Source organism: Spermophilus citellus (assembly GCF_964194105.1).
Source record: "Spermophilus citellus genome assembly, chromosome: 12".
Classification (NCBI taxonomy): Eukaryota; Metazoa; Chordata; class Mammalia; order Rodentia; family Sciuridae; genus Spermophilus; species Spermophilus citellus.
In genome coordinates this window covers 55,209,548-55,786,263 of record NC_138198.1, presented here as the reverse complement: position 1 = coordinate 55,786,263, position 576,716 = coordinate 55,209,548, and the positions used below count along the sequence as shown (strand labels likewise).

The 576,716-nt window shown below is 47.8% G+C and overlaps 2 protein-coding genes across 2 annotated transcripts; both read right to left on the bottom strand.

Moving 5' to 3' along the window:
* Window positions 1–109,084: 109,084 nt before the first annotated feature.
* On the bottom strand, window positions 109,085–413,028 carry LOC308631637 (piezo-type mechanosensitive ion channel component 2-like; the record flags this gene model as incomplete). The annotated part of the gene is given in 40 exon segments (XM_081263019.1): window positions 109,085–109,252; window positions 113,081–113,179; window positions 114,477–114,487; window positions 114,490–114,582; window positions 118,849–119,036; window positions 120,672–120,761; window positions 124,007–124,161; window positions 124,165–124,166; window positions 125,625–125,721; window positions 128,515–128,758; window positions 132,914–133,079; window positions 134,015–134,116; window positions 134,203–134,368; window positions 134,372–134,407; window positions 135,143–135,343; window positions 137,014–137,139; window positions 137,422–137,598; window positions 140,719–140,879; window positions 143,147–143,348; window positions 143,350–143,365; window positions 143,677–143,709; window positions 149,626–149,667; window positions 152,577–152,750; window positions 154,164–154,312; window positions 155,400–155,662; window positions 156,813–156,936; window positions 161,175–161,270; window positions 161,272–161,406; window positions 162,706–162,854; window positions 163,679–163,817; window positions 164,677–164,715; window positions 168,060–168,179; window positions 171,657–171,819; window positions 204,643–204,856; window positions 206,047–206,254; window positions 215,894–216,056; window positions 242,208–242,250; window positions 286,840–286,965; window positions 346,015–346,110; window positions 412,801–413,028. Coding segments are annotated over 40 exon segments (5,040 nt in total). The 5' UTR covers window positions 412,865–413,028.
* A 96-nt stretch (window positions 413,029–413,124) lies between these two features.
* On the bottom strand, window positions 413,125–526,923 carry LOC308631635 (voltage-dependent P/Q-type calcium channel subunit alpha-1A-like; the record flags this gene model as incomplete). Its single annotated transcript, XM_081263012.1, has 35 exons — window positions 413,125–413,186; window positions 432,555–432,660; window positions 435,115–435,211; window positions 437,344–437,474; window positions 438,343–438,493; window positions 440,098–440,213; window positions 440,382–440,447; window positions 440,755–440,871; window positions 447,523–447,606; window positions 451,568–451,678; window positions 454,456–454,620; window positions 455,498–455,699; window positions 457,248–457,385; window positions 457,940–458,100; window positions 459,870–459,969; window positions 468,494–468,600; window positions 469,192–469,251; window positions 472,016–472,145; window positions 473,376–473,511; window positions 474,151–474,599; window positions 490,026–490,829; window positions 492,315–492,421; window positions 495,469–495,536; window positions 495,816–495,936; window positions 497,062–497,134; window positions 497,345–497,476; window positions 497,561–497,673; window positions 499,865–499,977; window positions 503,356–503,565; window positions 508,528–508,617; window positions 509,467–509,523; window positions 511,390–511,505; window positions 512,565–512,668; window positions 523,808–524,001; window positions 526,797–526,923. The coding sequence occupies 35 exons, from the start codon at window positions 526,921–526,923 to the stop codon at window positions 413,125–413,127; spliced, it is 5,118 nt and encodes a 1,705-aa protein (XP_081119138.1).
* Between the last annotated feature and the right edge of the window lie 49,793 nt (window positions 526,924–576,716).

Sequence of the window (576,716 nt, the reverse complement as noted above, 5' to 3'; positions counted from 1 at the left end):
TCCTACCTACTATCCCTTTTTGACTGGATGTTCTCTTCTACATTCAATCATCCAAGGTACAAGGTCCTATGCCATTGTATATCGATTTATCTGAGACATCTGTGCAGAAAGTCATTCAAAGCTAAGTATCCCAATCAAGGGCCCAATGCCCTTCTGGCCTTCAAATCTTAGTTGGATTTCTGTTTTCCTACATATATTTCACCTATATATTATTATAAATATCGCAGGTTCCCAGTACCATTCATCATCCAGCAGAGTGATTCCTAACCCAAACCGAACAGGTTCTTAACCCTAACCCTACACTGTTCCCTCATTCTAACTTTACAGAAGAGCAGGGACAGAGTTGGTCTTACAATACAGGAATGTAGGGGATCTTCCACCTGCTGAGAACCTCAAAGGTCCATGCAGAAATGATCCCTGGAGAAGATGTAGGCCGCTGTGAAGGACCTGAGAGAGCAGAAGTCATCTTCCATGGCAAACAACCTGGTCAGGATGAAGGGATGTGTCTGAATGAGCCTCTCTCTTCTTAATGTAGACAAGATGGACCAACGCAGGCCTGTGTGGAGAGCTGTTCCTTGGTGCCTATGGTTGATATTCCATTGTAACTTGTGAAAGTGTCACAGGAAGGAGGGGCAGCCTCCATCTCATGGGAGCCCTGGAAGCAACTGTTAGGACACAGTGGTTGCCAAGGCAGTGACCTCATTCAGTTCCTGAAGGAAGTGACCTCACCTCAATTCCTTGGTGATGAAACTCTCTGAACTTGGGATCCAGGAAGCCGCACCCAGAGCCAGTCCCAGTCCCAGTCCCAGTGGGCTCACTTGTTTGGATTTACCAATTACAGAGACACTCTTTCTTGGTACCTACTGATGTGAGGATGGCCAAATGCCAGGAAAGCTCTGCAGAGGGGCCTTTCCTGAGAAAACAGGTAGTGGCTCACCGCTGGCTCCTGACAACTTCACAGAGTTGGCCAAGGAGGCCAGATGTGAGACAGGACAGGCCATTTCGGGGGAACATAGTATGGCCCACCAGTCAGACGGCACTCCGGTAGTCACAGACCAACTTGGAAGAAGGAGGTGCCTTTGTGGGTATGGGTGTGAGTTTGTGGTTTTGTCTCATGTTCTGAGAATAGGTAGGAAAGGCGGTTTGTTTGGTTTGCAGTGGACTGTTTCTAGTAAGTCTTTTGACGAGGCGAGTGTTTCTATGTTTGTGTATCCCACTGTGTCCCTGGTTGTAGACATTAGAAAAGAGAATGCATCAATGGATGTGTCCTGTCTAGTAGAAAGCTTCCCAGCATTCATCCTGCCCCATTTATGAATGGACTGCAGCTTGCCTTATGGATGGGCAACACCTACTATCTTCCTAAGTTCCTGTTTTCTTTCTGAATTCTGGCCACTCTCCAGAATAGGCTCATGGTTTTGTGTCCAAGATATGTACCACCTCCAAGCTCGGTGACATGGCCATGTACTGGAGAGCTGAAAGGAATGGTGAGCATCTCAGAAAACTCAGATATCAGTGTGACCAGTAAAGTCTCCCTGGAGAAACCCTGCTTTGGGCCTTTTGCTTACCTATTGTTCTGTTGCCCTGAATGTCAGGAAGGCCTTTGCCTCAGGGCACCCCTTTGTGAAGCCTGAAGAAAACAGTTTTCAAATGGAAATGAATGGGCATCACCTGTGGCTCTTTGCTTAATGGCTTTGCAAAGGGATGTGTCTGAATCAGCCTCTTGGCCCTGTGTGAGGCTGTGGCTTAGATTGTCAGCACCTGATGGATCCAAGAGAGATCCCATGTGTGCATCCAAAGCCAAATTGGCACAAAAGCAGTCATTGTGGATGAAGTCTCTCGCCTTTTTCTGTAAGGTTCCTGACCTCCATCAAGTGAGAATAGGTTTCCTTCGGGTCAAACGAGTTCTTCAAAGCCCTGCAGAGGCTAGCCCATAGGTGCTTGGGTTTTCTCATGGCTCCAATTCACACAAAGAATCTATACCCGGCAGTCAGTAGGCCTCCAATTGGAGAAGCGGAGCCAGTATTAACGGCAGGCCTATTGGATCACTCCAGGTTCACAGCAAGGGTGTCCAGGCCACCCTGACATTAGGCAAATGAGGGGCAAGGGAGCTTATTGTGGACACTGTCTTGGGCTGTGCCCCTCATGGAAACCTCCAGCCAGAGGTTATGATGAGTGTCTCTATGGAAGAAGATGAGGGCCATGTGGCAGTGTTTTGGTTTGAATTGTGGTCATAGGTGTGGCGGTGGGAAGAGATGACTGGGTCCACCTGGGCTTGAACTCTGGTGTGATTCCCCTTGGAGACTGAGTTCTGGAACTGACCTCAGAGAAGTATTGCCGTGAATTGTGTTGGGATTTGAGGAGGCCATGCATGAGAGTCGCCCTTGGAAACTGAGATCTAGGCCCAGGCTGGCTTTCCACAGAGCACTGGGAATCTCAGCCCGGATATCACATGATTTTATTCTTAAAGACCTGGCAGCCATAGTTGAGAGTCCAAACACACATGGACCTCACATTTGTAGACCTCAATGGGCCTGGCTTCTTGTGACCTTTTGGCCACTCTTTGGGAAGCCTTGTTTGTGAGAGTTCTCCAGAGCTTTCGTTGAAATGAGCTTCCTCACCATTTAATGGTTCCTGAAGGAATGGAAACCCACAGTGCCTCCAACTTCATCCTTTAAAAATGGCTAGCTAGATAAATACCATGAGATTTTTGAAATTCCCATGACCAGGTGGCACTGGAGAACCTTTGGATGTCCTGTTGCTGATCATGAGTGTACCAGACAGTGGCTTGATTGACTGGGTTTCATGAAAATGGTGTAAAACAGAGATGCCAGTAAGTTTGGGCCTGCTGAGTAGCGGGCCTAGAGCAGCAGTGTGCAGTTGTGTGATAAAACATCTGTGGTGGGGCCATGTGGATCTGCCACTGGCTTCCAAATGGCTTGTGACTGACATGGTGCAGTGAGCAGACCCTTCTATGTAAAGGCATCTTGTTATATGGAGAGGTTTCAGGGCAGTGTTCAGAATCAGGTTGCTATGGTCAAGGGGGGAAGCTCTGTGAGATAGAAGCATGGCAGGTGCCTTCTCCTAGGACCTTGACCCACCACACGTGACAGAACTCCCTCCAGCACGGTGTCCTAGTTGAACTCGTTGTATTTCCTGAAGCAAATTCCAAACTCCCAGTGCAGCAGCAAGAAACACCACGAAAAGTGGAGGATGACCAAATGGCTTCACAGTCCACACAGGGAGACACTTAGACCCCAGTGGCCACAGTTTACCTGCAAAGAGAGAATTCAGCACTTCTGCCTCATGTTCATTGGAAAATCAGAAACCATGTCCTCCAGGTCACATAGATGCAGACCCAGCTTTGCTGGTCTCACTCCAAAGGAAGCTAAAGCTCCTGACAACAACATATATTTCAAGTGCCCAACCTCAGAGGCAGTTTCTCACAAAGTCTTTAGGCCAGCAGAGCTCCATGTTTGTGGAGTGTTTACCCTGTCTCCCTTACTTATGGAAACTCCTCTACCACCTCCAAGGTTGTGAACTCCTGAGCATTTTCCATTCCACATACGTATTCACAGCTTTTCTAACTCTTCTCCTCGAATTGCGTCTTCCTTGTTGTGAAGGTAATGTCAAGGCATTGTTCTGGATGAGAGTGGGAAGGTTTTTGTGTAGCACATATTTGCCTACACATTGGATTCATTTTCCTATTTTCCGTTTGAAATACTGAATCCCTGACACTAACCCATACCTTACTAGATTCTGACTACGAATACTAATATGATGGAGAAAAATAACCCAAACAGAATAGAAATACAGACAGTTCAGAGCAGGCATGGTGTATAGTTGGACTTGCCTTTAGCATTACAAAGGGTAGGTGTTATAAATCTTGTCCAATTTAATAGAAGTAGTTCTCCGTGTGCTTTGAAAGTTAACAAATGTGTGAATTCCTGTCTCCCTTTCTTTGTAGCCTCTTCAGCAACATGTATTTTTACATGCACGTATAGAATCCTACCTGCTATCCCACGTCCATTCTTGTGAGTTGGCAGACTTGGCAGATAAAAATTATGAGAAGATATCACTCCTTCTAAACGCTGTTGAAACTGAAAATTCAACGTACGGGTGAGCTTCCTACTTGAACTACATGATACATAAATCCATGTTCAGTAACACAAATATTTTTGGATCAGTGGATGATATATATTTCATGATGAATTTCGATTGGCATATATATTTCTACTTTTTAATATCTGTGTGTGTGTTCTGTGTGTATGTGTGTGTGTATATATATATATATATACATATACATATATATATATATATATATATATGTATATGTATATATATATACACACACACACACACACACACACACACAATATACACAAACTCTCCAGATTTTTCAAAATATGAAATATATGTGTATTATTATACACTCCCTAAATTCATCCATGTTCATATATGTGGATTTATAATCAAGTTTTCACAAGATTATTCTCAGAAATATTCATCCAACTGAAATACATATTTGTTTCCTAGTGCTGAAAACTAACTTCAGAGAATGGTGCATATAGATCCTAATATTTCTACAGGAACTGACCCAGATTAACATCAATGCAAATAGATTCCTATGGGACTTGCTGTGTATTTTGACGTTCATTTTTATTCAACACTGGTACATTACTATTTCTTCAGTTGATGCACATCATAGGATATGTATTTCATCCTGAAGTTCACAAATTTCTAGGCATTTGGTTCACTTTCAATCACTTCCTGCTTCAGAACACATGTATTCCTCCACGTTTCTTGACTGGTCTTTTCATGAGACTTCTTTCCAAACACATTCTTTTCCATATCCATAATCCCTTTTGAAGCCAAACTCACACCCCCTTCATGGTAAACCATAACCCTAATATCACCATTAGATGTATAACTGGTTGGAATGAATGATTGTGTATCAATATTAGATTTCCTATATATTTTCAGATATCAATTCAATCCATTATTTAAATTGGAACCAGTTATAATATTTATACACAGTAGGGTCTATTCATGCATTATCTCTATATTAATAGACCCAGGGTACACCTATTTGTGCCCCCAAAGGCTAATTTATATGTCTTCAACATATTACTCCCAGAAATGGTGGAAGAAATACTCATGTCACCTGATCTCCATATACATTTTATCACAGTGATATTCTGGACCCAAAATGCAAAGGTCACACTTATGATTGTACCAAAGCCTCATTGGAAAGTGAGCATGGATTACTAAATACATCCTTGTCCAGGTTGCCTAATGCTCTCAAATGTCAATCCTGTTGGTGACTACACATTTGTTTCTTCCTAAGATGATATATTCAACCTCAACCCTGTTGATAATGTCTAATCCTCTCACTCACTTTATACTTTGCCTGATTTCCTAATGTCTCTATTGATATCTGCTTTCCTACGTATGTTCCCCAGTTCATCATTGTGACTGACTCTTCACATGTGGTGACATTTACATTCACTCTCTATCCGACACCCTATTGCTAAAGAACTTTTGGTCCAAATTTTATACTCACTCTTCTTCCTAAACCTCCCAACTATCTTCCTAATCCTACCTACTATCCCTTTTTGACTGGATGTTCTCTTCTACATTCAATCATCCAAGGTACAAGTTCCTATGCCATTGTATATCGATTTATCTGAGACATCTGTGCAGAAAGTCATTCAAAGCTAAGTATCCCAATCAAGGGCCCAATGCCCTTCTGGCCTTCAAATCTTACTTGGATTTCTATTTTCATACATATATTTCACCTATATATTATTATAAATATCGCAGGTTCCCAATACCATTCATCATCCAGCAGAGTGATTCCTAACCCAAACCGAACAGGTTCTTAACCCTAACCATACACTGTTCCCTCAATCTAACTTTACACAAGAGCAGGGACAGAGTTGGTCTTACAATACAGGAATGTAGGGGATCTTCCACCTGCTGAGAACCTCAAAGGTCCATGCAGAATTGATCCCTGGAGAAGATGTAGGCCGCTGTGAAGGACCTGAGAGAGCAGAAGTCATCTTCCATGGCAAACAACCTGGTCAGGATGAACGGATGTGTCTGAATGAGCCTCTCTCTTCTTAATGTAGACAAGGTGGACCAAAGCAGGCCTGTGTGGAGAGCTGTTCCTTGGTGCCTATGGTTGATATTCCATTGTAACTTGTGAAAGTGTCACAGGAAGGAGGGGCAGCCTCCATCTCATGGGAGCCCTGGAAGCAACTGTTAGGACACAGTGGTTGCCAAGGCAGTGACCTCATTCAGTTCCTGAAGGAAGTGACCTCACCTCAATTCCTTGGTGATGGAACTCTCTGAACTTGGGATCCAGGAAGCCAGGCACCCAGAGCCAGTCCGAGTCCCAGTCCCAGTGGGCTCACTTATTTGGATTTACCAAGGACAGAGTCAGTCTTTCTTGGTACCTACTGATGTGAGGATGGCCAAATGCCAGGAAAGCTCTGCAGAAGGGCCTTTCCTGAGAAAGCAGGTAGTGGCTCACCGCTGGCTCCTGACAACTTCACAGAGTTGGCCAAGGAGGCCAGATGTGAGACAGGACAGGCCATTTCGGGGGAACATAGTATGGCCCACCAGTCAGACGGCACTCTGGTAGTCACCGACCAACTTGGAAGAAGGAGGTGCCTTTGTGGGTATGGGTGTGAGTTTGTGGTTTTGTCTCATGTTCTGAGAATAGGTACGAAAGGCGGTTTGTTTGGTTTGGAGTGGACTGTTTCTAGTAAGTCTTTTGATGAGGCTAGTCTTTCTATGTTTGTGTATCCCACTGTGTCCCTGGTTGTAGACATTAGAAAAGAGAATGCATCAATGGATGTGTCCTGTCTAGTAGAAAGCTTCCCAGTATTCATCCTGCCCCATTTATGAATGGACTGCGGCTTGCCTTATTGATTGTCAACACCTACTATCTTCCTAAGTTCCTCTTTTCTTCCTGAATTCTGGCCACTCTCCAGAATAGGCTCATGGTTTTGTGTCCAAGATATGTACCACCTCCAAGCTCGGTGACATGGCCATGTACTGGAGAGCTGAAAGGAATGGTGAGCATCTCAGAAAACTCAGATATCAGTTAGACCAGTAAAGTCTCCCTGGACAAACCCTGCTTTGGGCCTTTTGCTTACCTATTGTTCTGTTGCCCTGAATGTCAGGAAGGCCTTTGCCTCAGGGCACCCCTTTGTGAAGCCTGAAGAAAACAGTTTTCAAATGAAAATGAATGGGCATCACCTGTGCCTTTTTGCTTAATGGCTTTGCAAAGGGATGTGTCTGAATCAGCCTCTTGGCCCTGTGTGAGGCTGTGGCTTAGATTGTCAGCACCTGATGGATCCAAAGAGAGATCCCATGTGTGCATCCAAAGCCAAATTGGCACAAAAGCAGTCATTGTGGATGAAGTCTCTTGCCTTCCTCCCTAAGGTTCCTGACCTCCATCAAGTGAGAATAGGGATCCTTCGGGTCAAACGAGTTCTTCAAAGCCCTGCAGAAGCTTGCCCATAGGTGCTTGGGTTTTTTCCTGACTCCAATTCACACAAAGAATCTATAAGCGGCAGTCAGTAGGCCTCCAATGTGAGAAGTGGAGCCAGTATTAACGGCAGGCCTATTGGATCACTCCAGGTTCACAGGAAGGGTGTCCAGGCCACCCTGACATTAGGCAAATGAGGGGCAAGGGAGCTTATTGTGGACACTGTCTTGGGCTGTGCCCCTCATGGAAACCTCCAGCCAGAGGTTATGATGAGTGTCTCTATGGAAGAAGATGAGGGCCATGTGGCAGTGTTTTGGTTTGAATTGTGGTCATTGGTGTGGCGGTGGGAAAAGATGACTGGTTCCACCTGGGCTTGAACTCTGGTGTGATTCCCCTTGGAGACTGAGTTCTGGAACTGACCTCAGAGAAGTATTGCCGTGAATTGTGTTGGGATTTGAGGAGGCCATGCATGAGAGTCGCCCTTGGAAACTGAGATCTAGGCTCAGGCTGACTTTCCACAGAGCACTGGGAATCTCAGCCCGGATATCACATGATTTTATTCTTAAAGAACTGGCAGCCATAGTTGAGAGTCCAAACACACATGGACCTCACATTTGTAGACCTCAATGTGCCTGGCTTCGTGTGACCTTTTGGCCACTCTTTGGGAAGTCTTGTTTGTGAGAGTTCTCCAGAGCTTTCGTTGAAATGAGCTTCCTCACCATTTAATGGTTCCTGAAGGAATGGAAACCCACAGTGCCTCCAACTTCATCCTTTAAAAATGGCTAGCTAGATAAATACCATGAGATTTTTGAAATTCCCATGACCAGGTGGCACTGGAGAACCTTTGGATGTCCTGTTGCTGATCATGAGTGTACCAGACAGTGCCTTGATTGACTGGGTTTCATGAAAATGGTGTAAAACAGAGATGCCAGTAAGTTGGGGCCTGCTGAGTAGCGGGCCTAGAGCAGCGGTGTGCAGGTGTGTGATAAAACATCTGTGGTGGGGCCATGTGGATCTGCCACTGGCTTCCAAATGGCTTGTGACTGACATGGTGCAGTGAGCAGACCCTTCTATGTAAAGGCATCTTGTTATATGGAGAGGTTTCAGGGCAGTGTTCAGAATCAGGTTGCTATGGTCAAGGGGGCAAGCTCTGTGGGATAGAAGCCTGGCTGGTTCATTCTCCTAGGACCTTGCCCCACCACACGTGACAGAACTCCCTCCAGCATGGTGTCCCAGTTGAACTCCTTGTATTTCCTGAAGCAAATTCCAAACTCCCAGTGCAGCAGCAAGAAACACCACGAAAAGTGGAGGATGACCAAATGGCTTCACAGTCCACACGGGGAGACACTTAGACACCAGTGGCCACAGGTTACCTGCAAAGAGAGAATTCAGCACTTCTGCCTCATGTTCATTGGAAAATCAGAAACCATGTCCTCCAGGTCACATAGATGCAGACCCAGCTTTGCTGGTCTCACTACAAAGGAAGCTAAAGCTCCTGACAACAACATATATTTCAAGTGCCCAAACTCAGAGGCAGTTTCTCACAAAGTCTTTAGGCCAGCAGAGCTCCATGTTTGTGGAGTGTTTACCCTGTCTCCCTTACTTATGGAAACTCCTCTACCACCTCCAAGGTTGTGAACTCCTGAGCATATTCCATTCCACATACGTATTCACAGCTTTTCTAACTCTTCTCCTCGAATTGCGTCTTACTTGTTGCGAAGGTAATGTCAAGGCATTGTTCTGGATGAGAGTGGGAAGGTTTTTGTGTAGCACATATTTGCCTACACATTGGATTCATTTTCCTTTTTTCCGTTCGAAATACTGAATCCCTGACACTAACCCATACCCTTCTAGATTCTGACTACGAATACTAATATGATGGAGAAAAATAACTCAAACAGAATAGAAATACAGGCAGTTCAGAGCAGGCATGGTGTATAGTTGGACTTGCCTTTAGCATTACAAAGGGTAGGTGTTATAAATCTTGTCCAATTTAATAGAAGTAGTTCTCCATGTGCTTTGAAAGTTAACAAATGTGTGAATTCCTGTCTCACTTTCTCTGTAGCTTATTCAGCAACATGTATTTTTACATGCACATATAGAATCCTACCTGCTATCCCGGGTCCATTCTTGTGAGGTGGCTGACTTGGCAGATACAAATTGTGAGAAGAGATCACTCCTCCTAAACGCTGTTGGAACTGAAAATTCTACCTATGGGTGAGCTTCCTACTTGAACAACATGATACATAAATCCATGTTCAGTAACATAAATTTTTTTGGATCTGTCGATGATATATATTTCATGATGAATTTCGATTGGCATATATATTTCTACTTTTTTAATGTCTGTGGGTGTGTTCTGTGTGTAGGTGTGTGTGTATATACATATATATATGTGTATATATATATATATATGTATATATATATATATATATATATATATATACACACACACACACACAATATACACAAACTCTCCAGATTTTTCAAAATATGAAATATATGTGTCTTATTATACACTCCCTAAATTCATCCATGTTCATATATGTGGATTTATAATCAACTTTTCACAAGATTATTCTCAGAAATATTCATCCACCTGAAATACATATTTGTTTCCTAGTGCTGAAAACTAACTTCAGAGAATGGTGCATAGAGATCCTAATATTTCTACAGGAACTGACCCAGTTTAACATCAATGCAAGTAGATTCCTATGGGACATGATGTGTATTTTGATGTTCATTTCTATTCAACACTGGTACATTAATATTTCTTCAGTTGATGCACATCATAGGATATGTATTTCATCCTCAAGTTCACAAATTTCTAGGCATTTGGTTCACTTTCAATCACTTCCTGCTTCAGAACACATGTATTCCTCCACGTTTCTTGACTGGTCTTTTCATGAGACTTCTTTCCAAACACATTCTTTTCCATTTCCATAATCCCTTTTGAAGCCAAACTCACACCCCCTTCATGGTAAAGCATAACCCTAATATCACCATTAGATGTATAACTGGTTGGAAGAAATGATTGTGTATCAATATTATTTTTCCTATATATTTTCAGATATCAATTCAATGCATTATTTAAACTGGAACCAGTTATATTATTTATTCACAGTAGGGTCTATTCATGCATTATCTCTATATTCATAGACCCAGGGTACACCTATTTGTACCCCCAATGGCTAATTTATATGTCTTCAACATATTACTCCCAGAAATGGTGGAGGAAATACTCATGTCACCTGATCTCCATATACATTTTATCACAGTGATATTCTGGACAGAAAATGCAAAGGTCACACTTATGATTGTACCAAAGCCTCATTGGAAAGTGAGCATGGATTACTAAATACATCCTTGTCCAGGTTGCCTAATGCTCTCAAATGTCAATCCTATTGGTGACTACACATTTGTTTCTTCCTAAGATGATATATTCAACCTCAACCCTGTTGAAAATGTCTAATCCTCTCACTCACTTTATACTTTGCCTGATTTCCTAATGTCTCTATTGATATCTGCTTTCCTACATATGGTCCCGAGTTCATCATTTTGACTGACTCTTCACATGTGCTGACATTTACATTCACTCTCTAACCGACACCCTATTGCTAAAGAACTTTTGGTCCAAATTTTATACTCACTCTTCTTCCTAAACCTCCCAACTATCTTCCTAATCCTACCTACTATCCCTTTTTGACTGGATGTTCTCTTCTACATTCAATCATCCAAGGTACAAGGTCCTATGCTATTGTATATCGATTCATCTGAGACATCTGTGCAGAAAGTCATTCAAAGCTAAGTATCCCAATCAAGGGCCCAATGCCCTTCTGGCCTTCAAATCTTACTTGGATTTCTGTTTTCATACATATATTTCACCTATATATTGTTATAAATATCGCAGGTTCCCAATACCGTTCATCATCCAGCAGAGTGATTCCTAACGCAAAACGAACAGGTTCTTAACCCTAACCATACACTGTTCCCTCAATCTAACTTTACAGTAGAGCAGGGACAGAGTTGGTCTTACAATACAGGAATGTAGGGGATCTTCCACCTGCTGAGAACCTCAAAGGTCCATGCAGAAATGATCACATGATCCCTGGAGAAGATGTAGGCCGCTGTGAAGGACCTGAGAGAGCAGAAGTCATCTTCCATGGCAAACAACCTGGTCAGGATGAAGGGATGTGTCTGAATGAGCCTCTCTCTTCTTAATGTAGACAAGATGGACCAAAGCAGGCCTGTGTGGAGAGCTGTTCCTTGGTGCCTATGGTTGATATTCCATTGTAACTTGTGAAAGTGTCACAGGAAGGAGGGGCAGCCTCCATCTCATGGGAGCCCTGGAAGCAACTGTTAGGACACAGTGGTTGCCAAGGCAGTGACCTCATTCAGTTTCAGAAGGAAGTGACCTCACCTCACTTCCTTGGTGATGGAACTCTCTGAACTTGGGATCCAGGAAGTCAGGCATCCAGAGCCAGTCCCAGTCCCAGTCCCAGTGGGCTCACTTGTTTGGATTTACCAAGAACAGAGTCAGTTTTTCTTGGTACCTACTGATGTGAGGATGGCCAAATGCCAGGAAAGCTCTGCAGAGGGGTCTTTCCTGAGAAAGCAGGTAGTGGCTCACTGCTGGCTCCTGGCAACTTCACAGAGTTGGCCAAGGAGGCCAGATGTGAGACAGGACAGGCCATTTTGGGGGAACATAGTATGGCCCACCAGTCAGACAGCACTCCGGGAGGTCACAGACCAACTGGGAAGAAGGAGGTGCCTTTGTGGGTGTGGGTGTGAGTTTGTGGTTTTGTCTCATGTTCTGAGAATAGGTAGGAAAGGCGGTTTATTTGGTTTGGAGTGGACTGTTTCTAGTAAGTCTTTTGACGAGGCGAGTAATTCTATGTTTGTGTATCCCACTGTGTCCCTGGTTGTAGACATTAGAAAAGAGAATGCATCAATGGATGTGTCCTGTCTAGTAGAAAGCTTCCCAGCATTCAACCTGCCCAATTTATGAATGGATTGCGGCTTGCCTTATGGATGGGCAACACCTACTACCTTCCTAAGTTCCTGTTTTCTTCCTGAATTCTGGCCACTCTCCAGAATAGCCTCATGGTTTTGTGTCCAAGATATGTACCACCTCCAAACTCGGTGACATGGCCATGTACTGGAGAGCTGAAAGGAATTGTGAGCATCTCAGAAAACTCAGATATCAGTGTGACCAATAAAGTCTCCCTGGAGAAACCCTGCTTTGGGCCTTTAGCTTATCTATTGTTCTGTTGCCCTGAATGTCAGGAAGGCCTTTGACTCAGGGCACCCCTTTGTGAAGCCTGAAGAAAACAGTTTTCAAATGGAAATGAATGGGCATCACCTGTGGCTCTTTGCTTAATGGCTTTGCAAAGGGATGTGTCTGAATCAGCCTCTTGGCCCTGTGTGAGGCTGTGGCTTAGATTGTCATCACGTGACGGATCCAAAGAGAGATCCCATGTGTGCATCCAAAGCCAAATTGGCACAAAAGCAGTCATTGTGGATGAAGTCTCTCGCCTTCCTCTGTAAGATTCCTGACCTCCATCAAGTGAGAATAGGGATCCTTCGGGTCAAACGAGTTCTTCAAAGCCCTGCAGAGGCTAGCCCATAGGTGCTTGGGTTTTCTCCTGACTCAGATTCACACAAAGAATCTATACCAGGCAGTCAGTAGGCCTCCAATGTGAGAAGCGGAGCCAGTATTAACGGCAGGCCTATTGGATCACTCCAGGTTCACAGGATGGGTGTCCAGGCCACCCTGACATTAGGCAAATGAGGGGCAAGGGAGCTTATTGTGGACACTGTCTTGGGCTGTGCCCCTCATGGAAACCTCCAGCCAGAGGTTATGATGAGTGTCTCTATGGAAGAAGATGAGGGCCATGTGGCAGTGTTTTGGTTTGAATTGTGGTCATTGGTGTGGCGGTGGGAAGAGATGACTTGTTCCACCTGGGCTTGAACTCTGGTGTGATTCCCCTTGGAGACTGAGTTCTGGAACTGACCTCAGAGAAGTATTGCCATGAATTGTGTTGGGATTTGAGGAGGCCATGCATGAGAGTCCCCCTTGGAAACTGAGATCTAGGCTCAGGCTGACTTTCCACAGAGCACTGGGAATCTCAGCCCGGATATCACATGATTTTATTCTTAAAGACCTGGCAGCCATAGTTGAGAGTCCCAACACACATGGACCTCACATTTGTAGACCTCAATGTGCCTGGCTTCATGTGACCTTTTGGCCACTCTTTGGGAAGTCTTGTTTGTGAGAGTTCTCCAGAGCTTTCGTTGAAATGAGCTTCCTCACCATTTAATGGTTCCTGAAGGAATGGAAACCCACAGTGCCTCCAACTTCATCCTTTAAAAATGGCTAGCTAGATAAATACCATGAGATTTTTGAAATTCCCATGACCAGGTGGCACTGGAGAACCTTTGGATGTCCTGTTGCTGATCATGAGTGTACCAGACAGTGCTTTGATTGACTGATTTTCATAAAAATGGTGTAAAACAGAGATGCCAGTAAGTTGGGGCCTGCTGAGTAGCGGGCCTAGAGCAGCGGTGTGCAGGTGTGTGATAAAATATCTGTGGTGGGGCCATGTGGATCTGCCACTGGCTTCCAAATGGCTTGTGACTGACATGGTGCAGTGAGCAGACCCTTCTATGTAAAGGCATCTTGTTATATGGAGAGGTTTCAGGGCAGTGTTCAGAATCAGGTTGCTATGGTCAAGGGGGCAAGCTCTGTGGGATAGAAGCCTGGCTGGTGCATTCTCCTAGGACCTTGCCCCACCACACGTGACAGAACTCCCTCCAGCATGGTGTCCCAGTTGAACTCCTTGTATTTCCTGAAGCAAATTCCAAACTCCCAGTGCAGCAGCAAGAAACACCACGAAAAGTGGAGGATGACCAAATGGCTTCACAGTCCACACGGGGAGACACTTAGACACCAGTGGCCACAGGTTACCTGCAAAGAGAGAATTCAGCACTTCTGCCTCATGTTCATTGGAAAATCAGAAACCATGTCCTCCAGGTCACATAGATGCAGACCCAGCTTTGCTGGTCTCACTACAAAGGAAGCTAAAGCTCCTGACAACAACATATATTTCAAGTGCCCAAACTCAGAGGCAGTTTCTCACAAAGTCTTTAGGCCAGCAGAGCTCCATGTTTGTGGAGTGTTTACCCTGTCTCCCTTACTTATGGAAACTCCTCTACCACCTCCAAGGTTGTGAACTCCTGAGCATATTCCATTCCACATACGTATTCACAGCTTTTCTAACTCTTCTCCTCGAATTGCGTCTTACTTGTTGCGAAGGTAATGTCAAGGCATTGTTCTGGATGAGAGTGGGAAGGTTTTTGTGTAGCACATATTTGCCTACACATTGGATTCATTTTCCTTTTTTCCGTTCGAAATACTGAATCTCTGACACTAACCCATACCCTTCTAGATTCTGACTACGAATACTAATATGATGGAGAAAAATAACTCAAACAGAATAGAAATACAGGCAGTTCAGAGCAGGCATGGTGTATAGTTGGACTTGCCTTTAGCATTACAAAGGGTAGGTGTTATAAATCTTGTCCAATTTAATAGAAGTAGTTCTCCATGTGCTTTGAAAGTTAACAAATGTGTGAATTCCTGTCTCACTTTCTCTGTAGCTTATTCAGCAACATGTATTTTTACATGCACATATAGAATCCTACCTGCTATCCCGGGTCCATTCTTGTGAGGTGGCTGACTTGGCAGATACAAATTGTGAGAAGAGATCACTCCTCCTAAACGCTGTTGGAACTGAAAATTCTACCTATGGGTGAGCTTCCTACTTGAACAACATGATACATAAATCCATGTTCAGTAACATAAATTTTTTTGGATCTGTCGATGATATATATTTCATGATGAATTTCGATTGGCATATATATTTCTACTTTTTTAATGTCTGTGGGTGTGTTCTGTGTGTAGGTGTGTGTGTATATACATATATATATGTGTATATATATATATATATGTATATATATATATATATATATATATATATACACACACACACACACAATATACACAAACTCTCCAGATTTTTCAAAATATGAAATATATGTGTCTTATTATACACTCCCTAAATTCATCCATGTTCATATATGTGGATTTATAATCAACTTTTCACAAGATTATTCTCAGAAATATTCATCCACCTGAAATACATATTTGTTTCCTAGTGCTGAAAACTAACTTCAGAGAATGGTGCATAGAGATCCTAATATTTCTACAGGAACTGACCCAGTTTAACATCAATGCAAGTAGATTCCTATGGGACATGATGTGTATTTTGATGTTCATTTCTATTCAACACTGGTACATTAATATTTCTTCAGTTGATGCACATCATAGGATATGTATTTCATCCTCAAGTTCACAAATTTCTAGGCATTTGGTTCACTTTCAATCACTTCCTGCTTCAGAACACATGTATTCCTCCACGTTTCTTGACTGGTCTTTTCATGAGACTTCTTTCCAAACACATTCTTTTCCATTTCCATAATCCCTTTTGAAGCCAAACTCACACCCCCTTCATGGTAAAGCATAACCCTAATATCACCATTAGATGTATAACTGGTTGGAAGAAATGATTGTGTATCAATATTATTTTTCCTATATATTTTCAGATATCAATTCAATGCATTATTTAAACTGGAACCAGTTATATTATTTATTCACAGTAGGGTCTATTCATGCATTATCTCTATATTCATAGACCCAGGGTACACCTATTTGTACCCCCAATGGCTAATTTATATGTCTTCAACATATTACTCCCAGAAATGGTGGAGGAAATACTCATGTCACCTGATCTCCATATACATTTTATCACAGTGATATTCTGGACAGAAAATGCAAAGGTCACACTTATGATTGTACCAAAGCCTCATTGGAAAGTGAGCATGGATTACTAAATACATCCTTGTCCAGGTTGCCTAATGCTCTCAAATGTCAATCCTATTGGTGACTACACATTTGTTTCTTCCTAAGATGATATATTCAACCTCAACCCTGTTGAAAATGTCTAATCCTCTCACTCACTTTATACTTTGCCTGATTTCCTAATGTCTCTATTGATATCTGCTTTCCTACATATGGTCCCGAGTTCATCATTTTGACTGACTCTTCACATGTGCTGACATTTACATTCACTCTCTAACCGACACCCTATTGCTAAAGAACTTTTGGTCCAAATTTTATACTCACTCTTCTTCCTAAACCTCCCAACTATCTTCCTAATCCTACCTACTATCCCTTTTTGACTGGATGTTCTCTTCTACATTCAATCATCCAAGGTACAAGGTCCTATGCCATTGTATATCGATTCATCTGAGACATCTGTGCAGAAAGTCATTCAAAGCTAAGTATCCCAATCAAGGGCCCAATGCCCTTCTGGCCTTCAAATCTTACTTGGATTTCTGTTTTCATACATATATTTCACCTATATATTGTTATAAATATCGCAGGTTCCCAATACCGTTCATCATCCAGCAGAGTGATTCCTAACGCAAAACGAACAGGTTCTTAACCCTAACCATACACTGTTCCCTCAATCTAACTTTACAGTAGAGCAGGGACAGAGTTGGTCTTACAATACAGGAATGTAGGGGATCTTCCACCTGCTGAGAACCTCAAAGGTCCATGCAGAAATGATCACATGATCCCTGGAGAAGATGTAGGCCGCTGTGAAGGACCTGAGAGAGCAGAAGTCATCTTCCATGGCAAACAACCTGGTCAGGATGAAGGGATGTGTCTGAATGAGCCTCTCTCTTCTTAATGTAGACAAGATGGACCAAAGCAGGCCTGTGTGGAGAGCTGTTCCTTGGTGCCTATGGTTGATATTCCATTGTAACTTGTGAAAGTGTCACAGGAAGGAGGGGCAGCCTCCATCTCATGGGAGCCCTGGAAGCAACTGTTAGGACACAGTGGTTGCCAAGGCAGTGACCTCATTCAGTTTCAGAAGGAAGTGACCTCACCTCACTTCCTTGGTGATGGAACTCTCTGAACTTGGGATCCAGGAAGTCAGGCATCCAGAGCCAGTCCCAGTCCCAGTCCCAGTGGGCTCACTTGTTTGGATTTACCAAGAACAGAGTCAGTCTTTCTTGGTACCTACTGATGTGAGGATGGCCAAATGCCAGGAAAGCTCTGCAGAGGGGTCTTTCCTGAGAAAGCAGGTAGTGGCTCACCGCTGGCTCCTGGCAACTTCACAGAGTTGGCCAAGGAGGCCAGATGTGAGACAGGACAGGCCATTTTGGGGGAACATAGTATGGCCCACCAGTCAGACAGCACTCCGGGAGGTCACAGACCAACTGGGAAGAAGGAGGTGCCTTTGTGGGTGTGGGTGTGAGTTTGTGGTTTTGTCTCATGTTCTGAGAATAGGTAGGAAAGGCGGTTTATTTGGTTTGGAGTGGACTGTTTCTAGTAAGTCTTTTGACGAGGCGAGTAATTCTATGTTTGTGTATCCCACTGTGTCCCTGGTTGTAGACATTAGAAAAGAGAATGCATCAATGGATGTGTCCTGTCTAGTAGAAAGCTTCCCAGCATTCAACCTGCCCAATTTATGAATGGATTGCGGCTTGCCTTATGGATGGGCAACACCTACTACCTTCCTAAGTTCCTGTTTTCTTCCTGAATTCTGGCCACTCTCCAGAATAGCCTCATGGTTTTGTGTCCAAGATATGTACCACCTCCAAACTCGGTGACATGGCCATGTACTGGAGAGCTGAAAGGAATTGTGAGCATCTCAGAAAACTCAGATATCAGTGTGACCAATAAAGTCTCCCTGGAGAAACCCTGCTTTGGGCCTTTAGCTTATCTATTGTTCTGTTGCCCTGAATGTCAGGAAGGCCTTTGACTCAGGGCACCCCTTTGTGAAGCCTGAAGAAAACAGTTTTCAAATGGAAATGAATGGGCATCACCTGTGGCTCTTTGCTTAATGGCTTTGCAAAGGGATGTGTCTGAATCAGCCTCTTGGCCCTGTGTGAGGCTGTGGCTTAGATTGTCATCACGTGACGGATCCAAAGAGAGATCCCATGTGTGCATCCAAAGCCAAATTGGCACAAAAGCAGTCATTGTGGATGAAGTCTCTCGCCTTCCTCTGTAAGATTCCTGACCTCCATCAAGTGAGAATAGGGATCCTTCGGGTCAAACGAGTTCTTCAAAGCCCTGCAGAGGCTAGCCCATAGGTGCTTGGGTTTTCTCCTGACTCAGATTCACACAAAGAATCTATACCAGGCAGTCAGTAGGCCTCCAATGTGAGAAGCGGAGCCAGTATTAACGGCAGGCCTATTGGATCACTCCAGGTTCACAGGATGGGTGTCCAGGCCACCCTGACATTAGGCAAATGAGGGGCAAGGGAGCTTATTGTGGACACTGTCTTGGGCTGTGCCCCTCATGGAAACCTCCAGCCAGAGGTTATGATGAGTGTCTCTATGGAAGAAGATGAGGGCCATGTGGCAGTGTTTTGGTTTGAATTGTGGTCATTGGTGTGGCGGTGGGAAGAGATGACTTGTTCCACCTGGGCTTGAACTCTGGTGTGATTCCCCTTGGAGACTGAGTTCTGGAACTGACCTCAGAGAAGTATTGCCATGAATTGTGTTGGGATTTGAGGAGGCCATGCATGAGAGTCCCCCTTGGAAACTGAGATCTAGGCTCAGGCTGACTTTCCACAGAGCACTGGGAATCTCAGCCCGGATATCACATGATTTTATTCTTAAAGACCTGGCAGCCATAGTTGAGAGTCCCAACACACATGGACCTCACATTTGTAGACCTCAATGTGCCTGGCTTCGTGTGACCTTTTGGCCACTCTTTGGGAAGTCTTGTTTGTGAGAGTTCTCCAGAGCTTTCGTTGAAATGAGCTTCCTCACCATTTAATGGTTCCTGAAGGAATGGAAACCCACAGTGCCTCCAACTTCATCCTTTAAAAATGGCTAGCTAGATAAATACCATGAGATTTTTGAAATTCCCATGACCAGGTGGCACTGGAGAACCTTTGGATGTCCTGTTGCTGATCATGAGTGTACCAGACAGTGCTTTGATTGACTGATTTTCATAAAAATGGTGTAAAACAGAGATGCCAGTAAGTTGGGGCCTGCTGAGTAGCGGGCCTAGAGCAGCGGTGTGCAGGTGTGTGATAAAATATCTGTGGTGGGGCCATGTGGATCTGCCACTGGCTTCCAAATGGCTTGTGACTGACATGGTGCAGTGAGCAGACCCTTCTATGTAAAGGCATCTTGTTATATGGAGAGGTTTCAGGGCAGTGTTCAGAATCAGGTTGCTATGGTCAAGGGGGCAAGCTCTGTGGGATAGAAGCCTGGCTGGTGCATTCTCCTAGGACCTTGCCCCACCACACGTGACAGAACTCCCTCCAGCATGGTGTCCCAGTTGAACTCCTTGTATTTCCTGAAGCAAATTCCAAACTCCCAGTGCAGCAGCAAGAAACACCACGAAAAGTGGAGGATGACCAAATGGCTTCACAGTCCACACGGGGAGACACTTAGACACCAGTGGCCACAGGTTACCTGCAAAGAGAGAATTCAGCACTTCTGCCTCATGTTCATTGGAAAATCAGAAACCATGTCCTCCAGGTCACATAGATGCAGACCCAGCTTTGCTGGTCTCACTACAAAGGAAGCTAAAGCTCCTGACAACAACATATATTTCAAGTGCCCAAACTCAGAGGCAGTTTCTCACAAAGTCTTTAGGCCAGCAGAGCTCCATGTTTGTGGAGTGTTTACCCTGTCTCCCTTACTTATGGAAACTCCTCTACCACCTCCAAGGTTGTGAACTCCTGAGCATATTCCATTCCACATACGTATTCACAGCTTTTCTAACTCTTCTCCTCGAATTGCGTCTTACTTGTTGCGAAGGTAATGTCAAGGCATTGTTCTGGATGAGAGTGGGAAGGTTTTTGTGTAGCACATATTTGCCTACACATTGGATTCATTTTCCTTTTTTCCGTTCGAAATACTGAATCCCTGACACTAACCCATACCCTTCTAGATTCTGACTACGAATACTAATATGATGGAGAAAAATAACTCAAACAGAATAGAAATACAGGCAGTTCAGAGCAGGCATGGTGTATAGTTGGACTTGCCTTTAGCATTACAAAGGGTAGGTGTTATAAATCTTGTCCAATTTAATAGAAGTAGTTCTCCATGTGCTTTGAAAGTTAACAAATGTGTGAATTCCTGTCTCACTTTCTCTGTAGCTTATTCAGCAACATGTATTTTTACATGCACATATAGAATCCTACCTGCTATCCCGGGTCCATTCTTGTGAGGTGGCTGACTTGGCAGATACAAATTGTGAGAAGAGATCACTCCTCCTAAACGCTGTTGGAACTGAAAATTCTACCTATGGGTGAGCTTCCTACTTGAACAACATGATACATAAATCCATGTTCAGTAACATAAATTTTTTTGGATCTGTCGATGATATATATTTCATGATGAATTTCGATTGGCATATATATTTCTACTTTTTTAATGTCTGTGGGTGTGTTCTGTGTGTAGGTGTGTGTGTATATACATATATATATATGTGTATATATATATATGTATATATATATATATATATATATATATATATACACACACACACACACAATATACACAAACTCTCCAGATTTTTCAAAATATGAAATATATGTGTCTTATTATACACTCCCTAAATTCATCCATGTTCATATATGTGGATTTATAATCAACTTTTCACAAGATTATTCTCAGAAATATTCATCCACCTGAAATACATATTTGTTTCCTAGTGCTGAAAACTAACTTCAGAGAATGGTGCATAGAGATCCTAATATTTCTACAGGAACTGACCCAGTTTAACATCAATGCAAGTAGATTCCTATGGGACATGATGTGTATTTTGATGTTCATTTCTATTCAACACTGGTACATTAATATTTCTTCAGTTGATGCACATCATAGGATATGTATTTCATCCTCAAGTTCACAAATTTCTAGGCATTTGGTTCACTTTCAATCACTTCCTGCTTCAGAACACATGTATTCCTCCACGTTTCTTGACTGGTCTTTTCATGAGACTTCTTTCCAAACACATTCTTTTCCATTTCCATAATCCCTTTTGAAGCCAAACTCACACCCCCTTCATGGTAAAGCATAACCCTAATATCACCATTAGATGTATAACTGGTTGGAAGAAATGATTGTGTATCAATATTATTTTTCCTATATATTTTCAGATATCAATTCAATGCATTATTTAAACTGGAACCAGTTATATTATTTATTCACAGTAGGGTCTATTCATGCATTATCTCTATATTCATAGACCCAGGGTACACCTATTTGTACCCCCAATGGCTAATTTATATGTCTTCAACATATTACTCCCAGAAATGGTGGAGGAAACACTCATGTCACCTGATCTCCATATACATTTTATCACAGTGATATTCTGGACAGAAAATGCAAAGGTCACACTTATGATTGTACCAAAGCCTCATTGGAAAGTGAGCATGGATTACTAAATACATCCTTGTCCAGGTTGCCTAATGCTCTCAAATGTCAATCCTATTGGTGACTACACATTTGTTTCTTCCTAAGATGATATATTCAACCTCAACCCTGTTGAAAATGTCTAATCCTCTCACTCACTTTATACTTTGCCTGATTTCCTAATGTCTCTATTGATATCTGCTTTCCTACATATGGTCCCGAGTTCATCATTTTGACTGACTCTTCACATGTGCTGACATTTACATTCACTCTCTAACCGACACCCTATTGCTAAAGAACTTTTGGTCCAAATTTTATACTCACTCTTCTTCCTAAACCTCCCAACTATCTTCCTAATCCTACCTACTATCCCTTTTTGACTGGATGTTCTCTTCTACATTCAATCATCCAAGGTACAAGGTCCTATGCCATTGTATATCGATTCATCTGAGACATCTGTGCAGAAAGTCATTCAAAGCTAAGTATCCCAATCAAGGGCCCAATGCCCTTCTGGCCTTCAAATCTTACTTGGATTTCTGTTTTCATACATATATTTCACCTATATATTGTTATAAATATCGCAGGTTCCCAATACCGTTCATCATCCAGCAGAGTGATTCCTAACGCAAAACGAACAGGTTCTTAACCCTAACCATACACTGTTCCCTCAATCTAACTTTACAGTAGAGCAGGGACAGAGTTGGTCTTACAATACAGGAATGTAGGGGATCTTCCACCTGCTGAGAACCTCAAAGGTCCATGCAGAAATGATCACATGATCCCTGGAGAAGATGTAGGCCGCTGTGAAGGACCTGAGAGAGCAGAAGTCATCTTCCATGGCAAACAACCTGGTCAGGATGAAGGGATGTGTCTGAATGAGCCTCTCTCTTCTTAATGTAGACAAGATGGACCAAAGCAGGCCTGTGTGGAGAGCTGTTCCTTGGTGCCTATGGTTGATATTCCATTGTAACTTGTGAAAGTGTCACAGGAAGGAGGGGCAGCCTCCATCTCATGGGAGCCCTGGAAGCAACTGTTAGGACACAGTGGTTGCCAAGGCAGTGACCTCATTCAGTTTCAGAAGGAAGTGACCTCACCTCACTTCCTTGGTGATGGAACTCTCTGAACTTGGGATCCAGGAAGTCAGGCATCCAGAGCCAGTCCCAGTCCCAGTCCCAGTGGGCTCACTTGTTTGGATTTACCAAGAACAGAGTCAGTCTTTCTTGGTACCTACTGATGTGAGGATGGCCAAATGCCAGGAAAGCTCTGCAGAGGGGTCTTTCCTGAGAAAGCAGGTAGTGGCTCACCGCTGGCTCCTGGCAACTTCACAGAGTTGGCCAAGGAGGCCAGATGTGAGACAGGACAGGCCATTTTGGGGGAACATAGTATGGCCCACCAGTCAGACAGCACTCCGGGAGGTCACAGACCAACTGGGAAGAAGGAGGTGCCTTTGTGGGTGTGGGTGTGAGTTTGTGGTTTTGTCTCATGTTCTGAGAATAGGTAGGAAAGGCGGTTTATTTGGTTTGGAGTGGACTGTTTCTAGTAAGTCTTTTGACGAGGCGAGTAATTCTATGTTTGTGTATCCCACTGTGTCCCTGGTTGTAGACATTAGAAAAGAGAATGCATCAATGGATGTGTCCTGTCTAGTAGAAAGCTTCCCAGCATTCAACCTGCCCAATTTATGAATGGATTGCGGCTTGCCTTATGGATGGGCAACACCTACTACCTTCCTAAGTTCCTGTTTTCTTCCTGAATTCTGGCCACTCTCCAGAATAGCCTCATGGTTTTGTGTCCAAGATATGTACCACCTCCAAACTCGGTGACATGGCCATGTACTGGAGAGCTGAAAGGAATGGTGAGCATCTCAGAAAACTCAGATATCAGTGTGACCAATAAAGTCTCCCTGGAGAAACCCTGCTTTGGGCCTTTAGCTTATCTATTGTTCTGTTGCCCTGAATGTCAGGAAGGCCTTTGACTCAGGGCACCCCTTTGTGAAGCCTGAAGAAAACAGTTTTCAAATGGAAATGAATGGGCATCACCTTTGGCTCTTTGCTTAATGGCTTTGCAAAGGGATGTGTCTGAATCAGCCTCTTGGCCCTGTGTGAGGCTGTGGCTTAGATTGTCATCACGTGACGGATCCAAAGAGAGATCCCATGTGTGCATCCAAAGCCAAATTGGCACAAAAGCAGTCATTGTGGATGAAGTCTCTCGCCTTCCTCTGTAAGATTCCTGACCTCCATCAAGTGAGAATAGGGATCCTTCGGGTCAAACGAGTTCTTCAAAGCCCTGCAGAGGCTAGCCCATAGGTGCTTGGGTTTTCTCCTGACTCAGATTCACACAAAGAATCTATACCAGGCAGTCAGTAGGCCTCCAATGTGAGAAGCGGAGCCAGTATTAACGGCAGGCCTATTGGATCACTCCAGGTTCACAGGATGGGTGTCCAGGCCACCCTGACATTAGGCAAATGAGGGGCAAGGGAGCTTATTGTGGACACTGTCTTGGGCTGTGCCCCTCATGGAAACCTCCAGCCAGAGGTTATGATGAGTGTCTCTATGGAAGAAGATGAGGGCCATGTGGCAGTGTTTTGGTTTGAATTGTGGTCATTGGTGTGGCGGTGGGAAGAGATGACTTGTTCCACCTGGGCTTGAACTCTGGTGTGATTCCCCTTGGAGACTGAGTTCTGGAACTGACCTCAGAGAAGTATTGCCATGAATTGTGTTGGGATTTGAGGAGGCCATGCATGAGAGTCCCCCTTGGAAACTGAGATCTAGGCTCAGGCTGACTTTCCACAGAGCACTGGGAATCTCAGCCCGGATATCACATGATTTTATTCTTAAAGACCTGGCAGCCATAGTTGAGAGTCCCAACACACATGGACCTCACATTTGTAGACCTCAATGGGCCTGGCTTCGTGTGACCTTTTGGCCACTCTTTGGGAAGTCTTGTTTGTGAGAGTTCTCCAGAGCTTTCGTTGAAATGAGCTTCCTCACCATTTAATGGTTCCTGAAGGAATGGAAACCCACAGTGCCTCCAACTTCATCCTTTAAAAATGGCTAGCTAGATAAATACCATGAGATTTTTGAAATTCCCATGACCAGGTGGCACTGGAGAACCTTTGGATGTCCTGTTGCTGATCATGAGTGTACCAGACAGTGCTTTGATTGACTGATTTTCATAAAAATGGTGTAAAACAGAGATGCCAGTAAGTTGGGGCCTGCTGAGTAGCGGGCCTAGAGCAGCGGTGTGCAGGTGTGTGATAAAATATCTGTGGTGGGGCCATGTGGATCTGCCACTGGCTTCCAAATGGCTTGTGACTGACATGGTGCAGTGAGCAGACCCTTCTATGTAAAGGCATCTTGTTATATGGAGAGGTTTCAGGGCAGTGTTCAGAATCAGGTTGCTATGGTCAAGGGGGCAAGCTCTGTGGGATAGAAGCCTGGCTGGTGCATTCTCCTAGGACCTTGCCCCACCACACGTGACAGAACTCCCTCCAGCATGGTGTCCCAGTTGAACTCCTTGTATTTCCTGAAGCAAATTCCAAACTCCCAGTGCAGCAGCAAGAAACACCACGAAAAGTGGAGGATGACCAAATGGCTTCACAGTCCACACGGGGAGACACTTAGACACCAGTGGCCACAGGTTACCTGCAAAGAGAGAATTCAGCACTTCTGCCTCATGTTCATTGGAAAATCAGAAACCATGTCCTCCAGGTCACATAGATGCAGACCCAGCTTTGCTGGTCTCACTACAAAGGAAGCTAAAGCTCCTGACAACAACATATATTTCAAGTGCCCAAACTCAGAGGCAGTTTCTCACAAAGTCTTTAGGCCAGCAGAGCTCCATGTTTGTGGAGTGTTTACCCTGTCTCCCTTACTTATGGAAACTCCTCTACCACCTCCAAGGTTGTGAACTCCTGAGCATATTCCATTCCACATACGTATTCACAGCTTTTCTAACTCTTCTCCTCGAATTGCGTCTTACTTGTTGCGAAGGTAATGTCAAGGCATTGTTCTGGATGAGAGTGGGAAGGTTTTTGTGTAGCACATATTTGCCTACACATTGGATTCATTTTCCTTTTTTCCGTTCAAAATACTGAATCTCTGACACTAACCCATACCCTTCTAGATTCTGACTACGAATACTAATATGATGGAGAAAAATAACTCAAACAGAATAGAAATACAGGCAGTTCAGAGCAGGCATGGTGTATAGTTGGACTTGCCTTTAGCATTACAAAGGGTAGGTGTTATAAATCTTGTCCAATTTAATAGAAGTAGTTCTCCATGTGCTTTGAAAGTTAACAAATGTGTGAATTCCTGTCTCACTTTCTCTGTAGCTTATTCAGCAACATGTATTTTTACATGCACATATAGAATCCTACCTGCTATCCCGGGTCCATTCTTGTGAGGTGGCTGACTTGGCAGATACAAATTGTGAGAAGAGATCACTCCTCCTAAACGCTGTTGGAACTGAAAATTCTACCTATGGGTGAGCTTCCTACTTGAACAACATGATACATAAATCCATGTTCAGTAACATAAATTTTTTTGGATCTGTCGATGATATATATTTCATGATGAATTTCGATTGGCATATATATTTCTACTTTTTTAATGTCTGTGGGTGTGTTCTGTGTGTAGGTGTGTGTGTATATACATATATATATATGTGTATATATATATATATATATGTATATATATATATATATATATATATACACACACACACACACACAATATACACAAACTCTCCAGATTTTTCAAAATATGAAATATATGTGTCTTATTATACACTCCCTAAATTCATCCATGTTCATATATGTGGATTTATAATCAACTTTTCACAAGATTATTCTCAGAAATATTCATCCACCTGAAATACATATCTGTTTCCTAGTGCTGAAAACTAACTTCAGAGAATGGTGCATAGAGATCCTAATATTTCTACAGGAACTGACCCAGTTTAACATCAATGCAAGTAGATTCCTATGGGACATGATGTGTATTTTGATGTTCATTTCTATTCAACACTGGTACATTAATATTTCTTCAGTTGATGCACATCATAGGATATGTATTTCATCCTCAAGTTCACAAATTTCTAGGCATTTGGTTCACTTTCAATCACTTCCTGCTTCAGAACACATGTATTCCTCCACGTTTCTTGACTGGTCTTTTCATGAGACTTCTTTCCAAACACATTCTTTTCCATTTCCATAATCCCTTTTGAAGCCAAACTCACACCCCCTTCATGGTAAAGCATAACCCTAATATCACCATTAGATGTATAACTGGTTGGAAGAAATGATTGTGTATCAATATTATTTTTCCTATATATTTTCAGATATCAATTCAATGCATTATTTAAACTGGAACCAGTTATATTATTTATTCACAGTAGGGTCTATTCATGCATTATCTCTATATTCATAGACCCAGGGTACACCTATTTGTACCCCCAATGGCTAATTTATATGTCTTCAACATATTACTCCCAGAAATCGTGGAGGAAATACTCATGTCACCTGATCTCCATATACATTTTATCACAGTGATATTCTGGACAGAAAATGCAAAGGTCACACTTATGATTGTACCAAAGCCTCATTGGAAAGTGAGCATGGATTACTAAATACATCCTTGTCCAGGTTGCCTAATGCTCTCAAATGTCAATCCTATTGGTGACTACACATTTGTTTCTTCCTAAGATGATATATTCAACCTCAACCCTGTTGAAAATGTCTAATCCTCTCACTCACTTTATACTTTGCCTGATTTCCTAATGTCTCTATTGATATCTGCTTTCCTACATATGGTACCGAGTTCATCATTTTGACTGACTCTTCACATGTGCTGACATTTACATTCACTCTCTAACCGACACCCTATTGCTAAAGAACTTTTGGTCCAAATTTTATACTCACTCTTCTTCCTAAACCTCCCAACTATCTTCCTAATCCTACCTACTATCCCTTTTTGACTGGATGTTCTCTTCTACATTCAATCATCCAAGGTACAAGGTCCTATGCCATTGTATATCGATTCATCTGAGACATCTGTGCAGAAAGTCATTCAAAGCTAAGTATCCCAATCAAGGGCCCAATGCCCTTCTGGCCTTCAAATCTTACTTGGATTTCTGTTTTCATACATATATTTCACCTATATATTGTTATAAATATCGCAGGTTCCCAATACCATTCATCATCCAGCAGAGTGATTCCTAACGCAAAACGAACAAGTTCTTAACCCTAACCATACACTGTTCCCTCAATCTAACTTTACAGTAGAGCAGGGACAGAGTTGGTCTTACAATACAGGAATGTAGGGGATCTTCCACCTGCTGAGAACCTCAAAGGTCCATGCAGAAATGATCCCTGGAGAAGATGTAGGCCGCTGTGAAGGACCTGAGAGAGCAGAAGTCATCTTCCATGGCAAACAACCTGGTCAGGATGAAGGGATGTGTCTGAATGAGCCTCTCTTTTCTTAATGTAGACAAGATGGACCAAAGCAGGCCTGTGTGGAGAGCTGTTCCTTGGTGCCTATGGTTGGTATTCCATTCAAACTTGTGAAAATGTCACAGGAAGGAGGGGCAGCCTCCATCTCATGGGAGCCCTGGAAGCAACTGTTAGGACACAGTGGTTGCCAAGGCAGTGACCTCATTCAGTTCCTGAAGGAAGTGACCTCACCTCACTTCCTTGGTGATGGAACTCTCTGAACTTGGGATCCAGGAAGCCAGGCACCCAGAGCCAGTCCCAGTCCCAGTCCCAGTGGGCTCACTTGTTTGGATTTACCAAGGACAGAGACAGTCTTTCTTGGTACCTACTGATGTGAGGATGGCCAAATGCCAGGAAAGCTCTGCAGAGGGGCCTTTCCTGAGAAAACAGGTAGTGGCTAACCGCTGGCTCCTGACAACTTCACAGAGTTGGCCAAGGAGGCCAGATGTGAGACAGGACAGGCCATTTCGGGGGAACATAGTATGGCCCACCAGTCAGACGGCACTCCGGGTAGTCACAGACCAACTTGGAAGAAGGAGGTGCCTTTGTGGGTGTGGGTGTGAGATTGTGTTTTGTCTCATATTTCTGAGAATAGGTAGGAAAGGCGGTTTGCTTGGTTTGGAGTGGACTGTTTCTAGTAAGTCTTTTGACGAGGCGAGTAATTCTATGTTTGTGTATCCCACTGTGTCCCTGGTTGTAGACATTAGAAAAGAGAATGCATCAATGGATGTGTCCTGTCTAGTAGAAAGCTTCCCAGCATTCATCCTGCCCAATTTATGAATGGACTGCGGCTTGCCTTATGGATGGGCAACACCTACTATCTTCCTAAGTTCCTCTTTTGTTCCTGAATTCTGGCCACTCTCCAGAATAGGCTCATGGTTTTGTGTCCAATATATGTACCACCTCCAAGCTCGGTGACATGGCCATGTAATGGAGAGCTGAAAGGAATGGTGAGCATCTCAGAAAACTCAGATATCAGTGTGACCAGTAATGTCTCCCTGGAGAAACCCTGCTTTGGGCCTTTTGCTTACCTATTGTTCTGTTGCCCTGAATGTCAGGAAGGCCTTTGCCTCAGGGCACCCCTTTGTGAAGACTGAAGAAAACAGTTTTCAAATGGAAATGATTGGGCATCACCTGTGGCTCTTTGCTTAATGGCTTTACAAAGGGATGTGTCTGAATCAGCCTCTTGGCCCTGTGAGAGGCTGTGGCTTAGATTGTCAGCACCTGAAGGATCCAAAGAGAGATCCCATGTGTGCATCCAAAGCCAAATTGGCACCAAAGCAGTCATTGTGGATGAAGTCTCTCGCCTTCCTCTGTAAGGTTCCTGACCTCCATCAAGTGAGAATAGGGATCTTTCGGGTCAAAGGAGTTCTTCAAAGCCCTGCAGAGGCTAGGCCATAGGTGCTTGGTTTTTCTCATGACTCCAATTCACACAAAGAATCTATACCCGGCAGTCAGTAGGCCTCCAATTGGAGAAGCGGAGCCAGTATTAACGGCAGGCCTATTGGATCACTCCAGGTTCACAGGAAGGGTGTCCTGGCAACCCTGACATTAGGCAAATGAGGGGCAAGGGAGCTTATTGTGGACACTGTCTTGGGCTGTGCCCCTCATGGAAACCTCCAGCCAGAGGTTATGATGAGTGTCTCTATGGAAGAAGATGAGGGCCATGTGGCAGTGTTTTGGTTTGAATTGTGGTCATTGGTGTGGCGGTGGGAAGAGATGACTGGGTCCACCTGGGCTTGAACTCTGGTGTGATTCCGCTTGGACACTGAGTTCTGGAACTGACCTCAGAGAAGTATTGCCGTGAATTGTGTTGGGATTTGAGGAAGCCATGCATGAGAGTCGCCCTTGGATAATGAGATGTAGGCCCAGGCTGGCTTTCCACAGAGCACTGGGAATCTCAGCCCGGATATCACATGATTTTATTCTTAAAGACCTGGAAGCCATAGTTTAGAGTCAAAACACACATGGACCTCACATTGTAGACCTCAATGGGCCTGGCTTCGTGTGACCTTTTGGCCACTCTTTGGGAAGCCTTGTTTGTGAGAGTTCTCCAGAGCTTTCCATGAAATGAGCTTCCTCACCATTTAATGGTTCCTGAAAAAATGGAAACCCACAGTGCCTCCAACTTCATCCTTTAAAAATGGCTAGCCAGATAAATACCATGAGATTTTTGAAATTCCCATGACCAGGTGGCACTGGAGAACCTTTGGATGTCCTGTTGCTGATCATGAGTGTACCAGACAGTGCCTTGATTGACTGGGTTTCATGAAAATGGTGTAAAACAGAGATGCCAGTAAGTTGGGGCCTGCTGAGTAGCGGGCCTAGAGCAGTGGTGTGCAGGTGTGTGATAAAACATCTGTGGTGGGGCCATGTGGATCTGCCACTGGCTTCCAAATGGCTTGTGACTGACATGGTGCAGTGAGCAGACCCTTCTATGTAAAGGCATCTTGTTATATGGAGAGGTTTCAGGGCAGTGTTCAGAATCAGGTTGCTATGGTCAAGGGGGGAAGCTCTGTGAGATAGAAGCATGGCAGGTGCCTTCTCCTAGGACCTTGACCCACCACACGTGACAGAACTCCCTCCAGCACGGTGTCCTAGTTGAACTCCTTGTATTTCCTGAAGCAAATTCCAAACTCCCAGTGCAGCAGCAAGAAACAGCACGAAAAGTGGAGGATGACCAAATGGCTTCACAGTCCACACAGGGAGACACTTAGACCCCAGTGGCCACAGTTTACCTGCAAAGAGAGAATTCAGCACTTCTGCCTCATGTTCATTGGAAAATCAGAAACCATGTCCTCCAGGTCACATAGAGGCAGACCCAGCTTTGCTGGTCTCACTCCAAAGGAAGCGACAACCACATATATTTCAAGTGCCCAACCTCAGAGGCAGTTTCTCACAAAGTCTTTAGGCCAGCAGAGCTCCATGTTTGTGGAGTGTTTACCCTGTCTCCCTTACTTATGGAAACTCCTCTACCACCTCCAAGGTTGTGAACTCCTGAGCATTTTCCATTCCACATACGTATTCACAGCTTTTCTAACTCTTCTCCTCGAATTGCGTCTTCCTTGTTGTGAAGGTAATGTCAAGGCATTGTTCTGGATGAGAGTGGGAAGGTTTTTGTGTAGCACATATTTGCCTACACATTGGATTCATTTTCCTATTTTCCGTTCGAAATACTGAATCCCTGACACTAACCCATACCCTACTAGATTCTGACTACGAATACTAATATGATGGAGAAAAATAACCCAAACAGAATAGAAATACAGGCAGTTCAGAGCAGGCATGGTGTATAGTTGGACTTGCCTTTAGCATTACAAAGGGTAGGTGTTATAAATCTTGTCCAATTTAATAGAAGTAGTTCTCCATGTGCTTTGAAAGTTAACAAATGTGTGAATTCCTGTCTCCCTTTCTTTGTAGCCTCTTCAGCAACATGTATTTTTACATGCACGTATAGAATCCTACCTGCTATCCCACGTCCATTCTTGTGAGGTGCCTGCCTTGGCAGATACAAATTGTGAGAAGATATCACTCCTCCTAAACGCTGTTGGAACTGAAAATTCAACCTACGGGTGAGCTTCCTACTTGAACTACATGACACATAAATCCATGTTCAGTAACACAAATATTTTTGGATCATTGGATGATATATATTTCATGATGAATTTCGATTGGCATATATATTTCTACTTTTTAATATCTGTGTGTGTGTTCTGTGTGTATGTGTGTGTTTATATGTATATATATATATATATATATATATATATATATATATATATATACACACACACACACGCACACACACACACACAATATGCACAAACTCTCCAGATTTTTCAAAATATGAAATATATGTGTCTTATTACACACTCCCTAAATTCATCCATGTTCCTATATGTGGATTTATAATCAACTTTTCACAAGATTATTCTCAGAAATATTCATCCACCTGAAATACATATTTGTTTCCTAGTGCTAAAAACTAACTACAGAGAATGGTGCATAGAGATCCTAATATTTCTATAGGAACTGACCCAGTTTAACATCAATGCAAGTAGATTCCTATGGGACATGATGTGTATTTTGACGTTCATTTTTATTCAACACTGGTACATTACTATTTCTTTAGTTGATGCACATCATAGGATATGAATTTCATCCTCCAGTTCACAAATTTCTAGGCATTTGGTGCACTTTCAATCACTTCCTGCTTCAGAACGCATGTATTCCTCCACGTTTCTTGACTGGTCTTTTCATGAGACTTCTTTCAAAACACATTCTTTTCCATATCCATAATCCCTTTTGAAGCCAAACTCACACCCCCTTCATGGTAAACCATAACCCTAATATCACCATTAGATGTATAACTGGTTGGAATGAATGGTTGTGTATCAATATTAGATTTCCTATATATTTTCAGATATCAATTCAATCCATTATTTAAATTGGAACCAGTTATAATATTTATTCACAGTAGGGTCTATTCATGCATTATCTCTATATTCATAGACCCAGGGTACACCTATTTGTACCCCCAAAGGCTAATTTTTATGTCTTCAACATATTACTCCCAGAAATGGTGGAAGAAATACTCATGTCACCTGATCTCCATATACATTTTATCACAGTGATATTCTGGACACAAAATGCAAAGGTCACACTTATGATTGTACCAAAGCCTCATTGGAAAGTGAGCATGGATTACTCAAAACATCCTTGTCCAGGTTGCCTAATGCTCTCAAATGTCAATCCTGTTGGTGACTACACATTTGTTTCTTCCTAAGATGATATATTCAACCTCAACCCTGTTGAAAATGTCTAATCCTCTCACTCACTTTATACTTTGCCTGATTTCCTAATGTCTCTATTGATATCAGCTTTCCTACATATGTTCCCCAGTTCATCATTGTGACTGACTCTTCACGTGTGCTGACATTACATTCACTCTCTAACCGACACCCTATTGCTAAAGAACTTTTGGTCCAAATTTTATACTCACTCTTCTTCCTAAACCTCCCAACTATCTTCCTAATCCTACCTACTATCCCTTTTTGACTGGATGTTCTCTTCTACATTCAATCATCCAAGGTACAAGGTCCTATGCCATTGTATATCGATTTATCTGAGACATCTGTGCAGAAAGTCATTCAAAGCTAAGTATCCCAATCAAGGGCCCAATGCCCTTCTGGCCTTCAAATCTTACTTGGATGTCTGTTTACCTACATATATTTCACCTATATATTTTTATAAATATCGCAGGTTCCCAATACCATTCATCATCCAGCAGAGTGATTCCTAACGCAAACCGAACAGGTTCTTAACCCTAACCCTACACTCTTCCCTCATTCCAACTTTACAGAATAGGAGGGACAGAGTTGGTCTTACAATACAGGAATGTAGGGGATCTTCCACCTGCTGAGAACCTCAAAGGTCCATGCAGAAATGATCCCTGGAGAAGATGTAGGCCGCTGTGAAGGACCTGAGAGAACAGAAGTCATCTTCCATGGCAAACAACCTGGTCAGGATGAAGGGATGTGTCTGAATGAGCCTCTCTCTTCTTAATGTAGACAAGATGGACCAAAGCAGGCCTATGTGGACAGCTGTTCCTTGGTGCCTATGGTTGATATTCCATTGTAACTTGTGAAAGTGTCACAGGAAGGAGGGGCAGCCTCCATCTCATGGGAGCCCTGGAAGCAACTGTTAGGACACAGTGGTTGCCAAGGCAGTGACCTCATTCAGTTCCTGAAGGAAGTCACCTCACCTCACTTTCTTGGTGATGGAACTCTCTGAACTTGGGATCCAGGAAGCCAGGCACCCAGAGCCAGTCCCAGTCCCAGTCCCAGTCGTCTCACTTGTTTGGATTTACCAAGGACAGAGACAGTCTTTCTTGGTACCTACTGATGTGAGGATGGCCAAATGCCAGGAAAGCTCTGCAGAGGGGCCTTTCCTGAGGAAAAAGGTAGTGGCTCACCGCTGGCTCCTGACAACTTCACAGAGTTGGCCAAGGAGGCCAGATGTGAGACAGGACAGGCCATTTCGGGGGAACATAGTATGGCCCACCAGTCAGACGGCACTCCGGGTAGTCACCGACCAACTTGGAAGAAGGAGGTGCCTTTGTGGGTATGGGTGTGAGTTTGTGGTTTTGTCTCATGTTCTGAGAATAGGTAGGAAAGGCGGTTTGTTTGGTTTGGAGTGGACTGTTTCTAGTAAGTCTTTTAACGAGTCGAGTGTTTCTATGTTTGTGTATCCCACTGTGTCCCTGGTTGTAGACATTAGAAAAGAGAATGCATCAATGGATGTGTCCTGTCTAGTAGAAAGCTTCCCAGCATTCATCCTGCCCCATTTATGAATGGACTGCAGCTTGCCTTATGGATGGGCAACACCTACTATCTTCCTAAGTTCCTGTTTTCTTCCTGAATTCTGGCCACTCTCCAGAATAGGCTCATGGTTTTGTGTCCAAGATATGTACCACCTCCAAGCTCGGTGACATGGCCATGTACTGGAGAGCTGAAAGGAATGGTGAGCATCTCAGAAAACTCAGATATCAGTGTGACCAGTAATGTCTCCCTGGAGAAACCCTGCTTTGGGCCTTTTGCTTACCTATTGTTCTGTTGCCCTGAATGTCAGGAAGGCCTTTGCCTCAGGGCACCCCTTTGTGAAGCCTGAAGAAAACAGTTTTCAAATGGAAATGAATGGGCATCACCTGTGGGTCTTTGCTTAATGGCTTTGCAAAGGGATGTGTCTGAATCAGCCTCTTGGCCCTGTGTGAGGCTGTGGCTTAGATTGTCAGCACCTGACGGATCCAAGAGAGATCCCATGTGTGCATCCAAAGCCAAATTGGCACAAAAGCAGTCATTGTGGATGAAGTCTCTCGCCTTCCTCTGTAAGGTTCCTGACCTCCATCAAGTGAGAATAGGGATCCTTCGGGTCAAACGAGTTCTTCAAAGCCCTGCAGAGGCTAGCCCATAGGTGCTTGGGTTTTCTCATGGCTCCAATTCACACAAAGAATCTATACCCGGCAGTCAGTAGGCCTCCAATTGGAGAAGCGGAGCCAGTATTAACGGCAGGCCAATTGGATCACTCCAGGTTCACAGGAAGGGTGTCCAGGCCACCCTGACATTAGGCAAATGAGGGGCAAGGGAGCTTATTGTGGACACTGTCTTGGGCTGTGCCCCTCATGGAAACTTCCAGCCAGAGGTTATGATGAGTGTGTATATGGAAGAAGATGAGGGCCATGTGGCAGTGTTTTGGTTTGAATTGTGGTCATTGGTGTGGCGGTGGGAAGAGATGACTGGTTCCACCTGGGCTTGAACTCTGGTGTGATTCCCCTTGGAGACTGAGTTCTGGAACTGACCTCAGAGAAGTATTGCCGTGAATTGTGTTGGGATTTGAGGAGGCCATGCATGAGAGTCGCCCTTGGAAACTGAGATCTAGGCCCAGGCTGGCTTTCCACACAGCACTGGGAATCTCAGCCCGGATATCACATGATTTTATTCTTAAAGACCTGACAGCCATAGTTGAGAGTCAAAACACACATGGACCTCACATTTGTAGACCTCAATGGGCCTGGCTCCGTGTGACCTTTTGGCCACTCTTTGGGAAGCCTTGTTTGTGAGAGTTCTCCAGAGCTTTCGTTGAAATGAGCTTCCTCACCATTTAATGGTTCCTGAAGGAATGGAAACCCACAGTGCCTCCAACTTCATCCTTTAAAAATGGCTAGCTAGATAAATACCATGAGATTTTTGAAATTCCCATGACCAGGTGGCACTGGAGAACCTTTGGATGTCCTGTTGCTGATCATGAGTGTACCAGACAGTGCCTTGATTGACTGGGTTTCATGAAAATGGTGTAAAACAGAGATGCCAGTAAGTTGGGGCCTGCTGAGTAGCGGGCCTAGAGCAGCGGTGTGCAGGTGTGTGATAAAACATCTGTGGTGGGGCCATGTGGATCTGCCACTGGCTTCCAAATGGCTTGTGACTGACATGGTGCAGTGAGCAGACCCTTCTATGTAAAGGCATCTTGTTATATGGAGAGGTTTCAGGGCAGTGTTCAGAATCAGGTTGCTATGGTCAAGGGGGGAAGCTCTGTGAGATAGAAGCATGGCAGGTGCCTTCTCCTAGGACCTTGACCCACCACACGTGACAGAACTCCCTCCAGCACGGTGTCCTAGTTGAACTCGTTGTATTTCCTGAAGCAAATTCCAAACTCCCAGTGCAGCAGCAAGAAACAGCACGAAAAGTGGAGGATGACCAAATGGCTTCACAGTCCACACAGGGAGACACTTAGACCCCAGTGGCCACAGTTTACGTGCAAAGAGAGAATTCAGCACTTCTGCCTCATGTTCATTGGAAAATCAGAAACCATGTCCTCCAGGTCACATAGTTGCAGACCCAGCTTTGCTGGTCTCACTCCAAAGGAAGCTAAAGCTCCTGACAACAACATATATTTCAAGTGCCCAACCTCAGAGGCAGTTTCTCACAAAGTCTTTAGGCCAGCAGAGCTCCATGTTTGTGGAGTGTTTACCCTGTCTCCCTTACTTATGGAAACTCCTCTACCACCTCCAAGGTTGTGAACTCCTGAGCATTTTCCATTCCACATACGTATTCACAGCTTTTCTAACACTTCTCCTCGAATTGCGTCTTCCTTGTTGCGAAGGTAATGTCAAGGCATTGTTCTGGATGAGAGTGGGAAGGTTTTTGTGTAGCACATATTTGCCTACACATTGGATTCATTTTCCTATTTTGCGTTCGAAATACTGAATCCCTGACACTAACCCATACCTTACTAGATTCTGACTACGAATACTAATATGATGGAGAAAAATAACCCAAACAGAATAGAAATACAGGCAGTTCAGAGCAGGCATGGTGTATAGTTGGACTTGCCTTTAGCATTACAAAGGGTAGGTGTTATAAATCTTGTCCAATTTAATAAAAGTAATTCTCCATGTGCTTTGAAAGTTAACAAATGTGTGAATTCCTGTCTCCCTTTCTGTGTAGCTTATTCAGCAACATGTATTTTTACATGCACATATATAATCCTACCTGCTATCCCGGGTCCATTCTTGTGAGGTGGCTGACTTGGCAGATACAAATTGTGAGAAGAGATCACTCCTCCTAAACGCTGTTTGAACTGAAAATTCAACCTATGGGTGAGCTTCCTACTTGAAAAACATGATATATAAATCCATGTTCAGTAACATAAATATTTTTAGATCTGTGTATGATATATATTTCATGATGAATTTCGATTGGCATATAGATTTCTACTTTTTAATGTCTGTGTGTGTGTTCTGTGTGTGTGTGTGTGTGTGTGTATACACACACACATAATATACACAAACTCTCCAGATTTTTCAAAATATGAAATATATGTGTCCTATTATACACTACCTAAATTCACCCATGTTCATATGTGGATTTATAATCAACTTTTCAGAAGATTATTCTCAGAAATAGTCATCCACCTGAAATACATATTTGTTTCCTAGTGCTGAGAACTAACTTCAGAGAATGGTGCATAGAGATCCTAATATTTCTACAGGAACTGACCCAGTTTAACATCAATGCAAGTAGATTCCTATGGGACATGATGTTTATTTTGACGTTCATTTTTATTCAACACTGGTACATTACTATTTTTCAGTTGATGCACATCATAGGATGGGTATTTCATCCTCAATTCACAAATTTCTAGGCATTTGGTTCACTTTCAATCACTTCCTTCTTCAGAACACATGTATTCCTCCACATTTCTTGACTGGTCTGTTCATGAGACTTCTTTCCATACACATTCTTTTCCATTTCCATAATCCCTTTTGAAGCCAAACTCACACCCCCTTCATGGTAAACCATAACCCTAATATCACCATTAGATGTATAACTGGTTGGAATGAATGGTTGTGTATCAATATTAGATTTCCTATATATTTTCAGATATCAATTCAATCCATTATTTAAACTGGAACCAGTTATAATATTTATTCACAGTAGGGTCTATTCATGCATTATCTCTATATTCATAGACCCAGGGTACACCTATTTGTACCCACAAAGGCTGATTTATATGTCTTCAACATATTACTCCCAGAAATGATGGAAGAAATACTCATGTCACCTGATCTCCATATACATTTTATCACAGTGATATTCTGGACACAAAATGCAAAGGTCACACTTATGATTGTACCAAAGCCTAATTGGAAAGTGAGCATGGAATACTCAAAACATCCTTGTCCACGTTGCCTAATGCTCTCAAATGTCAATCCTAATGGTGACTACACATTTGTTTCTTCCTAAGATGATATATACAACCTCAACCCTGTTGAAAATGTCTAATCCTCTCACTCACTTTATACTTTGCCTGATTTCCTAATGTCTCTATTGATATCTGCTTTCCTACATATGCTACCCAGTTCATCATTGTGACTGACTCTTCACATGTGCTGACATTTACATTCACTCTCTAACCGACACCCTATTGCTAAAGAACTTTTGGTCCAAATTTTATACTCACTCTTCTTCCTAAACCTACCAACTGTCTTCCTAACCCTACCTACTATCCCTTTTTGACTGGATGTTCTCTTCTACATTCAATCATCCAAGGTACAAGGTCCTATGCCATTGTATATCGATTTATCTGAGACGTCTGTGCAGAAACTCATTCAAAGCTAAGTATCCCAATCAAGGGCCCAATGCCCTTCTGGCCTTCAAATCTTACTTGGATTTCTGTTTTCATACATATATTTTACCTATATATTATTATAAATATCGCAGGTTCCCAATACCATTCATCATCCAGCAGAGTGATTCCTAACCCAAACCGAACAGGATCTTTACCCTAACCATACACTGTTCCCTCAATCTAACTTTACAGAAGAGCAGGGACAGAGTTGGTCTTACAATACAGGAATGTAGGGGATCTTCCACCTGCTGAGAACCTCAAAGGTCTATGCAAAAATGACCCCTGGAGAAGATGTAGGCCGCTGTGAAGGACCTGAGAGAGCAGAAGTCATCTTCCATGGCTATCAACCTGGTCAGGATGAAGGGATGTGTCTGAATGAGCCTCTCTCTTCTTAATGTAGACAAGATGGACCAAAGCAGGCCTGTGTGGAGAGCTGTTCCTTGGTGCCTATGGTTGATATTCCATTGTAACTTGTGAAAGTGTCACAGGAAGGAGGGGCAGCCTCCATCTCATGGGAGCCCTGGAAGCAACTGTTAGGACACAGTGGTTGCCAAGGCAGTGACCTCATTCAGTTCCTGAAGGAAGTGACCTCACCTCACTTCCTTGGTGATGGAACTCTCTGAACTTGGGATCCAGGAAGCCAGGCACCCAGAGCCAGTCCCAGTCCCAGTCCCAGTGGGCTCTCTTGTTTGCATTTACCAAGGACAGAGTCAGTCTGTCTTGGTACCTACTGATGTGAGGATGGCCAAATGCCAGGAAAGATCTGCAGAGGGTCCTTTCCTGAGATAGCAGGTGGTGGCTCACCACTGGCTCCTGGCAACTTCACAGAGTTGGACAAGGAGGCCAGATGTGAGACAGGACAGGCCATTTTGGGGGAACATTGTATGGCCCACCAGTCAGACGGCACTCCGGGAGGTCACAGACCAACTTGGACGAAGGAGGTGCCTATGTGGGTGTGGGTGTGAGTTTGTGGTTTTGTCTCATGTTCTGAGAATAGGTAGGAAAGGCAGTTTATTTGGTTTGGAGTGGACTGTTTCTATTAAGTCTTTTGACGAGGTGAGTGATTCTATGTTTTTGTATCCCACTGTGTCCCTGGTTGTAGACATTAGAAAAGAGAATGCATCAATGGATGTGTCCTGTCTAGTAGAAAGCTTCCCAGCATTCATCCTGCCCCATTTATGAATGGACTGCAGCTTGCCTTATGGATGGGCAACACCTACTATCTTCCTAAGTTCCTGTTTTCTTCCTGAATTCTGGCCACTCTCCAGAATAGGCTCATGGTTTTGTGTCCAAGATATGTACCACCTCCAAGCTCGGTGACATGGCCATGTACTGGAGAGCTGAAAGGAATGGTGAGCATCTCAGAAAACTCAGATATCAGTGTGACCAGTAAAGTCTCCCTGGAGAAACCCTGCTTTGGGCCTTTTGCTTACCTATTGTTCTGTTGCCCTGAATGTCAGGAAGGCCTTTGCCTCAGGGCACCCCTTTGTGAAGCCTGAAGAAAACAGTTTTCAAATGGAAATGAATGGGCATCACCTGTGGCTCTTTGCTTAATGGCTTTGCAAAGGGATGTGTCTGAATCAGCCTCTTGGCCCTGTGTGAGGCTGTGGCTTAGATTGTCAGCACCTGACGGATCCAAGAGAGATCCCATGTGTGCATCCAAAGCCAAATTGGCACAAAAGCAGTCATTGTGGATGAAGTCTCTCGCCTTCCTCTGTAAGGTTCCTGACCTCCATCAAGTGAGAATAGGGATCCTTCGGGTCAAACGAGTTCTTCAAAGCCCTGCAGAGGCTAGCCCGTAGGTGCTTGGGTTTTCTCATGGCTCCAATTCACACAAAGAATCTATACCCGGCCGTCAGTAGGCCTCCAATTGGAGAAGCGGAGCCAGTATTAACGGCAGGCCTATTGGATCACTCCAGGTTCACAGGAAGGGTGTCCAGGCCACCCTGACATTAGGCAAATGAGGGGCAAGGGAGCTTATTGTGGACACTGTCTTGGGCTGTGCCCCTCATGGAAACCTCCAGCCAGAGGTTATGATGAGTGTCTCTATGGAAGAAGATGAGGGCCATGTGGCAGTGTTTTGGTTTGAATTGTGGTCATTGGTGTGGCGGTGGGAAAAGATGACTGGGTCCACCTGGGCTTGAACTCTGGTGTGATTCCCCTTGGAGACTGAGTTCTGGAACTGACCTCAGAGAAGTATTGCCGTGAATTGTGTTGGGATTTGAGGAGGCCATGCATGAGAGTCCCCCTTGGAAACTGAGATCTAGGCCCAGGCTGGCTTTCCACAGAGCACTGGGAATCTCAGCCCGGATATCACATGATTTTATTCTTAAAGACCTGGCAGCCATAGTTGAGAGTCCAAACACACATGGACCTCACATTTGTAGACCTCAATGTGCCTGGCTTCGTGTGACCTTTTGGCCACTCTTTGGGAAGCCTTGTTTGTGAGAGTTCTCCAGAGCTTTCGTTGAAATGAGCTTCCTCACCATTTAATGGTTCCTGAAGGAATGGAAACCCACAGTGCCTCCAACTTCATCCTTTAAAAATGGCTAGCTAGATAAATACCATGAGATTTTTGAAATTCCCATGACCAGGTGGCACTGGAGAACCTTTGGATGTCCTGTTGCTGATCATGAGTGTACCAGACAGTGCCTTGATTGACTGGGTTTCATGAAAATGGTGTAAAACAGAGATGCCAGTAAGTTGGGGCCTGCTGAGTAGCGGGCCTAGAGCAGCGGTGTGCAGGTGTGTGATAAAACATCTGTGGTGGGGCCATGTGGATCTGCCACTGGCTTCCAAATGGCTTGTGACTGACATGGTGCAGTGAGCAGACCCTTCTATGTAAAGGCATCTTGTTATATGGAGAGGTTTCAGGGCAGTGTTCAGAATCAGGTTGCTATGGTCAAGGGGGGAAGCTCTGTGAGATAGAAGCATGGCAGGTGCCTTCTCCTAGGACCTTGACCCACCACACGTGACAGAACTCCCTCCAGCACGGTGACCTAGTTGAACTCGTTGTATTTCCTGAAGCAAATTCCAAACTCCCAGTGCAGCAGCAAGAAACAGCACGAAAAGTGGAGGATGACCAAATGGCTTCACAGTCCACACAGGGAGACACTTAGAAACCAGTGGCCACAATTTACCTGCAAAGAGAGAGTTCAGCACTTCTGCCTCATGTTCATTGGAAAATCAGAAACCATGTCCTCCAGGTCACATAGATGCAGACCCAGCTTTGCTGGTCTCACTCCAAAGGAAGCTAAAGCTCCAGACAACAACATATATTTCAAGTGCCCAACCTCAGAGGCAGTTTCTCACAAAGTCTTCAGGCCAGCAGAGCTCCATGTTTGTGGAGTGTTTACCCTGTCTCCCTTACTTATGGAAACTCCTCTACCACCTCCAAGGTTGTGAACTCCTGAGCATTTTCCATTCCACATACGTATTCACAGCTTTTCTAACACTTCTCCTCGAATTGCGTCTTCCTTGTTGCGAAGGTAATGTCAAGGCATTGTTCTGGATGAGAGTGGGAAGGTTTTTGTGTAGCACATATTTGCCTACACATTGGATTCATTTTCCTATTTTCCGTTCGAAATACTGAATCCCTGACACTATCCCATACCCTACTAGATTCTGACTACGAATACTAATATGATGGAGAAAAACAACCCAAACAGAATAGAAATACAGGCAGTTCAGAGCAGGCATGGTGTATAGTTGGACTTGCCTTTAGCATTACAAAGGGTAGGTGTTATAAATCTTGTCCAATTGAATAGAAGTAGTTCTCCATGTGCTTTGAAAGTTAACAAATGTGTGAATTCCTGTCTCCCTTTCTTTGTAGCCTATTCAGCAACATGTATTTTTACATGCACGTATAGAATCCTACCTGCTATCCCACGTCCATTCTTGTGAGGTGCCTGACTTGGCAGATACAAATTGTGAGAAGATATCACTCCTCCTAAACGCTGTTGGAACTGAAAATTCAACCTACGGGTGAGCTTCCTACTTGAACTACATGACACATAAATCCATGTTCAGTAACACAAATATTTTTGGATCATTGGATGATATATATTTCATGATGAATTTCGATTGGCATATATATTTCTACTTTTTAATATCTGTGTGTGTGTTCTGTGTGTATGTGTGTGTATATATATATACATATATATATATATATATATATATATATATATATATATATATATACATACACACACACACACACACACACACACAATATACACAAACTCTCCAGATTTTCCAAAATATGAAATATATCTGTCTTATTATACACTCCCTAAATTCATCCATGTTCATATATGTGGATTTATAATCAACTTTTCACAAGATTATTCTCAGAAATATTCATCCACCTGAAATACATATTTGTTTCCTAGTGCTGAAAACTAACTTCAGAGAATGGTGCATAGAGATCCTAATATTTCTACAGGAACTGACCCAGTTTAACATCAATGCAAGTAAATTCCTATGGGACATGATGTGTATTTTGACGTTCATTTTTATTCAACACAGGTACATTACTATTTCTTCAGTTGATGCACATCATAGGATAGGTATTTCATCCTCAAGTTCACAAATTTCTAGGTATTTGGTTCACTTTCAATCACTTCCTGCTTCAGAACACATGTATTCCTCCACGTTTCTTGACTGGTTTTTCATGAGACTTCTTTCCAAACACATTCTTTTCCATATCCATAATCCCTTTTGAAGCCAAAATCACACCCCCTTCATGGTAAACCATAACCCTAATATCACCATTAGATGTATAACTGGTTGGAATGAATGGTTGTGTATCAATATTAGATTTCCTATATATTTTCAGATATCAATTCAATCCATTATTTAAATTGGAACCAGTTATAATATTTATTCACAGTAGGGTCTATTCATGCATTATCTCTATATTCATAGACACAGGGTAAACCTATTTGTACCCCCAAAGGCTAATGTATATGTCTCCAACGTATTACTCCCAGAAATGGTGGAAGAAATACTCATGTCACCTGATCTCCATATACATTTTATCACAGTGATATTCTGGACCCAAAATGCAAAGGTCACACTTATGATTGTACCAAAGCCTCATTGGAAAGTGAGCATGGATTACTCAAAACATCCTTGTCCATGTTGCCTAATGGTCTCAAATGTCAATCCTCTTGGTGACTACACATTTGTTTCTTCCTAAGATGATATATTCAACCTCAACCCTGTTGCAAATGTCTAATCCTCTCACTCACTTTATACTTTCCCTGATTTCCTAATGTCTCTATTGATATCTGCTTTCCTACATATGTTCCCCAGTTCATCATTGGGTTGACTCTTCATATGTGCTGACATTTACATTCACTCTCTAACCGACACCCTATTGCTAAAGAACTTTTGGTCCAAATTTTATACTCACTCTTCTTCATAAACCTACAAACTATCTTCCTAATCCTACCTACTATCCCTTTTTGACTGAATGTTCTCTTCTACATTCAATCATCCAAGGTACAAGGTCCTATGCCATTGTATATCGATTTATCTGAGACATCTGTGCAGAAAGTCATTCAAAGCTCAGTATCTCAATCAAGGGCCCAATGCCCTTCTGGCTTTCAAATCTTACTTGGATTTCTGTTTTCCTACATATATTTCACCTATATATTATTATAAATATCGCAGGTTCCCAATACCATTCATCATCCAGCAGAGTGATTCCTAACCCAAACCGAACAGGTTCTTAAACCTAACCATACACTGTTCCCTCAATCTAACTTTACAGAAGAGCAGGGACAGAGTTGGTCTTACAATACAGGAATGTAGGGGATCTTCCACCTGCTGAGAACCTCAAAGGTCCATGCAGAAATGATCCCTGGAAAAGTTGTAGGCCGTTGTGAAGGACCTGAGAGAGCAGAAGTCATCTTCCATGGCAAACAACCTGGTCAGGATGAAGGGATGTGTCTGAATGAGCCTCTCTCTTCTTAATGTAGACAAGATGGACCAAAGCAGGCCTGTGTGGAGAGCTGTCATGGGAGCCCTGGAAGCATCTGTTAGGACACAGTGGTTGCCAAGGCAGTGACCTCATTCAGTTTCTGAAGGAAGTGACCTCACCTCACTTCCTTGGTGATGGAACTCTCTGAACTTGGCATCCAGGAAGCCAGGCACCCAGAGCCAGTCCCAGTCCCAGTCCCAGTGGGCTCACTTGTTTGGATTTACCAAGGACAGAGTCAGTCTTTCTTGGTACCTACTGATGTGAGGATGGCCAAATGCCAGCAAAGCTCTGCAGAGGGGCCTATCCTGAGAAAGCAGGTAGTGGCTCACCGCTGGCTCCTGACCACCTCACAGAGTTGGCCAAGGAGGCCAGATGTGAGACAGGACAGGCCATTTCGGGGGAACATAATATGGCCCACCAGTCAGACGGCACTCCGGGTAGTCACAGACCAACTTGGAAGAAGGAGGTGCCTTTGTGGGTGTGGGTGTGAGTTTGTGGTTTTGTCTCATGTTCTGAGAATAGGTATGAAAGGCGGTTTGTTTGGTTTGGAGTGGACTGTTTCTAGTAAGTCTTTTGAGGAGGCGCGTGTTTCTATGTTTGTGTATCCCACTGTGTCCCTGGTTGTAGACATTAGAAAAGAGAATGCATCAATGGATGTGTCCTGTCTAGTAGAAAGCTTCCCAGCATTCATCCTGCCCAATTTATGAATGGACTGCTGCTTGCCTGATGGATGGGCAACACCTACTATCTTCCTAAGTTCCTGTTTTCTTCCTGAATTCTGGCCACCCTGCAGAATAGGCTCATGGTTTTGTGTCCAAGATATGTACCACCTCCAAGCTCGGTGACATGGCCATGTACTGGAGAGCTGAAAGGAATGGTGAGCATCTCAGAAAACTCAGATATCAGTGTGACCAGTAAAGTCTCCCTGGAGAAACCCTGCTTTGGGCCTTTTGCTTACCTATTGTTCTGTTGCCGTGAATGTCAGGAAGGCCTTTGCCTCAGGGTACCCCTTTGTGAAGCCTGAAGAAAACAGTTTTCAAATGGAAATGAATGGGCATCACCTGTGGCTCTTTGCTTAATGGCTTTGCAAAGGGATGTGTCTGAATCAGCCTCTTGGCCCTGTGTGAGGCTGTGGCTTAGATTGTCAGCACCTGAGGGATCCAAAGAGAGATCCCATGTGTGCATCCAAAGCCAAATTGGCACAAAAGCAGTCATTGTGGATGAAGTCTCTCTCCTTCCTCTGTAAGTTTCCTGACCTCCATCAAGTGAGAATAGGGATACTTCGGGTCAAAGGAGTTCTTCAAAGCCCTACAGACGTTAGCCCATATGTGCTTGGGTTTTCTCATGACTCCAATTCACACAAAGAATCTATACCCGGCAGTCAGTAGGCCTCCAATTGGAGAAGCGGAGCAAGTATTAACGGCAGGCCAATTGGATCACTCCAGGTTCACAGGAAGGGTGTCCAGGCCACCCTGACATTAGGCAAATGAGGGGCAAGGGAGCTTATTGTGGACACTGTCTTGGGCTGTGCCCCTCATGGAAACCTCCAGCCAGAGGTTATGATGAGTGTGTATATGGAAGAAGATGAGGGCCATGTGGCAGTGTTTTGGTTTGAATTGTGGTCATTGGTGTGGCGGTGGGAAGAGATGACTGGGTCCACCTGGGCTTGAACTCTGGTGTGATTCCCCTTGGAGACTGAGTTCTGGAACTGACCTCAGAGAAGTATTGCCGTGAATTGTGTTGGGATTTGAGGAGGCCATGCATGAGAGTTGCCCTTGGAAACTGAGATCTAGGCCCAGGCTGGCTTTCCACAGAGCACTGGGAATCTCAGCCCGGATATCACATGATTTTATTCTTAAAGACCTGGCAGCCATAGTTGAGAGTCCAAACACACATGGACCTCACATTTGTAGACCTCAATGGGCCTGGCTTCGTGTGACCTTTTGGCCACTCTTTGGGAAGCCTTGTTTGTGAGAGTTCTCCAGAGCTTTCGTTGAAATGAGCTTCCTCACCATTTAATGGTTCCTGAAGGAATGGAAACCCACAGTGCCTCCAACTTCATCCTTTAAAAATGGCTAGCTAGATAAATACCATGAGATTTTTGAAATTCCCATGACCAGGTGGCACTGGAGAACCTTTGGATGTCCTGTTGCTGATCATGAGTGTACCAGACAGTGCCTTGATTGACTGGGTTTCATGAAAATGGTGTAAAACAGAGATGCCAGTAAGTTGGGGCCTGCTGAGTAGCGGGCCTAGAGCAGCGGTGTGCAGGTGTGTGATAAAACATCTGTGGTGGGGCCATGTGGATCTGCCACTGGTTTCCAATTGGCTTGTGACTGACATGGTGCAGTGAGCAGACCCTACTTTGTAAAGGCATCTTGTTATATGGAGAGGTTTCAGGGCAGTGTTCAGAATCAGGTTGCTATGGTCAAGGGACCTTCTCCTAGGACCTTGACCCACCACACGTGACAGAAGTCCCTCCAGCACGGTGTCCCTCTTGAACACCTTGTATTTCCTGAAGCAAGTTCCAAACTCCCAGTGCAGCAGAAAGAAACACCACAAAAAGTGGAGGATGACCAAATGGCTTCACAGTCCACACAGGGAGACACTTAGACCCCAGTGGCCACAGTTTACCTGCAAAGAGAGAATTCAGCACTTCTGCCTCATGTTCATTGGAAAATCAGAAACCATGTCCTCCAGGTCACATAGATGCAGACCCAGCTTTGATGGTCTCACTACAAAGGAAGCAAAAGCTCCTGACAACAACATATATTTCAAGTGCCCAAACTCAGAGGCAGTTTCTCACAAAGTCTTTAGGCCAGCAGAGCTCCATGTTTGTGGAGTGTTTACCCTGTCTCCATTACTTATGGAAACTCCTCTACCACCTACACACACACGCACACAATATACATAAACTCTCCAGATTTTTCAAAATATGAAATATATGTGTCTTATTATACACTCCCTAAATTCATCCATGTTCATATATGTGGATTTATAATCAACTTTTCACAAGATTATTCTCAGAAATATTCATCTACCTGAAATACATATTTGTTTCCTTGTGCTGAAAATTAACTTCAGAAAATGGTGCATAGAGATCCTAATATTTCTACAGGAACTGACCCAGTTTAACATCAATGCAAGTAAATTCCTATGGGACATGATGTGTATTTTGACGTTCATTTTTATTCAACACTGGTGCATTACTATTTCTTCAGTTGATGCACATCATAGGATATGTATTTCATCCTCACGTTCACAAATTTCTAGGTATTTGGTTCACTTTCAATCACTTCCTGCTTCAGAACACATGTATTCCTCCACGTTTCTTGACTGGTCTTTCATTGAGACTTCTTTCCAAACACATTCTTTTCCATATCCATAATCCCTTTTGAAGCCAAACTCACACCCCCTTCATGGTAAACCACAACCCTAATATGACCATTAGATGTATAACTGGTTGGAATGAATGGTTGTGTATCAATATTAGATTTCCTATATATTTTCAGATATCAATTCAATCCATTATTTAAATTGGAACCACTTATAATAGTTATTCACAGTAGGGTCTATTCATGCATTATCTCTATATTCAAAGACCCAGGGTACACCTATTTGTACCCCCAAAGACTAATTTTATGTCTTCAACATATTACTCCCAGAAATGGTGGAAGAAATATTCATGTCTCCTGATCTCCATATACATTTTATCACAGTGATATTCTGGACCCAAAATGCAAAGGTCACACTTATGATTGTACCAAAGCCTCATTGGAAAGTGAGCATGGATTACTCAAAACATCCTTGTCCACGTTGCCTAATGCTCTCAAATGTCAATCCTATTGGTGACTACACATTTGTTTCTTCCTAACATGATATATTCAACCTCAACCCTGTTGAAAATGTCTAATCCTCTCACTCACTTTATACTTTGCCTGATTTCCTAATGTCTCCATTGATATCTGCTTTCCTACATATGTTCCCCAGTTCATCATTGTGAATGACTCTTCACATGTGCTGACATTTACATTCAATCTCTAACCGACACCCTATTGCTAAAGAACTTTTGGTCCAAATTTTATACTCACTCTTCTTCCTAAACCTACCAACTATCTTCCTAAACCTACCTACTATCCCTTTTTGACTGGATATTCTCTTCTACATTCAATCATCCAAGGTACAAGGTCCTATGCCATTGTATATCGATTTATCTGAGACATCTGTGCAGAAAGTCATTCAAAGCTAAGTATCCCAATCAAGGGCCCAATGCCCTTCTGGCTTTCAAATCTTACTTGTATTTCTGTTTTCCTACATATATTTCACCTATATATTATTATAAATATCGCAGGTTCCCAATACCATTCATCATCCAGCAGAGTGATTCATAACCCAAACCGAACAGGTTCTTAACCCTAACCATATACTGTTCCCTCAATCTAACTTTACAGAAGAGCAGGGACAGAGTTGGTCTTACAATACAGGAATGTAGGGGATCTTCCACCTGCTGAGAACCTCAAAGGTCCATGCAAAAATGATCCCTGGAGAAGATGTAGGCCGCTGTGAAGGACCTGAGAGAGCAGAAGTCATCTTCCATGGCAAACAACCTGGTCAGGATGAAGGGATGTGTCTGAATGAGCCTCTCTCTTCTTAATGTAGACAAGATGGACCAAAGCAGGCCTGTGTGGAGAGCTGTTCTTTGGTGCCTATGGTTGATATTCCATTCTAACTTGTGAAAGTGTCACAGGAAGGAGGAGCAGCCTCCATCTCATGGGAGCCCTGGAAGCATCTGTTAGGACACAGTGGTTGCCAAGGCAGTGACCTCATTCAGTTCCTGAAGGAAGTGACCTCACCTCACTTCCTTGGTGATGGAACTCTCTGAACTTGGCATCCAGGAAGCCAGGCACCCAGAGTCAGTCCCAGTCCAGTACCAGTGGGCTCACTTGTTTGGATTTACCAAGGACAGAGTCAGTCTTTCTTGGTACCTACTGATGTGAGGATGGCCAAATGCCAGGAAAGCTCTGCAGAGGGGCCTTTCCTGAGAAAACAGGTAGTGGCTCACCGCTGGCTCCTGACCACCTCACAGAGTTGGCCAAGGAGGCCAGATGTGAGACAGGACAGGCCATTTCGGGGGAACATAGTATGGCCCACCAGTCAGACGGCACTCCGGGTAGTCACAGACCAACTTGGAAGAAGACGGTGCCTCTGTGGGTGTGGGTGTGAGTTTGTGGTTTTGTCTCATGTTCTGAGAATAGGTAGGAAAGGCGGTTTGTTTGGTTTGGAGTGGACTGTTTCTAGTAAGTCTTTTGACGAGGCGAGTGTTTCTATGTTTGTGTATCCCACTGTGTCCCTGGTTGTAGACATTAGAAAAGAGAATGCATCAATGGATGTGTCCTGTCTAGTAGAAAGGTTCCCAGCATTCATCCTGCCCAATTTATGAATGGACTGCGGCTTGCCTTATGGATGGGCAACACCTACTATCTTCCTAAGTTCCTGTTTTCTTCCTGAATTCTGGCCACTCTCCAGAAGAGGCTCATGGTTTTGTGTCCAAGATATGTACCACCTTCAAGCTCGGTGACATGGCCATGTACTGGAGAGCTGAAAGGAATGGTGAGCATCTCAGAAAACTCAGATATCAGTGTGACCAGTAAAGTCTCCCTGGAGAAACCTTGCTTTGGGCCTTTTGCTTACCTATTGTTCTGTTGCCCTGAATGTCAGGAAGGCCTTTGCCTCAGGGCACCCCTTTGTGAAGCCTGAAGACAGTTTTCAAATGAAATGAATGGGCATCACCTGTGGCTTTTTGCTTAATGGCTTTGCAAAGGGATGTGTCTGAATCAGCCTCTTGGCCCTGTGTGAGGCTGTGGCTTAGATTGTCAGCACCTGACGGATCCAAAGAGAGATCCCATGTGTGCATCCAAAGCCAAATTGGCACAAAAGCAGTCATTGTGGATGAAGTCTCTCGCCTTCCTCTGTAAGGTTCCTGACCTCCATCAAGTGAGAATAGGGATCCTTCGGGTCAAAGGAGTTCTTCAGAGCCCTGCAGAGCCTAGACCATAGGTGCTTGGGTTTTCTCATGGCTCCAATTCACACAAAGAATCTATACCCGGCAGTCAGTAGGCCTCCAATTGGAGAAGCGGAGCCAGTATTAACGGCAGGCCTATTGGATCAATACAGGTTCACAGGAAGGGTGTCCAGGCCACCCTGACATTAGGCAAATGAGGGGCAAGGGAGCTTATTGTGGACACTGTCTTGGGCTGTGCCCCTCAAGGAAACCTCCAGCCAGAGGTTATAATGAGTGTGTATATGGAAGAAGATGAGGGCCATGTGGCAGTGTTTTGGTTTGAATTGTGGTACTTGGTGTGGCGGTGGGAAGAGATGACTGGGTCCACCTGGGCTTGAACTCTGGTGTGATTCCCCTTGGAGACTGAGTTCTGGAACTGCCCTCAGAGAAGTATTGCCGTGAATTGTGTTGGGATTTGAGGAGGCCATGGATGAGGGTCGCCCTTGGAAACTGAGATCTAGGCCCAGGCTGGCTTTCCACACTGCACTGGGAATCTCAGCCCGGATATCACATGATTTTGTACTTAAAAACCTGGCAGCCATTGTTGAGAGTCAAAACACACATGGACCTCACATTTGTAGACCTCAATGGGCCTGGCTTCCTGTGACCTTTTGGCCACTCTTTGGGAAGCCTTGTTTGTGAGAGTTCTCCAGAGCTTTCATTGAAATGAGCTTCCTCACCATTTAATGGTTCCTGAAGGAATGGAAACCCACAGTGCCTCCAACTTCATCCTTTAAAAATGGCTAGCTAGATAAATATCATGAGATTTTTGAAATCCCATGACCAGGTGGCACTTAAGAACTTTGGATGTCCTGTTGCTGATCATGAGTGTACCAGACAGTGCCTTGATTGACTGTGTTTCATGAAAATGGTGTACAACAGAGATGCCAGTAAGTTGGGGCCTGCTGAGTAGCAGTCCTAGAGCAGCGGTGTGCAGGTGTGTGATAAAACATCTGTGGTGGGGCCATGTGGATCTGCCACTGGCTTCCAATGGCTTGTGACTGACATGGTGCAGTGAGAAGACCCTTCTATGTAAAGGCATCTTGTTATATGGAGAGGTTTCAGGGCAGTGTTCAGAATCAGGTTGCTATGGTCAAGGGGGCAAGCTGTGTGGGATAGAAGCCTGGCTGGTGCATTCTCCTAGGACCTTGACCCACCACACGAGACAGAACTCCCTCCAGCATGGTGTCCCAGTTGAACTCCTTGTATTTCCTAAAGCAAATTCCAAACTCCCAGTGCAGCAGCAAGAAACACCATGAAAAGTGTAGGATGACCAAATGGCGTCACAGTCCACACAGGGAGACACTTAGACCCCTGTGGCCACAGTTTACCTGTAAAAAGAAAATTCAGCACTTCTGACTCATGTTCATTGGAAAATCAGAAACCATGTCCTCCAGGTCACAAAGATGGAGACCCAGCTTTGATGGTCTCACTACAAAGGAAGCTAAAGCTCCTGACAACAACATATATTTAAAGTGCCCAAACTCAGAGGCAGTTTCTCACAAAGTCTTTAGGCCAGCAGAGCTCCATGTTTGTGGAGGGTTTACCCTTTCTCCCTTACTTATTGAAACGCCTCTACCACCTCCAAGGTTGTGAACTCCTGATCATTTTCCATTCCACATATGTATTCACAGCTTTTCTAACTCTTCTCCTCGAATTGCGTCTTCCTTGTTGCGAAGGTAATGTCAAGGCATTGTTCTGGATGAGAGTGGGAAGGTTTTTGTGTAGCACATATTTGCCTACACATTGGATTCATTTTCCTATTTTCCGTTAGAAATACTGAATCCCTGACACTAACCCATACCCTACTAGATTCTGACTACGAATACTAATATGATGGAGAAAAATAACCCAAACAGAATACAAATACAGGCAGTTCAGAGCAGGCATGGTGTATAGTTGGACTTGCCTTTAGCATTACAAAGGGTATGTGTTATAAATATTGTCAAACTGAATAGAAGTAGTTCTCCATGTGTTTTGAAAGTTAACAAATGTGTGAATTCCTGTCTCCCTTTCTCTGTAGCCTATTCAGCAACATGTATTTTTACATGCACATATAGAACCCTACCTGCTATCCCTGTCCATTCTTGTGAGGTGGCTGACTTGGCAAATACAAATTGTGAGAAGAGATCACTCCTCCTAAACGCTGTTGGAACTGAAAATTCAACCTATGGGTGAGCTTCCTACTTGAATTACATGCTACATAAATCCATGTTCAGTAACACAAATATTTTTGGATCATTGGATGATATATATTTCATGATGAATTTCGATTGGCATATATATTTCTACTTTTAATATCTGTGTGTGTGTTCTGTGTGTATGTGTGTGTATACACACACACACAATACTCATGTCACCTGATCTCCATATACATTTTTTTTTATTATTTATTTATTTTTTTTTTTAATATTATTTTATTGTTGGTTGTTCAAAACATTACATAGTTCTTAATATACCACATTTCACACATTGATTCAAGTGGGTTATGAACTCCCCTTTTTACCCCGTATACAGATTGCAGTGTCACATCAGTTACATTTCCATTGATTTATAAATTGCCTTTCTAGTGACTGATGTATTCTGCTGTCTATCCCATTATCCACTATCCCCCCTCCCCTCCCCTCCCCTCCCCTCCCCTTCTATCTCTCCACCCCCTCTACTATAAATCATTTCTTCCGCTTATATAATTTTTATCCTACTCCTCCTTTCCTCTTATATGTAATTGTGTATAACCCTGAGGCTCACCTTCCAATTCCATGCAATTTCCCTTAACTCTCCCTTTCCCTCCCGCCTATCATCCCTGTTTAGTGTTAATCTTCTTCTCAAGCTCTTCGTCTCTACCTTGTCCTTGGTTACTCCCCTTATATCAAAGAAGACATTTGGCATTTGTTTTTTAAGGATTGGCTAGCTTCACTTAGCATAATCTGCTCTAATGCCATCCATTTCCCTCCAAATTCTATGATTTTGTCATTTCTTAATCCAGAGTAATACTCCATTGTGTATAAATGCCACATTTTTTAATCCATTCATCTATTGAAGGGCTTCTAGTTTGGTTCCACAATCTTGCTATGGTGAATTGTGCTGCTATGAACATCGATGTAGCAGTGTCCCTGTAGCATGCTCTTGTTAGGTCTTTAGGGAATAGACCGAGAAGGGGAATAGCTGGGTCAAATTGTGGTTCCATTCCCAGCTTTCCAAGAAATCTCCACACTGCTTTCCAAATTGGCTGCACCATTTTGCAGTCCCACCAACAATGAACAAGTGTACCCATTTCCCCGCATCCTCGCCAGCACTTGTTGTTGTTGGACTTCTTAATGGCTGCCAATCTTACTGGAGTGAGATGGTATCTTAGGGTGGTTTTGATTTGCATTTCTCTGACTGCTAGCGATGTTGAGCATTTTTTCATGTACTTGTTGATTGATTGTATGTCCTCCTCTGAGAAGTGTCTGTTCAGATCCTTGGCCCATTTGTTGATTGGGTTATTTGTTATCTTATTATCTAATTTTTTGAGTTCTTTGTATACTCTGGATATTAGGGCTCTATCTGAAGTGTGTGGGGGTAAAGATTTGTTCCCAGGATGTAGGCTCCCTGTTTATCTCTCTTATTGTTTCTTTTGTTGAGAGAAAACTTTTTAGTTTGAGTAAGTCTCATTTGTTGATTCTGGTTGTTAACTCTTGCGCTATGGGTGTCCTATTGAGGAATTTGGAGCCTGACCCCACAGTATGTAGATCATAGCCGACTTTCTCTTCTATCAGACGCCGTGTCTCTGATTTAATATCGAGCTCCTTAATCCATTTTGAGTTAACTTTTGTGCGTGGCGAGAGAAAGGGATTCAGTTTCATTTTGATGCAAATGGATTTCCAGTTTTCCCAGCACCATTTGTTGAAGATGCTATCCTTCCTCCATTGCATGCTTTTAGCCCCTTTATCAAATATAAGATAGTTGTAGTTTTGTGGATTGGTTACTGTGTCTTCTATTCTGTACCGTTGGTCCACTCGCCTGTTTTGGTACCAGTACCATGCTGTTTTTGTGACTATTGCTCTGTAGTATAGTTTGAAGTCTGGTATCGCTATACTGCCTGATTCACACTTCCTGCTTAGCATTGTTTTTGCTATTCTGGGTCTTTTATTATTCCATATGAATTTCCTGATTGTTTTATCTATTTCTACAAGAAATGCTGTTGGGATTCTGATTGGGATAGCATTGAACTTATAGAGAACTTTTGGTAATATCGCCATTTTGATGATGTTAGTTCTGCCTATCCATGAACAGGGTATATTTTTCCATCTTCTGAGGTCTTCTTCTATGTCTCTTTTTAGGGTTCTGTAGTTTTCATTGTATAGGTCTTTCACCTCTTTTGTTAGGTTGATTCCCAGGTATTTTATTTTTTGGGGGGATATTGTGAATGGAGTAGTTGTCCTCATTTCCGTTTCAGAGGATTTGTCGCTGATATACAGGAATGCATTTGATTTATGGGTGTTGATTTTATATCCTGCCACTTTGCTGAATTCATTTATTAACTCTAATAGTTTCTTTGTAGACCCTTTTGGGTCTGTTAGGTATAGAATCATATCGTCTGCAAATAGTGATAATTTAAGTTCTTCTTTTCCTATTTTTATGCCTTTAATTTCTTTCGTCTGTCTAATTGCTCTGGCCAGTGTTTTGAGGACTATGTTGAACAGAAGTGGTGAGAGAGGGCATCCCTGTCTTGTACCAGATCCTAGAGGGAATGCCTTCAATTTTTCTCCATTCAGAATGATGCTGGCCTGTGGCTTATCATAGATTGCTTTAACAATGTTGAGGTATGATCCTGTTATCCTTAATTTTTCTAGAGTTTTGAACATAAAGGGATGCTGTACTTTGCCGAATGCTTTTTCTGCATCTATCGAGATGATCATATGGTTTTTATTTTTAAGTCTATTGATGTGGTGTATAACATTTATTGATTTCCGTATATTGAACCAGCCTTGCATCCCAGGGATGAATCCTACTTGATCATGGTGTATAATTTTTTTGATGCGATTTTGAATCCGATTCGCCAGAATTTTATTGAGGATTTTTGCATCTAGGTTCATTAGAGATATTGGTCTGTAGTTTTCTTTCTTTGAAGTGTCTCTGTCTGGTTTAGGTATCAGGGTGATGTTGGCCTCGTAGAATGTCTTTGGAAGTTCTCCCTCTTTTTCTATTTCCTGAAATAGCTTGAAAAGTATTGGTGTTAGTTCCCCTTTAAAGGTTTTGTAAAACTCTGCTGTATACCCGTCCGGTCCTGGGCTTTTCTTAGTTGGTAGTCTTTTGATGGTTTCTTCTATTTCCTCTATTGTTATTGGTCTGTTTAGGCTGTCTATATCTTTCTGACTCAATCTGGGCAGATCATATGACTTAAGAAATTTATCGATACCTTCACTATCTTCTATTTTATTGGAGTATAAGGATTCAAAATAATTTCTGATTATCTTCTGTATTTCTGAAGTGTCTGTTGTGATATTGCCTTTTTCATCCCGTATGCTAGTAATTTGGGTTCTCTCTCTTCTTCTCTTCGTTAGCATGGCTAAGGGTCTGTCGATTTTATTTATTTTTTCAAAGAACCAGCTTTTGGTTTTGTCAATTTTTTCAATTGTTTCTTTTGTTTCGATTTCATTAATTTCAGCTCTGATTTTAATTATTTCTTGCCTTCTACTTCTTTTGCTGTTATTTTGCTCTTCTTTTTCTAGGATTTTGAGATGATATATGAGATCGTTTATTTGTTGGTTTTTTTCTTTTTTTAAGGAATGCGCTCCAAGCAATGAATTTTCCTCTTAAAACTGCTTTCGATGTGTCCCATATATTCCTATATGTTGTGTCTGTGGTTTCATTTAACTCTAAGAAGTTTTTAATTTCCTCCTTAATGTCTTCTATAACCCATTGATCATTCAGTAACCTATTGTTCATTCTCCAAGTGATGCATGATTTTTCCTTCCTTCTTTTATCGTTGATTTTCAGTTTCATTCCATTATGATCAGATAAGATGCATGGTATTATTTCTACTCCTTTATATTGTCTAAGAGTTGCCCTGTGACATAATATATGATCTATTTGTGTGAAGGATCCATGTGCTGCTGAGAAAAAAGTGTAACTACTTGATGTTGGGTGGTATATTCTATATATGTCAATTAAGTCTAGGTTGTTAATTGTGTTGTTGAGTTCTATAGTTTCCTTATTTAACTTTTGTTTGGAAGATCTGTCCAGTGGTGAGAGAGGTGTGTTGAAGTCTCCCATGATTATTGTATGGTGGTCTATTAGACTCTTGTACTTGAGAAGAGTTTGCTTGATGAACGTAGCTGCACCGTTGTTTGGGGCATATATATTTATGATTGTTATGTCTTGTTGGTGTATGGTTCCCTTGACCAGTATGCAGTGTCCCTCTTTATCCTTTTTGATTAACTTTGGCTTGAAATCTATTTTGTTTGATATGAGTATAGACACTCCTGCTTGTTTCCGCAGTCCATATGAGTGGAATGATTTTTCCCAGCCTTTCACCTTCAGTCTATGTATATCTTTTCCTACCAAATGCGTCTCCTGTAGGCAACATATTGTTGGATCTTGTTTTGTGATCCATTTGACTAGCCTGTGTCTCTTAATTGGTGACTTTAAGCCATTAACATTTAGGGTTATTATTGAGATTTGGTTTTTTCCTCCAGTCATATTTGTTTATTTATGATACTAAACATGATAGTTTTCCTCTTTGATTACTTTCCCCCCTTTAATGTGCTAACTAACACTGATGGTTATCAATGTTATTTTCAGTTTCCTCTTCCTGTAATGTTTTGCCAAGGATTTTTTGAAGAGATGGTTTTCTAGCTGCGAATTCTTTTAACTTTTGTTTGTCGTGAAAGGTTTTAATTTCATCTTCCATCCTGAAGCTTAATTTCGCCGGATACACGATTCTTGGTTGGAGCCCATTTTCTTTCAGTGTTTGAAAAATGTTATTCCAGGATCTTCTAGCTTTCAGAGTCTGTGTTGAGAGATCAGCTGTTATCCTGATTGGTTTGCCCCTAAATGTAATCTGCTTTCATTCTCTTGTAGCTTTTAAAATTCTCTCCTTATTCTGTATGTTGGGCATCTTCATTATAATGTGTCTAGGTGTGGATCTCTTATGATTTTGCACTTTCGGCGTCCTGTAGGCTTCTAGGATATGGGATTCTGTTTCATTCTTCAAGTCTGGGAAGTTTTCTCGTATTATTTCATTGAATAGATTGTTCATTCCTCTGGTTTGGAGCTCTGTGCCCTCCTGTATCCCAATGACTCTTAAGTTTGGTCTTTTAATGTTATCCCATAATTCTTGAATGTTCTGTTCATGGTTTCTTAGCAGTCTTGCTGAACTGTCTATGTTCTTCTCAAGTTGAAATACTTTGTCTTCATTGTCTGATGTTCTATCTTCTAAGTGATCTATTCTGCTGGTAGTATTGTCAATTGAGGTTTTAAGTTGGTTTATTGCTTCCTGCATTTCCAGTAATTTTATTTGTTTGTTTTTTATTACCTGTATCTCCCTGTGAAATTGATCTTTTACTTCCTGGATTTGTTTCTGTAGTTCCTTGTCAATGTGATCTTTCATTGTCTGATTTTGCTGTCTCATGTCTTCCTTGAGAGTCCAGATCATCTGAAGCATGTATATCCTGAACTCTTTATCTGACATTCCATCTGTTGCAGCTATTACCTCTTCTAGAGTTGAGTTGACCTGCAATGCTTGTGGTCCTTTCTTTCCTTGTCTTTTCATATTGCTTGCGTTTCTTTCTGCTTGGTGAAACTGTTGTGTTTTTGAAATTTTTCCCCCTGTTTATTTATATTGCTCTTGTATAGTTGGGATATCTCTCTTGTGGTGCGGGTAGTGGTTGTGCTCCTCCTCTAATCAGGGTGATCTATCCACTACGCTGTTTGGTTGTAGGACTGCCCACCCTGCGGGCACGGGTGGCTGCTCTACTCTGCCCCCACTCCAATTGCGGTGGCGTTCCTACCACGTCCTCAGATCATTGGTCCTGATCCGGATATGGGCGGCAGCTCTTCTCCACCCCTACTCCAATTGATGTGACGTTTCTACCATGCTGGTCGGCCTCTAAGCCTGTTCCGCCGGTGGGTCTCAGATCTGCCCACCCTGCGGGCCTGGGCGGCAATTCTGCTCAACCCCCACTCCCAGTGGGGGTACATAACTGCCTCTCCAATGGGTCTCTGGGCTTTTTCCGGACGCTGACGGCGGCTCTGTTCAACCCCCACTCCAACCAGTGTGACGTGACTGCCTCGATGCTACTCGTCCACCACACTGGCAGGCTGCCGAGCCTGTCCTGCCAGTGGGACGCAGGACTGCCTACCCTGCAGGATCAGACGGCGGCTCTTCACGGCCTCCACTCCAAGTGGGTTGACTTGGCTACCCTGCCGTCGGGTCGCTGGTCCTGTTCCAGGCGTGGGCAGCTACTCTCCTCGGCCCCAGCTGCAGTTAGGGTGTCACGATACCACACCGGCGGGACCTTTAGCCTGCTCTGGGCGCAGGAGGCAGCTCCACTCTGCCCCCCAGGCCCCTGCAGCACCCAGCAGGACCCGGACCAAGAAGCAGACCCTGTAGGATCCCCAACCCTGAGCCAAAGCCGCTTCAGGAGCCAGGAGCCGGTCTCTCCGATCCCCGCTACGTTCTGCTAGGAACAGGCTCCTCAGAGCAACCGCCGCGCGTTCCCCAATCCCAGGCCTAAGCAGCCCCGGGAGCCCAATCCTGGCCGCACCAGACTCTCCCTGCTCGGTGCCCAGGCCTGGCCGCACCAGACTCTCCCTGCTCCGTGCACGCTCCACTGGGAGCAGAGTCTAAAACGCACTTCCCGCGGGTTCCCCAGCTCCAGGCCAAAACTGTTCCGGGAGACAGAGTCTCGCTGCCCCTCGTCGCAAGTTTCACTTGAGGCTGGCCTCAGCTCGGGGTCCCCGCAGGCTCCGCGGCCATGGGCTCAAACAGCCACAGGAGCCAGAACCCAGCCTCTCCGATCCCTGCCACACTCTGCTAGGAGCAGGCTCCACAGAGGTACCCCAGCCTCAGGCCCAAGCGGCCCCGGAAGCCCGAGCTTGGCAGCTCTAACCTCTCCCAGCTCAGTGTACACTCAGCCAGGGGCAGGGTCAAAGACGCAGTTCCCTCGGGTTCCCTAGCCCCGGGCCAAAACTGTTCTGGTAGTTAGAGCCACGCCGCCCCTCAGCGCACAATACACTAGTAACTGGCCTCCACCCGGAGTCCCCGAAGGATCTCCCACCCTGGGCCAAAGCAACCCGGGGAACTAGAATCTGGCCGCTCAAAGTCCGGCGCCCGCCTTTCCAGGGGTGAAGCCCGAAGAGTATTCTCCTCAGGTATTCCCGTCCTGAGCCTGAGTGATCTGTCTGCGCAACGCAGGCAAATACCAGCCTGGAATCACCTGTTCTGTAGTTGAATGAGCTGAGATCAGTAGAAAACAGGGATGATTGCATCAGCTCTCCATGATGGCGGCTGCTGTCCTCCTCCGTTTTCCGACCGGTGTTGGGAATCGAACTGGACCGGTTCTCTCCTCTGTTTCAAGGCTGGAACTCAGCACTCAGCGCGGCCAGTGCGCCACTGGCAGGAACCCCAGAATCCGCTTCGCTGTATTCCCGCTCTGGAACCTCGCCACTAATTAACTAGGGTGTGTCCCAGACTCCATCTACGGGGCGGCTGCCAACCAGGTACTGCTTCCCTCCGTGCGGAGAAATCTCCCGCGACCAAGCTCCTACAGCCGAATCCCGCGCGCTGGAAGTCTGTTCTCTAGATTCTGGAGCACCTCAATTTCAATGGGGATTCCCAAAAAGGTAGCCTTCAGCCGTTTCAGCTCGTCTTACTGCCGTACAGTGGCGCAGCGCACTGGGGAGCTGCACTCCCTTCGCCGCCATCTTCCCTCAGTCCCTCCATATACATTTTATCAAAGTGATATTCTGGACACAAAATGCAAAGGTCACACTTAGGATTGTACCAAAGCCTCATTGGAAAGTGAGCATGGATTACTCAAAACATCCTTGTCCAGGTTGCCTAATGCTCTCAAATATCAATCCTGTTGGTGACTACACATTTGTTTCTTCCTAAGATGATATATTCAACCTCAACCCTGTTGAAAATGTCTAATCCTCTCACACACTTTATACTTTGCCTGATTTCTTAATGTCTCTATTGATATCTGCTTTCCTACATATGTTCCGCAGTTCATCATTGTGACTGAATCTTCACGAGTGCTGACATTACATTCACTCTCTAACCGACACCCTATTGCTAAAGAATTTTTGGTCCAAATTTTATACTCACTCTTCTTCCTAAACCTCCCAACTATCTTCCTAATCCTACCTACTATCCCTTTTTGACTGGATGTTCCCTTCTACATTCAATCATCCAAGGTACAAGGTCATATGCCATTGTATATCGATTTATCTGAGACATCTGTGCAGAAAGTCATTCAAAGCTAAGTATCCCAATCAAGGGCCCAATGCCCTTCTGGCCTTCAAATCTTACTTGGATTTCTGTTTTCATACATATATTTCACCTATATATTATTATAAATATCGCAGGTTCCCCAAACCATTCATCATCCAGCAGAGTGATTCCTAACCCAAACCGAACAGGTTCTTAACCCTAACCATACACTGTTCCCTCAATCTAACTTTACAGAAGAGCAGGGACAGAGTTGGTCTTACAATACAGGAATGTAGGGGATCTTCCACCTGCTTAGAACCTCAAAGGTCCATGCAGAAATGATCCCTGGAGAAGATGTAGGCCGCTGTGAAGGACCTGAGAGAGCAGAAGTCATCTTCCATGGCAAACAACCTGGTCAGGATGAAGGGATGTGTCTGAATGAGCCTCTCTCTTCTTAATGTAGACAAGATGGACCAAAGCAGGCCTGTGTGGAGAGCTGTTCCTTGGTGCCTATGGTTGATATTCCATTGTAACTTGTGAAAGTGTCACAGGAAAGAGGGGCAGCCTCCATCTCATGGGAGCCCTGGAAGCAACTGTTAGGACACAGTGGTTGCCAAGGCAGTGACCTCATTCAGTTCCTGAAGGAAGTGACCTCACCTCACTTCCTTGGTGATGGAACTCTGTGAACTTGGGATCCAGGAAGCCAGGCACCCAGAGCCAGTCCCAGTCCCAGTCCCAGTGGGCTCACTTGTTTGGATTTACCAAGGACAGAGACAGTCTTTCTGGGTACCTACTGATGTGAGAATGGCCAAATGCCAGGAAAGCTCAGCAGAGGGGCCTTTCCTGAGAAAACAGGTAGTGGCTCACCGCTGGCTCCTGACAACTTCACAGAGTTGGCCAAGGAGGCCAGATGTGAGACAGGACAGGCCATTTCGGGGGAACATAGTATGGCCCACCAGTCAGACGGCACTCCGGTAGTCACAGACCAACTTGGAAGAAGGAGGTGCTTTGTGGGTGTTGGTGTGAGTTTGTGGTTTTGTCTCATGTTCTGAGAATAGGTAGGAAAGGCGGTTTGTTTGATTTGGAGTGGACTGTTTCTAGTAAGTCTTTTGACGAGGCGAGTGTTTCTATGTTTGTGTATCCCACTGTGTCCCTGGTTGTAGACATTAGAAAAGAGAATGCATCAATAGATGTGTCCTGTCTAGTAGAAAGCTTCCCAGCATTCATCCTGCCCCATTTATGAATGGACTGCAGCTTGCCTTATGGATGGGCAACACCTACTATCTTCCTAAGTTCCTGTTTTCTTCCTGAATTCTGGCCACTCTCCAGAATAAGCTCATGGTTTTGTGTCCAAGATATGTACCACCTCCAAGCTTGGTGACATGGCCATGTACTGGAGAGCTGAAAGGAATGGTGAGCATCTCAGAAAACTCAGATATCAGTGTGACCAGTAAAGTCTCCCTGGAGAAACCCTGCTTTGGGCCTTTTGCTTACCTATTGTTCTGTTGCCCTGAATGTCAGGAAGGCCTTTGCCTCAGGGCACCCCTTTGTGAAGCCTGAAGAAAACAGTTTTCAAATGGAAATGAATGGGCATCACCTGTGGGTCTTTGCTTAATGGCTTTGCAAAGGGATTTGTCTGAATCAGCCTCTTGGCCCTGTGTGAGGCTGTGGCTTAGATTGTCAGCACGTGAGGGATCCAAGAGAAATCCTATGTGTGCATCCAAACCCAAATTGGCACAAAAGCAGTCATTGTGGATGAAGTCTCTCTCCTTCCTCTGTAAGGTTCCTGACCTCCATCAAGTGAGACTAGGGATCCTTCGGGTCAAACGAGTTCTTCAAAGCCCTGCAGAGGCTAGCCCATAGGTGCTTGGGTTTTCTCATGGCTCCAATTCACACAAAGAATCTATACACGGTAGTCAGTAGGCCTCCAATGTGAGAAGTGGAGCCAGTATTAACGGCAGGCCTATTGGATCACTCCAGGTTCACAGGAAGGGTGTCCAGGCCACCCTGACATTAGGCAAATGAGGGGCAAGGGAGCTTATTGTGGACACTGTCTTGGGCTGTGCCCCTCATGGAAACCTCCAGCCAGAGGTTATGATGAGTGTCTCTATGGAAGAAGATGAGGGCCATGTGGCAGTGTTTTGGTTTGAATTGTGGTCATTGGTGTGGCGGTGGGAAGAGATGACTGGGTCCACCTGGGCTTGAACTCTGGTGTGATTCCCCTTGGAGACTGAGTTCTGGAACTGACCTCAGAGAAGTATTGCCGTGAATTGTGTTGGGATTTGAGGAGGCCATGCATGAGAGTCGCCCTTGGAAACTGAGATCTAGGCCCAGGCTGGCTTTCCACAGAGCACTGGGAATCTCAGGCCGGATATCACATGATTTTATTCTTAAAGACCTGGCAGCCATAGTTGAGAGTCAAAACACACATGGACCTCACATTTGTAGACCTCAATGGGCCTGGCTTCGTGTGACCTTTTGGCCACTCTGTGGGAAGCCTTGTTTGTGAGAGTTCTCCAGAGCTTTCATTGAAATGAGCTTCCTCACCATTTAATGGTTCCTGAAGGAATCGAAACCCACAGTGCCTCCAACTTCATCCTTTAAAAATGGCTAGCTAGATAAATATCATGTGATTTTTGAAATTCCCATGACCAGGTGGCACTGGAGAACCTTTGGATGTCCTGTTGCTGATCATGAGTGTACCAGACAGTGCCTTGATTGACTGGGTTTCATGAAAATGGTGTAAAACAGAGATGCCAGTAAGTTGGGGCCTGCTGAGTAGCGGGCCTAGAGCAGTGGTGTGCAGGTGTGTGATAAAACATCTGTGGTGGGGCCATGTGGATCTGCCACTGGCTTCCAAATGGCTTGTGACTGACATGGTGCAGAGAGCAGACCCTTCTATGTAAAGGCATCTTGTTATATGGAGAGGTTTCAGGGCAGTGTTCAGAATCAGGTTGCTATGGTCAAGGGGGCAAGCTCTGTGGCATAGAAGCATGGCTGGTGCATTCTCCTAGGACCTTGCCCCACCACACGTGACAGAACTCCCTCCAGCATGGTGTCCCAGTTGAACTCCTTGTATTTCCTGAAGCAAATTCCAAACTCCCAGTGCAGCAGCAAGAAACACCACGAAAAGTGGACGATGACCAAATGGCTTCACAGTCCACACAGGGAGACACTTAGACCCCAGTGGCCACAGTTTACCTGCAAAGAGAGAAGTCAGCACTTCTGTCTCATGTTCATTGGAAAATCAGAAACCATATCCTCCAGGTCACATAGATGTAGACCCAGCTTTGATGGTCTCACTACAAAGGAAGCTAAAGCTCCTGACAACAACATATATTTCAAGTGCCCAACCTCAGAGGCAGTTTCTCACAAAGTCTTTAGGCCAGCAGAGCTCCATGTTTATGGAGTGTTTACCCTGTCTCCCTTACTTATGGAAACTCCTCTACCACCTCCAAAGTTGTGAACTCCTGAGCATTTTCCATTCCACATACGTATTCACAGCTTTTCTAACTCTTCTCCTCGAATTGCGTCTTCCTTGTTGCGAAGGTAATGTCAAGGCATTGCTCTGGATGAGAGTGGGAAGGTTTTTGTGTAGCACACATTTGCCTACACATTGGATTCATTTGCCTATTTTCCGTTCGAAATACTGAATACCTGACACTAACCCATACCCTACTAGATTCTGACTACGGATACTAATATGATGGAGAAAAATAACCCAAACAGAATAGAAATACAGGCAGTTCAGAGCAGGCATGGTGTATAGTTGAACTTGCCTTTAGCATTACAATGGTAGGTGTTATAATTCTTGTCCAATTGAATAGAAGTAGTTCTCCATCTGTTTTGAAAGTTAACAAATGTGTGAATTCCTCTCTCCCTTTCTCTGTAGCCTATTCAGCAACATGCATTTTTACATGCACATATAGAATCCTATCTGCTATCCCACGTCCATTCTTGTGAGGTGGCTGACTTGGCAGATACAAACTGTGAGAAGAGATCACTCCTCCTAAACGCTGTTGGAACTGAAAATTCAACCTATGGGTGAGCTTCCTACTTGAACAACATGATACATAAATCCATGTTCAGTAACATAAATATTTTTGGATCTGTGGATGATATATATTTCATGATGAATTTCGATTGGCATATATATTTCTACTTTTTAATGTCTGTGTGTGTGTTCTGTCTGTGTGTGAATATATATATACACACACACACAATATACACAAACTCTCCAGATTTTTCAAAATATGAAATATATGTGTCTTATTATACACTCCCTTAATTCATTCATGTTCATATATGTGGATTTATAATCAAGTTTTCACAAGATTATTCTCAGAAATATTCATCCACCTGAAATACATATTTGTTTCCTAGTGCTGAAATCTAACTTCAGAGAATGGTGCATAGAGATCCTAATATTTCTACAGGAACTGACCCAGTTTAACATCAATGCAAGTAGATTCCTATGGGACATGATGTGTATTTTGACGTTCATTTTTATTCAACACTGGTACATTACTATTTCTTCAGTTGATGCACATCATAGGATATGTATTTCATCCTCAAGTTCACAAATTTCTAGGCATTTGGTTCACTTTCAATCACTTCCTGCTTGAGAACACATGTATTCCTCCACGTTTCTTGACTGGTCTTTTCATGAGACTTCTTTCCAAACACACTCTTTTCCATATCCATAATCCCTTTTGAAGCCAAACTCACACCCGCTTCATGGTAAACCATAACCCTAATATCACCATTAGATGTACAACTGGTTGGAATGAATGGTTGTGTATCAATATTAGGTTTCCTATATTTTTTCAGATAATAATTCAATCCATTGTTTAAATTGGAACCAGTTATAATATTTATTCACAGTAGGGTCGATTCATGCATTATCTCTATAATCATAGAACCAGGGTACACCTATTTGTACCCTAAAGGCTAATTTATATGTCTTCAACATATTACTCCCAGAAATGGTGGAAGAAATACTCATGTCACCTTATCTCCATATACATTTTATCACAGTGATATTCTGGACACAAAATGCAAAGATCACACTTATGATTGTACCAAAGCCTCATTGGAAAGTGAGCATGGATTACTCAAAACATCCTTGTCTACATTGCCTAATGCTCTCAAATGTCAATCCTATTGGTGACTACACATTTGTTTCTTCCTAAGATGATATATTCAACCTCAACCCTGTTGAAAATGTCTAATCCTCTCACTCACTTTACACTTTGCCTGATTTCCCAATGTCTCTATTGATATCTGCTTTCCTACATATGTTCCCCAGTTCATCATTGTGACTGACTCTTCACATGTGCTGACATTTACATTCACTCTCTAACCGACACCCTATTGCTAAAGAACTTTTGGTCCAAATTTTATACTCACTCTTCTTCCTAAACCTACCATCTTCCTAATCCTACCTACTATCCCTTTTTGACTGGATGTTCTCTTCTACATTGAATCATCCAAGGTACAAGGTCCTATGCCATTGTATATCGATTTATCTGAGACATCTGTGCAGAAAGTCATTCAAAGCTAAGTATCCCAATCAAGGGCCCAATGCCCTTCTGGCCTTCAAATCTTACTTGGATTTCTGTTTTCATACATATATTTCACCTATATATTATTATAAATATCGCAGGTTCCCAATACCACTCGTCATCTAGCAGAGTGATTCCTAACCCAAAACGAACAGGTTCTTAACCCTAACCATACACTGTTCCCTCAATCTAACTTTACAGAAGAGCAGGGACAGAGTTGGTCTTACAATACAGGAATGTAGGGGATCTTCCACCTGCTGAAAACCTCAAAGGTCCATGCAGAAATGACCCCTGGAGAAGATGTAGGCCGCTGTGAAGGACCTGAGGGAGCAGAAGTCATCTTCCATGGCAAACAACCTGGTCAGGATGAAGGGATGTGTCTGAATGAGCCTCTCTCTTCTTAATGTAGACAAGATGGACCAAAGCAGGCCTGTGTGGAGAGCTGTTCCTTGGTGCCTATGGTTGATATTCCATTGTAACTTGTGAAAGTGTCACAGGAAAGAGGGGCAGCCTCCATCTCATGGGAGCCCTGGAAGCAACTGTTAGGACACAGTGGTTGCCAAGGCAGTGACCTCATTCAGTTCCTGAAGGAAGTGACCTCACCTCACTTCCTTGGTGATGGATCTCTCTGAACTTGGGATCCAGGAGCCAGGCACCCAGAGCTAGTCCCAGTCCAAGTCCCAGTGGGCTCACTTGTTTGCATTTACCAAGGACAGAGTCAGTCTTTCTTGGTACCTACTGATGTGAGGATGGCCAAATGCCAGGAAAGATCTGCAGAGGGGCCTTTCCTGAGAAAGCAGGTAGTGGCTCACCGCTGCCTCCTGGCAACTTCACAGAGTTGGACAAGGAGGCCAGATGTGAGACAGAACAGGCCATTTTGGGGGAACATAGTATGGCCCAAGAGTCAGACGGCACTCCGGGTAGTCACAGACCAACTTGGAAGAAGGAGGTGCCTTTGTGGGTGTGGGTGTGAGTTTGTGGTTTTGTCTCATGTTCTGAGAATAGGTAGGAAAGGCGGTTTGTTTAGTTTGGAGTGGACTGTTTTTAGTAAGTCTTTTGACGAGGCGAGTGTTTCTATGTTTGTGTATCCCACTGTGTCCCTGGTTGTAGACATTAGAAAAGAGAATGCATCAATAGATGTGTCCTGTCTAATAGAATGCGTCCCAGCATTCATCCTGCCCAATTTATGAATGGACTGTGTCTTGCCTTATGGATGGGCAACACCTATTATCTTCCTAAGTTCCTGTTTTCTTCCTGAATTCTGGCCACTCTCCAGAATAGGCTCATGGTTTTGTGTCCAAGATATGTACCACCTCCAAACTCGGTGACATGGCCATGTACTGGAGAGCTGAAAGGAATGGTGAGCATCTCAGAAAACTCAGATATCAGTGTGACCAGTAAAGTCTCCCTGGAGAAACCCTGCTTTGGGCCTTTTGCTTACCTATTGTTCTGTTGCCCTGAATGTCAGGAAGGCCTTTGCCTCAGGGCACCCCTTTGTGAAGCCTGAAGAAAACAGTTTTCAAATGGAAATGAATGGGCATCACCTGTGGGTCTTTGCTTAATGGCTTTGCAAAGGGATTTGTCTGAATCAGCCTCTTGGCCCTGTGTGAGGCTGTGGCTTAGATTGTCAGCACGTGAGGGATCCAAGAGAAATCCTATGTGTGCATCCAAACCCAAATTGGCACAAAAGCAGTCATTGTGGATGAAGTCTCTCTCCTTCCTCTGTAAGGTTCCTGACCTCCATCAAGTGAGACTAGGGATCCTTCGGGTCAAACGAGTTCTTCAAAGCCCTGCAGAGGCTAGCCCATAGGTGCTTGGGTTTTCTCATGGCTCCAATTCACACAAAGAATCTATACACGGTAGTCAGTAGGCCTCCAATGTGAGAAGTGGAGCCAGTATTAACGGCAGGCCTATTGGATCACTCCAGGTTCACAGGAAGGGTGTCCAGGCCACCCTGACATTAGGCAAATGAGGGGCAAGGGAGCTTATTGTGGACACTGTCTTGGGCTGTGCCCCTCATGGAAACCTCCAGCCAGAGGTTATAATGAGTGTCTCTATGGAAGAAGATGAGGGCCATGTGGCAGTGTTTTGGTTTGAATTGTGGTCATTGGTGTGGCGGTGGGAAGAGATGACTGGGTCCACCTGGGCTTGAACTCTGGTGTGATTCCCCTTGGAGACTGAGTTCTGGAACTGACCTCAGAGAAGTATTGCCGTGAATTGTGTTGGGATTTGAGGAGGCCATGCATGAGAGTCGCCCTTGGAAACTGAGATCTAGGCCCAGGCTGGCTTTCCACAGAGCACTGGGAATCTCAGGCCGGATATCACATGATTTTATTCTTAAAGACCTGGCAGCCATAGTTGAGAGTCAAAACACACATGGACCTCACATTTGTAGACCTCAATGGGCCTGGCTTCGTGTGACCTTTTGGCCACTCTGTGGGAAGCCTTGTTTGTGAGAGTTCTCCAGAGCTTTCATTGAAATGAGCTTCCTCACCATTTAATGGTTCCTGAAGGAATCGAAACCCACAGTGCCTCCAACTTCATCCTTTAAAAATGGCTAGCTAGATAAATATCATGTGATTTTTGAAATTCCCATGACCAGGTGGCACTGGAGAACCTTTGGATGTCCTGTTGCTGATCATGAGTGTACCAGACAGTGCCTTGATTGACTGGGTTTCATGAAAATGGTGTAAAACAGAGATGCCAGTAAGTTGGGGCCTGCTGAGTAGCGGGCCTAGAGCAGTGGTGTGCAGGTGTGTGATAAAACATCTGTGGTGGGGCCATGTGGATCTGCCACTGGCTTCCAAATGGCTTGTGACTGACATGGTGCAGAGAGCAGACCCTTCTATGTAAAGGCATCTTGTTATATGGAGAGGTTTCAGGGCAGTGTTCAGAATCAGGTTGCTATGGTCAAGGGGGCAAGCTCTGTGGCATAGAAGCATGGCTGGTGCATTCTCCTAGGACCTTGCCCCACCACACGTGACAGAACTCCCTCCAGCATGGTGTCCCAGTTGAACTCCTTGTATTTCCTGAAGCAAATTCCAAACTCCCAGTGCAGCAGCAAGAAACACCACGAAAAGTGGACGATGACCAAATGGCTTCACAGTCCACACAGGGAGACACTTAGACCCCAGTGGCCACAGTTTACCTGCAAAGAGAGAAGTCAGCACTTCTGTCTCATGTTCATTGGAAAATCAGAAACCATATCCTCCAGGTCACATAGATGTAGACCCAGCTTTGATGGTCTCACTACAAAGGAAGCTAAAGCTCCTGACAACAACATATATTTCAAGTGCCCAACCTCAGAGGCAGTTTCTCACAAAGTCTTTAGGCCAGCAGAGCTCCATGTTTATGGAGTGTTTACCCTGTCTCCCTTACTTATGGAAACTCCTCTACCACCTCCAAAGTTGTGAACTCCTGAGCATTTTCCATTCCACATACGTATTCACAGCTTTTCTAACTCTTCTCCTCGAATTGCGTCTTCCTTGTTGCGAAGGTAATGTCAAGGCATTGCTCTGGATGAGAGTGGGAAGGTTTTTGTGTAGCACACATTTGCCTACACATTGGATTCATTTGCCTATTTTCCGTTCGAAATACTGAATACCTGACACTAACCCATACCCTACTAGATTCTGACTACGGATACTAATATGATGGAGAAAAATAACCCAAACAGAATAGAAATACAGGCAGTTCAGAGCAGGCATGGTGTATAGTTGAACTTGCCTTTAGCATTACAATGGTAGGTGTTATAATTCTTGTCCAATTGAATAGAAGTAGTTCTCCATCTGTTTTGAAAGTTAACAAATGTGTGAATTCCTCTCTCCCTTTCTCTGTAGCCTATTCAGCAACATGCATTTTTACATGCACATATAGAATCCTACCTGCTATCCCACGTCCATTCTTGTGAGGTGGCTGACTTGGCAGATACAAACTGTGAGAAGAGATCACTCCTCCTAAACGCTGTTGGAACTGAAAATTCAACCTATGGGTGAGCTTCCTACTTGAACAACATGATACATAAATCCATGTTCAGTAACATAAATATTTTTGGATCTGTGGATGATATATATTTCATGATGAATTTCGATTGGCATATATATTTCTACTTTTTAATGTCTGTGTGTGTGTTCTGTCTGTGTGTGAATATATATATACACACACACACAATATACACAAACTCTCCAGATTTTTCAAAATATGAAATATATGTGTCTTATTATACACTCCCTTAATTCATTCATGTTCATATATGTGGATTTATAATCAAGTTTTCACAAGATTATTCTCAGAAATATTCATCCACCTGAAATACATATTTGTTTCCTAGTGCTGAAATCTAACTTCAGAGAATGGTGCATAGAGATCCTAATATTTCTACAGGAACTGACCCAGTTTAACATCAATGCAAGTAGATTCCTATGGGACATGATGTGTATTTTGACGTTCATTTTTATTCAACACTGGTACATTACTATTTCTTCAGTTGATGCACATCATAGGATATGTATTTCATCCTCAAGTTCACAAATTTCTAGGCATTTGGTTCACTTTCAATCACTTCCTGCTTGAGAACACATGTATTCCTCCACGTTTCTTGACTGGTCTTTTCATGAGACTTCTTTCCAAACACACTCTTTTCCATATCCATAATCCCTTTTGAAGCCAAACTCACACCCGCTTCATGGTAAACCATAACCCTAATATCACCATTAGATGTACAACTGGTTGGAATGAATGGTTGTGTATCAATATTAGGTTTCCTATATTTTTTCAGATAATAATTCAATCCATTGTTTAAATTGGAACCAGTTATAATATTTATTCACAGTAGGGTCGATTCATGCATTATCTCTATAATCATAGAACCAGGGTACACCTATTTGTACCCTAAAGGCTAATTTATATGTCTTCAACATATTACTCCCAGAAATGGTGGAAGAAATACTCATGTCACCTTATCTCCATATACATTTTATCACAGTGATATTCTGGACACAAAATGCAAAGATCACACTTATGATTGTACCAAAGCCTCATTGGAAAGTGAGCATGGATTACTCAAAACATCCTTGTCTACATTGCCTAATGCTCTCAAATGTCAATCCTATTGGTGACTACACATTTGTTTCTTCCTAAGATGATATATTCAACCTCAACCCTGTTGAAAATGTCTAATCCTCTCACTCACTTTACACTTTGCCTGATTTCCCAATGTCTCTATTGATATCTGCTTTCCTACATATGTTCCCCAGTTCATCATTGTGACTGACTCTTCACATGTGCTGACATTTACATTCACTCTCTAACCGACACCCTATTGCTAAAGAACTTTTGGTCCAAATTTTATACTCACTCTTCTTCCTAAACCTACCATCTTCCTAATCCTACCTACTATCCCTTTTTGACTGGATGTTCTCTTCTACATTGAATCATCCAAGGTACAAGGTCCTATGCCATTGTATATCGATTTATCTGAGACATCTGTGCAGAAAGTCATTCAAAGCTAAGTATCCCAATCAAGGGCCCAATGCCCTTCTGGCCTTCAAATCTTACTTGGATTTCTGTTTTCATACATATATTTCACCTATATATTATTATAAATATCGCAGGTTCCCAATACCACTCGTCATCTAGCAGAGTGATTCCTAACCCAAAACGAACAGGTTCTTAACCCTAACCATACACTGTTCCCTCAATCTAACTTTACAGAAGAGCAGGGACAGAGTTGGTCTTACAATACAGGAATGTAGGGGATCTTCCACCTGCTGAAAACCTCAAAGGTCCATGCAGAAATGACCCCTGGAGAAGATGTAGGCCGCTGTGAAGGACCTGAGGGAGCAGAAGTCATCTTCCATGGCAAACAACCTGGTCAGGATTAAAGGATGTGTCTGAATGAGCCTCTCTCTTCTTAATGTAGACAAGATGGACCAAAGCAGGCCTGTGTGGAGAGCTGTTCCTTGGTGCCTATGGTTGATATTCCATTGTAACTTGTGAAAGTGTCACAGGAAAGAGGGGCAGCCTCCATCTCATGGGAGCCCTGGAAGCAACTGTTAGGACACAGTGGTTGCCAAGGCAGTGACCTCATTCAGTTCCTGAAGGAAGTGACCTCACCTCACTTCCTTGGTGATGGATCTCTCTGAACTTGGGATCCAGGAGCCAGGCACCCAGAGCTAGTCCCAGTCCAAGTCCCAGTGGGCTCACTTGTTTGCATTTACCAAGGACAGAGTCAGTCTTTCTTGGTACCTACTGATGTGAGGATGGCCAAATGCCAGGAAAGATCTGCAGAGGGGCCTTTCCTGAGAAAGCAGGTAGTGGCTCACCGCTGCCTCCTGGCAACTTCACAGAGTTGGACAAGGAGGCCAGATGTGAGACAGAACAGGCCATTTTGGGGGAACATAGTATGGCCCAAGAGTCAGACGGCACTCCGGGTAGTCACAGACCAACTTGGAAGAAGGAGGTGCCTTTGTGGGTGTGGGTGTGAGTTTGTGGTTTTGTCTCATGTTCTGAGAATAGGTAGGAAAGGCGGTTTGTTTAGTTTGGAGTGGACTGTTTTTAGTAAGTCTTTTGACGAGGCGAGTGTTTCTATGTTTGTGTATCCCACTGTGTCCCTGGTTGTAGACATTAGAAAAGAGAATGCATCAATAGATGTGTCCTGTCTAATAGAATGCGTCCCAGCATTCATCCTGCCCAATTTATGAATGGACTGTGTCTTGCCTTATGGATGGGCAACACCTATTATCTTCCTAAGTTCCTGTTTTCTTCCTGAATTCTGGCCACTCTCCAGAATAGGCTCATGGTTTTGTGTCCAAGATATGTACCACCTCCAAACTCGGTGACATGGCCATGTACTGGAGAGCTGAAAGGAATGGTGAGCATCTCAGAAAACTCAGATATCAGTGTGACCAGTAAAGTCTCCCTCGAGAAACCCTGCTTTGGGCCTTTTGCTTACCTATTGTTCTGTTGCCCTGAATGTCAGGAAGGCCTTTGCCTCAGGGCACCCCTTTGTGAAGCCTGAAGAAAACAGTTTTCAAATGGAAATAAATGGGCATCACCTGTGGCTCTTTGCTTAATGGCTTTGCAAAGGGATGTGTCTGAATCAGCCTCTTGGCCCTGTGTGAGGCTGTGGCTTAGATTGTCAGCACCTGAGGGATCCAAACAGAGATCCCATGTGTGCATCCAAAGCCAAATTGGCACAAAAGCAGTCATTGTGGATGAAGTCTCTCACCTTCCTCTGTAAGGTTCCTGACCTCCATCAAGTGAGAATAGGGATCCTTCGGGTCAAACGAGTTCTTCAAAGCCCTGCAGAGGCTAGCCCATAGGTGCTTGGGTTTTCTCATGACTCCAATTCACACAAAGAATCTATACCCGGCAGTCAGTAGGCCTCCAATGTGAGAAGCGGAGCCAGTATTAACGGCAGGCCTATTGGATCACTCCAGGTTCACAGCAAGGGTGTCCAGGCCACCCTGACATTAGGCAAATGAGGGGCAAGGGAGCTTATTGTGGACACTGTCTTGGGCTGTGCCCCTCATGGGAACCTCCAGCCAGAGGTTATGATGAGTGTCTCTATGGAAGAAGATGAGGGCCATGTGGCAGTGTTTTGGTTTGAATTGTGGACATTGGTGTGGCGGTGGGAAGAGATGACTGGGTCCACCTGGGCTTGAACTCTGGTGTGATTCCACTTGGAGACTGACTTCTGGAACTGACCTCAGAGAAGTATTGCCGTGAATTGTGTTGGGATTTGGGAAGGCCATGCATGAGAGTCGCCCTTGGAAACTGAGATCTAGGCCCAGGCTGGCTTTCCACAGAGCACTGGGAATCTCATCCCGGATATCACATGATTATATTCTTAAAGACCTGGCAGCCATAGTTGAGAGTCCAAACACACATGGACCTCACATTTGTAGACCTCAATGGGCCTGGCTTCCTGAGAACTTTTGCCCACTCTTTGGGAAGCCTTGTTTGTGAGAGTTCTCCAGAGCTTTCGTTGAAATGAGCTTCCTCACCATTTAATGGTTCCTGAAGGAATGGAAACCCACAGTGCCTCCAACTTCATCCTTTAAAAATGGCTAGCTAGACAAATACCATGAGATTTTTGAAATTCCCATGAACAGGTGGCACTGGAGAACCTTTGGATGTCCTGTTGCTGATCATGAGTGTACCAGACAGTGCCTTGATTGACTGGGTTTCATGAAAATGGTGTAAAACAGAGATGCCAGTAAGTTGAGGCCTGCTGAGTAGCGGGCCTGGAGTAGCGGTGTGCAGGTGTGTGATAAAACATCTGTGGTGGGGCCATGTGGATCTGCCACTGGCTTCCAAATGGCTTGTGACTGACATGGTGCAATGAGCAGACCCTTCTATGTAAAGGCATCTTGTTATATGGAGAGGTTTCAGGACAGTGTTCAGAATCAGGTTGCTATGGTCAAGGGGGCAAGCTCTATGGGATAGAAGCCTAAATGGTGCATTCTCCTAGGACCTTGACCCACCACACGTGACAGAACTCCCTCCAGCACGGTGTCCCAGTTGAACTCCTTGTATTTCCTGAAGCAAATTCCAAACTCCCAGTGCAGCAGCAAGAAACACCATGAAAAGTGGAGGATGACCAAATGGCTTCACAGTCCACACAGGGAGACACTTAGATCCCAGTGCCCACAGTTTACCTGCTAAGAGAGAATTCAGCACTTCTGCCTCATGTTCATTGGAAACTCAGAAACCATGTCCTCCAGGTCACATAGATGCAGACCCAGCTTTGATGGTCTCACTACAAAGGAAGCTAAAGCTCCTGACAACAACATATATTTCAAGTGCCCAATTTCAGAGGCAGTTTCTCACAAAGTCTTTAGGCCAGCAGAGCTCCATGTTTGTGGAGTGTTTACGCTGTCTCCCTTACTTATGGAAACTCCTCTACCACCTCCAAGGTTGTGAACTCCTGAGCATTTTCCATTCCACATACTTATTCACAGCTTTTCTAACTCTTCTCCTGGAATTGCGTCTTCCTTGTTGCGAAGGTAATGTCAAGGCATTGTTCTGGATGAGAGTGGGAAGGTTTCTGTGTAGCACATATTTGCCTACACATTGGATTCATTTTCCTATTTTCTGTTCGAAACACTGAATCCCTGACACTATCCCATACCCTACTAGATTCTGACTATGAATACTAATATGATGGAGAAAAATAACCCAAACAGAATAGAAATACAGGCAGTTCAGAAAAGGCATGGTGTATAATTGGACTTGCCTTTTGCATTACAAACGATAGGTGTTATAAATCTTGTCCAATTTAATGGAAGTAGTTCTCCATGTGTTTTGAGAGTTAACAAATGTGTGAATTCCTGTCTCCCTTTCTCTGTAGCCTATTCAGCAACATGTATTTTTACATGCACATATAGAATCCTACCTGCTATCCCACGTCCATTCTTGTGAGGTGGCTGACTTGGCAGATACAAATTGTGAGAAGATATTACTCCTCCTAAACGCTGTTGGAACTGAAAATTCAACCTACGGGTGAGCTTCCTACTTGAACTACATGATACATAAATCCATGTTCAGTAACATAAATATTTGTGGATCTGTGGATGATATATATTTCATGATGAATTTCGATTGGCATATATATTTCTACTTTTAAATGTCTGTGTGTGTGTTCTGTGTGTATGTGTGTGTGTGTGTGTGTGTATATATATATATATATATATATATATATATATATACACACACACACAGTATACACAAACTCTCCAGATTTTTCAAAATATGAAATATATGTGTCTTATTATACACTCCCTAAATTCATCCATGTTCCTATATGTGGATTTATAATCAACTTTTCACAAGATTATTCTCAGAAATATTCATCCACCTGAAATACATATTTGTTTCCTAGTGCTGAAAACTAAATTCAGAGAATGGTGCATAGAGATCCTAATATTTCTACAGGAACTGACCCAGTTTAACATCAATGCAAGTAGATTCCAATGGGACATGATATGTATTTTGACGTTCATTTATATTCAACACTGGTACATTACTATTTCTTCAGTTGATGCACATCATAGGATATGTATTTCATCCTCAAGTTCACAAATTTCTAGGCATTTGTTTCACTTTCAATCACTTCCTGCTTCAGAACACATGTATTCCTCCACGTTTCTTGACTGGTCTTTTCATGAGACTTCTTTCCAAACACAATTTTTTCCATATCCATAATCCCTTTTGAAGCCAAACTCACACCCCCTTCATGGAAAACCATAACCCTAATATCACCATTAGATGTATAACTGGTTGGAATGAATGGTTGTGTATCAATATTAGATTTCCTATATATTTTCAGATATCAATTCAATCCATTATTTAAATTGGAACCAGTTATAATATTTATTCACAGTAGGGTCTATTCATGCATTATCTCTATATTCATAGACCCAGGGTACACCTATTTGTACCCCCAAAGGCTCATTTATATGTCTTCAACATATTACTCCCAGAAATGGTGGAAGAAATACTCATGTCACCTGATCTCCATATACATTTTATCACAGTGATATTCTGGACACAAAATGCAAAGGTCACACTTAGGATTGTACCAAAGCCTCATTGGAAAGTGAGCAGGGATTACTCAAAACATACTTGTCCACGTTGCCTAATGCTCTCAAATGTCAATCCTATTGGTGACTACATATTTGTTTCTTCCTAAGATGATATATTCAACCTCAACCCTGTTGAAAATGTCTAATCCTCTCACTCATTTTATACTTTGCCTGATTTCCCAATGTCTCTATTGATATCTGCTTTCCTACATATGTCACCAAGTTCATCATTGTGACTGACTCTTCACATGTGCTGTCATTTATATTCACTCTCTAACCGACACCCTATTGGTAAAGTACTTTTGGTCCAAATTTTGTACTCACTCTTCTTCCTAAACCTCCCAACTATCTTCCTAATCCTACCTACTATCCCTTTTTGACTGGATGTTCTCTTCTACATTCAATCATCCAAGGTACAAGGTCCTATGCCATTGTATATCGATTTATCTGAGACATCTGTGCAGAAAGTCATTCAAAGCTAAGTATCCCAATCAAGGGCCCAATGCCCTTCTGGCCTTCAAATGTTACTTGGATTTCTGTTTTCATACATATATTTCACCTATATATTATTATAAATATCGCAGGTTCCCAATACCATTCATCATCCAGCAGAGTGATTCCTAACCCAAACCGAACAGGTTCTTAATCCTAACCATACACTGTTCCCTCAATCTAACTTTACAGAAGAGCAGTGACAGAGTTGGTCTTACAATACAGGAATGTAGGGGATCTTCCACCTGCTGAGAACCTCAAAGGTCCATGCAGAAATGATCCCTGGAGAAGACGTAGGCCGCTGTGAAGGACCTGAAAGAGCAGAAGTCATCTTCCATGGCAAACAACCTGGTCAGGATGATGGGATGTGTCTGAATGAGCCTCTCTCTTCTTAATGTAGACCATATGTACCAAAGCAGGCCTGTGTGGAGAGCTGTTCCTTGGTGCCTATGGTTGATATTCCATTCTAACTTGTGAAAATGTCACATGAAGGAGGGGCCACCTCCATCTCATGGGAGCCCTGGAAGCAACTGTTAGGACACAGTGGTTGCCAAGGCAGTGACCTCATTCAGTTCCTGAAGGAAGTGACCTCACCTCACTTCCTTGCTGATGGAACTCTCTGAACTTGGGATACAGGAAGCCAGGCACCCAGAGCCAGTCCCAGTCCCACTCCCAGTGGGCTCACTTGTTTGGATTTACCAAGGACAGAGTCAGTCTTTCTTGGTACCTACTGATGTGAGGATGGCCAAATGCCAGGAAAGCTCTGCAGAGGGGCCTTTCCTGAGAAAGCAGGTAGTGGCTCACCGCTGGCTCCTGACAACTTCACAGAGTTGGCCAAGGAGGCCAGATGTGAGACAGGACAGGCCATTTCAGGGGAACATAGTATGGCCCACCAGTCAGACGGTACTCCGCGTAGTCACAGACCAACTTGGAAGAAGGAGGTGCCTTTGTGGGTGTGGGTGTGAGTTTGTGCTTTTGTCTCATGTTCTGAGAATAGGTAGGAAAGACAGTTTGTTTGGTTGAGAGTGGACTGTTTCTAGTAAGTCTTTTGACGAGGCGAGTGTTTCTATGTTTGTGTATCCCACTGTGTCCCTGGTTGTAGACATTAGAAAAGAGAATGCATCAATGGATGTGTCCTGTCTAGTAGAAAGCTTCCCAGCATTCATCCTGCCCAATTTATGAATGGACTGCAGCTTGCCTTATGGATGGGCAACACCTACTATCTTCCTAAGTTCCTGTTTTCTTCCTGAATTCTGGCCACTCTCCAGAGTAGGCTCATGGTTTTGTGTCCAAGATATGTACCACCTCCAAGCTCGGTGACATGGCCATGTACTGGGGAGCTGAAAGGAATGGTGAGCATCTCAGAAAACTCAGACATCAGTGTGACCAGTAAAGTCTCCCTCGAGAAACCCTGCTTTGGGCCTTTTGCTTACCTATTGTTCTGTTGCCCTGAAAGTCAGGAAGGCCTTTGCCTCAGGGCACCCCTTTGTGAAGCCTGAAGAAAACAGTTTTCAAATGGAAATGAATGGGCATCACCTGTGGCTCTTTGCTTAATGGCTTTGCAAAGGGATGTGTCTGAATCAGCCTCTTGGCCCTGTGTGAGGCTGTGGCTTAGATTGTCAGCACCTGACGGATCCAAAGAGAGATCCCATGTGTGCATCCAAAGCCAAATTGGCACAAAAGCAGTCATTGTGGATGAAGTCTCTCTCCTTCCTCTGTAAGGTTCCTGACCTCCATCAAGTGAGAATAGGGATCCTTCGGGTCAAACGAGTTCTTCATAGCCCTGCAGAGGCTAGCCCATAGGTGCTTGGGTTTTCTCATTACTCCAATTCACACAAAGAATCTATACCCGGCAGTCAGTAGGCCTCCAATTGGAGAAGCAGATCCAGTATTAACGGCAGGCCTATTGGATCACTCCAGGTTCACAGGAAGGGTGTCCAGGCCACCCTGACATTAGGCAAATGAGGGGCAAGGGAGCTTATTGTGGACATTGTCTTGGGCTGTGCCCCTCATGAAAAACTCCAGCCAGAGGTTATGATGAGTGTGTATATGGAAGAAGATGAGGGCCATGTGGCAGTGTTTTGGTTTGAATTGTGGTCATTGGTGTGGAGGTGGGAAGAGATGACTGGGTCCACCTGGGCTTGAACTCTGGTGTGATTCCCCTTGGAGACTGAGTTCTGGAACTGACCTCAGAGAAGTATTGCCATGAATTGTGTTGGGATTTGAGGAGGCCATGCATGAGAGTCCCCCTTGGAAACTGAGATCTAGGCTCAGGCTGACTTTCCACAGAGCACTGGGAATCTCAGCCCGGATATCACATGATTTTATTCTTAAAGACCTGGCAGCCATAGTTGAGAGTCAAAACACACATGGACCTCACATTTGTAGACCTCAATGGGCCTGGCTTCGTGTGACCTTTTGGCCACTCTGTGGGAAGCCTTGTTTGTGAGAGTTCTCCAGAGCTTTCATTGAAATGAGCTTCCTCACCATATAATGGTTCCTGAAGGAATGGAAACCCACAGTGCCTCCAACTTCATCCTTCAAAAATGGCTAGCTAGATAAATACCATGAGATTTTTGAAATTCCCATGACCAGGTCGCACTGGAGAACGTTTGGATGTCCTGTTGCTGATCATGAGTGTACCAGAGAGTGTCTTGATTGACTGGGTTTCATGAAAATGGTGTAAAACAGAGATGCCAGTAAGTTGGGGCCTGCTGAGTAGCAGGCCTAGAGCAGTGGTGTGCAGGTGTGTGATAAAACATCTGTGGTGGTGCCATGTGGATCTGCCACTGGCTTCCAAATGGCTTGTGACTGACATGGTGCAGTGAGCAGACCCTTCTATGTAAAGGCATCTTGTTATATGGAGAGGTTTCAGGGCAGTGTTCAGAATCAGGTTCCTATGGTCAAGGGGGCAAGCTCTGTGGGATAGAAGCCTGGCTGGTGCATTCTCCTAGGTCCTTCACCCACCACATGTGACAGAACTCCCTCCAGCACGGTGTCCCAGTTGAACTCCTTGTATTTCCTGAAGCAAATTCCAAACTCCCAGTGCAGCAGCAAGAAACACCATGAAAAGTGGAGGATGACCAAATGGCTTCACAGTCCACACAGGGAGACACTTAGACCCCAGTGGCCACAGTTTACCTGCAAAGAGAGAATTCAGCACTTCTGCCTCATGTTCATTGGAAAATCAGAAACCATGTCCTCCAGGTCACATAGATGCAGACCCAGCTTTGATGGTCTCACTACATAGGTAGCTAAAGCTCCTGACAACAACATATATTTCAAGTGCCCAACCTCAGAGGCAGCTTCTCACAAAGTCTTTAGGCCGGCAGAGCTCCATGTTTGTGGAGTGTTTACCCTGTCTCCCTTACTTATGGAAACTCCTCTGCCACCTCCAAGGTTGTGAACTCCTGAGCATTTTCCATTCCACATACGTATTCACAGCTTTTCTAACTCTTCTCCTCGAATTGCGTCTTACTTGTTGCGAAGGTAATGTCAAGGCATTGTTCTGGATGAGAGTGGGAAGGTTTTTGTGTAGCACATATTTGCCTACACATTGGATTCATTTTCCTATTTTCCGTTCGAAATACTGAATCCCTGACACTAACCCATACCCTACTAGATTCTGACTACGAATACTAATATGATGGAGAAAAATAACCCAAACAGAATAGAAATACAGGCAGTTCAGAGCAGGCATGGTGTATAGTTGGACTTGCCTTTAGCATTACAAAGGGTAGGTGTTATAAATCTTGTCCAATTCAATAGAAGTAGTTCTCCATGTGTTTTGAAAGTTAACAAATGTGTGAATTCCTGTCTCCCTTTCTCTGTAGCCTATTCAGCAACATGTATTTTTACATGCACATATAGAATCCTACCTGCTATCCCACGTCCATTCTTGTGAGGTGGATGACTTGGCAGATACAAATTGTGAGAAGAGATCACTCCTCCTAAACGCTGTTGGAACTGAAAATTCAACGTACGGGTGAGCTTCCTACTTGAACAACATGATACATAAATCCATGTTCAGTAACATAAATATTTTTGGATCTGTGGATGATATATATTGCATGATGAATTTCGATTGGCATATATATTTCTACTTTTTAATTTCTGTGTGTGTGTTCTGTGTGTATGTGTGTATATACACACACACACAATATACACAAACTCTCCAGATTTTTCAAAATATGAAATATATATGTCTTATTATACACTCCCTAAATTCATCCATGTTCATATATGTGGATTTATAATCAACTTTTCACAAGATTATTCTCAGAAATATTCATCCACCTGAAATACATATTTGTTTCCTAGTACTGAAAACTAACTTCAGAGAATGGTGCATAGAGATCCTAATATTTCTATAGGAACTGACCCAGTTTAACATCAATGCAAGTAGATTCCTATGGGACATGATGTGTATTTTGACGTTCATTTTTAGTCAACACTGGTACATTACTATTTCTTCAGTTGATGCACAGCCCCAGGCAAAGACTGATGGGCCCAGCCTCGGCCCAGCCCTGCCGGGGCCTGCTAAACCCAGAGCTGCCCACTGCCCCATGAGCCCCCTGGAGGCGCCAGCTCAGGGCCTATCAGATTTCCTCCTTCGAGAAAGGGGATTTTAATAATGACTTTCCCAGCGTGACTGGTTATATTGTAGCACTGGAAGGCCAGGCCAGCAAGTTTACCCTGCGGGCAGTCTCTAAAAGTTAAAATGTGTGGCAAACGAAATACAGCTTTCTCCATAGAGCATCTGGGTCACTATTTCAAGACAATTCTAATTCTTTTTTTTTTTTTTTTGGCAGTTGTGGGTAGAACCCACTGAGCCACACCCCAGCCCAATCCCAATGTTTCTGCACTCATTTTCCCCCAATAACTGGTTTGAAATAACAGTTATTTAGGCTCAACTTAGGTGATTTTAGGAAAGCAGCCACCACCATGAGACCCACACCGGTGTCCCTGTGACTGCAGGGAAGCTCAGGACACTCCACCGTCTTGTGGCCTGTTTTCCTGCCCTCACACTGTCCTCCGGGCTCTCACTGCCCTCTCTCACCAGCCTCCTTCCCCCTGTATATAGTGCATCCTCTCAGCTCCCTCCCCTCCATCCCCGCCCCTCCCTACTCCTTCCCTCCCTCCTGTGCAGGCCCAGGACTTTGGTGGCAGGCAGGCCTGTGCTCTGCAGCTCTGTCCTGGAAGCCTCCCCAACCATCTGCCCTGAGAAGGCTCCGCAGATCCCCTGGAGAGACACCTGCCAGCAGAGTTTCTGTGAGGACCAAATATAATTGCATGTGGGAAAGTGCCCAGCCAGGTCCAGACCAGAGCCCATCCCAGATGCCTCTCTCCCGATGGCTGATCCCTGGACCTGGTGTCTCCTTCCCCTGCCTGAGACAGCGTCTGAGAAGCCCAGCACCTGCTCCCCTTACACCTGGCGCGGTCACACATCTTGCCATTTCATGCTGCCGTGAGGCCTGCTTTCCCCCTGAGTAGTTGGAAGCCTGTCATAACGTCATCTCCAGCCCAGAACTCCTCTCTCCACCAGGTGGTCTGCCATCTAGCCTGGTGTTCCCCATCCCAGTGGCTCAAACCCAACACACCCTGCAGCTGCTGGCCATGAAGGAACCCAATGGTCAGCACCATGCTGTGAGCACGTCCCCCTCACCACGTCTTCTCTGTGCTGCCGTGGCAACCCTGGGGAGAGTCCGAGGGATGATGCCCAGGATCACCAACGAGGCACAGTCCCACAGACCCCCTCTCTCTCTCCCCGTGGGGCACCCTGCTGCTCCTGACCTCCCATTGGCCCTCAGGGGCCTTCTGGACCTGTAAGAGCACTGCCTCTGTCACCCATAGGTTCTGATGTGCCACCCACTCCATGTCACCTGACAGCCCTGACCCCAACCCTCCTGCTGGCCAGGGCCTTCAGGACAGTGCTAGCGTGGCTGACGGTCACTCTGCAGATGCAGAACTTAGAACCAAGCTAGAGAAAAGCACAGGAACATCACCTCTGGTAATTTGCTGGTTCACAGGAGAACTGCGCTCTCCTGTGGCAATCCAGACGGCCAGTGTGAAGAGCGCAGCACAGAAGAAAGCTCACAGTAACCAGCCCACACTCCCAACTCTGCCACCCACCTCCAGATCACCACCTCCCCAGAGCCCAGCAGAGCCTGGGCCAGGCTGCGGCCTCTCTCAAGAGTCCAGATGCATAAAAACACACGTGTCCTCCACGCACTTACGAGGAATCTTAAATTTAAGTACCACAGACAATCCAGCTAGCCGTGGGATCTCACCAAAGTTCACAGGACTTAAATGGTTAAACCGCACACTGGCACTGACATGGACTTTTAGCAGAAGCATCTAGATGCAGATCTTCGTCTGGGAAGGCTTTTTATGACCACTGAGGTAAGCAGAGTGGGATGTGTTCTTAATAGCAAAGAAACCTCTCCAGTGGTCTTGCTCGGGGTCATTAAGTGTATTTCCTCTACTAAGTAATTCATGGAACTTCAGCCTTGGGAGGAAAACCTGCACTCCTACCAATTTAAAGCAGAAGATCATCTGGGGCCTTCCTGTTCTGGTACAGGGGAACTCTGCAGAAGGAGAAGGACATTGGGTCTCATGGGCTTTGTTCCTCTGAATGCCCAGTGAAGAGGAGACCGAGGACTGCAGAAACCACGAGTGGACAGCAAAGCGCAGACGCCCTCACCGAGGACACTCGGGGCTGGCCAAGGGCACTCGGGGCTGGAGGGGAAGGCTGTCCAAAAGTCACACGGTCGTATTTGAATTCTGTTTGACCTGGAGCATATTTTAGATGATTTGAGAGAAATGAAGCACGTGCTGCCTTCTAACACTACAATCACATTAGGGAGATTGGAGTTTAGTAGAGACTATTTACAGAAAATATCTCCAAAATATTTTTTGTGAGCTGAAACGTGAGTGGCATTAGAAAGATACAAGTAAATGGGGTGGCGTTTGGGAAACAGAAAATACACTTCATACTGAGGGGGGTGGGTTGTATTGTCAAAAAAAAAATCTTAACAGCACAATTTGGTAGATTTGTTCCCCAGTACTTTCCCACATGCTCCACTCTTCTGGATCACAGGATCACAGTTATAATTATAACGCACTAATTAAAATGATGATAGAAGGTAGATCAGCACAGTAGAGGGCATGGATTGGGGAGGCAATAAAGATTAATTTTCTCATTAATCTTTACTCCAAAAGTTAATGAGAAAAACACTGAAAAAATAAAAAAGAACTCATCACATTATGTGTGAATTTTTATCTAAAATACAGAATGATCCTGGGATTCTCAAGAGGGCAGCGTAAATCCTCATGGAGACAGCCAAGTTTCACTTGAGGACGTACTGAAAACCGCCAAGATCCTTCAGAGCGGATCCTAGGAGGGCCTTACTCTTCTTCAGTACAACTTGGAAGTCTTCGGACTTTTTCTGCGGATTTTTTCTGGCCCTATCTATAGCTACACAGCCAGATTTCCACTGAAGATTATTTGACTGGCACAGGGTTGTCTACTGGGTTTTCTGGGGAGTAGATCTCCAGATGAGAATTTGTGTACAACTAGGTTACTGGGCAGGTGAGGAAAACATGGCCACGTGGGTAGGGACCTGAGGTGGGCAGCCAAGTGGCCACTAAATTCTAGGTTAACCCAGTCACCACCGAGGGTCCCGGGGACTTCTGGGAGACAGAGAAGAAGAGGTGCCCAGAGACGGCTCACCAAGGGGTGAAGCCCCAGCTGGGGTACAAATGCACTAGCCCTCAGCAACAGCGGACTCCACTCTCAGCTGGTGTTGGTCCCCAGTAATTCCTCTCTGCTCTGCTGCAGGAGCCCCAAACTGGGTTTGGTGGCCAGAGAAAGCCCTCAGATAAAATAGTGCAGGGCCAGAGGGAGTTGGAACAGGGCCTTTTAAAAAATAGTGCTATTTGGTAAGTTTTTATTGGTTCTTTTTACTTATACATAACAATAGGATTCAATCTGACACAATTATAAAAGCATGAAATATGATTTGTTCTAATTCAGTGCCCAGGACTTCCCCTCCTCCTCTCCTCCCCCCTCCCTCTGTTCCCTTTCCTCCGCTCTATTGATCTTTCTTCTATTTATTTACCGTTTAGGTTTTTTTGAACTTAGTGTCTTGTGGATGTACGTGATGCTGAGCTCACTGTTCACACCTGTACACGGAGAGTCAGCTCAGACGAATCCCACTGTGTTTCCCTACCCCACCCCTCCGCCCTTCCCTTCACTCCCTTTGTCAACTCCACTGATCTTTCTTCCATTTGTTTTATTCCCCTCCTGTTTATATCGGATTAGCTTCTGCATATTAGAAAAGATATTCAGCCTTTGATTTGGGGAACTAGCTTATTTCACTTAGCACGATAGTCTCCAGTTCCATGTATCTACCAGCAAACGCCATCATTTCTTTTTACTTTATGGCTGAGTTATGCTCCATTGTGTACCTGCAGCACATTTTCTTTGTCCATTCATCTGTTGAAGGGCACCTGGGTTGGCTCCGCAGCTGAGCTACTGTGAACTGTGCTGCTATACACAGTGGTGTGGCTGTGTCACCATAGTGTGTTGCTATTGGAGCTTTGGATGTGTACGAAGGGTGGGCAACTGGTCTGGTGGTTCCAGTCTTCTGAGGCTCTCCACACTGCTGGGAATGGGGCCCTGAAATGTTCACTGCAAGGACACCACTTGGCAGGACTGCACCAGGCTCTGTGCAGTGCTGGCACGGTAACGTGGGACACTCATGCCCCAGGCAAGGGGAAGCCCCTGCAAAGCAGCCCGTGGACCTCGTCCTCCGTGGCAAAGCCTTGGGAGTGAGCTGACTCCTCCACTCCCCTCTTCTGGTCACTGGATAAAAGAACACAAGCAATCCTAGAGTCAAGACCAGAAAGGCTTGGCCACTGCTGAAGTGAGCTCTGGCCTCAGTGACTGACACACCCGCTGCCAGATGCCGTGGCAGCCTCCCCACTTAGTTAAGGCCATTTAAGAAACTTGCAAAAAGCTGATTCCAACATATCAGAAAACATTACACGGATTCTAAAGTTGTCCTAACATGAATTATTATGTCTGGAGTCTGGACCGGCTGTCCGATGACCGCCCAGGGGTGCTCTCCTGCAATGTCAGTCCCAAGAGGACAGGGGTGTGCACGGCTTTGCTCAGTCCCCACCAGCTCCTCTCCTGAGGAGATAAAATCCCACAGTGCTGAGGAATCCTAGCGGCTAGGACCTCACCACGGAGGTGGTAGAGGGAGGCAGGACCCAACAAAAACCACCCATTTCAGGACACGGGGTGAAGAAAGAAACCGGCAGAGGGGGACAGCTGTGTTTTCCACCTCCTGCTCTGCCCCTCATGTCCCTGTGGCCATGTGCTCTGGCTGGCCCAGCTGCAAGGATGGGAGCATTAATAACAGCTTCAGACAGTAAGATGGCAAGTCAGATAGCCCCTGGTGGAGGAGTGAGGTGAAGACCAGCAGAGGTCCACCACAGCGGCTCTCCCTTCTCCCCAGGCACTGGGGGGACACTGCTCTAGGTGCTAGCATGTGACAGTGGTGTCCAGGGGGATGAGAAACAGAAATGGTGTGCACCCCTCCAAGCCTGGCCATCCAACTCCCCACCGCATCTTCCGTTCTGACCAAGGTCTGGAAGCCATGTCCAACCGGGGACTCTGAGGCCCAGGTTTTAGCAGGCTGCAGGCAAGAGAGTGGGTCCCTGTGTGGAGACGTGTTCAGCTGCCCAGAGCACTGGCCTCAACACTCATGAACCAAAGCACAGACTTCTGGAGGGTTCTGCCAGTGCACGTGGGGGCCCGCCGTTACAGACGCGTCAGTCCTGACCTGAGCAATCTCCTGGTCTCTCTGAAATTCCTCTCAGTCTTCTAATGCGGTGCTTTTCAAACTCTGGGAGAAGGGCTGGTTTTCTATGTTTTATTTTTTAAATTTCAAACCTACAGTGGCAAATAATTTTGTAAAGTAAGATGAATTACTGCCAAATAAAATGAAAAAGTATATATCTAAAATATAAACACAAGTTTATTCCTGGCCTTAATAGACATCAAATGGCTATAACATTTCTAAGCTTTCTTTGCTCTGATGTATTCTTTTATAATCTCCTTTTTAAAATTGGTGGGGAGGATTCTAAAATCCAACAACAATAAAAACCGGTAATCCAGTTAAAAACCAGGCAGAGATCTGAGCAGATGCCTCACCTGAGAGGGTAGGGAGAAGGTGGACAGGCCTGGAGAGATGTTTAGCATCATGGGCCAGAAGGCAACTGTGAGTTAAAACAATGCCACAACATTTGCACCTATTAGAATGACAAAAATTTTTTAAAATGTTCAAAAAAGCAAAGTGAGTGCTGGTGAGGATGCAAAGCAACTGGAACTCTTTCTCACTGCTCCTGAGAGGGCAAGTGATCTCACCCATTTGGAGGGCAACTTGGCAGCTTCTTACAGAGCTGAACACAGCAATCCCAGTGCTTAGGTGATTACCCAGCTGGCTCTAAAACACGTCCTCACAAACCCAGCATGCCAATGCCACGCACATCCATTCACAGTCACCAAAAGCCCGAAGCAACCGGGGTAGAGATCGGGCAGGTCCGTGGAGGAGCAAACTGTGGTCCCTTCACACATGGCGACACGCTTAGCAATCTCAATAATGAAGCATCCATCCACACCGAGGAATGGCTGCTTCTTCAGTGTCCACGGCAAAGTGAAAGAAGCCAGGCTGGGAAAAGATCCAGAATGCACATTCCATTATATGATGGGGAGAAGAGAAAAATGCCAGAGACGGTGCAGGAAATGGAGGGTGGGGAGGGGAGCCAGGATAGATGGTCCAGTGTCCCACCCGTGTCCCCCAGGACTCAACTCTTGGAGATCCCGCGAAGACTTTTCCTTCTAACGTCCATTTGTTTAAAGACTACCAGAGCCTCTCCAAGTTTGTGCTGGGATGTGGAGTCCACTGGGAGTTCTCATCCCACTTCTCTTTATTAGTCTAGAAGTTTGGAAGAAGGGTGGAGGGCTCTGAGGACTGGCTGGAGCACACCAGGATGCTGAGTCTGGAATCTACGGCTTCCAGCATTTCTGGGCAATTCTTAAAGGCCACTCAGCAGGCATTCGGTCCTAGCAAAAAAAAAAGAAAAAGAAAAAGATGATGATTACATTATTGGTTGACGGGAAAATGTGGTCATCGGTGGGAAAGCATCAGCAGTGAAGGCAACAGGTGGGGAGAAGCGAGACCGCGCCAAGGAGAGCGAGACAGTCCGGGCACTAGCCGTCTTAGATCCCCCACCAGTCTCCACCAGGGGCTTGATTGAAAGACATTGTAAATTTGTGACATATACTGATTAGGGCAGCTTGCCCAGTAGGTGTGGGCTGAACCCATTAATCAGTCAGCGAGGAGCTGAGTATCGCTTTTATTTCATATTTAAAATCCAGCTTTCCATATGGGATTCAGGGCCCTGGAGCCCTCCGCAGGGTAAGGCCCACGGCCACCAGCCTCTGTGTGGGTTCTGCCCTCTGGGTTCCCCAGGGCCAGCCAGCTCTGCCTCTGCCTGTTCCCTGTGGTTTGCTCACCCCGAAGTAATTCAGGGGATACTTTTAATTAACTGGCCAATTTGTCTCTCCACCTGCTCTGGCCACTCCCCTGAGACTGGCCACACTGGGGAGCCTAGCTCCAGCCCCGGGTGCTGTGGGCTTTGGCCCTAGTGACCCTGGGGTCAGTCTTCTAAGGAAAATGTTACCAAGTGGGTCCACTCCACACTGCTTTTCTTGCCTGATGATAGACTTGTAAAACTGGAGGGAATCTAAGATATTTTCCCACCCAAAACCTCCTGATGAGGAAACAGAGGTGCAGAGCCGTGAATAACTTGTTCCAAGTTCGTGCCATTTTGTGGGTGAGTCCTAGTCTCTATCTACCTCCCTCTTCCTTGGGCACTTCCTCCTGCCTGCCCTTTCCTCTTCACCCCCTGGTGAATTCAGCCTCTGTGTCTAGCTGGCCTGGGTGCTGTGCCAGGCCACCTCCACCCTGCTGACCTATGCCTCCCCATCTTCCTGTCAATCACTGCCCCCTCTTATCCACACAGATCAGTCTCCAAGACCTCACTCGCACTCTGTGGCCTTGTCCAGACCTCCACTGCCCAGGACTTGCTGGGGAGCTCCCTCTGGACTTCCACACTGCAGGGTGCCCAGTGTGTGAGAAAGAGAAAGGCCAGTGCTCCATGTTCAAAATACAGCCTGTAGCCTTCACTGGGTTGCAGGATCCCATGATGGCCATTCTCAGTACCGGCCTTACTCTGTCTGCCCCAATTTTAAAATGAGCCACCGAGTAGACTGCAACCCGGGCGCTCCTATCAGGGAGAGGGCGCACAGTGTCGAGGTAAAAGCCTCGGACCACCCCCAGGGGTGCCTGCCTGTGGGTCTTCTCTGCTAGCTGTCCTTCTGGGCTCTGCCCCCAGCAGCTTCCCAGTGCAGACTAGAGTCCTGGAGGCACAGTTGCCAGTTCTCCTCCTCTTCCTCATCCCCACCTCCACAGGCTGCTGCTTCGTGATTCCAGACATTCCACGCTGCGGGTACCAGCAGCACCTGGAATCACCCCAACACACATGGCCAAGCCAGCTAGCTGCGTCTCTGCCTCCTAAGCCCCTTGGATTCCCTCTGCTCCTATCCACCTTCGCTGCCCCTCCCTCCTGCCCCTCCCTCCTGCCCCTCCAGATGAGCGGCCCTTCCGAGGTTCAGGCCCTTCAGGGATGAGGTGGACTCTGTCCTCTTGCAGTGGCCATTGAAAGCTGATTCACAGGACTGGGGGGTTCCTCAGAGCTCCTCAAAAGAACTGGAGCTGGCAGGAGCAGAGGAGGAGAATGCGCCCCCCGGTGCCTGGTGGGCAGCCCTGGTGCCCACTGCACCCACACAAACCAGCTCAGGAGCCCAGGGTCCACAGTGGTTCTTTGTTCCATAGTCTTAACCTTTTAATTCTATGAAAATTCTGGTAGCGTCGCTGTAGTGGCAACTGTCAGGTTTTAACATTCCCTGTTTTCAGCACGGTAAACTCTTCTGGCTCCTCTCTGGCTTTACTCCCGGGGACAGTGGCGCTTGCCTGTCATCCCAGCTACTCCAAAGGCTGAGCAGGAGGATTGCAAGTTCAAAGTCACCCTGGAAAACTTAGCAAGACTCTGTCTCAAAATAAAAAATAAGAAGGGCTGGGGTGTGGGCTGGGGCTGGGGCTCAGCAGTGGAGCGCTGGCCTAGCACATGTGAGGCCCTGGGTTCTATCCTCAGCACCACATAAAAATAAATAAAATAAAGGTATTGTGTGTGACTACAGCTAAATAAAATTAATAATTAAAAAAAAAGAAGGGCCAGAGTGTAGCTCAGTGGTACAAATCAGTACCACTCAAACCCAGTACCAAAAATACATAAATACTTACCACAGCCTAGTAATCGATAAGCCCAGTCTGATGGGTTTCAGCAGACGAATTTCTGACATGCACCCACAGCCATGCTCAGACAACTGAGGGTCTTCCCAGTCACGCAGCCCAGGCCTCCCCTGGCCCCAGCCCCATTGCCATCTTAGTTTTGGGCAAGGTCTGATCTGCTTTTGGCCCCCCTAATTTTTTCAAACCCCTTCTTAGTGGGATCATGGTAACTTGCAACGTCCCAGCTGTGTGTGCCTCGGGTTGGATTGCTGACCCTTCTTCCTACTTATGAAGTTCCTGCTTCCCTTATGCAGTGTCCAGTTGACGGACATGGGTGGTTTGGGTTTTCACTATGATAAATCACTTGGTTTGAATGCATACGGGTCTTAGATGGACATATTCCTCATGGGGAAAGGGCTAGAGTTGGGGTTGCTGAATCATGAAGTAAGTTATGTGAAACTTGAGACCAACTGCGGGACTGCTTTCTGAGGGCCTGCCGTTCTCCCAAAGCACCTAGATGAGCGTTGTGGTGGACTCCCAGCCACCCTTGCTTTGTGTTAAACAACGGGCACTTATCATCTTAGTTTCCAAGTATAAGGAACTCATGAGCAGGGTGAATTGGGTGGCTCTGGCTTAGACTCTGCATGAACTGGCAGAGAAGCCGGCCTACCACGACTACTGTCATCTGGCGGCTTCAGTATGGTGGCGGGTGGACCTGCACTAGATCTCCCTGGCATGGCTGCTGTCCCTCACCACTCTGGCCTCTGTTAGAAAGCTACCTGTCACCCTGCAGCTGGCTTTCCCCAGAGTGAGTGACACAAGGAAGCACTGGTGTGAGTCACCTCTGTCACGTGGAGCAGCCCTGACGGGGAGCAGAGGACAGCACAAGGTTGTAAGTACCAGGAAGTAGGAGCAATTTGGAGACCGTCTGGAAAGAGGGCTACCACGAAGTCTGTAATGTCTGTCTAGAATATTGGGCCTGTGCCAGGGATTCTACCACTTTCCATCAACTAAGGCCCCCTATTCTAGACCATTTCACAAAGTTATTGGCTGTGTTCCAAGAACAAATCAACCCATGCCACATTTTTGTCAATGTCATTTGGTTTTTCCAATAACTTGAAGAATACCACTCTAACTTGTCTCCCATGAGAGGACTGAGCTGTCCTTCTTCAGTCACTGGCCATTGGCAAGCACAGCACAGTCACCCTGGGAGGACAACTGGCCTCCACGGGAGAGTGCTTTCTGTAAGGGAGGCTGCCTTGGTGTGGCCCTCCAGTATCAACCCTACGGGCACCTGAGTCCAGCTGTGGGTGTGGCCCTCCAGTTCAATCCTACGGGTGCCCAAGTCCAGCTGTGGGTTAAATCACTCTTCAGGGAGACTTATTCCTGGCTCAGAGATGGAACAGCTACTGGCTCCTGTTTGCCATGGTTCCTTGGGTGGGTTCCCTGCCACAGATTCCTGAACCCACCATGCTTGTTTTGTTTGTTCATTGGCTCTGAAGCAATTCTAGGGAATGACCTCCCCATCGGAGTAATTTTCTGACATGGTCCATTACATGTAGAGTATTTCAGGTCTCCACAAAATTTGGGTCATTTAGTAATCGAGTCTCAATCAGTGATCAACAACAGGATTGTAGTTGTCTCTCAAAAAGAGGCTCTCTGGCAACCACCTCAGACCATTTCCTAATATGAAATATTGAGTGGCCATCACGGGTTGGCAATCAAGGGCTTTTGTCAAACATCCAGTCAGCGGAAGGACATGTTGCTGACATTTTTGATATCATTTCCTCAAATTATTTTTAGAGATTGCTTTAGGGATTACAACAGGCATCTTTAATTTATCACAAACCTACTTAGAGTTAATTTTTAATTACTTCTGATGAAATGCAGAAGCCATGCCACAGAAGTTCACAAAATCGAGGAGAAGGAAATGCAGGCATATCGACACACACGTGTGCACACACGTTTGCCCTCTCTGACGCTCTCGCTTCTGTGTCAAGGATCGAGTTGCTCTGGGGCAACATTGTTCCTGGGTCTGAAAGACTGTCTTTAGCACGTCCCAAGGAGCAAGTTGGCTGCGGGTGAATTCTGCCATTCATCTGAAAATGTCTCGACACTTCCACAGTAGAAGACGGTTTGGTGGATACGGAGTTCTCGGCCACAGCCTTTTTCCCTCAGCTGTTCTAAGTCTGTCCTTTCAGTCCACCATCTGTCTTGCATTGCTGCTGTTGGAACGCTGTCCATTCACCTTATCACTCTCCATCTGCATGTAATGTCATTTTTCTTGCTGCTTTGAAGGTTGGCTTATTTGTTTCTTCCCTTCCTTTGGGGGTTTGGGGAATTTGACTGTGATGTGCTTAGTCTGGTTTCTTTGTTGAGTGTCTTCAGGATTGATTGAGCTCTGAGATCTGGAAGTTAAAGATTTTCATCAAATTTAGGCATTTCAGCTATTGTTTTTTTTTTTCCAAATATTTTATCTCCCATTCTCTTTCCTATCTTCTGAAGCTCCACTTTTACATATGTTGGATCTCTTGATATATCTTCACAAACTCCTGAGGCTTGGTTGGTTTTTTCTTTAAACTTTTGTTATTAGGATTTTTTTAAGTTGCATAATCTCCAGGTTCAATGATTTTTTTTAAAAGCTCTACTATCTAAAGGCTTTTTTTGAGGTATCTAGGATAAAAATTCAATTTCTTAAAGAAACAAATTTGTAATTCAAATAAGTTCTCTAAGGTCAATTTTTTTACCTTCATATCCTTTTATTTTATAATAGTAATAAAGAAAATTAAAATTATTTCTTCCATTTTTATTGCAAAATATTTTTTTCAGAAATAACTTCTGTTGGTAATTTCTTGTAAGTGGTTACAGCAAAAAATTTCAAATAGCACGTCAAAATATATAGTGAATACATATTTAGATTTATCCATATGAGTGCTAGCTTCATCTCATCCAAGACTTTCCTGACTGACGCTTCTTCCTGCAGAAGGGCTTCCAACCATTCTTTCAGTGAGGGTCTGTAACTGGTCAATGAATCCCATTCCTTGCCTGAAAATGTCCTTATTTCATCTTTAATCTTAAAATGTAAATTAGATACAGATAACTGTAGTTTGTGGTTATTTTCTCTAAAAACTAAATCCTTCTCTAAGTATCACTCAGTTTTCACCTTGACAACCTTTATGGTTTGCATTTTCATTGTTCACTGTAAATGTCTCATGACCTTACATGGGCTTTCCTCCTCAGACTGTGCTATCTAGTTGGCAAATATTGAGGGACTTTTCTATATCTTTCTTTATGTTAATATCTAATTTACAGGCTGGGGATGTGGCTCAAGGGGTAGCGTGCTCACCTGGCATGCATGCGGCTGGGGTTCGATCCTCAGCACCACATACAAATAAAGATGTGTCCGCCGAAAACTAAAAAAAAATAAATAAAAAATAAATATTTTTTTAAAAATTTAATTTCCTTGTATTTCTGTCATGTTGTATATTTGATAATATATTAGTCTTATGAAATGTGTTGGTACTTATTTTTATGGCATAGTCCACATCTTACATTGTTGAGTGCTCTTTTGCACTAAAAATGTACAGAATGATATTACTCAGTCTGGTGATCCATGGATGTCAATCAGATCAAGTTGGATTATTATATTATGGACATTTCATTTAATTGTCCTTTCAATTACTGAGAATGTGTTGTAAAAAATATCTCACACCGTTTTGGATTTCATATACTTCTTTAAATTCTGTTCATTTTTGCTTCATTTTTAAAGCTTTATTAGTAAGTACATACACATTTAGGATTTTTGCATCTTCATTGTTTAGTTATCTTTTCATCATTATAAAATATTGTTCTTTATCTTAATAATTCTTAGCTAGAAATATATTTGTGCAATATTTATGTCTACACTAGTTTAAGATACAAATATATTTTGTATGATATAATGTATAGACCCAGATTTTATTATGTTTATTGTTTGCCAAGTATATTTTTCTCCATTTTTGTATTTTTTTCTCCGTGTATTATGGACATTTCATTTAGAGTTTTTTAGAATTACTCAGAGTTTCTTAAAAAAAGCATACAGTTGGACCTTCCATTTTTTTTAATCCAATCTGATAACATGTGCCTTTGATTCAAAGGTTTCCAGTGTCCCTGATGTTGATAGTAATACAGTTAATCTCAGGACTGCCATCTTGTATTTTTTATTCTTTCTCATCTGTTTTTTGGTTTTGACTTTGTTTCTTCAGGGTCAAACGGTGTCGTAACTTTTCAATCTCTAATTTAAAGAAAACAAAATGTGCTATAACCATTATAATCTACCTGGATTTGATTCTGAGTTTTTTTTTATATTTTTCAAAAATGTCCTGGGTAGGAAATGACTAAATTGTTTGCTGTGTGTCAGTCACCTAAGTACTTTACATGCTTTATATGATTTATTTATTGTTTTGTTGTTGTTGTTCTTCAGTTACTCCTACCATGAATTCTTTTGGTATGATTGAATTTTTATTATTTCACATATTTCTTCTAACAGGTTTTCCATACATCTTTTTTACTACTTTAGAGACACTTAAAGGGTTACATATAATATGCATCTATAATCCATCATAGTCAACTTAGAGTTAAGAGTATACCATTTATATAAAATTCAGAAATCTTGCAACAGCGTAATTCTGTTTGCCTACCTTGCCCAACATTTGCCTAGTTTTCTGCCATGTTACCATTTGTTTTATATTTTACCTAATATAGATCCCAAATTATGACATATTTATTCAACATATTATCAATTAGCTATTAAAGACACTCAGAGGAGAAAAGTCCAGGGTGCCAATGTGTTTGCCTGCATGTTCTCACGCCTTGGATTCCATGCTTTGACCCTTCATTCCAATGAATACCAATGTTTTTCTGCTTCGATTCCAGCTATCCCTGCAGTGTATGGACTGGACCGTTTTCAGAGAAAGGTAGTATGGATATAGCTCTCACCAGTGCTTTATTTTTTTTCCAAGGGTCAAAATTTCTCCAGTTTCAGCCTTTTTTTTTTTTAATTCTTCAGTAGCTTCTAATAGTTGTGGTTTTAAAAAATATTTCATTCGGAGATTGTCATTGTTATGTGTAAGAAGGTTAATCTGATAAGGATATTTCACTATTTCTGCATCTGAATCTCCAAGAATTCTGCTTAAATATTAACTGGTTGATGGGTTTATGGTTTACCAGATCAAGTAGGCAATAAATATTCAAACCACAAACCACATGAGAATCGGCCTGTGGTTACAAATTCTCAGGTACAATTCTTTGTATCCAGAACTCTTGTTACAAGAGACATTTTCATCTGTGTGCCAAAGTACATTTTTATTCACTATTTCATTATGATATGTGGTGGTCCAAAATCCAACAGTCATGGAGGATCTCACACCCAGCAACACAGCCCGCTTCGATGGAGGCCTGGGCTCTCAGCCCTGTGTGGCCACTAACACCCAAGCCTTTGGCTGGTGGTGCTGGGCTTGAACCCAGGGCCTTGAGCTGTGAGGCAGGCCCTCTGCAGCTGTGCCACACCCCTGCCCACCTTGATTCTCACCACATTGTCTCTCTCCAGGCAGCCAGGAACAACATGCAGGTCTGTGTTCCAGTTTCTTATTGGGTTTTCTTTCAGGTTAGACTATTTACTTAATATGCCATTTTAATGTCTAGGGCCATACACTGGATACCTAAAAACAGACTTGTGGAATTTTCCATCAACACTCCTCCTCCATGCCTAGATAAGGCCAGTACACGGCATCACTATTCACCCACTTTCTCAACTGCTTTCAATTCTCCTCCAAGAAGTGTCTCAACTCTGCCCACTCACCTCCCTTGGCTGTGTCCTCCGACCACCAGCCCCTGACATCTCTTACTTGGTTTGTTGCAAGGCCTCCAACTAGGCCCCTTTCCACTCTTCTGTGAAAGGCCAACTAATTGTGTAAATAGAGGTCATGTTATGTTACTTCCCTCCTTCAAGCAGTCTAATGGTGCTACGTTGTTTTAATGTAACACTCAAACTCTGGCCCTGGGCCTGAGGTCCAGTATCAAGAATCACCTCTCCCTCTGATTCCAGCTTCCAAAACCAGGCATGCTGGCCTTGGACACTTCCTTTTGCCCATGATTCAAAAGAGTCATTCTGTATGTTGGAGACAAGAGCACTTGAGGTCTAAGCCTTGAGCCTTCCAGCAGTGAGAGCAGCATCCTCCCATGTAAATGACATAACATGAAGTGACATATCATGACCTCTATTTACACAAACTGGGAACGTGCAACTCCAGCCCCAAAGAGCAGAAATCACTGGTCTTGGGTGGACACTTACAGCTGCTGCTATTATTTGAAGTAATGAAACAGTTTGATAGAGCCGAACATTTTCAGATTTCTGGGAGAAATCTTTCCATCTGATGAAACATTTGAACTTATTTATAATATCCATCTAGAGGGGCGGTCACAAATCTGTCCCCTACCATTCAACTCAGCAAACCCCTCGGGCTTCAGCGGCAGGCAGTCTGTTGTCACCACCCAGTCCTGAATTACAGTGCAAAACCAGCTGTAGACAGTCTGCAAATAAACGGGCACAACAAGGGACCCAAACCCTTTGTTTATGGATAGAAAGTTTGGCTTCCTGTAATTGTCTCACATCATGAAATATTACCCTACTTTTGATTCTTTCACAGACACTTAAAGAGAGTAAGCTCTCCCTTGGCGTCTGGACCACTCCCAGCAGAATGGTGCAGATTTGGGGCCCTGGGACACACTCTGGAAACTCCTGACCTGGGGCATCCCTGGCTAGGTGGAGCTTTGAGGCTGTGAAGTGGTCTGGAACCAGCTTGCTCTTCTCCTGGGACTCTGGAATTCTGGCACATTCCAGGATAGCGCGGCTAACCAGCCTGTGCTCCTGTGCACCCCAGAGTGGCACGCTATTTTCTGGTGTAGCGGTACCATTGTATGTTACTGCAAGCATGACTTCATGCCTGTGTGTGTCACTGTATGCAGAGCTTGCACAGAGACCTGGTAGGGCGGGTGGAGGTGCTGTGCATCCTCACACCACTTGGTGCTGCACCATTACTCTAGTGATTCTGGCAAGTCCTGTACCAGAATCCTGTTGTGGTCTGAATTCGCACTTCTCTAATGGCTAAAGATGCTAAACATCTTTGCATTTGTTTCTTTGCCATCTGCATGTCCTCTTTGGTAAGATTTCTATTTATGTCTGCATATTTTCTTCTTGAGTTATTTACAAGTAAGAGTTGAGAATTTGTATGCAGTCTGTATAGATACTAGAACTTTTATAAAAATTCAGTTTTCCAATATTTTCTCCAAGGATACAGGTTGTATTTTCACCCTACCTGGGTCCTTCGCATGGTAGAAGTTGGACATTTTAATGAAATTTATTGCTTTTTCCGTCTACATATTGTAATTTCACAATTAACTCTAACATCCTTTTGCCTATCCTAAATACCAAGGATTTTCTTCTACATTTTTTTGTAAGTTTTGTAGTTCCAATTTTACATTTAAGTCTGATGAATCAATTCTTGTATAAAGTGGGTGTGTGTTAGGTCCTGGCTCATATTTTGGTCCAGAGAGGTCCAGTTGTTCTAACACCAGTGGTTGGAAAAGCTATCCCTCCCACCTTGAATTGCTTTTGCACTTTTTCCAGAACGCAGCTGGCTTCACGTCTCAGTCCCATGAATCTGTCTGACTGTTGCACCCCTAACTCCAGAGTCTTGGTTAGTGAGGGTATACAGTAGGTCTTGAAATCAGGCAGACTGACTCTTCTCTCTTTATGCTTTTCCAAAATTATTTTAGTCATTCAATTCCTTTGCATTTCCATATAAATTTTAGAATAACCCCATCTATACCTATTAAATTTTTCTGTAAGTTGTTAGGTATCACATCAAAACTATAAATCAATTTGTGGAGAATTGACATGTTTAGTGTTGTCTTCCAATCCTTAAATATGGTCCTCATATCCTGAAATCTTGCTGAACTCACTTATAAAGTGTAGCATTTGTAGGCATGTTGGGGTTTACTATGTGAATCATCAGAAAGTCTCTCTCTCTCTCTCTCTCTCTCTCTCTCTCTCTCTCTCTCTCTCTCTCATCCCTATCCCTTTTTTTCCTGGCCTCATTGCACTGGCTAGAACTTATCGTCCTGTGTTGAATAAGCATGATGAGAACAGGCATTCTTGTCTTATTTCTAATCTTAGGAGAATGCATGCTGTCTTTTACAATTAAGTGTGATGCTAGTTGTAGAATTTGTAGATCCATTTTATCGAGATGAGGAAGTTCTTATATTCCTATGTTTATGAACCTTTTAAAATCATTCAACTTTGTCGAATGCTGAACAGCATCAGTTGATAAGATCATATGACTTTTCTTCTTCAGTCTAGGAACGTGGTGTTGGACATTCATTGACTTTCCAATACAGAGATGGCTTTGCACCCCTGGAAACATGCCCTGGTCCCTGCTGTCTGTGCAGCACATGTTGCCACTATTGCTCCTAGAGCATGGGACCGAACCAAGAACAAAGGAAAACGATGCAATCCAGAGCGGAGGGGACTACGAGCCATGGAGGCCAGCACTGCGAGCACAGCACACTGTCTTCCAGTGAACTTGTGTGACAGCAGAAAGACACAATTTAGCATAGAGACTAAGTGGATCCTACAGCACATCCCTGAACCAGAAACTGCCTTTATTATCATCATCCAGTGTGTGCTGTGCTTTATGCAATTGGCCCTGTAGGCCATCTGTCACACCAACATCGACACACGTGAATGTGAATGATGCTTATGCTGTGATGTCATCATGACTATGATGTCACCAGACAGGATGGTTCCAGTTTCAGCATGTTACAGAACCACCGTTGCACACACAGTCCATCATTGATCAGAACACCTTTACTTGGTGTGTACTATATGCTCATGAGGTTGTGGGTCTGTAGGTTTCTTTCTTTACTATCTAGTTTTAACATTAATGTAATATTAACTTTAATATTTTCGGATATTTGATATTTTAAATATTTTCTGTGTCTAGTGTTAATATCAATGTGACATTAGCTTTCTAAAATGATTTTGCCAGTGTCCTCTCTTTGAGTTTAATGTAGAAGTTATGTTGATTCCTCCTTAAACCTTTTCGTAGAATCTCCAGTGAGGCTATCTGCACCCAGAGGCTGCTGTGCAGAGTGTAAATGGAAACTGGGTTTCCTTGATATTTATAGAGCCATGCAAAATGCCTCTTTCTACTGAGTCCGTCAGTGGTAGTTTGATTCTAGAAGTGACTCATTAAGGTATCTCGTGTGTGTGGTGTGTGTGTGTGTGTGTGTGTGTGTGTGTGTGTGTGTGTGTGTGGTATGTGATGTGTGTGTATAATGTGTGGTGTGTGTGTGTGTGTGTGTGTGTGTGTGTGTGTGTGTGGTGGGTGGCTATTTGTAGAATCAGCTCTATTCCTTGCTGGAGGTGGGTCTACCTGGGTTTTCCACCTTTGATGGAGGTGGGGTCTGCAGGGGTGGTTCTCTTTTCACTGTTGATATTGTGACTTGCATTTGTCCCTTGGCCCTTGTCAGTCTTACTGAGATCCATCAATTTTTCTTTTCTTGTTTCCCTGATGATCTCTGCTTTCCTCTCGTGGATTTCTGCCTGGTCCTCGCAGCTTTCTTTCTTCTCCTTGCTTGGGCCTGGTTCACTCTTCTTGTCCCAGCTGAGTTGGATGACGGATGTGAGCCCGGCTGTGCCCCAACGCCAGTCTTCAGCACCACGCATTGCTCTTCCACCACGACCTTTAACGTATTTCCATTTCCCGGACTCCGTGTATACTCTAGTTGTCTTGAGACTTTCTTTTTGATGTGAGGATTACTTAGAAGTGTGTTGTTTTGGTTTAAGTGTTTGGAGATTTTGCTGTTATCTTTCGTTTTTTGGTTCCTCATTGGATTCCTCTGGGATCACAAAACACTCTGTATCATTCCAGTTATTTCAAGTGTGTTGCTGTCTGTCTGGTGGCTCACTATGCAGTTCCCACTGGCATATGTTCCTGGATATTTATAACTGTCCAGAGGTAACATCCTTGGATCTCTGCGGCAGGGTGTCCTGTGAATGTCCATCGGGTCTGTTGCTTGGCGGAGCTTTGGAGACCCTCTGCACCCTTACTGGTTTTCTCTTCAGTTGTGGAGAGGGCACACAGCTGTAAGTGTGGGTCTGTCCATGTTTCCTTCTAGGTCAGTATGGTTCACAGGTCTCACAGGTACTTTTCTCTGAAGGTAACTCAGCTGACAACGGTATCACCCCTTCTTCTTTCTTTGGAAAATAATTCTTTCTTGATGCATTTTTTTATCCTTCAGTTTTCAACAGATCTATACTACTGTGCTGATAGCCAGCATATGATTGGTCTGTCAGTCCTTCAGCTCAAACTTCCTCGGGAGCCTAGGAAGTCAAGGACCAGGGGAGCTGCACCCTCCTGCCTTGCTGGGGGCCCTCTGGGTGGACAGCAGACTTCCCTGGGTGCACCTCCTCCCTCCAGGCCGGACCCCAGGTGCCTCAGCCTTACCCCCAAGGATGCACCCTCCATTAAGACACAGCATCCAGATGGCCAAGTGGTGGGTCGGCCCAGTGTCTGCAGCTGAGTCTTAGTGCCCACTCAAGTCGACAGCTCCAGTTCCAGGTGTTGGCCCCAGGCCATCTGCCTGGACATGCCAAGGGGCCTAGCCAGGCTTGGCCATGTCTCGAGACGCAGCACTGGCCAGGAAGTGCCAAGATGGTTCCAACAAAGGATTCATCCTTTCCACGACAGCCACAGCCTCTCCCAGCATTGAGATCGTTATTGTTGCAGACTCTGGGTCTCTGGCCCCCTCAGGAGGACGGGAAAGCACTCAGTACCAGCTCCTTATCTAAGTGCCTAATGGACCTGCATTGGCAGGGAACCGTGACACTCTCAATGTGATTGCAAGTGTGGCCCATGAATCACGTAGAATCAGCACAAATCATAACCTGCCAGTAACGCTTGTCAAGGCACCAAGACACGGGCCAGGTAAAGTCAACTAACGCTGTTCCACCCACAAATCCAAGCTGCAGCAGGAACAGTTTGCATAGAGACACAGATCCACTGAGCAGGTGGCTGGAAACTGAATCCCAGCCAAAAGCGACTGTGTGGTTGGGGGCTGTGGTGCACATGCCGAAGGCCAGCCTCAGCCACTTAGCAAGGCCATCAGCAATTTAACAAGACCCTATCTCAAAATAAAAATAAAAGGGCTGGGGATGGGGCTCAGTGGTTATGTGCCCCCATGTTCAATCTCTGGTACCAAAAATAAATGACCATGACAGAAAGGGTGTCCTGTGTGTGAGAGCCCCTTCCTGCTTTACAGTGACCTCACTTTCTTGCTCCCACTTAGGAGGTCAGACCATCCCTTAGGCCCTCGGCAACTGGCCAAGCCCTGTGCCTGGATGCTTCCAGGCAGGCTGAGACGCCCTGGGAGTGACGCTTCTGGGCAGCTCATCCACTCAGTGGGGAGCCCGGTCCAGCTCTGAGCACACCCAGGGACATGACGGCACGCCGAGCCACATGACGGCACACTAAGCCGGAGGTGCCTCCCTCTCAGTGGACAGAGACATGTCCCGGCCTCTGGCCAGCTTCGGGAGAGAGACTGACCAGCTCCCGGACTTCCACTGTCTTTCCTACACACTTAGATGCAACTGCTCAGTCATCGTTTCCCACTACATTTCAAAGTCTGGGCTAGGAAAAGAAATCCTGTTCTAGAGAGTCTGGAAGTGCTGCGTGCTGTGCGTAGGTCAGACTCACAGCAGACACAGGACTGGGGACTCTAGGAAAGACCTGAGGCACTTGGATTGGAGAGCACTTGGGTATTGTCCAGCCCACCTCAACTGATGTGTGCATGTGCAAACGTGGACTATCCCCAAGTCTCCACTGAGGGGGACCTTCCTGGGGTAAAATGTACTCATGAGCCACACTCATCTCCTGCTGCTGGTGGTCAGCTCTGAGAAGCACTTACACCCTGTGACTAAAAGACCTCAGGAGAATAATTTAGAGGAGGGGTGTGTATTTGGGTCTCACAGCATCAAAGGTCCAGTCTAAGGCCTACTCGCTGTTCTGGGCCCCTGGTTCGGGAGAACAGCATGGCGGAGGTCACAAATTTTCATCGTATTCTTCTTCATACCAAACCCTCAATGTTTCAAAAAATAAAATCAACTTTATTGAAGAAAGTTTTTGATAAAGGAATTAAACTTTCTGATTTTATCAAATCTTGACCCTTGGGGCTGGGGATGTGGCTCAAGCAGCAGCGCGCTCACCTGGCATGCTTGCGGCCTGGGTTCCATCCTCAGCACCACATACCAACAAAGATGTTGTGTCTGCCGAAAACTAAAAAATAAATATTAAAATTCTCTCTCTCTCTCTCTCTCTCTCTCTCTCTCTCTCTCTCTCTCTCTCTCACTCTATCTTTAAAAAAATGTACAGTTAAAAACATTAGCCAAAAATTGAGCTGAAGGACTGACAGACCAATCATATGCTGGCTATCAGCACAGTAGTATAGATCTGTTGAAAACTGAAGGATAAAAAAATGCATCAAGAAAGAATTATTTTCCAAAGAAAGAAGAAGGGGTGATACCGTTGTCAGCTGAGTTACCTTCAGAGAAAAGTACCTGTGAGACCTGTGAACCATACTGACCTAGAAGGAAACATGGACAGACCCACACTTACAGCTGTGTGCCCTCTCCACAACTGAAGAGAAAACCAGTAAGGGTGCTCTGTTCATGGTCTCCCCTCTATTTTCAGGATTCCTTCCCGCCCCCTTTTCCCTCCTTTCTCTCTGGTTTCCACAGAGAAACTGCATAGCTCTTGACTTTCTGAGTCTGGTTTACTTCATGCACCCTGATGCTCCAGGGTTCAGATGTTCTTCACTGCAGAGTTAGAATTACATGTACTGGTCAACTCTGGCTGGCTGATATTATTAGAAGACAGCTTATGAGTTGTGCCTGGTCTTTGTATCTTTAATAGTTTGAAAGGTCTGCATAGAGTAATATTTTGTGCATGTAACAATTATGTTAAATTCAAATGTTAATGGGACAGAGCTCAGCCCCTTGGTGTACTTCCTACGGCCACTTTCACTCCACCTGGTAGAGTTGAGCAGCAGCTGAAACCACAGACTGCAAAACCTAAAACATGTACTATCTGCTCCTTCACAGAAAAAGTTTGCCAACTCCAGATGTACACTATGAAATCTTAATTTTTGATTCTTTGGAATGATGTTAACACATTTTGGTTTGCAGTATCTGAATAAGACACCACAAGGTTTCAGTTTGTTTCTTATCCTATAATTTAAGGTTAAAATTGTCAGATCTAGCAAGTAAAAATACAGGACACTCAGTTAACTTGAACGTTTGACTTTCAGATGAACAAGAAAAGCTTTTAATATAGGCATATTTCATAAAATTTATGCAAATTATACTTAAGCTAAACATCATTTATTCCTTAATTAGAAAATTCAAATTTAACTGGGTTTCTTGTGCCTTATCTGGAAGCCCTAAGAGAGCAAATTTGAAAAGATGATATGACTTCAGTTAACCTTTTCAAACTTGCTGTCTGGTCAATCTTATGATCCCACCTCATTTTCTACAGCTGCTTATTTCCTGTTTGGTCAGCAAAGCCAACCTGCTCTTTAGCCTTCAGACAGGACCTTGGACCTTTGGCCAGGGTGCCACTCTGTGCACACTGCATCTCTGACTCGCTGGAGCACAAGCAATCCTGTTTCCTCCTGCTCCCCACTGTTTCGTCTGTGCTTAGGGTTTCAGTGGGGTTTGCAGTTCCTGGGCCATCAGGATTCCTTTTCCTGCATTTGTCTTTGGGCTGGTTAAGACAGAGGGTGCTAGAGCCCAGGGTCTGGGATGGCCTCTAGACCCACTACTTCCTGAATGGCTGTGTGACCTCAGGCACATTACTTCCCTCTCTGGGACTGTCCCTGTCCATGTGCAAGACAGGCTAACTAAAAGGCCCCTGGGCTGTGGCAAGGAGTTCACAACCACTGTGAGGAAGCACTGAATAGCACCTGCCCCTCAGGACACACTGTGCTTCCCATGTCCAGAGGGACGTGGAGGAAATGTCACCTTGATCTAGAAAGTGCCCAGTAGTACTTCCTTTGGGGCGTGAGTGTCTTTAAGTCATTGCTGTCTCTGGTTTACAGGTAAGCAGCACAGTGCCTGCACTTGAAATCATCTTTATGACATGCAGTGCTGAGCCAACGGCAAGATGACCAGGGACACATTCTTGGAACTGGCCAAAAAGTGTCGGAAGAACAAGTGCTTGGGAATAACAAGGGTAGTGAGGGTAGTTTGCCTCGTTAAATAGTGAAGCTAACTGCATAGCTGCTAGACTCAGAAGCACGTGGCTCAGTGCTTCAGCAGGAGAGTGCAGCAGAACACGGAGCCCCAGTCACACCGGAAGACAAGCAGAGCTCAGTACCCACCAGAGTGGATCTTAACTCCAATAATGAGAAGAGACACTTCATAAGTAGGGGCAACATAATTACGCATCCATGTGAGAGCTTAAAAATCATTTCTATTTCCTGGAATAACTAAAAATTTAAGATATAAATAAACTGAGTAGGAAATAGAGAAAAAACATGTGCTTAATTTTGAGGTGAATAGTAGGCACATCAATGTCCTTAAAATTACAATGAGAAATTGAGACACATGACATCAAAAGTTAAAACTGGTTCAGCTACAGCATACTATCACCAAGTCAGACTGTGAGTAATGAGCAAGAAGAACACGTGTGACACACAAGAGAGGACAGTGTGCCTAGCAGTGACACCAGCTGAGAGGAAGGAGCCAGCCTCCCAGCAGAGCTATGGGGAATAGCACCGTGTTCACAGCTCAGATCACCTAGAAGACAGGAGACAAGAATGCCCAGGCCTGTCAGCCAGGGAGTCCACTAAACTCAGATGAAAACGAAAGCCATTTCCATTTCTCAGAAAGATGAAGCTGTGGCAAGAGGAAGCCCTTGCACCAGACTTGTAGGAATCCTGGTGCTGAGCCCTCCTGGAAGATGTCTGTTACAGTGAAGAGCCATGTCCCTCAGCCCGGTGTCCCCGCTTCCGAGAACTGACTCCTATTGTGTGGGAAACGCACATTCTATCTTTGCTAAACATTTAAAGACACTCACTTGTGACTATAGGTCAGTTTTTTTGCAAGGACACCTATTATAGCATTGAGCATTATGGCAAAAATCTGGATGCTACCCTACGTCCATTAAGGATGATGCAATTGAATAAATGATGCATATCTGTACTATAGAATCTCTGACAGCCATTAAGAAAAGATGATACAGGTTCATAAATACTTAATTGGAGAAAAGTTCTGGGGATGCTATTAACAACAGTACAGGAGAGACTCGTGGAGCATCAGCTCAGTTTTGAAAAACCCATAAAGGAGACTTTTGCATGTAACAAAGGGGTAGAAGCAAAGCCAGGGGGTGAGGAGTTGCCCCTTCGGTGCTAGATCCCAAGGGTGGGCCCTGGGCCAATTGTGGCCTGCCTCCCTGCCACTGATTGCTTGGAGTGTGTGTTGCTTTTGTCTTTTGAAACTAAGTAAAATAACATTAAAGTTGCCAGGACATATCAGGGGGAAGAAAGATCAAAAAGTAGAGAGGTTTTGCAACTAAAGTTACATTAGAAAATTATACCCCATTTGATTCAAATGTATGGTATGTCAAGATCATCGTATTGTCATGAGCAACTAATAAAAAAAAGCAAATATGTTTCTTCTTATTTTTGACTACCTTTTTAATTTTACAAGAAATTTGTAGATACATTTTCTTTGTAAATAATCAAAACAAAACACTTAATCTTGACCATATACTGAGTCTCCACTCTCCCAGAAGTGACCACTGCCACTAGGTACTGAGTGTCCTTCCCAATCTCCCTCTTGCTTGCAGACACCAGCACATTACATGTATCCATTAAAATACCAGGGAGTTGTTTCCTTTGTTTCGTGAATGGTTTCATTACGTGCATGTAGTTTTGCAAAGAGTCTTTTTTCACTTAATAATATGCTGGGGATTGTTCTCCATGCTGATTCAAAGCCATTTGTGTCATTTTAAAATCACTGAACAGTATGATATCGTCTATTGATAACACAAATTCATTCAATTCTTTTTTAAATTCTTTTTTAGTTATACATGGACACAGTATCTTTATTTTGTTTATTTATTTTTATGTGGTGCTGAGGATGGAACCCAGGGTCTCACACATGGGAGGCAAGCGCTCTACCGCTGAGCCACAACCCCAGCCCTCAATGTTTCTTTGTATGAACATTTAGGATGTTTCTAAATTTTTGTTATTAACCCATACGTCAGATGGATATTCTCAGACGTGAACTTGTGCACATGTACAGACATTCCTTCATCTAAGCCACACACCCACTGGTGCGACTGAGTTGTAGTACAACACGGACCTTTGAAAATAATAGATTCTTACGCATGGCCCTTCCAGCACCACTCCAGGCTGGTGCGAGTACATCCCTTCCCACCAACCCCAAATCTGTGACATGTTTTGTCCTTTGCTGATCCAACAGGTAAAAATAATTTTAAAAGCCAGTATATCTACATATTTAGTTTGTGTTTCTCATATTACTAGTGAGACTTGGCACCTGGGGGGCATTTTGGTTTTCTGGTCTATGAATTATTTTTCATAGCATTTTGTTTATTGGGTTGAACTTTTTTTTTATGCTTTTTAGGCATTCTTAACACATCCAAAATACTAGTCTTCCGTGTGATACGTGTGTGTGTGTGTGTGTGTGTGTGTGTGTGTGTGTGAGATGAAACAATGATCCTGAGCATGCAGCTTGCACTTCAACTTGGCTTTGGTGTTTCATGATGCTTTTTCTCCTTAGAAATGTGTTTAGGTCCTATGTCTTGGCATAATGTTGAACTGAATGTTGGCAATAAGTTATCTTTCTCTTTTTCCTTACTAACTATTTTTTCCATAATGTTATTTGTGTATTAGATAATGTTGTCTATTTTTTTTATTCCTGAGTATTATTTAAATATATACCCCACACCTTTATTTTCTGAATCAAATTGCTGAAGGTTCAGTCTTTCTTATTGACTTTTTCCAAGACCAGCTTTAACTTAACTCTCAGGCCTCCTCTTTTGTTTCTTTTTTGGTTACTTATTATCACCTAAAATTAGTTTCTTGCCTTCTGTTTTCTTAGGATTGACCTTGCTCTGTCTCCCCTCCCATCTTATGGTATTTATCTTAACCTGTCACTGTACCCAGCGGTGAGTGCTAAGGGACAAATGAGAGCCTCCTGGAGCTCAGGGGTGTCCTCCCTGCCATCTGCCCCTGCAGGGCCATCTGCTTCAGGGCCAAGGGCCAGGGCGCTGGCCCCAGCTGCTGCCCCTTCCACACTCACCCTCCCCAGAGCCTTTCCGTCTTCGCTTCTGCTCTTCTCTTGCAGACTTTTTCTTCTCTTTCCGCCTCTGGTGAAGTGCTGTTTTAGGGTCAGTAATCCAGGCTTGATAGACAAACTGAAGGGAGAAAATTCAATTATTTCCTGGCCTTTTAATAATTCGAAATGGAAAGACCAGGGACCTACATAAAGCTTCCTAACTCGGGGAGATCAGCACTATGTTCTAATAGAGCTTCACCTCCTTCTAAGTTGCTTAGGGAACTTGTGATAAGTTGATTAGGGCCTTGATAAATTGCTAAGGCTGGCTTGGAACTTGCAATCCTCTTGCCTCAGCTCCCCGAGGGTCTGGGATGACAGGTGTGTGAGATCTGCATGACCTCATCCCTCAGCAGATGACTTTTTAAAAGTAAGACCACCAGACAACCAGACTCCTCTGCCTATGCTGAGCTGGTGGGGGCTTTTCCCATCATCTTGAGATGTAACAGGAAAACAGATGTTATGGGCACATATTTCATTTGGTGTCACAGAGAATCATGAGATAGACTTTGGGTATGTACAAACAATCATTTCTCCAAGTCCCAATTACCACAGCCATTTGTGACCCTAAATTTCTGAGTCTTCACTACACTTAGTAGGAGCATCTGGAAGCCTCACTAAGTGATTCTCCCATCACTCGGAAACTTCTGAGTCGAAAACCAGTGCTTCTCTGTGATCTTACATTGGAGAAATGGTCTTGCCCATTCCAGGCTCCCCCTGGGCATGACAGCTCTTTCCAGCAACTTGAGAAAGGGCCTTGCAAATGGATTAGTATTTTTAGAGGAAAATAAATGATAGCAAGGTCAAACAGTTATTTCAGAATAGCATGGAAGAAAACCTGTGGTACTTTTGGTTGTCTTTTGTTATTTGCATTCAAGAGCTGAAAAAAGTGACATTAACATATTATGACCGATAATCAGGAAAGAGCAATTTTGAACAGCCTCCCACTAAGTCCCCAGAGTCATGCAGAAGAAATGAAAAGAACAACCTGACACACCAAGTCAGCCATCTAGAAACCAGGAAGCCAGGCAGGCATGCTCAACATGCAGCACAAACACGGGTCTCAGGGAAGCTGGGTTTTCCATGGTGATGATTAAGTCAAACAGTTTTGTGGGAGCTCTAATAAACCCAGATAGTTTCATTTTATTCTAGATTATTTTCAGGTTTCTGGAGTCTTTGAAAAACACAGCATAAATAAATCACTGGTATTGTGTTGTCAGGAGAAAATAAAGAGGGACTCGACTTTTCCATATGAGCAGGAAAGGGCCACAGGCTGAGAAAGAACACTTCCTGTTTTCTCAGAGATAGAAATCTAAGTTGGGAAATTAACATAGATGCAAAATATGTATCATTTCTGGGTGACAAACCCAGGAGGTAGAAAATATTTCCTATTTTTTTTTTGTCAAAAACATATTTAATAAGATGAGAAGATGAAATGGAATTTGAAGAAGGACAAGATAAAGGGATTTGCAGTCACTGGGTGTGTTGACTGAGAATTCTGTCAAGGCTGGCTTTCAGGTTTAGTACCGTAAGAAGCAAACTTGCCTCAGTGCAACACGGGATGTTTTTAAAAGAATCTGACCTACTAAACATTCCAGAAATTTTCCGGTATAAGAGCAACATATAGTGACATTTCCTTTAAAGAAAAAAGTGTTATGACAATATTGTTTTAAGTAATGAAAGAATCCCCCAAAGAGAAAATAAATAGGTAACTAGGATTTGTGAGTGTGGCAGGGCCACCAGTTGGAGGAACTCTTTACTCTGTAGAAAAATAAAGAGTTGGGAGGGGAAGGTAGGATGAGGGAGACCAAGGGCAGCGCTGGGCCTCAACCTGTCCCTGCAGCAGGGGCTCTGGCGGGGCTCCGCTGGGGTCCTGCAGTCACGCAAGACATGCCCAGGGTGAGAAGTCAGATTTTGCTAACTATGTGTGTGTGTGTGTGTGTGTGTGTGTGTGTGTTTATTTTTTATTTTTTTGTACTGGGGATTGAGCCCAGGGGCACTCTACCACTGAGCTACACACCTGTATCCCTAGCCCTTTTTTCTTTTTTCTTTTGAGAGAAGGTCTTGCTAAGTTGTTGAACTTGCAATCCTCTTGCCTCAGCCTCCTGAGTCGCTGGGACCACAGGCCTGCACCACCATGCCTGGCTCAGGTAAGTCATCTTAATATGGATGTTGTGACAATTCCAGAAAGGTCTTATCAGTTTTGCCTTGGTCTGACTAGTTCAGACAAATGTTGCTGAGACAGGAAACATTCCAACTGAAGAGATGGAAGGTTCTTCCTGGACTTTCTGGTTGTTACTTTGTAGCTGTAAGTGTCTGTCATCAACTGGGCTGGTCTGTCTGGGACTCAGGCACTAACCACACCAACCATCTGTAGAAAACTCCATGGAAACACGCATTAAAAGACCTTCAGGCTCAGTGAAAGGCCACCACTGCTGTACGTCCCTGACATTGGCATAAATTTTTTCTCATATGACTTTATCTTAAATTTATCATCTATATTGGGGGTAATGGGATTCTTTCTACTGAACACTTATTATGCAAAAATGTCTGTGTTCTTTAAAACAGGGAGAGCCTGGTTGCAGTGGATTCCCTTCCCCACCTCTGTGCTTTAATTCAGGTTTATCCAGTACCTTTTTCATTCTGTCTGTAAAAGGATGATTATTTATTTCTGATACCAGATTGAATTCAGGAGTGCTCTACCACTGAGGCACATCCCCAACCCTTTTTATTTTTTACTTTGATACAGGGCCTCACTAAGTTGCTTAGGGCCTTGGTAAGTTGCTGAGACTGGCTTGGAACTTGCAATCCTCTTGCCTCAGCCTCCCGAGCCTCTGGGATGACAGGTGTGCATGACCTCACCCCTCAGAAGATGACTCTTTAAAAGTAAGACAGGGGATGTCACATTATAATCTTTCATCTAAGTAAATTTTAAATGTTAATCGTGAGACTCAGGATTGCCCTACCTCGGGGAAGCCCTAGGGAAGCAGAGCAGGGGCTGCTGGTGGCCAACTCCGCCTGCTGCACATGCAGAGTGGGAGGGGCTTGCAGGGCTGGACTCCGCAGCTTAGGGGCAGCTGAGTGAATGTGGGCCTCAGGTCACCTGTTGAGCCAGGAGATGCATGTAAGCAAGATCCCAGGTAAAATGCAAGATGCATGGTCATGGTCATTATCCCAACCATGTGCTTCACACCCAAGGGGTATTTAGACCTAAGAGGTTTAGGCCCTGTCCTTGATTGAGTTTGAGAGAAAGAATGTTCTAGAAAATACCTGCATTGTCATTTGCTAGTTGTGGTTTACAATAGTGCAGGGACTGCAGCACAGGCAGCTGAGTCACTCTGTGGTGTGTTAGAACTTTAAACAGTGTACCTAAACCACAGATCCCACAAGGGCGAGAAACTACGGGACCACGTGGGGCTGAGCAGCTGGGGCAGGTGCACCGAGAGTAGAAACCAGACCACAGACTCCATCTAAGAAGACGGAGACGAAAAGGAGGCAGAAAAGGCGATGGAAGCGAGTGAGTCTTTTATCAGCTTGTGCAGAATTTTACCAGCTTTCTGAGAAACATCATCACAGGTTTGACTCATTGTAACAAATGCATGCAACCAGATGTGACCCTTATAAAAACCAGATGTGACTTACGCAGAACCATGAGGAGGACAGAACGTACACGTGTCTGCATTTTCCCTTTCTATTTTTCAATAGTCTCAGCTTAAAAATAAGAAATCAAACAACAAGAAATCTGACTTCTAAGCACTCTTTTTGGAAAAGCTGTCCGAGTGTTTTACATCTGTACAATTCCTTCCTTATACGATCTATAGTACAGAGAGAATGCAGACAGGGGGTGTGTTTGACTAAAGTTCTACTGAGCAGAGAGTCACACACTACATGTCAGTAAAACATGAAATACCTTTGCAGCTCTGATTAAATACTGAAGAATAGTTTTGGGAAGTTTAATGACAGACTTGGGCAAAGCTAAAATGGCTGATGCAAACTTCCCAATAGCTCTCTGCAAAGAAGGACAAAGTAAGAGTCGTTAGTAGGGAAAACAAAACTAGTGGTTAATATTACGAAGGCGAGAAGAACTAGTAGTTAAAATACGAAGGTGAAAAAAAAACTGGTAGTTAATATATGAAGGCGAACAAGTTTGTCTCTACCATTAAGATCAACGAGGTTGCAATGTGCCAACCATGGGAACTAGAATAAAACGTGCTCTGCTGGTAAGTGAGGAATAAAGAAAACCATCCATCACTGCACATAATTCATCAGACAAGGTGAAGATGTCCCATGTCCCCTCCTGTGCTGCTTGATGGGTGACAGCTAGAGTGCAAGTCATTAGAAGGAAATAAGCAGTCAAGTCGTTAGTACTTGGTGAGCCAGCTTCACACACACACATACACACACACACACACAAACTCAGTCACCAAAAAGCCCACACGGGGCAACAGAGCCAGAGAGACAGCATCCAACCAGGGTGTCTCCATGAATAACTTAGTTCCACAGTGTCATCGGGAAGACAGGGTGGATTGTGCCTGTCAGCTTGAGGAGGCCTGGCCAGTCAGCTGACAATGACCTCATCGTAGGCCCCTCATGCATGCAGCATGGAGACGGACCTGGGTGCCTTGCACTGTCAGAAACGGGAAATGATGGTGTCATTGTGTGGTTCACTGGTACATGAGATGCACACGGGATTTCATCCTGAGTCGACTGCAGGGACACAGCCTCATCTTTAACAAGACTTGATGACACATTCACCCCTAGCTTTCGGGCTGCTGAGTGCCTGCTGGGAACCAGGGAGTGGGTCTGAACCAGAGATGGTTAAGCTGAAGACGGGACTGTGCCAGAGGTTGTGGCTGTCCTTACAGGGCACCCTCCAATCTTGAGCAGTACAGACAAAACAGATCTGAAATCTGAAGCAGCATTTACATGATCCTTTGATTCAAAACAGAGCCAGCACTCTACTTTCATAATCAACTATTTCATACTTTGAAGTATAACTCCATTCAAGCAATCCAAAGCAAAGCCAAAGAAATCTTCATCTCTTGCAACAACCACAAAAATAAAGTTCACCCAGTGAAGCTTTATTTTTGTGTAAAGCATGAGGGGATGCATTGACGGAGGGGATGACGGCCTGACAGAACCTGCTCTCCTCGGGCAGTCACTGTGGCTTTGCCAAGAAGCATGAAGAGGAGATGCTCAGAGCTCCAGCAGGAGCTCAGCAGAAGTTCAGGCCTGCGATGGAGCCTGTTAATCAGAAAAACTCTCCAAATGGCAGGGGACACGACCCCTCCCAGCCCCAGACTTACCTGGAATGCTACTTGCGCGGTGGCCCCTCATCTTCCTTCTTCAACTCCTCCTCTTCCTCCTCTTCACTATCCATTTCAAACAAGTAATAATCTCCACTCCTGACCACTAAGCAAAATAAAATAGTCACTTATTTCCTGAAAGAAACACGCGACCGCTGGGGGCTTACTAATAAAATGCCCCTAAAAATATACAGATGGCCCATAGAAGGACCGCAGCAAGAGACGTTGGCAGAGGAGAAACTGAGATGAAGAGAACCAACTTCAGGCTAACGCTGCTACATGATGTTGGCAGGGTGGGGTCCACGGAGCCTGAGGCCTTGTCTACACCACCCAGAGACCCGGCCTCTACAGGGCTGATCCGGTGTTTTCTCCCCTCTTGATTGTAAAATTTATACCGTTAACTCAGATCAACTCTGCAGCAACCGATTCTGTTACTGAAATAACTGAGAATACTGTTTTGCAATTCAGCAATATCGGTGGTTCAGACAAGGCCGGAGGGAAGTGGAGGGTCTGGCCCGGGCTGTTCCAGGGAGGCCAGAAGGGACGGCTCAGCACCCAGACCAGCACAGCCAGCCTTCCGCTTCACTTCACACCATGCAGACCTGGCTTCTCCACATGGACACATGAGACACAACATACATGATGAGACATTTCAAACAGTTAAACAACACACATGGCCATGGGGGTGATGGGGGGGCAACACCAAGAACAGAAGGAAACATGAGGACAATGACAGTGATAGCGGTGACACTGCTTGGGCTGCTTCTAACATAGCAGCCCAGTCCACACGGGTCATGCCGCCAGCCTCTGGTCCACAGGCAGCTTCCGGGACTTAATGAGGCTCAGGGGAGTGCTAGGGACCAGAAGGCACAGGCACAGATAGTAACGGAGCGCCTCTGCCTTGTCTTTTACTTTCCCTGCAAAATCACAACACCTGGGTTAAGAGTTGGGAGCAGAGAAAATGTCCAGAGATTTTAAGAAATTCAATTCTTCTATCATTTTGATAAGTTTTGAGTTTATCAGAGAAAAGAGACCCAGCATATACATTTTGGATGCTACAAGAACTGTACCATCGTTGCAGGGAAACATATCTGCTGGGGTTTGCAGATGCAGGGTCTCTTTTCCGTAACATCTTGATGTCTGAGTTGACTTTGGACTTAGGCATTGTAGTAATGGAAAACCTTGGCTTGTTTTCAAATCAGTTGCTTAGATATCACTCAACATGGTCAAAACTCAAGTAATTTTGCCCATGATTTCAGACGAATCTGAAGCCTCCATTCATGAAGACGTAGAATGAACAAATTGGGCCCTATATCCTTGAACAGAAGCACTGATTTGTTGATTTTATTTTGAAGAAAAAAACCAGGCCCAGAGTACTGGGTCCAGGCCTGAGGGAATAAATGCAATACAACATAAGGTAAGAAAAAGCAAGAACAAACCAAAGTTACAGCATTACGTTGGACAGTGAGGACGACCGTGAAGAAATGCATCTACAGAAGCCCAGAGTCACAGGGACTCTGCATCACACGGTCATGTGGGAAAACACAGTCTCACAAGAAGGAGCATTTCACCCTCATTACAAGTTCCGAAATCAACAGTGTTCAATCATACCTTCTGCAACTGTCATGCACACTGGTGAGCCCAACGGTTATTATCTCAAGCACTGTATTTTAATTTTATAATTGGAAACTAATTTGTTATGTGAGTGAGTAGAATTAGCACATTAAAAACAAAGAAATGCTTTTGAGGACTTTTAAAACTGTAATTAAATGGAAGTTAGGAAAATAACAAGAGGAGTCTTTCTCCAGCGCTGCCTCCTAGTAATGGAAGGAAAGCTCTCAGGTGGACCAGAGTTCAGATGCAGATCCAGCTCCACACTGTCCCTGCAGGCTCTGTGGATGTTGAATATATTGCTGAGCTAGTGTGAAACCAGCTTTTTAAATCCTGCCATTGTATCCTCAGACACTTGGCCCTCATGGTGAGGTATTCATCAATGAAGGGAGGCTCAGTATTCACTCAGGCAGTGCTGAGATGGGCTGCACACGCAGCACCCATGGGAAGGTATCATTGAACAGCAATAATGCAGCCCATGTGTGCACATGGTATGGACATGGGAGAAGTGGCACCTTCAACCACACCAAGGCCTGCTGCCAATGTCACACAAACAGCAAGGCCATATTACATGTCACAGATTCACATGTGGCATTCTACTGCACACATTCTTATCCTTGACATTGCTAAGACAGCTCTCTTAGAAAGCCCAATCACTTGACAGATCAAAATAAGGCCTTTAATAAAATTCTTCCAGATTTAACAATAAGTTCTGAAACATATCCAAGACTACAAAATAAACTACCCATGCTCTTCCTTGCATGCCTTTCAGGCTTGGAAAGAAAAATAGATCTCATCGAAAAAAATTTAACACCGCTGTCGGAATGTGATTCCAAACCATGAGCGACTCACGGTCCTGCGTTATTGCACCATCAGGTAGTGTAACCAGGCACACTTAGTGAATACCAGTGTTCAGGAACGTGGCATAATGAGGGTGAAATGGGTCAGAAAAGCCTAACTTCAGTAACCTTCACAGGAAGCTCTTCATATCATTCACAACTGGTAAGATGATCATCAAAGACCACATCCAGTTCCTCTGGAAGGGTGACACTGAGGTGGGAAAAGGAAAGACACCCACAGTGACTGCAGTGGGAACTGGTCCCAGTGGGGTCTGACATTCATGTGACACAATATGACATGGACAGGTCTCTGCACTGGCAAAGGCCCTTTGAGGACAGAGAGGTCGCACGGTTGACTTGTGACTTGACAGGAGTAGGCAACTGCACATAGCATCGCTTGGTCCTCGGCAGGGCTCATGTGCCAAAGGACAGTCCACCGAGAGTCACACTGGAATTTTGCTTGAACATTTCTCTTTGGATTTAAGCAGACAATTGAATAAAACTCTTTATAAATCAATTTTTTGTCCAAAATGCTAAATTCAATATTGGGGATAAAATTCAATTGCATCCACAAATACTGAGCCAATTTCATGAAACTAGTTTTCCGAGTTTTGGAGAATTTCCTCTGGAGTGAGAGAGGCCAACATCAGATCATCATGATGCTAAGCAATAGGTCAGGGAAGGTTCTGGTTTAGTTAGTTTTGTAATGATTCTGAAGATGCCCCTCATGGGTCCCGCCCTGCTCTGTGAGGCATTTTGAGCTCGGTGATATTCCTTGTCTGACAGTTTTGGATATGTGTCTCCATAAGCTATAACCAGGGAAGGCATCCCGACTAATTTTCAGAATACTAATCATTCAATATTCTAACATATCAAAGGAGGGCCAGATGCATGACAATGACATTGGCCAATGGTGACAGTTTCCTTGATAAGCAGAACAAAGACAACCCATAGGTCTCATAGCTGCTTCTTCACTGTCATGGTCAACAGGGAGGTGCGGAATGCTCTGCCTGGCCACCAAGCTCTGATTTTCTGATGTCTGCTGTCAGCACGCTTTAACAATGCAATGTCAAACCTAGACAGACTGCCCAAGCACATCAGAGTCAGGAAAAGGAACCACACTGAACCCGACAAGGAAATGTGCTAACAGGCCCCTCTGCACTGGCTTCTTCTAACCCCGTGCCACGTTTCCACATCTCCCTAGTAACTGAGTGCCTAGCAAGAAATTTTAAAAGGAGAAGGGATTATCTGTTAAAATGCACTGAGTTTTTCATTAAATCAACAGAAAAGAAGCCTCGCTGAACTTTTACAGAAACATTTAGAGGCAAATAGTTTCTAAAAACAGATAAATTACAATAACCAAAAACTTTTCTTGTGATTAATTTAATGTGTTGATCAGAAAATATAAATTTACTGGTGATGAATAGACACTAGTACTGGAAAGATTTCAATATGTGTTATTTCTCTATTCCTTTCAAATAGCAAAGCATGCAAGCCCCTCTAAGCAAACCTTTAAAACTTTAACTGGCTACAATAATTCTATGATTAGATATAACAAATATATATTTCACACTGTTTTACTGAAATACATAATAACTGATATTTTAACTATCAATATTCAGATGCCAAATAAAATCATAGGCAGGCATGTTTAATACTCATATAAAACTTATAGAAATGAAAGGTAGCATATTTAACTATCTTCCCTACAGGCACAAATTAAGCAAAATCACACCAATTTTCTTCATGGGCAGATGTGTGTGAGACAGCGTTAGGCTCAGTGTTTATTTGAGACATCTTGCCCAAGAATGAAGACATTCATTCATTAAATGAGTGTTTTGGGAAATAAATAAATGTACCCACTCACAAAGGGAGGGTAAGACTTGCTGACGCAGGTAGAGCAAGCAGCAGAGCCAGCTTACAGCCCCACCTGAACCAAGCTACTGCCCAGCACCTCAGAAGGGAGTGGGAGGACCCCGCGAACGTACTTTCATCGTCCTCTTCCAGGGGGTTCTGGACGTCCTGGCCTTCCCCAGCCTCCTGCGTCAAGCTCAGCATCCTCTCCTTACCCTTTTTGTACTTCTGCTGTCTGGCCTTGATGCGGTCCATCCTAGGAAATAAACCAGTGTTGGCCATGTCAGGGCCACCTTTGTGGGACTGTGGACTCCACCGCCAGGCGTACTTCTAAAATCATGGACGGCATGGCCAATTCACTTTGAAATCCTCAGTGGTGAAACAATGGCTTCTCAGATGAAGCATCTCCCTGCTCTCTATATAATCTCCACGCTACTCTGCCCTCCACAGTGGCTCGACTTGAGAACCGGATCAGTGATTGCTATGCTGGATTTGGCCTGCAGGCCACAGTGTGCACTCACACCTGGTGTCACAGCCAGTCTGAACAAAATGCACTCTAAGGTGTAAGTCCTTTATACCCCTAAATTTGGCATTCTTCTTCTTCTTCTACATTTTTTTTGTACCAGGGATTGAGCCCAGGGGTGCTTAACCAGTGAGCCATATCCCTGCCCCCCCCCTTTTTTTAATGTTCTATTTAGAGACAGGGTTTTGCTTAGTTGCTTAGGGCCTTGCTGAGGCTGGCCTTGGATTTGTGATCCTCCTGTCATAGACTCCTGAGTCACTGGGATGACAGGTATGCACCACTGTGCCTGGCCAACTTTTGCATTCTTAAACAGAAAAATTCAGCAGTAATCACAACTCAGGCCTCCTGGGAAATGAGAAGCACACCCTAATGTGGGTCCAAATTGTCATTCCTCTGGATCCGTGTTGGTGGGCCAGAAACAATGCTAACACAGTTGTGACACGGTGCACTGGTATTAGGTGTTTACGTATAACTTACATCTTTGTGAAAATGTCCAGGACATGGACCAATCTAATTAATACCAGGAAGCACTTCTGCTGAGGGTGGAGAAAGCTTGGAAATGAAGTCAGAAGGGAATGAAGCTGCTCCTGAAAACTTGGGAAACTTTACTGGGGACTGAGAGAGATCTCCATTTTCTTAGCAAAGTGTCAGCCCTTGGGGACCTCAGGCTCTTGAAAAGTCTACTCGTGCCATCTTTAACTCCACTGCCATCAGCTTTCACACCTTATCCCTGAAGCTATAAGGTCCATTCCCTGCTAAGAATTACACTCAGCAAATTCTTTTCAATAATTCCCAAATCTCCTGAGAGGAGCCAGTCTATGCCATGACCCGGCACAGTGGGAAAGCTCTAGACTGAACATGGGCCGGGATGAACTGCACGCCTCAGGCTGCCTGTGCCCTGTGGGGCTCTCAGTCTTTCAGAACCAGAACTTCTTTCTGGATTACATGATTTCAAGATGCTTCCAGAGCTGACCCCAGGTTTATCCCCTTGACCTGAGATGCCATGAGCATTTTCTGTCTCATTCATGAGCTACTTTAATCTCTACAAAAATCCAGTGGGCCTGTGAGATGTAGTTTAGGGGCAGGAACCTGAGGCTCAGAGACCTGCAGAGCTTTTCCAGGTCCTCCAGGAAGCACCTGAGCTAGGAACTGCTCGTGTCTTTCTCAGGATGGCCCCTGCCACCATTCTGGAACTCTCTTCTTCAGGCTAGGAGGCTCTCGCGACTGCTCTGACTCAGTAAATACACGGGAAGTTGTGAACTGTCACACACACAGACTTTCCAAGGCTCTGAGGCCTCCAAGGGCTGAGAGCTAAATATGGTCCCACAGATCAGAAGAAGGAAGAGAAGGAGAGTGAAAGCATCTTACTGTCTCTTCAGCTGATCCATGGACTTCTTCTCCTCCTCGATTCTTGCCTTTACAGCCTTGACAATTGTGGCCTGAAAAAGTTCGGCTCCCCTAAGGGAAAACTGGAAACACAGAGCCACTTAATAGCTGGCCTTCCCTTGAGAACCATCGCGGATGGGCAGAAATCGTGGCTTCCCTGTGCTGGTGACACTGAAGCTTCCTGGTGGCAGTGGGAGTCACCAACCCCTCTGGAGCAGCCTTCCAGGGGAGGAAGTGGGCTGCATGCCCTCACAAGGTGCCACACTCCCGTGTTTCCTACTGGGCCTTGGCAGAGCTGGCCACGAGGAAAGGGTTTGCAAAGACGGCTGGGTTTCCACTCAGCCAGCAGGAAAGCCCAGGGCCTCCAGCCTCTGGCCGCTCATCCTCTTCCTCCTCTCCTCTGCCCCTCTTCTTCCTCCCTTCTCCAGCCAGCTGAAGTGTCCCTATAAATCTTGGCCTCTCAATATCCTCAACTCTGACTGCTGTCACCTGCTTGGGAAACCCAAGTCCAAGGGACTGTGCTGGGCGGGGGGCAGCCCTCAGCTGCTGAACACAGCCCACCCAAGGGCAGACTTCTCTGGGCCCCAGCTCCCTGGAAATCCCTCCTCTTCTCTACAGCACTGTTTTTCAGCTCAAGTTCCGGATTCTGCCAAGTGGTCTTCTCTGCTAGTGACGACATGGCTTCCTAGAGAGCCCATCCGTCAGGTGGCATTATGTAGCTCAGCGCCCGGCCACCCCTCCTTTCCCATGTGCCGCCTTCCTGCCCTGTGCTCTGGCTCTTCTTGCCTCCGCCTGAGTTCCCCACTCCTCCCCCTGCACTCTGGCCTTCTCCACCGCTGCTGGTCACCAGCAGGCAAGTGACGTCGAGGCTCACTAGTCCTGAAAAATGAAAAAGAATCCTAGTCACCCCACGCCTCGCTGTGCACACTCAGGCCATCCCTCCCCCTGGCTGAACTTCCCTCCGAAGCCTCCTGGGGCTGCCACCTGCACTGTCCCCTCCAGCTCCTGCTCTCTCCAGGCTGCAGCATGGGGTGGGGGCTGCCATAGCAGGCCCTGCATGCCACCACCCTGCCGAAGGGCTCTCCTGCTCCCCCAGCTGCCTGCCACCACGTGGCTGTTGGCTCAGTGTCTGTGTCCTTCCCCACCCACACTGAAGCCTGGGTGCTCGAGGCCTTGGTGCTGGGAGTGGGGCCTCTGGGAGGGGACAGGTCGTGATCAGCATGAAAGCTCCGGTGAAGAGGCCCAGGTGGCCTTCTGCTCTTCCTTCCCCCAGGGAGGACACAGTGAGGAGGGGCTGTCCACGCAGAACAGGCCCTCCCCCACTCCGAATCTGCTGGCATCTCCGTCCTGGACATCCCAGTCTCATGTTGTTTGTGAGCCACCTTGGTTTGGAACTTGTGTGACGGTGGCCTGGGCTGCGACAAAGCCAGGCACAGGTGGGCAGCGGCTGGGTCACCTATCTTTGTCCTTTCTAGCCTGTAAGCTCTGTGAGAGTTGGGGCCCACCTCCTGTCCTCATAACAGGGCAGGCAGTGAACCAAGGAAGGTACGTGGGAGTGAATGAACATGTGTGTGTTCTCTGGAAACTGCCTTGGGAGTTCAGCGTCCACCAATCAGAGCAGGACTTCCTGTGTGAGCACAAGGTATGCTCTGAACAAAGCCGTCACTCCTACTGTACCCAGGGGACATGCTGTCCAAATAATTGTGACAACAATTGGAAAAAGACACTGGCTTTCTATAATGTCTGGGACTTCTAAGGACCATATATTTTGCGGAGGGTGATAAAGAAAAAAAGTATTTGCCTGCAAAATTACCAGCTGCTCTGTACAAATGAGGTCACCTCTGACTGAGACACTGTCCTCTGCTACAGAAATGATGTCCAGAGTATTAGAAAACAACTGTGCTGGTCAATTGCAGGACTGGTACTGTTCCCCTAGGTGGTGCGGGACACAGGCTGCTGGGAGAAAGTGCGGCTTCCTACATTTCTTTTCCTACAAGGCAGACAGTCAGGTGGCAAAGGCCAGGGTTGCTGCATGTGCATGGACTTTTGAAATCAATGTTTTATTTCTCCTGAAGGGAAAGGAAACAAGGCTCCAGGGAAATGGGTGGCACAGACACAGACACAGGAGCTTAAGCCATATGCGAATGGTCAATGAGGGTGATTTCACATTCCACAGCCTGATGTCTGCTGGATGGTGAGCACCAAGGATCCCATGGGATCTGGGGAGGGTCAGCACCTGTGAGATGAGCCCAGCAGTAGGGTCACACAGGAGCACTGACCCTCCTGCCAGGATGGCTTGCAGGCCCTTCCTAGTGCTCCGCCCAGTCTGCTTCCCGAGCCTGTAGATCAGGGGCAACACTTGCAAGAGAAGAAATGGTGGCATGCAAATCCTGCCAGCAGCCCAGAGAAGAAAATCAGTGGGCAGGAAGAGACCAGTGGGAAGGAGGGGGCCAGAAGGACACCTCAGAGGACTCAGAACAAGCGAGGCTACTGGGCTACACTGTTCCCTTGCAGCTGTGGAAGGAATCCACACTCTTCTCCACGATGGCTGTTAATTTCCCTTCCCACCAACAGGGCACCGGGTCCCTTCTCGCCCACCCTCCCTGGCATTTATGTTTTGAGGAGAGCTATTCTGAGTGGCTGGGGTGACCCACACTGGGGTTCTGATCGACATTTCCCTGATGGTACTCTTGCTGAGAGGAGCCTCATGCACTCCCTGGCCACTTGTATCTTCTTTCTTTCTCTGTTTTAAGGTGCTGGGACCACCCCATCCCCACCCAGGGCCCGTGCACAACAGGCACATGCTCACCACTGAGCTGTACTCTCAGCCCCCATTTGCATATTTTCTTTAAAAAAAAATGCCTATTTAGATCAGTTGTCTATTTTGTGAGATTTTTGTTGTTGTTTTTAAGCTTTTTGAATTCCTTCTCCACTAACGATCTGCTACATCATAGATGATAGTCATGGTTTTCTCTGCTTTCGAGAGTTTCTTCTTAAAGAAGTAGGGAGGGGAAAGACGGAGGCTCAGAACCAGCACTGGCCCTGCCTCAGGGAGGGTGTGTGGCAGGCTTCAGTCAGCCCAGGCCCCTCTGAGCTTCTGCAGGGCCCAAGTCCTGGGAAGTGTCACTCTCATCAGACTCCATGTTTCTATACCATGTAGGTGGGTCTTAATGGCCTGGGCTAGATTTTCCTTGCTTTCCTGGAGAGGATGTCTCAGTTTGTGTGGTTTCTCCGAGCAGGCTCAGACAGAAAGCAGGTGGGTGGTACTCAGCACACTTTCTAGGAGAGCAGCCACGTGCTTCCATGGCCGGACCCACCTGGAAGCCAGGATCTGGGAAGCTTTGATGTTGGCCACGACGTGCAGGAAGTAGTAGCTCATGAACACGCGTCTCTGCAGCAAGAGGAAGGCAAAGCAGATGCTGTCCCAGATGATCCCGGCCTCCCCGCTGGGCAGTCTGCAGGAGGCGTCATCCTAGGCTGTGTGACAAGAGGAAAACCCAATGGAGCCGACTTCCCTCCCACAGTCACCCTGTGGCCTGCCTGAGTGCAGGGATCACAGAGGCCCAAGAGCAGCGTTCCCAGGCGCTACTTACAGATGACCCATTACAAATGACGCACACACTTCAAATCTAGCATCAGCATGAACTCATTGGGCTATGACACAGGGTCTCTTGACCTTCGGCAGAGAGGCCCCTGTGCCCCTTAGGGACCCCCAACGAGGGCCATGGGGAGTAATGTGCAGTGACAGAGGAAACTCTTTGTTCAACAAAACACAGCTGTCCTACCACAGGCTCTGTGGGGTGACGCCATGCCAAGGGACACGGATGGTCTTTAAAGGAGGTGGAGTGAGCAGCCCCCTGGATCCTCAGTCAAAGGCCATCCCTCGTGGTACTCAACTGCAAAGTGCAGCCTGAGCCACCAGCCACGGTGCAGGAGGCTTGGATACAAGCGGCCCCCATCCTGGCCCACAGAAGACCCCCATGTTGTCATGGTCTGAGCTTGATCAATATAGATTATAAATTATAGAGTATAGGTTATGGAATATTAATGAGTAGGATAATAGGAATATGTGATAAGTGTTATAGAATAAATAATGTTAAGCTGTTTCTAAGATGCTACAGATTGTTTTTCTGTACTTCATATGCCCACAAATGTGCTTGAATCCAGGATGCTGTCTGTTTTGCTCTGCTGACTGCTTTCTTAGCCCTGGCATCCTCTTGCTTGCCTGCACCTATGTTTTTGAGGATGTGGTTTTTCCCCTTATAAACCCCACAGAACTCGGACCCGATACTGGTCCTAGCAAAGACAATTCGGGTCCTGCAGGGAGTAGTCCCAGCTGACTAAATAGAAGACCTTCTAATTTGGACAAAATTCAGACTGAGAGTGTTTCCTGAATGTTTAGCCCACAACCATGTGACACAGCCCTGGGCTCTGTTGCAAGGGGCAGGGTGGTGGGGACAGCATGTCCCTTAGTCCGTGTGTAGGTCTAGTTCCAGAAATCCCAGGGCTCTCCCAATGGTTTGAATTTACAGATCCCTGAACTTCTTGAGGAGAGAAAGTTCTAGAAGTCTCATCACCTTGAGACCCCTGAGTCTAACCAGAGCAACTCCACTTTTGGGTGGGCCCTGGAGTCCTTCCCTATCGTAGGTAGCTCAGAGGAGTCCAGGGAGTCACAACAGCACTGCACCCAATCTCCAGACCTGCTGGGTGGGCAGTGTCTAGGAAGTGACCCAAGGTGCCTGGAGCGAAGGCACCTCATGCCATGGCCCGCAGGTCCACAGCGCGCTCCCTTTCCATTGCTTCCACCCGGGGCACCATCGACCTCCACCTTGGACTCTTCTCTTTGTGTGCTTGGGCCCAGTTTCTAAGTCAGAGCAGTCCTGCTCCACGTCCCTCCTTTCTGACATCCACTACACATGTGCCTCTTGTACTTACGCATGGTGTAGCCCTTGACGGTGCAGGCCAGGCTGAAGGCCTGGATCAACCAGCAACTCTTCTTAACCAACGTTCCAATGTATCCACACGCGCCTATCTGAAAAACAGACAGAGGCAGGGTCTGAAACTGCACCCTGAAAACAAGCTGGGGTCTTGTGATCCCAACAGGTGCAAAAACTCACAAGGGCCTGGTGCCAGAGATCAAGATGGCACACGTGGGACCCAATCTCAGACACCACGCGACCCTGCACTGGCAGCTCCTGGAGCCCTGGAAGTCCCCAGGCAAATCAGACCCACGCACACAGCCAGGGTCTTCGGAGCAGCGCTGCTGCACGTGGAAGCACCTCTTGTCGAGAGGAAACCTGGGCTGTGGGGGGAATAAGCCAAGCCCCATTATTGTGGATGGGTGCACTCTGGGCCCCTGTTTTGATTCTGTGTTCCCAGGAGCCATCCCAGACACAGCTGCAGGAACAGGCCATCCACCCTCACCCACAGGAGCTGCAGCCAAGGACCCCACCAGGTGGACAGAAATCATTGCAATGACAGAAATGCTCCTTACTGAACTCGAGCTGACCTCCTCCTTGACACCACCTCCTAGACAGTATAGCCCACAACTGTGCACACAGTGTCACACATGTCAGGTGTCCTATGTGATCCTGGGAGGACTTAGCAGGGGTGTGTGGACACACTGCACCATTGTGTAGACGGAACCTGAACAGCTGAGGACTTCCATACCTACTGGTGGCTCTGACCCAATCCCAAGGGGTACCAAGGAATGAGAGTGTGTGATCTGAGACATTGGGCGGTTCTCTGGGTGAAGAAATCTTTTTGTTGATTGTTGGGACATGGTAGTCTCGTAATAATGGATTTCTTGTTACAGGTGTGCTGTGCTCAATCCTGAGGACGGTGGGGAGGTTCAGCCAACACCCTAGGTGTGGCTGAGCTGTGTGTCCTGGGGATATGGGAGCGGGAGAATACTGGGATTTCTATGGGATGCTCAGCCCTGAGAACGACTTCCCACCATCTTCCAAACTACGCTGCCCACTCCAGGCAGGGGATGCCCTTCCCCTTTGTAACTCCACCCCAATCCATTGTCTGAGTCTCAGAGGTTGAAATGGCATTGCCTCCCCCTGACTCCCAAGCAAGATATTAGGCTTTCTTTAGTTTTTGCCTTATTTTCCTCCAAGGTTATAACCACATTGTTAACAATTGTATTATTATTATTTGTAGATCCTTCTTTCCTTCCAGAATGTGAGCTTCTTGAGAGTCAAATAAGAGCATTATTTATCTCCAATTCCTTAAGATATAACATAGTGCTCAGGAAAGAACAGGTCTGCAACACAGGTTTACAGAATGAAGAAGAATGAATGAATGGATGGATAGAGGACAGATGGGTGGATGGAAGGACAGACGCCGTATCCACACATTTTCCAGGCATAGCTATGAGATCACACTCCAGTGGTGGATCCCTCTCCATGGAGTGGCTTCAGGATGGGACGGACTTGTCTAGTCTGGTCTATGCTCTGCAGTGACTCACTGTGCTACTCCAAGCATGAGTCCATGCTAGTGGGGAAAGGCGTTGACTTAAAGGCACTTTCACCCTCAACTAGAGAATTCATCTTTCAACAAATGGTAGGCAAAATATATCATTCAAATATTCATTACCCACAGACTAGGCTTTCCCAGCTCTGAAACACAGCAAAACACCCATGGAAAAAAAAAAATCCAACAGCCTTCACAGATCAGTGCTGTGGTGAACTGAGCCCTAAGCAGCTAGCAGGGAAGAAGGGTGGAGTCCCTCCGCCAGTGCCCTTCGTCTGCTCCACCAGGCACAGCCGAGAGGAGCAGGCACGACCTGATGTGGAGGCTGGCGGGAGAGGCAGAAACTGCTTCAGCCCTTGAAGGTTTGCTGGTTAACTTCCTACAGCACTGAGTAACTTAAATAGCGTCCTTGTGGCCTAAAAGATGGATTTCTGGCATCACTAGCAGACAGTGTGAGCCATCTGTCACGTTAGGAGAACAGTTTGGCCCAAAGGACCACAGCTACGTAACAGCAGAGCAAGCGGGTGCTGTTCCTCGGTCCGTCCGCATGGTTCAGCCAAGCCCTAATCGGATATCGACACTCAGAGGCTGCCCTAGGCTGCACTCTCTCCCAGGTCTCTCCATTTCTGGCACGTGGGATTTCTTGCATCCTGTCTCCATTCCACCTTATTCCCCACGCCACACAGAGAATTATGCTCATTTCATTTTACTTTACACCTCTACAGTTCTTTGCGAGTAAGAGTTGTATTTTTGTGAATATGATATGACTGAAAAACTTCAACAAACTGGGCATGGTGGTGCACTCCTGTAATTGCAGGGACTCAGGAGGCTGAGGCAGGAGGATTGCAAGTTTGAGGTCAGCCTCTGAAACTTAGTGGGACCCTAACTTAGTGAGAACCTGCCTCAAAATAAAATAAAAGGAGAAGAGAAAGAGCGGGGAATGGAACTCAGAGGTAGAGCAGCCCTGGGTTTAATCCCTAGTACCACAAACACCAAAACCAATTCTCAGCTTCCTGTGGAGCCACCAAAGGCCCCTTCAAGCACATACTGTGAGTGATAAGATGGTTCCTCAGAAGGGATGGGACTTAAGTTAATAAAACACATTCTAGAATTTTTCCAGTGAATACAACCCTTTCACCACGTGACCTTGAAACTGTGGAAAAGAGCAAAATGTGTTCTGCTGAATTTGGCAAAGCACAGTCATAATGGTCCTGGGGATCCTGAATTGGCAGCATCTTGTTTGGGGTTTTTGAGAGCTGTATGAGAGGCTCAGGGCTCCTGATAACCACCGAGTGCTGATCCACTCTCACGTGGAAGCCGCATCTGTGCTGTGTTGGGAGGCACTTACCGACAGTATATTCTTCATGGTGATCACAAAAACATTGTAGGCGATCAGCCAGTCCCAGTAGCGCAGGATGCTCTTGATGGGTTTCAGTAGCAAATCGCCCCCAAAGAGCAGGAAGTAGAAACAGGCCACCAGGTAACCCATACAAAATATGCTGATCCTGGTTGTCCCAGTAATGAAGATGATCGTCAGCACGAACCAGAAGAGGTAGCTGAAGATGATGACCTTGGACATGTCCAAGTAGGATCTGGAAAGAACCAAAGGACACGGGGCAACAGGAGAGCAGAACAGCACAGAACGGGGAGTTTCTGTTTGAAGAAGGGAAAGAACTCAGCTCCATGGGTTGCCCACGAGAGCCGTTTCAGAGCACGCCAGCGGCTCTGGCTCCACCTTTCCTTCTCCTGGGGGCACTGTCCTGCAATCAGCGCCACCATAACTGCACGTGCTACCACCATCATCCTGTGGGTCACGTTTCTCACACACAGCCACATTCTCGGCCTACCACTTGGTGTTCAAAATGCCTCTGATTTTCCATGGAAGGGATGGATCATGGTATGGCAACAGAAATTGTAACACAGATACCAAATCAATTCTAAAACTTAGCATTTCTTGCTAGAATATCCTGGCTGGCAGGAAACAAATGAACATGCATTCCTTTTCCTGAGCTAGAAATCAGCAGAAGAAACAAACCCATAAACATACGAAGATTTTACTAGAAATGAAAAGGTCTCCATAGAGACGGGGACTAGTTCTGACACAGACACTGCCAGATGGGACCCTGGGCTTTTTAGCACTCTGCCTTTGGACGTCCCGGGCTGAGTCAGGGTTCCTTTTGGGGGCCTATCCCTCCACAATGGCCCTCTTGATTTAAGGGGAGACAAGATTCGTGCCTCGGTCTTCTTGTGACAATAGCCGCTGCCAGAGTCATAGCTGACAGGAACACTCCTTGCAGGCTGAGGCCACCCATGATTGTTTGGTCACAGCTTTCGGTGTTGGGTGGTTTTGCTTTGGATGCGTCTCTACCCAGATTTGGGGAGAAGCAAAGCAAAACGAGTTCTGGATTAGTTCTTTGATTAACGGGTTGTTATTTTGCAGGGTGTCAATAAACCATCTCTTATTAAAACATGAACTGTACTTGACCTGTCCAGTGTTACTAGGGAAGGAGCATTTTTTTTCAGATGAACTTTTAGCCTTTATGTTTTGCAGAGTAAAACACTTAAAATGTTTTTGTGAATTTTTTTTTTAATCTAAAATATATTTTGGGCTGGGGATGTGGCTCAAGCGGTAGCGCGCTCGCCTGGCATGCGTGCGGCCCGGGTTCGATCCTCGGCACCACATACCAACAAGGATGTTGTGTCCGCCGAGAACTAAGAAATAAATATTAAAAATTCTCTCTCTCTCTCCTCTCTCTCTTCTCTCACTCTCTCTTTAAAAAAAAAAATAAAATAAAATATATTTCACCCCCCTTGACTTTCTAAGCAAAGGAGAGCAGATAACAAGCCAGTGTTTCTCAGTGAGCCAGGACCTCTGGGGTGGAGTCAGTGACACATGGAGCTCCCAGTCCCTTCTGAAGCCCATATGGGGGACTTCCCTGGACCTGGGATGGGGCACTCTGAGTGCACGTGGGGGCTGTGCGGGCATTCAGTACTCCTGCTGGCCTTCACAGGTCCATCCCTGGCCAGGAGCCTCCCGGTGTCACAATGCGGAGCTGGTGGAGAAAATGTGGGAAACATCAGCAGATGAGGATCCTCCAGGTCCTAGAGAGAACTGATTTGAGTCCTGGTGACAGGTGGCAGGGTCCAGAGGGTGTTCCCTGTCAGAGCCCAGAGAGAGGAAGTGTGGAGCCACTCAAACCTGAGGGCGGGCTGGAGGAGGGCTGCACCCCTTACATCACCACCTGCTCAGGGCTTTCCACACGGCCACCTGCTATTGGGCCCCTTACGTCACTACCACGGGACATGACTGCTCACTTCCCACCATAGGGGTGTGTGCCTGTCACTTTCTGGTATTCCTAACTGATAAACAGATCTAAAAACTTGAAACAATCTAATTTTCAAAATAAGATTTAGCCTTAAAAACCAGTGATGAGTAGAGGCTTCTGCCTGGGTTGGTCTTTAGGAGTGGCTCTGCTGTGCTAAAGTACTTACTCCCTTTGTGCTGGGTGGGAAGGGTGTGTGCTGGGGCCATCTTTCTCTCACATCACAGAGAAGAGGCGAGACTGGGAACCCTGCCTGAGACCAGTGTTCGTACGGCACATCACTCAGAAAGACCATCTTCAAGCCTATTTGCTTATGGGTATTTACTCAGTGTGCACTGAGCTTCTGACAGAGCCAGAGTATGCTCGGTGCGGGGCTGGACTGACGGGCCAGATCCTTGTGCTCTGGTCCCTGTGCCTCAGCTCTACCTGGCGGTCTTCTCATCTGCAAATGGGATGATAACACCTGCACACAGGTGGCCTTTGGGAGGCAATGGCTCCACACACGTAAAGCACCTGGAACAGAGCCTGGCTCTTTGAAAGCACAGGATAACTCTTAAAGTGACCCTATCCCTCATAGTGCCAAAGCCATTGGGTGGGATGGGCACAAGAGTGAACAGGTGAGAAGGGGACTCACCCCTCAGAAGGGGGCAGAGTGGGCTCTTGGGGTAACAGCACCAGGTTAGAGGGCGGTCGCGCTGTTTAAACAGGACTCTCCTGGCCGTGACTGCAGGAGCCCCTCCCCGGTCCCCTCACGGAAGGAGCCAGCCGCCACCCTGTGAGACTCCAAGGCCAGGCAGTTGGTCCACAGCCTCTCACCAGCTGTGCTGGCTCCTGGGTGGCTCTGAGCCCTCAAGGGTGGAAAGAGCTGGGTGTGGAGGCTGAGTCAGCGTGCCTTCAAGAAGGGGAGGCCAGGGGAGGCCAGGCAGGGCCGAAGGGACCAGGGAGAAGCAAAGCCAGCAACACAGCCCGGGAGACAACCGGCTCTCAAGACCAGGTCCAGGTGTCGCTGATGGGGAAGATGGTGGAGGTCAGCCAAGGTGCTGTGGAGCAGAGGACAGGGATGGGAGGGAGGAGGGCACAGTTGGGGGGCACTGGACCGAGGACTTTGTGCATTCATGAGTATTGCAAGTGGGCCCCACAGTCAGGGTGGTCAATGCGGGCCCCACCGTCACATGTGACTAAAATGCACTAGTTAAATAAGTCACACCCACCTTACAACAGGCTCTAACCGAAGCCCAGGCCGAGACACAGAGCGAGAGTGAGGACAGCAGCAGCACAGGCGGCTCTAGACTCTCACTCCTCAGGGCCCAGAACACACGGGAGGTGAGGGAGCAGAGGCACAGGGACGGGGGAGGGCGGAGGGTGAGCAGGGATGTGGACAAGGAGGAGGGACAGAGGATGAGCAGACAGAACAGGGACGAGGAGGAGGGACAGGGATGAGGAAGGGGGCAAGATGATGGCAATGAGGAAGGGGAGCGAAGATGAGGAGGAGGGACGAAGGATATAGGAGGTACGAAAATGGAGAGGAGGGAGGGATATGAGGAGGAGGGACAGGTGAGGATGAGTGATGGGCCACAGGGAGGAGGGAGGGAGGATGGGGAGGGAGGGGGATGAAAGGGGACGGGGATAGGGAAGGGATGGGGGATGAGGGGGGATGGGGAGGGGATGGGTGATAAGGGGGGATGAAGGGGGATGGAGGATGGGGGGAGATGGGTGATGAGGGGGGATGGGGAATGAGGGGGGATGGAGGATGAGGGGGGATGGAGGATGGGGGGATGGAGGATGAGGAGGGGATAAAGGTGAGGGGGGATGGGGAGAGGAGATGAGGAGGATGGAGGATGAGGAAAATGTGGGATGAGGGGGGATGGGGAATGAGAGGGATGGGGAATGAGGAGGAGGGATGAGAAATGAGGGGACAAGGAGGAGGAGATGGGGAAGGAGGAGGAGATGGGGAATGAGGAAGGGATGGGGGATGAGGAGGGGGATAGGAGATGAGGAGGGGATGGGGGATGGAGGGGGATGGGGATGAGGAGGAGGGGTGGGGATGAGGGGGCATGGGGAGAGGAAGGTGATGGGGATGAGGAGGGGGATGAGGAGGAGGGGTGGGGATGAGGAAGAGGGATGGGATGAGGAGGGGTGGCAGAGGATGCTGGGGAGTTGGGGTGAGGGTCTGGAGGTGGGGAGGTTTTTCTGGAGAGCTGCTACAGGGTATGATTGACATGAGTCGGCTTCGTATGACGAGGAGGAAAGTGGAGGCCACAGAAGGAGGCCAGTACTGATGGGAGCCTCAGTGTGGAGGCTCCCAGTCATAGCTTTGGAGTCTGTAGTTCAGCAGATCTCCTTCCCAGCCCAGCAGAGGGAGGAGGGGAGAGTGGGCCTCAGGAGGTGCCCAGGGTGGAGCTGCTGGGTGGTGCGCAGCCTCACCTGCAGTGGATGAAGTCTGGCACGGGGTTGCGCTGGCTGAAGGAGGCCGCATCCAGGTTCATGCAGATCTCCACGTTGTCCCCGGCCATGATCCGCACGGCAGCTTTATTCTCATCCTCAAAGATCTGCCGCTGCAGGGAGGCGCACAGGAGCATCATGAAGTCGTCTGCAGGACAAGGGCGACACTGGCACCTGCTCTCTTCTGGGCTCCCTCGGGCAGCACAGTCACCCCCGAGTGAGCTGGGCCCCAAAGCGCTCAGTAAAAGCCATCCTGGACCCCAAGGCCAGGCCAAGAGCATCTGCAGCATGGGGAGCTGTGTGAGGGCAGGCCCATAGGGCTCCCCTGGCGGTCTGGGTTTCGCCTGCACGGTGGCCAGTGAGGGTGCTGGGCTAGGGAGTGTCCTTCCTGGCCTGGGTCTCCGCCCATGTCCAGGCAGCTGGAGCTGTTGCCCTGCTGACCTCCTCACCTGTTGTGGATGCAGACATCCTGTTCTATTTGACCTTGTCCTCTCTCTACATTTGTAACCCAAGGCCATTCCCAGCCAGGCACCAGAGAGAAGGGGAAGGCAGAGAGCGTGTGGGCAGAGGGGATGTGAGCCAGGCAGGCTGCAGCCTTGCTGAGGCCCTCATTTTAAACCTGATTATGTGAGGAGCCACTCCCTGCCATCCCGGGTGGCGCGGCGTCTCTAGCCCTGGGCTCACCAGCCCATGAGATGGCCCTGACAAGGTACCCAGCGACGCCAAGTCTGGGAGGTAGATATCCTCCTCATCGTCACAGCCCTGCTCTATTTGGGTCTGTCTGTGGTGGCAGCTGGGAACCCTTCCTGGCCCCAGGCTCCCTCCCTGATCTGTCTTGTGAAAGGCGGGCGTGCAGGTGTGTGAGGGTGTCTGGGGGTGAGAGGACTCGAGTGAACACAGAACCTCCAATGTTGACTTGTTAATTCTGCAAATGCAACAGAGCAAGGAAGAGCCATTCCTGACTGGTGATAGGGTTATAAGGTCCAGCGGAAGACCAGCGGTCCTGGGGCACCCTGCGAGGACTGAGGAGCCAATGTAAACCCAGCTACTGATGTCTCAGGGCCCTGAGGCATAAGCACTCACAGACGAGAAACACTGGGTTCGGCCGCACGATGAAATCCGGGAAGTACAGCCACTTGATGATGTTGTCGTTGAAGTCGGCGCCCTTGAACCTCCATGGGTAATCTGCAGGAAGGGCCACAGCCAGAATCAGTCTCTTGCACTGGTCTGTGTTGCGGCTTGGGCGAGAGCCACCGGGGGAGTGCCCTCACCTCGGCAGGGGGCAGGCGGGATGCCAATGCAGATGAAGTACTGGAAGGTGATGATGCAGGCCAGGAAGCAGCAGTACTTGGGCCAGACCTCCGCGATGGCCTTTCTTCTGCGTCGGTACAGGACAGCAATGAGCCAGCAGGCGTGAATCATGGCATAGAAATCCATTCACTGGCCGATCACGTTCACTGACATTAGGAAACAGGTCTGCGTAAGGGTGACAAGAGGTGAAAACACATGGGGTTTGCAGGGAAGGGAGCCACACCTGTGCAGCCTGGATGGCCCCCGCATGGGTCCCCACATCTTGCTCTTTTGAAAGCCTTTTAGCCTGAAGGCAGATCCACAGGTTAACTCCAAAGGAGCACCTGACTGAGTCACTGTCATGAGACCCACTTCAAACTGGAGAGGACGCAGGCAGACAGCGGTAATGACTTCATGATACAGCACCCCTGCAAATTCATCCTATTAAATAAAGGGCAGGATCTACCAGCACAACTTCAGGTTAAAACAGCTCCCTGGAGCTGCAGGTTATACTCTGAATGCTCGAAAGCAAAGATGGTTGAGAATATTTTACTCTTTACAAGTAACTAATGTGAGGGCTAGACTGTGACTTAATGGTGGAGCCCTTGCCCAGAACATACAGGTCCTGGGTTCTAACCCCAGCACAAAGCTGGCGGGAGAAGAACTAATAAGACAGTGGATGTTCATGCACCCAGATGGCTCTTGAGATCCCGAGAGGCCAAGTGCCTGGCTGCAGAGTAAGGGGCACTGGTCCCCAGACTTGGGAAATGCCACTGCGTCAATAGCAGCACTCTCTGTGGACCCCGAGGAGTCAGTCTGCATGGGCTGGAGTGTGGAATAGCCCCAGTGGCCAACTGGCCTGAGATGGCTATTTATATGTTTGTGTAAAGAGAAATAAAACACATTGGCAAGAAAACTCACCTCCAGGCCAAACTTGTAGAAGAAGTAGTTTATGAAATATTTGGCACAGTTAATAAGTCCATCATCCAGATGCATTCTTGTGATGTCATGAAAGATAGTTTTGGACACAGGGGCAGTAAGGTTGTTTCGACCCCGATAGTACTCCTGATGGCGGTAAATGGTAACTTCGAAGGCCAGAATGGCCAACATCAGGAGGTTATTCTACGAAGAATAAGCAAGAACATACAGCTGTTTGCCAAGGGCTTTATGAGTTTCAGTTTGAGCTATTCCTATAATGTCACTGTTCTTGATTCTTAATGTCTAAAGCACAGTGTTTTATAAAACCCCACCTTTAGGGGCTGGGGATGTGGCTCAAGCGGTAGCGCGCTCGCCTGGCATGCGTGCGGCCCGGGTTCGATCCTCAGCACCACATACCAACAAAGATGTTGTGTCCGCCGAGAACTAAAAAATAAATATTAAAAATTCTCTCTCTCTCTCACTCTCTCTCCTCTCTCACTCTCTCTTTAAAAAAAAAATAAATAAAAAAATAAAAAAATAAAACCCCACCTTTATGACATCCTACTGCACTCAAGGCTCTGTCTTATTTACTGTGGTGTTGTCTCCATTATGGAAATGGGGCTAATCTCCATGGCAACAGGACTCAGAATCTCTGGAGGCGAGACAGTGGCTGTGCTCCTAATCCTGGAGAAGCACTCCACACCGGGGGTACCTGGCCCCGGGGGGTTGCTGGCAACCAGAGGGGCCAACGGTGCAGACACATCCTGGGAAACACACTGCGCCAGCCCCAGGGGACACCTTTACCACCTCTGACGTCTGGCCAGAGTAGGCAGTGAATTGAGAAGCATGCTCACAACGGAGCAGTAGTGTGAACACAACAGGAGTGGTGAGAAGAGCCCCCGTGGGTCTCCACACTGCTCTAACCACCCTTTTCAAGTATCGATTTGTCTTATCTTTTTTACAGCCACTGGGGGCTGAGACCATTCCCAAAGGTATCTACTGTATTAGGAAAACTCGCAGCTACTCACAGAAGACAGAGGTCTAGGGCCTTTGAGGTCCAGACATGGAGCAGAAAGGTCTTACTTCTAAGGGCTCTGTCCATGCAATACAGACAGGACTGCTTAGATTATCCACCAAGGTAAAATGTGAAGCATGGAAGGTATAATGTTTTCATCTCTTTGCAACTGAAGTTCTTTTTTTTGCAAAGGTAATGCTTTATTCCTTCTAAATGTAGTAAATGGTCTTTATTAAAAATCACAGGGAAACATCTGGGAATGGTGGCACATGCCTATAATCCCAGTGGCTTGGGAGACTGAAGCAGGAGGATCAAAAGTTCAAAGCCAGCCTCAGCAACTGAGTGAGACCCAGTCTCAAAATAAAAAGGTCTAGGGATATGGCACAGAGGTTGAGCACCCTAGGTTCAATTCCTGGTAAATAATAATTATTATAAGGAGAAACATAATTTAGACAGCAAAAGTTTCTTGTAAAATAACATCTCCTTCTCAGAAATTATCACTATTGACAATTTGATATATTGCATCCCATATTTTTCTTTGCACAGTGTTTTAAGACTTGCTTTTTTAAAATTGGACAGCGTATTTTGGACATGTTTCAGTTCTGAGAACCCAGTGACCTTGCTCTTGGAATGTGACAAGGCACTTGGTGAATGTATGCGGCACACTGTATTCCGTCAAGCTCAGACTGCTGGCCAGCTTCTCTTTGGTGCAATAATGATCTGTCACAGGAATTTGTTGCAAGCATGATTCCAAATGCCACATGAGAAGAGGAGGTTATATCTAATGGAATACTAACGGTCTCAAGGGGAAGGATTCCAAACTGTGCTGAGCTCCTAGTAGGAACAAAAGTGCCCTTACCCTCAGGTAGACAAGCAAGGGAGAAGACTTCCTCAGGCCAACCCACTCAGTGGGGTCAATAGGCGCACTGTAGAGGAGGGACTTGTTCAGGTCCTGCAGGGGTATGTTGGTTTGGTTTTCATTGGGCTGAAAAGAATAAAAATGGAGTGAAAAATGGCTCTCCAGATTGGGTGAGTTCAGGTGTCCTCCTTCAGCTTGGACCAAAGGGACAGGGGTGGGATAGGGAGGGAAAGGCCCAGTGTGAGGGGGAGGTCCCCACTGGAGGGAGGCAGAGGTCCAGCACAGAGGGCAGGACAGACAGGGCCTGGATGGGGTGACTCACAGGCTGGACAGAATGAGCATGTGGCAGCTGGCCCTCCAACCGCCTTGCTTCCCTGAAGGGCAGTGGGACCCCTCCCCCTGGCTCACCAAGGAGCAGTTAACAGAGAAGCTCTCGGGCTTGATGGTTTGCAGCTGGTACAGCATCTTGCAGACGATGATCACACAGGTCCAGACGGTGCAGATGCTGGAAGCCACATGGCGGAGCTTGGCGTAAGGCAGAGCGAAAGCCCAAGAAATCAAAAACACATAGTTGAACAGAGACACCTGCAGACATGGAATCAGAAATGGAGACAGGAACACACAACATGACGTGACATCCACAAGCACAATGACCCGACCTCTCACCTGCAAGGGGGGTTGAGGTCTGAGCACGTGCAAGGCATTGCCTCTGTGCTGGGCACTCGGGGAGTGAGTGAGCCCAGGGCCCAAGGACACTGTGTCTTCTGTGGAAGACAGACGCGGAACAAGGTGATGCCAGTGTAGGGCAATGATGGCTGAGCTGAAGATGTGAACAGGCTCCTGCCTGAGGCGTCCTGGCTCCAGGGTGGAGATGCGGGAATCCCCGAGTCAGGCTGTGAAGCTGAGGACGAGTGGAGGAGCATGGTGGGGCAGGTAACCACAGACAACCGGGAGCTGGGAGTCAGCAGTGTGAGATGCAGTGAGCGTGGGGAGGATGAGGGGCCGCCATGAGCCAAGGGTTGGGGATCCTTTCAGAACTGTGTAATGGCACGTGGCCCATCCTGCAGGAAACAGCCACACCACTCCCTGGAGGGCATCACTCTGGGGAATCTGAAGCTCATCCGGCATCTTACTTAGAGAAATGTAAGTGAGGGATGGAGGGCACATGATGGGCATTAGACAAGAGGCCAGAGACCAGCTCTCCTGCTGCTGCGGTCACCCCTGCTGCTGCGGTCACCCAGGAGGAAAGGGACCATGGAATCATGATGGGAAATAGAGTTAACTGGGTGTGATGGTTGGTGGCAGGGTGGTGGTGGGCTGGGGGGCTTCAGGGAAGGGAGTGTGAAAGAAGACTCCTGGGTTCTTCTCGGGAGCCCACATGATGACAGGAAGTGCTAAAAGCGGGTCAGTGTTGGGGAGGACATGAGTTCCACATGAACACGCGGACCTTGGGACGACAGCGAGTTTACCCCTCAGAGCGTTGTCCCCACTTTTAGCAACTCTCCGTGAACAGCACAGGAGCATCACCATCTTATTCATCCACGGGCCACACGCATCTATGCTGGATGTCATTCAAATAACGTGCTGGGATGCTTCATGTCATTAGGTGACAATGGCAGCATGCATACCGCTGGTAAAGCGAACATGCTCAAAGTGCTGAGCTCTATGAGCTGGGGAGGGCAGTCTACCTAGTTGGCTGACAAAACCATAAAGTGACACGTGAAGACTACATCACGGTGTTGATGATTCTGCATGTTGTCCCCAGCTATTCTTGTACTTTCCACTGTCCAAGGCCAGGGGCCTCTCTGTGTACTCAGAGCAAAAGTACTGGACTAGGAAGGGGTGCCTTACAGAATTCATTGAGGAGGAAAGAGATTGTCCTGTGGAAGTGCTCTGTAAACCATGAAGTGTTCATAACATACTAAATCCGACATCAAAGTATTTTGATTAGCTAACTGACCCCCCTTCCCTTAGTGGTCAGCAAGGGCCCTGTCAATTTGGATGTTAAAAAGCAAATCCTATTAGAGATATCTATTAAAGATAGACACAGGGCCCCCAGGCACAGGAGAGTGTGGCTCACACAACACTGGGAAATGAAGTCTCTTTGCTATTTCTTTGAATATGCACTGGAGGCATTGAGGATAAAACAGGACAAATGATTTACACAGAACTTTTGATATTCTGATGATGGGTAAAGAGAAGAAGGGATCTTAACAAATCCTACCCAGGTTCAAGGTTATGCTTCCCATGGAGCTTCCTGCCCTGGAGAAGCACAGGAAGCAGTGGGAAGTCCATATGGAGCTGGGGCAGTGCAGCTTGCTGAGGCCCTGCCAGGCTGGCCGGGCGATACAGGAGCACAGGCAGAGGCAGCTAACCCAGGTGGGGAAACGGCCCTGGAGGAGTCGGGCCCCCACTGGGAAGCGTAAGCAGGTGTGGGCAGAGGGGTCCCAGGTACAGGGCCCCCCAGGCGCAGGAGAGTGTGGCTGGCACAATCCGGAAGAACCAAGTGGCTCTCTGCCAGGGAAGTGAGACCCGAAGCCTTCCAGCAGGTGCCCTGGGGTACCCCGAAGGGCAATGTTGAAGTGGCCCAGGCCCGAGGGCAGGGGCATGACCAGGTGACGGTAAGGATGGGAGTGAGCCATGCCAAGGTCTGGCACAGAGCACTGCCAGGGTGCTAGTCACACTCTGGGAAGACCATCTGGCTGCAGGATGGGAGGCCCACGGGATGCAAAAAAGGGAGGGGGAAGCAGAAATTGGCTGGAGTTCCTGAAGGAGGAATGAGGTTCAGGGTGAACTCGGTTTCAGGGACATTCACAGAAGGGGCTTTGGGGGCACAAAAAGCAAGCCGCATCCAGCTGCCCTGTGGGCATGAGAGTCTGGAGTCCAGGGAGAGTGCTGAGCTGAGACAGGGACTGGAGGGGCGTGGTCTGCAGCTGGCAGCTGGCCCAGGAGCACACAGGAAGTTCTGGGTCAGACCCCACAGCTCAGATCAAGTCTCACCCTTAGTGACCTGCACATGACCACCACCAGTGTTGTGGTCATCGGTTTTCCCTGTGGTTTAGCTTTTCAAGGATTATAAGTGGAGGTCCCTGACTTAATTTTTAGAGGACAAATTGAATTCTAACCAACTTAAAAATACTCCAGGGAAATTAGAAGTATGCAAAAAGTACTTGTTGAATAAATGCAAGGAGAGCCAGTTTGTCCACCGTCAATAGGAAATGACTGTCGGTGGAACAGTGACTCTTCCTTACAGACACCAAACGGAGGGCAAGAGAAGTGTGCAGTTGGAAAGTGCAACTCGTCTCCAAAAAAGCAACAACCAACAAGGTGTGCTCTATGAAGGATTTTACTTCAGAACCAATAACATGAGCCCAAATGTTATCATTTTCCTCAGAGAGAACTGAGGGAAGCAGAGTCCCACATGCAGAAGAGCAGCCCACTCTCACACTCGGCAACAAAAAAACAGGCGAAAACAAGCAGCCCTGGGACTGTGACCAGTCAACTGGAAACTAAGCCCCGGCCCTTCTCTCTGTGGCTTCCCCCTCCTCAGGGCCACTGAGTGGATTGCTCTGCATGTCAAAGGCATCCTTTCAGAGCCAGATCCCTAATGTAGTGGACACCAGTTAAAAATATGGTGGACAGCTGGACAAGGAATGTGAGACCCCTGTGACTGTTTGATGAGACGCTCCAGCAACGTTCACTTACCTCTTTCACAGAAACCCAGATGATGTAGGAGGACACAATCTTGATGATGTGCAGCTCCAGGATCCACCACGTGAACACCTGCAGCTTGTGAAAGTGCTCCAGGGACTTCAAGAAGAGCACCGTGAGGCGGTCGATCACCAGGTGCCACTTGTTCCGCAGGTCTGCAGGACAGAGCAAGGCGGCCTTTGTTATTAACCAAGGGTATCTGTGATCTCCAGATGAGGACAAGGAGCTGTGAATTCACCACAGGGGATGAGTTCTAAGAACAGCCAAGTGTGGAGCAAGGGTGGTCCACGAGCCCCCAGGCATGTTGACCACACAGATGTCCCAACCTAGGATTCTAGGGGTGATGCTGCCTTATCCACCTTCTAACTAAGTGGGTGTAGAGAAGAATTTTGACCTTATTTACTCTCTCTCTGTGTCTCTCTTGGGTACTGGGGATTGAACCCAGCCTCAACCACAGAGCCACATCCCCAGCCCTTTTTATATTTCCTTTAGACACAGGGTCTCGATTAGTTGCACAGGGCCTCACTAAGTTGCTGAGGCTGTCCTTGAACTCATGACCCTCCTGCCTTAGCCTCCCGAGTCGCTGAGATTACAGTCATTCACCACTGTACCTGGCAGCCTTATTTACTCTTAAGGTTAAGATGTAAACTGAGGATTTGAGGTGACCTGAGCTACCTGTAAGTTACAGTTTTGTTTTGTCAAAATGGTGCTCCCATAAGCAACATAAAAATGAGCGGATAAAACCGTCCATTCTCCCTGGAAGAACAGGTCAGAGGTCTGCCCCAGCAGGACCAGCCACTCCTCACCAGAAGGAACAGCAAACCCAGGCTCAGGACCAGCCGCTCCACAGTTTGGCAGTAATCCTGTGCTGTGATCAGCCAGATCAGTCATTGCGTTCTTGCCGGCTGTGCACAACCCAGGGGTCCTGCTGCTGTCTGGAGGACTGTACTGAAAGCCACCACAGGACTGTCTTGTATTGTCACATTTATATCACCCATTATGTCATAATTTTTGTATGAAGGCCACAGTCCAGGCAGAGGATGGGCCCTTACCTGGCACAGGGAGTTGGGACGGTGTCTGTCCTGGGACAGTTAAGTGAGGTTTCATCCCTGTGGAACATGCTTAATGTACAGAGTAACTTACAGATGGTGTTCAGTAGGGAGGTCTGAGTAGTAAGTGGACATGACCTGGAGGAGTGGACAGCATGGACATGAGGGTGTGGAGGCACAAAGCAAGTTCGACTTTTGGTGAGATCCATCAGTAAAGTTCAATCCCAGCTTGGAGCACCCTAATAAGGCCTGGGTGGGTCCTCAGGCCTGCTCTGGAGGAACTGGGATTTCCCTCTGCACTAAGGCTATGTGTGGCTCAGGACATGGCTCAAGAAAGGACTGAGCTTCTCTGGTCCTCACTGTGGCTGTGCTGAGTGGGGAAGGGGACCAGCTTTTGGAGGCCACTTACTTTTGAGAGGGATCTTCTTTCTCATGCTGCTTATTTATTTATGATGGTACCAGGGATTGAGCCCAGGGGTGCTGCACTTCTGGGCTACATTCCCAGCTCTTTGTATTTTTTATTTAGAGCTAGTCTTGCCAAGTTGCTAAGGCTGGCCTTGAACTTGCAACCTCCTGCCTCAGTCTCCTGACTTGCTGATATTACAGGTGTGCGCCACAATGCCTGTTCCTTGTTCTAGTTTTAAATTTTCTACTTTTGTAAAGCAGAGTTGACCAGCAAGGACAAAAGCAATATTCTACTGTCCTGTGCCAGCACAGCACACCACTCTCAAAGCTCAGTGCTCTGGGGTCCCCCGCGCTCTCTGGGCACTGCTGCACAGGCCGAACTCTCAACCTTGTATGTTTCTGTGGGAAAACATTTTCTGAGCCCATGGCCATTCGATTCTCACCATCCCCTGTTAAAACAGCGTTTCAAGTCTAGGACAAAAAGCAGGGAAAGAGGGAGGACTCCAGAGTAATGAAGGTGGCGGACGCACCTCTGGGGGTGGGCTGGTGAGTGGGTGTTTCTCACCTTCTCTGTCCCTCGTGTCTCGAGCACGACAGCAGAACTAGAAACACATTCTTAATGGGAATCCTCGGAATGATTTCCCTGGGGACGCGTCTGCAAAGGCGATGTCCAGGACTCCAGAGGCCCTGAACAGGGAGCTGTTCTGTCTGAGGCTTTCTGCCTGAGCCGTAGCAGACACCCCCCCTCCTGCCCTCAACAGAAGCTCTGCTTGTGGCTCAGGCGACCACAGCTGGCCCTTAGTATTCTTCAATTCAGAGAGATTCAAAATAAATTACTGGAGCAGAATATTACCACTATAGCAACCCCCTAAAATGAAACCTTCACCTTTCAATCCCCAGAGCGGGTCACACTGAGCTGTGGGGTCAGTGCTCGTCCCCTGGTCTGAGCAGCTGCTGGTAGTGGTTACCTGACATTTCTTCCTCCTCCTCCGACTCCTCCTCTTCGTCTTCTCCCTCCTCGGGCTCCTCGCTGCCCCCCCCAAGCTCGCCCTTCTCAGCCTTTCCAGGGCTGCCCTCTGTCTTCTCATCTACGAGTTCGGCCAGTTTCTTCCCCTCGGGCCTCTCCAGGCTGGCGGTCAGGTGCATCACGGCAAGGTCTGGGAGGCTTCCCCTCGGGGTGGGCCAATCTGTGGGCAGAGAGCAGCTGCGTCAGGAGAGGAAGGCGTGCAGGGCTGGTGTGAGTGAGGGGCAAGTCAAAGAGAGGCCCACGGGAGAGTCGGTGCATGAGCAGAGGCCTGGCAATGTGGTGCCTATATCTTGCCACTGGTTGGCCTAGGTTAGCCTTTCTTATTCAGTTCTGGTGGTTGGTCAGGAATGAGAGCTATCGACACCTAAACTTGACATTGTTCCCAGAGGAGCAAATGGTCAGAGTTTAGGACGAAGAGGCATGAAATGTGTCGTGGGAGCGAGCATTTCATGGCCTCACAGGGGGACTTACTCATTTTGGTGGATGGGTAATTTTTTCTTGATGCTGCTCAAAGTAATTGAAATAGAAAGGAAAAAAGGAGATGAGAACAGAGGAGTTATAAGGAAGTCAGAGATCACATGTCATGCCACATTTCACCCGCATTGCATTCCTGTGCGCTGGGCAGCTGCGGCCTGAGGCCAGGTGCATTCAGGCTGTGTGGGCAGCGAGCTCTCGCTAGAGACCTGGGCTTGGCAACTGACCTGAGAGTGGTCAGCTCTGTAAAGGAGGGTCCGTGTAGAACACTAAGGCAGAGTGTACCCTGCTCTCTGAGCAACTCAACCGACCATCTTGCAGGAACCACGTCGGTGACAGGTTAGGTTAGTTTTCTCCACCTCTTACAGGACGTGTGCTCAGTGCACCTTGGCAGGGATGAGCCCACTCCACCAGCGTCTGAAGCCACGTGCTTCAAATGCTTTCAGGAGTTCCGGGGTCTGCATTGCTCAGCCTGAGGGTTGCAGACATAAGCTGTGCATGGGCAGCTGGGCAGGGGGAGGAAGGCAGGGAGCTTCCAGCCACCTGGGCACTGTGGCTGATTCCACAGTAGACACACCTGCCTTGTGTTCTGTGTTCTCGACACAGAGTCTCTCTGTTGCCCAGGATGTCCCTGAACTCCTGGGTTCCAGTGTGCCTCCCGCCTCAGCTTCCTGAGTAGCTGGACTACAGGTCTGTGCCATGGTGCGTGACCTCCTGCTCTTTTTTAAAAAGCATAATGTGTATTAATATTCAAATGGATGCCTTAAAGAGCCCACCCCCTTGTGGACAATACAGTCCATCATAGGGAAAAGCCTAGTGGAAATCATAATGATCTTCATCTGCAATAATTAATGCATGAATTTCAGCCTGATCATAAGAGAACAGACAATTTAAAAAGTTTTACCCACATAATTGTACACTCTGAAAAAAAATTATTTAGCCTTTCTGAAATTCAGTAAATTTTCTATAAAAATGAGTTGATTCAGCTGCGTAAAGTCTTAAGCTGTTTCAAGCCACAGTTTCATATTTGAAAGCATGCCTGTCATTTTGGGGAGCCACTTGTAACGAGTCGGCATTGTTCTTAGCCTTTCAAGACAGTCATCACTCAAAAGCATCCCTTTCCCAGTGGGGTCAAGTGGTTCATGGCAATATGCCAGAAGCAAGTGGATCACCTATGCCCAAGGAGCCTGGGACAGGGCTCCACTCTGGGAGCAGGAACTCTGCCCACATAGCGCTCCCAGATCTTCTTAAGCCACTAACTGACCCCTTCAACTTCTTGAAAGTCCACTACTCTTGGAACTGCAATTCCATTTCTTTGACACTAGTGTAGCACTTAGAACCTCTGGGTGCACACTGCTGCCCCAGCTTGACAGTGCTGTGTTTTGAACGTACTTGGGTGTGGAAGCAGTAGCCCCAAGGAGAGTGCCCATGTCCCTATGTACTGCTCTCTTCTGCATTGGGAAGACACCTCTTACTATAACAAGGAACCTGATGGTGGTTAGTGGGGACATGTGTCCCCACTGAGTGTGTCAGATGCCTGCCACCATTGTAAGCTGATGAGCAGATGCCTTTCTAACCCTGGAGTGAGACCCCAGCCACCAGGCCGTCCTACAGCTGCTTCTATGGCTCTTTAAATCAAATTCTTTGTGTTTCTTCCACACAAAGAGTTCATTCTATCTCAATTAGCAACATGCCCAGACTGCCACATCACAAGCAGTCAACACTGAGTACGGACGGCTGAGTGACGGAGTCCAGGGAGACACTGGGCTGAGCCTATAGGGAGCAGCCCTTGGAGACACCATCATCTAAGAGACCTGCTTCTGGAAACTGGTGGTAGTTTGCATAAGGTCTGGGACTGGACAGAACTGGGGACAGAGGAGACCTGGGGCCAACCTGACACCGAGCCCCACTCCCCAGGCAGCCTAGCCTCTGGATTTACAATGGCTGGCAGAACAGAGCAGAGGGGACCCATGTGCCAGCTACCATTTGGAGCCATCTGAGCAATCAGATGACTTACGAGTCAGGTGACACACTGCAAAACTACTTAGCCTGTCTCTCAAGTCTCAGTCTTCAGGTCTGTAAAGTGGAAATGACTGTGTCTGCTTCATAGAACTTTTGGAAAATTAAAGCAGTTTCCATAAGTGCTGAACACACTGCTTACATATACAGGAAGGATTTTAAAGCAAGGAACCATCTTCTACAGGCAGATTTCATACATTAGGTTTCACAACCATGTCATAAGTCTGTCCTGATGAAAAGGCAGAATTCAAAGAGCGCCTGGCTGAGCCTCATCAACCAGGACAGGGAAGATGCACCCGTGGACGGCAGTTCTGTCGTCGGCACGTTCCTTCACAGAACTCGGGTATGCCAAAAAGGCCATTCAGAAGAAAACCAGCTAGGATTTCTCCCTGGGAACCTGTCTCCAAGCATTCCATGGCCTTGTGCACTCTGCTCTATGTACAACTTCGCTGTGCGTGCAGTGAGGGCTGGGGAGCCGAGGGCTGGGCTGCATACACCCACCTCAGAGGCTCAGTCAGCTGCAGTTTGCTGGAGCCAAAAGTCATCCTCATGCTTCTGAAAAGACTGGGTCCCACAAATCAGTCGTTTTGTTCCTCTAGCAAATAAAAAAAGAAGATCTCGACTTTTTCAAAAACGATAGTAAAAGGCACACTCTCATGAAGACACATTCCCTGGAACTCCATGCCACAGAACTTACAACACTTGCGAATTTTTTTTTTACTGATCATCTTGTGCAAATTATTTGATGATCAGATGAAGGATTTTTCCTTTGGGACTCCAAAGAGACACAGTGAAAGCTCACGGGATTCTCAAGAAGCTCCCTTCTCTACCTCCTTAGATCAAATGCTTTGTGTTTCTTCCACACACAGAGTTCATTCTATCTCCTTAGAGTTTCTTGATTTTTACAGATATTTTATTTCCTTGCTTTATTATGATTCAGGTTGTGAGCTCTCAATACTTGTGGTTCTCTATTTTTGTGTCAGGAAAGCCAAGGGACCTGTCAGTCTGTCCTTCCTGCCTTCCTGTCCATCCTCAGGGCGTGCTTCCTTATCTGTGCCTACATCATTTCATCTTAAGTGTGTGTTGGGGACTCTCTCCGGGAAGCTAGAGATTCAGTCTTGCACCCTGAGCTCCTCTGCAACGCAGACTCCTTGTGCTTGGTGCACAGTGGGACTCTTTCAATGCTGGGCAAGACATTTTACCCTGGAGACATGTTCTCTTTGAAACAGAAGAAACGAATTATGTAACACAGAGTGATGAAGACATTTAATTATTGACTTGACTTGGAAACAACTACATATTAAGCCAGTCTCCACTAAGAAAAATGGAAATTCTGCCATCGTAAAATCTCCATATTTAAACTCTCATTCATTTTTTCAATAATTCTACTTTGGAACATGTGAAATGCAAATTGTAATTACCCATTTCATTAGATGATTAGAGAAAAGGAGATATCTTGTGTTAGGTACAGGACAGGCTGAATAAGTTGTCTGCAGGGCATGCCAAACAAAGTTAGCTGCAGGATGACCTGGTTCTTTATCACCTGTTTGCTTCAAGCCCAAACGGCCAAGCCCCCGCTCAAGGCTGAACACTCAAACTCCCCCCCCCACCCCCACTCAAGGCTGAACTCTTAACCCCCCTTGTGCCAACAAAGCAGCTTGCAGACCCAGAGACCCCATTAGAATTTGGCTATAAAAACTCCCTCTTGTGGGGCCCCTCTCTCTCTCTCTCTCTCTCTCTCTCTCTCTCTCACTCTCTCTCTCTCGCTCTCTCCCTCTCCATCTCTCCTCTTCTCTTTTCATTCCTCTTTCTCCTCTCTCTTTCTTTCTCTCTCTCTTTCTTCTCTTTTGCATTGCTGCAATAAAGCTCTCCTGGTTGCTCCGAGTGTTGTGGTCACTTTCCTTTCATCTTGCAAATTCATTATGTTTATAATGCCTGTAATATTTAAAATAGAATATATTGTTTGGCATAAAGTATTTTCTAGAACTCACAATCACTTTTAGAAGATTGTATTCACATAAAAGCAATTGATTTATGAATTTAATACCACATATCAAGCCTATATGGTAGTGTTTCCTCCAAAAAAATATCAACTAAGCAAGACTGGATATGATAGTCTCAACCTCTGTAAACATCAGTGCAATGGACCTTAATCCTGTTAAAATATTCTAATTCACACTGTTTACTAAATCAATTGGAATTTCCCTACAATTAAAAAAAAAAAGCTGCTTTATTATAATCTCATCACTATGAGATTCTCAACACCCTCTCCTACCTCACATCTTGTAAGGTGACCTGTAGATTTTAATCAACCTATGGAGAATTGTAGGTAAACCTCCTCTTTAAATTCAGAATTAACATTAATAAGCAAACTTTTCTTTTTGTAAAACAAACAATCTTGAGCATAAAGAAATCAATTTTGAGGGAAAGACAGCTCATTCACGATCCTCTCCTGGGGAGGAGCTGTGGAAGGTGGGCATGCTGGGCACACACCACAGAAGCACCTGGTGCCCAATGGGAACCGGCTTCTCAGATCCTGTTCCTCTGGGGCCTGGCACTACCTGCCTGGGTGGCTCTGAACCTTCACACCTCTGAGGGCCATAGTAAGCACCCTGGCCTTGGGATGTGGACTGCAGGCTGGAGTGACTAGTGTGGTCAAAGCCACACCAGGTTCTGCCCAGGGAGACCTCAGAGCAGTTCCCAGTCTTCCCTCATGCAGCCAATGCCCATTGCCCAAGGCAAACACCAAGTGCTTTATGAGCACCATGGAGAGGCAGGGAGGTGGCCCTTTGTGTGGAAGGGCTGGCTGGGCAAGTTGCTGGAGAGGTCTAACTGGATCCTGTGCCTCCTCCTGCAGTCAGCTAAACCCTGCGGTTGACTCAGAGGCTTCTGGCACCCACCAGCTCCCTTCCCTCCTTGCTCTGCAGGGACCTCTCCTTTTACACTGCCTTCTGGACGTGTCACCTCCAATACCTTGTTCTTTGGTTGTCTGCCCAGGAGAAAAGTGAATGGAAAATGAACAAGTGTTTGGAGAGTTGTCGTGTGTTAACTGGGCTTATTTTAAAATGCATGTTTCCATCAAGGACACAACTGGTATTACGAGAAGGAACAATTCAAGTCACCTATTAACAATGGCAGAATGGTTGGAGTCAGCCAGACCCACAGGCCTTCCCTGTGCTGGGTGGCACTGTGAGGACAGAGCACTCTTTTGCTTGTGTGCACTGCCTGCTTTACCTCCCCAGGGAGTGGGGCATCTCAAATGGGGCTGAGTCCCAGGGCCATCTCTGCACTGCTGCAGGATGTGGACACACTGTGAAATCCTCGTCAAGACTGTCCTGATCTTTTAAAGTAGAGGTTTATTTTAAAAATTGATATTTTAAAAATCGTGTGTTGTTCTGAATATTTGCATTTCTTTCAGGAAACATCTAGGGAGCATCAGCTGATGGGTAAGGGCACGGGGTATTGTTGCTGAATGGTCAGGGCGCCGTGCAGGGGAGCTCGTGCCTCTAGCCAGGGAGGTAGGGCAAGCAGGCGGTGGAGGACTGGAGCCAGTCAGGAGAGCAGCAGTGACCTCACAGGAAGGGCATGGGTCTGGCAGCAGGTTTGGCATTGACAGGAGGGTGTGTGGAAGAGCCGTTCTTCAGCTGCGCTCTCGACCATGTGGCCAGGAGAGAGAAAAACTCAGCCTTGAACGCGGTCTACCAAGAGCAAACCTAGGTTGAGCCAGGATGAGACACTGAGCACCAGCTGAAGACCCTGACGACCCCCACGTGCTGGGAGTCACCCTTGGGGAGGAGCGCCACACGCTGGCGCGAGTGTACCTGGCAGCCCCTCCGCCACCTGACCACAGCACTTCTCATTTACAAAGCGGTGAAGAGTTCAACACAGCAAGAAAGTCTGAAAGACAGAAAACACAGGAGTACCCACCTATTGATGATGAGATACACGCGCCCATTGACTTTGGCGTGACTGTGGTGAGAGGCAGAAGCACAGGATGCAGAAGGAGAGAGAGAGAGAAAGAGAGAGAGAAAGACATTAGGCAGAGCAGCATGGGGGCTCTCCTGGCCTCCTGGCCTCCTGGCCACAGTGCCATCGCCTGCAAGGGTTGGTGTCAGGAAGGACAGTATGAGCAGCAAGAGTGGCAGCAGCACTGCCAGACACATAGGAGTAGTGCTGAGGACACAGTGGCCCTGGCCACCCCACCGCCCGCCTCATACACCTGGGAGGACCAACCCTCAGACTTCTCAAGACAGCTTGTCAAAGGAAAGATGAAAGATTAAAATTTGCTCCTTTCCCAGAGTTAAAAGAGTCCTATTAGGTAACCACAGTCAACGTATTTTCTCTAAGATCTTCTAAAATTTAGGTTCAAAAAAGACATTGCTTTGTTTCTATGTGCAAGACAATATTTTCTAACATGAATCATGGATATGTTGCAGTGACACAAGAGTAATGGGTCTCTAAGGAACTTTACTAAACTATTACCAGTTACACATTATGTAATCAGCATATCATTGCTATGCTATAACATCATATTATTGTCGATAGACAAGTGAAAAGACATTCCAGAGGTTCCTCAGTTAGAGTTGATAATAGTTTCTTCTTGTGTACATCATAAAACCGTTTTCAGAAAGCCAACTTTGTAAAGTCTGTAAGGCTAAAGAAAACAAATTCAGCTTTGTACACACACACACACAAACACACACACACACACACAGGTGGGGATGGTTAGTTGGATTTTTGATAGAAACAACACTGTTGTGATCAATTTCATGACTGCCAGGGGTTGGTTATTCACAACTTGTGGGCCATGTTTTTTTTTGTTGTTTTTTTTTTTTGGTAAAGCATCCAGAGAGGTGAGAGTATAGAACAAGGCTTGAATCCTGACTCTACAAACAATTCTGTTTCTCTACCACTTTAATTTTCATTAAAATTGTTCAGGATTTGGGGACAGAAATACTTTAAGGTAAAAATTATTAGTGAGAAAAATACTGCAATATAAAAGAGTTGCTAAAATATTATATATATATACATATATATATGTGTGTATATATATATATATATATATATATATATATATATATATATATATTATTCAAAATTAACTTTTGGGGGCTTTTCTATTGAACTCTGCATGAAACCCCCAAACACCACCTGGAGTGAGTTCCTTAATTTCCCTAAGGCCCTTTTCCCACGGCCCTGAGAGTGAAATCCCATGAGCTGCAGTTTCAGGGCTGTGTTTATACACCCTCTTCTCGTTCTCCCAGTTTTCTTGTACAATTCACTGGTGAGGGGACACTCAGGGTGAGGCCAAGCCATGAGGATGGGAAGTAGGATGGGGTGATGGTCCTTGAGGTCTGCTGTCCCTCTTGTCCTGTGAGAAGGGCAGGAGCTGGGAGGCTGAGGCCAAGGACACATGGGGAAGTGGCCCCCAAAGCTGTGTAGTGGAGCCCAGTGCACACAGGGACAGGAAGCTCCGTGCAGCACTCAGTTCTCACTTGCAACCTGAATGAGCAAGAACACTGAGGAGCCACATTGTCCTCTGCAAAGCCATGCTCCTGAAATCTTGCTGAAAATCTGGAAGAGGGTGGCCCATGTCTCCATGTGACCAGGCAACAGAAGACCAAGGCACATGGCAATGGTAAGGCAAGAAGAGCCCTGCAGTCTGGGGGGCTTTGATGAGAAGCAAGTGCTCATGAGAGGGATGTAAAGCATTTAGAGGTAAAAAAATCTAAGCATGTGACCAGCAAAGACCGACGATGACATCTCTTCCACAAACATGCAAATCTGCCAAAAAGGTTTTCTTAATTATTGGAAGTCACTTTTGAAAACAAGTAGCCTTACAATTAAATAAAGCCAGTACATAGCTGGAGTTGAATATCTAATGCTGGTTTCACCCATAGTTATCACATCCATGTCAAAAAATTGTCCCACTATCATTTCTCTAATTATTGACAGCTGTTAGTTTTTTACACGAGTACTCTTTACAAATTTTAAAACTTAGTGTGATTTTTCCTGTCAGCAAGACTACCTATGGGGTCCCCAAACTTCTAATAACATCTTTATTTTTCCTAGTGTCTGATTATCACTAAAGGAAGTAAGTACACAGCACACAGGGATTCTGAGCCCCTGACCCTGCTCATGAGGTGGGAGATGGTGCAGGGCACATTGGCGGGCGAGACCTCTTGGCCTTCCTGGTTGGTAGCGACTGACATGCTCACGGTGGTCTGGAACACCCTCAGAATGAAACTAAGTAAATCTTAGTTCAAACTAAGCAAATTAGGAAAGCAAATCTACTGATCATAAGGATTATATCATATTTTCATCATTTCATTCCAGCTCCTGTTAGAAAGTGTTGGAAGGTTAAAATTTCCTGAGAATAGAATGAAATCCTACTTCATTTGCTACTGATGTGCTCATTTCCCCCCTTGAACTCAAAGAGCTAAAGGGAATTTTCACCTGGGGTTGGTATACTCTTTTTTTTTTTTTTTGAACCAGGAATTGAATCCAAGGGCACTTAACCACCAAGCCACATCCTCATCCTGCCTCAGCCTCCTGAACGGCTGTGATAACAGACCTGCGCCATGGCCAGCTCTGTGTACTCCCACTCAAATAGCACCTTTCTCCCTTCGAGCTCAGCAAGTGTTTTCTAGGGAACTGAATCATGGGCCACACTGGAGCCCCTGAGGAAAAACACCGTTAGCGTCCATCAGATGGATGCTTGTCATTTTCCTGTGGCGGGATGGTGGCTTCCACAGAGCTTGGTAATTGTGCCCTGATGACCATTGTAAAGCGCTGACCATCACTGGAAGGGAGAGCAGCAGCCCAGGTAGGTCCCAGGGCTGCCTAGGGACGAGGGAAGCACCTCTCTGGTGGCTCACCTGTAGATGGTGTTGTCCTCCTTCCTGGGGATGGACTTGAGGTCTGTGAGTTCTAGGAAGCGGTCGTGGAAGTAGTGGAGGTGCAGAATGCACACCAGCAGGAAGGAGGTGGGGATGAAGATGCGCGTGAACAGTTCTGCCACAGTGAACTGCTTCAGGCCCAGATCCTCTAGCCTGGAAGGGACAGAGCAAGAGCAGGAACCTTCTTAGCAGCGAGGACACCGTCTTCTCCTCAGCCATACTAGTCTCTCTCTCTCACCACTGGCCTCACCCCTCTCCCACACAGTCCACCAGTCCAACCCGCCAGGCTTCAAAATGGTCCACACAACCTGGACGGGGCCATCTTCCTTAGTTCAGCCTCAGTCCCTCTTGAATGGATCCTTTGGTACCTCTGGACACTGAAGTATCTCCAGCACTCAGCTTTGAGTCTCCTCTCTACCTGTGCCTTCCCCTGGTGATCTCACCTAGTCCCTGGGTTTGTACACCAGCTGCACGCCCAGGATCAAGTGTCCACCGTGGCATGGCCTTCTCCTGGGTCCTCTCCTACCCAATCTCTACTGCAGCATGTCTGCTCATAGGTATTTCACATTTGAGGTTTTCAAAACTGTTCTTTGTCTTCCTCTTCTTTGTGAAGCCGTTCTCCACCTCCCTGACCCCCATTCATGGTCTTCCTCGGACCAGTAAGTGGCCTAACAGTGGACCCTGCATGAAATCCACAAGTCGGAAGTCTTTGATTCTCTCCTTCACATCACAGCCATGGTGTCTGCTTCAGCCTCCTCTGTACTTCCCAAATCTGCCTTTTTTGCTATCTGTCTTTGCCACCTTAGATTCCAGGTGGACCATGGTCACTTCTCCCAGGACCAGGGCTACTGCCTGTGAACTGTCTTATTTCTATTTGCATTGCACTTTCTGTCAGTCAAGGATCTTTCAAGACTTAAAAAAAAATTCCAATAAGAGGAAGATAGCAGCCACCTGCCCTGAGCCACCAGCACTCCTCCCCTCCCATTCCTCCTGGCTTCTGCAGGGACCTTCCTTCCCCTCTCTGAAGGCCCCAGGCCAGCCCTCTTCCCCCTCAGGGCCTCTGCCGGGAGTGCTCGGCCCCCAGACCCAGCTCAGTCCTCCTGAGAAGGTGGCTCTGATCAGCATCAGGGTCAGATGGACTCAGTGAGGCAGGCGGGGCCTCTCCACTTAGGCTCCCCTCCCTGGGCCTGCTGTCCCCTTCACACACTCATCATCCCCCACCCTTCACCAGCTGGGGATGAGCTCACACCCACTGCAAGGTTTTCATTTGTCCTTCTGCTAGAATAGATGCTGCCCGGGTGAGAGGGCCCTCCTGGCTCCCTGCTGCACCTCCTGGCAGAGGGGGCCCTGGAGGAGCCTTGGTGAACACACCCTGAGCAGGCCCGTCTAGCCCCGTGGGGAGCCTTTCCTTTCAGAGCTCCTCCTTGCCACTCAGGACACAGTGACAGCATCACGTTTTGCCAAAATCTTCCCTAAAGTTTTTTTTTTTTTTTTTGAACAATATGCATTCAAATCACCGCCCTCTCCCCGTCACTTCCACATCCCACTGTCACCCAGATCACTTACTTTTCTTTTTTCAATCCGGTCATGTTTTGCCACAGGCCTGGGAAGTTTTCAAATTGATATGTGTATATAAAGATAAGCACCAGCATAGTGTAAATAACCACGGACATCCAAAAATATTTTAGAATTTTCCTCCACCATTCATAGTGCACCTGGGAATCAGATATCGAAAAGCAAAGGAGATGAAGAGCAGTTAGAGGAAAACCCACAAAAGTATTTGGTTTCTTTAGGACAAATGATCATAGACAAAAAAAGGGTCTGAAAATACAGTTCCTTCATTTTTAGTTCTTCCACATTTTGTTTCTTATTTCAGTTGGTGGATCTGGGGGAGAAGCTCCGATCCCAGTTCTACTGGCCCTGCGGCCTTCGGGTAAGTGTCTGGACCCAGCTGGGCTTTGTCTCCTCCTCTGAAGTCTGCTTCCTGTGGGGTGGTTATGCAGATGGAGTGGACAAGAGGCCTGTGATTCCCAGCAGCCTGTCATATGTCTCGGAGGCACTAGGGAACGACAACTGCTGCTCAGAGGTCTGCTCAGAGTACACATGTCACAGCCCCAGGGAGTAGCCGGCTCTCTTGTCTAAGCTGTGGGTAGTCTTAAAGACATCTGTAGTGTATTGTCAAAGTATTTAAAAGTTCATTAGTTCAGGCGAGACCTTTTTATCTCCATGTGTGACACATTCTTGATTATTGTTTGGTTTATTTGCTATGGGCCTGAAAGAATACTATACCCTTACCCCCGTTCTCTCACTGGGTTCCCTTCTAACCCCAGTTAAAGCTAGGTTTGTGGAGAGGCAAGCTCATCACAGTGTGATCCTTTATAAATGTTAATGAAACACAGAAGCCTGTAAGGGAGTATGCACATGTACGCACATCTACACACCCACACACGTGTGGTTTTCTTAACCAAAGCCTGAGATACAAGCAAACTAGGAAATCCTCTGTTATTTAAAATTGTCTAGACATTGTTCTTAAATTTCTAAATAGTCAGGTTTTTTTATATCAAGAATTTTTGAAAAAGTTATAAACATTTTTCTGACATTTTAAGAATCTAAAATTTTTAAAAAGAAAACCAGTTGATAATTGTGCTTCCCCACCTCAGGAGTCTCGGGATGCAGTGTTTGATTTCAGCCATGACTCGTGTGATCTGTTTGTGGGGTTATAGCAAGCAAGAGCTCTACAAGGAGGCTCATCTCTTCCTGGGATGGGTATGGGAACTGAGGTCAAGCAAGCCATCCACCCACCTGGTACAAGGCCACACAGAACAGTAACAGCACCATGTAGATGATTTTGTACATGACGATTTTGCCCTCGAAGCTGACGAAGAAGAACATGCCACCACACACGTAGATCCAGTACTTGATGAACATGGCCACCACCAGGTTGCCCAGCACCTTCATGATGTCTTGGTCCTCATCCTCGTCCTCCTGCTCCTCCTCCTGTGCTTCCTCCTCCTCCTCCTTCTCTTTGGGCTCTCCTTCCACCTGTATGTCTTGAAGGTCCTCGTCTGAACGGCAGAACACGACATCATTATCCTTCACTGGTTATCTGACCAGCACCTCACTTTGGCCGTGTGACATTCATGGGACATAGGAGCATGCAATTTATGAGTTACTATATGATTTAGACTGTTCTGTTATTTAATCATTTAAATAACCTAAAATTTAAGAGTTGAAGCCAAATATGATCGATTTAAATTAGATTTACAGAACAATTACAGTTTAAGTCTAAAGCAATTTTATGTATTGGAATTAAGAACACTTCATCTTGCTTTAAAATACTGTAAGATACAGGATTCATATCTGGGTTAGCAAGGATACCTATATTTGAGTAATTTATTCAAACAACCAGTAACTCAGAGTGCAATCAGACCAATGGTTGATCTCAAATGAACCATTTACCAAAATCTACTGGTTGATCATTGTGCTAATCACACATTGGAACTCATATAGCAAGATTTGAGCCTTGTAGACAGACTTATTGCTGGAAAACACCTCGGTGATTAGGGCTAATTATATAAACATGGCGGCTGGCCTGTTTCCTGGCGGTGCCTGGGTTAAGGTGCAGCCCAGCTGCTGTGAATGCTAACAGCGGGGTTGGTCCAGAGCTCTGAGGGCAAGTCCTTCCCAGTTACCTACACAGCAGGCCCCAAACCACAGGGATACTAAAAGAAGCTGTCCTCTTCCCCCCACCCCTCACTCCCTCCTTTGCATTTACTTGGTAGTGTATTATTTTCAGAAAAGAATTTAGACAATGCCAGTTAGTTTCTAGGTTCCATTTTCATTAAAGATGAGTGAGTCCCTGGAGAAACCATGCAATTTTGGGGACCCTTAGTTTCTTCTGTTGGGAATCACTTTGGGGAGATCAAATGAACAGTTTTTAAAAGGCCTCTGTGAACTCTTGTGTGTTCTTTGAAAGTTACACATTATAATGTTGTATTTATTGATTCAAGTTCAAATCTGGCTTCCATTAATCAGGGTTTGTTTTGGTAATGGCTTTATTGAGATGTAATTCACATACCATGCAATTCAGCCATTTAAAGTGTATCACTCAAGGACTGGGTGTAGCTCAGTGTGTAATTTCCGACATATTTGGGGCTCTGTATAACTTTGCTGAGCTCAAGAAGTTGCGGTCACACCCTGTCCACACAAATTTACCTTTCTCTTCATTTTCCTGACTTCCAATTTTGACTTCAGACAGAAGAGCTTCCTTTTCCTGAAGAGCTTTCTGCTCTGTGAGGTGCTGCCTCAGCAGGAGCCAAAAGGTGATAGTGAACAGAATTTGGGACCAGGGAAAAAGCACAATAAGAATTAAGCACAAATCTGCAGCATAAACACACTTCTGCAAATACACCGTTTTCTGCACTGTCCCAGTGGGAGCACGACAAATAACCACCATGGGTGAGATGGTCAAGGTGCCCTTGGGTTTGACAGAGCTGCTGCTGCTCTGCAGTGGGGACTCTTAGGCAGGTGTCCAGGGCCAGCAGAATCTTCAGCACTGTGTGGCCCTGGGAGGAGAAGAGCCAACGAAGGCACGGCCACCTGGCAGGACAGCAGCGCCAGCACCTGGGTCCCTCCTGGGGCTTGTCCTGGAGTGTCTGCCCGACTGTAAGGATGCTGCCAAGTGAGGGGAGGGTCACTTCTCCTGTGACACCCCTTTGACCCCCACAGTGATCCTTAAGAATGCTGCAGATGGGAAAAAAAGTTCACCCCAGAAAACACGCCCCTTATTACTCCCACTGCCTCTGGTGCTGAAGCAAGAGGGGACCCCTGCGCTCACACTACCTATCAGCATTTTCCTGAGCACTGAGGGAAAAGGTGACCCGTGCCTCACTCTTAGGAAATCTGGAACTTGGTTCCTGGTAGGGTTTGTTTTGGTAATGGCTTTATTGAGATGTAATTCACATACCACACAATTCACCCACTTAAAGTGTATCACTCAAGGACTGGGGTGTGGCTCAGTGTGTAATTCAGTGGGTTTTGGTGCAGTCACAAGGTTGATTATATATATATATATATATATATATATATATATATATATAAAATCAATAATGTAATTATTATTATTATTATTATTATTATTATTTGATACTGGGGTTCAAACCCAGTGCTTCATTCATGCTACACAAGCACTCACCACTGAGCCATCCCTCCAGCCTGAAAACTGTTCAATCTCCTCAAAAAGAGGCACCAAAGAGGGACCTCCTCTTCTTCCTGTGACTCCAGTCAACCAGGGATTTCCTTTTTGCTGTATGGATTAGCCCAACCTGGACATTTTAAGTCAAGGCCTTGTGTAGCCACCTCTCTCAGCAGTGTAGGTGTACTCCTGTTGTGGCACGCACGGCCCTGCATTCCTCCTCCTTACTCCACACTGCTCCATGCACAGGTGCACACTCTGCATGCATACACGTGGGCTGATAGGCACGTGGGCACTTTGTTTCATAGCTTCGATGGCGAATGCTGCCTGACCACTCAGGCCTGGGTTTCTGTGCACCTGTGTCTTCCATTCCCCCCGGGTGAGGGCCTTGCTGGTCTCATGGTGATTCTGTGTTTGACTTTTTAAGGAACAATGACTGCGGAACGTTTTCCAGGTGCTGCACCAACTTACATTCCCACCAGCAGCACACACGTCCCAATGACCTCAGTCACACCTGTTGTCTTTTATTATGGCCTTCCTGGTGGCTGGGAGTGATAGCTCTCATCTAAGCTTTTTTGTTTGTTTGTTTGTTTGTTTTTTACATAAGAAGGCTTTATTTGCAGGGGAACAGGAATTTAACCAAAGGGCCCAGATCCCATGTCATCAACAGCCTCCTCAGACTCCTCCTCGTCTCTCCTCTGCTTTGCTGCAGCAGGAGCTGCTGAGCCAGGGGCGGCACAAACAGCCGCAGCCACACCACTCTGCGGGTACACTGGCAGGTTTGCCAGTACCAGGCTAGGACGGTGTTTTTCCATGCAGCTCACTGATAGATAACCTTGCTGAGCAGGCCATCATCCACCTTGAGGCCCATGCTGTCCAGGATCTTCTGATGTCCTTGGTGCAAGGGGAGGAGGTGCCCCTGAGGGTGGCCAGCAGATAGGAGTGACAAAGTGCATGTCAGTGGTGGTGGACTGGCCTCCCGTGTGCAGCCTTGGTGTGGCAGGGAGCCTCATCGTAAGCTTTTAATAAATATTTGCCAAAGAAATTAAAGAATTAAAAAGGCAAATGAACAAGTCATAGCTTTGTGAATATAATAGAACCCCTAAATCACACACAATTTTTTTTTGGATGCTGGGGATGGATTTTCACTTAGGGTAACTGCCCATTTCACTCTCCGTGGGGCGTTCACATGAACAGGCAGCAGGAAGTCCTGCTGAGCATGACCAGGACCCTAGGAAGTCAAAAGCCAGACCACCTGCGATTCTGAAAACCTGGCATGAAAATCCTGGAGGGCGCCAGGAGTTGACTATGGCAATAAACAGAAAGGAATCTGCTTCTGTCACCTGTGTTCAGAGAGGTCAGCAGCAATGTGCTGGGGAAAGCACCCTGGAGGCCAGGCTTTAGAAGTGGGGTCAATGCCATCTGGGGGCCAGGAAGAGACAGGCTCCGGGATGCTGCAGACCATGCCATCTGTCTGGGAGCCTGCAGAGCTTCTAGGATGGAGGCCTGATCCTTCCTTTCTCTCCTTACCCAACCGTGACTCACCAGCACTCTGTAAAGTGTGCTTAGAAAAGTGTTTGGAAGACATCATTATGTTGGAGGGTCAATGAGCCTGTGTCATTAATGTCTTTGACAAAAATCTTGCTCTTTTCCCCCTTTTAAAACCCCCAGTTGCATTAAAATATAAATAGAGATCCTAGCTTCCAGGAATTAGTGTTTTTAAAAAAATCATTAACAAATTTAATCACCAAATAACATTTCCCTTCAAAGAATTGTTAATTCTAATTAGCCAGGAGGGAGCTCAGCTAGGGAGTTGGTGCTGTCTGTTGTCTTTGAGAGTCTGAATCAGGTTGTGATGAATTCACACAGTCAGAAGGCTACGAGTTCGAATTTCTCTATGATCTTGAATTTCTCTTATAGAAGACAACTGGATTACCCGAGGAGTGAGCTGTGCCTGTGGTTGGGAGGAGCCCAGGGAGGAGGTGGAAGGAAAGCCCCCAGGTAAAGGTACTGGTAGGAGGCTCTTCCACAGGACCAGCGGGGACGGAAGTGGAGTGGGTGAGTGAAGGGAATGTCTGGCCCACACACAGGAGATGTTGTCTCGCCTCTCCTTCGGGCTTGCACCTGTTAGGAAATTTTTCTTTTACACAATAGCCTTTTGTCAAAAACTGTCACAGGATCAATCTCTGTCCAGTCCAGTCAGCCCCTGTCTACAGCCAGCTGGGATTGGATAGGGGGTGTCTGGTGACCTTCACGTGGTTGCTCCCGAAGAAGGTGAAGTTCATGGGCGTTACCTCAGCCCTCTCCAGAGACACAGATTTTCCTCATCTTGTGGAGAGCAACCTTCAAGGCTCATGGAATGTTCAGACCTGATTGATTTTACTACCTCAAGACACAGTCATCAACCAGAGATGTGTATAGCACCTGAGAGAACGATCAAAGCTTGCCAACGGAGAAAAATGCCCCTTTATTGAGGCAGCTCTGCATATTTATAGAGCCGAGGGTGGTCTGAGAGTTGTCATGGGGCGCTTTTTGATTGGTGGGTAAGGATCAGGTGAGCCAGCAGGACTAGTCTGATTGGTGGGTAAGGATCAGGTGAGCCAGCAGGGCTAGTCTGATTGGTGGGTAAGGATCAGGTGAGCCAGTAGGGCTAGTCTGATTGGTGGGTAAGATCAGGTGAGCCAGCAGGGCTCATCATTGGACAGCTATTCTTGGGAGATGGGGAAGTTAGTCTTTGCAGCCAGGGCGACTCCCAACAGCACCTACCATTTTGTTAACAAAAAAAGATTATAAATGGGGTCTCCCAACCTTCTGAAATAAAAACTATTGAGACAGCCAGTGAAATAAATGAGCCAGGAAGAGATTATGAATGATCTGACCACAGGTGAAGGCAAATCAGTAGAGGAAAAAAAGCAAGTGTCATATTTAATTTTGCTATTAAGAATGTGTTTTAGGACAGGATTGGAGTAAACACATTGTTAATAATAAATGCTTGACTAAAATAGCAATGTGCTAATAAGTCAATTTTACAAATTAATAATCAATCCAAGAAAATCCTCTAGCCCCTTGAGATATTTTATATTGTATTTTTCTGTTTCACATTGTATGTTCCTATTTTCATATCTAATAACTATCATATGCTAAAAATAGCTTATACTCTAATTTTTCTCTGAGTAGAAAGTGCTGATATTAATAAGCTAACAGCATGGTGTACTACATGCTAAATTACAGCAGCCTCTAAGCAATGTAAACTATTTCTCACAGGTTCGTGTCTGTTAATTTCTGCAAAGGAGTGAATATCTGGAGCCTAGTGTTATAAGGTTTGCTTCATGTGATGATTGTGATCAGCATGGTTCTGTTTTCTTGATTTTCCATTCACTTACCTTTGATGCAAGCTCTCCTGGCTCTTTCTTTTCTAGAAACCCCGGGACCTTTTTGATTTCTGGAAGTTCAAAGCTCCATATGTACTGCAGCACCAAACAGCAGGTTCGCGTAGACAACCATGAAGGGTGAGCTGATCATGGCGTACTTCCTCCTGTTGTGGATCATCCACAGGGCGCAGGACCAGATGAGCAGCATTAAGGTCAGCCAGCTGTGGTAGGTGATGCTCCAGGCCTGGGGAGAACGGAGGTACCACGTGAGCGCAGGAGAGCACATAGCGGACTGAGGGGGAGAGGCCCACCTGGGCTCAGGTGCAGAGTGGAGGCCAGGGAGAGGTGCTGTGAGGGCCCTGCCCGCGAACCTCCAAGGCAGAGTCAGAGGCCCTGCGTGGTGCCAGCGTGCTCCCTCTGCCACCAACCTCTTCATTTTCACCCTATTTTGCAGAGTCACAAACAACTGTAATGAGCTATCTAAAACCGTTAGTAAAAATGCATGATTAAAATTAAATTAAAATTTATTAAAATTATGTTAGTAACTGACAACTACAATGGTCTGAATTATTTTCCTGAAAATATTATTCTTATGCAAGAGCGTTCACCAAAGATTAGGTGACAGCTGCCATGTTTGTACTCTACGCACACTGAGTGAATTTGTATTCAGTAGTGTGTTTGAAGCCTCACACTCTCTCTCTCTCTCTCTCACACACACACACACACACACACACACACACACCATGCCAAGCAGATAGAATGTTGCCATTTTTGTATGATACAGGAAAATTATCTTTAAGATAGGGGGATCACAAGTTTGAGGCCAGCTTCAGTAATTTGGTGAGGCTCTAAACAACTTAGTAAGACCCTGTCTCAAAATAAGAAATAAAAAGTGCTGTGGATGTGGCTCAGAGGTAAAGAGCCCCTGCCATTAAATCACCAATACCAAAAAAAAAAAAAAAAAGAAAAAAGAAAAAAGAAATAAAAAGAAAGGAAGAAAGAAAGGAAAGAAAGAAAGAGTCTTGGCCTTTCAATGCCCAGGCAGTTCACTCCGGGTTTCCATAGTTAGGAAGAAGAACCCATGTTGTGCTGTTTACCATGCTGAGTTCCAGGGCAGTTGGGCTGTTCAGCCTCTGCTTTATATTCCTTAGTCAACACGTGACTCATCTCATGGGCTCCTTGGGCCTCTGCCTCCACCTGTGATCTGGAAGTCACAGAAGCCAGGCTCTTTCACCCAGCAACACTGCGGCTGCACTCAGACGGAACAAGCGCTAAGGACCCTGGCACCTGGAGGAGGCTCTCGGGGCCCCAGGAGGGTGGGGGGACCTGCAGCCCAGGCGGAGTGGAGCCTCCCCTCGGCCAAGGAAAGACGTACCTCCAGCTAGAGAGGGTATTAATATTAAGGAAGGGCTGAGAGAGTTGAAGAGGACACAGTTTTGCAGATTATGGTATAAAAATCCCATGAAAAATGAACGCGGCCGACACTGTCAACCCGTCACTGGGAAGACTGAACCCAGCCTCTGGAGGTGCCACTCACACGCACCATCATGGCGATGAGGGCGCAGATGTAGCTCTGCTTCATGATGAACTGGAACACGGAGACCATGGCGTGGACCTTGACACTCCTCTTCTCCTCCTGGATCCTTTCCTCCTCAAATTCTTCTTTCTCATCCTCTTCTTCCTCTTTCTTCTCTAGATGGACAAACGCGTTACGTAACTCTCGATGCCAACGCCCCACATCTCTTGTGAGTGTCCCCAGGGACAGCACTCCTGTGGCACGTACGGCCTTTATGGGAGACTTGAGGGGTCGTTCCCAACTAACTGAGCCCCTAGAATTCTCACCATTCCATCAGCCCTGCTTGGCCGGGGCCAAGGCACCCAGCACCCAGCACTCGGAGGGAAGACCATTTCTACAAGGTGGGCGAAGACAGCCCCTAACCTGGCCTCGAGCTCCCTGCTCCTGTGTTCCTGCCCTGCAGATGCCCTCCCCTGCATGTGGGGGGCTTCCAACAACAAGGCCACTCCTGAAGACTCTGGTATAAGGCCGTGGCTTTTGCTTTGGATGCTTTCTTTCTAGATTGAAAGGGTGACAGATCCCACTCTTGTTCTGAGGGAAGCCAGCCCCAGGGGTAAGTGCCCCTGGAGAGCCCTGGGTGGAGAGCACCTGAGATCTCCAGCCAGTAGCTACACTGCAGGACTTGGACACAGCCCCCCAGGGGAGCCTCCAGCAAGATGGCAGCCCCTCACTGCAGGCTCAGGAGCAACCCAGGTGCAGGAACCAGCCCCTCACCCCGGACCCTGACCCAGACAGTGGTCAGACTGCAACACTAAATGTGCTCCATCATGAAGCAAATGTCCTTCCTTTTTGTTTAAGTTAGGTGGGCTGCACATAAATAGGTGACCGCAGGGGACTTCTGTCAGCAAGAAGAGGAAGCACAGACCCTGGAAAACTCAGGGACCACCTGCACGCCCGTGCACCACCCTGAACGAGACATGCGCCCTGTGTGGCTGGTTACCTGTCGAGTCCTCAGAGGGCTCCCACCGGTACTGGGGGGTGGAGTACAGGTCAGTCTTGGCGGGGCCATTCTCTAAGGGCAGGCTGGGGTGGATGGTGTGGTAGTCCACAGGGTTGCCGTTCACCGTCACAAGCAGGCCCTGCAGGGAGCATGGGGAAGGACACCTGTGACCACAGGGTGAGTTGCAGTGTGGACCTACTTCCTCCCACCCATCCTCCATGCACAACCCCCAGTGACAAGCTGACTGAAAGCTGGATGCCACGGTCAATGACACATATTTTAGCAGGAGGAATCAGGTACCATCTCTCCAAACCTGATCTTAGAGTGACCAGGTGAAATGCACACCTGATCTCGTGGCACGCCTGTGAACCGTGCGATGCACGCCTTGTCCTCAGGATAGACTGCAACTGTCTAGGGGGCCTTCCTGGTCGGGGCTGACCTCTTCAGGTTCAGCTCTTGCCACTGCCCACCTCCCAGCCACCCCTGGTTGTGTGGTCCTTCATGCCTTCCCTGCCCAGCCCAGAGAGTGGGTCCTACCCACTCTCCACACAGCTCTGCACAGGGCAGCTGCAAAAGTCCTTCTGCACCCAGGTGAGATGCTCCCTTCTGGGCTCTCTGCCCAACTGCACTAAGTGCCAACACTGGGATTTTCCCCGTCTGTCCCTGTGGCATTATAAGTTCTGAGATAAACATATAAATACATGTATGTGTATCTCTGAACATGTAAGTCTTCCTTTTTAAAATTATTTAAATTAGTAGAGCTACAGAACAAAATGCTTAAAACACAACCCCAAAAGCAAGGCTTTAAAAGAGTCTAAATATATTTTGTATTAATATATTCAATCTCATGAGTCAATATTTCACAGCAACAAATCAGATATAATTTCTGCAAGAAAAAAATTAAAAGCATACGGAGGTTTCATGAAAGGAGGTCATTTCATTTGTCACTTTTAAATCACTCACACACACAAAAAGGGTGATTCTAAAGAGGTACTAACATCAGATGGTTTGTAGTCGTCTTGGGTCATGGATAAAAGCTGCAAAAAGCAAAGCAGGACAGCACGTTAGCAGGTGAGCAGAAGCTGACCGCGTCCACAAGGCCCCACACCCGCTCTCCAGCCCGCCGAGTGCTAGTGTGCGTGGAAACTGCCATGTGAGTACAAAGGGCCACTGCCCGAGCTGGACACTGCTCATCATGACCATTTTGCAGCATCTGGAGTTTGCTTAGGACCCTGACCACAAACAGCCAACTGTGAATCATGCACTTTCAAGTGTTTCAGGTGTTCTGTTCTAATAGAATACACTGCTTAGGTTAAGCTCTGGAACCCCCTGGGACATCTGCAGAATCCTGAAACTATTTGCTTTCCAAGAAACGTAAGTTTCTTACTACAATGAATCAGATAGATGTAAACTGAGATTTGAGATTACTTTGGGTTTATAAATTGTCAACAAGGAAATCATCATGATATGACTGATCTTTTAACTGCACTAGTGTTGGGTGACTGGGGCTTCCCCAAACAACAAATAGCACGGCTATGAGGTGGTTAGGTTTTGGAGTCAGGACTTCTCTACAGTCTTGGAAAGCTCGAGGGTAGGGGGAGATTATGTGGTGTCTGCCACCATCTCACACTAGAAATTCAAACTGAGGCATGTAAAAAAAATTTTTTTATTTATCAATTCAATAAAAATTGAAAAGCCCATTATATTTTAAGAAAATTGCTCAAATAGCTTTTAGACACTATTTTTATTCTAGAAGCCCATAGACTGAAAAGACTGTCACTGCTCTGTACTTTGACACATCTCTTCCATGTCTGGTTCACAGAGGGCCGCTGGGTTTCCGCATGTGCTTCTGCTTTTGTTCTTGTGTGCTGTGTTGCTTGGGTTAGGATATCAAGAAAGCTGGCCTCACAGAGCAGGTAGGTGGAAGAGCAAGGAGCATTTAATAGTCTCTCAGATAATGAGGAGGAGTCCTCTTTCGAGCAACATGAGACTCAGCCAGTGGTAGTTTCCTGAGGTTCTCACAGCGTGGGCCTGGAATTACAGTGGAGTGTCCTTCCCTCTGCTGTGAGGGCCCGCAGGCACCGGCTGCACCAGAATGGCTTCCTGCCCCTGCCTGGTGCTGCCAGCCACAGGGGACCCCAGCTCCACCCAGTACTGACCCGGTTGAGTGACATTTGAAGAGCACATTAAATATTTAAATAACATTGAGATACTGTGTAACATTTCAAAAACACGTGTGTTCAAAAGCCATTTCAAAAAGGACTCTTACAAAAAGTCCTTAAATGTAGCCTTTTCAAAGTCTCATTGGTAGATACAATTTTTCCAAAATTTGATTTTTTTTTTACTCAAATGTTGAAGTTTTACAATTGGCAACAAACTCTGCCAGTTATTTGCCTTGAAGTGACCTGCTTGCTTCATTTACTTGCAAGTAGTTATATGCCAAATATCTGGGTCTGACCAAGCAGGTCTGTCCATCACTGCCCCGTGGAGCGGGAGGTGTGCTCTGGGGACACCTGTCACAGTGCGTCGGCTGGCCTGCACTTTCCCTCTGTCAGTTATTAGGTGGTTTGTGGCACATCATGCAGAAGGCCCATTTTGTCACAGAGAAAGACGTGTGCTTCAAGTTTGAAACTGAACAAAATTATCATGGTCCTTCATTACCTGGCAAAGGTGCATACCCCAGAAGCACACTGTGAGTCCTTTGCTTGCTGTGTGAGTGTGTGAAGGGTTAATCTCACAAACTAGCTGCGCTGTTCGGGGTGTCGCTCCTGCCTGTTCATGATGTCACTGAGCACAGCAGACATCCCGAGCACAATGGTGTGACCTAGCACACAAGGAGCGTTCTGATAGTCTGTGCAGACAGTGAGGAGGACTCCCCTCTGGTGCAACCCCAGATTCAGCCAGTGGTAGTTTCCTGAGGGTTACAGAAAACACGCAGCTAAAATGTGGTGTGAAAGACAAAATGTAGGAAGGATGCTGGTTCTGCAGGACGGGGTGCTGCCTGGTGGCCACAACCTGAGGGGCGCCAGGCCCAGGACTCCACGGGCATCCCCTGGGGGACAAGCCCGCACGCTGAGGCTGCACCAACTGACTTGGTCTTACAAGAGTGCTGGTGCACACTGCATGAGCAGTGCCAGGCCATGACCCACATCCTTGTCTCGGGGACAGAGTGTGTCGGTCATCACAGTCTCTCAGGGTCACAGTCCTATCTGTGGACCGTCAGTGCCGGGGACATGATGATGTGCCATGTGGCTGGAACTCACTCCTCTGGCTCATCAAGGACATTCAAGCACATGGTTGGCCTTGGGGCCTGATGGATGGCTGCCGTGTGGGCGGGTCTGTGCAGGCCCTGACTGTGCCCTGGCAGGGCAGTCTCACCCCTGCTTTTGTATCCCCAGGCAAAGCTCCTCATTGTAGCACAGAACAGGCGTTCCATGCCCTTGAGGACTCCTCCCAGGGCTCAGCGTCCCCAGAGGCTGGGTCCTCACTCTGGAAGTGGGGACTGTCCTCTGTCTCTGTCCATTGTTTAGTGGGATGGACAAGATAATCTGGCACAACCAGAGAATAGCGTCCCTGAAAACCCCCAGATGTTTTATGCCTGCCCCACAGTGCGGTCAGTCCTCCTGGCACCTCCTGTCCTCCCGGCCTCTCAGCACAGGACAGGCACGCTGACAGCAGGCCCAGGGTCTTAGGGAAACCCACCTGCCACCATATACCAGAGCCCCTCCTCTTCTGGCATGCTAGGAAGCAAAATGCTGACCCCATCAAGAATGATAAAGGACCTGTCCCCACAGCACTGCAAACGGGTGTTAGAGCAAGTCGACATAGCACTGATGGGGTTCAAATGGCCAGTCAATGAGCAAAGGCATCTGAATTACGTATCACATGTAGCCGTCTGTCACGGGCATTCTGGGGGCTACCCCTGTGACCCACTTTTCCTTGTCCATACACACAGCTGCCTCAAAGAAGGGAGAGGTGTTCACCACACATGCAGGGAGCTTTGGGTCTTCTCCGGGAGGTTCTTGAGTGACAACTGTGGCCGGCTACTCCGGGGAGTGAAATTATTTGCAAAGACGTATTCCAACACTGAAACTTTCATTCTCCAATGCCACAGTGTCCTTCCTTACTTTTTGTTTTCTTTAAATATAGAATTTAAAAATTAGGAGCATTCTTTCTTTGTAGAATTGAAGCAGTCAGAGATGTGGTGCTTTCATGTGGTCTAACTGTACCCAGGTGTGGAGTGCTGGTCCCTCTCTGAATACAGCTCTGCCTCGAAGTCCTCTGACTCAGGCTGTTTCTAGGAGCAACCTGAGCTGACATCTGCTATGTGAGGTTCTCCTTCAGCAACAGAATGCACACAGGAGACAAGGCCCGAGCTCACCTTCCTCTCGTCGGTTGGGTACTGGGCTGCGTACCACAGGCTCCGCTTCCTCTCGGCAGTTTTCTGGTTGGAGCTGCAAACCAGGGATCTGTCCTCCTCCTTGGTTTTCTCGTCCTGCACCTGAAACAGTCACAGAGACAGATCTGCCTCTGTTCTGGTGTGGATGTGAGGTGTCCCCAAAAGCTCACGGGTGAGACATGCAAGAAGGTTCAGAGGAGAACTGATTGGGGTGCTAGAGCATTAAACCCATCAGTGAATTAATCCCTTGATGGGATTAACGGGGTGGTAACTGAAGTAGTGGGGTGTGGCTGAAGGCGGGAATTGGGGCGTGGCTTTGGGTATATATTTGTGTCTGGCAAGTGGAGTCTCTGCTTCCTGATCATCATGTGAGCTGCTTCCCTCTGCCGCACTCTCCTGCCATGATGTTCTGTTTCACCTTGAGTCCCGAGGAGTGGAGCCTGCTGCCTATGGACTGAGACCTCTGAAACTGTGAGCCCCCAAATAAATTTTTTTGTCCCCTAAAATTGTTCTGGTCAAATCTTTTAGTAGCAACAGCAAAAAAGTTTAGACACCCTCTGAAGCAGATCTGGGTAGCCTGCTTTGTATCTTTGCCCCACGTGATTATTTTTCAAAGTTAGTGTATACTCTATAGGATTTGATCAACACACTCTTAAAAATCACAAAAACGCTCTCCGGTACTTGACAAGATTGTCAAAGTGAAATGGTCCCTGATTCCCACGACGCTGCACGTCCCATGACATTTCCCGGCGTGAGCACCTATGGCTTCTCAGTGTGGACCTGCATTGCACTAGAAACAGCCATGCTCCGGGGCCGAGCCTTCACGAGAGGGCAGGGCTCCTGTGTGAGCCAGCACCGGGACCTGTCCCTAAGATGGTGTTGACAAAGGCAGGTCCTGCCGACGCTCACAGGTGGCATCAAGCAGGAGCACACCTGTGGCCCTGCCTGATGAGGTGCCCGCTGGCCCTGTTAGTGGTGGTACACAGGACGGAGTCAGTGTGAGCAGACAGCCGGTGCTTTGGTATGTTTTCCCAACAAAGGCGACCCCACAGAGGGGACACTAGCACATCACCAACCCTGGAGTGGGGAGTGTGGACATAGCCTTACTGCCCGACATGGGGTTCCAGTGCGCCAGGCAGAGCAACTGAGGGGAGCATCCCCACTCCCCGGACTGGAAGAGCTTTGTGCAGGCAGTGCCTGGCTTGGGCAATTCTGCTGCACAGCTCAGGGGCTTCCCAAGGGGGCTGAGACGGGCACCAGCAAGGACGGGGCTGTACCATGTGTTGCGTGCCTTCGGCTAACAGTGGGTACCCAACCACCACTGGTTTCATTGTGTGACAGTGTCCAACAGATGACACGTGATATTCAGCACTACATACAATGGGCTTGTAACAGGTGATTTTGCCCAGCTCCAGGCTAACCTGCGGGTTCTGGCATGTCTAGATTGGCTGGGTCCTGTAGGGTGCTCACAGGTGGCAGGCGCCTAACAGCTTCTCTGACTCCATGGCATGTCAGCTTGTGAGGCCTCCTGGGGGGCAACCCCGTGGCAAGTGCAGGGGCACTGGACACATGACTCCCAAGGTCTGCTTCTCTCCCACCCCAAACACATCTGACGGGCCTTTACCTGGGCATGCACTTCTGGTGGCTGGCATTTTCCACAAGGTATGCCAGGTCATCTGGAACTCTGATATTGTCAGAGCCTGCGCTTGGACACTGCCCAGTGAGAAAGGCCTTCCCTGGCCACTGCGTGTACTGACCACCTGGAATGTGGACACTAGCTTAAGCCCTCTACTCCGTACCCTCCAGGCACGGAGACTTGGTCACTGCCATTGCCTGTGCACGGCAGTGGGCTTCTCTCCCAGCACTCTCTGCCCCTCGTTCCCAACAGCCCAGAGCAGCAACAGCAGAACAAGAGCAGACCTTCGCCCTGGACTGCGTCCTCCAGAGACCGCAGGACCACAGGGAAAGCTGCAGGCGCTGGAGCTCAGAATCACTCCAACACCTTCATTTCCGTAATGTGTAAGGAGTTCCCGTGGGTGATGTGAGTGCCCATCCTGCATTTGGACTTCTTCCGTACATGTTCTTGGTTCTGGACATACACATGTACATATCCACGTGCTTGTGCGATAAGTGAACACAAAATTTTCATGGGTTTTACTGGCACAAATTTTAGAAGAGAATTGAAAAAACTGCAACAAGAGTGACCTCACTCCCTCTGACCCTGCGAGAGTTTTCTCGCTATGTGTGTCGGTCATCAGTCCCTAAATGTAGAGTGATCTGTGAGAATCTTGCCAACAGGATGGTCCCTGTGACCCTTCCCCTGCCCATGGCTCCCCCACAGCCGTGTACCTGTCCAAAAGTGGAGAAGAGGCACCACACAGGAGGGCAGACAGATCACTGCATCCACAGACATGCAGCTCGCCCTGTGCCACCGACCCTCTCTGATACAGATACCCTTCCCTTCTGGACAGCTGGAAGAACGCAGGGTCCCTGTGAGTACAGGCCTGGCCCTCGTGGCCCTTGCCTGCTAGGCTCTGGCTCTAGGTGGAATGCAGAGGGAAGTATTTGTTGACTGACAGATGGAATGCATGAGCGGACCTTCCAGTCTGGGTGTGAAGACAGGGTTCAGGAAAGCAGAAACCTGCTTGGGCCTCAGGACAGAAAAGATCCAGAAGGCCAGACGGGAGGGGGACCTGGGCTCAGCCAGGTTGGCTCAGCAGTTGTGGCTTGATCGGCGCCCCCTGCAGGTGGTGAGGAGAAGGCACGACACCCTCAACTCCAGGGCCTGTCTCCTGCAGGAGCCAATAGGCTGGCTGCCTCACATGAGCCTCTCACAGCCCTTTAGGGAAAGAGAGGAGGACAGAAACCTTTTATTGCTGGGAAAAAAAAAAGAGAGAAGCCATGCAAGCTGCAGTCCTCCCCTTGAAATCCCACAGGACATAAGCTAGTTCTCAATCATGCAGAAAGGTAGGTGCACCTGACTGCAGGGCAGGCATGGGCCCCCCGAACTAGACCACCTCCACAGCACCCTCAGAGGACAAGAACTCTTGAGAAGAAGGGAGCCCCAACCACTGTGAGTGCAGGGCATGCAGTCTTGAAGACCTCAGCGTGGCCGAGAGCACTGGCTGGGACTGGACTTGCACCATCAGTGTGTGATCTCAGCCTCATTTTCCTCAGCTGTGAAATGGCACAATGCTTACTTTCCAGAGCAGGTGGTGGGCCCAGCTAGCACTGCCTGATGCTAGTACCTGCTCGGTGACAATGAGCACCCTCACCCAGGTGTAGCAGCACTGTGCTCTCAGCAAAGGAAGCTAGTCTCCACTCTGGTAGTATTATTGTTCGCTTACGGCTCTTTGCAGAATTGATCACTATAACTAACACACTGGCGCCAGTGTGTTACTGATCAGTCGGGGACAGCAGGAATGGACATGTTGGGATACAATACTGATCAGTCAGGGACAGCAGGAATGGCCGTGTTGGGATACAGTACTGATCTGTTGGGGATAGCAGGAATGAGCTGTTCAGCCTGCGGGCTCCAGGTCCCTAAGTGGACAAGAGCAGGAAACCTTTGGTCCTTACGAGGGGTTCTTGCAACCAGATGCGGATCAGCGTGGCCAGCGTGCCGTACATCACCAACAGCAGGATGGGGTTGGCGTGGTGGTACCAGGATAGCTCTGGGTTTACTACGATCTTCCAGGTACTGGAACAGTCTGTCTGGATTACTGATTTGATACCAAACAACCTGTTTAAAAACAAAAACAGTCACTTGAAAGCTGCAGAAAACTGTGTGTCCTTGACACAGGTCAACTCCTGCCGGTCTGGGTGCAGGACTGCACTGTTGCCCAGTAAGGTGTAGACGTGTCTGATGGGAGCTCACCATGAACCTCCTGAAATCCTGCCCGTGTATGCACAGACTGGACGCCAGCATCAGCTGGATGACCTTCATGTTGGTTCAAAAGTCTGGCTATTACTGACCCTCACACGTCTTTTAGAATTTCACCTATTAATGGTTGACCAGCCCTATTAAAACTTGGCACTGTTGAAAGGCCAAGTGTGTGGTAAGAGGTTACTAAGTCCGACCACATGAGCAGATGACTTGTTTCTGGCTGGATTCAGCGTTAGCTAGTCAGCTAGTGTTGATGTTATGAAGCAAATATTGAAACTGGATGTGGTCCTACAGTTCAGCAGTGAAAGTCAAATGTTACGTAGTAGAATTTCTGTAAGATGTATTTCTGTCCAATTTCATTTATGGGTTATTTGAATTTTTTCAAAGCTTGTAATTAATCATTTTCCTTGAAAGATGACTTTATGTGGCTTATTAAATTTTGAAATAGTTGATTTATTTATTTTTGCAGTACTGGAGATAGAACCCAAGGGGCTTTACCACTGAGCTACATCCTCAGCCCTAATTTCTATTTAGATAAAGGGTCTCACTAAATTTCCCCGGCTGGCCTTGAACTTGTTATCCTCCTGCATCAGCCTCCTGAGTTGCTGGGATTACAGGTGTGCACCACCATGCCCAGCTTCAAATGTTTTATTTTTTAATGCTGATTTCTACTATGTAATCAAAATGTCTCTGGTTATATGATGAGAAAATGTGTAAAATATAATTTCTTTAGAAATTAATTTTGATGTACAGTTTTTCTAAGAAATGTTATTAAAAGCATAAACATGATACATGTGTTTCTATTGTTTACATTTGTTATAATTAAACCTCCTTTAATTTTTACCTTGCATTCTGCGTTCAGTTACAAGACCTTCAAAGACTGCCTTTCACCTTTAAAACTTCTCAGCACTCTCTGTTCCCTGTTGCAATGTGAGTGCAGCACTGCTTTGTTGGACACACGTTTTAAAGCAAGATAAACAGAAATTTAACTTTCTTCAATTTTATCAGAAAAAAATTAATTGCACTAGTACTTGGTGTTATTGTAGGTCTCTTTTCTGACATCCAGGAATATTTTACGTAGGTAGCATTTGAAAGAAAGAAATGCATTGAAATATTACCCCAAACTCCACAATAAGTACATGTTAATCAAAAGCAAAATAAAATACATGTTGAAAAAGAAAAATTCCTGAGTCCACATAGAAGAGTGGAACATCCCAAAATATTTTCCAACCCTATATTTGTGTAAATTTCTGTATAAAGTACTCAGGAAGGAAATATCTTACAATTCTTCCTGATGAGCTGGTTACCCCTTTTGATCTAATTTAAGTGGAAGATTTTAGCTACCAAATCCCCACACCTGGCACATCAACGAGAAATGACCTCATTTAATCTCGACTTTAAAATACCTGTTTTGCCCCATTAGAAATTTAACAGCAACTTTCCAAAGCTGCGGGTAAATGAATTCATGCGTCACATCAACATCTCACACCTGAGCAATGAGCAATGCTCTCGTAACTTCCTGTCCCTTTCCACACACACCCTGCAGAATGAGACTCACATCTGTGCTACCAGGTATGGACCTCAGCTGCAGCAGGAGCTACAGATGGCAGCTGTTGACTCCTGCAAGGAATCTGTTTCCAAGCAGAGAATGTGAACACTGTAAGGCCTGGGGCTTCTCTTTCCTTCTTAAAAGACACTGGATATTGTAGAAAGGATTCCTATGGCAGATGGGAAATCTGTACTCGAGGGGTCACATCCTTGTGGCCCTGCAATTCTGGCACCGTCTGCAGTATCTAACTTTGATTAAATTTTCTAAGCCAGGATTGCATCTGGATGCTGACAGTGCAAAGAAAGTGGTTCCCCAGCACCTGCCCTGGGGACAGGCGGGCCCCCGCACTGCAAGGATGCGGAGTCAGCTCCTCCGACAGGTGTCAGGAAGCCTCCCCTGTGGGGTTGGGAACAGGCAATGGGAAAAGCAGCCTGAAAGAATATGGATGGGGGGCAGTTGGTCCAAAAAGGTTAGATGAGGAGATGAGAAAGAAATTTGAAAGCCTTGGAGAGATTTTTCCAGGTAATAGGGCTGGGCTGGGGAGAGAGTGGGGAACTGAACTTGGTGAGATCAAAGTCTGTGTTACTGTTAAAGTGTCACTGAATGTTGTCAGCTCCATTCTATCTGAAAATACTCACATGGCTGCGAGGGTCTTCACAGCATCCTGGGCTAGCATTCAAATTGAATGGAAGCACAGTCAGCCCCTCATATCTCTGCTTTCTGCATCCACAAATTCAACCGAACACACATCAAAAACGTTTGGAAAAATATTTTGTTTGCATTGCACACATGCTGACGTTTTTACTTGTCATTATTCCCTAAACAATATAGTGTAGCCATTATCTATACAGCATTCACTTTGTGTTAGACACTACTAGTAGTCCAGAGATGGCATAGCCATTTAAAATAAGGAACAAGCACCCATGGTTTGGGGTACCCATGGTGGGGCGGGGGCGGGTCCTGGAAACAACTCCACATAGCACTAAGGGATGACTTTGTCTTTAAAGTTTGTGCATCATAAAAAGCACTTAAAAACAATGATCTCAAATCTCTATATAAGCGTCTCTTTGCCTGAGAAAAGATGGCAAAGCTATAGGATAGTGAATTCCCAACTGCTTATTTGGAAACATAAAGCTTTTCTGCTCCTCTGGGAGATCTCTTACTTATCTCTCTTCCAAGCCTGGCTGTGTTGACTGTGTTTATGGGCACGTGTGTTAAGTGACTTGCCTGTTGGTGAAATCTAACAGGATCGAGGATGGAGGGTGTAAGAATTTGGACTTTTTTGAGAAGATGTTATGCTAACTACTGAAGATTCGGCCAACCCTACTGTTCCCCACAGTGGCTGAAGGCAGCTCCTAGGACACTCATTTCCTGGGGGAGATGGATGGGAGCCGTGGGGCAGGCCCACTTTGGTGGACGGCCTGCCTTTCTCTGCTGTCTCCCGATAGGTTGGGATTCCTTTCCATGGAAGGGGCTGCACTTCTCTTCTGGAAAAGCTCCAAGCCAAGCACATTCTCCCAGTCTCTGGTTTCTGTCCAGTCCTAGGGTGACCTTGCCAGAGTTCCCTCATGAGGCCCAGGGTGTGTGTGCTGGCTTCCTGTTCCTAAGCCTCCTCCTCCACGGCCTGGGGAGTCACCCCAAGTCCCAGTGAGTGCTCCCAAGGCCTTTGGCACTCGGGTGTCACCTTTTCCCAGATGTAAATCCGAGCTACACTGAACTATCCAGGTTTACCATACGATCCTTTTTCATTCTTTAAAGTGTATTTTGGGTCATGTATGGTACATGTTTATCTTTGTTCTCTACTGGCTGCATACAAGAATCTTGAATTCTATTTTCTGAATGAATCAACAAAAAAAATGTATATAGTTAAACATAATACTCTTTCTTCCTTTTTTTGTGGGGGTGGGGATGGATCCAGCACTCTCTCGGTGCTGCAGGGCCTTCAAGGAGTCTGCGCCCCACAAAGCGCTGGCTTTCCCCTTTCCTCTGCCTCTGAGCCCACATGGCGTCTGGCATCCTGTGGTGACTGAACTACGGGACATTTGTGCTACTCACACAGTTGGCAGATTTACAAAGCCTGCACCTGTACTCAGGTTCATCCCCGACTCCGTCTGCTGGGCTCTAGAAACACAGGAACCCAGACCTATGCAAGCAACACGTAATACTGAAATGGACACCACACGGTAAAAATAAGTTTAACTGTGGTAAAATGCATGTAAATTAAAACTGACCACTGTAACCAAGTATACTTTTAAGTATCTGACGTATGTATCTAGATCTCTCTCTTCATATATGTCACATAAATTGTCTAGAGAAAAACAAGTATATACCTAGATCAACCACACACAAAGTTTCAAGGCATATTTTAAATATTATTTAACATTTAGAATACTTTTATATTTATGGAAAAGTTGAAAATATAATAACAAAATCCCCTGTGCTCAGTGTCCCCTACTGTTGCCATCTCACTTTAGTATGGCACATTTGACAGACAAACACACCAATCATGACACGTCATCTTTAACTACAGTCCATACTTGATTCAGATTTCCTTAGGTCTTATTTAATCCCCTTAGTTCATCCCAGAATTCCATCCAAGGAACTGCACTGTTTAATCACCATGCACAGTGCTTATTTGTTGGCTGATTGACTTTTACCACTATGGATGCCTGGGTATGGACTTTACACCTTGGGCTTTCCTCCAATACTGCTTTATTATTTGGTCATTCAGACTGTTCCAGCTATGACATCGGGAGCTCTCTCTGTTTGCTACTATGCTCATGTGAGAAACCCCATCGTTTTGCTATTTTCTGGCTCTAGGAAACGTTCCAGGCTCATTCTGTAGATTCCCTGACCAAGCCCTAGGGTCGGCCTCATCTCCAATGGGTACCAGTGGAAGATGGTATTTAGAAACCAAGAGCTGGGCTGTCAGGGTGCTCAATGTTGCTGGGGCCCACTGTTGCTTCATAGTCCTCTGCTGAATGTGCAAGGCAGTACCTGTGCATATACACATACCTGAACATTTTCTGTGTCTCCTCCTGTAGTTGATGTTAAGAGATCATGGGATCATACTTAGGACTACAACTCCATCACCATCACGTTTTTCTAGCCTTCCCCTTTCTTATCTGTAGCCTTCCTCTGACATAGTGAGGAATCTGCCACCCCATTGGCCACCCACTTAATTATTTGTTCAATTTCACATACATAGATAGTGCTTTTAGAATTGTCACCCTGTACATCATGGGGAATTTTTTTTTTTACCAACTAAAGCCCAGAGCTTATATACAGCACTTTTTATTATTAGACTTGCAACCACCAGTCATTTCCAAAGCTACCTAAGTGCATGCTTTTTTCCCTACCCACTTCAGTGAGACTGCATCACACTCTTGTGGTACAACCAGATTCCTTCACCACAGTCCACATTACATCCTGGAGTCTCAACGTCCTGATTGATTGTTTAATTTGCAAATAGAAAGGGTTATTCTTTTTGCTATAAAGCTCACTAAGATTGGATTAGTATCACACGTCCACCACTATAGTAACATACAGAATAATTTCACCTCCCTAAAAAATGTCCTGCATCTTGCATGTTCAACCATCTGCCACCCTCCCCCAAGCTTCCAGCAACCTCTGTTTACCTTCCCTGCAGTCCTGCCTCCTGCAGCATGTCCTACAAATGCAGTCACACAATATGCAGTCTCTCTAGACTGGCTTTTGCATGTAGCTATCTGCATTTAGGGTAAACTTTCCTAACCTCTCTCTGATCTATGCAGATGTACCCATCATTGTGTAAGCACCAAGAAGAACGTATGAAGGACAGCTGTCATTGGCTTCAGCTATCTCTGTGGACAGGAATTGAATCAAGAATAGAAATAACTGAAAAGAGGAAACTTTCAGTTTTGTTTTCTTTTTTCCCCTCCTAATGACTTAGACTTTTTTTAATGAGCATGACTTATCCTTGAAATTTTAAGAATTATTTTACAAAATATATCATTTCCTGCCTGCATTGTTTCCTTCTTTGTTCATATCCTTGAATGTTCCCTAGGTCTTAATTTCTACAGTAGATACAAAGATATTTTTTATGAAAAGCTTTCATGACACATACAGAACAGACCTAGCATTTCTTTTGTCATGCATTTGGCCTGTGTTTTATTTTATTTATTATTAAGGGGGTACCAGCAATTGAACCTAGGAGCACTTAACCACTGAGCAACACCCCCAGTCAAATTTTATTTTTTAAATTTCAGACGGGGTCTTGCTAAGTTGCTTAGGTCCTCACTAAGTTGCTGAGGCTGGCTTTGACCCCCCAAGCTGCTGGGATTCATTCATTCATTCATTCATTCATTCATTCTTTTTTTAATGAACACCAGCCCTAGTTTCCCTGCTGAGGCCAACATTTGCTTCTTTTCCTCTCTTTCTCTGCTATTCCTCCACTTCCCCCTTTCATCTCACTCCTTCCTGAAGTTCACTGGCATTTGGCAGCCAATAGGCAATATTCAAGGCTAACAAAGACAGCTCCTTGGAAGAACTTCCCTAAGAACTGACAGCATGTGACTGCTCCAGCTCTGTGGAAGGGCAGGAGAGCTGGCATCACCTGCAACCATTTACACCATGGATCTTCTAGCAGTTAAGGATAAAATGAACTCTGACCCTGGACAAGACTACCATCACCTGCCCCTGTCTTCTTGCTTCCCTTCGAAAGCTCCGATCCTACTTACACTTAGGAAACTAGCTAAGCTTAACATGCTTCTTGATGTATATCATCAGTTGAAAAAGAAAAAAAACCTTTAACTTCTATTTTACTATTTTTTCTTTGACAGTGTCCAATGGACAATGAATGTCTAGTAAAAACCTACCCATGTAAAACATCATGAAACAGTAAATCACATGGATGGAAGTTGCTTCCAGATTACTATTTAATTTTTTTTTAGTAGTAGATGGAATGCTTTTATTTGTTTATTTTTATGTGGTGCTAAGGATCGAACCCAGGGCCTCACACATGCTAGGCAAGGGCTCTGCCACTGAGCTGCAGCCTCAGCCCCCAGATTACTATTTTAACAGAGATTTTATAATCAAAACACAGAATGGAAGAATCAGACATTGCTCCCCCTGTCAAGTGTGGGGTTGACCAAGCCTGGCAGACACTCTGACCAACATGGCAGGTTCAGTTACTGCAAAGCCAGCAGTGCAGGTAGGCACAAATGCCACCTCACTTCTAAATGCAGTAGTGCAAAGCAGGATGCGGAAAGGTCATTGATAGAAACATGCCCCTGTCTTCCTAAAGTAGTGATAATGGGAATCTCCTCACGCCTTCCCAATTAGAGTCACTGGAGTCGGGATGCCACTTAATAAACTGCACAGTGATGACAGAATTCTTCAAAATGAGAAGCCAAGCTGCTGCCTGTTTGAATTCCTACTCCTACAGAACAGTTAGAGGTGTGGGTGTGTCCCACCTGTCAATCAGGGAGTGAGCATCCCCTTGCACTGCTTCTAAATGACCTTGCAAACACCAGACCAGAGAGTAAAGCCAACCTCGGGGGCCAGGTGGATGGAGAACCACGGTGAAGTGCCCAGGGAGAATCCTAGGCTGCAGCACGGTGAACTGCACATGCTGGTTCCTCTCACCAGCAAACCCATGCCCATGTTGCCACCACAGAGGTGACATACAGGTCATGCACCCAGAGAAACCCCTGGGGTCTGCACATCTGCAGAACCACCACACTCTTGCATTTCCTGCCCTTACTGTCTAAGGCCCAGAGTGCCCCATCCCAGGAGCGCCCACAGGCCTGTCCTCAGTGTCCATGCGAGCCGCCCCAGGCTGTGTGCTCACGGAGGCTGCATTAAGGACCCCGAGGCAGGAGTGCTCAGCAGCTCATGTTTGGGGGCCACTAAAGAGCATCACTCATCTGTCTGGCCTTCAGTGGTCTAGCCCCACCTCCTGCCTTCCTGCTTCCCCCATGTCAGGCTCTGATCCGTGTCCCCAAGACCTTGCTCAGAGCCACCTCACCACAGCTCCCTGCTCTCCCTCCAGCAGGCCTCACTCCTGCTCCCTGTCACTGCCCTCCATGCCACTTCCCACAGCACATCTCGTCTCCATGGGTCTCCCCTCTACCTCTGCTCCCTGGGTAGACCCAGAGGAGGGCACGCCCTGGCGCTGTGTGGCGGCTCCGACTGTCATCCCAGCTCCTCCTCCACACACCTGTCTCCTGCCCGCGGTGTTTGATAAAATGCGTCCCCATCTCCCAGGGCTCTTCAGTGCTCCCTGAGAAGCATGGGCCTAGCAAAGCTGGTGGTAACCACACTGCTGGCCACAGAGGTGAAAACACCCGCCTCAGCCCCGGACATCTCTCTTTAGAACTGTGGGGGAGGGAGAGTGCCAGAAGGGAAGGGCCACCATGTGCAGAAAGTTCCTGGGAGAAGCAAGGCAGGCATTTTATTTATTTTATTGAGGTCACACAAGTTACTCTCTGAGACCAAGAGGTAGTGCCATTACTGTGCTGATTTGGGAGATAAGGATATTCATGCCCAGGGAGGTTGAGTCATTTGCCCAGGGTCCAGAGCTCCTAGTCAGAGGGTGAACAGTGTTTAAACACAGACCAAATCAGCATGAGGGAGATGGGAGGGGAAGGCAAGAACTGAGAAAGTAGATACTATACTGTTCAATGGTTGGAACAAAGCAGGAAGGGATTCCCTGGGGGACTTACAACTCAGAAATCTATCAGCCTTCACAGACTAGGGCTCCCAATTCCAAGGGTGAGTGTGGTGAGGGGCTGGAGGACAGGACGAGTAGTGGACGTTGCAGACTGAGAATATGAAGAGAGGAGCCATGACGGGTGTTTGTCATCAGATGTAAAGCAAATCTTTCTATGGAGACAGAACCTTCCAGATGTCTGTTCTCTATTTTTCTAGCATTCTTTATACCTTCATTTCAATAGCATATGTGCACAACACTATGCTGGCAATGTGCCCATGAGCACTTGCAGGCTCCCGGTGCAACTCCTTGCCAAGTTCTTACGGGGCCACTGACGTTCCCAGCAGTTCTCATTCACATGTGGGTCCCACAGGCCAAATCCCAGCAAACGCTCCATCACCAAGACCCCGTGCCAACTTTGATATTCACTTCCTTTGTGGAAAACCTCTGCTTGCTCTGATCGTGTAATGTCAGCTCAGGGGCTGACATAACACGAGTTCTAGAAAGACACTGTCATCTGTGCTCCGAGCTTCTTCCCATGGGGATAGAAGACATCTTTGATGCCGTGAGCAGATGGGGACAGCTGCCCTGGCTCCTGGAGGTGCTAACAAGATCCCACAGGATGGATCCCATAGGATGGATCCCACAAGATCCCAGACAACTTGCTCTCCAGAACCACTTCCGTCCTCTCCAAACTGGAGTTCTGAGCGATGCTAACTCTTCCTCTGTCACTGGTGGTTTTAGCACTGAATCTTCATAGACAGTGGCGGGCTGGCTCGTCTCAAGGCCTGCAGGCCTATTTCAAATCATAAATGTTTCTGAGCTGAGAAGGATCCTGGCCATCACTGCACTCTACTTCTCCACAGCCATCTCCACCTAACCCCTCCCCAAGTCACATACGACCTTAAAGAAATGGGAAGTGGAGGCCTGGTCACACGAGAACTGTTGATTGTCAGCCCATTTTAAATTCCACCTCTTTGTTGCTAATCATTAGATTAAGGTGATGAGCTACATGATATCACATTAATAAAGTAATATCACCAAACAAGCACAGGACAGTGGCCCAAGAAGCTCTGGGTAATGTCTACCAACCCCAGTGCTGCTAGGCCTATGAAGTACAACATCAATACGGCTTGTGCAGGCCACAGCTTAGCACCGGCAAACAAGAGTGTACAAATGTCCTCCTTAAGACCAAGTACAACCACCATCTCCTAAGAGTGAACCAAAGAGACCCATAAGATTCAGCACCAGCTGGGGGTAGGGAGGGTGGACAGAGCTGAAGGCTTTCTGTGATTCGCCATGGTGTTGAACTGCTCACCAAGAGAAGCAGAGCTCTTGACCTTGGCAATGTAGGGAAAGGGAAGACTGGGCCTCCTGCTGCCCTTTCAGCCAGGCACACTTTCACCGGCTCTGCGGCTCTGCTGGTGTGAGCATTGCTACCCACGCATGGCCTGCAGGTTAGTTTCTTATGTTAAACAAAGAAGTGAGTTGTGCAGAGTGACTCAAAGATTCCCCTTGCCTAGAAGGAGGTGACATGGGAGGCTGGTGTGCACTCGTGGACAGACCCAGACCAATGTGCAGCTGAGGTTTGGGGAGGTGGGACTTCAGCAGCCCTCAATAGCCTCAGGGGAGAGTCTGGGATTCAGGGACCCTGGACAGAAGGCCCTGCTAGGGGAGGTTATGGTTTGATATTAAGCTGCCCCAGAAGCTCCTGTGTTGAAAGCCTCCCTGACTGAGCAGAGGTGGGCTTAGGAGAGGACTGGACCACCAGGGCTCTGACCTCCTTAGTGGACTGACCCATTGATGGATTTGTAGCTTAATGGGTGTTGGGAAGCAGTGGTAACCCCGGGAGTTTGGGCTGATGGAAGGTGTGGGTCACTGGGGGCATGTCATTGAGGGTCTGTTCTGTCCCCAGCCTCCCTCTCTCTCTCGGACTTTCTCCCTGCCGCTCTGTTTCCTGGCTGCCATGAGGTAGCAGCTCTGCTCCTCCACATGCTCCCTGCCATGATTCTGTGCCTCACCACAAGCCCAGAAACCACGGAGCAAAGAGACCTTGGACTGAAACCTCTGCAACTGTGAGCCAAAATCAATCTCTCCTCCTTGAAGTTGATTTTGTCAGGTATTTTGTCACAGTGTGGAAAGCGAATAGGGAAACCAGAATTTTCTAAGGATTCTTTCCAAATAGCCTCCCTCATCATTTGGATTCAGTTGTCTTCAGTGGCTGCCGTGTCTTGGAATTACTGGGAGGAGGGGCTGGGGCTAAGAAGCAGGGAGGACTGTCCACTGCCAGCACCAGGAGGAGGCCTTTCTAAGGGAGCTTGGGGACCACTGGGGGAGGGTGTCAAAACCTCTTTCAATCCAAAATGCTATAGTACAATCAAAAAGCCTAAAATCTAAGTGCCGGTGGGTGCAACAGAATCAATTTCTGTCTGTGAATAAAATCAAAGGCTCACTGTGGGAAAGGAGGGAGCCGTCAGACCTCCACAGAAGCCAGCTGGGTTTCCAGTGTCCCAGGACACTTCCTCAACATCTGTCTGACAAGCGCTTCTGTGAGAGCAAGACTGAAGCTACCCTTAAGGGCTCTTCCCAGCAAGAGAGCTGCTGTTTCTCAAGGCACCCCACCCTGCGAGCCCAAGTCTGCCTTTTCTGTAAGAGCTGGGCTACCTGGGCACCCCGTGTCCCCTCCCCACCTCTCTGCATTACATCACATGGAAAACACAGCCAAAGTTTAGCTAGTCCTTTTCATTAGTTTCTTACTTAGACCTTAAACACAGTTCCTGCCAGACCCATGGACACTTGACGTGTGAGAAAACAGTAATCTGACAGATTTCACACCACATTGCTTTTTCAGGCTTGGAACACCTTTGCAAAAAGTCCCCTGGGCTCTGCATTATGGCTTTGAAGTTTGGGGGGCACACACATGTCTTAACTATTTGCCAGTTTTCTGTAATTGGGCTTTATGCTGCGTTGGCTGCATGTGCTCTACCATGGAACTATACCCCAGTGACAGCATAGTACTCAACCAGCGAGATTTACCCCAGAGTACCAGGGCAGTTGTAATAGACTTATAATACTCAAAGTCAATCCACCACGAACAGATTAGAAAACAATGGTGTTCTCAATATTCATTTCAAAAGTATGTGACAAAAAACTCTATAATCTGAGAATTTTTACCAACTTGATAGAGAGTATCTGAAAAACCTACTACAATCTGAGAGGGAGAACAAGACAAGGATCCTCATCTTGACCCCTTCAACTCAACATGGAATACGATCCTCCAGCAAGTTTGATAAGACCAGAAAAAGAAAGAAAAGGTACCCTGTTTGAAAAGGTACCCTGTCTTTATTTGTATGTTATAGGGTCTATGCAGAAAACCTATTGGAATCTAAGGAAAAATCTTATAGAACCAACACAACTGTTTAGCAAGGTGCCAGGATACAAGATAAATGTACAAAATAGTTGTATTTCATGTACTAGCAATAACTTGTCAGAAAATGAGATAAAAATTACCATTCATAATGGCATTAACACTATGAACTACTCAACGAACAACTAAGATAGGAATGTGAAAGGCCTGTGCTCTAAGAATTAAAAACAAAACAAATAAGCAAAAACACTGCTGAAAGAAATGTGGGAAAATATCAAAATTTGGAGAGCTGTACCATGCTCGTGTACCAGAAGACTTACTGCCATCCTAGTATTTCTACAGAATCAATGCAATCTCAATCATCCCAATCAAAACCTCAGCAGGCTTTATTATAAAACTGACCAAGTGATCTAAATTGTATATGAAACATAAAAGACTTACAATAGTCTAAATGACTATGAATTTTAAAAAATGACATATTAAATAAATTTTGACATCAAGATTATGATACAAAATGAACAGTCCCTATTTAAACTCAACCATACATAAATGGACACCTTATTTATAAGAAAGTATAAAGTCGAGATCCAACATGGCCGCCGGCGAGGAAGCAGCGATTCCAATGTCTCCACATTAACGGGATCAGAAAGACTCATTGGAACAGCGGCAGTCTACCTACTGAGGAACTTCTAGCAAAATTCCGTGAAGAGGGGGCCTGCCGGGAATTGTTTTACAGCTCTTTCCATTCTCTTCTATGCTATCTATCTCCCTCTCCTTCTTTCCTTTCAAGAGCACCTACCTTCCCCTTCCCCCCAACTTTCATCCCAAGAATTACGTCCTCCATTCCGCGTAACTGTCTAAATACAAATAGGTGTGCGCCCTCCCCCCGTGCCTGCAAGGTAGCCGGACCTGCAACCCACCAGCAGGTCAGGCCCAGCAACCTGGGAGTGGCAGAGCCGCCCCATGCGCCTGCAAGGTAGGCGCACCTGCTACCAACCAGCAGAACAGGCCCAGCGGCCTGCCGATGTGGTAGGCACAGCGCCCCAATTGGAGGAGGAGCAGAGCCCCTGCCCACGCCTGCGCGGGAGACTTTGCAACTATACAAGGGTAATACAAATATATAGGGGGAAAATTCAACAACACAACAGTCTCAGTAAGCAGAAAGAAACGCGAACACTATGAAGAGACAAGGAAAGAAAGGACCACAAGCAATGCAGGTCAACTCAACGTTAGAAGAGGTAATATCTGCAGCAGATGGAATGTCAGATAAAGAATTCAGGAGATACATGCTTCAGATGATCTGGAGTCTCAAGGAAGACATTAGACAGCAAAATCAGACAATGAAAGATCTCTTCAACAATGAAATACATAAACAAATCCAGGAAGCAAAAGATCAACTATACAGGGAGATAGAAGTTATAAAAAACAAACAAACAGAAATCCTAGAAAGGCAGGAAGCAATAAACCAACTTAAAAACTCAATTGAGAATACTACCAACAGAGTAGAACACTTAGAAGACAGAACATCAGACAATGAAAACAAAGTATTTCAACTTGAAAAGAACATAGACAGCTCAGCAAGACAGTTAAGAAACCATGAGCAGAACATCCAAGAGATATGGGATAACATTAAAAGACCAAACTTAAGAGTCATTGGGATACAGGAAGGCACAGAGCTCCAAACCAAAGGAATAAACAATCTATTCAATGAAATAATATGAGAAAACTTCCCAGACTTGAAGAATGAGACAGAATCCCAAATCCTAGAAGCCTACAGGATGCCGAATGTGCATAATCATAAGAGATCCACACCTAGACACATTATAATGAAGATGCCCAACATACAGAATAAGGAGAGAATTTTAAAAGCTACAAGAGAAAGGAAACAGATTACATTTAGGGGTAAACCAATCAGGATAACAGCTGATCTCTCAACACAGACTTTGAAAGCTAGAAGATCCTGGAATAACATATTTCAAACACTGAAAGAAAATGGGTTCCAACCAAGAATTGTGTATCCAGCAAAATTGAGCTTCAAGATGGAAGATGAAATTAAAACCTTCCACGATAAACAAAAGTTAAAAGAATTTGCAGCTAGAAAACCATCTCTCCAAAAAATCCTCAGCAAAACATTACAGGAAGAGGAAATGGAAAATAACAATGAAAACCAACAGTGGGAGGTAGGACAGTAAAAGGGGGAAAATAATCAAAGTGGTAAACAAACCATATTCAGTAACATAAATAAACAAATATGGCTGGAAGGATAACCCATATCTCAATAATAACCCTAAATGTTAATGGCTTAAACTCACCAATTAAGAGACACAGGCTAGTAGAATGGATCACAAAACATGACCCAACAATATTCTGCCTACAGGAGACGCATTTGATAGGAAAAGACATACATAGACTGAAGGTGAAAGGTTGGGAAAAATCATATCACTCATATGGACTTCGGAAACAAGCAGGAGTGTCCATACTCATATCAAATAAAATAGATTTCAAGCCAAAGTTAATCAAAAGGGATAAAGAGGGACACTACATACTGCTCAAGGGAACCATACACCAACACGACATAACAATCATAAATATATATGCCCCAAACAATGGTGCAGCTATGTTCATCAAACAAACTCTCCTCAAGTTCAAGAGTCTGATAGACCACCATACAATAATCATGGGAGACTTCAACACACCTCTCTCACCACTGGACAGATCTTCCAAACAAAAGTTGAATAAGGAAGCTATAGAACTCAATAACACAATTAACAACCTAGACTTAATTGACATATATAGAATATACCACCCAACATCAAGCAGTTACACTTTTTTCTCAGCAGCACATGGATCCTTCTCAAAAATAGATCATATATTATGTCACAGGGCAACTCTTAGACAATATAAAGGAGTAGAGATAATACCATGCATCTTATCTGACCATAATGGGATGAAACTGAAAATCAACGATAAAAGAAGGAAGGAAAAATCATGCATCACTTGGAGAATGAACAACAGGTTACTGAATGATCAATGGGTTATAGAAGACATTAAGGAGGAAATTAAAAAATTCTTAGAGATAAATGAAAACACAGACACAACATATCGGAATCTATGGGACACATTGAAAGCAGTTCTAAGAGGAAAATTCATTGCATGGAGTTCATTCCTTAAAAAAAGAAAAAACCAACAAATAAATGATCTCATACTTCATCTCAAAATCCTAGAAAAAGAAGAGCAAAATAACAGCAAAAGAAGCAGAAGGCAAGAAATAATTAAAATCAGAGCTGAAATTAATGAAATCGAAACAAAAGAAACAATTGAAAAAATTGATAAAACTAAAAGTTGGTTCTTTGAAAAAATAAATAAGATCGACAGACTCTTAGTCATGCTAACGAAGAGAAGAAGAGAGAGAACTCAAATTACTAGCATACAGGATAAAAATGGCAATATCACAACAGACACTTCAGAAATACAGAAGATAATCAGAAATTATTTTGAATCCTTATACTCCAATAAAATAGAAGATAGTGAAGGCATCGATAAATTTCTTAAGTCATATGATCTGCCCAGATTGAGACAGGAGGATATAGACAACCTAAACAGACCAATATCAATTGAGGAAATAGAAGAAACCATCAAAAGATTACCAACTAAGTAAAGCCCAGGACCGGATGGGTATACAGCAGAGTTTTATAAAACCTTTAAAGAGGAACTAATACCAATACTTTTCAAGCTATTTCAGGAAATAGAAAAAGAGGGAGAACTTCCAAATTCATTCTACGAGGCCAACATCACACTGATTCCTAAACCAGACAAAGATACTTCAAAGAAAGAAAACTACAGACCTATATCTCTAATGAACCTAGACGCAAAAATCCTCAATAAAATTCTGGCGAATCGGATACAAAATCATATCAAAAAAATTGTACACCATGATCAAGTAGGATTCATCCCTGGGATGCAAGGCTGGTTCAATATACGGAAATCAATAAATGTTATCCACCACATCAATAGACTTAAAAATAAGAACCATATGATCATCTCGATAGATGCGGAAAAAGCATTCGACAAAGTACAGCATCCCTTTTTGTTCAAAACTCTCGAAAAAATAGGGATAACAGGAACATACCTCAACATTGTAAAAGCAATCTACGCTAAGCCCCAGGCTAGCATCATTCTGAATGGAGAAAAATTGAAGGCATTCCCTCTAAATTCTGGAACAAGACAGGGATGCCCTCTCTCACCACTTCTGTTCAACATAGTTCTCGAAACACTGGCCAGAGCAATTAGACAGATGAAAGAAATTAAAGGCATAAAAATAGGAAAAGAAGAACTTAAATTATCACTATTTGCAGATGACATGATTCTATACCTAGCAGACCCAAAAGGGTCTACAAAGAAACTATTAGAGCTAATAAATGAATTCAGCAAAGTGGCAGAATATAAAATTAACACGCATAAATCAAAGGCATTCCTGTATATCAGCGACAAACCCTCTGAAATGGAAATGAGGACAACCACTCCATTCACAATATCCTCAAAAACAATAAAATACTTGGGAATCAACCTAACAAAAGAGGTAAAAGACTTATACAATGAAAACTACAGAACCCTAAAGAGAGAAATTGAAGAAGATCTTAGAAGATGGAAAAATATACCCTGTTCATGGATAGGCAGAACTAACATCATCAAAATGGCGATATTACCAAAAGTTCTCTATAGGTTTAATGCAATGCCAATCAAAATCCCAATGGCATTTCTTGTAGAAATAGAGAAAGCAATCATGAAATTCATATGGAAAAATAAAAGACCCAGAATAGCAAAAACAATGCTAAGCAGGAAGTGTGAATCAGGTGGTATAGCGATACCAGACTTCAAACTATACTACAGAGCAATAGTCACAAAAACAGCATGGTATTGGTACCAAAACAGGCGGGTGGACCAATGGTACAGAATAGAGGACACAGAACCCAACCCACAAAACTACAACTTTCTTATATTTGATAAAGGGGCTAAAAGCATGCAATGGAGGAAGGATAGCATCTTCAACAAATGGTGCTGGGAAAACTGGAAATCCATATGCAACAAAATGAAACTGAATCCCTTTCTCTCGCCATGCACAAAAGTTAACTCAAAATGGATCAAGGAGCTTGATATCAAACCAGAGACAAGACATCTGATAGAAGAAAAAGTTGGCTACGACCTACACACTGTGGGGTCCGGCTCCAAATTCCTCAATAGGACACCCATAGCACAAGAATTAATATCTAGAATCAACAAATGGGACTTGTTCAAACTAAAAAGTTTTTTTCTCAGCAAAAGAAACAATAAGAGAGGTAAATAGGGAGCCAACATCATGGGAACAAATTTTTACTCCTCACACTTCAGATAGAGCCCTAATATCCAGAGTATACAAAGAACTCAAAAAATTAGACAATAAGATAACAAATAACCCAATCAACAAATGGGCCAAGGACCTAAACAAACATTTCTCAGAGGAGGACATACAATCAATCAACAAGTACATGAAAAAATGCTCACCATCGCTAGCAGTCAGAGAAATGCAAATCAAAACCACCATAAGATACCATCTCACTCCAGTAAGATTGGCAGCCATTATGAAGTCAAACAACAACAAGTGCTGGCGAGGATGTGGGGAAAAGGGTACACTTGTACATTGTTGGTGGGACTGCAAATTGGTGCAACCAATTTGGAAAGCAGTATGGAGATTTCTTGGAAAGCTGGGAATGGAACCACCATTTGACCCAGCTATTCCCCTTCTCAGTCTATTCCCTAAAGACCTAAAAACAGCATGCTACAGGGACACTGCTACATCGATGTTCATAGCAGTACAATTCACAATAGCAAGACTGTGGAAGCAACCTAGATGCCCTTCAATAGACGAATGGATAAAAAGAATGTGGCATCTATACACAATGGAGTATTATGCAGCACTAAGAAATGACAAAATCATAGAATTTGCAGGGAAATGGATGGCATTAGAGCAGATTATGCTAAGCGAAGCTAGCCAAGCCCTAAAAAACAAATGCCAAATGTCGGCTTTGTTATAAGGAGAGTAACTAAGAAGAGAACAGGAAGGAAGAGCATGAGAAAAAGACTACAGTAAACAAAGACGAATGGGGGGAGAGAAACGGAGAGAGAAGGGAAAGCATATGGAAATGGTAGGAGACCTTCAATGATACATAAAATCATAAGAGGTCATGAGGGGCAAGGGGGAGGGAAAAAAAAGGGAGAGAATTGAACAACAGCAGGGGAGGGAGAGAGGGAAGATGGGAGGGGAGGGGAGGGGAGGGGGGATAGTAGGGGATAGGAAAGGTAGCAGAATACAACAGTCACTAATATGGCATTATGTAAAAAAGTGAATATGTAACAGATGTGATTCTGCAATCTGTATTTGGGGTGAAAATGGGAGTTCAAAACACAATTTGAGTCAAATGTATGAAAGATGATATATCATGAGCTATGTAATGCTTTAAACAATCAATAAAATAGTTTGACAAAAAAAAGAAAGTATAAAGTCAATAACAGTCATAAAGAACAGCCTGTTCTAAAAGTGACTCCAGAACAACTGAACATCATGGACAAATTCATAAATAAAGAAAGTCCAGAAAAAAAAAATCCCATACACCTGTAGTCAGTGATTCAGGAGGCTGAGGCAGGAGGATAGCAAGTTTGAGGCCAGCCTCAGCAACATAGTGAGACCCTATCTTAAAATAAAAAATAAAAAGGGCTGAGGATATGGCTCAGTGGTGAAGCACCCTTAGGTTCCATTTTTAGTACAAAAAAAAAATTCCCAAGTAAAATACAAATACCATCCCCCACCAAAACTATAAAATTTCTAGGAAACATATGGAAAATAATTTGAGATTGGCATTTGACAAAGATTCCTAAACTACTACACCAAAGCATGATTCAGAAAACAAATAGAGTAGACCTCATCAAAACTAAAAACTTTGCTCTAGAGCAGATACAATTAGCAGAATCATATTTCACAGAATGGAGAAATATTGGCACAACTGTATATCCAACAAATGACAGTATCCTGGTTATCTAAACAACTCTCAAAATAGTACCCAGGAAACAAACAAGAAAAAAGTAGGTAGAATATTTTAACAGACTTCACTTGGAAATAGAAATATAAAATCAGCTCATGAAGATGTTCAGCCTCATTAATCATCAGGAAATGCAAATTGAGATCACAGTGAATTGGCAGGACCTTCCTATTAGAATGCCCAGAATTAAAAGACCAACCAGACCATGTGGAAGTGAGAGCAGAGAAGGAAACACTCCCACCCCAACTTGAGCAATCTCAGTCATCTCCTGCCACGCCCCCCAAAGCACCTGCTGTGTGATTCTAGAACATTCAAAGGAGTCTGGTTACTGAAAGCAGGTCAGTGGTAGCCCTGGTGTGGATGCAGTGGCAGGAAGGACAGGGGCATGGTTATGTCGGAGCAGGAGCAAACATTTGCACAGTATGCTATGTTCATCATGTGGATTGGGGTGATAGCTTCATGGGACTGTTTGGGTCAAAACTTATCAAATTGTGCACTTAAATATGTGTAGCTGATTGCATATCAGTTAGACCTCATAAAGCTGTTAGGGAAAGCAGGATGCTAATGACTGGGAAGTTTATGAAGACATTTCCCAAAGTCTCAGAACAGAAACCCTCCTTTCTGCAGGGAAAAGGTAGAGCAGGACAGTTCCTGTGTTCAAAGCCGATCCCTCACCCCCGAGCCACCGCGGCTTGGAACTCACATGCAGCCGCAGCAGTTTCTCCCTTGCAACATTCTGAACTTGAGCCATCCACAGAGGGTTGGGCCAAGGGACTCCAGTGTATTTATTCTTACAACACTTCACAGCGCAGCCAATTGGCTCATCTACAATAGAACTGGAGAACTAATGAGGTGCTGCTGTGATCAATTAAAATCCAGAACTCAGACAAGGATCCAAACTCCAACAAACAAGCTGATCACGCTCTCCAGTGAAAAGTTGATGGCTAGTAGTCATTTGTCCTAAAAGGCCCTTTCTCCAATGATCTACGTAGATTTAGTTGTTCATACTCTGTTATCTTAACTTGAGGTATAGTCAATGGTACTACCACAAGAAATTCTATCATTGCTAATCTACTATTCGTGTTTAATGTTGAAAGAACCTCAGTGTACCACCCAGACACTGTTTGTGGTACGTCCATTAACATCTATCATTTGGAGCAAATTTAGAAAAAAATGTACCGTGAACGGTGATGAATCTTTCATCCCCTTCACATTTTGAAAGCTTGTTTTCTTAGCAAACATTCACTGGAGCCTGTAGCAAGCTTGACATGGCAACATGCCGAGGAAACACAAAGATAAATTAGATGCAGTTCTGGACCTCAAGACCCCAGGAGACTCCTCTAGCAGCGGTAGGTGCCAGATGCCCTTCAAAAAGATTAGCTCAGTCCACATGCACTAGGCCTGCCCGTAAGTTGCCTCCTGACACCATTGCTGTAAGGCACTTCATCCGGGCTTGAATTACTGACCTCTGCACCTTATGTTGGAAAATGCAAAGGCCCATTCCTTCAAGTCACTTGGAACCAGGTGGGGTGAGGAGGGATTCTGAACATTCTAGAAAGGCAGTGGAAGCAGATTAGCACAGGACACACTATGTCAGGAAAGCAGTTATGCTCCATATAGCCAGCAAAGGCACAAGATGAGGAACAAGACTTGGGTTTAGACCTTGTTTCCATCATTCAGTAAACATGCTGCTTGACCTTCATAAGTTTCTGTTTTGCCTTTGAATAATGGGCTTGAAAAGCACCATGCGGCACCTCCCTCATAGAATTTGGAGAATTTAATAAGAAGTAAAATGTGCCAGAAAAGTGCCTCAGGTAAAGTAACTGACCTAGAAACCAAAGTAACTTATAATTCAAGTAATAAGCATCTAAAATCATATTCCCTGAAACCAAAACTCATGTTTGAATTAGAGTTTAAGTAGAAGATAAGTGATAAGACTATTCTCACATATTGTAATTCAAGCGCTAATCAAATGCTGAAAACCTAATTAATTATTAGGACAACTTATTTAATCAGTTTAAAATTTATTTGACAAGCACCTCTTTGCAGTTCTTATTATTTGCAGGCACTGTTTTACAAATATTAACCCTTTAATGTTGATGATAAACTTATGGAAAAGGTATCGTTACTATCCTTATCCTCATTTATGTGTGTGCATTCAAAATACATACAACTTCAACTTAATTTTGTTTAAGGAATATGTTTTGCCTCATAGGAAGAATACCAAGGAAAGAAATTAAGTAGTTCTAATCTTTTCCAGAAGCCAGAAAAATTTTGTACATCAGTAGTACAACGACAGTATTGAGACTTTTCAGAGAAAATGAAGTTAGAGTTATTGTGTTGGTTCAGAGTTTACTAAACTACTAGCTGCCACATAAATTGGGAATCAGTCCATACATATATTATTTACTAGCCTTCACTTCTAAACATTTATTTAATTAAAAAATCATATGTATATATTTTACATATGCACAAAAAAGAAAAAAAATGGTAGAAGAAAAATGGAGCTAATATTTCTTGACTGCCTTCTAACTACCAGGCACTGGTCTGACCCTTGAGCACTGAAGATGCACCTCCCACACACTGTAGCAGGCCCAGAGCCCATGTTCAAGACCAGCTTCCAAACTAAGAAACGTTGCCCCTGGTCTCAATAATAAGACCAGGCTTCTGAACTGTTAGCTGCAGGGCAGGCTGAACAAATGTTAGCAGCAGGGTGGGCTGGACACTCAACCCCAACCCATCTGGTGTAACAGAAACCCACATCTGGCCCTTGCCTGGTCTGCCTGAAGGTGGAAGATGACATCCTTAGCAACTACTATATGATCCAATCACTGTATGCCTACAAGGCAGCTTGCAGACCCAGAGACTCCATTAGATTTTGGCTATAAAAACTCTCTCCTGCTGGATCTCTCTCTCTCTTTCTCTTTTTCTCTTTCTCCCTCTCTTTTTTCTCTTCCTTCCCTGTCAATCAGACACTGCCTCAATAAAGATCTCTTGGTTGCTCCAAGTGTTGTGGTCACTTTTCTTTCATGAACAACATACTGAATGTGAACTGAAATCTCTAATTTCTTTAAAATTAAGAGCTACTTATTACTTAATTGTATTTATTTTAAGCCCTGGAGAATGTCATGTACCAAAGGTCACATAATAACCAGGTCAATTGTTCTGTGAGTTTCCTCTCTTTCCACCCAAGGTCCTGCCTCAGCCCAAACTGCTGAATGCATAGTTTAATTTCTTAACGTCAATCAATGTGGGACCTTTTTTCCTGTGATGTAACACCATCTCTCCCTCAGGGACCTTAAAAAAAGACCTTTTGCTACTTCCTGTTGCCATTTCCTGAGCTGCTTTCCTCCACACAAAGTTCTATGTCACCGAGGGTCCAGAGTCATAAAACCAGTCTAATGTGAACTGAATCTCTGAAACCTGCTGGGAACCTATGGGGACACCATGTGTCCACAGGGTAGAGACCATTGCTGAACTAAACTCAGCCAAAGGACAGCACACCTTGCTCTACACACACATTAATGACACTCAAACATCAACTAAATTTTAATACAAAAATCAGAAAAGACAAAACCCCAAACTAACAACTAGACCCAAGTAGGAATGACTAGGTGTGAGCCCTCAGGTCCCCCTCATGGACTACAGCAAAAACAGAAAGAATTAGCACAAGGGCTAGGATACCACACCAGCCAGGGGTCTCAATCTAGATTTCTCTAGGACATGTTAGCCAGAGAAGGCTGTGACCCAAAAAGGCCAACACTTAAGAGTGGCAGAGGAATTCCTCTCAACTGATGCATCAAACCCAACACAGGGATATAAGAAACTTAAAAAAACAAGGTAACATGATACCTCCTAAAGTTCATAATTGACCAGCAAATGACCCCAAACATTCTGAAGCAAATGAAATGCAAATAAAGAATGCAAAAGAATGATTATAAAAGTGATCAATGAATTCCAAGAGAACACAGAAAAACAACTGAATGAATTACAGAAGTCAATACATGATATGAATGATAAATTTAAAAAAGAGATAGAAAAAGAACCAGACAGAAATCTTGGAATTGAAAGATACCATAAATCAAAAAGTTCAGTTGAAAATCTTTCTAATAGAGCAGACCAAGATGAAGACAGAGTCTCAGAGCTGGAAGACACAGTGGCTGGCCTTGAACATCCAAACAGAACTACAGAAAATAAGTAATCATGATCAGAATACATAAGAACCCCGAGGCATTTAGAGACCAAATTTGTAAATCATTGGAATTAAAAAGGGTAATAGAATGAATAGCCATTTCAGGGAAATAATAAAAGAAAATTTTCCACACCCTGAGAATGAGATGGACATCTAGATTCAGGAGGCATTCAGAACCCCAAATAGACGAGATCATTAAAGAACTTCTCCATGACACATCAAATGCCTGACATACTTAACAATGACAGAATTTTAAAAGCCTCAAGAGAAAAACATCAGGCCACATTTAGAGTCAGATTCAGTTCCAATTCCTCACTACAATCTCTAAAAGCCAGGAGGGGTTATAATAATGTGTTCCAAGTCCTGAAAGAAAATAACTGTTAACTAAGAGTGCTGTATCCAGCACAGCTACCTTTCAAAATATAATATGAAATAAAAACCTTCCAAAATACTCAGAAACTAAAAGAATTCATGACTACTGAGCCAGCACTACAGATCTTAAAGAAATACACACAAAAGAAATAAAAAACAAACCCCAAAGCTCACAAATGAACAAGTCTAATTTGAAGAGTAGCTCAGCAAATGAGGAACAGGAGCAAATTATATATGACAAATAAATAAAAATGGCAGGAATTAATAAACATCTTTATAATAACATTGAATGCAAATAGTCTCAACTCCCCAATTAAAAGACATAAGCTGGCAGAATAGATTAAAAAACCAAATCCAACTCTATGTTGTTTTCAGGAGACTTACCATTTGGGAAAAGACAGCCATAGGCTGAAAGTGCAAGAATAAAAACTGACATAGTATGTAAATGGAGGCCCCAAACAAGCAGGGGTAGCTACTCTCATATGTGACAAGCAGATTTCATATCAAAATGAATCAGATGAAACAAAGAAGGGGAAAGTGTTGAGGAGTGTTATTGGACAAATTATATTGTTACATTGTGCACATGTACAAATATATAACAACAAATCCCAGGATTACTTACAACTATAATACACCAATTAAAAATGTGGAAAAATAGAAGTTCACACACACACACACGCACACACACACACACACACAAAAAAAAAAAAAAAAAAAAAACACATTTTTACTTTCCCTGGCAGGTTGAAGATTTACTACAGACCCTGCTGGTGCTATGGGCTCTAATAAACTCCTTTGTCTGAAGGTCGATCCTACTCTGTGCCTGTCTGGAGTCCCTGTCTCTCTCTCTCCCTTTCTGAATACAACAGGGAAAAAACTATTCTTTAACTTTCTACACAAATAAATAAATTTAAAACCATCACTTTTATGAGGCCAAAGCTAAATATTTGCCATTACTGCAATGTGGGGGCCATGGCTATCTATACCACAGCCTTGTTTAAATCCTAGCTGAACTTGACATTCAGTTATGGTGGACATGGTCCACAGTGTGGCAGTGGGAGTCAGTGGGTGTACACAAATGGACCCTGGTCTTTGTGGACTGCAGTCTTCCATACTTTTTAAACTGTGGACCATCAGCAGTTCAGGAAAAAATAGATTTTACATTGTTTTCATGTCAAGGAGCTAAACTACAAGAGTTCTAGGAAATGAAGACAGAAAACAACCTTGAACAGGTATTCCTGGGAGCCCTTTGTGCACGCAGCTTGCTAAATCCTGAGAGGACCAAGCCCAACAGGCCTTCACAGCCCTGAGCACCAGGACCTCCTGAAGCGGACACACATGTGAACTATGGACTGGGGCAGCAAGTGTGCAGAGGGCAATTTCTACAAGGTAACTCCTGTTCTTCACAGAAGGAGCAGGGAAGGTTCCAGAAGGAAGTGCCTGGGCTTGCTTTTGAGGGAAACGTAGAGGCCAGAGAGATGTGTGAGCAGAAGAGGACACTTCCTGTGAAGGAAGGAACAGCTTTATGTGCTCAGGGATCTACAGGTGATGGGTGATAAGGCTAGAATCAACTGTCAGAACTGCAGAATCAAGGGTGGATAGTAAACACCCCAGCTGAATGCAACAGGGGAAATGAGACCTTTTTCCTGGGCTGCCAAGCACTCGGCAGCCTACGTTGCTCTGTTCAACACAGCACGCCCACTCCCGGCCAGGCATGGTTTCCATTCCTAGATTATAAATCATCAAACTGAGGCATGGAGTGTGGTAAATAAGGGTTTGGCAGGTGTGCTCCACCTGGGCAGCAACAGGGCAAGAGGTGAGATTCCCGAGCTCCAGAGAATGTGCTCTGGAGCAAAAGATGATCCTCTTGATAGCAGACCCACAGATGGGAGTGGCGGGAACATGAGGTTAAAGGAATAATTCTATAAAGTGGGCCCACTGTGCTGGCCCCCACATGCTTTCTTTTCCAAGAAGCAATTTACCTACAGCCTATCTGGCTTAAGTGGACAGGCTATGAATCATTTCTTAGCAAACTACCTGTTATCTGCCAGAGAAATGCAGGCCCAAAATAATGTTGGTAAGAGGAACCCTGAAGGGGAGACTTTTGTGACCCCTTCCAGAGACCAGATCTTGGAACTCAGGGAGATAAGGATAATTTCTCCTAACAATAAAATCTGCAAGAATTTGAGGTTGATAATCCAATTAGAACCTGTCAGCATGAGCCAAAGCAACCTAGAATTGGCATGGCAGTGGGGACTTGAAAGTCCGTCATTCTGCTGTCAGTCAAAGGTCAAGAGGTAGACCTGGGTGGGACTCTCTGGAAACTTCTCTGGGATCCCCAATAAAACCACAGTGTCAGGAGAGGCCCACTGTCCCTCTCGTCTCTTTAATAAACTCATTCCTGTTACTCTGAGTGACATGTCTAAAATCTTTCTGACTTGATAGCAAGAATCAGGGTTTGAAGGGGCCTTCATGCTGCCTCAATTTCCTGGAAAGTCCCAGAAGTCATTTGACTCCTGAGGGCAAAGGACTGGAAGTCATTTGTCTCCTGATGGCAGTGAGCTCTATCTTAGCCCTGGACCCTGTAGAATGAGCCACACAGTCTGATCCACCAAGGGCCACTCTAGGTCCCCACTGAGAACAAGAGGTCGTCTCCCTGAGAAGCGAAGGGAGGCCTTTCTGCTGAGAGGCCTCAGCAGGTGGAGGCAGGAAGTCTGATTTCCAACACTGAGATCCAGGCTGACCTTCTGGAAGGTGAGAAGGGAAAGACCAGTCCCTCTTCTGGATCAATATCCCCTGCAAAGGACCTCTGTGGTCAGAAGCCCCAGTTTCTTCTGAACCTAAGGCCGGGTGTCACAACTGGGTAGGATGCCCCACTGCACTGGGATCTTGGATCCACACCATGGCACGTCTGCCCCCAAGTGATCACAGTCGTGCATATGTCCAGGTGGACTCAGGGGTCTGGGTGTCTGAATTCTGTGTCTGTGTAAATCCATCAAGGTATCTTTCAGCTCATTTTCCCCACCTTTCAGGTGAGTGCAGATGAAGTTGGTAGGAGCCTCTAGGCTAGTTAGTCACTTGTCATTCAGAATCTTTTCAAAATGAAAACCAGAGTTTGCTCACCAACTTGTCACCTACCAACTTTACAAATTAAATCATCTTATGCATGAACCACTTCCAGGGCCACCTAGTCACAAAGGGGAAGATGGGTGTTAACTTGGGTTAGTTTGCATGCTTTAGCATTAAAATTACAGGTTGTACAGCCCCCGCTTCCTGACCCTCCTCCCCTACAGCCCCCAGGCCTCCAGGTGCAATTCTGGCCAAAGAGTATCCAATTTATTCTTTCTGTGGAGTTTCTGCTTACTAAACCCCAGGCCCCTCAGTGAGAGGGGCACTCTGTAACAGTGTCCACTTTATGCTTTCAGTCAGCCCTGGCTGCTCTGCCACTGCAACTTATTTTTTAAACGGACCTGCTTCTTTCTCTTCCTCTCTCCTTGTTCCTCCCTAATCTCTCCCCTCCCTAATCTCAGGGGAAACAGGATTACCTTTCTTCCCCCATCCCAGGCAGAGTTATCTGTCCTGGAGCACACACCCACCATAGGAAAGAAGTAATCCAGACTTTGGAGATGGTACCAGAAGATCTCAGAAATGACTGTCTCCCACATTAACAAGTGAATGACAGCTCCAACAGAGAACACCTGGAATGGGTAGCCTTTGAATCACCTCTTTAAAAGCCCCCTGTTCCTGCTGATGGCAGAGTCACAACCTCTGGGACAGGAGTCCCCTGTACTTCTCCTTTGCTAGCAAAGCAATAGAGCTCTTCTTCCTCTTTCTCAAAACCATGTCCTTGTTATTGGATTGGCATTGTGGACGAGCACCAAGCTTTCCCTAACAACTCCACAGTAATCCTGGGGGCACTGCAGAAGTGCAAATACCAGGTGGCCTGATGGCCTAACTGCTTGCATACTGCCTGGGCCCTGCCAGACCAGCTGGCCGAAGCCCTTCCTTAGACCTTTGCTCCCTGTATGTGTAATGGACGTTTTATGACTATTATAAAAATAGTATAAATATAATGACCGACATTGCACTTTTAATGTTTGCTTTTCATCTTTCTCCTCATTTGTTATTGAGTAATTAAACTCAAAAGGCAGCCATCCCAGGCTATGCCATGTGTTTATTATTATTATTATTATTGTTTTTACATTGTTTTCACATGTCCACATGAGCTTTTCCTTCATTAAACATGATTCACTTTCTAATCATTATGATATATGGAAACGGCATATAAAAAAGGGTCACAGCACAAATGGGTGGATACTCATCTAGAGAGTGCCGTTTTCATGAGAACGAACATAGACTGATTCCCATTCCTTTCCCACCTTTCCTTTTCCAGTTTCACAATTTAGGTTTATAAAATAAGGCAGCATGATCACGCCAAATTAAGTTACAAAAAATTGTGCTGTATATGGGGAATAATGAGCATAATGCATTCCACTATTGTCATGTATTAAAAAAAAAAAAAAGAGGCAGCAAACCAAACAACTGAATTTGAGAAAAGGTTCAGTGCTTGGAAATCTAGAGAAAGTACAGTGGTTGGAAAGAAAGCCAGTTGAGGAGCAGCAGAGAGGACCTAAGTTACTGTCATCACTGCCTGTCTCAGGGTTCCACATGGGCAAAATGAAGTGGGATGGAGAGACACCAGACAACTGGGACCAGGGTCCACACTGGTGACAGGCACAGGATGCCAGGCATCTGTTTTGGCCTCCTGCTGGGCCCACCACAGACACCTACTTCAGAGCCTGACCTATCTCAGGAAAAAGCAATATTGTTCTTTTTTTTTTTTAAGTTTATTTAACATCTAATTATTTCTGAACTTGTTTTTGCAATTATATGTGTTTTCCTTTTTTTTAAGAGAGAGAGAGAGAGAGAGAGAGAATTTTTTTAATATTTATTTTTTAGTTCTCGGCGGATACAACATCTTTGTTTGTATGTGGTGCTGAGGATCGAACCCCGGGCCGCACACATACCAGCAGAGCGCACTACCACTTGAGCCATATCTCCAGCCCGCAAGATTGTTCTTAAGCAAGTTCCCCTCAGAACTATCTTAGGTGTCTGTCTCACAAGGAAACACAGTCAAAGACCGAATGCCAGACTTGTAACTGACTTTTAATAAAAGTCTCCAGTGTGTAAAGACTTCATGCAGTTTATTGCAAGAGACAGCATTCTTGACCACATGGCCCAGGCCAGTTTCCCACCTCTGTCCCTGTCCCCTACCAAGTGTACCGGCTGCACTTTGAATGAAAGGCCCACAGTAGAGAAGCTGTGCAGTGCTCCCGGACTCACAGGTCTGATCTCCTTACAGGTGCAGTGGGGGAGCATCCCCAGGCCCACGGGTGACCAAGGCCTGTGAGCCTCTGCCCCACAGGTGGAATTCTACTTCTGCACTCCTTTCAAAGCGTGAAGTGCTTACTGTCTGCAAAAATTTCTATAAGATACACTCCCTTTGCATGGACTGGCTCTGCATGAAGTAAGGCGAACTTTGTTCAGCTCGTCCCTTTTCTTAGGGATGCTGCCAGCATAACATTCTTAACAGGGCTCTATTCTATTAAACAGGCTGTTGTTAGTGGGTCTCATATTTAGTTACACAGATTCACGTTAAAGCTTTATTCTGCCGGATGAATCTCCAAAGTGTGATCACTATAGCACTTCAGATTTGGGAAGAACAACCATACTTTCAGGCACAGTGTGTGAGCTTGTCCGTGGGGACATTCATAATGTCAAATCACAAGTCCTGACACTGTTTTTTTTTTTAAATGCAGTCTCGCTGTCCTGGGTGCAGCAATGGAAGGCAATCACTAAATCCCCCCCTCAAAAACCCAACACCCCATCAAGTTCCAGGTGAACTTGAAGTCCATGTGTGCCCTGCTCATCTTCTCTATGTCCTCTCATGGAAAAAAGTGATGGCGAATGCATCTGGAGGGAAGCAGATAGTCTTCTGGGGGTCACTTGGTGAAAAGACAGGATTACCTACAGAAAATGGGACCCCAGATCTGTGCCAAGCACAGGTGCGGGACTCAATGCAGCATCACATGGTGAGGGCACTGCCGACCCCTGGTGTATTAATGTGCTGTTGGCCCAGGACCATGGCAACCTCAGGCCCCCGCAGACCCCAGCAAGGCACACCCCACACAGACTCCCTCACAGCCCAGAGAGCACAGCATGGCTCCAGCCTACTCGTCCCAAGGGCTGTTTAGATTTAAAATTACGTGGGGCTCACCACCACATCATGCACTAGAGCAAAAGTGAATCAAAAGTTGGGGCCTGATGAGGGCAAAGCTGCACTCATGAGAAGCATGTGCTAGAAGGCAGCATCATGGCCAGAAGACACACAGATTCAGGGAGAGGGACAGGATACATACAGGGCAGCATGCACAGCAGGCCTCCAGGTTTGTTTTAAAAACAAATATATATGCTGAGGAAAAATACTGGAAAAACAGGAACTAAAAAGTCAAGATCATTTCTGGGAGTTAGAATCAATTTTTTTTTGAAGTGTTTCCTGTGTTCTTTATTTTTTCAAACAATCAACAAACATGCATCACAGTAATGGCACAACCAAACCAATTCAATGTTTCTAAAAATAAGACTAGTTCTCCCCAGAGTGCCCATCTGACAACTCTTGAGAAGGTCACAGAACCTCCCCCTGTTCTAAAGGCGGCTGTGTCCAGGAGCTGGGTGTGCGTACTGCACCTCTCTGGTTACAAGGCTGTGACCAGTTCCCAGGAAGATGACTTTTATCTATTTGTTTCTCCTAGTCTTCAGCTTGTCTTCTTCCAACTCAGACATGGGGGCTAATGCCCTAGTAAAAATCTATTGTTTTAAAGATGCTAATTACCAAGATTTAAAAGAATCAAATGCAACATCCAGGTCAATGGGATGGTGAGGTATCTAAACCAAGGCAGTTTACATACTGCATCATGTAGCTCAAAGTTTCCATATCCTGGTAAGCAATCTAATGTCTAAGGACTTACTCTAGAGGTGATAGTAATTAATCTCTTAAATTGTTAAAGGGATCATCTAAAACTATATTCAATAAATCACAACCTGGAGTTTGTGACAATTCAAGTGAAAAACAAATGTGGCCAATTATTACACTATAAGAGTTGTTGTTATCCACCCACAGCATGGCAATCTGCGGTTCTGGCCCAAGCCTGGCCCCTGCCGGTTTTGGTAAAGGTTATAAAGCTAAAAATGGCTGGAAAAATCTAAAGAAAAGTTTCATTTCATGAAATGTGCAAAGAACGTGACATTCAAATTTCAGTGCTTATAAGCAAAGTTTTACTGGAACACGGACCTGTTAGTTGTTTCTTTTTTTTTTTTTTTTTTGGCACTGGGGATTGAACTCAGGGCACATGACCACTGAGCAACATCCCCATCCCTATTTTATATTTTATTTAGAGACAGGGTCTCACTGAGTTGCTTAGTGCCTCGCTGAGTTGTTGAGGCTGGCTTTGAACTTGCAATCTGTGTGCCTCAGCCTCCTGAGCACCCAGCAGCACCATGTCTAGCACCTGCTTGTTCTTTTAAACCTCTTGTCTGTCTTTCCTTCCTTTTCCTTCTCCCCTCCCCTCCCCTCCTTTATTTGGTGCTATTCACAGTAGCTAATTAAAACCAAATGAACAAACAATGGAAATGTTTTTTGGATGAAAGGAAAACCAGGGCAGGGCCTCTAGCTACTCCCCTGAGAGGTGCCAGCCCCACACCTCCAACTGCTCTCTAGGAGGACAAGATCCAGGGAATAGCACTCACTAGACACTCCAGAGGATTCAGACATGGAGTGTCTCCCTCCCTCCCTCCTTCCCTCCCTCTCTTTCTTTCTTTCTTGGTTTAAACCATAGACACTCTACCACTGAACTATGTCCCTGACCCTTTTTATTTTTTTATTTTGAGACAAGTCTCATCAGGTTGCTTAGAGCCTTGCTAAGTTGCTGAGGCTGGCCTTGAACTTGTGATCCTCCTGCTACAGTGTCCTGGTAGCTGGGATAGCAGGCATGTGCCGACACCCATCTCTGTTACATCTTGTCTGGGCTGCTTTCCTACTATGACCACCTCCTGAAAGCCTAAAATACAAACTCACCCTTTCCAGCAGAAGTTTGCCAGACCTACTAGAGCTTTTACAAGGTGGTCATAGTTCCTGTTCTCAGCCACTAGGTGGAAAAAGAGCTCCTTAACTAGCAGGAAGAATTAAACCCAAACTGGCTGCTTTCCAGAGGATACTTAGGCTCCCAGTTAAGTCATCCCCAAAGTCAGCCCTTTCAACAGTGCAGAACTGTTTTTCTACATGTATACAATAAACCAGAAACTAAAGAAGCTCAAGGATCCATTATTACAGAACTAAATTCTGTACTGAAATCAGACATTTATTTACCCCTGCCTGCCAAAAACAAATATCACATACCTGCCTCATGAAGAGACTCTGCAAGGGCCCTCTGTGGCCTGCTCCTATCACCTGGGGGACTGTGACATAATCAATTGTGCGACCTGGATTTAGAGTTAGCTATGCCTGTGTACTGGGCACTAACTTTAATTTTAACTGAGTTTAAATGATTTTAGGATTTGATTGATGCCTGTTAGCAGCACTGTTCAGATACAGGATCAGACCCTCCATCCCTAAGTCCCCACCAGCTCCCACAGCAATAGCATGCACTCTGTGCCCATAATACCATCACTGCCATCACACACCTGAAACGTGGGCAGTAACTCCCAGCTGTCCTCTAACACCCACCCAAGGTCCACCCTCAGCCCACAATGCCTTGAGGCTTGATGTCCTAGGATCTGAGAGATGAGCATCCCTCCTGTCTGCTGGGGTCTTTACCTCTCCACTCCTCTCTTCCTGCTCTCTCCACACACCTTTCTGTGCCGAGGCTGACTTTTGAAGACACTGGGCCACTCCCCTGGGGCACCCACAGGCTGGGTTCTCTGACTGGTTTTTCTGGTGGAGCCACTGGAACCATTTTCCCTCCTTTGCATGCCTGTGCTGTGGAGTGTAGTCTGAAGGCTGGGGCCGCGGGTGCTGGGGACCCACGTTCTGCACCACCCTGGAGATGGGAGAGCCATGGCTCTCTTGTCTTTAGTAATGTTGGTCTTTATCAACTGGCAGCCAAAGTGCTGACTGTGTTCATCAATTGTGATTTTTTCCTTTGCAATTAGCAAGCAAGCAGCAATGTCACCCTGAGTCATTGTGTGAGCACCTGCCATCCGAGCACTGTATTGTCCAATAAAATTGAAGCGCCTGACTGTTTCTGCACCCCATCAAATCTCTGCTTGACACACCAGTCGGCCTCATTCAGAAGAACCCTTAGAAATTCACAGAGCCCAACCACCATCACAGGGTGGACAGGGTGCTCTCTCCCATAGGTTCCCAGCAGTGCCTCTCACCTTGCATAGTAGTCATTGGGTGGAAGGGCTTCTTGAAAGAACTGGAACTGATATAAATAAAGTCCAATCAGGTGCCCAGCAGTGAAAATCGCCAGCAGGACACAGAGGCAGCTGAACAGCAATGGGTCGAACGTCCGGCACCAGGACCACCAGGTGCACAGACCCAGAAATACAAAGAAATAGACAGCCGAGGTCAAAGACGGCAGCATCATACCTGGGGAGAGGAAGACGGTCAGGAACAGCAGGGCTGGAGAGCATCGTGGGGCAGCAAACCCTCTTTCCCTTCCCCTGCCCTTAGCCAGGGACCCGTTTTAGAGAGGTTACTCATACTTAATTAACATAACCAGAAGAGGTGCTGTATTTACCATGAAGAGATCACCCTCAAGGGGTAGTTTTTAAAAGCAGTGAAAGACCAGAGGATGGAGAAGACCTCCCTGCAGCATTTCAGGCCAGTGAGCATCTCCTTCACCCCAACAGAATTAATCTGCATATTTACTTGCTTGGTTCCCTGTTTCCATTGTTCCCAAATGTTGGGGGCACTCATGTCTGTCCGTCCAACCTTCCCAACACCATTTTATTTGCTTTATTGTTAAGTTAACTAAGATCTGACCTTTGGTGGCAGCTCACGTCTCACTAAAACTTGGTCCAGCCACCAGGATTTGGAGTTTCTTGTCCGTAAGGGGGGCGTGGAAGACCAGGCAGCTGTGTTCAACACAATTTATTGGGCATTGTGAAAGGAGCGCTCACTAAGATGCTGGGTTTGATTTTTTGAGAAATTCTACTTTCTTTTTCTATCTTTTTTTTCCCTACTAAAACTTAAGTACTCCATTTTCGGTGTTCCCTCTGGAAAGTGTGGGTGCAGGCACTGTGGCAAGCTCCCTGGGCTGGTGGCGGTGGGATGGGAGGAGGGAGAAGATGGAGATAACATCATCATAGAATAAGCCGTCTATGGCCAAAATTGAAAGGAAGTGAGTCTCTTCTGGAAGATTACCATCTAGCTTCCGAAGAAAAATAGTGTATCCTGAGAGTTAAATTAAGATTTCAAATGACTCCGTCCAGAGACATGCGAGGAGGCACCAGGGTGGCTGCCAGGGTCCCCTCAGATGGTCAGGGCAGCAGATCACCCTCAGAGCAAGAGGAATGGTATTATTCTGACCTCCACCCAGAAAATGAGGTCACTCAGATATGGAAAAGGGTATTAACAGGGCTGTCACGGGTGTACTGTCGCTACCCCTCACAAGGTCAGGACCAGAACCACAGAGAACACAACTTTCTCCTGTGGCCCGTCCGCATGCTGGGTTCCCAGGCCTGACAGTTATTAGTGCCTCCTGCGACACCTGCCTCCTCCCGCAATCCACCGCCTCCTCCAAAACGCCCTGGGCGGCGCAGTCAGGACTCACTCACCGGAGGACCCCAGCAGCACGGTGACCACGACCTTGCCAGCGGTGGTTATCATGTTGCCGATGAACTCCTTGAGTTTGGAGGCCACCGAGGCCACCCTGCGGAACATCTTCAGCTTGGCGCTTTCCTCCAGCTCGCCCTCCGCGCCGCCGTCCCCGTCTGCGTCCCCGTCCATCAGGGCATCTTCTGAGTCCGCCTGTTCCCCAGCAGCCTAAAGAAATGACACAGAAGCTGTTGCAGGCCCGGCCAGATGCCGCGGGGCTCCTGCTGCAAGGGGCAGTGAGTGAGGTCATTTCCCAAGTCAGCAGCACCGCGCGCGTCACCCAGTGGCCCAGGCATGGTGGTGACCCATGCCACTGTTGGCCTTTCCTGAGGAGGTGAGCAGAAAGATCGCCAGCAGGACCCAGGGGCAGCTGAACAGCAATGACGCTCCATCAGGTCCCCGGACAGGCTCTGCCAATGCTGCTCACTGGGTGTGCCCTCGGGGTGCTCCAGGGTTGAGCAGGCCACCTACCCTTCACCCCAGAGGTAGCCCCCCAGGGCTCAGGGCGTCCCTTGGCTTTCTGAAGTCCACGTCCGTTGACTATTTCGGGACTTCCGGGGCGTGGTCTCGGGCTACTTGGCTAAGTGCACAGTTGCCCCTGTCTTGAGACCAACTCCCGGATCTACCCTGGACAATTGAGCCCCTCAGGAAACACTCCCTCCAGAACACACAGGTGCTCTTTCCACTGGGGATGCAAACCCGGTTTGCTTGTCTTATTTTAAAAGATAAAATAGGAATTTTTTTTCCTCATCCATACAAGACTCATACACACAGCCATCACCCTGAGACCAGAGGACTCTGAGATCATGAGACTGTTTGCATTTGTCTCTAGGTCGACAGACTTCACAGCTTTGGCTGGGCCAGGCGCTCTGAGCTAGTCAGCTCCAGGTCAGCCGTGAAAAGCAGAGCCTGGCCTTTGCAGTCCCAGGGTCATGGTCCTGTCTCCGGATGATGCTGGTGAGGGTGCCGCCTGTTTGCCTGAGCTCACTGGGGTCGGGGAGGTAGGATAGGACTGCTGCCAAGCTGAAGGAAGTTGAGGCCTCAAGGACACAGAGATGGAGGCCAGGGAAGAGAGACAGCCCCTCTCTACACCCACACGTACACATGCACATGCACATGCACACACATGTGCATCCACCCACCCATAGCAGGGCTGTGTGGGCCCCTTGAGCCCCTGGGCATGGAGGACCCTGCTCTGCTATCACAGCATGAGGCCAGTCCCAGGGCTGTGCAGCCACACCCCCAGCTGAGTGCAGATTGGACATGGGAAACAGTCATGTCTGTGCTAGATGCACACAGACACTTCCCTATCGTCATTCCCTAAACGACGAAGCACAACAGGTCTTTACATGGCTTTTGTATACACTTTTTGAGGCAAAAAGAATGTTTCATGCTTCCAACGTTTTTATCCACACAATGCCCGGTGTGTCTGAATCACTCTAGTAAAAGACACAGCAGTGACTGTGTGGCCACATAAATGATGAGCAATCTAAATATCTCCAGTAAGGAATCAAATAGGGAAGGACTGACGGAAAGGGTGGCTCCATTAGATCTGAGGTCAGGGAGACTCTCTTAGAGGAGGTGACATGTCATGAGGTCAAGTCCCAGGAAAGGTCACTCTGGGCAGAGGGAAGAGCTGGCCCGAGGCTCTGGGATGTGCTCAGAGGGAAGGCAGGTGATCTGGCCATGGCCTCTTCTGCACCCTTAAAGGACCACCATCAGGTTTTCAGCCTTCTGGTTCTCAGAGGATGAACTTGTCGTCTACTTTACTGAGGGAAGATTACCAAACTGCCTCAAGCCCATCAAAAAGCTTTCCTGAGGCCTGTCTGCAAGCCGTGTAGCAATGCAAGCTGCAAGTGCTCCAGCAAACTTGACTGGATTTCACCTGCTCAGGACAGCAGGAAGAGGAATGGCTCAGCCACTCCTCCTGTGTCCCGCATCACAACACACTCCATTTCTCTCTGATGACCCCCATCAACAAACAAACATGTTTCACTATCTAATCTTAGAGGAGAACCAGCCTTTGCCTCCAAAAGGGAATCTCTCCAAAAAGTTTAAGCAGACCCTACTCCAGTTCCCCATGCAATTCTGATGTGCATGCACTTGAGCTGCTGGGGAATAAGCAGAGGGGAGACAGAGCTGGCAGCCCATGGCTGTGGTCAGGGGAGGAGGGAGGGGTGTGTCTGTGGCACAGGTGTTAGAGGTCCAGTCGGCAGGAGTAGCAGTGACTCTGCCATGGGGGTCAGAGAGACGGGCAGGGGGACAAAGGTTGTTCCTATGCTTGTCTTTATTGGTGGCAGAGGATGGGGAAGCAGGCTGGAGGCTTGGAGGCAACACCCCTCGCTGGGAATTCCACCCCAGATCCCTCCAGGTGCTCTGATGGCAGAGTCCAGCAGGCAGCCAGAGCAGCAGTTGGCAGCATTTGGGGCAGCCTGTTTGGGACTCCCCGGAGGGTGAGTGGGTCTTATGTGGGGCTCTGATAGTACCTGAGGACAGAGATGGTCACCTCTCTGCTGCTGTCTGCCTGCAGCCCCTCCCTTGGCCTCAGCATCAAGGCAGGGACCCCTGGGGAACAGAACCCAATGGTTCTCCTTGCTTGCTCACACACCGTGGCTGGCATCCTTGATTAGCTGCAGGCCCAGCCTCAGGCCCCTTCCTGTCGGCCTATTCCAGCTCCTGGAGGACAGGAAGACCAGGGTCCTCCTCCAGCACAGCCCTTGAGGCCACCTCAGGTCACCCTGGCACAGGCGGGCATCCGTGGCCTACCCTCCTTACTCTCAGTGAGTGGGCACGAAAACCATCCATCCAGGAAGGAGCTTGGCCCGTGCCTGCCTGGGACACAGAAATGCACCGGTGACGATCGTGACAGATGACTTACTATTCAATTATGCAATGGCTTCGGATGTAGATTAAATCAAGTGGCAATGTGCCCCGGCAGCCTTTCCGAGCTTGTACAAATGGCTCCCCTGACCTCGCCAGGCAGGACGGCTACTGACTGTCATAAACACACTGCTGCACGTGAGGCCCTGCAGCATTTTACACCAGAACCCCTGGGGCCCTCAGCTGGAAATGCTTTCTGAGCCCGCTAAGCCAAGTGGGTAAGGGAGGTGGGATGGGCTGCGAACCCACTGGCCCGGCTGGCAGGGCTGGCTCCTGAGAGGCAGGCTTGTCCCCTTGGTCATCTGCTGCAGCCTAGGCAGGGCCAGCAGGGCAGGGCTCCCTCTGGATTGTTTACCAACAGGCAGAGTCCAGCTTGCACCTGGCCTGGGAGCTGAGAGAGCTGCAGTTGTAAACAGCCCCCCAGCCCCTGGTTCCAGGGTGTCTGGGCGAAGACAAAGTGAGCCCTCCAGGGCACAACAAGCCACTGAAACATCCCACAGAATCACTGTCCATGTTAAAACCTAATGCGCATTCAAAGACGTTTTAGTCCTTTACCTCCCTCTTTAAAAGATGCTGATTCCCACAGGAAATCCTGACACCTGCAAGGAGGGACCCAGGGAGCTGAGGCCAAGTGAAGTGAACCAGGCCCAGGAAGACAGACCCGCTTCCACGCCCACGGGGCCCCACGGGGCCTGAACTTGCAAGAGCAGGGCCAAGGCAGAGCTGGGCTGCGGGGTGGGGGTGGGTGGCAAGGGGCCAGGGCCGGGTGTAGGGACGGCTCTGTTGACCTCCTGCAGGGTCTGCTGACCAGGTGAAGAACAGGTGTACTCCCAGGTAGGTGAAAGGGATTTTAAATGCTCACAACACAGAGAAATAGCAGGCATTCGAGGAAATCAATGTGCTGAAGACCCTGAGTTGGTCATTCTACGTGTCTACAGGAACCCAAACAGCACAGTGCACCATGAATACGCAACTAGTGTCTGTCCATTAAAATACAGCAAAGAACTGAGGTGATTGTGAACGGTAGCAGCCTCAGAATCACTCATGCCCTGAATTCACCCTCAGAATTTCTGATTTAGTAAGTCCAAGGTTGAACCTGGCAGCCTGACCTCCTGGTGGTCCCCAGATGATCCTCAGGGTTTATTCCAACCCAGACTGAAGGTGTGGTCCCACAGGCAGCTTCTGTCTTCTCTGTGTGGAGCTGATTAGAAGCCCTGGGACTGGGCTGTGGTGGGTGGGCAGCCTCCTGGGGTGAGAGGTGTCTAATCCTTGTCTTGGTGCACAGAACATGGTACCCCACAGAGCTGTAGCCACCACACGTGGAGCCCCTACACGTGGTAGGCACTGGTGCTGGGGTGTGGCTTCAGCACTGGGTCCCACTGGGGTGGCGCAATGCCAAGGTATTCTGCTGGAGTCACATCTCTGCAGACCCCTTTCTTTGGAAAAGATATTGAGGACATTTCTCTTTGGAAACTTGTTGGGGTCCAGTCAAGCTCAGACCCCAGACCAGGCTTTTGGGCAATGGAATCTTGTTCCTATTATTTTTGGTGAGAAATCAGTTTTTAAAACACTTCCACAGGAATTTATTGAAGTCACACCCAGGAGTCTAAAGTCAGACGCAAAGGGAGTGTGTTTCTGCAGTGTCACTAGTTTTTCATGCAATGTGCATTGTGACATGTTGACAACTGTTCCTACAGAGAGCCTGAGGCAGGGAGCAAACATGCTGTAAGGGACAAACTTTGTCTCCAGCATCCCCTAGAGGTGAGAAGGCAAAGGAGGAAGTGGACTGGTGTGGGCTATCGCGAATGTCACCAAGCCTAATGTGAGGGCTTATTCCCTGCTAGACTGGCTTCGGGAAGATTGTTCTCCAAACTCACAATAGCAATTTAAAGTGCTCCCAGGGAGCGTGTGGATGTGTGGGTTCCCACCGCCTGGAGGGCAATGGGATTAACAACAGGCTGGGGGCCAGGAACCAGGCAGGACAGCACAGGGGACCTGGCAGTGCCAGCACAAATGGCCTCTCCCTGGGCTTGTTCTGGCCCTGTGCAGGAACGTCTAAAAACTCCCCAGTTAGGTGGCCAAGTAAGAAGGCACCTGTCCTTAGGAGTCATCTGAACATCATGTGAGAAGCAAATGAACAGCAAAGGAGACCAGCCAAGTGACAGTGACCATTCACGTTAAAGGGGTTTTGATTTGAGATTTAAAAAGAAAATCACCTAATAGAAAAGCATAAAACCAAAGCAGCATTCACACATGCACACACATGCACACACAATGCACACATGCACACACGCACATGCATGCAAACATGCATATACATACACACACATTCGCCCATAATGTGCAGATACATAAAAATGCACACATACACATGCACACACGCACCCACATGAACACACAATGCACACACATGCACACATGCACATGAGCACACACTACACACAATGCACACACATGCACACACACATACACACTGTACACATAATGCACACACATGCACACATAATACATACACATGCACACATGAATATGAACACACACATGCACACTCATGGTGTGCTAGCCCTGTGCTACCATTTCTTTCCTAGGAAATAGCTAAATTTGACTCTTCTAGATGACTTGCCTGGTACTTGCTCTAGGAGTGGGGGGCACAAACCTGGCTGGTGCTCCAAAGCTTCCTGAAAGACACAGGACCCATGGGATTACTTGTGATGGATCAAGATGCAAAGAAAACCAACCTCTCTAAGTCTCTGTTATGAAGGTGTCAAAGGGGGCTGGGGATGTGGCTCCATGGTGGAGTCTTTGTGTGGACCCTCAAGCCCCAGCAACGCAATACAAACAAACAAAAAGTCCCAAGACAACAATGACAAACTGAGGTGAAAAGGTTGAGCAGAGCAGGGATCAGCAGCAGCCTGACTGCCTTCCCCATCCATCCCGCCATTCAGCACCTGCTCCCGAGCCCGGCTCTGCTCCAGGCCCAGTGCTGGGTCCAAGGGAAAGACAAAGAATTCTTCATGGCACATCCATTGCTCGGGGATGCCAGTATATTAGCTTTATAAAATGCAAATGTCGGGTCCTAAGCCCACCTGACTGCAGGAATTTTGGATGCCCTGTTCCAATCATTCCTAAGATGGACGGGATTATTAAATGATAAGGAAGAAAAATATTATTGGTAAGCAAAGCAAAGCAAAAAGGAAAAAAAGAAAAAACAAACAAAGACCACATGATCCCCCCAAAACAACAACAAAACACCAAAACCAAAAACTAACTGTTGTTAGATATTTAGACCATCTGGTGCACAGTAGGACCTCAGAGAAAAGGAACGGAGTAAGTTAAAAGTATCCTTATGTAACAAGCACCTCTTCTTCAGGCCCAGTGAGGACAACTGGCCGGGGGGTACTTTGGTGGCTTCACTCTGGCTCCATGGAGACTTCTGGGGTTGGGGACACTCACCCCTGCAGCCGTGCTGCCCAAGGCTTGCCCTCCTGTGCTGCCTTTGGTTTTCTGCATGGACTGCCCTGTGCACCCATTACATGCAGTCAGTGCCCAAAGAGTGCACAGGCACCACCAGGCTCATGGTCCTCAGGATCCTGCCATATTCTGGGCTACAACAGAGGTCCAGACAGGCAGAGTCTTGCCCTCCTGGAGCCTGTGGCCACTGAGGGAAACCAGAAATGAGTAACAGAGCAACACAGGCGAGCACTACAGGCTGTGATCATAAACACGCAGGCCCTGCCCAGGAAGCCCACTTTGGAAGGTGGCTGGGGCAGGCCTCATGGGGGAGGGAAGAGGGGGAGGAAGGGTCCTGTCTGCATGGTCGGGGAGGGAGAGGGCAGGGCATGGCCAGGCCCTGCAAAGCCATGTTGGGATTGGGAGCCTGCATTTTATTCTGGTTTAGTGGAAATCCAAAGAAATATCTTCCCCATGATTTCATCTTCAGCTTTATAGGAACACCTGCTGTGTGTTGTCTCCACAGATGGGGTGAGAACAGAAGCTGCAGCGGGACCCCCATCTGGAGGTTCTTCTGGGTCTAGTTGAGAGCTGGTGGCTGCTGGTGGCAACTATGGCAGTGGGGGCCCTGAGTGCAGACAGTACTTGGAGGTGGAGACAAAGGATTTGCTGATGTGATGTACAAGGGGCCCAGGGAAGCCAGGGTTATATCAGGTGTCTGGCTCTGGTGACTGGGTAGACAGGGCTCATGTTAACCTTGATGGGGTCATTGGTGGGCAGAATGTTAACACCTTAAGAGAGCAAATCCACAGAGACCCATGAGTCTTCCTCAGGGATTAGTTGCTACTTTAATGGATGCTGCACTTGAGAAGAATTCTCCCTGGCACCAGGAGATGGACTTCGCCATTTCTCCATTGAGATAGATGAAAGAAGCAGCAATGCCAGCAAACACTAGTCTTTTTGTATCCTCGAAACCCAAACATTATGGAGAGCAAAAGCCAAGATTTATAAGCAGCAGGAAGTACGTTGGGCCCTTCAAAAATAAAATAAATTCAGCTGCGGATTTTGGCTGTGTGACCCTGTTCCTTTCAGACTGAAGCCCAGATTGCCAAAGTAAGAAATCTTTCCTTGTAGACTGAACTTGGAGGCTTCACCCACCACCCTCTTCCTCCTGGGATCCCTGCGGATGGAAGATGCTAAGAGAATAGACCTTAATATGTAAATCAACCAAGAAGGGAAACAACCTGACAATCACGTTTAGCATTTTCAAAGCCTGGAATGAGATACTTGGAGAATTTATGTTATTATCTTTAAATTACAGGGTTCATGATGTGTAAGGCTTAGAAACTTATACAAATTTCAGATGGCACAGAGCTCCCACTAGTCTAAACATGAAAAGGAAGTGTCCTGGAGAAAGAAGCATGATTTTAGAACTGGTGCCCATGATCCCACTTCCCCAGCTGTCAGACCCTGACCATCAGACACAAGCTCTTTTCACAAGAACCTCCGCCGTCTGTTCACGTTTATCTGTCACGAGTGGCGAGAAGGGGTTCTCTGGGAGAGAAACACAAACACACTGTCCAACATAAGTGTCTAGAATTCTGAGAGGACCCTGGCTTTGAAATTGCTCCCCCTCAAGCTGGAGAAGGGCGTGGAAGGGAGGAAGAAGCAACTTATGAGCAGGCACCCAGGCGTCGCGTGGATTTTATGTTTACTTTGTACTCACGACTGCTATGTGATGCATCACTACTAATTCCTTGGGGTTTTTGTTTTGTTTTGTTTTTTGGTGCAGGGGATTTATCCCTAGGCCTCATGCATGCTAAGCACATGTTCACCTCTGAGCTGCGCCTCTGACCTATTAACTCAGTCTAGTGAAGAGTGTGGACAGTCTTCCCAACTACACAGCGTTCACTTCCATCTCTGACTTCAAAGTCCACCCAGTTGTCAGTAGTTATCCTCTACCTCCATCCACAATAAGAGGATAATCGAAAAACAATCTCATCTTATAAATAATAATGATGTAAATGTCATGAGCTTACAAAACTTGAGCTAATTAATGGGTTTCCATCCACAACACTTGGGACAAATTTTGGTAATGATTATTTAAACAGAATCTTTTCAAAACTTTAAATATCATAAAATAAAACTAGGATATGAATTAGAGTATGAAAGCAGATACTCAAAATTTAAATTCCCTGTCGTAAAACTTTGAGGTGAACAAGAAGAAAAATAATGTCCACAGTTTTATCTGTTTTCAGGGCTGTAGCCTCAAATGCAAAACGCTGCTAGCAGCAGCTCAGCTGATACTGTTTCCTGCACCCTGTGCCCTTCTTGCCTTTGAAGGGGGAACGGGACACGCGGTGTGAAGGCACATTTCCAACCACAGGGCACTAGGGCGACAGCTGCATTCTGGTCGGCCTCCTTTGAGGCACAGAGGTGACCATTCTCAACATTAGTAAGTTCAGCTTTACAAGTTCAACTTAAAAAACAACAGACACTAGTATGGCAGTATGTAAAAATGGGGATGTGTCACTGATGTGATTCTGCAATCTGTATACGGGGTAAAAATGGGAGTTCATAACCCACTTGAATCAAATGTATGAAATATGATATGTCAAGAGCTATGTAATGTTTTGAACAACTAATAATAATTAAAAAAAAAAAAACATTTGGTAGTTGTATCTTGTGTCAAATGTCCAAATCAAATATATTTGAGTGATTTTTAAATTCGTAAACCTCATCTTTCTGTTACTAAATGAATGACTTCTAACATTGATGCCACCTGAACCTGCAGAGCCAAGGCAGTCATCAGGAGCACCTGCTGGAGCAGGTCAGGGGACAGCATGAGAGGCGGCTGACAGACTCCTGCACACTTCCTGGTCCGGGAGCAACCCCCGAGCCCTGGGCACTAGCTGAGCACTTACAGTTCATTCTTTATCTCGACCTTATCTTTTTTTCAATTCTCATGCTTCTCTAAACTTATCTTTTTTCCCCTCCAGAATGTTTTAAAGTAATTTGACCAACATGCTGCGTCAACATAACTGTCTTGGAGGGTAAGGTGCGAAGTTTCCCGTCAAGGAGGAGTGAATCTTTTCCTCCCGAAACTACCCGTGTTACTGCTTCTCCAGATACCAATACCTCCAGACCCAGCAGCTCATAACATGCGGACCCAATGCAGCTTCATGAGGTTACCATCTGCCTTAGCGTCAGATGACAGCTGGGGGTCTCGAGCTGGCCTTACCCATTGAGCTCCTCAGGAAGGGTGAGCACTCGCATCCCCACCTGTCTCCATGTGGCTCAGCTATTGAAGAGAGGTGTGCCCAGCGGGCCACCCAGGTGGCTTTGTGAGGGACTGTAAGGGCTTTGCCACGTGCTCTGTCAGCACTGGGCTCTGCACAGGGAGCTATCACAGTGCCACGACTACCAAGGGGCAAGGCCCTGGGGCCCAGGAGGGAAGACACACATAGTCAGATTTACCAGTTCTTCATTTTCAAACTTCAGGTTATATTGTGCTGCTTCTTCTGTCACTGATTTCTGAACGATGTTTCTGCAGACAAGCCAGATAGTCAGGCTGGCGATGAACATCCCGATGTCTGGCACGAACACTCGGATCCCGTTGCCAGCATCGGCTCCCTTCAAGCTAGGGAGGGAAGAAAGGGAGGAAGTTTAGTCATTTCCTTATTTGTATTGTTGACCATCTTACAATACATCCCAGTACTCTCAATGATTTCAGATAAAATATGCTGTTTCTGCCTAGGAGGTATCAGAAGGCTTTTCATTGATCTCAGGATCTTATACAAATCTAAGGTTCAGGGGTAGTCCAGCATTTTACAGGAGTTTCAGAAATATTATGGAGAACTCTAAGTAGCGATCACTTCTAAAACATGCTAATGAATATATTTTAGTAAATAAGCCACATATCTGGTCCAAATGCAGCTGTCTGCAATTTGACTAAAGCAGTTAAAAACTGAAGATATATTGGCAGCTAGAAGGTATTTTATTACAAAGGTAGGTGAAAGCTAGACTAGAAAGCAGAGGAAATGTCAAAGCTCTTTTCAGGTCTGGGACCTCTTCATTATTTTGCATATTGGGTTGATCTGTCTCCCATTCAGTTCCACAGAAATTGATCCACCAAGTTTCTTCTCTGATGTTAGGAGGAGAAATGCTGAACCGAGAATCGGAAGACTGGGGTTGTGGCCAGTGGACATTGACTGTCTGTCTGCCTTCCTTGTGCCGTCCAGTGAAATGAGTCACCAGCTCATGCCTTTAAGAGAGGTGAATGCTTACGTATGCAAAGCGAATATGGAAAGTCACAGCAAAATATGACACGCATTTCCACCAACACCAAGGCGTTGAGAAGAGCAGTATCACTGACCTTCAGATCACCTTCAGACTTGGGATCTGCTGTTATGAGACCTGGAAACAAATGTGGAGCAGTGGGCTGCACCAGGCAGAGGGCAAGGAGGGGCCTCCGCTGGACAGGGAGGAGGGCTCCAAGGGAACGAAATCCAGACGCTGCCTGTGACCTGAGGCTGCCTGTGACCCGAGGCTGCTGTGACCCTAGGCATGTTCCGGGGGGTGGGGTGGGGGGCGGTGTGAACACAGAGGAGGAGGCAGGGCACAAGCACTGGCACGGAGGCCCAACAGGCACCACCTCCACCCAACTGTGCTGGCGAGTGTGGGTCCCCAGAACTCACAGCCACGGCCCACGACAGGCCAGCCAGCTCCCTGCAGCTGTGCTCCTCCATCACCCACAGGGCTGCCACTGTCCTGAGCCACTGGGCACCCAGCACTGACAGGCCTGCAGGGCTAGCAGCACAGTGCTCACTGCTAAACGTGGAGAGTGGTTGCTGACATTTCCTCTGTTCACCCATGAAATAGGAAATAAACCCGGGCAAGGAAAAGCCAGTGAAGTAGCTGGTGATATGAGGGGAAGTCCCGCAGCCTTGGTCTGCAGAGTGAGCTCGCAGCAGGGAAGACACAGGCCGAGCTGAGGTCTGTGCCAGTGACGGAGCTTCTGGGGGTGAGAGGAGCGCAACCTCCCAGGGGCTCAAGTCTCTGGAGAAGTGTTTACCAGAGGTAAGACTTGTCCAGGGACAGGAAGGAAGAGCCAGGGACATTCATCAGGTTGGGTGTATACATACGCAGTGGGCGGGGCTTGGTCCCAGGACCCATCCTCCGACACCTGGGTCCCTCTCACCATGGCACAGGTTCCGTGGGACCTGTGCGCATCCTCCTCCTGTGTGCTGTATGTTATCTCCAGACTGCTTATGTCACCTGATCCAGTGTCAACGTCACACTCACCCCTGCCATCCTGTGTCGTCAGGGCATGACACCATGACAAGACTTGCACATGCTCAGTACATTTGCAGCTGTTTCCCAGGAGTTTACCGCCTGTGAGTGGTGGATCTGCAGATGCAGAACCTAGATAGCAGCTGACTGTGCATATTCCTATTCACCCTGTGACTGTGCACAGCATCCTTTTATGTTGTGTGTGTTGTACACTGTGATGACCCTCATCGAGAATACCATTATCATCGTTCACATCTTGGTAAAGAATGTTGATACTTTTTGGAACATGAGCCCTCCCTGTGTACCCAGAGCTTTGCACACACTATTGGATCAGCCACCGCCACACTCAGCTGGGTGGAGTTGTCCCCTCTCTGCACCTGAAGCAGCCCAGGCTCTAAGAGTCCCACAGACGGAGGACACAACTGCCCTGCCTGCAGGCTAGTGAGGCCTTCTCCTCTAGGCCCGCTGCTCCCCACCTCCAGGCTGCCCACGTGCCTTGCTCAGAGGGAACAAAACCAAGTGCATCCTTTTTTGGAAGGGGTTTCACTGGTGTTTCCCCAGCATTTTTGCATCCAGGGGGGTCGTCATGCACCACTGTGCTCAGGGTCAGAATCCTCACCCCACAGACTGCAGGACACAACAGTCCAGATCTGACTCAACGAAGGGCTTTCTGGTCTAGCGTCTCCTAGGAATCAATCTTCAGGACAGTCCAGCTGGCTGCTTGAATAAAAGAGGGGCTGCACAGTCTCGCAAAGCTCCGTTTCTACAGATGGCTCCAAGCGCTTCATAAGTAAACACCATGTATCAGTTTTTTTTTAAATAGCAAATTCCTTTCATTTGAGACAAGAGTTAAGAGGATCCAATTCAGAAAGCTTCATCCAAACTGAATTCATAATAATGAAATCTGATGATGGATTATGTCACAGGAAGAACGCAGACGTTCATTATGCACCTTTAAAGTCAGCCTAAGGTGATCTCGCAGAGCAAATGAATTGCAGTCATTAGAATGAGAAGAAAAGGGGGGGGGGTCAAGGAAAGAGACTAGAGAACACAGGCCAGGCTCTGGCTGACCCTGTGGGGCTGAAGTGAGAGGCCCCTGGTGCTGCTCCCCTGGGTTTTTGGCATAGACTTTCATACCTTTCATGGAAAACAATTTGACCAGACTTCGCAAAAGGCACCTGCCAAGCCAAGGTTGGTAGGAGGTTCTGAGAGAAAGGTACCAGGGCTCCAGCTGTGGCCTCGGCAGCTTCCTGCACCACAGCTCAGCTGCAGACGCCTAGCCTGGCCTTCCCCTCCCCGCCTGCCGACTGCATTGAGCTCCCGATTTATAGGCAATGGCTTTGAATAACTGTCTCTGCTTTGTGCTTCTTGATCCCCAAAGAGACATTTCACAGTGCAGGAATGTTAAGGAGTAAATGAAGTTAGTTGCAAAAGCAACCATTCCACCCGCTGTGCCAGAGTTCAGCTCCCGGGTCCAGGGCTGGCTCCGATTCCCATTTGGAATGGAGTGTATCAGCTGCAGAGGTGCAAAACTATGAACTGGGCTTGCTGAGTTCACCAAGCAGGGCGTCGGTAACACTGCCTGGCAGAAGACTGTAACAAAAGTGATGCAGACTACACAGGTCATAGTCTAAGTGATGTGTCATCCAGAGGCCATCAACAAAGTTCCCTTCTCTGTTGTTTAGACCATGATTTAATAAAGCACCTTCTTCAGAATGTTAGTCCTCAGAAGTGCTGAGCATTAAAACAAAACCAAAAAAATCTTTGGTCAAATAGGTGTTAGAAACTCACAGTGCATGCGATCATACTAAAAGGCTTGAGCATCCCTGGGTCTAGCAATTCAGTTGGATTTATTTACACTTCTGTTTCCCAAACTTATTTGACCAAGATGTTCGTGTAAAGGACAGGTCATCTGCTGAATCCACTGGCCTCTCCTTTCTACACCTTCTCCATGCCCTGGTACTGATTTTGTGACCATGACAAAATACACCAAGGGACAGCCATGATGGCCCTCTTTGCTCTGAACTCCTCTCAGAAATATTCTCTTCTTGCTTATCAAAAACAATGAGACAAAGGCAGCGGCCCAACACTTCTCTGCCTTGATGAGTTCAACTGTTTGAGGTTCTGCCTGTGAGAACGTGCAGCACGTGCCTTCCTGAACCCAGCTTGTCTCATTCAGAGAAGTGTTCTCCAATTCCATCCATGGGGTAACACAGGTTAGGATTTCCATCTTTTTCAAGACTGAATAGTATTCCGTTGTGCCTGGACACACCGTCACCTTCTCTTCCCTCCACCAAGGGACTGGGTTGACTCCCTGTCCTGCTGGTCTGAACAGAGCCACAGGGCGTGGCCTTTTCCTTGCTTACTTTATCCGAGTCTACAGAGGATATATCACTCATTTCTCCCTCAACTAGTACAATTCCTGTAGATCTTTGTTCGAAATCCCCAAATATTTTATGCATAGCAAAGGAGCCGACTCCATTATAACCTTCAGGAAAGCAGAGCACATTCTGGAGCGGCTTCCTCCCAAAGGAAAGATGGCATTGGCCACTCTGCTCCACTGTGAGAGCAGGCTCAGGGGAGGTGGGATCACAAGGACAACACTACCAACAGCCAGACATCTCCCCCTTCCTCCACCCTGGCCATCCACACATACCAGATGGTGCCTCTTGCTTGCATTGAAAAGCTTGAGAAAAATGAACTTCAATTAATTTTGCTGAAAAGAAAATAAGCTCCCCAGTGAGTAGCTGCAGGAGAGGGCTGCGAGTACGCTTTTCATAAATGCTGAGTCTGCAGACAGCAGGGAGTTTTCTGGATCACTACTAGAAGGTAACAAAGAAATCAGCACGGACTTTGGACTAGAAGTCCCCCCCCCTCCACGGAGCCCCATGGTTCAGTCTTTGCTTCTGGCCTTGACCTCTGAGGAAGCAGTTTTTCCTTGCGCAGGCTCTCAGCCTGGCCCCTGCACTCTTGCACAAGGCTCACAGGCAGCGCTGTGTCCCCTCCAGTGCCACATGCCACACTCATGATTCAGACCTTCCTGGCTACTTGGTGAGCTGGTGTTGCCGGCCTTCTCTGCTGGAGGCAACGTTTTCTGGTTGTATTTGCATCTTGTAGAGACTTGTAGAGACGTGTCCTATTCCCTGTCAAACCGCCTCCTACCACCCTTCAGGGACAACTGCTGACTAATTACCATGAGATAGCCGCCCAGTGGTGATCAGGTAAGGCCACCATTATTGACTGTGTTGGGCTGCAAGGGGACACTTCCCCTTGCCTCCAATTAATCAATTACTTATCTAATCACAATCAATGTGGATCCCTGAATCCCTGTTTTGTTGGGTTGTGTTTCGAACTCATTGCTGTTTATTCTGATGCTCGAGTTGCCCTCTAATAACGAGAGCTCCTTGAGGCGACTTCCGTCACCACAGAGCACACCCGACTCCTTCAGCAAATTTTCAGGCCCCTCTCAGATCCCAGCCCTTGTCCTCTCTGGGCCCTGTTTCTCAAAGAATCCCTGCTTTCCCTGAGCTGAGTGAGGTGCTCGGGGCTGGCACTGAGGTCCAGGCACCTGCAGTGGGCACTGCTACCAGGCCACCACTGTCTGCAGGGCTTATGGCTGTAGACAAGGGGACGCACCTGTACGTGTCTCCATAGATGCAAATGCACATTTACAGCTGTTCCCACATCTTTCTGTGTCTGTGTGTTTTAAAGACCTCATGTATTCATTCTGACACTTCAGCTTCAGTTTAATGTCTTGGGAGTCTTTCTCGCCTCTGCCTTCCATGTTTATGGGTCTCTGTTCTGGTAGTGGGAAAACTGGCTCCTGTGATCTTTCACATATTTAGTGATATCAGTTATCTGTTTAATGCAGCAAATTTTCAAACCACCACAGCTGCCTCATCCACCATCCTTGCCCACCTGCAGGAGCCATTCTCACACCCCGAACCCTTCAGTGATACCTTCCTGCAGCACCACCTCAGCAACCGGCTTCCATGGGGCCGGGCACGCTGCACACACACTTGATGGGAAAGGAAGAAAAGAGAAAGTGGAAAGACAGGAGAGAAGGGAAGGGTCTTTATGAATTCCTTCAAGAGGAAGCCTGAACAGAGAAGATGGGAGAGATGAGAACACATGCAGGTATGTACAGGAGCTATCATCCATGATGTACGAGGCTCCCCAAGTCCTATCAGCTCTCCCTCACTGACTTGTTTACTGAGTGCAGAACCACTGAGCAGAGTGTTCAAATAGAAGGAGAACAGCAGCAGATTAATCTGCACCAGTCAACAGAAGTAGGAGGGTTGTGATGAGATTAGATGGAGACATTTTTGGTTTTGATGATGAAACTATTTTAAGGCTTTGGACCAAAGATTTGATCCTCTAAAGTATAAAATGTGACAATAACATCTTTGCAGATTTGAAGACTTATATGCACTTTTTTTTTTGAGATGGCAGTTAAAGATATACAGAATGGTCATCTGTGTTTTAGAGGAAACTTCTAGGCTCTGGGTGGGTGCTGTAGGATCCTGGCCCAGCCTGGTTCTGAGCTAGAAGTGGGCAGAGTCTCCTTGGAGGGACGTCAGAGCAGTGAGCAGCAGGGCTGTCTCAGGTCTCTGTAGGTCTCAGCACACCAGAACTCAGTGCCCACCAACCCAGAGGTGTGGGCAGGCTCCTTTCTCCTCAGTCCCTCCACTGCATGCCAGCCCTGCCCTGAGACCTGGCCTGGGGTGACAGCTTGCCCACTGCCTCACAGAAGTGGTAGCTATCCTGAGGAAGAGCTTTCCAAGGTCTCATCTCAACTGCTGGGTGGCCAGGGAGTCTCCCTCATCCCCGGAGGCCTTCACTCCTAGCACTGCCCATAGGGGGCAGCCCAGTCCTGGATTACATTCTTAGCCACTCTGATCCCCCTGAGCCACTCAGAGTCCCACCAAGCTCTTAATATGAGTCTTGAACTGGCTACAAACACTCATGAAGGACTGCAGAAGCAGGTAGTGAACTCTGCTGAACTACAGCCCACATTGTGGACATGGGAGATTTACTTCATTTTGGTGGAGGACACAGTGTCCAAGAGGAGGTGGCCTGCTTGATCCAAAGCATGAGGATTAGGAATCTAACCCACAGCACAGGTTTCTGAGATGGAGCAGCTTCAATGTGCCCATGAGGCTCAGTCTACAAATGTCCTGAAACAACAGCATCGTCACCTTTATGGGGAAGGGTATGTCGCAGGAGGCTTCAATAGGAATAGACTTCATTTGCCTTCTTTCTTACAGCGCCCCCTGCTGGGCATTACCCTCCCAGCCCATGAATTGGTCATGACCAATTCACTACAAAATAAATTGAGGGTGCCCCAATCAGCATTTCACTTTTTCTGAAATTTAGAAGAAAAATAGTGAAAAAAATGTCAGTGTGTAGCAGATGATAAGAGAAATGTTTTTTTGAAATTTTGTGACTAAGTTTGTGCCGTACTGGATCATGACATAAAAGACATTTCTTAGTGTAGTCATAGTAAAATAAACCATTCTCTGGCAAAACTCTTCTGTTTAAAGCAGGTAGGGAATTTGTGTAGGGCCAAGATGCAGATACTACAAATCCTGTGCCCGACCTCCTGGAGCCAAGTGTACCTCCAGGTCTGCACATCCCCCATGTCAGGATGGCACATGCTGCAGACCTGACATAATACCAGGAGGCAGCACACGGGCAGCGGCCCTATCACACACTCCCTTGGAGTTATGCTGCACACTGGCCGACATGGCCTCCTCCTGCTGCTGGGTGACTCAGGTCAGGTCGGGTTTGCCATGGACAGCAAGGCTAAATGTTGGGTTTTCAGAGCATTTCCATCTGGAGGCAGCAGAGGAGGGCTCTCAGTGCCTGCACTGAATCCCTTATATCAATCAACGGGTGATAAGCCGTAAGGAAAGATCACAAGGCTTCCAGAAATAAAATGTTAATTAAATGAGTGAAAAGAATCACCAAATTTTTAACTGTCTAAAGATGAAAAAGGTTGCATGCATTCTTTGCTGGAGAGATTGTAAGGGACACAGCATCTCTGGGCCTTGTCATGGAACATAACATAGAAAAACTAAAGATGAAACCACCTCAGGACCCCGCAACCTCACATGGGGTGCACGTCCAAAGGAAGCGGAATCGGATGCCAGGAGGTGTCTGCACTCTACGTTCTTACAGCACCTTCCACAGTGGCTGAGCCAGGACATCAGCCCAGCTCTCACCATGGTGGAGGATGAAGGGAACTTCATGGGCAGAAACATGGAACTGCATGCCGGCATCAAAAAGAAAGAAATCCTATTATTGGCAGAAGCAGTGTGGGTAAGCCTGAAGGACACTAAGTTAAGTGACATGGACCAGTTTAGAAAGACAGATCCTGTGTGACCTCATGCCTGTGGAATCCCAATGCCTATCTCCTGGGGCAAGCAGGACAGTGGCTGCAGGGGTAGGGCTGCTGGTGGCATCAGGGTTCAGGCAGACAGGAATACTCTGCTGCTCCATTCACGGTGCAATGGACACAGCTCAGCACGGAGCAGGGTGACCACAGCCACAGAACTCTTGGTTTTCAAAATAGCCAGAGAGAGAGGGTGTTTTGATACAAAGAAATAACCAATGTTTGCAGTATGGATCACCAGAGTTGATGACTACATAACCCAAATAGGAATCAACACAGCACAGCTGATTTGTGTAATTATGTGTCAAAAAGGAAAGGGACTGGGGAGCAGCACAGGGGTACAGAGCTTACCTGATATGTTCAAGGCCCTGTGTTCAATCCCCAATATTACAAAAACTAAAAATGAAAAACAAAATAAAATAAAAGGTGCACTCAATATTAAGCAAACCCAAGAAACAAAAAATATAAAATTGTGAAGAATAAATTATAGTGTAAGGGTTCACACCACAAATCAAAGTGCTGAAAATATCATTAAGTGTACTTTCCCATGCAAGTGAAACGTGGTTTGGGTTTAAGGGAGTCTTCAGCAAGCATTTAGAGGAAAGCAAGACTGACTGACTGGCAGATGCGCTGGAAGTGGAACAGCCTGTGAAGAGACCTCTGGATTGAGGGGCAAATGTGCGATGTCCACTCTGAGACCTGTGCGCAAATGTTTACGGCAGCTTCCTTCACAGTCACCCAACAGAGGGCAGCCCCACCATCCACCACTGACCACAGGTGACTGTCAAGGACACGATGTGATACTGCTGCAATCCAAGGGAATTAAGCGTGGCCGCATGTGGCTCTGTGGACACCTCTAAATGGCCCTGCTATTTGAGAGAGGCCAGGCACAGAGGGGCACTGAAGCCACAGTTCCATCACGGGCAATCTGAAAACGCCAAAGCCACAGTGGTGGCTGCTAGTGGTGGGGAGGGAGGAGACTTGGGGGTGAAAAACATTCTGTACGTCCTGATGGTGGTGGTAGTCACGTGACCATGTGTTTGTCCAACCTGAACTCCGCGGCCTTTTAGTAGATGTAAATTCAACAAGACAGAGAAAGACAGAGAGCGAGAGGAGAGGAAAGGAGGAGAGGGGCGGGGGGAGGAGGGAGAGGAAAAAGAGAAGGAGAGGAAAGAGGAGGGCGGGAGAAGACAGACACTGACACCGAGGTGAGGTGAGACACCTCTGAGCTAAGGCAACACAAGATGAATAAAGACACAGCCAGGCACAGTGCCATCCCACCAGCTCGGGAGGTTGGAGGATTGCAAATGTAAAGCCAGGCTCAAGAACTTAGCAACTTAGCAAGACCCTGTCTCTAGATAAAATATAAAAGCTCTGGGGATGTGGCTCAGTGATGAAGAACTCCTGGGTTCAATCCCTGGCATCAAAACAAAATTTAAAAATAATAATAAAAAAATAAAGTCAAAGGAGCAGCCAGAAGGAAGAGAGAGAGAAGCCCCAAATCTGAAATATAAATGAAGAAGCAACAGCAACCCCAACCTAACAAGTGTCGGATACCAAATGGAACATTGTGAACCAGCTGCATCTGCAGCTACATAACTGCTGAAAATAACGGGACGCGGGGCCCATGGCGGGATGGCTTCACGACCTCTCTTCACTCAGAAATCCTGCCCGTGGGTCCCCTCCCGCCTTCGCTGAGCATTTCAACAGAAGCTGCTTTGCTGGCTGCTTCTCCCCGGGGATTTCCCTACCAGAAAATTTTATGGCAAGGATAAAATTAACAATGCGAGGTCCACAGGAAACGGTTTCTTTTTGCAAATCTTTTTGCTTGAAATTCTGGGAAATTATGTTTTAATAGTTCAAGACCTATTATGAAATCTCTGATTTATGGGATTAGGGCTAGGTCATTGAGAGCCTTTCTCCTAAACAAAGATTTGTTAATTTCATAAGTAAAAAAATCAAGATCCCCAGCGTGAGTCGGGGCTCCTGTGATCTGTGCCGGCACCTGCGCACAGTGTGTGTTTCCATCCTATTTGCAGGACATGGGCCCTGCCCCAGCCTGGCCAGACGCAGGGATGCTCAGGCTGTCAGCCAGGCCCCTCCTGTCCTCACTCCCGTCACTGTCCCTGCAGTGTCCTCCCTTGGCTCATCTAACACTAGCTCTCTAGGTTCACTGAGATGACCGTAGCTCCTGCAGCCTCCTGCGTCAGGTCCCCTGTTCAGTCCAGACCCGGGGCCTCTGGGCGTGGCTCCTGACAGCTCACACTCACGCGTGCACATGGACATAGGCGTGTCTGAGAACAGGGGGCAGTTCAGATGAGACCGTGGTTATGCTTCCTGTCCCTCTTCAAGCCAATCTCAAGGCTGGCTTGAGAGCCTTATTTAACAACTACCTCTTAATCGAATTGTATGGGAAATCATCACTTATCACAGCTGATCAACTTGGTGGGGCTGAGTGCCAGCAGTGGCTGTTTCCGCCGCAGTGAATTCCTCATTTTAGCATGCAACCCGACAGGCACTTCCATTCAACATTCTCCAGGTGTCTGCTGAGGGCCAGGCACTATTCTGTCGCCCCCCCCCCGCCTCTTGATACACAGATGTGTTAAGGTTCTGTGGCTTTGGATCTCATAGTCCCTCCCCTCTTTCTCAAGAAGACAATCTCTAGGAGAAACAAGCTCGGCCATGCTTCTATGAGGCCACTGCTTTCTGAGATACCTCTGTTGGCTATCCATGGTCCTCAGAGAACATGCACCCTCACGGTGCTTATGTGCCCTGGGCTGCAGGCTCCTCCTGGATTCCTTGGTAGAGAAAGACAAGGACCATGTGAGGCCGCTCAGCAATCACCCAGAACCAGAGGCCTGCACAGGTGTTAGGGGTGCCTCTGCTGGTGGGATGCAGGTGTTGCCACCTCCACGTTGATGTGGGACTGGTCACGAGGGTGCCTACCACAGAGGAGCAGGGTACGAGCACTCCTCAGCAGGAATGGGTACCCTTCCCTCTGATCCACAGGTTTATATCTGCCCTTGGCAGCAAATGGAATTGGTTTTGTTGGTAGTGTTATTGTTTTTCTTTCCCTAAAAGTAACACAGGGTACAATGTATGGGTGACTCAGAAAACATTCTAGCATTCCTAAGAGCCACAAATCCCAGCAGGAATGGGTGGGCCAAACAGAGCAGCTTCGATGCTGTCTGCCACTGCCTTTCTTTAAGAAGTTAACATCCATTTTCTGGAAAGCACTGGTGGCCACCCAACAACCTGGGTCAGAGCCCAAGCATTCCGTTTCAGATTTCCATGGGTGAGGGTTTCCTATGCCCCCTGGGCTGCGGTCCACATCCATTAGTGTTCTAATGCAAAAACACCAGCAAATGCACTTAAATTGCACCCAGTGCAATATGGGATTCGATTATCTATGTGGATTTCTAAATAAACACATTTAACTGGTTAGAACAGAGTGCAGGGAAGTTTCCAAACCCAAACATTTCTCATGACAACCAAGTGAAAACAATTTCCTCTCTGTTTAGGGTAAGCAGGTCAATAGCAGGCCTCAGGAGGAAGCCACTGGAAGCCCAGTCTGAGGCGTCTCAGATTCTGTCCTGTTCATGCTACTTGCTCCTGAATAACAAGTCAGGGGAAAGATTATTTACTGCTGGGGTGGACACAGTGGTGCAGGGTCACTACCCTTGGCAGCGTCTGCTGGCACTGCCTGTCTCCAGCTCCTCCAGTGGGAGCAGGTAGCTGCTGGTTGTTCTGTCGTCATCTACTGTGACTGGTAGAGCTGGGGATGTGGTGTGCTTTCCAGTGTCATCTGCTTCTCTGTCATGGCCTGCCACACAACCTTGGCAGGACAAGATGTCTGAACATCCCAGAATAAGGCGACCCACCCAGAATTCACTGAGGCAACAGAATGAAGAAAGGTTGAGCATCCCTAATCTGAAAACCCCAAGTCCTAAATGCTCCGAAACCTGAAATCTTTTGAGCACCAACAGGCAGATACAAGTAGAAAATTCTACACCGTGAAACATGGCTCCATGCATAAAATTATTTAAAATGTTGTATAAAATTAGTTTCAGGTTTTGTGTCTACAGAGTATAAATGAATGGTATGTTTACATTGTGTCCTGGCTCCATGATACTTCATTATATATGTGCAAATATTCCAAAATTGAACCATTCTGAAAGCTGAAATATGGTCCCAAGAATTTTGGATTATGGATCCTCATCCTGTACTAATCCCCAAATCCTAAAATCCCTGGAGAAAAAAAAACAAAAATGCTGAACACCACTGTAGATGTGACTGCTGCTATTTTTCTATTAAACTAATGTCCATGGCTTTTTAGTTTCTCATGCAAGGTGAGCACTCTACCACTGACCTACATTCTCAAGTGCACACAGATGACTTCTGAAATCACCCTCTCAGGCTGCAGGGCAAGTACACTCTGCACCACCAGCCAATTGTAACTCTTTCACATGATCCTTCTGACATGGGAGTGACAGCTCTTTCATGTGATGGACTAGCTGCTCCTTCCTCTTCCATAGGAGTGATTACGTAGCCTTAATAAAACAATTTGCTATGGAAGATAGTTAGGCTGATTGAAACTCTGAGAATCATTCTTAGTGACACTGTTAAAAACATAATTTTGTTGTCAAATTTTAGCTTACAAACTATGAAATTGAGTGCAATGAATGTTTATTTTCTACCTTTTCTGCAGAAGGCCCTGGACTCAGAGCAGGGCTTGGATAGAGCACACGGCCCTATACGGATGCTTATGACAGACACAAGTTGTACTTAAGAAGAACTTAGTAACAATAATTTACACACAGAAAATCAGGACAGGAAGGTTCCAGAAAGGCTTCAAGGGTGAGGTGACATGGCAGGCATCCACCAGATGGAGAGAGGTTGCGGCAATGAAGCGTGAATCAAAGGCTCAGGGGAAAGGGGCTGAAAGGTGCGGTGAGTCAGATCCCCAATATGAGGAAGCTTGACGTGTGCCAAAGGAATAGTGGGGATCACAGGTGGGGAGGTCCTGGGTGTTATGTTGGAGACCTCTAATTAATTCAGAAGGCAGGGGAAAGTTTGCAACAGACCTGCACCTGACCTCTGAGAGTCCTTGGGGGTCTACAGGATTAGCAGAGGGGAGGGGCACTGGCTTCTGCTAAAGAAGTCACTGAACCCCATGAATCAACATTTACATATGACCTGCAGGAATGGCACAGGATCACAATTTCATTACTTCAAATAGTTTGTGTGAATGTTGGAAGGGTGTGTGTGTGTGTGTGTGTGTGTGTGTGTGTGTGTAGGTAGACGGGGGCAGGGGAGCAACTGTTTCCACTTTGCTCATCCCAGGATCCAATGAAAAACTCAGTGCCTCTAAGGTCCCCATAGGAGAAGCTGCCACTTTATCTGAGCAAAAATGTCTTCGTTCCTAGCTGTGTCATTGGCTGAGCTATCGAAAGGGCATTTTATGGTAATTTGAGCTATGACAGAAGGAATTTCAGACTTGTAAGTTGGATGCGGAAGAAATAAGAGATAAGAACCCTTTGAGCTTGTGAGTATTAGCCCATTAACGCCATCCTTCCAAACACCCCGGGGCAGAGCTTGGTCATCCATGCTCCTCTTCTACCTCACCAGCATGGTGTCCTGTCTCCCGTTGGTCACCCATACCCAGGCATGTGGTCTTTCATTCATATGTCAGGCAGTCCTTCTGCTCATGTCACTGGTGAGTCTAAAGTGCTCATGCGACACCTCTGATCCAGGTTCAGCTTTGACCTCAAAAAGGCACGGTTCTCTGCACAGCCGATCACTGCTACTTATAAACTTAGAGGCTACTTGTATTAGTCATAATGACCCAATGAGACGAGGACAAAGACAGCAGATCAGAAGATATCTTCTCCAATCGTGTTTTGAAAGAGAAGATTTAGTGAAGGATGACATACTTTTGTCTAGAAGAAAACCATCCTTTTACCAACTACTTATTAAGTGATGTCACTACTTAAATAAGTGAAGGTGAAGCTCATTGCTTTCTAAGTCGGAAGCCAAAGTCCTAGGTTAAGTTCTCAACAGGCTAAAAGTGTAAATTGTCTACTTCTGATACACAAATACACACATTCTATGTTAAATTTGTGTGCCTTTATTAATTCTGTGAATTTTGATCTGTATTTCAAGTGTACACATAATATTTTGGCAAAGTGAACAGCAAATTCGATCAAATGCATGAGAATATTTAATGAAAGTGATTATATAAAAATATGGCATATTATTACATGCATGTAAATTAGTGAGGGGGATCTAGTTGCCTCCTGATTGTGTGGGAGCTATGGGCACTTAAGTGCTTGAACAAGAGAAAGCGAGACCTTGTTCTCTCTTGGTGTGGACGGCCATCTCACAACAGTCGGCTAGACAGAGTCTGACAGGATTCTGGACAAGTTGCAGGTGTGTCCTGGCAATCAGGACGTCATTGGACTGAAGAGAAAGCCACTCATCTGGTCTTTGTCACATCAAGTCCTCTCTCAGGGAGCTAAGGTGACTTCTGACCACGGCATCCTAGCAGGACATTTGCATCTCCATTCTGGATGGTGGCCTCCCAGGCGAGGCTGAGCATGATCACAGAGGTCACGGTCCCTTGGGGAAGAAAGCTTCTGCTGCTTCCTCCACCTGGTTCTGCCTGAACACTCTTCATTTCTGCCTAAAATCCTTTTAACTGATTGCTCCTGTCAACCATTTGCAAGGAATCAGAGTTCCCTCAACCTGCGCTAATACAATATTACATTGATACTTAGCAAACACTTGCCTCTTTCCTTCCTTTCCGTACTAAAGATTGGAACTAGGGGTGCTCTACCTCTGAGCTATGTCCCCAGCCATTTTTATTTTTTATTTTGAGACAGGGTCTTGCTAAGTTGCTGAGGCTGGCCTGGAACTTGAGACCCACCTGCCTCAACCTCCAGAGTCTCTGCAATTCCAGGTGTAACCACTGCACTTAGGTTTTGTTTTTTTTTTTTTTTTCCCTCCCAGTGCTGAGGATTGATCCTTGGGCTTGGCACATGCCAGGCAAGTCCTCTACCACTGAGCTAAGTTCCCAGTCCTTGACTCTTTATTTAATAATGAGTTTTTGAAAATAAGATGAAAGTAAGAGAAAGAACATGTTTGTTAAAAACAGACAAGCCCCCTTTAAAGTGGGACTGAACTAGTGATTCCCATGGAAACTCAGCAATGTCCAGGGATGCTCGCGGGACAAAGAGTCAGTCCCATCCATATGTCAAGGCAGAGGGCCCTCCCGCGGCTTGTTTTATAGGAAGAGAACAGCCACAGAATCACCACAGACTCTCCAGCCCAGGAGTCCTCTCTGAGTCTCCGGGCTTGACTTAGCCTTCTAGAGAGCAGATTCTGCACTGTGAGCAGCTGGGAAAAACTGTGACGCGTGTGTGTGTGTGTGTGTGTGTGTGTGTGTGTGTGTGTGCAGCATCAGCTCCCCCTCCCCCACACACACACTCAGCAGGAGATGCTGAGCGAAGACAGTAGAGTTATTTCTGACAACTGATACTCATTCTCACCCAAAGCAAGAAAACAGCCTGGATCATGGGTTCCCATTCAAATCTCCCGCCCACCTCTTCTGAGCTTTGTGGCTACCAGGCACAGATGCCCTGTGCATGGCTTCTATGTCCACAAGTGCGATGGTGCTAGCAGGGGGGTTTAAGGAGGAGAAAGAATACACAATAGAGTCCCAAGTGCTTGGTCACATGTTGTCATCACTACTAGTGTTGACAAGCTTAGTGTTAAATGGTGGCAAAACAAATTCATTTGTAACACAATTTCATCTAAGTAAATTCATCAAATGCAAAGTCAGATCTGGACTTTGAACAGATACTGATTAAAACATTTACATTTCAGGTCTCCTGTTTAATTTTTCTGTGCCTCAGTACAGCCACATGCAAAAGAAGGAAAGACCCTCTCAGGGTCTCTGGACTCTCCAGCTGTAGGAAGCTAAGGCCCAGGCTCCAATCAGTGCCCATCTGCTTCCAGAGAATTCAGGGGAGGCAGCATTGGACATTTGGAGATCTCATCACTTGAGCAAGACGTGCATTGATATTTCCATCTTAAGCATGGCTCTTGAACTGGGACTCATGCACAGTGTTGATTCTGCACCCTGGACCTGTACGCAGACTCCTCTGCCTGTGTGCAGCAGAGCTCGGTTCTGGAGGGCAGGTCTGACTCTCTTCATCAGCTTCTCTAGGCACCTGCCATATTGTCTCTCATTACCCCTAGAAATTAGACACCAAGGGTTTCTAAAAGTTCATAGAAGGTGATAAGTGGTGGTTCAAATAATATAGACACTAATAGTGTTATTTTGTCCCCTCAGAGAATTAAGTCCATGGCGAGATAAAACTGAAATCCAAACTGCTGGGTTTCCTATGAGTTAGGATAATTTAGCACAAACACCCCAGTCCCTGTTCTCCAAAGTACAGAAGCTGAGAGTGGGGTGGGGTGTGGGTGGGGTGTCTGGGGAGTGCTGCAGAAGTATTGAAGGAGGCACAGGGAGGAGAGGAGAGCCCCCCCCCCCGGAGGGTGTTGCTATGGGTTGTTACTGCAGAGCTCCTGGGAAGTTTTGGCAGAACCCCATGGAACATGCCTTGGGTTGTCCAGGGCGTGCCCAAGTCCACCCAATTCTCTGGCTCACTGGGGAGCAGCAGGGCTCTAATCTCAAGCCCTTCCAGGCCAACCTGCATGTGGATGAAGCAGGGTTCTGAGAGGCTGGAGAAAACCTTCATGCAGAATGCAGAGGCCTGCAGGCCCTGGGGACACCTTCTCTTTTGCCACGTGAGATCTCCTTCTCATGCTCCTGCCGTGTTGTGACACAGCCAGGGGCCCTCACCAGATGTCTGGACTTTCTAGTCACCAGAGCTGTGAACCAAATACGTTACCTAGCATTGAGTATTTTGTTATGGCAACAGAAAACAGACTCAGATGCGTGTCTTCAATCTCTCCTGCTGCTACCAAGGTTAGAGTGAAACTTGGTGGCATTGCCTTTAAGGGTACTTCCTGGGCAGGCACTTCCCATGCATCCCCTGAAGTGAAGCATCCTCTGACGACTTTCCTTCCAACCCTCCCCAACTGTGAGCGGACTTCACTCCACCTCCCTGTGCTCATACGTCACTGACCAGCGCCGCCTCTCTGCCTTCCACTTCTGTCATACATGTATAAAGGGACCTGGCACAACAAACACTGTCAAGCCATTAAGTGGCAGCACGTAACTCGCTGTACCATATTCTATGTTGACATAGAGCTATCTTGGGTAAGACCAAGACCATGGCTGCTCACTACCCAGCACCCAGCAAGTCTCTGGTCCTTTGGCCAACAAATGTTGGTCAAGGTGAAGTGCGACAGACACCAGCACAGTGGACTGCCAGTGAGCAAGGGTGGGGTCCCATCAGCTGGGCTCATGTTTCGCCTTTGACACTCACTAACTGCGTGACCTTCAGTACGATGCTTAACCTCCTGGAGTTTACTCTTTGGTAACGTGGGAAAGATCTCCTGTGTGGGCTGCGTTACTACCCTCCTGGTCTCTCTCCTTTTCTGGGACTACGTTACACCTCCTGGGCTGTTCCTCATGGGCTCCTTTGAGGGGAGCAGCCTTCCACACCCACAGACCCTGGACTGGGCTGTGCAAGCCCCTTGGGAGGCTCACAGCAGGAATGGCACGTGTCATGCTGACAAACACTAAGTGCCATCGCTTGGCTTGGCACAACAAAGGCAGGAACCAAAGAAGAGTCCAGCAACCAGGGTCCCAGGATGAAGACGACACTTGAAGAAGAGCCACCACTGATCCACAGCCTCTGTGATATGAGCAGGAAATGAGCCTGCGTCCTGCAAGTCACTGAGATATGGGTCAGCCCAGCATCACCCAGCAGGACCTGACCAGAACACCGCGCAGAGTCAGCGAGTCCTGTGGGGAGGCCACTCAGCAGAGAGGTCAGTACAGGAAGCTGAGCTCCTTTCCCTGTTCTGTTCATCCACACCCCCATATCCAGCCCCAGAGTGGGTAGGAGTAGAGGTTCAAGCTGTTCCACTAGATGAACAAATTAATATGGTGGACACACATTTAAACATTAAAATATAGAAACATTTTTTCTTCTAGTTGTTTCTTGGTTGTAAATTTTATGTTACAGTCTTGAAATAGGTTGCTAAACTGTCCAAGAATATTTATTTATTTACCTACTGTCTGAAAGAACCTAGACGTTCATCTTCCAGAAGCCACCACGAGACAGGATTGGCCTATAACGGAGGAAGCTGAGTCCTGCCCGGGTGTAGGGCACTGCTGTTCCACACGGCTTCGGTGAGGGCATGCGCTGGACTCCGACCTCTGCACACTTCTCAGAGAGGCAAGAGGACGCCGTGTCTGTCTTGGTACAAACAAGTGCTCAGAGCATTCACTGGACTCCTCAACTCAGGCCTCAATCCAGAACCTTCAGAAACAAACGGCAGTAGCGCGGGGGAACAAGCTTCACTTTTTTCACGGAGACTGATTTTATTGTTCCCCCTCGTTTCTTGGGGTAAGCTATCACAAAGAACAGCATGTGAAAACCTTGGGATTCGCTTTTGTGTTATTTCTCAACATTTTTATATGACATTACCTAAAGAAATAACATCAATCTCTATAACCCAGTTGGTGAGTTATGAAGCTAGAGAAGAACAATATTAAAATTTGGCCTTAAGTTTTCCAAGGAATCTATTCATTCTCTAAAGGGAAGGATAATAAATAGTAACTAAAATTTATTGAGAAGGGCAAATTCCATGAGACTGGGGGGTGAGCCAACAGAGCACAACACACTAATATCTACGTGAAATGTCATTTATCAACACCGAGTGCCTCTCATCCACCAGCGGCTGGGCCAGCACTGGAGGCTGCCAGGAGGCCACCTTGCTCTCCTGCTGAGACACGGGGAGCACTGTGAGGTATGTGCTGGCCACAAACGCATCAGTTGCTCGATTCTGAAGGCAGAGGAGATGCTGGGAAGTCAGAAGAGAGAATGCAGGCTAGTGGCCAGGGGCCTAGAGCAGGTTCTGAGGGGAGCTGGGGTGGGCCCAAAAGACAGAAGGCTCCTGAAGGAATGGAAAACCAATGAACCAGGTGCAGTCCTCAGCTCCGCTTCCCAATAACAAAGCATGCGAGGCCGTCTGTGGGACGGAGGGAAGGTTTGCCAGCTCATAGTCATGCAGGTTCAAGGTCAGAGGCCAGGTGGCCCTCTTTGTTTGGCCTCTTGTGAGGGCCTGCCTGTGGGCAGCATCGATCACAGTGGACGGCAATGGTGGGAGTGCGTGCAGGGCTCACATCTCAAGAAGGAAGCCAGAGAGAGACAGGGGCCTGGCTCAGGCGTCTGTAATAACTGGACTGTGCAGAATGACCTTGACCCTTCTCTTAGGACCTCACAGCCCCACAAAGTTCCACTGTCTCCCAATGTGGCCACCCTGGGGGCCAAGCCTCCTGCACCTGGACCTTTAGGGGCCGTTCAGACCACTGCACTGGATAAGGATGGGCATGCCCAGCTGCCTGGCCACACTGCAGCAGTCAGAGCCTCACTCAGCCCTCGGTCTCATCGTTTAACTGTGCCTGAGCGGATGTGGCTCCTCCCAAGTGCAGTTCTGGATCTGATCCGGTTGTGATAAGGGGAGTGAGTGGCCATCACTGGGCTCCAGTGTGGACTTGGCAGCCTAAAGGACCTGGAGAGGGTCCCTCCTTGTTGACAGAGTTCAGCAGGAGGCCTGACGAGACAGAATGGAGCTGCACCTGCCTTCTGTTCCTCTCAGGAGTGAGCAGCCCCATCTGCGGCTGTGACCCTTCCCCTCCACCAGGCTGCTGTGAGCTGCTGGTGAAAAGGACCAGCTCTTTTCTTTCTTGGCTTTGGCGGAAGCCCACTGCTTCCTAAGCTCCTACCACTCAGGTGCTGGGTGTCAACATCATGAGCCACTCGCCCCTCCACCAACCCATAATGGCTAGTATGTGGGGCACCTGGGCAGTGGTCAGTTTCATGCTAACAGCCTGAGGACTTCCCGGACCCCAGGAAGAAGTTTCCATAAAGTATGTGCAGTATCGAGCAGAGGTGTGAGGAGGTGATGAGAGGAGGTGACAAGCAGGGCTGGTGGCCCAGGAGCAAGTGGTTGCGAAGGTCACCAGACGGTGTCACTCAGAGGGGGTCTCTCCACAGGTGAGACACAGCAGACCCAACAGCACGCTGTGGAGGCCTGGGGTCTCCCTGATACACGAAGCAAGGCTTCTGAATTATGTCTGCACCGGGAAAAAGTCCTGGAGTCCATGTGCTTTGTTCAACAGGCTATTTGCAGCATGATTTGTGATTTAAAATGTTCTTTGACAGGGCAAGATATTTCATTCCACAATTCAAGTAGATCATCAAATAAAATCACATATAATCAGGTGAATAATGTAATTTGAAGGGCTGTACTGATTACATACATTTATTGAGAAATTTCTTTGCTTCTTTAGTAGAAAATGGGCACAAGATCAGTAAGAGATTGTTATTTTTGACACAGGCAGAAACAGGATCTCTTACCAAGCAGGAACTCTTATTTCTGCTGGCAGGTTATGTGCTTGGGACTAATTACTTGCTGAAATATGCAGCCTTGGAAAGAAAAACCCATGTTCAGACCTTGCTCAGAGTTTATGGTGGTAGACATTACCATTACTAGCGCTTTCTAACATTTCTGCTTTTCGTCTCTCTCTGGGCCCTCAGCGGAGGGGCACCTGTCAACCATGCGTGGTAGTCAAGTGCTACTCCCAGGTAGAGGCATTTACAACCCTGGTGCACCTGGCCAGGCTCCCTATGAAGGCCCAGGCCAACTCAGAAGCGTCATATTGAAACAAAGGCATCACAGGGACAGAAGCTGACCATGGACCCCATGTGGACATGCTGCTTGGAGTCCTGTGGTCTCTCTTCCACATTTGCAGGAGCGAGAAAGAAGCATCTGCTGCATTGAGTCACTGAGAATTGGGGCCATTTTGGTTTCAAAGCCACCTCAGCTAGCAACTCTTTGGTAGGACAGCAGAGGAAAAGTGAATTTACAAAGCCCTGCCCACCGGGCCCACCTTGGCACTGGCCGAGATGACTGTGATCTGGAAATGTGCACCATCCAAGCTCAGGAAGTCTTCCCGGGAAAGGGAGCTTTCTGAAAGAGGCCCCGGTATGTGAGGCACCGCGTAGACCTCCAACTGAAACCAAGCGCTCCTGCCCTGTGGCTGAGGGTGCTGCAGGGCCGGGGTGGGGGACCTGCTGGACAGAACACAGACCCAGGTCCTGACACTGACTTCCTGGGCACAATACGCTTCCCCAGTGAAGTCCTAATGCAGAGTCCTGGTGCCCCACAGTGGGAGAAGCCACTGTGTGCAGGGTGGAGGTGACCTCAGATGGGGGCGGTGCCTCAGGTGGCAGTGGGTTTCCAGAGAGGAAATGGCTGCACACAGCTCCCAGGACGGTCCAGCACCTCCCCTGCAGGGTTATGCAAGAGGTGGGCAGGCGGGTGGCACCCTGTGCTCCACCCAGGATGCCCATGTTCCTGCTCCTGGAGAAGCTCTAGCCAACTCAGTCACGTCTTTTCCCTCTCCATGTCCTCACTCAGATAAGCTGTGACAAGCAGGCGGGGGAGAAGACTTCAAAGGACACAGTGAGGAAGGATCAACACCTCTTATGTCTGCTCTGAAGAACCAGGTGCTCTTTAAAGGTAGAATTGGAATGTTCTCTAAGACCAAGACCAGCTGACTCAAGCAGTGAAGAGCAGAGCCCCAGCTGACAGCCCAGCTGGCACACGCTTTGCAGCTGCAAATGGACAAGCCCCCAAAGACCAGTGTCTGCTCTGTATTTTGAGACACTTGATGCAAAGCAGAGAACTCTGTCTGCTCTTAAATGACAAAATGCAGGAGGACATAGTGTGACTACATTTAATACAGCTCCATTGAGGGTACTCAGGATGACACCGAGTACCCTCAATGGAGCTGTCATGTGAGCACTGCACAAGATGGCAAAGACCACCGTTCAACAACAGACTCCTGGACTGTGCCCCATAGCAATTTAATTTATGCAGTTATTGGGGAGCATTCACATTTTAGGGAAGCACTCTCAGATGGAGATTGTACTCTCTGGCTTTGTGCAAAGTAGTCCTAAAATGAGAAGAGTCAGTAACTGGTGACTTGAGGCTGTGTCCCCAGAGCTACAGGAAAAGTAAAACACAAAACGGAAAAAAAGATCTTAGTTCAAGAACTCTAAGTGGTGTTTGTAGAAAGCTTAGCCTTTGTAACCAGGATGTGTACACAGGTCAACACGAGGGACGGTGCCCATGTAGGAAGCCCTACTTGTTCTTCCGAATCTTTGTGCCTGTGAGACCACAGTCCATGGTGAGCATCAACAGATGATGGCCAGCACCCAAGCCCTGCGGTTGCCCATTTGTGTTCATCCAGTTTTCTTGGATGAATACAAACTCCATGGCTGCTTTCTGCACCAACACAACGTTGGTAGGTTGCAAAGACTCAAGTGGCCTGCAGGGTTGGAAAGCCATCCTCTGTTCCCTATGGCAGAACTTTGGCAACTCCTCGTCTGTGGGTTATTGTAAGGATGAAAATGATTCAGCATAGTGCTTGGCACATGGGAGCTCTTTTAATAAGACTGATATGCTGAGAATCTAATGTGGTTTCAATGGCCGAATCCTGTGGATCCTGAACCATTTTACAAGAAGCTCTTGTTCAAAGTGCTTCATTTAGGAGAAAGCCAAGAGTCTCACCTGCTCTTGATGGAAAAATGGCCACAGACAAATGTAGCCTGAAAGGGCTCTGGGGCACTACTAGTCATCCATCAGGCTGGCAAAGCTCCTGAGTCCACAGCATGCTCTGCCACTCCTGGGCACTGCTGCTGGGAGTCACAGGCACAGTGGCACAGGCCTGTGATCCCAGCTACTGGGAAGGCTCAGACAGGAGGACTGCAGGTTTGAGGCCAGCCTCAGCAATTTAGCAAGGCCTGTCTCAAAATGTTATATGCTTAAATGTAACAAAATCCAAAGGAACTATATCAACTAGATCACTGGTCAAGTACATCAGTGCTGTTTCCTTAGGAGACAGTCCTCGTCAGTGGAATGCTTCAAGCAAGCCATTCCTGGTGCAGGGTCTCACAGTACACAAATCTGCAATCCATTGACTTATGAGGAGATGTCACATGAGCTGTTTAAATTTCTTGGGTATAAAACGGGATGTTGCAAAGTCAAATGCTCCCTGAAACAAGAGGGAGAAAGAAATGAGTAAGAAGCCTCATCTATGGCAGAGTCGGGACTGGTGGGAAGAAAGACCTGTGGTCTCCTGGGTCTCTCTGCATCACCTGGGCTTGTACCCACACGGCTTGTGTCCCTGAGACTATTAGCAAAGTGGATGCTGAATCAGATCCCGGATTTGCAGGAGGGTGGCTGGACCACTCTCCCAGCTGCATGCGCTCACAGAGCACGGCCACCTGCAGGCTAGAGAAGGCAGACCATCTGCATACCCTGAGGTGGGACTCACCACTAGTGCAAGTCACAAGGAGGGGACTGCCTGTGACGCGCCTTCCTCACACTGGAGCTGCGGGAGGCTGCCCTGCACTTGCTGTGAGCTCACATCAAAAGCTGATACCGTGACCACCAGGGAAGGGAGGCCAGAGCCCAGGGGGAGATGGTGCCGATGTTCCCTAACAGACTTCATGACATACTATGGCCTGGAGCCATGTCAACGTCACATATTCAAAATAACACTAACCACGAGGAACAGTCTGTTGAAACTAAACGGAATTACATATAAAATTTCAGATACGATCACACAAAGAGAAGAAAACAATTTCAAAATACTGTGGTTCTCTGCCTTCTGATGGCACATTCTGAACAGGACGCCCATCGGGCCAGCGGCCAGCTTTCAAAACCTCCTCCAGCCACCTTGGCATTAGTGGGGATATTAGTATTATTTTGAAAATATATAAAACGAAACGAGGGAATTTTATTAAGAGTGAAGATTTTTCAGTGGAAAAGAGTGAAAACGGTAGCTTCAGAGAGGTTGAAGATTCTGCAAGGCCACGTTTGAGTTGGGAACACTGTATGAGCTCAGGATTTAGTCTTCTTAAAAAATATATTTCCTAGCTCCATCTGTCGACAAGGCCCAGAAAAGATGGCACCCAGTCGTGACAACCATCCCTGGTGTCTAGAGAGTGGTTTCAAAATGCCACTCCCCAGCAGGGAAGGCTGGGCTCCAGGAGGGACCCTGACTACAGGTCCACAGCGGAGGGCGGAGGAGACGGGAAGAGCCAGCTGTGCCAGGACCCGGGACCTCGAGGACCAGGAGGACCAGGAGGACCAGAGGGTCTGTGCCAAAGGGCAGGAAGTCACGAGTCCCTTCCCAGGCTGCAAGTGGAACCCTCGAAAGTCCCACAACAGAGAGGTTAGAACACCCCCCCCCAAAAGGGCAGCACAGAGGTCGAGTCCTGGCACCGAGAGATTCTACAAGACAATGGGCCAGGCTCCTCCAAGCTTATGACTTAAAGAAAAGCAAGACAAAGGAATTGGTGGGGGCAGGGGACCCCTGATCAAATAAGGAGGCTTAAAAGAGGTCATAATGAGGAGGGACATGTGGCTTCTAGTGGCCTGCAGATTCAAACCAAGAAAAAGGACATTTTCAACATGATGGGGAAATGTAAATATCAACTGGGTCTTTTTCGCCTGTTTCTAGTGCTGGGGATGAGCTGGCCTCGGGTCTGCAGGGCAAGCTTCTGCCACTGGGCTGCTTCAGTGCTGTGGCCAGGGACTGGGCTGAAGTTGTACTAGGGCTAGTTGTACTACTGCGGATGACAGTGGGTTAGGGCTCAGGGAGAAAATGCCTGTTGTTCTCACCTACAGAGGAAAGGGTGTTGTGAGGTTAGAGATTTTGTTTAACATATTTCAGCCCAAATCAGAAAATAGAAACAGTGAGTTTGGTCGAGCCCCGTCGACGCTAGGTGTGGGTATACGACCTCCACTGTCTCTCTCTACTTCTCTATGTGTTTGAAATTCCTCATCACATGACGAAGAATCGAGAGAGAGATTTCACACTGGAATGAAGCTGGACCTGTTTTCCCCCTCATCAATTTTTTTTTCAGTACCAGAAATCAAATCCAAGGGCATTCAGCCACTGAACCACATCCCCAGCCCTTTCTTATTTTTTGAGACAAGAGACTCGCTCAGTTGCCTCAGCCTCCCAGGTCACTGGGATTGCAGGTGTGTGCCACCACGCCCAGCACAACCCCCTGGGATCTGGTCATGCAGAGTCAACCTCGGTTGACACCCTGAACTAGTGACAAGAGCTGGAGGGAGACCAGGTCGTGATGGTGCCGGTGAGAGATGGAGCGTGTAGGGACATGAGTAAATCCTGGAATCACTGACTCAGGGGCAAAGGACTGCTGTCAGAGGTGACTGACTCTTCTGTTGCCCCTGCAGAGACGACGCAGTTTTTAGTATTTTATTTTGACCACTCTGTGAACTTGAACATCCCCAGAAAAGAACGTTTTCAATACAGTGAAAACAACTAGTGAATATATACTTTTAGAGTAAAATAAAATTATAACTACTTTTCTCTCTTTTAATAGCTACATCTCCATTGAAAGCTCAGTGTAAGACCCTAAATCCCAAAGGGAAGTGCTGCCTGCCACCTGCCACTCGACCCCCAGGAGGGGGTTTGGGACCTGTCCCGGCCCCACCTCCACATCTTTGATGTTATAATGACTCCATATTCTTTCTCTTGGGGACTCTGGTGTAGGAACACTTGTAGCTGCACAAGGTGTGACTCAGCATTGAACTTGGAGCTGACGGGAACTGCTTTCATAACTGGGAGAAGAGCAAGGCTTGCTGTCAGCCACTCCCAGTTAACGTTGATTTCTACTCTGCGTGCTGGGATGGTTTATATAGCAAAGCTCTGACTGTGCAAAGGCACTGAGGCTACCAGAGGCAAGGCGATGCTGTGCCAAACAGTGGCAGCAACACAACTGACTTATATTCAAAAGACCTCTTGGAATAAAACAGGACAAGACAAGTAGCAGGAGGTGGAGACGTGCTGACCCGGCTTACCTTTCAAAGCCGATCTGCCGAAACGTCTTTTCCCACGTTGAGCCTGCAACAGAGGAAACAAGGTCAGTGCCCTGCTCACTGGCTCTGTCCTGCTGTGGCACGCTCTTGCTGGGCGCTTGCTTTGGCATCTACATGGAATGACCTGGTTTCACTCCACAACCCAACTCTGCCGATGGCCTTAGTATATTTTTGTTTCCCTCAATTTATTTAGTGTTTGATTGACAGTATTGACCATATTGTAGGCAACAGTGTGATGTATCCACATATTATATATATGCATCATGTAAAGATCAAATCAGGATAATGAGCATATTCATCACGGAAATATTGATCACTTTTTTTTGCGGTAAGAACTTTCAAAGTCCTCACTTTTGGCTATTTTGAAATTTACCGTAAGTTAATGTTAATTAGAATCAGCCCACTGTGCAATATGACATCAGAATTTACTTCTTCTATCAAACTATGAGTCTGTGCCCTTGACAGCTCTCTCTCCATCCCGCCCTCCCCTCCGCCCTCCCAGTTGCTTCTTCTTCCAAGAGATCAGATTTTCTAGATTCCACAAATGGAGAAGACACAGAAATGGACAAAGGAGAAAGATCAAACACAGTCATCCGCCAAACGCCCAAGGATGCCCAGCTCAGGCCGGGTGAGTAAGCCTCTCTTGTGAAAACCCCAGTGCACTGTGCGCCAAGCACTCCAACCCTCGGCCTGCAATCCGTGGTGCATATTCCCCTCCAGGTGACACCCTCAAGTCCAACCCACGCACCGCACCTTCCTCTTACCAGGGCTGCACCAAGGGACCGCATTTTCATTCTTTAAATTTAAAACTGTTTTTAATGGCCAAAAATGTAAAAATGCTATCCAGATCATGTGAGGAGTAATAAATCCAAATCACAAAAGCAAAGAACACCTGGATATAAACAATTGCCACAATTTTTCCATTCCTCCAGAAGTGACAGGCACATAATAATTTTCCATGTAGTTGATAGACAGAGAAGCACTAATTTTAATCAAAGAACATTTTAATGAAAATGTTTCATGTTCACATGTTAAGGATTTGGGCTAATTCGAGGGCTTTACATTTTCCTGAGGCCTAGCCAGTGGCAAAACTATTTTGATTTCAGCAACTATTATTCTAACAGATTGTTTATGTTACCCTAAATTCATAAGTTGTGCGTTAATTGATAATCAGAGCAAATCATCACTGCCTTTCTGTGGACGATAATTCTGCTAGCAGGAAGTGGAAGATTCCGGCTTGAATCTTCAAAGGTAGCTAAGAAGTGACCCTGCTTCTTTTCTGAAATCAAAAACACTGGGCAAGTGTTTGGGTGCCTTTCTTAACTCTACCTCAAGTGCTCCATCTTCTGGTAGCCACGCAGACACCCTCAGACATTACCTGGGCTCCTGGGAAAGCAGGAGCTTATACAGGAGGGGGTGGCCCCAGGCAGCCTGAAGTAGCCCCAGGAAAGATACAAGCAGTCACAGCGAGCTGGAGTTTTACCCCAGGGTTTGGGTCCCTATGAGTTGGTCACGTTGGAGTGTTTCAAATAACCTTTATAATAAAGGACAAAATTTCATATATGCATTACACACACACACACCAAATTTAAAGCAGAGTTGGCTTATTTTCTTGGATGATGTCATTCTTCCAGCTGAATTCCAATATGTTTTTCTGAGTAGGAATTAAAGACACAGACTTTGAACTCACCAGACCAGGAATTTTTTTTGGCCTCTGGCCCAGAGAAGCAGGTCCCCTGTGAACATCTTGTGTCTGGTGAGCTTTATGCTAAGCCATCAAAAGTCCCTATTTCAGGGATTCTTGCTCCTAAAATCCTAGCCATCAAGACAGATAACTTGTCAGGCAAAAGCAGCGTTGTATTCAAGGCTGCTGGGCTCTCTCTGCTCCAAAGTAAGGAGCCGGAGAGGAGAGTCTCCCATCAGGGCAGAACCAGATGTTGACCTCAGGCCAGGCGAAGCCCAGGGAGGCTGTGGGGAGGGATGGGATGAGGGAGGAAGTCTAGATGCCACGTCTTTAGACCCGAGCTTCTGGAGGGAAACAGGCACCTTTTAAACTGCTCTGTATTTCCATTGCTTTCCCGGATCTTCTCCTCATATTCCCCAATTCCATTTAAATTTTAAGAAAACTCTTTTCTTAGCAGATTCAATTTATTATCAATATGAAATTCAAAAATAAACGATCCTGCTACACTGTTATATATTTGCTATTTGATATTTTGAACATGGAGTTTTGATTAAGAAATAGGCCTTAAGTTCCTGTGGCGGAGAAATGGGAATTGTTCAGACAGGAAGGACACGGTCTTGGTGCAAGGCTTAGAGGCAACATGGTGAAGCCCCTCAGCCATGCCCAGTGTAGATGGAAGAGCGACCCCTGCGGGCACCCGAGCCTCTTGCACAGCGACAGGCTTCTTTCTCTGCACACCTTCCTAGCTTCCCCGCGTGCTGGGGGCATATTAAAACCTGCCTTCAGCCCTTAAACCCACAGTGCCCCAGAGCTGTAGACTTTTATGTCCTTGGTCAGCGCCGCCTCACGATGAAATGAGAGACAGGCAGTAAATGGAACAGACGTATCCAGATCCTTTGGCACCAAGAGTATTTTTGGCAGCTCATTAAGGACTTGCTGGGGAATTCTTTAAAGCCATTAACTGTGCTCCACGTGGTAAGGTAATACCACTCTCCTTTGCCAAAGCAGCCCGACTCTCGGAGGAAAAGCGGAGAAAACAAAAGTGGCTGGCAGACTGCCTGGACCGGACACTTGAAGAGAGATTTACCACGCCCCGCACCCGCGCGCGCTTCCCGCTTCAAGCAGCACCGCTTCCCGTGGTCAACTGCCATCTGAACCCTAAATGGAAAACCTCTGGAACAAAGAAAGACTGGTAAGCTTGGGCTAACTCTTATCACAGCATATTGCTAAAATTGCTCTATTTCATTATTAATGATCGCTAATTACTGAGCCCGATTGGCAGGTTAGACCCTGCACACGCCTGCATGTTGAGGATCGAGGCGTATCCAGGGCTGGGCGATCCCTGGTTTCAGGCAGGCCCCACAGTTGGGAAGAGCCTGCTGTCCCTGCAGAGGGGTGAGGGGTCTATAGTGAGGAGGAGGATGCATGGAGGGAGACTCCTGCGGTGCTCAGAGATGCTTCCTCCTCCTGTCCTGGGCGAAGAGCTGGAAACCACGAGCTAGGAGTCTTCACTTCCCAAACCGGCTGTACAAAGCAGGAGGAAGAAGACACTGTGCAGCACCAGTCCCCGCCCTCAGAACTGACGGGGGTCCATCTCCAGACCGAGTGCCACTCAGCTGGCCGAGCAGGTTTTAGTGCCTGGTCTCACGTGTCCTGGGCACCAACACCTTTAACACCCACAACTCTGGCACTGCCACGACTCCCACAGGGGCTGACCCGCCAGTGCACTCGGCCTTATCTCCCTGAAAGGATCTATCAGCAATTCCCCCCTCTAAGTGTGAACAAAGCTCTGTCGTTCTTTTCTCTCTCCTTCTTTCTCTCTATCATCTATCAATCTATCATCTATCAATATATCTATCATCTTTCACATATGTGTCTATTATCTGTCATCTATTATTTACCTATTTCTCTATTATATATCATCTGTCATCTTTCATCTGTTATCCTTCATCTGTCTACATGTCTATCATCTGTTATTGATAATCTATAATCAATTATCTACCTACCTACCCTACCTACCTATCATCTATCCACTGAAGAAATCAGCCAGCATTGCTAACCCTGGTTCGAAATCAGGGCTCTGGTGTGAGAATCTCAGAAAGCACTGAATGTGGACCATGAAAGTCAGAGCAATGCCTTGAGATCCACATGTTGGACGCTGGTAGCATTCTTGGTAACTTGTAGCCATTTTGAAAGTCAAGAGAATGGACATTTCCCCCAAAGTAGCATAATGATGAAAATAGGTATGCTTATTAGTCCCCTACAGACTGCTAACTTCATATATATTAGCTAATTTAACCTTCTAAAATACTCTGTGGAATCCATACAATCATTCCACCTCTTTTTCAAGTGAGCAAACAGGGCCGGTAGGTGAGGTATTGCAGGGCCCCTATCCTTGACCCCCTTGCTTACTCTCCTGCCATATGCTGGGTGCTACCTTCTTCCTCCTGCTTTGTCTGGGGGGGTGTCCTCTGCAGTTCATGTGTGGGAAATTTAATCCCTCAATTCATATGCCGATACCATTTGGAGGGGGCTTTGGGGATAAAGAGGATTGAATGAGGACATCGTGGTGGGCCTCCATGATGGAAGAGAAGGAGACCAAAGCTAGCACGCCTGCTCTGTCTCACCACTCTGCTCTGCCATCAGCCAACATTCCAGTGCAACAAGAAAGCCCTCACCAGCTGCCAGCACCATGCTCCTGGACATCTGGGCTTCTAGAGCCAAGGGTGAAATGAACCTTTATTCTTTGTAAATTACCCAACCTGTGACATTCCATTATAGCAACAGAAAACAGACTAAGACACCTACCTTCCTTCTTCATTTTCCTATCATTTGTCTTCCACCCCATCTGGTTATAATATGGAATTAAAAAAAAATTATTCCCCAAAGTGTTGTATGTCTGCTTGTTAATTTTAGAGGTATGTGAGAGCCATGGTTGATGCTACCTGTCATCAATCCCCTTTTCATATCAGCTTTCATCTAGTTTTTAAACTTCAGTCAGCTTTGTTTAACATGCTATAGGCACAGCAGGAGTGTAATCAGCACAAATAAATGTACCCAGATGAAAGGTCGTGTGTGCAGTGACACCTTTGCAGAGGGTTGATTATTTTTTATTTCTTTTGATTTTTCTGCAGTGGTGGTTTAAGCCAAAGAGCTCTGCTTGTTACTCAGATGTGAATTCTAGCAAAAGTTCTGTGGCTGGCCTCCTGTGGTTCCCTAGACAAGCTTCCCTTGTGTCTCTCCACTTCCTAAACATAACACTGAGGGACTTTCAGCAAGTTCTTTTCAGTCTGCAGTCTTAGTTTTTCATAAGTGTTATCAGTGGGAAAGCAAATTCTCTGTCTTCATGCTCTGAATTGGCCATGTGCCTCATTCTCCTGTTTCCTCCCTGACTGGAGCATGAGGCACGCTGTCAATCAATGCACTGCTCAGCTTCAACCACAGAAGAGAAGTCATCTGCTTTTTCCTGGAGGAAAAACGTCATGGTAAACTGGGGTCAAGTGAGGCATAGATTTGCATCTAATTGGACAGTCACCACCAGGTGTGTCTTGGTCACTACAGACACTGGAACTTGGACATGTGCTGCTACTTTCTCAAAACGGTCTGCAGAAGAGGACTAATGATCCACAAAAGTGGTGGGGCATGCCAGCATATTCCTATAAAAGTGCAAGTACTTTCATATGACACAGGGGCTACCTGGCAGATAAACATGTAGCCTGGCACAGGAATTGGTGATGGAACTCTCAAATATCAGGAAATCACACCACGTGTAAATTTTCTGCCAGAAACTTTGTTGACATCATTTTTAATTCTTAAAAGGGAAAGATTTTCATATGCAATGAAAGGAGCCAACATTTTACCAGGTCATGCGCATTAGATATAACATGGAATTGTGAGAAAAATAGATCTTTTCGCTCAGTTTACCATTTCACTAGGCAAATGTTCAGATGACCTTGTGTTGAACTTTAGCTCAAATCTACTGAACTCCAGCAAAGGCTGTTCTCATGGGTGACGTGAGCCAAGTCATGCCACTTTCTTAGCCAATGAGCAATCTCAGCATCGTGGGCTAAATGCTGAGGTCTACAAAATTTTCCAAGTCGTATTTCCCAGGTGAGATTTTTCATTAATGGATTAAAAGTAAGAGTAAAAGATAGAGATAGGCAAAAATCCTAATATCTCTTAATTAATAGTTCTCACATCAAACAACAGATTATTTTTAAAAGCATCATTTCTTTCCTTCTTTCCTTCCTCTTTTTCTCCCTCCCTCCCTCCCTTCCTCCCTTCCTTCCTTCCTTTCTGACAGGGATTGAACCCAGGGGCACTTAACCACTGAGTTGCATTCCCAGATCTTTCTTAGTTTTTGAGACATGATCTCATTAAGTTGCTTAGGGCCTCTCTAAGTTGCTGAGGATGGCTTTGAACTTGCAATCCTCCTGCCTCAGGCTCCTGAGCTGGTCTTACAGATATGTGCCACCGTGCCCGGCTAAAAGCATCATTTTCATTCCCACTATATTCTTACTTTGTAATGTCCTTCTCCTCTGTCTGGTCACTAACATCTACATGAACTCTCTGTAGTGGGGGCATGTGGTGCTAAATCACCACAAAACAGGAAAATAACAGAAATAGTTTTGCACAGATGTCCACATACCAAGACATTCACATTTTTATGCACATAAAAACAGGAATCATGTCGGTTTGAGTCCTGCTTTGATTACTCAATAATACACAAAGTAACTCTTAGGATGTAGAGAGTGACCTTAATGTATGTCCCTACAGTATTTCAAAATTTAACAAAATAAAACTGCTAATTAATAAATAAGACATATTTACAAAAGAATTGATGGACACCTGTGGTGCATATCTTTGAGTTGTCCAATATGGCTTTAGGGTAAGTCAACAGAAGCAGAATTATTGTGTCATCACGTATGGATATATGAAATTTTTATTGATAGTATCAAATTCTATCCCCCAAATTCATTCAATACCTGCACTTGATTGAGTTGAGCTCTATGAGTCCTTTTTTGCCTTTTACAAACCTTTTACTTTAACTTTTATAATAATTAACCACGGAGCCAGGTCTGGTGGCAGGTCTAGCAAGCCTACTCGGAGCCGCTGGCCCACGCCCTGCCACCTGCCCATCACATTTGTCTTTCTCCTACAGCTTGCTAAAATGCTTGATGTAGTGGGGTTACTGTCTGCACCAAAATCACTTGTCCTTTGGGCTTACAGTTTCAAGCCCTGATTATTTCATTTTCCTGAAGCGAACTGAAGAATGTCTATGCTAGGAATTAATTCCCATCTCTTAGATTTTGGGTTCGCTTGTTGCCCCAACAGGTGAAAATGGAGATGTTCTTGGATCCTCATGAGGCCTTGCATGTCCAATAACTTGAGTCCAGGGGTTCTGAGTGAGGGTCATGCTGTCACTCCAGTTGGCCAGTCAGCCTGACGAGGTCCTCGCTCCTCTCTCTGCCCTGGGTGGAGACTGGGACACTCTAGTCACAAACATGCACCCTTCAGCTCCCCATCTGCACGGAGGATGCTGCAGCCCCTTACCATTTTTTCTTTTGAAAAAACCTTTGATTGACTCTTTGACAAAACTTAAACCTTAATCAATTCCCTCATTACATCATTGATTTTTTAAAATAACTCTTGCCTCTTCACTTTCCTGCTTGAAGACTGAATCTGACCGGCAGGTTGTGACGTGTCGGACACCCCCTAAAGTAGCTGCATACCCACTGGAGAACCAACATGGGACACACAGAGCAAAGCTGGCTCCGAGGGCCTGGGTGGAACTTCCTGGAGCCGCTCGAGCTCACTGGCCGGTGAGAGGCTCACGGCAGTGTTCTGTGCACGCGGCTCCCGGGGCAGCAAGCGGCCCATCAGCCTCACGGGGGCAGCAGTTGCACTGCATTCTTTGCCCACCTTGACCCCCTGACTCAGAAACACTGGGTCACCCTAAACACTGGGTCACAGGGTGAGCTGTGCCTTGTCCACAGGTGCCTCGCTCTGAGGGGGCCAGAATTCCTAGGGACAGGAATCAGAAAGGCCCCCGTGGGGGCCAGGGAAGCAGTCAGGGTGGAGCCCTTGCTCAGCAGGCCTGGGCCTGGTTCCATCCCAGCCCTGCAAACACCTAGATCAGTGAAAGTTCCAGTGGGGTTGTGGGAAAGACAGCCTAAGAGCAGGCTGGGAACTAAGCCGCGTCACAAACGGGGACAGGAAGGCCAGGCTTCTCTTTTAAAAGGCCAGGCCAGGCTGAGATGGGGAGGGACAAGGAGCAGGGGAAGTTGAGAGGGATAGCTAGAAGCATTCGGGTCCAAGGACAGTGTGGCCCTGGTCTAAGACACATGGGAGTCCTTGTAGCTATGGGAAAGAGAGCAGCTGAGAAGAGGACGAGGACAGGGCCAGGAGGACACTGCAGGATGCCTCAGTTGCAGAGGGACAGGGCCACTCTAAGCACGAGTGGAGGAGTGGCCCTGGCCAGGCAGGGTACTCTGAGGAGGAGGATCATGGTGGCACTGTGCAGTGCATGTGGGTGGCAGGGGTCGGCGGGGTAGGTCTAGGTTGTTCCTGCAGAGTGAGGAGGCACAGGTGCGTGGGGTGGCGTGCTAGCTGACTGCGGTGTGGGTGGACGCAATCACACATGCCCCACAGGTGCATCACGCTACTCAGAGAACTAGGGACAGGTAGGCACCAAGACCCCACAAGACAAGCCATCTGTTCTAGGCAGTGCAGAAAATGCTTGAGCATGTGGCCATGTCCATTGTTATCAAGAATACATCTTTCCTCAGGGTTATACAAAATTACATACAAGAGGAAGTGAGGGGTAAGGGAAGAATAATACAAGTGGAAGAAATGATTTACAGTAGAGGGGGTAGAGAGAGAAGAGGGGAGGGGAGGGGAGGGGGGATAGTAGAGGATAGGAAAGGCAGCAGAATACAACAGACACGAGTATGGCAATATGTAAATCAATGGAAGTGTAACTGATGTGATTCAGCAATCTGTATACGGGGTAAAAATGGGAGTTCATAACTCACTTGACTCAAACTGTGAAATATGATACATTAAGAAATATGTAATGTTTTGAACAACCAACAATAAAAAGAATACATCTTTATTGTGCAAATCTGTAACAATGGGCTGCTCCTGAACTGGCCTCGTCATCTGTTCCAAAACATGCCTTAAAAAATGCTCCTCGGACATGCACGTGTTTGCCTCGGCCTCCTTCTCCTAATAGGAATGCCTTCTGCATTTCCAGAAACTCTGGGTCTGGCCAGTCCCGAGCCAGAGGCGTAAGAGCTTCCTGGGTTTGGTGAGCATTGCCTTTGTCCAGGGTGTGGCTTTGGGTGGACTCTGGACCTGTGTCCTGCTGCTGCACTGTCTACAGTGGCTCTGGGGTCGAGTGGGACATCTGAGGCGCTCACAGAGCTCCCACTTGCTCCAACTCATGTGGACTTCACGATATGACTTGAAGTAAGGATGTAGCATGTCACAGGCAACTTGCTTCACAAGTGGAAGTCACTAAGGAGTGTGAATCAGTCACCTCGGATGTGCTCTTGGGAATATGGGCAGGTCTCATTCTGACAGGTCCTGCACAGCCGTGACCATGGCTCAACCTGGAGGAAAGGCCTGGGCCTGGGTGGAGTCTGCGGCAAGGGCCTCAGGAGCTGGCGGTCTCCAGCCACAACATCTCCGTGAGTTGGCATCTTATCCACACACACTTATCTCTGCGTCAATACATTGGCTTTTATCACTCCTCTCATGGGTTCATGATGGCCTAAAACATGAGTGGCTTGCATCTGGGATGCTCACCTCCCTCTCCTTCAGGGTGTCACTGTTCTCTCAAAACCACACGTGAAGTCCCAGGAATTCCAGCAGGACAGACAGCAAGGATTCAGCTTTTGCAGCAAAACAAATTTGGCCTTGAACCTCCACCTACCACTTGCCATGAGTCTGCTGCCATGGTCAGTCAAGGCAGCTCTGAAGGTGGGTCAGGGCCCTTTTTGCATGACTACAAGGGGAGCAGGTAAGCAGAGCATGTGTGCAGGGCTGGCGAGAGGCAGTGGTGAATGACGGCAGCCACGGCTCCCGGAGGGTCTTGGGTGGTGGGCGAGGGATGATGCTGAGACGTGAGCAGCACGCAGGAGCCTCAGGATGCCTATTGTGCAAACCCAACGCAGCACAGCTCCCTTGCCATCCCTTGGCCTATCACACCCACACGCATGCGCACACACATGCACACACATGCTCAGCTGAGGCATACATCCACATGTACAGCAGAGTACTTGGCATCGCTCTGGTCTTACTTTGCCACATCATTATGTTTTGTGGTTCCAGTTGATCCACGTTGCATTCCAGACCTTTCCTTTCAGTATGGGTTTGCCAAAACTCTCCTAAAATTTTCTTGGGAAATGCACAGAAAGTCTAGTCAGGTCAAATGCATAAAAATCTTCATTCAGCTGGGCATGAGGGCACACGTCTGTAATTCTAGTGACATGGGAGGCTGAGGCAGGGGAATCACCTGAGTCACACATACAGGAGGAAGGCAAGCCGCAGGTTTCCTGGATGTCTTTCCTCTGTTTCCTCTCTTCTCTCCAGGGACCAGCAGCCACTTTTGCAAGTATGGTATTGTTATTTGTTCTGCCTTTCGATCCTCTCAAAAGTTAAGATCTCTCTTTCTTTCCTTCCTTCTTTTTCTTTTCTGTACTTTTTTTAGCAAAGACCCCTTTGTAAACTTGAGCCACTGACCAAAAAAAAAAAAAAAAAAAAGCATCATCCGCAAGGCTGACTCACACAGAAACTCCAGTGGGGTCAGCCACATGGGGGCATTTTCAGGTCCATTTGAAGGAGAGGGGGCCCACAGAGCAGGACACAGTGGGGAGCACTCCTCGGCTCCCACTGCAGGCCACTGGAGAGGGGCTGGTGCCCCACAGCTCTGTGACAGCCAGGCTTTTGCTTCAGAATTGTGCTTTTTACTGATAAATATTGTGAACATTACATTCACACATAAGAATGTCTGACTAACCTCTTGGCACATAGCAGGGTCTCTGAGTTTTAAATCTGAACCGGTTGACAAGCCATCAATATGCCTCAAAAATGCAGCACATATCCACAGAAAGTCTGTGTCTGTATAGAGTCTTTCAGATCCGAGGCATGAGGAAGGGGAGGCTGTCCTGGACTGAAGGCAGCACTCTGGACTCTGTGCTCTCCAGCAGAGAGCTCAAAGCCAGACCTACCCCGTCTGCCCCTCCGGCCCTCTGGGGCTGGTAACTACAGCAGGCTCTGCTTGCTTTATTTATACTCTGTGTGCTTTAGGAGATATAAAAACTGGATTTTTAGGGGGATAAGTGCTTATGAAGAAGGCAGGAGAGCAAAGCCCAAGAACTTTGAGGTGGGTGAAGGTATTGCGTCTGGGGAAGACCCAGGGTCCACCCTCACAGGAGCACCACACACCGGTGCTGCGGCCACAACTGCATTCCAGATGTGCCCCCGCACACAAGCAGGAGAGGCGGCTCACACTCAGGCCCTCAGGAAGGAGAGGCAAATCCTCAGGCTCTGGGACTAACAACCTCCCAGGTCTCCACATTGGAGAAAGGGAAAGGGCAACCCAGAAAGAAAAGTCAAAGGAAGACTTGTGGATCCGATTCAGGGGCGCAGCACAGTGTGAGAGAGCGTCAGCAGGCCCCAGCCATGTCCCCGTGTCCACAGCCAGCCAGGCCCTCTGGAAAATGATCCATTGACACACCACGGTTCCTTCCCCAGTGGCCTCTCGGTTCCACCCAGAGCTACTCAGTGCCCCTTTTGAAAGAGGGAGCCAGAGTTTCATTTCATTTTTACAATCCTGACTTCTCAAGGCTATAAATAAAACAAATGAAAAAGGTCTGTTGTAAATGAATAAATACGAATGAAATGGTTTAGCCATTCGGGTCTCGGGCCTGAATGCCCTCGCATCCCACGTACACAGAGGTCCAGGAGATTCTTTTGGATCCAACATTATAATAGCCCAAGTTCTCTGTGTTTATTAGCAACCTAAGGAGATTGGTGGCCACCCTCCTTAAAGCACTCTCTCTCCCTCAGCTCACTGCCAGCGTGTCTCTCCCAGGTGTGACCCTCCGCACATTAACGCCTGGAACTGCCCAGGACACTCTGGGAGGAACTGTGCAGGGGATGCAAGTCTACTCTTGGAGCATATCAAACCTAAACATCCCTGTCCTCTGGGTGCAAAAGCCCTTCGCCTTTGTCCCCATCTGTCTAATGGTTTAATCGGATGCATTAGCGGGAAGAGGAGGAAAGCCTCTTGGTTTGTCTTTATGCTGACTCAGAGAGATTTATGGTCCTTTGCTGAAGCCCTGGCCAGCTGCAGGCTCCCAGCTGCTGTGGAAAAGGTGGCCAGGCCTCAGACTCTGTGCGCTGAGCATGAGCCACAGCTGTGATATAAATCAGTCACAGAGAGGGCGCTTGTTTATGCAATGACTGGAATATCCCAGCCCACTGCCCTTCTGAAATAGAGAACTTGGTGAAAGAAACTGCTGGACACAGTGTGAGCAAACCGTGGGTGCTGGCAGATAACACTCGGACGCCGGGGCCTGTGTGCATGGTGTGTGCGGAGTGTGTGTGCAGTAGGTGTGTTTGCATGTGTGCTTGCATGTGTGTGGCGTGTGTGTGGTGGGTTAGGCCCAAGGGCCATAGCAAAGAGCCCCTGATCCTGAGCGCCCAGAGGGCTGACTCCCCCCTCCTCACCTGCTCCAGGAGGATACTGTCCCGCCCCCGGGTCTGATGACCATCTTCAGCTGTTCCCAGTCACTTATTTCTGTAAGTCCGCTCCTTAATTTCCTTCTTTACTGTTTATGTTTCACTTACAAAGTAGTTTACAGGGCTGGGGATGTGGCTCAGTGCATGGCATTTCCCTAGCGTGTATGAGGCCCCAGCACTGAAAACAAACAAACAAATAAATAAATCGAGGGTGGTCAGCCGAAATTTTTTAAAAATGTAAGGTTTGGGGATGTAGCTCAGAGGTGAAGCGTGTGCAAGGCCCTGGGTTCAGCCCACTTTAAAATAAGTATCTCAGTGCCAATTAAATAAACAAGTGATAACATAAGTAGACATTTACCACGTGGCAGGCACTAATCTAAGGCTTTATAAATATTAACATATTTTATTTAATCATCATGTCTGTTCTATAAGAATAATAGGGACTAGTATGACAGCCATTTTATAGATGCGGGAACTAAGACCACAGAGAGGTTAACTAACTTGCCTGGGACACACAGCATTCCAAGGCAGACCATCTGGTTCTAACATCTGCCTGCTGACCACACCATGTGACAGTGTTGCTCCCCTTTTCAGGAATGTCAATTTTTGATTCTGAGAGTACCATGAGAGGATTCCTGGTTTTCTTCCTTGGCACAGGATGCCTGGGGACTTCAGGAAATGTCCCCTCATGCCACACAGGCTTATGAATACAAATGTTTGCTTTCCTGGGGGGAAGCCTGGTCTGTGTCCCTTGCCATGCATGGGGTGGGGCTTGGGGGGACAGTGTGGTCACTGCTTTCAAATCTCCATGCTGCTGTCCAGAGGGCACAGTAGCATGGAGGTGAGGAGGCAGGTTTGATTCCCTTTAAAGAACAGCTCCCTGAGGAACAGGATCCATGACACACGTTCCATGACCCGAGAAAGGCCGGCGACAGCAGACTTGGTCCTCCGCTTGGCAGCCCACCGCCTGGGCAGCCCTCCCAGCCCGCCGGGACGTGGAAGGAAGCCCCAGCTCCCAGAACTCTCATTTTACCTGTGACTTCTGAGGAAAGATCTGCCAGGGGCTGATAATGGGAAGCAACTGATTTAAAATGGGGTCCTTAAATCGCCCCCTGCACCCCCAGGGAGACACCTGGGAAGGCTGTGGAGAGGGACTCAAATCCCACTTGCTTTCCAGAGCAGAGAAGCAGTGCTCAGTGAGCGACGATGGTGGGGCCAGCCCGTCGGCTCCCCAGCAGTTTCTAGAGCTCCGGGTGCTGCCTCTTAGGGCCTGAGGCCCTCTCCTTGGGGCCTCGCCTCACTTTCTACTGAAACAGTTTTGGCATCAGAGTTCTGAAACGGCAAGGTCTGGATTCTTTTTTTTTTTTTCTTCCTTCTGTGATGCAAACTTTACAGCTCATAAACCCTCATTGGATTTATAAAGGTGCAGCTTGCTTTGGAATGTCTCCTGGAGTCTGGACTCACCCAGATTGCTTTTTAACACACTCCTCAAAAAATTAAGAAAAGAAAAAGGAAGCCTCAGAAAACCAGAGAAGAGGGCTTTCCAATCAGCCAGGCTGCGGCCAGCCTGTGCAACAGAGATGACAATCTTGCTCATCCCTGTCCCTTCATTTCTGGTGACCTGTTGGTCAGCTAATTCCCCTGGAAGGTTAAAAGGCCTGGAGCAAACTTGTAAAAGCTCTGTCAAGACTAAAAGCCTGGGGCTAGAGTTTTTGAGCCCAAGTGCCATAAACAGATGTTATCACTGTGGGGAAGGCCATCCAAAAAACTCAGCCCAATGGAATACATCACTGCTGGAGATGAGAATAAAACAAATAATGGCGGGTGCAGCGGCGCATGCCTGTAATCCCAGCCACTCAGGAGGCTGAGACAGGAGGATGGCAAGTTCAAGGCCAGCCTAGATAATTTAGCGAAGCCCTGTCTCAAAATATAATTAACAAGAGCTGGGGGATATGGCTCAGTGCTGCTGGGTTCCATGAAAGGAAGGAAGGAAGGAGGGAGGGAAGGGAGGGAGGAAGAGGGAAAATAAAAATCCCACAAGCTGTGTTTTTCCAAGTTCCGCTTTGAAGACCAAATTGAGAGGCTGCACACATGAGAGCCAAGGAGCATTCCCACCAAGGTGCATCTGGCCTGGCAGGACCCCATGAGGAAAGCAGGGCTCCCTAGTTTTGTGCCGTGGAGTGAGCTGCCATTCAGTTCCCAGCTTCCTACTTTGATCCTCCCATGCCCTCTCCCTGAAAGCCCTGATGATCTGGAAAGTTCCTAAACTCATGTAGAATTTTTTTCTTCCCATCTGCTCTGTTTTCTCCATAATGCCAACTCTGGACAGACAACCCAGCTCACTGTCATTGAGAGAAATGAATATTTAGTTTATGAAGAGTAAATTATTTACTAGGAAATCACATGTGAGGACCAGGAGATGGCTCACACATTAAACACAGCCCCTTAAAATGCCCTCCCGGAGCCAGGAGCCGGTCTGTGCATGGAGGCGAGGTCGCCTCCCGTCTGCCGAGTGCTTCACAGGCCAGTAGTGTCCTTGCACAGCAAGCTGGGGAGGCCCGAAGGATGGTTTCTGACTGAGAGCCTTGCATCTCAGGGAGGCATCCTGCCTGCGTGGAGACAGCTCTGTGGAGTGGCCTGTGCCAGCAGGGATCTTCACAAGTGCCTAGCCCTTGTGGCTGATGGTGAGCTTTGCACAGAGAGGATGTGGCCCGAGATGGTCCCACTGTGGTTACTGAGAGCCCCCGTGTGTTCTTCTCCCTATGTACAGGGCTACCTTATCATAATGCTGTCCCTATGCTCCCTGCAACAGGCAAGTTGAAAACAGACGTGCAGTCAAGAGTCACACTGGATTTCCATAAACTTAGATTTTTTTTCTTCATTCCTCTCATTTCTTTAGTGTTCCAACTTTTAAATTCTGAGAACTTCTTTCCAGGTCCTTAATCCTGCGAGCTACTTGTCGATTCTTCTAGGCACTTTATACACTCTAGATGGTCCCTCATTCCTCCTCTACCCAGACATCTAGCCAGGTTCTACCCACATTCTCAAAGGCTCTGCCCTGGCTTGCGCTTACCCAGGAAAATGGTAAATGAAGCCACGCTAACGTCGTCCTTTAACATCTGCTTTGATCCCATTGGTTGAGACACAAATTGTGGGTTTTAGGAAGCAGAACAGAGAGGAGAGAAATGGCTTTCAGTAAGCAGCTGTGCAAGTAACAAAGTAATTCATGTCTTGCTTCTAATAACCAAACCATCTGCCATCTCACATGGCATGGAGAGGTTGCATTTAAATGGGTTGCACCAAAATGGGAGCAAAGAATCAATGGAAAAACAGAAGGGGCATTAAGTGTTGGATCAGAAGATGTGTCATTAAGTCTCTGTTTAGCCCACAGACTGTGAGGTGGCTGTGCCCAGCCTTCTCGTCTGTGTGATGGGCTTGCTGGTCCAGACTGCTTCTGGTGGGTCTCAGCACAAACTGAAAGAGCAGTGAGAAGGGAGATTTGCAAAGAGCTAAGAGCTACAGACATATAACACGAAGAAAGTTAATATATGGGCATCTAATAGGTATTAACAGGAGAAATATCTGACCACAAGCAAACACCTATTTTAAGCACCAACTTCTGCCAAAAACCCAAGGCTAGACAGAGGAAGGAAAGACTCGGAAGCCCAGCAGTCTCCCCAAGACGTCTCCCCAGGAAGTCAGCAAAGATTTCATATTTTTAGCTCTTAGTTTTAAGTAGCCTTGAACCCTTCTAGAAAAATGCTAAAAATTAACTACTTAGACTTCACCCATCATCTATCAAGCATATTGTTCTAATGATGACGATAAACATGTTGATTCTTTATGATCAGAAAAAAGCATATTCAATGAATTTATGAAGTCACTTATTTTGAACCATGAAGATGATTTTTCAAAAACAAATTTCCCAGACATGAAAGTGATGAGTAGTAGTGGCCAGTCACATTTCAAAGCTGAATTCTGAGCACGTTCTGAGAGAAGACTCTGCAGACTGAGAGGTGTCCTGGGCCTTCTGTTATATGTTGCCCCAAGGACAGATCCTGGGCCACCATCTGGTTCACGGACATGTGTGCATCCTGCCAAAGGCTGAGCTAGGCAGGCAGTGAGGACGGCAGAGGAACCCACAGCATGTGCTATTAGGGGACATGTGTGCCACAGATCGACACAGGGGAGCTGAGCAGGGACGTGTGTGGCATGGGGATCCACACAAGGGAGCCTGCGGGGATGTGTGTGCCACAGGGGTCCATGCAGGGGAGCTGAGCAGGGACGTGTGTGCCACAGGGGTCCACATAGGGGAGCTGTGAAGTGGGTACTTCAGCAAGGGTGGTGCCAGATGTGTCCTAGCTGTCACCAGGGACAGTCAGCTGCCCCATGGGAAACACACCCCAAGGGGCCGGCCAGCCCTTCCTAGTCCAGAGGCGGCCACGCTTTGGCTTTCTTCATCTGTGACTGACATGGGGTCTGCTGTTTATTAACATCAGTGTGCCCTGTGCACGGGTGATGTTCGGCATGGATCTGAGTGCACGGAAGAGTCCGGCAGGGATAGGCTATGGGAGGCCAGTGAGCTCTTGCCCTGACGGGCTGCTCGCTGTCAGCTGGGTAAGCTGTTCTGAAATGGTGCTGGTCCAGCCCCCAGACCCACAGCACAGGTGCAGACGTGGACACAGACATACCTGATCCTGCCCACAGAGTCCCTGCGTGTCCTCTGTGAGCATTTCATGTGGCTGGACCCTAAATTCCTGAGCAGACAAGGGCCGAAGCCTTTGTGCACTCCACACACAAGAGTCACCCACGCTTTGTGCCTGCTGGATGCTGCGTGTCTAAAGGAATTCAGACCGACATGTGCTTGCATTGCTGCCCAGGAGAAAGGCTACAGAGAGGACGCACAGGGCTTGGGTTCGCCTCTAAATATCCAGGACTGTGGGTATTGGCATCAGAGTCACCATTTTAGGTCAGGAGCCATTTTACCTAGAGGTTCCAAAGTTTGGGTTCTGAGGCAAAACTGCTTAACTTAACTGCTAACCCAAGCCTGCTAAACGGTCAGCCCCCCGCAGCTTTGACTCCTAAGGAGCTTACCAGGTTCCTCCTGTGGGCTATAAAGCTGCTCTGTGAGCGCCACAGGTACTCTCCTCCGAGGGACAGCCTTGTTGGAATACCTCCTGTTACCGACAATAAATCTCTTGCGTGGGATTCCGGTGTGTGGTGTGGTCCTTGGACTTTGCATGGACTCTGCACGTGTCCTTTCAGTAGGTACTTACTAAAAAGATCCTAGTAGCTGTACATGACCAAATTTACCTGGATCCATTTACAGCATTCACAACTGATCTAGAAACATCAATTGTCTCACAATTAAAATACCAAAATGCAGTTATGACCAAGGAGGTACCTTAAACAATTATCCCATCTGAAATTTTTTTTTTAAATAAAAAAATGTTCGGTACAATGTTTTTTTAAACATTTAAATTCATCAATGACTTAAAAACAAAGTAGGAAAATCTTGGAAGTCAAAAAATAAGCATATTCTAGAAGTGTCTGCCCTGATCTAACAAAGCTAGACGACCACACCGAACACTGTGAGGTGATTATTGCCCCAGCCCCCACCGGAGGTAGGATGCCCTATGGAGACAGCGGAATAAAACTGAGACCCTGAACGGCTCCTTCCCATCCTGCAAATTTCAACTGTGGGGCTGGAGATGTGGTTCTGGGGCAGAGTGCTTGCTGAGCGGGCAAGAGACCCTGGATTTGATCCTTAGTGTCACTAAATAATAAACAAATCAATACATTTTAACTTGAAGGAATCTCACACAGAAGGAAATGGCAAGGACCCTCATCTACCTGTACCAAGAAGGGAGAAGAAAACATCTTTCTCAGGAATTTGCATCCATACAAGTTGCCTGAATTCTCAAACCCAACACAGCCTAAAAAGCTTCCAGCTGCGAATCTGTTTTAGGATGCTATTAGGCTGGCAGTGCCCCCAAGTCTCTGATAGAAGCAAAGGCTTCTTGTTCACTCAGAAAAGAACATCCCTGCACACAGAGCCTCACGGTTCCTTTATGGCAAACATCCCAGGAATAAAAGATGGAGGTGCAACTACGAAACACCCCAAACCCAAAGTGACTCAACTAGAGACCACAAGGCACTCCTCAGAGCTGAGGGACTAGGAGACAGAGGGGACAACAGTTGGCTCAATAAATTTAGATAAACAAAAGCGAAGACTGAAAACGTAAACAGAGAGAAAGAGACTCAAATGACGAACAAAAGCGTTTTTAAAAGAACCAAAGGAAAACATATTTGAAGGAAATGAAAATATAAATATTTAAAACAAATACTCTGCAGATGCGGCAATCATCTAATGGACAGATAGAGAAGGGGATTAGGGAGGGAAAGCTCAAAAGAAGTCACCCCAAATACAACAGAAAGGACAGAGTTCCAAATCTGGAGTAAAAACAACAAAGATACTGTATTCAAAGAGACAGTGTGCATACATTTTCCCAGATTTGACTAAAGATGTCAATTCTTATGAGACAGTCCAATAAATCACAAGGATGAATAAAAAGGGATTTACAGTGAAAGTAAAGAACACTGCAGAGAAAATGAGCCTGGCCTGGTGACCCACACCCGTGATCCCACCTACTTGGGAGGCTGAGACAGGAGGACCTCAAGTTTGAGGTCAACCTAGGCAATTTAGTAAGAACCTGACTCAAAGTAAAAAATGAAAGGGCTGGGGATGTAGTGCAGTGGTAGAGCACCCCTGGGTTTCATCCTCAGAACTGCAAAAAAAAAAAAAAATCTTAAAATCAATCTAAGAGAAAAAGGAGATTTCCTGAAAAACAAAACAGAACAATTGAGCCCAAAGACAACATTAAAAGCAAGATTAGGTGAATATTGTTTATCTTCAGATCTTTAGGAGATTCCACTTCCAACCAAGATGGCACTTTGGATCCCATATTTACCCACCTGTCTAAGACAAACAAAAACAGAAAATATATCAAAGACTAATGTATGGAATGAAGACTTTTCAAAACACTGGATCTCAGGCAACAAAGGACAGTGGTCCCCAAAAGAAAAAAAAATGTGAAGCCAACCCAAGAGCTGCTCCCAGATTCCTGTCAGGAGGGTTCCCAGGTGCAGTGCAGGGAGGGGAGGGGAGAGGGGCAGAGCCCAGGTGCTACCCAAGTACAGGACACGGGGTGCAGAGTCCAGGGAGACCAAGGGAGCTCAGTGCACAGGGGGGAGCTGGGAGAGAAGAGAGGGGGAGACTTGCCGAAGGCCCCAGCACCGTGCTCTCACCGACAAGCACAAAGACCATCTGAACCTGAGGAGGAAGCCCTCTGAAGACACTGGAGGGACCAGAAGTACTGCCTCCCACCAGACACGCTGAGGGTCCTGCCTCGGCTGTGGGAAGACATGCTGTTCTGGTTTTCAAAACCACACCCCAAAGAGGAAGGCTCTTCTTGATGATGTAACTGCTTTCCAGAACAGAGCTCAAGGTTCCATATAGGAATATAAAGAATGCCCAGTGCACAACAAGGTAAAATTCACAAGGTAAGCATCCGACTAAAAATGACAAGATATCATGAATATGTAACAGTGAATCCCACCATTATATACAACTATAGCGCACCAATAAACATGAAAAAAATGAAGAAGAAGAGGGAGAAAGACCAGACCAACACTCTCCCCATCTCTTGTCATGTGGCAAGAGGGCCATCACCAGATGTGAGCCCTGAACCTCCAGAACCATGGGCTAAAATAAATCTCTTTGCCTTCTTAAGAAAAAAATTACCAGATCTATAAAGAAGTGGAATACCACTATCCAAAATGAGTAAAAAAAAAAAAGCAAATACAATCATCCCAGAGGTGCAACGGATGTTCCAATTAGCAAACAACAAACTCCAGAGTCATTATATTTCTTTTTCTTCTTCTTCTTCTTGGTTTTTTTTTTTTTTTGTATCTGGGAATGAACCCAGGGGCGCTGTACCACTGAGCCACATCCCCGGCCCTTTTATATTTTATTTTCAAACAGGATCTTGCTAAGTTGCTTAGAGCCTCACTATATTTCTGAGGCTGGCTTTGAACCCACGCTCCTCCTGCCTCAGCCTCCTGAGCTGCTGGGATTGCAGATGTGAGCCACCATGCCCAGCTTCATAATTCTATTTCATATGTTTGAAGATATAAAAAAGATATGCACAGAAGATATAAAAACACAACTATAATGACTAAGATGAAAAATAAACTGACTTGTTATTAGCAGCAGGTCAGAGTTTGCAAAAGAAAAACCTAGTGTATGTGAGGACATAGCACCAGAGACTAACCAAAGCAACACAGAGAGAAAAAGCAACCATTAAAAATGCAAGGAACACCCTAGGTTTGAGCAGCCTAAGCTGGCACAGTGGGCATGTAACTGGACCCTGAAATAATGGCCAAGCACATTCTCAATCCCATGAAAGTATAAACCCAAGAGAATCTCAAGGCACTCTGGGAAGGAGAAAGACGATAAAAGTCAGTGGATGGCACACCGTATTTAAATGCTCCAAATCATGAAGAACAGAAATCTTAAAAGCAACTAGATTAAAAATCCATGTTACCTAGAGAGAAGAGGGCAGGAAAGGCTTCAGATAGTCTGAGCGAGATGATCAGATGACAAATCAAGAAGACAGTCAAACGCTGTTTTTAAGATACTGAGAGAGAAATAATAAAAACCTGCCACTTTCAATTCTGCATCCTGCAAAAACATCTTCCAGAAATGAAAGGGATACTCCCTGGGGAGGCTAACGTCCATCCCCACCTTGGGGCAACAAGGCAGGGTGTACCGGGCTTCCCTTTCTCCCCTCCCTGGTGTTGGCAAGTTGCTGAGCTTCACAGTAAGTGAAGTGGGTTAGTATCCCAGGAGGCAGACCCTGGTCAGTAAAAGGAGAACAGAACAAACCCAACGTTTTGCATAATGGAAAAAAGAGTTTTAGCTAAAAACCCAGGAATTGGGATGAAAATGATCCTTAAAAATACTTATTCCTACAGAAGGTTTGTTATTTCTTGATTAGAACAAGTGCTTGAAGACTTGGTGTGTGTAGGTAGGAGGCAGTTTGGGACAGACAAGAAGTGCTTTCTGGAGTGCTTGGGGGTACCATGCACAGATTGAAGGTCCCAAAGAGGGAAAATTTCAAGAAGTAGCTACAAAAGCATGGTTGATTCTTTTTCTAAACCACCACATCATTTCTTAATAACAATCATCAATCCATAATGTTCTCTTTTGACTAATGCTTATAGAGAATTTATTTACATTATTTTTTATAACATGTGCATTACAGAAATACCAAATATGCAAATAAACGACATGCTTCCCTTGGACACATGTGGATGCACTCTGTCCCTTCCTGAGGTACATGTGAGGGTGTCCTGCTTGCTTATAAAGTCAGCCTTGTGTAAAGAGGGTGCTTCTGTGGAATCATCTACCTGCTCCAGGAGACAGAGGAAGTGTGTCCGTGCCAGTGCACAGCCAGAAGTCCTTAAAAGAAGGTGGGGTATTAGGACTCGGAGTGTTCCCACAGAGATGCCCCTTTAGGGGTTAGTAGAAATGGTTGTTATATTTATTCTGAGATAAAATTTCCCAGGAAGTAATTGTAGAAATTTGGAATTTTTTAATTGGCATTTGATTGAGAGATAGGAAGCATATTTCTCGTCTCCTGATGGTTGGCAGCAGACTCAGTCAGCCCTGAGGCAGGATGTGAGTGCCCTGCACGTCACAGAGGAGTGCCACAGCCCCTCAACAAGCTCCCCTGAGCAACCTCCAAGACCCAGAGCAAGTGCACATGGTGGAAAAAAGAGGCAGCGCTAAACTAGTCCTGCTGCTTCTCCTGCTCTTTTCTAGGGACCTTCCCAGATGTGTTCTCTAATCCAGGGGTGACAGAAGAGCTCCGAGAACCCCAGTTCCCACACTCCCGAGTCCAGGAGCAGAGGTGGAGAAGCAGCCAACCATTTTGGCCTCCATGCAGCAGCTTGGCACCAAGAGCTTTTATTCCATCTGGATTGAAAAATATGACCTCAGGAAAGTGTGGACTGGGCTGCGACACCAGCCACCGCTGGCAGGAGAAGACTGCATTCCTGCTGTCACGGCCAATGTAAGCAGAGGACCCCGGAGCAGGAGGGCCTGCTTCTCCCAGAGTCTCAGGAGGCCTATCTCCAAGGACAGGACTGGAGGGGACTGGGTCAGCTGACTGTATGCTCCACAGAGCCTCCAAAGTGACTGTCACTGATAAGGACACAGGCGGCAGGGAGGAGGCTTCCTCTGGACCAGAGTGCTCTCCAGCAGCGCCCTTGCGAGACAGCCAGGTATTCTCCAGATTCCACAGGAACCCTGAGGAGGAGGGGGAGACGGGACTGATGGCTTTCTATTGAATCTCAGAAAGAAAAGGAAAACAAACTCTGCGTCCCACAATTCATCAGCCAGGGGATGAACTCAATTTAAGTTGCTAGGAGACTCTCACCACGTTGGCCTTACCCCAGTTATTTAAACGAGGGTTAATACTGAAAATAAATGAGGAGTTACAGTGTCACCCCAGCCTGGCGCTTAGCAAGATGAAGTCACTTTTTTTTTTCTGTTGCAAATTAGTGAGGTTCCTATAGTGAGTGTGGAGAGTACACCAGTCACCTTGTCACTTAAGGAGTGTCCGCATCTACTGTGTTCTGGCCACCATGCTCAAAGTGGAAAGCTAGGGAGAGACACTTCTTTGAAGCAGTTCACATCTCGGAGGAAGGGACAGCAGAAAGCAGCACACATCTGAACCGTCGTATGGAACACAGGGAGGAACAGAAGGGAACTCACCCTGGCAACAGCTAACTCAGGACCTCTTTCCCTTTGGGCAGGGATCCCTAACTGAGTGAATATCACTTACGTCTTGGATGTCTTTTCTGGTGGGCGGTTAGCTGTATCTTAATGGGCAACTAGATACAACCACATCAGAATCTTGAAGACATCTTTCTGAACCACAGAGACACAGAGGCAATGGCCTAGTGGACATTCCTGTAGGGGGGACAGGGGGCCCTACGTAGGGGCCACAGTCACTTCCATGTCAGGATCCCAAGCATGAATCCTGGACAGGCATCCCCCCGCCCTTTCTTCCTATCAAATCTGAGCTTCCTCATGTGGATCTTGGATGTTTTTTTTCTTTGCGGTGCTGGGCATGGAACCCAGGGCCTCCTACTGGGCAAGTGCTTTACTACCATGCCACATCCTGGTTGGCACGTGGCTCTGTACAGCGCCGTGGTATCTCCGCCCAGTGGGTGGGCCACTCTCTCCTTTCCTTCACATGGAATTGGTTAATCAAACTTCCTAATTTTACACCCCAGGCCCTCTGCTAATCTTCCTCTGCAGTCTCAGCCCAGGTGGTCACCCTCACACACACACATACACCCCTGCACAGGCATGCACACATGAGTTCACACTGCTGTCAGAATGATCTTTCTAAAACATGATTTGCTCCTGTTCCTACCTCTGCTTAAAAGCCTCAGTTGCCACACTCCACCTGCAGGCTACATCCTAAACTTCTCTAAGTGATACCCAGCACTGCTGGTGTCCTGCTTCCCCCCTCCCCAGAGCACCTGGACCCCACTGCAGAGCACTGCAATCATCCTTTGGGGACTACCTCTTATTTATCCCACAGCCTCATCTCAGGGCACTGGTATCCACTCTAACCTGAGACCAGGACTCCCCAGACCAGGACTCTCACTCCTCTGATCCTGGAGGCTCACTGCCTCCCTCCCTCCTCCCTCCCTCCTTCCTTCCTCCCCCACCCCTCCTTCCTTTCTCCTTTCTTTCCAAGACATGTACAGTGGCGATCCCATGTTTTACATTTGTATTTTCCTAATGATTAATGATGCTACGCATCTTCTCATATTGACTGACCATCTGTATATCTTCTTTTGCAAACTATTTAACATTTTTGCCCATTTTTTAAAAAAAATTGAGACATATCTGTTCTTAGCATTGAATTTTAGGAGCTCTTCATGTATTCTGGACACAATTCCCTTTTCAGACATGTGGCTGGTGAGTATTTTCTTCCCATTTATGGCCTTTGTATGAACTTGACAGGGCATTTTGAAGAGCAGAAGTTCTTAACTATTTTTTTTTTTTTTTTGGCAGCAGGGACTAAACCCAAGAGTGCTTAAATGCGGAGCCACATTCCAAGCCCCTTTTAAAAAAAAATGTATTTTGAGACAGGCTTGAGTTGCTTAGGGCCTCACTGAGTTGCTAAGGCTGTTTTTGAACTTGTGCTCCACCTGCCTCAGCCTCCTGAGCCATTGGAATGACAGGCATGTGCCACCACGCCTGGCCAGACATTCTTGATTTTGATGAAGTCCAATTTGTTGTTTCCTCCTATGAGCATGCATTTGATGTATTTAAGAAACCTTTGCCTTTGCCAAACCCAAGATCATAAGGATTTTATTCTACATTTTTGTAAGAGTTTTATGGCTTTAACCTTTCTATGTAGGCCCATGGCCCATTTTGAGCTACATTTTGTATATGGTAAGAAGTAAAAATTGAAGTTCTTTTTTTAAAAAATATGGATGCTTAATTGTTCCTGTATCATTTGTGGAAAACTCTTTTCTTTCTCTACAAAATTGCACTTACATCTGTGTTGAAAATCCACCGACTCTGTATGTGGGAGTGTTTCTGAGCCCTCTTGTCTTTCACCAGTCCCACTAACTGGAATCCTGTAGCCCTGTAATGCTCTGGTCACCTCCTATTCACTTGCTGGAGAGGGACGGGTCCCCTCCCCTACACGCTGCAAGGTACTGGACACACACACAGCACTGGGCAGGTCTGATAGGTGGCAGTTCATTACCCGAATACACTCTTGGCTTCCTGACCCCTCACTCCTCAGCATCTACAGGGAAACCTGAGGTCTGAAGAGCGAGCTTTGTGCCCGAGTGACTGTGCCGCAGATCCACTGCCATGGGGACAGTGGTGGCTGACACAAGCCACAGAAGGGCTCAGGAACATTCCAGGCTCAGAGGACTCAAAACAACACTGTATTATTCAGCGAGGTGATACCGGCGTGCTGTCTGTATGAAAAGGAAAGACTTATTTAGCTCACAGTTTTGGGGGATCAAGGTCCAAGACTGGGCAGCCCACTGAGTGGCCCTCTGGTGAGGGCAGAGAATGGAAGGAAGCACAACACAATGGGAACACATGTAGGACCAAATGGTCCTACAGTGTCCCCAGGAGCAGAGAGAAACGTGATCAGGACCCGGCTTGCTCTTTGGATACCAAGAGCCAGGGCTTGTATGAGAGCTATCAAAGAGGTCCCCTTGAGCCCCTTCATGTCCCTGGTGACGGAAGCACCTCTCACTTGTCCCCACTTGCCAACAGCATGACTCTGGAAACCAGGCTTTTAATCCAATAGGCCCTGAGGGCCCCAAACGTGTATGTACCACAGCAGACACCAAATCGTCCATGGGAGCAGAGCCCTCAAGTGCGGTGGCCCTGACCTCTGTTTCTCTTGTCTGATCGGCTCTCAATAACGTTTCCCTTTTTCTCTCCTGGAGAGCACAAACTTCATTAGACTGAATATATTTTCTAGGTTCATTAAAATGAAAAGAAAGGAGAGAAGACGGGACGGGAAGGGAGAGGAGGTGAGGGAGGGCCAAGGGATGCTGGAGGCTTCCTGACCTGAAGAACTTGGAGGACACATTCTTCCTTCCATTGTATTTGAAGTGGTATTGGAAGATGCAGGTTTAATAGGGCTAAGTTACACCCAGAGCAGTGCAAGGATCAACACCCACAGACCACAGGCAGAGAGAAGGCTCTGTGGGAGGAAGGACGATGGCCCCAGCACGTGGCCCAGCCTTTCTCTGAGCCTTGGTGGAAGTCATTTAGTTTTGCCTGGTGGCTCTTCTCTTGCCCACGACCATGTGGTGTCATGGTCTAGATGTGAGGTGTCCCCCAAAAGCTCCTGTGTGAGACACTGCAAGAAGGTTCACAGGTGAACTGACTAGGTGGTCGCTGTAGGCAGGTGGGGTGCCTGGAGGAGGTGAGTCTCTGGGGGTGTACCTTTGGGGTATGTATTTCATCCCTGTGGAGCAAGAGTTCTCTCTGCTTCCTGGTGGCCATGTCCCCAGCTCCTTTTCTCCACCCCACCCTTCCACCATGATATCCTGCCTCACCTCGAGTCCTGAGGAATGGAGCTGGCCATCTATGGACTGAGACCTCTGAAACCGTGAGCCCCAAGATAAACCTTTTCTCCTCTAAATTGGTCTTATTGGCCTTTTGGTCACAGCAACAAAAAAATCTGACTGAAACACCTGGGGACCTTGAGGTGAGAAAGACGAGAACACACGTCTCCTGCATTTGAGTGTTTCCTTCAGCCTGCTTGACACTGAGCTCTCCAACCAACCTCCCGGAGGGCATGCGCCCATAGAGAAGCAGGCTGTGTCAAGAAGACATGTGCTCCGACAGGAGCAGTGAGGGCGGAAGATCTCTGGGAGGGCAGGGCAACGAGGGATGAGGATCTCTGCTTTGGTTTTCATGTGTGCACTCTTGATCTCTTCGTGGTCTCCCGATGTAAAGTTCCACTCTGGCTGGCCTGAGCATGTCCTTTCTTCCTTGCTGGATTCATTTTTCTTAGTAGACTCTACCACTATGATATTATAAAGTTACTTGTTTATGCTTTTTCAATGCCACAGAATATTAGCTCTTTGAGAGCAAGAATCTATGTTGCTGTTTTAACGCTGCCACTCCCCAGCTTGGGGAATGGTGTGCACCACACCGTCAGTGAAGAGCAGGTAACTGTCAAGACATGACTGGATAGCCCTGAGTGACGCCTCCACAGCCGTTTGACATCTCTAGGAAGGAGGGGCTTCTCTCTGCTTGAATTTGGTTTCCATCATCACATCATGGAATTCATAGATGAGGCTTTGACTGACTTGGTTACCTGAGAATGAGTTTTCTTCTGATGAGTCTTATCCTGATTCAGTTCTATGACTCTCTCAAACCAGTCCCAACATTCTAACAATAATAATAATGCTCTTAAGTTGCACATTACATAATCAACCCACAAAACCAGTGACATTTTGTACACTAACAACTATCTGTCACAGAATTTAAGAAAAGAAAATTGCATTTAAAATAGCATCAAGAATAAAATAGTTAAGAGTAAATTTAATTGAGTAGGGAAAAGATCTGTACACTGGAGGCTACAAAAAAAAAATTGATGAGATAAAATGAAGAACAATGTATTCCAACAAAAAAAATTGGAAGATATACCGTATTCATGGATTCAAAGAATTACTTTTCTTAAAATGTCATATTATCCAAAACAATCTTCAGATTCAGAGAAATCTCTACCAAAATTCCCCTGCCATTTTCACAAAAATGGATAAAGTAATCCTGAAATTCATTTGGAGCCACTAAAGATCCCTAAGAACTAAAAATATCTTGAGTTAGAGGAACAATGCTGGAGATATCACACTACTCAATTTCAAAGCCACAGGGTGTTATAAAGCTCCTGAAACCCACCCAGCACGGTACTGCATGAGAGCAGACATCACCACCAAAGGGTCAGAGCTGACTGACTTCAGATAAAGATGGAAAGCACGCCTTGGGGAAAGGGTGACCTCTTCATTAAATGATGCCGAGAAAACTGGAAATCCCCATGCAGAAGAATGAAACTGGACCCTTATCTCATCACTTACAAAAATCAACTTACAATGGCTAAACACTTGAATGTAAGTACTGAGACTGTAAAGCTGCTAGAAGTAAACAGAGGAAGAATAGCTCCGTCCATTGGTCTAGCTAGTGACTTCCTGGAAAAGACTCAAGAAGCACGTGCATCCCAAGCGAAAACAGACCAGGGGATTGCATCAAAGTAAAAGGCTTTCACACAGCAAGGGGGAGCATCAAGGAAGGGCAGGCACGGATGGGGAGGGAGCGCTGCACACATCTGAGAAGGGCTAGTATCCCAAACACATACGGAGCTCAACTCCACAGCAAGAAGATAAATAGCTGATTTAAAACTGGGCAAAGAAATTAGACGGATATTTCCCAGAAGTGATAGAAGTGGCCCACAGACTTAGAAAAAATGCTTAACATCTTAAATCATCAGGGAAATGCAAATTAAAACCACAATGAGATGATACTTAACTGACTAAATGGCTATTATCTCAATGATGAGTGAGTCAGTGCTGGAGAGGACAAGGAGAAAAGGGAACCCTGGTATCCGCTGTGTGGGAATGCAAGTTAGTACAACCATTTCAGAAAATAGTATGCAAGATCCCCCAAAAAACGAAACAGAACTTCTACAGGGCTCAGCAAATCTACTGCTGACGGAAGTGTGGTCTGCATTCTGTGGAATACTGCCCAGCCTTAAAGAAGACACTGTGTCACCTGAGACAAACAGGTGGGTCTGTAGGACACTGTGTAAGTGACATAAGCCAGACCCACACAGATACTAGGTGATCTTGTTTTCATGTGGAATTTTAAACAGTTGATCCCACAGAAACAGGCTGGAGTGGGTGGGCAGGGGCCAGGAGAGAAGAGATTTGATCAAAGGACACAAAGTTTTAGTTGGACCAAAGGAGAAAGTTTCAGAGAGAGGCTTCACTGCAGGGTGACTACAGGTAATAATAATATATTTAAACTGGCTCAAGAAATAAACGTTTTATGTTCTCATCACAGAAAAATAAGTTAATGAGGCTATGGTTATTTTAATGATTTTGTTTAATTTTTTTACAATGTATACAAAGATTATAAATACGTGATATTTTTATTTTTCAATTAAAAATAAATTAATTAATACAGTAACATCCTTTAGTTTCGCCTTAATAGAAATAAAAACCCCTCCTTTTCCCAGAAAGGCTTCATGTATTTCAGGTAGTCTCTCTTCACATTCTGCCTTTATTTTGAGGTCACAATGATCTAAAGGAAGACTCTCCAATGATAACTTAATTTTGAGTTACTTATTTAGATGGAGAGAAATGTCACAGGTTCAAATTTATTAACATATCAAAAGATCATACATAGAAGGAAATCCATGACAGATGAAGCTGTCATAGGATGTCATCAATACATCCAACCAGACATAGAGGATTCATTCTTCATACTGACCACAGAAACTCTGCCTCTCCCTTCTCAGCTTCTGGACACCACCTGGGCCACTCACCACCTGCTGGGAAGCATCCAATCAGCTTCCACCCACCCTTCACTTCATGAGTTACTGAGTTGCCCTGAGGAACTGTGAGTTGCCCAAGGCCAAAGGGACAGAAGGTTCTCAGCTACACAGAAATCTCTGATTTATATTTCAGCTCGACTACAGAAAGCATCTACATTTCTTTAAATTAAAATATTAATTTGCTGCACCTTGAATGGAGTCAACTAAATGACAAAATTTTAATTTCATCACAAAGTATATTTTATATTAGTAATTTTTTGTTGCATTCTAGATACTTAGAATAATAAAGAAATAAAGAGAATGCTCTCATGTCAAATACAGTTTCCTAAACAACCTAATATGGCCATATTTCTAGTTTCAGGGAATCAAGCTTATTTTGTATATTTTTAAGACCCCTAAAATCATAAAACTGAAGTAAATCAAACTTAAAAAAATAATTTGATGTATACTAATTGTGCATACAATTGTACAGTATAATAACTGTACAGTATAATAATTTACTACATATATATAATTGTACAGTATAATAATTTAGCACATGTATATAATGAGTGATGATCAAATCCAGTAAATCAAGCTTTGGATCCCTCTCAGAATACTGGTGACCATAAAGCTTGAGCTTGCTCTGACGGCCGGACGCAGACTTCTGTGTCCTCAATTTCTACAAACTTTTAAAGAAGCATTTACAGTCAGACTCTACATGGAAGGAGCAGTTCTCTAAACGCTGTTGTTTTTGTACTCTTGTCTTCCTTCAAACTCTAAAAGGTATTTAAATATGAAGGGTACCACTTTCAACCTTAAAAAGCATCATTTATAGATGTAGTCCATAGGAACCCTTGAAGTGACATCAAGAATCAATAGAGTAGCAGCCTTTATGCTCCAGTGGCCATGGAGATTTTTTCCCCCCTAAATTTACGGTACGCATCTATTTTTACTTGATTGATCTTTATGAATCAACTGTATGTTTGGGGTTTTCTTTCCTGTCTTGGCTACTCAGAAGAGAAAAAGTCCCCCAACCCTCACTTAAAATGTATGTCCTAGATTGTTCCAAAAAATATTAGAAGCACTGGGAAAATGTTCTGGTGCAATCCTTGCACCCAGGACTCCCAGTCACCTTGGAAAAGCTATATAATGGCTGTGTCTCTATTCCCTTATTCCTGGAATAAAGAAGATGGGATCCATCATCTGGAATGTTCCATTTGGTGGAAGAGTCCATTATTCTGAGGACACAGAGATGTCAAAATGAGCCAGCTTATATATAATAAAACCTCAGGAGAGTCCCACGAGAGTGCTGCCCTCAGCTGTCACCTGCATCAGCACGGGTAAAGGCAATGTGAACTTCTGTGTCTGCACACAGCAAACAGAGTTCAGTGGAGACACACTGTTCCCTGAGTGTCAGAGGCCAGTCTTCTCCAAGCTTAAATGTAAAGTCACTATTGCCAGGCGGCTGTTATGTCTAAGAAGAGAAATATTTAAACACCAAAGAAATGGACACAAGGGTTTTCCCTATGGATCCATTAAAGAAAACATCTCACAACTAAACATGAGCATGGAAGAACCCTGGCTTTCCCTGGAGGGGGTGTGTAAATTCCGGTGAATGGCTGCATTGTTTAGGCTATTTATAAAGACTTTCAGAAAACTCACCTGATTATCAAAATGTGCACTTTTTTTTGTTGTTTCTTGTAAGAATCTAGAACTAAAGACTACAATCCACTTATTTAGCAAGACAGCAAGCTCTTTAGATTATAGGATTATCCTAATCCCCCAAATTGCAATGGAATTGTAATTATTTCCAGATGCTCTCTAAACAATGCAGGAAGCTATCAGCCACAGGCTAAGGTGCTGTGGGTAAGAGGCAGGATCACTGCATGAGCTGTCTCCCTCTGCCAGCCTGCAGCCCCTCTCTGGAAATCACACCCTTCCAGAGCTTTATACTGACATTGAGAAAGTCCTTCCCCAACTTTCTCAATTTCCCCCAGCATCCTTTGGACAAATCAGAGCTGCTGTGTTCAGGAGCTTCACATTGGCTCTGTCTAGGATTGGGTCTCAGGTCACTTTTCACCAAGTCTTTGCAGTTATGATAGTTTCTCTGTCAATATTTCCATCACTTATGGTGATTTTGCAGAGCCAGATTTTTTTTTTTTGCTTTATTTAGCTGTGCTGCATTTCCCCTTTCTGCTACTTTTCCTTTTACCAAGTACACATTTCTCCACAAGCTCTAAGTAGTCACCCTGAGATACCACCTCACTTCAGTGTCTTCTTGGTTTGTAACTTCATCCCCAAGAGCCATCGGTCGGTCATCTAACCTCTTTACGTGGAAGGCCATGGTTGCCAAGCCCTGTGCAGCTGTTGCATTTAAGAGTCAGGCTGGCAATATACGGAGTTGCTCTCCCCTGGGGTGCACATTGATAGCTACTGGCTGTAGCAACAGTAAAGCTCCATTCAATCAGGAAACACATACACCCTTATCAGTTTACGAACTCCCAAAGATTAAAATTGGCTGTGTGGCTATAAACCTTCTCAGAAACATTCTTCCGGTTAAGATTGAATACAAGTGTCCTTAGAAAGAATAAGTTTATCATGACATATGAGATAGCTCTAAAGAGTAGTATTTATTCTCTGGACTAAAAGCAACATTTGTGTATTCTTGCTAGGTCTAATTTTAGGAGCTCACCTATACACATTGAATTTAAAGGCAAGACATTGATCAGGGGCAGAGCATCTGGAAACTGCAGAACACAGCGTCCCATATCCATGCACTATGCTAGATGGCAATCCGGAAAATCATAATTTCTTATTGCCTTTATCTTTTGTTTCTCCCCAATGGCGGAAACACAGTGATTCCCCCTTATTCACAGTCACATTTTCCATCATTTTAGTTATCTACAGTCACCTGCCACCTGAAATACTAAATGGCAGATTCCAGAAATAACCAATTTATAATGTCAAATTATATACCGTTCTGAGTGATGGAATCTGCCACCATCCTAAACTGACTCTCCCAGGACAGGGGTCATCCCTTGTCCTCACAGTATTCGCTACCCACCAGTAGTTGCTTAGTAGCTGTCTTAGTCACCAGAGCGACTGTCATGGTATCATAGTGCTTGTGTCCAAAGAACCCTTATTGGACTTAATAATGGGCCCCAAATGCAAGAGTAGTGTTGTTGGCAATTTTATTATAGACTACTATTATGCTTGTTATATTTTTATTAGGTTTTCGCTAATCTCCTATTGCACCAACTGTATAAATTAAACTTTATCATGGGTATGTATTATAGGGAGAAAGAGCCTAGAAAATATTGAGTTTAGCACTATCCAAGTTTCTAGGCATCCACGGGAGGTCTCAGAACATATCCCTGCCAATTATGGCAGTTACTGTATGTTTTTATACTCACGTAGGCAGAATGAGTGATAAAAAATATACCCATAAATTGAAGGTAATCTGGGTCTGAAAATACATGGTGTAACGTTACCTTACCAGAGCTATCCGTTTTTGGTTTGTTGTTGAGATGCATACATAGTTCATGGCTTACTCTGAACCAAGGGTGACTGAGCTCACCAGCAGGTCCCAATCTGGATGTTCTCATGTGCATCTGGAGTGCCCCAGCGCCTCTATTTGCTGCTCGAATTTCCAGGCTTATGCAGAATTTTCTCAAAGTAGAACCTCAAGTTTCACAATAAAAGGAAATGTAAGGGTGACTGTATAAAGCAAGCAAAGGGGGAGGCAAAGGAGATGTTTTTGAGAGAGAGGCTCTACAAGGAGCCCAGGAAACCAGCACACTGCCTCAGAGAAGGCTGCTGCGTGAATGAGCAGAGCTCACTCTACTGGCATCAAAGGAAGAAGGATTTCATCAATGATGGTGGGAAAAACTAATCAACAGTTTTTTTTTTTAAATCTACTCTTGAAAGTGTCTATGCAAATGAACTCCAGATGAATTAAAAGTTGTGGATATTTTAAGTTATAAAAACCAGTAAGAAGTAGGGTATGATATGAATCAACTCTGAAGGTTTATGGCCTTGAAGCAACAAAAGAACTACAGATTACAACAGGAATAATGGGGGAAAACCCTATGTAATGGAAGTAAACAAAAAAAACAATTCTTAAATCAGCTTCATGAATATACATACAGAGGGTAATATGAGCAATCACATGAGCAAATCTTCCACAAAATAAAGACAAAATAGTAAATGTATGAAAAGTTGTTTGCCTTCGGTAATCATCATTTTTAAAAGCACTGCTGAGCTATTTTAAATCTACTGAATTAGCAAAAGTGCTTTACTCATATTGCTGATGAGGTTTCCATGAATATGGTGCACTTTTATCTCTTCCTTTTGTTGAAGTGAAATTCACATATCACACATGCTATGGCCTGGCTCTGGAATGTTCCCGAATGCTCATGTGCTGAAGGCTTGGTCCCCAGTGCAGCAGTGTTCAGGGCTTTTGGAAAGTGATTGGGTCACCAGGGCTCTGAGCTCATCAGTAGGTTAACCCATCACAGCTGAATGCATTCCTGGGAGGCCGTAGAAACTGTGGGAGGTGGGACCTACCTGGAGTGCGTGAGTCACTGGAGCTGTGCCCTTGAGAATCACCTTCCTCTTTTCTCTTTCTGTACCTCTGCTTGTGAGCATCTCTGCTCTACTGTGTCCTCTCTGCCATTCTGCCTCACCGAAAGACCAAAGCAAGGAAGCCATAAGATGAAATAAATCTTTCCTCCTTCAAGTTGCTTCTCTCAGGCATTTTGTCTCTGTGATGAAAAGCTGACTAACACAGTCAATTATTCACATGAAAGTAAACAAGTCAGTGGCTTCTGGGGTGTTCATGATGCTGTGGAACCTAGATCCTCTATCTAGGTTCTCTATCTAGATCCACATGGTTTTCATCATTGTAGAAAAACACCCCACACCTGTTAAGTAGTCACCCCCACTCCTCTCACCCCACACCCCTGGCAATAATGATCTGCTTTCCGCCTCTATGGATTGACCCATTCTGGATATTTCGTCTAAACGGAGTCAGCCAATGTGTGGACTTCTGTATCTGTCCTCCTCACTAAGCATGATGGTTTTCAGGTTCAACCATATTGCCGCATTTGTCAGTAGTTCATTTCTTCTTATGAATGAATGATATTCTGTGTATGTACATACTAAATTTTGTTTATTCACTCATCTCATGGTGGATATTTGGGTTGTTTCTATCTTTGGCTATTTTGTGTAATGTTGCTACAAATGCTTGTGAGCAAGTGTCTGTCTGAACCCGTTTCCCACTCTTTGGGGGAACAGTTGGGAGTGGAGCTGGCATATCACATGGTGGTTCCCTATTTGACAGCAGGCTGACAATGTATACTTGTTGCAGAGTGGGTGGCCTAGGTCCTCTGCATTGTCACCAACACTTATTGTTTGTTTTTAAATTCAGCCATCCTAGTTGGGTTTTAGTCCTTAGGTCCCTGAGGACTGGCATGTGGAGCATTCTTTACATATGTTTAGGCCACTTGTGTTCAGAGCCTATGTTTTCTATATATGAATCCGCATATTAACTCCTAATATGTACAACAGTTTCATAGGTAAGTGTGAAGAGTAGCTGAACTGCCTTCTAGGACTCTATGACAACACTCAGCCCACAGATGCATCCATCATGCCCCTGAGAGGTCCTTCCACCATGACCTTGAGATGTCCTCCCACCATGGCCCTGAGATATCCTTCTACCTTGCCCCTCAGATGTCCTCCCACCAACCCCCTCAGATTCCCTTCCACTGTTCCCGAGATGTCCTTCCATCAGGCCCCTGTGATGGCCTCCCACCATGCCCCTGAGATGTCCGCCCACCATGCCCCTGAGATGTCCTCCCACTGTGCCCCTGAGATGTCCTTCCATTGTGCCCAAGATGTCCTCCCACCATGCCCCTGAAATGTCCTTCACCAGGCCATACGGTGGAGGCATACAGTTACAGTTCCGTTGCCTCCCTCTCGCCCTGATCTTGCATCCAACCCACACCACACAGACTTGCCTTATTGCTATTATTGTAAATAATTGACACCAGAAATGCTGTATCAGGAAACCGAGGTTAAGCCAATTGTTGTTTAAGCAAACAGAATCAATCCTAAATCATTTTAGATTTCCTGCTCTGGGATCGATTATCTGTGGGCATGGGGGCAGGGGCCGATGAGCATAAGCAGCCCTAATGCGACTGTTGCCCACTTGGGCGCTCCTTCCCATCTCTGATGTTATTCATGAGAGCCCTGCTATAGCTCCCCCACCCCAGGTCTCTGTTCTTCCCCTTCCCTCCTTGTTACTTCTAACTCCAGCTTTCTCTTACACTTTCTCTCCTGATCCCCAGACTGTGTGAGGAGAAGCACAGAACCAGCCCCTCTGAGCTCTCCTCCCATCTACTTGCCCCTGACCTGTGCACACAGCTGTGCAGGGCTGCGCCGGGCATCCTGAAAGCTACCACCCAATTTACTCCTCCTTTTGTGTTTTTAATCTAATAACAACTTAACTCTTCTTCTGCTGCTCAGCCTCTTTACCTGCAAGTGGGTAAAGTATCAAGGATGTTGCAAGGCTATCATACAGAATTGAGATATTGTAAATAAAATATGCCTGGTAAATAATGGGCAATTATACAGTGAAGCTGTTACTCTTACTGATTTAGAACAAAACTTAGAATCCAAAAGATGCTTACCACACCCACACACATGCAACAGAGAGGCACACATGCTTATAGATGCTTATAGACATACATAAGCACACACATATGCTCATAGGTATACATGCACACAGACACAAACACACACTGCGGCACACACCTGCACACACACAAAGCTGGCTGAGGTGAGGGAAAGCAAAGGAGACAGGTAGCTGGAATGTTGTGCCTGTGCCAGCAGCTCTGGAACTGTCCCCTCCTCAGGGCAGAGGCACAGTGAGTGTGGCTGTGGAGGGAGGCCCTGCACCAGCCAGCACCATCAGAACCCCGAGTCAGAGCTTCTCCCCATCAAAGCAAGACAAACAGGATCTCATGGAAATAGGCCTGGTGTGTTAGATGAGAAAGATCTGTGTGGATCAACACTGGGATGGTTAGGGCCAGCAAGAATGGCAGTTCCAGAACAAGGACAGTCAACTTCCTTTTTAACACACCTGAGAGGAGGCTTGTGTGTGACGACATTGACAGACGGCTATGCAGAGAAAGGCCAAACCACACCTCACAGCTATGGAAGCAGCCTTGGGTTCCAGGACCTCAGGGGTTAACCCCTTAGGAGGTGGATCTCTACTTACCAGAAATTGTCCAGCTTGTCACTGTCGTCAGTTCACTGACTGATTGGCATCAGTCTCCAATTTTCTCAGGATTTGTAATGCAGATCCAGCCAGCTGCAGACCCGATTGTGGACAGGGGCTATAGCTAGACCCCCATGAAGGGAGGAGGTGGGAGTGGGCTCAAGGAGGGCTGGGTACAGGCATTCAGCTCCTCAGCCACACAGTATGGAATGTCCCTGTTGCTCACGCTTAGTGGCAAGATATTCTTAAAGGCAATGTCATGTCGGTAAAGCATAGCAAAGGCTTCCAACCATGAACACTTCAGCTAGAGTGAGCACGTCAGATCAACTATGCTTTCACCCAGCACGACTCCAAAATGTGCATATCCTAATCTTTCTTCTTCCTCTAAACTTAAGTGACCAAAGTGCAACTTCTCCATAACCCCATGAGGCCGCAGACTGGGATGGAGAGAAGATCGACTACGGGGTACAGCAGAACTCTGGCTGTGCCACCGTGTGGTCTCATGAGAGCTGCCACCTGCTTCTGGGACTCAATTTCTCCAGCAGTTGGGTGCCAGTGAAAGTCGTTACTCCATAAGACAAATAGACAGGCTCAAGCGAGTTCTAGGGATAGGGTGTTGGGAAATGACCCAGGACCGTCAGCTTCTTCCCTGTCCAGTGCTCCACCCTCTGCCTCTTCTCCCAAATTCTACAGAAGAGAGAGGGTCAGAGCAGGGAGCCATGCATGTATCACACATTGCTCCGGGTTGGAAGGTACCGGATGCATGATGGGTTTTCAGGTGGACGAGAGCATGAGGACAGGGCCATGAGGAACTCGAAGTCCAGGCACAGAGCAGGCGCAATGGGAGCTCCCGAGGGTGGGAGGCCAGAACTTCCTGGAAGGAGGACCTGGGGACACAGGTCCTGACACCACCTTCCAACTGGGGCCATGCAGCCCCATTCCGGAGACTCCAACCACGTGGTGCCCAGGGTACAACCCAGACATGACAGAATTAGTGAGACACTGAGACAGAATTGTCATTGACAAAGTTTGGGTACCATGGAAGCTTCTTAATTTTCTGATTTAATTAACATAACAGGGCATTATTTGGTTCTGTTCCTAGGACCTCATGGACCTGTGGGATCTTGGATGAGGAGTACAGCTTCTCTGGCGATAGCAACAGCAGCCTGTACTTACTGGGCACCTAGGGACGGTTCCCAGGGACCGGCCAGTGCCCACTCCCCCCTTCATATCAGCCTGAGATGGCAACCTTGTCTTCACTTCACAGTGGAAGAAACATGAGTGGCTAGCCCGGGCACCTAAAATGCTGTTTACTCATGTCTAAGTAGTATTTAAAAATCCTCATGGAAATACTTCCCATCATAAATGATATCCTACTTGAAAAATGCTGTACAAAGTGAATGTTCCCATGTGAATGTCACTCCAAGACATCCCCATGCCTTGGACTACGGGTTTCTCATCTCGGGAGGCACTCCCCTCCATGAGGCACACCCCCGCTCTGCCTCTCACCTGTCTGTGTCTGGCTTTTGGCTGTAAAACCTGCTTGCATTCATTATTCCAAGAACACCAGCTCTACCAAATGTGAGGCACAAGAGCTCTCCTTCAGCGCTGATTCCAAGCCCCGTCTGCAGATCTGCCTTCAACTGGAGTGCCCCCCCAACCCAATGGCAGAGCACCAGACATGAGGGTCCCTGGGGGGTGGGAGGAGAAGCAGCACTTTCGGCTAATTCCTCTTATGCATGTGATTGGAAGGCACATGTGGCCCACCTCCTCCCAGACCACCTCAGTTAACACAAGGTGAGACTGTGCTGTCCTGACCTTGCCCAGATGGCCAGAGGCAGAACCACAACTCGGTACAGGGTTTTGTTTTTGTTGTTATTTTTTAAATTGTCTTATTGAGGGCCAGTAACTGTTTTCAGGAAGCTCACTCCTGGAGAGCAAAAGCCTGTCCATGATGCCTGAATCAGGAAAAGGTCCAGCAGAGAGGGGGAGGTGGGGACAGAGGGTCGGGCCTCTCACAGAGGCTGCCTCCCTGCACCTGCTGGGCCTTCCCAGCGACAGCAGGGGATTTCAGGAGCATGGCGAGAGCCTCCTGCTCCATGCTGTGCCTCCATCTCATGTGGAATTAGTTCTGAGCCCCCCAGCACTATCCCCAATGTGGAAAACTCCAGCAAGGAATCTCCTTAGGCCAGAGAGTTATTCTCTCCAGAATGGACTCAGCAGGTGACACTGCAGATCTCAGGGCCACCTCCGGTTACCAACACCCTTGATCTGCAAACCTGAGGTGAAGGTGGCAGCTCCAGTGCCGAGGGGCTTCGGCACTGTGTGGCACCACACAGGGCACAGCGGCTCGCTGCACCCCCACGGTCGTCAGGGAAGGGAACTGCCAGCCTGTCTGTCCCCTGGCTTTGCCGCCATATAAAGATGCACCACTCATGGTGCCTCAGCCTTGGGAGCCTCGAGGTTCTGAGGACAGAAGCACAGCTGGAAGAAGCTCTGTCAAGGCCAATGGCAGGTTCTGTCCAAGGGCTTCTGGGGCAAGTCGCACGTCCTTCTAGAAAAGAAAATGGACCTCCAGAGTCCCTCACCCCGCGGCTGCTCTAGGGGTCTAAGCCTGTGGGTGACATGAACCCGACCGAGAGCCCTGCAGCTGAGCAAAGCTGGGGAGGTGCTCAGCCAACAGCGAGGACCAGGGGGAAACACAGACCACAGCCCAGAAACCTGGACTTGAGTTCCTTAAACTGGACTTAGCCAGAGGCCTAGGAGGAGCCCAGAGGGGAATAATCCAAAACACATTAGGAAGGAGTGACACAGAGGGCAGAGCCAAGGAGCACGCGGTGGGCTCACAGAGGTTTTATTCAGTCACAAAGAAAAATGAAATTATGCCATTGGCAGGAAAATGGCTGGAGCTCGAGACCACCATGTTAAGAGCTAAGCCAGACTCAAAAGGGCCAGGGTCACATGTCGTCCCTCATATGTGGGAGACACAGAGGAAAAGGGGAAAGGAAGGGGAGGGGGCGGGGATGTCATGGAATCAAAAGGACATCAGTGGGACAAAGGCACGGGGGTGGGGCAGATCCAAGAGAGTGACACTGGCCAAGTTACACTGTCATATCGTGAGCATGAACCAACCGGAAACACCACGTCCCACCATTAGGTGCACCAATAACATAAGGAAAATGAAAAAAATCCAACGGGGAATCCTGCCAGGTCAGCGCTCAGATGGCAGCTCAGATGGCAGCTCAGATGCACTCTGGCTTCTGCTCCCCAGGCCCCTGAGACTGCTTCTCCCCTCCTACACCCCACATCAAGGCAGTGTGCACGCTGAGCTCTGCATGTCTACACAACAGGATTCCTGGGAGGAGGGACTGCAGATGGCACAGCCCACGGGCACAGCGGGGCCAGCAGCCCAGCCTCTGCAGGAGTAAAATGACTCCCGTCGCCAGGTGGATGAACCTGGGGGGAGAAGCTGTCCCTCGCCTCTCAGCTGCTGCCCACACAGCCCTGCCCGCCCTGAGACTGGTTTATAATGTTAAATGAGGCAGAGCAGGGCATCCTTGATAAAGACGAGTAGAGGCATCTGCAGTGAGGAAAAAAGGAGGAATTGGCAAAGGAATATCATGATTTCTGGGTCTTACAGTTAGTAAATGTCCTATAAATAGTGATTACAAGTAGCTGTTCTCATCAGAAGTTTCCCTAAGATAGCTTTGAACCCCAACATGTCTTTCCATCAATAGCGTTCTTCAGCAAAACCCAGGCATCCAGACTGACCTGGAAATCTCTCTAACACGGCCACACATCCACCCCAGTCAGACAAACTACTCCTATGTAATCTGTAATGACATAATTGAAACCAGGCTTACATTTATTTAAGTAGCCTCGCTGTGATGGAATGAAAATATTTTAGTTAGCGGCACAACACATCTGAGCAGAATTTACAGCGGTCTCCCCTGCCCCATGGATTCCTCACTTGCCTATAAGAACTCCATTTTGAAAATGAACGAGAGAGCGAGAGAGAGAGAGAGAGGGCTGGTGTTGAGTTTCAGTTCTGCACAATGACACCTTTAACAACCTGCCAGCCAGTCAAAACCTAAATAGAGCATCTGAAAAAGTCTTTACTACTGCCAGTTAATACTCAGAGGCTCTGGGGACAGGAACGTCCAGTGACTCAATATTTGTAAATGCTACTGTTGTCCCTCCAACACATGTCGGAGGATCCTGGGAGAGGCAGGGGCTTTGGCCATGATGAGGGCGAGGGTCTGAGGTTTAAATAGGAAAGTAGTCACTAGGAAAACAAAATAAAACATACAGATGAGCACCTGGTGGCCTGGCCCAAGTGCCCGCTCTGAACACCCTGGGTCACCCAACCCGCCATGCCTGGATCACACACAACCCCAGGAGGACCCACAACACCAGGAAGATCCACAACCCCAGGAGGACCCACAACACCAGGAAGACCTACAACACCAGGTGGACCCACAACACCAGGAGGACCCACAACACCAGGAGGACCCACAACACCAGGAAGACCTACAATACCAGGTGGACCCACAACACCAGGAAGACCCACAACACCAGGAGGACCCACAACACCAGGAGGACCCACAACACCAGGAGGACCCACAACACCAGGAAGACCTACAATACCAGGTGGACCCACAACACCAGGAGGACCCACAACACCAGGACCAGGGCAGCTGCGCTCTTCTTCATTTAGATTTGTTCCTTTGTATCTGCAGACACCAGCAAAGCTGAACAGCAACCCTGGGGCATCAGAAGAACAGTGTGTGTGACATCAGTGTGTGTTCACAACCAGGAGGGTTGGACGTCACTGCAGCTGCTGGAGAGACGACGCATGCAGAGCACCTTAGAGTGAAGTCAGCCGGGTGGAAGGCCGCGGTTTCCACTGCCCGCCTGGCGGTGAGCAGGAGTTGACACAACTTGGTCATTACAGATGCTCCGGGCTGAAAACCCAGTCTGTGTGAATCTTGGCCACCACACGGGTTGGCAAAGCTCTGGAGCTGGTTTGTCCTTCTCTTTTATCCTTTTTCAAGAATGTGTTCATGTTAATGCTGCACATGAAACGGAACACACAGCGCACCGCGGCGGGCCAGCGCGAGCACCCACGCTGCTGGTTCAGAGGAACTCGTGATGCCCATGAACTCACCTTCACGGGGCTCCGGCCGGATGCCAAGAACTCAGGTTCCCTTTGAGCTCAGCCTGACCTCGCCTGCCTATTGATCACTCATCAGAAACACTGGCACTTCGAATGGGAACTTGGGCACTGATGGAAACGGGCTTGAGTGGGAATTTAACTTTGTAGGAACAGAGCTTGCCGTCACAACACCCATTCCGCTGGCTTTGGTGAGCCAGGAGCGTTTTCACTGGGAACAAGAAGAGAAAGGAAGGGAGGCGACGTGAGGTTGTGACATGTGAGGTACACTGCAGGAAGAACGAGAGCGGCACTGCCGGAGCCACGGGCATTATGGCGCACTGAGAAGACACAGCACTCAGGAAGGGGTGTGCAGGGGCACCTGAGGCCCCACACTCGGGCTGGCAGGAGTCTGGGCACAGGCATGCCAGAGGCCAGCCCTTCCTACCCTGCCCCACCTGAGACTCCGACACCTGAGGTCCCATCTGAGCATCTGTGTGTTCTGATCCTTGTTCAGAAGGAGGACAAAACAGAAGAGATGGCTGTGTGTCTGCGTGAGCCTGTCTCTACCTTAGGGAAGAGAACACAGAGAGTACTGCTGCAAACCAGAGAAGGGGACTTGTTCTAACACTCCATTCTGCAATTTTACTTTGTTCTTTGCAGAATTGTGGTAAACCCTCACTGTAGATAAAAATAAAAATGTCCAGACTCCCTGAGGCAGTAGAGATGGTGAGTTACACTTGCTAGGCTGGACACTCTCCAGTGATCCTTCCACATCACTCAGCAATCTGAACTTATGCAGAAAGGAGAGAGAGATATTAATCAACTCAGTTTTTAAACTCTTATAAGTTGGTAAGCAAAGTATTCTGTGCTAAAATACCTCTGGTGACGAGGAACTCATTATTCTTGAAAAACTCTTTTGTTTGGATAACACTGTGGTTATAAAGTATGCCCTTAGTGTCCCAGAGTAGCTCACTATGAAATGTGCCAATGATATTTGATTACGAAGCACTATAAAATATTGTTGTTAAATTTCTGTGTTAAGAGTGAAGCTAGCAAATATAATCAATGCTTTTTATCACTATAATCTAGCTCAAATGCCATGATTTAAACTCTGTTTTATCAAGACTTCAGTGATAGAAAGATATTTGGCTTTTATCCAACATTAAACCACATGTAAACAAGTGAATATTACTCAATCATGAAAAAGGAAGTGGGTACTGATACATGCTATTTCATGGATGAGCCTTGAAAAGGTTATGCTAAAGAAAAGAAGCCAGACACAAAGGCCATAGATTGTATCCATTTAGACAGAATGTCCAGAATAGGTAAAAACGACAGAGATAAGATGAGCGGTAGCCTGGGGTGGCTGGGAAGGAAATGGAGAGAGACTACTCCTGGATCCGGGTTTTGAGTGTGTGAATACTACATGCGAAACTAGCGCTGTGAGCAGTTGTAGTCTTGAATAGACCAAACCCCACTGAATTCTATCTTTAAACGGGTGAATTTTACGGCATGCGAATTACACAGCAATTTTAAGAACAAGGGCCAGACATGCAGTTATAGGACTGAAATAAAAAGTCACTGTGGGAGGCACTGCCACCCGAGGGACTCCGGACTCAGCACAACAGCCAAAATGCACACCACCGCAGCTCTGCGTACACCTAACACCCACGCGGGGAGGAGTGAACACAGGTCCTAGTAAAGGGTCCCGGGCTGTGTTTACCTTAATACTCCCTGACCCGTGAGGAGTTTTCATCTTTTTATTTTACAGGGAGGGTATGTCAACTTCATTTCAGTGGTACTTGTACTTATGAAAGTTCAGGGAATTTCAAAGCCACAAACGGGTCCTTCAAAGAGAAGCTGGCAAGGTGAGCTGCGATTACGGTCTACTTCCAGCTCCCTGGGGCTCCCTGGGGCTCCCTGGGGCTCCTGTGGGCCTAACTGGAAATGCATGACTCTGCTCAGGCACCTGGGAGGCTCCTGTTCCTCTCCAGTGACAATCACCCGTCCTATAAGAACCAAAGCCTGGTTTGGGGAAAACACTCTCAGAACAAAGCACAAATACGCTGACTTTTTTCAGATCACAAGTTCAAAATGTTATAGGTGTAGAACATCTTACTTCCCTGTGAATGCCACTGAGGACTCCTGTATTAGACCACATTTTCCCCCCAAAAGAGAAAAGAGACCTTACGTGATGGTTCATAACACGATTGATGTCACCGTCACATAACCTACATACTATGTTCAACCCCGAGTTCTTGTTTGGCGGTCAGGGATTGTGCATATCTCTTCCTGCTGTAAACTCCAAGAACTGTACGTGAATCTTGATTTTTTAGGTTAAGCTCGATGATGAGGCCTCACGCCCCGAGAGGAACCCAGAGACTCATTAATCAAGCCTCCTCGTGATCCCACCCTCTACTGCAGGGCTTCTTAGACATGCGCACACTACACTGGGCTGCAAAGTGACCAAACCACACTCAGAATCTCACAATGAAACGACTGTGCGGACGTCCACGTGGGCAGTGACGCACAGTGTCACCAAACACCCACACAGCAGAGGGAAGGGGCCCTGGGACACTCACAGTTGTATCCAGGCATGATGTGGTGCTGGGCTTCCAGGCTGGCCAGGGTGATGTGGAAGATGATGTGCAGCAGCAGGAAGGACAGGCTCAGGAAGCACAGCGACTTCAGCAGCCGCCCCGTGTGTCCTGGGGGTGAAAGCAGAGGCTGTGAGGAACTGAGACCAACACCGCTCTGCCTCTCCAAGGGGTCCAGAGAACGCGTCCCTGTACCACCCGTGGTGGAGGCTGGCCCCGACCTTAATTGCAATGACCCCGACCTTAATTGTTAGTCAATAGCCAAAATCCACCCTGCACAACATCACACAGTCAGCCTCATGTGCATTAAAAACTCAATGTAATAGAAAAATGTCTTCTTACGCATTATATGACATGTTATATGGCATTTTTTTTTAGAGAGAGAGAGAGAGAGAGAGAATTTTAACATTTATTTTTTAGTTTTCGGCAGGCACACCATCTTTGTTTGTATGTGGTGCTGAGGATCGAACCCAGGCTGCACACATGCCAGGCGAGCGCACTACGGCTTGAGCCACATCCCCAGCCCCAATATATGGCATTTTTATAGTGGAACCACAAAAAGGTTCTGGCCCAGAAAATTGTACAAAAAATTGCTGTCAAACTTGAAGGAGAAGGTAATCTGTATTTTATAAAAGTAGTTGTAGAGAATAGAAAAAGAAAGAAGATAGTCTGAAACATTTTGTAGTTAGGGTAAGTTTAATTTCAATAAAATAAGGCTGGAAGAGAAAACTATGAATCAATTTTACTTGTGAACATAGACCTAAACTATTAAAAAGATTTATTAAGTAGCTGAAATAGCACAGTAAAAAAAAGAATACATCATAATCAACTAGACTTTATTGCCGAAAACCAAGGGTGGTTTGACATTAATGGATCTGTAAGGGGACTCACATAGCAGTGGGCTGATGTCACAACTTTCTTAATGGACACAAAAGAAACACTTCTGAAAATTCAAAATGAATTCATGGTTAAAAAATTGAGAACAGGAGCAGAAAGAAGCTTTCTTAAAGGATTGAGCCCATGGCTAAAGCAAGCATGCTCTTTCTGATACAAGTTTAGGCAGGGTCTCACTAACGTCAGAGATAAAGACACTCAACGATGTCACCACCAATTATCATACTGCTGGGTGTTCCAATAATACTGTAAAATTAAAACAAAGAATGAAGAATCTTATTAGCCAGGAATATTTACAGATAATATGATCAAGTAAAATAATTTTCAGAGGATATCATTACCAATATAGAGCATTGAACTGAATCCACAGACCAACTATTAGAACAAATGTAAGAATTCAGGAAATGACTGAGATACAAGACCATCTTGCAAAAACCAACATTCCTCCCCACAGTGCAATAACCAAATAGAAACCGAGGCACAACTTGGTAAGCAATCAGAACTCTGCAACGGTTTGGTCAGGTGTCAGGCTGGGCTGCTGCGCACAGTTATCCAATCAAACACTCGTTAGGGGGCTGCTTGGAGTTTTCTGGTGTCACCACAGTCCATGGCCCACTGACTTTAACAAAGGGAGACTGTCCGCCACCTTCCGGGCAGGCCTGGCTCAATCTGCTGGAAGGTCTGAAACCAGGGAGGGGAGTTAGGGAAGGCAACTGAGGGCAGGAGAGGAGCTCAGCTCGCCCCCTGGAGATTGGTCTGTCTGGGACCTTCCCTTCCTGACGGCCTGCCCTGTCTGCTGTGGACCTTCTTGGCCAGTTCACAGTCAGTCCTGCAAACCTCCACATAAAAGTCCTCAACCTAAAAGCTATGCAAAGAAGTATTCAAGTCACATATGCATTTATTTCCTATTGTACTGCAACTCTCTCTGAAACTTGATTAATAAAAATATATACAAATGCACACAGTTTAAAGACTTTTATGGATAAAATAGAATAAATGAAGAAATATTTTAATTATGAATGAGATGATTTATGGCAAAGATGTCAATTTTCCCCAAGTTTGGTCTACAAATTCAATACAATTTCAAATAGCATGCAATAAGAAACTTCTATGTCTTCACCGAATACATTTCAAAATACCTAGAAGGGATGTTCTGAGGATCACAACAAACATTTAAAAATACATTTAGGAATAAAGCTCTATGAGTTGCTATGCTAATTTTGAAATATTAAGAAATAAGGTCAAAAGTGGGCAAAGCTGGTGTGTGCAAACAGACATTAAGGTATGTTATAAACCTATAAGTTGAAACAAAATAAATGAATAAAACAGAAAAATAGTCAAGGGCAATATCACACATTGCTAAAGTAAAACCCAACTTATTTAAATTAACTTGGCAAATGTCAAAGCTGACCCTACAAATTAAGAGAAAAGGGACAGGAATGACATCAGCGATGTGACGGGGTCAGCGGCCCCAGCTCTCACCTCCCCACAGAAGCACCAATTTTGGCAACCACCATGGATGAGAGTACTTTTGTGGGAGCCCCAGAGACTAGTTGAGTTACACCATCTCAATGGGAAAAAAAAGTCCCAGAGTGAGCGTCCTGAAGAAGGCAAACTGAAAGGAGCGGTTTCCTTTATCCACAGAATCTCTCCCCAGAGTGGCACAGCGTGGCGCTGGGGGGCCTGATTGCACTGCAGTTTCTACTCCTGGGCCAAGTGAGAATGATATGAGCACCCAATTTCCCAGTCTTGCATATGCTGCCCAGGAGGCCACTGTCTCATCCCACCCAGAACACGGAAGGAAGGGAGAAGCATGGATGGGTTGCCGGGAGACAGTGAAGAGCAGGAAGAAGAGTGTGTGTGATTCTCAAGAGCATCACAACCCTGGAGCCCGCTGACAGATTCCACCAAGAGACCCATCACTGACCCTTGCAGGATGAGTCACCCAAAGACCTCCACAGCCCACTGATGCAACCACACCTTGGATCCCTCCTCCTGCAGACAACATCTCACACATCCTTGTGCATGGGCTTGTGAGCTCTTGCAGAGAGTATAGAGACTGCAGCAGCAAACACAGACCCTAGTAACTGGCTGGGCTTTACAGGTTAGCAAGAAGGTGCTCGACTTTGAGCACTTTGTTAGGGACCTACCCTAGAAAAAATAAGCGGTTGTCTCTCAGCACCAAGCATGGCTTTACTGATATGGGAGGCACAGGAACCCAAGAAAAGAAGTGACAAGAGGGGAGCAGCAGGTCTACCCACAGAAAAAAATTGAGAGAACCCTCTACCCTCACGTAATCTCAAATCAGGCTTACTGGTGAAGCGTTTTCTCTTCTGAAGAGAAAAGACTGGAGAAGGGCAAGTGCCAAAAAGGCTGAAAGTAGCACAAAGAATCAAGGAAACATGACACCACCAAAAGAAAAAACTGAAGCCCATCTACGTGATAAAGCCCATATACAGGCTGAGCCCATATACATGAAAAGCCACAAATCTCCTGGCAAAGATTCAAAATAATCACCTTGCAATTCAGTGAGCTATAAGAAAATACAATCAGCTAGATGAAATCAGGAAAGCTGTACATGAGACATTCAGTAAAAAAGGTAGGACCAGAAAAAAGGAATCAAGCAGAAGAATATAAAGCCTGAAGTGAAAAATTCAATAGAAAGCATCAACAGCTGACTGGGCCAACCAGAAGAGTCAGAGAGCTTGCAGACGGACTATTTGATATTACCCAGTAGAGGAAGGAACAAAATTTAAAAACAATGAAAAGGAGGTGAAAATAGGTTGTGGCAGTCATGGGACACCAGCAAGTGACCATTAGACACATTACAATGTCCAGAAAGGAACAGAATGAGAAAGGGGCAGAAAGTTAACCCAAAGGAACAATGGCAGAAAAGCCACCTCATCTGAAGAGTCAGATAGACATCAGGGCCCAAGAAGCCTAAAGAACTCCAACGAGTAAGGAGGTCTTCACAGAGATACACTATAATCAAAGTTTCAAAGGCCAAAAACAAAAACAAAAATTTAAATGAGCAAAAGAAAAAAAAAGTCATCACCTACCAGAACCCCTCCAGATGACTGTGAGTGCTTCTAATCAAGCCTGAGAGAGTGGGAGATGTATTCAAAATGCTATGAAAAGACTTTCAGCCCAAGCAGGCCACCCATGGACGCTGTCCTTCAGAAATGACAGGCAGGTGCTGGAGGGGCTCGGCACCACCAGACCAGCCTTATGAGAAATGCTGAAGGGAGGACATGAAATGAAAAGACACCAAAGAGCCACGTGAAGGGCTCTGAAGACATGAAGCTCACTGATTAAGGCAAGAATATGGTCAAAGTCAGAATATTCTTAAGGCTGCAATGGTGCCATGTTGATTATGTTGAACTCCAATGTAAAAGTTGAAATATGAAATCATTAAGAACTATTATCACAATAATTTATTTGTAGATATGAATTTTAAAAATGTGAATTGTGACATCAATAACATGAAATATGAGAGAATCAAAGTGTAGTTTTTACGTGTGACTGAAATAAAGTTGCTATCAAATTACGTAGATTATTATAACTAGAAGCTGTTTCATGTAAGTTTCATGGTACTCGTTAAAACCCAACCTGTACAAGATGCACAAAAGGTAAAATGAATCAAAGCACACCACTACAAAAAAATCATATCACGAAGGGAGAGAATAAGAGAGGAAGAAAGAGCAAAGAGACGAGAGAGAGAGAGAGAGAGAGAGAGAGAGAGAGAGAGAGAGAGAGACAGACAATGAACAAAATGCCAATTGTTGGTACTGACCTATCAATTTTTTTTTAATGTAAATGAATTAAATTATCCTGTTAAAAGATTGAGGATGATAAAATAAATTTAAAAACAAGATCCAACTATATGTGTACCAAAAAATTCAGCTTTCAGGACACATACAGGATGAAAATGAAGGGAGAGAAAAACATATTTCATGCAAAGGGTTACCAAAGGAGAGCAAGGAGGGCTATTCTCATATCAAAGTAAACTAAGTCAGAAAGCTCTCACAAGAGATAAAGATGGTCATTTGATGAAGTTGAAGCATTCAATTCATAGGAAGGATAGAATAATTTTGCACATACACGCACATGACCTCAGAGCACCCAGGTGTGCCTGTTAGTGGAGATGGATGGAGAGGTAGATGGCGGTACAATCACAGTAGGGTCCTGCACAGTCCAGTTCACAATGGCCACACCTTACAGACAGAAAAGCCAACAGCATGGGTCTGAGCAGCTCGGCGGGCGCTCCACTGACCCCCAAGCACACTTTCTTCCCAGGCACACACAGAACGTTCTCCAGGACAGATGGCAGGCGAGGCCACAAAGTGAGTCTGATCCCATCTCCTCACCCTGAACTCACGTCTTTCTGACCACAGTGGATGGAACTGGAAACCAACGACGGGAAGAAAAGGGAACAATCCAAAACAGGGCGAAATTTAGCAGCACATGTGTGAAAATCATGGAATCAGAGAAGAAACCAAAAGAGAAATAAAAATACCTGGAGACTATTGAAAATTAGAAGACCATGAGCACAGTACGTCCAGGGGTACTGGATCCAGAGTGTCCCCAAGGTCCCTGTGTGGGTGGCATGGCCCAGGCTGGTGGAGCTACTGGGAGGGGGTGGACTCTCGGGAGGAAGGGCCTGGTTGGAGGATGTGGGCCACGGTGGTACATCTTGTCCTTGGCCCCGTCCCCCAGACCTCTCTCTCTCTGCTTCCTGGCTGCCACGAGGTGAGCAGAAAGAAACCCTTAACAATTTCCTAGCAGACCACATTCCACAGCACACTGAAGGGGACACCTGCCACGGCCCCGTAGTATTTATTCTTGGTTGCAGGGAGGGCTCAACACACAGAAATCTGTAAATGTAAAATACCCCATTACCAAAATGAAGGACAAAAAAAAAATCATACAATCATGTCAATAGATACAGAAAAGTTGTTTGACAAAAATCCACATCATTTTAAGCTTAAAAACTCTCAACGGATGAGGTACAGAAGGAATGTTCCCCAATACAATAAAGACCATGTCTTACAAGCCCACAGGGAATATCCTACCCAGTGGCTAAGAGCTGGAAGATTTCCTCTCAGATCAGGAAAAGGCCAAGAAGGGACACTCTTGCCACTGCTGTTCAAATAGTTCCAAAATCCTGGCAAGAGGGAAAAATAAAAGGCACCCAAATTGGAGAAGTGTTAAATTGTTCCTATTGAAGTTAATTATTTTAATACATAGAAAATCCTATAGACTCCACCAAAAAAACTGTTAGAATTAATTTAAAAATTCAGCAAAGTTGCAAGATACAAAATCAACATGCAAATATCAGTTGTGTTTCTATAAACTGATAATGAACTATCTGTAAAATTTAAAAAAAAAAAAAACCTCACATTTACAATAGCACTTAAAAGAAAGGAATACTCAGGCACAGATTTAACCAAGGAGGTGAAAGGTCTGTGCCCTGAAAACTGTAAAACACCAATGAAAGGGGTGAAAAGAGAGGTAAGCAGGTGGGAACACACCCCCACTCTCATGGACTAGAACTAATGTTGTTAAAATGTTCATACCACTCAAAACTGCTATGGTCTCAAAACAATCCCCTCTCAAAATACCGATGTGGTTTATTCACAGAAATGGAACAAAAAATTGTTCAAAAATTTGTTTGGAACCACAAAAAATCCCAGATATCTAAGAACTATTGAGCAAGAATCACAAAGTTGCAGGCATCACACTTCCTGATTTCAAATGTATTATAAATTTACAGTAATTAAAATAGAAGGTACAAAGACCAACGCAACAGAAGAAAGAGCCCAGAAGTCAACCCACACATACATGGTCAATAAATCCTTCATGAGGGCTCTGAGAAGACCCAGTAGGGAAAGGAGTCATCCTTAACAAGTGGTATTGGAAAAACTGGATACCTGCCATCAAACAGTGAAAATGGACCCCTGGCTCCCACCTTGTAAAAAATACCAACTCAAAGTAGAATGAATGCCTGAAACTGCAAACATCTAGAAGAAAAGCTAGGCAAAAGGTTCCTTTACATTAGTATTGGCAATGATGTTTTTTAAAATGTGGTACAGAAAACAAAGCAAAAAATAACTGGGATTACATTATGGAAAAGGTTTTGCACACCAAAATGAGAAGGTCACCTATGGAATGGGAGGATACATTGGCATGCTGTAAGTCTGATAAAGGGTTAATATCCAAAATATATAAATCTGGCCTAACTTTCCTATGTATATATATGAGTATCCCACAAGGAATCTCACTATCGTGCACATCTACAAGACTGGGTCCTAATTAGAAAAAGATATACTGCAGGTCGGTATAAATATGTCAAAATAGTCTCCACTGTCATGAAGAACCAAAAAGAACAAATAAAAACACAAAATATATGATGAACTCATACAACTAAATAGTAAAAAACAAAAAAACCATATTAAGAAATGGGCAAAGGGTTTGGGCAAGGGTTCTTTTCTCCAAAGAACACATAAAAAGAGCTGTCAGGTATTTGGCGAGCTGCTCAGTATCACCAGTCATTGGGGAAATACAAATCCAAACCTCAACTGAGCTATCACTTCTGCCATGGTCTGAATGTCTCCACCTAAAATTCCTGAGTGACAACTTAATTGCCATCGTGATGGTCTGAAGAGGGAGGACCTCGGGAAGGGCTTCAGTAGTGACAGAAGAGCCCCCTGGATGGGATTAGGGCTCTCACCAAGGGCTTTGGGGGTGAGGGGTTATACCCTTGTCCCTTCTGCCATGTGAGGAGGCAGTGCTGTGCCCCTCTGCAGGGGGCCAGCACAGGCACCATGATGGAGCAGAGACAGGGCCTGTACCAAACACCAGCGCTGCCAGGCCTCCTCCTGGGATGTCTCAGACTCCAGAACTGCGAGAAACCGACTTCTCTTCCTTACACGTTCTGTGGTCTGTTACCGCAGCACAGGCGAACGAAGGCAGCCTCAGGACAACAGCCTCACTATGGCTACTACTGAACATCAGGTAGTCAGTGTTAGTGAGGACTTGGGGAACCGGAAACGCACACTGTGTGCGGGAATGTAATTTGGTTTAGCCATTGTGGAGAATTGTGTGAAGGTTTATAACAAATTAAAAATAGTACTATGCTATATGGTCCAGCAATCCCCCTTCTGCATGCATGTCCAAAAGAATTAAATTGGGATCTCCAAGACTTATCTGCATGCCCATGCTAACTGCAGCAGGATGAAAAATACCAAGATATGGAAACAATTTAAATGTCCATTGAGGTAGGTGAATGGATGTAAAAATTTGTGGTATACATGCACAATACAATGGAACAGCATCCAGCCTTCACAAAGCAGAGTCTGCCATTTGCTTTGATGTGGATGGGCCTGTAGAGTAATATGCTGACCAAAACAAGCCAGAGGCAGGAGGACAAGGGCTGCCTGACCTGACTTGTACATGGAATCTAAAGTCCAACTCATTGACACAGAGAGTGGCCAGGTGGTTGCCAGGGGCTGGGTTTTGGGGGAAGTGTTAATGGTTAGATGATGGTTGAAGGGTAAAGTCACACATGATAAAGGAATTCTAGAGAAGTCCTGCTCAGCTAGGGATGAATTTTATGCTAAGTCTTATTATCAAAACCAAAACTCACTAATAATAGAAAGGGGTGGAGGAGCCCTGGGGATGGACATGTCTGAGTTTGGTGGTGCTGATGGTTCTGCAGCTCCTTGAGATGTGTACATCAGGCAGCCACATGTAAATGGTGCATGAATACAGTGGTTCTTTTTTTTTTTGATATTGGCCAAATTATATTGTTATATTGTGTACAATAATACAAATAACATACAGTGAATGTACATGTACAAATAATGTAACAGTGAATCCCAATATTATGTTTAATTATAATGCATCAATAAAAATATGGAAAAAACCCAAATATGTTTCATTGGATTTAATGTTGCAGATTCTTTTCTTTTTTTTTTTTTAATTTATTGTTGGTCGTTCAAAACAAAGTTCTTAATATATCATATTTCACAATTTGATTCAAGTGGGTTATGAACTCCCATTTTTACCCCGTATACCGATTGCTGTATCACATCAGTTACACTTCCATTGATTTACATATTGCCATTCTAGTGACTGATGTATTCTGCTGTTTATCCTATTCTCTACTATCCCCCTTCCCCTCCCCTCCCCGCAGCCACATGTAAATGGTGCATGAATACAGTGGTTCTTAATATAATATAGTGGTTCTTAGCCAGATAAAAACTGGCTATAATATAGAAAAAAAGTAATGCTAGTTCCTTGCCATACACAAAGGTGATCTCCAGACAAATAAAGACCTAAGCACAAACAATAAAATTCTAGAGCCAATAAATGAACACATGAAGTAATAACTTCATGACTTTGGAGCAGGGTTTGTTTTCTAAAATAATGCTAAAAAACTAAGCTATAGGAAAAAGAAAAGATGGTTTTAACTGCATTATGTTGGAAATTTCACAAATGCCAACATAAATAAAATGGACAGACAAATGATTAGGACATCTGAAATGTATATTAGATTCACGGAACAGATAAAGAATCCCTGTATATCAACATTGGGCAAAACATTTAAATGAGCATCTTGCCAGAGAAGATCAGAGTAGGGAATCCGCTAATAGGGAGAAGCTAAAAGCCACTGTAACACAAATGAGCTAAGATATAAATGATCAGACATCTCATACCCACTTGATCAGGAAACGTTATAAAATGCCATAACCCTGAGTTTCTGTGAGGTAATCTCACCCAGGTGTTAGTTTGAATTAGTACAGACATTCTGGAAGTCATTACTTAAGAATACCTGACCCTCTGACCCAGCACACTACTCAACAACCTGTAATCCCAGCTCCGTGAGAGGCTGAGGCAGGAGGATTGCCATTTTGAGGGTAAAGTCACACACACCCACACCCACCTGCCCCCACCCCACTCATATGCTGTAGTTTTTATTGCTTTTACTGGAAAGAAGTAAGTATGAACACACAGAAAGACATTTTCTCAAGATCAGTGAAGTAATGTCTCATTGTGTGCTATAAACAAGGAGGTTTTACTTGTCTAAACCCTTAGAATAACATTTCTCAAGGGCAAAGGAACACGCCACACACACGCATACACACTAATCAAGGTGAAATTCACACAGTAAATTGGATGGCACCCCTGTATTCACCAATATACTCCCAGTGTTGAGCCACTGCTGCCTCTGCCAATTTCCAGCTCCTTATCCTAAGGCACCTGGTGTGCAGTTACTCTCCATCCCCCACCCAGCCCCAGCAGCCACACGCCAGCTCTCCAACTCCATGGAGGTCCCACACACCTGTAGCCACACTGCAAAGGGCCTTTTTTGAGTGGCTTCTTAGATAGAGCATACTGATTTCAAGCCATGCATCTGCAGACTGCATCAATACTGCATTCTCTTTATGGCTGAGTATTATTCTACTGCATGTATGGAAATTTGCTCATCCACCCATCTAAGGATGGACATTGGGGCTTCGTACCTACACTGCTGCTCCAAACACACACATACACATGCTTGCTGGAGTACCAGTCAACAATTATTTTATGTAGATATCTAGGATGGAATTGCTGCTTCATATGCAATTATGTACTTGGCTTTTAGAAGAACTGCCAAATTGTTTTCCACAGCAGATGTGCTCTTATACATTTTTTTGGCAGCCATGTACAAGGGTTCCAATTTCTCAACATCTCTGTCAACATTTGTTATTTTCTATTTATTATCACTTTTTTTCTATAGCTATCCTAATGGGTATCAAGAGAAAATCTGTTGTAGCTTTGATTTGCATTTCCCTAATGATTAATAATGTGCTTATTGGCCATTTTCATATTTTCTTCTAGAAGGAAATTGTCTTACTGATCTGTTTCTATCACCATGACCATGGCAGACCGTTTTGAATACTGTAGCTTCATAGTGATTTTTAAAATGAGGAAGAATGTGTCTTACAACTCTGGTGTTCCAAAATACCAATTTTGCTATTTGAGATCCCTTATAATTCCATATCAACTGAAGGATCAGTTTTTTTTAATTTATGCAAAAAGTCTATTTGCATTTTAACAGTGGTTATACTGTGTCTGTAGATTATCTCAAGTGGAAGTGACATCTTAACAATACTAAACCTTCCAATCCATAAGCACAGGGTTTCTTTCCATGTACTTAGAACTTCAGTTACATTCAACATTTTCAATGCACAAGTCCTTCACCACTTGGGTCCAATTTATTCACATGTATTTCTTTATTTGATTACTATAGATTATTCATTGCCAGTGTACAGAAACACAACTGATTTTGTGTGTTGACTTTTACTGAGACTTTGCTGAATTTATTATTTCTAGAAGTATTTGTGTGAATTTTTTTGGAATTTTCTATATATAAGTACACATCATCTGCAAACAGGGGTATGTTTTTTTTTTCGTTTTTTTGTTTTTTTCCTAGTTTGATGGTCTTTAATTTTTTTCTGGATTAATTTTCCTGGCCAGAAATTCTGACACAACACTGAACAGAAACGAAAAAAGTAGCCATATTAGATTGCTAACATTGCCTTAATAAAATATCACAAGCTGGGGGCCTTAACTAACAGATCTTCATTTTCCCACATTTCTGGAGGCTATAGGTCTAAGGTCAGAGTGGCACAAGTGGGTTCAGGTTTAAAGGGACCTCTTCTTGGCTTGCAGGTGACACTTCTTGCTGCCTCTTCACATAGTCTCTCTTCTGCACCCATCCCCAGCATCTCCGTGTGTCCCAATGTCCTCTGACAAGGAGATCTGTTAGCCTTCATTAGGAACCATCCTAACACCCTTCTTTTATTTTAATTATCTCTTTGAAGTATCTCCAAGTACAGTCACATTCTAAGATGCTGGCATAAGGGCTTCAACCTATATATTTTGGGGATGCTGTGGTTTGAATCTTGAATGTATCACCAGGTCCTGTGTTTTAAAAACTTGATCCTCATGGTTGTTGCCCTGCTGGAAGTTGGTGGAACCGTAAAGAGGTTGGGCCTAGGGTAGGCTGTCTTTAGGTGATTAGATGCATGCTCTTGTGGCAGATAATGGGACCCAAGACCCTTTTTCTCCCTTGAGTTTCCTCCTGGACATGAGGTGAGCAGTTTTATTTAGCCAAAGCCTCCAACTATAATGTGCTGCCTTGTCACAAGCCACAAAGAACAGGGCCAACTGATCATGGGCTATAACCTTCAAAATTATGAATGAACCTTATCTTTTTATGAGTTGACTATCTGGGGTATTTGTTTTAGCAACAGGAAGCTGATTAACATGGGGAACATAATTCAGCCCATAACATAACGGTGCCCTCTAGATTCTCAAAATTCATGTACCTCTTAAGTGAAAAATAATTTAGACCTTTCCCAAAGCCAAAAAGTTTTGACCATTCAAGTATCAAATCCAAGTCCAATGTCTTATCTAAATACAATCTGAATCAAATGTGAGTGAAACTCAAGATACAATTCATTTTGAAGGCAAAATGGCCAAATTCTTCTTCAGTTGCGAATCTGTGAAGATAAACAAAGTATCTGCTCCCAAAATACAATTATGGGACAGCACAAGGTAGACTTTCCCATTCCAAAGTGGAGAGAGGAAGGAGAAATGGCTTGCAACAAGCCCAAACCCAACAGGGCAAATTCCAATAGGGTCCAGTCTCAAGGATGACCTTTGGCTCAGTGCACTGCCTTTCAGGTGCGTTGTTAAAATCGATGCCTTTAGGTTTTCTTCAGTTAGTGCTTTCACAGAGATTACTTTGAGTACTGGATAGGAGGGGGATTGAGTGAGAGCAGGAGCACAGAGCTGACCACTTACAACTCTGCCTTAGCCTTCACTTCCTGCTTTCACTAAGCCTAGCAAGAAAAGAAAAATGAAAGCTTGGGGGTTCTATCAGGCCTGTTCTGAGTACAGATCCAGTTCTGGGAAAGTAAGTGACTTTTAAAATTTTCCAGTGGACCAGGACACTTTTGAGTGCCATGATTTCTCAAAGAAATCTTCTCTTCAGTTTTCCCTCCTAGGATTTTAAGATGCCATTGTTTATCTCAGTTGTGATTTTTTTTTTTTTTTTTTGCTCTGAGCAGTTGTGAGTTGTTCATTTGATTTATGAGTTAGATGTCACAAAGTCAATAAATGTGCATCAATCTTTCAGGCTGCCGCCAGATGCGGCAATAAAGACAAATGCTATTCTTTGTGAATCAAGTCCTTTCTGCTCTGGAACCAAAGTGGGAATGAGGGGTGTTGTCTTTAAGACCTCTGTGTGAATGAGCATGAAGCAAAGACAAACACCAATGTCGAATATTTGCATGCTGTTTTAAAATGTTTTGATTCTTTGTTTCTTGATTCATTATTCTCTTGATTGCTGCAAATGTTGGACAGTCTGAAGAGTTCTTAAAATTTTGATTCTGACTGTTTTTGCTTGATTTTTAGATGTTCTCTGAGAGGGTCAGCACTTGGAGGTGTGTATGTATTAAGCCACTTGCACTTATGTCCATTTTCTATTGACAAACATTTCTTATTCTCAGCTCTTTTTTCCCTTATCCTGTGTACCTGGCCTGAGGTGAGGTGGACACCCTGTGGGAAAGGCATGGCAGAGGAAAGCCACTGCATTCATGGCAGTCATAGGAGGGAGAGAGAAAGGGGGTGGGGGGAGTACACATTGTGTGGGGGTATATATTGTGTGCTATGTATTTTAATTTCTTTTTTTAAGAGAGAGAGAGAGAGAAGTTTTAATATTTATTTTTCGGCGGACACAACATCTTTGTTGGTATGTGGTGCTGAGGATCGAATCCGGGCCGCATGCATGCCAGGCGAGCACGCTACTGCTTGAGCCACATCACCAGCCTGATGTATTTTAATTTCAAAGTACATATACCTGCCTGTGATGAGCCACAGTCTCAGGGGCGTAGTGATGACCCCAATGCTCCTTTATATACCTCTGGGGTGAGGCTCTGGACCCTGAAGAACGTGAAGCTGGAGGCAGGGGGTCCTCTGTATAATTCTTCATGCATGACCCTCAGCTGATGTTGGACAGAACCAACAGTGGGGGAAAGACAAAGGCCATGCCATTTGGGGTGCCAGAAAGTGGAGTGTAGCGGAATGAAACCCTTCTCCAAGTCGAAGTCCTTGTTTTCCTAAGGGAATCTCAGAAGAGCCCTGTGCAGAGCCACTGGGAGCTAATTGCTAGAAAAATGCTTCCGCCGCCCGCCCCCCCCCCCGCCGGCCCCCTACACCCATACTCCAGGGACTAAGCCTGCTGAGGTGGGGAATGGACTCCCCAGCCCAATTATTTCTCTCATTCCTTACCATTTGTAGGTCCCTTGGTGCAAAATTTGGTGAACTGGCTTAATAAATAATAAGAAATCTGAGGACTCCTTGTTGGCCTGATGTAAAGCGTTCTTGCCAACAGCATTGAGGGCAGCTCACAGAGACCACCTGTTGTCATCTGTGTGGTTTTCTTTAGTGGACCTTTAGTGGGGTCTCCCTAGTACAAGGCATTGTTGGAGAAATGTCTTGAGAGGTAAGGCCAGGTGCCCACGCTTAGGGAGCATTCGGGCTGCTCACTTTAGGAAATGCACAAAGCAGTTGTCTGGAACACCCTGAACAGGCCTCTGTTGACTGAACTGCATTGTGTCAGCTGCAGTGAGAGATGTCAGGGGACACGTGGGCAGTGTGCACCATGGGTGTTAGGATAACTGAGGTTCTCGAGATGGACCCTTAACTTCAGAGCTCCTTCAGAAGAGCTCCCCCATTCTGGTTTTGACAGTTCCATCAACAGAGCAGATTTTTTCTTGTTGGAATATTTTGCATTCTCTCCCTTTCACTCTGGCTAAGCCAACTCCCTACAGCAGCTAGGCTGAAAATAAATATATGAACCTTAAACCACACTTCTCATATTCCAAATCATCCACAAAAATGAAGAAGGCTTTTTATTCCCACATGGTTGCTCCCGGAGAGGAGTGAGTTGCTGGGCCCTCCTTAGAGGACCGACGTGGAGGCAGCTAGTTTGAGCAGCTGGTGAAATCCCAGCCTCAGAGGAGGAGCAGGGCTGGGTCTCCAGTCTGGAAACTTCCCGGCTGTACCTGGTAAGTACCCACCAGTTCCTCTCTTTCTGTTCCTGTCTGAAGTCTCAGGATTTCCCTCCAGAGGTAATGAAGAAGCGCGGGGTGGGCTCCAGCTGCCAGCTCTCCCCGAGGTCACTCTCCACAGTCAGACACACAGGGAGCCAATGTGGCCACTGCTCAGCTCCTCCCACAGGTAGAGGGCTGGGAATCAACAGGGGACCAGGCAGGAAGTGTCTGTAATGAAGCGATGACCCCAGCCAGGGAGTTTCTGCAACAAAGTTTTCTGCAGAGGGTTCCATGCCCCTGCCCTAACCTTCTTTGGCCGTTGTAGAAAAAACATGGAAACCATCAGTTGTTTAGGGTCAGAGTTGCAGAAATCACAACATTGTTTGCTAAAAAAAATAAAATAAAAGCGATGAGAGGGAGCCTGCTGACCCTCTTCCCGCGGCCCTGTGGCTTGTTCATAGAGTTGGCAGGAAGCCCTAACTCAGGGTTCCACGTTCACATGAAAGCGCTTCTCTGGCCTCTGGTGGCCCACACCTCACAGCCTGGAACCCCAATGCATTGCTCAGCTGCCTTGGGGGAGCCAGGTCTGCAAGGCCAAGGCAGGGGCACTTGATAGGGGCATTCCCACGTTTCTCTCCACTTGCCCACCCGTGAGCTCACAGAGAGCTCTGGCCATGGAGGGGGAGCAGGTGGCCATTGTCTCACGTCCTGAGGGCAGAAGTGGTGGATGGGTCCATCCTGCCAGGACGCTCTACCTCCACCTCCACACTGGATGTCTACACTGGCCTGGTCCCCACCAGCCCGCCCCCAGGGACCATGAGAGAAGTGTGAGGAAAGCCATTTTACTAGGGTGCATGAAAGAGGATTATCCAGGTCGGCCTGTTTGTATAGCTTGGTTTTTCGGTGCTAGGGGAAATTTTAGATGTGCTGGCACAGGGCTTGGCGTTGTACCTTAATGTCTTTTTCTTTCCTCATTAACAAAACATTACCACAAAACAGCTGCCTCATGGTATCTAGAATCAAGCACATATGTACTAGTTGAGTTTGATTTTTGACCTGACTTTCTTCTGGCAGCGAGGGCCTGAGTGAGCCCTGTGACTGGCTGTGAAGCGCCCTGTGGGTGTGCCCGTGTACCCTCCTGTGCACAGCCCCGTGTGGATGAGTCGGCACCGGTGCCTTTGTTGGGTCGCCATAAACAGAGAATGGCTCTCAGATCTAGTGGGGCCAGCGGAAGGCCTGGTGGGAACTTTCTTGAATTTCGAAAGCACAGCCTCTTTGCTTATTTGTATCTATAAAACTTTGCTTTCAAGCTTCCTTCTTCCACTAGAAATGGATCAGCAACAGCAGCCTCAGGGTCAAATCTGCCTTTACCCTGGATTGTGTCCTTCACCACCCTGCTGTGGTGCTGGGATGGAGCGCAGGGTGCTCACAGTTGACCCACACCCCAGCCCTTCTCATTTTTTGAGACAGAGTCTCCCCAGATTGCCCAGGCTGGACTCCAGCTTGTGATCCTCTCAAACTATCCTTCTAGGTGGCTGGGACTAGACGTGTGTGCCACCATGTCTGGCTGCACTGATGCTTTTGTCTGACCTGACAGCTAATTTAAATGGTTGAAAAATGTCAAAAGAAAAATATAGTTTCATGGCATAATGAAAACTACCTGAAGGATAAATATATGTGCTTAATTTTTTATAGGATCACAGCTGTTTGTTAGATTTCTGTCATTACACAATACCCGAGGTAATTATAAAATAGAGAAAAAAGGTTCATTATGGTTCATGGATCTTTGGGGAACACTATGTACAACATAGTAGCAGTTATGAATGGAGCTGGAAAAGGCAGCTCTGAGTAAAGATGACAGAGACACAAATCCCTGCTTCTGCCACGTAGAAAAGGTGCAGACACAACACACAGTAAACTACTGTCCTACAGCAGTGGCAGCTTTATCGGGGCCAAAGTAGACATACAGCAGAATGCGTTCACATTCCCCCCTGCTGCAGGTGACTGGCTGCTTCACAGAGCCCTGCAGGAGTAGCCATTCCTGCAGATGTGTGGCTAGCAGGAAGTATGGACTTCTGGCCCCCTAGCAGCTGCTAAGAAACCACAGCCCTTGGCCTATGAATCGAGTGTGCCAGGAGCCACAGGGTACTGCTGAGCCTCCAACTGCATGCTGGAAGCTGTCCCCACCTTTAGGACGTGTATGCATGGTCCAGGGACAACCTATGTCTCTGAGAAGATGATGTGGTGGTTCTGTGGTGCACCAGGCTTCTATCCACCCCTAACCCCTCCACAACCACCTCACTACTCCTCAGGTTCTGCAGGTGATTGACTGATAATTGCTCACAACTGTGTTCCTCCTCCTTGATTGTCTTTTTTTTTTTTTAGTTGCAGATGGACACAATATCTTTACTTATTTATTTTTATGTGGTGCTGAGGATCAAACCCAGTGCCTCACATGTGTGAGGCAAGCGCTTCGCCACTGAGCTATACCCCCTCCCCTACCCCGTGATTGTCTTTAGTGTAGAAATTTGCCTTGCCTAAGTCACACCCCTGCCTGGGGACAGCTCACCTCCAAAGTCCAGGGTGCAGTGTGGTACATTTCAGAGCTCAGCCCACCTGCCTCAGCTTTAGACAACTCCAAAGGGCTGTTTGGATGCTGACACTTCCTGGACTCAGTTGAGGGTGCACTGTCACCCCACAGCATCACCATCAGTGTATCCTTGGCTCCCTCCTCCTTTCGTTTGTCTTCCCCCAACTTTGGTTCTGTTCAACATCTTCTGATGCTCAGGCATGAAGAACTACCCAGAGGACTCCCTGCCTCTAGCTTCACCTTCTTCAGTGTCCAGAGCTTCTCCCTAGGGTTATGTCAAGGAGCTCTGGGGCCATCACCACACGCCTGAGACTTGTCAGAGGCAGGTGCGTGTAGTAACTGCTTGGGTGCCTGTGGCTGTCACGTCTTCATCAAACTTGTTAACAGGTGCACGCTTGATATCAGGAGATGACAGCTTCATGGTTCAAGGGCTGGGACTCCTTGTGCTCTCCTGCTCTTCCCCCAGGGAACACGTACCAGGTTCCTATGACTAACTGCCTCATGACCACTATATTTATTCTCGCTAACCCTGGGCTTTCCTTTCGTGCCTGGGAAGCCAGGCCGGGCAGCTGTTAGCTAGCTAGGCCTTCTGTTTGTCATCTGTGCTCAGGAACAACAGTGGGGTGACTCATCTGCAGAGGGAGTCTGCACTCAAGGCATCGATCATCTAGACTTCTCCCTCCATGAGAGTTTAGGAAATGAGTCGTTTTTTTCTCCATTGCTATAATAGTATCTAAGAAACTGGCAAGAAGATAATTCAACCTCTCCTTTTTGATTCTACATGCCTCTGGCCTTGCATCCAGGCTGCTGTGGGAAGGGCAGCCACATCCACAAATCCCTCCATCCCACCACCTTCAAGTTCATGTTTTCCTTTCTTTTTTTCCCTCCCTTCTTTCTCTCTTTCTTGTCTGCCTGCCTTCCTTCTTTCCCCCTTCCTTTGCACTTTAACATTAATGTGTACCCCTTTCAGTCTTATTTATTACTTGACTTTTGAATTCTTAGAATAAAAATCCTTCTGTAATAATCTAAAAACTAATCTTAAAATATCTTTCTTTTAATTACATTTCCTATGATTTTTCTTTTTTTAATGAGAACCTTTACTCTTTAGAAGATAAATATACCCTTGAAGATTTAATAAGTGTCCTTGAAAATGATAATTCCCCAAATTTAGCCAAAACACTCATTTGAGAGGAAAATCAATACGTGTAACTTCTATAAGGTTATATTTGGGTTACATAAATGCTTTCAAACACATGTCTGGGGTAAAATATAGGCTAAGTAGAGCAAAACACACAGATGTTCAGTGTGCAATTGCATGAGTGCACCTGGGAAGCCACCCTGAGGACCAAGACATGGAGCACAGATGTGACTTAGAATGTCTACCATGCTGCTTTTTACCAACTCCCAATCCCCTAACAGAGACTTAAGAATTACAATGCACTCTGGAGAGCATCAGAGTTAAGCTTCAGAAAGTCTAAGATGAAGAGAAAAACATGTCAAAGGTGCTCAAGAAATGCATCTGAAGTAGAAACAGGGTCAAGAAGCACAACTGACCTCATCTAGAACTATGAATGCTAGAAGATACTGGAACAGCACGGCAGAGAGCTGACGGCAGGAGCACAAAAGACCTCAACCGAAAACCCTATCCCTTCAAATTATCCTTCAAAGAAGGTAAACAAGCCAAGAAAAACTGAATACAATGTGGCCAAGAGAGCCACCCTATGAGGAAGAAGTTCTTCAAAAGGGAAAACCACTCTGTTGGGCAGCTCCAACTACAGGGAGGGATGTGGATCTCAGAGAGGACAAGAGTGGATACACAAATGAATGCAGAACCCCCAGCCCTTCTTAAGTCCCACTGGCTTCCTGCTGCCTGGGGTGGGCATGTTGCTTCCTCACTGACAGGTGCTCTGTGTGTTTGACAAAGAGGAAATACAGTTAGGCCCAGTGGCACATCCCTGAAGTCCCAGTGACTCTGGAGGCGGAAGCAAGAGGATGGCAAGTTAGAAGCCAGCCTGGGAAATTTGGTCTCAAATATAAAACAAAAAGGGCTGCAGATAGAGCTCCATGGTTAAGCACCCCTGGGCTCAATCCCCAGTTACCCACCACATCCACTCAGAAGAAACAGGCCATACAGGATGAGACTCTTTGTCTAGATGTGCTCAGGACCAGAAGTATTTTACATTTCAGAGTTTTCAGATTTGGGTATATTTGCACGAACTTGATAGTTGAGCAAACCTCATCTGAAAATCCACCCGAATCCATAACTTTGTGAACATCACATCAGAGTACGGACGCTGGACCTGTGTATGTAAATCTATGGATACACAAAAACCTGGAGCTCCTTTTGCCAAGTTTTCTCACTGATCACTTGGTGGGCAGTAATTCCTTGAATTTGAAAAGTCTCCTTAAAAAAGGAAACTGTTTGTTAGCCATGCTGGCAAGATTTTTGCCTTCAGAGTCTGCAATCTGCATTCCAGCAATAGCAGTGACCTTCTGCCACTCACCCAAGGTGCTCTCCTCTGTGCTGAAGAGACCAAACTCACCACAGCCCCAATTTCTGCCCAACCAGGAAAGAGCGAAGCAAACCCCAAACACGTGCCCTTTGCTTGCTTGCTTCAACTTAACAGCTATGACTCAGCTGGGGGCAGCCTCACTTCCTGGCCATCTGCACATTTCATGGCCCAGTGACACTTTCCCAAGTCCTGACAAGCAAGCCAGGTACATCATCTTTGGCTTTTCACCAGGTCCCACTCTTTAGTGAACTGGCCTCTGCAACACATTTGGCTTTTGGCCCTGGGTAACAGATGCCTCTGGACCTCTAGCCTTGATCATCTAGATTCTAAATGACTTGGGATTCCATTCTTGCACATCTCTCAATAACTTCCTCATCCATTGTACCACCTGCTGACTGCAACCTGTATGCCAGAATTATGTTGGGCACTATGGTGACAAAGGTCACAACCCACGGTCCCCACATTGGAGGGACTCACAGTTCAGCATGAGGGACAGCTACTTGGTAAGATAGGTGTTTTACTGGCTCCGTGACAATGTGTATTGTTCTATGGCAGTAAGAATTACTAAATATTTTAGAGTCTTTCTGCCATCTGTAATAATCTTCCAACTGATTAATTCAGTAGGGAACTGGGCACATAACCTTTTCATACAATGAGGCTTTGCTAAGTTCTTATATTATTCCTTGTACCATGTTAAAGAATGAATTCTGCTACTTAATCACTAAGGTGGTTTTGTCCAAGTCCTCCAGAATCTCTGGGATTCACTCTCTCACTACATATAACTGCAGAATGTTTCACAGTAGAAATCATGGTTCTTGACATGTAGCTGTTGTTTAACTGGGCAGTGTAACCCAAGGGTTCCTATGAAACAATTTTTGGCTGATTGCTGAGGCTATGAAGAGCTCAGGGCATTGGCAACCTTGTTAATTACAGCTGCTCGTGGTTTTTTAAATGCAAGATGTCCTGACGTCGGCCCCAGAAGCTCTGATTTCATTGCTCTGGGTGGGCTGGGGCACGAGTGTGTTGTACAAGCTCTCTGGGCAGCTACGTGGTGAGCCAGGGCTGAGGACCACTGTGGTGGAGGGGCCCCACATCTGTATAAGAGCAGCAATGTCTTTCCTCTCATCGAAGAGTCAAATACGTCTTTATTTTACTCTTTAAACAGAATAATAAAATATATAGGGCATCCTAAAAATAAGTATGTTACAGGATGAATTGTGTCCCCTGAAATGTTCATATGCTGAAGTCCTAATGCCCAGGACTTCAAAACATGACTCCATTTGGAGACTGAGACTTTGAAGAGGTAATTAATCTAACTAGAGGTCCTGTGTGTATGTGTCACTGGAGTCCTTAAAGGAAGAAGCAATTAGGAAGGATCTGACCAGAGGGCAGGCCACGTGAAGACCCAGGGAGAAGATGGCCATGTACAAGGCAAGGAGAGGTCCCAGGAGAAACCAACCCTGCAGACACCTGGACCTCAGACACTCAGCCTCCAAAACTGTGAGAACAGAAATGCCTATTGTTTAAGCCACCCAGCTCATGGTCTTTAGTGCCAGCACCCAAGCAAATGAACACAGATAAAAACACTGTGTGAAAGGAGTTTGAAGGAACTTCTGAGTTCCAGGCTATTCTTTATCAACAGACTCCTAATCAAAGGCACATTCAAAAGTTCTGGAATAGCTTCAGTACCTATGGACTGCATGCCTACTGGGTACTGGCACTCTCTGGATGCTATGCCTAGTCCCTGTCCTTGAGTCACACATAAACCAGAGGGCAAGAGGACTGTAGAGCAGAATCACACTATGCTTTGGTTTCCAAAGCTGTAAAGTCAAGCCATTCGAAACGCTGCCTGCCTATTCCACAGGATCCCTGCAAGATGACCTCATGCATGCAGAATAGTCTGGGAAGTGCAGGGCACTGACCTATTCTGCCCTTTGAGGTAACTGCCTTGAGGATGGGGCCCACATCTGTCCTGTGTATCTCAGAGAAGTGCTTGGCCTTAAGAGGAAACTCAAAATGTTTATTACAAGAATTCTCCTAATGTATTATCACCTTCCTAGTGAACCAACAAATGGCTGAAATGTTAGGATCATTTTTTAATGCACCAAAGTGTATGCTCCTTCAACATCTGTTCACTGCAGATTTACAATGTACAAGGCACCCAGCTATGCAGTGTGAGGACACAGACGGGGCAGGGCCCAGGGTTGTCATGCTTGGTCCTTTAGGCATAGCAAGGGGAGCCTCCTGTATTGCAGTGGTGTGAGAGCTGGGGCCTTTCAAGTCACTTTTGTTTCTTTTTGATCTTCCAATTTTCAGGTTAAATCTTTTATTTCTTCATTCACCTGTTAGACCAGGATTTGTTTCCACTGAATCTTTATTTCCCACTTTCCCTAATTTTAAGAAAAGTTTCTGATTTCATTATGTTTCAGAGAAGCCAAATGCAATGGAAATAAGGTTATAAATATCAGTACCAAATCAGTCTGTCCTTGTAACTAAAATCCACGGCAGCAGAGTCTGGCTGCTTTGTCTCACATCATCAGGAAGAACTAACTGCAGGCCAATTCTTTTCCCTTCATAGCATATTTGAACTTAGATGCACCAACCTGTTTCCTTTCCATAGCTAATAAAATCCTTGTTACTGCATTTTACTTTCACATTCTCCTACATCATAGGATTCAATTCCTATTTTAAATCAGATACCACACTTTGCAGCAATCACTCAGACATTCATTTCCTAGCACTCGGACACTGCACCTTGATGAGTCTTGCAGTCTGGAGAGGCGGCTCCAAGCCTTAGGGGAACAGTGCAGCAGAATGAGAATGTAGCTGCCCTGCACTTCTAGCTCCCAAGGAAAGTTGATATTTTCCATAATCCTTGCTATATTGGGGTTTTACCAAAAAAGGAAAACATGATCCATTACCAACGCTCTTTATTGTTCTTCTCTTTGCAAAGAGAAACAATTGAGCTGGCAAGCTGTGCCCTGTCCTTGAAGGTAAAATACTCTCCAGGGCACAGGAACCTGTGTGATTGTTCCTGCGGGCTTCCGGAACTTGTTATCAGCATCCTCTGTGAGCTCCCGAAGAGCTCCTTTATGATATCCGGGCATCGGCCAAAGCACTGATGCACTGTGTCTACTGTGCAGGGTGTCTTCCCCTCAGTGCACACTTTCATGAACTAGAGGAAAGGATTTAAAATAAGAAACAGGAACAGTCTGTGGGTGCCAAGCCCACGGGGCTCCTGCAGCAGTTCTGTCCTCGCTGACCCCTGTCTAATCGCCACAAAGACTGTGAGAAGCCCAGGATGGTTCTCAAGATTCTAACAACTGCTAATTAATAGTGGAATAGAGGGAAAACCTGTGTGGGCAACTTAAGCACAAAAAAACTTGAGACCTAAGTTGATTTTTAACACATTTATTATATAAGAATATGTGAATGAAACATCTTTAATCCTGAAAAAAGGCAGGCACAAACCCCTGGAATATGTGATTTTCATTGGCAATGACTATCAAGGCATGCTTTTAAGACATTAAGCGATTCATTTATTCTAAAATTTTCAGATTAAACCTTTTCCTCTTCATTTGTGTAACTCCCAGAACCTCTGAGTATGTTACCTTACATGGAAGGAAGGATGATGAAGATGGGAGATGGGGACATGGTCTGGATTATGCGGGTGGGCTGCTGAAATCTCAGGGTACTTAGGAGAGAAAGAGGGGAGGAGGAGAGAAATGGCATTGAGATGAAGGAGACTATTTGCCACTGGCCTTGAAGGTGGGAGGTGCAGGAGCCCAGCAGAGCAAGAGCCTCCTCAAGCTGCAAATGATGTGCCAGTGGGTTCCACCAGGCTGCAGTGAGGAAGAGCTGGAGGGACTCCAGCTCACACCCCGACTGACGGAGCATCATCCTAAGCCACTAACTCTGTGATGGTTTGTTCTAGTAGAACAGGAAATGCACACAATAAGGATGTACCAGCTCCCGATCTTGATCTTGATCTTATCATTCTGTGATGTTTAGTCACTAATTCAAGGTCACTGACATATCAGAAAAATATGCATTTTTAAATAATTTGGGAGGTTGTGAGTAGAACAGAGCCCCCACCAATCCTTCAGTGGTACCCCCCAGGGGTTAGCAAATGCCATCAGTACTGCCAGTGGGAGGGAAGGACACAATCCTTACTTGCTCTTCTGAGAAGCTGTAGTCCTACATGGAAGAACCAGAGGCAAAGGATATGCGACCTCTGATTTATAAGGAAGCTGACAGTCTACCTGGGGTCTGATGTGGGACCTTATCAGAAGCCAACTGACCCTTCTTCTAAGTGGTGCTCTGGGAAACTCAAACTCGAGGCAGACACGTCAGAGTGAGCTGAGGTGGTGCTGGAGAGAGGCCGTTCCAATTCTCAAATGTGTCACTCCTCCTTCAACAGAGATCATTCAAAAGCAAGGTTCCCAGATCCTTCATAGAAACAATACAAGTCAGCTCATGTGACTTGAGGGACAATGCAAGCAGGCTCAAGACAACAAGAGGAAGGAAAAGATGGAGCTACGGCTCATTGGGTCACTGAGATCCAATGGATGCAGCCCACTGAGCACTGAGGTTCTGGGCACCATTGCTTGCCACAGGGGTCGGGCTGAGGGACAGAGACCAGGGCCCCTCTCCAGAGATCACAGGCTGAGTAGGTGTCTGGACTGGCCCTGCCTGTGTCCTCCTCCTCTGAGCATCACCAGACCTTCCCAGTTTCACGAGAAAGCCAGAGAATATGCTCTGGCAACGAAGGAGGTGATTTAGTTTTGATTTTTTAGCATAATCACATTAGCATAATCCCGTTTGCCCTATAAAATAGCATTTCACTAGTTTGGGGGATTAGGAAAATGAAGAATAAAAGATTCTACCTGAAAATCATATAACATGTGAATAACTCTGTTTTGGGAGAAGGGTGGATGAGGCCAAGTCAAAGGAGGGGCTGCCCCATCATGTTCCTTGGGTGGTTTGCGCCAGGGGCGGGGTGGGGGGGAGGGGGCGGGGTGTGGCGACACAATTCTTATGTCCCTCAGCACAGAATGGGACAGATTCTCATAGCCCTGGTATTTATAGTCAAGTTCTGTTTATTTGTGTAGCATTCTATGGGAGACTCAAATTTCTTGTGGAAAAAACAAAACAAAACGCAGACACACAAAACTTGAAGGCTGACAGCTTCAATCAGAATTGATCCCATGTGTACATGTTTGATTTCAGATTTTAAATGTTGAAAATGGAAACTGTCTAGCTATTTTTGTAATGCTTCTTTGTTTCAATCACAATCTCTGTAGTCAGAAGTCAAGTGTACCTTAGTGAGAAATAGCATGGGGCAATTCTGGTTGTAGCTAACTGGGTACCTCCATCCCCAAAACCCTGGCCACAGTCAAGTTTTTCCAGAAACCCCCACCATATTTGTAACATATAAGCTGCTCTTCTTGTCAGAAAGATTTTTACAAAGAATATCAGCAGGATTTCTGCAAGCTTCCTCTTCTTGTAAAGACTAGGTTTTCATACAAAAGGTGTGACAGAGTCTATCTCAAGCTTGTTGCTGTACAAAAGATACTACCCCTGTTTACTTGGTAAACACTTCTAACCTCTGTCTAGCCTAAGAATATGGGACGAAGAGTAACTGTTAAGTTTCCACCCACTTGTGTGTAACCCACTACCCCAATAAGTACAAATCTAAAGGAATTTCCAGCCTTGGGGTCCAGAGATTTTTAGGCATTAGCCCCTCTAGACTGCCACGGCTTAGATCAACCTGCTTCCTGAAAATTCCTCAGTGTCCAGCCTCATCTGTCCTCTTCATGGGGACAGCTTCCCCTCTCCTATCATCCTCCCAGACATTTTCCTCTTTCCCCATCATTCTTGTGGACCCAGCAACAACTCAATCTTCTTTTTATTAACCTTTGTTCATGCAAATGCCATCAGTAGTGCGAGTGGTGGGCAGATGCGCCCTTGCTTGCTCTTCTGGAAGTTGTAATCCCCCACGGAAAGAAACAGAGGCAGAGAGTGGCTCAAGTGGAGAGCCCGAAGGGTGGTGTGCGCAGGCAGCCGCAGGAGACAGGCGGAACGGGGAGGAGGAGGAGGCAAGGGCGAAGCCAGGCACAGACGGGTTGAAGCAGCAAAGCCGCTGTGAGGATGCAGGAGAGACCCCGTGCCCAGGCCGACTGGAGGGTAATGAGAAGATCAGGAAGCAAATTAGGCCAGAGCAGACTATCCGGTCACCCAGAGAAAGGGAAGTGTGGGGAAACCCAGGACCGTGTGGGGCCGGGAGGGCGTGGGGCCAGCTCTTGACACACAGGAGCCCACGGAACGAAGGAGCCAATGGGCATGTGCAACTGGCTTCTCACCTGGGCAAGGGGCGAGTCAAGCTGAAGGGAAAACAGACCCAAGGCTGTGACTAGGAAGTGAGATCAGGGAAAGCAAAGCCAGGGTGTGCAAGAGCAGACACAGGTGCTGGGGAGTCATGCTCAGGGTGAGAGCAGCATCAGAGGACCAGAGGACCAGAGGACGGGCCGCTTCCCTGGAGCACCTCCGGTGGCTCCTGTCCACATGCAGGCGGGCTGCACGTCCCCGCCCAGCGCTTCCCGGTGCTGTCACAGGAAGCAGCTGACCCCCTTTCTGTGCTCCCTGCGGCCTAATTGCTGCTTTCTGGTGTGGACGCCTTTTCCTGCTGGTGTTGGAACATGGGGTGGGAGAGACACGTGCCATGTTGGACCAATGTCCCCTACCGGCCCACGCGGAAGGCTTGGTCCCCAGTTTCTGGCTACGAGGAGGGAGTGGAGCCCTATGGGGTGGGGTGCAGTGGGAGCTCTTAGCTCATCAGCGTGTGGCCCCCAGGGGATTGTGGGGTCCCAGCCCCTTCCTCTCTCTTGCTTCCTGGGGGCTGTCAGTGAGCAGTTTCCTCCACACCTGCTCCCACCATGATGAGCTGCCTCCCACAGGCCCAAAGCACAGAGCAGACCCACACCTGTAGAGGGGCGAGGACTGGCACCTCCAAAGCTGTGAGCCCAGAGAGACCTGTCCTCTTCCACTCGAGTGTCACCGCGTTTCGTCTCAGTGATCAAAGCCAGCGTACACCACCGACAAGGAAAAAGAAAGCTCAAGGTAGGCCAGGAGGTGTCTGGGATGGAAGTACCCAGTGTACCAGGAAGGGAGTCCATCCCATGAGGGTGGCCAGTGGCCTTCAGTCATCTCCAGGGAGGGAGACTCAACCTGGAGATTATTTTTAAGGAAAAAACTGGACAAGTTACTGAATCACCAAAAGATGTGGTTTTGTCCCCTCAGTCAAAACTTCTAAATGCCAGAATTGAATGGGTTGCAGTGTGTTCTTGGGCTCCTGGAAGTGTTTAAGTGGAATCTGAATGATCTCCTGGTAGAGATAACTGTGAGAAACTGAAGCTTAGAGAGCTCAAGAAATGACCTCTAATGTCCCCTCCAATTTTCAAAATCTGATATTTTTAACACTCTGAAGAAACGCAAATGATCCTCCCCATGATATATTTTATTACAAGTAATAAGCACAATCATTACAGAAGGCTGAACGCTTTCCCACGGATATGTGTGCTATCACTCATAACAGCATCATATGAGGTGCTGTCCATCTGTCACCCAGGGTGGAGAGCTTGCTACCACACTCCACTCATTGTCCTGTCCAGGTCTGTCCAGCTGTACTGCAGAATGGCTGTGGAGCTGGGATGAGAGCACTGTGCTACAGACGGGCACGCTCCTCCTCAGGGCCTTGCCTGGCGGTCTTTCCATCCTCAGGCTGAGGTCCCCTCCTCTGAGCTCAGGTGTCATCACACCTGCTCAGGCACGGCCTTGGCTTCCCACGGCTGGGTCCTAACGGCCTATAAGCTTTGTGTGTCAAGACAACAGGAACTTGTGGCCGCTGCTCCCGAGGCTCTGGGTCAGCACTGCCGGCCTCTGCAGGCTGTTCCCTGAGGGCTTTGCTCTGCTTCCTGCTCTCCTGGCTCAGGGGTGGCTGGGACCCTCAGTGGCCCTCAGCTTACAGAGGGTGGCTCCCTCTTTGCCTCAGCGGTCATGGTCCACACAGGCGTGTGCATAGCTGTTCTGTCCTCGTTTAAAGACTCGGTCTGATTGGACTAAGGGCCCACCTCCTGCTGAATGACTTTACCCTAACCTCATCACATCTGCAAAGATCCTGTCAAATAAGGGCACATTCTAATGTACCGGGATTTAGGACTTCAGTGTATCTTTCTGAGGGACACAGTTCAACCCACAGAAGGGATCCCAAACATCATGTGTCTAACATAAATCTTTCAATTCAATCTCCAAACACTAGCTCATTTATTTTCTTCATTTCAATAAATGTCACTGTAGCCCATTTGACAATCTGGAGAGATCCTTCATTTTTCCTGTGTCCTCCATAGCCCACCTCCAATCTATCAGCGAAGTCTGGGGGTCCATGTCCTCGGTGCACACTGCATCCCTCCCTCTCCGTCTCCACTGGGACTTCCTGTGACAACAGATGCCAGTCTCCAGCATGGCACCGGACCATGGGAGACAGCAGCCCTCATACAGTCTCCATGTCCCAGCTGTCCTTCCTTACCAGGAACTCTGCTCACCAACGCCAGAGAGGGCTTCTAAAGACATGAATGTCCTCACGTAACCCCCTGTGTAAACCCGTCAGGGCTTCTCCGAGAACCAAAAATGAAATTAAAATTCCCTTTCAAGTTCTCCAAGGCCAGCACTTCCAGCCTGACCTCACGCCTCTCCTCCCTTTCCAACTCGCCTACCATCTCATCCTGCTCCCCAGTGTCCCTTCAGATGGTTGGGACAGGTGACCCTTTCCCGCTTCCTGAGGGCTTCTGTACTTCCTGTATGGTAGACCTGCTCCCCAGTTCTCAGCATGGCTGACTGTCCTTCCTCTTCTGTGTTTCAGCCTGAAGGACTCCTCCTCAGAGAGGCCTTCTGGGCTCACTCCCCAGGAAGCCTGTTGTGGTTTCTCAGGGCCTGTCAGATCGTCCCACTCTGGGCACCCCCTGTTGTGGGTTTTTCGTGGATGCCCTGCCGTGGCTCCTGCAGGGTTGAGTGCTACTCCACGGTCCTGGACACGTGAGCGAGCTGTGAATGCCGACCTCTGAAAGGCTCTGAGTGGCTGGGACTGTTTGTTACACGGCACAGATGACTCTCACACTGACCTCACTGTGTGTGTTTTCTTCACGGCACTCGCTACGATCTGCAATGGAACTATTTCCTTCCTTGCTGCCTTGTCTACTAGAGCTTCCAGGGAGTAATTCCACGCAGCCAGGAGGCATCCCAGGACTGGACCTCCTGACCCTGACCCTGGGCCTCGCATTTACACAGAGCACTTCTGCTATAAAAGGACAAATCTCTCTGGGGCTGGTTTTATCTCCTTTTCATTTGACCCAGTAAGTATTTCCTTTAAAAAAAATGCCTTTTGTGAAACACATTAGAAACATCAATTCCCTAATTTTGAAAGATTGGGATTTAGAGAGAACGGTTTAAAGAGAACAAAGCAAAACAAAACACAACTGTTTCCTCTGCAGGAAAAGGCAAACCACTTTTTAAAAAGATGTGGTTGTGGCTTTTAGTTACGTTTTATGCAGTCCTGCCGTTTGTAGCACTTGACCTTGGCCTCCTCTGCCTGATGGGCTCCATTAACATCCCAGAGTCACTATCGCAGCTCTGAGGTTCCGATGCTTTTTCCGCTCCTCAGTCTTCACCAGACGACTTCTGCAGCAACGTTCTGCTTGGCTTAAGGAAAACTGGCACTTGGGGTACAATTATTTCCCATCACTAGTTCAAGTCAAAATGCAAAATTAGTCCCTTCTGATTTGCACATGTGCAGAATGGTCATTTTCCTGTCCCCACCCAGAACTGATGAATTCCTATATCTTTCTAGAAAAATAAAACCTCTCGAACTCTTTGGATTGTGGACAAGAACGTGGTGAGGAACCGTTGCCTAAACTGCCTGGGAACCGCAGAGCAGAGTTTTGAGAATATTAAAATCGCAAGTCTCCAGCCGCTGGCTGACCACTAAATAGAAGTCAGCCTGAGGGGGAGGCAAAGGGACACCTGGCACTTCCCAAAGAGAGCTCTTGTCTCTTCAAAGCACTTCTCCAGCCTCATCATACCACCCTGTCTGGAACGTGAGGCCTGGCAGGCAGCTCTCAGAAAGCTGGAGACTCTCTTCCCAAGGAAGCTGACCCCATGACTCTGTCTCCTGTCTTACACCTCTGCCCCTGCCCCTGGGACTCACCCTCTCACCAGCACAGGGCCACGTCCCTCCTCTACAGTGTTAGGCACAGGCATAGAGGACAGGGCCAGTCCTCCTCTGACGCCAGTCACCTGACCAGGCCGTCTGACCAGCACAGGGCCACGTCCCTCCTCTACAGTGTCAGGCGCAGGCACAGAGGACAGGGGCAGTCCTCTGGGAAGAGCTCCCAGCTGGCTTCTCGGGGATGCTGTATGTGACACTCTCACTTCCTGCCTCCTCGTCCCCTCCACTCTGGAAAAAACACTTTCCAGTCCTTTGTGGGAAAGTGCGGTGCAGCCTGGTGCCCAGTGACCTGAGTGGCCTCCCCTTCCCATGCTCACCGTGCTCCTGTGCCCGCTTCTCCTCGTGACATCCGTCAGTGTGTGTTGGCACTGCAGGCTGAGCTCCCAGCAGGCCCTGAGGCTCAGCCTGGCGGCTCTCAGGCTCCACCAGAATGGAGCCCGATGGGGCTCCGGAAGGCCCCTCCCTGGTCCCCCTCACAGCACACTACTGTGCATAAATGTGAGCCCTCCCGCTTGCCATCCAGGTCTCCAGGGCACCTTCTGTCCAGTGTGTGCACATGAACCGTAAGACACCAGGGATCATCCTAGACCCTGGGGACCACTGCTGAAAACCAGGGAGAGCACCCAGCCCTGGCACACTCCACCCTTCTAACTCTCCACAGGAGGGTCCTGGTACTAGCATTTCTTTTAATTCTTTTAAAAATTGTATGTATGTATGTATGTATGTATGTATGTATGTATTTGGAGAGTACCAGCGATTGAACCCAGGGATGCTTAATCACTGAGCTACACTCCGAGTTCTTATATTTTATTTAGAGACAGGGTCTCAATGAGTTGCTCAGGGCCTCGCTAATTACCGGAGGCTGGCTTTGTACTAGCGATCCTCCTGCCTCAGCTTCCTGAGCTGCTGGGATTACAGGTATGCACCACCATGCCTGGCTATTTTTTTAAAATTTTTGGTTTTAATTGTACATATTTATGGAGCACAAGGTAATAGTTCCATACTTGTTATACATTGTGTAATGAAGAAATAAATTTAGCTTCATTTATCATTTCTTTATGATAAGAATATTTACCACAAATAGCTCTCTTTTAACTATTTTGATATATTCAATAGAATATTGTAAACTATAGTCACACTACTGTACAATAGAACACCAGAACCTTTTTCTGTCTAAATTTGTAGGCATTTACCAATTTTTCCATGTATTTGTCAGCTTTCTGCTATTTAACAAAATGCCTGAGAAAAATTAACTTATAAAAAGAAAAGGTTTATTTGTGCTCACAGTTTTGTAGGTTCCAGTTCAAAAGTGGGCAGACCCATCACCTTGGGGCTCTGGTGGGAGTGCCAAATGGAGGTCCCACAATCCCTTTAGACACAGCTCTGCCCAAGAATGTCTTCTAAACCAAAACATGAAATGTTGCCGAGCAGTCAACTGATACCCTGTGGAGAATGAGTATAAGCTCAACTATGCTTAGACGACGAGAGTGATTTGAGCAAACAAAAGCAGGTGGCAATGGGATGTGAACAGACCTCCAAGTACAGGTAAAACTTGGAGAAGGGAAAGAGAGGAGAGAATGAAGGAACAGAGGACTCAATGGTGAACCACAAGCTCTGGGCTCTGAGATCCAGTCTAGATATGACTGGGCTCTGCCGAATCAATGTGTCCATCAAGAAGAGCATCAATCAGCCCCCAGTACTGCAGGGACTGCCTGGTCAGAGCCAGCAGTGCACCCTGGGAGCTTTGGGAGCAAGGTACAAGAGGTTAAAGGAAAAAAAAAAATCAAATTGACAATGAAACAGGAAATAGAATCATTTAAAATTTAATTTTTGAGATGATTCAGACTTTGCATGAGAGCCATACCTAACAGTCATCTGGAATGATCCTCAACTTCATGTTTTATTTGTAGGATTTTCTTTTCTTTCTTTTTTTTTAAACTGGAGAAAATTTAATTTAAAAAACTTTCTTAGGTAATGGGTTGATGGACAAATGGGAGTGCGGTGGGGTTTCAGTTCCATTCGGGGTCTTCTTTCACAATTATACTGTACAAATAGATGTAAAAATCATTAACGTTAACTGAAAATAGCCATTCTCTGTAACTGCAGGACTCGTAGTGATCTTGATGTATCATTTAGAGCTGCAGTTCAATGCTGGAATTTCAGTTTATGGCTGGCTAAATGGCTTTTACATTTGAGAGTTTGAGTTTTATTATTTAAGAGTAGAGTAGACTTAAATATAATCATTAAATATACTCAAGACAGTTTTTACTAGAGTGGACATTTTTGAAAAATTCTTGAAAATCTGTATCTGAGAATGATCCTACAGGACAGAAAGAAGTACTAATTTGGTTGCTCCTGCGTAACAAGCTGCATGTCCCCAGAATCAGATGAGCACAGCTCAGGACACCAGCAGTTATGTGTACCCACACAAGCTGAGAGTCCCTTATCCAAAGGGCTTGGACACTTGTGATTTTTGAATATTTGCATGTAGGTAATGAGGTATCATGGTTACGGACACAAGTCTAATCCCAAATTCATTGATGTTTTATATCTACCTTGCATACACAGCATGATGGTAATTTTATACAATTTTAAAAATAATTTTGTGCATGAAACAGCTTCATGGTATGGGATTTCCCATTTGTGGGACTCAGTGTGCAAAATGTTTCCCATTTGGCCCATCTCAGACTTCAGACTAAATCTAGATGCTTGTGTCCATGTCTATGCGTGGTGGCGAGACACACTGCAAGTTCTAGAAGTTGTCATTCATACTCTGCTCCAGAAGAAATGATAGTCAGAAATGTAGGCATTCTGTACAGGGCCACATCACCCGGTGGACCCAGGCTTCTAGCACCATGTGCCTTCTGGTGACTGTCAGAGGCATAGTGGTTGACACAGTCCTTGAGCTTTACCTGGAAATCTCAATTACTGCATGGGATTAAGGACTGGATACATCAAAACTCTGCAGTTTTAGGGAAGTACATTTCCCCATTTGCTCTGACCAGTTCTGCATAACACACAGATACCCAGAGCTGGCCATGGAGCTGAGCTACATCCATTTTGGTCTTGTGCTTTGGATTCTATCAGAATACCTCCCCCTCGTCAGCAAATATTCATCAAGTGCCCTTGTGCCAAAGAACATGTTTGATGTCATAGAAACAGACTAGAGGAATGTTTTAGACGGACAGCACACACGATTTTACCTTGCCTCTAAAGCTTCACAAGTGCAACCTGCACCCCAGGTCACTTAAGCGAGAACTGAGAGAATGTAAGTTAACCGTAAAATTTCAGTTAACTTATAATAGCATCAAATTACCTGGAAATTGCATTAATTTTTCACAGTCACAGTTAAAATTTGTTGTAGGCCTTCTTCATATTTAAGAGTGTGTCTGGACTTGGCTCACCTGACAGCCCCCTTTGGAGCACTCCCTGCCAACTCACACACAGGAATCCAACAGGCCACGCACACTGCTCCAGCCCCACCTCACAGTTCAGTCAGTGCACAGCACACCAGGGCGACACCCGAGGCCATGGCTCAGTCCCTCCCAAGCCCTCCCTGCCACATTCCACATCAGATCCACCCAAAATCTTACTGGATTTTCCTCCAAAATGGATTTTGAAAGTACGCCCTTTCCTCAGTCCTGGCCCCCAGTCTGCTGCTCCCAGCCCCTGCCCCACCTCCCACGTCACTCCGGCCTCCAAGGAATCATTTCAACAGGCAAGTCAGACCCCCATTCTCCTGCGTACAGACCATTGACCATGCCCCATTACACCCGGAGCCAAGGCTGAAATCCATTAAAGAAATGATATCCTGGAGTGTGTGGCAACATGGTGGCACTAGAGGAAGGACACAGAAGGATAGAGGCCACAGGTTCTCACTCAGATATAGCAGACAGGGGGGTTGACAGTGTGGAAGCACAGCAGTGGTCCCTAGAGGCTGAGGCTGGTCCAGGAGGGGCGAGGGGCAGAGGGAGGTCAGGTGGCCTGAGACAGCAGGAAGTCCTGGCGTTCCACAGCCCCTGGGTGGCCCTCTTACAGAAACCTATGATGTCCTTTATACAGAAATGGAAGTGAGGAGGTTAGAATTTCCCAACATGAAGAAATGACCCGTTGAAGGACACAAAATGCTGACAACCCCGACTTGATCATTCCGCGGCGTATACGTGTGTCAAGTCATCTCAGTGTACCCCGTACAACGCGCCACACCTACATGTCAACTAGACGCTTACAAGTAGTAAAGTCCAAACTAAAAAAAAAGAAAGCGTGAGAGCCATTGTCCTTTCCCCCAGCTAGGGGGGACTGTAGCCCTGGCAGCCCTCAGGCTCCTGTCTGTGGGGGACGCACCTCCCTGCTGCTCGGCGGCCCCCCCGCACACCTCAGGGCCTTCCATGCACCTTTCTGTGCCTTGAGGACCCGACCCTGTGCCTCCTGTCTAGGCCCTGGCTGGCATGGTGGGTCTCTCCCTTCTTCAGAGAGGCCTTGCTGGCCCCTGGAAGGCAGACCCTACCTCACGGCATCCTCCTCCATACCATCCCAGCCACTCTCCTCGTCACCTGTGTCCCCGCTAGGCCGCCACCTCTGTGGGTTTCTCTGAGCCACGCTACTTCACTTGGAGACTTTCTTATCTATTCTGAAACTCGTGGCACGTCTCATCCCTACCAGGGACGTGAGGAGGCCCTTCTCCATGTATGACGTTCAGTCTCAGTGCTTCTCATGCTGTGATCTCTCTCCAGAATGTGGAAGGAATCACAGACCACCTCCTGCATTCCAGCCACGGAGCCAACCCCCGCAGCCATCAGGGCCTACACACTGAAGTAAGCTGGGCAGACACGGAGCACTCTGGCCAAGTCCACGGGATCCTGGGAATGGACAGCACCACCGTGTCCACTCCTCAGGAGGAGACCTTCTAATCTCAAAAACGCCACAACGAGGGGAGATCATCCAGGAACGTTAAGAGAGCGGCGCTGGCTCGTATCATCAGACTCCACAAGTCTGCGTTAGCTTTGGGCCACACGTCACAGACTGTCTGATGGGTCTGGTGCTCCTGATCCTACCCACTCCGGCTTGCCAGGCTCAGTCCTGGGTCGGTTACGGGGAGGACTGGTGGCGGTCAGCAAGCTCGGCATCCACTTGCCCTGTTTTATTTCTCTCCCAGCATCTAAAGACAAAATATGTCAGCTGATCTGTGCTGAGTGAAGCAGAGGAAGCGGTAGTATCCTTGGGTAGCTGTGGTGAGGACGTGGCTCCCCGGGCACAGGCCATACCAACCACTTTTGGATTCCTGGCGAGACCCAGTCCAGGCTCTGGCTTGTTCTGATGACTTCCCGAGTGGGAGGGAAAGTGTATCTATAAAAGCTGGCTCTTAGAAAACAAGGATTCACATAATAATCACTTTTTTATTGACTTGGTTTAGCTCCAGTCACTCTGCAAAACACGTTTATACTTCAGCAAGATTCCAGAAGCAATCTCAAGTGCACTTCATGGTGATGAATTCTTGCTTCTGTGACTTTTTTCCATAGGCCCCTCAGGACCTGGTGCAAGCTTGCATTGTCTCCAATGAAACGAATTCCATACACCATGACTTGAAAACCAGACTCTACTCGTAATTCTGACATTTCATATCACAAAGACACAATTGGTGAGTACTTGATGGAATGTTTTTGTTTGGGCCCAGTAATTTTTAAAAAAAAAATAGCTGAATTTTACAATGCTGGAACATAGACCATTGTGATATTTTAACGATCTTTACAGAGGTGATATTTGAATTGTGCCATTATTATGCTTTTCGATTTATCCAGGAGACACGGTCACAATATTTAACCACCAGTCTGACACAGTGACTCAACTCTTCCAGCTGGACCACAACCAGGCCTTGGGAGCTTCCAGAGGAGCCAGGGCAGCCCTTTAGTTACTGCACCTAAGTGGGCTCTAGGTCCTGGAGTGGGGAGAGCTGGACATCTGGTGAGGAGTGTGGGTGCTGCCTTGGGCGATGGCTAGTCGTCAGCCTGAAGACGTCTTTCAGTGTCTGGCAACCCTGCTGCTGCACAGGTGACTGTGGCCCAAGCCCTTCCCCTCACCATCTCACCATCACATTTCCAAGACAGAAGATTCCCTCCTCTTTGTCCCTCTCCCTCTCACTGCCCCCCAACACACAGGTGCCTGCCCACCTACCTACAGCTGACCCCAGTGTGATGGTAAAGACAGCAATAAGGTCAGGAGCTGGCATTTCTGCCATATGCCAAAGTGTGTGTGTGTGGCAAACTTGACATCAATTATCTTCTTTAATTTGAGCAAGAAACGTAGGAAGTGGGCGCCTCTGTGGATGGCAGAAAGTTAAGCCCCAGAGGAGCACAGCAGAATGCCTCATGTCCACTGCTAATCCGCAGTTCCCACAGGACAGAGGGTCATGTTTGGAACAAATGAAACCCACTGGTCTCTTAACTGGGTGGCAGAGGATTCTGCAGAGGGCTCAATGACCTCAGCTCAGCCACGGGCCCTCATTTCTGTCCTGCAGACAGAGCTAGTGGCATCTCCCATCTCTCCCACCTCACCTGGGAGTGAAGACATGCAGGATTCCAGCTGTCCTCTCACACTGCGGAGCCGTTCTTGGACTGTCCTTCCTCGAGCATAATATTAGCCACTCTGCTGGCTCATGGCTGGAGAGTGGGAATGCCAATGACCCTGGTCTTCAGGGCACAGGTGTCAACGGACCCTTCTGGAATGACTTTGAAATAGAAAGGATGGATTTGTGTTCATTCAAAAAGCCAGTGTGTTCTAAGCGCTAAGACAAATGTCTTTCAGTTTTAAAATGTTAGAAGTTACAGAAGCAGAACTGTAGCCCTGTACATGAGTGTGTATGCGTATGTGAATGTGTACACACAAGCACATTCTTCCAAACTCCTCCTCCTAAATGCTTTGGAAGTTGGCTATATGAGAGCTCTTTAAGGAACCCACTCTTAGCACAGGGTGGCTGAGAATGGAGATGTGGACGGTTCACAGGGAGACAGGTCAATGGCTGAGGCCCGACAGCACTGGTCCTGGTCCAGGAGAACACGGAGTAGGTGTGGCTGGCTCCGCCTACCATTCTTGGCAGTCAAGCACACTTTGAGGGACACTGCACCCCGCTATCCCCTTTCAACTGGTTGCAGGTAACCAGTGGAGGGAAAGTCACGGCTAGTACCATGGGACCCTCTCTGAGCCCCACGTCGTGCATCCCTAAATCTTTTTTCCACACAGCGGGGGCACTGCCCTTACCTTCAGTAACACACGAGGAAGGTGAGGCTTAGAGGCACAAGGCGACTCCCCAAAACCCTAGGGCTCCTCGGTGGAGGAGGCAGGATTGAGTCCAAGTTCACTAATTCCCCAGTCCAGATGCCAGGCCACCAGGACTTAGGGCAGGACTCTGGCTAATGGCACAGGGCCTCTCCCATGGCAGGAAGGCCTCCCCGTCCATCCACCCAGAGGACACGGATGGTGCATGGCTCCTCTCTGACCTGCGTCTGCATGTGCGTGCGATTGCTGTCAAAGTTAGCCTAACGTTGACTTAGTGGAAGAGACACTTGGCCATGGTTACGACAGCATGGCCTCCAAGACGTGCTGAAGGAGTGCTTTCCATCAAACCAGGGCTCCTGGGAACTGTTTCTGATGTCTAATGTCAAATAACTACGTTTCACCGAAAAAACCTCCAGTCTCAAGACGAACGTGTGCGGGAGTCAGACACGCAGAGCACGTGCTGGGAGCCAGACGCTCTCTGTCCTGTGAACCAGCCAGACCGGGAGTGTAAACACGGACGTGCAGTCGCTCTCTGAGGAAGTCAAAATTTGATTTAAAGTTGGCATGCAACCTAACAGGCTCGGGGTGCTCAGCATAATTAGGTACAGAGTCGCTGGCTGCCCAGAAAGCACACAAGCTGGCCAAGACGCGAGCTTTCCTGACTCTTACCAAAAACCTGATCTGCAGGCTTCACGGGGTGGGTTATAACTCAACACTTGAAAACTTAAACAAACTGACACTGTGCCCAGTTGAAGCTGACGGGAGAAAAACTACTCGTAATTTTATTTGGACATTTTTAAAAAATCTGAAAGCTGTTACCAAGGTTGTTTTTTTAGAGACCCATTTTCCCCCAGTGCTGTGTGTGCAAATTCCCCAGGGATCCTGGTACTGATTCCTGTATTTATTCACTTTCCAGTAAGTTCATATTCCCCTCTTCCTGAAACACCGAAGTCAAAACTTTTACTTTACTCCATTCTGACTGAAAGAGCAGCAACGTGATTTTCTCTATTGTAAACCAGGGCAGGTGAGGCGGGATGTGGGGCACACACCTATAATCCCAGCCACTTGGGAGGCCAAAGCAGGAGGATCGCAAGTTCGAGAGTAAATCCCTGGATTCAATCCTCAGTACAAAGAAACAAAACAAAAATTGGCTGAGGAGGAGTGAAGGCCATTTATTAAATGCACCATTTTTAGGGTTATTTCCACTTAGTATTACTTTCACTGCTGGCTTATTAGTGGAACTAAAACAAAATTATAGACTTCTTTGTGCTTCAAAAAAAAAATTATCCCTTTATTGAATGTTGAGCACATTTTAAAATTATGCACCCTGTGTTCACCAAACTGCAACTTACCAACTGCTGGCCCTTTCCGTCACCAACACGAGAAATGAGCTGGGAGGTGACTCAAGGCCTTCTTTGCCCTGAAGAGCATGGCAGAAGCAACTCTAGTTCCAGTGCATGGCACGCCAATTAGAAAACAAACAGTGTATCCGGAGTGTATGCATGGGGGTGGCTGAGGCTCACAATGACAGGCACTGCTAAGAGCGGGTCCCAGCAGCCTGCCGGCAGGAAGCTCAGAAAAGGGGGTTTACAGACTCATTGTCAGGGAGTAGAAAAGCATATCAGAGACCACTCATAGGAACAGGAAATAGTCTGACCCTGCAAAATCTCCAGAGGCTTGGAGGTAAGATTATGATGAAATCAGAATCCTACAAAACCACTTATCTGTAGGGGTAAGTGAAGTGGACGCTTTCCTACTCATCTTTAAGGACAGCACAAAAGAATTTGGCTTGGAATAATACATTATTTCAGGATCATATCATTCACACAGAAATTACATTATCTAGGGCTGGGGTTTGAGTGCTTGCCTAGCACGCGTGATCCCCAGCACCACATAAACACACACACACACACACACACACACACAAAAAAAAAAAAAAAAAAAAAACTAAATAAAAAAATAAAGGTATTGTGTCCATCTACAATTAAAAATATTTTTAAAAAAGAAAATACATCATCTAGCATCATACATGCCCCTACACACGAGGGTAACTTCACAATACTCTATATTCTTTCAGTAGTGACTTCCCCTTGTGAAATCTTTAATCCCACCCTCTGATCCTCATCCCCATAATTATCCTCACTACAGAATAATAATAATAATAAAAAGGTGCACTGTGTTTTTGCTACTAAGTCAGCTGTGGCATTAGAAGCTACTTTTCTTTTTATAAATTTTATTTTCATTAAGCTGTATTGTACTAGTCTCTTTTCAAACAACAACAACAATTTTTAAAAAATCTTTTTTTTTTTTTTTGCACTATTCAAATTCCAAGCAGGATCGTTTAAGATTATCTTGCAGCTCAAGAGGCTGAGGCAGGAAGATTGGGAATTCAAAGCCAGCCTCAGCAATTTAGTGAGGCCCTCTGCAAATTAGAAAGACCCTGTCTCTAAATAAAATATAAAAAAAGGGCTGGGATGTGGCTCGGTGGTCAAGCACCCCTGGGTTCGATACCCAGTACCCCGACCCCAAGAAAAGTGAAAAAAGATTATCTTGTATATGTGTTTTTTTCTCCAAGAATATGAATGAGAAAAAGCGCATGGGGCTTAGTCCACAGCTTCCTGAGAGGCCAGAACTGGGGAGCTGTTAGGGACAGAATGGCTCCCCCTGGTGGAAGCAGAATTATTTCTCTTGGCAAGATTAGGTGGCCCAGACATCAGGATGCTTACTACAAAGGCAGTGTCCAAGGCAGCTGGGAAACTAGGAAGGAGTCTACAGCCAGAATCACAGTTCTGTCTTCCGATTAAACGACTCTAACCACTGCACAGCACTCCCTGGGGTAGCTTGCCATGGGGAGCTGAACAGCGAAGTGCACACAAAAAAAGATTAAAAAATTCAGAGTTCAGAGAAGCTGTCTTCCGCCACGAAGTAAAGTGCAACAAGACTCCCAGGCCCCCACATCTCTTTGCAGGCCCCAAGGAGGACAGTGGAACAGCCAGCACAGGAGCTGGGCAAGTCTGCAGATGGGAGCAGGGACCTGCAGCTCCCGAGTCCATGAATAGACAGAGGCACGATTTCAAAGCAGAACGGCCCTCTAGAATCCATCCTGTGTTCCAGACAGCCACTGTCATTGTTTTCAAAGGTCAGTGGGTTTTAAACTAAATAGTTGGAACTGGAGGAAATGGGGATATTAGTCATTGTTTACTTTACCATATTATCTCCCCACATCTGTGGTCTTTTGGTGTTTAGACTAAATTTCTTCCTTATTTTTCTGCTGTGTCAATTGTTTGGGCCTTTTTAATGTGAGAAAGTGTCACTGTTATTGTTTTAAGATTGCTCTTTAAAAATGCAATTACTATACTAATCTAGAGGGCAGAGTAAAACATTCTGAAAGGAACAAACTCCTTGCTATTTCTTCACCTAATTCTCTACAAGTGCCATCCATAAAAGTCAATGTCCACATTTGTGTAAAATCCAGCTCCACCAACAATTGCACAAGGACCGAGCAGAGAGAGCAATGGTGTCTCTGTGCCCAGTACATCCTGTGCCCTGGACAGCTCGAGAGCCACTTTCCCCAAGCTCCTGGCTGTCCAGCGTCTTCAGCCACTGTTTCTATTCCACACTGCTCGCTGAAGGCCACCACCTCTCTCCAGGAAAGATGCTGCTCTGTGGAGCAGATTTCGCCATCTCCCCCTCGAAGTTATAAATGTGCTTCTATTCAGGCCACCAAGGGAAAGCCCACTCCTGACAGTGGGAGATGCTCAGAAGCCTGCCCTGCGGAGACACGGTCCCAGAGGATGGACTGGGTCTCAGCCCAGCATCATCCCCCCAGGTTGAGGAGGAGTCTGGATGGCCCAGTCACGCAGAGTCAGCCTCCGACACACGCACGCCTGCTCCCTGGCCATGTGCACTTGGGACATCCAGTCCCGCTGAGCCTGGTGTGGCCGAGTTTCAACAGCAGTGTGGGAGAGGAAGTTTTGCTGTTTCACCAACTAAAGTGTCCCAAGTGTCACCAGAGGGCAGGTCCACACCAGCACTGGTGCTCAGTGCCTCGCGTGCAGGACAGGGCCACCTGGGAGGAAGCTGCCTGAGTCCCCTCGCTCAGGTGGGGCCAAGGGGGGGGCTCAGTCAGAGGCAGGACACTGGACCCAGCAGTCCTTGCCCTTCCATCTGAGTGCCCCGGAGCAAGCTACCTGACCGAGGGTCCATTCCGATGAGGAAGCAGGAAAGGGGATACCAGGAATAAAACCCACAGCTCACTGAGGACTCCGGGAAATGTCCATCAGCAGCTGCAGCTGAGAGAGCAGCGCGGGCCCCCACCAACCTCCTGGGCTGCATGGAATCGATGGTTAAGTGAGACCCAGGAGTGCTTCTTCCAAGAAGACCACAGGTGACTCACAGCTGTAGTTTTATTTGTACACTGGCTCTGATCCCCAAAACACTTTATAGAAAAAAAAAATTGGGGCTTAAAAGGAAGTTACTCCAGATACAGGTTTAACCAGCTAAATATACTCCTATGGTCCTCAGACATCCAGGGTCTTGTTGACAATCGTGTCTGTGTGAAGAGCAGTTGGTGGAACAGACCAGTGATCTGCATCACACTGAAGAGTTCATGAAATCTTATCTTCTGAGGCCCACGGATAAGGATGTGATGGAGAAGGAGGAATCTCTTCCCTCTAAACACACAACATATACGTGCGCGCACACACACACACACAGAGGAGAGTACACATCTATGATTACTGAGGTTACCAGCGTAGCAGATAGACATGGGACATGCAGTTAAATTTAAATTTTAAATAAAAAACGAATAATTTAATGTTTCAGTATAAACATGTCCCATAGAATGTGGGACATAACTACACTAAGAAATAACTTATTTATTTGATGTTCAAATTTGGACACACTGTATTTCATTTGGCAATCATAATTATTAGAGGCACATATGTGGAATGCAATACATATGATTTATAGGTCATCTCTGGAGATTTTTTTTTCTCCACGTGTAGGAAAGAAAAAAGTAGAATAAGTGAAAGAGAGAGAGAACAGATTACAGGCTTATCAAGAACCGAGTGTAGGAGATCCTGAAATTCATTGTCATAAAGCACCTCCTTCCTAACCACATGTGTGCACATGCACGTGTGTGTGAACTTCCTGAAATAGGAAACTCACTGATGTTTTGAAAACTACTACTGTAAGTGAAAATGATGGATGTTAGTTCTGACATGCTCCAAGATTCCTGCTAGCATTTCTTTCCTGCATCTCCACACTTTAGAATCTAAAACTGGGACACAGAAATTTAGGAGAAAAGTGATCTGTGTGAGCTTTCCAACTTGCCAGCTAGCTGCACAACAGCGGAGAGATAACCCCAGCTGATGCCCCACCGATAAGGTGGAAAATGGTGACACCTATCTCAGGATATTGTCCTGTGTACTAAGAAATAAAGTAAAGCACCTTCCTGAAGCGTGAGAACAAACTTTGTCATTCATAAGTTAATAATCAAAGCATTGAAAACAAAAGTACATGTGCAAGTTTCCTTCATACCCCTCTCTCTGCCACACCTCTCAGATAATACACATCCAACAGCATGGTGCCTCTAGACGTAGACCTGGGTCCAAAGTTCTAAGTTCCAGACTTTATTAAAAAAAGAACCTCAGAAAAGACCCTGATACTTGCAAATGAAACCAGAGAGCCAGACTCTCAGGCTGCGGAGTCAATCCGATGCCAGTCCCACAGCTGGTGTGGCATGGTCTCGGTAGCATGTTCTGCAACACTGTTCTGAACACCCCCCAGTGTGCTCCCAGGGGGATGTAAGCTCAGGCTCGTGAAGGCCTCGAGCTACGTCTTCCTGGCAATACTTTCAATTGCTTTTTTGCTGTTTTTGCTTAAAGATGCCTAAGTTAATATACACAGAGGGTTCCATAACATTGAACTCGTGGTCAACAGCACTGTTATTCAGGCCTGAAAAACTGGGTGCCTCTGGTCCTTGGGAAGGATAGACAGCACTTTTAAACCGAAATCACACACACAGCGGGCAGGCAGATGTGGAAGGCGTGGCCCAGAAGAGCCTGTGAAGAGGATACACTTTATGCAGAGCTGGAGCAGGAAGGCAGGGAGCCGTCCCCCTCGCAGTCCACTGGGGACACAGGCATCAGGTGACTCACATTCACCGGTTCTGTTCATGGGCAGGTGACCCTGGAAACGTAGCAGGGAGACAAATTCACAACACTGATGGTGAGTGACGATTAACTAGACTTCGTAACATATTCTAAGATCCGGATCCTACTTCAGGGTCACCAAAAAGACCACGAGTTTCTGGATTACAGGGACCATCTCTGAGTTTCTCAGCATTGTGTCACCAGATCCTGCATAGGGTTTGTGAATAGGACACAAGGGAACAGAGTTGTCAACCCCTCCTTCCTTCCAACTCTGTTCCCTTGTGTCCTAACACAAAGCCCAGCCCAGCCCAGCTGTCAGGAGCCAGTCTCCTACTTCCAGCCCATACGGAGCCTTTGTAAAAGCTCCAGCTGTTGAATATTTGATGCTGGCACAGGGGTGAGCAACAGCAGCCGTTCTGCTAGGTGGAGACTGGTCGGCACCTGCTTGCTGCTTGCAACTTGCTCTGAGGGGGACAGCATGGTGGGCTGTCTGTCCATCTGCAGGCTGGACAGACAGCACAGCGCTCCTCCTTGGCTGTGCCTCTCTAATAAGATAGCCGTTGAGCGAGCCGGTGATGATAAATAATCAGCCCTCACCTGTCACAGGATCACAGAGCCAGGGCGTGACAGGGCGGTCCCTGTGCCCTTGGCTCTGCTCAGCCTGTGATCTGCTCCTGCCCCCTGTGAGCAACTTCCTCTGCTGGTTCCAGCCTTGAGCTCTGAGCAGCCTGCTCTGCCCTCCTAACTCTCCATGTGTGAGAAAGCAGTGACGGATCACGTCCCCCAGGTAGTCACACACAGAAAGGTCACTCCAGGGGCCAGGCCTCCCCACCGACTTCCACACTACCTTCTGCAGTGGTGACCCCATCACAGCGCTGCAGGAGGGGCTGAGCTGAAGAGAACCACGCGGGACAACGGGCAGGGTCACCTGGGGAGACAGGGCCATCGTCAGGAAATCGTGCCCTGCTCCAAGCCGCCGGTTAGAAAACTGCAGAAGCAGGGCCACGGCTAGGGCACCACAGGACTCCATGGCATTCTAGCTCACATGAGGCTGGACTAGAGAGTTCGTTTTGGTCAGTGAAACAGAGGCCAGAATCCAGCCTTCACTCAGCCACTTGCCAGGGACATGGTGTAGCATGTGACCTGTCAGCCACAGTCCCCTCCTGGGTGCTCCTCACTCCACCCTCTCTCACCCAGCAGTCCTTGCTCTCTGAGGGTGGATGTTTGCCCCCTCAGAGCTGTTGGATGGCCAGCTCTGGTCATGAAAACAGTCCTCACGGCGGAGACCTGCGAGAGCATGACTTTTGGTCAGGCATTCACGTGGTGGGACGGGAAGAGGGAGGGTGGGACAGAGGCAGAGGTCAGGGCTGCACGGCGCAGCAGAGTGTTGCCAATGGCAAGCCCCGGTGCAGGGACAGTCCTACAGAGTTGTCCTGGAGCCTGGCAATGGGGTGGGTCCTTCACATGTGTGCCGTGAACACTCATGGAAACGGAAGCCACCCCCACCACCAGGTCGAGCCGGATCCTTCAGGCTGGGGCACCGTAGCTATGAGCCCTCAGTCACCGCAGCTCCAGCTAGAGTAGTGCCCTGGCCCTAAGGAAGGGCCACTGCAGGGACCTGGGCAGAGCGCCCACTACAGTGAGGGCTAGGCATCCTCACTGTCCGCCAGAAGACGCCTCTGCAGCTGTTGTGCCACCTTAAACGCAGTTTCCATTGTGTAGATGCCATTTGACCTAAGGAACGGCGACACCATGGTGAAAAGGTGCCATTCCATTGCACCGATAGCACAAGGGTCATCCTGTGAGGCTGACGAGGGCAGCCAGTTGCAGGGGGAGAGGAAGGGCATCTTGAGAAGCCGAAACTCACAGAGGAGGCTGCACACATGCTCACACACTCCAGCTTTCCCTCTGCACTGTCAGGGCTCTGGAAAGGCCAAACTGACCCCCTTGGTGGCACCTACTGGCGCTGGGGTGGGTAAATGCTGTAGTTTTGATAAATGTCCCTCAAAGGCCCATGAGTTCAAAGCTTCGTTCCCTGCCCATAGTACTACTGTGAGGTGGTCAAACCCTTAAGAGGCGGGGCCTGGTGGGAGTAGGTTAGATCACTGGGGTGTAACTCGAAGAGGACACTGGGACCCCAGCCCCTTCCTCTCCCTCTTGGACTGCTGGCACCATGAGCGGAGCAGTCTCCAGGGCCATGCACTCCCTCCACGATGTGCCACCTTACCACAGGCCCCAAAGCAGTGCAGCCAGCCAACCATGGCCTGAAACCTCTGCTACTACACGCTCAAATAACCTCTTCTTCTTTGTAAATTGATTTTCTCAGGTACTTTGTTATTTTCCTGTGGGTTATAAGTTGCCCAGTGGTTGCAGCCAGGGTGTACTTAGAGGAAATGATGGCAGTCATGGGGAGCTGACTAACACGTCACCAAGGAGCGCAGCCCAGGCTACCGCGACCACCGTCACCTGCAACTTCTCCAAACTGGCACCTCCACCTGCCTTCCCAAGGGACACCGCAACTCTCAGGTCACCAAGCACCAGCAAGCTGAAGGGCAGAGAGTGAGCTTAGGCAAAGCTAGTTTAAAAACTAAATGAAGAAAGGGAGGAAGGAGACAGAACTCAATGGTAAACCGTAGGATGGAAAGGAATAGCTCATGGTGGCTCTAGTGCCATAGTGTCTACCTGCCCACTTGAGACCCTCAGGAGCACATTAGGGGAGCCAAGGAATGGACGTGTGGCTCTAACCAGCACCCTGTGTGCAGGTGACTGTCCTTCTTCCTAATGATGAAGACTTCCTAAGGGCAGGTTAGAGCATGCTGACTGTCCCCCTGTGTCCCAGCGCATGGAGATGACACGCCTAATCTCCTTGTTGTTTCCACTCTGTTTTTCATATTAAGAGAGTAGAATGAGGGACGCACCCTTAGATAACTGAATTATTCACAGCAAAAGCACTCCCTCGGTGCATCGATTTTGAAAGCTTGTGACCTTCAGGAATAAGTCGGTAATCACTGTGTGCATCTCCATTCCTTCTCCGTAAAATAGAACCAATGCTCATACGGAGCTCAAAAGGTGCGTGTGTGGGTCAGGACTTGCTGTGTGGATGCTTGAGGTAGTGGCCTGGCCTCTAGCAAGCTCTGTTTCCTGTTTATTCTTCTTATAATTAACAATCAGCAACGTGGAGTTTAATGTAGGTTTTTGTCTCAAAGGGGTTTTCATATAAATCTGAGCAAATGCAATGGGGTGTGTTTAAGAAAAGCAAATGACATAAAACCCAATCTAGCTAATAAATGAACCCATCAGAAGTTAGTCTGGCCCAGCCTCGGAGGCAAGCCAGTTTCAAAACTGAAATAAATTGACTCCAAAAAGTATGTAAGCCAATTAACTGCAGCTGAACATTTGTAGAGGCAAAATAAAATTTAAAAGTCAGAGAGCTCTAGAGCTCATTCCACGTCTAGGGAGCTCAGGTCACAGGCCCCATGAGGTACCTAGGGACGGCCGACGGGTCACTGTTCGCCCAGAAGGGTGCCAAGCACTCAACAGACAAGGAAACGAGGGCTGGGAATTTAAGGAACTTGCCAAGACTGGCTGGCAGAGCTAGATCCAGACTGGAAGGACAGAGGCCTGTCCAGTTTACCTCCGTGTGTTCAACTGCCGGAATCCAGCCCTGACAGGGAAGATGCCAGGATGTATTTGTCAAGTGAATAAATAAAAGCAGCATCATTCAAAGAACCAATAACAGACTGATGAACTGCCGCACGAGACAATGTTTAAATAAGAGATGGAGTTTAAAGTAGAGGTTGGGCTTATTATGGCCAAAAAAAAAAAAAAAAAAAAAAAAAAAACAACCAACCAGGGGGACTTTTGAAATCTTCTTTGTATAATAACGTGGCCTGATGTTCTCTAAAGCTCCTTGGCTTGCTAAATTTATGTTTCCTGAATTCCCTCTGTCTGCCTAAAATATTCCATATGCCAAATATAAAACAATAACAGAATATTATATATGTCGCCATCCCCAAAAAGAACAGATAAAATAACCCCAAATTCCTATTGATTTGTTAAAAAATTCAGGCAGCAAAATTATTTTTGTTGACATTGCTTTTGGTGGTAGCTGATGTTGATAATGAAGCACTTACCTAATAATCTGCTCAATTAAATATTTTCTTGCCTTTTGTTTTATTACAACATAGTAAAACACTGCAATAATATGCCTAATGGTTTAAAGACTGCTTTTAACAGAAACCAGATGCAAGCAGTTTTAAATATCTGCTACTATTTCCTTTCTGACGTCTAAACACGGCTTTACAAATGACAGACCTCTTTGTCTCTTTGAATAGGCAAATTGAACATCATTTATCTTTCCTAGGGTGCATTTTGTGACTCGGGTTAAAAGTGTCCAGGGTCAGAAGCTCAGGAAGAGGCCCTTTTGGTGTTTATGTCACATGCACACACAAATACATACATACACATATGCACCAGCATGGCCCTCACACTTGTGGATCCTCTCAGTCCACTTGCAGACTCAGTCTTCATATGCAGTATGAGGTTTTTTGAAATTGTTTTTTATAATAATAGCAGCTCCCTCAAAAATGCGTTGGGAGAATTAAATTGACTACTTACAAGCTTAGTGAAACTTCCCCTTAAGGTAAGACTCTTATTCAGAGCTATGCAGAATAAAATATGCTTTTCTTTTCTTTCGTCTTAGGGTAACTTTGGCAACACTTCACAAACTTTAACTTAGCCTGCTAAATGTTCCACCTGCTCACAATTGTCACCAAAGTGCAATGATGTCCCTCCTTTCCCATCCCTTCCTGATTCTCTTTAAATGTTGGCAGAGATCTCAACAAACTGTATAAATATGTATATAGGTAAACACACGAATATAATCTGTAATAAGTTTAGAATGCAAATGCAAAACAAATACATCCAGGGAATTGCTACATTGACACAAAGAACAAAGCAAACCTTATTAGTGGGGAAAGGTTATTTACTCCTTTCAAAGCAGGAGGTGGAACAGGCCACCTACTGAACATGCTTGCAGGGAAGGCCTGTGAAGGCTGGCGGACAGCAATCCTGTTGCAATTCCCTTGCAATCCCGCTGGCTGCAGCAAAGAGCTGGGCTCAGCACCCAACTTCACCTACTCCATGGGAGCTGGCCGCCATTGCTGAGTAGGGAAGACAAGAAGGACTCACTGAGGCACAAGTCCGCCCCTGGCATCTACCACTGGGCCCTGTGTTCTGGCCCGTTCCAGGGCTGTCTGAGCTCAGAGAACATTCACAACTAAGGATTTCACAGTGTCTGAGTCCTTGGACAGGAAGGAGAAATGACCACACACCTTAGACAGTGGCCGGCACTGTGCCCCTTGGCATTGTGTGTGTGTGTGTGTGTGTGTGTGTGTGTGTGTGAGACACAAACATTTCACACATGAACAGATTAGACGATGATGGTGCTGAGCTTTCCTTGCCGTACAGCGATGGCTAATGTGACCTGGACCCGCCCGCAACTTCAGCCTGAGAGCACACACACTGACAATGACAACTTGCTGCAAGTACCCAGCAAGTGGACAGAGCGACTTCCAGAGAGTAGGAAATGCCACACTGCATGCCACACTGGGTGTGCGGCCCCCTCCTGGGACTGCGGTGCTCTACTGAGACACCAGAACTATCGTTTATGAACCAGGAGCACCGGGGGGGACGGGGAGCCCATGGACACTACCCACTGGAAAGGGACTCTGGACTTTGATTTGCAGCATCAAAGACTAAGAATTTGTGATCGGGTGCCCCAGCTCTGCCAGGACGAGGTGACCAAGGGAAACAGGGATCCAGACTGCCCCAAACGGAGCAGGCTCACCATCGTGGTTCCAGGCCTGGCCAGCAGAAGAGCACGGTGGAGGGAGGCCTCGCAGCAGTGCCAGCGCACAGGGGTCGCTCCTCCCTTAACTTCACTGAGAGGTTTCTCACCCCAGAAAGGAGCTTCTGCCTTGGCAATGGTAGTCCCTTTCTTCTAATGACAGCGTCAGTGTGTGGGGAGTCTTAGGACAGTGCCGGGCACGAAGGCGATGGCCAAGAAGCTGGCTACTTTCATTTTACCAACTTCCTCAGTCAAAGCACCTGTCCCGAGAGCCCCCAGGGGCACGGCTCGGCTTTGTGCTTCAGGTTCCGGAGTGACCCCCTTGAAGCCATACTCCTCAGAACGCTGCCTGCCCACCAGGTGCCGCCTTCAGAACAATGTGCAGAATCACATGCACCCACAGTGGACGTGTGCCATCATGGAAAGGGACACGCCTGGTCCTTAGGTACCTGCCGTGCATAGCAGTCAGGCCACTCCCATCCAAATCCCCCCGAACCTCATTCATGAAGATGATGGACACCCAGACACTGTGCTGTCAACTTCTTGTAATTTAGTTATTTTTTTCCAAAATTGGCATGACTAACCCAATCACCAGTTTTCCCTCCCCATCGAGCTTGACTCCCAGTGCTAGATAAATCAGACCCTCCTTACAAGCACGCAGCTGCGCCAGGAGCCTGGTCAAGAAAACTCTGAAGACCACTGGGAAGAAAGCTGGAACCAGTTCCGAGAAGTAACAGTGTCACTGGAATAAGAAGGAGACTTCCAGGATCATATACTGTAGAAGCCGCCACTCAACAGGGTGCTCCAGATCCCATGTGGGCAAGGGGACAGACTAGCAGAGAGCACGTCCCCGTCACCTCCTCACCCTGCACCAAACACAGTGTTTTTGAAGATCAGTCTCAATTAATATTTGTTGAAAGGAACAACCAGTCACACTGTGGAGTGCTTTCCACATAAGACACACGCACACCATCAGTCTCTTTCAACACAGTAAAACATCTCCTCCACTGTGCTTGTGTGCTCTCCGACCCTGTCCCCAGAGCTTGCTAATCTATCAGCCAACAACTATTTACCTAAGTCCCAGGTTTGCTTCCTTGCTTGAAGAACCCCAGCTGAGTAGCTCTGTTCAGGGCATGTGTCAGAATAGCACAGGGGGCACCAGCATGACCCTCACACTTGTGGATCCTGGGGCTAGCTCTCCATCCACCTGCAAACTCAGTATGAGGTTTTTTGAAATTGTTTTTTATAATAAAAGCAGCTCCCTCAAAAGTGTGTTGTGAGAATTAAGTTAATGCATGTAAATAATAATAGATACTAATATATACTTAGCACATTAGTAGCTCAGTTAACCTAAATGTTATTTCAAGAAACATTATTCTCTCTAGGAGCAGCACACTAAAGAACCTTGGAAATAACCTAATTATCTGTCAATATTTAGAAATCACCAGTATAATCCTTCAGTGAAGACTAGCTATGGGGGCTGGGGTTGTGGCTCAAGTGGTAATGCGCTCGCCTGCCATGCGTGGGGCGCTGGGTTTGATCCTCAGCATCACATAAAAAATAAATAAAATAAAGATGTTGTGTCCACTGAAAACTGAAAAATAAATATTAAAAAATTCTCTCTCTCTCTCTCTCTCTCTCTCTCTCTCTCTCTCTCTCTCTAAAAAAAAAAAGACTAGCTATGGTCATGAACAAATGAGAAAGATTTTTAAACTGAGGCTCCCTGTGACATTTAAGATAAAGTTATGTTCTAAAACAGTAACAATATTATCAGCCAGTATTTACTGAACACTTACTGTGGCCTTCTTCCAGAGCCACACCTGTTTTAATACTCATGCTCCATCCAAAGAAAATATGAACACTTCTGCTACATTGACCAATTGAAGAAAAATGTTCGGTATTAGCATAAAGAACTTAAAACCTAATTAATCTGCAATACACAGGCCTCCTGAAGCTAACTATATACTAGTCAAATAAACTCAATGGAGGACAGATTCAGCCCTAATGCAGACTTCATTGTTTGTGAACAAGAAAGTGCTCAATTCCTTGGCTACATTATTGCAGGTTCAAATGAAATGCCCCTCATAGCAGTCTGGGTTTCTTCAGCTGCTCCTGATTCTCCAAGCCCAGTTCTGCAGCTGGAGCATCAGGGAACCTGGCCTGCTCCACCCTCCGCTTCTGTCCGCAGAGCACTGGGGTCTACAAGGGGACATCTCCTCTGTGAAGACTGAGGAGAGCACAGGACGAAAGCCATGCTCACAGACACCTCTAGATCTCAACACTCTGGAAATACCTTCATCCCTTCATCCTACAGGTGTTTACAGAGTGGCTCCTCTACCCAGGCGCTGTTCTAGGACCTGGAAATCCCAGAGCAAACAGAGCAGCGATCACTTGCCATCTTGAGCCTCACGGTAGACGGAAGGACACCAGATGAACGTATGAAATTGAAGCTCTGGCTCCGTTTCAGGTGAGTCCCTAAGAGGCTGAGGGCTTAAGCCTTTATGCCAAGCATCCCCTCCTCCAGTGAACAAAGGATGTAATTTTCAACCTGTGGCTCCCCATCCAGTGGCTATGCGAGAATCCATGCTGCAGAAGCAAGGAGAACTGGTATGGAGGGAAGAATCCCACCCTCAGGTTGTCAGTGAATGCCCCTGTGGGCATTGCCAATAGGTAAATGATGCTGAGAAGCCAAGGTTGAGAAGCAAGGTGGGCTGCGGGGACCTGGCTGCAGAGGGGAGGGCTTGCTGAGTGGAGAACAGGCACTCTGACCATCCAAGACCACTTTTTGTTGCTATCACAAAGTACCTGAAACCACATAATTTACAAAAAAAATTAAAAATAAATTTAAAAAAATCACAAAGGTTTATTTGCCTCACAGTTCTGAATACTTGGAAGTCCAAGAGCATGTGCCACATCTGCTCAGCATCTGGAAGGGCCTCTAGCAAGAGGACATGGTGGACAGCATCGCATGGCAAGTCAGAGCTAGCGGGCCACTTCAGATCTCTGGCCACGGGCTTCTTGAGCCACTAGTGGGGCTCCACCTCATGACCTCACCTAGTTCCAATTACCTCCCTGGGCCCCACCTCCAAGTGCCATCAATATATGCATTGGGGGTCATATTTGCAACACATGAACTTTAAGGGGAGACATATTTAAAACTGTAGCACTGATGGCAGATGAAAGGTGCCCACTCCTCATGCTGTGTGTATGATAGGGAGACAGAGAGAGAAAGAGAGAGAGAGAGAGAGAGAGAGAGAGAGAGGGAACCCGCCCTATAGAGCTGGCTACAACTCCCTGTTCCCACAAGGAACCACAGGAAAGGTGTTCAGCTCTGGACCAAGGAAGGCAAAGAGAGTAAGATCCAACCAGGACTCCCTACTGCCACCTGCCACATCCAGGGAGACACAGCCCAGTCAGGGCAGAGGCAGGAGCCAAGCAGGCCAGGGACAGGGACAGGAGCTATGCAGAGAGGATCCCCAGGTGCCCTGTGCCCTTTCCAGATTCCCACAGACAAGAGCACACAATGGAAAGAAGCTTCAGTTGTAAAGAAACTTCCTGGTTTTCGTTCTTGCACAGTCTGATTTGAGGCAGACAGGGACACTAGAGGATCCAAGGACATGTGTCCCTCGAAGGGTCAGCTGACCAGCTCTGTGGGCTGCTTAGATTTTCACCCAGGGAAGAATCAGCCCCTTGGGGAAGGTGGACAGGACTAACCAAGGGGCAAAGGAGGACAGCTGTGTGGCCAGCGCCTTCAGGTCCAGCACCTGTTGTGGACTGGTGGCTCCAATAGTTCCAGGTATGTCCAGGTTTTGAGGAAAACACAACTGGATCACAGCAAGAAACGTGGAAGTGGAAGAGGACGGGACAACTTTAGTTAGAAAGGTAAGGGCGACCCTGGAGAAGAGTCTGAACTGTGAGAAGAGGCCCTCCATTCAAATCTGGGGAAGAATATTCCAGGCGGAGGGAGCTGCAAAGCTGCAGCCTGAGTCCATTGTGCTGCTCTCCTAGAATGCCTGCTCACGTATAAGGAACAGAGCTTTATTTCTTATACTTCTGTAGGCTGAGAGGCCGCGGGCTGGGGTCTGGCCAGGGCCTTGGTGCTGTGTGCATCACAACATGGCGGAGGGCACTCAGGAGCCGAGATGAAAACTGGTCCAAGCTCTCCCTTTTTCAGAAGGCTATGCCTGTGATAATGGCCTGAGTCCATTTATGGGGTGGCCCCTCCTCTGCCGGTCACCTCTCAATACTTCATGCTGGCAATTAAATTCCAACCTGGGTTTCCAAGAGGCATTGGAACCACAGGAGTCTTAACCTACTCAATGCATTCATCCCCTAATGGGGATTAGCTGGGTGGGAACTGTAGGCAGGAGGGTGTGGCTGGGGGAGGAGGGCCCCTGGAGTGTGGCTTTGGTATATATTTTGTCCTTGGTGAGCAGAGGTCTCTCTCTCTGGCTTCCTGGTGCCACATTCCCAGATGCTTTCCTCCTCACACTTCCACGGTGATGTTCTGCCTCACCTCCAGACCCAAGGGATTGTCTATGGACTGAGACCTCTGAAACTGTGAGCTCCCAAATAAACTTGTCATGTTCTAATTGTTCTCGTCAGGTCTTTTGGTCACAGCAGTGTAAAAGCTGACTAAAATACTAGAGTTCTCTGCACATCTCAGCCCTCTCTAAATAAATTCTATGAGGCTTGTTGAGGCTCCAAACATTTTTTTTTACCCTAACTTTTTTTTTCTGGTGTAAAGGGTCTAATTGGAGCCTTGTGCTGCCAGTCAAGTGCTTTAACCAATGAGCTACACCACAGCCCCACCATAATTTTGTAAAACAAAACTTGTAGAGTTTAGCACGACTACCTGCTGTCACCCTCCTCCTTCAGCACTGCAGGACAAGGTCTTATTCCAATCAGTTTAGTCACAGGATGGGGAAGCACCATTACTACTCAGATATTTTCATCCTGCGGATGACACTAACATCATGAATTCAGCAAAGTAGAAGGATATGAAATCAACACCCATAAATCAAAGGCATTTCTGTATATCAGTGACAAATCCTCTGAAAAGGAAACGAGGAAAACTACCCCATTTACAATAGCCTCAAAATAAATAAATAAATAAATGAATGAATAAATAAATAAATAAATAAATAAAATACTTGGGAATCAGCTTAACGAAAGAGGTGAAAGACCACTACAATGAAAACTACAGAACCCTAAAGAAAGAAATCAATGAAGATCTTAGAAGATGGAAAGATCTACCTTGCTCTTGGATAGGTAGAATTTTTTTGTCAAAAGCACTATACAGACTTAATGCAATTCCAAACAAAATCCCAATGGCATTCCTTATAGAAATAGAAAAAGCAGTCATGAAATTCATCTGGAAAAATAAGAGACCCAGAATAGCTAAAGCAATCCTTAGCAAGAAGAGCGAAGCAGGTGGCATCACTATACCAAATTTTAAACTATACTACAGAGCAATAGTAACAAAAACAGCGTGGTATTGGCACCAAAATAGACTGGTATATCAATGGTACAGAATAGAGGACACAGAGACTAACCCACAAAATTACAATTATATTAGACAAAGGCACCAAAAACATACATTGGAGAAAAGATAGCCTCTTCAACAAATGGTGCTGGGAAAACTGGAAATCCATATATAACAAAATGAAATTAAACCCCTATCTCTCACCATACACAAAACTCAACTCAAAGTGGATCAGGGACCTAGGAATTAAACCAGAGACCCTGCATCTCATAGAAGAAAAAGTAGGCCCAAATCTCCATCATGTCAAATTAGGCCTCGACTTCCTTAATAAGACGCCTATAGCACAAGAATTAAAATCAAGGACCAATAAATTGGTTCTATTCAAACTTAAAAGTTTCTTCTCAGCAAAAGAAACAATTGAGGTGAACAGAGAGCCTACATCTTGGGAGCAAATTTTTACCACACACACATCAGATAGAGCACTATTCTCTAGGGTATGTAAAGAACTCAAAAAGCTAAACACCAAAAAAACCCAATCAATAAATGGGCCAAGGACATGAACAGACACTTCTCAGAAGGTGACATGCAATCAATTAACAAATATATGAAAAAATGCTCATCATCTCTAACAATTAGAGAAATGCAAATCAAAACTACTCTAAGATTTCATCTCACTCCAATCAGAATGGTAGTATTATGAAGGCAAACAACAATAGTGTTGGCGAGGATGTGGGGAGAAAGGCACGCTCATACATTGCTGGTGGGACTGCAAATTGGTGCAGCCAATATGGAAAGCAGTATGGAGATTCCTTGGGAAACTGAGAATGAAACCACCATTTGACCCAGCTATCTCTCTCCTCGGTCTATGCCCCAAAGACTTAAAAACAGCATAAAAAGGGACAAAGCCACATCAATGTTTATAGCAGCACAATTCACAATAGCTAAACTGTGGAACCAACCTAGGTGTCCTTCAGTAGATGAATGGATAAAGAAAATGTGATATATATACACAATGGAATATTACTCAGCAATAAAAGAGAATAAAATCATGGCATTTGCAAGTAAATGGATGGAGTTAGAGAAGATAATGCTAAGTGAAGTTAGCCAATCCCCAAAAAATCAAATGCTGAATGTTTTCTCTGATACAAGAAGGCCGATTCATAGTGGGGAGGGGGAGCATGGGAGGAATAGACAAACTCTAGATAGGGCAAAGGGGTGGAAGGGGAAGGGAGGGGGTATGGGGTTAGAAATAATAGTGAAATGAGATGGACATCATCATCCAAAGTACATTTATGAAGACGTGAGTGGTGTGAATATACTTTGTATACAACCAGAGATATGAAAAATTGTTCTCTATATGTGTAATATGAATTGTAATGCATTCTGCTGTCATTTATAACAAATTGGAATAAAACAATTTTTGAAAAAAGCCAACTCATTCCTGATGTGGGTTAGGGTGAACTTGAAACATTTTCATTTTGTTTTGGTGGAAAATTTTAAATCAAAGGTAGATATATTTTTCAGCTCCCTCCCTCCAAGTGTCATTTACAAGTGTGCTAAATGGCATTAACTTGCATTGAGTGTTGATTCTGTTGTAAACGTGGATTTACTGGTTGGAGATGCCTTATTATAAAATAAACAAATATAGGCAAAAAGAAATATGAGTGAAACCACAGTGGTGGGGAGAGTAGAATTTTCCCTTTGGTAGTACCCCAAGGACTGCATCACCCTGTGAGTGAGGACAAGCACATCTATGGATATATTTAGGGGGGAAAATAGTCGCACAAGAAAAACATGCATTTGACCAAATGGAGGGTGAAAGGTGGAGAAGCAGAGCAGTCCTGTGCACCACACACCTGGCTACCAGCACAGAGGGCCTTCCTTAGTGCTGCGCCAGCCAAGGTGATTCTGCTCCTGAGCCAGTTCAAGTTCACCCGCTGATTCCAGCACAGGCTGTTGGGGAGCAGGGACTCAGGGCTTGTGGATAGCCCTTTCCACCTGCCAACGTACGTGCCCATTGACCTGTGTGAGACGGACTGAGACGAGGCCAAGGCTGAGGACAGCCGGACCTGGGTCTCCCTGAAAAGCTGCCTGGCTTCCACCAGCTCATAGTCACTTGCTCAGGTCGACTCCAGGGAGGACCTGCTCTGCCAGCAATGTCTCACCCATGCCTCAAAGCACAGAGTTTAGATGGACGGACCGTGAGTCCTGCATGTTGAGAATAACCAGGCGACATCCCTTGCTAGAGTCGGAAGCACATCGGGAGGTCACATGGAGGCACCGTCACCTCCTGGAGCTGGAGTGGAGGAAAGAAGAAACAAGCCACAGGATGCTGCTTCCAAGCACTAACTGGAGAGGCACTGGTGGCTGCCATCTCCAGTGTCCCCTCCCCTGCTGCTACGTGAGCACTGACACATACCTGCATGCCTACCTGTGCTTTACCTTGCAACAGACCTTGGAATACTTCATTAAGGCAGGATATTTCCTTACATGGTGTTTTGCTCTTCCTAGGTTTGTTGCCCCTACAGCCTTCCTGATAGTCATTAGTGCCCCTGGACTAAAACAGATGGCACTTCTGCCACTGCTGCTCCTTCAGGGCTGTTGCTTTGGGGAAAGGAAGACTCAACGGCTGTCCCCTACATATGGAGGGGAAATCCCAGTTGCCTAAGCTCAGATAGAACAGTAAAAGGATATCTTGATTAAAAAGTCACAGTTTAATTCAACACCTTCAAGTCCTTATTTTCAAAGCTCTGTATCATTTGAGTGTCATGAAATCTTGCTTTGAGAAATGAGCTCTGAGCCATGAAGTAGGAGCTGCTTGTGTGTTCAACCCTTGTCCTTGAGGTTAGAATCCATTCTGTTTATGTTAGACAATTTAGAAATGAGGCTGTGGGGTGTGGGGTCCCATAGACAGTGTATCTATGGTTCGATAAAGATTTGCAAAAACACGTTTCTTCAGTTTGTCTGAACTTTGCATATTAAGTAGTTAAATAACATGAAAGAGTTATTTTTAAGTTCCTTGAGATAGGACAATACCATGGTATCTGCAGTTATAACCACCAGGATGAATGCTTATAATATGCTTCATAAATTTACTGATGAACCAGGAGAATGGGAAGGTATTTGCTGTTCTGGGTGCACCGTGGGCTGCACACATCTCCTGAGCCCCCGTCACTAAGGGGATCGCCCGTGGCTTCTCCATACCACTCTGTAGGTTGTGCAGAGCCAGCTTTCCTTCCTTCGTGTCCACACGCAGCCATCCTGCTTGCCCATGGAGTTTGGTACGGCCCTTCTTTCTTACAATGGTGATGTGTTAAAAAACAACTAATCAGATCAATTAAATGTGATTTCATCTTTATACTGTGGAAGCCCTTCAATTAAATAAATTATAAACCAGACTGTGTTTCCTAATTAGAGGCCAGAAAATGCAGTTCCTGTTCTGTGCCTGATTCTTGTGGAGCAATGAGAAGAATGTTAAAGCTTTGCTGGAACGTGCTTAGACACCAGACCCAACTCAGACCACCCTTGCTGTATGTCATCAAGACAGATTTAAGAAATCTTAACAGATGCATGATCAAGGAACAAGTGTAACCAGGCTTCTTACTCAGTTCTCCCACAGAATGGCTCAGCAAAGTCAGACATTGCTGTGTCTATTCCGGTTACCATGTTCTCCCCAGCAATATGCAAATACACAAGCCAATGTCGGTCAGCCATCTGCCTTGTTTTATTGACAATACTTTAACTAACCAAAACATTCCAGAAGCACTGCCAAGCCTACCAATGAAGACCCAGTAGGGAACTTACATCAGGAGAATAGTTGTGCAGGTGGCACAAGTACATATCACAGTGTGCATCCAGCGGTGCCCGGTGCAGCCGTCTCAAGGCTGGACCCCCCTCCCTGGTGGACTACCCTGCTGCACAGGTGGAAGCTTCCCCAGGGAATAAAGACAAACCCAGCAAGCCCAGCAAATGCACTGGGGCCCCGTAACTGTGGTCCAGAATAACACAGTGTCTCTTACCTTGCATTGTTGCTTTTGTTGGTTCCGAAAACAGAGGAATGAGCAAGAGGTAGATCAGGTAGACAAACGACAGCCCATTGTATCGGAATGCACACACTGCAGTTGGGAAGAGAGAAGAGGGAGAACATCGTTACCAAGCAGGTCAACAGAAGCCGGCATGCACAACAGTGTGGTGACGGCATCAGCTGCCACTGGAAGGAACAATACCACTTCCTGTGTGGACATGTTAATCCCATTGCAATAAATGAGTATTTATTCCATGTTCATCACTATGTCAAATGTGATGTGAAACAGAATTAAAATACATGGTCCTGGGTCTTTGAATCTAACCTGAAAGCATAAAAGTTTAAAGAGACACTATTAAAAATAGTAATCACTACAATAATTTGTTGAGATATACATAATATGAAAAGATGTGCATCTGACATAAAAACCGAACAGTGTAGTCTTTTATATGCAATTGACATTGTTATCAGCTTCAAAAAGCCTGTTATAACTGTGTTTTATGTTCACCTAATCATGACCATTAAACAAAAACCTATAGTCGATTCACAAAGGATAGAAATTTAAAAAGTAGGGTGGGTGGTAGTGGCGCATGACTGTAATCCCAGAGGCTCATGAGGCAGAGGCAGGAGGATCGGGAGTCCAAAGCCACCCTCAGCAACAGTGAGGCACTAAGCAACTCTGTGGGACCTCATCTCTAAAGAAATTACAAAATAGAGCTGGGGATGTGGCTTAGTGAATAAGTGCCCCTGATTTCAACTCCTGCCCAGCCACCACCACCCCCCCCAAAAAAAAAAAAGAAAAGAAAATTAAAACATGCAACTGGAGAAAAATCATCAAATGAAAAGAAGGTGGCAAGAGAGGAAGAAAGGAACCAAAGAAGGACCAAGCAACTGGAAGAGAGGCGACAGAATGGCAGCAGGGAGTCCTCAGCTAGGGACAACCACCACCTCGGATGCAAATGCACTATGTTCTCCACTCCAAAGACGCAGAGAGGACAAGGGAACGGAAAAACAAACCCACTAGATGCTGCCTACGAAAGATTTTCTCCACATTTACGAAGACACAGGAAGTGAGAGTGAAGGGTAGAAAAAGATATCCCAAGCAATTTGAAATGAAAAGAGAATAGAGCAACTACACTTAGACCAGACAAAACAGACTTAAAGACAAAAACTACACAGGGGACCAAACACAGGACTACACAGTGCTGAAGGGTTGACTCACCAAGGGGATAGAACCGTTGTAAATGCATATACACACTCAACCCCAGAGCACTAAGTGTAGGAAGGAAGAATTACAGACATGAAGGAAAAGATGGACTACAGGGTTGAGTGCAAGTTTGAGGCCAGCCTCGGCAACTTACTGAGACCCTGTCTCAAAAAGTAGAAAGGGCTAGTGATGTGACTCAGGATAGAGGGCCCCTGATGTTAGTCCCCCTGGAAGAGATGGACTACTGAATAGAAAGGGATTGAGAACCCTACTTTCAGCAATGGACATACCATTCAGACAGAGTCGACGTGAACATCAGACTTCAATTAAATTTTAGACTAAATGAACCCAGGACACACATACAGAACATTCCCTCCAACATTCCCTCAACTGCACATGAAAGGTTCTTCAGGTCAGAACATAGGTGATACTGCTAAAGAAGTTTTTAAAAATTGAAGAATGTGGGCTGGGGATGTGGCTCAAGCGGTAGCGCACTCGCCTGACATGCGTGTGGCCCGGGTTCGATCCTCAGCACCACATACAAACAAAGATGTTGTGTCCACCGAAAATTAAAGAATAAATATTAAAAAAATTAAAAAAAAAATAAAAAATAAAAATTGAAGAATGTGGAAATTCACATCAAAAATCTTTACTGAGCACACTCCCATGGAAACTAGAAATCAATAACAAGAGCAATTTTTGAAAATTTCATAAATACATGGAAATTTAAGAAAAACATGCTCCAAATCAACCAATGAGTCAAAAAAAAAGAGATTCCAAAGGATATTTAAAAATTATATTGAGACAAATGAAAATGGACAAAAACATACCAAAACTTTGGGATGCAGCAAGAGCAATCCTAGGAGAGAAGTTGATACTGGTAAGTACCTACACAGAAAAATTCTCAAATAATACGATTCTACCCCTCAAGGAACTAAAATGGAAGAACAAATTACATCCAAAGGTAGTAGAAGGAAGGAATTGATTAGGATGATAGCAGAAACACATGAAATAGAAACTAGAAAAACAAGAAAAAAAATCAATGAAACTAACAGTTGGTTTTTTGAGAAAATAACTAAAATGGATAAATCTTTATCTAATAAAACCAGAGAGAAGACTCAAAAGATAAACAGAAATGAAAGAGATGTTATCACAATACCACAGAAATACAAGGAACCATGAGACTGCTATAAACAGTTACATGCCAAAAAAAAAATTGTTCAATCTAGAAGCAATGAAAAATTCCTGGACACATGTAACCTACCAAGATGGGATCATGAAGAAATAAAAACATATGAACAGATCAAAAATGAATAAGGAGACTGAATGAGTAGTAAACGTCTCCCATCAAAGAAAATTCCAGGACCTGACAACTTCGCTCTTTGATTGTAATAAAAGCTTTTTTTGAGTGCATTATAATTACACACAACAGTGGCAATCATGGTACCATATTTGTGTATGCACATCACGCAGTTTGATCAATACCATTCCCAGTACCTTCCTTCCCTTTCCTTCTCCTCCTCCCTTCCCCAATCCAGTTACTCTACTGATCTCCCTTCTATAATTGTTCTTATTATGATTTTAATTAGTATACTATAATTATATGTAAGCAATATGTATTGCAGTATATCCATACATGCACATAGCATAATTTGTTTACCAAACATTTAAAAATAACTAATATCAATCCTTTTCAAAAGCTCCTAAAAAACTGAAAATGAAAAAATACTTCAAAACTCATTTTTTGAGGCTGGCATTATCCTGATACCAATGTCAGAAAAGGAAACCAAAGGAAAATAATTTGTTAAATTGCAGGCTAATGTTGCTTATGAACTTAGATAAGGAAGTGATTAGACAGCACAAGGAAAATGAATTCAACACTACATTAAAAAAAATAATTCACAAAAACCAATAGGCTTTACCCAAGTGATGCCAGGATGGATTAACACACACAAATTCATAAACGTGATGCACCAGATCAGCAGAATGAAGGACGAAACCATATGATTTTCTCAAAGATGCAGAAAATTTATTTGACAAAATGCAACATCCTTTCATGATAAAATTAGGAATAGAAGGATTGAATCTCAAGACAAGAAAGGCGTGACAACCCCACAGCTAACAGCACATTCATCAGTGAAAAGTTGAAAGCCTCTTCTCTAAATAAAGAACAAGACAAGTAGGATTGCTTGCCATTCATTTCTATTAAACAGAATACTGGAAGTCCTAGTTAGAGCAATTAGGCAAGAGAAGGACATAAAAGACATGTACATTGGAAAGGAAGCAGTAAACTGTTTCTGATTGCAGATATATAGTCTTTATTCAGAAAACTCTAAAGATTTCACCAAAAACAAAAAAAAAACCCACTAAAATTAATTTTAACAATTCAGGTTCAGCATATAAATGAACATACAAAAACAGAAATATTTCTATAAAATGATAAACTATATAAAATGAAATCAATAAGATAATCTTATTTGTGATATCTACAAAAATACTTAGTAATAAATTGAATCAAGGGGGTACAAAACATGCATACTGAATACTAAGGAAATATTGATAAAAGAAGTTGATGAAGTCATGAAAATGGAATGATATACCATGTTCATGGATTTGAAGAATCAATACTGTTAAGTTGTACATACTACTGAAAGTGATTTGCAGATTCAATGCAATCCCTATCAAAACCCCAATGTCATTTTTTTCACAGAAATAGAAATAATCCTAATATTTATATGAAATCACAAAAAAGCCCAAATAACCAAAGTGATCTTGACAAAGAATGAAACTGAAGGAATGATGTTCCCAGACTTCAAGACATGCCACAAACTATAGCATCAGAGCAGTATGGTACACACTCCCCACCAAAGGGACAGAATAGAGCCCAGAAATAAATTCCACATACTTGATTTCAGATAAAGGTGCCAAGAACATAAACTGGAGAAAAGACCATCTCTTCAGTAAGTTAGGCTGGGAAAACTGGATATCCACACATAAAAGAACAAAACCAAGCCCTTTCTCACAGCCCCTCCCGGGGCCCATCTTCTCCTGCAGTTTCATTTACCCATGGTCAAACACAAACTGAAAATATACAAAGGGGAATTCCAGAGATGATCCCTAAGTGTTGAGGTGACATCACTCTCCACAGCAGGCTCAAGTCTCACGCCACCCAGCACCGCCCACTTGGGACATGAATCCCCTTGTTGCGTATGCCACCAGCTCCTTGGCCCAGCAGCCACCTGCTGTCAGACTGATGGCCATGCACTGGGTGTCCCGGGGCTTCTCCGCAGGTATGACACCACCCCTGGGACCAAACCTCCACTGGCTTCTGGAGACATCTCCTTATAGATAAGGGAGGGCTCTGTACTAAAGCCAGCCTAAGTGGGGAAGCCACCAGAAGATGGCAGGCTCAAGCTCCACAGCATTGGCCTGGGGGAGAATATCATGGAGACGACCCTAAAAGCACAGGCAACCAGGGCAAAAATAAACAAGTGGAATTAGGTCAAGCCAAAACGCTTCTGCACCGTAAAGGAAGTAATCAACAGGGTGAAATGATAAGATGCAGGAAGGGTGAGTGAGGAGATAGTCTACACAACCTTCGTCTTTGCGAACTGTACATCTATGAGTGACTACTATCCAAAATGTAAAAGGAACTCAAAACACTCAATAGTTAGAAAAAAATTAAAAATTGGTAAAGGACCCAAATAGAAATTTCTCTCAAGAAAATAAATAAATGTCCAACATTCATGAAAAAAAAATGCCAACTTTGCTAATCATCAGAGACATGCAAACTGAAACCAAAATATCCCTTTACGTGTATTAAATGGCTATGACAAACAAGAAAAAAGATAATAAATGTTGGGGAGTACATAGGACAAAAAGGAAATCTTTGTACCCTGTTGGTGCAAATGTGAATGAGTATAGCCACTACGGAAAACACCGTGGAGGTTCCACATGAAACTAAAAAGACACGACTATGGGCTGGGGTTGTGGCTCAGTGGTAGACCACTTGCCTAGCACACGGGAGGCACTGGGTTCGATCCCCAGCACCACATTAAAAATAAATAAACAAAATAAAGGTATAAAAAATATTTTTTAAAAAAGACACGACTATGATTCAGCAATTCCAGTACCAGGCGTACACTGAAATGAAGCAAACCAGTATGTCCAAGAGACACAAACGCTCTTAAGCTCAACAAGCAGCATCCACTGTGGTCAAGGCAGGGAATCAGCCTAGGTGCCCACCAAGAGAAGAACAGATTCAGCAATGGAGTCTGTGCATACAGTGGCACATAGTTTAGTGTTCAAAGTGAGGGGAACTGTGTCATTTGGGACAATGTGGGTGACTTTGGAGAACACCATGTGAAGTGAACTAATCCAGGCACAGAAAGACTAACAGTGCTCATTCCCACTTGCCCCTTACTTCTATATGCTCAAATCACTAAACTTTTTCAACTTATAGAAGTAAAGGGCAGAACACTGGATCCCAGGGACTAGGGAGGTGGAGGATGAGATGTTGGCCAAAGAATCAAAGCCCAGTCAGGAAGAATGCATCCGAAAGTTCTGCTTTACAACACAGTGACAATATGTACCAACAATGTGTTTTGAAAATTGCTCAGAGAGTAGAATTTGTCCTCACCCCCAAAGAGATTGGGAGATAATGCAAGTATTATTAATTCAACTGAACAATTCCATAATGTTTACCTATTTTAAAACAGCATGTTTTGTGTGACAAGCTCATGTAATTGTACTTGTCAATTAAAAATAAAATTAAACTTACTAAAATCCAAACATGAAGGCAAAACTAAAATAAATGAATTGAAGATAGGCCACAATTAAGTTCTGAATTAAACCAGGGAGATTAAAATCCCTACTGAAACGCAGAGGGCAATGGGTCGGGGGTGGGTTTGAGACAGTCATCAGCAGCTGCCAGTGGAAAGGGCGAGGCTAGAGAGCTGGAAAAAGAAGGAAGAGACTTCCAAATGCTATTGTTAGGGCCTTGCAAAAACCACTGGACTGTACAGGGACAGCACTCCAGCTCAGGGTCCTCCCAGCCAGGATTTGGTCTGGGGGAGAATATCATGGAGACTTTGAATCAGGTCAGCCGGCTCCTGGCCTGTGATCCTGCCACTGCATACCCTACCCAACTGGAGGACAGATCTTCAGAGGTGTGCCCAGCTGAGCACTTTACACCTCTCTCCATTTCCTCATCAGCAGAGTGGATATTACAACTGTCTCTAACTGGTAGACTTACTGTAAGGGACAAGTGTAAGAAGACACTTGGCTCAGGGTCTTGTATGTAGAAATGCTCAGAAACATGAGGAATATTCCCAGTGGTCCCCACTCAACAGGGCAAAGGAATCCTCCAGCATTCCTCATGCAGAGGTGACGAGCACACCAAAGCGGCTCACAAACATAAATGCATTAGATGAACAGAGGAGTGGCAGGGTCTGTGCGGTGGAGACCAGGGAACAGATGGGGAATGCTGGCACTGGGGAGGCTGTAGAGGGAAGGGGGTACCATGAGGGTATGTCCAACTGCAGCACCACTGACCATTTCTCCTCAGGAGGCGACAATAGAAAGGCTAGTCTGGCGATCACTGAGCAGCAGGAGAGCTGGGCAGGAAAGCTCAGGTGTGGCCGTGATGGATTATGAATGAGGACGAAGTAGGTAGAACAACGGGCTCTCCTGTCACTAACCGTGGGAGGAGACAGGAGCCTCCTTCAGAACCAGCAAGGCTGCCAGGCCAGGCCAGGCCTTAGTCCACAGGGGACACGCGGAGGTGAAGGGGGCGGCAGCGGTCAACACCATCCTGGAACCCTGTTTGGGAACAGCCAGCAGACAGTGTGCTCAACACTGCTGCTTGTGACCTCAGAGGACGAGGACCGAGCCTTGGGCGGCGAGGGTGGTGGAGGTGGAAGGAAGGATGAGCTCCCGAAGGCGAGAGCAGCAGACAGGAGCGACTCGGATGCCGCTGTGGCCACTGCTGCGGTGCTCACAGGGTGAGGACGGCCGGAAGACACAGGGACGAAGGAGCAGAGCAGCAGCATGGTCGCAGACAGCTGTGCGGAGACACTGGAAGGCCCAGCCCCCGCAGGAGGAAGGGGTCCATGCATTGGAGAGACCAGCTGGCCAAGGTCGTCAACACCGCCATCCTCACAGCCTGTGCAGAAAGGACTCTGCCGGAGGAAAGAAGAATGCCCAAGTGTGGAGTCGGAACAGCACCACCAGAACCAGGGAGACGGAACCGAGAAGACCCCTGGGGACAGCTCAGCAGAGGGAGCTGGGACAGTGGCGGGGCCGGGTGCTCTCGGCCACAGAGCTCTGGGGAACCTGGGCGTGCCACTGGGAAGCACGTTGGGATGAGGACGGGAACCCAGAAGGGGTGTCCAGACCAGGAAGCCCCGAGGCTGAGCCAGAATCTGTACAATGCAACACAGCGCACGAGCCCAGGCCCTCAGGAGGACAGCGGTCCTGCCTGAGTGGCTTGCTCTGGAAGCTGGCAGCAAAAGCAGCAGATGAGGTGAAGTGAGGAAGGGGGCGAGGGGCGGGGGGCAGGGCATCCAGGGGAGTTTTCTATCCCAAAGGGTCAAGCACGTGTCGGTAGCTTTCTATACCATCCCTGAGACCCAGACCCTCAGCAGATCCGAGACAGGAAAAGACCTAAAAGAGCAGGGCACATGTTTGAATTGTTTTTCTTCCCATTATTTCCCTTTCTTCTGGTTTCTCACCCAGAATGGAAGTTTCTCCTACAACACTCCAAACCCACGGGTCACTCCTTCCACCTGTGGACCCTGTGCTGGCTGCTGGGGTCGGGCGTGGGAGTCGTGGGAGAGCACAGCCCCACCCCACCTTCCAGACTGACCTCCTGGTGGGGACACAAGGATGAAGGATCAGCTGGTAAGACCCAGACTGTGTCGGAAGGTCAGAGCCAGGGCCACAGAAGTGGGCCAGGAAAGGGGGCCGGGCTTGGGTGGAGAGTGGCGGCAGCCAGGGGAAGGAGGAGAGGTTTATTTTGGCTTATGGTTTGAGAGTTCTCAGTCCATGGGTGCCTGGCCCTGTTGCTTCTGGCCTTGGTGGCACAGTGTGTCACAGCAGGAGGCAGAGCTGCAAGAGGCCTGTTCCCTTAGGGGCTCCAGGAAACAGGGAGAAGTGGAGGTCAGTATCCCCATGTCCCCTTCAAGGGCCACGCCTCCAGTGACCTAAATTCCTTCCCTGAGGCCCCACCCCCCCAACAGCAGGATGGATTGGTGACCACACTCTTAACACTTGGCCTTGGACCCGAGCTATTGCAACGCCTCAAAGAAAATGCAGGTTGTCAAGACACGTGGCACAAACCCCTAGAACTTGAGAACTACTTTTCTTTGCTATTGTCCCAGATGTTCATTAAAAAAGAAAAAAATGTTACTATGTATCGCGCAGTCAAAATACCTAATTCTGGGTAAAGAGAAAAATAAAAGTCACTTGCATGATTCCAAGGTGAAGGAAGAGTACCCACAGGGCCCTTATCTGTGCCTCCACCTTTGTGATGGCTCACCTGGTGCTTACAAGGCAAGCCTCCATCTGTGCTCTTCTTACTATCAGCTCAAGTTACATACAGTCCCCATTTTACAGAGCCTGCTATTCTCTTTACACCTGTGAAGAGGGGCCAAGGAGGCATTCCAGTGAGGATAGAGCCCAGTAGACCAATTCTTGAGCTGTCACCAGGCCTATGACTCTGCTCCCCAGAATATGCTCCTACCTCTCGGATTGAACTCAGGCCCATGGCTCCAGACCCCTTTATGCCCCCATGCCTCCATACAGGGCCTTCCCTAACACAAACCAGTCCTGTGAAGCTATATATCCTTCATGGCGGAACAACAGGTACAGAGAAAATATCCTGTGACTAATTTTACAGGTGGGAGAGAGATGCCCGTCTTCAGTCTCCCACATCACGACCTTCAGTTACCATTATTGACAGCAAAGTCCAAGGAGCTTAAGGAGAGGGTGAGGATGACCCAGTAGGGGGCCTACTCTAAAATGGGCCTTGGCACCCCTCCTCCTGGTGTCCGGCCCTGTGTGATCCCTCCTCTTGATTGAGGGCTGGACCTAGTGACTCACTTCTAATGAGCAGAACAAGGTGAGGATATTGGGGTACCATGCTGAGGTGCAGCAAGTTGTGCTTCTGTGCTGGGACCCTTCTCCTTCTTTCCTCCTCTTTCTGAAGGAACCTGCTATCACGTGGTGGACTGTCCTCTTGGGAGGCACACAACAGGAGGAACGGGTGTTCCAGCCAACAGCCAGCCTCACCAGTCAACAGACAGCCTCACCAGCCAATAGCCACACATGCCACTTGGAACAGGTCCTCCTGTGGTTGTGCCCTGACGTGTGGCGCTCCTCCTGGAGCGCAGCCTGGGAGGTGTTGAGCCAGACCCAGCCGGGTCGCGCCTGGTATCCTGATTCCCAGGAATGCCAAGATGCCCTTCGCTGTTCTAAGCTGCTACCTGTTCAGCACCAACAGATGACTAATCCCCAAACTGAAAAAATAGGCCACTTCCCAAACCACTAACTCATTTACTATTTGTCTGAAATAATCCCATTTGACTGATGACAGAAATCAAACTGCTAAACTTTCGGCTTCGCGTGTGCGAAACTGCTACTCAGAAGTCATCCAAGCTTATGAGGGCATGAAATGACATATCTAAGTGAGCTATCTCCATCTAGGGCAAAATATGTCTTTGAACTTGGCAATACAGCACATCCAAGCTAGAAGAGCCATAGAAGGTAAACCCTCCTCTGTCAAGTGCGGTGCTGCCTGGGTCCAGGACCTGGAGAAAAGGATACTGCACACTCATTGCTGTTCATGATGAGCTGCCACATCCCTGTGCACAGCAGGCCCGACACCCTCCGCCCCCAGGGGGCCACCAGCCTGGCTCACCTGCCTCATCCCTGTGCACAGCAGGCCCGACACCCTCCGCCCCAGGAGGCCATCAGCCCCTCAAGAATACTGCTGCTGTGGGAGGAATAAATACACAGATCTAGTTGGTCAAAGAAAGAGATGATTTGCTTTAGCTGAAGCAGGTGTTGTGGTTGCCACTCTTCTCAGCTGGTTTTAACCATCCAAAATCACAGGGAAGCTTCTCTAGAAGGATGATAATAACTGACAGTGAGTTCTCAAAGGCCCTGGCCAGGCCCACAGAGCTCACAACTGCAACCTGAGGTCCCATGTGGATGGAGTGCCTTTAACTTCAAACTCCCCTCATTCACGAATTTTATTTTCTAAGGACAAAACCTGGCCCATGGTTTTGGAAAAGCTCCACAAGTGAGAAAAACAATTGGTCAACTCACAATTTATCCATATAAAAGGGGACATTTCTTGCAAATATGGAATCCTTAAGAGGGACACGTGACATTTCTAAAAACACCCGTGTTGTGGGACGTGTGTGGCAGCGTTCCTGTGCTGCAGTGGGATCACAGAGACTGCACACCCTCTGGCAGCCTGCGGTGGCAGTTCAGGAGAGCATCTGAGATTGCTGTGGAATCCTTCACCTGGTGTCCTTCCTATGCCTGCAGCCCTTCTGCAAGGCCAGGCAACATCTCGCCCTTGAACATTCAGACCTTCCCATCTCCACTAAGTGCACTCCAAATGCTCTGTTTTGCTCCACGGAGCTTTGTTTATTTCAACAGTTGCCAGAGCAGTGACAGATACATATGACTCAGAAGAAGTATCCTCCGCACCAAGTGACAAAGTAGCTGTCAATTCAGGGATCCTAGAATATTTTTTGTTTCAATTTTTAAGACGTTTCCTTCTATGCTCTGAAGCAATCAATTGGTTTTTCAAAGAATGACCTCTTAAAATTCTGGTTATTTTATAAATTTCTAAGAGGGAGAGAGGGAAACAGCTGGGAAGTATTTATAATGGAGCAGGAAATAAATTAAACAATCGTAGATTTTTTTCCTAGGGAAGTAAAATATCAAAGAAATGAGAGACAGGAAAAAGGCAGTTACATCACCTGATTCATTGTCTATTTGTGTGGAATTCTTCCTCCCATTATATACTCCTGGGCTTTCTTTCTCGTTAGCTCTGTAAATTCTCAAAGACTGATGCTTTGACCCAGCGACAGCCAGACCGGAGCACTCTCTTCCTGTCTCTCTCTCTCTGGCCTCTCACCCACCCTCCGGAGGTCATCCACATGCTTCCTTCAGACCACAGCAGCCATTGTTGTCTCCAGAGACAGGACACCAGTCTCTCTGTACCACGCAGAAGAGCAAGTAACTGCTCACACACCTTTCCCATGGGTCATCCAGTGAACCAAGCAACTGCACTCTCTCTCCATGCACACCAGAAGAAAACCCAAATACCATGACACAGGACTAATAAAAATATATTCCAAAAAAGAAAATATATCCTCACATTAAGAGATACTCCCTGTTTCACCCTACATCTTTATCCTGAGCTGTATGAAAACTGACTTTGTTGCAACAGTGTGTAAACTAATCAGTCATGCATGTTTTTTACTTCAAGAAAAAGGAACATAATATTGTGCATTAATGTCATTAAAGAACTTGGTTCAAAGAATGTAATTTAGGGTGAAACCTCAAGGAAAATATGATGTTTACAGGGTAATAGATTATAATAACTTAAAGTCAAATTATATTATAAAATCATAACCTCTACTTACTTAGCAAAAACATAAACCAATTTAAAAAGAAAAAAAAAAGATGAAAACATTTTATGTGCAATGGGGAAAAAGCATTTGGTCTGAATTTTCTGCTTTTTCCAAACAACTTGAGAGGCTATCTGGTAAAATGTGACTTGGAATAGATAGGCACTATATATTTGATTTTGTTTTTGATTTTGTTGGCCATGAGTTTAAAAATCCATTGCCTTTTTAGTAAGAATGAAAAAGCAGGGTTCTGCTTTCCAGTTTAACAGGGATAGAGACATCAAGTGTCAGTACCACTATCTCACGTTTCTAAACTCGTCCTGATGGTTGAACAGTTTGCAGAAAGTGTACAGAAAGAAAAATGGTGCTCTCTCCTCCTTGAAAAATATCTTTTCATATGTTAAATGCAAATGTACTCATAAAAGTTATTGCATTAAAACTCAAATCCTTATACTCAGCCATGTTCATGCTACATTATTGATCTAGGAGAAGAGCACAATGGATTATCTCTCATGGTTGCAAATGGAGAAAGAAAGTTTTTATGCTGATATATAATTTCTTAAACTATCTGAAAAATTAATTAGGAATGTGATGGGCTGGGGATGTAGCTCAGTGATAGAGCACATGCTTAGCATGCAGAGGCCCCAGGTTCAATCCCAGTACAAAAGAAAGAAAGAAGAAACAAAGAAAGAGGAAGAGGGAGGGAAGGAAGGGAAGGAAGAAGGAAGGAAACCTCATCCCAACATAGAGGCCTGCTTTCTAAGTCCACAGTTCCTGGGCCTACAAAAACAAAACTTGTGGGGCTGGGTATGGGGCTCAAGTGGTAGCGCACTCTCCTGGCATGCATGTGGCCCGGGTTTGATCCTCAGCACCACATACAAACAAAGATGTTGTGTCCACCAAAAACTAAAAAATAAATATTAAAATTCTCTCTCTCTCTCTCTCTCTCTCTCTCTCTCTCTCTCTCTCTCTCTCTCTCTCTTTAAAAAACAAAACAAAACAAAAAACTTGTTCTCTTCCCACTGAGATGAGTAGGTTTGGTCAGTGACAGCAACAGGTAAGAACAGGTCAAACATCAAAACTGTTTACTGACCCATCATCTTCGCGATCTGTCAGGATTTGCAGACAGAGAGACTTGAAAATTAATACCTTGCTGGGTTGACTAGGTCTGCGTTTGTTGACAGGTAAATTACTAGTCAGCCTTTGTGCACACACTCATTCTCATGTGAAGAAGGTAACTGTCATCTAAGTCTTAATTAACTGTTATAGAATTCAACAATTAAGAAAAGCTGTAGATCACCCTCTCTCTCTAGAGGTCCCTAGGAGCAGAATGCAAAAGACCCTATTTTAGTTTAATTATTCATTATTCATTGCAATTAAGCCATAACCTATGAAGAGCTATTTCTCATTAAGAATTTATATACTCGTTGTATACTCCACCTTCTTTTGAGAAGTGTCTGTTCAATTCTTCAGACCCTTTTCAATAGGCTTGTGTGCTGACTGGGCTGCGACTGTTAGAGTTCCTACACCTTCTGGATAGCACTCCCTTCTCAGGTAGAAGTTTGAGGGCGTTTCTTCCCTCTGAAACTTGTCTGAGGATTCTGCTGAGTGTTTCCTTAGCTGGGGAGATGCTTTTTAGCTTCCTATAACCCCACATATTTTTTCACTGTTATTGCTGGAGTCTTTGGGGTCCTCTAGAAAAGTACCACCTGTGCCAACATCTTGAAGTGTCCCTAGGCATTTAGGCCTATGTTTCTAGGTGGACATTTGGATCCAGGGTCTACTTTGAGTTGATTCTCACGTGTGGTGAGAGAGAGGATCTAGGGCCATTCTTCTGCACATGTGTAGACAATTTTGCCAGCATAATTTGTTTACCAAACATTTAAAAATAACTAATATCAATCCTTTTCAAAAGCTCCTAAAAAACTGAAAATGAAAAAATACTTCAAAACTCATTTTTTGAGGCTGGCATTATCCTGATACCAATGTCAGAAAAGGAAACCAAAGGAAAATAATTTGTTAAGGATTTAAAGCCTATTTTCCTCAGTAAAAATATTATTTTTGCAGTAAGCTGGCTACTTATCATGCTTAGTTTCATACCAACTTTTTCATTCCCCGTTTCCCCCATTTTTGATTTTTCATTAATGTGAGCTTTATTAACTGTCTTATTTTAAATTAACCCTACTCTTCTATAACCTTCCCAATACACGTAGCTGCTGGTACCTGACACATTCCCCACAGGTAGATTTGCATGTCAAGAGTTCTTGAGATACCTCGTAGTGCTCAGGACCCTGGGAAGATGACAGTTGTCCCCATTCGGCCACTGCTTCTGCAGATTTCTTAAGGTCACCTGTTCTCTATGGAATGTCTAGCTTCATAGGCTCCGACACTTCAAATTCGCAATGTCACCTCTCCGTTTCTTTTAATATCATTATTAACCTATTAGGTAGAGTAGCTGAACTGCATAATTCCATACATCAAAATCAGCTAAACAGCAGCAAGTTCATATCGTCCAACCTAAAATGAACTGGGATGGCCTAACTGGACCATGTTAGAAAGTAGAGATTAAATGTCATTTTCATTTTCATAAACAAGAAGTATCCTTGACCGATCAGTCCCCTAGAGTTCAAATGCCTCCACATGCCCATCCCTAAACATGTGGAGAAGGCCATGGAAAGAGATGGCCAGCAAAGCCCAGAATACACACCATCACATGAGTGTGGCTTTTCAGTAATAGGGTTAACTTACTGCCTGCCACAGTTTCCTTCTTTCAAAAACTTAGTAAAAGTCGATACTCTGTAGGCTTTATAATGTTTCATATTGTTCTTGGCAGTATTCCATGTGCACATCAACATGAAAAGAAATCAGTTCCACAGCGATGAGGACATATTTCTTGCATATTCAGCACATGATATCACCCAACTCTGCATCCTATTAACAGCTCACAGGGCTGAAACATACTGAAATTGCAGATTTTGTCTTGATATATCTGCTGTGACGTCCTGCCTGCTTCCTCCTGAGAGTATCCTCTTCCCTGATATAAGTGGGACAATCGCTATGGCTTTGAACCACTTCTGTTGCTGGTAAGGTGATCTTACCTTGGACCACATTGCGCAGAAGCAGCCTCTGGCCAGCATAGAACCCTGGCTACCAGAACAGCTTCCAGAAGAGCAAGGAGCTAGAGAGGAGAGGGCCTCACTCAAGTCAGCCACCTTCGCCAGATCTCTTTGATTGTGCTCTACCTACCTGGTGTCCATGGATTTAGTCAACACTGAAGTCTGTGTAGCCGGGGATGGGTAAGGAGAAGAGGACTCCTTCAGTGAACATCGTCTAGAGACACACTGCAGCTTGCCAGCCATGCACCTCCCCTGCCCAGGCTGCCTCTGCCTTCTCCTCTTATTACCTTTCCAATTCACACCACACCCACCCACTCGAGAAACTTAGGGTAGCTGAAGAATTGCTGGTGGGATGCTCTGTGCAGAGGATTTGAGAAGCCATGCCAGTAAGGTTTCTGGATCATTGCAGGTGTGTTCCTCAGCTCATAGGCCTGGACTTTGACTTACTGGATGCTAGATAAAGAAGCATTAGGTCTTCTAGATGTCCAAGCCCAGATGGTGTTTTGCTTTCCCTGGCCCACTGTTTAGGCCCTGCATTTGCTAAATGATACACAATGTTCCAGGACTTTCCCTGTGTTCCCCAAAGTAAGCCTGCTCTGGTGTCACAGTCCACCCTCCAAAATGCACAAACCATCAAGCAACTCAGCTAGATGGTTTCCATGGATACTATGCAGGGGTGGCAGCAACTGTTCCCTCTCATACACAGAAAGACCTCTAAGAACACATCAGCTGTCTTTGCTGGCCATGTGACAAATTTTCCCCGGGGAAGGGAAGTTGTAGCACCCTGCCACTCTTGGCTTACACTTGAAGAATCAAGCAACAATGCACCCTCTTATGTGCACCCCCAATTCAAGCCAAATCCCCAACTAGCTGTGCCCAAACATGTGAACCACCAGGCCCTGGCCACTCTGGAGCAGGGGTTGCTTCCTGTTGATTGCTCTACTCCAGTCCTGACTCCAACTTCTGGACATAGTCAACATGCAGTAAATATTTACTTAAAGAAGAAATAAATAATTCCCTGCCTCTTTCTTTGCCAACCTGCAATGTCCTCTAATCAACAGTGCGTCCAGAAAAAAAAAAAAAAAAAAGCCCACATGCCTGGCAGTAAGGAACAGTTCCCGAGGGCTGCTGTTCAGCGGGAGTCTGCCAGGCACAGCACAATGCTGCACATGAGGCTGCACACAAGACAACCCTGGAACATGCGCAATATGGCAGGTGAGATAAACCACAGACTCATACATGCTGTGACAGGTCAAGGAGGTCCACTTAGAGGACACTGAGGCTCAGTAGGACACACAGGCAGCCCAGTGTCCAGGGGGCACTGCAGTGAAGCCCACTCAGACTTGTGCCACAATCCCAACTTATTTATTTATTTATTCTAATGAGTTATACATGACAGTAGGATGCATTTTGACACATTGTACACAAATGGAGCACAGCTTCTCCTTCCTCTGACTGATCATGGTGCAGAGTCACACAAATAGTGTAATCATACATGTAATAATAGGGTGATAATGTCTCTCATTCCACCGTCCTTCCCATCCCCACAGCCCCTCCCCTGCCCTCACTTCCCTCTGCACAATCCAAAGTCCCTTCATTCTTCCCCACCTCCTCCCAATTATGGATTAGCATCCGCCTATCAAAGAAAACCAGAATCCCCACTTTGAACCACTGAACCTCAGTTACACACAGAAAAGCTCTCTAAGAATGCAGCAGACATAACTTCAGTGGCTTCAGGGAAGAGGGAAAACTGAGGATTTTTACTTTAACAAATGGAAGTTTTTTTAGGATGACTATATGGATGTTGTATTTAAAGATAAAATCAAATTTAAGAGAGATCATGTCTCTCACCACTTAACACCATGGTGTTTGGGCTTTATTGCTGCTGTGAGCTCATCACACACAGCACGGGGGTGCATCATCAAGAAACATGCCAACTTTAAGCCCTGTAAGAGAGCAGGACTTGGTCACCATGTGCCTTCAAAGAACCTAGTGTAGCAGCTCGCATATGACCAGCACAGATGACTGGGTAGAACTTGAGAGGGAACCAAGGTATGAGGTCCTACTGCCTCAGGGGGTCAGCAGAGCCAGGCCGACATGTCAAGTCAATGGAGCAAGTGTCCCTCAGCTTCAACAAATGTGTTACCCTGCAACTTTAAATTGGCTACCATGGCAACATGGCTGCTACAACATTAAAAAGGAAGGAGATGAAAATGTGAAAAAATAGTATCTGGGTGAGGGCTGGGGGTGTGGCTCAGTGGTAGAGCACGTTGATAGCATGCGAGCCTGATCCCCAGCACCAGAAAAATCATCACATCACCATCATCTCCATCACCGTCATCACCATCACCACAGCATCAGCATATCATAATCCCCATTGTCACAATCATCATCACCATCACCATCAGCATCAGTATCATCATCTCCATCACCATCACCATCATTGTCAGCATATCATAATCCTCATCATCACCATTACCATCATCATCACCATCATCATCATCATCACCATCATCACATCATCACCACCACTGTCACCATGACCATCATTACCACCATCACCATCATCATCCCATAGTCATCATCATCGTCCCCGTTGTCACCATCACCATCACCACCACCATCACCATCACCACCACAGTCACCATCACCATCATCGCCACCATCACCATCATCATCCCATAGGCATCATCACCATCATCATCATGTGTACATGATAACTCCCAATTCAGTATGCAGGAAGAGACAAGGATCAAGAGAGCTGCTGCCATCATGTGTCTCTGCACAGAGAAGTTAAGCTCTGGAGCTCCCCTGGGAAGAAGAAGGGTGTGAGAAGCTCAAACAGGGAATAACCATATTTTGGCAAATGATTCAATGCAAACTCTGTGTCTCCACCTAAAGCTCTGGGGGCTTTGGTCAGCTCTGAGGGTGTAAGACATTCATCAGCCACATATACCTATGGAAAGTGGGAACATCCATTCTCAAAGGGCCATCTTCAGCAAACACCCAGCCTCAAGCAGGAGCCCCACTGGCAGCCACCAAGGGATAATCAAAATTTTATCCCAGTAGGTCTGTGGTGAGCAAGTCCAAGCTCAGGGCTCATGATGGTTTTTAACCTTGCTGCAGGCTGATACAATTAGAACTGCTTGAAACTAATGCACAGGATACCTTGATGGCCTCCCTGACCTCCTGAGCCATGCTGGGGCCACTTCTCAGCCAGAGGGGCTAAGCTCCTACTCAGACAGTATTAAGGCCAAGGTGTCTAGGGCCAGGCTCTGGTGCCTACTGCTCTGCGGAAAGAGGCCAGAGCACAGCACTGAGAAGCACAAAGGCTTCTCGGCTGGCCACTGAGAGCAGACACACCCTCCTCCTGGCTCCAGCTCTTTCTGCCTTTTCTCCTCTAGTTAAAAATAGGGCTGGAACTTTTTCAAAAATAAACATTAGTGATTTGGGTAATTTGTATCCAACTGCTTCATCAGTAAGAATTAATATAGGAAATCTAGTGAGATTTAATATTAACCACTTCATTAGAAGGGCCATGGAGGAAAATATGTATCTCACAGAGTCTAATTATCTTCTACAAATGGTCATTCTTCTACTCTTTCTTGGAGAGTTCTTGGTTCACATAGGTATTTGGATCAGCTCCACTTTTCAGAGAGAACATTTAGCTTTTGGTTTGGGGGGATTGGCTTACTTCACTTAGCATTATATTCTCCAACTCCCTCCATTTACCTGCAAATGCCATGATTTTATTGTCTTTTAATGCTGAGTAATATTCATTGTGTATATATACCACAGTTTATTTATCCATTGAGGGGTATCCAGGTTGCTTCCACAGTTTAGCTATTGTGAATTGAACTGCTATAAACATTGATGTGGCTGCATTGCTATAGTAAGCTAATTTTAAGTCCTTTGAGTATAGACAGAAGAATGGGATAGCTGGGTCAAATGGTGGTTCCATTCCAAGTTTTCTAAGGAATCTCCATACTGCTTTCCAGAGTGGTTGCACCAATTTGCAGTCCCACCAGCAATGTATGAGTGTGCCTTTCCCCCACATCCTTGTCAACATTTATTGTTGTCTGTATTCTTAATGATTGCCATTCTGACTAGCATAAGATGAAATCTTAAGTCGTTTTGATTTGCATTTCTCTAATTATTAGAGATGTTGAATATTTTTTTCATATATTTGTTGACTGAATGTATATCTTCTTTTGAGAAGTGTCTGTTCAGCTCCTTAGCCCATTTATTGATTGAATTGTTTGGAAATCAACAAAAGGGGTGAAAGACCTCTACAATGAAAACTACAGAACACTAAAGAAAGAAATTGAAGAAGACTTTAGAAGATGGAAAGATCTCCCCTCATGCTCTTGGACAGACAAAATTAATATTGTCAAAATGGCCATACTACCCAAAGCATTATATAGATTCAATGCCATCGTAATTCCTTATAAAAATAGAAAAAGCAATCATGAAATTTATTTGGAAAAATAAGAGACCCAGAATAGCCAAAGCAATCCTTAGTAAGAAGACTGAAGCAGGAGGCATCACAATACCAGATCTTAAACTATACAACAAAGCTATAGTAACAAAATGGCACGTTATTCACACCAAAATAGACATGTAGCCTATTGGTTTGTCTTTAAACTATGTATTGATCATATGCTCCTGTCTCAACAGATGACACAGCCCATCTCCTAGCCTGCTTTCTTCCTGAGCACCCTCTTCCTCTTTCTGTTAAGGCTGCAATTTCCTGGACATTACACTATTTGTTGGCACACACACACAAAATGCTACTTTGGGAAGAAAGGAAGAGAAAAAGCAGAGGGAAGGTATACTTCCCTCAGTGGCAGCCCTAATGGTGCACACAGGCCTCTGATGTCTGTGGACTGCCAAGGGCAGACTACCAACCATGCCCCTTCTCCCTGCACCAACACAGTGCCTGGGATAGTGCGTTGTCCACAAGTCTATAGTGCACTGAACTGAATCAGTATGACCTACAAAAAGCAATATTTATAACGATGTACACAGATTTTCCAAAATTGGTCAATAATGGGAAATATGAAAATTAGTTTCATTAAACAAATCAATGTGAAGTTGACTTTTTAAAAACACTTTCATGTTTCTTCTAGTAAATGGAAATTCAGCATGGAAGTCTTAATATGAAGCTAATACAACTAAGTAAGTAGGAAAACACATAAGAGGAAAATTAGGTCTTATTATAAAATATCCGCTCAATGAAAGTAAGTTTACGCATTTGCCATTAGGTGTTCTGAAGGAAATGTTATGTATGAAAAAGTACTATTATGTGTGGTAATGGATCCCTGCTTCTCTAGTCAAACTTTCTCACTATAAAATAAAATGAGGCAAGTAAATAATTTAGCGTCTTTTTTAATGGGAATAGGAGAAAGAGCTAAAAATAAATGTTATATTTAAGAGGGACAGGCCTTTAATTTCAAAACTGTCCCTGACTATCCAAGCTTTTCTTAAGAGCCTAGAGTAAGTCTTCTGTTTTAGATGAAAATGTGCACCCAGTGTTCTCTGTAGCATGGCGGGAAACTGAGCAAATCCTCCTGCATGGTCCCAAATTTACACGCTGAGCTTTCCTGGTGACAGTCCTGGGTGGAGCCCCTGGGAGGTGAGGAGGTCATGCGTTGGATCCCTCACAAATGGCGTTTGTGCCCCCACAGAAGAGGCCCTGAGGCTGCCTCCTTCCACCACCTGAGGACTCAGCGAGAAGCTGCATCTGTGAACCAGGGAATGGGCTGTTGCTGGACGTGGAAACTTTTGGGCCTGGAAGGTGGACTTCCCAGCCAGAAGTGTGCAAAATAAGCCTCTGCTGTTTGTGAGTTGCTCGGTCCATAAAATTTCATCATAGCAGCCTGAGCAGGCAGCTCCACCTGCAGTGTCACATTCAGCCCTGCTCGGTCGGGGTTGGGGCTGTCAACTCAGACCAGTGGAGCTCCGCTGCAGGCAGCATGGCACCCACCCGGGCACCGACCAAGGCCCAGCCCTTGTCTCCTTCTCTGCAACCTGAGTAGATTCATCTGACTCCCGATGACACGAGTGTGTCTCTTCTGCAAATAAATAAGAGTGTGGTGCGACTCTTGGGGAGCTCCCACCTCAGGGAACACCTCTGTGCCTGGCTCCTCGGTGGACAGGGACCATTCTGTTTCCCACTCTGTCTGCATGCCCGTCTCTGGACACCCAGGGAACACTGTGTTCTGTCCTTTCTTCCTCACTCTTTTCACAGCCTTTCATCAAAGGCACATAAAACTCTCCTCCCAGTTTCCATCTGCATGAAGTTTCCATGCTTCTCCAAGGGAAGCCAATCGGGCATCTGGATCAAAGCCGTGCCCTGGCCCCTGCCCACCCCCACCAGTCACCGTGCGCACCTGGGCCTGCAGGCACTGCCCTCTGCTCCCATCCCACTTCCTTGGCTTTGTTCTTGGCCTTCGTAATAAGACATACAGCTTCCTGTGTTTCTTTATAGTTCCACTCAGATGGCTCCTTCTGGAAGTCGTCACTTGGACACTGGGTGCTCAGTGAGGCACCTCCACTTCTGTGGAGGCCTCTACAAGCACTCAGCACCTGAGAGACCAGGTCCCACTCTTCCAACAACTGTGAGCCCCCAGAGGCAGGCACCTGTGCTGTCCACTCCTGAGTCCCCAGGGACTTGACCCAGAAGAGACCAGGGAGGAGCGCATGGAGGTAGGCTGCCAGTCCACAGCACAGCAGAGGCCTCCCGTTTCCATACTCTTCTAGAAACTTTTATTGAGGAAACACAGATAACGAAGTGCTACAGCACATGTCCTGAGATAGAAAATTCTATGGCTTTCTGCACAGTGGGCTTCCATATGAATCCATCCTTCTCCTCTGCAGTGAGTGGGACAGGGCTATTCCTGGGAGAATCCCTTAAGGTCCTGAGTTCTCTGGCACCATTATACTGGTGCATGTTTTGCTGCATTCTAATTTAAAATTCTTTTATCCCTGGCACAATTCACGTATCAATTGCTCTCTTTATCAAATGCACCACTTCTTAGCTCCAAGTGAGGAAGATTCAGGTCCTGTAGAACATAGATGTGCTCTCAAACTGCTACTCTTTGGTTTGATCGGGATCAGGAAAAGCCACAAGAACAGTACTGAGAGACAGGATCTCAACAAGGGTGCCAATAGGGACCTACCTCCTGCCACATGCCATTGGCCACACCCGCGAGGAGACTGGAGCACATGAGCACCTCAGTGTGGCCAGCCTCCTGGTCACACAACTGTGGCAGGTGGTCTAGAAAAGCAAATGGGAGCCATCTAACCCCATGACTAGACCTGGGTACTAAGAAAAGGAAGCTTAGAGACATGGACTCTCATGGGAATCGGCCAGGTAACAACACTGATGACACTCAGTCACCACACTGTCCCAGTGCCCTGCTGGTCTGTCAGGTACAACAGCTGTTCATCTGCCCAGTGTCAGTGGCGGATGCATTGGTGCACAGTCCTTCTGACTGGCCACGTGTCAGAATCTTCTGGAGGGCATCCCCAGCTACTAAATCCAAATCCCCAGAAGCAGCACTCAAGAACATGTTTTTCCAAAGAATTCCAGGCAATTTAGGTGTGTATGATTATAAATAATACTTCATTCACACTAATTGGCCTTGACAGTAGGGTGCTTAGTAGGACATGCTGAGAATCTACCTCAATGAGACTAACAACCTACTGTGCAGTTGAACTAAAACTGGAGGCACAGTGTGTGATCAGACCTTGTCAACGGAAAACACACAAATGAGTTCACTAATTGAGTTCAAGAAATCATCCACTTCACCCAGAGCTGGGGATCAAGTGATGCTGATGAAGCCAGATTTAAAGACAGGTAGTTAGTGTAGTTACGTAAATCAGGTCTAAAATCCAGTAAAATCGAAAATGAAGGCCATGTTGAGAATGGAGCCCGGGGAAAGCAGAGCAGCACTAGGGAAATTGAAATGTTAATGTTCCCAAGGTCCAAAGCCCATTCTAAAGAATGGGAGGGGAGGGGATGGGGGATAGTAGGGGATAGGAAAGGTAGCAGAATACAACAGTCACTAATATGGCAGTATGTAAAAATATGATGTGTAACCGATGTGATTCTGCAATTTGCATTTGGGGTAAAAATGGGAGTTCATAACCCACTTGATTCTAATGTATGAAATATGACATGTCAAGAGATTTGTAATGTTGTGAACAACCAATAAAAAAATTTAAAAAAAAAGAATGTTAACGGAGCAGCTCCCAGCAAACTGGGAGGTGCTAATCAGAAGGGGGGGGGGGTCTTCCTGCCCAGATTACTCCTCTGGCCCATCTGCCCCTCACCTTTTGGGTCTCCCCACCTACATTCTATCACTGCAAGAAAACGGAACAAAAGACTGGAATACTGACAGAAATGCGGGAAATCTGAGAGTAAACCTTAGCTATAAAAGAGGGAAGACCTCCCCCTTCCACAGATTCCACCTCTTGGGCCCCCTTCTTCCTCTGGGGAGAAGTCTTTTCTGCTGTCCTTAATAAAGCTTCTACTTTGCACTCTAACTTTGCCTCAGGGTGCTTCTCTGGTGTTATACCTCAGCATTGGGGAAGCAAGGACTTGTCACAGGTAACAGCAGTCACACTGATGGGGCCTCTGGAACCTCTGACAGCCTGCTGAGCCTCCCAGCTGCTTTACTGCCCCAGCATTCTGGAAGGAGTAGGAAAAGGGTGTGCAGGCAGTCCTCACTCCCAGCTCTTGAAGTGTGTCCCTAAAGACAAGATTCAGCAGCCAGAGTGGAAACCATCGCTCTCCCGAGGAAAAGCCACCAGCCTGCATTTCTGAGCACCCACTGTGTGTTAGATGTATGCTAAACCCACAGACTCCGTCCCAGGACTTCCTGGATGAGCTCCTGGTTCCTTGAGCCAAGAGCAGGAGAGGGTGGAGGGAGAAGAGCACGTCTCTTCAGATGTTCTGTGGGACCCAGGCTTGCTCTGTCAAAAGTTGAACAAGGGCTTTCCCTGCTGGGTCTGCAGGGTCTGAGGAGGAGATGGATGTCTTCCAACACCGTCCAGCGGGCAGTTCCTGTCCCCGCCCTTCACACAGCCTCCACTCCGGCTCTGACACAAATCCAGACAGTTTTGAGTTCTAGGAAGAGAACCTATTGGTCTTATGAGTTATGTTCTCAAGAGGGACAATAAAATCATGGCAAATGATGTCAAAAATTTCCAGTCCCCCTTCTCACTGAGGGGAAGGAAGTACCCAAGAGTTTAATTAGAAATTCTGGTGTGGGCCTCAAGGTGCTGACCAGCTGGGTCACACCCTGCCGAGGAGAGGGACTTGGTGGGGAAGCAGGAAGCCTGCTGGCCCTCCTGACGCTGAGTCTGTGGGTCAGCCTCTGGTGCAGAGCATCTCACCAAGGTCCTTCTTCACTATTGATTCTGCACCACAGAGCATCTGTAGCACCGTCCCTTCCTGGAACAGAAGCAGCAGTCCCCTCTGACCTCTGGTGGATTGGCTGCCAAATCCACTGTATCAGATTAAATACCCAGGAAGAAGGGAGGGGTAGGGAGGGAGGAAGGAAGGGAAAAAGGCAAAAAAAAAAAAAAACACTGAGGGGTTGAGGTGCAGCTCAGCGGTAGAGCATGCATAGGCCCTGGGTTTGATCCACAGCAATAAACAAACAAATAATGGTTAGATTTGGCTTTAAGCTAGGAGGTGGAAGTGAACGAGAGACTGCTCATTGCAGGACGCACCAAATCTGACACAGCTTAATGGCTGTATAAAATCTACTGGCCAGACTAACTGAAGGATGCAGAAACCTATTTTCGACCTGAAGAGGTGGGGGAGTCAGAGGAGAGGAAGAGGGCAAGGAAGTCAATTACTTCTAGACAAACTGCCCGGTAAGAGGCAAAAAATAGATGCGCAACCATTTTATCTTCCCAATCAGAGTTTCATAAACACATCCCCCACTTCCTTTAACTGGAGGTGTGGGGCACTTTGCTCTTAAACAACCAAAAAGCTGAACTCTGTACATTTGCATAGAAAAGATAAACTTGGGAAGTTAAGATTGCCAAGCATGGGGGCTCCGGGCTAGCTCTGAGAGTGTGCAGAGAAGCATCCTCTACTGAATCTATAAGGATGCTAGAGGAAAACTACAGTATCGGAGGGTATTGAGCACAGGCATCAATAAGGGATTTTATACGGGAAAGTCATTCCAAGATAGGTTATTTAACGAACAAATCATTAGGCAACGGTGCATTTGGCATGAACTGCTCTGGTTCTGGTAGCACAGGAAGGTAACTCTCCTGAGCGACAGGGACACCAAGAAGGGAGCTTCAGTTGGCCCAGGTGAGTGCTGCAGAAGGCTGCCTTCTTGCTTCTGGTGCCCTTGCTGGTGCGGAGACCTCCTCTCTGGGATGAAGTCCTGTAGCAGCAGGCTCCTGACTCCACTGGCTGAATCAGGGATGAGCAAGGGCACCCTAGCTCCAAAGGCAGCAGCCCCAGCTCAAGACCCTAGCGAGTCCCACTTCTCAGAGGCACCACTCAGCCACCAAAGAGGGAGCTGCTCTTTCCTTCTGAGCCTCCTAAAATAGAGGACCCTGGGGTTCCTGGTGCTGGTCCAGGAAACAGTCGTCCCAGGAAAGGACCCTGGAGGGTCCTTGAAGCAAAGCTGACTTTCATTCCAAGAGGTGGTTGGAAAGGCACCTTTGGAAAGGCTGCCTGGAAGCCTGACCACAGGAAGAGGTTTGAGGGTGGAGATGAATGGAGTGCATTCTGGTCCCAGATCAAGAGCACATCATCACAGGCACTATTTATAAAAGCAAAACTTGGAAATGACTATAGGAAGATGGTTAAAGACACTAAGGAAAGTCCACGTTGAGGCCAGTGCACTGGTAATCAGGCTGATGGAGAGTATATACCAAGAGATTGTCTCATACACACATCAGATTATAAAACCCTGCAGCATATGACTCAGTTTTGTTAAGATATCTAAATATCCATTTGATAAGAGCTATAATAAGGAGACAAAAAAAAAAGGCCCAGCAGCAGTAGTCACCTCACTTTAACACAGAAACAACTAATTTGTACTATATATTTATGGATTTGGGTCTGTTTTTATATTATCTAGAATTGACATCCTTATCTCTGTAACCAAGAGGAGAAATAATTTTAAAAATTATGTTTTTTTTTAATTCTCATGAAAAAAAAAAAACCTTAGATATATTAAAAATGTATTTACCCCACCAAGAATAAATTGGGCAAGGCAATCTGCACAAAATTTTGACAAAATCTGAACTATCAGCTTCACAGCACCTGGAGAGTGGTTCATAACCAGGTTTGGGCCTCGCCCATTGGTATACCCGCCTCTTCACTGGGGCTGGAGCTGGGAGTGCCATGGCACGGACCTTCTCTGCCCGCTTTGACACCCACTGTGTCCATGTCCCCATCCTCTGAGCAAGTAGCAGAGCTCACATCTTCTCCAGTCTTTCCTGTCCAATCCTGTTCCCAGAGAACCTGGCTCCACATGGGTCAATGGACCTCTCTCTCTTCCCCCGAGGCTGAGCAACCCCCAGAGCTTACAGAATGGCAGGCCTGGGAGCCAGAGCCTCATGGTTTCCAGAAGAGACTGCAGCAGAGAATGGTTTTGAAATTTGAATGACAAATGGCCACTCCAGGGCTTTGGGAAGACAAACCACTGTAGGTCTAGCAGCTCTGCCTACCATGGTGATGCACTGAGGCAGACCCACAAGTGGACGGCCAGGCAGCCTAGCGAACACACTGTCACTTTCTCTGCATTAGAAGTAACCCTCATTTCTGAAAACATTGTCATCCTGAGTAAGGCAGGGCCCCATCTAGAACCCAGTCAACACCCCCCATCACTCTGCTTGTCTCGTGTGAGTTTCCCACATCTAGAATCATTCCACAAGTCAGGTGTGGTGGCACACACCTGCAGGACCCAGCTCCTCCAGAGGCTAAGGCAGGAGGACCACTTGAACCCAGGAGTTTGGAGTGATTACCTCACAAAAGAAAAAAAAAAGAAAGAAAGAGAGAGAGAGAGAGAGAGAGAGAGAGAGAGAGAGAGAGAGAGAGAGAAGAAGAAGAAGAAGAAGAAGAAGAAGAAGAAGAAGAAGAAGAAGAAATAAATTTGTATCAGCCTTCACTCCAGACTAAGTACAGTGAAGGTAAGCAGTGAGTGTCTCCCGTCCACCCCACACCCTCAGCTGCTGGCACACAGATGCTCAATAAGGAGATATTAAGTGACCGAATATCAAATGTACAGCCATCTAAGTCTTCTAACTTTCATGGCTGAAACAATTCAAACTTTTAATAATTTCATTAACTCCTTTATAGGCCAACTTGCGCAGACCTCCAGTGGTTTGTCTTCCCAAAGCCCTGGAGTGGCCATTTGTCTTTCAAATTTCACAACTGGAAGCTGAGGCTAAGTGACTTTCACAGTGTCACACAGAAAGAGAGCAGCTTTGGGAAGACTTGAACTCAGGCCTTGCTCTGCAAATCAATGAACTTTCGCTCTCTTACAGCTGCCTAAGTGGCAAAGCAACTTTTTTCTCTTAAAGACATAGTGCCAACATCCAGCATTGGGGCCATAGGTGCACATAACAGCCACTTGCCAGCAGCTCTCCCAAGGCCAAGGATGTCACCTGCAGGCACTCAGGAAGAAGCCAGGCACCAAAGACCTCCACTTGCACCCAACCCTTCCTGCCCAGCTCCAGCCCTCCTCCAGGTTCCTGCAATCAAGTGAACCAATGCCTGGTGAATTTTTCTGTACAGATTCTAGACCGGAAAGAAAACCAGGAGCTGGATGAAGAGCTGATTATTCTACATAAATTATAAAATATCTCTAAACATTGCTTGGAATCATTTTCCAGCTCTCGTAAAAATGTCTCTTCTTTGTAAACATTAGTCTGCAAATTTAGAAACACTTAATAAAAGACCCAGGGAAGCGCCACAGGGCTGTCCGGACTGGCGGCCATCAAGGGAGCCCTGTCAACTCTTCCTGCAGACCTGAAAGTCACCGATGGAAGGGGTGTTTGTGTCCAGAAGTTGTGGTGTGCTCAGAGGGGACACCTGGTGCCCGCCCTGATCTGACCTAGCCTTCCTTCTAGAAGTGAGGACTTGGACACCTGGCAGGGGGAGGTGACTCACCCCCTCCAGTGCTGGACCAGCACCCAGGCCGCATCAGCTCTGCCCTCCAGATCTCAGGCTGCCTCACCTTCCCCTCTTATTTAACTCAGTATGTGGCCAAGGACATTCCTGAGCAGTATGAGAATCATAACAAACTCACAGAAAACTAGTGAAAATTATTTTATTCAGACTAAGCAAGAATCAGAAGGGAGTGAGAAATACGCAGAGCTTGCTGTGTGGTTTGTAAGAATAACCTCAACACGAACCCCCTGCATAGGACTCTTGGATCCTAAATCGGATCAGCAACCAATTTGGAAGCTTTCGTCAAAATAGCCTTGGAATCGCTGTGGATTAGGGGAGAAACAGCAATGAATTGGTCTCCCCTTCCAAAAATAATACTCAGGCCCAGCTGGTTAGCAAGGCCTGAGTTTATTTGTAGTCATTTGAAGCAGAAGACTATAAATTAAATTCAGATGCCATGGGGAGGAAAGTCACTCCTTCCTAGTCCAGCACTGGAACCCCTGTCTTGTGTGGGTGCTGAGGGACAGGTCACAGGAGCCCTGGGCCTTTACTCAGTGCCCCTCTGTCCAGAAGGAATCGACGAGCAAACTCACTGTCCTGAAATGGCTCACCTCTCTCAGCCAGCCAACTCAGGTCCCTTACTTTCATCCCCAAGGTGGTTGAGGTCCCGCCAGGCTCAGGGCCTTCCACGCTGGGGTGCATGGCTGATTGACAGAACCCCAGGTGATGAAGCCATGAGAGGCCCACACTCCCTGGTCGGACCAAGCGGACCACCAAAGGGACCCTACTGTCCACATGCATGAGGTTCCATGACTGCTACCAAACACCTCACGGCTGGCATCTGCAATATTCGTTTGGCTCTGAATGGTGAGCCCCATCCAAAGTCAACACGCTTACCAAGCTGAGGGCCAGAACAGGATGCAGGAGCCTGATCCTGGGTTCCACACCTGGTCTGCCATCTGAGTGCTCGTGGAGACAAACGCTCCACTGTTCCTAGGCTTCAGTTTCCTCACTGATAAAAATAAGAAGCTTTACTAAGCCATCTCTGCAGCATTCCCGGTTCTCTGCAAAGATTTCCAAGAGAAACAGGAAATGATCAATCTTTGAATTTCTGAGATTTATGATTTATTTCCTGCCTTTTGTCCTCATATTACACACACACACACACACACACACACACACACACACACACACATCTGTCTCCAGTCCTTCAAATAAGATGTGTCTGAAACTAGGGAAGAGGAAGACTCTTAAGATGGAAGAGGGGGCAGTGAGTCACCTACACAGCTCAGGAAGACCAAAATGATCTAAACAGCATCATTCTTCTGCATTTCCTGCTGTGTGCTGATAGCAAAGTTGGAAAAACTTGGGATTCTGGTGGTGCTTTTGGAGCCCTGTGGTCTCACCTGCAGAAGAGAGCTGGCAGGGGATTTCGCTTGCTTTGTTAAGAAAGACTCAATTACCTAAAGCCAATGGAATGGTTTCTGCCCACTTTAAGACACTCAGATGAAAATAGTCAACTAGCTGAGTGTGTTCCCAGGCCGGGATCTCCATTCTCTGAAAACAAGTTGTCAGCAAATACCCTCCACCAGACCGCACTCCTCCAGCTGAGAATCACTTAAAGGTGCCTGGGGAAAAAGTCAAGGAAGACCACTTCATGGAACCTGAAAATCATCCGAAAGTCAAGTTTTGGTGTCCATCCTAAGAGTTGAACTGAGACCTGGTCAAGCTCATCCTTTTTAAGAATTTTCTGTAGCAAAGCTGAGAGGCTGCAGCAGAGCTAGAGTGGGGTGTAAAGCCAGATGCAACCACTGTCCATCCTCTCACAGAAAAGAAAAGGGGGAGCCAGTCCCAGAGAGAGGGAGATCAAGTCCAGAATTTAGTATGGAGCAGGTGTTGAACTGGGAACCTCTGGCCAGAGATGCAGACTCAGCCATAACCAGTCTACAGTGTGGAAAGGGCAGAGGCTGGTGAGGAGCCTGCCCATTTCCACCACCCAAAGGAGTCCCCACCACCTGGTGGCCCCCTTCTGCATGCCAGCTTGATTCGGAGTCCCCCTCAGGAATTTTCCCACAGCTGGACTTTCATCCACGAACACTCTTGCTTACCCACCGGCAAGACCACTTGGAAGTTAAGCACATGGAATAGTACTCTGTGGTCGGTGGACATTCCAAAGCAGAGAGAGGCCACGGGGCTCCTTTCTGAAGACTTCCATTGACTTGAGCATTTACGGATAAAGTGGGAAGCCGAAGCCATCTGTGGTGCCGACCCCTTCTCCCGAATGAGTGTACAGTAGGCTGTGGGATGCTCTGCAGGGAAGATGTGATCATTTTGACTTGGAAGAGATTTTTCACAACTATTCAAAGAATGGGGTTTTTAATTGAATACATCCATTGCCCTGAATCCACAATCACTTGATTCTTTTGCTAAAATAATTGCTTTCAACAATTTGCTCCATTTGATTTTTTTTCCTTCCTTTTGAATGCTTTTTTTAAAAAGAAATGGAATTAATTATCACAAAAGTGCTCATGGGATAGAGTCAAAAGTCATTGAAGCTAAAGCAGTGACTGAGATGGTCAAGCCTCCTGGGACCCGGCCACTCCATGGTGAACACCAAGCCGGCAGTGTTTCCGGAGCCTGCACCCCCTCTCAGAGTGGCGACCGGCGCTGTCAGTGGCGTTTCTTTCTATTTAACAATGCCCCCTTGGGTTCTCAGGGTCCTGCTTGCCACCTTTTCACTCCCATAATGCTTCCACAGGTGCCTTGAGAGCCACAGGGTCACACAGAGGAGGGCCAAGAAGATCATTAAGTCAACAAGTTCCCTCCTGGATGGCTTTCCCCAGGAGGAGCCGTTTTTGAGAACGTGTGGGGACGTGATCTCCCAGGGCTCACCTGGAGCTCACAGGGTCAGAGCTGGATTGGGACCCTTCACAGGCTTCCCAGAGCTCCCAGGGCTCAGTGGAGTCACCACCCTGGATCAGGCCACCCCACTCAAGCCACTTTGGGTCCCTCTGGATGAGACAGCCCAAGCACTGACTCTCCCCACTGGTCCCCAGGAACATTCCTGAAGACTTCCAAACCCACTCTAGGATCCAGGGCTCAACTGACAATCCAGAGGCCCTGGGAGCAGCTGACACAGGGTCCCACTCTCTGCTCACCAGCCCTGGGATGCACACTTAGCAGTGCAGTACCAGAAACAGGGGTCCTGAAGTCGCAGGACCACGAGAGAATGTCTGCTTTAGCAAATCCCTTCTTTTAGATACTGTTTTATACAAAAGACCATCAAACATAAGACACAACATTAATTTTCAATTCTGTTGTTGAAATTCTTAAATGAAAAAAAAATTGACGTTTTCCAAGAAATTCTACTTCTCATGAGTTAACTTGGCAGAAACAAATATATAAACAAAAATGATGTTCACTGTTTAATCTTCACAAAGAATTTCCTAAATACTTAAGATAAAGTAGCTTGGTCATATTTGACCACTGCTAAAAACATAAATGCTACATTAACACGGCCCTCAGGAAAGCGCCCGTCCACACTACCTGACAGAAGGCCTCTGGGGCTCTGGAGATACCTGAAGGACACCACCTGTCACACTTGCATCCTAGATCTAGGCTGTCACATTTGATACCATACCCTAGCTTGTGATATGAGTATCTCAACATTTCTGGATGTTGTTGACCTTTAAACCTCTAATGACGTACCTGTTGATGAAGCAAGAAATGGGAGCATTGATCATAATCCCAGAAATCCTGGGACCCTTCTTGGAATCTGTAAACTCAAGCATTCAGAAAAGGTCTTGGGCTTAATTCTGTATCTCCCATTCTTGCCTTTGAGATGCTGCAGTGGTAACAAACATAGAGACTTGACAGAAATCACCTTTCTGAACTAAGCAGAGTGAGGGTTCAGCTGTCATGGCCCAGGGTGGAGCACACACCAAGTCTGGGGTGTAGCCAAAATGTGATCTGAAGCCAGGCAAGACGGCACGGACCGGCCATGGACTGGCCAGTCTTCCCTGCCTGGGATGAAAGCCCAGGCAGGCCCAGTGACTCTCTGGATTCACAATAAGCTACATAGAGCCAGCTCAGAAACCACAGGAGTGACCTCCTGACAATAACCACAATGCTGACCTTGAGGAAGGTCACGTCTCACCCTCTCTCCACTGTGGCAGGACAGTGCCAGGGGGCCGTCCTCGACCTGTCTCCTCTTTCCCTCTCCCTCCTGAGTGACTAAGAGCTGCAGGCCCTTTGGGGACAGAGGACAGGATGGGAACCACAGAAAGGGAGAACCAGAGGTTCTGGAACCACCAAGCCAACTGGTTTGTCTCTGCCTAGAGAATGTCAGAAATCCACGCTGACCTGGGGTCTTGGGGGTGTCTCCCCCTCCTACTGGGCCTCCACTGGTCCCACCCCAGGATGAAGCCCTCTCATAGTGGCTCCTCCTGGCTGCCCTTGGCCCTCAAAAGGGCCCAAACCCACAGCCCCCATGTTGGGCTCTCACTGCCCCCACCCGGTCTCTGTGGGCAGGACTTCCGCAGGTCAGCCTGTGTCCCAGGAGGTCACCTCTGCCTCACCCTCAGAGAAAACTGTCATTACTTCCAGGCGCAGCTCCCCTCTCTTGGCCTCTAGTGCCAGGCAGAACCCTCGGGGGAGAAAACTGCTGGGCACTATGTCTCCTCATCCTAAGGCACCATGGGCTTTATGGGTGGCTTAAAAGGTCCTGCGGGTAGGTGGCTGGGTCTCAGCACTGCTTTCCCCAGGAGTCCTCCTCACCACCTCCCTCCACACCACCAACCCTCACTTTCTCCACGCTCAGGGCCCCGGAGTCACAGAAACCATCTCTGGATCGTGCATTCAGAGAACTTGCACTTGCTACCTGATGTCTTTCTGCAGCCACCTCGGTCAAAGCTAGGATAATGAGAAACCCATTTCAACACTTGGATCTCCTTCTGTCCACCCCTGTGAGTGAAGACATGAAGCCAGCAGCTACAAGCATGCCCCATATATTTAAAAAGTGCATAAAAATCACCTAGCCTCTCCTTTTTAAAAATATTTTTCTAGTTGTAGACGGACACAATACCTTTATTTTATTTATTAATTTATGTGGTGCTGAGGATCAAACCCAGCGCCTCACTTGTGCAAGGCAAGTGCTACCTCTGAGCCACAACCCCAGCCCCCTAGCATCTCTTTTTAAATGAAGGCCACAAGCTTTTGAAATCTGTTGGCACCCTTGTTTGATCTTTGCATTTCTGCTTGGTGTTCTTTCCAGACCAGAGGGTGAAGAGGGTGGGCCTCCTGCTGCCTGCCCCTGACCCTGGCTGAGGGAGCTGGTGAGGTGGGAAGACATCAGTTGCTGAGAAAGGGTAACAGGAAAGGATCTCGCCTTCCTTCCACTTGCAATATTGGAAGCTGTACGTTCAGTTAACGCAGGGTCAATTACTAAGTACGCAGCTTGTGGAACACACTGCCCTGTGCCCAGCATCACAGAGTTGAAGGATCATCTCACGACCTCCTGCGGCAAGAGTTCTCCTTTCTGCTCATGCTCCTCCCTTCTTCTGGAAGCAACTGCCTTCTACATGGGGCGGGGGGGAGCTCCCCTCTTGTCCTCCCCAAAGTTTCTCCCTAGTGACTGTCCCAATCCTGTATGCCCTGCCCCCAGCCAAAGATGCTCCACCCGGGGTGGACACCTGATCTTCAGAAGGCCCACGAGAATCCTTCCAGGGGTGCGGGGGGGGGGGGGGGGGCAGCAGTCCTGGAAGAGCCCTGCTCCAGATAGGGTAATGGGGAGAGCTCTTCCCACGGAGGGCAGCAGGGACAAGGAAAGTCAAAGGACATTTCTGTGGCATTGGAATTCTTGGCTCTAACTGCACTGATGCCAACTGTATGTCTGACTTTCCTGCGGCCACACAAATATTCTAGAACTGCCTTCTCTATGTCTAAACTAGTCTGTGTTAGAGAGCTGTGACTTGGAACCAATAGTGCCCTTGTGGATTTGTGTGTGACAAAATAAGCCCTATGTGCTTATTCCAAACAGAGTCAGAGGCAGGTTCAGTAATATATGTAATGATGCAACCACTCCATAGACATCTAGAACATTCTCACCGAACTGGAAGTGGAATCAAGATTCATCAAAAAAAGCAGTGAGGAAAAGGCCACTTGATATGGTGACTTACAAACTGGACCTGGAGCTCACATCTCTAAGAGGCCACTTATCAGAGGTGGGGCAGGAAGCCACGTCAAGCCTCATTTGGCTGAGGAGCATCTCCACTCCAGAACCACCCATCGGGGCGGAACCAGGCAGGGCCCTTCACCTCTGCGCCTCATTTAAGACAGGGGGGGTTCTGTGGAGACCCACCAAGGTAACTGCCAGTTCTTCTTAGTCCCCAAAATACCTGCTTAGGGAATTCTCTTACCTCAAACAGCCATTTTCTGAGAGCAGCAACTGGCAACATTTCTGGTTAATGAAAAAGAAACTCTACACATAAACATGTGACTGAGAGGAAGCCTGGCAGGAGTCATGGGTCCGTCATCCTCAGGGAGGAGACCCCCTGCCTGGGCTCTGCTCCTCCTGCACAGGCAGCCCTGAGCAGGCCTGTCAGGACAGGAGTTCCAGGAGCAAGTCCCCGGCGCAGGCGGGGAAGCTCACGTGTGTGAGTCGTGCACCTCACGGGAAGTGGGCTTCTCAGCATGTGGCCCCTGCCACAGCCCCTCCTCCAGCCCTCGAAGTGCAGGAGGACCACCGGTGACGCTATGATGAGTCCACCACTGCGACCCTCAATCAAAGCGCCTCAACATGGAAGGGCCTGAAAGGCCTCCAGCTCAACTTCCCACCGTAAGTCCCACCAGACTCCTCCCACACAAGGCAACCACAGACCTCGGGGAGGATCTTCCAGCAGGGAGCAGTTCACGTGGAAGACAGGCCTCCCTTATTGACCCCCCCTTTCTGATAGCCACTCCCATCAAGTCCCGTGGGTTCTGGGAGCCCGGACACGTCTGCCACGACCCCAGTCTTCTCCCCGTGCAGGCCATTGTCTTCCCACGGCTGCTCCAGACTGGTGTCCCACTCTCCATGCTCTCACGCCCCCTTTGCCTCTGTTCCCATAAATGGCTGTGGTGGAAAGTCCCATGGGGCACCTGTCCTCTGGTCTCAGAAACACCCAGGGCGGGGCGGGAGAGCGTCTCTCACACACTGGAGTATTTCATCTGCCACTTTGTTGGTGGCTGTTCTAGGAGGTTGTGCATCTCCCAGCCACAGCTGTGGTCCCCAGGCAGCCCTCACGGTACAGGACAATCGCATGCCCCCAAAACACTGGGGGAAGACTTGCCCTTCTAACTTGCTTGGCCAATCATGAGAGCAGCAAAAGCTTGCAGCACTGCTATGTGGATGGCCACCTTCTCTTCTCCCTCTGCTGTGAGGCCGCTGTGCCCAGTACCAGGCTGCCCCTCAGCCCACCTACAACCAAGAGGGCTGCCACAGAGAGCAAGCAAGAAGCCAGTCCTGCTGCACATGGCTGGCTGGGGTGGCCCGCTGGGTGCTGAGTCAAATGGCATCTCCTCCCTTTGAGGACCTCTGTTCTCTGTTGTGGTTCATGTTTCAGAGACCACACTCCTAGGTGGGACCTGGGTGTGGCTAATGAGGTCCCTCCCCTTGCACAGTGATTGGCACTGGGGTCCCAGAAGAACCAGGAAGAGAACTTTAGGATCCTCACAAGGAGTGACTAGGAAGGATAGATATTTTTCACGGAATCCCGCATTCATCTGCCTAGAACTGCCACTCACTGTCATCTAGCAAAAAAACAGCTTGACAAAGAATGACAAGGACAAAGAAAAGAGGACCAGAAATGGAGAAGGCCATGAGATGTGGCCCCTGGGCCTTGCCACAGTGGGGGAAGTACCAATGCACTGCCTACTGTCTTGAATCAAGACCTGGTTTTGTTTCTGAAACTTGCAACCCAAACCAGTCATGGGTCAAACCACAGCAAGCCAGAATCGAGCTGCGTGTGCTGTTTGACAGACAGCGTCTGGACTGGAAGGGAATGTGACAGTCTCTGTCCTACCCTGCACACAGCAGCTTAACTGGTCTCAGTTGATGACAGCGTATCCGCTGTCACACATGTCCCCAGATGTCTAATCGTGACACACGTCCACGTGTGCCCTGCAGCCCAGTTTACCTCGTCTTTCCTGCTCATGATGATCTCTGAAAGCTTCAGGTGGGAAGTGCTGACAGGATCCCCCTTCATCATGTAACTGCCACCTTCTCCACAGTGCTGAGTCCCACCAGGACCACAGAGGTCGGAAGCAGCTAGGGAACAGTGTCCTGGGCCGCCTGAACAGGGGAGCATCCCGCTGGATGCCAGAGCTTCTGGAGGTCTGGCCAGAAATCCCCATGACTGACAGAAATGAGGCAGCAATATGTAAGTGGGACCCGCTGCTGACAGCCAGCAGCACCTTGGGATGAAGCCTCCCTCTAGGAAGAGTCAGCTGGAAGAATCCACGGCCCAAGGGACTACACTCACTGCAGAACAACCTAGAGTCTTCTGTGGGGTACCTGACTGATGTAGGTCATCCTAAGGGTTCATTAAAAGCACAAAAACCTTCTATTTACCTGAGATGCTTAAGTTTATTTTTTGGCACATGGCAAGACAAGTCATTCCTGAACAAAATTTTAAAATTTCTTTTGGTGATTGTGCTTAACCACATCAGAAAGGCTACCTTTAGCCCAAATCTCCTGTGGCAACAGACCTATTTCTGTCAACAGTCCTACTCCTCATGAGCACTCGGGGACTGCCCTCCTGTACTGTGTGTGTTCAGTACAAAGAAGGTGGCACCCCGGGAATGCTTCAGAGAGAGACACTGCTTCCCCGGGAGAGACCACCTGTTCATCCTCCCTGAAACGTCTTTGGGGAGAAGCGGCCTAGGAGTGGATTTGTTGTGAGCAGCTTTTAAACACTTGCATTACTGCCCTGGGGCTTGCTGTGGCTCCCTAGGTACTGGACACAGTAAAGGAAACTCAGCCCGGGGCATCCAAAATCCTGAGGATGGGGACCACTGTGCCGGATATCAGTTAACAGAGACACTGGGGAGGGCCGTCCATGTGCTTTTCCTCCCAGCTCAGTATGGTGGCTCTGTGCAACCTGGTGGGCATGGGGGAGGGGTGAAAAGCCATCTCAACTCTGCCACAGAGAAGGCCTTTCCAGGGTGATAAAAGCTGTGCATCCCCCCACCCCCACCCCCGCCCCGCCGGCACCTGTGGGGCCGCTGTGAGAATCTGGGGCTCAGTGGGCGAGCTTCACGCCCTGAGGATGGCCCTTCTTGCTGCACCCAACGGCTTGCCCTGGGCTTCCTGTCTGTGCCAAATACACCAGAAGGCATCACGGGATCACTGGCCCTGGGAACTCTGGGGGAAGGCAGTGAACTGAGAACAACCTGAGGATGTTGAAGTATTTGAATAAAACAAATATGACAATCTAGCACTCAAGAGAATATGTTCCTGCTTCTCTCCAAGTAAAGTGTGCACCCATTTCACAAATGTCTCTAACAGTTTATGTGAAGTGTCGTGTGGGCCAGTTGTTGATTTTGCTCACAGCCACCCTCAGGCCAGGGCCCTTCAGAACGCTCAGTACCGGGGAGACACGGGCTTGGGTCTGCAGAGCTCAAGCACTGGCCCTGCCCGAAGGCTCAGCAGCACTTCATTAGGATGCCCATGGTGTCCCCTCAGGTGCAGATGAGTCCTGGGATGAGGTCACAGGAGGATGAGAGCAGCTGGTGCTGTCATTTAGTTGCGAGGACCAACACTGACACCAAAGCAGAGGGCAGCAGAGGACTTCCTTAGAGCTGCTGCGAGAAGTGGGAGCTCAGATGCACACATGTGGCATGTCAGTGTGCACTGGGGACTTGGACCTCGACCTACAGGGGTGCAGGTCCGGGAGGAATCAGCCAGCGGGTTGCCCAATGTCAGAATGCCGAGGTGTTCTCACTCACTCACACATTAAACAACTACGGGACTGGATACAAGACTCAGGGCCACTTTGTGCCACGTAAATGACCTACGGGAAGTTCTCATGGAATCTCTGTGTCCAGTGAACAGCATCAAGGTGCTCTGGATTTCTTCAAGGAAAAATATGAAACAAATAAATGTGCCTCAAGTAAACATCACCATATTTTGATTCTAAAAAACAGTCAGAATCCACCTGCAAAATTTCCAAGGGAAAGCCTCACGGTCCAACAGCTGAGCAGAAGAGCGGGTGAGCAAAAAGCACCAGAGTAGAACCCACATTTTGTCTTCAAGTCCACAGCACATTCTCACCAGAAGACTTCCTCTGTTATCCGCAGTCATTTGCAGGAACCAGCCCCAACACCAAAATCTCTGATGCACATACCCCACGAACATTTTCCTGTACACTTTAAATCACCTCAAAATGACCTGTCATACCTATCACCTACTGTAAATGCCAAGTATAGTACCTAGTACTGTAATGCCTAGTACATTGTAAATGCCTCATACTTAATACCTAGTACATCATACCTAGTACTATAGTACCCAGTACGACGTAAATGCCTAATATGTAACACCTAGTACATTAATACCTAGTATCTAAGACCTAGTACTATAATACCTAGTACAATGTAAATGCCTAGTACATACTACCTATTACTATAATACCTACTACAATTTAAATGCTTAGTACATCATATTGAATACATAATACCTGATACCTACCTAATACCTAGTACTACAATACCTAGTATAATGTAACTATCTAGTACTTAATACCAAGTACTATAATACCTAGTACAATGTAACTATCTTAATGCCAAGTACAATGTAAATGTCCAGTACATAATACCTAGTATATAATCCCTCGTACATAATTCCCAGTAAATAATACCTAGTGCAATGTAAATGCCTAGTGTATAATCCCTAGCATAAAACTCCTAGTACATACATAATCCATAGTACATAATACCTAGTACTTTAATACCTAGTACATAATACCCTAATACCTAGTACATAAACCTAGTTCTATAATACCCAGTACATAATACTAGTACTATAACGCCTACTACCATATGCCTACTACATGATACCTAAAACATGATGCCTAACACTATCGTATCTAGCACAATGTAAATGCTATGAGAATAGCGATACTGTGTTGTTTAGGGATAATGATAAGAAAAATGTCTGCACCTATTCAGTACAGACACATTTTTTCCAGACTTTTGATCTGTGGCTGGTTAGGCCCCATGGCTGCAGAACCCTCAGGTACAGAGGGCTGATGATGCGTTACCTGACTTTATTCCCATGCCCACTCTGTAATGCTAAGTGAAGTTAGCCAATCCCAAAAAACCAAATGCCGAATGTTTTCTCTGATACAAGGAGGCTGATTCATAGTGGGGTAGGGAGGAGGAGCATGGGAGGATTAGACAAACTCTAGATAAGGCAGAGGGGTGGGAGGGGAAGGGAAGGGGCAGGGGATTAGAAATGATGATGGATGTGATGGTCATCATTATCCAAAGTACATGTACGAAGACACGAATTAGTGTGAATATAGTTTGTACACAACCAGAGATATGAAAATTTGTCCTCTCTATGTGTAATAAGAATTGTAATACATGCCGCTGTCATATATAAAAAAAATAAATAAAATCTGAGATAAACCACTAAAAAAAGAAATCCCTTTATTTAAACAACAAAATAAAGAGCCCTCATTGCTTTGCTAAGACTCAACCCCCGTGACATTCTAGCTCCTGGGGCTTTTATGAGGGTGCTGGGGAGTTAAATTTTAGTAGTCCTCTCATTCACCCTGCATAGTTGTCTGGATCTTTCTTCAAATAAAACAGGGCTCATGGCAATGGTGGGATGAAACTGCTCCACTGTTTGCCAGAGATGCAGGGAGTTGGGGTGGGGTGGAGATAGGCTCAAGTGATCTGTCCCTTGGCCTCGTCACAGAGCCCAGCAGGTCTGACACAGCACCCTGCTGTCCCTTCTGACCCAGCCTGGCCCTGGATGCCTGCCCTGGACTCCAGCAGTGGCTCCCCTCTAGGTGACCACAGGCAGCTCTGGCCCACTCACACATTTTCTTTGGAACACACAGTCTTGGCCAGAACAGTGTTTTAAATTTGAATTAGTTGCCAAGACACAAAAGCCCAGGAGAGGCCAGCTGTTTGTGGTCCTCTGGTGCTGCTGCCCCTGGCTTCCAAGGCCTTTGCTGTGCCCCAGGTCAGGCTTGGGCCCCGGAGTCCTCTCCGTGGGTCTGAGTCAGAGTGACACAGGAGGCCCTGGGCTGACTCAGGAGGGAGGGAGGCCTAGTGGCTGCCAGAGCAGCTGAAAACAACACCTGGACATACAGGTCAGAAGACAAACATGGAGGTCTCCGAGACCCGTTCCCCTGGGCAGTGCCTGCTTCAGCGATGGCCACTTCAGGCTCATGAGCCCTGAGACTGCAGAGCTGCCCAGAGATGAGCTTCTGACAGGAGCTGTGAGCAGCACCTGCACCAGGCGCCTCCGCCAGCGACCGCCACCATCCAAGAGTCTTCCTGGACGTCGCAGCCCGCTCTTCTGCAGTGGTGCGGACCCACAGACCCTGTGCTAGAACACTCTGTGCTTGGAACCCATAAGGTAGCTTTTATCTCCTGACCAAGCCCTGCACTGTCATGAGAAGATTTCTTATAAAAGTCGTAGATTTCTGTTTCTCTTGAAAAAAAAAAAAGTCTTTCAAAAAAATTATAACATCTGGTAAAATCAGGCTCCCACACCTCATGGCAATAACTGACAGACACTTTTGGAGAAGGATGCATCCTCCAAGGACCAGTGGCCACACATGTGTGACACTAAGCCTCTCTAGATCACAGCCACCTGCGCTGTCTGCAACCCCAGAGGCACCTGAACCTTTGGGTGTAATCTGCTTCTTGTCCTCCCAACCCCGCTGCCTCCCTCCTGCTCACGGGTGACATGGGGTCACATGTGCTGGACCCTCACGAGGCTTCCAGAAGTGCAGCAGTGGATCCCAGGGGACATGCAGTCTACCCCGAGCACCCAAAGTCACGTCCCTGAGGCCTCGCTTGTGTTATCACCAGCTCATGAGAAGCAGCTTCAAGTATTATTTTTATGACAAAACAACTAGGATAAAGTAGACGAAAAATGTGTCTCTCAGAAGATTAAATACAAAAACTCATTGAAATCAGTATCTGGGGCGGTCCTCCTCCGTGGTTCTTGTGTAAGAAAAGCTGAGCCTGAAGGTTTGTGTCCTAAGCGGGTTGTGGCAGGGAACTCCATGACTGAGGCAAACAGCGAGTCCCCTTGGGTGAATCTCTGGGACAACGCCCATTTGTGTATATGTTCACATTGAAGTATACAATCAGAATATAATAGTCTAGATATTTACTATCTTCAGGATCCGACATCTGGATGTTGGATCAGAAAGGGTCAAGGTTGCTTTTTGAACTCTGAGTAATTGAGGTTGTTTTTGTTCATTTGGGTTTTGGGTATCAGGAAGATAGTTTAAAATTGATTAAAATAGCTGTCAGAAATTACCACCGTGGTGGATTAGAGAGAAGCTGATCTGTCCATCAAGGAAAGGCCCAGGCACGACTTCCTGAGAGCAACCCTCAGAACGCACAGAGGCCGGCCACGCTGAAGTAGGTGTCACCAGCAAGACATGCTCCAGTGACCTCCTTTAATCATAGGGCACCACTGAGATTCCAATCTCCAAACTTCACAAGGTCCCCTGGAGGTCACCAGGGTCATGGTGCTTGACCCTGCTGCAGCTCTCAGAGCCACATGACACAGCATGTTAGTGACAGCCGCACAGGAGAGTCGCAAGTCCTGGAATCAGCCTTTGCCAAATTAGGTACAGAAAAGAACCTAAAATAAATTTTGAAAAATGATGCGCAGAGTGTTTTACTTTCTTTTGTGAAAGGCCCCACGCCCTGGAGTCCAGAGGAGAGGTGGGTGCTGTCTGCCTTCAGCTGACAGCACACAGCCCAAGACAGCGCCCTACAGAGAAGGAGCGGCTGGACCTCTAGGTGCACACCCTGCAGGCTTGGGCCACCATGTGTGAACTGCTGACATGAACCGGCTGATTCACACAATGCAGAAGTAGACCTTTGCCAGGAGGGACAATGCTGGTCTTCACCTGAGCCCTGAGCTCTGTTGATGGAGACCCTCTTCTTCCCCTACCTCATCCCCAGATGAATCCGTGTCTTCAGGAAACAGGTGATGGCAAAGAATCCCCTCCCCACTTCCCCACGTGGCCCAGGTGGGACTCCAGACACAGCCTGCTTACCTAAGAGGAGGCCAGGTGCAAGCCCTCCATGTTCCCAGCCTTTGTTTCATGAATTTATAGCTGCACGGCTGGACCAAGTGGCTCACAATACCCACTAATGAAATGGATTAATGGATCTCATGTTTTATTTGACAACAGGAACCACTCAACCTTCATCAAATAGGTCATCCTCTCAGCACATTCTCCTGAGAAGGGAGGCCCTCCTGGCCACACCCCAACCTGCTTCCAAGGCAGGATAAAGAGGAAAGCCAGGTGCAGAGGTGCCCACGCCTATGCCCGGATATTCTCAGTGTGTGCCTGACAACACAACCTTTTCAGACAGAACTATTAGCATTGTCCTTTTCAATATTTATCAGACCATCCCCTGACTATGATGAAATATTCATGGGGTTTCAGAAGCTACAGCAAAGCCAAGGCTAGGACACCCTGGGTAATGTACGTGGAGCCTCCAACATTAATGTAATGGATGCACCGGGTGATCAAAGACCTTCCAGATTGATAATCTTCAAAAACTATGTGACCAGCCTAATTTCATTACATAACTTAGAATAGAACCTTAAAAATGTTGACGAAGGGAGATGCTATATCAAATAAATGCTCCCTTCAAAGTTTTTAGCCCAGCACACAAGGTCCTCAGGAAACTCCCTCCCAGATGACTGTCAAGCTTCTCTGTTAGGACTCTAGCTATGTTACAGTGGTGCTCTTTATATAACCACAAGAGAGAGGCTCACACAACTACATGCAGTGATACAGGGTTTTTTCAAACTATCAGAAAAAAAAAAAATGAGATCATGTGGGAATCACCTTCTTATCCCCAAACACTGGATGCCAAGCCTAACAGTTCTCATGAGAAATCCAGACAGCAGCCTGACAGCACTCAAAATGCCCCATTCCTGGGTGAATTCTTCTCTTTGCACACCTCCCATTTGGAAACCCCCAAAGAGAGGACCCCTTCAGACAGCTTGTCACCACCTGTGTGGATGTCTCCAGGGGCCGGCACTCTGTACCAGGCCACTCGGGAGGCATTGCACATACGGCTGGCCTAGGTACAGCTGTCCTCGGGTCAGGAAGGAACCACCATATGATTGGCCAGATATAGCTGTGGAATTGGTCTTCACCTGAGCCTCAAATGATCTATGCAGGAAAACATCCTGTGGTTCCTTTCAGGAAGCAATTCATGGGTTCATTTCTAGGATGAAGGGTCTCTCATTCCTGCCTTCCTTCTCACCCGTTAGTCCCAGGCAGGTAGGAAAACAAGCACAAGCTGCCCCTCCCACTGCCCACTTGTCTGGTTCCCCCAAGCCCTGAACCCCACTCGGTACTGCTGACCCCATGTGTTGCCTTCTTAGGATAGAAGTCATCCACTTAAAGATTCCTCTGCTCTCACCCACCACCTTGTGTGGTTGGTCTGTTTATATGCACCTTGCCTTCTTCCTGAAAGGACTCACGAAGCCTAGATGTGAGCACATTTTCAACATCATAAACAAGAATGGCTGGACACCAAACAGAAAACACTGCAGGTGGCCACAAGTTTACTCAGCACAGAGGAACAAAGATCAGAATCATTACCATTCATCAAAAGTTCTTGAGGAAGAACTCACTTACTCAGTTATTCGTAACACTCAATCAGGAACAAAGTACTGACCAACATCTCACTTCAATAAAAGTGCCAGTGTCACAGTAAAGTCTATTTTATTTTAGATGAAATGATCAGCCACCTAAAGATCAAAGCTATGTCTTTTTTCTTTACGTGAGCCGCAACAGGGCTGAGGACATAGCTCAGTGGGACAGCACTGGCCTAGCATGTGCGAGGCCCAGGTTGATTTCCTGTACTGCAAAACAAACACACACCTCTATTAGCCATAACAGCCATCAGTATGGAGTAATGAGCACCTGGGTCCAGTGGTCACAGCACTGGTGTGTGACTCCATGGGCACCTGCAAACCTTGATATGGCTCCTCTGAGTCACCTCTTCTTCTATTTGGATATAATTTGACACACATTTGCTGCATTTCTTATCCTTTTTGTCATTTATCACCATATGGGTAGGCACACTATTTAGATATCATCTAATCCTAATGAGAACCTATGATACGATTATTATTCTTATTTCCATATCAAGAAACTGAAGACAAGGGCTGAGGTTGTAGCTCAAAGGTAGAACGCTTGCCTAGCATGCATGGGGCACTGGGTTCGATCCTCAGCACCACATAAAAATAAAACAGAGATATTGTGTCCACCTATAACTAAAAAATAAATATTAAAAAAAATGAAGACAGAGAAGAGACTCAGAGTGGTGGGAACCCTGCTGTGGATCATGCAAATAGTCAACTGGAGCCTGAGATCTGCCTGACTCCAAAACCTGTGCTCTCCCCTCCAGGCCTCTCTGCTTTTCCACCTTGTAAATGGGTCCAGGAACACACAATGACTTCTACAAAGTCTCCCTGAGACAGTATGTCTGCATCCCATAACTCTCCACCCATATTACAGATTATTATATCATAACATACATAAGCATCATAAACACAAATGCCATGTACATGACTAACGAATTCAGACCAATAATTCACAAATGGGGTGCTCAGACATGCATGTTTCAATTGCTCAGGAGAATGGGAATTTTCTTTTGTCCCAAAACTGTGCATAATCCAGATGCTTCCATGCTGTAACTCAGTCTGCACCATGCAGGTAGGTCCAAGCAGTGCTGAAACTTAGGGACCTTGCTACAGACAGACGAAAACAACATTTAGTAAGAAAAAAACGCTGTCTGTGGCTGTCTATGTCGAATTCAATTACAGCAGTTAGTTATTCTTAACAAATTCCCTAAGAAAGGAAATAATTAATGGCATATCAGTATTAAAAGATCTGGGGCTAGGTTTGTGGCTCAGTGATAGAGCACTTGCCTAGCACATGTGAGGCAATGGGTTCCATCCTCAGCACCAGATACAAAAATAAATAAAATAAAGTTATTCCAAAAATTTTTTTTTAAATATTAAAAGAGCCAAAATAAATCGGGAATAAAATGCATTTATTCTAAAATGCACTATTAAAATTAATTTTTATAAAAGCACAGGAAAAAGAACATATGATTGAAACATTTCAGAAAATTTAATCCTCCTAAATACATGAAACAAAAATAACTGAGAATGCCATTTCAAATTGACTAAATCAAATTTACTGAGTCTAAACAAGAGCTTAGACGACTCAAAGTGTTTGCTTATAGCATTGGATAAATGAATCCCTGGCTGGGTTCCTGATATCTCTGACTCCTAGACTCCTTCCTCATCAAACTGATATCCACTACATACTTCAGAACTAAAAATTTTCTAACTAGTGTAAAGATGCTTTAAATTGAACACTTATAAGGGTGAGGAGTTTATTAAACTTTTCTATGCCTTTATGTGGAGATTTACTTTGTGAACAATTTTATAAAAACTTTGCTAAATATTTTCACTTTGACTGAGCCAAAGTGTTGGAATCCCCAACAGTGAGGGCACACTCATACGCAGAGGGTCGAGTAGAAAACTATGTCATACTGTAACAACAGAGGAAGATCTATTCTAATGATTAATATTATACTTATGATTTTTTAAAATTTGACATAATGTAAACAATGAGCTTTGTGTGATAACGGTGTATCAATGTAGGCTCACTAGTTCTAAACAAATGTACACCTCTGTTCACCTGTGTGCACCTGTGTACACCTTATAGTCCCAGGGGAGCTATGTGTAAGAACAGGGTCACATGAGAGTTCTGTGCCTATGCCTTCATTTTGCTGTGATCCTAAAACCGCTTCTAAAAGATAAAGTATATTTAAGGAGAAATAAGTTTCATGTACAGTTATAAAAACCAGATATCTAAACAGACCTCCTTCCATTGCTTTTTTATGCTCAAGATATTTCAGACCATGATCCCTGATTGAAGACCACACAGCCCAAGATTGTTTCTCCCACAGTCTTTCTTGATTGGTCTTAAAGTTGAGGAGGAGTTTTTGAATACCCTTACCTTCATTTCCTGTCAGTGGGATTGGATTTTTATATAAGTGGTAACGTCAATTCAAAGCTAACAGAACAAGGAGTCCAAACTCTTTTCCTCCCCCTAAAGTTTTCAGCTGAGAGAGGAAACTTGGCCAGACCTATGTTGAGATGCTCAAGTCACTTGGAGCCCTGGCAAGGCAGGGGCTGGGCTGGTTCCCACCTGCTAAGAGCCACAGCCAAGTAATATGATGCATGGCATTTTTGGTTGAAAGGTGACACCAGCAAGCCATTGAGATGATATAATTATGTTAAGATCTGCATTCATATGGATATTGGACTCCTGCTGTCCACCTCGGCCTGCTACAGGACTCCTGGAGAGTTCCCATTGGTTGGGGAAGTACGGTAGGAGGGAATTCCGGAGGAGGGACTTCCTGTTGGGGTCCGGGAGAACGGCTGCGTGAGTTGGTCGGCAATCTTCCTGGGAGCGTATGGGGCATTGGAGGCAGTTTCAAAAATAAAGTTTGTTCCTGCTTGAGTGGCTCATGATTTTGTGCCCAGCCAGACTGGAGCAATTGGTGGCCTGTATGGGGATCGAACCCTCGACCTTGGCATTATCAGCACCAAGCTCTAACCAACTGAGCTAACCGGGCCAAGGTGGACAGCAGGAGTCCAATATCCATATGAATGCAGGTCTTAACATAATTATATCATCTCAATGACTTGCTGGCGTCACCTTTCAACCAAAAATGCCATGCATCATATTACTTGGCTGTGGCTCTTAGCACCCAACCTTGAAGCCAGCAGGGCTGGGTGGGCTAGAAGGCACATTCCCAGCCAATGCCAGCAGGTGCTGAGACTCCTGGCTCAGAATGGAGACACACCATCTCCTAGGCCTCCGCTGGCTCTCTGCTTGTAAATGAAGCAACGAAATTCTGTGGATACAATGGATACGGTGGCGATCAAGAGAAAATGGGGTTTGTGTTTGGTTTTTGTTTTTCTTCCCCATGTATCTGAAAAAGACAGCGACTGTCAGCAACAGGTTTTCACATATCACAAATTATCACCAAGAGTAAAAAAAAAAAAAAAAGCTTGAGGGGCTTCAAAGCCATCAGAGAAGCTCAAAGAAACTCACAGGCTGGTTCTGTCAATTCAAGGCTGAAAGTACTGCTCAGGTCACACAGCACCTGGAGCAGTTAGAGTGACTGAGCCAAAGTGTTGGAATCCTCAACAGTGAGGGCACACTCAGAAACCCAGAACCACTAAGACAGGTCCCTCCCCTCCTTTTATTCATCTGCCACTCTCTAGAGATGATGCTTTACAGGTTAGTTAGCTGTTTCCTCTGGAGTATTTAAGAGCTTTGAAGTTTTGGGACATCTGACTGGACAATGACATTTCAATAAGTATTCATCAAAACATGGAATTCAGAAATAAATGCTCACATTCTAAGTGTGTGAGATAATCAAGTCAATATGCTCATGCATTATAATACTTATGAATTAAGTTTCATAAGTGATTATTAACACTAAAATAGCCCACAAAAAGTTACTTTTAAAATTTTTCAAAAGAACAAAAATCCTTGTTTAGATTTATCTCTGTCCCTTCAAAATCTTTTTGAATTCAAGAAAGTAGAGCTTTAAATTAATTAAATGAAAATACTTGAAATATCCAATATATCTAAAACAGGGAAATATCGATAAGCATGGGAATGAGCTCATGGTAATGGTACACAGCCATTGAAATTAGAACTCCAAAGCCCACTTTGCAAGATAGAAGTAGTATTATGAGATAATACAAACAGAGAAGCGTGCAAATTTTACATAAGTATTGAATTGCATGTTTTGTGCAAAAATCTATGAATACAGAGGATATCACATGTAGCCCTAAGTGTTCAAAATACTGCAAGAGTATAGTATGCTAAAAAAATACATATGTATATGTTGTTTTTCTGAATTCAAATTTATCTGGGAATCTTTTATTTTTTTCTGGAAACCATGATATTAGACAAAATTCTTGCACTAAAACATAAGCATTCCAAATACTTCAAGTGCTGTATTTAATTAAATTAAGTTTGTGTTCCAGTAAAGTATATGAATAACCATCACAGCCATTAAAAAGAAGCTGTATGCTTCAGTTTGATAAATACAAATACCAATGTGCATTTTGAGAAGAAACTTCAAGGATCAACAGATATTTCACTTCTGTGTTAGTTTAGGATGAAAATCTCAGGTCTAATTTCAGGAGGAAATATCAATAACTGAAAGGAAAGCTATTTCTACAACTTAAAGCTGAATAATAGACACAACAGTAGGCTTGAGAAAGTACTTTATAAAATGAGTCTCCATGTTAACTGCAGTTTTCCAACATTCACCATAAAGATTTTTTTTAAATAATTTTAAGTGAAAATATGCCCAATGTTGTCAGTGCCTAGCCTGGCAGATCCCACGTGGTATTTGATTTTGGAAGTTTCTTAAGAATAGTGGCCCCCTGAGAGTCTCCTGAGCCTCTGAGACACTAACAGGAGATATACTTAAGACCCCTGAGTACATGGCTTGTTTGGCTTGTCCCTTGGGTGTCCATAAATAAATTTGCAAATTCCCTTTGCTACCCAGTGACTCTGAATTGAAAGTCCTTTTTGCTGTAGAGCAAAATATGATTCCTGAAGTTAAAGGAACTCTAGTTAAATGCCAAGGAGATCTTCAAATTGGAAAAACTTCAAAATTCACCCTGGGATAGACACTGACAACCTAAGCTGCAGGAAAGAATGGACATGGATGAAGTGTCATGGGCCATGATTTCACGGAGCACTTCAGGAAAAAAAAATGACACTGTCACCCAAGGGCACTATAAAAAGTTGTTCCAGGATACAGGCTTTACTATCTGAACCATAAATAACCACCACTAAGGGTTTGTCTGATCGGCTGATAAACACTCAATTCTTTAGGAACTCCCAACTTCACAGCCCCAAACCATCAACAGAATAGTCACAGCATTCCTGAAATTAAGATGCAACTAGTGGCATTAACTACAGCTTTACCTGTGAATAAGGAGATACTGACCATGTGCTGACTTATATAAATGCAACATGCAAGAATGATTTTGTTGAGAACGTTTTCCCCAGGTAGGCATGGTGGCCCACCCCTGTAATCCCAATGACTTGGGAGGCTGAGGCAGAAGTGTCCCAAGTTCAAGGCCAGCCCCAGCAACTTAGCAAGTCCCTGCCTCAAAATAGAAAAAAAAATGGGGATGTAGCTCGGTGATAAAGCACCCTTGGGTGCAATTTCTAGTATGCCTTCCCCCCCCAAAAAAAAAGTTTTCCCTAAATTTTACTTATTACTACATCAGTAAATCTTAAAGTTCCCAAATTGAGATGGACAGAAAATTTGCTTTTGAATGTTTGCATATGGGATAAAAATGTGGTATTGACTTGAAAGATACAAGCAGCATTTTTAAAAGGTTGAGGTTGCCAGGTGTGGTGGTGCACACCTGCAATTCCAGTGACTTAGGAGGATGAGGCATGAGGATCCCAAGTTCGAGGCCAGCCTCAGCAACTTAACCATGCCCTAGCAACTTAGCAAGAACCTGTCTCACAATACAAAATAAAAAGGGCCGGGAGCTTGGCTCAGTGGTTAAGTGCCCCTGGGTTTAATCCCCAGTACCAAAATAAAAAAAAATTTAAAAATTAAAGGCTGGGTTTGAGGAGCTGTTGAGCAGAGGGGGTTCTGAGGTGTCATCTTTACCAGGTGCATCAAGGGGTCTGACGGGGCTGTGCAGCAGGTGCCTCTGCCTCCCTGGATGGAATTCCTCTAGGATGTTCCTGTTCCAGGGCAGCTGCTGCAGAGCCAAAGGACACAGTGGCTGCATTGAAAGATCAGCATCGTGGCTTCTAACTCTCTGAGAACACTGCGCTTCCTGTTTGTTTACTAGTTAGATGGCTAAAACTTTATGTTGTCGGCATGCATGTGACAATTTTTATATTTCCTTCAGTCCTTGCAAACTTCTTGACACAGTCCACAGCAGGGACATTATTTTTACCTTGGTTAGGGTCACTGCCTCTCCTTGTACTTGTGTAAATGACTTCTTGGGGTGCTATTGTCATGTAAATAGGCGTAGCTGAAGCCCAGCTAGAGCGAAGATCCAGCCCACATCTCACTCTCCAGTGCTTTACCAGGAGGGCCAGAGATGCCTGTGCTGTCCCAGGCCAGACCTTCCTGCACACCTGCTTCTTTTCTGATCCCACTGGAGGACTGACTGAGATGCCAGGAGACAGGACTCTGAGATGTGCTAGCACCCTTCCCTTCCCAGTAGCCCTGAGGAGAACAGGCTCTTCCAAAGGGCATCAGGCCATTAGACAACACAGGAAAGCACAATGGATTGCACCTGACCTGTGGGGCGCATTTAAATGAGAACAAAATAATGTTAAAAGAAAGTAAAAGGAGGGGGAAGAAACAAAAAGTATGAGAAATTTCGCACAAGCCCTGATTTTATTGTAAAATAATTTCTTAAGGATAAATAACTAAAAAACATACATTGTTTAATTATGAGTTTTGCAATGAATGAGTTGGTCAAATAAAAATCACTGATCCATCAGATCAGGTTAATCATACCAAGAATAGCCACGAGCCTGACAAAGAACATACAGTTCAAGTAATGTCTTGGTTGTGATCACAGGCAGTTAGACTCAAGGCAAGAATTTCCAATTATCTATCTTGAGAATATATGGAATATAGAAAAGCCACCCTGGGAGACACCTGTGTCCTGTAGTTACATAGTTGCAGTTTGTTGGTAGAATCTCTAAAAGGTGATAAATTGGTTGGCAGGATGAAGTTGGAATAATCGACAATTTTGCTGAATTATAATAATGCTAAAAAGGGGGGAAAGAATAGTTCTTTGTGAGAAGGGGGAAAAAAACCAACAGAACAATATTTGTATTTGATTAAAAATAAAACCAGGTTTTTGTGATTCCATTTAGAAAGCATCAACTTCTGTCTTTGCCTAATTATTCTTCAAAAGAACCATGACTTATATGACTTGCTCTGCTAACAGCTGCTTTGACCCCTATAGGTTACATTAGCACAGTGAAATGTTACCCAGCAGCCAGCCGGGTTGAGAGCAGGGACAAGCCACAAAACTGGGTTCTTCAGCATAAAGGCAAACTTGGCTCACTTGCATGTAGCCCAATGCTCTGTTACAAATACATCTAAATGTTACCTCCTGTCAAGTCCAGCCACAGCACAGGAGGGAAAGGATGTGAGAGGCAACTCTTCAAAGCAACTTTCCTCTCTATGGCTTAAATGTACTAAGCTACTCGACTCAGAGTTTCTTACAGCAAATAAACAATTGTGTAAATACAAAAGCAATGAAAAATCAACCGCCACTTAGAATTAGTGACTACTGGATGCTTCATGATCTTGTAGTGGATTTTGTTTCCAAAGACAAGCTTGAGAGGTCAGTTTACCTCTGTATCATCATTTTAAGGGTTACCCTCAAGATAATCAAATTGAACCCAACGGCACCAATCAACACTACATAGAGCCCCAAATGCCCTCAACAAAGTGGTTGCCTCGAAGTCCAAGTGCCAATCAGCACTCCAGAACCATCCATGGTTACAATGACGACAGAGATGGCCTACCAGAGAAGATCAATAGGCCACTGCCCTATGTTACACTTCACATATGTCACAAAGCACCTGCAAGGTCATATCACCACGAGCCATGTGCAAGCTGAAGAGAAGTCTCTTCATTGAAAAATATTTGCCACAAAGTAGGTTCTCCTTGAAAAGATATGTTTTGTTGACTTACATCTTGGCTAAATCATCTGCAGTGCATTCCTCACCTCCCAAGGGAAGCTGGACATGTCCACATTTCAATAGGATGAATGCATCCCCCCTTCCTGACCCCAGGTCTCAGGGGGCTCCTGCTGTGCACACGGCACCTCACCATGCCAAAGCAATGGGCCAGGGCGTGTCCGAGTCAGCAAAAAAACAACTGATTCCACCCACCACTGCCTGAAAGACGCTGATCCAAGGACTTAAGGCCTTGAGAATAAAATTTTTTAAAAAGAAAGCACTAAAGTTTCATCAATATATGGAAATTCTAGTTATCTAAATCTATAGACACATTTTCATAATCTTAGAAACAGGATTCTGAGGATGTGAGAGTCGAATGCCTGACTATGCCTGGCCATGTGGCTGTTCCTATAGAGTCTGTAGCTTTGTAACCTGTAGTCAGAGAGAATATGTGTTTCCTCTTCCTAAATGTACATTTTAAAAAGTTCAAATATATGCCAATTAAATCCCATTCAGTTTGAACAAATCACCTTGTGAAGAAATATAAAATTATATTAAAAATACAAAACTCATATCAACTCTATTTTCCATTAATCAATAAAGTTGATGGAGTGTTTTTTCACTTTCACATATCTGAAGAATTCAATCTGTTCATTAGCTGCTTGCATTCCCCGACATTCCCAATTACCTCTTGGCCAGACTTTCATTGGAATTCCAAAAGGTTTTACAGGTTAAAGTCTTCCCTGATCCCACAGGTAGGCCAGCAGTGGACATGATCTCTAGCCCAGACTCAAATCCAGCAATGAGTGGGCATCTTTGCACCTGTTCTCATGACCAAAATACCAGTGACTTCAACCTCCCTTTAATCTGCAGGTAAGTCCTCCTTGTTCTGTTCCCAGGAAGCCTAGCTATGATGTCCACTGAACATATAAGCACCATCACAAGTTCATGCACCAAACCAAAGGTCTTCTTCCCATCTCACGCAGGCATTTGCAAACCCTCAGTAGACAGATATTACTAAGGTCCAACTTCTGGTGGTCTCACTATAAACAATTAGCCAGGGAATCTTTCTGTAGCCTTCTCCTCAGCAGGTGCAAATGATAATGAATGCCATCACTAAGAATTCTATCGACAAATGTTATCTAAAAAGCAAAACGATTCCTCTAAATACAGACTCAAAGACAACTATTCACACCCACAGCTTCCATCTCTAGTTTAGACCTGTCATATTATACAGGAAACAAACCAAAGTTTTGAAAAAATTCAAAGTAACTATTTACAATAAGAGGCTTCTAGTTTAAAAAAAATGAGGTGCAACTTGTTAGTAACAATAGTGAGCAAGGATGTCTCCTAGACCTTGGCCTTGAATACAGCAAGGTTTCTGCATAAGATGCTTGGATGACATTTCCTTCATCTGGAAACAGCATGAAGGGTCTTTCTAACAAACTGATAGCTTAATTTTATGAAATCCTTAGACATTAGACAAAAATGATAAATCTTAGCCATTTAATGCCCTGAGAATTAAAGTCAATCAATATATATATATATATATATATATATATATATATATATTTTTTTTTTAAAGTAAGCATCATATTTTAACAATATTTTGGAATAAACATGCCTGAATTTACCAAACTATTCTAAGAAAATGTCATTTACCGTAACATCTCTAAAGTAACTCACTCCTAAGAAACTCAAAGTAGTGAAAATTAAGTCCAACAAATCACAAAAGTTTATTGTGGGTTAAGACGGCATAATCATTTATTATGTCAGGCCATGGAAACCCAAGAGCACTGTACAACTGAAAAAAGAATCCAAAAATGCTGTTGAAAATGCCCGCAGGGAATGCAGAAGAGCACACATCTCCTCTGAAGAAATGTGCAGAACATTCAGCACCTCGACCCCGAAGAGCTGAAACTGACGGTTTCCTAAAAGTGGAGAGTTGTTCAAGAGGAGGCACTTCTAGGACCCTGGTATGGGCACCCTTGGACCCAGGAGAAGCTGAATTTTGCACAGGATTCAAACTCCTGGTGGAGTCTGAGAAAACCTAGGAGACCCAGGGCCCTTTGCCTGCCCCTCAGAATAAATGGCACATACCCTGCTCTAAGCATTGTTCTGAGCATGGTCAGACATACACAGTCAGAGCTTATTTTCTAAAAGATCATTCTTGCAGAAATGGAGAAAACAGGTGGGAAGATCCAGATTAGGAGCATTTACAAATACCAATACTTGAGAAAAGCACTTGTGTTGCTAAAAGTATACTAGATGAAAATTGAGTATCTGATGTCCAGGTTCTAGTCCACCACCTTTCTGATAACTGACCCATCAAATAAATAAATGTCACTTAATTTTTCTGAATTTCTGTTGTTGTTGTGAGAAATCTATTTCTTCATTCCACCCTTACCGCGTAAATTCAAGAGTAGTTTCTGTTCTGTAGAGCATTTGTAGCTATTAAATGAGATACCCACCCACCCCATATATACACACACTAATATAGTATGTGCATACCCCCCATCTGCCAGGCATCTAAGAGGGGATGCAGTATCCTACAAAACAAGAACACCACAATCCTAGCCCTCTTGAGCTTACCATGCAAAAAACATGTGAACATGTTATAATCTGCAACATGCCCAACAAATAAAGGGCATTGTCTTTAAGTCCTCAGTGTTGTTACAGAATTCACAAAGCTGAATACAGCCTTTCAGCAACTTTAAAACCCAGCTCTGTCTCAAGATGCTTGAGGGAGGAAATGAGCCATTGCTGTCACAGCACAGTTGGGGGACTCTGTTCAGCTGACAAAACGCCTGTGTAACACTGAAGACGGCGCACTTCATAAAGCTGTTGAATCGTTTCCTCAATCTGTCTGAGGAAATCAAGACACACTCCATTCTAAATGAAGGACAAACCTTCAGGGAAGAGCGTCCTGGTATTTATAAAGTCCTGCTGTAACCACAATGAAAGAGAGAGAAAGAGAGAGAGAGAGAGAGAGAGAGAGAGAGAGAGAGAGAGAGAGAGAGAGAGAGAGAGAGAGAGAGAGAGAGAGAGAGAGAGAGAGAGAGAGAGAGAGAGAGAGAGTGTCTTCAAAGTCAGGATTGAGAAGCACTGTGCCAGAAAGAGACTCTGGCCCAAGACAGGACATTATAGCTCTGGCTGAAGTAATTTCGTACTCTCTCTTTGAACAGTGCCAATTTTTCCAGAGTGTTTGGATGTCCCTGCCAACCTTGGCTTTCATCGACTTGATTGCATGAAGTGGCTAGGCATGTCCAAGATAAGGCAAGAGAGATATAGGAGAGCCGTTCCATCACCGGTTCATGGGCTTCCAGGGCAGTTACAGTGTACACTGTGGAGGAAATATAGCCACAGGAAGACCAACAGACAAGAGGCACACAGCTAGGGTGGCGTCCAAGTCTGTGTAGTGACTGTAGCTATTCCCCAACGACAATCACCTTCAGCCAATAGGTACTCCTGGGTCTAAATTAGAGTTCTTTTATTGCTTTTTAAAATTTGGTGCTGGAGATAGAGCCCAGGCCCTTGTGCATGCCAGGCAGGTGCTCTACCACTCACACCTGCAGCCCCCAGACTGATGTTAAATCTAGCAGCCAACTGGTTAGGACATCAGGGCTAGATGGAGACCAGTCTGCTCCTTCATTCTGTGTCCACCAAAGGCCAACAGCACAGAGAACTGGCCCAAACAACTCCATGCACAGTTTGCTTTAAAGATTGTCCCCTATTTAAACATATTACCAGAAGTATCAACATTTTTTTTTTAATTTTTCGGTCACAGTTTTGTTTGCTGATCATTTCTGAAAGTGGGTTTTGATGGCAAGGGGTGGCCTCTAACTGGTCCAGCAGGACTCCCCTCCATCTTCTCATCTTCAATTCAGGACACACCTCATTGCATTGCTCCAGACTGACTCTCAGCTTACTGTGCCCTGGGCCTTGGAAAGAGCCACTGTTGGCTCACCAGGAGCTCTTCCTCCTTCTGCAAAGACCAGTTTCTCCACCACCTCCGAGATCATTCAAAGTGCTGAAGGACAGAAGGCAGAGACCTGATGAACACCACCTGCAACTTTCCATTCAGACTTCAGTGGAGACCCTTGGCTACCTTAGGTCTAAAAGGAATCTCAGAAGCACAGACCAAGCCTTACACATTTTTTTGCATTGTCAGAATCTAGCCATATTCATTGACCAAAATTGATGGATGAAGCAATAAAAGATCACCATCACAATAATTTTTATATTAAGTGCTTAATAAATGCTACCTAGTGTTTAACAACATGTTAAGGGCATTAATTTTTAATTTTATATTTTTGTGGTGCTGAGAATCAAACCTAGGACCTCATGCTTTCTACCACTGAGCTTCTCCCCTGGCCCCAGATCAATTTCGGTTAGCCTCCCCAGTGATCCTATAAGGTAGGCAATATTATTCCCTCTGTTTTACAGATGGGTAACTGAGACTTAATTGAATGGAGGAATGAAAGAACATGGCAGTTGGGTGGTCATTTAAGGCCAGTGCTGAGTGTGCGCCTGCTTCCCATGGGCCAGGCCCTACCTGAGATACTCAGGGCAGAGCCGGGAGATAGCAGGGAACAGGTTCTTCTCTTCTGGGCTCAGATGCTTCAGTCTTAGGAAATCAGAGGGAATGGGAGTCAGAAAGTGATAAATAAGCATGCATTGGCATGAAAGAAGTGAGACAGAACCAGCATGGGGGAGAAGGACAGAAGCAGTGCCGTGAGTGAGCAGGGTGGCCTGGGTGGTGTGCAAGCACAGCCCTGAGTGGGCCATGTGCAAGCTGAGGTCCAGGGAAAGACTGCTCATCAGATCAAGGAGCGAGTACAAAAGCCTCAACACAAAAATAGCTTCCTCTGAATAACAGAAATAATGCCAGGGTGGCTAGAGGGCCAGGGAGCCCTGGGCTTCACGGGCCAAGTTAAGGATTTAGTGTTTGTTGTTTACATTCAATGAGAAAGCACTGGATGTTTAAAGCAGAGGAGTGACATCTGACTTGAGTGTCCCAAAGTCCCAGGTGGCCTGGATGTGGACAGTGGACTATACTACACACGTATTTGTCTTTTTAAATAAACTACAGTACATGTAAGTCAGCAAGCAGGGGTTAACAGGGGAAGTCCCCTTCTTTCTTCTGGTAGTTTTGACAGTGAACATCAGTCAGCGTTGGCTACTGTTCATTTCTACCCCTCTAAACAGATCCAGGGTCTTCTGAAAGGCCACCTTATTCCAAAAATAAAAAATAAAAATAAAACCATCCTCATTTCCATGAGCATAAGGCTCCAGAAATCCAGAAGGGTCCAATGTACGTTCCCAAAACATGAGCGCCATAGGAGGGAGCAGGAGTCCAGCAGTGGGACGGGGAAGCACACCTCAAACTGACTCAGAGAGATTCCCAACTGCAGCAGACACAAGCCTCTGACCAGCCTTGCTGTGCAGAACATCTGATTTATTTAGCTGGCACTTCTCACAAATACCTAATCATGTAAGTTTCTTAATCTCTCGCTGACACAAAATGCTGACTTAAGACATTGAAAGTCTTCGCAAAATAAAAATGTTTCCCAATAGGAATTGCATCATAAATTCAAAGAGCCCATGAACAATGACTTGGTGGGGAATGGAGAACACAAAATCCTTTAGGGCCTCAGCTCCGAGCTGCAGACTCCAGGGTACCTCATCAACCACTCTTTAAATCCCTCTCCTTATATTGTTTAATTTTGAAGGAGAAAGAAAAAAACAAGGCATGCAAAACAAAGCCTTTTTCTTCTGTTTCTATTAGGAACCAAGATAGGAATAGTGCCAACCACTGACCCAGGAGTCTGAAGATGGGAACTACAGAGATACCTGGAGACCTTCACAATAAGATTTGTAAAAATGGTAAAATTCCATGTACACCTAAAAAATAAATATTAAAAAAAAATAAAAAATTTAAAAAAGGTCAAATTCCCCTTGAGCAATAGCCAGAAAAGAAGCCTAGAAAACATCAATGCCCACAAAGACAGAGAGCAATCAAGAAAGAGACCTGGGTTTCCACTGGTCTTTGGAGTAAAGAACAGCCTGTTTTAAGATAGCAAAGGAGGGGCACGCGTATTGTCTTAGGTGACTGCATGAATTTTGACAGATTCTGGAAAATGCACATGGATCCCATGAGAGGAGCAGGAAAAACTTGACCAAAACCAGACAGAGGATGATTTTTAAAAACAGACTGAAAGAAACAATCAGCAGTGGACTATCCAAGCCACACCTCAAAAGTGTTCTTGTAAAGAGAATGCTCTCCTTGCATGTTCAAATCTATGGAACATCACAGTGTGGCTCCTGTTACTCAAGTAGCCCAGACAGGTTGCCTGAGCAGCACACTGCTCTGCCCTGGGAAGATCAGCATTACATTTGAAATTTGCATTCTAGGAAGAGAGTTAACACTTGAGAAGGAACATATTGGAACAAATGACCAATCCATACCATAAGCTAAGATCATATCTGCAATTTGTTCCCTTCTGAATAATTTGGGGGAAGATATGCCTTTATTTTCTAGAAATAATTGCTAAAAATATTCTTTTATACGATTTTAAGACATGCCTTTGAGGACTACCTGGCATCCTTTACAGTAGCCCTAGGTGAGAGACTGGCATAACATGCAGGGGGTTCTAACGTGGGAGAACAGCCCAGAGTTGTCTGAGCTGAATCCAGAAAACGAGCTGGTGGTCCGGCAGTGCCCCTAAGGATGGACACTGCAGTGAGCCCTAAAGAGATGCACAAGCAAAGCCCAGAAGGCTTTGAAACTACTGCTGAAGGTGGTTTGTGGCTGTTAATGAAAAATTCTAGGTAGTTGGAGGCTTCTGGAAAACACTGGCTCACAAGACACAAATCCCACTGAATGACTCTCCCTCTTCCCAAAGCCTTGTAACCTGACTCTAGTCCTCTCTCCTGGCTGAAGATGGGTGATCAAAGGCCTGGAGCCACAGCAAGCCTGTCTGGCATGCAGGTAGCATGCCTGGCTTTAGCAGAGAACATTCCAGTGCTTACCAGCGAGACTGACCCCAGGACCAACATAAGTTAGAATTAGCCTGGTGCGTGTGAACCAGCTCTGATTTTTAGTCTGAAAGAGGAGGAGGACGGTGGAGGGCTTTGAATTCAGGAAGCTCACACTCTGTAGCTGGTGCTGAGGCCCTGCAGCACACCTACATGGGGCCTCCCCTGGGACTCCTTTCTATGGGCATCTAAGGATTCTGAGCAGCCTCCTCTTTCTTTCATGAATAATGGAATTATCTAGCTAAGTTCGCCCGAGGCCTACAATGTCATTGTAATGTCATGCTGATTAAATTCAGTGTATTACTCAAAACTTATTTTCCTGACTCAAATCTTATTTAGATAACTCTATGTTTCTACAAGACCATGCAGCCTTAGCTACCCCACACTGTGGCTTGGTTGTCTTCACAGGCATGACTGAGCACAAGCTGGGCACTCCAAGTCCTTTTCTTTTGCAGAGACGAAATGCAATCATGCCTCTTGTTGCTCCTGTTGCTGTCACTGGCGAGGTGAGGTATCTTCCACGCCTGAACGCAGAGCAGGTGAGGGAAGAGCTGCAGAGCCTGGACCAGAATGTCTGTCCCCATGACCAGCTCTGTGTGACATCTGCACTCCCACAGCTAATGGGATAAAAAGCTATTTTACTTAGCAGTCCCTCACCTTCCTTTGAAGCAAGTCTTTAGCCACATAAGTTGGATGGGTATTAGAGACTAGAAAAGTTAGATGTAAAAATGCTGGCTATGAAATGGTGGTTTGTGGTCGTACCTTTCTCACATTAAAAAATGCATGTGCAGAAATAACCCTGTTAAACCATGAAAGTATTTCTTAGCTTTGAACATCTCATTCTATAGATGATGTAATTGAAGAATGGAGAGTTTCCGTGACTTGGAAGAGTAATGAGTGTATTATAAACAGGATCCAGACTTTCTCACTAGACCTGAAGACCAGGGTCCTTCCCAGATTCTTCACTGCCTGTATTTCTAACAAGGGTCCATGTTCCTGCAGCAATGCCAAGCCCAGCACAGCTGGCACACAGGTACAGTGGGGGACAGAGAAGGGAAGGGTGTGACAACTCAATGTGCACACTCCATGGCACTCTGGTTCTGAATCACCATCTTGTTAAGGCTCTGTGTTCTTCCTCCTTTACTGAATCTGTGGCCAAAACTGCTGACCTAGAGGATTTGACCACAAGAAAAAACAGATCGATTTGTGTGGTTCCAAAAGAGCTGAAAACATTTTAAAAAATAATATGCACTTCAAGGATGATGCTCCGGTCAAACTTTACATTGTCAAATGGGTCTTTTCCTTCTCTCCTCACTGCAAAGCAAGTAAAATGCATTAACTGCAATACTGATAAAATGCTCATTTATGAAAGTTAGGGAGAGTGTTACACGCTGTTATGAATTTTATATTCAAAGACTCAGAAACCAACAGCTACAGGAAGGTAGACCTTAACTCTAGGTTCAAATTTCTGAGATATTCAAGAGAAAGAAATTTAGCCAATGAATATTTTAATTAATCAATTGGAAAATATGTGTTCAGTGCTCAGCCCTTATACAGTAATCAGGCACAATAGAAAAACCTACAATTCAAAACCGGCATTTTTTCAAATGGCTGCTCTATGTTAGGAAGTCATTTAGTGCTGGGGATAGCAACAAGAAGCCCCTTATACAGAGTTCCTGAACTTGCAGACACAGAGAAGGGAAGAACTAAGAAGAGAATTTTGTAAGGAGTGTGAACAAAGCACCCTATTGCTAGGCAAGGGAAATTAAGATGTCACAGTTGTCACATTATTTCAAAGATAAAAATGAGCAATGGCACAGAGACCTTCCAATGTGTCTGACTGTGGTGAGGGAACAAGACAGGGCCATCCTCAGCCTTCAACAGCGTCTCAAAGCACCACTTACACTGACTGTGACTCTGAACTCCGCCCATGGGAAGGGGCTGCTCTTGATAGACAGGCCCTCAAACTAGCCCATAAATTCGACCCAACTAACATAATTGCTTAGCATCAGACTGCAAGAATAAAAGCTGCTATTTATTGCACACTAGCACACATTAGCTAGTTAGCACACTCATGCAACTCCCAAGTTGCAGCCTTACATAGTGGAAAGAAGGGTCCTTCCTGCATTTGCTTCCTGCATCCTTCAGCTTGATATGGACCTAATGTCAGGCTGCCTTGAGCATGTCCTGCAAGATGGCAGAGCAAGGACTACATCCCTGGGGTGTCTCCTGGAGCAGGGCAAGCGCACCAACTTGACTGCCTACACCTTCACTTCATGTTGGTCTTATCTGCCTCATGCCCTGAGGAACGCATATTGACAAGAGAACTCAGGAACACAAGACCCACCTCTGCTTAGAACCATTTGTCAGTAAAAGGAAAGAGCCCATCTAATGCCAAGACAGGAATACCAGCTGGTAGGCCACTGGCCCGGTGGTGGGCCTAAGGAGAAAGACAACAGGGGATTGCCTGCTTTGAATGAGGTTCAGGCTGAAAAGCACTCAAGCCCTCAAAGAAGCCCAGGCCCCTTTGCTGAAGAAATTCCTGGAGAGCTCAGAGCACAGGAAAGCACCCTGGGCTTCACACACAGCAAAGGTAGAAAGGAGCCAAGAAGGAGGCCTGAGACTCTCCCTGCTCTGGGACCCAGAGGGGAAGCCACGGCTCCCTGGTGGGCCAAGAAGAAAGAGCAGAATGAACCTGGAGGGACGCTCTGAAGGCGGCTCCTGGTTGGAAAGGGCCTGCCCTTGAGGGCAGGGGCATCGACAGGCTCCTGGCAAACGTGCAGGTGAAGGTGTTGAAAATGGATTGTCCACTCCACTCAGAAGGCCTGAGCGGGCAGAGGAGGCTGCAGCGGACACGGTGTGCTTTGTGTAGTCCCCATTGAACCTGAAGTAGGCTGTGGAGCTCAGAGTTGGAAAACTATGAGGGGGGCAATCATCTCAGACTGGGTCACAAAACCATTAACTTTCTAAGGAATCAGTTAGTCTTTGAAAAAATCTTCACCCTCAGATAACTAGTGGAATGATACCAGAAGGCCCAAATACTAACTGGCAGAAACAACACAGACCAGATCTGCTTCTGCTTTAATAAAATGTTTTTAGTATTTGCAAATTCACATACAAGAGTCTAAACACGTTCATCATAATAATATCCTGGCTTCATGCTGAATAGTGTGCAAAGAATTCAAAAAAGCAGGTCATAATCAGAAAACTTCTGCATGCTATACATGTCAAATCCATTCAGTTATTTCCATCCTTTCAGTTATTTTTGAGAGTGGGACATAGTATCTACTTCTACAAGGCCGAGAAGGTATGGCTAAAAGCAAAGTTACTTTAAATGCTTTCCAGGGATCCTTCAGCAGCTGGAACCACTGAACAAGGTGGCAGCAGCAAGCCAGACTAACACTGATCAAGAAAAAATCCATGCTGATTAGATTCAAATTAGCTTCATTTGTGAGTCTTGAACTGTGTTTAAGTGGGATTTCAAAATTACATCTGGAAGCCAGGTGCAGTGGCGCACCTCTGAATTCCCAGCAGCTCTGAAGGCTGAGGCAGAGGATCATGAATTCAAAGCCTGGCTCAGCAACTAAGCGAGACCCCTGTCTCAAAATAAAAAATAAAAAATGTTGGGGATGTGGCTCAGTGGTTAAGTGCCCCTGGGTTCCATCCCTGGTATAAAAAGAAGAAGACGGAGAAGAAGAAGATATCTGCTACATAGAGAAAATAAATATACTATAGAAAGAAATTGTGTTTAGAGAGCTAGACCTGGACATATTTCAAAAGTGACAACATATTTTTACTATGATTTTAATGCAGCTATTTCCAAAGGGAATTTTAAAGAATATTCCTGGAATTGCAATATTTTCCAAGTATAATTTTTCCTGGGAACACTGTAGCCTAGGCAGCCCTTTATTTCTCTGCTCTTTCCTCACCTCTCACCCTCCATTTAGGGGGAGCAGGAGCTGGGGTGGGGAGCTACCTAGGTCTCTGTCCTCTGTTCTCCCTTGGTACTGTCCACGTCCAGGGTCCTCCCTTCTCTTCCCTCCCTGAATGTGAGTATGCTGGCTCTTCTGGACAAGACCTTGGGGAACTCCAAGCAACCCTAGGCAAGATGGAATAAACCGGTTGGAGCCAGTGATCAAAATATCCCTAGTCCCTCCTAACCTTGGAACAAACTCAGTCATGTACTTAAAGATGGGTGGAAAAACAATTGTGTAAAAAGAAAAGATATTTGTAAAGTGCTCAACAAAGACCATTTATTGCTATCATTATGAAAGGCTGCATGATATTACAGAAGGTTTTTGACATTTTCATATATTATGCATAAGGAAAACTCTGAGGGCCACCAAGAAGTCACAGGTCTTTTGGAGATATTCAAATCTGTGGTGGCTATAGATATAGGCACATCTGTCAGCACATGTTCATTTTGGATGATGAACACCACATTCTGTTATGGTTTTGTTTGCTTTTAACACTCAAGAATCAGATAACACCTGCATAGAAGAGCCCTGGTATCACTTATCACTGCCCTTTCATTTCTTTCACAGGGGAAAAAAAATTAGCAACAGATTAAACACAAGACAGTTGGTTCTCACCCCCATCATTAGGTGAAGACATGAGGGCGGAGGCTTCCACATCAGTGCTACAGAAATGGGGGTTTAAAGGGAAGCCAGCCGCAGGATTCTGCCAGGGCTTGACTTTGAAGGCTGCCTTGCCCAAGGTCAAAATAGATGGGGAAGGTGTGAGATCCATTCTAACGGCAAGCAGATTGCTGCACTCCCTGCCCAGGATGTTAAGAAAGCTGCATGCTTGATTTAGCAGCCCCCTGAGAGTAGATAGATCAGAAAACCCTTCAATAACCTTGAAATCTCCACTTCCTCAAGAAGAGAATCAAGGTGGCAGCCACCACCCTGTTGAAGCTCAACCATTGGAAGGCACCATTAGGCTTCCAGGTGTGGGTTGTCTTCCAGACAGCAGTGAAAGTCCAGCAGAGATTTAGGGCCACATCCCCAGATACTCTCCTCCTCCGCCTTCCTGGGGCAGCCAGTCCCTGCTCTCCCTGAACCCACGCCTTGCAGGCTCCTGGGGAAACAACAGGCTCTAGGCTGAGCTGGGGACACCACTAGGCTCCACATCACACACACTCAAAACATCCCCACACACTCCCACTCGTAACATCTCACACACAAAAAACAACACACCACATATCCATAACATCTCTCACACACTCATAACACTCCACACACATGCTCACACACATAGACTCACACACTTATACTCAAACACAAGCTCACTCAAATGCACACACACATACACTCTTACACACGCCCTCCCACAGAGAAGTGTGAGCAAGCAGGAAGGAGCAGACCATGTTAAGGCTGCAACATTCCCTGGACTGACTCTGTGGTCCAGGAAACAGAGGGGGCGGGGTTACTATCCCGGCGCCTGGGAGCCCTGCTTCTCCCAAGAAAGCCCGGGGCTCAAGGTGGACCCACATCTAAAGCCCGCAACCTGTGGGCTCAGGCAGGTAGGAGGTGACTCTTCCATGGTGGGTGGGTGCCATGGAAGAGGCGGGATGAGGCAAGAGGCCAGGAGGAGGATGACCCCAGACCATGGGCAGCAGCCCCTGTTCTGCCTCCCCTGGGGGCTCTGGAAGCTCTGGGGCCTCCGCCCAGGGCTTTGCACCGCCCACTCTGTGCCACAGCAACAATCCTGGTAAAGGGCCTCTCGGAGTGGAAAACCCCAGGTTAGTCAGGATAATTAGGCTCCAGCCTCCCAGACTAGGGACAAGCAAGATGTCTAATAGGAGCCAATGCTTAGGGAGAGGTCACAGGCAATCAAGGGGTCATTCCCCCTGTCATTTGACAGAATGGACCGAACTGGCTGCAGATGACCACGTCTTATTCTTCTAACAATCACAGAACCCAGCAAGTGCCCAGGGAGAAGGAGGAGGGAAACAAGGAGGAGATGGTGGGTCAGAGAGGGGAGGGAGCAGCTTCTGACCCCAGAGCCACTCCTGAGGACCCCTTCTGGTCAGCATTGGCCACAAGTCGGCCCTCTCTCTAAAAGCACCTCCTTAACTCAGGCACTAGCTTCCAATCAGCAAATACGAAATGTACCGGGCACTCTGCCAGGCTCCAGATGCAGAGGTGACTGCCAAACAGACACCCACTGTGCTGAAAGTGCCTAGAGAACCTTTCCCAAACCAACCTCCAAGTCAGTTTCGCTGAAGATGAGCTCCTCCTGTATGTGAGTTTGTTGACAACAAAGATCCCTGGAAAAATGGTCCTGCCTTTAAACTTGAAATGCAGTTTTGAGGATGAGGCCAGCAAACCCCAGAGGAGTCCCTCCTGCTGCCCAAGCTGGCTTTTCCATGGAGGGTTCTCCTGCTCAAGTCTCCCAGACACTTTGCTATCTAAAGGTGTTAAATAGTACTCCACTACAATATCCTGTGGATGGCTTGCCTCGGGGTTTCATACTTTTGAACAAAGAAAACATTTAACACAGGTGTGATTTCGAGTCATTAACCTCTGGCAAGGGGCACAAAGGTGGCCTTTTGTGCAAAGACCACCCTCTCTTTGTAAACACAATTGCTACTTGGTAAAGTGTTCTATTCTCTAGCTCTGGAGTGGGAAGAGGAAAAGCCAAGCACAGTCCCATGGTCCCATGATCAGTCTTAGGAGTGGGATTCAGCATAACATGCAGGATTTGAGAAGAAATTCAGAAACTCCCTCATTACTAGACGTTGGCTGGTCCTTAGACCAACGCCTACATCCTTTCAACACCCTGCCAGCCTGTAGAATAGTGAGGCACTCCTCTGGGCATCCCTGAGGCTCTCGGTGGCCGGGTCTTCACCCCGCCAGTCCCAAGGAGTTCCAAGCCTGCTTCCAACCCTCTAAGTGCCCGGAGAGGGAGGGCAGGACTAGATAGGTTCTCAGCCTCAGCATCCAACACTTCCCTTGTAAAAGGGGCTTTCCCGGTGCCTAGTCCCTGTTTTTCTTTAAAAAACAAACAAACAAACAAACAAACAAAAAAAAAAAAAAAAAAAAACTCCATTGGATCTTTCACTTCTCCCTACAGGGTGGCTGGGATATGGGGTAGGGAAGAGATGGCCCCTGGTGGTCTGGATGGAGCACCATGTGCTGCCTGTCCCAGGACATCCTGGAGGAGGGGGCCTCAGGTCTAAGCTCAGGTTCCTACCGCGGGGGTCACTGCCGCCTTCCAGGCGACTTGCATCCTCTGTGCACAGGCAGTACTCTGCTTATTAAAAAAAAAAAAAAATCCACGCGTGGCTAAATTCAACACAACGGTCTCCAGCACCTGCAGCAGATCTCTGTTACCGGGACTCTGCAGCTGGACGTTGAAGGGAGACACCGGTCCTTTGCCCCAGAGCGGGAAGTGAGAGAGACTTACTGTGACGCTGGGACAGCGCGGCTGTCGCTGTTGCCACCTGGCCCACGCTTCGGGAATCGAATCCGGGAGCACTAGTGCCCTAAACTTTGCTAGGAAGTCCCCACTAAGAAGCCCTCCTCACAGTCCCCGAGTAACCTTGGGGAGCCCACTAGACTCACCTACTGCCAGGCAGATGGGCAGCAGCAGCCTGAAGACCAGCCCGCACACCACTTCCGAGGCCATCGCGTCGGTTCGGCGACTCCGAGCGCAGGGGCGAGGCTCGAGGGTCCCTAGGGCTGGGACGCCAGGCCCATGCCCGCCTAGGGCCTCCTACCACCAGCAAGCCGCCCAGGCATCGCCTCTGCGCTGGCCTCCGGGCTTTCCGCCCCGAGGGCGCGCTCAACGCGCTCTCAGCTTCCCCTTGCCCGCAGGGCTCTGGGCAGCCGCTCACCAGGCTCTTGGCAGCCACCTAGCCAGGCGCCCGACCCTCTGCGGCCGGCCCATTAAGTGTAGAACTCAGGCTCCGGTGGCGGCGGCCTCTTCAGGGGCAGCCAGGGCGGGGGCCCTGGAGGAGGACAGTTTGGGAGAGTCCTAGGGGTCTGGAACAGTGCGGAAAGGGGGCGAAGAGGGAGTGCAGTCCTCTGGCCGGGCTCCGGGGCGTCGCTCAGGGGAGGCCGGGGAGCCTTTTGCGCAGAACCCTTCTGAAGCCAACGAGTCTCTGCCAAAGAAGTTTCAACTCTGAACGGGGTCTGACCAATCCTAGCTAGCCTTTCTCCAGAATGCACAGAAAAACTCAGATGTGCATCCACTTTGTATATCTTGGGGAACTCTTTTTTTCTCTTAGGCTTTGTTTCTTGCTGGTCCTAGCTCTAGAGGAGAGTATGTTGGCACCTATAATATTCCAAAAACCTCCCTTTGCTTATTTGCGAAACAACATCTAGAGAAATCAGCTGAAGCTGCGAGATTCGAATTTGTCCCTTCCCTGGTGTTAAGATTATCTGAGAGTTAGGGATCTGCTGGGGCCAAGGGGAATCTCAGGACCAGGAGGCAGAGGATCTTAGGATTTGTAGAGAGGCCTAGGGAGAACTGGCATTTCCATCCAGGGAGTGGTGGGAGCATTTAACCTCCATTCAGGACTTGCACCTGGGATTACATTGGTTGGAGAGGAGGGATCCGTGGATCCATGAAAAAAGCATGCAAACCATGGTTTTGTCCTGACTCCTTAACCATAACAACTACCTGTGTGGGTACTGATTTTTTGACATAAAGTAAGCATGTGTTTTGAACTCAGATGCCCTCCCAAGTTCTCTGGGAGCTACAGTGCACTTTGTAATGTGATCCATTACCTTTTCTCCCTCCCTCCCTTCCTTCCTTCCTTCCTTCCTTCCTTCCTTCCTTTCTTCCTTCCTTCCTTCCTTCCTTCCTTCCTTCCTTCCTTTCATAAAGACTCAAGATAGTTTAAATCTTGTGCAGATACCCTGAAACTTAATCCACCTATGTGTGCTGCCACTTTCAGGAAACTTAAGGCTGTAGCACTGAGTTCAATCCTTAGCACCACATAAAAATAAACAAATAAAATAAAGGCATGCTGCCATCTACAAAAAAAAAAAAAAAAAAAAAAAAAAAAAAAACACCAAACACATTTAAAAAAAAAAAGAAACTTAAATAGCCTCTAAACCCAAACTCATCATAAGTCTAATAGTGGGATCAGAGAAGAGGACAGAGCTTTAAATTAGCAGCTAATTACTGAATGTGAATAAGAAATATTTATTTTACAGAACGCTGACATAAATACATCGCTAATTTTGAGGTTCGGAGCTTGTGCTTGCCCCCCCTCCTTCCCTCTCTCTGATATAATTCATTTTGGGGTCCTAACTAAAAGGTGAAGAAGCACTCCTCAGTTTTAAATAATACTGTGTTGTTAATTGACTGTTGTTTTCTCTGAATATCTTCCATGTTCTTACCAGGCTTAACGACTGCCCAGAGTTTTTCAAAAGTTACCATTCTGGAGGCCTAGTGAGGAGACACAACCGTCCCAGCAAACAGGGCACCTGACCAAGCATCCTCTCTGCTTGCCCTGTCTCATGCCTACCAAGCTAGTCCTTCAGTTCCAGAGATGTCAAGAGCTCCATCCCAGTTTTGAGACTTCCAGTGCCTACTCTCCAAGGAACTTCAGTTGTCTGGACAATATTTAATACAAAGTGTTCAATCCCAGCCACATGTTGCTGTCACCTGGGGAGTTTTTGAAAATCCAAATGCTCCTACTCCACACTCCCAGAAATCCTAACTTCACTGGTCTGGTCTGGGGTCCCACACCTATATTTTTTTAAGGCTCTTATGTGATTCTCAGGTATGCAGCCAGGGTAGAGAACCAGAGTCCTCTTTCACACATCAGAACTCAGAAAACATTCCCCTAGATTTCAATACCAACATCCACATGGCCGGACCAAATCCAGCCTTCTGGTTTCCATATCGGATTGACTGGAGCACACCAGTCATTAGCCAGTGGCAGTGTTTTTTATTTATCTTTTTATTGGTGCGTTACAGTGGTGCAAGTGGCAGGCTATGCCACTACATAGTAGTTCATGAACACAATGTAACAACATAATTTGACCAATATCCCTTCCCATTGCTTCCCCCTCCCTCCATCTCTCCCACTCCCTGGTCTCTGTCCTCTATTCTGATCGCCCTTCAGTGGTGTTGTGTTTATAACTGCTATTTTCTCCTCTGCCTCGCCTACCTTGAGGGGCAGGACTGGTGTCTCCACAGGTCCATCTTGAAGGACCCCACTGGCTCACCAGGGTTCTGATAACAGTGTTCAGGAGCTCTGCTTGCTCTGCAAACTTATCCCCAACCTGAGCATGATGGGAATGAATTCTGAAAGAGCTAGAGAATGCTCTGGTGAGAAGACAAAGTGCCTGTAATGCTCAGCCACATGAGTACACATTTTGATTGGGTGAATACCTGCTGTTTGGGATAAGTGTCCCCCAAGGCTTATTTGGGGGTACACTTATAGACACTTAAAGATGGTTTCCCCATCCCGTAGGACTCTAGAAATATTGTGGGAGCTTCAACAGTTGGCCATGGGGAGAATGCCATTGAATTCATACCAAGCCCTGAGTTGAACTGCCTTCCTCCGCCATGTTCTGCAGCCATCAACAGACTCAAAGCAGCAAGACTATTGCTCATGTACTAAACCCTCCAAAACTGTGAGCCAAAATAAACTCTTTTTATTTTTAAGTTGAGTTCTCTTAATTATTTATTACATTAACAGAAAGCTGACTTACATAGCCCTTTGAAGTACATGACCACCAGCTTAGCATAGAGAATGAATTAAATACCAGTTACTCCATGTCTCTCTGAATCTACACTGTCAAATGATGACTTCTTTGCATCATTACTGACTAGTGCCTCAGTTTTTTCATCTAGAAATGGAAGAAATAATCAAACCTATCTAATATGGAGTGCTAACCGATGAAAACCATATATACAGTCCTTAGAGAAATGCCTGGCACATAGCGATTTTTCAGCAAATACTGGCTGCTATTATTACTATAATAATTACTATGACTACTATCATTGTTATTGGAAAACAAGGTCTGGTTCTACATTTTTGAAACTGATCTGCTGAAGCTTTACCTGCTGTGACACTTCAAGAAGTATACACTGGCCCCTCAGGTATGTTCAGAAACTGGTCTAGAGGAGTGGTGGACATTTTCCCAAGTGTTGAAGTCTTTGGCTGCAAGGAATGTGGCGCTTCATGCCTGGTGCAAGTTGCATTGCACCTATTATCTTTTGCCTTTTCTGAACTTGCTTTAGTGCTGCACTGATTGATGACGTTATTCAGAAATGCCATCTTTGTCCCATATGCTAATTTTCTCTATCCAGCTCAATAAGGCAATACAGAGCTAATAATCTTTTTCAGTCCCATATCATCTTTAGTCCCATTATCTTCAATTATCCTCTCAGATACTCTGAGATCTTCTTTTGAGAGATCTCAGGGATGGATATTTCCCAAATGGCAACCTTACAAAGCAATGTCTCCCACAGGGAACATAAAGCTTGTCAACCTGGCATTTTCTTCCCCCAGTGAGATCTGCCAAGATCCATGGGTGCCATCCAGCCTGTGGAGACTGTGGGCCTCTTGCCAGCTCAGGGAGGGTGCCATCCAGCACTGGCAACGTGTCTGCCTTAGTATGTACTAATAGAACATTTTAGATACATTCATTTCCACTTTCCATCTATACTCAGTTTTATTTATGTTATAAGGCGCATTTACTTGGAAATCAGTTTTGTTACGGTCCACATGGTTTGGAGATTTTATACTTAAGAGAATCTGGAAGCTAAATGGAAGCCTTTCCTTTTGCTGACAAAGTTGATCTTCCATACCTGTGAGCTCCACACCAATGGATTCAACCAATTCCAGATCAAAAGTACTAAAACAACAAATCTCATCCATACTAAACATATTCAGACTTCTTTACTTGTCATTTTCCCTGAACAATATAGTAGAGTCATATACAATGTTTATATTGTATTAGGTATCATAAATAATCTAGAGATGATTTAAAGTGTTCAGGAGGATGTGCATAGGTTAAATGCAAATACTGTCCTGTTTTCTATAAGAAACTTGAGCATCCACAGATTTTTGGCATGTATGTAGGGTGGGAGTGGTGGTCCTGGAAACAATCACCCATAGCTACCAAGAGATAACTATCTATTCTATGATTGTAATTTTTGAATGTATCAATTTAAGATATATAGCAGTAGTATTTACAAGATCCCCAAAATGTAAGGACTTAGACAACTTTTGATAATTTGCAAGATGCCCCTCATTATACTTCTGCTAAAGTGGTTATTCTTACACAATATTTGCCAGAGTAATTGACAATGAAAAATCACATCCTGCTGGCTCTACATTAGATTTATACTGTGGTTTTAACTATAATGTATGTGTTACAATATGGATCAGAAATCTGAAGCGGACCACTGATTTCATGTCTGCTGTTTTAAGAATTTTGAAAAGTCAGCTAACGGATGTGTATGCACTGATGTGTATGGTGTATGGGAAGATACTTCCCAACTGGATTGTAGGCTTTGAGGACATGGACAAGATTTCATTTATAAGGTAGATCACAAAGCAAGATTTCAAATGAATTGTATTATATTTATGTTTCCAACACATACACACAAACACGCACACGCATCCATAACTTGATAAGAAATGACACCTATGAAAATAAAGGAACATGTAAAATTTTATGTGTTGTTTTAAGGTAAATGCATGGAGGAAGAGATAGTGAATCTGTGGGGAGGCTGCTCTGTTGAAGATCTGACTTGCCTTGGGCACTGCAGGCACCCAGGTGGCAACAGTAAAGTATGGAAACCACTATTCATTATTTATAACCAACATCACCGCAGATTTTTATCTTGGGTTTTCTATCTGCTTTCTGTGTATTTGCTCCTGAAACCTTTGAAGAGTTTGCTGGTTTTAACATGATTTTGTCCAGAGAGGCTATCAAATTCTGGGAAGAGTTTTGCAGAAGGGAACTGGAATTGGGGGAATAATTTTGCAGTGAAATGTAGTAATAATTCAAAGCAAGTTACTAAACAAAAAATATAGCAAACTTTTCTTTACCTGTAACCAATGAAATAAGAAAAATAGACTTTTCTGTCTTCTTAGATATTTATTTATTAATAAACACATGTTTCAGATTAATTAAAATGCAAGTAAGTCACACTACCAGGATTTCTTCCATGATCATGGCAATGTTAATGTATTAGTAAGTCTAGGTGATTTTCCTGTATTGGTCTTCTCAAGGGATTTCAGATGTGTGTAAGCACATGAGTGTGTATGAGGTGGGGAATTGTCTATTCCTAGCTGTTCACATTAGCCAATAACTAGGACCAGTGGATCAGAATCCATAGCTGCAGGCAGCTAGTCTCTGGTTTGGTTCATTTTCCTGCAGTGCCACCTTTTGGCTAAAAGTGTATTTAAAAACATGCAAGTACTCTCAGCAGGAAGCCTGCAATCTAGCACAATCCACAAACATCCGAGGCAGCCAATGACAGGCCGAGAGGCTCAGAAATACAGCAGGGGGGTGGAACCAACACAGCGCTGCCCTTGTAAAGTGGCCATTCACCAGGAAAGTCAGACTGTTTGCATCAGTGTAAATAATTAAGTAAATAGGAAGTTGTGCAAAGAACTATAAAGAAGCATTAAACATCACAGAAGAGTGATAAAAGTTAATCTGAGCTCCTCCAGGGAACTAGAGGAAGACAAATCCCTTGGGAAGATGGTGCTTCCAGAGAGGATGTGGATTCCAGGGAATGTCAGCTCCAGGAGGTCCAAGGCTTCTCCAGTGCTATATCCCCAGTAAGACAGGATGGGGCCTATAGCAACCATTGTCTAATATTATAGTTGAGTAAGTAAGTCAGTCAGTCTAGGTGGGAAGGGATATCATTCCCAGCAAGAACAGGCAGCATCCTGGAAGCAGCAGAGGACATGGCCTGGTAAAGAATGTCCAGATTCCATCAGCTGTGATCCTGTGCATCTTAATTTGTTGGATGATACAGTTTCTATGCGTTGCCTGTTTTCTACCACTTATTAAGTCCAAGCAGAATACTTGACAGAGGCAGGCATATCACAGGAATAAGGACAGCTGCCACAGGAGTTTACCGGCCCCTCCCACTATGGTATTCCATCTTTGCAATGCTGCTGGTCACTGCAGAGACATGAGAAGCAGAGACCACTTACAGAAAGTCAAGAGACTGGGGTCACTTCAGCTGGAGCAACTTCTTGCTGATGTGATACTAAGTAAGTCCCTTCAGCTCTCTGAGTTTTGTGTTCTTTTACCATTGTAAGGTTATCTGTGTTTAGTTACTTTCTTTTAAGCCTCCTTGAGCAACTCCCATTTGGGCCTGGAGTGGTTTTTATATTGTCCCTTTACTTGTGCAGAAGGAAAGCAGTGTGGTTCTGAGTGAATGCTCTGCTACACTCTCCAAACAGTCACGACAGCCGTTGATGAGCCTCTTGACTAAGAAGTCCGACACTTCTTCTCCAAGGCCAATGTCTGGCTTGCTGGATGATGCTATAAACATCACAGCATATTCCAAGATTCTTTTAGGTCCTTCAAATAAGTGTTTTGCTTGTTTGTATTGGGATGTGTGCAAATGGCCCCTCTTACTAAAATAAACATAAGGCATCAGTATCCTTTCCCCAAGTCTGCAGAACGACTTCCCAGGTCAGAATCCATGGGTTGAAAGGGGTCCCCAAGCCCTTTTTTCCTGTATTACACTGTGACATGGCCCTAGGGTCATGTCCCCCATTTGCTATGCATGGAGAAAATGACCTTTCTTAAATTCCGCTAACACAGTTGAGCAAACTAAGCATTTCAAAAAACAATGTGCAACAAATTTAAAGGTGAATGGACCACCAATGATGTGTCTTTCAAAATCTAACTCTCAAAACAGGACGACTTTTTGAGATGTCCCAAGATAGTTGATCTCCCACCTAGGATGAATCCAGGGCCAGCTACAGTTCGTGGGCCCCAATGTAAAAGGAAAACATTGGCTCCTTGATCAAAATGCAGGAACTAAAATGAAGCTATAAGCCACAAAATATAAAACTTTTCCCTTTGTGTCATGGACCGTCTATCTGTCCCTGTCTGTGTCTCTCCTATCAAATTGTCTTACCATTTTTATTTGCCATTTGATGTTGTTCTGGGTAATGAAAAAATAACAATACTTAAATTATTAGCATAAATTTTACCATAAATCTTTATATGCTGCAAATCTAGTTTTAAGTGCAAACACAAGAACTTTTAACTCAGGCAAAATTGTTGAAGTATAGTTTCTATTTTGTGGCTTGTACATTCATGTGTGCTATGTTCTCAGCAAAATGGTTGAAACACTGCATGAAACTAACTCAATAGTTTTTATTTTACTTCTTGACTCACTCCTTTCTACTGATATTCTGCCTTTGATTTACTGGTAAGTGAGAAGCAACTGAAATGGAAAGGGACTATGGGTGTCCTTCCCCTCTTTCCTTCCACAGTCATTGTTTTCCCCACAAGTGGCTAACACTGGACACAGGTAAGGCAGGCTATGATAGGGTTCTTCACTCCTTTGTGGTCCTTAGGAACCCACTGCCTTCTTTCTACATTTGAAGAGATTTCTGCTTCAAAGGGACAAGTTTGTGTCCTGAGGCTGGGCTGCCACTGCTCCTCCATCTTACTCAGTCGTTGGTAACCTGTTTACCCTCAATTCCCAAGCATCATGGGTCCACTGGAGTTCTGTAAGCATGCACATCTGGAATGCCACATGGTCATGCAGCTACAAGGAGTACCTATTGCAGTATCACTTCTGCTGCTGCACATGCTCTATTGTCCTGTGGACTTATCTTGCAAAACATTAATTCAAAGATCATTTTTAAAACGTTTTTATTGACATACATAAATACAATGGTGTCAATAAAGTGCAGTGACATTTGATGTATAGCAGTGTCCTTAAAGTGTACATTTAAAGGAGGTCCCTCATCACTTAGTTTTGCTCATTTTTGAAGTTCATATGAACAATCTGGCATTGCTTTAGGTACTCACTCTCATAGCATCATGTAAGTGAAACTCATCCGTGTTGACGTGTGCACCACGGGTCTTGCTTTCTTATTGCTTTGTAATGTTATTCCATTCTGTAAAAACTTTAAAAACATTTATTTTCTCCTGCTGATGGCCCTTTAGAGTGTTTCCAGTTTGGGACTCTAAGGAACACAGTGTGATCTTTAAGGAGAACTGAAAAAAAGTGTCACAAGTGGCTAAAGGGACTAAAATTCACAACTGGAATCTGATAGCTGGGTCGACCATAAGCTAAACTTTGCCGCTCTTGCCTGGGAAAGTTCCTGTCCCCAGCTGCCAAGATAAAGGCCTGGGAAAATGTCATTTTCCTGTTGAGACCGGACCAATGAGGTACCACCTTCAGCCCTATGTAAATACCTGCCAATCAGGAATGGACGGTGAGGAACACAGGAGGCAGTGAGGGCAGGGGGCGGGGCCGAGGGCAGGGGGCGGGGCCAAGGGCTGCAGCTGAGCAGGTGCATAAAGGAACCTGTGGCTGGAGGGAAGCAGGAAAGGTGGATTAGAGAGGAAGGGTGACGCGCACAGGCACAGAACAGCAAGGGAAGGGAATCAGTGAGGGCAAAGCCAAAAATAACTCCCACAGGAGGGAAGCCCTCTGGGAGTGGGCAGGGCCACTGGCTCCCCGTGAAGCCGCCCAGTGGCAGCCCTGCCGACACCCTGGGGAAAGCCAGGCTCGCCCTTCCCCGGGGTCACACTGCCCGCTGGCCACCGTTCAGTGTCTGGGGCGAAGTACAGGAGCATGGAGAAGGAGGGGGCCTCCGTCTCGGTGACCCCCGAGTCCTGAACCTATATAACCTGAGGAAACAGGCAAAGAGATCTCCCCACCAAAGTCACAGCCCTCCACTAAAGGACCTCACAGATACAGAAGTGGATGACATTCCAGAGAAATATTATGAAAATCTGAGTATTAAAATGTTCAATGAACCAAAAGAAGATCAAAGGAGTGAATTAGGAGAGCAAATAGAAATATGGGATAGAAACCAATTGGAATTCCTGGAAAGGAAAGACACAATGGATCAAATTAAAACTTCACTTAAAAGCATCTGTAACAGATTTGACAGCATAGAAGATGAACCTTCAGTATTAGAAGACAGAACCTCAGGCTTTGAAAACAGGAGACATGAATTTGAGTACACAGAATACAATTAAATGGAAAAATAATAGAACAGATCAGAACATACAGCAACTCTGCCACAACATGCAGAGGCCAAACCTGAGAATCACTGCCCAAGAAGAGAATATGGAGATACAGGCAAAAGGCATAAAGAACATTTTCGGTGAGATAGTTATAGAAAACTTTTCCCATTTCAGAACTGAAATAAACATTTGCATACAGTAGGACTCCCTATTGACTTAACCAGAAAAGTATTCCAAGACACATCATAATCAAAATGTCTAACAGAAATAAAGAAAGAATGTTAAAATCTGAAAGAGAGAAATATCAGGTCACATTTAGAAGCAAACCCATAAGGCTCACTTCTGATTTCTCTGCTCAGACCCTAAAATCAAGGAGTGCCTGGAATGAGATATGCCAGCCAAGATTATTATGCCCATCAAAGCTCAGTTTCAAATTCAAGAGGGAAATAAAAACTGTCCATGACAAGAATAGACTGAAAGAGTTCATGACCACCAAGCCTGCAATACGGGGAATACTCCAAGATAAACTGCACACAGAGGAACCCAAACACAAATCCCAAGTCTCCCAAATAGAGTAAGACCAAAAGAAGAGTGGTCCACTAAATGAGTAAGACAGTATCAAATATAGCAAACAATTCAAAATGGCAGGAATTCACAGACACATGTCTGTACTGATGTGGAATGTTAATGGACTCAATTCCCCAATCAAAAGACATGGGTTAAATCGAAAACAAGATCTGACTATGTGCTGTTTACAAGAGACTCATAGGCAAAGACACCAACTGGCTAAAGGTAAAAGGATGCGAAAAAGTATTCTTCATAAACTGACTCCAAAAACAAGGAGGAGTAACTGTTCTCCTACCTGACAAAGCAGATTTCAGATAAAAATTAATCAGAAGAGACAAAGAAAGCCATTAATCCCAGTAAAGAAAATGATTCATTAAGAAGATATAATGATAGTAAATATATATGCCCCAAATGTCAATGCACAGAATTACATTTAAAAAATACTAGTTGATATTAACTCCCATATAGACCCTAATACAATAATATTGGATAATTTCAGCACACCCCTATCACCAATAGACAGGGCATCAAAGCACAAATCAATGAAGATGAATCCAAGCTAAATAATACTGTAAGTCAAAGGGACCTAACAGACATCCACAGAATATTTAACCCCAACACAGCTCTATTTACATTCTCAGAAGCTCATGGAACTTTTTCCAAAAAAGACCACATTCTAGGCCACAATGTAAATCTTAGCAAATACAAAAGATCTGATATAACCCCATCCTATCAGATCATAATGAAATGAAAGGAACTCAACAGCAATAAAAATATAAACACATGAAGATTTAACAATATTCTTTTAAATGAAGAACGGATCAAAGAAGAAATGAGAGAATTCAAGAAATTCTTAGAAACAGATGAAAACAATAATATATCAAAATTTTGGGGACAGTATGAAAAAAAATTTAATAAAATCTATTGCTTTAAGTGCTTACATCAAGAAAATAGAGAGATTCCAAATAAGTAAGGTAATGCTCCACCTCAACGCTTTTGGAAAGAAAGAACAAACTAACCTGAAATTCAATAGAAGACAGGAAATAAAAACTGATCAAAGCCAAAATTAACAAAATTGATAATAAAAAGCAATACACAGGATCCAAGCAACTCAGAGCTGGTTCTTCAAAAAGATAAATAAGGTTGATAAACTGCTTGCCAAACTAGCTAAAGAGAGGAGACCCAATCAACAAAATTAGAGATGAAAAAGGAGATATCACCACAGACACTTCTGAAATCCAGAGAATAACTGAAAACTGTTTTGAAAAGTTATACTCTGATAAACTCGGGCTGGGGATGTGGCTCAAGCGGTAGCGCGCTCGACTGGCATGCGTGCGGCCCGGGTTCGATCCTCAGCACCACATACCAACAAAGATGTTGTGTCCGCCGAGAACTAAAAAATAAATATTAAAAATTCTCTCTCTCTCTCTCTCTAAAAAAAAAAAGAAAGAAAAGTTATACTCTGATAAACTGCAAAATCATTGACAAATTTTTACACACATATGACCTGCCCCAAATGATCCAGGAATATACAGGAAACTTAAACAAATTAATATCAAGTAATGAAATTGAAACAGCAATTAAAAGCCTATCAACAACAAAATCCCATGACCAGTTGGATTTCTCAACTGAATTCTACCAGATCTTTAAAGAAGAACTATTCCCAGTCCTTCTCAAATTATTCCATGAAATGGAAAGAGAGGGAACACTCCCAAATACATTCTATGAAGCTAGTATCACTGGGATACTAAAACCAAACAAAGACACATCTAGGAAAGAAAACTATAGACCAATATCCCTAATAAACATATATGCAAAAATTCTTAATCAAATATTAGCAAATCACATTAAAAACATTAAGAATATATTACACCATGACCAAGTGGGCTTGATCCCCAGGAATGCAAGGTAGGTTTGACATTCACAAGTCAATAAATGTAATTCACCACAGAAATAGAACTAAGAATAAAAAATATATGACAATCTCAATAGATAAAGAAAAATCCTTTGATAAAATACAGCAATCATTCATGGTAAAAACCTGCAGAAACTAGGGCTAGAAGGAACTTACCTCAACATTATAAAGCCTACTTATTACAAACCCAAAGCCAATTTCATACTGAGTAGAGGAAAAAAAAATGAAAGCTTATTCTCTGAAGTCAAGAACAAGACAAGGGTTTCTACTATTACCAATTATATGCATTACAGTTCTTAAAACTCTAACCAAAGCAATCAGGCAAGAAAAGAAAATTAAAGTGATACAAATAGGAAAAGAAGTCAAACTGTCAGTGTTTGCTGATGACATTATCCTATATTTAGAAGACCTAAGAAATTCCATGAAGACTTCTAGAGCTAATAAATGAATTTAGTAAAGTAGCAGGATATAAGAATCAACATTCATACATCAATAGCTTCCCTATACTCCAAAGGCAATTCAGCTGAAAAAAAAATAAGGAAAACATCCCTTTCACAATAACCTCAAAAAATTTGGGAATTAATCTAACCAAGGAGGTGATAGATCTCCTCAATGAAAACTGTAGAACACCGGAAGAAAGAAATTAAAATGACCTCAGGGGCTGGGGTTATGGCTCAGTGGTAGAGCGCTTGCCTTGCACACTAGGTTTGATCCTCAGCACCACATAAAAATAAATAAATAAAATAAAGCCATTGTTTTCATCTACAACTAAAGAAAAATTTTAAAAAAGAAGACCTCAGAAGATGGAAAGACCTCCCACGTTCATGGATAGGCAGAATTAATATTATTAAAATGGCCATATCATTAAAAGAATAATACAGATTCAACACAATCTCCATCAAAATATCAATGACATTCTTCTCAGAACTAGAAAAAAAATGGTCCTTAAATTCACTTGGAAAAATAAGAGACCCAGAATTTTTTCAAAATGAGCCTAAATACTATGCATAATTATAATACTCTAATCAAAATAGGTAAACAAAATATAAAACATAGTATATCAGATTATAAATGTTGCTATGAAGGAAATTTACATTAAATAAAAGATAAAAATTCTTAAAAATGGTCTCCAAACTTGTTTGCATCACATAGATTCAAAAAATATTTTTGTGCATGTGCTTCAATGTGAATAATTATATATTACCAAGTTACAAGTTATACATAGATAGTATGCCTTTTATCTATATGAGGAAACAGTTATATGTATATCATGTCTTATATGCATTGGTGTATGTGTGTGTGTGTGTGTGTGTGTGTGTGTGTGTGTGTGTGTATAAACTATCATCAACTAATAAACTCACTGAAAACTTAGGGCAAGGATCATCATTAATGAGTCATATTTTAAAAACTTCTTAATAATGTTGAATTTTTGTTGAATTCTTATGAGAGCTGATGAAATTATAGTGGCTTCATTGAGCAAAAATGAATGTTTCTCACCTGCCCAGTGTTCAGATGGGCATCCTTGACTTGAGCAGCTGTACCTCCAGCATCTCAAACCACCGTGGGTTTGTGTATCTGTAACTTTCACATCCACTGATTCAAGCAAACATGAACTGAAACCATTTGGAAAAAAATGTATTCATACTAAACACATACTAACATCTTGTCACTGAATTCTTTTGTGGGGTGGGCTACCAGGGATTGAACTTGGGGCACCCGATCACTGACCTACATCCCCAGCCTTATTTTGCATTTTATTAGAGACAGGGTCTCTCTGAGTTACTTAGTGCCATGCTTTTTGCTGAGGCTGGCTTTGAACTCACGATCCTCCTGCCTCAGCCTCCCGAGCCACTGGGATTGCAGGGGTGTGCCACAGCACCTGGCTTTGTCACTGAATTTTAACAAATTGGTAATTGCTATTTACACACCTTTTACATTGATTAGGTGCAGTAAGTAATCTAGAGAAGTTTGACATGTGCAGGCGGATGTGTATAGCTCATGTGAACACACTAAGTCATTTCATACAGGAACTTGAGCATCCAGGGATTTGGTGGGCTGAGGATGTGTGTGCCTTGATGTTGATCCCTGGAGGGAACTAGGGATGACTGTCCTTTGGTCTTTTCTTCCCATCGGTGTGAGCCACTGACTTTCTTCTTCATTATGACTTCCACGTGCAAGACGGATCTGCCCCTAGCCCCACATCTTTTCTCAGGGCTGGAAGAGGACAAGGGAGTGGTGTATTCATCGAGAACTTAGTGTGCTCCAGGTACATTTTGAGAAGCAGACTTTAGGTTAAGAGGTTATGTTCTTTCCTCCTTGCTTCCAAACTACTTTTCTTCTCATTCCCAACTAAGGTGACACCTGGAGGTTGACAATTTGGTCCAGGTCTCACAGCCAGTGTGGGACAGAACTAAGCCCAGCCGGCAGGTGGGCAGACCCCTCAAGGAGTCCTTTCTACTCACCTGCAGGACAGCAGGCATGATGTGTTTCCAACAGGAACTGACCACATTCTGTAGGGCTTGGGCCAAGCTCAGCTCCCACGTCCTGGCTGAACCTGACCCTTGAGAGCTACACGGCATCTGCCCCATGTCACTTCTCTGCAGCAGTGTTTACAAACACACCTGTGCAGCTGGAATTACTCCACAAAGTCATTCAGCCTCACCGACTTCCTTCCAGATCCTCCTCACAATGAGATCAGTGACATCAGTAAGCCATTTCTCCCCCTCCGCCCTGGAACCCTGAGAACGTGGGCATCTGCAGGTCTACTTTCAGGTCCCAGTTGTTGGTGTGCTCAGAAACGGTGTGACCTAAGTGGCTCACCTACAACCTTGTGTTTTTGTTTCCCTTAAAATAAAGAAGGAGAAGTGTGACCACCGAGAACAGTAAACTCAGTACTGATGAGGAACAAGGATCTGGCCACCTGTAAAGTAAAGGACTTCAGGAAAGAAAGCCACCGCATCATCTTTTTCCCAGAAGTGTGAAAGTTAAGCAGAATGTAGCTGTGATAACGACAATACCTTGCATTTATCTGGTTCCTGTCTCCTAAGAGCTCAAAGTGCTTCTCAGACATTATCTCATTAGTTTGCAAATCATTCCTGGGAGTTGTAGGAATGAAGCCAGACAGAAGTTTCTAGCTTACCACTTCACTATGAGCCAAAGGTTGAAATGTCCTCTCCTCGAAAGCCAGCACATCCTGCGTGCAAACGTGAACTGTCACTCAAACCCCAGATGTGGAGTATCAAAGTCCAGATTCTAGGTATCTTTAATATTGTCTACCTTTCAGGTGAGTTATTGTAAGAAAAATCTTCCTCTTTTCCTTCTTAACCAATGAAAGTCTTTATACAGTTTTACTCTCAGGAATGAAATGGGCAACCAGTGAAGTTCAAAGCTATTCCTGGATTTTGTGTGCATAAATGTGAACTCCCCACACCCAGCACTGACATGGGGATGCCTGGGGTGTACCTGCACATTGAGAGGTAGGTTATAAAATTACCATAAAGCCAACAAAGTCAGAGGTAGGCAACGTTACCTTTAATACATAAAATAAGACACAAGCCAACATGCGCTGACTATCCAAAATGAAGACATCATCAGATCCAAAGGAAGAACATGCCAGTCAAAAAGAAAAACGTGGAAAGGGAGAAGCAATATTTTCCAGGGACAGAACAAACACTGAGCAGCTGGAAAGGAGGTGAGATGCATGCACTGCCCATATTGGGTCCCATGAGCAAGGCCACTCCAAGAGAAAAACCTCTCTTGTCCATTGTCCCTATACCCAAGGGCAGTGTGGTAGACACGCGGGCCCTGGATGTAGTGTCTGGGAAGTGTGAGCATCTGGTGGGGCCAGCCTGCCAGAGAAAATGCAAGTCAAGAACAGTGAGGGCTGGCCGCCTGGGGCTCCCTAGATCTGAGCTTTGAGTTTCAGATCTATTTTGGAGCAAGGACACTGAAGCCAGGGACAGTTGAACTGCTGCCCCACCCCGCCTCCTCGGACCTGGGCTCGCTCCGGCTCCCGCTGTCTACTCCGCATGCCGCCACCAGAGGGCGCCGCGAGCACCTGCGTCAGGCCCCACTCGGGCGGAGCGCCCGAATTCTCAGGCCAGGCTCACGGTTCCCTGCCTGCTCTGTCCTCAGCCCCGCGGCTCCTCCTCACTCCCCTTCAGCCGCACCGACCTCCCCACTGCTCCTTAAATGTGCCCGGCATGCTCCTGCCTCAGGCCGTCCCATGATCCTTGTGCGGTGTGCTTTCTGTGCTAGGACAGTTTCCTAAGAAAATCTGCGTGGCCCCCTCTCTCCCCTCCTCCTGCAGCGGTCTGCTCAGATCCTCTGCCGAAGAGGCCTAGGGGACCTCCGTCACCAAGCACCGTCCCCCCACCCATCACTTTCTATTGACTTCGGCTTTCTCTTTTGACTTAAGTGGTTGTCCCCTATATCACCGCGAGAGGGCGCGCGCACGCCCGTCTTCACCCCTTTCTTTTTGGACTCAGGGTCTCGCTATGTTGCCCACGCGGGCAACTAACTCCTGGCTCCAGTGATCCTGCTGCCTCAGCCTCCCCGGTGGCTGGGACCACAGGCGTGCAGCACCGCACCTCGCCCCTGGCTTCCCTTTCTTTTCTCTCGTGGCCACAGGGTCTAGGGATGTGGAGTTCTGCGGTCCCTGGGGCGGATCCTCGGGTTGGGAGGTGAAGACCATTGGTGATGACCTGGGATCCCCTTGGCACGGGAACCTTTTCTTCTTCCTTTCTCTTTGCAGAGCTGTGGCTTGAACCCAGGGATGCCCCTCCACTGGCTGCACTCCCGGCCTTCTTTTTTCTTTTAAGACGGGGTCTCGCTAAGGCGCTGAGGCTGGTCTGGAACCTGAGATCCTCCTGCCTCGGCCTCCTGAGCTACTGGAATTACAGGTGGGCACCAGTGCCCTGCCCTTAGGAGGATTTTAAATGTTCCCAACACAAAGAAATCACAGGCGCTGGGGGCACTGGGTGCTGACTGCCCTGATCTGATCACGACACACCCTGATCTATCCCCCGCACACCGCACCCCACAGACACCTGTAATTATTACATGTCAACTTAAAATAAGATGATCTGGGGCGGGGCTGGGGCTCAGGGTAGAGCGCTCGCCTAGCACGTGCGAGGCCCTGGGCTCCATCCTCAGACCCCATAGAAATCAATCAATAAATAAAGGTATAAAATTATAAAAAGAAATATACTACAAACATGTTTCTAGTTTCTCTGGGAGAGAAGAAACCATCTGCTATGAGGGGCTGAACTGTGTCCCCGTCCCCTGCCAAGTTCCTACGGTGCAGCCATCACCACCACCATGGCCGTGGCTGGAGCCTCAGCAAGGTTAGTGGGGCCCTAGGAGGGCAGCTGGTGTCCTGGACAAAAGGGCCAGGGAGGGTGGCCCCTGGGCGCCAAGGCTAAGGCTGAGGACAAGCCTGCGGCCACCCTAGTCCATTGCAGCCACCCAGTGTGTGGTCCTGGTGGCCTGAGCAGACAAACACCTGCGCTCAGGCCAGAGCAGGGCCTCTGACTTCGCCAGCCAGGACGCTGGGCACGATCCTGGCTGAGGCATCTGGAGCCGTGGGTGCTGAGCAGCCTCCCTGCAGGAAGCCACACCCTGCCCACGTGGAGACCCAGGCTGTGGCAGGCCTGCCAGGTGTCCCTGGGTCAGAATGCCCTCGATGGGAACCACCGTCCCTCTGCCCAGTGGCTCTGGGCTGCACTCAGGCTGGGAAAAGCATGGTGTGACCTCTGCGAGGTGGCGGGTTTGTATGAGGCTGCCTTGGGCTTGCTCCTTCTTGGGTACAGAACTACTGGCACTGGGGATCCCGGGGCAGGAGGTCCTTGGCAGGTGGGCAGCAGTCACCCCAGCTGGTTGCCTCGGGTGCTGCCTGAGGGGTCTGCCTCCTGTCTCCCCCGAGTGGTCAGCTGGACCCCACCTCATGGCTGCAGGTGCCCCTGTGTGGGGAACGCAGAGCCACCTCTTGGGGTTCGACACACAGAGGCCACTCCATGCAGTGACAACCAAGAAGGTCCCTGGACACTGGCCAGTGTCCCTGAGGGCGGAACTGCCTCTGCCTCTGAACCTGGACCCCACCTCCCCCGTTCTTCTCGCCGTAGCGCTTGTCACCCTCTAGCTGTTAACTCTACTTGGTGGCTCCCGGGACCCAGGCCTGCAGGATGCCCCTCCACCAGGTGGCTGGCCGGCTCTTGCCTCAGCCGCAGTGTGTATTGTGCCCCTTTCTCCTCGGTGCCTGGGGACAGGGGGTCGCTCTCCCCTGTGGTATCCCAAATGCCGAGGGCAGGGCTGGGCACACAGCAGGTACTCGACTAATGCTTTTGCTCAGAGCCACCATCATGGTCGCCAGTGGGGGCCCCAGACAGGGTGCCAGGAAGCCAGGGCCAGCCGAGGCTCCCGGCTGGGGGAGCTCTTCCAAGGACAAGGCAAGGGTGGCCCTGCCTTGGGAATGCCGTGTGCGGGGGAGGACACTGTGGCCACCAGGTGCTCTGGCCCCTGTTACTGCCCCGCCCGGAGCTCCTGTCCCCCACGAGACCCCACTGCTGCCCATCAGGGTCAGCGCCCTCCAGGGGCAGCCAGGGCTGCGGGTTTACATCTACCCAGGCAGGTGGTGGCTCTGGGGCAGAGGGAGGCCTAAGTCCCTCAGGAGGAGGCCCCAGGTCCAACATAACATCTAGGACCCAGGGAGGACAGGGGGAATGGCCTTTTCCAGATTCTCCTGGACAGACACAGAGAAGAGAGGGACGGAGGCAGAGGGACAGAGAGGGCCCCCACCTGCCTCCCCGGTGCACAGGGTGGCGACATAATATCTGAGGACCTGCAAAGTGAGGGGGCTCATCTGTCCCCTGTGGCCTAGGCCAGCAGCAGAGGAAGCTCAGGGCGTCCAGGGACGGGGGTGGGCGCCCCCACGGCAGGCTCCAGGGAACCCTGAAGAGGCCGCCTCGGTCCTGTGGTTGGGGACTGAAGGCTCCTGGATAAAGTCACAGCCAAGTTCTTCTGGGTCCTTCAGAGACCAGCCCCGCCTGGCCAAGCCCTGGGCTCCAGCCGTGGAGACCCAAGTGTGGAACTCAGGGCTCTCGGGCATCTGAGAACCGCCTCCTGACACAGGGACATCCGCAGCCACTAAATCTGGTGGTACTTGAGACTCTGAGCTAAATGAGCTGGGGACTGGACCCAGGGCCCGTGCACCTTGGCAGGTGCCCTGCCGACGAGCTGTCCCCGCCCAGCTGCTGTTCTTCATAAGGTTTCCCGCCTCAGGTTATTTCACGACAGTGACAGACATTGGACTAACTCAGGTTGACCGCCCAGGTCTGTGGTCCCCACAGAGGGAGCCGGTGGAGATGAGGCTGGAGGGGTCCCCGCCTCTGCTCTAGAGCTGGGGCGTCTCCTCCTTGAGGCCAGGTCGGTTGAGGCAGCCCCTGGCGGCGGCGGCTCTGTCCTGCCCCACCCCTGCCTCAGGGCCTTTGCGCCTCCGGAGCCTTCTCCCCAGGCTTTTCCCTCTGAACCTTCTTGGGGAGCCCCCCTGTCTACAGGGGTGTCTGGCGCACATGACAGGCAGGACACACTGAGGGTTTGCGGAAGAGTGCCCGGCGACAAAGGGGTGGCATCTCTGCCCTGTGCCTGCTTCCCCCTCCGGGCGACCAGTCGGCCCTGCCCTTACCTTTGGCTATCTTGATGTCCAGGGCTGTGCGGATCAGCGCCATGAGGGTGGAGTTGAAGTGGACGGTGTTGTCATCCGCGACGGGCAAATCCATCCGCAGGAGCCTCTACAAAGAACCCGGGGGAAGGCCGTCACTCTTGGGTCCTCCTCTGGGGTCCCCGGCGAGCCACACCCACCCCATCGGGGACCTCCAGGAGAACTCTGAAGGCCACGGCGGCCCCACGCCCAGCCCCGAGTTTCCCAGTCTCCTCCGGTGGCCGCAGGGAGGGCACAGGGCTCTCCTGCGCGTCCTCGCCCCTCCTCGTCCCGCCGCCCTCCCAGGCGCCCGGCCTCAGAACTCTCCTGGATGGCTCCGTCCCCGTCTGACCCCAGAGAGAGCAAAGCCCAGTCCAGCACGTGCAGCAGCCAGCAGAGGGTCCCTGGCCACAGTCGCAGGCACCCGCCCCGCCCCTGTACGGCTGGACCAGGGCAGCCCCGCTGGACACAGGTCACATTCCTCTGGGAGGCAGCAGGCAGGCGCCCCGCGGGTGGGGCAGGCCCCTCGCAGCATGCAGCGAGGTGACACGGAACAGCACAGACATGCGTATGCAGACGGAATCTCGAGACTCATTTATAGCTCTGTGGAAAGTGTATCTGGGGGCATGGCCGGACCTGGGCTGTGTGCAGCAGGAGGGGACGGGGTGGGGCATTCCCAGGCCCAGGGAAGATGATATTCCCTGTGTCCCAGCCAGGGGCTCTGTCCCCTGCTGGGTGGTGACGGAGGGGGTGTCAGGCTGGTGTGCACCAGCCCAGACAGAGGTGGCACAGATAGGGCTTTGGGATTCACCAGGGATTTCTGATACACATGGACAGGAAACAGGGAAAGAGGGTAGGGGACAGGAAACCTGGGGAAGGAACAAGTGGTATCTGGGGCAGGTCAGGGAGGGAGGCAGTGGTTAAACACAGAGAGGGTGGGGCTGGGGCTGGGACAGGGGTTTGAGCCTCAGCACCACATAAAAATAAAGGCATTGTGTTGTGTCCATCTACACCTAAAAAATAAATATTAAAAAAAATAAAAGAACACAGAGGGGGGCTTGGTGTACAGCTGTGCATGTTATACACTGCACAAAGGGCTCCCCAACTCAGAAATCATGGATTTGCATATTTAATACAACAGTTCCTCTCATTAGCATAAAAGTATCTTGGTCTGATCACATCCGTGGGTTACAACAATTTCCCAGCAGACAAAGTGTTCTGTGGAAAGGGCGTCCTTTTAAGTTTGCACAAAGGTGCCTTGGAGGCTCTGCATAGAGACGGAGTGAGGGGTCTCCTTCCCTCTCTACTGTGCCCACACACACCCTGAGAGAAGGGACAGGAGAAATGGAACCGGTGTGGTGGTGCACACCTATAATCCCAGTTGCTCAGAGGCTGAGGCAGGAGGATTGTAAATTCAAGGCCAGCCCAGGTAGGTTAGTGAGACCATCTCAAAACAAGAAGGCCGGGTGTGGCTCAGAGGCAGGGCACTCTGGGTTCCATCCCCAGTGTGGGGTGGGGGAGCTTGAGGGGGACAGGTAGGGCGGCTTGTCCTGGCCTCCACTGAGGAGGGGAGGGAGGCTGGCAGACCAGGTGAGAGGGGTGAGGGCGGGGGCTGCGGGAATCTCACAGACAGGAGACACGCGGAAGGTTAGGGTTAGGGTTAGGATTGGACAGGAAGAGGATGAGGGGGGATGGGGTCTTGCAGGTGTATGTCCCTGAGCTTCTCAAGGATGAGTGGGGGGAACAGAGCGTTTGTCCTGGGGTGCCACGGGAGATTCCAGGGGGGGCCTGGGGCCTGGCTCAGCCGCCTGGTGGCAGCCCCTCACACCCTCAGCAAGCATGCACCCCCCCGGTCGGCCACGGCGCCTGCTCGCCCCAGGCCCCGCCAAGGCAGCGTGCATGGCCTGCGTCAGTGTGCCACCGTCCAGGGGTCCAGCTGCGGCCCGCCTGCCCGCTCTAGAACAACGGAGAGGCCGGTTGGGGTGACTTTGGGGGATGGGTGGCGTGGGATGGGGGCTGGGGAGGCACCTCCAGGGAAGGGGGAGCTCTTGGGAGCATCGGATCCCCAAGGCCTGAGTCAGAGATCAGCTTCAGGTGTGTGTGTGGAAGGTCCCCGGGGCCTGGGGACTCAGGTGGCACAGAAGATGGGCCGGGGCCTAGCCTCTGTCCTGCAGGGTCCCTGTCCTGTCCTGGGTGCAGGGGCTGCTCTGGGGTCAGAGATGCCACTGTGACTCCCTGGAAGCAGGTTGTGTCCAATTTGGTTCCCCAGGGACCGAGTGGCCGCCAGGGGACCTGGGTGTCCCCCCCCTCCCTCCAGCATGTCAGCCATAATGGAGTCTCAGAGCACATAGACACTCATCAGAAAGGACAACACTGTGCTGCTTAGAGTAGAGGGACAGCAGGAGCCAGTTACTCAAGGAGAAAAGAAAAAAGAAAAAACAAGAAGAAGAAAAGAGGGGGGTGGAAGAAGACTCGGCCGGGCGTTTCTGTCAAGCACTGAAAAATCCCCAGTGCCTGGACACCGCAGTCGGCACAGGTAGACTACCTTGTAGGCCACTCTGGCCGGACACTTCTTCCCCAGACCCAGGGGCGGAGACATGTGTCTCAGCATCTGATACATGTCCGGGTAAGGCATGCGGCCCCTGGCAGCACAGAACAGAAAACGAGGGACAGAACCAAGGGAGGGGGCGGAGGAGGGGGAACAGAGGAAAACCAAAACCAAAACCAAAAAAAAAAAAAAAAAAAAACCACACGAGCCGAAAAAATAGAGAAAGATGCAGAGAAATGATAAAATAGAGATTTCAAACAAATGGAAAAGAGGAGGAAAAAATGGAAGAAAAGGTGATTTAAAATGAGTATTTCACTGCTCACGAGCAGGGGAGAGTCGGGCTCGACCTGGGTTGGAGCTGGGACGTGGCGGGTGCGGAGGGGGGTCTCCTGGCGGGCAGCCGGGAGCTGAGCCTCGCTCGCGGGGTCATTTTGAAAGGGGGGCGACATTCTCTGGTTTGGCTGAGGCTGATCTCTGAGGGGGCCGAGGGGGAGGGGCCAGGTGGGGAGGGGGCTGGGGCTCTGGGAGTGGGGTACGGGGGGAGAGTGGAGCGTGGGGCAGAGCAGAGTCACACCCCACCCCGAGGTGGAGCTGATCTGGGGTGCCGTGGAGACCCCGGGATGGGCGGCCAGCTAAGAGCAAGCAGAGATGGCCGAGGGAACACAGGAGTGTGCGTCCATGCTTCATCGACCACATGGCCGCATTCTGTCGCCTACACGTCTTCTAGTTCAATGCAAGAGAGAGATGGCTCTGTGTTTAGATATATATGAAATATATATATTGAAGACCCCAAGCCACGCTCATTCCAGGATGCTAGCAGGTTTTAGTGGAAGTCAAACCTTGCAAGCAACCCTATGAGGACATTTCTTGCCTAGGCCGAGAGGGGGGGAGATTACGCGCAATAAACTGTACATGTCCTTATAATGGATCCGACCACTGAAAGGGAAGACAGGGTTAGTGAGTGCGGCCCAGGCTGCCTCTGCCCCCGCCCCCAGCCCTCGGCGGGGCAGGGACAGCAGGGGCTGGACCTCCTGGTCTCTGGGACTGCTGCAGGCTTGGGAGAGGAGAGGTCTCTGGGGACATTCGGACACTGGGCCCCGGGCGGGTCTGGTGGCTGTGCTGGGGTCTTAGACCCGCACCTCCCCCCAGGCCCTTGGCTTCTTGCCTCCTGGCACAATCTATGTTGGCTACACTGAGGGGGCTGGTGACAGAGAAAAGGGGGACAGCAACGGACCTAAAATCGAAAGAGGAAGAGTTAGGAACCCGCGGCACCTCTGGCCTTGGGGAGGGCTTGTCTGGGCTGCGGGGCTGGAGAGACCCATCCTCCCGCCCCCTCCTTGAGGCCTCCCTGCCAGGGCGGTGGCCAGAGCACAGGAGGACTCGGCCAACGAGGCCCCCTCAGTAATGCACTTTCAGGTGCCGAGACCAGCCCCACCTAGAGTCCCCATGGCTGGGGGCTCCAGGCCGCTCCTGGGGCCTCTGAGTGTCTGCAAGGGCCTGGTGTCGAGCGCACTCAGAGCCCACCCAGGTATGGGGGAGCCGAGCTGGGCCCCTCCAGCCCGCAGTGGCCTCTGGTCTCCAGAGATGGACGCTCTTTCTTCAAGGTCATGGGGAGGCAAGGGCCCACCCCCCTGGCCGCTCTAGTGGTTTTGTTTGAATGGTCACTGGGGATCCATCTCAGGGTCACATGACCACTGAGCCACGTCGCCAGCACAATTTTGTCTTTTATTTAGAGACAGGGTCTCCCTGAATTGCTTAGCACCTTGCTTTTGCTGAGGCTGGCTGTGAACTCGGGATCGCCGCTGGGTGACAGGCGTGCGTCACCGCAGCCAGCTCGCTCCAGGTTTTGGAGGGGGTTCTGGGGCTCCCATCTTGTGCCAGATCTTGGCTGCCCAGCTGGGCCAGCCTCTCCCCTATGCCCCAGCGGAGTCCACTGGAGGCTTCAGCTCCTCCCAGGGCCTGCTGCGCTAACCCTTCAGGGCGCAGCAGGGCTCCCTCATTCTCCGAGTGACCCTCCCCTCTCTTCCTAGGGACAGGGCTTTGGCAGGGGTGAGACTCTGAGCACTTAGGCTGCGACGCTCAGGGTCACGGTTCTCCTTCTCTCCTCTGGACCGACGCAGGTGGGGTCCCTGCCAGAGCCTGGGACCCACGCCCAGGACCCACCTGCCCACGTCCCAGCTCCGGCAGGAGGCCCCAGTGTGGCCGGAGGACCCAGGCACTCCTTACCAAGCGGCAGGGTCGTACTCGGCCCAGACACGCACGTATTCATCCAGGTGGTGGGGGCCTAGGATGGAGGAGTCTCGGGTGAGGTACTCAAAGTTGTCCATGATGATGGCGACGACGAAGAGGTTCAGCATCTGTGGGGCCCCAGGGGGAGACGGGAGTAGGAGGGAGAGAGCTGGGGTGGCTGGCGGACGCACCCACTGAACTCCCGCAGAGGCCCGGGGACAGAGAGCGGCAGTGGACCCCGAGGAGACACTCGCTGACCCAAGGAGGACAGCGAGGGTGAGCTCCGGTGAGCTTGGGTGCAGACAGGGAGGGAGAAGGGCAGATGGACGGTGGGGGGGCTGGGAAATGGGTCACACCAAGGGGACCACCGCTGGGGAGGACCCCAGATCCTCCCCCATCTGGGTCTCCAATGGAGGGGATCCTGGCCTTCCCCAGGGAATGGCAGCAATGTCTGGTGACACTCTTGGCTGTCACCCTATTGCGGGGAGGGACAGGGCTATCAGTTGGATCTGGAATGATCTCCAAAGGCTCTACCTAGTGTTTGGCAGTGTTCGGAGGTGGGGCTGGGGAGGTGACTAGGTCACCTGGGCTGGGACCTCATCAACACTGACCCACTGACAGGGTCATAACCGAAGGTGTTGGAGGTGGTGGAAACAGGAAGTGGGGGCACGCCCGGGGAAGGTCTACTGGGTCTTTGGCTCTTTCTCCATCTCCCTCCGCTTCCTGGCTGCATGATGTCCTGCCTCCCCCACTGGGATTACGCTGTGCCTGACTCTCCTTGGGCTGACATGGTCATCTAGTGTCGGGGGCACCCAGAGGGTGCAAGTTGGGGTGCCCCCAAGCTCAGCGGGATCCACACTGGGAAACTTGGGTTCACTGAGCCCCAGGCTGGCTGGGAGCAGCCCTGAAGGAGCAGATTGGTCTCATCCTAGAGAAATCTGGTCCTGAGCCAGAGAGGAGTCCAGGCCCGCCCGGCCTCCCCTCCCGCAGACTCACCAGGAAGGAGCAGAGGAAGATGAAGGACACGAAGTAAAAATAAGCGAACTCGTTGCTGCAGTCGGCTGTCAGGATGCCAGAGTTCTTGTCACATGGCTTCCCACTGAGGCAGGAGAGCATGATGTTGGGCCAGGCTTCCCTGGTGGCACTCCTGAGGACAGGGAGGGGCATCAGGGGCCTGGGCACCCGGCTCTGGCTGGAGGCCAAGGCCTCTCGGGAAGGGGCGCGTGTGGGTCAGACACTGGGCTCTGGAGCTGGGTGGGCTGATCTGAGCCCCAGGTCCACTGCCTCCCCTCCCTAGGACATCGGGTGGACATTCTCCTCCTTGGCTGAGCTTTAAGGCCCACGGGGACTTTTGAAAATGCTGGTGCTGGGTGAGGAGCTGGTCAGGGGCAGAGGGCTCGCTCACACACAAGGCGCTGGGCTCCACCCCCAGGATGGGGCAAGCTGAGGCCCACGCTCCACCCGACAGGCCGGACCCGGCCGGACTGGGCCCAGGGACATCTGCATAACCTAAAAGCTCTCCTCCCTCCAGGTGACTCTCCCCGAGAGTCTTTTCTCCCTGGGTCACTGTGCTCCGGGTGAGCTGGCCCCTCACTGTCCTCAAACGTGCCAGCCATGTCCCAGCCACGATCCCTGTGTCAGCTGTCCCCTCTGCCTGGCCACCCTTCCTGACATCCACATGGCTCCCTCCTCACCTTTGTCCCTCTAACGTCACACCTCCAGACAGGTGTGACCAACAGGCCCTCCATCCCCTTCTTTTTATTGTTAGATGAACCTATTTTTTTTATTGCGGCAAAATTCTTAAATAGACCATTTTAACCACTTCGAAACACACGACTCAGTGGCACCAACTGCTGTCACACCGCCCACCCCAGAACTTTCTCACCCTCCCCAATTCTGCTCCCTGTAAGTAGTAACTCCCTGCTGTCTGCCCCCAGCCCCGCACCCCCTGTTCCACTTTCCAGCTCTGAATTCACCTATTCTAGGCACCTCCCACAAGGGGCATCAGACACTATTTCTTTCTGTGTCCCCTTTCCGCCTCCTTTTTTTCTTTGTGTGTGTGTGGTATTCCTCCTCCACCACTGAGCTACTCACATTCCCAGCCCTTTTTGATTTTATTTTGACGCGGGGTCTCACTAAGTTGCCCAGCTGGCCTCGAACTTATGATCCTCCTACCTCAGCCTCCCGAATAACTGGGCTTACCACACCCAAATCCCCATGCCCTCCTGATCTAAAATTTTATCTCCATCTAGGATCTCCTATAATTGTTTCACCAATTATGTGTCTTCCTCATGGGAAAATTAACTTCCAAAGGATAGAAAGTGTTTTCCCTCTCCCTCTGCCGTATCCCGGGGTGTGGCAGTGCCTGGAACACAGTAGCTGCTCAATAAACCTCCGCTCGGGGAATGCAGGACGTGCATCCAGGCTTCACCAAAGAATCAACCTCAACAGCCCTAAGCCTCAGTTTCCTCAAGTATCGGATGGGGAGTTCAAGCGTCCCCACCTCAGGAGGCAGTCAGGGGGATTCAATCGAGTTGAAGCCTGAAGAAGGCCTTCAGCAACTGCCCTGCCACGGACCCTTGCGCCCTGCACGACCGTACCAAACCTCCCCAGAAAGGGAGGAGGAGAGTGGGACATTTAAGAGATTAGCACACGTTCCCCACCGGAAGGGATGGACGTGGGCACACACACCGGAAGAGAAGAATGAAGGCCTCCCCACCCGTGGAAGGGAGAAGCCACGCCCCCTCTCACCGGAAGAGAAGCATGAGCGCCTGGAAGAAGGTCCAGAAGTTGTTGTGCTCAGTGATTTGGAACTCGTCCTCATCACTGTCCTCGTCCTCCATGTCGATGCCGATGTTGCCAAACACCTGCGGAATGGGAGGGTGACCACCAGGGCCAGCCTGCCGCCCCGCAGCCCGTGGCTTCAGGGCAGCCAGCTCCATCTCTTTGCCACCCGATTAGGGCTCCACTGGGCCGCTCCTGCCTGGGGGCGGCTGCCCCTCTGGGTGGCCCGACACCTTAGAGTGCGCGCTCACCTGCATCCCGATGATGGCGTAGATGAAGAAGAGCATGGCAATCAGCAGGCACACATAGGGCAGGGCCTGCGGGAGGGAAGGCAGTGAGGGGTGCTGGGCCCCTCGGCCCACCATTTCCTTCCCTTGTCCCAGCGCGACCCCCACTGGTCGGGGGGGCCACATGCTGCGCGAGTCCCGCCAGCGCTGGTCACTGGGGCTCTGTGATGAGGCCTTCAGAGCTCTGAAGACACCCCATGGGCAGGAAGTTAGATAGGAGCCCCGAAGATGGCATCCCAGGATGGCTCCTGCACAGAGTCACATCCAGTTTGATTCCTCTGGAGCACAGGAGTCCGCTCTTCTGAACCCTGGGCCAGGGGCAGGGGCAGGGGCTCACCTTGAAGGACTGCACGAAGGTCCAGAGAAGAATGCGGATGGTGTAACCCTGACGGAGGAGTTTGATGGGCCGGGCAGCTCGGAAGAGGCGGAGAAAACTCAGGTTGATGAAGTTATTCTGGGGAGATGGAGGGAGAGGGGTGACCATCCACCCACCCCAGGAGCTCAGAGCTGTCACCACTCACAGAGGCCCCTACATGAAGCCAACCAACAGGAAAAAAGCAAGCCAGACCCCAAATAAGGAGGGAAAGGAGAGAAAGCACTATTAATGCAATGGTGCAGAGGGAAAACTGGAAAAAAGGAAGGAAGTCAAGGGCAGAGGGTGGGAAGAAGGAAAGGCATCAACTCAAAAGCATCCGCCCTCCCTGCCAGCCCCACCCGCAGTGGGGAAAAGGAAAGAAAAGGGGGAAGGAGGAGAAGGGAACGGGGTGGGAAAGAAATAACAAAAGATCAAGGAAAAGAAAATATATCCGAATCATCCAATCAGGAAAAAAATCGAGATGGTTTTTATTTCTCCCAACAACCAAATGCACTGAGACGATAGGACACTGGCGGGTCAAGTTGCGGAACCCATCACACGTGTACGATGCACAAACACCGGGGCGGGGGCGGGGACGGGGTGGGAGTCGCCAGCACGCTCAGGCCTGGAGGACATGTGCGGGTTCCGAGGGCATGTTACGCTCCGAGCCAGAAATGCATCTGTCACGGGACTCACCGGGCACCCTGCCCTGCCCTGCCCTGCTGAGCTGCCCACCCGCTCCTGCCCGCCCTGACCTCACCCCACGGCCAAGAGGAGCAGCGGCTGGAGCCAATGGGGAGAAGCAGAAGAGCATCTTTCCTTACCCCCTTGGCGAGCGGGAATGGGGAGGACGGGAGGGAGCTGGGGCTGTTCAGCTGCAGGGTGAGTCCTCGCTGCCCGCTGAGTCGGAGAAGATGCATTTGGGGCCCTTTTCCCCCCTCTCAGGGATGGCTTCTCAGCTTCTGGGGCTGGGTGGAGTGTCACGGGACCAGGCCTGCGGGAAGCAGGAACGACTCAGCTCCCATGGGGCGGGTGAGCTCCGAATTAACCCCCAGCCCACCAAGGGGCAGGTGCGGGGGGCCGGGAGGTGGGGCCGTCCCTGCCCCCAGGACCTCCCTGGGTGGACTCTGATTTGCTCAAAAAAGCTTGTCTGCTCACCGGCCTCTGTGTCCTCCCACCCAAGCTAAAAGTGGAGCAGGAGGCTGGCAGGAATGGTGGTCACAACTCCTGGGTGTTTACATGACTGTCCTGAGGCTTCAGGGGACCCTGGCTGGGGGGCTAGAAATCACAAGTGGACCTGTTTGGCCAGTGAAGCTAATTTGTTGGGCCTGAGTAGCATCTTGTTATTTGATTATGGAAACTAGTTGACATCGTTTAAAAATAGGATTTGGTCACTGTCTGCTTTGGGCCAGGCCTGGGCCCCTATGGCCCTGGAGGCTGGCCACATGCCCTGCAGCTTTCCCAGGCCCCTCGTTCTAGCAGTGATGCTGGCTTTCCTGGCTCATGGCCTCTGAGTGATCCCTGCCTCGGGCAGACGTGGAAACCTCCCGTCGCTGGCTAGGACTTGGGGGGTGGGAGGCGGGGGGTAGTGGGTCTCCTGCTAAGGGGACCCCACCTGGAGTCTGGCCTAAGGGATTTGTGGGAGCAGCGATTCAGGCCCCATAGCAAGGCCTAGCACTGCTGAGCCCTCACCCCGCGAATGGCGCAGGGCGACCCATAAGGGGAGCCCAGGTATCGCAGCAACCCTCCCGGTTTCAAGCGTGTGCCAATTTGGGCAATGATTACATGGACATTGTCCTTGGTGCTTCTGGGGCACAGGGTTGTGGGGGACTCCCCGCTATGGGGCCTGTGTCTGTCAGTAGCTCTGGCCTGGGAGTGGAATTTCCGAGGTTGGCAAGAGGCCTCTCGGTTGGCTGGTGAGTCAGGTGTTCTATGGGATGCAGCAGCTGGCCCTTACGCCTGGTGGCCAAAGGGGCTGGGCCCTACCTGACCGCACTGGGCCTGTCAGTGAGAACACCCAAGTTCTCACCAGAGCCCCAGCCCAGCTTGGTTCCGAGATCACCCTCCGTGCCCCTGACCTGACCCCAGCCCTGCCTGGCCACCCAGCTCCACCTGGGGACGGGGCCAACAGCCCAGGTGTCCCCAGCCCCCTCCCGTACACCCCCAGAGTGCAAGCCATCCCTTCCATGGGGCGGATCATAACATGTGGACTCGGGAGCATGCAGAGGCAGGCAGCCCTGGAAGCAGCCTCGGGGCTCAGGATGGAGCCTGCCACCAGGCGGAAGCAGCAGGATCTGGCAGGGAGACATGCAGACAGCATGCTGCCCCTGGGGAGCCTAGGGAGGAGACACGAGGGAGGTGGGGTAGGGACCGGAGGGGTCTGGTGGGGCGAGGGTCCCGGCAGCCCTCATCCACCCGTCTCTTCCTGCACCACGTCCTGAGTGCCCCCGGAGCCTCCAGAGCCCCCTCCTAGCTTCCCCAGACCCTGCCCTGCCACTGGCCACAGGCCCTGGGGGCATGGAGTCCTTCCCTTTGTGGTCCTCTCTCCAGTGACGGCTCAGAGCCTGGTGTCCCTCGAGCATGCAGAAGGACATGGGAACCACCTGCCCAAGGGATGCACAGAAATTCTGCCCTCTGCAGACCCCTCCTCCTGCCCGACCTCAGCCCAAAGCTCCAGACGCCCCGCTGCCTGCCTCCCGGGTCCTGCGGGGACCTCAAACTCACCACGCCCACTCCTCCTCCTCCCAGGGCCAGCTCCCTCCTGCCCAGTCCAGCCCCATGCTCTGAGCCAGTCCCTCCAGTTCCCTGCTGCCTCCACTGCCACCTGTCACCTCTTGCTGGGACCTGGTGCCCACCTCCAGCTCAGCCTCATCTCATTGTAGCCAGGCGCTCCCATCTCAACCATTTCAAATCACATCACCGCTTCAATCTTTCCAGGCCTTTCCTGGTGCTTAAGATTCCACAGCAGCGTCCCCTGGCAGGGCCCCTCCCTCCCCAGCTCTCCGCTAGCTTTCCTCTGCCGCTTTGCTCCAGCCACACTCCCTCACCTGCAGCCCGGACCCCTGCTTTCTCCCCTGCCCCAGGGCCTTTTCACCCACCGTCCTGGGGCCTGGAATGCCTTTTTCTCCCCTCTCTACCTTGTTCATGCTGCTCAGCCTTCAGCTTGCAGAGAAGCTACGATTTCAAGTGGAGGTCAAGGGTTACTGGACCAATACCTGCCACCCCCACCTCACTCAGGCAAGGGGCAGAGACGGTGGCTGGCTCTGCCCACCTTGCAGTTGGTGATCATTCCCTGTTCGGTGGAGGAGTGCGCTGTCCGCAGGGAGGGATCCAGTGCAAAATGCCACCAGTGGGGCCCTTCAGGGGCTCCTTGGTGATGATGGGCAGAAGGGCAGAGGTGGGAGGGGAAGGCGCGGAGTCAGAGGGAGAGATGAAGGAGGTGTGTGCTGGGTGGGGGGCGGCCCTTCAGGGTGGGTGGAAGTAATATAGGAGAGGGACTGCGTGTGTGTGCGTGCATGTGTGTGTGTGTGTGCGTGCAAGAGGTAAAGCCATAGAGAGAGACGAGAGGAAAAGTGTGAATTAGAGGCCATACCTGCGCCAGGTGTGCGCTGGCTGAGCACTTACTGGGTGTGGGTGCAGCGTGCACACCTGCCTATCAGGGCTGCAGGGAGAGCCTCAGCGGGCCACCAGACCCGAGTCTGTCCACTCTGGGTTCCCCTGTCCCTAAATTTTTGCTTGCATGCCTCCTCGCCCTGAGGTCTCCCTGCTGGCCTGAGAGCATCTCTATTGATGGAGGCCGGGACAGTGGGCTTGCAAGGGGTTGAGGCTGGAGGCCAGAGGGGAGAGAGTGGAAGAGAGGTGGTCAGTGGGTTTGGGCTTCCCAAGCTGAACCGGGTGGCAGTGTGGGGAGGTGGCTGGGCGTGGTGGGCCTGGGGGGCTGCGTGTGGGTGATGCTGGCGGGCCGGCCCTTGGGTCCAGGATGGAACACTGGGCCAGGCACAGTCCTTTTTCTGCAAATGATGAAAACCCACCCGAATGGAAACCCTCCATCCAGAACCTGCGAGGAACACCCAGAGCGGGAGGGGAGGGCGGGTGGGGCGGGGAGACGGACAGACGGGAGCGGGAGGGAGGGGAGACAGGCACCCCCAGGAAGCCAGGGCAGGCCATGCGTGCGGATGCGAGATGCTTCACAGTTAATGTAAGGCATTTAGACTTCAGAAAGAAGTAACACCAACCGGATTCTAGATGCGGATGTTGAAGATGGAGGGGGGCGGGCGGGCGGGGGCGGTTGGGGGCGGAGTTCAGCGTTTTTTAGGTTGATTTGTAACCAGTGCCAAAAAACCAATGGGTTTCGGTTCCGGGCGGGGAGTGGGGGTGGTGGTGGCGGTGGGTTGGGAGATAAGTCATGGGTGTATGAACACACAGACCACGTCATGGATGAACAAATGAATTTCATAGTGCATTTTGATTGGATGAGTTTTTCAGACGGCGTTGTGCCAATATACAGTTTAAACAGCAGGCATGGAAAGAGACAAGACAAGAAACAGTCATTATCCACCGCGCAGCGCCAACCCGTCCCCAGGCCGCTTGGCACCCTCCCCCCACCTGCCCTCCCGGGGCCTGGCTCCCCACGCCGCAGCGTGGCTGGGCTCTGGCCTCAGACCTGGTGCCTTACCTGGGAGGCAGAGGGGGGCCCTGAGACCTAACAGCTGGGACCTGGTCATGCCCGAAGGCCCAGACACCCCCTGAAGCCTTCCCCTCAGGATATGACCATGCAGGGCTGGCTACCACACTGCCCAGGTACCCACGGCAACAATAGCAATAACAATAATAATAACCACCGTTAGGGAGACTTCCTGGAGACTCTGTGCCAAGCATTTCACGTGGAGCGTCCTCATCTGTAAAAACGCTGCCGCTCCCCCTAGAACACCCGATCTCTGGGAGCAGGTGTCCGCATGCTGCTCTGTTTTGCTTTGCACACACCCCCCCCCCCCCGTTCCCCCTGCAGCATCATTACCATGCCTGGCACACAGTAGGCACTCAATGTGTGCATGAATGGGAGTCATATAAGGAACTGATGGGATCAGTTGCACCAGTTCTGCCCACTCTACAGGAGACAGGTGACACAGCTGCCCGCACGCCGGTGGCTGGTACGGAGGGCTGCTTGGCTACTGCGATGTCCTAGTATCTAGGCTCCTATGCCTTCGGGCCAGACAGGACACACAGCTGGGCGTCCGGCCCTGCAGATGTCTCACTGGCAAATGGAAGTTTCAACCAACTTCCTCCACTTGTCCTGGGGAGCTGAGCAGCCCTTCCCAGCCTCCTCACCCAAAGGGACATGGGCTTCAGGCTGTCCTGCGCTCGGTGGGATGGTGAGCTGTTACGACTGCCAGGCAGGGCCCTGGGTCAGACAGTGAGGGTGAAGATCAGGGCCAGACCCTGCCAAGGAAGAGCGACCTGGGGGTCCTGGTGGGGAAGCCTGCAGGTGGGGGAGACTCCTCTAGAGAAAACCTTCAGGGCTGGGGAGGGAGTTCCTGGCTCTGCTGCAGCTGAGGGCACAGAAGTGGCCGTGATGCCCTGCGTGCTGGTGGGGACACATCAGCAAGCCCCCTTCTCTGTGGCAGCCTTCTGGAAGGAGGGTGGGGGATGGGCCCCAGGATCTCCTTCCTGGGTGACAGGCGGGGACGCCCTGGGGCTGCCAAGGTGCTCCCCAGAGTCACCAGGGCCGGGCTGAGGGACCAGGGCGGGTCTCTTCACTTCCCCGGGGTTGCCTAGGCCAGTAGGCGGTGCCTGGGGGGGGTCAGGAGGGACGGTGGGCTGGCCCCTGCTGCTCTGTGGCTTTGGTCTTGGAAGTGGCCCCTCCGCACTTCAGCGCCTGGGCAGGTAACAGCTCCCAGGTGGCCGGCGGCTGGTGGCCCGAGTCCCTTCCCTTCCTCTCTGTCCTTTTCCGGGAAAGGACATCCCCTTGGGGGATTCTCTGGTGCAGGAGCCCGTCCACGGAGACGCTTGGCACAGCCGGTCCTCGGCGGTTAGCATTATTTTTACTGTTATTAGGGCGCCGTCCATCCCACCCGGCCCCACCTCCACACTCTTCTCCCTTCTGCTCCCCCTTGAGGATCTCTTCCCCACCATCTCCCGAGGGTCCCCAAGCCTGGGTTCGCTGGCAAATGGCCAAGGAGAGGGCCTGGGCAGGACCTCTGGGGTCTGGGAACGAAGGAAGGGCTGTGGGCCTGGGACCAAGGACCTGCTGCCTCTCCTACGGGGGTAGAGGAGGGTGGGTGTCCTGGGGACTCTCCTGGGGTCCTGGGAGTGTCATCCCTGCCTTGGCCTGAGGACCAGGGTACCCTCCTGCTTGTGAGCCGCAGAGGGTCTGCGCAGACAAGTGACAGCAGGGGTCTCTCTGGCCCCACTGGGTGTCTGGATGGGCTAGCCTGGGGGCCTTTCGGGGCCTCCGCGGCCCTTGACACACCTATCCGCATTGTTTGTTCACACTCGACGGCCGAGAGGCAGGGAAGCCCACCCTGTAGCGCAGCCCCGCGTCTGGGCTTTGGATGCGCTCATCTCCCTCACTGTCCTCCTAAGGGCTGCCCTGTCCCCAGGGGCCCCGGTTCTCCTTGAGGTCCTGGCCAAGCACTGGCCACAGCCAACTATGGTGCCAGAATCTGTAGCGTCAGTACCCGCCCCCCGCCCCACCATGCCACCCCCCAGTCCAGCCCCGAGACCCCAGAAAGAAGCCGGCAGGAGTCTTACCCCAAAGTCGGTCACGAGGATATCTGTAAGGCTGCCCAGAACAGTCACAAAGTCGAAGATGTTCCAGGCATCGCGGAAATAATTCTAGAACAGGGACCCACAAGACAGAGATGCCAACAAGGGCTCCAGGCCCCCGTCCCCAGCTGGCAGGGGCAGGACAGCTGGTGCCCGGGGACAGTCACACCCACTCAAAGGCCCTGCTGCCAATCTAGGGCTGCTGGAGGGCTTCTGCTGAGTCCCCTCCCGGGGCCTCCAGGCCTGGCCTTCCTCTGCTGGGGAGGGGCTGCCCTCTGGGGCTGAGGCCTGTCTCCAACACTTCGGAGGCCCTCCAAGCCCTGCCTGCTCTATAGAGGATGTCACTGCTCCTCACAAGGCCCCCAGAGGGAAAGAGCATCACCCATTTTCACTCAGAGGAGGTCAGCAGCCGAGGGGTGGCCCTGCTCTGCACCCAAGTGAGTCTAGGTTAGGACCCTGCTGTGCTTACAGCACACCCACTAAGGGAGGGAAGGTTCTCGGTTCAAATCCCAGCTCTACTACTGGAGCTGTGTGGCTATGGGCAAGTGGCTTGATCTCTCTGTGCTTCCATTTCCTGATCTGGAGAAGGAGGACAGAGGTCACTGGGCACTGGAGGAAGGGCCTTGAGGCCTTCCAGGCACACACAGGTCTACACTTCCTGGCCCCTGGTTAGATGGGGCTGTGTGGCTGAGGTAGCGTAGTCACTCCTGCCTGTGACCAGCAACATCCAGATAGCAGCTATTCCATAAGCCTGGGTCGTGAGTAAACAGAAGGCAAAAATTCCCTGTGTCGAGTGTGGGGGGGAAAAAAACCCAAACCACCTTTGTTGATTAAAGCCACTGAGAGGTAGGGTTTTTTTGTTACTGCAGCTTAACTTGATCTATACTGACTGATACATCTCTGGGCTGGCAGCTGGCTCAACTCAGACACCCTGGGACAGCTGTGTTGTTAAAATTTTGAAATACCCCACACCATCTGATAAAAAACCCCAGCCCTGAGCCCCCTGCTCCCCTTAACTTGGCACTGAAATGAGGACGCTTGGTCTTTTTGGAGAGGGGCCTTCCTCCAATTTCCTCCTCCAGCACCCTGCTGGGATCTAAGAATCTGGGTCAAACAGACGCCTCCCACCTCCAGGCTCTGCGGGACCCGCGGCAAACGTGGGCCTTGTCAGTGTCCCCCCTGATGCAGGCCAGGACCTGGGCCTCACTCTCAGTGGCCAGCGGAGGGCCTGACCCCAGGCAGCCCTGCAGCCTAGAAGGGTCCACATTTCAGAACTACGCTTCCCTGGTAGTTGCAGCATCGGGCCTCGGGGTTCTGGGGGGCAGGGGGTAACAACTGTCGCTACTGAGTATTCAGCAGGCGATATGGTTTGAAAACTGCCTGAGAGGAATGCAGGCACTTCTGGTGTGTGGCAGGGGTTGCTGGGACCCACCCACATTCCCACGCATTTCAGAGGAGATGGGGCGAGTTCAGGGCGGTCTGGCCGTAGACCCCTCTCTGTGGCCCCTGGAAGCAGCTTTGACTGTGACCACAGCCAGAGAGGATGCAGCTCCCTCCTCGGCGCCCTGCCCTCTGCTGCCACCTGGAGGCCCCCAGTGGAACTGATCCCCAGTGGCCTGCACTTCCCTGGCAGGGGCAGCTGCCCTCCTGGCCCTCCCCACTGCCCCTCCCCTCCTGTCCTTGGCGAGGTGACTTTGCAGACACATCCTTGCACTCAGTCCTGTGGCAAGCTCTGCTCCTGAGGAATCCCAGGTGAAGCCAGCCCCCCAGGTGTTTGGGGACCCGCCTTGAGCGCCCGGGGTACAGGGCCCCCCCTCCGTTGCTTGACTCCAATGGGGGAAAGTTGGGGCTTTGTCTAAAATGGGAAGGGGAGCTCTGGGCAGGATTGGCAAGGGCGAGGGACAGGGGGCCTTGGCCCCGCAGGAGAGCCGCTTGGTCAGTGGAGGCCAGCTCCTCTTGGCCTTGGGACCCGGTGCAAGACCTCTTCATTGTCAAGAGCTGGACACCAGGACACCAGAGGACTTGGTTGGGGCCACACAGCTGGCAGGGGGTGGGGCAGTTCTAGGAGCCTGGGCCTTGATCTTCCTGTGATGCACCCCGGGCCACACAGCCCATAGGTGGCACCAGAATTCTGGGATGCCCCCTCCACCAGGCTGGTGCTAATCCCTGTGCTTGACAGTCCTGGTGTGACTCAGATCCCCAGGGTACTCATTGAACATCCACACACCGGAGTCCCAGCTACTCAGGAGGCTGAGGCGGGAGGATCACAAGTTGAAGGCCTGCCTCAGCGATTTAGTTCAACCCCTAGCACCAAAATAAACAAATAACCCCTCCCCCATATTTAGTTGGGCATGGTGGCTCACACCTAGAACCCCAGAGACTCAGGAGGCTGAGGCAGGAGGATCACAAGTTTGAGGTCAGCTTCAACAACTTCGTGAGGCCCTGACTCACGAAAAACAGAAACAAAGCTTTGCTCTACCTCTGAGGGTGTGGCTCAGGGGTAAGGAGAGTCTGCCTGGGCTCAAATCTCAAAAGACCACACCACACCGCACCACACCACACAGCGCAGCACCACACACACCACACACACCACACAGCACAGCACATATTGGTGGGCAGAACTTCTGGAGGTGGCCCTAGACCATCATTCCTTTTTTGGGGGGGGATTGAACCCAGGGCCTTGGCCTGGGAGGCGAGCACCCTACCAGCTGAGCTGTGTCCCCAGCCCCTGTCATTCAGTTTTAGAGACCTCCCCAAGTGCTGCTGATGGGAGACAAAGCCATTCTCTGGGGGACAAAGGCCAGTGGTGGCCTTTCTGACAGCCCTTCCCAGCACCTACTGGTGGTCCTCTGCACAGGAGCCCTGTGGGGGAGGGGCTGGGCGCAGCTCCCTTGGGTAGGAGGGGGGGGACGACTCCGGCTCCTGAGCGGCTGGCTGAGACCAGGGGCTGTAGGCCCGGGACAGCTGACGTCCTGGTTCAAGGTTCAGCTTGGCCTCTCACTGGGGACCTTCGAGAGGCCACCCTAATCTACAGTTTGGATCTGAATGTGCTCCAAGGCCTCTGTGTTGAAGCTTGCTCTCCAGCTGTGGCTCTACTGGAGTGGGGGAACCCTCAGGAAGAAGTTAGGTTCTTGGGGACGTGCCCTTGAAAAGGATACCGGGACCCTGGCCCTTCCTCTTCCTTTCTCCTTGGCTTCCCAGCTACCTTGTGGGGACCACCTTGCTCTACCGTGCCCTTCCATGAGCCTCCCTGTAGGCTCAAAGCCAAGCAGGCCCAGCAACCACAGACGGAGACCTTTGAAACTGTGAGCCAGAGTGACCTTTTTCTCCTTATAAGTAAACAACCTCAGGTGTTCTGTCACAGTAATGGAAAACTGACCAGCACATCTACCTTCAAGATGAAAGAAAACACTCGAGTTGAGTTAGCGGCTGGAGAAAAATAAAGAAGTGATTTTCTCCCACCTAATTTCACAGACAGACACCTCCCCCTCCCCCCATCCTCAGCTCTCCTTGAGGCTGAGGGTCCTGGGCTGAGACTACATGCAGTAGAGGAGACGAAATCAAGTTAGTGGGTCATGGAACGCATTTAAAAGAAAAAGAAAAATGGAGTCGAGGAGAATCGACAGCTTCAGAGCACAAGGCAGGCGGGGAGGTTGGACACTGACTTCCGAGGCCTGGCTGAGGCTGTGTCTGGGTGCTGGCTCCACAGTTAGGTGGACTCTCCCAGTGGATTGTGGGTAAAACTGTTTGAATCCCACAGACTTGGCCTCCCTGATCTGTTTCCTTGTCTCTGAAATGGATGACAATTACTTTCCCTCCTTGGGATCCTTTGGAGGAAAAACTGAATCCTTATGTCCCTGGCCCAGCATGTCACCATGGTCTCACTGGTGTCCCTTGAATATCTGGGGAGGGGCTGAAGTCACGGGAGCTGTGCAGCCGCCACCTGGGTGGGGCCTGGGGACCAGGTGGGGAGACCCTCAGCCCCGCCCAGAGCGAGCCCCGAGCACAGGGCAGAGCCCAGGCCACTCACCAGAATCCCAAAGGCCATGACCTTGAGCAGGCACTCCAGGGAGAAGAGTGAGGTGAAGACGATGTTGAACTCCCGCAGGGCGTTCTCGTAGGCCACCGAGGCGCCGTAGAACTGGGGGGAGGGGGGATGTCAGCAGCAGCGTGCGGCCCTCGTCCTCCCAGGAGTAAGGGCTGTGAGGAGCACGGAGGGTCCAGACCCACCGCCCGGAGTCTTTGCACGCTCAAAGTCAAAACTGTCTTGAGACGGTCTCAGCCTCTGTGTCCTGGGCCTCCTGGCCGCGCAGGACAGTGTCCACCGCCCCCCCCCATAGCACCTCTTGCTCTTGTTCTTTTCCTTGTGCAGCACTGGACTGAGCCCCGGGTGCTTCTCCACCCGCGACCGCCCCAGCCCTTTTCATATTTTTTTGAGACAGAGTCTTGCTTAGTTGCTGAGGGTCTTCGAAGTAGCCCAGGCTGGCCTTGAACTTGCGATCCTCCTGCCTCAGCCTCCCCAGTGGCTGGGGTTACAGTTGTGCCCCACCCCACCCAACTTGCGTTTTGCTTTTTATTTAATTTTTTAAACAATTTTTAATTCCTTTATTTTATTTATTCATTTTTATGTGGTGTTGAGGATGGAACCCAGGGCCTCACACATATGAGGCAAGTGCTCTACCGCTGAGCCCCAGCCCCAGCCCCTTGTACCACTGGGTTTCATCCTCAGCACCACATAAAAATAAATGAAATAAAGATCCATTGAAAACTAAAAAAAAAAAAATTTAAATTAAAAAAACACATTTATAATTTTTAACTGACACATAATGATTGTACATTTTTATGGAGCACAGTGTGATATTTCTACATGTGTATACAACGTGCAATGATCATAAAGGTAATTGGCGTCTCCATCAGAACCTTAGCATTTCTAGAACTCTCTCACTCTCTCTCTCTCTGAGCAGGGTCTTGCAGTCTGGGGGCCAGTCTAGTGCTCCTGGACTCTGCGAGCCTCCTGCCTCAGGCGCCTGTGTAGCTGGGACTATGGGGGTGGACCTCACTCAGCTTAGATATCTCTCTCTCTCTCTGTCTTTCTCTCTCTCTGTGGTGCTGAGATTCAACCCAGGGCCTTTGCATGCAAGGCAAGCACCCTACCAACTGAGCTACAGCCCCAGCCCCTCAGCCTTTTCTTTTTTAAAAGCTTAATATCCATTAAGGTTTAAGTAAATCTTAAGTGAAAAAGTGCAACTGTCTTCATTCTTTTATTTTTTTTAAAATTATTTTTGGTGCCAGGGATTGAACTCAGGGGCCTCAACCACTGAGCCCCTTCCCCAGCCCTATTTTGTATTTTATTTAGAGACAGGGTCTCTCTGAGTTGCTTAGGGCCTCGCCATTGCTGAGGCTGGCTTTGAACTCGGGATCCTCCTGCCTCAGCCTCCAGAGCCGCTGGGATTTCAGGCGCGCACCAGGGGCCCGGCAGAAGTTTGATTTTTAAGGAATACCTCCTGAAGAGTTCAAGGGCTCAGTCCTGGTCTCCTGTTTACAGTAATTAAACAAAACCCCAAACAGCTGCAGCGTGAGAGGCACGTCACCCAGAGAGTGTGCAGACGGCTGGCCACTGGGTGGGGGTGGCCTCTTGTTGGGGGGGGTGTCCCGATGATGGGCAGGGCGGCAAACTTGGTGAATGTACCAAACGCCACCAATGGTGACTGAATGGTCAGGTTACATTGTGGCAACTGAACGTTAATTTTTTTTTTCCTTTGGTGCCGCTGGGGTGGAGCCCAGGGCCTGGCACCAGCGCCCCGCCCGGCTCCCCGAGGCCCTGCACCTGGTTCACAGCCTTCATCCAGTGGGTGCGTGGGTTGGGGGAAAGAGCACGGTCCATGCAGGCGGGGTCGGGCTCTTCCTGTGGTTTAGGCATCTGAGGACTGTCTGGGACGTTTTCCCCAGAGCAGGACCACCATGCAGGGGAGGCCTCAGGGGAGCTTGGTCCAGTTTTTTCACTATCAAGAATTAACAGCCAGGCTGGGTGCAGAGCCCCACACCTGTCACCCCAGCGGCTCGGGAGGCTGAGGCAGGAGGATCGTGAGTTCAAAGCCAGCCTCAGCAATGGTGAGGCCCTAAACAACTCAGGGAGGCCCTGTCTCCAAATAACATCCAAACTCGGGCTGGGGCTGGGGCTCAGCGGTCAGCACCCCTGGGTTCAATCCCCGGCACAAAAGAAAAAGAGACTGGCCAGGTGGTGGACACGTGCACATCGCGCATGAGGCCCTGGGCTCCACTCGGGGCTGGGGAAGAACTAAGAGAACCGCAGCTCCCTCCCTCCCTCCCTCCCTCCCTGGGTCCTCTGTGCCGGGATGAACCCATCTCTGATGCCCAGGGGGGTGGAGGCTGCAGAGCGTCCTCTCCTCACCACCCCTCCTCTCTCTGACGGGGAAACAGACGCCCTGGGGCCAGCAGAGCCCGGGAGCTGGCGCAGAGCTGGACCTGAACCCAGGCCCGTGGACGTGGCTCCCACCCATGGAGGCTCCAGGCCCGAGGCCCCAGCCCTCTCCCTGCACTTCAGCCACCAAACGTCTGTGTGGCTTCTCGCCCCCTCTGACCCGGGCCCTTGCTGAACCTGGGGACTCAGGTCAGGGCTCCCTGGAGCCCTCATGGGCAGGGAAGTCCTCCTGCACGTCCACACTGAGGTCATCACCAGGAGACGGTGAGGACGGGCCCTCTGTGCAGTTCAGGGAGCCAGGGAAGGCTTCCTGGAGGAAGGGTCTGCACATGCAGCTGGGCAGGCAGAATGCGGGAAGTGTGTAGGCAGTGGGAACAGCAGGTACGGAAACTCACGGGCGTCACTCTGAGTGTGGTCTGGCTGGGGCGCTGCAGTCGACCCCGTTGGCTGGGGGTGTGGGTGGGCCTGGGGCTCACCTTCATCATCAGCACGATGGTGTTGAGGGCGATCATGGCCATGATGGTGTACTCGAAAGGTGGGGACACCACAAACTGCCACATGCGGTACTGGAAGCTGCGCTTGTCCTGCGGCTTGTGTCTGGTCAGCGGCTTGGCACTGATGGCGAAGTCGATGCAGGCCCGCTGTGGGGAGGGGGCCCACCGTGAGGAGGCAGAGGAGCGGGGAGGCCCGGCGCTGGGCCCTGCCGATCCCACTGCGGAGGAGTCCAGGTGTGCTTGGACCTCGGCTTCCCTCGTGATCCCCTGGAACCCCTCAGAGAAGGTTCATCAACAGCCTCACTGTCTCGGCCCAGAGAGGCTGAGCCACTTGCCTGAGATGGCTCAGCTGCTGCATGGGCCGAATCTGAATGACAACCGAGGTCTGACTTCGGGGCCTAGCCATTCTTTCTAACGGGCCAACTGGTTTTCCTTCTCCTTTTCTTGGAGGGATAAAGAGAAGGAGAAATAGTGGCCACTGAGTCCGAAGGATCAGTGGCACAAAAGACAGGTGCACTGGGTCCTCTGAGCAGCCTGGGTGATCCCAGAAGGGCAAAGGGCCCCCGTGGTGTTCCCCGGTGACTAGACTTTCATTTGTGACCACTTGCTGGCCCTCCCATGGGAAGGTGCTGCTTCCCCACCCTCCTGACGTCCGACACGGACTTGGGGCTCCCTCGAGCTCAAGAACATGGGGCACGACTCAGGGCCCAGCCTCGAGAGCTGGGCTGCACCTGCTCCTGCTGGGCGCTGAAGCCTCCGTACCAGCCCGGGACAGGACTAGAGATGTCATGGAGAAGAGCCACCCACGGTTCGGACAGGCAACGGGACATGAGCAAGAAGTCAGCGCCTTTGAAAATGCCCGGGGTTGCTCGTTACTGCAGCGGGCCCTGGTCTGAACTGACCGATACAGTGAGGGGTGTTTTCCTCTGGAAACCCCAGCAGGGCTGCCCTCGGTCCCCAGGTGCCCCCAGAAGTGGGGTCCTGGGTGTGTGTGACAGTTTCCACAGGACGCAGGGGACGGCACCTCGTTTTTCTCCAGGCTGTACTCCTCCATCATCTTGTCCCCCTGTTCCTGGAAGGTGATGATGATCAAGGCCACAAAGATGTTGACAAAGAAGAAGGGGAAGACCACGAAGTAGACCACGTAGAAGATGGACATCTCCATGCGGTACCCCGGGCTGGGGCCCTGGTTCTCGAAGGTGGCATCCACCGAGTGCTTGAGGACCCTGCGTGGCATGGTGGAGGGACGAAGAGGGCGGGAGGGTGAGGGTGGGCGGGACAGGAAGAGGAAGCCCCTGATCCTTGAAAGGCTGATGGTGGCCCCATCTCACCTGCCGCGGATCTAGGGCCGATGATGTGCCGGGAGGGATTTTCAACGCTTGATTTATTTTCCCAGTGACCGTCTCAGGGAGGTCATTACTGGCGTCCTCCTGCACATGGGGAGCCAAGGCTCAGCAACGAAAGGGACTCGTGGAAGGCACCTACTCAGGAGCAGTCACGTTGGGATTTGAAACCAAGTTAACAGTAATGAATGGGAACAAGTAGGGAGTCACAGGGGCAGGAGTTTGTCATGTTGGGGGGGTAGTTTTTAAGCACAGTGTTGGTGGGTGCTGAGAAGGTGTGACATGTGGGGAACACATATGTGCACGGAAGCCCTGTACAGTTGCAAAGGGGGTGCACTGCTTAAGAATTCTGTTTAAGCCACACCTTCAAAGAGTAGATGTGACAGGCTCACGCGTGCAAGATGATATATTTTTTTGGAAGGTCACTATTAGGTGCCTTATTCAAACAAAATCATTAAGTATACTGTAATGGTTCTCTGACAGGTGGGACTAAAGGCTGTCCAAGGGGTGTCTTTAAGAATTCATTCAAAGTGGGCTTGGGGATAAAGGTGCTGACAGCACATGCCAGACTCTGCAGCCTTCATCCTGGCCTTCCCAAGTCCTCTGGGAGGACTAGGCCAGGGGTGAGGAGGGAGACACATTTACTTTGGACACAAATTATGGGGGCTCCCAAAATACAAGAGGTTAAGATAAAAAAAAATCTGTGACATTTAAAAACATCAAAATGAATTTCACAAAGTCCACCGTAAGCCACATATCATGGTTCCAGGGGTTGAACCCAGGGCCACTTGACCACTGAGCCACCTCCCCAGCCCTTCTTAAATTTTTTTTATTTTGAGACAGGGTCTCGCTAAGTTGCTGGCTTTGAATTTGGGATCCTCCTGCCTCAGCCTCGCCAGCTGCTGGGATGACAGGCGCGCCACCACTGGGCCAAATACCAAAATTTAAATAAAGACAGGGTCCACCCGGGCTTGCACGATCGGCTTTTCCTCTCTCACTCTGGTCCTGGCCCGGCCTGGGTGAGAGTGTCACCCTGGCCCAGTGACATCCCCACCTCATCACGGGGACAGGTGGGCGAACCTGCCCCGTGGGGCCCTTCTGTGCAGTGTGCAGTCCCCAGTTGCAGGGGCACATTCAGGGGGGGCTGGGTGATGTCCCTCCTGTCTCGGGAGGTGGGCGACCTGCCCTCCGAGCCCTGCCCAGGAACCCTGCCTGAATCCCCGCCCCCGCCCCGCCCACCGAGACCCGCCCCAGCCCTGCCACGAACCCCGCCCCCAGCCCTGCCACGAACCCCGCCCTCCGGGCCCCACCCACAGCCCCGCCCTCCGAGCCCCACCCTGAGCCCCGCCCTCCGAGCCCCACCCACAGCCCCGCCTTCCGAGCCCCTCCCCCTGAGCCCCACCCTCCGAGCCCTGCCCGAGGGTCACTTACTGTGGCCAGTCTTCTCCCGTGGACACGGTGAAGAGGGTCAGCAGGGCCCACAGCACGTTGTCGTAGTGGAACTCGTATTTCTTCCACTCCCGGTCCCGGGCCTTCACCTCGTTCTTCTCGTAGAGCAGGTACTTGCCGCTGCCGAGGGGGGGGCCGTGAGCCAGTCGGGACGGGACGGGACTCGGCTTGGGCCCCCAGGGACAGGAGGAGGAAGGGGGACACCAGCCCAGAAGCAGTGACCCCGATGGCTCCTCCTGCGCTTTCTGGGGGGGCTGTACGTGGGTCCAGATGGGGACCAGGATGCCTGGAGATGTCCCCACCCTGCACCAGGGAAAGGCCAGCTCCCAAGTCACACCTGGTGGTGTTGGTTCTCGGTGCTGGGCTGGAACCAGGGCTGCTCCACACGGGGCCACATCCCAGCCCTTTTTATTATATTTAATTAAAAATTGTGCAGTCCCGGGATTGAACCCAGGGCACTTGACCCCTGAGCCACCTCCCCAGCCCTTTTCATGTATTATTTAGAGACAGGGTCTCCCTGAGTCTCTTTGAGTCTTGCTAAGAGGTCACCGAGAGGCGGAGCGGCTCCCACTGATCCTGCAGCCGCCCTGGGTTCATCCCCAGGCTCAGGCCCAAGAGCCTATTCCTGTCCCCGGGGTGCCCACTCCGGGGGCTGCCTGGGGAGGGACACCCACCAGCAGTCCTTCTCGAACTCCTTGGACTCGTCGGTGCAGTGGAAGAACTTGCCCTTGAAGAGCTGCATGGCCACCACGGCGAAGATGAACATGAAGAGCATGTAGACGATGAGGATGTTGAAGACGTTCTTGAGCGAGTTCACCACGCAGTCGAACACGGCCTGCGGCGGAGGGGCGTGAGCGCGCCAGCCACCGGGGGCGCACAGCGCTCCTGCGGTCGCCACCCAGGGACGCCCGGGACGCCCAGCTCCCTTAGGGAGTTTGGTATCTGAGGGGCATCTTGGGCCAGTCCCTTGCAGATACAGAGGGAGGTCAGGCCCAAGTCACTCAGGGAGGGTCACCTGGCTGGCGGAAGTGTTGGAGCTGCTACTCTCTAGTCTCGGGTGTCCCCCCAACCCCTTCTCTTTGGCACTGAAGGTGGAACCGGGGGCACTCTGCCACTGAGGTACGTCCCCAGCTCTTTTTGAGGCAGGGTCTTGCTAAGGTGCTGAGGCTGGCCTCCAACTTGGGATCCTCCTGCCTGAGCCTCCTGAGTCGCTGGGGTCACAGGTGGGCACCACCAACACCCAGCCTCGGTCTTGGGTTTCCATGCGTCTGAACCCCTGGGCCGGCTGCCCCTTTCCAGGGCCTTTCCAATTTGGCGTGGGGGCTCTTCAGGACCAGGGGAGGATCCTCACTGGAGAGGCCTCAGCCTGTCAATTCTGTGTTCCTGTCACCACAGCCCCGCCTCCTGGTGCCTGGACTCGTGGCCTCCTCCCTCCTTCCTCCCGGGCAGTCAGGGGCTCTCTGGATTTTGAGGTGACCTTGTGCGCATGATGCAAGATGGACTCCCTCTGTGTTCCCCAGGAGCCAGGGCCCACCCCCGGCAGCTCGGCCCCAGCGCTCTCCCGGCCTCGCCCCAGCTCCTCAGGGCAATGCCGGTTCCACCTCAAAGGCACCAGGGGCTGCCACAGCCTCGTGGGACACAGAGGCAGGGTCCCCAGTTGCCCCGGGAGGAGCATCCCCATGCCAGCCCTGACCCCAAAGGGCAGCCACAGTCCCTCTGGTTGTCACCGAGCCAAGAAGGGACGCCATCAACAGATTCCAAATTCCCCAGGGTGCTGCCTCCGGAGGGGACATCAGAGGCCGGTTTGGATGAGGCTGAACCTCGGGTCACAACCTCCTCCCCATCCTCCTCAGTGCCGGGGCGCTGCTCCGACTTCGGGGTGAACGTCTTCCCTGGTCACTCTCTCCAACCCGGGCCCACAGCAGGCTCAGGGCCGCTGGCACAGCCGTCCTTGGCTACGTTTTAATGGCAGGGTCTTATTTTCTTCCAACAGATACGCATTTTACCTTCTGTGAGAGTGGGTTCTGGAACTTGAGAGAGGTGAGGCCGTACTTCCTTTCAAAGTAAATTCTCTTAAGTAAAATTGATAAACTGGCTTGATGGGAAGCCAGTGGCCGGCCTGACATATCGAGAGAATACTGGTGGCCCTTGGGTGGCACAGCAGTTGTTGGAATGCTAGGGTTTGTTTTCCATCTTTTTTTGGAACAGGGAGCTTTTGGGAATGTGGGGTCTGGCTGTTTTGGAACAGGGGTCTGGGGGCCTAGACCAGGCAGGTAAGAGGTCATGTACGACCGGAAACCCAGCTTCCTGCTGCCCTGACCAGGGCTGTGCCCGTCACCCACGGGACACCCTGTGAGGATGAGGGAAAGGGACCCTGAGGGCAACACATTTCACCTGGTGGGAAATCACACCCGGAGGCGTTAGGTCTTGCCCTTCACCGCCACCTGCAGGCCATCTGTAGTAACACCCAGACCCCTAGATGAGGGCAGTGCTGAGCTTTACCAGCGGCTCCTTCCATCAGTGGTGGTGGTTTTGAGCAGTGCGTGACTTGTTCAACTGTACACGGCCACCTGACGGCCCCCTCCCTGCGGGCCCCAGTCTCACCTTGAGCTTTGGCAACCGCTTGATGGTTTTCAGAGGTCGTAGCACCCGGAGGACTCGGAGAGATTTGATGGTGTTGATGTCCTTCCCTTTGCTATTGCCACTGTGGACGGATGTGAGGGGGAGAAGGGAAGAGAGGCTGGGTGTCAGGCTGGGAGGCGGGAGGCCCCAGCTCCGGGCGCTCCCACCCTCCCCTTCCCCGCGGGGCTCGTTTCCCACTCCCTGCTCAGGGAGCCGCGAGCACTGGGTCTTGTGGCTTTATTTCCGGGGTCTGCTGAAGGCTCTGCCGCTTGGCCGGACCTGAGCAGGTGCCCCGAGTGGCCCCCGGACCGGCACGGGGCGCCCGCTGCCCCAGCCCCGAATGCTTGCGTGGCCACTTCTAGAAAGCGCCTGGCCTGGGGTCTGGTGGCCAGAGTGTCACTTAGCCACCGTCTTGGGGGCTCTGAGCAGACGGGCGTCCCCTCCGTCCAGCAGGACGGGGGGCATTTAAAGTGGCCCTCAGGCCCAGGCCCTCTCCGCGTCCCCGGCCCACGGGGGCAGCCGCTGCCCTCCCAGCTGCTGGGTCGCGCCTGGTTCCCCGGCACCCGAGCCCTCTCTGCCAGGGAGGTGACAGCAGAGCAGCTGGGGCCTTCGCGTGCCACCCAGAGACACCACACCCTCGGCCACCACCCTTCAGACTCCAGAGGACGGCGCTGGGTGGCCCAGGCTGTCGATGGCACTGACCCAGGTGACCAAGTCAGAACCGGAGGCCGTGCTCAACCACCTGTCCTTCATCTGCACCCCTGAGGTCACGGCCTGAACGTCCCGGTCCCTCTTGGCCACCCTCTGAGGTCAGACCCACCCCCATCCCTCCCTGCCCGCCCTCTCCCCCGGCCTGGGTCTCCTCTTCCATCTTTTTTTTTTTTTTTTTTGGTACCAAGGATTGGACCCAGGGGCACTCGACCCCTGAGCCCCGTCCCCAGCCCTGTTGTGTATTTTATTTAGAGACAGGGGCTCACTGAGTTGCTTAGGACCTTGCTGTGGCTGAGGCTGCTTTGAACTTGAGATCCTCCTGCCTCAGCCTCCTGAGCCAAGCGCCACTGCGCCCGGCTCCTCTTCCCTCTTTTCTGTACCAGTGGCCAACGAGGGTGGCCGGCTTGCTGGGGCCTCTGAATTCTCAGAAGAGCAAGTGACTTCCAGGTGTGGCCCTCAGGGCTCCTGGAAACCTGTGCCCACTTACCTTTCCGTGCACCCTGGGCCCACCTGGCCTCCCTGTCCTGCCTCCCTGCCTCCGGCTCAGGCAGCCTCTGGGGCCATTTGGGGAGTGTCTCAGCCTCGGGACAGAAGGTTCCTCAAACCCTCCACCGGGCTGCGACCTCCCCCGTGGCCATTCTCCATGTCACCGGGTTCTTCTCCCCACCCCTCACTTGCCCCTGACATGGGGTTCAGGTCGGAGTCGGGCTGCAGACCCCGACCTCCGGGCTCCAGGGCCCCAGCCCGGCGCCAGGGCATGCAGCGCGAGAGGGTCTTTCCCGCTATCTGCTCCCTCGGGCTCCCCCCTCTTGTTTCTCAGGGACCCAGGGGCCGCCTGGGCCTGCAGCTCGGGGCCGTGGTTTAAACCCAGGTCCCCTCATGAGCGCGGGGCTGCATCCCGCACGGGAGCCTCGAGTCCGTGGGGGCAGCCACGGGGGGGGGGGATCGGGGCAGAGCAGGACACAGAATCCAGCACCCGGTTACTCCTTGGTGGCTTTGGGGCCTTACTACTTAGAGGAGCCGCCGAGGGCTGAGGAGCCCCTGGCACCCACCGGCTCCCTTTGGAGGAAGCACCGGACACAGGTGCAACAGCGCAGGTCTCTGGCTCAGGCCGGCCACCTGGTATGAGTGGCTGAGGCTGGCCTCGAACTCGCCATCCTCCTGCCTCAGCCTCCAGCCACTGGGATTCTAGGTGTGGGCCACTGGGCAGGGCACATGCCCCCTAGAGCCAGCGCCTGCTCCCTCCGGGGTCCTGGGGACCCTCGTGGCTCTCACGGCCGCCCTGCCCCGGCTCCCTGGCCCTGCTGAGCTTGGACCCCGGAGGACACCCCTGGCCTTGTGTGGTCTCTGCAAGAACCGGCGGGTCGTGGCTGTGGCCCTCGGGAGCAGGTTCTGGTCACCTCCATAGACAGGACAGCAGCAAGGACACAGGCCACGGAAGAGACCCAGAGAATGAGAGACAGAGAGCGAGAGAGACAGAGAGCGAGAGAGACAGAGAGCGAGAGACTTTACCGTGTGCTGCTCCTGGCGAGGTGGCGTTGGAGGGAGAGACAGATCATGAGCGGCCTCAGAACACACACTGGCCACACCTGGGCGTCCCAGCCCCCTGGGCCGAGGGGCAGCCCCCCGGGCTCTGGCTCTGACCCTGGGCTCCATCCTTCCATGGAAGCCCCTCCCCCGGTCCCCACCCTGGGCAGGCCCAGTCCGTCCCAGTCTGTCCCAGCGGCAGGACGCCCCAGAGCTGTCAAGGTCACTGCCAGGGGCTGTGGGAGCCTCTTCAAGGGGCAGAATTTGGGGGAAGGACCTGGGTTTGAATTCCGCCTGCCTCTGCCTGGCGGTCCTCATCTGTGACACCGACAGTGGCCTCCAGTGTGCCCCGCGGCCTTGGAGTCACAGGTCAGCAGAGGCCACCCTCAGGGTCCTCTGCACCGGCCGCACCCTCCAGGACCGCCCTGGAACCAGGCTCAGTCTCAGGGCCAGCCTGGGGCAGCCCGAGGCCGGTTCTGGGTCTGCAGCATCCCTCGGGCCTGAGTCCACTCTGGCACCACCAGGCTGGACGAGGGCAGGGCGCGAGGGATGCGGGAGCCCCGGGGCCGTTGGTAGGTGTTTAGGCCGTTCTGCCTCCAGACGTCAGGGCAGGGGCCTGTGGTCGCTCCGAGGGAGGCTGGGGCAGGGGGGTCTCCTGAGCCCAGGAGATCAAGGCCAGCCTGGGCAGCACAGGGAGACCCTTAAAATGAAACAAAAACCTGCTGACTTTAAAAGGGAGAGGCTTCTGAAGTTTCTGCTGCCCTCTCCAAAGCACAGGGTCCTCAGGGTTCAGCACTTGAGAATTAAGTGACACACGTGCGATTGTGTAGCTTCTACTTTCACGACTAGGAGGCATCCGGTGACAGAAATGTTAGCCTCAACTATTGACCAAGTCTTCTGAATGTCACCGCACTTGCCTGCAGGAAGATGGCACCATTATGCCAATTTTCCAGATGAGGAAACTAAAGCCCAGAGAGGGAGACTGATTTCCCAAGGGCACACAGCCAGGAAGTGGCAGGTGGAGATTCAAACCCAGGTGCGTTATCTGGAGCTCTGATGTTCCTCTGTTTCATCAGATATAAGAAAAATGGTGCCCTCCTGGGAGGGGCAGATAGCCTGAGGGCTCCTCTTTGGCTTCCTGGAAGCGCAGCTCCTAAGGATGCAGGAGCAGCTTGATCAGGGTGCTGTGCCAGCTGGGACGGCCCGTGGTCCTGCCCTGGGGGACGAGTGGCGGCACCAGATGGACCCTTGGCAGCGAGGGTGGGATGATGATCTGCCAGCTGCCGAGGAATGTCAGCCGGCTGCCCCATGCATGGGCACAGAGCGGGACACACTGGCCCAGGGCTGGTGAAATGGTGCGTTCATGGTGGTCACATGGACATGGCTGGTCAGTGATGAGGGACACACACACCACACACAGCAGAGGGCAGGAGCGGGCAGGAGGGTGGAGACGGGCAGGAGGCTTCGACACACCCTCGGGGGACCCACGGCGTCTCCCACACAGAGATGGGCCACAGTCACAGCACTGGGAGGGGTCCCTGCCTCGACCCACCATGGCCGAAGAGCCAGGGGCAGCCTCCTCCTTGCAGCCCGGCTCCCGGGGTCCTGGGTCTCGTCTGTGGGCCGGGAGCTCGCGGTCAGCTCTGTCGCTGAGTCTGTGTCCCTCCCCAGCCCCCCGGGGGTCAAGGCTGCACCCGGGCGACTCTCCTGCCCTCCAGCCCAGGGTCCCTAGCCAGGGGAACACGAGGAATGAGGACACTCAGAGACCTGCACGTCCAACAGCAGCTGGACGCGGGAGCCTGTCCTAGGAGAGGAGGCTGGCCCAGGGCTGGGGTGTCCTGCCCTCTCTGTGAGCAGATGGACACACAGCAGAAGACCCGAGAGAAGAGCCGCACGGGATGACAAGAAAGGACGACAGAGTCCTCACAGGGCCACACGCCTCAGGCAAAGGAAGTCAGAAACCTGCGGCCAGGGGGCGACTTTGGGAACGAGGCAGCAGCAGCTCGAGGGCTCCTGCTCTGGCTGTTTGGAGGTTTGGGTCTCGGGTATGCAGGAGTGGCTTGATCAAGGTGCCCAGCCAGCTGCGCCAGGCACACTCAGCAGGGAGGAGGGCGGGGCTGAGGGGCGGGGCCTCGGCCTCCTCTCCCGCCCACTGTCACCCACTGTCCTGGTTTTAAGGTGCCCCCTGTGGGGCGCTCATCGCTATGAAGCTATATTCTAGAGAATTCCTGGCACTTGCCAGAATGCTTAAAACCTCATGCTCCCACTTCCTGCGAGATCTGCAAACCTGTCAAGGCCCAGGGGAGGGCCTGGCATCCCTGTCCTGACCTTTCTTTGCACAGGAATGATTTAAAAAAGTTTTAAACAGGGCCTTTCAAGGGTGCAGGTGGCTTTGTGTTCCCCCTCTGGGTGCTGGGGAGTGGCCTCAGGGTCTCAGGCCCCTGGGCAAGTGCTCTCCACTTCAGACATGTCCAGATTTCTTTTTTCTTCCTTTCTTTCCTTCTTATTTATTATTTTTTTTTAAGTTTTGAGACAGGGTCTCACTAAAGTATGGAGGCTGGCCTTGAAACTTGTGATCCTCGGGTCTCAGCCTCCTGGGATCACAGACCTGTGCCACCAAGCCTGGTGCAGGTGCTCGTTCTGTGAGCTACAGGCAATTCTGGATGCCCTTCAACAACTGCACACAGCTGAGCTCTGGGTAAAGACACCTGGCCCAGGTGGCCCAACAGGTTATGACCCCCAGGGACAGGGCAGGGGCTAGTTTGTGTAAGTTTGTTTCATAATGTTTGCAGAGTGACAGAAACATCTTGGGATGCGTTTCTCACCCTGTGTCCCCATCATAAGTGAAGCATGACTGCACTTCAGAGAGTCTAACAGTCCGTTCATCAAGGGGCCGAGTCTGTGCAACCCTGAGGCCCTGGTGGGACCCTCTTCCTCCTCCTCGTTCTCACTGTGGGGCTGCGTGGGACCAGCTCTTGCTCTGCCCAGCCCCTGACACCTGTTTGAGCAGATCGGATCTGCTTTAAAGTGAGGTTCCCAGCCTGCAGACCTGGACGCAGCCTTGGTACACCCGGCCCGGGAGAGCGACCATGGCTAGGGTGCTGGGTCCTCTGCAGCCCCCCTGCAGAAACGGGGTCAGCTTGGGAAGGGGACGTGGCGGGCAGCAGCAGGGTCCCTGGTGTGGAGGACAGAGTGGGTGAGCCGAGGCTCAGCCCGGGGCCTGTGCGCAGAGGGCGAGACCAGCACCCAGCAGTGTGTGTCCCACCCACCCCACCCCGTCTCCTGAGCTGCTGCATCCTGAGCCCTTGGGGCTGACACAGACCCTTCCCAAGGCCACCTGTGGCTGAGGCCTGAGCTGGTCCTCCCGTCTGGGCTCTGCCTGGGGACATGTCTCCTGTTGCCAGATGAGGACAGAGTATTGGCCTTCCCCAGGCCACAGCTCAGGGTGACCACAGGGGGTGGGAGGAGCATAGGGAGGGGGAGGGGCAGGGGAGGAGGAGGGGGGAGAGGGAAGTGGAAAGGGGGAGGGGGAGGGGAAGGGAAAGAGAGAGGGGAGGGGGAGGAGTGGGTAAAAGAAAGGGGGAGGGGGAGAGAGGGGGGAGAGGGAAGTAGGGGGAGGAGGGAAGGGGAGGTAGAGAGGAAGGGGGAGAGGAAGGGAAAGAGAGGGAGGGGGAGGGGAGGGAGGCAGGCAGAGGAGGGAGGGGGGAAAGAGGGAGGAGGAGAGGAAGGGAAAGGGAGGGGGAGGGGAAAGAGGGCGGGGGGGGGGGAGAGGAAGGGAAAGGGAGGGGGAGGGGAAAGAGGGCGGGGGAGAGGAAGGGAAAGGGAGGGGGAGGGGAAAGAGGGCGGGGGAGAGGAAGGGAAAGGGAGGGAGGGGGAGAGGGAGGAGGGAAGGGAGAGAAAGGGGGAGGTGGAGGGGAGAAGAAGGGAAAGAGAGGGAGGGGAGAAGAAGGAGGGAGGGGGAGAGAGGGAAAGAGAGGAGGGGAGAGACGAGGGGGAGGGGCAGAGAGAGAGAGGGGGAGGAGGAGGAGGGAGAGAAAGAGAAGGGAGGGAGGGGGAGAAGAAGGAGGGGGAGGGGAAGGGAGCTGCCGGTGGAGGGGGCAGCAGGGCTGGGCTGGGACCTGCAGGTGGCTTCCTTAGACATGGCTCTCTGGGCTGAGCCTGGTACAACGTTCTGACTTCCTGGAATCCGAATTTTCTCAGGGTCTTGCCAGGGGACCTACCAGAGACCCTGGGGGTCCTGCTAACATACATGGGGGAGGGACATGGGGCCACATTTCATCACATTCTCATGGACACTACGTATTGCCCAAAAGTATATATATCTTTTAAAGTGCTGCTCACCCACAGGAGACAAGTTGTATCTTGTTTGTATCTTACGTTCCCTGGGTTTGCGTCAGTCATCAGCGTTCTATGCCATTTCTGTTTGCATCCTTTGTTATCTATTGTGCTTCAGTCTTTCTTCTTGATTTGTGGTGGTTTTTTATATATTAAGGACACCAACTCCTTGTCTCCTTGGTGGCAACCTTTCTCCCCTAATTTGCTGTGCATTTAGTGACTTGGTCTCCTCCAGAGCATCTTAATGATACTGTAGCTCAACTTCCTGATTATTGTCATTATTGCTTTTCCCCCTCTTTGCTCTGGCTGTCCAGTAAGTCATGGCCTTAAAATGAGGGAGGGAGGGAGGGGGGAGGAGAAAGGTGGAGAGGGTGGGCAGAGGGAGAACAAAGGAAGAGGAGAGGAGTGGGCGGTGTGGCCTGTGGCCAGGAGAGGGACACCGTGTGCCTCTGCCCCGCGCTGGGGCGTCCTGACCCCCTGGCGACCTCCTGGTCCTCTGACCCCATCCTGTTTCCAGGGAAGAACCTCAGCGAGGCCCACTTTCGCCTTAAGCCGGAAATGGCCACTGTCCTGTCCTCTCACAAGCCCAGCCCTTCCTGTCTGGCCAGGAGCCACTCGGGGGACCCCTGCACCTGCCGAGAAGGGAACGAGGAGACGAGGCACGGGGGAGTCTGGAGAGAGGGGCTCCCACCCTGGCCAGACCCTCCCTTCTGGGGCTGATCCACTGTGATGGCTACCGGGGACCTAAGGGTCCCCCAGAGCCTCGGGATGTGTCCCCGTGTTGGAGTCGGGAGATCTCCAACTTGTTCAAGCATCTACAGCACGAGGGGTGCAGGCTGACCACAGGCCCAGAGGGCTGCTGGCTGGTCAGCTCGTGGTCACCATCTTGGAATGCATGTCCAGAATCAGGGTGTCACCTGGAGGTGCCTACCCAGAACTCAGGTGCCACCTGGCAGTGGCTGCTCAGCTCCTGGGGACCATCTTGGAATGGCTTCCCAGACATCAGGTGGCATTTTGGGGTGGTAACTGAGCCCAAGGGTGCCATATGAAACGGTTACCCAGAATTCGGGGGCCATCTTGCAGTGGCCACTTGGTTCTTAGGTACCATTTCAATGGCCAGGTAGAACTTGGGTACCAGTTTGGGACGTCCACCCAGAACTCGGGGGCCATCTAGTAGAATGGTCACCTAGAACTTAGGTTCTAGAACTCAGGAGCCAAACCTTGGAATGGCTGCGCGGCCCTTGGGCACCATCTTGAGATGAGTATCTAGCTTGGGAGTCATTTGGAATGGCTGCCCAGGACTCGGGGCAGCCGAGTCTTGGAATGGACCTAAGGGCTACCATCTCGGAACGGATGCTCAGAATTGGAACCATGGTCACTTAGTTCTTGGGCGACATCCTGAGATGGCTATCTAGAACTTGTGCCATTTTGGAACAGCCCAGAACTTGGACACCTTAGGCTCTAGGGTGCCTCTTGAAATGGCTGCCCGGAACTCATCAGGTGCCATTTTGGAGTGGGTACTAAGCGCCATGGTGGCATCTTGGAAGGGCTGCCCAGCCCCTGGGCACCATCTTGGAGGTGCCATAATCTAGCCCTGCGGAGGGCGGAGGGTCCTAGGCCTGCCAGGAGACAGGGAAGACACAGGGCCATCGGTCGACAGGCACGGGGCCTTCAGGCACGGGGTGGGATGTCATGCACACTCATCCATGATTGTCTTTTCAGGGGCACCCCAAAGAGAGAGGTTCTGGGGGGCTCGCGGAGCAGAGGGGAGATGAGATGTCCTGCAGCACGGCAGGAGGCCGGTGGCGGGCCATTGCCGTGGGAGGAGGAGAAGGGGGATGCCCGCTCCTTCTCTCTCCCTGACGTGCACAAAGCCAGTGGAAGCTCCTCCTGGTGACATGCGGCACCTCCCGCCACCCAGAGCCCACGCGCCCCATCTCTACGCCCTGAGAGCAGGTCCCCTGAGCCAGCAGGTGGTCTCAGGCTGAGGATGGGGGCCAGGAGGCCAGCGGAGGCCTCGGGTGGGGACTTACGTGAAGGCAAAGGCCACCAGGGCCCCACTGACCACTATGAAGTCCAGAATGTTCCAGAGGTCGCGGAAGTAGGCGCCCTGGTGCAGGACAAGCCCCAGGTCGATCATCTGCGGGGAAGAGCAGGCGCTGAGGTTCGGCCCCTGCGGCCCGCGGGAGAAAGTGCAGGGGGCAGGTGGACGGACCTCCCCCTGCAGCCTGGGGCAGGAGAGAGGGCCCTGCGTGGGGGGCGGAGGCCCCACCCGGTGACAGGCAGCGAGGGTTCGCTGGTTCCAGACCTTGGGCTGCCCCTCGATCGGGTCCTCAGCCAGCCCTGGGGGCTCTGCCTTCCCAACCCCCAGGAGTCTGTCCACTCCTAGGCCACCAAGCCGGTGCCACCCGCAGGGTCCACCAGGGACCTGCGCGGGCTTCCAGGTCCGCCCGCCCTCAGGTCTGTCCTGCTCGCGGCCGCCAGAGGGCGCCGGCGCACACCCAGCCCAGCACCCCCCCTCCCCGGGCGCAGAGCCCCGCGGTTGGCCGCCCCCTGCGCGGCTCCTCCAGGTGTCGCAGTCGCCCTTCTCCCATCCCTGCCCCTCTCCCGACTCTCGTGGCCGCCCCTCGGTCACATGCACCACGTCCAGGCCTCAGGGAAGCCGTCTGCACCCGGAGGGTCCTGGGGGCTCAGAACCCCGCGGGGCGCTGGCGGCTGTCCCCGCGCTCACCTTGATGACCATCTCAAAGGTGAAGACGCCAGTGAAAACGTAGTCGAAATATCGCAGCACCTGCAGGGGGGCATGAAGAGGGCAGGGATCACCGACCTGCTCCAGCAGAGACCGACCCCTGTAAATACTGCAATTGCCTATTGGTCTGTGAGACCCCCCAGCAAAGTCCCCAAGGAGCAGAGTTTCCACCCAGAGGAAGCGTATCTGTCATATATGGTTGGGCAGGGCGTGCACTGCACAAAAGCCCCTCCCACCCCTAGATTTGTAGGTTGTGAATGAGACTTTCCAGCAGATGGCAGCAAATCCCATGGAATCCCTCTGTGAGGACGGCGGGCACCGAGGCCAGCATCCAGGGGCCTTGTATATTTGCCCCAATCTCTATGTGTGCTGAGGGGGCCCTGGACAAGTTCAGGGGTAACTGGATCCTGTCCCCACTGCGTCCTGGTTCCGCTGGGTCTCTGGGCAAGGTTTGTTTCCATGTGGTGTCTCCTAAGCACTGGGGCTCACCCGGCTGCTTGCTGTCACCGTCTGTGTCCCATGGCCACGCTCTCACCAGGGTGGGTGATTCTCGTCCGCCCGCCCCACTGTCTCAGCCTCGACCAGTTTCTGCCTGGATGATCACCGACCCTCAGCCCTGACTCTCTCTCCACCGCGCACAGCCCCGCTTGGTGGTGACCCAGGGTGTGGCCTGACCAATGGTGCACTTAAGGGCCTGGTAATTACCGGACACGGCCACCGGAGGGCGCCGGTGAACACCTGCGTCAGGCTCTCGCCCCTTCCTGGCTCCCGCTACTGGGATGAAGTCCAGTCTTCCTGCTGGTCTGGCGGCTCTGCACGACTTTCTGGTCACCTCCCCAGGGACACGGTGCCCTGCTTCCACCCTTCCCTTGCTCCTGGCCTCCTGCCTCCTGGATCCCACCCCAGGGCCCTTGCACAGGCTGTTCCCTCTGCCTGAAACGCCCTTCCCTGCATCCTGTGGGGTCCCCCTCCTCCATGCTTGGCTGGGAATGGCTTTCCCGGCGAGGCTTTCGGCGGCTACCTGTCTACAATGCCACCTCCCGGCCTTGGAATCCTGTCCCCGCACCCCTCATCCTTTCCCAGGGAGCTGTCTGTTATGGTATCAATCATCCCGTTGTCCCCCACATCAGTCCTGCAGAGATAGTCCCCATGTGGCTGCTGCAGCTCCTAGTGCAGGGCCAGGCATACAGCAGGCGCTCAAGGGTGCTTGCTGAGTGGGTGCCCGAGCAGCTGGGGTCGGGCCTGCAGGAGCCGCTCTGATATCATGTCCCGGGTGTGGCTGCCACCAGGGTGCGGGCGCGAGGGGCCGGGCTGCTGAGCTGGGCGGTCCCCACGGTGGGGCGATGGTCCTGGGCGCCGCCAGGGGCAACAGGAATCCTGGCCCCGCCCACCCTGCGGAGCTGCGCCCTGCGCCCTCGGCCCTCCTGGCCAGGCAGGGGTCACCGTGGGCCTCTGAGGACCCGAACTCCCGCTGCGGGCTGGGCGGGGTGCTGGCCGGGGGCCCCAGCAGGCTCTCTGCAGCCCCTGCGTCACCTGCCCTGCCAGCTGGGAGGCCCGGGAACTAGGAGCAGGAGGGAACCTGGAGGGCTGCCGGGTCCGGCCAGGACCCAGCACAGCCTCCGCTGCCTTCTGATTTCCCTCCCTCCGCCCGCGGGCCTCGGGGCGCCAGGCGGGGGGGGGGGGGGGGCAGGGAAAGCCAGCGAGGCCTCCGAGCCGCGCCCTGGGCACTCACCTACTTAGCATGAGCCCATGAGCCCCAGCCTCCGCCGGCGGGTGAGGAGGGCGACTGTGGGTCTGGGCAGGGAGCGGAGGGGACAGGCCAGGGCCCCAGGAGGTGCCCCACCCATGAGGTGAGCCGCTGCCCCTCTCCACCAGGGCCAGGGCTCACTTCTGACTGGCAGATCTCCAGGGTGACCCAGGATGGTCACTTGCTCCCTCTTTGTCTCCCACTCTCTGGGTCTGACCCCTCCTTCATCAGTTGGGGTCACCTGGAGAGGGCTTTGCCGGGATTAGATAAGTCACGGTGGCCAGGCGGTGGCCGGCACCCTGGCCGCACCTGTCATCCCAGCGGCTGGGGAGGCTGAGGCAGGAGGATCGGGAGTTCAAAGGCAGCCTCAGCAACGGTGAGGCCCTAAGCAACTCAGTGAGACCCTGACTCTAAATAAAGACAGCGTGGGGCTGGGGCTGGGCCCAGGCCGAATGCCCTAGGTCCAGTCTCCAGCATCTCCAAAGACTACGAGGACAGACAGACTGGAGGACAGACAGACTGGACGACCGACCGACTGCCCGCCCATCCAACGGATGTCCAACTTGGGCAGCTCAGGCAGCTGGGCCCGGGGTTGGGCACACACACAGCCAGGGGCCGGGTGGACGGGGCTTAGCAGACCCTGGACCCCGGAGGGTTCTGTTCTCCAAAAGTAAAAGTTTGGGCTGTTTCTGCCCCGGCCTCCCCTTGGCCTCTCCTCTCCCGGCCTCACCCTCGGGCTCCTCCCAGCCCATCCTTTCTCCAAAGCTTCATGTCCTCGTGGGAGACTCCACGGGGAGAGCTGGCTTTTGAGAGGGCACCTCTAAGTCAACCCGGCTCAGCCCCTGGCCCCCTCCATTCCAGGCAGAGCATGATCCTGTCCTGTCCCCGCCACCCCCACCAGGGGACCCAGCCGGGTGGTCCCCTCCAGGGACGTCTTGCCCTCAGAGATGTGCCTCCCCTCCCTGCAGACACGGCTGTGCCCGAGGCTGTCCCCAGTCAAGCCCCACCCGGCTCGAGTCTGGGGCTACAGGAGGAAGGGGACGGTGAGGCGGGTCTCACATTGTTGCGGGGCGCGTTGGGCTGCACGGGGTCCTCGGCGGCCAGGGCGATGCTGCTCATGGCGATGGCCATGAGGATGCACATCTCGAAGTAGCGCAGGTTGAGGATGTAATGGCACAGGCGGCGAAGGCTGTTGGGGACAGATGGTGTGCAGAGGTCCACTCAGAGCTCAGGATCACAGGCCTTCTACCATAGCACTGTTCGAAATCCCTAACTTCTAAGGGCCACACCCACCAAGCCATCCTTTACCTAGGGCCCTCTCTGGGTCCTAGGACCCCAAGAAGGCAGGGGAGACCTCCCAAGGGGAGCCACAGACATGTCCGGTTTACCCTGTTGAAGTGGGCCCCTCCCTCCACAGAAAGCCCTCTTCCCCATGCTGATTTTAGGACTGGCAGCAAGAGTCCAGTGTAGATAAACTTCCTATTTTCGTGTCGCCCTGTTTTCTTGGCCACTGGCCGGGAAGATGCCAGCACTCCAGGTGCTGGACACCCCTTACTAGTTTTTCACAAACGCATCCAGTATAGTACTTTGTAGAACTGTGCAAACAAGGCCTCTGGCCCTGAGCTGGGCTTCACAGAGATGTCTACATTTTTAAGATAAGTTACAAATGGGCTCCATGGTGACAGCTGGCAGGGGGAGGAAAGAAAGGGGAGAAGAAGCTCTCCCCTTCTCAGGTGTTGTCCTTGAAGAGTTAACTTGCCCAGAACAGTGAAAGAAAAAGCTGCTTTTCTGTGAACTTCTGCAGACTGTGAACTTCTGGGCCCCTCCCCTGACATGCTGGGGAGAAAACTCTGAAACTCCCTGAACTCGGGGTTCAGGGGATTGATTGATTACAGCAAAAGCTGCGCCCTCTGAGCCTGGCTGCAGCCACATACAACTGTTTCCTGCCGTCTTCGGCACCTGGCCTCGTCTGCCCCTACAACACTGTGGCTCCTAACGACTCTGGAAGTCTTGGTCCCCACACTGGGCTGAAGAAAGGGGGATGAAGGGTGTTGAGGACCCATGGGTCACAGAGATGTCCCTCCCTCCCTCCCTCCCTCCCTCCCTTCCTAGAATCAGCTGTGGGACGGGAACTCTCATCTGGAATGTGGCCTGGACCACGAAGACCAGAGGGTCACCAATGCCGGAGTGGGACACAGTGGGGTCTCCAAAGAGGTGGTGACTGAAGCTCTGACTCGCAGCCTGATCAGAGCCCTGATGGCCCAGGGCACCTTCCTGGGTCAGCTCGGGATGCGCTATGACAACGTCCACCTCATACGACTTCAGGACGGGCCACTCCGGGCTGATGGTGGTGTTGGGGGGTGGCTCCCCCTCTGCTCCGTGGACCTCGTCCCCTCCCGGGGGCCCCGGGCCTACTCACGGGTTGGTGGTGGACAGGATGAACATGGAGCTGTAGGGGGGCATGGGCTTGGGCCCGTCCTCCCCGGGCTCCTCCTGCTCCTCCTTCTTCTCCTCCTCTTTCCTCGGCAGTGGGTCGGGGTTGGCGTTTTTGTTCACTGTGGGGACAAGAACCAGGGCTCCCTCCGTGGTTTCCCAGGGATCTCTGGGCTCCCGCCCACCCCAGGGGCGGGGCGTGTCGCCGCATCCTCACTGACCCTTGTGGGGGGTACTTCATGATCCCCACTGACTGACAGGGAAACGGGGGCACAGAGAAGTGCAGTGACTTGCCTCAGGTCACACAGCCTTGAGGGGACACCTCAACTGCCTGGCCCCAGAAAGCCTGTTTCCAGCCACTCTGTGGCCCTGAGTCTGCTGGGCTCCTCGGGGGCTTTGGTCAGCCCTGTCCCTGTCCCGCCTGACCTTCATGCCGAGGCTGGGGGCACCCAGGGGGTGCTAACGGCCCCACTTAGGGGGACATGGGCTCAGGCCATGGCACCCCTTTCCACGCTGTGTGGCTACTGGGCACAGGGCACGTGCCCAGACTAGATGGGGACAGGCTGGGGCGTGGGGGACACTGGGCGTCCAGGACCCAGGGTGAGAAGAAGGCAGAGCGTCTCGTTAACGGTTCAGAAAACACGGTTCGCGGGTCGAAATGGTGACATCTGGATCTAATATCTGAGACACTGACGCTCCTTGGGCCGAAGCAGCGCCTGTCCGACATCCCCGAGGTCCCCGAGGTCCCCGCGGCCGCTCACCTTGGACAACCGTGTGGTTGAGGGGCGGCCCTGGGGGCGGGATGTCCACCGCCGTGTGCTCGGGCCTCCCGGTCCTGGCCGAGGCATCCTGGCCACTGCTGGGGTTGGTGACGATGAGGCTGTTCTCGGGGGCCTTGAGGGCGCCAGGGTGCGACGGGGGCCCTGGGTCATTGGGCACCCGGCGGCCGGCGCTGCTGTGCGGGTTGGCGGCCGGGGCGGGCATGGGGCCAGGGACTGTGCTGTTCCCCATCTTGGCGGGGCTCTGGGGCGCGCCGGCGGGGCCCAGGCTGTCGTGGGGACTGGCCGGCTCCGCAGTGGCCAGCTTGTTGTTCTTCAGGTTGTCCATGTCCTCGGCCAGCGGCGCGTCCTGGCGGCCCAGGTCCTGCTGGATTGGACGCGTGGTGGACAGGTTGGGGCCGGACACAGGGACCCCGGCGCCCTGGTTCTCTCTGAGGAAGGCAGGTCAGCGGAAAAGAACCACAGCAGAGTCAGGACGGTGGGGACAGGGTGGCGCCTGCCCAAGACCCGGCAAGGGACGGCCTGGGGTGGCTCAGTGGCAGGGCGCTTGCCTAGCACACACCCGCCTGGGGTCACCCCAGAGCCATAGCCAAACCGACAAACCAAGCCAACCCACCAGTCCCACCGCCGCAGCAGCCCAACCACGTCAACCCAACCCAACTAACCCAACCAACCTAACCAACCACCAAACCAACCAAACTAACCAACCAAACCAACCTAACCCAACCAACCCCACCGCCCCACCAGTCCAACCATGTCAACCCAACCAAGTCAACCCAATTAACTCAACCACCCAACCTAACCCAACCAAATCAACCCAAACCAACTAACCAACCCAACCAACTCAACCAATCCCACTGCCCCACCAAGTCAACCCAACCCAACTAACCCAATCAACCAAACTAACCAACCTAACCCAACCAAGTCAACCCAACCCAACCAACCAAGCCAACCAAATCAACCCAACCCAACTAACCAAACCAACTAACCAAACAAACCCAACCCAACCGATCACACTACTCCACCAGCCCAACCACATCAACCCAACCAAGTCAACCCGAACCAACCAACCAAACCAAGAAAACTAACCCAAACCAAGTCAACCCAACCCAACTAACCCAACCAACCAATCAACCTAACCCAACCAAGTCAACCCAACCCAACTAACCAAACCAACTAAAACAACCAACCTAACCCAACCAAGTCAACCCAACCAAATCAACCCAACCCAACCAACCCAACCCAACCAATCCCACTGCCCCACCAGCCTAACCAAGTCAACCCAACCAATTCAACCAAACCAATCAACCAATTCAACCAAACCAAGCCGATCCAACTAACCAAACCAACCAACCTAACCCAACCAAATCAACCCAAACCAACCAACCAAACCAAGAAAACTAACCCAAACCAAGTCAACCCAACCCAACTAACCCAACCAACCAATCAACCTAACCCAACCAAGTCAACCCAGCCCAACCAACCAACCCAACCAACTAACCCAACCAAACCAAGCCAACCAACCCAACCCAATCAACCAAACCAAATCAACTAACCAAATCAACCCAACCCAACCAAGCCAACAAATCAACCCAACTCAATTAACCAAACCAACCAATCTAACCCAACAAATCAATCCAACCAAATTAACCAAACCAAGTCAACAACCCTAACCCAACCAAATCAACCCAACCCAACCAACCAAACCAACCAACCAATCAATCCTACCAAATTAACCAAACCAACCAAACCCACCAAATCAATGCAACCAATGCAACCGACCCAACTAAACCAACCCTACCAAATCAACCAAACCAACCAAACTAAATCAACCAACCCAACCCAACCCACCCAACCCAATTAACCAAACCAACCAACACAACCCACTCAACCAGCCAAACCAAACCAATCAACCCAACTCAACCAACACAACCAAATCAAACCAACTACACCAACTCAACCAAGCCAACCAACCCAAACCAATCAACCAACCAACCCAATCCAACCAACTAAATCCAACTAACCAAACCAAACCAACCAACCAACCAACCAACCAAATCAGGCCATTCCATGGCGGCTTAGCCACAGGCCAGGGGAGATTCACCCCGTTCTCACTCTATAGATGAGAAGGGGATCAGAGACTGACGGGGCCCTGCCCCAGGCCACACAGCCAGCTGTGGCAGAGCCAGCGTGGAGCTAGCCTGGAGCTAGTCAGCAGAGGCTCTGCGCCCAATCCCAGGTGGGAGTAGATACCGGCTGTGTGTACCCACACCTCCTGGAAGGAGAAGCCAGGCAGTCCCTCTGTAGTCTGTGGGGAGCCATTCTGACATGTGATTGGGTGACTCCCGTTAAGGGCCTGAGGCACTCTGGCTGTGTCGGAGTTATCCCGACCCTTTCCTGATGAGAGAGCCCATCCGTGTGGGGGTGTGCGTAACCACTGACCCTGGAGACCCAATCACTGACCCTGACCTTGGAGTACAGCCCCCCCTCAACCTTCATTGGATGGAATTCTCCCCTGAATCTCTTGTTTCCCCCAAATAAAAGGCTGATCCCCGGCGTGTTCGCTCTCTCTCTCTCCTGCTAGCCCAGAGTAATCCTCGCTGCCCTGCTGAGCGGCTGGAGGCAGGGAAACAGGGAGACCGAGCCGTCTCGGACCTAGCATTAAAATAAGGTACTGTCTGTGTGTTTTATTTTGATCTCTTCTAACTAACTGAATGCCAGAACCTCATTAATGAAACCACTGCGCAGGCCACGTGGTAGAATTGGCGCCCAAGAGGGGGGCATTCTGAATTAGTTAGATTGAGTGGGAGCGCGCGCTAAAAAGATTAAGGGAAAGAAATAAAGAGAAAGGAAGATAAGGAAATAGAAATAAAGAAATAAAGAGGAAATAAGGAAGATAAAGAATAAAGAGAAAAATAAGGAAGAGGTGACATTTGGGTCACAAAAGTAATAAAGAGGATAAGGAAAATAAGAAATAAGAGAAAGGAAAAAGTGACATTTGAGTCACAAAAGTACCAAGAAATATTGAAGGAAAGAGACGTTAATTTACTTAAAATGGGAAATTCTACTTCTTCGGATAAGGAAATGTATCTAACTATTTTAGACAGTATAATTAATCAGAAAGGAAAACAGATAAAGAAAACTCAGTTATTGCAATTCTTAAAGATTGTAGGTGAATATTGTCCTTGGTTTTGTGACCAAGAGTCTCCAAATTTACTTACTTGGGAGAAATTAGGAAGAAAGTTACAGAGAGTTTGTCTTTCTACTGAAATACCTGGAGGCATAGAGAATATACAGAAAACTTGGACGGCCCTAGAAATTTGTCTCTTTGAATACATGGACCAGAGTCCGTGGCCACCAGAAGAGCTTCTGAGAGGTATTCAAAGAGCCATTAGGTCTATTCAAATGGAAAATCAGCCTGAGGCTAAGTTAATTTCCTTTCCTTTGAGCCGTTTTAAAACAAAAGCGCTAGGAGCTAAAACAAAGGTTAGAAATGTGCAAGCTAGCCCGCAGACAGATTATACAGAACAGCATGATAAAGAAGAAGCATCTCTAATCTTGGAGAGCCCTCCAGAAGTGGTAACCAATCTTCCTGGAGAGGAAAATACAAAGGAAACTCCTAGCGGGGCTCAGGTTTCTTCTCAGCCACGTGAGTTAGAAACCCAAATTCCAAATGGCGATAGTACAGAGTCTGATAGCAGCTCGCAGTCTGAGGAAGAAGAATTAGACATAGAAACTCAGGACTTAGAGAGAAATTTTAATAGATTGCATTTAGCACCACCTGCCCAAGCCTTTAAAATTCAGCCGATACCTGCTAGAAGAACCAAATTTAACAGGTGTGCTGAATTAAAGATGACTTTTCTTACCCCAGTTCAGCAAGGTATTAAGAAGGCTCAAGAAATGGGGGAGGATACTACTGGTTTTCACCTCTTTCCAGTTTTTGAGCAAACTGATGAGCAAAATCAGAGAGTTAGAATTCATGCTGTAATTCCATTTAAAACTATCAAGGAATTAAAAAATGCATGTGAAACGTACGGCCCAAATTCGCCTTTTGTTCAGAGTCTGATAGAAAATATCTGCTCACAACCCCTTCCTCCTAGTGACTGGGTTTTTTTAGCCAGATCTTGTTTGAGCGGGGGAGATTACTTACTTTGGAAAACTTACTGGACTGATTTTTGTAATGAACAGGCAGAAAGAAACAGAAGACAGGGCATAGAAACGCCAGTAACGATGTTTTTAGGGACTGAAGATTTTGCTGATTTAGAAAGACAGTTAAATTATGATTTTGTAGTGTACAATCAAATAACTGATTGTGCAAAACGTGCCTGGAGGCAAATTGTCCCCAAGGACCAGTCCAATTTAGTTCTTACCAAAATCAGACAAGGTGCCAGTGAGACTTATTCAGATTTCGTAGCCCGACTATATCAGGCTGCGAACAGGTCCATCGGAGACCCAGGAGCTAGCGAATTTATTGTTAGACAATTGGCTTTTGAGAACGCAAACAAAATTTGCCAAGATGTTCTCCGCCCCCATCGTAAGAAAGGAACAATTTCTGAGTATATTCGCTTGTGTTCTGACTTAGATTCCACTCAGTTGCAAACGGTAGCCTTAGCAACAGTATTAAAGGAAACTTTGGGGCCACAAAATTCAGTTCAGAAGTCCCGCAGCAAGTGTTACGTTTGCGGAAAACCCGGTCATTTCGCCTACGAATGTCGCCAACGCAAATTTAGGTTTAGGGCTCCATCTACTGGCGATAATAGATATTGCAGGACTCGGCGCCACGTGGTTGATTCGGGTGGCGCGGATGAGCCCGCCTTCTCGCCACAAGTATTTCCTCCTAGCGAGGGGACAAAAAACTTCCGTTCGGCCCCTCCCCGGGCCCAGAAACAATATGGGGAGACGTCGCACAGTGTGACGTCACTAGCGGCGCCGACCAGGACAGTCCACGATTTTTACCGGAGCAGAGACATGGATCACAGACAGTTTTCTTAGGACCTTCAGAGACAGTTAAATTAGATCCTGAAACGGGACCAACACAAATCCCTACTGGGATTTTCGGGCCGCTTCCTAAAAATACTGTAGGTTTAATTTTGGGGCGTAATAATTTAAAGGGAGCTATTAAAATAATACCTGGTGTGATAGATTCAGAATTTAAAGGGCAATTATATGTTACTGTAAGATCCAATTATGCCCTAAGGCTCACCCCAAAGGATATTTTTGCTCAATTAATATTATTGCCTTGTGTCTCAGAAAGGCACCTGCCGGCAGATTCAGTTTCTAAACCGCCGGACAGAGTATATTGGTCCCAGTTAGTGCGACAAGAACGCCCTTTATTAAAACTTAAAATTAATAATAAAAATTTCCTAGAAATAATTGACACAGGGGCTGATAGTTCAATATTGTCCAGCCGATTTTGGCCCAGACAGTGGCCTCTACATACAGCCTCAGCTAATCTAGAAGGAATAGGAAAAATTTCACAGCCTGCTCAAAGTGCCAACTATCTCCGTTGGGAAGATTCTGATGGAAACAGTGGAGTATTTAAGCCTTATGTGTTAGAGTCTTTACCAGCTAATCTATGGGGAAGAGATATACTAGCCAAAATGGGACTGCTACTAGTCACCCCAAATTCTATAAGGTCAGTTGAAGAAATTAATCAAAGGTATTTTCCTGGAGATGATAGGGAAAACTTTCAGGAAGAATATCTGTTTACAAGCCAGTCTCCACGACAAAGATTAGTAAATACTTCAGGACAAAATTTTTATTAGGGACACTGAATACTTCCCCGATCCTTAAAACAACTAAAAAAATTACATGGCTCACAAAAGAGCCTATTTGAATTTCTCAGTGGCCCATCTCAGGGGAAAAACTTAAAATAATTCATAGATTAGTTGAGGAACAACTTCAAACTGGTCATATTGAACCAACACTTAGCCCTTGGAATACACCTATTTTTGTTATTAAGAAAAAGTCAGGAAATTGGAGATTACTACAGGATTTAAAAACAATAAACCAGATAATTCAGCCTATGGGATCATTACAGCCAGGACTTCCCTCCCCCACAGCCATTCCTTTAGATTATAACTTGATGGTAATAGATTTAAAAGACTGTTTTTTCTCTATAAGGTTACATCCTGAAGATTGTAAAAAATTTACTTTCACTGTCCCAGCAGTTAATTTTAAGGAACCTGTTAAAAGATACTGCTGAAAAGTCCTTCCTCAGGGAATGCGTAATAGCCCTACCCTGTGTCAAAAATATGTTGATCAGACAATAGATCCCATTAGAAATAGCTTCCCTGATACATACATTATTCATTTCATGGATGATATATTATTGGCCCATACTAATTCAGAAGTACTTTCAGAAATTTTTACTCAGTTAGAGACCTCACTTACAACTATGGGTTTAAGTGTAGCTCCTCAAAAAATTCAAAAGGTATCTCCTTTTCAATATCTAGGTCAGATAATTCAAGGGAGTACAATCCGTCCTCAAAATCTTCAGATAAGAGTTAAGGAGTTACGTACCCTTAATGATTTTCAAAAACTATTAGGAGATATTAACTGGCTAAGACCATCCTTAAAGTTAACTACTTCTGAGTTAAGTCCTTTATTTCAGATATTACAAGGAAATCCTTCTCCAACCTCTCCACGTCAACTAACTTTGGAGGCCAAAGCAGCCTTAAGGAAAGTAAAAATTACAATTAAAAATACACAACTTACTAGAATAGATCCTAAAGAAATACTGTATTTATTAATATTTCCAACTGAACATACCCCAACAGGAGCCATATGACAAAAATTAAGAGTTATTGAATGGATTTACTTATCTCATTCCCCTCAAAAAACATTAATTCCCTTTCATGATTCTACAGCTCAATTAGTGATTAAGGGTAGAACTAGGATTTTACAATTAATTGGATCTGAGCCTGATATCATAATTATTCCATTTTCTGTTCAACAGACTAATTGGCTTTTTCAAACTTCTAGTTCATGGCAGATAGCTTTTGCAGATTTCCCTGGCCAGATAGATAGCCATTATCCTCGTGATAAGATTGTACAATTTGCATCATTAACATCACTTATTTTTCCAAAGATTGTACTTTCCCATCCAATAGAGGGAGCTTTATCGGTGTTCACAGATGGTTCCAGCTCTGGTAAGGCAGGTTTCTTCAGCCGTGTTCACACAGAGGTAATACAAACTTCTTATACTTCAGCTCAAAGGGCAGAACTTCAAGCCCTGATTTTGGCCTTAGATTATTTTTCAAATGAGCCTATTAATATCTATTCTGACAGCTTATATGCAGTCAGAGTTACCAAAAATATTGAAACCTCAGTTATTGGGTTTACTTCATCACAGGAGTTATTTAAATTATTTCATAATTTACAAAAGACAGTGCTAATGAGGAAGTACCCATATTTTATTGGACATATCCGAGCACATTCTAGCCTCCCTGGACCTTTGGTTACAGGTAATGATAATATTAATAAATTAGTAGCTTTTTGTCAACAAATGTCTTCATATGACTGTGCCCTAGCTTCCCATTCCTTACATCATCAAAATGCTTCTAACTTACGTAAAAAATTCAGTATTACCAGAGAACAGGCTCGTCAGATTGTAAGCCAATGTCCTAAGTGTGTTATTTACACTCCATCTCTGCCATCAGGGGTAAATCCCCGTGGTTTAAAACCAAATCAAATATGACAAATAGATGTAACTCATATTCCTCAATTTGGTAAACAATGTTATGTACATGTCATAGTAGACACTTATTCTAGATTTATTTTTGCCACAGCACGTACTAAGAAAAATACTCAACATGTAATTTCTCATTGCTTAGCAGCTTTTTCTGTTTTAGGGTGTCCTATACAAATTAAAACAGATAATGCTCCAACTTATGTAAGCTCTGCTTTTCAACAATTTTGCCAAGAGTTTCAAATTAATCATAAAACAGAAATTCCTTATAACCCCCAAGGTCAAGCCATTGTAAAACAAACTCATTTATCTATTAAACTTCAATTACAAAAATTAAAAAGGGGGAATAAGATAATGACTCCCCAAAATAGCCTTAATCATGCCTTATTTGTTTTAAATTTTTTAAACTGTGACACAGAAGGTCACACTGCTGCTGAGAGACAAATGTCTCCCTCGGTGACAGGCCCATTAGGCAGAGTTCTGTGGAAAGATTTACAGACTGGTCAATGGAAGGGTCCAGACCCGGTAATAGTGTGGGGAAAGGGCTATGCTTGTGTTTTTCCAGAAGGTGCTTTCCGTCCCATCTGGGTGCCTGAACGTGCCATCAGACATGGAGGAAATAGAACCCAGACTCAAGCGACTGAGGATAGACCCAGAGGAGCCACAACCCAGAAGGAGGAAATATCGGAAAAGGATGAAGAAAGACCAGATTGAACCAGCCGAGAAGCTGATTTCATGGAAACATGTGAAGAAATTGACAACCCAGGCTTCCCAAATACTTCGACGCCTAGGAAAGAACAGGACACCAGTCTTGATGGTAGCGACAGTAATTGCCCTACTGGGCTGTCAGGTAAAAGGGAATCAAATAGACACTTATTGGACATATTTCCCAGATCCACCCCTGGTACACCCAGCTGTGTGGACTGGAGAATCTATTCCAGTATTTACTAATGACTCATTTATGATGGGAGGATTTACAGATGCTCATATTACTCCCAGTCATGTGACTAGATTTAATTATTCTGGCTACAGTGCCCAATTACCTTTATGTTGGTCACATGATAAACATGCTGGCTGTCTAAAAGTATCATTTGAAGAAAAGACAGCGATTGGTAAACCTAGACTGACAAATAATTCTATTTATGGAGACTTAAAACCTAATACTAGATCAGTAATTAAGATGGGACTTTCCCATAACAAGCCAGTCATTTCTGCAAAACCCCCACCGGTACCCCACTGTCCAAATAGTTCTATAATTGAAATTGGCACCTTTCCTAAATGGATGGATTGTGTAAATACCTTTCCTGTACAACATAAGGTGTCTAAAGCTAGTGGGTATATTTTAGACTGGTCTCCAAAAATTGATGAGAGACAATTACGAAGAAATTCTGCTATGACACCTGCAGGATTTGTTAGTAATATTTTGACTTATAGTGAAGGAGGCATTCAAAGAGATATTTGGCGTTTAATTGCTGCCTCAGAGTATTTACATTTTTCAGACAAACCTTTACCAAAATTTGTTGGCAAGAACTGTAAAGAGGGATCTTGCTATGGCCTAAGAGCCTGTGTCCAATCTCCTTATGTTTTAATTATTGGAAATGTAAAAGTTAGATGGATAGATGATAGATATTTTGTTACTTGTAATAAGTGCAACCTAACCAATTGTATTTCTAGGTATAATGGAGGAAAAGGAGTGCTGATACTTCATCAGCCCTCTTTTGTTTTATTACCTGCTAATATTTCAGAGCCATGGTATGCTGATGCTGGTTTACAAGTCCTGCAGCAAATTCATGCCCAGCTAACAAGACCTAAACGTGCTATTGGAGTCATAATTGTTGGTGTCTTAGCACTGGTCTCATTTATTGCCTCAACCGTCTCTGCATCTCTGACATTGTCTCAGAATATTCAGCATGCAAAATTTCTTAATAATTTAGCTCAAAATACTTCCAAGGCTCTGCGTAATCAAGTAAATATTGATGAAAGGATTGAGACTAAGTTAAACGCCTTAGAGGCGACTGTTATTAACATTGGTAATGAACTTTCAGCCTTAAAATTTAAGGAAAGGCTTAAATGCCATGCTAATTATAAGTATGTATGTGTTACAGCTGCCAAGTACAATGCTTCTCTCTGGGATTGGGAGAAGGTTAAAACCCATTTATTAGGTATTTGGCAAAATAGTAATAATAGCTTGGATATTCTGGAACTTCATCACCATATCCAAGACATTCAAAATAATAGAGCTGATTTTTCAGATCCTTCTTCTTTGGCTAACCAAATATTGAAGGAGTTAAATGGATTCAACCCTGGAAATATTCTTAAACACTCCGCTTGGTACATTATTGGATTATTCTCTTTGCTGTTAATTCTCTTTTGTATTGTAACTATAGGATGGCGAGTCCTCCAATCAAGAATCCGGGGACTCCAGAGAGTGAACCGCCGCCTCATTGTTAAGAATAAAAAGGGGGAATATGTGGGGAGCCATTCTGACATGTGATTGGGTGACTCCCGTTAAGGGCCTGAGGCACTCTGGCTGTGTCGGAGTTATCCCGACCCTTTCCTGATGAGAGAGCCCATCCGTGTGGGGGTGTGCGTAACCACTGACCCTGGAGACCCAATCACTGACCCTGACCTTGGAGTACAGCCCCCCCTCAACCTTCATTGGATGGAATTCTCCCCTGAATCTCTTGTTTCCCCCAAATAAAAGGCTGATCCCCGGCGTGTTCGCTCTCTCTCTCTCCTGCTAGCCCAGAGTAATCCTCGCTGCCCTGCTGAGCGGCTGGAGGCAGGGAAACAGGGAGACCGAGCCGTCTCGGACCTAGCATTAAAATAAGGTACTGTCTGTGTGTTTTATTTTGATCTCTTCTAACTAACTGAATGCCAGAACCTCATTAATGAAACCACTGCGCAGGCCGCGTGGTAGAGTAGTCCCCGCAGGGAAGGCCCTCACCCTCCGTCACGTGGGTCGCATGGACGCTTGGGAGGGAAGTCAAGGAGCTGTGTGAGCCCGAGCAGCCTGACTAACCTCTCTGAGCCTGAGTTCTCTCAGGTTATGTTTTTATCCTTTTTGGTTCCACGGCAGTGGGACCGTCCCCATGTCCTGGAGACTGAAGTGGTGATCCCAGAGGCTACTCGCTACGTGACCCCGGAGAGTCCCTCAGCCTCAGTTTCTCATCCGTAACGCAGAGTGGTGTCCTGGGAGTCCCATGAGGACTAGAGGTGGCCACGGGACACTGTGGGGTGCTGCTAGGCCTTGGGCCAGGGCAGGATTGGTCCTGCTGGGTGTGGGCTCGCCCAGGCCCAGGCCCCCCTCCTCCCTCCTCCCTCTTGCCAAGACAGGTCCCCCGGGCCCGCCAGAGTGACCTCTTTTGGACAAAGGGTCTTTGCAGATGCCATGGAGGATCTCGAGAGGAGACTGGCATGAGCCCAGACCCACGGCAAATCCTCTCGTAAGGGAAGGGAAGGGGGAGACCCGGGGACACAGGTGATCGCCATGTGCTGGCCAGTCAGGGAGGCCACGGGTGGTGCGTGGCATCAGAGACCATCCGCCTCTGCCCTCCGGGCATCGTCCCCGAGTGCGGGTGACGGGAAGTGAATTCCAAACCAGGGCTTCCCCGCCTGTCACAGCGCCCACAGGTGCGTTCTGAGAAGCCAATGTAAGCTGGGAGTCTGGCCGGCGAGACCTTCTGGTTAAGTACCATGTGAGCCTCCCTTGGCCTCCACAGGGGAGGCCCCAGGGCCCCGTGGACCAAGACCCCCAGATGCTCAATCCCCCACATAAAGAAGCACTGGCACAAAATCTGTGGGATCTCCTGAAGACGGTCCACCACTTGCAGACACCGGGGACTCCTAACGTGGCGCTGGGCACACAGTGTTGCTCAGGGGATTCAGAAAACTGTCCCCCCTCAGTGTGGACACGGTTTCACCCCCGCGATTTCTGACCTGCGCCTGGTTGAATCCACCGCCACAGAACTGCTCGTATGGCGGAGGCCACCGTCTAGATTTTTTTTTTTTTAATAAAAGCCATCTTTCTTTCTTTTCTTTTTCTGGGGGATGGGCAGAGCTGGGGATTGAACCTTGTGTACGCAAGGCAGGCACTGTACCAGTTGAATTATTCCTAGCCCCCAACTGTCTAGATTTTTTTTTAATTTTTTTTTAATATTTATTTTTCAGTTCTTGGCGGACACAACATCTTTGTTGGTATGTGGTGCTGAGGATCGAACCTGGGCCGCACACATGCCAGGCGAGCGCGTTACCGCTTGAGCCACATCCCCAGCCCTGTCTAGATTTTTAATGAAAGATCTTCCTGCCCCCAAGCAGACCTAGTCAAGTCACAACTTGAAAAGGAGCCCATCCTTCGGTCACCATCTAAAGAGATTGTGTAAAAAAAGTCACACAAGCCATGTGCGGTGGCATGTGCCTGTAATTCCAGCAACACTGGAGGCTGAGGCAGGAGGATCGCAAATTTGAGGCCAGCCTCAGCAACTTAGTGAGACCCTATCTCTAAATTAAAAAGGGCTGGGGTGAGTCGGGGGTACAGCGCCCTGGGTGAAGAGCCCAGCACCAAAACAGAGCAAAACACTCACAGGACAGGGAGGCCGGGACGGCGAGGACCCTCGGGGTGCTTCCTTGCAAGGTGACATTATTGAGGAATGGCGAGGGCCCTGGCCTTAGTTGGCTTTGTCCTTCTTCCTCTGGGTTCCCGCTGGCTGTGGGTCAGGGTGTGTGACCAGGTGCAGGCGCAGAGCCTCCTGCACCTGGGGGGGGAGGGGGGGGGCTTCGCTCCAGCATCTCGGAGGCAGGAGACCGCGGCCTCCCCGCTCCTCCTGGGGCTGGCCTCTGTGCCCTGTGCCCCAGGAGGCCATTGCATAACAGCCTGCGCCGTCCCTCCCGCTGGCCCGGCTCGTACTGCTGGGCTGCGGAGCTCCTGCCCCGGACGCGCTCAGACCCCAGATCCAGGGCTGGCCCCCATTATCTGGGGAGCGAGGTAACAGGAACCCCCATTCAGCTCGCTCCACGTACACCTCGCTGACCCCCGATGGCCCCCGATGACCCCTGATGAGGACCGGTGGCCGGGGTGGTGGCCAGCGCAGGAAGGCTGCCGGGGGCGGTCCTCGGACCCCGAGGCCACGGCAGGGCTGGCCAAAGGAAACGGGGCGATGGGCGACTGGGGTGCACAGAGCGGGCGCACGGGGCTGCTTCAGGGCTCAGGGCAGGACAAACCGGGGTTGGGCGTCCTCTGGGCCTGGGTTGCCATGGCGACCAGTGCAGGTGGACAGGACCCCGCAGGCCCCTCCCTGTGCCAGGACTGCGGGGAGCTGTCGGGGAGGCGGGGCGCGCCCTGGGGTCACAGGGATTGCGTTCACTGGGAATCAGCCAAGCTCCTCCTCACTTTGGCCGCCCTGGGGGGCCCCTGCCCGACACCATGAAAGAGCAGGTGCTGGGGCAAGAGATGAGGGGAGGAGGGAGGTGAGGGGACAGACCTCCGTTGACCATTCCGCAGGGACCAAGCCCTCAGGGAGCGGCTGGGACAGGGCCTCAGGGATGAGGCAGGGATCAGGGGAGGCTTGGGCCTCGGGGCTGCGGCATCATCCCCATAGAGACCAGAAACTGCGTATTATTTTATGTCTGCAAATTAATTAGATTAACGCCTCGTCTTTGATTTCCCCCTCTTAATAATGCTTGAATCAGCCAGATATGGTATGGTGGCCCGGGCTGCAGCCCCAGCTACTCAGGAGGCTGAGGCAGGAGGATGGCTTGAGTCCAGAGGGCGGGGCCAACCTGGGCAACCCCGGGAGACCTCAGGTCAAAAAAAAGAAAAAGAAAAAGAAAAAGAAAGGTTGGGCACAGTGGCTCTTACCCATGATGCCGGAGGCTGAGGAGGCTGAGGCAGGAGGGTCTCGAGTTCAAAGCCAGCCTCAGCAAAAGTGAGGCCCTAAACTCAGTGAGACCCTGTCTCTCAATAAAACACAAAATAGGGCTGAGATGTGGTTCAGTGGTGGAGGGCCCTTGAGTTCAATCCCTGGAACCAAAAAAAAAAAAGCAAAATATGCTTTCCTGAGTGTTTATTTCCAGTGAGCATTATGACTTTTTTTTTTTTAAACCAGCCAACTGACTAACTTGCTTCTCTGCTGGCCTCAGCATTTGCAGTGTCTATTAATAAGGGACCTATCGGTGACTGACTGGTTCCCACGGGATCCACTGAGGCCCTGGTGGAGGTGGGGGCTACTGTCTCCTCTGGAGAGGGGGCGAGGCCCTGGGTGATGGGAGGGCTGGATCTCCATCCTCTCCCCTAGGCTGGTGGCTGGCCGCTCCTGGGAAAAGCCAGTTCCCTCTGCAAAACCCGGGAACTGGAGTGGGGAAGCTCAGGCTGCGGCTCTCAGGCCCTCACCCTGTGTGCTGATGAGAGTGTGGAGGATAACAGGCAGCACTTCCTGGTGCTCCCTACTGCTGCTGAAGCAGCTGACAGTTTCTTTGTGTCCGCAGCACTGGGGACTGAACTCAGGGGCGCCTTGCCACCCAGCCACACCCTCAGTCCTTTGTATTTTATTTGTTTGAAACAGGGTCTTGCTAGGTTGCTGAGGCTGGCCTTGAACTTGCCATCCTCCTGCCTCAGCCTCCCGAGTAGCCGGGATGACAGGGGTGCGCCCCCCCCTCCTGGCAATAGCTCCCCGTTCTTGAGCACAACTGGCCAGTCTCAGGCATTTTGTGATGACACCATGTCCCCCACCATGTGCCCCCCATCTGTCATTACTTGAGGGAATTCACAGCGTGAGCTTAGCCTACAGTAGGCACTTAGCAAATGGTGAAAGGCTCCATCAGCCCAGTGGGGAAAGCTCGGGAGGGACAAGGACCCACAGGATGGTTTTAGGAAGGCATTGAGGAAATACGGAGACCGAGTGGCGCCAGGGCCGAGGGGCGCGGTGGGCATCTGGGGAAGGGGAGTAGGTGAGGTCCCACCCAGGAAGACACTGTCCTTTCTCCTGGGCGACTCCCTACCCTCTCTCATGCAAATGGAAAACCGGCTTGTAATCATCAGACCCTTTCATTTTAAGCCAACGTGGTTTCGACCAAACTCAGAAAACACTCTTTGTGTGTTTTTAGTGTGAACCGCATTTTTCTGACTGCAGCCCCTGGACGGTACAGGAGGCCTGGCCTCTGCTGCTGTGGAACCTCACCAGGACTTGGCCGGGTCTAGAACACCGCGACACCGTCAGCACCTCCCTTCCTGGGCTCTGAGGTGTCTACAAACCCCAAGTCGTCAGCCTGCGCCTGCGCAATCATGTCCCCGCAGCCACCAGAACCATGTCACTGTGTCCCCAGAATCCCTGCGCTCAAGTGTGGTCTCTGGAGGGCAGCGCTGACCCCACCTGGGAACTGCTCAGAAAGGCAGAATCTTAGGCTCCCCCGAGGCCCAGGTCCTGAATTAGAATCCGAGTTTTAACAAGATTCCCGGGAGAGTCTCTCCCTCTCTCTTTCACACACAGGGTCAAGTTTAAGAACTGCCGGCCTCATTTGGATACCACAAAACAGAATCACTGACCCACACCACTAAGCCAATCAACCCAGAGCCCTACTGGTCACATAAGGGGGGACTAAGGGGACCCTGGTTTATAATGGAACAATGTCCACACCCCCTTGAAGCTGTTGGGCCCCTTTGTGAAGAATCACCTTGAGTACTCTTAAGGAAGGAGGACACGGTCAGGGACCCGGTTAGCCCTGGCCTGGGGACATGCCCAAGAGCCTCTGGTACCCTGCTGCCCCTTCAACTCTGGGGCCCCCAAGAGCCTTCCCACGTTCCTGGAACACACCAGGTAGGCCGAGACTCGGCGAGCTGGGAAAAGGTCTAATTTTACTGAGCACTTACTAGGCCCGGGGCCCTTCCAGGCTCCGTGGACTTCACCTCGTTTAACCCCGGCAATGGCCCGATTCCACTCGCTGGGCCTGTTTCCCAGGTGGGAAGACAGGTGCGAGGTCACTTAGGGCCACCAGCAGCAGCACAGGGAGAGCTGGACGAGAGCTCTCCTGCGGGGTGCGGTCCTCCCCGGGCTGCCTGATGCGCCCAGGTGGACGGTCCCCGGGGCTCCAGGCTGCCCGTGGGGCGCTGCCCTTCGCCCCTGTCCTCTCCCCTCTGTGAACCAGGGCTGGGACGCGGCTGAACCCCACTTACTTCCTCCGCCGGTGCCGGCGCTCCTTGTCTTCCCTCCGCGCGTCCGTGTCGTAGGTGGCGGGAGGGCCGTGCCGGTGTCGCCTCCTGCGCTCGCCCCCGTCGGGGCCCTCGCCCTCGCCCTCTCCGCCGCGGGCGGGCCGGCTGCCCTCGCGGTGGCGCGCCCGGCGCTCGGGCTTGTCGTCGGCCGCCTTGTCCCCGGGCCTGCGGTGCACGCGGTGCCTGCGCGGCTCCCCGTCGGCGCCGGTGCGCGGCGACCCGCTGCGGCTGTCCCTGGGCGCCGCCTGGCGGTGCGCGTGCCTGCGGTGTGCGTCCCCGGCCTTGGGCCGCTCGGCCTCTGCCTCCCAGAAGCCGGGCTGCTCCGGGCCTCCCTCGCGGGGTGGGTGGTCGGACTCGCGGCCGTAGGGGCCCTCGCGGCTCGGCTCCTCCTGGCCGCCCGCCCAGGGCCTGCGCGCGTCGGGGCCGGCGGGGTCGCGCGCGCGCTCGCGCTCGTGGTAGCGCGCCTGCTTGCGCAGCAGGTCGTCGGCGCGCGGCGGGCCCAGGCGCGGCTCGACGGCGGGTTCGGCGGCGCGGCTCTTGTTGGTGTTGTTGTTGCGGTTCTCCTGCGGGTCCACCACCAGCGGCCGGTCCAGGTGCGTCTTCACGTCGGGCCGCAGGTGGCGCGCGTAGGACGCCTTCCAGCGCTCATCGGGGTCCAGGCCGGGGTAGAGCGCCTCGCGGCTGGCCAGCAGGTGCTGCTTGCGCAGCTCGCTTGTGCACTGCTCCCACACCGAGCGCGCCGCCTTCTGGTTCCTCTGCTGCTCCTTCCTGCAAGGCAAGGCCGGTCGGCGCCCCAGGACCCGCGCCCCGCGCCCCGCGGTGGATCCCCTGGCGCGGCCGCGCCCACCCGGGTCCGCACGCTCAGCCTGGCCCGACGGGGCGGCCCTGCGGGTGTCCCGGGTGACCTCCCAGGCACCTGGGCCCGAGGCGGGCCTGTCAGCCTGGCCGAGGGCCCTACTGTCTTCTCTACTCTGCCGCCAACGGCAGCGCGGGAACCTCTGGGGTGGCTTTGAGCATCCTAATGGCCTCGGAGATGGCCACGGAGGCCAGAGCGGTGGACATGAGCCTGTGCACGTTCCACAGCCCCCAGTGCCCGCGTGGCCTGAATGGGAGTCTGGGGTCACAGAAAGGAACCAGGGCAGCCAGGGTGGGCAGTGCGGGGGCTGGGGTCCCATTCAGGGCCCTCGGAGCCTCCCCAGGGCTGCGGGACACGGGTGGTGTTATAGGGACCGTCGCTGTGCTCAGGCTGTTCCTAACCTCACCTACCGCGCATGCGCCTCCCTGGGCTCCCCTCCTGCAGCCACCACCTCTTAGTTTGGAAAAGCTGCCCCCTCCCCGTAGTCCCAGAATGCAGCGCTCTGCAGCATGAGACCCCCTGAGTCCCCCACCCCACCCGCAAAGGCACAGCTCAGAGCACTGTGTCCTCCGCTTTCTTTATCCAAGGTCTCTGGTTCCTCACTGCCTTGTTCCCGACCCCAGCGAACTGTCTGCTCCATGCACCTTCAGAATCTGTCCAGGATCCTGCTACATCCACACCTCCTCGGCCCCATCTTGGGCCAGTCCCCATCTCCTTTGCAAGGACAGGCTGGTGCCCTCAACCTGCCCTGCTGGGCCACCTCCCTCCCTCACTTCCACAGTCCGTTTCCCCACAGTGGCCAGAGGGCACCTGTGAGCACTTGAGTCAGGTCCTGACCCTCCTCTGCTCCTTTGCCAATGATGCAAAACCCAAGTCCTCCCCGTGGCCCCCAAGGCCCTGCATGACCTGCTCGTCACCTCCTTGCCCTCGTCTCTCCCTCCACAGTCCCCTTTCTGCTCACTGGGTTCCAGGCACACCAGCCTCGTTCAGATCCCCTGAACACACCAGGAGTCTGCCTCAGGGCCTTTGCATATACCAGTCCCTCTGCTTGGGATGCATTTTCCCCACATCTCCTCCTGGCTCCTTCCTCACCTCCCTCAGGTCTTGCCACCATCCAGGGGAGGCCTTTCGTGAGTTTGAAAGCACAGCTCTGGGCTGGGGGTGCTACTCAGTGGCAGAGAGCATCCTCCCCCGCACACGCCAGGCCCCGGGGCCATCCTCAGCAGCACCACCCTCTGCACTTCCGCCCTCCCCTCTCCATCTTTTTTTCTCTAGTTCTGTGATCTTGTCATCGCCCCCGCTGACTTGAGAGCTACCCAAGTGGGGCTTTCCAACCTTGCCGGGTGGGAGCGGGGCACCTCTGCCCAGCGGTTAGGGACGGCCCACCCCCGACTCACACAGCTATGGACATGTTGGCCGCCGATAGGGGGCTCACTTCCGCCACCTCCTTGGCCTTCTGCAGCGCGAGCTTCTGGTTGGCGGCCTCCTCCTCCTCTTGTTCGTCCTGGAAGGACACAGGTCTCCTCACAGGCGGGCTTGGGCCCCCACTGCCCTGAGCCGGGGTCGCGGCCACTGTCCGGCTGCCTGATGGCCAGGTCAGAGAGGAGCAGGACGCAGGCATGCTGGAGGACACACAGGAAGGGGCGCTTTGGGACTTTCCACCCTTCAGCCGTCACAGGGGGCTCAGCTGTGATGTGCACGTCCCTCGTCCCCAGTCCCTGCGGCTGGAGGCTGAGGCAGGAGGATTGCGAGTTCCAAGCCAGCCTCAGCAAAAAGTGAGGCGCTAAGCAACTCAGTGAGACCCTGCCTCTCAATAAAATACGAAGTAGGGCCGGGGAGGTGGCTCAGTGGTCGAGGGCCCCTGAGTTCAGTCCTCGGTGCCCCCCCCAGGCCCCCTCGAACAAAGAAAGAGAAAAACCCACGTCCAGAAACAAACCCACTGTTCAGGACAGCAGGCGGCTCAGACGGCGCCTCCTTCACCCTGAATCTGAGGCAAGGAACAAGCACCTGGGAATCGGGGGTCAGGATGCACCGGGACAACTCGGAGCAGGACCCCCTCCTGGCTCCGTGCCCAGCTTTCCTTGGAACTGGGCACCTGGCGACTGCTCCAAAATACTAGATCCCTAGGCCCTGGAAGTTTCCACAGAACCAGGTTCGGCCTTGGAACCTGTGCTCCCAACAAGCTCCCAGGTGAGTGAGTTCAAGTCCAAGCAGCCAAAACACAGTGGCCAACAGCACGGGTTCCAGATCCCGGTGGCCTGGGTTCAAATCCCAGCTTTGCTACTAATTGCTGTGTGCCTTGGGGGAATCTCTAAGCCTCTCTGTGCCTCACATTCCTTATCTAAAATCCCAACTCTCGCTCACTTTCCGACTTCACTCTTCCCCTTAGCGCTTCGCGCCATTGGACAAGCCGCGCATCTCTGTGCACCGATCTGTTTCTCGTGGGTCTCCCCAGCTGGAATCCCTTCTCCAAAAGGGCTGGGTTCCTGGCTCTAGACCAGGGCTTTGCTCACAGTAGGTGCTCAATATGTGCTCACTGAATGAGTGACGAAGTGGGGCTCAGAGAACTTGCCTCCGAGGTTTCAGCGGGACATGCTGAGGCCCCGCGGGCACCGCGCTCACGGGTGCCCAGGAACCCCTGATGGAGAAACGGAAGGGAAGCCGCGGAGGCTCAGGCCTCCCTGCCTCCCGTCCCCTCTCCTGGATGCTGGCCCCTGAGCAGGGGCTCTGGGATGAGCTCAGGGCTGGACCGGCTCCAGGTGGCCCGGAGCTGGGGACAGTGAGGGCTTCCGCTCCTCCCCCGTCAGAGGTGGGGCCTGGAAACCATCCCGCCCTCCAGCCGGGCTGACAGATGGAGGGTTGGCAGGGTCTGCTCAGTTTGGTTTGGTTCCGAGTCCTGAACACCTCACGCCCCGGGGAAGGCCCTGGACGGAGGGAGGCTCCCGGCAGGAAGACCCTGCACGTGCCACTGAGCTTTGTTCCCCCTCAGGCCTAGTTTGGACCTGTGACCAGCTCTTACGTTCCCAACAGACCTGTCCTCCTCTGTGGTTCCTTCTCCTGGGCTGATGCACCCACCCATGGAGAGGCAGGGCGGACTCCAGCCTCGCCTGTGCTCTGGTTTCCTTGTGCAGTGTGCAACCTGTACAACTGTTTTTGGAAGCCCTGCTCATGGGTCATTCTAGGGACATGAACTGTGTTACTGAAAGCAGTGGGGCCTTCCTGGGTCCACCTGAGGTTCACTGGACTTCTTCAAGGAGTCCAAGGTTGCCCTAAGGAGCATGTGTCACCGATTTGGGTAACTTAACCATGAGTCAGCACTGGTGTGAGGTTCTTCCCCCGACCCCCCATTTCTCTCTGGCCCTATTTCCTCTTCTGTGATATCTGAAGGGCCACGTCTCTGCTCTTTCAGGTCCTAGTGTGTGGCAAAGTCACGTAACCTCTCGGGGACTCAGTTTCTTCATCTGTGAAGTAGACACAACCCTCCCTGCTCTGGATGTGCTGTGGGTTGAACCTGGGGCGCTGCCCTCCTCCTGAGCTACACCCCCTTTTTATTTTGAGAGAGGGCCTTGCTAAGTTCCTGAGGCTGGCCTCAAACTTAGGATCCTCCTGCCTCAGCCTCCCAAGTACCTGGGATGACAGGCGTGTGTGTGCCCTGTGTCCTCTCCCGTGGGCAACTCGGAGCAGGACCTCTCCCCCAGCACAGAAGGGCCTTAACGTTTTCTGTGGTTGTTGGTATTTTGATTTTCGTCACGTGCTGGGGAGGCTCACGTCCCAGCCTCCCCGCGCCAGCCAGGGGAGGCTGCCTTCCCTGAAGGCTCACTGTGTGCCGGGAGCTTAGCAGAGCGCTTGATGTGGGTCGTGTGATTCTTGGCTGTGGCTGCTGAGATCCTGCCCTGGGGCCAGTGGTCCTGCCTGAGCCTCAGTTTCCTCCTCCACTCGAGGGAGGCTACAGTAGCTGGTTCCACGAGCATCACGTGGTCACTGCTATCCTCACAAGGAAGTCCAGAGAGTGTCCCCTGCCAGCTCCCACACACGGGGGGACCCAGTGGAGCTCCAGGGTCCTGTGCAGGCTACTTGCTAGCTGACCTGTTTACCATACACTCAGCCTCCACGGTGGCTTGCAAGTGGCCACTAGCAGGTCCAGAAGGAGGCCAGTGGGGGAGAGAGGCGGGAGCTGCTTACTGGCCACCATCTGTGCTGGCCACAGCTCTGGGTCCCCTAAGACCATGGGATCTACGGGAGCCCCTTTCCCTCAGGTCCAGCTCCTCCACTGTCCTGGGCGGTGATGGTGCCCGGGGCCTGGCACTGCCCCCTTCCTTGGGAGCCCTGCCTGGTCCCTTCACCGGGTCCCGGGTGGCGCTGGCCATCTGCTTCCTGCAGCCTCCAGGCCGCGGGCCTCTCTGTGCTCTGCTGGGGAACCGGCTGGTGGAGGCTCAGCGCCCTGGGAGGAGCGGGAGGCTGGCTCTCCCCGCCTGGTGACCAGGTCCCTAGGTCCCTCCCGCTCTGCCGCCCACAGGTGGTGCCTCTGCCAGACACAACGTCCCCACAGACCTTGGTGAGCTCCTGGGCGTTGGCCAGGTTGTCCACGGCGATGGCCAAGAACACATTCCGGAGGGTGTCTGCCGCCGAGTCAGGGAAAGCGGCCATGGAGGGACAGCACGGGGACCAGGCTCCAGTCGCCCAACCTCGCCCCCACCCGACCCTGACCCTCCCCCACCCTCCCTCACCTCCCCGCCCCGCTCCCCTCCTCCCCTGCCCCGCCCTCCAGCCCCGCCCCCGTACCCTCCCCACCCTCCCAGCCCCGCCCCCGTACCCTCCCCCACCCTCCAGCCCCGCCCCCGTACCCTCCCCCACCCTCCCAGCCCCGCCCTCCAGCCCCGCCGCCCGCCCCAGGATACAGTTCCGGAAGAGCATGAGCACGATGAAGTAGATGGAGAACACCATGCCGCCCTGCACGCCGCCATGCGACTTGATGCCGTCGTCGAACATGACCTCGTTCCAGTCCTCGCCCGTCAGGATCTGCAGCCGGAGGGCGGAGGGCAAAGGCGGCCTCAGCAGCGGGCGAGGCCACGACCCCGAGGCCACTGTCCCGCCCGGCTGGCAGACCAGCTCCGTGGCTCCGAGAGTGCCAGGGCCCACGCGCGGCTTCGGGACCGAGGAGCCTGGCGGGGCCACACGCCCGGCCACCAGGGTCTCCCCTCGTGGGAAGGGGATTCGCCCCAGCTGAACTGTGTCCGTCTGGGTTCCTCTGTGGAAGCCCCTGTCCCCCGTGTGGTGCTGGCAGAGGGAACTGGGGGGTGTCACTGGGGCCGGGTGGGGTCATGAGCCCTCGCAAGAGGAGAAAGAGGGACCTGGGCTCAGCTACCATGAGTGGTGGTAGCTGTGGGGGGGCATCTGCAAGTCACAGCCTCGCCAGGAGCACGCCCCGGCCAGCCCCGCAGCCTCTGGACTGGGAGACACAGATGGACGCCGCCCAGGCTCTGTGGCTCAGCAGACGTGGCCACACATTTTTTATACCAGGCATTGAACCTAGGGGTGCTTAGCTTCGGAGCCACATCCCAGCCTCTCTCTATTTTTCATATAGAGACAGGGTCTCGCTGAGTCGCTCAGGGTGTCGCTAATCTGCTGAGGCTGGCATCGAACTCTCAATCCTCCTGCTTCAGCCTCCTGAGCTGCTGGGATTACGGGCGTGACCACTGCAACCCGCAAGACCAGCTGTAACATCCCCCAGATCCCTCCGTGCGCGGAGCTGAGTGGGGGTGCCAGGTGTCGTCCACCGATGTGGGGCCAGGTGCAGCTCGGAGGCAGGATGTGGCCCTGGGGTCCGCCCCCTGCACTGTACTGCAGGCCCCCAGGTGGGACCTCAGCTAGAGACACCTGCGGGTGCCCGGTGCCAAGAAACCCGTGCCAGGGCTCAGCACTTCCCCGCAGGGCACAGCCCTCTCCAAACCCTGTCTGGGCCTCATTTAGAGGCTGCCTCTGTGGGAGAGGGAAGGAAGGATCCCCTCTCTACACACTCGAAGTCCCTCCCAGAGAAAGAATCCACAGGGAAAGGCCTGGGGATCCGGGGGAAGCCCCTCGGAGGCCGTCCAAGTGCCCCAATCCGACACTAAGAGGTGTCGCCCTGCCCCGCCAAGGTCATACCTGAAACATGGTCATTATTGCTGCCGGAAAGGTGTCAAAGTTGGTGGGCGGCGTCCCTTCATCGAAATTGAACCTGTGGGGACAACACGAGTTTCCCGTGAGCCCCACCTGGTCAGAGTCTGGTTTCCAAGGCAACACCCCCTCTCCCCGGGATGGGCGGTACCCACAGCCCTGACCTCCTGGGTGATGCCCGGCGTCGGGGTGCAAAGAGGGCAGCAGCACCCTGCGGCGGGGCGCCCTGCAGCGGGGCGCCAGGGACTTGCCGGGGACGCTGGGCACTTACTGGCCTCCGAAGAGCTGCATTCCCAGGAGGGCGAAGACGACGATGAAGAGGAAGAGCAGGAACAGCAGGCTGATGATGGACTTCATGGAGTTGAGCAGGGAGACCACCAGGTTCCGGAGCGACGCCCAGTACCTGCCCACGGCGGGGAGGGGTCAGCGCCGGCCACAACCCTGGCCCGGCCCTGGAGGAAGGCCCCCCGGAGTCCCCAAGACTTACTTGGTGACTTTGAAAATACGTAGTAACCTGAGAGCTCGCAACACGCTGATTCCAAATGACGTGCCGGGTTTGATGACAGCCCAGATGACCTCAAAGATGCTCCCGATGATGACCTGGAAGCCGGGACGAGGGCTCAGCGCGGGGACACTGGGGTCCCCGGCCGATTCGCAGACACCCAGCTCTGAACCCCGAGGGCAAGTGGGCTGGGGGTCCCGGGCCGCCCTCTCTTCCCCTTTTACGAGGATCGGAGGTGGGAAGGCTGGGGTGCGGCTAAGGGGTGCGGCTCTGGCCCAGCCTGCAGTGGGCTGCTTCCGTCCCCAGCACCGCCACAATAAAGGCCACACCGACCTGAGGACTCCCGAATCACCCACCCGCTACTGCTACTAGTAGGACCAGGCAGCACCCGGAAGCTTCCAAAGACCCCGGGTCACCACCATCATCCTGCGCTCTAATCACCTCCTCCTCCTTTTAAAGAATGGATGTGAAAGTCCTATCGCATAAGATCAACCTGGTAATGTAGCTCCTTGGGGCCATAGAAAACACTTTTTTTTTTTGTACCAGGATTAAGCTGGGACATTTAGTCACAAGCCACATCCCCAGCCCTTTTATATTTTTATTTTGAGTAGGACTTTGTTAGTTGCTGAGGCTGGCCTTGAACTTGCAATCCTCCTGCCTCAGCCTCCCAAATCGCTGAGATTACAGGTCTGCTCGACTGTGCCCAGCTGAAATTTAATACGCCTCGCCTCTTGAACCCCTAGCTTAGCAACACAGCAGCTGTAGGGTATCTGTTGCTTCCTCTTGTAATCATGGGGCTGCCTGGAGCTACAGTTGCTGCTGCCGTCCACCCTTGTGAGAGCACACTGGCCTGACTGTCACCAGCTGGAGAATAGATCAAAATTTGAAGTGTGGTTTCTACTGAGTGTCACTTTTGTATCGTCGCGATGTTGAAAATCATAAATCGAACCATCGTAAGTTGAATCATTGCCGTCACACCACCATAAGTCAGGGACCGTCTGTGAGTGATGTGACCGTTTAACTTCTCCACTCGACTGCAGAGAGACACTTGGGGCCAGGCTTGTCACGAACAGAGCTACTCTGGACATTCTTTGTTTCCTTTCAAGTCCTCACACTCGCTGGAGAAGTGTTTTACCCCTAAGACACCTTCAACCCGAGACACACTCTCTCTCTCTCTCTCTCTCTCTCTCTCTCTCTCTCTCTCTCTCTTTTTTTTTAACAGAAAGAAATTTGTTTTATTCCTAAAACATTTTGGGTCATTTATGTAGGTAGTTTTGTTTGTATATATTTTGTTTTTTCCTCCAACACCATAGTTTCCTATAATAGGGCAGAAATCAGTACTAGATTCAGAATTATTAAGAATTTTTTTTAAGATAGAGTGAGAGAGGAGAGAGAGAGAGAGAATATTTTAATATTTATTTTTTAGTTCTCGGCGGACACAACATCTTTGTTGGTATGTGGTGCTGAGGATCGAACCCGGGCCGCACGCATGCCAGGCGAGCGCGCTACCACTTGAGCCACATCCCCAGCCCCTTATTAAGAATTATTAAGGCTGCTTGAGAATACTGGAACTGGGTGCAGGATTTGGGGCGTCCTGGGGAAGGCACACCCACTATTTGACACTAACGCTGCTACAGTCGGGATCTTAAAGGTCCTCCAAAGGCCCATCTGTTCAAGGCCTGGTGGTGCCACTGGGAGGTGGTGGGACCTTTAAGAGGCGGGGCCTAATGAAAGTCTTTAGGTCACTGGGGGCCTGCCTCACCCCTCCCCTGCCCCTCAGCTTCTGGACCATGGAGGGAATCGCCTTGCTCCACCACATGCTCCCGGCACCATGAGCTGCCTCCCCAGGCCCCAAAGCCACAGAGTCAACTGATCATGGACTGGAGCCTCTGAAGCTGTGGGCCACCGTAAACCTTTGCTCTTCAAAGGTGAACTGCCTAAGGCATTTTGTTACAGTGGCAGAGAGCTGATCAGGTTGAAAGACCCTAATTTTGTTCCCAGCTGCAGGGACATTCTTGTTGGTGTCTCCCAGGCACCTGTGTGAGTTCCTCTAAGGTGAATCCTTCATGGAGGACTCGCTGGGTCACCCATCTGTTTTCCAAAGGCGGTCTATAATTCCCCCTTGTGGACCGAGGCTGGGAGTTCTGGGCTCGTGTGATTGCTTCTGCGTCCGTCTCAGTCTTTCACACACAGAGGTGACCTTCCCTCTTCCCGGCTGACCAAGGTCTCCAGGTATGGTCATTATAGACAAGAGCGCATGCAGTGGCCCCACAGAAGCCGAGCACTTACCCCGCAGTCGAAGCAGTTGAAGGAGGAGTGGAAGTAAGGCCGCGTGCCAAGCCCATACATTTTTATAAACATTTCGGACATAAAGAGTCCTAAGAAAATGAATTCTGCATAGTCTGGAGGGAGAAGGAGGAAATAGAGAGGCGGTCAGTCTGGGGTGAAGGCCGGCCAGGGCTTGTTCTCTAGAGCCCCGTCTCCCTTCTGGAAAAGGAGAAGAGAAGACGGGTGCCCCCCCCCAGCTGCTCTCCAGTGGGTACCTCTGCTCTGGTTTGCAGAGAAGGGCTGGATGCAGCCAAGGCCCCCGCTTTCGTGTTGACTAGTGGTTCCCCAGGAACTCGGTACACTTCTATGTCCCCACTTCGAAAACCTCACAGGATAATTAACCAACCACCAGGGGCCTGGCGTGGACCCATAATGCCACTGGGTCTTATCTAAGAATCACGCTCCGTCCACTTTGGCCTGACTGAGCTCCCAAGGAAGAGGAAGAAGTGGAAATCACAACGGGGTCCTGGTTTTGACTTGATGTCGGGACTGGATGCGGCACTGGGCCACCCGGCCCAGGCACGGCTCCTCGGATACCCTCTGGAAATCCCGTCTAGCTGCTCATCTAAAAGTCTGGATCAAGACAAAGACTCCTGTTCTTAGATTTAGGAATGCCAAGGCCTCCGGGACGGATAAAGGTGGATGAGCCTGCAAAGCAATGGCTCATCCCAGTGCTGTTCTGAGGGGGATTTCCTGGTGGGGTAGGAAGCTGAGGTTGGGAAGCTCCTGGGAGGCTGGGGGCTGGGGGGCTGCTCAGGGTTCTCACCTAACCAAGAGGGAGGGAGGAGGAGGGGTTCTGAGGGGGAGTCCGCCTAGAGAAAGGGAAGATGGAGACCCAAACACGCCTCTGAGAATTTCCCACCATGGCCATGCAGCTAATCATTTGATGGCTGCTCCGGGTGGAAGGTGTGTGTCCCCTTCCAAACGCATGTTGAAACTCAATCCCCCAAGGAACCAAGGTAAGAGGTGGGCCCACAGGGGCTGGTCACGTCACATGGAGCCCCGATAAACGGGATCAGATGCTCCCATGAAAGGGTTCAATGGGTCAGTTCATCTCTCTTGCCTTTCTGCCTTCTGCCATGTGAAGACTCCAGGCTCCTCCCCTCTCCAGGGGGCCCAATGTTCAAGGTGCCTTCCTGGAAGCAGAGGGCAGCCCCACCAGGCAACCCAACCTGTCAGCACCTTGGTCTTGGACTTCCCAGTCTCCCAAACTGTGAGAAAATGAATTTCTATCTTTATTAAATTACCCAACCTCAGGTATTTTGTTACAGCAGCACACATGAGCTCAGACAGTGGTCGAGAGTGTTTACTAATCTTGCTTTTAGTAGGTGGTTGGGGTGGATTGTTGGGGTCCCTCATGCTTATTTTTCACTGAAATGTCCCTTTATTTGTAGGACTCTAAGGGGTGACAGTGTGATTGAGGTCTCCAGGGTCTTCAGAGTCTAGGGTCTCTAGGATCAAAAGGCAGAAAAGGAAATCTGTCCATAACCTCAGGTCCCTTCCGACACCCAGTGGAAGTGGACGAGTGCCTCTGGGATGCTTGTTTCCTGATTACCGTGGAAACACACAGCGAGCCCTGCCCAAGGCCTGAGAGAACTCCTCCCCACAGCACTGGGGGGTCTGGAAGAACTTTCTGGACCATCAGATCTAATTTCCACGGAGAACCGATGAGTCGGAGACCCAGAGAACCCAGATACTTCATTGATTCTGAGACGCAGTTTTATTCAGACTTTGACATCTCTGAAGTGGAGGAGAGGTTTCTAAAATCAGCAGGTCTAGTGCAGACGGCAGATTGTTGTCTTTCTTGGTGACACATAAAGAAAAGGATGTCGTGTGTTTAAAGACCCTTGGTGGATATGGATGGTGGTTACGACTGGCCCAAGGTCACATGGTGACTTAGGGGCAGGGAAGGCATGCAGCATTCAGGTCACCTGGTGTTCAGGGTCGGGATCTATTATCAGACACAGCTTGGACCCTGAAGCCTAGTTGCCTGGGTTCAAATCCTAGCTTCATCACTTCCTAGCTGTGGGACCTTGGACAAGTGACTGAACCTCTCTGTTTCTCAGTTATTTCAACAGGAAAATGGGGATAATTTAAGGATCTTTACAGACAAGAAGCCCAATCCTCTGTTCCTAAACCAGGACGGACTGCCAGGTGATTAGTAGGGAGGACACACGGGATTAAAAATAGACCATCAGAGGAGGTTATAACAGGAAGTAGAGTCCTCATTTATAAGAGACTCCTGGGGGGACCAAACACAATTACTAAGGTTGGAACTAGGTCAGGGCTCTTGGAAAGAGAACTGGCCCCGAGGGGTGTCCTGGGGGGTCAGTCATGACTGGGAACCACGAGGGCTTCAAGGAGATGGTGACCTCGGCTAGGCTCTCGGTCTTTCTAGGTCAAAGACTCGACTGTCTCCGTGGCAGGTGTCCCACATCTGTCCTGAACCAGGACAAGAGGGTGACGGATGAATAAATCAGGCCAGCTGAGAGACACGGAGGAGGGTGGCCGGTGGGTGGCGTGGTCTTGGGGAGCCCCACTCAGGGCCCCCGATGGGCACCTGCCCTTTGTGTGCCTGGCACGCCTCTTGTTGATTCCTCAGAGCTCTTTACTTTTTAAGTCCTGGCGGGATTGATCCCTATCTTTATGGCTTCTCCCCACCCCGGCCAGCCCCCAGCTTTGACCCCGTCTCACACTTGTCCTGGAACCAGGCGGAGGGAGGAGGACCAGGCCTGAGGGTGCAGGACCCACGGAGAGCAAGGTGCTCTCACGGTCCTTGGAGGGGAGGCCCAGGGGAGCCAAAGGCGTGGGCAGAGGGGGCCGAGAGCTGGACATGGATAGGAGAAACAGGACAATGGCTTCACTGTTCCCAGAGAGGCCGGGAAGTTCCATGTGAGCTTCTGTCTCTACCCCGTTGCTGCCTCCCTCTGTCCCCCACTCCCTCCCCCAGCACCCACAACTCTGCCTGGATTCCAGTTGACAGCCGTGGGCCTGGAGCAGGCGGGCTGTGCTGTGGCTCAGGGGATTAGAGGCTTGGGCCGGTGAGATGGCATTGGGAGGTGGCATGGGCCTTTAAAAGGTGGGGCCTTGTGGGCGGTCCCTCGGCCAACTGTGGGCGTGCTCTCAAAGGCCTGGGATCCCAGGTGCCCTTGCTCTCTGCTTCTGGCTGCAGGAATGACCACTTGCTCCCACACACCCGTCAGTGCCACCTCCCCACCCCATCAGTTCCCCACGGACACAGGTGCCACCTGCTCCAGCCTCCTAAACTGTGAGCTCAATAAACCTTTCCTCTTCATAAAGGCAGCTGCCAAGGGCACTTTGTTGTAGTAACAGAAAACGGACTGACACAGCATGGGCTAACCGCAGCTGGAGAGAACCGGAAAAAGACACTGGCTTCCAGGGAGGAGGACAGGAAGGGCCCGAGGAAGGGATGGGGAGCTGGCGGTACTCACAGAGGAAGTCGGAGAGCCACTCGGGCTGGTTGTAGTGAACGATAGCGACGCACAGGGTGTTGAGGGCGACCAGACTGAGCACAGTCCAGTAGAAGGCCTGAGTTTTGACCATGCGGCGGATGTAGAAGCGCATCCTCCGTTCCTTCTTGTGGAAGAAGGTCGAGTTCTCTAGCTTGGCACTTTTGATGCTGGCTCGGGCGAAGGGGGACCCTGCCGGGGAGAGAACGCAGGGGGTCAGGCAGGCATTTCTGGGGAGGGGCATGGCCAGCGCAGCCACCGCCTCCGGCCAGCCCTCCGGGAACCACCCTGACCCCCGGGCTCAGCTTAGCGGAGAAAGCAACGCCCCTGAGACGGTGGCACTGGAGGCCACCAGAGGGGGACAGACTGACAACAGGCAGGCCCAGGGCTGTCTCCAACAAGAGCCTGTGGCCTCTCGGGGCTGTGTTTGATGCCTGTGGCCGTCCAGAGCCCCTGCCCAGGACCCCGTGCCAGCTTGGAAGGCCTCCAGCTGAGGGGGAGGGTCCCCGTCTTCCTGGGACCTGTCACTTCAGAAGCGGTCACCGGGGACGAGCCGGGTGCGACTTCCACCTGCACATGTGTGTGCTCTGGAGCGTCCACTGAGGACCTATCCTGCCCCCGGGACACCCTAGTGTGGCGGAGTGACCAGAAAACCCACAGCAAGGTGCGGTGAGTGGCCGGGCGACTGGGGTGTTGGCCTGAGTCACCTCTGTGGCTGAGGCAGTGGAAAGAGCTGGTGCAAAAGTCCTGGGGCGGCACGTGCCTGACGTGTTTGGTGACACTGGAAGGGGTGGCTGAGGGAGGAGGTGAGCCAGGGAGGTGACGGACCTGGCAAGGCCTGGGGAACCCCGGGAGGTTCTTGGAGGAGGAGCCCACATGACTCAGGTGTGCACCGGGGCCCTCTGGTGTCTGGGGAGGCACCGAGGTGGGAGGCGGAGGTGGCAGCCAGGAGCCCAGGAGGGGGCGATAAAGGGACGCCTGGGCCCGGAGGCGGTGTTTCAGGGGAAGCCAACTCTGGTGGATGGATCCGGGTGAAGCTGGAGAGAGGGAGGGCGGGGAGCTGGGCCTGTGCCCCCTGAGGAGGATGTCCTCCATGGAGTGGGGGGCTGGGCAGCTGGCCAGGGCTGTGTGGGTGGAGATTCGTCTCCTGGCCTCTCTGGTCCTCCCTCCACAGTCTGCCTGGGGCTGCTCGGCTCAGGGCGCAGCCTCCCCCAGTGCAGCCTCCACTCCCTCTGACCCTCTGCCTCCCCTCCAGGGGCTGAACAGCTCCTGCTCCACCTCCGAGCCACCTTCCGAAGCCTTTTTTAAAGTCGTAGTTCTGAGACGGACTCTCTCTCTGTTGCCCAGGCTGGCCTCCGGCTTGAGATCCTCCTGCCTCAGCCTCCCGAGCACGGACACGACTGGTGTGTGCCACCCAGGGCTCTCGTGGCTTTCTGGACCATCCCTGCGGAGGGCTGAGCGGGGGTGCTGTGCGTCCCCCAGGGATTCGCGAGTTGGACACTTGGTCCCCAGGATGGCCATGTTTTAGCTGGAGGGACCTTTAAGAGGCGGGGCCTTGTGGGAGGACCCCGCCCTCAGAGGGACTGGACCTGGCTCCCCTGGGGCCCTGAGCTCCCGGAAGAAGCTTGCTGTCAGGAATGGATCTGAGGCTTCCATTCCTCCCTGGTTTTCTTCTCCCATGATCCTTCCCTCCCGTCCACACTCCCAACAGGATGCCACCGGCCACAGTATGAGGCAGCCCAGGGGCCACTCACTGGAGCTGGCATCATGTGGTGTATTTGCAGCTTCCAAAACCTGAGCTAAATAAACCTCTTAAAAAAATAAGTTCCCAGCCTCAGGGAATTCATTATAGTAACAGAAAACGAACCCATACAACCTCCCTGTCTTACGGTTTGAATGGTGTCTTCCCAGAACTCGTGTTGAGATCCCAGCCCCGGGACATCAGAACGAGGCTATACAGAGGCCAACAGGGTCCTTAAAGAAATGACTGAAGTAAAAAGACGCCACTGGGGTGGTCCCAACCCAACAGGACTCATGTGCTTACAAGACATCAGCAAGACCACGGGGGACACAGGGAGAAGGTGCCCAGGGGGCTCAGGAGGCACAACTCTGTCCACACCCCGATCCAGACACGGGCAGCCTCCAGAGCCATGAGACGATAAATTTCTGTTGCTTAAGCCACTGAGTCTGTGGCAGTTGGTTAGAGTGGCCCCAGGGGCTGGCTCAAATTTGAGGTATCATCCTCAAATGAAACCTAGTCTACTTTAGTTTTTATTTTTCTTATTTTCTTGAGACAGAGACTGGTCTCCAACTCCTGAACTCAAGAGATCCTCCTGCCTCAGCCTCCCGAGTTCTGGGTCTATAGTGTGTGCCCTGGCACCTGGCTTTGAACCCTAGTTTAAAACAATTCCTGCAAGAAGCTTTCTTTGGTTTTCTGCCAAATACTTCCCTGCCCTATAGATCCACAAGATTTCTTGTCACATTTCTTACAATTTTTTCTGCTCTGAGGTAACCTTTCCCCCTGATTTCAAAAATAATACAGGTGACTAATTCACACACCTCAGAAAATGTCATGTAGGAAGTGACAAACCCCTACAATCCCCTGATTTCTATACCTTTAACATTTCCAAATGTTGTTTTTTAAAAACGGGATCATATTGTACCTAGTGTCGTGCAACTTGATGTATCTCAAAATACATCTTTCTGTGCTGGCAGCAACTGTGCTTCTTCCTAACTGTAGACTATTTCACTGAATGGATATACCATGATTTCTTTAACATTCCCCCACTGCTGAGCATTGTGGGCTGTTTCTGTGTTTTCCCTTTTCCTTCCTTCCTTTCTTCCTTCCACGCCAGGCACTGAACCCTGGGCCTTGCCCATGCTAGACAAGTGCTCTACCACTGAGCTACATCCCAAGCCTTGGTTTTTACTTTTTGATAATCAGAAACAGTGATGTTGAGAAGTAGCTGGGGCCTGGTCTTTTGTGTGAAGAAATGGTCTTGAAGGATAGATGGAAGGTCAAGGAGTATGGACTCTTACTTAAAGTCTATTCAAATCATGCCAAATGCTATGTCACAATTGCACCAGATGAGACTGCCCTCTGCCCTCGATCCTTTTCCTCTCCCCCAGATCAGCCGAGGAAGGACACCCCTGTACTAAGGACGGCTGCTCCTTCCCGCCACTCGGGAGGGAGGTCCTGGCTGGGCCGCGGGCAGAGCCTGGCATCCAGCCCAGGTTGTGGGGCAGCAGCAGAACCTTCTTTGCCCAGGAGAAGAAAACAAACCGCGTTTACAATGGGAGCCACCAGGCTGAGGGGGACGGATGTGACCGAGCACGCTCGGGGAGGTCCCCAGGCTCCCCTCGGCCAGTCCATCCCCATGAGGAGACACAGGCTTCGGATAGAAACTAAAACTGCAAATGAAGGCCAGCTTCCCGGTGCCATTAGGGCCTACTTAACCGGGAAGGAGGTGGACAGGGTCACCTGGGTGGCCTGGGCGGGGACTGTGGGCACACGCACACTTGGCGGGTTTCCACCTGGGTTCTGTGTTTGTGACACTCAGAGTGACTCGGGGGATACAGCTGAAGGGCTCCTTCCCCCAGGGAACGTGCCCCAAGGGGAGGGGAGCCCCGTGCCTAGGTGTGCACAGAGCAGTCAAGTGGGGCCTGGGAGAAGCACAGCACCGTGTCACAGGGAGACCCGAGTGGCTTTCTTCCTGGGGGTCCCCTTCCCCTGCCTCCCTCCGTCCTGCATTTCCTCTGCCTCCGTCCCTCCCCTCCCCCAGCCCCACTCCCTCCGCCTGGAGGCTCTTCTGCCTCCCTTCATGATTGGGATTTTAAAAATCATGTTTAAACCCCCCACACCCTATTCCCCCTCACTGCACAAGGACAAAAGCCACAGTCCCCACTAATAAATCCATAGCACGTGAGGGGCACGAGGAAAAGAAAAGACGTCCCCAGGCGCCTCTCAACCAACCCTTGTCGTTAGGATATTTTTTGTTCTATTTTTCGAAACTGGAGATGGGGCCCAGGACTGCTTTCACCCACTGAGCTGCGCCTCCGGCCCTTTGATTTTGTGTTTTGAGACAGGGTCTCGCTAAGTTGCTGAGGCTGGCCTCAAACCCACGATCCTCCTGCCTCAGCCTCCTGAGTTACTGGATCACAGGGGTGCGTCACCGCCCCCGGCTCGGCTCTGGTCTCTGTGTTACAGTGGCAGAGGTCTGAGCACCACCTGTCACGCCTTCTCTCTGTGTCACTTCCCGGTGACTCTTTAGCTCTCAGTCTAAAGGCCACCTCCTCTGGGAATCCCTCCAGCCATATCCCACCCTTCCAGAGTGGCCACGTCCAGGACCCCCATTTCCCTCACAGGCTTATTTGCAAACTCTTACTTAGCATCCATTTCCAGGGCTGTCTGCAAGTTTCACACGGTGGAATTCTTTGTCTTTCTTTTTTTATCTTTGGTTTCAGAGATGGAACCCAGGAGCACTCGACCCCTGAGCCACGTCCCCAGCCCTATTTTGTGTCTTATTTAGAGTCAGGGTCTCACTGAGTTGCCTAGGGCCTGGCCATTGCTGAGGCTGGTCTTGAACTCACGATCCTCCTGCCTCAGCCTCCTCAGCTGCTGGGATGACAGGCGTGTGCCACTGCGCCCAGCCCTGAGCTCCGTGTCTTGTTCCCATCTGGGCACCTAATAACGGCAGCCCCCCCAAACTCTTCCCGAAGAGCTGCAAGTGGGGCACCCCTAGTCCCCAAATCCAGCATCCAAAATGCTCCGAGATCTCAAACCTCTTGAGGACGGACGCGACGTCCCAGGTGGAAAATTCCACACCACGAAATAGCAACAGGTTTCATGCACAGAATCATTCAGAGGGATGACGTCAGTGCACACAAGGCATGCCTGAGCTCCGCGTTTAGACCTGGCTCCCAGTTCCTCAGGGTCTCTCTGTCACTATTCCAAAATCTGACAAGGGACCCTTGACCACGGTGAACTGGCCGATGTCACCGAGAGCCTTGTCTCTGCTGGCTCTAGACCCACCCAGGGAGACCGCGTGGTCCTTGCCTCGGTCACAGCACCTGCCCGGGCTCAGGGCAGGCGGCGGGTTTCCAGGCCCTCGCCCTGGTTCCGGGGTGGGTGGGGGGGAGGCCGGGCAGGCTCACCCACAGAGGCGATGTCGGCCAGCTGGTCCTCGGCCTCCTCAGGGTGCAGCAGATTCATCTTGCTCTTCTTGACGGTGGCCCTCCGCAGAGCTCCAGCAATGGGAACATGGCAAGAGACACAGGCGTGACCCTGGCTGCTCCGGATGCCGCACCGCCACCCGCGGCAGGGTGTCCATCGGGGCCCAGGGAGGAGGTCACCTGGCTTCAGGGGTCTGGACAAGGACTGTCCTGCGCAGCTCCCCTCCGGGCCTGCGCTCTGGCCACCCTTTCTCCTCCGAGTTATTTTTAAGTCCTAAAACCTGCTTCCTGGGAGTCCTGGGACTGACACCCAGGGACCACCAGCCGTGGGCCTGCAGCGTGCTGGGAGGCGCACCCCGAGGGCAGTAAGTCGGACACACGGCTGGTGGAGATCTAGACGCCCCCCCCCCATGGCCCGTCCTGTTCCTGAGTAAAATCGCCAGGACTCTTATGTGGCCCAGGTGGGCCTAACACTCCGGGGCCAAAGCCCACCTCCTGCCTCAGCCTCCCAAGGAGCAGGGACCACAGGCCAGCAGCCACAGGTCCACTCCATGACCGCCCAGGGCCGGATCCCAGTCCCTTGCCTCCTGGGCATCCCAGGGACTTCCAGTCAACAGCTGGCCCTGCCTGATCCTGACCCCGGAGCAACCAGCTGGAGCTGGAGCGCAGCGACCTGAACCAGAGCTGGGCCGCGGTCACGGCAAAGGGGGCCAGGCTGGACGCCGCCCGACGTCCCACACTCCCCTCGGGCAGGTTCCCGCCATCCCCGACCCTTCCTGCCCTGACCTGGCCTCACGTTTGCTCCTGGCACCTCCTGGACCCCAAAGTCCACCCCTGACGGCCCCTGGGAACCCAGTGGCGCGTCCCCAGCCCTGGCTGCTTCCTGCGGGGACCCCCGCCAGCTCGGGGGAGAGTAGTTACCATCAAAGGGATGTCGGTGCTCCACGTCGGCCTCGTCCTCCGCCAGGATCACTTCTTCTAAGGAGGAAGGACACAGGGTCACGGCGCCTCTCCTGGGCACGGGCTCGCCCGCCCTGGGAGGCAGGGTTCCCTGGGCCACCCCGACTGGCCCCTGGCTCCCGGGCACCTGGAGCTGCCCTCTGTCTCTGGCCCCGCCCTCTGTCTCTGGCCCCGCCCCCTGTCTCTGGCCCCGCCCTCTGTCTCTGGCCCCGCCCTCCTCAGTTCGCGCCCAGCTCTGGCCTCGGATGTGCCGGGTCCCAGGGATCCTGTGCCCAGTGTTTGGTCCATGGCTGGTCCCTTAAGGGGGCGGGGCTAGTGGAAGGTCCTTAGGCCATTCGAGGGGTGTCTTTGGAAGGAATTAAGGTAGTTCTCAAGGGACAACTGAACTGTTGCACGTGCAAGTGTTACAAGAGTGCCCCTCTCTGGCTTCCTGTTTGACCAAGTGACTCCTCTCCCTTTGCATGCTCATGATTCCATAAAGTCCTCAGTGCTGAGCCGATCCTGGCACCGTGACTTTGAACCTCCAGGATGGTGAGCTAAAGAAACCTCTTCTTTATACAGTTATCCTGCCTCGGTATTTTGTCATAGTAATGAATACACCAACCTTATTCCCCCTCTCACACTCCCGGGCAGCCCCACCTCTGCCTACAAGCTCCTGCTTACACTGGCTCCTGTCACTTCCCTGTCCCCCCCTCCTCTCCCTTCTACTCACTCCAGTCCCACTGGCTTCCTGGCCACTCCCACTATGCCTGGCTTCTGCCCTGGCTCTGCTGGAGCTGAACTCCCACCCTCCACATCTGTTGTCCTCTCCTTCAGGCCTCGGCCAGATGCCACGTCCTCCAGACCTTCCCTGACACCCTGACTCCAGCTCTTCTCTGCTCCCTTCCTGCTCCCGCGTGTGGTGGCTCCCAACAAGAGGAGCCTGTCTTCATATTCTCTCTAGCATTCCGAACCAAGGGCAGGGACTTGGTTTGTCTGGCGCCCACCCCCTCGGTGCCTGGCACAGAGCCTGCCACGCGGCAGGCGCCCCTAAGTGTCTGCTGGTGGCAGAACAAGCCGCCTACTGTGTGCCAGGTGCCGAGCTTCCTAAGCACCCAGCCCTGATGTCTCGCTGAAGCTCCTCGAGGGGGTCGGGAGCCCTCCACAGGCACACGCTGTGCGTCCTGGGCTCCACCAGTGGTAGACCAGAAGTACCCAGAAAAGGTCTTTGTCCCAAACATGGGCAAGCCTTTCCTTGTCATTATCCCCAAACACTACAGCACTCGGCTGCAGCAGGTGTCACGAGTCACCCGTGCGCACAGGTTCGGTCAAACACTGGGCCATTTTCTATGTGGGACTGAATATTTGGGTGTCTGTGGGGGGTCCTGAAACCAATCCCCTGGGAAACCAAGGGACAACTGCACCGTTATCATCTCCACTTAACCATCAGGAAAACTGCAGCACAGGGAGGTGACACGCAGTGTCGGGGGTGGCACAGCTGGAATGTAACCAAAGACAGATTTGACTTATTTATTTTTGGTCCTGGGGACTGAACCCAGGGGCACTTACCACTGAGCTGCATCCCCAGCCCTTTTTATTTTCTGTTTTGAGACAGGGCCTCACTATGTTGCTGAGGCTGGCCTCAAATCTGTGATCCTCCTGCCTCAGCCTCCCGCGTTGCTGGGATTACAGGCGGGCACCACGTGCCTGGCTCCAAGGTCTGATTTTGGGACTTAACGATCAGGCAATGTCATATCCCCGAGGCTCAATGTCCTACTCTAGATTCTTGCTGCCAGGGTCTGGGACGCCGACTCACATCTCTCCTCCCACGGGATCCCTCCCTAGCCCTCTCCATGTGGCACGCCTGGCCCTGGGTGGCCTGGGACTTGCAGCCCTGGCTCTCACCTGCTTTGGAGATCCACTCCATGTACCCGTTGAGCTCGCGCTCAATCTGCTGCTGCCGCCTGAGCTTCAGGAACGCCCTCCGGTTCTCCACCCGTTCCCTCTCTTTGGCGAACTCTCTGCAGGAGCACGGGATCAGGGGCTGAGGTTGGGAAGGGGTTCTAGGGGGCGTTTGTGTGCGTGCTCGGGGGTTCTCTGGAGGGCACTTGTCGCCCACTCAGTCTCCTGGGAGGACATGGAGTCCGACGGGCTGGGGGTCCCTGCGGCCTTCCCCATCCCAGCAGCTGCGCCAGCCCCAGAGAAAGCAAAGCGAGCGCCCCCAGCGCCCAGCACCATGGTGCCCGCTCCTGCCCATCCTCTCCACCTCCCAGGCCGAGAGCCCTGGCCAGCCCCCCGAGTCGGGCCAGGGGACCCAGGCTGAGGCCTCCTGCGGCAGCCTCACTCCCCTGGCAGGCCCCACCGCTTCCTGACCGCTCCTCCTGTTCCGAACAGAGAGGCTGCGAGGGGGGGGCAGCTTCCAGGGAGGGTGTCCGAGAGGAGAGATGGAGGAAGCTGGGGTTGCCGACGGCACCATGGGGCCACCACACCAGTCCTTGGACTTCTTATGGCGAGAAATACAAAGTCCAATTATAATCAAGCCAAAAAAAAAAAAAAATGGGATTCAGGGCCTCTTTATGGCAGGAAAATAAATTTTTGTATTTTACTTAGAGACAGAGTCTCCCTGAGTTGCTCAGCACCTTGCCAAGGCTGAGGCTGGCTTTGAACTCACGGACCTCCTGCCCCAGCCTCCTGAGCTGCTGGGATGACAGGCGAGAGCCACTTCCCTGGCTAGGAAAAAACTTTTTGATCGTCTCTTATGATATTATGTTTGGAAAACGGGAGAAGAGGAACCCAAATTATTATTTATTTATTTATTGGTGAAAAGTGTGAATCCCAGGCAGGGAGGCTCCTGTGGCCCTCACCCTGCCCCTCGTGGGGCACAGCCCGCGGCTGCGTGTGGCTTGCCAAGGACGGTCTGAAGACCCCAGGGAAGAGCCGGGGTGTGCTGTTACCTGGTGGGTGGGAACGGAGGCTGACGAGCTGTGGGGAGGCTGGAGATCTGGGGGAGGCTGGCGAGCTGTGGGGAGGCTGGTGTGCCCTGGGGACAGGCGGTGGGCACAGGGAGGTGGAGGACTCACCCCGACAGCATGCCCAGCACGAGGTTCAGCATGAAGAAGGAGCCGATGATGATGAGGGGGATGAAGTACAGCCAGTTCCAGGTGTTCCCTGAGGCGTCGTTGCTCTGCAGGTGCAAGAGGAGGAACAGGTGAGCGAGCGGAGGTGCAGGTCCCCCTGGGCCCCCAGGGTCAGGAGGACGCAGAGGAGCCCAGAGGAGCCCTCAGGGCCGCGGCTCCCTCCCCAGGCTCGGGAGGAACCCGGGGAACTTACGAGGGTCACCTAGACCGAGGCCGGAGCAAGAGGAGGAAGCCCTGACCTGGGGCAAAGGCCCCGACTCCCTCCTGCCCCACAGTCACGGCCGTGTCCCCCACAGGAGGTGTGTGACTGTGGGGTCTGGTGGCCTGCAGAAGTCACCAAGCCAGACGGCGGGGGCCATGGGCCACTTCCTCCAGGGCCCCTCTCCTCCCCTCCTGCAGCCTCAATGTCAGCCACAAAAACCTCCCAGAGACTCGGCTGAATCCTCAAGGGGCAAGAAATCTATAAATAGAACATTCCCCCTGAAACAGAAGAGAAGACCACGGAAGAGAGGGAGGGCGGAAAGGGAGGGCGGGGGGGGAGGGAGAGGGAGAGGGAGTGAGGGGTGGAGGAGGGGGGATGGGGGAGAGGGAGGGCGGGGGGAGGGAGAGGGTGGGGGAGGGGAGAGAGAGGGGAGGGGGGAGAAGGAGGGAGGGGGAGAAGGAGTGAGGGGTGGGGGGGAGGGGGAGAGGGAGGGTGGGGGAGGGAGAGCGCGGGGGGATGGGGGAGAGAGGGGGGAGGGGGAGAGGGAGGGAGGGGGAGAAGGAGTGAGGGGTGGGGGGGAGGGGAGAGGGAGGGCAGGGGAGGGAGAGCGCGGGGGGATGGGGGGAGAGAGGGGGGATGGGGGGAGAGAGGGGGGAGGGGGAGAGGGAGGGGGAGAGGAGGAGGGGAAGAGGTGGGGGGGGCGAGGCGAGCACATGAATGGAGCCCTTATATTTACTAGGTGCTCGGTGTTCTTTTAAGTGCATTACCTATGGGAATTCACTTCACTATCATATATATATATATATATATATATATATATATATATATATATATATATGTATATATACTTTTTGATGGTGCTGGGGATTGAACCCAGGGCCCTGTGCGTGCGAGGCAAGCACTCTACCAACTGAGCTCTATCCCCAGCCCCTATTTAATCTTAATGATGTTCCTATGTTATCACCTTACCCATTTAATTAATCAATTGATTTTTTATATCAGGGATTGAACCCAGAGACACTTAACCACTGAGCCACATCCCCAGTCCTTTCTTTAAATTTTATGAAGAGACGGGGTCTCGCTGAGTTGCTTAGGGCCTTGCTAAGTTACTGAGGCTGGTTTTGAACTTGTGATTCTCCTGTTGGGATTTCAAGCGTGTGCCTGGTTCTCTTGCCCATTTTATAACTGAGAAAACTAAGTCTTGGAAAGACAAAATCCCAGGCAAAGTCAGTGACGATGTTGGAACCAGGCAGGTGCCCTCCCCTGACCCCATGAACTTAACCTCTGTGCTGGGAAGCATTGGCTTGAGCCATCAGGGAAGGTGGAACCTTCCAGTGGTTCATCACCCTGTGGCACCTGCAGAGTGTAGGTCTCCCAGTGTGGCTTTAAAAGCCCACCTTTAAAAATATGTATAAATGCTGCGGAAGAAAACCTAAAATAAGAAAGACTGGCACCACCAGGTTTCAGTGAGGCTGTGGGGTAACTGATGCCCTCATCCCTGCTGATGGGGAGTAACATGGCGTATTAGCCTCTTGCAGCTGCTAAAGCAAACAATCACAACTGTGCAGCTTCAACAACAGAAATTTATTCTCTCACAGTTCTGGAGGCCCAAAGTTCAAGATCAAGGTGTGGGGACTCTGAGAGAGACTCTGGCCCAGGCCTCCTCCCTGTGTCTGGTGGTCTGCTGGCTGTCTAGTGCTCCTTGGATCACTGTCTAGGATCACCTCGTCTCTGCCTTCATTTTCCCACGGCCTGTTCACTCTTTGTGTCTGTCTTTATTTCTCCTTTTAATTAATTTCTTTTTGGGTGGTACCGCGGTTGGAACCCAGGGCCTGGCTCATGCCAGGCAGGAGCTCCACCACCGAGCAACGCCCCAGCCCAACGTGCGAGTTTTGGGTGGGGGACACAAGACAACCCATGACACGGGGGACACACACCCATGCTGAAAAAATGCCCTGAGAGTTTCTACTCAAACTATTTATGTTCCTTTCCCACGACCCTGTGATTCTGCTCCGGGTTGTTCCCCAAAGGCCACCAAGAGTGCTCAAGTCAGTGACGACCGACCATAAGTCCCCAACCGCTGACAACCCAACCTTTCTCAAGGGAAGAGAATACAGGAGCGGAGCATGGGGGTGAGAGCCTGCCCCGTGTCACCGCGGACCTCCCACCAGGTGAGGCTGAGCAGGAGAAGGGGACAGGAAACATGTAGGTGGGTCCCACTGTGCAGTCTGGGGAAGTGAGGTGTGGGGCGCACGTCTGCAGGCCCAGCCCGGGAGGCCAAGGCAGGAGGGCTGCTGGGGTTCCAGGCCAACTGGTACCAGGGGGAGGCCAGCAAACCAACCCCCACCAGGTGGACGAAGGTGCGGCTCAAAGCCCCGGGGAGAGTCCCTGGGGGAGGAGATGACGGAGGGGTGGGGGGGGTGGGGGGGCGCCTTCTGGGCCTGAGAAGTTTCTGCTTCCGTGGGGCCGGCCACACCCGCGCCTGCGCCTGTGGGTCGTCCCTCTTTCCTGTGTGTTTATGGTCCTGATCTTAGAATGGTCTTGTGTTAAGTTAACTCTGTCTTGGGAAGGAAGGAAGGTCGGCCTCAAGGACGTGGCGATTAGTGACAGGAGCCACCCGCAGGCTCCACCCGCAGGCTCCCGGGAGCCACCAGATCAGACGCAGGGCGGCACGTGGGGTCCTGGGGACAGAGCTCGAGTTGGGGGAGACCACGGCAGTGCCTGGGCCGAGGGGGAGATGGCCACACAGCAGAGGACACGCTCAACGCCACGGAACCGCACAACCAGCAGCAGCTGAGGGGGCTGGGGACGGGCTGGGGTGCAGCCCCTGCCGGGCCCTGGGCTCCCTCCCTGCCTCGCAAAACAGATGTTAAGAAGGTTCATCTTTTCTGTCGTCCCAGAGGCTTGGGAGGCTGAGGCAGGAGGATCACAAGTTCAAGGCCAGCCTCAGCAATGGTGAGGCCCTAAGCAACTCAGTGAGACCCTGGGCTGGGGACGTGGCTCAGTGGTCGAGTGGCCCTGAGTTCAATCCCTGTCACCTGTCCTCCAAAAAAAAGGGTACATTTTTATGTTGTATGCATTTTACCACAATGTGAGGGGGGGAGAGGAGGGCGAGGGGGAGAGGGAGAGAGGGAGAGAGGTCAGCCTGGACGGGACCTGGACAGGATTCGGGTGATGAATGTCCACACAGGAGTCCACGCCCTGGTTCAAAGCCTGGAAGTGCTTTTTCTTGTGGAAGGTTCTGGAAGAGGCCGGAAGCTGCAGGGCATGGCTAGCGAAGGCAGGGCTGGCTTCTGCCCCCAGCTCTGCGGCGGCCGAGGCTCTTGTCCCCATTTCTCGGGGCTAAATATAGCCCAGGGAGCCAACCCTGCAGCAGCCAGCAAGAAGGAGGCACACTGTCACCAGGGCCTGGTGACAGGGGACAGACTGGGGTGTGGGGACAGAGACAGTAGCAAACAGGGGGAGCAGCGGAGGCCCCTGCATCCAGTGCGTCCGTCTGTCCATCCGTCTCAGAAGCTGCCAACAAAACCCTGGTGGGCCCTGTGACGTGCTGCTCAGGACAGTAACAGCCGCCCAGGGACGCTGGCCCTCCGGGAGCCCGGTCAGTCCTGTCGTACACCCCGAGATGCAGCACAGAGCCATTCCCGGGGGAGGGGCAACGTCACAGGCCACCGTTCTGCTGGTGTCACTGAGTCTCTCCACACAGGACGCACAGACGTCCTGACCCCCGGGACCCGCGAACTCACCAGAGGGCCTCCGCAGTGTCACCAAGTTAGGATGAGGCCATTAGCGGAGGCAGGACTGACGTCCTTATGAAAGGCCGACCTGGGTGCAGACACCGGCACACTGCGGGGATCCGAGGGAGGACCAGGCCGCGCTGGGGACCGTGACCCACAGCCGGGGCAGCACCCGAGGTTGCCTGCAGAGCCCTGGAAGCCAGGGACAGGCCAGAACCGGTCCCGCCCAAGGTCTGTGAGGGACCAAGACCCTGCTGGTACCTTGGACCTCCGGAGCCCAGAACTGTGAGAAGAACACACTCTGCTGTTTCAAGCCACTCTGTTTGTGGCCTTTCATTGTGACAGTTACAGGAAATGACTACAGTCGCCGAAAAAAGGGCAGAGGTGGTCCTCCGACTTTGTCACCTCCCACCCTTGTCTCTTCCCCAGATCACCCCAGAGGGCTCCCTGGGGCCTCTATGGGTGGGACGCCCCTGCTGGCTCTCACGCCCTCCTGGGTCAGGCGAAGGGCAGCTGTGGGCACCCGGGCTTGGCGGAGGTTGGAGGGCGGCTGCTCACTGGTCAGCGCACTGACACGGCCGGGGGACCTGGTGACAGATGGCCGTGTCTTCTGTCCACATTCTGCTGCCTGGAACCCTGGCCACCATCAGCTCTGGGCTCACCTATGTCTTTCGATAGGGCGAGGTGGCCCTTCCTGGTGGCCGAGGGCCGAGAGATGGGCGCCAGCCAACGGGGAGTGGGTGGAGAGATCTGAGCTGCTGTTTAGGTCAGAGGGCTGAACCTGCAGAGTGAGACTCTCCGGGGGTGTCCAGAACAGTCCCGGGCATCGTTCTCCACTAGCAAGGCCCCTAGTGGCACCTCAGCAGGGTCCCCTCCTCCCCACTGGCACCTGCGCTGCACCCGGAGCGCGCAGGAAATGCAGCCCTTGCTGAGACCGTGGAGGCTTGGGGATGCTCGTTACTGCGGCAGGTCCCTCCACCCTGACAGATACACCCTGACCTGGCCACCATTTGCTCCTTTGCTCCCGAAGGCCTTTCTCGAAAGACACCTTCGCACTCACCCCCTGTCGAGGTAGGTGTGGGAAAGGGTGTCTCCTGTATGTCGGGTAAAGAAATTCCCCAAGGAGCCAAGTTCAAGGTCACTATGAGCCCGTGGACCCCATTCCCTTCCCCTTCGGCCTCGGCTCAGCTGATCCCTTCTCCTCCCCCAGCCTGAGGGTGGCCCCACGGGGACAATCTCTGGAAGGAGGGACCCGGCCCTCCCTCAGTCCAGCCGGAGGTCTCGTCCTCTTTCTGGCCCGTTTCACCCTCTGAATGATCTTGTTGATGTTCGACTTGAGGCTGCCTGAGCGTCAGCTCCCCGCGGGTGGACATGCTTCCCGCGTGGTCCCCAGAAGACACCGGGCACATAGTAGGTGCTCACTAAGCCCTGGCTGAAGGGCGCACACCATCCTGTGTTACCATGGTAACCAGAAGTGCATCCCAGCTCCTGTGCAGGCCCCTCCCTAACAGTCAGAGGGGGGCTCAGCCCCTCCGCCACGTGGGTGGTGCCCCTTCAGGCTGACCATGTGCCTCCCTGACCCCATCACCCCCAGGCCCCGCCCCTGGGCCAGCGAGGGGAGGACGTGCCTTCCCTGCAGCTCACGGGGGTCCTCCCACCGTGTACCCCCCCCACCCCGTGCTGAACCCGCAGAGCCTTAGTCACAGCGGCCCGTCGGGTGGACACTGCACCCAGCCTGCTGCCCAGCTCATGAGCCCGCGTAGAGGCGAGTCCCCTGAGGCCCCCTTGACCTCCTGGTTTCCTTTCCTCTGTTTTTTTAAGCCTGGCTCATTCAAAAAAATCAGGATGGAAGATGTTAAAAACAGTCCCTCGGCTCAGGACACCCATGCCCCAGTGTATGAGGTAAAAATGGGGTCGATTTGACTGTGAAAAAGCCAAAGTCTGACAGTGGCCTTGAGGGAGGCCGCACGCCCCAGTTTCCACCCGGTGTGACCCGTCGCGGCCGGGCATTACTTTCTGAGTTCTATTTTCCCCACTTACTCTCAAAACTGTCCTGGTTTGGATGATAAATGACGCGGGCTGTCTGCCGAGGAAGCGTGTCCCTCCCTGGCCTCACCAGTGGCCACTCTTGTCCTCGTTAGCTCCCCTCTGGCCACGTGGGCAGCAGCACCGCTCCTCACAAATGCCAGGACACTCCTACCCCAGGGCCTTTGCACTGGTGGTTCTGACGCCCGGCTGCCCTTCCCTGAGATACCCACAGGCTCCCCGTTGAGGTCTTCTCCAATGCTCTCACTGTCCTCTAACACCATCTCGGACGCAGAGGGTAACAGGGTCCAGTCCCCGGATCCCCACTGGCACGCAGCCGACGGCTCTGGGGTTTGTCTGTGGACCAATCCCTGCCGTGGAGACCGCCGGACCCTCACAGCCCCCCGTGATTCACATTCACCATCTGCCCTTATCTCACGGATCACCCGCTTCCCCCACTAACACGCCAGCACCTCAGTGCCTGCACATAGTAGGTACTGACAGTGTACCTGCATACGGGACTCGTTTGATAAATGTCTTGGATAAACAGGGACCGACTGTCCCCAAAGTCAACTACTTTGATATTGGACAAGACAAATATCAGTGAATAAGACCAGGCTTATGTGAAAGATCAGAGCCGGCGGTCAGTGACTACGCATCAAGGGACACGCATTTATGAGCACCAGCTGAATACGTTTCTGTTGTTCCTTTCATTAGCATTATCTAAGGGAAAGAAATAGAGAAAAAGGGACAGAATGAGCACAGAGAGGGGAGGAGGGGGAGGAGGAGGGGGAGGAGGAGGGGAGAAGGGGGAGGAGGGGGAGGAGGAGGGAGGAGAAAGAGGAGGGGGAAGAGGGAGGAGGAGGGGAGGAGGGGGAGGAGGGAGGAGGGGGAGGAGGAGGGGAGAAGGGGGAGGAGGGGGAGGAGGAGGGGGAGGAGGGAGGAGGGGGAGGAGGGAGGAGGGGAGGGGGAGAGGAGGAGGAGGAGGTAGGAGGGGGAGGAGGGAGGAGGGGAGGGGGGAGGAGGAGGGAGGAGGGGGAGGGGGAGGAGAGAGGAGGGGGAGGAGAGAGGAGGGGGAAGAGGAGGGGGAGGGGGAGGAGGAGGGGGAGGAGGGGAGAAGGGGGAGGAGAGAGGAGGGGGAGGAGGAGGGGGAGGGGGATGAGGAGGGGGAGGAGGGGAGAAGGGGGAGAAGGTGGAGGAGAAGGGAGGGGGGGAGGAGGGGGTGGAGGAGGAAGAGCAAGGAGAGGAGGAGGTGGGAGAGGAGGAAAATGTACGAGGAAGAGAGGACGAGGAAGAGTGCGGGAGGAGTAAGGACAGAGCCCAAGGCTGCGTTGGACATGACTCTTCTGCTCTCTAGGGGACCTCTGTGAGCCTCAGTTTCTTCATCTGGAAGACAGGGCTGAAAACATCTCCCTTTAAGAGGTCGTCTAGGTCACTGTTGGCGTCTGCGGTGGGAACGGAGATGGTCACCGGCTGAACTACCCGCTCCCTGGGTCCTTCCACAGCTGGGGATGGAGCCCAAGGTCCCGCATGTGCCGGGCAAGGGCTCTGCCCCTGAGCTCCGGCTCCAGCCCGCCCTCCCCGGGACCGACAGGAGCCACCTGTGAGAGCCCTTCCTGTCAGACGGAGATTCTCTGGGGCCAGGGACAGCGTCTAGCAGGGCCCACGGATTTGCACAGAAAATGGTGACCCCTTCTATTTCCTCACGTCCATGGGAAATGGGGCACTTGGTCATCATGAAGGGAAGCAGCAAATGGCGTTAATATGGGCAGAACCTCCCGCCACCAGGGGACGTCCCATCAGGTGACAGCACGATGGCTTTTTTTGGGGGGGACACCAGGGATTGAACTCGGGGCGCCGACCACCGAGCCCCACCCCAGCCCTGTTTTGCATTTTATTTAGAGACAGGGCCTCACTGAGTTGCTTAGGGCCTCGCTGTTGCTGGGGCTGGCCTTGAACTCGCGATCCTCCTGCCTCAGCCTCCCAGGTCGCTGGGAGTGCAGGTGCGGGCCCCTGTGCCCAGTGGGTGATGTTAATCTGGGAAGAGCCCAGGAGAGGCTCAGGGGCACCTCGTGTATTTGGGGGGCTGTGAATGGGACTGTGCCCCGGGAGCTGAGATCCCGACTCCAGGACCCCAGGAGGCCGCCTGATCTGGACAAGGGGTCGTGCCGAGGTCATTGGTTGAGCTGAGGTCAAGATGGAATGGGGCAGGTCGAATCTCCTAGGAGGAGGAGGGACAGGCCACTGTGGATCTGCTAGCCAGGGCCACCAGGATTGTCTGCCACCAGGAGCTGGGGGAGGCCAGGGAGGGTCCTCCCCAGGCTGCGGGGGGGTGGCTGTGAGGACCCTCTGCACCGCAGCTCCTGGCCCCCAGCAGCAGGGGCAGCTGTTTCTATGTCTGAGTCATTCAGTTCACGGCCCCAGGGTGACACGGGAGGTGACGTTGGGAGGCTCCACCCAGGGAGGGAAGGGCAGGAAGGACCGGCTGGCCGGGAGGTTCCCAGGGCCACTGACCGGGGCACCTGGGTGACAGGCGCAGCCGCGGGGCGTGGGGCATTCACCCACCCGTCCCCCGGGCACCTGGTGGAGGCTGTCCGGGGATGTCCCCGGGAGGCCTGGTGGCCGCGGCAGTCCCAGGGAGGGACAGAGTGATGGGTGACCCCAGGGAGGGCTTCACAGTGGAAACCTTATGGACGGCTGGGGTGGGGACACTCGGGGGAGGCCCTGTGCCTGCAGGATGACGAGGTGACACGCAGCCCAAGGCCAGCAGCACCCACCTCCTCGCCCCTGTGACAACACCACATCACAGACACCACCAGTGTCCCTCATGGGACAGAGACCCCTGGGCGAGAAGCTCTGCCTCAGAGTCTCAAGAGCCCGGAGGACGACGGTGGGCACAAATGGTGGAAAGTTCTAGAAGTCGGTTCTGAGTCAGGCTGCAACCAGTCGGTCGGGTGGGTGGGACATTATGATAAAAATGTCAGTCGTGTTTCTAAAAGAAATACTAAGGTGGGGTCTGGCTCCTCCTGAGCTCGGCCAGGGCCACCCTCGCTCCTAGGCGAGGTCTGATTACGTGTGACCAGTCCCTGTGTCCCGGGGCAGTGGGCGACAGGCACAACCATCTGGGGCCCCCCTTTCCGCCCACTCTCAGGCTGCACCCTAAATGGGCGACTGAGTCGAAGGTCAATTCCCATGAATCTCCCTCCAACCTCTGGGGGGACATTCCACAGAAGCAGGCCCCAGCCCAGAGGGGTGGCCCAGCCCCGCGCAGGAGGAAGCCAGGCCTCGCTCCCCAGTGGCCAAGCCCCACACGGGCCACACCTCCATCTGCAACCGTGGCGTCAGGGCAGGGCCCGGGGACCATGGAGGGTCCATAGAGGCGCACGTGCCAAGTGGCCTCAGGACGCTCCACGGAGAACCACGCTGTGGCCGCCTTGTTCCTAACCCTAAGTCTTTGGCTCCGGCCTTCTTCAGCAGGGGACAGAGGACTGATCTGGGGACCTCTCTCTCACACAGATGGACGAGAGGAGGGTTAGTGTGTTGGGGACGAGGGGACATCTCAACAGGTGTCAGAATTATAAATGACTTTAACCTTTGACCCCCAGCTACGTAGACGCAAAAGCACGGAAAGCACACAGGGTAGCTCATGGCAGCTCGTCCGCACACGGAGGTCGGCCCGATGTTTCCCTCCAGGGTACCCACAAGATGGAGTACTATGCTGCTGTCTAAAAGAATGAAGAGGGGCTGAGGTTGTGGCTCAGTGGCAGAGCACTTGCCTAGCGTGTGTGAGGCACTGGGTTCGATTCTCAGCACCACATATAAATAAATGAATAAAACAAAGGTTCATCAACATCTAAAAAAATTAAAAAAAAAAAAAAAGAATGAAGGGGCCATCGGTGCCCTGCAGTGGGGAAGGCTCTGGAATATTCTGCTACGGGAGCGGGGAGAATGACGGACCAGAACAGCAGGCGCAGGAGCCACCCTCTGGTGTGAGGAGGGGAGGGGGCTCAGAGCTGACGGAGCCATGCCACTGTCCTCTGAGTCCGCCTTTGCCTATTCAGCCAAGTGCACATCAAGACCAAGTGGCAGAGCTGAGGCTTCTTCTGTCATTATGCCCTAAACGGCAGAGACGACCCTGCACAGCGTTTGCCTGGCTCCAGGGACTGGGAGCCGTCAGACACGACTGGACGCACTCGAGGTCCTGGCAGGTTCCGGGCCACTTCACATGGGGCACGAGAGCCCGGGGTCCCGGGCCAAGCCTCTGTGGATGGTGAGTGACAGCCGCATTGGCATAAATAAAAAAGAGTGGCAGAGGGAGGGGGCTGCGTGGGGGCAGCAGGGGACAGGGGCCGGCGGGGCCGGGCCCGGGAGGACGTCTCTCATCCGCAGCATTTTAAGGGCTGGGGAGAGGCACAGAGGCCGCATGCTAGGCATGAATATTTAAAAGCTGCTCAATAAAACATGCCTCGCGCTCTGCTTTCCAAACCTACCTCCCCAATGCCTGAAGGTCAGGGTGGGGCTGGGATCTGCTGTCCGCGTTGGACTGCAGCCTGGGGACCACCCTGGCCCTGACCGTGGCCGGGGAAGCCTCCTGCGTCTCCCCCTGGCCAGCCATGTGCGCACGTCCAGGTCTGCACGTCCAGGCTCGAGTCACGCTTGCCCCAGGAGTGGCCTCTCAGCTGCCCTTGGCCCTCGGGGGAGGGGTGTGAACAGCCCATGGAGGGTCCACGGACGCCCATGGAGTGGGGGCCTAGGCAGGAGGTCCCAGGACCCCAGACAACCCACAGCGTGGGCTACACTGTGTGCGCAGGGCCCTGGTAGATGTGTGCCCTGGGCCGTGACCTCCACCTCTGGGGGAGGGCTGGGTGACCTCCAGGGTAGAGCCACCTTGCCTGGGTTCAAAGATACTACTCTGTCTTTCATCCATGTTAGGTTTGGGATTGCACGACTTTGACAGATTTTAAAATCCAAAACGACATCTAAACACTTGCATGCTGCAAAATGAGGTCACATTTGTGTCCCCTCCAGACCTCCCTGGCCACAGGGACCTAGTGGTTAGAGGTCTGCGGTGAGCCTGCACCCTGGACTCCGCAGAGGCTGGTCCTCAGGCTGCCTCCCCTTGCTCCCGTTTCCCCATCACAGCCCCAGGAGCTGCCCTGCTCCCAGAGGGCCACCTCCCTGTGACCCTGGTGGTCCACATCCACTGTCCCAGTGTCACTTACATTGTAGAGGAGGTCAGTCCAGCCTTCCATGGTGATACACTGGAAGACGGTCAGCACGGCGAACAGGATGTTGTCGAACTGCGTGATCCCGTTGTTGGGCCCTTCCCAGTAGGTCTGGCATTTGGTCCCGTTGGGGCAGGTACGGGCGGGTTCCTTTGTCCCACACGGAGCCAGGGACTCACCCTGAATGTCATCTGTGAAAGGGAAGGGGAGGAGCGTCAGGACAAGCATCAGGGAAACCGGAGAAATCAGAACCCGTGAGTGTTTAACGCTGTTGGGAGAAACGGCGATTGGGGTGAACTTCGTCTTTTTTCTTTAATCAGGACATGGCTCGATTGATTTATTGAATACTTTCTCCTTCACTGAATTATTCTCCAAGCTTCATTATTCATACCTTCTTGTCTTCTGGGGGTTATTTTGCTGTTACTTTCCTCAACTTTGAGAAGGATTAACTTGGAGGCTATAAATTGTCCTTAAAGAGCAGCTTTAGCTGCATCTCAGAAATGTTGTCAGTCATCATTATCATTATTGCTGAGTTATTTTCCAATTTCCATTTCTTCTTTGATCCATGAACAATGAAGACATTTCTTTTTCACAAAACTTGTTAAACATATGAAGAGAGAGAGAAGAGCATGACGAGGATTATCTGATGTACCTCTCACCAATGTCACCCTTCGTCAACTCTGGGTCCCTCTCCTTTCACCTCTTCTTTATACTTTGCCAACTAGAGATCTCAGTTGCAATATCATTTCACCCACAAATAAGAGCCTCGTCTCTTAATTTTTAAATGCTTTTGGAGTTTTCTTTCTGATTTCTGGTTGAGTTGCCTCGTGTCGGGAACCTGTTGGGCTTTTGTCCCAGCCTCCTGACCCCTGCTGGGGGAGCCTCGTGGTTCGTGGTCAGGTCTGGTGAACGCGCGGGGGTCGTTGGCTACAGAACTCTTCATGCCACGGTGAAGAACTGGCCACCGGGCTCCTGTCTGAATCCTTGCTGGTTTTCTTCCTGGCCTGTCTGGGCTGGGGAGCTGTTCTGGGGGCAAGGGACAGGGGTATGCGCAGCCCCTACCCCAATGGGTGGAGAACAGAAGCCAAGTTCTCCCCACAGAGCAGGGGCGGACTGTGAAAATGTCGGCAGGGAACACAGCGTGACAGGGGACAGCCCTCTGGCTGGAAGCCAGGACGGCCTCGGGAGGAAGCAGTGGGCGCTGAAGGTCGGGTCCGGATCCCAGGGCGTGGCGGGGCTGGGGACCTGGACTCCAGGGCTCTGGGCTGGAAGGTGGCCTCTCTGGGAGCCTGCCTCCTCTCCACAGGGTCCACGCCTGGCCCATTCCCGTCCCTTGTGCTTCAGCCCAGTCACCTGGGATGTCCCCTTTCCCCTGGCCTCCAGTGGACGTGCAGACAGAGTCACACGTGGGCCTCCAAGTGACGGTCGCATTCCTCCAAGGATTCTGGCATCTCTTGGGAAGCGGGGAGCCTTCTGCTCTGCCTCTGCCTCCCCGGGTGTTCAGGGGGCCCCCCGTGGCCCTCCGCCTGTCCCACGAAGCTCTCCAGGGTGGCTTCTAGAAACACCGCCATCCAGAGAGTCTGCGGCGCTTGGTTATAAATACATTTTAAAATTAACCTGTGGCGGGCGTCTGTGTATAGCCGTCCCTGGACTCACACAGCTGATGTTTTTAATTGTGAGCTTTTCAGTCACCCGCCTAAACGGAGGCTCCCCACACCCACATCTGTACCCCACAACCGCATTCGGAGCCAGCCAGCCCAGGCTTCTCCTTGGCCCATCTCAGGTGGAAAGGAACAAGACCAAAGTTCACAAAGCTCAGGACTCACGACTCCTGGTTTCTCTGCTTGGGGCTGATGGTGCCAGGGGCCAACAGGCTGGCACCTCTCCCCTCCCTCTTTGCCCCTCCCTCTCCCCCTCCCTCTCTCCCCCTCCCTCTCCCCCTCTCCCCCTCCCTCCCTCTCTATTTCCACCTGGGTGACGAGGCCAGGTGCAGAAATAGATCTGCCTCAATTAACACCTTCTTCATTGGGGAAAGAAATCATTAGGACATTCCAGATTGAGCCGCTTCACACGCCCAGGAGAGGAGGGGGGTGGGGAGACACGGCCCCGCCCCCCGCCCTCCCCAGGAGCCTCCCCTGCGCTTCCCTCCCCTGGGGGATGAGGGGACAGGTCTCAAGAGCTCCCTCTGCTGATCCCCGGGGGCTGCTGGGTGGGAAGGTGGGAGGCAGCCATTTCCGGGTCCTCTTCCACGGCCGCCTCTCCCGGTGACAGGCCCCTGACTTCTTTCTGTTTGGGGTCCCCTTGTTCTGTCTGCCTCCTGGGCCTCAGCTCCCCTGGCTCAAAGGACCAGTGTGACCCCCCCAGGCTGCCACGTGGGCACAGCCAGGGTCCAGACGCGGGAAGGTGGGTGTCCCCTCTTATTTGACTCCATTCACAGGGCGGCTGGAGTTGGCGGCCGGGATTGAACTGGAAATGTCTCGTGGAGTCAGGAGCCTGGTCCTCGGGCCCAGGAGGGTCCCCTGCCCGCCCTGCCTGCCCGACCCTGGACTGACTCGGATGCTGACCGGGGCTGGGTCCTGATGGGGGCCGGGCATCCACGCTGGGCTATCTGGAGCCACGTCCTGGAGACCGCAGGGGGCTCCGTCCTGCACTAACCTTCTACAGGACAGTCGGGGTACCCAAAGGCAGGCAGGGGTCACAGGACCCCTGGTCCCCTGGCTGGGGAATCTGACCCGTATGTCTAGCAGAGTGTGTCCAGCTGCCCCCAGGGTTAGCCGTCAACAGCGCAGCCTGGGACACCTTGCCTCCTCTGTGTCTCCCCACCCCGTTCTCCCGGGGTCGTAGCCCAGGTCATTCCTGTGAAGCCTCTGGTCCCTGGGGGGGCAGCACAGTTCCCCTGAAGGAGCATCTCCCACCCCCAGGAGAAGGACAAGCCCCTTCCCAAGGGAGGAGGTTGGCAGACCCACGTCCTGCGGCTCGGACCTACCTGTCCCCTCTTCAAAGCAGGTGGTATGAAATTTTCCCATATAAAATTCTAACCCTATGCTTGCAAAAATAAGGATCCCGAAAAACAGGAGGAGGCCGATCTGCAGCAGCGGGATCATGGCCTTCATGATGCACCTGGCATGCGTGCGGCCTGGGTTCGATCCTCAGCACCACATACAAACAAAGATGTTGTGTCCACCGAGAACTAAAATAAATAAATAAATATTAAAAAATTCTCTCTCTCTCTCTCTCTCTCTCTCTCTCTCTCCCATTCTCTCTAAAAAAATGTTTAAAAAAAGATTTCTTACAACTCAATAATCACAAAAACATATAGCCAAATTGAAAAACGGCATCAGATCTTAATAAACATTTTTTTTCCAAAGAAGATATTGTCAGTAAGCACATGAGAAAATTATCAACATGATTTGGAAAGTGTAATTCAAAACCACAATGAGATACCACTTCACACCCCATAGGATGGCTACATTTAAAAAGAGGAACTGTAATAAACATGGAGATGGTGTGAAGAAACATGAGCTCTTCCTCATCACTGCTGGGAAAGGGTTGAAGTAGCTGTTTTGGAAAACTGTCTGGCACTCCCTCACATTAAGCAGAGGGTTAATTAAGATCCAGCAATTTCACTTTGAGGTATATGTCCAAAAGTACAGAAAGCCTACCTCTACACAGAAACTTGTACATGAGTATTCATGGCAGCATTAAATAGTCCATAATATCTGCAGTGTTCTCACCTGATGGGAAGCAATCCATGCATCCATCACTTTATGACTACAAAAGCCAAATGACAAATATTCGTGCAATGAGATACCACCCAACCATAAAAGAATGAGGTACTGATACATGCTCCATGGTGAATGAACCTGAAAAACACCAGATGGATTCTGCCAAATATGTGTGATTCTCCTTCATGAAATGTCCAGCATGGGCCAATCCACAGAGTCAAAACATAGAACAGTGGTGTCCGACAGCTGGGATGAGGGATGAACGAGAACTGATTCCAAATGTGTGATAGTGTTTCTTCTGGTGAAATGTTCTAAAATTGGATGACAGTGGCCATTGCCCAACCATGTGGATACACTCAAAACTGTTAAATTACACACTACAAAAGAGGTGAATTTTATGAAATGTAAATTATATATCAATTTTTAAAAATTTAATTAACTCTTTAAAGCAAACAAACTGCGTTCTGGCTTATACCACATATATAAAATTAAATTATGAGAGCAACAATACAAATAAGAGGAAAAATGAAAATGTACGACTGTAAGATTTTCTTGTTGGGTGTTTTTGCCAGCTTTTCATTATTGTGGCCAAAATACCAGTCAAGAACAATTCAGAGGAGGAAGCATTTATTTGGTTCATAACTTCAGAAGTACAGTCCATGGCCAGCCAGCTCCATTGCTCTAGGTCCAAGCGGAAGCAGAACATCATGGTGGAAGGGTATGGTGGAGGGAAGCCATTGGCACCAGGAAGCAGAGTGAGAGGGAGCTCTGCTCACCAGGGACAAAATATAAACCCCAAAAGCCGCCCCCAGTGATCACTCCTCCAGGCACGCCCTATCTGGTACAGTTACCACCCAGTTAATTCCTACCAGTGGGTCGATTGATTAGGTCACAGCTCTCATAATCTAATCATTTCACCTCTGAAATGTCCGATACATGAGGTTTTGGGGGACACCTCCTATATAGACCATAAAATTATACAAGAATAGTATAATAATATTTAAAGGTGAGCTTTGGTGAGTTAAAAACTCATATTATAGCCCAGCATGTTCCAATAGAAAATAAAACATAAACATCTAGCTAATTTGCCAGGATTGGGTAAAAAATTAAATCTTAAAAATGCATTACATTTTAAAAAAATACTCAAGAAAAGTAGAAAAGAGAACAGACAACAAGATGGTAAATTTTAAACTCAGCTATATGGATGATTCAATGAAATGTAAATGGTTTCTGAATTTTCATTATGAAGCAAGTATTGTCAGACTGAACAAAAAAATGAGACCCACATACTATTTATATGTAATGTATTTTAAATAAGAAGACTCATAGAGGTTAAAAGTAAACAGACATAAAAATAGACCATAAAAACATCATTTAGAAGAAAGTATCAAGCAGATTAGAAATCAGAATAAGAAATATCACCAAGGATCAGGAGGAACATTTATTTACAATTAAAGAACAGTACAACAAGAAAACTCAAGGCATTGTAGAACAGGGGATTCATTGACAATTAAAGAAGATTCTAAACAACAACTGCAGAATTCACATTTTTTTTTTAAATTTTCATGTAACAACCACTAAGATTATGCTGTGAATCATAAAATAGGACCTGATTGATTCAAATAGATTGAAATTACTTAGAGCATATTTTCTGATCCTAGCCGATTACATTAAGAATCATAACAGGAAGACATCTGGAAAGATCCCCCAAATAGTTGGAAATAAACACAATCCTAAATGATTCACGAAGCAAAGAAGACACCATAAAGAAAAACCTTTAGTCAATGAGGTAGAAGAATATTTGAAAACATTTACAAAGAATAAGGATGATTTCAATTTTCTAGTAAAGGGGTGGTGTTTGTAATTAAAAACCTCCACATGGTTTGCAGGATTATTTCTTAATTGCAGAATGGTTTTGTAGTTGAAAACCTATTAGTGTAATTCACCATATTAGAGTAATTGAGAAAAACACGCAGAACTATCTTGAGGCATGCAAGAGTATTGTTTGGGAAAAGTCAGCTTGGTCGAGTCAGGGGGCAGCCTGCTCTGGAGCATGCTCTGTGTGGAAGTCGCCCCCACCCCAGGCAAGCAGGGCTACAGTCACAGAGGTGACGGGGGATTTTATAGAGAAGATGGAAATTCTTGAGGGACCAATTGGAGGAGGTGGCTCTATCCACAGAGGTCAGGGAAGGCACCACCAGCACTTCTGTGCTCACTGGAGACGTGAGATGCCTTCATTAGTAGGCCCACACCCAGGTAGGTCCTCCACATGCTCAGCCACTGGGCCCACACCAAGGTAGGTTTTCTACACGCTCAGCCACTGGGCCAAATCCAAGGTAGGTCCACCATACACTCAGCCACTGGGCCAAATCCAAGGTAGGTCCTCCACACGTTCAGCCACTGGGCCCACCCCAAGGTAGTTCCTCCACACATTCAGCCACTGGGCCCACCCCAAGGTAGTTCCTCCACATGCTCAGCTGCTGGGCCCACACTGAGGTACGTTGATGAACCATTTCCCCCTCCCCATTCCAGGACTCCCATCTTAAGATTGGGAGTCATCTCATCACAAAATCATGAAAAGTTCATTTCTGTTTTATTGTAAAATGCTAAGATTTCTATTTGGCCTGACCATAATTTGATGTTTTAAAAACTTGCGTGGGATTCCTGCCTGTGCTTTGATCTTACCGGTGCCCGGCTCTCCTTGACCAGATAACCACCCTCCCTGAAATCCCAGCTGCTCCTCATCAACCCGGATGTTGGAGTCTGAGTCGGCTCCCTTCCTTGAGATGTTAAGCCGTGCAGATCATTAACCTGCCATCTGCCCTTGTATTTCTCTTGCCTGAACCCTGTCAGCTCTAAGTTCCCAAGACACCCGCTTTTTGTATCATAAAAACTTCCCTGTAATCAGACCAGCTTCTGCCCTGTTTTTCTGGGTGAGGCAGCCGCTCTCTTTTGCGTACACAATATAAGCTGCTTTAATTTAGTTTAAATTGGAGTCAGTGGTCTTTTTCTTTTTATAGTTGTAGTTGGACACAATACCTTTATTTTATTTATTTATTTTATGTGGTGCTGAGGATGGAACCCAGGGCCTCGCACGTGCTAGGAGGACACTCTACCATTGAGCCCTAGCCCCAGCCCCATCAGTGGTCTTTTCTGTGTGTCGTGGTTCAACAAGGTCCTCCACACGCTCAGCCACTGGGGCACACCCGGGTAGGTTCTCCACATGCTCAGCCCCCACTTTTCTGCACAGGTGGCTAGGCTCTACTTCCCACAGGGGATCTCAGGGGCAGGAACCTGTGATGCCGGCTGGTGCCCGAGCAGAGAGGCAGGCCCTGCCATTCTGCAGTCCTCTCCTTCACCTTATGTGGGTGACCATCCTAGAGACCAGTGAGGATGTGACCGTTTTTAACTTCCCATGCCTTTTCTGTCTTTGTGCTTCTTGATTTGGTTTTGGCCACGCAAATGAGGAGAGAATACTGCATAGCTGGGGGGAAATAAATGAATGAGGAAGGCTTTTAAGTACTAATATGAAAAAAATCTCACGTTACTAAATGAAACACACCAGGTGCAGAAATGCCACTCAATGGTGCTTTCCTCTGTATGGAAGTTGCTCATCACGTCCAAGTAGTAACCAAAGTGACTCACAGGGATCAAAGGTGAGGGCCTGTCGGAGCATGCTCTATGTGGAAGTCGCCCCCACCCCAGGCAAGCAGAGGTGACGGGAGATTTTACAGAGAAGGTGGAAATTTGAGGGACCAATTGGAGGAGGTGGCTCCATCCACAGAGGTCAGTGAAGGCACCACCAGCTCTTCTATCTCATTGGAGATGTGAGATGCCTTCATTAGTAGGCAGAGGAGGGAAGACAGGTAGAGGCGGAAGAGGATTTGATACAGTTTGGGTTTTTAACCCATATAAGGTTATGAGAATAAGTTTCAATAGATAAAGATTATTAACGTTTTCATTTCAGAATGATATTAAGATTATATTCTAATAAACAATGAAGGAGTTCAGCTTAACAATGAACAAAAGCACAGGACTGTTAATAATCATGTAGAGTAATTAACGTGTGTTTGTACTTGCTTATTTATGTTTAAGAAAATGCAGATGAAAAACAGAAAGGCAACAGGTACTTATGAGTTTTGGAAGGAAAGGTTGGAGATCATAGGATGGGCGTGAGAATCCTCTAAGAGGACATTTTATATGATTTTGAAATGTAAATGAGGGGCTGGGGATGTGGCTCAAGCAGTAGCGCGCTCGCCTGGCATGCGTGTGGCCCAGGTTCGATCCTCAGCACCACATACAAACAAAGATGTTGTGTCCGCCAAAAACTAAAAAGTAAATATTAAAATTCTCTCTCTCTCTCTCTCAATCTCTCTCTCTTTTTAAAAAAAGAAATGTAAATGGAACATGAAAAATGTTTTATTTATTTTTAAAAATGAAGTTACATGAAGAGGAAAAAAATCCTGAAACTGAACATTGATGAACTTAATTCCAGATAAAATTGCCGTAGACACAGAGGAAATAATTATTATAAAAATCTTTAGCAGATTCCAACATGGTGGCGGGCGCAGAGAGATCAAGTCTCTGACCTCTTCAGCTGTTCGGACATAGGGAGTCGTAAACAATCTAAATTCTGTTTGCTCAGGATCACTAGGCAATGCTGAACTGACGTGGATCTGGGGCGATCAGTCTGGGCCTCTCAGAACACACACTGAGCCCAGATCGGCTGAATTCAAGCTCCCGTTCGCCTGCTTCCCGCAGACAAACAGCTGTGACTCAGCACTAATCCATCCGGCTGAAACAACTGGTCGGCCCTTCTGTTCCTACGGAGGTAAATGCCAACCGAGCCTTCATAGGTAGTGGCCACAGGTTTGAAACGGGGCTTGGGAGAGACAGTAAGGACCCACCCATTGCATTGGTCATCCGGCAAAGGGAAACGAACTGTCGCAATTTGCAAGAGATACCACCATGGCAGAGAACTGACGTCATCAGACTGCGGCGGAGGAGATAACTTCATTGAAACCTGGGGCTACAGGTGTGTAATTCCCTAGCCTTCCCTCTCCACACATCGGGGAAACCTTAAGGGCCCCTCCCAGCTCTCCCGTAAGGGCCCCTCCCAGCTCTCCCATGAGCCCGATAGCCAGACCGAGGGAATCAGACGTGGCGCGGGACCCGAGGCACGGAACTCCCGGCTACCGCTCCCACCAGTGCTGACAACTGAGGTCTCTTGCAAAAGCTACGGGGGGCGTGGCTACTGGAGGGCAAGTAAAATTTGCTGAGGATTCTTAGCCCCAAGCTCTACAAACTTAGGGTCTGAGGGAATGGCAAACTGGGAGAGTGTGCCCAGTCGTCCATGAAAACAGGGCTCCCGGGAGCAGCAGACCTGGCGTGTAGCCAGTATTGTGGTGAGCGGCACCCGTGAGAGGGGCCTGGCTAGAGGAAAAGTGGGGAAGTGACTAGACACAAGAGGAGGCCCTAGGCACTCAGGATTGGAGACTCGCCCAGTCTGGGAGGAGGAGCTGCTGCACAGTGATTGGTTCACGCATATTGACAGGAGAAACTTGGCCTGTTGGGCACAGTGCCACCTACTGGAAGAGAAGTTAATCAAACTCTAAGACTGCATTTATTAGTTTTTTTTTCTCTCTTTTTTTTTGATTTGGGTTTTTTCTTTCATTTTCATTTTTCTTTCTTGTTGTTTTTTATATTTTTTTACAATTTTTTTAAATATTTTTTTTCTTCTAATTTTAAGGTTAATTTTTTATTAGTTTTTTAATTTTTTTTTACTTTTTTTTCTTTTTTTATTTCCTATTATTTTTCTTCTTTTGTCTTTTCATTTCTTTTCAATTTTCTTATTCCCCCTTCCTTGAATTCTACCTGCTTACTCTCATTCTCTTCAGTGACTTCTTCCCTTCCCTTCTAATACCTTTCCTCCCAAGCATCAAATAAATTTATAGGAGTAAACAGTAACTCAGCAGTCAAACAGAACAAGAAGTAACATGAGCAACTTGAAAAAACAAGGAAGAAAAGGAGTACAAAAAATGCAGGACAGCCTAAATATTCAGGAGGACCTAGAGTCATCAGAAAAATGGTCATATAAAGAACTCAAGAAACACCTTAGACAGATGGAATGGAACCTTAAAGAGGATACGAGACAGCAAATTCAAGCAGCGAAAGAACACATTGAGAATGAATTACATAAACAGATAAATGAAGAAGTTAAGCATCTTTATCAGGAGATAGAGATTATAAAAAATAATCAAACAGTAATTCTAGAAATGAAGGAAACGATAAACCAAATTAAAAACTCAATTGAGAGTATCACTAACAGAGTGGAGCAAGTAGAAGCCAGAACGTCATATAATGAAGACAAAATATATCATCTTGTAAAGAGTCTAGCCAACTCAGAAAGGCTGGTAAAAAATCACGAGAAAAACATCCAAGAGTTATGGGATAACATAAAAAAAACCAAACTTACGAGTCATCGGGATAGAAGAAGGTACAGAGACTCAAACCAAGGGAATGAGTAACCTAATGAATGAAATAATTACAGAAAACTTTCCAGAAATAAAAAAGGAAACAGATATACAAATTGAAGATGCATACAGGACACCGAGCACACAAAATCACAGTAGACCAACGCCAAGACACATTGTTATGAAGATATCCAATATACAGAACAAAGAGAAAATATTAAAAGCTACAAGAGAAAGGAGGCAGATTACATTCAGGAGTAAACCAATAAGGTTAACAACGGATTTTTCATCACAGATGCTGAAAGCGAGAAGATCCTGGAACAACGTATTTCAAACACTGAAAGACAATGGATGCCAACCAAGAATTCTGTATCCAGCAAAATTAAGCTTCAGGTATGACAACGAAATAAAAATCTTTCATGATAAACAAAAGTTAAAAGAATTTGCAGCTAGAAAACCAGCATTGCAAAGCATTTTGAGCAAAACACTACATGAGGAAGAAATGAAAAACAATAACCAAAACCATCAGTGGGAAGTGCCTCGGTAAAGACAGAGGGCGAGGGGAAAGATAATCATGGAGAAACAAACTAAATTTTTTTTAAAAAAGGATAAATAATCAAACATGGCTGGAAGTACAAACCATATATCTATAGTAACTCTGAATGTTAATGGCTTAAACTCTCCAATAAAGCGACATAGGCTGGTATCATGGATTAAAAAAACAAATCCAACAATATGCTGCCTCCAGGAGACACATCTGATTGGAAAAGACATACACAGGCTGAAGGTGAAAGGATGGGAAAAAATATACCATGTACACGGTCCTCGTAAGCAAGCAGGGGTGGCCATCCTCATATCGAATAAAATCGACTTCAAGACTAAGTTAATCAAAAGGGATAAGGAAGGACATTATATACTGTTAAAAGGAACCATTCACCAACAAGACATAACAATTATCAATATTTATGCACCAAATAATGGTGCTGCGACATTCATAAAACAAATTCTCCTCAAGTTCAAGAATCAAATAGACCACAACACAATAATTATGGGCGACTTCAACACACCTCTCTCACCATTGGACAGATCCTCCAAACAAAAGTTGAATAAAGAAACTATAGAACTCAATACCACAATCAATAACCTAGAATTAACTGACATATATAGAATATATCAACCATCATCAAATGGATATACTTTTTTCTCAGAAGTACATGGAACCTTATCAAAAATAGACCATATATTATGCCATAGGGCAACCCTCAGTAAACATAAAGGGGTGGAGATAATACCATGCATTTTATCTGATCATAATGGAATGAAACTGGAAATCAATGATAAAAGAAGGAAAGAAAAATCCTACATCACATGGAAAATGAATAATATGTTACTGAATGATCAATGGGTTACAGAATACATAAAGGAGGAAATCAAAAAATTCTTAGAGATAAATGAAAATACAGACACAACATATCGGAATCTATGGGACACAATGAAAGCAGTTTTAAGAGGGAAATTCATCGCCTGGTGGTCATTCCTCAAAAAAAGAAAAAAACAACAAATAAATGAGCTCACACTTCATCTCAAAGCCCTAGAAAAGGAAGAGCAAAATAACAGCAAATGTAGCAGAATGCAAGAAATAGTTAAAATCAGAGCAGAAATCAATAAATTGAAAGAGAAGAAACTATTGAAAAAATTAACAAATCTAAAAGTTGGTTCTTTGAAAAAATAAATAAGATCGACAGACCTTTAGCCATGCTAACGAAGAGAAGAAGAGAGAGAACTCAAATTACTAACATACGGGATGAAAAAGGCAATATCACAACAGATGCTACAGAAATACAGAAGACAATTAGAAATTATTTTGAAAACCTATATTCCAATAAAATAGAAGATAGTGAAGACATCGATAAATTTCTTAAGTCATATGATTTGCCCAGACTGAGTCAGGAGGATACACACAATTTGAACAGACCAATATCAATGGATGAAATTGAAGAAGCCATCAAATGACTACCAACCGAGAAAAGCCCAGGACCGGATGGGTATACAGCGGAGTTTTACAAAACCTTTAAAGAAGAATTAATACCAATACTTTTCAAGTTATTTCAGGAAATAGAAAAAGAGGGAGCTCTTCCAAATTCATTCTATGAGGCCAACATCACCCTGATTCCGAAACCAGACAAAGACACCTCAAAGAAAGAAAACTACAGACCAATATCTCTAATGAACCTAGATGCAAAAATCCTCAATAAAATTCTGGCGAATCGAATACAAAAACACATCAAAAAAAGTGTGCACCATGATCAAGTAGGATTCATCCCTGGGATGCAAGGATGGTTCAATATACGGAAATTAATAAATGTTATTCACCACATCAATAGACTTAAAGATAAGAACCATATGATCATCTCGATAGACGCAGAGAAAGCATTCAATAAAGTACAGCATCCCTTTATGTTCAAAACATTAGAAAAACTAGGGATAACAGGAACTTACCTTGACATTGTAAAAGCTATCTATGCTAAGCCTCAGGCTAGCATCATTCTGAATGGACAAAAGTTGAAGGCATTCCCTCTAAAATCTGGAACAAGACAGGGATGCCCTCTCTCACCACTTCTATTTAATTTAGTCCTTGAAATACTAGCCAGAGCAATTAGACAGACAAAAGAATTTAAAGGCATAAAAATAGGAAAAGAAGAACTTAAATTATCACTATTTGCGGATGACATGATTCTATACCTAGAAGACCCAAAAGAATCTACAAAGAAACTACTAGAACTAATAAATGAATTCAGCAAAGTGGCAGGATATAAAATCAACATGCATAAATCAAAGGCATTTCTGTATGTCAGCGACAAAACTTCTGAAACGGAAATGAGGAAAAACACTCCATTCACAATATCCTCAAAAAAATAAAATACTTGGGAATCAACCTAACAAAAGAGGTGAAAGATTTATACAATGAAAACTACAGAACCCTAAAGAGAGAAGTAGAAGAAGATCTTAGAAGATGGAAAAATATACCCTGTTCATGGATAGGCAGAACTAACATCATCAAAATGGCGATATTACCAAAAGTTCTCTATAGGTTTAATGCAATACCAATCAAATTCCCAACGGCATTTCTTGTAGAAATAGATAAAGCAATCATGAAATTCATATAGAATAATAAAAGACCCAGAATAGCAAAAGCAATTCTAAGCAGGAAGTGTGAATCAGGCGGTATAGCGATACCAGATTTCAAACTATATTACAGAGCAATAGTGACAAAAACAGCATGGTACTGGTACCAAAACAGGCGGGTGGACCAATGGTATAGAATAGAGGACACAGAGACTAATCCACAAAGTTACAACTATCTTATATTTGATAAAGGGGCTAAAAGCATGCAATGGAGGAAGGATAGCATCTTCAACAAATGGTGTTGGGAAAACTGGAAATCCATATGCAACAAAATGAAACTGAATCCCTTTCTCTCGCCATGCACAAAAGTTAACTCAAAATGGATCAAGGAGCTTGATATCAAATCAGAGACTCTGTGTGTGATAGAAGAAAAAGTTGGCTCCGATCTACATATTGTGGGGTCGGGCTCCAAATTCCTTAATAGGACACCCATAGCACAAGAGTTAATAACAAGAATCAACAAATGGGACTTACTTAAACTAAAAAGGTTTTTCTCAGCAAGAGAAACAATAAGAGAGGTAAATAGGGAGCCTACATCCTGGGAACAAATTTTTACTCCTCACACTTCAGATAGAGCCCTAATATCCAGAGTATACAAAGAACTCAAAAAATTAGACAATAAGATAACAAATAACCCAATCAACAAATGGGCCAAGGACCTGAACAGACACTTCTCAGAGGAGGACATACAATCAATCAACAAGTACATGAAAAAGTGCTCTCCATCTCTAGCAGTCAGAGAAATGCAAATCAAAACCACCCTAAGATACCATCTCACTCCAGTAAGATTGGCAGCCACTATGAAGTCAAACAACAACAAGTGCTGGCGAGGATGTGGAGAAAAGGGTACACTTGTACATTGTTGGTGGGACTGCAAATTGGTGCAGCCAATTTGGAAAGCAGTATGGAGATTCCTGAGAAAGCTGGGAATGGAACCACCATTTGACCCTGCTATTGCCCTTCTTGGACTATTCCCTGAAGACCTTAAAAGAGCATGCTACAGGGATACTGCCCCATCGATGTTCATAGCAGACAATTCACAATAGCTAGACTGTGGAACCAACCCAGATGCCCTTCAATAGATGAATGGATAAAAAAAAATGTGGCATCTATACACAATGGAGTACTATGCAGCAATAAAAAATGACAAAATCATAGAATTTGCAGGGAAATGGATGGCACTAGAGCAGATTATGCTTAGTGAAGCTAGCCAATCCCTAAAAAACAAATACCAAATGTCTTCTTTGATATAATGAGAGCAACTATGAACAGAGTAGTGAGGAAGAGCAGGAAGAAAAGATTAACTTTAAACAGAGACATGAGATGGGAGGGAAAGAGAGAGAAAAGGGAAATTGCATGGAAATGAAGGGAGACCCTCATTGCTATACAAAATTACATATAAGAGGTTGTGAGGGGAATGGGAAAATAAACAAGGAGAGAAATGAATTTCAGTAGATGGGGTAGAGAGAGAAGATGTGAGGGAAAGGGAGGGGGGATAGTAGGGGATAGGAAAGGTAGCAGAATACAACAGTCACTAATATGGCAGTATGTAAAAATGTGATGTGTAACCGACGTGATTCTGCAATCTGCATTTGGGGTAAAATTGGGAGTTCATAACCGACTTCAATCTAATGTATTAAATATGATATGTCAAGAGCTTTGTAATGTTGTGAACAACCAATAAAAAAATAAAATAAAAAATTAAAAAAAATAAAAAAAATAAAAATCTTTAAACACAATCCCCGTACTGTACCTCCTTTGTGAGAATATAGTTAGTAGGTTATAGTTAGTAGCAATACTGGTATTACAATCTTGAAATTAATGATTATTGTAGGTTTACATAATAAGAAGAAATATGAATGTTAAGAAAGTTCTAGTGTAAGGTAAAAAGGAAAATTCAATATAAAATAAAATGATTTAAGACACGTCATAATGCCAGACTTGACTTGGACACATCGATGGGTACCTTGTGATTTTAAAAACCCTCATGTGGGCTCTCCACTGATAGGGTCCAGCAGCAGCGATGCCTGAAGGGCAGTCAGCATCCCTCCACCCACTGTCTCTCCCAGAACCATGTCCCACTGCAAGGAACCCAGACCAGAGGACTGGGAGCCCCTGGGTTGCAGGTGGGAAGTACTGGGGAGCTTAGATACCTTATTCTAGGAAGGAAGGCTCAGAGGTTTGCAGGGGGGCAGCCACACCGCCTGGAGACAGTGTGGAGGTACCTGCCCTGGCCGCCTTGGGGATCTGGAACACTAATAAGAATAATAACAATTATGAATTTTAACACATAAAATGTAACACTTTATTAAATGGACAAGATTCTCATATTCTCATAGGCTTCGCAGAGCTGCGAGATCCGTGCATGCTTCTGTGCCAGCATAACTCATGCACCTGCTGCTAGGCTTCTGTGATCACAGAGTTATGGCATTTAACACCATATTTTTCCAATTTTGTAATTGTATTATACTATTTGATAGCGAGGAGGGAAAGTAGCAGAGTGTTTTCTCTTCCCCCTTTTCCCTAAAAAAAGACAAAACTTCAATAGCAGTGAAAGCACTGTTATCATGAACACATTATCATGAACATGGAAATCCAGGTGAGCACAGAAAGCAGGCTGGCAGGCTTGGAAGTCCCCCTGGGCAGTGGTCACTCATTCTGCATCACCGTGTCCCTCCTCCACTTTCCCCTCCCTTTCTTCCCAATTTGTAGCTCTCACTGCCTAATGGAAGAAAAAGTAGGGCCAAACTAGAGATCTTGCTCAAAATAAAAAACAAAGGAGGGCTGGAGACATGGCTCAGTGGGTAAGCACCCCTGGGTTCAATCCCCAAAACCAAAAATTAAAATAAAATAAATTACAAAAGGCTCATTGAGCTCTCAATGTTCAAATTCAGACTCTCAGCTGTGTCTTTTGTTATTACTATTTACAGTTGTTAGTGCATAATAATTGTACAACATAATGGATTTGCTGCAAAATTTCATAGGCACATATGATGCGTTTGGATCTCATGGATCCACTGAAAGCACCTTTTAAGATGAAAACAGGGCCAAAAAGAGTGAGAGAAGTTGTCCCAAGAGACAATGGTGAGAGAGAGAAATGTTCGTGGGAGGCCTGTGAGGAGCAAGGCTCGGGTTGTGGGGCCTCTCCCCGTCCCACAGAAGGACACCTAGGTTGGCTCCACAGATTAGCTATTGTGAATTATGCTGCTATAAACATTGATGTGGCTGTGTCCCTGTAGTATACTGTTTTAAAGTCTTTTGGGTATAGACCAAGGAGATGGACACCATTTAGTTTCATTTTGTTGCATATAGCTTTCCAGTTTTCCCAGCACCATTTGTTGAAGAGGCTATCTTTTCTCCAATGCATGTTCTTGGCACCTTTGTCTAATATAAGATAATTGTAACTTTGTGGGTTAGTCTCTGTGTCCTCTATTCTGTACCATTGGTCTACCAGTCTGTTTTGGTGCCCATACCATGCTGTTTTGTTACTATTGCTCTGTAGTATAGTTTAAGGTCTGGTATAGTGACGCCACCTGCTTCACTCTTCTTGCTAAGGATTTCTTTAGCTATCCTGGGTCTCTTATTTTTCCAGATAAATTTAATGAATGCTTTTTATATTTCTGTGAGAAATGATATTGGGATTTTGATTGGAATTGCACTAAATCTGTATAGTACTTTTGGTAGTATGGTCGTTTTGACAATATTAGTTCTCCCTATCTAAGAACAAGGGAGATCTTTTCATCATCTAAGGTCTTTTTGGATTTCTTTCTTGTGTTACGTAGTTTTCATTGTGGGGGTCTTTCACCTCTTTTATTGATTCCCTAGTTTTTTTGTTTGTTTGTTTTTGAGGCTATTCTAAATGGGGTGGTTTTTCTATTTTCTCTCTCAGAGGATTTGTCACTGAGATACAGAAATGCCTTTGATTTATGGGTGTTGATTTTATATCCTGCTACTTTGCTGAATTCATTTATTAGTTCTAGAAGTTTTCTGGTGGACTTTTTTGGGTCTTCTATGTATATAATCATATTGTTGGCATATAATAGTGCTAATTTGAGTTCTTCTTTTCCTAACCATATCTCTTTAATTTCTTTAGTCTGTCTAATTGCTCTGGCTAGAGTTTCAAGAACTATGTTAAATAGAAGTGGTGAAAGAGGGCATCCTTGTCTTGTTCCAGTTTTTAGAGGGAATGCCTTCAATTTTTCTCCATTTAGAATGATGTTGATTTGGGGCTTAGCATAGATAACCTTTATGATGTTGAGATATATTCCTGTTGTCCCTAGTTTTTCTAGTGTTTTGAACATAAAGGGATGTCATATTTTCTCAGATGCTTTTTTCTGCATCTATTGAGATGATCATATGATTCTTATCTTTAAGTCTATTTGTGTGATTAATTACATTTATTGATTTCTGTATATTGAACCAAACTTGCATCCCTGGGATGATCATGGAGAACTATCTTTTTGACATGTTTTTGTATTCAATTTGCCAGAATTTTATGGAGAATTTTTGCATCTATGTCCATTAGAGATATTGGTCTGAAATTTCTTTCTTTGATGTGTCTTTGTCTGGTTTTGGAATCAGAGTGATATTGGCCTCATAGAATGAGTTTAGAAATGTTCCCTATTTTTCTATTTCATGAAATAATTCGAGGAGTATTGGTATTAGTTCTTCTTTGAAGGTCCTGTAGAACTCAGTTGTGTATCCATCTGATCCTGGGCTTTTTTTGTTTTTGGAAATACATTTATTGTTATACAAATCCAATTTCCTACTATTCAGTTCCTCTTGGTTGGTAGGCCTCTGATGGTGTCTTCTATTTTAGTGCTTGAAATTGATCTGTTTAACTTGTATGTGTCATCCTGATTCAGTTTGGGCAAATCACGTGACTCAAGAAATTTGTGAATACCTTTGATGTTTTCTATTTTATTGGAGTACAAATTTTCAAAATAATTTCTAATTATTTTCTGTATTTCTGTAGCGTCTGTTGTGATATTTCCTTTTTCATTTATGGATGTTAGTAATTTGAGTTTTCTTTTTCCTTTTCTTTATTAGCATGACTAAGGGTTTATCAACTTTATTTATTTTTTCAAAGAACTAACTTTTTGTTTTGTCAATTTTTTCAATTGTTTCTTTTGTTTCAATTTCATTGATTTCAGCTCTGATTTTAAGTATTTCCTGTCTTCTGCTGCTTTTGGTGTTGATTTGTTCTTTTTCCAGGGCTTTGAGATGTAATGTTAAGTCATTTATTTGGTGACTTTTTCTTCTTTTAAGGAATGAACTCCATGCAATGAACTTTCCTCTTAGTACTGCCTTCATAGTGTCCCAGAGATTTCGATACATTGTATCTATGTTCTCATTCACCTCTAAGAATTTTTAAATCTCCTCTTTGATGTTTTTTGCAACCCATTGTTCATTCAATAGCATATTATTTAGTCTAGTTTGACTTCTTCTTTTCCTATCCATATTCCTTTATTTTTTTTAGAGTAGCTTTTATTTTTTTATTTTTTATATTTTACCATTGATTTCTAATTTCACTCCATTATGATCTGATACAATGCAGGGTAGTATCTTTTTTTGCATTTGCTAAGAATAGCTTTGTGGCATAACACATGGTCTATTTTAGAGAAAGATGTATGTGCTGCTGAGAAAAAAAAGTGTATTCACGCATTGAGGGATGAAATAGTCTATATATGTCAGTTATGTCTAAGTTATTGATTATGTTATTGAATTATATAGTTTCTTTGGTCAGCTTTTGTTTGTAAGATCTATCCCGTAGTGAAAGAGATATGATAAAGTCACCCAGAATTATTGTGTTGTGGTCTATATGACTCTGGAACTTGAGAAGTGTTTGTTTGATCCTCCATTGTTTGGGGTATATATATTTATAATTGCTATGTCTTGTTGGTATATGGTTCCCTTGAGCAGCATGTAGAGTCCTTCTTTTTCTCTTTTATTAACTTTAGCTTGAAGTCTACTTTATTTGATATGAGGACAGAAACACATGCTTGTTTCCACAATCCATGTGAGTGGTATGATTTTTTCCCAACCCTTCACCTTCAGTCTATAGATGTCTTTTCCTATGAAATGAGTCTCCTGGAGGCAGCATATTGTTTGGTCTTTTTTAAAAAATCCAGTTTGCCCATCTATGTCTTTTGGTTGGTGAGTTTAGGCTATTAACACTCAGGGTTATTATTGAGACATGATTTGTATTCCCAGTCATTTTTGTTTAGTTTTCGTATTTAACTTGACTTGGTTTCTCCTTTGATTGGATTTTCCTTTAGAGTAATCCCTCCCTCTACTGATTTGCATTGCTGTTTTCCATTTGCTCTTTGTAGAATATTTAGTCGAGGATGTTCTGTAGTACAGGCTTTCTGGCTGTAAATTCATTTAACTTTTGTTTTTCATGGAAGGTTTTTATTTTATCATCAAATCTAAAGCTTAGTTTTGCTGGATATAAAATTCTTGGTTGGCATCCATTTTCTTACAGAGCTTGATTTATGTTGTTCCAGGATCTTCTAGCTTTCAGGGTTTGGGTTGAAAAATCTGCAGAGATCCAAGTAGGATTCTCTCTTGTGGATTTTAAAATTCTCTCCTTATTCTGTATGCTAGGCATTTTCCTTATAATGTGCCTTGGTGTGGACCTGTTGTGATTTTGTACATTTGGTGTCCTGTAAGCCTCTTGTATTTGGTTTTTCAATTCATTCTTCATGTTTGGGGAAATTTCTGACATTATTTCATTGAATACATTGCTCATTCCTTTGGTTTGGAATTGTATGCCTTCCTCTGTTCCAATAACTTTTAAGTTTGGTCTTTTTATGTTATCCCATATTTCTTGAGTGTTCTGCTCATGATTTCTTACCATCTTCACTGTGGGATCTATATTCTTTTAAAGAGTATATATTTGGTCTTCATTGTCTGAGGTCCTTTCTTCCAAATGGTCTAATCTGTTGGTGATGCTTTCTATTGAGCTTTCAATTTGCTTTATTGTTTCTTTCATTTCAGGATTTCTGTTTGTTTGTTTGTTTTTTAGAATTTCTATCTCCTTATTGAAGTAATCTTTTGCTTTCTGTATTTGCTTATGTAGCTCTTTATCAAAATGATCTTTTGCTGCCTGTATTTGCTGTCTTATATCATCCTTTAATTCACAGAGCATTTTAATTATGTACATACTGAACTCCTTCTCTGCCATTTCTTCTGCTGTGATAGCCATGGATTTTAATAATGCAGTATATTGATTTGTTTGGGGCACTTTCTTCCCTTGTTTTTTCATGTTGTTCCTGTGTCTTCCCCTCTAGAACTGTGCATCCAAGGCATTATCACTTTTACCCTATAGGCTTATAGTGTCCCTGCAGGGTTCCAATACCTCTCCTCTGAGGTGAAGGACAATGTTAACAGATCCCAATACAGACATTATACAGCCTTAAACCAAATAGTTGCTATTAAGACATTTATAGTTTGGTCACAATATACAGAAATGAGGAGTTCAATTATTATCTACAATATGAACACTAGGTTTGCAAAAGGGTCTACAGTTTCTGATGGTGGGCAAGTAACTGGGGTGAGGTGTAGGATGAGATTTTGAGGGGTTAGGAGGTGAGGTTATAGAGTTATTATATCTTAGGAAGTGTGGAAGAGGAATCTAAAGAAGATGGTTAGTAGCAGGAGAAGAGAGAGGAAGTGATTTTGGGTAGACAAGTGGGAAGACAGTTGAATACATAAAACAAACACATGTAAATGTTAAGAAAAATAAAAATGTAAAAATAGGAGATAAATAATATACACCACAAGTGTAATACACTATTCCGACATTCCAGTCCTCGGTAGCCTAATTCATGCAAAGTACTTGGTTTCACAAATGTTGGGGATGTGAGGGTGGGAGACTTGAGAGGGAGAAAAAGAAAAAAAATCTCGAAGGTAGAAATAAGGATTGTTTTGGTTGGAGTTCAATGTCTTTCCTGCTTCCCTTCTCATCCAGTAGGTGGGTTGTCTGTTGTTTGCTGGTGTCTCCACCCTCAGGATGGTGAAGGTTACCGGGGTGGGAGGGTTGATCTTGGGTGCAGGGACCCTGAAAGTGGAGTATGGTACTAGCTGGTCCCCAATGGGAAACTTCACCCCCAGGATCTCCTGTGATGTGGGCACCTGGCCTTATCTCCTTATATCGCCTGTAGACCTCACAGTTCCTGGTCTCTAATTTAGTCTCTAAATTGTATCTCACCCCCTCCCTTTCTACGTCCTAATTGGGGACTTTCTCTCTGTAGGTCTGGTGGGTTGTACTCTGGGGGCTGCACACCTCTCTTGGAGAACTGTTTTGCATTGGGCAGTCACTGTGCAGAGTTAGTGGCTGCAGAAGAGAGGAGGGAGTTGGGGACTATCTGTATCTGCCCAGCTGGTGTTCCAAGCTGGGAGTTGCCCCAACTAAAGATGGCGTCGAAGGTGTCCAAAGATGGAGTTGGCTGCTTTCAGCAATGGAGTGTCAGGTCAGTGGGGGGGGGCAGTGGTGGTGTTGGGTGACATGTTTAGAGATGCTGTCAGTTGTCTCTGGATCCAGTGTGGAGGTGTTGGCGGGGCTGTCTGTTGGTTCATTTCCTTCTGATAAGTAACCTGTCCTGAAGTCGCTGGGCCAGGGTGTAGTTCCACTGGTCAGACTTTGAGGCACCTCCACACCGCTCAGTGTGCATGCTGCTGAGCCACAGTGCCATGCATGACACCATAGATACTGCAGTGTGAGGCCAAGCCCTCTGGCCTTCCTCCCCCCTCAAGGCCCTAGATACACACAGAGGCCATAGAGAGAGCAGCCCTAGGAAGATGGACATGAAGAAATATCTAAAGTATATTAAGGTTATTTGCATAGTACAGAAAGCCACATTATCACCCTTTTCCCCCTGTTCTTGTCCCTAAAAAATCACACAGTACATCAAATGCAAAACCAAAGTCACACTCTGGTCATGTTAGAACAAAGAAGAGGTGCAGGGCTCTGAAATGCTGTTCCCACCATGCAAGCCTTTGAGACCTTGAGGGGCAGCGAGGGAACACAGGCTCCTTCATAACTTCTTCCACCTGTGAAAGCAGCTCATGATTTACAAGCTGGCCCCAGTTAGCAAGCGCCTCCTAATCCAGAATGGTCATTATGAAGTGTCTCCTGGTGAGTCTGTATTCCTCAGGCTGTGCCACTTGGTAATTTCCATGATGACCTGGCAAAGCCTCTCTCCTCCCTCCAGGACTCTCCAGATCACCGTCTGAAGCGATGCCACATGACTCAGACCATCCCTGGTCCCATGGCTCCTGCAAAACACATCAGAAGGCGGTACAAAGTCCAGCACAGCTCTGGAGAGCCATGCAGTTACAAGGCGTTTTCCTTGGAACTCGGACCTGAAATAACCTCTTCAGTGTCCGGGTCAGGCAGTTCCCCTGGAGCTTCCAACAGGCAGTACAGCCTGGAAACGGAGAACTGGACAACCCCCAAGAAGGACTGAAGGGGTGCCAAGTGAGCAAGCCCGCAGAGCCACAGGCAGACCTGCCCCTTCCTCCAGGCCTGCAGCCTCGGTGACACCTACAGAGTCCTTTCCATTGACACCTGCAGCTGGGTAATGAAGGCAGGTGCCTTCCTGTGAGCTTGGCGTGGAGCTCACTATACACTCACAGTGGCCTCTTTCTTGCTGTCCCCCTACTCAGTTCCAGGCTCCTTCAGCAGAGGACAGTGTCCCGTGCCTGCCAGGTAGCACAACATAGTAGGGTGCTCAGCACCTAGCAGGCACTCAACAGAGTGGTCAAATGAATGGACGTGAATGGAGGAGGAGGGAGGGCTTCGAGGCACTTCTGGAGTGTGGACACTGAAAAGCATCCTTTGGGGGCACTTCTTGTGGCCAGAATCATGCTTGTGTTATTCCATTTAATCATAACAGTGCCCATTGTCCCAGCCGGCAGGGGTCACAGCCATGCCACAGCCATGCACAGGGAGTGGCAGAATTGTGACTCTCTGGAACCCAGACCCCCTGGCCCGTCCACCGGAAGCACATGAGAGCAAATGTAGAGGGGTAACACATGCCAGAGCCCTTCCCACTGACTTCTGCGAGGCTGCAGTGGGTCTGATACTCATCAGGAGGGGACCAAGAGGAGGGGAAGTCTACCACAGAGGCCAAGGACAAGGAGCGGGACACAGAGAAACCTCGCAGTCAGTGGAGACAGACGGGGGCTCCTCGGGCAGCAAAAGCAGATCTGTCACTGGTGGTCGGCTGTGTCCTGCACTGGCCGATTATAGCCAGAGTCAGTTGGGAGAGTCTGACGTCTCTGGCTGACTGGGAGCTGAAGGGCCATCCAGAGAGGGAGGGCAGCCGGGTCCCAGCTGTGACTCTGGTTCTCTAGCAACAAGGTGTAGTGGGCTTGGTCCTGGAGACAGGCGTAGAGAGGATTTCAGTCAAAATTGGGAAGAGAGATGAGCGGCTGTGAGGCTGGAGGGCCCGGAGTGAAAGACGGAGCCACTGGGTGAGGAGGGCGCAGGAGTCTTGGGGTGGAAGTAAGGTGACTGGCAGCAAGACCTCGGTGAGGAGGATTAACTCCACGTCAGATTTTTCCTGCGACTTCTCACAAAGGAGTTTGTGAAGGTCCAGGGGCCCTGAGGAGTTGTCCCAGGCCACCTCATTCTTACTGCAGAGAATCCCTGAGGACACGGTGGTCCAGGAGCTGGGGCTTCTTGGTCCTCCACCCTTCCCTGGGATTCTGATTAGTCTGTAGAACCCAGGGCAAGTGCAGGGACAACGGAACTGAGCCTGCTGGGAGTGCCATGGGCAGCAGCCCCGGCTGGGCTCTGGGGAGGACGATGAGGGCAGGAACCACCACCACCCAGTGGCACAGTGGCAAGGGAGCTGGCCGAACCTGTCTCATGACAAGCTTTTAAATTTACAGAGCGTGAGAGAATGTTTGCTTAGGATTTTGGAAAGTGAGAAAGAGACCTGGGTCGGTTGGATGGGCCCTCCCAGAGGTAGGAAATCACACGCTCCGTTAAATGCAGTCTTTTGTGGGTCTCCAGGGCCTCATCCCCTTGCAGGAGCCACTGGCCCCAGCACAGAGGCCCGCTCAGGAGAGGAGAACTTACCAGTGCCCCGTAGCTCCTGGGCACCTGGGACGCATTTGGTCTCTTCCCAGCACTCCCCTGTGGACAAGCACCTGCAGGGATGCCCAGCTGAAGTCAGAGTTGTGGGGTAGAGTACAGCCATGCGGCTTGGGGTGGGCACTGCCTGGGGGTGCCAGCCCTGATGGGTACATACAGGAGAGGCCCTCTGGTGGCTCTGACCCAGCACTGGCCTCCAGAGAGACAACGGAGCAGGATTGTGCTGGGACGTCCGAGGTGCTGCTGAGAGAGAGGTCCTGAGGGCCTCGGGGGGCCTTGGGATGCAGGGCAAGGGTGGCAGTGGAGCCGTGGGAGTGGACACAGGGGAGGAGAGAGGTGAACGCATTTCCCTCAGAACTGCCACTGTTTATGTTTTCTCTTGGAGTCCTCCTTTCTGTCCCTGTAGCCCACTGTTCTGAAGAGAAGTGCGACTCACCTGCAGGACAAAGTCCGCCTGCCGCTGCACCTGTGTTGTTGAAGAACAAGTGGCCACAAAGAGCCCCGGAAAGCCTGGAAGGCACGAGATGGCCATGAGCTTTGCTGACCAGAAAGTCACTGCTCAACACAGAAGGAATTGCTGGTCAGCCCTGCGAGGCAGGGGACAGATGTGGGTGCCCGAACCTCCAGCTGGTGACCTGACTGGGTGTGAGAGCCCGTGACACCATGATTGATCGTGAACCCACCAGATTCACAGCTTCCCTGGGTTTGCTGGGAGTGCTGCACCTCCAAGCCCAAAGTCCGGCTGGGAAGGCAGGCGGGGCTGGTGGTCTCGACACCCCCCCCCCCGTGGTGGGCTCCCTGGCCCTGGGTCCCACAGAGTTTAGCCACAGCTATGTGCTCTTCCTTCCTCTGGAGATCACTTTACATTTCAGAAATAGAAGTAAGTCAAAGGTCCCAAACCTCAGGTTCATTTTTCATCAAGATTTGCTCAATTTTGGAAAAGCAATTTCATTTTTAAGAAAGTCTTTCTCAATTTCATTCACTAATTCGTATTAAAATACAGGAGTAATTGAATAGGGATGTCACTAAATTTCAAGACATTTATAAATCCATGCTTTACTTCAAAGAATAAATAAGTTGGTAAAGGTCTTCCCTGAGCTTGTACAGAGGTCAGCAATCCACAGGTACCACTGTCCTCTGGAGAATCATCTACCTGGAGCCTCTCAGAGAGGCCAACCGGCAGAATGACGTGTGTTCCAAAGGTTTAGTGATATTTCAGTTATTGTGCTTTAAGTCCAGGATAGGAAGAGATGGGTGTCAGTTATATCAATGTTAGGCCAACTCCTTTATTGTCCTCGAAGCAATGGCTTCGAAGTAATGACACATGAAATTATAGCACCTTTGAATCTCACCACAATTTAAAACGGTAAACATCTAGCAAATGGCCGCAGGTTCCAACATTGGATATTAGGGGGGAAATACACACCCCACCTCCTCAGCTCACAGCCTCGTGATCTGGGCCTGAGTGACAGATGTTTGAAAGGCTTCTCTCCCCCGACAGGGCCTCCAGCCTGAAGCCCAGCAGCCATCTGTGGGCTCCTTGGGCTGGGAGCTTCAAGCTGGGCCTGGACTGGGGGGACCAGGGACTGGGAGTGCTGGAGGCGGAAGCCTCTTGTCTCCACCCCCCGCCCCCCCCCCAGCCTGCCCTCCTGGCAGGAGCCTGGTGAGTCTTTCACTGAAGAACTGGCTCTTAAGTTAGAAGTGCATGTGCTTCTCCTCCCTGCACTCAGCAATTAATTTATTATTCGTAATTATCTATCTGGTGCCTTTTGTTCCCATTAGACTCTCAGCTTGAGGAGGGCCAGGACCCTCCCTGCCTGTTCTCTGCTGACCGCTGGCACAGATCCTTTTCCATTCTGTCCACTTGGTTAATAAAATGTATGAAAAAAGAAAAAAAATGAATCAATGGGTACAATGGAGTCTTAAGAGGAATTTGTCAATTTTATTCTGGCATTGGAAAATTTACTCTCAGGGCCTATTGTTATTTTATATTAGAAGAAACAAGATTTGGAGTGCTTCGTATATGCTTCATGCAATTCTCTCTTTCATAGGCACCCCTCTCAGAGACCCCCCACAGCAGTTTGCATAACACTGGGTGACAGAGGAGGCTGGACATTCAAAGAATGTATTTAAGATCCCAAATATCAGGAGGCCTGTCAGACACCCACTCTGAATCAGGCTGCATTGATCTGCAGGGACCCGAGCTCAAGAGGCCTTCCTTCAAAGGACTGGTGAGGAGTGTTGCCAGTTCTCAGAAGTCAGCACCTCGCAGGGGTGTTCTGCTCACCAATCTCAGTCTTGCAGAGCTGTTGCTCATTTCTTGTTGGGAATGGCTGGGCTTTCATCCAACCTGTTCCACTAACCACCTTCATCTACTTAGACCAGGGTGCTTTGCAAGGAGAGTCTGCCTTGGAGACGAAATCAGTGCAAGCAAAGGGAGTCTCCCCGAGGCCTGGCTCATCGAGACTCTGGTCTGCAGGGTCAGGGTCAGGACCACTCTCCGTCCCACTCCTGCTGCATGTTCTGCACAAGTGTCTAGTCGAATTCAGTTATATTCTGGCATCAGTTCAGAGCCTGTTAAACACAAGCCCAGGTGGAGGATGTGTGTTCTGAGAACACTCTCCAACCATTTGGAAATGAGAGTTGTGTTGTAGAGTAATCTCCTGCAGATCTTTAAACCACAGTTCCAGGTAAGAAATGCATTTGCCTTTCAGACTACACATATACATCTAAAACCAGAACAAAACTGTAGCAACTGATGTGTATCCTTGCTCTGTGGGATGTGGTTACTTGCTAACATTTTCTATTCCATTAGATGGAATTTTTCAGGTGTGAGTCATTAACGGATGGAGCCCTCTAGAGCTGGAGGCAATGGCAGACGGCTCTGTGCTTACTGAGCAGAATTCTCCTCCTGACCCCTCATCACGCATTATACCTTCACTGCTACTCTCTCCCCGTGCCACTGAACCCATGCACATTATTGGAAATGACTCAGGCAAACATTCTGCTCAGCTGCCATTCAAGCCAATACTGTGGTATGAGACCCAGCACACCTAGGTGAGGGCTTAGCTTTCTCTTATCTTCTAATAGAGCCTTACAAACAGGGACTGGTTGGTGAGTTTCAGTTCACAGTTCATGTCATGTGTGAATCAATGCATAATACAAAAGAGAATGGGTTAGGTGATTGGGAAGAATATCAGATGTGACATGAATTTCAGTTGTAGTTGTCCTTCAGAACTACAGGGGATTGGTCCCAGGTCCCATTGTGGCTACCACAATCCACAGATGCCCAAGTCTCTTTCATAGAAGGACAAAATATTTGCATAGAATATATGTATATACTCCTATAGACTTAAGTTGTCTCTAGCTTACTTGTAATTCCTACTAGAGTGTGTGTAAATAGCAGTTATACTGTATTGTTCAGGGAACAGTGGCAAGAAGAAAAGTCTGTGCGTGTTCACCACAGTTGAGATTTGGGTAAAATATTTTCCATTCATAATTAGTGTAATCTGTGGATGATGAATCCATGGATGAGGAGGGTCGACTGTACTTATATTTCTAAGATCTCTGAGTCTTTGTGTACTTAAAAGGACAAGAATTGGGACTAGGAGGGTGATAGGAAAACATGTTAAAATAATGCAATGACTCGTCACTGTGGACCAATTATACCTTGAATGTTAAGCTGAGGGGGCACCTGGCTACAAGGCAGGACATGTGGACCAAGGACACCTTGAATGCTGAAGCTCAGGGAGCACTTGGCTCATGGTCCTTCAGTTCAGGACATGGCAGCGGAGCACTCCACAATGCTCCGTGTGTCTGGATGATACTTTATAAACTAGTAAGTGTTGGACTCCTGAGGAATGGCTATGAGACTCTTGAAACTGCAGAAAGGATGTTTAAAATTTCATTAGGTGATAGATGGTAGAACTTTTGAGACTCAGGAAATGTGTGACTTGAAGTCAATCAGACTATGAAACCACTTTGCGGTAGTCTCCGATCCTGCTCTTTGACTCACATGCATGATTTAGTTTTTGGCCACATTTTAGTCTCTGCCAAATAATTCTTAATACCAAATGTTCAGAGACAGATATGCAATACTTAACTGACAGACTATTAGATCCACTTTAGCCTTTTTAAGGAGAACAATAATGGAATTAATAAATGTTGATACATTACAATTTTTAGAGCTATGCAGCCACACAACCAGCTAAAGAGAGTTTTAATTCTAGGATGCGAGGGGTCTTGTACACAACCCTGAACAGCATCCGCACAACTGAGAACAAAGTAGGTGTTTAAAAACTAACAGTTAATTGATAACTTTTGAAGGGTTCATTGTCGAGCTTTTGGTCTTAAGAATGATTGAAAGATGAGCTGGGGGCAAAGTTCAGTATATAGCACTTGCCTGGATATAGAGACCCTGGTTTCCATCCCTAGCACAGAAAAAAAAAAGACTAAAAGAAATTCAGATAATAAATGGCAAGAGAGGATGTTAGTATGGTTTTCACTAAAAACTAGCAATGCTAAAACATCTCAGCAATTCAGGTTATTAATCACCACACTGGAACTTTCCAGAAACATTCTAAATGGAAAGTAGGAAGGACATATTTCCACATCAAGTTGCCAAATTAAAAAGACCTTTGATAGTATATCAAAGCAAAAATCATTATATGACTTTTTATTTGCACTGTTTTCATAAAGAAATCCATCTAGAAGTGCTATATAGTCAAAAAGTTAGTTTAAAACAGAGTATGATGAATTTGATTAATTTTGGACTAAAATGCTGTTGTATAAAAAAAGAACCACTTCCTTAGCTATAAAAATGATAAACTTCAGTAGGAAAGTTCCACAATTTCCACATAAATCTGTGATGGATCAGAGTGAACTAATGAAATGAAAAGAAAGTAACGGAGCTGAAGCCTACGTTCAGGACTCATCATTTCTAACATAATTCATAATTTAGTTCCAAGGAAATGTGGGCCCAGAACACTGGACAATGCTTAATCCTCTGTGATGCTGTGTATAAATTTTTACATGTGGCAAAAAGGATCAGCAAAACAAAACAAAACACCGATCTGCTTTGAATGATTGATGCAGGCTACTTGCTATGGAAATTACCTCTCTAGACCTGACTTAGAACGGCAGATTTAATCAAGGTGATTAGTAAACTCATCACCTCACATACTTTTTATGTATAAAAAAATCCACATTGTGTTCCCAAAATATGTACAATTATGTTTTTCAACTTAAAAACATTTAAAAATAAGTGGGTTTAAAGTTAAATGTTTACTGCCTTCTTATATAAACAATGAAAGTATAATTTATCCCTTACCCAGCTTTCTTTAAACCATAAATTCATAGGGTCTGCCTTCCCAAAAGTCTCCATCCAACTTTTGGATTATGATTCTAAGCATTTGGAAAACCATTCATTTTCATTATTGGCTAAAAGGTTTCAAGAGATCCAATAAGCTGGGTCATCATTTTGGAAGTCATACAGTAAAAGAAAAGTTAACCACAAAATGCAAACTTGCTTTTAAGTTCAGAGGGCAGTTTATAAAGGTTACTCTTCTACTTACTGCAAATTGAATCACACAAAAGTCAATACATAAAAATATATTGCCCTTGTTCGATAAGAATTTCTCAGTCCTTGCCAATGTTTTACACAGACCTCTGCAACGTCAGCAAATCCACACAGAGTTCAGATCTGTGGAGCCTTCCATTCACTTTTGGTCGTGGGGCAAGGAGAATTATCACAGTGATGTGACAGCCCAAACTCTCAGTCATCTAAGAAATGCTCCGCTGACTTGGCAGCAAGCAGAGAGATGGGTGCACTGTGAGGAACACTTCAGGTGGCTAGCTGCTGGTTTGCTCACTTGTTTTCTTCCCTAATGAGAATATCTTACATGTACAATATTGTGGGAAGCAGTATTAAAATATTTATTATTCTTTGGTGTCCAAAAAGTTAATATAATCCCATAATTGGTTTATACTAAGATTTATAGGAAATCCTGAGTTTAATAGCTATTAAGGATAATAATTGGGGATAAAGCTCCAATGAATGGAATTAGACCCCTGATAGAAGAGACCAGATAGACCCTCACCTGATAGAAGAGACCAGAGAGACCCCTCACCTCATCCTCCATGTGAGATTAAAGCAAAAGCATGACACTTCATGAACCAGAAAACAAACCCTCATCAGACCTGGATCTGTTAGTTCCTGGATCCTGGACTTCTCAGCCTCCAGAATCGTGAGAAGTGAATTTATGTTGTTTATAAGCCACTTGGTTTATGTATTTTGTTGTAGCAACCCAAACAGACTAAGACTTCCATAACGTGGGTGGGGCTTGACTGCTTACCCCGTGCTGGGTACTGTGTTGTGAACTCCCCACGCATCTTATCAGCTATCACAAGAGCTTTATTAGGTAGATGTCAACATTATTCCTGTGGTATCTGTATGAGAACCCAGGCTCACTGGGAGCCGAGCTAGGTGGCAATGCATCGGGTCGGCATTTCAGATGCTCCAAGACACGGTTTGGCCAGCAGGTCATGCACTCATTCACCAAATATTTCATCAGTTAACAAATATGTCTTGAGCACACACTCTGCCAGGCACCATTCCAGGTAAAAATGATGTAGCGCAGATCAGAACAAGATGGTGTGTCAGCTCTCAAAGGGAGTATGATGATCAGCAGTGAACGGTATGTCCAACAAATGTCCATGGGGGCTGGTCACTTGCCCCTGGAAGCCAGGTGCTAACCGAGCATTGGAGCCTGTGAAATCTGGCATATGCGTTCCAGACCTGTGCCAGGACAGCGTCTCTGGGTCATCCCATCCAGGGCATCTGATACACAGAGAGAGGCGTCCATTGCTCACCATATGGAGCCGCTCGTGTTTTTATGAAACAAATATAGTCAACATGAAAACTGAAATTTTATCAGCCTTAAAACTTCACTTTATTGCTCCTTGGACATGAGAAGGGAAATAGGGTCAGGAAAAAAAAAGACTATATATACAGTTGAGAGAATCAAGATAAATTACTTTTGTAATGTTCAAAATATAGTAGATCTCTTACTGTTGGACTAGGTTCCAGCTTCTGACCAGAAAGGACACCGTCTAGGGGGAGCAGAGCCACGTAGGTCAGACCAAATGTCAACTGGCAGTTGCTGGCTCTGCTCTTGCAGCTTCAGCCAGGATGACAGAGAATTTTGGCTGGTAGAGTTTCTGCCTGTCATCATAGTTCATATGTGAAAAAAGTTGGGGGCTTAAAAAAATGTCACAGCACGGTCATATTTATTTATATCAACTTTTATTCCAAATAATTTGTGGTAACTAAATGTCATAATTTTAAGGATTTAGTAAGAAAATCCCCTGAACATAATTTTAGTGGATTCTCTGAAAGGGGCTTGAACTCCCTCCCCCAACTCCCCTAAAGCGCCACAAATCCTCAGAAGGGTTTAGCTTTTAAGAACGCACTTAGAATCCTTTCTCGGTTTGTGCACCATGAATCACCGTGGAATGCCACCACGCAACTCTGTTTTCACTGACTTTACTCATTTTAAAGATCCTATTTTGATGGATTAGCAGGAGGAAGAGCCTCTTTCTAATGAATAAATCACGAACAGTGTGGGTCCACATAACTGAAGGTAGGAAGGAGCCTGTGGTGGATATCAGTGTCCCCCTCTCTTAACCAAAGTCCAGAGGATAATATAAACAGCATTTTAAATGAGAAAAACACCTTAGTGACACAGGAGTGGTGTCTGCTCATCAACTTTAAGCTTTCCCCAAATAAGCCACGTGATTCCAGGCATGTGGACACCCCGCTGCTGCAGCAGGGCCTCGTCTGCCACAGGATCCTTCCACCATGGAAAGGAAACCTTTGTCTTGTTGGTAGCTACCTTTCTCCCTTAGAACTCAACCTGCAAGGTCTGACTTGTGCTTTGCCACATGCTCACACACCGTCACACACAAGGCCTCACGGTTGCTCTGGATACCCAAAAATGTCAAGCAAGAGAGTGAAAAAAAAGTGGTGGGATTTATATCTCCCTTTGGGGAAAAATACCGTGAGAGAAACAGAACTAGAGAGGCCCGACTGCCGGCAGAGCCTTGGAGGAGGAGGGCACTGGGTTCGAGTGCCAGCTGAGGCCATCCCTGCTGCAGGCCTCAGGCTGCCGAAGCTCCGGGGTCCTGAGAGAAGACACCCTTGTCATCGAGAGTGTGGACTCTGCAGAAAGTCCTGGGTGTGAGGAAAGTGCAACTTCTCCCACTGAAATGTTTGCACTGGGGAGATAATTACAGGAGGAGGTACTGCTTCTCTTGTCTGCTTTGGAAATGAAGGAAATCACATTATAATGAAGTTATAAAGGTATAAAGAAGGAGGATTTGAGTGCTGGGACTCTGAAGCTCAACTTCCATGGCTCCAGAAGACCAGAGGGAGTCTGTCAGCCCTCATCCTCTGCCTGGGGCTAAGGCAAGGACATCATGGTGGTCCGTCCGTCCTTGGTTGGTCTCCTGGTATTGGGGATGACCCAGGGCCTTGCTGAGCCTCCTGTTATTTAACAAAGACATTAGAGCAACAGTGTAAAGCCTAGCCTTGGCAGAGCCTGGCTTTTCTGCAGTGCCTGTCTGCGAGTTTCTCTGGCCTGCTAATACCCGTGTTGTAGAAAGGGGTGGCCCTTATCTATGAGTGCCACGGAGACGGGCGTCTCCTTCAGGCTTACCATACGGAATAGGTGCATGGTCATAGATTATATTTAAATACATTTCTATCATTAACATGTATGTGCAATGATTTCTGATGGGTAAAATGATATTTGTGTTTTTTAAAAAATTGTTTTGTGAAGTTCATTCTACATCTAGGTTTAGGGTGGTAACAACCCCTGAACCTCAAAAGCTGTTATGGAGATTGTATTGCAGATAGTCCACTCTAACTGGAAACGGAGAATGGCTGGCTGGGAACCCTGTGTGTGGAAGGCTGTCCCCAAGGTAGCCGCCCCGTCCCCCTCTGGCCCTCACCATCAGCACTCAGACACACTGATAGCCCTCTCCACGGAGGGCCACTGCAAGCTCCGTAGTGTCCTTCACCCCACTTGGACATGGGGGCCAGATGCACTCTGAGGTCCCCAGGCATCTCTGTCCATCAGGAAACCTGGGACAAAACCAGAAGATCCAGTGAAGGCTGCATGCGCCTGTGCCTCTGTCCTGCCTGCTTTTCTAGAGGGCAGCTCTGCCCGACACCCACTGCTCATTCCTGCCGTGCTCCCCTGGAGCTGGAAACCAACTCCCTTAGGATGTCTTCTTCTTCAGAAGACGCCCTTCTAAACCACATTCCTTATCTCCTGCGTCTGCAATACAGGGGTCTAGAGTATCAGCCGCCGTTTCCCTGCCTGTGTGGAGGCCAGGGCTAGTTCACCGTCCAGTAGAAGTTAAGGCTTGCTTGAGCTCATGAGGTTTGGTCTGTGCTCCAGGAAGACAGGCTGTCTTGATGGGTATTTCACCAGTGCTTTAATGTGTGTGTCTGCCCTCGGGTGGAGCCTTGTTCCACTGGAGCCAACCCAATGCTGTTGGTTTGGGCCGTGATCTAAGGCGAGGCCTGTTAGAGAAAAGTTCTTCTTTTCCTTTGTCTTAGGACATCTTTGTTTCCCTTCATTGATGTATGTGTTCATCTGATGTTGCTATAACAAAATACCTGAAACTGGGTGTTTACAACAACAAGAGGTGTGTGTAGCTCATAGTTTGGGAAGCTGAAAGTCCAAGATTGGTGGCCCCTTCTGTTTGGCCTCAGGTGCAGGTCCTCTTGGCTAGGTGACTACATGGTGTGGAAGTGGGAAGGAAAGAGGCCGCACACATAAGGGGCCGAGTGTGTAAGGTAGACTTGCTCGATGATCCAGTCTTGTGAGAACAAGCTTACCTTCCTAGGCCTGCAGGAATTTCTGCAAGGGAGGTACCCCAGGGCCTCACCGCTTTCCAGCAGGCCCCACCCATTGAGGTCCCACCCCCACACCATCACCCTGGGACCAAGCCTCCAGCAGGCGGACCTCTGAGGGTCGACTCCAGCACGTACTCTCAGCACTGGAAATGCTGCTGGTACTGCTTTCTGGCCTCTGTGGTCTCTGGCGAGCCCCATCTCTAGTGGACGTGGTATCCCCTACAGGTAACATGCCATTCTCTGGCTTCTTTTGGAAGTTTTCTGGGTCAATTTTAATTTTCGTGTGAACTTCTCTGTGTCCTGTTGTGGCTGCTCCAGCTTTTTGAATCTGCAGGTCACCTACAGTTTATGCTTTCCCTGAATCTGCAGGTCACCTACAGTTTATGCTTTCACTGAATCTGCAGGTCACCTAAATTTTATACTTTCCCTGAGTCCGCAGGTCACCTATAGTTTATGCTTTCCCTGAATCTGCAGGTCACCTACAGTTTATACTTTCACTGAATCTGCAGTTCACCTATAGTTTATACTTTCCCTGAATCTGCAGGTCACCTAAATTTTATGCTTTCCCTGAGTCCGCAGGTCACCTATAGTTTATGCTTTCCCTGAATCTGCAGGTCACCTATAGTTTATGCTTTCCCTGAATCTGCAGGTCACCTATAGTTTATGCTTTCCCTGAATCTGCAGGTCATCTACACTTTATACTTTCCCTGAATCTGCAGGTCACCTACAGTTTATGCTTTCACTGAATCTGCAGGCCACCTATAGTTTATACTTTCCCTGAATCTGCAGGTCCCCCAAATTTTATACTTTCCCTGAGTCCGCAGGTCACCTATAGTTTATACTTTCCCTCAATCTGCAGGTCACTTATAGTTTATACTTTCCCTGAATCCGCAGGTCACCTATAGTTCATCCTTTTGGCCTAATTTGGAAGTTTCCTGCCATTACTTATTTCGATGGGTTCCCAGCCTTGTATTCTTGGTCTTGCCTTCTGGAATTCAGACTGTATGACTTCTGTTAGACCTTGTGTTACTGCCCACAGATACCTGGAAGCCTCTAATTTTTTTCTGTTTTCTCCCTCTTGTTTGACAGTAAATCACACATTGATCTGTCCTCAAGTTCTGGACTATCTTCTGCCATCTCCAGTGGACTTAAAACTCATCCGGTAGGCTGCGGCTGTTACCTTTTGGGTACTGTATTTCCCACTTAATTGATTTCCATTGGGTTCTTTCATAGCTTGTATTTCTTTGCTGATATTTTTTTATTTTTAATTGCTTATGGAAACATTTTTGTAGCTGCTGTATTAAACTCATTTTCAGGTAATTCTAATATCTGATTGTTACTATTGTGATTTTTAAAGAATTCAGGCTTTTTAAAGAGATGTTGAGATTTTCTTTATTTTTTTTTAAACAAATGTTTTTTCCATTGTGTGTTGGACTTTCCCAACTTTTTCCTGGGAGATGTAGATCCTGTTGGATGCTTCCTCTTCTGGCATGCCTTTCCTCTGTCAGGTTGAGCCAGTTGTTTCGAGTGATAACTTGGCTTTCAAGGGTGTTCTTGCGGTACGTCCCCTCAGCTGTCCCTCCCTGGCCTCCTGAGGCCCCCATTCCATCCCTGCAGGTTCTTCCTGCAGAGAAAGAATGCCCTTCCCTGGCCTGTTCCTCTGGGTGGGTGCAGGATGCCAGTGGAGAGAGCAGCCCTCTAGGCTGCTCGGGGCTGGCAGGACCCAATCCTGCTGCTGCCACCCCAGGGCCAGCTGATGTCTGTGCAGCTGGCTGAGAAGGACTTCTATCTGGGCCACTTTTTGCTCCTGGGGCAGGAGGGGTGTGCTGGGAAGCCGGCTTCCTATGCCCTGGCTCACAGATGCTGGGCCTGGCTCCCTGGCTATCCTTCTTCTGCTGGGGAAGGGCCAGGAGAGGCCGTCCAGCGATGCCGCCCTTTCCTGGCCATTTGGCTGGAGAGAGCAGGCTTTTTAGTTTTTCCCTCTGCCTATTGGTAACCCTGAGCTGGAGTCCTCTCCAGCACCTAGTCAGGGATATTTGGGGATAAAAGAAAACCTGGGGAACAGACTGCAATTACTTCCTGCAGTTTTCCACTCAGGTCCTGGCAGAGGGGTGACTCCTGACCTGTGTGAGCGTGGGTGCTGCACTGCGTGGACGGCCGCTTCCTGGAATCGCACACTTGGATTGTCCTAGTCCACTCTGGGGTTTCCTCCTGTCATTAGTGCCCTCAGCTGGGGACTTGAAAGGACCCTCTGGAGACCTGCAGAGCACCAGCGGAGGCTGTGGCCCGACACTCAGAATGACCAATGCATTCAGCAGCAGAATGGACACCAGCTGTGCCATGTGAGATTCCCGTGTTTATACTCGGATCTGGTCGTGGCTTAGAGTCAGCCATTCTGCTCCTGTGTACCTACCTGAGAAGGGTACTGGCCCATGTGCACAAAACCTCTGCCCAAGCTAGTGTCACAAGGACCTTGTTCTCTGTCTTTTCTTAAAGGTTTTAGCTTTAGGCTCTATGTTGAGGTCTATCGTTCATTGGAGTTAATATTTGTTTTAAGGTGTGGGTTTTAAATTACACTTGTTTTACATATAGACACTCAATTATTTCATCAATGTTTATGAAATAAAGTTATCATTTTTCTCTCAAATTGCATTTGTGCCTTTGATAAAAGATAAATTGACAGCACATCTATATATATATGAATATACATGAATGTATATATATGAATATATATATATATATACATATATATATATATGTATATATATTTCAAGAGTCTGTATTGAAGTAGACCAGGTGTCCCCACCCCAAAGACCCCTGACATTGTTAAGCTTCTCTTCTTGTCAGAAAGAAGACATTTTAAAAAAAACATCAACAGAATGTCAGTGGGATTTCTGCAGAGAGTACTGTGGTTTGAAGCTTCTTCTTACTCATAGGTGCCAGATTTCCAGACAAAAGATGTGGTAGTCTGTCTCAAAGAGAGCTTGTTGCTATGCAGAAGATACTACCTCTGTTTACTTGGTAAAAACGTGTAAAACCTCTGTCTAGCCTAAGAATATGGGACCCAGAGTAACTGTTAAGTTCCCACCCACTGACATGGAACCACCTCACTGAGTATAAAATCTAAAGAATTTCCAGACTCAGGGTCCAGAGATTTTTAGGCTTAGCCCCTTTGGATCACAGCAGCTAAAATAAACCTGCTTCCTGAAAATTCCTCAGTGTCCAGCCTCATCTGTCCTACATCAATATTCTGTGTCACGAATCTATCACATACTGAATTGATTACTGTAGCTTTAAAATGAGATCAGAAGTCAGTAAATTGAAATCTTGAATTCTGTACTTCTTTTACATTTGTTTGTTTATCTTAGATATTTTTCCTCTTCAAATAAGTTTTAAAATTAGGCCTTTAAAAATTTTTTTTTTATTTACAGACAGAGTTTTTCTAAGTTGCTTAGGGCTTCAGTTGCCAAGGTTGGCTTTGAGCTCTAGATCTTCCTGCCTCAAACTCCAGAGCCACTGGGATTACAGGCTTGCACCACAGCTCCCAGCAAGCTCTTTATTTTTTTTTAATTTGTTCTAATTAGTTATACATGACAGTAGAATGCACTTTGACACATACCTAAATGGAGCATAACTTCTCATTCTTCTGGTTGTACATGACGTAGAATCCCACTAGTCGAGTCGTCATATATGTACACAGGATAATAATGTCCATTCATTCTACTCTCCTTCCTCCCCCCATGCCCCCCCACCTCATCCAAAATAACTATTCTTCCACAGTGCCCCCCACCTGAGTGTGAATTGGCCATCTGCATATCAGAGAAAACATTCACCTTTGGTTTTTTAGGATTAGCTTATTTCACTTAGCATATTATTATCCAGCTCCAAAATCAGCCTTTTTATTACTACAAATATGGATTTTGTGACTCTGGCAAAAATTACATTGAATTTATAGACCGATATGAAAATAACTCACATTTTTAATCACATTGAATCTTGATCATCAAACTTGTAGATCTTCACATATATCTATGTCTTTAGTTTTTCTCAATGTTTTCTGGTGTTTCATGAGTAAGTCTTGGAAATATTTTTCAGATTAATTTCCACATATCTCATTCTTTAATGTTATGCACTATCATTTTACAAATAGTTGAATTCTGTTCACTAAGATCTCGTTAGATTTCTGCTTGCATTTTTGTTTAGGAGGGACATTTATCTATAGATGTCCTCTGTTTCTATACCTTTGGTTGATGTTTGAATGAAAATAAAGCCAGCCTCATGGAATGAGCTGGGAAATATCCTCTAAGTTTCTGTTTTCTGGAGGAATGTGTCTATCCTTGCTGCTATTTCTCCCTCCAGTGCATGGCAGTTAGTGAGGACAGCTGAGCCGGGGCTTTCTTTTCGACTGCATTATTAAACGAATGACATTCATTCTTCAGTTTCTTCTTGAGCCAGCTATGTTGGTGTGCCCTTTCAGGGGCTGTCCCTCTCCTCCTCGTTGCTGACCTGCTGTCAGGAAGCTGTCTGGAAGTCTCCCTTGTTGTTCTCCACACCTGCATAATCATGTCAGTTCCTCTCATTCCCGATTCAGTCATGCTTTGGGTGCTCTCCTTTTCCTTCCAGTCTGAATAGATGTCAATTTTCATTCGATTCAAAATACTTTCTATTTTCTTCCCCACCCCCACCCTTCTTTCCATGAGCTACTTAATTTCCAAATATTGGGGGATTTTCCAGTATTTTTCTCTTGCTGACCTTTAAATTATTTTCACTGTGGACAGAGAACTTATTTTGTATGGCTTGGATCCTTTTAAACTGGGGGGATTTACTTCATGGCTCAGAATCTGGTTAATGCTGGTAAGCATTCTGTGTGGGCTTCTGAGTGCTCCCTGACACCCCATGAGTTATGATGTGCTCCTCCCTGGGGCACCAGGGACAGAAGATGTTCCACCTGGTGCAGGCTCCAGCTTCCTTTCCTCTGGGGGCTCTTTCCCCAGGCTGAGTCATCTCCTCACTTGCATGCAGTGATCGGCAGTTAGCACACAGGCGGAGCCCTCCATCTCCAGGCAGGCTCTTGCTGTTTCTCAGTCTGGGCCTCGTTTCTCTAGATAGTTCCTCTCTGAAGCCTAGCTGTTCCTCTCTCCACAAGACCACCCCTTCCCCAAGTGCACCCTCTCTGCTCAGCCACCAAGCCTAGTTAGCAATGGCTGGGTCCACACCTACGTCCACCTTCCACAGCTACAAGTGCCCCTTGGTACCGTGGGCATTGGTTCCAGGCCCCCTGGCCAATGCAAACCCCTGCAGACGCTGAAGCCCTGGTAGGAACTGGTGAGGCATTTGTGTAGCCTCCACACACTTTCCCGTCACCTTACATCATTCTAGATTCTCCACATTACCTAATGCAATGTGAATATTTGTTATACTGTATTGTTCAGGAAATAATGAATAAGGAGGAAGTCTGTACATAGGCTGAGGTGGTTTTTATCAAATATTTTCAACCACTGGTTGGTCAAATCTATGGACGTGGAAGCCAAGGATGCGGAGGGTTGACTGTTGTTCAGGATGAAATAAATGAAGAAAATCCAAGTCACAGAGAGAGATGTTATATTTAGGAAGATAAGTGATTATTTTAATCGATGTTCCAGACTATGGTAGGTATTCTTATTTGACAGCACACACAATCCTGATGGTCATTTCACAGAGTTCGGCTACACTGAAGGATCTGCAGCCGTATCGGAGGGACGTTCTTGCTGAGCCAACTTCTCAGCTCTGCTTGCAGATGAGCAGACCCCTCACCCAGGCCCAGGAGGCTGCAACGTGCTTTCACTGTTGGGAAAACATGGATTTCGAGGTTCCTACGGTCTCGTGAATGTGGATCCGTCTCATTGAACAATATTAAAATTTGCAGTTGCTACTTCACTACAAACCTCACCATAAATTCTTTAAAAATGGGAGGTGGTCAGACTCACATGAGCTCTTAAAAGTTTTCACAAAATCTAACATTCACTTGAAAGTTTTTAATTTTGGCATTGGCAATAAATGCATTCCATTACTTTCTTTAAACGGACAGACTCACTACATATCTCGAGAAAATTTTTGGCTGAAACTCAAGTCTGAGTCACTGATGTCTGTCACTAGTAATTGCCTTGATGTTCACTGCAGCCATCGCATGGGAGCTTCTGCAGATAGTAGAAAAGGACATATGTCAGGGCTAAAATGCAATATGGTCACGTGGGCGAGCAGTTCTGTCCATGATGGGCTTAAGTCAAACAGGCGTCTTTTTAGAACCGCCTGTGCCGCGGGAATCGCAGTGACTAGCACAGTTCTGCCATGGCCTTGAGATTGTATTCAGAGCTTAGCACTTTTTATTTCCCTTTAAAAAAAATGTGAACATGGTGAAAAGTGCATATGGCATTTCATTTTGGGTATGGAAGTGGTTTTGACCCCACAAATCCCTTGAAAATGTCAGAGAAACCCTAGGAAAACCAAATGTGATTACACTGTGTCACCTCCCAGAGGCCCCTCTCCTGAGCAGGTGGACCAAGCTCCCCTTCCTGCCCTGCCCAGCACCTCTGGGTCTCCTGTCTGCTCTGGTGGGGCTGTGGGTGGGGGAGCGCCAGCAGCAGCCCTGTCTCTCTGCAGCCCAGTCCCACTCTGTGGCCTTCCCTTTAGCCCCCATGTTGGTCCATGTTCCACTGGATCCAGCTTCAGAGCTCAAGTCTTATTCTTTTTCAGAGTTCCACACTCTGTTGCCAGAAGCCAGTGAAGCCAGTCCAGGCAGAGTTTTCTCTCTCTTCATACTGAGGCAAAAGACACAAAGGAAAGACATCCAGACAAAGGGCTCGACGCTGCTGGAATCCTCAGGCGGGACTTACCCTGGAGCTGGAAGTGTGACCCAGCTGGCGACTACCGCCACATCCCAGCCTCATGTGCATCATGGTCACTCCTCCATCTGGCCAGATGGAAAGGAGGGGGGGTGACTTTTCCTTGGGAAAATATAGATGTCCTTCGAAAGTTTAGTGCTGGATACAAGTAAGTTCAGCTAAAAAATATATTAGCACTCATATCTAATTTATTTAATTATTTCAAATAAATTGTATTAAAAAATTAATCATTTGCAAGCTAACGTTTTCATTACTAGGTTTTGAACCAGTGTCCCCGGTTTTTATTACCTGTTGGAAAAAACCTGACCATTCCACCAGGAACTCACTGTGCTGGCCACTGCCCGGCAGTCCTACCCCTTTCCAAGTGGTCTGTATCTGATTGAGGAAAGGAGCCTTGGGCCAAGCAATGGACCTAACACACAGGCATCTTTCTCGTGGAGACATTTTAGAGGTCGCAGAATCCAGGAGAGTTTCACTGTGATTGTGATTTTTGGTCGGATACTGACGTTCCAGGAAGCAATCTGGTTCTGTTATTCAGAGTTAGCATGTCACGAGAGTGTTACTCCAAATGTCCCAGATGAGGTCTCCCAGACCTTTAGATAATTACCTAGGGAGATCTTAAATTTGGGGAGAAAAGACTAGTAAAAGTGGTCAAACAGGATGGAGCTAACGGTGCTGCTTGGGAAATCTGGACTCTCCGCTGAAGGTCACTTGGAAAACTTCAAGTGTGTTGTGAACGGCAGGCCTAATGTGAGAGCATCTTTTATTAACAGCCTTTTGAGCCAATATATAGACTATTGTGAAATTACGAAAATGCAAAACTTTTATATTATATATGCATATTTAAAAAAACCTGTCTGTGCCCATTTAAAAGAGCCATAAGATATATTTTTAAAATTCCTTAGAGACTTCTGTTTCCCTGAAAAATTGAAAGGAAGATTCAGAGATCCTATAAGCCCTGTCTCCACAGGTGCTTCTAGGCAGTATTGCAGAAGGTAGAGGGCAGCCTGCTGGGAGTAGGGAAGGAGGGTGGTTGTGAATCTTGGCTGGCCCTTTACTGGCTGTCCACCATGGGCCTTTAGCGGCTTCCAGAGGCCACCATTCCTTGGCTTATGGCCCCTTCTATATTCAGAGCCAAGGACAGCAGACTGTGTTGCTCTCCTGCATTGGATTTTCCTGATCTCCTCTGGCACATCTGTCTGACAGATGTTCTGTCCTCCGTGCTTTTACACTTTTGTGCCACCAAATTCTTCCTTTTCTTCTTCCTTCTTGTGTACATTGTCTCCAGCTTCTGATTCTTAGGGATCTTCAGAGAGCTCACACTTGGTGGTACTGGGGTCTAAGAGGTCACCCCCCAGAGCCCCCCCTCCCACCCACCCCTGGCAGCAACACCCTCACCAGCCGCCATCACATAGAGGGATGAGACACAGGGTCTGTTTTATAGCAGATGTTGAATTAAAACCAAAAGGCCAGTTCATCAAGAGCACACCACAATCCTCAGTGTTTATGTACCTAACACCAGAGCTTCAAAATACAAGAAGCAGTCACTCATATCTTCAAGGAGAAATGGACAGATCCACAATCATCCACCCCCTGATGGAAAAACTGATGGAATAAACAGGTAGAAACCAGTCTGCATGGAGAAGACTTAGACAACACCATCAATCAGCCTGGCCCAGTTGGCACTGTGGATCCCTCTGGCCAAGGAGAGCTGAATGCACATTCTTTTCAAGCACACAAGAACCTCAGGACCTTTACCAAGACAAATGATGGTTTGTGTCATGAAATAAGTCTCAGTGAAACCAGATCAACAGATCCAAGCTGTGCAAAGAATACTCAGGGCCCATAATGGGATTGAGTAAAAAAATCAATGACAGAAAGATCTCTGTAAAACCTCCAAATTAGGGAAATGAAACGATACCCTTGTAAATGAGTCAAGGGTCAAAGAAGAAACCAAAAGAACAATTTGAAAATATTTTGAACCAAAAGAAGTTGAAAATGCAAGACGCCTTAGCTTGTGGGGAATGGCAAAGCAGCATATGGGCAGATTATGGTGTCAGGAAGGGTGGAGGTCTCAAATGAGTGACCCCAACTTCCACCTTAAGAAAGCAAAAAAAAAAAAAAAGAAATTCAAATTACGTCCAAATAGTAAAAAAAAGGAAGTGATAATGTGGCATGTGGAATATGATGCTCTGTAAAGTCCCTGCTGCTTGGTTCGCGCACCCTGTATAAAACTCTCCTCTTGAATGTGGGAAGGATCTCTGAGTATGACAGGATGTCACCTCAAAAATTGTTCTTCTATTTTTATGCAGCAACAGGAGTTTGTCAAGGGTGATTAGGATCTGAGCCAACCAACGGGAAGTTAATCAAGAGGAAGATCACCCTGTGTGGGCCTGGCTTTCTCAGGTGAGCCCCTACAAGATGCTGACATATTGGAAAGCTGCTCCTGTTAGCCTGGAAGAAGAAAGCAAGCGGCCATGAGCCACCAGGGAGACAGGTGGAATCTAGGAGCTGAGTGACCTGCCAATAGCCATCAGGAAAACGGGACCACGGCTGCAAGAAACTGAATTCTATCAACAACCCGAAAGTTCAGATCTGGCCTCCTATGGGCTCCCAACCCAGCGAATACCTGGGTTTCAGCCCCGTGAGACCCTGAGCACAGAAACCCCCAGAAGGTACCTCTGTTATCTTAAGCTAGTAACTTTGAGGTAACTTGCTGTGCAGCAATAGAAAACTAATATAGATTAAAAATGAAGAAGAAATAAATAGAAAACAATAAAAATATAAGAAGGTAATAAAATCAGAAGTTAATGTGATAAAAAGGTGAAATAAATCAATAAGCTTTAATTCATTATTCATAAATAAATGGAGGAAATGCAAATTCCCATTATCTGCAGTCAGAATGATATTATCACTTCAGATTCTACTATTAGTAAAGAATAAGAACAGTAGCATTAAGAGAAAGTAAGGAGATATTCTGAACAAATATATGCCAGTACAGTTAAAAAATCATACAAAATGGACAAATTCCTTGCAAACCCAATCTTTCCAAAGATGGTATTTACTCAACAAGAATACCTATGTCTGTCTATCTATCCATCTATCTACAAAAATTTGAACTGAGGTAAAAATGGGAGTTCATAACCCACTGGAATCTAATGTATGAAATATGATATGTCAAGAGCTTTGTAATGTTTTGAACAACCAATAAAAAAATTTGAACTGAAAACATTTCACAATGAAATACATAGGGACAGATGTATAATCTACCAACCATTTAAAATACTGAAGGTCTAATTTTACAGAAGTATTTCAGAATATTGAAAAGTAACGAGTGTTTCCAAGTTATCATATGAAGCCAGCATTCCTATGATATCAAAACAAACAAACACATTTACCCCAAGGGGAAATACAGACCAGTATCTCCTAGGTACATAGATTAAAAGTTCTAAAAAATATTCCAGAAAATTAAATTTTATCTATATAAAATGATAATACAACATAATTAAATGGGATTTATCTCAAGAATGCAAGTTCAGTTTAATATCTGAAAATCAAGCGAAATAATTCTCTGTGTTAACAAACTAAAAAATGAAAGCCACATTATTCATTCAATATATGCAGAAAAAAGAATTTGAAAAATTCTAATATCTATTTCTGATTCACACTTTCAGCAAACTAGAAATCAAAGTGAATTGCCTCAAACTGATCAAAAGAACCTATGAAAAACCCAGAGTGAATGCCATGCGTGAGGGTAAAAGACTGGATGACTTTCTCCTAAGTTGTCTGCTTACATCGTTTTATTCCACATTGCACTAGAGAGTCTAGCCAGTGCAATTGGACAAGAAAAAGAAATAAAAAGCTTTCTGTCCCTCTGTCTACCATAGCCTTGACATCATCATAAATCTGTCCCTTTCGTGATATAAGGTAGATAGAAAATCGATTCTTCATACTTCCATGTGTATGAATAGCCCCAGGCAGGGGATGGCATGGGACCAGGAGCATATCTTATGTCTAGAAAGACCTTTCCAGAAGCCTCTCTCAATCCACCCTCATCATTAATTGTTACTATTGGGTAATAGTCATTGGAAAAGAGAATAAGGCAGGTTTATCTCCTTATCTTAAGCCACTTATTCAAGTCACGTGCCTTTTACTCAATGAGGGAAGGAGTGGGACAAATATCAGACATTAATCACAATGTTCATGTGCACTGGAAGTTGTGGGCTCACCTCTGCCTTTCTGCGTCTCTTCTGAGGAGCTAGACTAGAAATCTAGGGTGGATGACAATAATGAGATCATGATTTCCAGTGTGGCCATGCAGACAGTAAGGAGCCATAGACTGTTAGAGGAGTAAGAAAACTTCTTGTCATCACCTGCTGGAAGTCCAGCTGGGCAAGTGGTAAGGAAAACATAAGCTCCTGTTTTGTGGAGCTTCCTGTCTGGTTCGAGGAATGAAGGAAGTGTCCATGTGGGAGGGCATATGAGGTGGGCCTTTGTGGGTCAGCATTTGTGGGGCCATGGGACTTAGGACCCTTCACGAGTCAAAGGTGGCAGGAGTACAGCTGTGGCGACAGTAAGTGTAGACTACGTTTGAGGGCAACACAAGTCTTACCCGCCAAAGCAAAGGACATTTGTGAAAAGCCGGGGGAAAAGGAGACCCAGAAGGCCACCCGTGAGATGCTGCACTGGGCCTCAGGCATCAGAATCAAGAGCTCACACTTTGTGGTGGAAATTCAGTTCCACGAAACCAGTCAACGATTCAGAGCAGGAGCGTGAAGAGCTGAAAACTGAACCTTTAGGATCTGACCCCGCAGTGAGCATCACTGCTGACAGGTAATCGAGAGGCTGGAGTTGGAGGACGTGATTCATGACAGCGTTGGAAAGAGAGGACCAGATGCAATAGACGTCATTAAAAGTGTCATCATCACGTCACCACAGGGCTCGACTGTTGGATTTCAGAGGCAGGGAACTCAGGTGAGTCAGAGGGACCAGGGTTCCAGGTCTGGATTCTTAAAGGGACACTGGACTCTTCACGGTGAGTTGGGAGCAGCTGGCCTGGGAAGAACCCCGAGGAGCTTCATTATGTGTGTGCTGATTCCATTCCGCAATGGACTAATGACAGCCAAGGGTCAGAAGCTAGCTGCTCACAGACCTTGACTTCCAGCCAAGGCAGGTGTCAGGGCTTCCTTCACCCGGGAGAAGCCCATCTGCAGCCTTTAGGGACAGGCAGCAGCTTCTCTATTTTAAAAAGCATCTTGGTGACTTTGATGCATAGGATGTTGGCAGCCACAGACCAAGCGCTCATCATCTTTGGCAGGACACTTCTGCAGGGAGCATCTGTGTGACCAATCACACTCACACGCAGAGCTCAGACTAATTCTTTTCTATTTCATGTCAAAAGTCCATTAGTAGATTCCACTGCAGCCATTTCCTCATCACAGAGAGCACACGAGGGCCATTTTAAGGCCTATCGTGTTTCTACAGCTTCAACGCTTTTAAAAACCACAGTATTGCAATTTACTTCTGTGCTGCAAACACTGTTATGAACAATTCAAGCTCGTTGTTTTAACTTGTCTAAACAGTGTACATCGACAGTTGTCGTTACCAGATTTTTAAGGATGGACAGAAATCTATCCTCAATGGTCCCAGGGCACCACTAATTTGAGGTGAAGAGGTCTGAACCACCCAGCGCCACTGCCGGGGTTTTCTGCAGCCTGTTCCAGGTGCTGTTTCCCTACACACCCTTCTGTTCAGCCCGGCTGTTGTCTGGATGTGGAGGGAAGGCCTGTGTGTCCAAGGCTTGGACCCAGCCTGGGTTAGGGTTAGGACTAGGGGGTTAGGGGGGATAGGGGTAGGTTAGGGTTAGGGTTAGGGAGATGGCGAAACCTTTAAGAGGTGGGACCTTGAGGTAGGAAGTGGGGCCTCTGGGATGTGCCCTGGAAGCGGGTTTTTGACCCTGGTCCCTCCTGTCACTCTCACGTTCCACAGATCATGAGGTGAGCAGGTTCCCTGGCCATGTTGTACCTCCACCTACCCAGAGCTTTTGGGCAAATGGCGATGGACAGAAACCTCTGAAATCATGTGTCTTTCCTCTCATAAGTTGATTTTCTCAGGTATTGTGCCACAGTGATGAGTAGCTAACACAATTAGAAGAGAGATCTTTGCAAAGGAAAATGTGTCCATGTGAATGTTCCTGATCTCACTTTTGCCAACAGTAACTCTGTTTCTAACACAAAGAGCAATTATAACACAAAAATGGAATTCTAGTAAGAATCTCCTGGAAAACAGATAAAAGACTATATCAGGGTAGGTCAGGAAAATCAACAATTCAGTCTTAAAGATCAGGAACCTGGTAGGAACAAGGGCTCTGTGCTCCCACAGGAAGACTACTTGGGAAGCGATAAGAACATTCAAGAAGCCAAAGTTTGATAATTTGATGCAAGTGAGGGTATGGGAAATCTGAAATTTTGATCCATGGGTGGCTAGGGTGTAACTGGACACAGGTACAGGGAGTTTGGTGGTTTCTGTTTATATCAAACTATCCAGACCCCAACCTAGAACTGGCTGTTGGCTTGTGCTCCATTGGTGTAAATAGATACACAAGGGATCTGGTACAACAGTGCTCACCAGAGTGTGGTTTGGACAGTTAAAGTAGCCAAACCTACAGCAAAAAATACTGGGTGGACCTTGACGGGCCTGGCGAGGCTGGCCGTGCTGCAGATCACGGTGGGGTGGATGAACAAGGAGTCCCATTGTGGGAATTGTGTGGTGGATTTTGTTTGAATAGAGAAGGAAAGTAGCTGGCTGGGATGTGTCTCAGGGGCAGAGGCCTTGCCTGGCCTCAGCAAGCCCCTAGGTTCAGACCCCAGTACCACACACGTCCCTAAAGAGATAAAGAGCAGACCATCAACTGGGACCGTGGGTGCACTAAGCGTGTGCCCTGTAACTGAGCTACACACAGAGCCCCAGGATATAGTTGGTAATTTGACAATAATAAAGTAAAAAACTGTGAAATTATGCAGTCTTTTCTGGAGTGCCCTCTACTTACACAGGGATGGCAGAAGGTGGGGACTGTGTTCTGTGGTGACCGCAGGTGAGCAGGGAGAATTTGAAGTGGTGGTCCGAGAAAACGTGGGCCTGGCGTGCCAGCCTGAAGCCTGGTATCAAAGTGGATGCTTTGCTGTTTCTGGGTAAATCGATTATTAATAATTCAAAACAGCATCGATTATGGGCTGTATCTGCTGCATGCACACGTCTGACAGGAGGGTGCTTCTGATGAACCAAGGGAAACTCTGTAGATGCCTCTACCTCGGCATCTCCTTTCCCCTTATAATTTCTACGTATTGCCCTCAGCAGATGATGGGGGTAGAGTTCCCTTGTGGCTCCTAAGTGGCACAAGCTAAATTAGAAGTGAGTTCTGAGGTCAGGCGAACTGCAGCACTGTGGCTTCTTGTGTCCCCTTCAGATGATGCTTCCTGCATTAGTCTTGTGTGGTGACATGCCAAAGGCCAGCTCACCTGGGCCAACGCACCCCACTCACCTCAGCTGCTGGAGGCACACACGTTCCTTAGCAGGAAAGCAGGGACCGACTCCCGCCTCCATTCTCAGGCTCCCCAGGCCAACGCAGCCAGACCCACACACATTCCTGAGCTCTGCGCTGGGCAGGTGGACCGAGGGCTGTGACTCCGACATTTGGCAGTCATGTGATAGGCCCTTCGACTAAGTCACCCTGTGATCCCCAAACTGGATCCCTGGCTCCAAAAGAAAATGCCCATGTTAAGATAGGAATTCAGGAGAAGTGTTTTTCTAAATCCACGAAATATGGGATCAGGCTTCCACACCTCCCACTGCATGCACAAGATTATAAAGCAAATGTACGTCAGTGGGAAGACTGCGCCAAGGCACAGTGAAGCCCACCATTTGTATAATAAATATGTGCAATTTTTGTTAAAAAAAAGGCCCCATTCAATTTTATGCAGCTTTATATGGGGGAACACTGTAAAGCCTACTGACATAATCCCAATGGCAGAAGGTTAAAGATCACAAAACCCCCTTGATGCGGTCCTGGCTCTGTGAGCCAAGCGTGACTCTGCTGTCCCTCAGATAGCAATATCTCCTGTCCCCACCATATTCCCTTGGGGACAGGACACCAGCAGAAATAGCACTGTTACCGTCTCAGAGGTCGTCAGGAGGTGCTGAGGGGCAGTCCTGTCATCGCAGCACAGTGAGATGTGGAACTGCAGGACCTGCAGACAGGTTGACAGTTCAGATCCTGGTTCACCAGGAAAGAAGGGCAGGACTTCAGGTGAGTCCCCTCGTCTCCAACACGGAGAGGAGACCGTCACATCCTCACGGCTGTCATGAGGATTGAGCAGGTTGTGCGTAAAGAACACCTACAACAGTCCTGAGCTCGTTGTAAGTGAGATGTCAGCACTGGCTACCACCACGTTTCAGGTGGCATGGGACAAGCTCGTGGGTACTTGTGGGATCCTGTAAAATCCTGGGACGGTCAGGAAGTTGGCTCCATTTTGCACAGATGAGAAGCTGGATCTCAGAGTACTGAGAAAGCCTTACAGTCATTCGGTGAGTGAGAAAGACTTGCCGGGGGTAAACCAAACCCATGGGAATACCCCGTCTCTGCAGAGATTCCACACACCTTCCAGCCAAGAGGCATCCTACGACCAGGTCCCAATTCTTATGTCAGTGCCCCTTAGGGGACACTTGGCACATTTTGCTATAACTCATGTCAAGGGATTGATTACAAAATCTTGCTACCTCTAATCCTTTTTTGAGTTCATCAATCTAAGAGTACATTTTAGAAGTGGCATTTGTCTGGTCCACCTTCACACACCCTTAGGAAACTTCCAGCCCCATAAAATTCATTTGAGTGTGTCTGGCAGTCCTGAGAGTATATGATGTGACCTCACTCACAATGTCTCCTGTCACTTGATGAGTGACCTGTGTTCTTCAGAAGGTGCCACCTGTGGCTTCTATGGCCCTCATCCTCATTTGTATGGCCTCAGCAGAGGCTGGGTGGCCCTGCTGCTCAGGCTGCTGGACCGTCTCCCCACCTGCCCTTTGCCCAGTGCAGGGCATGACCTGAACCTGGCTCAGGCTGGGACCTGCTTCGAATGCAGGAAATCCAGAATATAATTCCTTCTCAGTCAATGCATCAGTTCTTCATTAGCCATAAAATGTTAACGTACAGCCTTCAAAAATGGGAAATCAAGGGTCTTAGGCAAATGCGAAATGAGCATGCGTCATCAAAGGTTTTATTTCTCATTAATGAAAGAGGGAGTCAGTGAGATGCCATGAACCATCTGAAAAGCACTTGAGAAGCCACAACATTTATAGGAGGACAGAGGTCCTTCTTAGACATAAAACTGGTTAATGCCTCAAAGGGCCACCAAGGGACAATTACTCCAATAAAGCACAGAATCTCTCCTGTCAACCAGGACAGAAAAGGTTAAAAAAAAGAAAAAAGAAGAAGAAAAAATTTTATCTTACCTCTTAAGAATTCTAAGATAAATTTATCATCTCAGCAGAGAAAAAGCCAAGTTCATGTTTGTAGGGCACGTCACATCAGAGAAATAGAAACCTATGATAGAGAAAAGGGAACCTAACTTGCAGACTGATGCTCACTTCCTGGTCTTGGGGCCACACATGGCTAAGATAGCGCTTAGCGATCAGCCAGAAGGTGTTACCGTGGGTTGTGACGAAAAATCGGACCACCTCTAGGAGAGGCTCAGAACCCTTCCGTCCTCGTGGACAGCTCATGTCTCCCATGGCGGCCTGTAGGATGGGTGTACATGTGAACTCTCCCCATCCTGCTGACCTTTATCCTGATTGGCTCCTGTACATTATATTAGCTGTGTGTACTTCCTCAATAAACGAGCTCCTGCCTTGACTGGTCTCCCTGAAGCATCTGATTGTCCTCCTGCGAGGGAGGTCTGGGTGCGGGCGGTCAGTTGGCCCTCTCCTTTCTTGGCTCGTCCTAGTCGGGGCGTGCTCTCCCCATCTCTCCCGCAGGTCAGGAGGGAATGAGGGCTAAAAAGCCCCGACACATGTTTTAATATAAAAATATTTGGCAGTAAGTTTCACAAGATTTTTCCCTTTCCTACAAATAAATGCATCAAAAATGGCACTTGGCTGTGCCTCAGTGGTAGAGTACCCGCCTGGCATGTGTAAGGCCTTGGGTTCAATTATCAGCACCGCATATAAATAAATCAAAGGTCCATCAAAAAATTAAAAATACATTTTTAAAAAGTTACATCTTTTTTAAAAAAAATGAGCCAACTTTTTACAAAATTGTGATGTGTTTGATTGAACCATTGAGCTTTGACTTGAAGCACAAGAAAATTGTCCTTCTGCAAATCATTTACAACTGTCTATATCCACTCAGATTTCGTTTTTCTAAACAAAATTTTATGTTCTGAAAAGCCAAGCAAGGCTCAGCTACTCTGCTTTCTCCATAACCTGAGAAACAAGAGGAGGTTCACATCCTGATGGAGGCTAAGCTGAGGTTCAGATTACAGACGGAGGCCACACTGAGGTTCAAGCCACAGATGGTGGGTACACTGAGGTTCAGGCCACAGACAGAGGCCATGCTGAGGTTCACTTTGGGGACTGAGGCCACACTGAAGCAGCCTCACTTGACTCTGGCAAGCCTGCCTGGGGTCCTGGGAGCCTCTGAGAGCTGAAGGGTAGGTTTTCAAAGGGTAGCGTTAGACTTGGGTGCAAAGATAAGAATGTATGTGTGGGATGTAGCTCAGTTGGTAGAGCACCCACCTCGTATGCACAAGGCTCCAGGTTCGATCCCCACCACCACCAATGTATATGTCATAGTGGCACACCAAAATGTGACCTCAGTGAAGAGGGAACCTGTGTGCATGACGAACACTGAAAGAACATGCTAGAACCATGCTGTTTACAAAAGGATAAGAACGCTTAGCTAGAAAATAATCATAATTATTAATTGTGAAGCTGTCTGTTCTATTGGCAGAAACTATCTATATAGATCCACAGTTCTACAATTTCACATGGACTTTGGTGAAGCCCCGGGCATTTAACAGCTGTAGGATTCTGCACTGTGGACATCACGGGAGTCAGCCCTGGGAGACCTCGGGCGAGGATTGAAAGTTCACACACTTGGTTTTTAAAAACATTTTTTTCTAGCTTGGACGAATTTTCTGATTGTGTCAGGGACATGAGAGAACCACAGCTTAGTGAGAATTCATTGAGCTTTATGAAGACAGGAGGACCTGGAGTTTTGTACAGCCCTGTGCAAGCATTGAGTAGTCTCAGGTCCTGGGGAACCGCGTATGAGGCACTGAAGTTCTTGTCCCCCCACCCAGAAGCCTTTCTTCTCTTGCTCTGCCTGGATATCCATGGCCTGGTCTCCATTCCCACACCATGCATGGCTTCCAGGAACCAGCAGCAATCACACACGCATGCATGCACACACACTCATGCACACACACATGAGCGTGTAGACACACACACATGCATACACACATGTGCACACATACACACACCCACACATGCACACACCCACCCTATTTCCATCCTATTGATTCTGGAAAACAGAGGTAGGTATATAATGACACCAAATGCTT